General features: G+C 37.5%; 2 protein-coding genes, 2 non-coding genes and 2 pseudogenes across 5 annotated transcripts; 4 read left to right on the forward strand and 2 right to left on the reverse strand.

Moving 5' to 3' along the window:
• Positions 1 to 4,420: 4,420 nt before the first annotated feature.
• On the reverse strand, positions 4,421 to 20,171 carry LOC132431123 (retinitis pigmentosa 9 protein). Its single transcript, XM_060020707.2, has 6 exons — positions 19,898 to 20,171; positions 12,107 to 12,137; positions 10,610 to 10,739; positions 7,596 to 7,687; positions 5,618 to 5,679; positions 4,421 to 4,747 (listed from the first exon to the last, which is right to left on the reverse strand). Exons 1-6 carry the CDS (start codon positions 20,047 to 20,049, stop codon positions 4,549 to 4,551), a joined length of 666 nt encoding a protein of 221 aa, XP_059876690.1. The 5' UTR covers positions 20,050 to 20,171; the 3' UTR covers positions 4,421 to 4,548.
• A 165-nt stretch (positions 20,172 to 20,336) lies between these two features.
• Positions 20,337 to 468,038, forward strand: BBS9 (Bardet-Biedl syndrome 9). Of its 2 annotated transcripts, XR_009520638.1 has the most exons (27): positions 20,337 to 20,458; positions 20,775 to 20,854; positions 21,777 to 22,935; positions 28,095 to 28,217; positions 35,060 to 35,210; positions 38,130 to 38,194; positions 43,882 to 43,995; positions 118,124 to 118,298; positions 125,342 to 125,426; positions 136,631 to 136,814; positions 137,486 to 137,615; positions 194,866 to 195,047; positions 199,578 to 199,654; positions 202,557 to 202,610; positions 208,750 to 208,852; positions 210,324 to 210,428; positions 217,490 to 217,630; positions 235,482 to 235,577; positions 246,089 to 246,261; positions 250,083 to 250,235; positions 377,862 to 378,044; positions 399,926 to 400,148; positions 461,623 to 461,733; positions 461,945 to 462,094; positions 462,889 to 463,086; positions 466,881 to 466,945; positions 467,727 to 468,038. XR_009520638.1 is itself a non-coding variant. In XM_060020706.1 (25 exons), the coding sequence occupies exons 4-25, from the start codon at positions 28,106 to 28,108 to the stop codon at positions 461,974 to 461,976; spliced, it is 2,664 nt and encodes an 887-aa protein (XP_059876689.1). In that variant the 5' UTR covers positions 20,337 to 20,458; positions 20,775 to 20,854; positions 21,777 to 22,935; positions 28,095 to 28,105; the 3' UTR covers positions 461,977 to 462,345. The 2 variants fall into 2 exon arrangements, 1 of the variants encoding a protein (XP_059876689.1); XM_060020706.1 differs by lacking the exons at positions 462,889 to 463,086; positions 466,881 to 466,945; positions 467,727 to 468,038 and adding an exon at positions 212,567 to 212,581 and having other exon boundaries at positions 461,945 to 462,345.
• Positions 101,237 to 101,322, forward strand: LOC132431456 (small nucleolar RNA SNORD86). Its single transcript, XR_009520757.1, has one exon. It is a non-coding gene; the product is annotated as a small nucleolar RNA SNORD86 (small nucleolar RNA).
• On the forward strand, positions 101,241 to 102,162 carry LOC132431353 (nucleolar protein 56 pseudogene; annotated as a pseudogene).
• On the reverse strand, positions 132,109 to 132,858 carry LOC132430691 (small ribosomal subunit protein eS6-like; annotated as a pseudogene).
• Positions 155,609 to 155,739, forward strand: LOC132431461 (U6atac minor spliceosomal RNA). Its single transcript, XR_009520761.1, has one exon. It is a non-coding gene; the product is annotated as a U6atac minor spliceosomal RNA (small nuclear RNA).
• Positions 468,039 to 576,716: the final 108,678 nt, after the last annotated feature.

Genomic DNA, 576,716 nt, shown 5'->3' on the forward strand with positions numbered 1-576,716 from the left:
AAATATCCATCCACAGATGATGGAAAGAGAAGATGTGGTACATATATACAATGGACTATTACTCAGCCATTAAAAAGAACGAAATATGCCATTTGTAGTAACATGGAAGAACCTAGAGATTATCATACTAAGTTAGAGAAAGACAAATATCATATGATATCACTTATATGTGGAATCTAAAAAAAAATGATACAAATGAACTTATTTACAAAGCAGAAACAGACTTAAAAAAAACTTATGGTTACCAAAGGGGAAAGGTGGGGGGGAGGGGTAAATTAGGTATTTGGGATTAACATATACACACTATTACATATAAAATAGATAATCAACAAGGACCTACTGTATAGCACGGGGGACTCTACTTAATATTCTGTAACAACCTAAATGGGGAAAGAACCTGAAAAAGAATAGGTATATGTCTAATTGAATCACTTTGCTGTACACCTGAAACTAACATAACATTGTCAATCAACTGTACTCCAATATAAAATAAAAATTAAAAAAAAATAAAGCTTGTGGTAAGCAGTTTGCCAAGGTATAGTAAGTGAAACCAAGTCATAGAACAATATTCATAGTGTTCTTCAGTTTTTTCAACTAATAAAATAACCCTGTGCCTATGTGTTTGGTAATGCATTTTTTAAAAGATCTGGAAGGCTATATCAAACCATTATAAGTAGACTCTCACTTTTTATAATGGCCCTGAATGGGGAACTTTTTATGAGCATGTATTAATTTTATAATTTTAAAATAATTTTTAAATGCTGAGGGCAACATAGCAGTCAAAAAGAGTCTGAAGATGGGAAATGTGATAATGAAAGGAGGAAGATGCCCGAGAAAGCAGGAAGAGATGTTGATGATAGCATAAGAAGTAGCAGGAGTAGCGAGTATTCATTTAGCAACTGAAATGTGCCAAAATGTGTCCTAAATGCTTTACAATACCAAGTCACTTGATTCTATGGGGTAAATGTTATCAGTCAAGGAAATGAAGGCATAGAGAGGTCACGCACCTTGCCCAATCTGAGAGTTCACGAATGGTGCAGCTGGGATTCAAAACCAGGCGGTCTGAATTCAGAGGCAGTGCTTTTAATCACTGACCTCTACTGCTGGCTGCCAGGTGGGGTCCAGAGCACAGGTGGAGGAAGAGAGAAACCTGACTGAGCTGTTAGTTTTCTGTTGTTGCATAACAAATTACCACAAACATTTAACGGCTTAAGAAACAACCATTTAGTATCTCACATTCTGTAGGTCATAAGTGTGGGCAAGCTTAACTGGGTTCTCAGCATCTCACAAGACCAAAATCAAGATGTCAGCAGGGTTGGGCTCACACCTGAGGCTCTAGTGAAGATTATGCCTCCAAGGTCATTGGCGTTGGCAATATTGAGTTTTTTTGGCACTGGGACTGAGTTCCCCATTTCCTTGCTGGCTATTAGGGGCCTCTAATTAGTTTGCTGCACTCCTCACCTTGTAATCCTGATTTCATCTGTATCTGTCTGTAAAGTCAGCAGTGGCAAGTGGAATCTCTCACAGGCTTGAAATCTGAGTCCCTATACTGTGACCAGTTAGAGAAAACACTGGAATTTTAAAGGGCTCTTATGATTTGGTTAGGAACACCCACATAATTTTCCTTTCCTTGTGCTTGTAAAATAATCTAATCATCAGAGTAAAATTCATCATACTTAGCACTCCCGGAGAATAGGGGAAAATCCTGGGGCCATTTTAGAATTCTGCCTACCACAACTATGATGATGGATGGTGGGATGTCTTGGTGCAGGAAGGTCTGAGGGCTTGTAATGCCTTCCTGGATAGGACTTGAAAATGCTCAACTTGAAGGGAGATGTTTTGGGATGAAGATTTGAACAGGTGACTAGCAACCCAAAGCGTGCAACTAGTCAGGTTTATGGAGTAAGTTGAGTTTGGAGGTGACTTTAGGGGGGTACCGACTACATGGCTGTGTGATTTTTCTCTAGCAGTCTGGCTCGAGGTTCTTCTGAGAAAGAAGGCCAAAAGGACCACAGGTCAAGGGAGATGACAGGCTTAAGTGATGGACTTTAGAATCTAGGCCAGAAAGAGTAGATAGATAAAACCACAGTGAGGGAGTATGGACAGTAGTTAATTTACAAAAGCTGCAGCGTATGGTCAGATTCCAGTTAAAGCAGGAATGCTCCAGTAAGAGGTTAAAGATATAGAGCAGTGGTTCTCCAAGTATGGTCCCCAGACCAACAGCCTTAGCATCATTTGGGGACTTGTTAGAGAGGAAAATTCCCAGGTCCACCCCAGAGTCAGAAACTCTAGAATTCTGGGAGCACAGGAATCTGTGTTTTAACAAGCACTCTAGTTGATTTTGATGTCCCAAAGGTTTGAGAATCATTGATGCAGATTCTTTCCTATTTTTTATGAACATTTTATCCTGAATGGGACAGTAAGAAATTCCCTGAAGAGGCTGGGAATGGGTAGCAAACACTGCAAGACATATAGAAGAGGACAAATGGCCCATGCTGTGCATGCTGAGCTAGGATGCCAAGGATAAGTTTAGAGCATGCCTAACTTAACTGGCCTCAGGATTTTCAGAAATAACACGCCCCGGTGATTCCGATCTGGACAATTGTGTTACTGAGGTACTATTCCAAGGCCAAGACCAGGAGGATGGATGGATGGATGGATTTATTTATTTATTTAGCTAGCTAGCTAGCGGTATGCGGGCCTCTCACTGTTGTGGCCTCTTCCGTTACAGAGCACAGGCTCCGGATGCGCAGGCTCAGCGGCCATGGCTCACGGGCCCAGCCTCTCCGCGGCATGTGGGATCTTCCCGGACCAGGGCATGAACCCGTGTCCCCTGCGTCGGCAGGCGGACTCTCAACCACTGCTCCACCAGGGAAGCCTCCAGGAGGATTTATTGATTAGAGTAAGAGGTGGGTCCATTCTGGGCTTGGATTGGCTGTTCTTTAAAGAAGGGGGAATCCAACCCCCAGGGTAAGCGTTTGGAAATGGGACTAGAAAGTTCCTGGGACCCTGAAAACAGCAAGAGACCTGCTGGATAGGTAGGGACACTTACCTGTGAGCAAGATCTAGCTCCACTTGGCTCAGCAACCCATAGGACTTACTCTCCCATAGCTGCAGGCACCACCCTGATGGGTAAGCTGCTTCTGCTGTGGCACAAAGCTAGAAGAGCACAGGTGGGCCATGCTTACCAACAGGAAGAGGAAGGAAGTGAGGGATATATTTTGGGATGTGGGTAGCTGACCCTGAATAGTAATTCCCCTATAGTCTTAAAATTTTTTCTGAGTCAATTACTCTGGAAAAATCTTAGGACTGAGGCAGTAAGATCCAAGCAAGTTAAATACAATGTAACCACACAAGATTTTTCATTATTGTTATAGGAACCCCTTCCCACAGTCAACAAATCGTCTCAGGTGATTATGAACGTACTGTACCTTTGATGCAGCAGCGCAGGATGTACTTAATATTAAAATCAGTTTTAGGGTTTCCCTGGTGGCACAGTGGTTAAGAATCTGCCTGCCAATGCAGGGGACACGGGTTCCAGCCCTGGTCTGGGGAGATCCCACATGCCGCAGAGCAACTAAGCCTGTGCGCCACAACTGCTGAGCCTGCGCTCTAGAGCCTGCAAGCCATAACTACTGAGCCCGCGGGTGCGTGCCACAACTGCTGAGGCCCGCGTGCCTAGAGCCCGTGCTCCGCAACAAGAGAAGCCACTGCACTGAGAAGCCCGCGAAGAATAGCCCCTGCTCACCACAACTAGAGAAAGCCTGCGCACAGCAGCGAAGACCCAACGCAGCCAAAAATAAATAAATAAAATAAATAAAAAAATAAGTTTTATACTGTTAAGTTAAAAAAAATAACGTGCAGATGAATGTGTATAGCACTTGTGTTAAAAAAAAAAAGCCCTCTGCTTGTCTGTGATGTATACAATATTCCTGGAAGACTTCACAAGAAACTGGTAAAATTGGTAGCCATTGGGAGAAGGAACTGGTAAGCTGGGGGAGAAAGGAAGTAGTATGAGTTTTCATAAGTAAACCTTAGGTACCTTTTAAATCTGGAGCACATACATGCATGCATTAAGAAATAAAAAATAAATACATTAAAAAAATAAATAAGGAGCTTTTATTATCCTCAACAACAGAGGAAAGTCAAGCCTGAAATCTAAGGGTATTAAGTAGCCCCACCATGGAGGATGGAAGCTGTGGCAGCACCTGGAAGAGCTTCCTCAGAGATTCCCTTAGTCTGGCCACCCTGCCAGAGGCATTTCTAAGGAATCAGGACCCACAGTGATCAGCAGGGAGGAGAACAATGAGAAAAGCTTTCCAGCCTGAAATCAGCCGCTGTCCAGAGCTAGCACCTGGCAAGATACAACTCACTCTTCTGGGGGTCACATCTTTACTGGAAGGTAGGTGAGAATTCACACCTGTGACACCAAATCTCCTCCTCTCTTGGTGTCTCTCTCTCCTATTCCTCTCTGATTCCACATTCCTCTGCTCTTTGGCCACGGTGTTTGATTTCTGAGAAGAGAATGTTGAACAAGTCAAGCTCTTGTCACTCTGAGTCTGAACTCTCATTTGACTTGGAAGACTTATGCTTTCGTTTTTTCTTCTTTTTCTTTTCTTTCTTCTTTTTCTTATGCTTCTCTTTCTTCTTCTTTTTCTTGTGTTTCTCTTTACATTCTGAGGAACTGGAGCTGCTCCCATCTTCATCTGATGTTGAATCCTCCAGTAACTGTTTTAACTGTTGTATCCTAAACACATAAGATTGACCAAAGAAATATATTCAATGTAACTTAAAAAATTCTTTTAGATAAAAATATAAGAACAGTAGTGAGGGTGAATAATGTCACAAAGCATCACCTCATTAAAGACAGTACTTATTTTTGCATGTTTTCCCCATTCTTGTCTACACCCCTGCCTATTTTACATGACTGTAACCAGTGTACAAGCTATTTTGTATTCTTTTCACTGTCCTAAATGTTTCTGTATGTTTCCATAGTCCTTACTATTATAACTTCTAACAGATGGATACTTTCCTAAATCATTCCCCCACTGTTCAAGTTCATACTAAGTAATCTACCTCCTCAACAATTATAATTCAGCACAGGGAACTATACTCAATATTTTGTAATAACCTGTAAGGGAAGAGAATCTGAAGAAGAATATATGTTATGTATATATATTATATATAATAATTATATATAATTATAGTTCAGTATCACCAATTTGAAAAAATACCCCCCAAACCCCAAAAAAAGTCCTCTTGTTTTTTCACCCTGTCTTTAACCCTGTCTAGGAATTTTTAACAAAAGCTCAGATCTTTAAAGAAGATCTAGAGAAGATAAATTACAGTTGCCAACGTCAACTATCAGTGACATGAGTGGGCTGGGCCAAGCCCATTGCTTTAAGTTAACCCAAGTAGAACAGGCTGGCCTGCTCATTCCCCACACACTGGCTTTTTCAGGGACTATTCCTGTCTTCCAAGTATTTTGCAATTAAAGTACCATATTTACTAAAACCACTCCTCTAATAGTGGAATTAAAAAATTTTTAATTTATAAAGGTTCTAACTATATAATTTCAAACTTTAAGAGGATATTGTTATCATCTGGACAATCTCACCTTACATCCTTTTCATGTCTTTTATTCTCTCGAATGATGTCGTACATGGGATCTTCATGTGCCTTGAGAGTTAGAGAAGGTTATGGTTAGGTTAGGCTTCATAGACTGTTAAATTAAATCCCTCTTTCACTGAAACTAATTTTTTCCCCTCCTGTGTGGTATGATTTTATATTTAATACGTTCTAATCCTTCCTAAGGGTTACCATCATTTCAAACTCCTGGAGGCTATAAAAAAGATTTTCCAGTTATACAAATACAGGGTATAATTTACATAGCCTTTATAAGGAAATAAACCATGGCAAAATCATTATTAAATACCACCCAAGGTTAAAAATCTTGAGGTAATTCTATTTGTTCTATGTGGAAAGATGATCAAGAGATATTATTAAGCAAAACAGGTGATTTGGAAATGATGCGTAAGAATGATTCATTTATAGGTACACAAAAACATACTGGATATGACCAAAGAGAAGTCTGGAAGTATATTCAAGCTACTTACTACAAATTCCCTCTGGGGAGAGAGGCAAGATTGGACTTGAAAAATCAATTGTGAAAAACCTTACTGTAATGTTTCCATTTTGTTAAAATAAGGCAAATTTATTCTTATGATATTTGTATAATTAAAAGCTACTTAAATTACTTAAAAATATGAATACACAGAATGAATTTTATGGCATGTGAATTATCTTTAAAAGTATGTTTATTATAAAATTTTTACATATCAAAGAAAACATAAAGTTAAAAATATCTATTATTTTACCAGCCGGGATATCCACTGTTAATATTTTAGTGTGGTTCTTCCAGTCATTATTCATAATTTACAGAAGATTATAATCATGTTATATATACAACCCTATTCTCTTTTTCACTTATGCTTTCATGAATATCTTCCTATGACATTACATATTCTTTTAAAACATAATTCTTAAAAGCTATATGATTTATATGTTGTGGTAACTTATGTTGTATATTGGACACTGCAGTTGTTTCCTATTTTTCTTCAGTTTCTATTTTCTAATCATATAAATAATTCTGAAAGTTATCCTTATACATTCGTAATAATTTGTGCATACTGATGTTCTGTTATATCCTTAGATCAATTCTTAGAATTTAGGTTCCTAAATTTTAAAAATATGAATATGTTTCAGTTTTTGAGATTTATCATTAAATTATCTATTACAGGCACTGTAAAAGTTGACATTCCAGGTAGCAGTGATTTATCCAGAATATTTTCTGTAAATTAGTAAAATGAAAACCTAGTATTTTAAATATCTTAAAATCCTTGGAGAATGTTTATATACCCCTGTTTGATATGCTGATAATCCCAATATATCCAGTAATAGCATAGTTAAATTGACCAAAACAGTTACTGAATGGTGAGTTAACCCTGGGAGGTGACTTTGTTAAAGTGATGAAATGATAGATTGATTTTACTGTCATCTAAAGAGGGTACATCGTTTATACACACACTTCCAGTTTATGGTAGAAAAATATACAGACTTTAGACAAAGACTGGGAAACTAGAACCCTGATTTTATTTATGAAATATGAGTTTTTTACATAAGTAAAAAAAGACTGACTGGGGAATTCCCTGGCAGTCCAGTGGTTAGGACTCTGCGCTCTCACTCCTGAGGGCCCAGGTTTGATCCCTGGTCAGGGAACTAAGATCCCACAAGCTGCATGCCAAAAAAAAAAAAAAGAAAAAAAACTAACTGAATTGATAAAAATGCCTGCTTCAGAAAAAGAAGCACTGTTCCCAAGACAAAAGCAAATAACATTTTAATACGCATTTTTTTGTTAATGAACTAATCTTTCACACAAATTCGATTTAACAGAGATGTAGTTAACACCAGATACTTTGGGTTAAAGGCTTTCGGAATGTATTTTATGTGAACCTCCAGTTCACTGGTGACTGCCTGATTCACCAACATTCATCATCTCCAGTAAACGTAAATTGACACTCTGGGGTTTTACTTACTACTCTGAACTGTTCTAACTTTTGGTTGCCTTTGATAAAGAAAGGGCATTCTTTGTCGCCCGTTCGGTGACCATACCGTTTACAACGCCAACCTGAAAACAAAGGAAAAGGGATATATTTCTGTAAGATAATGCATTTTTACTCAATCAAGATAAAGGTATCAGTAGATCATATTAAAGCTATTCTTCATTAGATTCCAATTTTAAAAGCAAATATAATTAATGGATGAGCCATGTAAGATCCCAGAAAAGAGAGGGAAACTAATTACTTCCTCAAGTATCCTTTAATCGTAGAGGTTTAGAAATGAACCAAGTACTTACTAAACAATCCCATGCAAAAAGCAAAGTGTGATTTTTTTGTTTTTTAACTGTGTTACAGGTTGAATTGTGTCATCCCGTCTGCTTCCCCACTGTATTGAATTGTCCTAATCCCTAGTACCTCAGAATGTGACCTTACTGGGAGACAGGGTTTTTAGAGAGGCCTGGAATACATCCTTCCCTCACAGCCCTCAGGAGGACACCCTGACTTTGGACTTTTAGCCTCCGGAACTGTGAGACAATAAATTTCTCGTTTAAGTCATACAGTTTGTGGTACTTTGTTACAGCAGACCTAGTAAACTATACAGGCATCAAGCAACTCCAACCAAGGAGGTCAGGAAGCAGGAAGAGGGATTATAGGTAAGATCAGCCCAATTTGCTCCACGCTGGTAGCTACTGAAAATATGTAGTGACAGGGAAATAATGTTTTCCCCTTTATATTTTTATTTGAGAGTTGGTAGTAGGAAACCATTGGGAAAAAATGAAGTTTAGGGATTCTCTGACCTGCCCCTGTCCTTATCTCCCCACTATTTCCACCTGGGGAAGAAGGAATGCACTCTTAATGCAAATGCAGACCGCTTCAAACACATGTCTGTCTTTATGATAAAAAGGGGGGGATTTTAAATGCCACGGATTGATGTGTGGGTATCAAGAAGGATCCATACCATCTGTGATCAAAACTCTTTGTTAAAGGAAAGGTGATCCTTGTTACTCAAAGTGTGGTCAACGGTACAGACCAGCAAGATTAGCATCACCTGGGAGCTTGTCAGAAATACAGAATCTCAAGCCCACCCTAAGTTTGAGAAGCTCTGCTCTAGATAACACTAGGATCATGGAAATCAATGAATACGGGGTTATGTGTGCATGTGTTTTTCCATCTGGGATGGATCCAAGTTTTGTGGAGTCTGACGCTTACATAAATTAAGGAGAGGAAGGGCTCTTTAGGCAAATTTTTATAGAAAGAAAGAACCATATGACTACACTGGTGGGACTCCAAAGACCTTTGGAAGGTACAAGGGAACCTAAAGGTTAAGCTTCATTAACTTCATGTAAAACTGGTTCTGGTCCAGACTAAACACTTTTAATTTGCAAGTCAATGAAAAGAACTGGGGCTTCCCCGGTGGCGCAGTGGTTGAGAGTCTGCCTGCTGATGCAGGGTACACGGGTTCGGACCCCGGTCCGGGAAGATCCCACATGCCACGGAGCGGCTGGGCCTGTGAGCCATGGCCACTGAGCCTGCGCGTCCGGAGCCTGTGCTCCGCAACGGGAGAGGCCACAACAGTGAGGGGCCCGCATACCGCAAAAAAAAAAAAAAAAGAAAAGAACTGTAAAATGGTAAGTGAAGCACAACTAACTACCCTATCACAGAGAGGAGCGGTTTTTAACCATAATTTAAAAAAAAAAGAAAAAAGAAAAAAGAAAGAAATGTAATCAGTTTAATATGGGATTCAACTCTGAAAATAATAAACACAAAGGGTTTACTTAACTAAATTTATGATATAACTATTACTGGGACAATGAGATATATGAAGGGTATGTGTATGAGATGGGATGGAGGAAGAAAAAAAGAGCTGAATTCTTGTCTTCTATAGGAAGAAGTCAACAGATAATGAAGAAACCTGAAAAATCAAGGGGCAGGAATGTAATCCTGTTATCTAGATACACAGGGATAGGGACTTCCCTGGTGGCGCAGTGGTTAAGAATCCGCCTGCCAATGCACGGGACATGGGTTCGGGCCCAGGTCTGGGAAGATCCCACGTGCCACGGAGCAACTAAGCCTGTGTGCCACAACTACTGAGCCTGCGCTCTGGAGCCCGTGAGCCACAACTACTGAGCCCGCGTGCCTACAGCCCATGCTCTGCAACAAAAGAGGCCACTGCAGTGAGAGGCCCGCGCACTGCAATCAAGAGTAGCCCCCGCTCGCCGCAACTAAAGAAAGCCCGTGTGCAGCAACGAAGACCCAACACAGCCAAATTAATTAATTAATTAAACCCCCCCCCAAAAACCTTTATAGATACATAGGGATAAACTTCAAAACAACCTTCCTAAAAGAGGTTGAGGTGGTCGCCTTTTAGGTGAGGGGAATGAAGGAAAGGGGCTGAGAACCGATATATTAATTATGTGCGTGAAGAATCTTTGTACAAAAAAATGTCTTTAAAGGCAGCCGTATCCTTTCTTCAAATGCCGTCTTACGCTGGATGAAGATGCTGCTGCTCTGGTGCGGTGGAGGGTGTGCACACAGAGCTCTACCTGTTCCAGACCCATCCTCTGTGGCCCAGAGCTCCTCTCAGGTTACCTGGATAAAACCTCAACACCTCTGATGAGGATGACTGACTGAGGTAAGACCCAAGGGACCACCCTCCAATGCATCCCTTGTCCCCCATGGCATTTCTACATGGAATATCCTTTCTGTTACAGGAATATTACTGAAGCGTATACTCCGCAGGTAGCTACGGCCCTGTGGAAGACCATTTTCCTTACAGCCAGAAGCCCTGGAGTCTAGGCACTGCACTGCCTCTTACCACAGAACACTTAATAACATATGCAAGGCGGCTTCCTCATCTATAGCACAGAGATCATGCCCTGACTTTAGCAGGGCTGTGGTGAGAATGAATTAAAAGAAGTGAACTTGTTTGTAAACAGTGGTCTATAACTTGCATGTATTGAGGGTGTTACTTGAAACCCTTCCACACTCACACTGCATGACTTTGACTTCTTTCCCCAGTGGCATCCAAAGTCCTTTGGTTGGTGCGTGGGCCAGAAATTCCCTGGCATGTTCATTGCCTGGGACATCTGGTATACAGTCTTCTGGCTTAGTCTCATCTTCCTGAAAAGGAAACAGTGTGTAAGCTGTGCGGCAAAAAAAGCACCGGAACTCTCTCCCACCTGTCTGAGAACACAGCCCTGCCTGGCTTTCTCATGGGCTGGAGATCCCAATGTCATCATAAGTTACCCTCTGAAGAGCTAGAAAGAAAGACAAATCATAACTGACAGAAAAAACGGAAGTAACTATACTAGAAGAGCTAGCTATACCATGAAAACAAAGTAGCTGTTCTTAGAGAAGAGTTACTAGTGTTTACATAGGATTGATCTGTGAGCTCCAAATTGATTCTAGATCACAAAAATTAGATTCTAAGATCACAAAAGGTTTTCTGCTAACTTAAAAGCTTTGTGGAATGAGGCAGAATATAGAGTTAAACAAGTAAGGTTTCCTGGAATAATAAGAACAATGTGTTAGAGTAAAATAGATTATTAGACCTTGAAGGCCACTGTCATGTTTTATAATCTCACACATGCCGTATTAGTGAGATGTATTTTCATTACCAAATAACTGCACTATATAATTAAGGCGCTGTTTTTTTACCTTATGATTTTTTTTTTTTTTTTTTTTTTTGCAGTACGTGGGCCTCACTGTTGTGGCCCCTCCCGTTGTGGAGCACAGGCTCCGGATGCGCAGGCTCAGCGGCCATGGCTCACGGGCCCAGCCTCTCCGCAGCATGTGAGGTCTTCCCGGACTGGGGCACGAACCCGTGTCCCCTGCATCGGCAGGTGGACTCTCAACCATTGCGCCACCAGGGAAGCCCTTACCTAATAATTTTTTCAAGTTTCCACGAATATTAAATTTATAATGGAAGAATGTTTTCTAAAAATCTTTTTTTTTAAGTTGAAAGTTACCAAAAAGAAAAGGTTACTTTGGCCTTAAGTCCTCTAAGTCTTGCTCCTGCAGAAAGACTGACACTGTGGCCAGGGTGCTGGAGGAGGGACTCCTGCAACAGGTAGGGCTGGACTGGATGAGCTTCACGTCTCCTCAGAGTCCAGTGTTCTCTGAGCTGATGACATTCAAGAAATCAGCACCGGGGGCGGGGGGGTCAGAGAAGGAACATGGGGCAGGAGAGCTTTGAGGAGATGCAGTCACAAGTGAGACAGAAAGAATGGGAGTGAGCGCTGAGGAACACTCGGGGGGCCTGCAGTGGTTTCTTAGGGGACAGACACAAGGCTGATTAAATTTCTGCAAAGGCACAGGCTGTGACAAAGCCCAAAGTGCATGAACCGACTGCCATCTGCAGGGAAGACACAGAACTATCATAAAAGGAGGTTCAAACCTTAGGCAGCTGTTTTTCGTAAGTGACTGAGTCTGAGCACTGAGTCAAATCTGTCTCAGAGAAAAACCAAAAGTACAAACTTCACACTGACCTTGATAAGTCCAGGAGGAGGTTTTTCATAACTAGAAAGGAAGAAAACACCAGTCATGAGCCATGTTCATAGGAATGTAACACATCTCAATCAGCAAAAGGCAACTGCAGACCAAAATAAAAAGGATATTTTTAGTAAGAACTTAAAACCATATTATAATTAACATAGTTAATAAAATATGCCTAGCAGTCAGAGGTCTTATATAAATAAACTGATGCTATACCATATCCTGCTGGGATATAGCACTTAAATTCACCAAAATAATAACTAACTTGGTGTCTTAGGACAATGATTTTATTTTTGGAAGAAGGGAAAGCAAGAGATTGCAGGGAAAATGTGAGGTAACAAGAGCCTTGAACGAATTATGGTTCCAGCCTGTCATTACAGTTGTTGGTTGATTTACCTACCATAACTTCCAGCTTCCATAACACTGAGAGGCTCATGGGGGTGGGGGTGTGTGAGTGATCTGTTCTGACAAGGGTGGGGGCTGTGCAGAGGGGAGGGAGCAAAGCCTGAGGGAAGGGCCTGTTGTAGGGGAAGGAGGGGAGGGTGATCTGTCCCAGAGGCTCCCCCTCCCACCTCGCCTTCCCCCTCCCCCTCCCCCAGCCCCAAAAGCTCCGGATTCAAGATCCTCCCCATTGCCCTATCCTGTTTGCAGAGTGGGCTGCTGGGCTGCCATCTGCTGCGCAGCTCTCTGACTGCCCTTTATGTCCCTACTGACCTCCTGGGACTCAGGGATGCAGGACTCCTGCTTGGTGCCTGGACGACAGGCTGGCACTCAATGAAGAACTACCGCTAGAGAGGCAGGTGACTGATAGTGTGCAAATGTACTTCCCCTTCCACCAACAGAGAGAGCTCTCAGACCCCCAGGGTCCTGAGGATACAAATCATGCCTGTGCTCCCAACTCATTTCCACTTCTCATCACTCCGCTGGAACTTCTGGAAAAGGCTGATGGATGCCAAATCTAGAAAAGCAGCATCCAATGCTAGGGTTCATTTTAAACAAATCAGTTTTAAAATTTAAAAATTGAGATATAATTGACATATAACACTGTATTACTTTCAGGTGTAATTATGTTCAGTTTCAAGTACTGACACATTGCAGGCTATGCAGCACATAGCATGGGTGTCTGGCTTTTAAATGAGTGCCTAATTGACACAACCCCCTTCTTAAAGAAAAGTAGTTGGAGGGACTTCCCTGGTGGTCCAGTGGTTAAGACTCTGTCCTCCCAATGCAGGGGCACGGGTTCAATCGCTGGTTTGGGAACTAAGATCCCTCATGTCACATGATGCAGCCAAAAGAAAGTAGTTGGAAAAAGAGGCAGAACAACTGAACATCTGAGGTCTTTTCAATGCCTCTATAACGAAATTTTACTGAGAGAGGGCATCAGGATGCTGTGGCTGGTTTAAAACTGTATCTTGGCTCCAATAACTTGGAAATGGGGGATTCCCAAAGTTGCTACACACAGAAGGTGAGTTCAGAGATGATTAATTTTTTGAATTTTGTACAGTGAAAATAATAAATTCTAAAATGGTTAATCATTTATCTAATAGTCAAATAGATACTAATTATCCCCAAACTAGCCAAAAATTGTTTAAGTTAAAAGAAAGAAAGCAGTAGTGTATAGGACAGTGTGCTTGGTATGGTTCTATTTGTGTGTATGGGAAAAGGGAGATTATATATATATAGGATACCTGAGGGAGGGAGCTTTATTTTTCACTTATATTTATTTACATGCAAATACACTGCCTCAATGTTTTTTAGTTACAAAAGAAAAATGAAATTAATGTCATCTTCCTTACACCTATGTTGGTATAAGCCCAGGCTAATAAAGGTCTGAGAGATAAACCAAAGGTTACTTGGGACGTAGGAAAAAAAGAAAAAAGGCCCAAAATATGCTAATAGGAGCTCATTTCTGCTATAGAGTTATACAGGCTGCATTTTTGTTTTAAAATTTCAATGTTATTTCTCTAATTGTTTCAGTAATTAAATCCTCACTCTTGCTCTAACCAACTTGCTATTTCCACCTACCAAAAAAGAACAGGTATATTAGGAGAAACTAAACTTAATTTTCAGGCGATATTGAAGGTTCAACTTAAAAACTTACTCCTTGCAGAAGTAACCAGTCAACAATAATCATGCCAGGCTTAGTGCTAAGTACCAGAAGGGAGAACTAAGGGGATATGGGTACTCCTAAATGAAATCTAGAAAAGCCATAAAGTTGAAACTCCTCTCAGAAACACCCATGTAATTCTTGACAAAGGTACTTTGTAGCTTGGGACCCCCAGAGTGGAGGCCTCCCCAGTGACCCAGCTCATGTCACAAATCTAAACCGAAGTCAGCCTGAACTAATGGGAAATGCCTCACTGTCAAGGAAATCTGGAATACCCCAGTCACGATCCTCCACCTCAGCTTAATTTAGCTTATCTGACCCTAGATAAGACGACGTGCTAGTCTGATAAGGAAATCCCTGACCCTCTAGCCAATCGTGCCCTATTTCCAAATTGCCTCACCTGAGGCCCCATAAAACCCGCTCTTGTCCAAAATCCCTGGGAAGAGTGTTCCACTGCATGTGAAGTGCTGTACTTCTCAGTCCATGGATTGTTTTCCCTTGAATTAAGGACATCAAACTCGTTAACAAATTGTATCATTTTTCTCTTTAGACATTCTTTAGAACTGTCTTGATAAAGGAGATGTTTTGTTTTTTTGGAACAGAGAACCCTATATCCCAGCCAGAATGTTTTCCAGTTCTAAATCAGTGTGAATGGGCTTTGCAGGTAAAAAAATTTTACTTTGAATTGTGATCCACTCTCACTGCTGTCTACCTTGTGCAAGTTACTTAAACCCCCAGAGCCTCAATTTCCTCATGGGTAAATAGTTCACAGCAAACATGTGAAAGGCACTCCACAATGCTGGCTTCTGCCTCTTCTGTTGAAGAAAAGTTAGTGCTCTTAGTAGCCTCATGAGGCAGCTCAAGATTAGGCACTAGCACCATAAAGGCCAAGATCGGGACCCAAGAGAGAGGCCTCGCCAACCCTCACATCTTTTTACAGATCTGCAGCTTTACGGGGATTTACCAGCTGCTCCTAAGAGGAGGTGGGCATAGACCTGGCAGTGGACTTTCTACAGACATCATCCCCAGCCGGGTTTACTACCTTTCTAGGCCATGCGACTCTTCAACATCTAGCTCCAGGGATCACTGCCTTTTCCCCATGCAGGTGAGCTGGTATAGGATCATGTCACCTAAGATGGCTGTTCTTTGGCTCTCTTTATATCCCCTATTTGATCAGTCCCTGCGCTTCACCTACACCCTCCTGCATGACTGACCTTCCCTCTTAATCACAGAACTTATTCAATAACTGCCTCTGTGCTTGCCCCGCCCCAGCTAACAGCTCCATTAGGATAGTTTATCAAAGTGAAAACCTCTGCCCTGTGACAGCTGATAACCTGAGGGGCTGTGAGGGACACACCTCTCTGCTGGTTTCCCTGGTAACTGATGAGCCAACCTGATGTCAATCCCCACTGTAACTGGTAAACCTCCCCACCCCCCAAGCAAAGGCTGCTGTCTGTGTCCTGACTGCTGTCTGCTGTACACAGTGGGGTGCTGCTCCAGGACTTTGCTTCAGTCTTATAAGATCCCCTATCCAAGAAACCTTCAGTGTCTCTGTTGCTATCTCCAGGCTCTTTCTTTGGTCTTGTGGCTGGGCAGTTATAAGACTTGCAGGCCTGTGGGGTGCAGTGAGGTATATCAGAGGTGCAGAGGTGGTAGATCAGGGTTCAGCAAATCTATCCCTACCTCCTCTGAGGCTCAGCAAATCACCATGTGATTAGAGGACTGGAACTTTCAGCCCCACCTCCAGGAAGGTTGAATTAATCACTAATGGCCAATGATGAATCAATCAAGCCCCTATAATGAAACCTCTATAAACACCCAAAAGGATGGCATTAAGACAGCTTCAGGGTTGGTGAACATGTGAAGGCGCGGCATACCTGGAGAGGGCATGGAAACTCTACAGAGCTTCTCACATACCTTACCCTATGTATCTCTTCCATCTGGCTGTTCCTGAGTTATAACCTTTTATAATAAACCAGTAATCCAGTTAGTAAAACATTTTCCTGAGTTCTATGAGCTGCTCTAGCAAATTAACCAAACTAGAGGAGGGGGTTGTGGAAACCTCCAATTTATAGCAGGTACCAACCTGGACTTGCAAACATCTCTGCACTCTTCCAAATAAGGATTATGATGGAGGCGTCTAGTGTCCATCCTCACCCTCACTGTCACTAATCCAGGGACTTTCTAAGATTTACTCCCTGAAGATTACACAATAAACAACTGGATATAAGTAGAATTAGCCTTTTAGATACAGTACAAAGCTTTTTAGGTATGGTATTTCCAAAGCAAATTCTTAAATATTTTCCAATGGAAAGCTGTCGCATGTCATAGGCCTAGGCCTCTTTTAGGAGGAATAATGGAAATTTGCATAAATTGGGCAGGTGATACGGTCCATCAGCAGCCCTTCATTAGAAACATTAATGCTATGTCTTAGGCATTGGGACTTAAGGGAGTTTGGAAGGGAGGTGGTAAAGTCTATGTAAATATCCAGTAATCCGACAATAATTTATTTTTGCCATAGGAGTTGTATAAATAACATGGTCAAACTATCTATATTCCTCAAAAATATGTAAATGTTTTTGCCTAGATAGAAAAAAAATGTGACGGAACTGAACATTTATTTTTTATTTTTTAATTTATTTTTATATTTTGGCTGTGTTGGGTCTTTGTTTCTGTGGAAGGGCTTTCTCTAGTTGCGGCAAGTGGGGGCCACTCTTCATCGCGGTGCACGGGCCTCTCACTGTTGCAGTCTCTCTTGTGGCGGAGCACAGGCTCCAGACGCGTAGGCCCAGTAGTTGTGGCTCACGGGCCCAGTTGCTCCGCAGCATGATGGGATCTTCCCAGACCAGGGCTCGAACCCGTGTCCCCTGTATTGGCAGGCGGGTTCTCAACCACTGCGCCACCAGGGAAGCCCCTGGAACTGCACATTTTGAAATCTCTTATTATTAGCAATGGACTTCCCTAAAAAAGTCCATTTTAGAACTGTTTCCACAAGTGTAAAGGAATGTGGTTGATTTTTTTCCTAGGGCTAAACAATTCATTAGTTTAGGTAGCATGTTAAAAAGATATTTCTCAAAGATTAAGGTAATATTTAACTATTGAAAATAACAGATTTGGAAATGAGAATCGGAGTGTGTTTACTGAGTAGCTTGGCTTCTGTGCTGTGACAGCTGAGAAGTGTGCATTATCTTTGTAATAAATCCTCAAAATTAAAAACAAAAAGTTAGTGGAGGCCCATTATTTTGTGCCATCTGTAAATCCTTGCCATTATATCATTCAGATTGTGACAGGTTGCCCTGGGCAGTATGAAGACTAAATTAAGATAAATTTTGATAAGAGATTATCTCCTAAATAGGCATGGGACAAAAAAATCTTTATTTTGCCAAGTACTTAATAATACTCTTTGTGTATTTGAGTGTTGGGGTAGGATTTCTTTTGGAAGAGTCCTTCACGTAAGCATACTCCATCCCAGTTGTTCCTGTAGCCTGGCCCTATGGGGGCTGGAAGGCAGAGATGAAACTCCACATATACTCAAAATGTCCGTTCTGTTATGCCCAGTAGCCCAGGAGCACTTGAGTGACAGAGCTGGAAAATGGACAGGAGCATGTGTGGAAGACTCAGATGCCTTTGGGGGCCTGGCAGGTATGGTAAGAGTAAGAAAAATTAAGGTCAGGTGTAAGAAAATGACCAGAGGAGTGTGAGGGTAACTAAAGAGGGCATACCAGGTGGCAAAAGGATTTGAATTCCACTTGTAAAAAACCACAGTGGAACTTAACATGCCTGGTTGACCAACTTACTTATCTGTCTTCCTTTCCCAGACTCTCTTAAAATGACAATTAAAGAAATAAAAAAAGGTTAGAAGCCACACAGAAATCCTGAGAGGGGATACAAGGCTGGAGACAAGAAAGGAAGGGAAAGAGAACTAAACCCTCATCTACTATAACATGAGCTTAATAGGTAACATTTACTATTCAATCGGAAAAAAAGCAGTAAAAGCATATAATTCAGAAATAGTTAAATCCCAGAGAAAAAATTAAGTTTCCCCATTGAAGCCTTGGTTGGAGGGAAAGGTACAGGGAGTGTGAGTAGAGATACAAACCACTATTTTTTGAAATTAGGCTTTTCATACTATTTAATGTTTAAACTACGTTAAAGTATTATTCTGTAAATACAGACTTCCATTTAAAAGGAAAGAAGCCTCTGAACTAGCCAAACTATAAATATGTCAACAGCCCAGAACTTTTAAAATCTCTGAACTGAAAAATCCCACTGGTCTGAGAATCAGACACCCCGGTTTCTCTTTAGTTTTGTTAGTTTACAGTTCCGTGTGTGCTTTATTAGGTTACTTAACTGCTGAACCTGCATTTTCTCATGTGCAAAAGGAGGTTATAAAAGGATGTCTGTGAGTGCGCTCTGAGCTACAAAATAAATGTAGAGTATTAACAACTATGTGGCATCCTACAGTTAGGATACTGAGGGCTAGGGGGTGGGGTAGGGCGGCTGAGCCCTGCTGGAACTTATCCTAGGGAACACTGTTTAACATCGGCCTTGCACAGGCAACAAAGAGCCTCCCAGAGTGCCCTGAAGGGGCCAGGACCGTGGATGCCAGCAATCCACAACCACTGCCCACTGAAATGAAATTCAGCTCAAGAGCCACGCTGAAAAGAGCAGGCCAGGCTACGAGGAAGTATGCATTTTGCGCCAAAGCTCCCAGCGGTTAATAATGAAGGATTAACCCTTTAAGGACTTTTCATGCTGTCTCAGCAATCATGAGAAGGTAGGTAATGGGAAGCGCCTAAAACAAATAATTCAGATAACTCAGTGAACACCAAACTTAGTAAAGTCAGACTTCTAAAGCTGATTACAGAACGACAGAAACACAGAAAAGAGCTGCAAGGGTCATTAATCCAACCTTCCACCTGATGTTTAAATCTCCTTTACAACCAACCCTTCTCTCAGGCGTTATCTGGACTCTCTCCAACCCCGGGTAGCTGGGGGAGTACAGTGCCTCCTAGGTCAGGCCACGCTGACCAGCAAGAATCTATGACTCTGGTCCTAATTCTTCTTGTTGAGCTGGAACTGGCCTCTTTGTAACTTCCACCCTTAACCCTGGTAAAAAAAAATCCTGGGAACGAGAGAGAAGTCCACGCTCTCTTCTACCTGACAGCTCCTCCCGAAGCGTCAGGGACCAGGCCCTCACCCCACGTTTTTTCTTCCCTTCCTCACCGCGCACTCACGTTACGGGACTGGGCTTTTTCCTCCCTAGTTAACAGCACTAAATGAAAAGAATGGGGATTGTACCCAGTTCAGAGCGAGCCCCTTGAACTGAGAAATGGGAAAGGACCCAAGGGCGCAGCCGCACTTCTCCTGTACTCAAATTCTGACCGACACCGACGTCGCCGCACGAGGAATAAAACCGTCGTTTCCGGCGGAGAAGCGCCCGCCCGCCGCCGCCTCGCGCGCCCGGGACGAGCCTGGGGATGGAGCCTCCCCCCTCTTCCTCCAGCGGCTGAGAGTCCAGCGTCCCGCAGCCCGGGATCAAAACCCGCACCCGGCTCGCTGGGGACGGGCCCACCTGCCCACTCGCAGGTCTCCAACGCCGGGCGGGCTCCGCCGCGCGACCGCGGGCCCCGACCCCATTCCTCGCATTAGTCGGGGGCGGGCGTGACGGACTCACAAGGACTCCAGGTGCTTGAGCTGCTGCAGCTGCTGCGCGTCGTGCCGCCGCCGCCTCTGTTCCCGGCGGCGCTGCAGCTCTTGCTCCGGAGGCTCCCGCGGCCGCCGTGCGCCCCCTGCCCCCGCGTCGTCGCGCCCGGGTCGGGACGACATCGCGGCCCCGCGCGGCGCGGCTGAAGCGGCCCCGTGCGGCGCGGCTGAGGCGGCCGGCGCGGCGAAGACGGTACTTCCTCTGCGCTGCGCACGCCTAGCCCCGCAGCGCCCCCTCCCGCTGCCGATCCGCGTCCCGCCGGGCCGAGCCGGGTGTCCCCTCCGCGGCCGCCTGCACCGTGCCGCCCAAAGGCCAGCGCGGCCTCAAGTTGTTGATCGGAGCGCCGGGTCCTGCAAGTCAGGTCGGCTGGTGCCGGAGGCCGGAGCGCGCTCCCTGGCGGCGGCCAGGAGTCTCGGTGCTGAGGACGCTCTGTCGGGACCCTGAGCCAGTTCTGCGCGTGGCTGGGCCCCTCTCCGGGTCGGACGCCTCCCCTCGAGATCTTCGTCCCTGAAGGCCGGGAAACCTGTGCAAGTAATTTTCGTATTCCCCCAGTGTCTAGGCGTACAGGAGCTGCTCGTTACATGTTAGTAGGATTCATCTAGTTTTGGAGAAAGCAAGGCTTCCACAGAAGTTCTCCAATTTTCCAGAACATGTGATCCATGCTATGTATAGTCAGTGTAGTATACTGTATTCAGATAAGGTTTGGGTTATGGAAAAGAAAAGCTAATATACACTGTGTACTTTTTATGCGGTCATTGAGCTAAGCCCTTAATAGGAGTTGATTTAATTTTTAAAATCGTAATAAGTGCTGTACGTAATACCCATGTGTACTATCCTTATTTTACAGATAATGAGGCCCGAGAGTTAACTGACATGCCCAAGGAAACAGAACTAGTAGGTCATGGAGCCAGGATGCAAAAGTGTAAGGTGCTTAACTAGGTTGTGCTTTGAAACTGTATCTGATATATAATTTTTTCAGCCTTGAAATAATGGAAGAAGCTGCAGAGGAATTAAAAATAACTGCATAAGGGAAATGCTTGCCAAAATATTCAGTTGTTAATAACCCAAAGTGAAGAGCTCTTTCAAATTTATTCAAGAAAACACAAACACAGAAGCTATGCACAGACATGTGAAATTATGCTGATATATGTTCTGGAACTTGGAAATGACCTCTTCCTCTAAGAATGAAGCCAATTAAAATTGTTGCATGAATGTATGATTCAGCCATTCATGTGTAACAGATCAGGACCCTGTGGGGGCCTTCCAGGATAGACCCCTCCCCCATATACTCTGCTATAGCTCCTGTTGGAAGTACCCAGATAATAGTATCTCATGCATATTTCCCGAGTTTTTCATTTGGTAAAAACCACAAGTGGAAGAAATTAACTACTTGATGATCATGAGCCCCAGCCCCCAGACCTTCTGGCACCTAAGGATTGATAATGTTAAATTAACCACCCAGTTACCTCAACATCAACCAATCAGAGAGTTGTGCAGTAGCTGATCACATACCCTGGGACGCCCCTCCCTCACCTTGCCTTTAAAAATGCTTTGGTGAAACCCTTCAGAGAGTTCAGGGTTTTTTTTTTTTTTTTTTTGAGCATGAGCAAACAGTTCTCCTGGCATGGCCCTGCGATAAATCTTTCTCTGCTCCAAGCTCCAACATTTGCGTTTGTTTGGCCTCACTGTGTGTCGGGCACACAAACTTGCGCTCGATAACGATGGAAGTTACCTGGGCCAATAAATGACCTGTATGATATCTTATAAGACATCCAAATCCAGTCAAGAAGGGGGATATAGTCTTTGGAAGCTGTGATTTACAAACAAAGAAAATGTAATTGTGTTGCAGAAAGAAGCTGGTCTACAAAATCAAGAAGAAAACCAAGGGAAAGCAATCAGGTAGTGTTTTTCCAGCGCTGTTGTTATAGAACAGCACGTTCCGGGTGTCCCACGCACAGTTCATATTCCTTCCTCTTCAAGGTAACAATGTACTGGATCAGCAGCACCCCAGCCACCAGGGCGCACACGCTGGCGCTTGCTACCGCGCTCACTCTCGCCATGGCTGCTTGGTCTATGGACGGGGCCTCCTGCGCCTTCGGGTCAAGAGAAGAGGTCGCTGGGTGGCTCGGGCCTCGGATGCTCCGCCCCAGAGACCAACCCAGACGCCCCGCCCCGCGCCGCCCTAGCCCCGCCTCCTAGGAAAGCCCCACCCACGAGCGGCGGGAACGGAGAAAGGAGTGGGAGGGGCGTGGCTTGCGTCCCGGCCGGGGGGCGGGAGGTGGGTCTTCCTCAGAACCCGCGTCCAAGGAACTGTACAAGAACAGAAAAGAGGAGTCGAATTAATTCTCTCTCTCTCTCTGCTAATGAAGACCGGGCAGTAGTTCATTCTAGCTCCGCCCAGTAGAAATCTGATTCCAAACATCACTCAGAAGAAAATCCTCCGCCTTCCTCTCTCCTGACACCCAGGACTACAACCCCCAGAAGGCATCGGGGCTCAGCTGAGTTGCGCAGTAGCGTTCGTTGTAAAGTGCTATGACAACAGGGCGGAGATGGCTTGGAGTTAGGCTTGAGTGGGTAGGTGTCCCTTCCGCCGCTGCTGTCCTTTTTCTGCTACATCCCACTCACTGCCTCCTTCATCATTTCCTCCTCTTTGTGAGCAGCAGGTCTTACCGCTGTTCTTTCCTGCCTGATATCTGCCACGGGATTGATGCCGTTTTTCCTGCTTGTCTCTGAGGGTGACAGAGAGGGGATGCAGGGGAGCTACTTGGTGGGATCCCTCCAGCTCTGTGGAGCTGGTGGTGCCAGGTGGTGAGGCGCTGTCTTTGCCTGGGACGTGAAACAAGTTGGATCAGGAGAACGAGAGGGAGAAGTAAGGGTTGCTTTTTCCTGCACCGTCCGTTCTTGCTCGTCGTTCCAGCCCTGGAATCCTGGCAGACGTTCTTAAAGGGAAATCGGTGGAAGGAGAGTTCGAAGAAAGGTGGGGCAGGACCCACCTGTCTCGGCATCAGGTAAGAAAGTATGTCTAGAATTAAACATCGGGTGCATGAATGCCCTTTCAGTGTTTTATTTTTTAGTCAGATTGATTCTCTGGTGCCATATAATTTGGGGGATATAGGGCGATAGGTTTCTTATGAAGGATGCTTGCATTCAAAACAAAACAAAACGAAACTGCCAGAACAATGTGTGTGTGTGATCCTGTGAACATTTTTGAGAAAGGGTGATAAGAATTTTTAGAGATTCCTTTCAGGAATGTCACGTGGTGCACAAGCATTTTCCTCCTGTGACACTTCAACAGGTCTTGTGAGCAAATGGTCAAAGCAGTTCCCATCCTATGACTGAAGTAGGATGCATGTACTAATACCCCCTAATTCCTTCTTGCAATAGGATTATTGCTTATCCTTCTCCCTTTACCTTGCAGACCACAGCAGTTTCGATGAACTGAGGTGATATTATTAGCATCTTCCTTTCCCAATCAGTTCCTGCAATCGACTCCAGTTTCCTGGAGTTTTTTTGTTTGATTGTGTTTTTTGTTTTGTTTTTTTTGGCATCTCACTTTTTTTTTACTAAACATGCCAATAAAAAAAATAAATTTATTTATTTATTTATTTTTGGCTGCGTTGGGTCTTCGTTGCTGCACACAGGCTTTCTCTAGGTTGTGGTGAGTGGGGGCTACTCTTCGTTGCGGTGCGCGGGTTTCTCATTGTGGTGGCTTCTCTTGTTGTGGGGGACAGGCTCTAGGCACACGGGCTTCAGCAGTTGTGGCACGTGGGCTCTAGAGCGCAGGCTCAGTAGTTGTGGCGCAGGGGCTTAGTTGTTCCGCGGCATGTGGGATCTTCCCGGCCCAGGGATCGAACCCGTGTCCTCTGCATTGGCAGGTGGATTCTCAACCACTGCGCCACCAGGGAAGTCCCTCCATTTTGATTTTTAAATGCACTCTTTTCTTTAATGGTTAAAGCAGGTGTACAATGCATGTTTGAGCAGATGTACAATGCATGTTTGACAGGCCGTGAGACAGGCTGTTCTAGTTAGCATAAAGTTTACATTAAATCATATATAAGCCAGAATGACTTCCCCATACCTCAATATGTGAACATTTCTTCCATCAAGTGTATTTACAATGGAAGAGTTTTGGAGTTTGTCAGATGCTTTTTCTGACTCTGTTGACATGATTAGGTGGTTTTTGATTTTTATTTTATTGCTTTGGTATATTTCCTTAATTAATTTTGGGTGTTAAACTAACATTGTATTCCTGGGGTAAATTGCACTTGGCCATGGTGTATAATTCCTTTAATATATTGCTTGATTCATTTTGCTAGTGTTGTGTTGAGGATTTTTACATACATATTTGTAAGAGATATTGGTCTGTAGTTTTCTTGTATTTGTCTAATTTTGGTATCAATGTACACTAGCTTCATAGAATGAGTTGGGAAGTGATCCCTCCTCTTTCATTTTTTGGAGAGGTTAGTGAACAATTGATGTTAATTAAAAAAAAATATTTGGTAGAATTTACCATCTGAGCCTAGTCTTTTCTTTTTTTCTTTTTATTTGAGCCTAGTCTTTTTTTGTGTGTGTGTGGATAGTTTTTTGATTACTAATTCAATCTCTTTACTTGTTATAGGTTTATTTAGATTTTCAGTTTCTTCTGTAGTCAGCAACAGATAGTTGGGAGCAGGACAAATAATGCTGATGTCCTGCCCTTCCTGGGAAAGTAGTTCTCTGATTGGGAGCTGTGGGGAGAGGGTTCTTGGCTGTACTACTCTGGAGTGCAGTTTCCATCTTGCTGAGCTAGGAGTATGGAGAGGAGTGAGTTGTAGTTTAAATACTACAGACTCTTACTGTTCTTACTGAGTTTTAGATTTTTAATGTTTCTTTATTTGTTGTATGCTCTTAGGACAATTTCCGGAGACTTGAAATGGTTGTTTTAAAAAATAATTTTCAGTTTCACTGGGAAGTGGGCCAGTGGAGCTTCTCACATGTCACGCTGAAAAGTGGAATTCTCTGAAACCTTAAATTGCTTAGCATATGGTTATGTGAGAAATATCTATATTATCAAAAGATTTCATCAGAGTTCCATTAGATATCAAGGTGCTCCAGTGTCTGTAAGACTTATATTTAAGAGCAAGTATAGGGCTTCCCTGGTGGTGCAGTGGTTGAGAGTCCGCCTGCCGATGCAGGGGACGCGGGTTCGTGCCCCGATCCTGGAAGATCCCACATGCCGCGGAGCGGCTGGGCCCGTGAGCCATGGCCGCTGAGCCTGCGCGTCCGGAGCCTGCGCGTCCGGAGCCTGCGCGTCCGGAGCCTGCGCGTCCGGAGCCTGTGCTCCGCAACGGGAGAGGCTGCAACAGTGAGAGGCCCGCGTAACGCAAAAAAAAAAAAAAGAACAAGTATAAAAATATAAGTTTATTAGGAACACAACTGCTGTGTGCAACGAGAAATTTTTTGTAGGTGTGTTTTATTTGTTCAAGCCAAAGGATTAAGCTTTTTTTTTTCTCAGATAAACTGGGATATCCAGCAACCTTAAATTGTTCAGACTTGCTATCAAATCCATCTTCGAAGCCAAAGTGGAAAAGAACTCCCCTTTGAAACCTTTTGCCTTGTAGCTTACGCTGTCATTTAAAAATACATCAATTATTAGAAAAGGAAATTAATGATGTACAAATTGCACAAATGAGGGTTTGTGGTTTCTTAATTTCTTGGGAGTGGGCAGTGCGCCTTCCTCTCCTTCTGCCTTTGAAATTGGAGAGAGAGGCCCTGGGAAACATACTACTGACCATCAGCCCAAATTGTTGGTTTTCCTATTGTTCACTAATTTTTCAAAGATGTAAGACGTTATTCAATAATTTATTGTCCACCGTGGTAAATGTTAACAACTGGGTCATGGGGGAACCAGTATGCAGAATTTTGGTATAATGGAATTTATGCAGTTCTGCTATGTATTAGCTTATGTTTTGCCCTGGTATGAAAGTAAGTTGGTCTGAAATGAAGCAGCTGTGGTCTTGTGAGGAAGAGCGATTTGTTGGACCTAGGTTTGAAATTAGCAACCCCTCCCCCAACCTTTTAAAAATTAAAACAAAGCGAAACCAAAAAAATCCCTCTACTGACCCATGCTTTTTCAGTGTTTTGGATATTAAATTGCAGGCAGTGACAGCCTAATAATATAAGGGTCTAGAGTAGGGACAGGGTATGCAGAAGCAAGTTTCTGCCATTAGCTGTGTGATTTAGGGGTGTCATTATAATCTACAGAATGAGAAGACCAGCTGATTGATGGGTACCTTCTAGCTGTTGAAGCTCTTGATTTTAAAAGTGAGTCTTTTTTTCAAACTTTGGAAAGGTAACTAACTGGTGACAGAGGTCACAGGAAAAAGGAAGAGAAGTAGAGCATTGCTATAAGAAAACATCCACTTAGACTATCAGGTATCTGTGCAACTAGTGCTTTTCAAATTTTAAGGTGCATGTGAATCACTTGGGGATCTTGTTTGGGGTGGGGTTGAGATTCTGCATTTCTCACAAGCTCTTGGGTGATGCTGACCTGCTGGTCCAGGTACTACACTTTGGGTAGCAAGGAGCTGAACAATCGAGGAAAGGAGGGCTTTCAGAAGCTAATGAAGTGGTAGGTGACTAAGGAGAAATTGATAGAGCAGGAGAAACAGGAAGGAAATAAATGTTGCCAGTGGTATTTTGTTACTAGGAATAGGTATTAAATTTTATGATAGAAGTCCATGAGAAATTAGTGCTTGATGTAGAACAGTTCCATTTACACACCATGTTGCAGAGTTAGTTTTTCATATTGGAGTGTTTTTCCCCCCATTATTCTAGCAAGCTGAAAAAATTTGTTCAGTAACAAAGGTTTTTAAGGCCATTTTCACATAATAGCTATTTTCATCTGATGCAGTCATGTGTGTTTATATTCAAACTACAGATACATGCACTTTTTCCCTTTCCTGATTATGCTTTTTATCCTTTTGAGTAATCATAGCTATGATGATGACTATAGTGCTGTGAGTCCTCCTAGTGAATCATTGAATGGTATTGAATTTGGGTAGTATTCTGCCCTGTGCTGCAAGAGAATGACGTATCTTCATTGCGGCAGTCCAATGGTATGGCGTATTTTAATTTTCCAATGTATCTCGAGTACATAATGAGAATATATGGTACTTATTAAGTACTGTTACTTCCCTCTCAAATTAAAAAAGTCCAATAAAAGTATAATAGGAGTGTTTATTACATTTTTGAATACTTGCTGTGAGATTGGAAGTTTAGTCATCTGGCAATTTGTATGGTTACATAGTGCCATTATTAATAACAGCTGATGCAGATGTTTTTCAGAAACTCTCCCACATGTTAAAACTCATGATAAGTTCATTTACCTGCTATGTATTTTTCCTTCACTTTCATCAACACCTTGCCTTTACCTGACTACTTTCCTTTTCAGCATAAAGAGAGGGTCTTAGATGGAGTTTTCTTTCTTTTTCCCCCATTATTTGTTTCTTTAAACTTGTCTTTTTTTTTTTTTTTGCTGTATACGGGCCTCTCACTGTTGTGGCCTCTCCCGTTGTGGAGCACAGGCTCCGGACGCGCAGGCTCCACGGCCATGGCTCACGGGCCCAGCCGCTCCGCGGCATGTGAGATCTTCCCGGACCGGGGCACGAACCTGTGTCCCCTGTATCGGCAGGCGGACTCTCAACCACTGCGCCACCAGGGAAGCCCCTGCTGCAGTCTTTTTAATGACCAAACTGAAGGGAAATTAGGTGTTATGCCTAGGAATTATGTGCTAACTAATTCTGGTAGAATTTGAATCTTGATCCTCCAAAGAATATGTTTGTTACTTTGTACAGTTGTCTACTAAATGTCCCAGAAGAGAGAATTGACTCAACATAAATGTATAATTTCTCAACTTGACTTTCTGATGGCATTGCAAAATATCTGATTAATGTTTCCGCTCACTTGGATTTGTGGTTTCACATATGTCCACAAAATACAAAAAATTAGAGTTTAATACAATGTTTTTTCTCAAAGTTGTCTAACTTTAGTTTGCTGTGTATGCCTTAAGAGTTAATTAATTCAGAACAACAACAACAAAAAAGTTAATTAATTCATAAATCATGGTGTGAAGTGGATTTTTTTTTGTGAAGTGGATTTTTATTATAAATAAATGCTTTCTTTTCAGAGTGAACGAAAATGTCTTTATTTAAAGCCCGTGATTGGTGGTCTACTGTTCTGGGAGAAAAAGAAGAATTTGATCAAGGCTGTTTGTGTTTGGCTGATGTTGACAATACTGGAAATGGACAAGGTAAACAACTTATGACCAAGCATCTTGGAGCAAAGCATTTTATAGGGGTGGAATAAAAACGACTTCTTTTTTTTAATGTGTACTTTATAGAACTTAGGTGAACTGTCATGACTATGCCCTAGTTTTTAAGGTAGTTTTCCTTATAAGTAATATTTAAGTAGCAGGCTGATAAATGTAGTTATTACTTATGTTTTGTTGTTTGTGTTTTTCTGGTTTGTGTTGATTCTGTCATATTATTTGCTGGAACTCAGAAAAATATTATAAGGCATCATTTAATTTGTTTTTATTTGTTGCAAAATCAGGTTTCGTAGGGTAGAGCTGGTAAAATATTTTGAATTTTGAAAATTTTTCTTTTGTAGAAGCTGCAAGAAAAAATATATTCTTTTAAAAGAGAATCTGAAAGCCATTTACCAGAATGGAGAAATTATGTTAGCTCTATTTGTTTGTAGAAAACAATTGTTAAATCATTGCTTTCATTTTTATATTTTGAAACTAGAAACAATATTCTATTTTATTCTTATATTATTTGCTCCTCTTTGCATCATCATATAAGTGGTCTTTAAAACATTTTAGTTCTGTATTATTGCTACTTGAAATTTATATTTGGTTTGAGTGATTTATAGTCATGAGCTTTTTTTTTGTAATTCAGATAGTCACTGGCCTCTTAAAAAGAAAACTTATTATAATAATTTTTCTTTTGTTCATTGTATATAAACATTGTCCCCTTATATTTTTCTTTATTCTATTTATCTTGCCTATAATGAAAACAGTAGAATTTGGGGGATAAAGTGAAAGGAGAAAATTATATTGGCAAAGAAGAGTGGGAGGCACTAAACTGTTCTGAGCACCTACTAAACTGTTTCTAAGGAAACTCTGGGCCCTGCCCTTCTACTGATAGGAGAGGCGAAGGTCTTCTATTCATAAGGTGTCCTGAGCTGTTCTTCAAAGATTATCAACCCTGCCTCCTGCCCAACTGTTTGTTAAAATTTATGATTCCCCTATAATTTGGTAGCACAGAAGAGTCACACCACAAAAATACCTGCCAGAGAGAAACAATTTCAAACCCACCTCTGCCCAAACTATTTAAAGCTCAACTTGGTTGGAAACTATACTTACTGATTATCTGAATAACATAGTGTTCCCTCATCATTTCTATTAGAGCTCCTCACTGGGGTGCCACCAGTGGGTTACCAATATGCTGAGATGTTTCATCCCCCCATTTACATCCAGCTGTGAGCAGCTTCCTCTGTTTTCCCAAGCATGCTATACAAAAATCATTCTCTGTGTGTGTGTGTTCCACATAGAAAAAAACCACTGATCATTATTTCTCAAAGCCTAGACCACCTACATCATGGGGTGATTATTATATATGAAGATTTTCTATCCCAGATGTAAAAGATCTTCTAAGATCATATTCTCTGGGGGGTAGATGGATTGGACGGGGGCTTAGGTATCTGCATTTTGACAAGCTGCAAAGTTGAATGGTGGCACACTAAAGTTTAAGAATTATTACTGTTGATCTTATGGAGTGCAAGTTTAGTGAGAGCAGCTTCGGACATGCTCTGTTTGAAACAGAAGTGTCTGGTAGGCAGAATCGAGGTAGAGATTTGGGAGTGAGCAGTACGCTGGTTGTATTTGAAGCCCTGGGAATGGGTGCAAATACACTGAGAGAGAAGATGGAACAAGAGGGAAGGAACCTTAGGACCATAACCTGGAGAATATGAGCATTAAGGGAGGAGCTTTGGGACAGGTAGTCAGTAATAGATTCTGAGAAGGGCAGGCAGAGAGGCAGGAGAACCAGTTAGGCTGATACCTGGGAGGCAAGATTTAGTGACGTGAAGACTGATTTTTAAATTTCCATATTGTTTTGCAGCAAGTGGTTTGTTAGTATCCTTGGTGAGGGTGGATGAATGGACACAATGGTAACAAAATCTAGATTTGCAGAGAGTGAAGGAGTTAGAGGTGGGGAAAACTGAGTGTTTATGGCCCTTTAAAGGAAGAGCTGTGAAGGGAAGAAGGGAGAATGATGACTGGGGACAGTGTAGGGTAAAAAGAAATGGGAAAAATTCAGTGTGTAGCATAGAGGATATAATTGATAAAGCAGGGATCCAGAGAAGACAGTTGGAGGTGGGATCAAGTACGCAGATGGAAGGGTTAACTTTAAACAGGTTTGAGAATTTTTTTCACTGTGATAGAAGGTAAGAAGGTAAGAATGGACATAGATGAAGAGAAGTTTGCAGGTCAGTTTGGGAAGTTGAGACAATAATGCCAGTTGATTCCCTACTTTCTCTGAAGTGATCCGAGAGTGAAAGGATAGTATTAGGCATCTTGAAATTGCTTTAGGTGAAGCTTACTTGATTCATAGAAGAAGGATTCCTCATTAATCTTGAAAGAATCTGAATGGTTCAGCTTAGATTACATGCTAACATATAACCTGGAGGGAGTGTTTATTACAAGAATCAGAGTTAAAAACACATTATATAAGGCAGACTAGAAAATAGTTCTTATATTTATCTTTTAGCTTCTCAGCACTTATACCTTACATGGGGCAACTCTCCCTTGTACAACTGAACATACACATATTCTTACCCATCTGCCATGGGAGATAAGTGCATGCACCTGCTGCTTCAGAGGCTCCTTCAGGGAGCTCTGGCTCTTCAAATCTAGGATCTCTGGGTGTTACACCTTTCGTTTGTCATTCGGTCATGATCATGTTCCAATATTCTGCTTCCTCTAGAATAATTGGTACATACAATCCGTGTTCACAACCTAATATATAATAGTTGAGGAAAAGGAGAAGAGAATGAAAAACTCAAAAGTTAAGATGAAGGAGCAGGAAAAATTGTGTGGCAACTTGAAGAAGTCATGTTGGGAGCTACATCCTTTTGTTTTGCAACTGGTCACCTGGCTGTGGTCTAGGCCTCTTCATTCCTGGGGGATCTAGAACACTGATGCTTGCCTAAAGAGGATTATAGTAATTCCATTTACTACTGATCCAGACAGTACAGGAAGGGCCCATGGGGATCCCTGGGTTTCACTCATATTTCTTTCAGCCCCATTCAGCCTTTATGAGATGGTGAGGTAGTCCTGGTTCCTGCAGATTGGATTGTGGGCGTACATGTAAAGGTATACTCCTGCTCCTGTCAGGTGAAAGCCAATCATTTCTGTTGGTCTCTGTGCATTGGAAAGGAGAAAATGCATTACTAAGCTTTAGAACTGTACTCAAGCAGATGGGATGTATTAGTTGGCTCCAAGAAAAAATAATTTGTGGAATAACAGAAGAATTCAGAGTTACCATTTAAGTTATACTGATCAACTCTATAAGACCCATTAATTAGACTTTGATATCAGCAAATCTGGTTATTAAACAGGACTTTGATAGGAATGATCACATATTACAAAGTTAAGTGTTTTGGAATTAAATTTTGGAAACCACCCCAAATCAGGCTTAGGAGTGGTATTGATTTTGGTTTTCTCCCTGTTGGAGAGATGGAGTTCCATTGGCTTCCATATAGTCCTTTCAATATAATATCCCTCACTCTGCATGTTAGAGAACCAAGTGGATACTCTACCGTTTTCCATGGAAATACATTTCCTTTAAGCTCTCAGATGCTGGGTGAGAAATCATAGGTTAGGAAGTTCATTTATCATGGGGTCTCCATAATTGGCAACAACGGTATCTTCCTGGGCTTCCAGAATTAGCAGTAATTTAGAGCCAATATTCAAGTGTTCTCATAAAGGTTGGGTATATACTTTTCCTCAGTACACTTGGATAAATGACTACTGGTCCAATAGGGAAGAATCTGAGGAAACTTCATATTAGGCATCGGTGGTGTTACAGCAGTCTATACATAACCTTGTCTTTGTTCAAGTGACTCAGTCTATAAATTGACTTAAGTATGGGGATCAGTGCTATGCCATGACTGTCTAATATGGTGGCTTGAGTTAGTCCTCTTTTCCATAGACCTGGATTACTTTTGGTTTTAGACTTCAGAAAAGGCCTTAATTTGATAAACACACTAGAGTACATTGTTACAATTAAATACTACTCAATAATAAAAAGAAATGAATCACTGGGATAAAGGGCCTTAATGCGTTGCCTGTTTGTTCCATCCCTGGGGATCCCATATTAATTAATTATAGCTTGTAATCTGTGATAGTTAGACTGTTACCTGAGATCTGGTTACTATAATAGTCCCGCTGTCTATTTTAATAATCATACATACACATTTTAATTCTAGGGGTTCAATTGTCACCACGTGGACTTGGCCATCCTGGTTTCCTCTTACCCCTGAGGATAGGGCTTTGTTGAAGTTGAGTCCCATTCCTTCTGATCAATGTCTTTACTTTTATGCAAGAAACCTGGAGAGACTGTGAACTCGTTTGTCACTGCAATTGAAAACCTATAGAGTTAATCCCTGAACTAGATTCTTAGGGGTTAAGCCCCCTGCTAAAAGAGGTAAGAAATTCTGCAGGCTCCCAAAGACCCTGAGTTTTATTCTTTACCCTGAGATGAGAATTTTGAGATTTAAACCTATCATTCTCTGACTTTAAATTATCCAGTGCCTTTAGAAAAAGCCATCTTGTGTATGGTTTGGCACTCCTCCTTCCTGTTCATTTGGCAGCAGCTGTTCAGTTCACTAGAGTGTCCCCTGCAATGGGCACAGTGTTCCAGATGCTTGGAGGTGTTAACTTGTTTAACTGTTCTGTCACTGTGTACAATGCTACGTAAACCCACCTAGAATATGAACAGGAGTTTTAATGCTTTGTGCCCCAACTTAGCTCAACAACCAATTTCCAAATATCCCTGCAGGAATTGGTGTCTGTAGTTTATTCACTGGTGCTAATCTGTATATCAATTAACATCTTATTTTATTTTTTTGCCACAAAGTGACAGGAAACAATTATGATAAATGCAAATAAAAGAGAGATTGGAATGAGAGTGACATAGCTCTCCTGAATGCAGGAAGAGTTCATTTGGCCAAGCCTTAGTCAGAGATAGGAACCAGTATGTTTCCAGAGACCTTGTAGACCTCTGAGGCTGCCATCGGATCACCTAGCACCAGATTCATTTCTTTTTTTTAATTGAAGTATAGTTGATTTACAATGTTGTGTTAATTTCTGCTGTACAGCAAAGTGATTCAGCTATGTATATATGTATATATATGTGTGTATATATATGTATGTATGTGTGTGTATATATATATATATATATATATATATATAGATACATTCTTTTTCATATTCTTTTCCATTATGGTTTATCACAGGGTATTGAATACTGTTCCCTGTGCTATAGAGTAGGACCTTGTTGTTTATCCATTCTATATATAATAGTTTGCATCTGCTAGTCCTAAACTCCCAATTCACCCCTCCCCCATTCCTCCTCCCCCTTGGCAACCACAAGTCTGTTTGTTTTGTAAATACGTTCATTTGTGTCATATCTTATATTCCACATATCAGTGATATCATATGGTATTTGTCTTCACTTAGTATGATAATCTCTAGGTCCATCCATGTTGCTGCAGATGGCATTAATCCATTCTTTTTTACGGCTAAGTAGTAGTCCATTGTATATATGTACCACATCTTCTTTATCCATTCATCTGTTGATGAACATTTAGGTTGTTTCCATGTCTTGGGTATTTTGAATAGTAGCACCAGATTCTTAATGACATGTGTGTCTCTATTCAGGATTGAAATTCCTAGGATAGTACCTCTCTCATAGGGTTATTATGAGGATTTAATGAGTTAGTATATATAAGCTACTTAGACCATTGCCTGGCACCTAATAAACTCTCAATAAATGTGTAGAACGCCTTCTTTTAAGCTGATAGAAAAGAAGTCAATGTATTCTACTAATCCAGGGATTTCAAACAACCCAAAGTATTAGTTTCCTAGGAATGCCATAACAAAGTACCACAAATTGGCTGGCATAAAACAACACATTTATTCTGTCACAGTTCTGGAGACTGGAAGTCCAAATCAAGGTGTTGGCAGGACTATGCTACCTCTGAAGCCTCCAGGATCCTTTTTGGCCTCTTTCAGTTTCTGATAGTGCCAGGCATTCTTTGGCTTGTAGATGTATCACTCCAATCTCTGCCTCCGTGGTCACATGATCATCTTCTCCTTGCTTGTTTCTATGTCTTCACATGGCATTCTCCTCTCCCCACTCCTGTCTCTGTTTTCTCTTCTTATAAGGATACTAATTGAGTCCTATCACTTACCTAATTGAGTGTGACCTCATCATAACTTGATTACATCTGCAAAGACCCTGTTTCCAAATAAAGTCACAGGTACTGGGGGTTAGGACTTCAACATATATCTTTTTGGGGGACACAGTTCAACCCATAATACCTATCCTACCATTTCCTCCTTTTGTAGCCAAGGCTAGAAATTGTAAATCAGAGCACTCTGTCTAATGAGGACTCAGTGTTTTTACACTGAGTTAATATGGTGTTTTCAACAGCCAAAACCAGGTGTAGAGTTGACACTCTATGGCAAAATCAGCTTACAACCTGATAATGGTCCTTTGTTAAAAGGGCGTGCTTTGACTGTGTTAAATTATGGCTACGACCCCAAATCAAGGCTTAAGAAAAATGTAATATGTTAGTACATTTGAATATTGGTGATGTAAAGCTATTTTTGAAAAGTTATGTGTTATTAAGATAAGTTCACTTTAATTACATATTCTATTGGCAGATTGGTTTTTGTATATGAAGCAAAACTGGATTCTTTTAATTTTTAGATTTTTCTTTTAGACAGTGGAAATTTTATTTCTAAAAAATTTTTGTTGCTAATGTTTTTTTCTTTCTATATCTTTAAAAAAAATCTCTTTACAGATAAAGTAATTGTGGGTAGCTTTATGGGATACCTAAGGATCTTTAATCCTCATCCTGTAAAAACAGGAGATGGAGCTCAAGCTGAAGATTTGCTTCTAGAAGTGCATCTACGAGATCCAATACTGCAAGTGGAAGTAGGAAAGTTTGTTTCGTAAGTATAGCCCACCAATTCTGGTGTTTTATCTTAATACTTGGAGTATGTCAATCCCTTACTATGTCACTTTTGTGGATGCTTCAAAAAAAAAAAAGACTATCTATGAATTAAATATATTTCCTGTATATTGTCACCTAGGTGGTCCTCATGTACTGAACATTTTAAAATTTGGAAACCTGTACATTTAAGATAGAATAATTTAGGACTTTTTTATAGCAACAGACCTAAGATGCCTGATGTGTCAGAAGCTTAAAGGAAAAGAGATAAGCTTTTGAAAAATAACCAGACAAAGAAATAGAAAGTATTCACCACTTAAAGCACTAATTGTCCATTTTTTTTTTTTTTTTTTGCGGTATGTGGGCCTCTCACTGTTGTGGCCTCTCCCGTTGCGGAGCACAGGCTCTGGATGCACAGGCTCAGCAGCCATGGCTCACGGGCCTAGCCGCTCCGCGGCATGTGGGATCTTCCCAGACCGGGGCATGAACCCGTGTCCCCTGCATTGGCAGGCGGACTCTCAACCACTGCGCCACCAGGGAAGCCCCCAATTGTCCAGTTTTAAACAAACTGTTTGTTTAAAAAAATTAGACATCATAGCAGTTATGTGATTTGGTGCATAACTTTGAAGCTTTGAAACAAATTACTTATTTGGGGTAGAGAGGTCCTTAGTTTCTTAAAGGAAGACAGCTCACCCCACAAAGTAAGTCTTTGGTTCAAATTACGTTATTTTTAAACCTAATTTATTTTAGAACACTTTATTATTTTGCATTTTGTGTAATACATCTGCTTTTTATTTACTGATGATATTGCTGATTTTATCTTATTTTCATACATGAATTTTCTTAAAATTAAGCCTGTATTTCTTAATCATTTATAAAAGTATCTATTGTGAAGTGTTATGTAGACAGAGGTGGCCTTGTTTTCCCGTACCTTCTCTTTTTGAGCGCCCTTTTGCTGTCTTAAGTCTGGGAGTGCCCTGAGCTCTGGATTTTGGCTCACTCCAGTTGCACATCGTGATTTGTTGGCCCCAGGTTCCACTTGTTCAGGGCCCTGACTCCTACTTGAAAAACCTGAAAGACTGCTCCTGAGCATTAACCCTCTTCTGGTAACACGATTCATTCTGATGGGAAGCTGCTTCGTGGATGCTATAGGCCAGGACATGAGATGGGACTTTTATGCCCTGTGACAGGCTGGATCAGGATTTTATGATTGACATGGCTGGTAAATATCTACTCCATCTAAAAGCTGATGATGATTAGGTGCCCACTGTGTACCTAGCACATATTAAACATGATGGATTTATAAAGTAAGGAGACAAAAGAATTCTTGCCTCTAAAACGCATTTTTACCTTTTCATTTTTTAAAAAGTGGAATGCTGTCACAATCATTCTACACAGTAGTGTGGCTTTCACCTATGCGATCACTTGTTGGAAGGGAGGAGGTGAACATTAATGATACTGTACTAGTATTAATTGACTAGTACTATCTCATTAATCTTATCTGTAAGATGTGATCTGCGTTTAGAGATAAGGAAACTGGCTAGAGCTCAGAGCTTTAGGTTACACAGCCAGCATTCAGGCCCAGGTCTGTCTGACTCCATTATTTACTGTCTTTCCATGACATCATGTCCTTTTGCTGTGCATGATGGAAAAATTGTTTTGAGTATTACAGGGTACATATAAAAATCTTTGAAGGCGGTCTTGATTATGTGATAGTTGTGTATATTTTCATTTTCTGGTAGTAGAGTGAGTTGGTGAGTATATATTCACTGTAACAATGTTTTGCAGGTATTATCTAATATAATTCTTGTTTTATAAATGAGAAACTCACACTCTGAAAGATTAAATGATCACAGAAATATCAAAGTGCCGAGACAAGATCCCAATCCGGGTCTTCAGACTTCAATTATAGTTCTTTCAGTTTAGAACAGAGTTTGCATCAGAGGTCGAACATCTGAGGCCTGCTTTCAGATTAGTTTTAAATTTAAACGAATTGCCAACATTTAGGAACGAGAAATTTTCACATAAAATCCCTGCATTCTGGCTTTTCTTGAAAAAGAATGTGGAGATCTGGCCACAAGCCCAGAGCTGAGTAGTCGTTGCCTCCTTTAGTCTGGCCCTAGTCTCCAATTGATCACAGCCATTTACACCCTTTATTCACTTATATCTTCTGACTTGACCCTTGAAGACTTTGAATTTGGGATTTCTAGATTGTGCCTTGTCTCTGGAAACCACTTGATAGGGGCTGGAGTGTAGTGGTGACAGTGGCTGTTTATTTCTATTGGAGATTTAGACCAAACTGAAATATTTTCAATACCTTTAGTATAATTTCAGACCTCCATGTGATATATGCCTTTTGCCATTCTGTAGTGCTTTATACTTTACAAGGTGCTTTCACATGATTTTTATTTCATTTAATTTAAACCTCTTATTTTCCAAAAGGGGAAATAGGCTTAGAGAGTGTAAGTGACTTGCTCAAGCCAGGACCAAAGCGTGGGCCTCCCCCTCCACACACACCCTGTGGCTTGCGGGATCTTAGCTCCCTAACCAGGGATCGTACCCACACCCACTGCAGTGGAAACACGAAGTCTTAACCACTGAACTGCCAGGGAAGTCCCACGTGGATCTCCTTATTGTGGGAGAGCACTCCTGAAGACGCCTCTGATATGACTTTTGCTGGGAGACTCCCTTGGCTTCAGTGTGAAGGCAGCTCCTTGAGGCAGAGTCCTTGGGCCTCTGATATTGCCAAACTGGTTGCTTGTTGTTCAATTTATTTTTTAGCTTTGAATGTTATCTAGTGAATTATTTAGTTCACTCATGATAGGTTATGGTTAAAATCTCATTTTAAAATCATTTTGTCATTTTTTGGGTTACATCTGAAGCTAGTATTTAAACTTTTAAAACTTTCCCTGTTTTTCAGAGGTACTGAAATGCTTCATTTGGCTGTGTTGCATTCTAGAAAACTGTGTGTCTACTCTGTCTCAGGTAAGAAACATTTTTTTCTAATGTAGAATTTGTACTAAAATCTGGACTTCTTAATATTATGTAAGAATAGTTAATATTGACTCAGTTGAAGGTTTTCTTATCTCGGTTAGCATTTTCCCATTGTTCATTTATTCTTTCAGGTACAAAGGCTATTACATTTTCTTGGTCTGCTATTTCCATGCATACTTAAATTTCTATCACTGTAGAGGGTTCCTTGGAATCTCCTTCCTCTGAGGAATTGTGTGCAGGATTGCCTATGACTAATAGAGGCCAATTCTGGGTACTTAGGACACTTGAGTCTTAAGAAATGTTCAACAGCAACAGCAAAATTCATTACATGCTGAGTCATGGTGGTTTAAAGTACATTTTCTTTGGTGAACCTCAAGTATTTCCCTTTACAGTTCCAATTTCTTGGCTTTTGGCTGTCTTTACTCAACCAGACCTTAAGGCATTTATTTGAGACTTAATTAGGTTTCATTCCCTGACATGGTACTGTGGGTACAAGTATGAAAGTTAATTGCGTTTTGGTTTCAGCATTTTGGCCCTTATTAAATATGAAAAGATAACTTACAAATTTTGTTTCAGTTATTAGATAAATTTTAGTCCAAGTTGACAGTTATTTTTATGACGTGCAATATGGGGGAATCTTTTAACGGATACAATAAAGCTGAGTGTCTGTGGACCTATTGCTTATACAAAAGATACTCTTGGAATTTGCTGTAAATATTAGCTTCTAGGATTTGGATTTCTCACACTCATTTTCTTGATTTGGGCTTTCTCTGTATTTTGCTTTCAATTTGAGTCATGATTCATATTTACTGTCACTGACCTGGATATATTTTTTTTAAATAAATTTATTTATTTTATTTTTGGCTGCTTTGGTCTTCGTTGCTGTGTGTGGGCTTTCTCCAGTTGTGGTGAGCGGGGTCTGCTCTTTGTTGCGGTGCGTGGATTCCCATTGTGGTGGCTTCTCTTGTTGCGGAGCACAGGCTCTATGCAGGGGCTTCAGTAGTTGTGGTGCGTGGGCTCAGTAGTTGTGGCTTGCGGGCTCTAGCGCGCAGGCTCAGTAGTTGTGGTGCACGAGCTTAGTTGCCCTGTAGCATGTGGGATCCTCCCCGACCAGGGCTCGAACCCATGTCCCCTGCATTGGCAGGCGGATTCCCAACCACTGCACCACCAGGGAAGTTCCAGAGCTGGATATTCTTAGGCCATCTCTTTTTGGGGCAAAGATCTATTAGATTTTGAAGGCAGCCTTGATATATGGTGTGTGGTAGGCATACTTGTTGAATGAATGAATGAACTTATTTCTAGGTAATGCTGAGGCAATTGGTAGTGGCTATTTATTACTCTCTGTATGTTATTTTCTTCTTTCTTCTTTTCCTTCCCTGTTACCACTATCATTTTCTTTTCCATTTCCACTCTATATCAGAGGCCTGGTAAAGTACCTCTTACTGTCATTGCTAAATACTCTTATTGGTTTCATGGTAAAAGATGTTGTTCCTCCTAGTGGTAGGGCAGATATTTAGTGTTCCAGAGTAAATGGAGAAGGTATGATATAGGCTACTTTATTGCAGGCATCTAGTTGTTCCTCTGTTTTCCATCATAAGCCTGTTAACTTCGAGTGATATTTTATTAACAGGTATGGAGGAGGAGAACTTGCCCACAGTAACTCTTGAATACTGCTTGGGGTACTGGTCCCTTCTAGAGGCTCCATGGGGGCTCTAAGAGGGCAGGAGAGGGACACATCCTAAAATCTAGAAATTAGGTTAGACTCTTGGCCTTCTCTGGTCCCGTTTGAATGATGGCTCAGAAAGCCAGAAGTCTATAGAGCTCCACTGGGGTGTAGGGCATAGGCTAGGGATGAAATGTGTGTTTATCAAAAAAGGCTAGTGAAAGAAACTGGCATGTTTGGTCACAACTTGTTTATGGGACATTGGTATCGTCCTTCAACTTAGTGTTGAAAATGAAAGTTATTTGTCACAGGAATGGCGATTTTATTGCTCTTTTATTCTTTCTATTCATTTACAAGCTTTGTATTCTCTGGGGATGAGGAGTTGTCCAAACTACATTCCCTTACACTCCACCTCATTTTCCTTCTCTGTCTCTCATTTCTTCAGCTTCCTATGATATTCGTAGCCTGACAATTCGTATATTTTTCCTGGCTTGGCTTAAATTGAGAAGCAGAGAAGTTAATGTTTTTGTTCTCTTGAATATGTTTCTTGAGGTACCAGACTGAACTTTTACCTAGCTTTTACTATAACAGGGGAAGCATAAACACTTTCTAGTTTAAGTGAAACCACTGGTGTCAGCAGATGAAAAGTGTTAGCTGAACTTGACATCCTTAACCCTGACTGCCCCCTCCCCAAATGTTTTTTGTTTTCTTTTATGCGCTAAAGTGCTCCTAAAAAATATTTGAGGCAAATTAGAGGAGACCTCCGGGATATAGCAAACAACTCTTAATAATCAGAGACTAGTGTGCTGATGTTTTTTTTTTGGGGGGGGGTGATATGTCATTAAATGCAGGCTTAATATAGAGAAACAGCAGGGTCTTGCTGACCTGAACTTAGCCCATCTTATCATACTCTGGTAAAGGAAAAGCATCACATGGCATCTCAGATTCCTTCCTGATGGGCCTCAGTTTCTGAGTAAATGGTTACAGATGTGTGAGCTTAAGCCATACTGATTATGTTCTTTTAAATATTCTTTTCCAAAAATTTTGTACTTACTAAGCATTTGACATATTTATAGAATTTTAATATTTGCCGTGAGAGGGCAAAAAGATGTCTCTTTACTTTTGACAGGGTTATATAATCTAATTTGGTTATTTAATACAATGAACCTTTTAACTTACTCTGTAATGGCTTTTATTTCATTTAACATCATTAGATTTCTCAGCAGTTATGTAAAATTACACCAAAACCTGTGTTCAAGGTGACCTTTGATTGTCCAGAGAATTATTTTGTTTAAATTACATCTTGTTTAAATAAGACCATCAGCATAAATGTTCTAATATCCATTTACTTTCTAATTGATGAAACTTTATATTAACTTTAGCTATATATAGACTATTATTATAGATATACATTTACTGTATTCAGTCTGTATATTCAAGGACAAAACCTTTGTAAGTAATTTTAATCTTATGTCATCAATGCTTCTGTAGAAAACAAGTTATCAGAATTTTTAGATTTTCAGGTACTACCTTTATTCCAAGTTAGTATTGAAGGAAGATAAATTGTCTTTTGTTCTCCATAGGTGCACTATTACATTTTAAAGTGCTATCACCTGAAATTTAAAAACTTACCAATGCATTTGCAGCTTTTTCAAGACATAAATTCTAATGTCATTTCATGGAAGTGTGTTTAAATATTGACTGCTGACCCTTGTGTTCACTGACCTTTTGGCTAGCAGGCATGCATAAGTGCATTCCTTACTCGGAGGGGTCCATCTGGTTTTAGGTGCAGAATGAAATTTGGAATTTCAGTAGGGACAAACCAAAAGTTTCTTGGATTTTTTTTTTTTTTCTGGTTTCTTAGAGGCTAGAACTGTCCTTAGGTCAATGCTGTGAGTTATGTTTTTAGAGTTTTTTTTTTTGCTTTTGCCCGTGTGGCTGGTATGGTTGTGATTACCACCAGTTTCTCTGGACCTTACTGATTTTACTACCATTTAGGTTCCAGAAAGCTTTCATCTCCTATCAGGGTTAGCTGGCAAATTTGAGTCTTTCTCTTTGTTTTTTTACTCTATTGGTATGTTAGTATTTTGGTCGTTAGCATTTTCAGGGGCATAGATCTGAGTAGAAGTGGTTGTCCTCCAAGAAATCCTTGCCTGTTAGTTTTTCTCTTTCAACCCTCCACCTTCCAAATGAGGAAGAGAAAGCCAGGGAGAGAAAGGTGGAGGTGAAAATAACATATATATATTATACTGAAGTATAGTTTATTTACAATGTTGTGTTAATTTCTGCTGTACAGCAAAGTGATTCAGTTATCCATATTTATATATATACACACACATTCTTTTTTATATTCTTTTCCATTATGGTTTATCACAGGATATTGAATATAGTTCCCTGTGCTATGCAGTAGGACCTTGTTGTTTATCCATTCTATATATAAAAGTTTGCATCTGCTAACCCCAAACTCCCAATTCATCCCTCCCCAGGAAATAACATATTTTTGATGCTGCTTTTTTTTTTTTTTAATTTTGGAAATTGTCATTGGCTTACTAGGTTCCCTGAAAGTTGTTAAATGATGGACAACCAGGTACCAGTATATATAGTGATGGCTCTGAAGACCTAGTTTGAGTACTGTGTCCTTTATCAGCTATGTGATTTTGGGGGAAATTTATTGAATTTTTTTTAAATTTAAGGTGCCTCAGTTGTAAAGTGGAAGTAGAAATACTTCTGTTCTTACAACCTCCATGTACATTGGTGAATCCCTCTGGACAAAAAACAAACAAATAAATGCACATGTATAAATATGTATATACATACATACATACATACAAACATATATTTAGATTTTTAAAAAATAAATTTATTTATTTATTATTATTATTTTTATTTTTGGCTGTTTTGGGACTTCGTTACTGCGTGCAGGCTTTCTTCAGTAGTTGTGGCACATGGGCTCAGTAGTTGTGGCTTGTGGGCTCTAGAGCACAGGCTCAGTAGTTGTGGCACACGGGCTTCGTTGTTCCACGGCATGTGGGATCTTCCCAGGCCAGGGCTCAAACCTGTGTCCCTTGCATTGGCAGGCAGATTCTTAACCACTGTGCCACCAGGGAAGCCCCTATATTTAGATTGTTTTAATCATCTAATATTATGCAGTTTGGGACTATTTCATTTGCTTTGTGATATTTTAAGTTTTTCTTTTAACTTTTGCATTTTTGAATGAATGACAAAGATGCTTCTTAATGGAAAATGTTACATTTGGAATCATTTTTCTTTCTAACACCTCTTTTAATCATAATGTTCTTGCCTGATCACTAGGATATAGCTCTAACTGTATATACTCTAGAAAGCCTAACAACTAGAGAGTAAAATGCAGATAAATAATCTTTTCTCGTTTGGAATGAACTACAAAGTGATTGTAGCACATATGATCTATTAAATGCAGGGAAAGTATTTTTCTTTGTTTTGAAGGAGATTCTTCTTGGCAGACTTCAAAGAAAACATATTGTCCTATTTACTTGCTGAGAGAAACTTTAGATCTCTCTATTAAATTAGAACATAATGTATTAGGGGCTTGAATATTTTGAGAGTTGGGACAGAAAATTGAATCGCTTGAAAGTGTGGGGAATTTTTTTCTTAGACACTTTGATTCATGTCTTTGGTCTATCATTGTTATAAATGCAGGGAACTTAACCTCATTTATTTCAGAACTGAAATTGGAGGATTTTGTTGTTATTTAAATAATTACACTTTACTTAGACATAATGGACATAGATAACAATGTCACCCAGGGTAGTATTTCATCTATTGGTATAATCTAGCTGAGACTTAAATTGTTTTAACTGTGCTGGCATTCTGTGTCATCAGTATGCTAACTGTTCATAATACATATGTTTTAGTGCTTTGCCATTTTAAATTTCACTGAAATTGAATTACTTGGAATTGGTAAGAGGATGAGAAGATATTAATATTTTTTAATGTAAACAAATACAAAGCAGTCTTTTTATTTATTTCTTTTTAGGAAGCTTGGGTAATGTGGAACATGGGACCCAATATCAGATCAAATTGATGTATGAACATAATCTTCAGAGAACAGCCTGCAATATGACTTATGGATCATTTGGTGGTGTAAAAGGTAATTTGCATTTAATCATGAGTGTGCTATTGTAAGGACCAGAATATTTGGCCATATAAAAATGGAGAATTATATGGTATGAATCTTAGAGAGAGTTAAACATATTTTATTGAAACCTTTATATTCAAATACTTGGGCAAAGTAATAAAAAAAGAAAACTTTAAACATTGAATGAGTTTGATTTTCATATAACCAGCACTTTTATGTGGTCTACAGAGACATTTCTAAAACTGTCTTTCCATTTTGTCTTTTATACATGAGCTGACTGAAATTGAGCTTTTCTGTGGTGGAACTGTGTGCCTGCCTCTCTCAGTGGAAGAAGGGATTGATCTCTTCATTGATGGGGGTCCCAGCTCTACTTAGACAGGGTGAAGCTGTAGACCCGTCTCCACCTAATCCACCTCCAGGGCCACTGTACAGGGTCGTGCGGATTGTTTCTAAACCAGGGCACCTGGACCAGGGGCATGTGGAGACTGAAGTGCAGACCTGATCCTGCTCATCAAGCCATGTGCTCTGGCCTGGAATAAACATCCCCAGAGGACGGGTGCCTCTCCTAAATTTCACAAAGGCATTACCTTTACGAAGTACTGGCCCGGTGAGGCTGGGTTTCTCCCACCCTGGTGGTATCTCTTTCTAATTAGCATAAGGTCTACCACCCTAGTTCCAGAGCTTCTGAGTTACCAGGGCTTGGTGCTTGCTTGGTGTTGCTTGTGGTGTGAGAGAATAATTTACAATCCAACTCCTCTCGCTTCACTGTGACAGGACGATAGAGGAGATGCTGGTGTTGAAATGAGGATAGGAAGCCAGGTGTCGACACCTGTGTGATTGTGTGTGTGTGTGTGGCACCTGATGAACAAGTAACTAGGGATTTTATAATATAGCTCTCTTTGGGCTCAAGTTTTTATGAGTTTATTGTTTAACTGTTGTGTTAATAAAAAGTAGGCTACCTATGTTAGATTTTGCTTTAGTGACACAAAAAATGTATTTTGGAAGCATCCTTCATTCATGTGAACTCACTCTTTTCGTATATAGAGGTAAAGGCAAGAATATTTTGGGTGGTAATGTACAAATAAATGTTTTGTGTAATTAAAGTGATATGAGACAAAACACTTGGCTGGATTGCAGTATTGCTTACCTTGAGTAACAGGACTGTTTGGATTATTTGAAGAATATGGGAGATGTCTAGAGTTAGATGAAGAGAGGAGAGAAAAAGCTAAAATTTGATGAGAGGCTAACTTCTGTGAGGTGTCCCCTCCGAACTTCAGCTGTTAGAACTGATTTCCACTGTTCTTTAAAAAAATGTCTGATATGACCGGGGGACCTAGGTCTCCCCTGTTTAATTAACTGTTTTCAATGTTCTTTCCCCTACTAAATCCCCAAAAGAAAAATGGCTAAATTCTATACATCTGGAGTAAAAAAAGTTATTATATGAGGAAAAAGTGCTTTGGCTAAATGAAAGTAAGTTTTTATTTTTTGGTACCATCAAGACATTTATTTATTTTAAAATTTATTTATTTTTTATTTTATTTATTTTTGGCTGTGTTGGGTCTTTGTTGCTGTGCGCAGGCTTTCTCTTGTTGCGGCGAGCGGGGGCCACTCTTTGCGGCGGTACGCAGGCTTTTCATTGCAGTGGCCTCTCCTGCTGTGGAGCACGGGCTCTAGGCATGCGGGCTTCAGCAGTTGTGGCTCGCGGGCTCAGTAGCTGTGGCGCACGGGCTTTGTTGCTCCGAGGCATGTGGGATCTTCCTGGACCAGGGCTCGATCCTCTGTCCCCTGCATTAGCAGGCAGATTCCCAACCACTGTGCCACCAGGGAAGCCCTATTTTTAACAAGACAATTCGTTAGATCACATGTCAAATGTTATCTTACATTCATTGCACTGTACTTTTAGTTTTATTACCAGATCAAGTTAACCCAATTAAAATAAAGTTTTAAATAAATTAAATAAAAAAGAAATTCCTTGCTTTTGTGTGATATTTTTGCTATATTCAGTAATGGACTTTCAAAGTAATTAGAGTTGCTACTAGTTTTGAAAAGAATAGGTAACTTTGTACTTGTATATCTTCTCTTAGTTCCTACATTATGCCTTACATTTAAAAAGTACCTTTTGAAAAAGCAAGAGGCTATTATAACATATCTTACTTTACTATGGTTAAGCACGATATTTCCCAATTTGAAACAGAGAGATATACGAGTAGCAGAAGCAATTATTCTGTTTCATGGGTTTGAGACACTTGCATAATATCACTGAGGTATCTAAAAGGAAACATGAAAAAGTAATGGGGTGGTAAGGTAGTAAAAATTAGCCTTTTTGGGGGATTGGCACGGGGAATGGGGAGTTACTGCTAATGGTTACAAGGTTTCTTTTTGGGATGATGAAAATGAACTCAAATTAGATTATGGTGATAGTTGCACAGCTCTATAAATACACTGAAAACTACTGAGTTGTATACTTTTAAGGGGTGGTAAGTAAATTATATCTTAATTGTAATACTGTTAAAAATTATCCATGGGATAAAACTTGCTGCTAGAGAGGTGATAGTGCAGTCTGTACATCCTAGATGGCTTGTGGCCATGTAAAATTTTACAGTACTCTTATAAAGCAGGTTGGCTGTTAAGAACTGTGAAAATGTTCCTGAATGCTGATATGTGGTTTACGGGAATGTATATAAGGAAGTGATCCAAAATGTGAAAAAGTCATATCAAATTGCCATATATTTAATTATTTCCTTTCTCTTTGTCCTCCCTTCCTTCCTTTTGTATATACATGTATTTATTTGCAATATAGAAAAATTAGAAGTGATCTAAATGAGTAACAGAGGAGAATGATTAAGTAAGTTTTGATGCATAGATTCAGTGGGTTATTATGAAGCTGTTGAGATTGTTTGGTTTACTGAAATGAACGTCTTTGAATATAAATCTTTGCCCATGTTTCTTATTATTTTCCTAGGATAGAATGTAGAAGTGGAGTTATTGAGCCAGAAGGGTACAAAATACTTTTTTCTCAAAAAAGCACTCCTGCAAACTATATAAATATATTGTAAAAAGTACAGAACTTAGGAAAAAGAAAGTAGAAGCTACCCCAAGAAATGCACATTTCAAAAGAAAGCCTATTTTGTAAACCTGATGCTGCTACTGTGTGTCTGATGTGCACCTTTACAGGAGAGAGAGCGGGTCAGTCTTTTAATCTGAAAACTTCCCTAGGCTTGATCACTTGATCTGAGTTTTTTTTTTTTAATCTGAGTTTAAAAAAGGAAATTGAAAAATTTTTGTCTTCTACCTTCCTCTGTATTTAAGATGTCTTCTTGTGGAATTATTAAGTTGGGTAATCGTGTCAGTAGTCCTCAAGAAAGGAATTAAGCAAAAAGAAAACCTAGCAGCATTTTAAACAAATGTGTTTAAAGTACTGATAGGCAGAGGGAGTTTATTTGGTATGTGTATCAGAATGAACTACCACTAGATGGCAGTCCTCTACAACTTTGGGCTTTAGTTGGATCTCCCTTTGAATACAGAGGTATGGTAAAAAATCACTAACGGAGGAATTTTTATCCCAAATAATACTTTGCCTTTTACTAAAAATAAATGTAACTTCAGAAGAGCAATGGAGTGGTTCTTAAAAAATTAATTATTATAGGTAATATCTCAGAATATAATGTAAAAATGCTTTCTAGCTGTTCTTTTCAAATTTTAATTTGCATCCAAATCGTAAAGGGATCATGATAAAATTGTAGGTTCTGGCTCTGTAAGTCTGGAATTGGACCTGAGAGTTTGAATTTCTGACAGTCTCCCAACCGATGCCAAGTTGCAGAGATCTAGAGCTTTGCTGCCACCCTGCATCTACTGAGTGCTTGTTCTGTACCAGGCACTGTCCTAAGGGCTTTATAGGTTGAGTAACTTAAGATATACTTAGTAAATGGTAGAGGAGGGATTCCAACCCAGGCTCTCTGCTTCTAGAATCTTATGGCGTTAACCATACTATACTGGGCTATCTAGGCTATGAGTAAATTTGCTTTCTCCCTGATTCAGGAAAAAAACTTTCCAATCAGAAAGATGTGTACTTGGTTTGGCTAAAGATGGTGCATAACTTTGGTTCTGCACAGATTATGGAAAACATGTTGGGTAATTTCTGGGTCAGATATTTGCTTTCTCAATTTCATTTCTTTGGTTGGTACTTTGGTTTATAAGAAAAGTACCCCCTAAAATAATCAGAGAGTTTATATGTGTGTGGAGGTAATATATTATTTGAAATTAGCAAAAGAGTAATTACTGTTTTTTTCTAACCCTTTTTTGTTTGCTTGCTTGTTAAGAAAACCTTTCAAAAATACCCTTTATGCATTTGCAAAAACTCAAAGGTGCATTCATTTGATGCCATAAGTTTTGGTTTTACCTCAAGCTGTGTTGCAATGTCTATTAATGAGAAAGAAGTGCTAAAGAAATAGGAAATCTAGTTTTATGAACTACTTGAAGAATATTGCCTAGTAGCTTCCATTATTCAAACTACTACCTGCCATTCCAGAATTTAAGTAAAAATTCTTTCCATGTTATACTTTTTAGAGGGAAATGATTGAAATGTGCGATATTAGTGGCTATATTGGGCTTATTTTTTGACAGAGGGGTGTGGAAGATGTGTTTGAAGCTTAAAATGTTTATAGTTTCTTTGATTTTATTCTAAGCCGCTTTTTTGAAGGAACATGTGACTCTGGGTTTTTGTAAATATGGTAGTTTATCTATGCTTTTTATACTATTGACAAATTAATGCTTACAAAATTTAGTGAGTGACATAAGTATGGACAATCAAATTATAGTTTGGAAATATATGAAATCAATTTTGAAAAGGTGGATTTGAATTGATTTAAAAATATGTTACTAAATTTGGTGTTATTTATTTTTTTTGGTAATTTGAATTCTACTTGTTTTTGAAAAAAAGAACAAGTGATATGTCTGCCAGATTTTCCTCTGCTTTTGTTTCATTGTGTCACTACAACTTCCAATGGTTTTTGACATGATACTTTACCTAATTAAGATAAGCTTGCCATTTCAGAATAGTATTTGGAAAAGGACATCATTAATGTTTACTGATAAAAACCCAGTGGTGGAATGAAGAAGGAACATTATTGTTTTAAGGTCAACAACTGTGTATACCTAGTTTGGTAAAATATGATACTTTATGTAGTCTATGTAATGTATCTTGCTACTATCAAGATAAATTTGAGCTAGAATTTCCTTTACTCATAATGTGACTTATAGACCCTATAGTTAGTTGCATCCTCAATTACCCAAAATTTATCCTGTAGGGCTGAGACAGGTTGATGAACCTTATAATGTATAGGAGTCTTTCAAATGTGTGACAATGACAGTGGGAAGGAATAGTTGATTTGTTGGAGATATATGGGAACTTTCAGGGACTAGAGCAAGTGTGGTAATTGCATCATCTCTCTCTCTGTGTCTGTTTGTCCGTCCATCCATTCATTCATCCATCCATCCATCCATTCATCCCTCCATCCATCCATCCATCCATCCATCCATCCAATGCCCATTTACTGAGAGTCTTCTGAATGCCCAGGCACTGTACTAGTTTCTCAGAGTAGAAAGATTATAAAGTCTTTGAGGAGTCTTCGAGGACACAAGATGAAATCTTGATCTGATGAACAAAATGCCTACCATGATATTTTGTTGAAAAATTTAACTTGAATACATTTTTATTTGAAAAATTACACTGGATTATGATGGGCCAGTTTTGTGCCTTAAAACTTTTTCCCATTACATAATTTGTGCTTTTTAGTCCATGCTGAATTATTGCCATCTCTTCATAATGAAATGTGGTTTATTAAAAAAAAGGCTTTATAATACTTCAGTAGTGATTATGACCACCATCTGGTTCTTTATTCAATTTTTAACCTTGTCCAACATTTTGCTTCTTTGCTCTTATTTTTTATATTTATCTTCCATTTATTTATTCATTCTATCTATCTATCTATAATTTTACTGTGGTAAGAAAAATTAACATGAAATCTACTTTTTAAATAGATTTTTAAAAATTGAGGTATAATTGACATACAGTATATTAGCTTCACGTGTACAATAGAATGATCTGATATTTGTATCTCTTAACAGATTTGAAATCATATAACACAGTATTGTTATGTATAATCTGCTCTAATTTTTAAAATTAATTTTCTTGATCATAAATTTTTGTTTTTCATTAGAGTATATTTTGAGCTTACCTGGTAATAGACAATTCAAGACTTAAAAAAATGTTGCCATCAAAACCCAAAACTTCCCAATTTCTGTATAGGTCACAATTGTGCTTTTCCACTGGATGTGATTCTTTTCTCTTTCGAATCTTGCCTTTGGTACAACTGAGAATTCTTTTGATTGCAGTTGACAGTTGGCTTAAGCAAGAGTATGAAATTTACTGGCTCTCATCATCTGGGCCTTCAACGTGATCAGATTTGGTTTCTCTCTTTTCAGCTCTTGCTTCCATTTCCTTGGACAGGCTATTTCCCCCTGGTTACAAGATGACTATAGCAGCTCTAAATTTTACTTCTCAGATTCTAGTCCATGTGAAAAAGTGCCTACTTTCCTCCCAGAAGGCTCAGCAAAGCTCTCTTTCCAAGTCAGTGGCTCTGGTTGGGCATCCCTGAACTGTTAATCTCACCAAAGTAATGTGATTACACTTGGGCTAGAGTTACTTTTGCTGAAGGTATAGTGAATTCTCCTTTTACAAATAAGATTGAGAGTGGGGAGGGATGGATCTTCGGGGGACTATCAGTGAATAATTAACTGTGGTGAGTTTGAGGATTTCAGAGCTGGTCAAGGAAAGACTATGAGATGGCAGTAGCACACAATGAGCATCTTTTGGGTGGTGCTTTGACAGGATTTCTTATGAGGGGAAGTCCCTTGCAGCAGGAGATCTTCCAGAGGCAGTGACACAGGACCACCACCCAGAAGGGGAAGAGGGCAAGGAAACTCCCAGGGGAGGCGGAAGTTCGAGTGGGGCTTATGTGCCTAGGTGAAGTTGCTCAGATGCAGGATTGTGAGTCCCTGTCAGAGAGCTCTGAAGGGCAGCCATGACTTGGAGCCTTTTATAGCCCCAGGATTTGTCTTATATGTGGCTAGCAGGTGTTAGGTGCAGTTTTGCAGGGTATGCAAAGAACATGCACTCTAAATGGGTAAAGATATGCTAATTTGGGCTATATTTAAAGCAGTTGGAGGTGTGAACATTTGAGTTCAGTATCTGTCTGTGGGTTTTGAGTTCACTGTCAGCCTGCTGTGAGGAAGTAAACAATGTAGGGTAACGTGCCTTTCCTTTAAAATGGCAAAAAGTTTCACACATTGATTTTAAACCTATGCACATTTTATATTCTGGGAAAGCTGTCTTGAGGTGCACATAGTGTGTGTCCAATCACACCTCAGGATCTTTGGTAACATTGTCTGCTGGTGGATGGGGAGTATCCTGTATCAGTACTCTGGGACTGATGGGGAGCATGTGTGACAGCACTTCTGACAGTCATCGATGCCTTCTGCTGATTCTCGGTTCTGTTTTTTCATCATCTGTCTTTCATATGTTATCTTCCCCTTTCTCTCTGTCCCTGCCTTTTTTTGTAGTGCGTTTGTGGAATTGCCAGGGCAATCTCTCTATCTTGCTGAAGTGTAGCCAGGTCAACTCTTTCTGGGCCAGTTTGCTTTTTTACAATGCTGGTGAATTTTACTTGCCTTTACTCCTACCCAACCAGAGATGAGTTTGTTTTCCTTTCTTTCTTTCTTTTTTTTTTTGCGGTACGCGGGCCTCTCACTGTTGTGGCCTCTCCTGTTGCGGAGCACAGGCTCCAGACGCGCAAGCTCAGTGGCCATGGCTCACGGGCCCAGCCGCTCCGCGGCATGTGGGATCCTCCCGGACTGGGGCATGAACCCGTGTCCCCTGCATCGGCAGGTGGACTCTCAACCACTGCGCCACCAGGGAAGCCCTGTTTTCCTTTCTGACACACTGTTTTGAGGGCTAGATGTTGCTCAGGGAGTCTCTGTGGCTGTGGCAGCCATACTGGACCTTCGGCCTCAGCCCTGTCTTTTGTGGTTTTGTTCGTCTTGGATCACTGTTTACTCCACCTGGATGGTCTCTAACTTGTTATCTTGGAAGGTGGGGGGGTATTCTCGGGCTTTGGATTTTCTCTGTGCTGACTTCCTACCCCACGCCCGCTCCTCCTCCCACCCCCGTCCTCTCCTTCTGGCCCCTAGCGGGCATGTGTGAGGCTTCTCTAGCCCATCTTGCCCTCCCCATCCTCATCATCATTGTTGGAGATATTTAGTGTGGCTGCTATTCTTACAGTCTGTGGCCTTTACTGTTGTTTTTCTTTTGGCAGAAAAACACCAACATGGTAAAATTTGTTTTTCTTATCTGATAGAAAGGGAATGTGGTAAAGGTAGAGGTTTTGTTATTCTGGGCATTTCCATTTCTCCAGGTTGTCTATATCCCTTCTGGATCTGTCTTTCCCTAAATTTGGGAGTTTTAGTAAGGTTTCAGAATTTCGTTTATTCATAACCTCACCACCCCCCTCCTTATGTGGAGTTTGGATTTAGCACCTTCAAAAAATGCACTAAGTCTAGCCCTGAAGATTCTTGGCAACATCTACGTTTCTTGATTGTCACCATTTTTCAAAGGTTGTGGCATGAAGTTGTGTTCCTTCTTTTGTTCCACTGCTGCTGGTGTATGTTTACTATTCTTTATATAATTTAATTATTTATTTGTTTGTTTAGTCCACAATGTTACATTTTTGAAAGGGTTTTTTGAAAGTAGTCCCTGGACTGCCAGATTTGATAAACGGATGTTTATTATAAAAATTCTTCTGGATTCAACAGTTCAGTTGTTTGGATGATTCTGGTAGACTCCTGGATAGATGATCTTCTATTTTATTTCTATTATTTGAGCTATTTATTTAGTACAGATTAATTTCTTTGTACTTGGTGTGAACGTCTTTTTGCCAGATTGTTCTTGGCTTTTAAACTGTGGGTTCTTGGCTTTTAAATTGTGTGTGTGTGTGTTTTAATGTGGTCAAATCGTTCCTTTCCTGTTGAATTTATTCTATTTGTTCTAAGCTTAGAAAGATTTCTCCTTTGCAGAGTTTTGATGTTTCTGTCTTCTGTAGTTTGATTTTCCAACAGACATTTTTATATTTATTTATAGAGAAGACTATATGGAGAGAGCTAATATTTATTATCTTCTCTATGTTGTGCTATTGCATTTAACCCTGTAAGATAGGTGACTTAATTACCATTTCCCAGATTGGGAAACAGAAGCTCACAGACCATAAATGTCTTGCTGCAAATCATACCTGGACAGAGGGAGGCCTTGAATCCAGAGCTATCTGATTTGTGGACTTAAAAAATTATTCACAATCTAACAGTTGAGAGTTATGTTTTATTTGGTGGGAGTTTTAAGGACTTCAGGCCTGGCAGACAACATCTCAAGTAACCCTGAGAAAACTGCTCCGAGGAGGCAATGGGGGGAGCCAGGTTATGCGGACATTTTGAAACAAAGGGCAAGTAGTTGGGAACATCAAAAGATCATTGTTAATTAAAGAAAACCAGATATCCCAAGTTAAGGAATTTAACGCTTTTCTGTGTATGGGAAGATGCAAGAGTCTGGACTCACTGAAATCATTCCGTTGATATGCACCTCAGCTGTCTGGGGCCAGTATCCTGTATTTTTACATCCTGGGTTTCCTCAGGGCTCACTGTAGGGAGTGGCTGCAGTCTGATGGCTGCTAGACGGCAGGTATTCTTTCCTTCCTGAGTTTCCTCAGGGCTCACTGGCTCACGTTGGAGGGCTGCAATTGCTGATGACTGTGACATCCTTTGTTTATTGATATGGCAGGAACTCTTCCATTTCTCAGATTCTAAAGCCTATGTTATTTCTAATACATTACCTCTTATTTAATTGCCTTCCTAGTTAGAGAAAGGATTTATGTGAACCGTGAGAGAGGCAGGAGAAGGAGGCTTTTCTGTAAGCTTAATGAGGGCAGAGACCATATTTTTTGTTCACCATCGTGTGTCTATAATGTCTTGCACAGTCCTTGGCACTTAATGGGCTAACTAAGTATTTGTTGAGTGAATGAACCAAAATACCCATGTAACTGAGCAGGGCCGACGTCATACACATCAGGCTTTCAAGGTTATTTTTCAGAAAAAAATGTTAGCCCGGTGCCCTCATTCTAGCCAACTTCTGAGTTTTGTTTTCTTCTTTAACAAGCACGTGTTGAACACCTACTACAGTGCATGGGTCATTGTAGTTACTGTTAACCACCATAGTGGTAAAAGTGGAAGTGATTACTTGGGCTTCCTGGATTCACCTTTGCTCAAATTATTTCTCAATATGCCAGTGAGGCAGCACTTATACAAGATAAACTTACCAATAGAAATAATCAGTTTTTTCATCTACTTGGGGTTGTGTTTCTATACATTATTGATCCTTTTGTTATTAATATGTTTTTCAGCATAAAATGTGATATTCAAAATTATTTGAGTGTTTGTGATAATGTTCACAAATCAAAAAGTTTTTATTTTTCAAAAATTATTTAAATTCTTTAATATTTAGTATAAAAGACATTTCTTCTCTTTAACCTTTTTATCTCTCTTCTTTTTGTGCCTTGTGAAAGCTCATTTTCCTTTAATTCTTTCAGTTCTTTTATTTTACTTTGATTTTTTCAGTCAAATGGAACTTCAAAAAATAGAATCTTTATCAAGGAAAGGTTAATGTCAGAGTGTAGACATAATATGGGCATGGTATAGATTATAAAAGTCTGACAGCACAGTAGTCCCACGTTTGTGACTGAGGTGGAAAGAAAATACTATATATAAAAGGTTCAGTATGTTTGGGAATATAATTGTCAGTAAAGGAGGCGAACAGATTTTACCAATAATATATATGAGCATTGTGGAATATTTTTTAAATCATAAAATGACTTCTATAAGCTTGTATGGGATTATATTGTCACATAAATAAAAATTCATGAATTCTTGGGAATAAAAAGCCCGCCAAAGAAAATAGTGAATTGAAGAATAAGTAAGTCACCTTTGCCTCATCTTGAGGCAACCCTAGATAATCAGATCCTCAGCCTTCAAATAACTTCTAATTGTCTGAACTGGAGCCTTTTTCTTGTCTGCCAAGGAAATGTATTAGTGGCCACATGTGGTTGCTGAGTGGCTATACTTCTCAAAGCCGTCTGGATTCTTTGATTGCCATCCAGAGAGTGAGCTGATATGCTCAAGTGGGGTGAATGAACAGTCAGAACACAGCCTTGCTTTTCTGTGTAGGGATGTTAGTGCTAATAAAAGATTAATGCTATTTTCCTTATAGGGAATCAAAAAATAATGTTTGGATAACCCTTGTCTCACTAGTGAACCATACGGCCTCTATTTTCTAATAGATACGGTTGAAATGTTGGAAAATAATGTTGTGGAAGAATCCCTATGCTGTGCTTGCTCCCATTCCTTGCTTAAGCATTAAAGTATAGGTGTTTTATAATATTGGAGAACTTCCCTCATTTGTTTTTAAGATCCTTTATGGATCCACAGTGAAAAGTCAGAAGATCAGGAGGATGATAGTATTGATTCTCATCCTGTGCTGGTTTTTCTCATATATATGGTATTCATTTATAAAATCTCTGGTCCAAGACCCATAAAACAATGTTACTTTCAAATAGCGTCTTCCTGTATATTATGTTTTATAAAACCTTTAGTTCCTGCGGGAATGTTATAAAGAGAGTTCCCTGTATTCTGCAAATTCATTTTTTACACGATCATTTAAAGTTGTTACTTTTCCTGAAAGGTGAATTCTGATTCTCTCTATACATACGCTATAGAAATTTAGTGGTTAAATGCCTCCTTGCCTACTCTGGTTAAGAGGGGGAAAGGTTAAAAAGAATATTTGAAGTTTCTTGGTGTTGTTTGAAAAAAAATATTTTCTTTCATGGTGGCCGAATGCCAAGGCTGGAAAAGTGTTATGGGAATGTCTGTGGTCAGAACTGCCTTTGACAAGAAGATGGTTAAATATGGTAGTCTTGATAGGATTTGACAGCCATTTTTGATCTCTATATATGTTTAATCATGGTCCCCTTCTTAAGAGTGGAATAACTAAGCTATTAAATACTTTACTCAACTGAGAAGGAAAATGATTACCATAAAACTACTTTATTCAGATGACACTGTGATATAAAGGGTTCCAACATTTAAAAAAAATCGCTTACAAAACACATTGTCATGAGAAATGAACAATCTCCCCCCCCACCCCCAGTCTCTCTTGAATTAAGTTGATTCATTAACCCTTTTCCATGCTACATGGAAACTCTTACTTGCAGATTTAAATTCTAAAGCACAAGGTAGAAATACATGTTAATGCTTAATATGAAAAACAAATGTTGTGTTGACTACTACCATGTTAAAGGTATTTTCAAAGTGCATTAGTAGTCCTCTGTGTAGAGGTTTTACATATAAAATAAATTTTAAGTAGATTAGCTTTTTGATGGATATTTGGGTGGTTTCCAGTTTTTGACTAAAATGAATAAAGGCTATAAACATCCTTATATAATTCTTTATGTGGACAGTACAAAAATAAAAGTGTTAAACAAATGTAGGATGATTTTAAAAATTATACTGCTACAATTTTTTCCCAATCTTTTTTTTTTTTTTTTTTTTTTTCCGGTACGCGGCCCTCTCACTGTTGTGGCCTCTCCCATTGCGGAGCACAGGCTCCGGACGCACAGGCCCAGTGGCCATGGCTCACAGGCCCAGCCGCTTTGTGGCATGTGGGATCCTCCCGGACCGGGACACGAACCCGTGTCCCCTGCATCGGCAGGCGGACTCTCAACCACTGAGCCACCAGGGAAGCCCTCCCAATCTTTTTACTATTAAAATTTTTAAAGACGTTCAAGATTATCGAGAGTAGAGTTCTAATATTAGTAGTAATAAAGTACTACTCTTGCTTTATGTGCAAGAGTAGTATTGTGTGTGTTTACTTCTTAAACGTTAAAGATATAAAATGTGTACCTTCAGTATTTCATATAGTACATAATTTAAGTCACTTCTGGCTAATTTAGGATATCAGAAATTATTAAGCTTGGTATATCAGAATAAGCCCCGCCCCATCTTATATTAATATTTGAACTGTATTTCTGCCTAAGTTAAAAATAAACAGTGTTTTTAAACCAAATTTCCCTACATTGAAATTTGTGAATAAGGACCTTTTAAAGCAGCATTTGTAGATCTTTGCTAAAATAAGACAGTACTATTTAATACGGAAACAATAACTGAAAAGTATTCCTAAATCTAATTTGGAAAGTTATATTCATGATTTTAGGGGACTGTTAACATAAAAATGTGTGAGTGGAAAATTTCATATAGCTTTTTGCAGCTGGTTGATTAAGTCCTATACAGTTCATTGTCCTAAACATGAAATTTGTACAAGGTTTTGGAAGGCAGGAGTTGTATATTAAAAGGGCTTGCTTCCAAGGTAGTACAAACTGGTTTTTAACAGTCTATCATCTTTCATTTACCAAAGGAAATATGTAAAAAGAAAAGGAAAATGTTCAGCAGGAGCAAAACGTTGAGATGATGAAAAGCTACAAGGAAAGAAAAAAGACTTTAGAAAGGCTACTAAAAAGAAACTAGCTTTTTTCCTCAACAATCTGTCTGAATTCATTTTGCTTTCATTATATATCTAGCCTGGAGGCAAAGTATGTTGAGTATTACAACAAAGAGGGTGTTATAAGGAGGACTCTTTTTTCAATAATAAAGTATAACATATGTGTAAACCATGCAACTTTGTAACAGGAAACTTTATAATATAGGAGGACTGTGCTTAGCTTTTCCACAATTTTGGAAGAATAAGTTTTATTAGGCGTTAGACAAAGAAATTATCAACTGACTTTTATGCTGTAAGGCTGAAAGATTTGTTATGACCATTTCTAGACTTTAGCAGGGGTTTTAATGTAGGTCCTGATATATTAGGAACAGTGCCTAGCACTATTAATATGTCTACTGTTGGTAGTTCTCTTAAGGAATATGATGTTTAACTTTTGCCTTTCAATGAAAAATTATTCCAAATCCTGTTATTCTGTGGTTTTCTCGGCAGTATTAGGCTGTTCTTGAATTGATCAACACATAATATAATTTGGGAACACAATCAATAGTTCTTTTCTTTTTGAAAGATGGTAACAAATTCTACTGAAACTTGGGAAATTGGCTCCATCATTCATCCCTTACTCTTTCTTTGCTTCTCTTGCCCAACTTCCTGAAAACCATATTGTTTTGATGTCAGTATGTAGAATAGATTATCTGTTGGGGAATCAGTGTATATTAATTATATTGGAATAAATGTAAGCATGACAAATGATATAGATTAGTAGGCATTGGGCCTAATAGGTTATTCAGTTAATGAGGACATTAAAATTAGGGACCTCTAATATGCCTGAACCATATTTCTTGTAAATTTTCCTCAGTTTTGAGATTAACTGGCAATAGCTATGTTTTTCTGGCTTTTAAAGGCTAATATATTACGGTAGAGTTTTAGGATTTATATAGTGCTTATTATAGAATAGTTGAGCTGTTTGTATTTATCACACAGTTACTGACGTGAGCTAGAAGAAGTGTAGAAGTCAGTCTTCTACTTTTTTGGCTTTTCAATAATCTATTTTTTAAAAAAATATTATACCTACTTATTCTCCTCTCCTCCCTCTCCCACTTAAAAATTACACACTATATACATTTATGTACTGTCTTAAATCAAGGTGGGGGAATTTAATGATACCTTTTAATATGGTACAATCCACTGCAGGGCTGTTGGAAAATCAGAGATGAAGCTCCTAGGCTTAGGAGAGAGATGTTAGAAGTGTATTAGCAAAATATTTTGTTACATCTTTAAAAATAGACCACTTACTTTAACAATTTATTTTTTTATTTAATTTTTTTTTAACAATTTTTTAAATTGAAGTATAGTTGGTTTACAGTGTTGTGTTATTTTCAATCAGCAGAGTGATTAACTTTTGCCTTTTTTTGAAAATTAAGGGTACTTTAATTAATTAATTTTATTTTTGGCTGTGTTGGGTCTTCGTTTCTGTGCAAGGGCTTTCTCTAGTTGTGGCAAGCGGGAGCCACTCTTCATCGCAGTGCGTGGGCCTCTCACTGTCGTGGCCTCTCTTGTTGCGGAGCATAGGCTCCAGACGCGCAGGCTCACTAGTTGTGGCTCACAGGCCTAGTTGCTCTGTGGCATGTGGGATCTTCCCAGACCAGGGCTCGAACCCGTGTCAGCTGCATTAGCAGGCAGATTCTCAACCACTGCACCACCAGGGAAGCCCCAACTTTTGCCTTTTTTAAATCAGCAGAGTAATTCAGTTATACGTATATATACATATTCTTTTTCATATTCTTTTCCATTATGAGTTATTATAGGATATGGAATATAGTTTCCTGTGCTGTACAGTTGGACCTTGTTGTTTATCTGTTTTGTATATAGTGTGTATATGCTAATCCCAAACTCCTACTTTATCCCTCTCCCACTCCCTTTTCCCTTTGATAACCATAAGTTTGTTTTCTATGTCTGTGAGCCTGTTTCTGTTTTGTAAATAAGTTCATTTGTGTCATATTTTCTTTTCTTTTCTTTTTTTAGTTTTCAACCAGGAATATATTTTTTAATTTTATTTTTTTGTTGAAATATAGTTGATTTACAATGTTGTCTTATTTTCAGGTGTACAGCAAAGTGGTTTACTTATACATCTATATCTATACCTATATCTGTATATTCTTTCTCAGATTCTTTTCCCTTATAGGTTATTACAAAATATTGAGTATAGTTCTCTGTGCTATACAGTAGGTCCTTGTTGGTTATCTATTTTATATATAGTAGTGTATATGTGTTAATCCCAAACTCTTAATTTATCTCTCCCTACCTTCCCCTTTGGTAACCATAAGTTTATTTTCTATGTCTGTGGCTCTACTTCTGTTTTGTATACAAGTTCATTTGTATCATTTTTTTAAATTTTAGATTGCACATGTAAGCAATATCATATGATATTTGTCTTTCTCTGTCGGGCTTACTTCACTTATTATGGTACTCTCTAGGTCCATCCATGTTGCTGCAAATGGCATTATTTCATTCTTTTTTATGGCTGAGTAGTATTCCACTGTATATATATACTACATCTTCTTTATCTATTTATCTGTCGATGGACATTTAGGTTGGTTCCATGTCTTGGATATTGTAAATAGTGCTGCTCTGAACATTGGGGTGGATGCATCTTTCTGAATTAGAGTTTTCTCCAGATATGTGGCCAGGAGTGGGATTGCTGGATCATATGGCAACCCTATTTTTAGTTTTTTAAGGAACCTCCATACTGTTTTCCATAGTGGTTGCACCAATTTACATTCCTACCAACAGTGTAGGAGGATTCCCTTTTTTCCACACCCTCTCCAGCATCTGTTATTTTTTTTTTGCGGTACGTGGCCTCTCACTGTCGTGGCCTCTCCCGTTGTGGAGCACAGGCTCCGGACGCGCAGGCTCAGTGGCCATGGCTCACAGGCCCAGCTGCTCCGCGGGCATGTGGGATCTTACCGGACCGGGGAACAAACCCGCGTCCCCTGCATCGGCAGGCGGACTCTCCACCACTGCGCCACCAGGGAAGCCCAGCATCTGTTATTTGTAGACTTTTTAATGATGGCCATTCTGACCTGTATGAGGTGGTACCTCATTGTAGTTTTGATTTGCATTTCTCTAATAATTAGTGATGTTGAACATGTTTTCGTGTACCTGTTGGCCATCTGTATATTTTCTCTGGAGAAAAGTCTATTTAGGTCTTCTGCCCATTTTTTGATTGGATTTTTTGTTGTTGTTTTTGTTATTGAGTAGTATGAGTTGTTTGTTTATTTTGTCCTTGTTGGTTGCATCATTTGCAAATATTTTCTCCCATTCCATAGGTTGTCTTTTCATTTTGTTTATGGTTTCCTTTGCTGTGCAAAAGCTTTTAAGTTTGATTAGGTCCCATTTGTTTATTTTTGCTTTATTTCTATTGCCTTGGGACACCGACCTAAGAAAACCTTGATGTGATTTATGTCAGGGAATGTTTTGCCTATGTTCTCTTCTAGGAGTTTTATGGTGTTGTGTCTTGTATTTAACTCTTCAAGCCATTTTGAGTTTATTTTTGTGCATATTGTGAGGGTGTGTTCTAACTTCTTTGATTTCCGTGTGGCTTTTCAGCTTTCCCCATACCACTTGCTGAATAGACGGACTGTCTTTTCTCCATTGTATGTTCTTGCCTCCTTTGTTGAAGATTAATGACTGTAGATGTGTGGGTTTATTTCTGGGCGGTCTGTTCTGTTCCATTGATCCACATATCTGTTTTTGTGCCAATACCACACTTTGTAGTATTGTCTGAAGTCTGGGAGGGTTATGCCTCTGGCTTTGCTTTGGCAATTCTAGGTCTTTTATGGTTCCATATAAATTTTATGATTATTTGTTCTAGTTCTGTGAAAAATGACATGGGTAATTTGATAGGGATCACATTAAATCTGTAAATTGCTTTGGGTAGTATGGCCATTTTAACAGTATTAAATCTGTAGATTGCTTTGGGTAGTATGGCCATTTTAACAGTATTAATTCTTCCAATCCAAGACTATGGGATATCTTTCCATTTCCTTGAATCGCCTTCAATTTCCTTTATCAGCGTTTTATAGTTCTCAGCATATAAGTCGTTCACCTCCTTGTAGACCATTTACTTTAAACCTTGCAAAATGACAGAAACATTCAAAATAACTTTTAGCCATGTGCAATTTATTTGATAAAAATAAAATGTCAAATAGTACTGACAAACTTATGAAGGCATCAGCCCCCCACTTCCCCCTACTCTCCAATATGATTCATTTCTACCTTTAGTTTTTCTGATGGCTAACTCCTTATCTCTAAATAATGAGATGAGGTTCTCCATATCCTTGCCAACACGTTATTACTTATCTTTTTGATTATAGCAACTCTAGTGGGTATATGGTGGTATCTCATTTTGGTTTTGATTTGTGTTTCTCTGATGGCTAGTGATTTTGAACACCTTTTGATGTGATTATTGGCTACTTATTTATATTTAACAGTCAAGCAATAAAGGCTAACTGCGAACCATGTGTCCTTGTGGCCAGGGGCCAGGGCTTATCAACTGGTGGGCTTCATCTTAGGGCAGTTAGGGACTACCTCACTGTTTCATTGGGGACTCGGTTATCAGTAGCTGTATGTCTTTTCTCCTGAGGTGGTTTCTTTCTTTAGAGGTTTCTTTAAGTCCTGTCTGGGGAGAATAGCTAGTCCCATGTTTTCTGGAGCTTGGTGGGGAAGGGAGTTAGAGGATTGACTTTCCAGGATGTAGACAGTTTTTTTATCCTTGTATTTTCAGTTGTTTGCCCTGTTCCCATGCTATTTCACACTTGGTGTCCCTCTAATCTGGGATCACTTGCTTAGTTCAACTTCTGCAGAGATTACACTTTCTGTATCCTGTGGAGGTCTGGGTACCTAAATGTTAATTACACAGACATTAAAATATTACCCTTATCTTCAGATCCCACCTCACCCCACTTTCTGTGGTGCCTGGTGCTTTTCAGAATTTTGGGGGGTGGATAAATGTATTCCTTTCTAGGCATTTAGGTTTGACCTTTCTCTTCTCTTCTCTATTGTTTACCTTTTCTTTGTTCACTTTCTATCCTCACAGATTGTGGTTAGGCTTACCATAGTTCTGATTTCTTTGAAAGAGTTGATGTCTGTTTATTTTACTCCTTGTTGTTTGGTGTGGTTTGTTGCTGTTGCTGTTTTTTTTAGAGGAGACATAAGGGTCTTTAGCTTATTATCTTGAAATGGGAAGTCATACTTGCTCTTTTGATATAATGCTTCTATAAAATATTGAGGAGAAACTCGTCCTCAGAGTCACTAGTCAGTTAAAAGAAAATCTGAGTGCCTGTCTCCACAGGCTTTTAATTCTACCCTGAGTAAAATAATAATAAAGGGGGTGAGAATGGTTGCCAGGTCATGATTACAGAAGCTTGGCTGTAAGTCATGGGCAAAAAGCTTTATTGTCTGCCCCCATGGTTGAGTGAGTTATTTCACCTCTGGGACCCAGTGAATGTTCAGACAGTTGAGTAATCCTACCTTCACGCACATGGTTGGCAGCAGGGCAAGTAATATCTGAGTACTTGGCATAATAATTAATGGGGAATATAGAGGGAGTATAAACGTTTGACAGGACTGTCTCTTAGTTTCCTACAATTTCATTTTCATGGCTACTAATAGGATTGGTTTTGCTCAGAGATTAAGGGTATTTTTAATTTTCGTAGATGTTTGGGATTACCATTATTCTAATATAGTTTCTGGAAGGGGGAGGAATGAACATTGTGTTAATCCACAATCTACTATAAGAACATTTTAACCCAGTGTTTGTTAGAGATGCTAACAATGCCAGGGTCCAATTTCCTATTTCAAGACTTCATTTATAACTGGAATTCTATGAGCCCCATTTTGACTAGTGGATACTGTGGTATTTGGCATTCTCATGGATTAATGAACCCTGGAAGGTCTGTATATTTCCTTTTTCTTTGTGCAGTGTCATCCTCTTAAATGGTCTTCATAGAAGCTTTTGAGTTTTCCAGTTGTACCTTGATTTGGGAGTTTAAGATCCCAATCTTTTATATTTTGTAAGTGCTTAAGCCAAGCAGGTAGCCCATTCAGCAATCTTTGTAATTACCACTCTCATCAAACAATCAAGTGCAATAGCCATTTATCTCTCAAAGTCTTCCACGGGTACTCTGTTGCACACTGCACCAATGTTAATTTGAATAATTGTGATTCCATTGCATGTCATGTATTTCTGCTGTTTTTTTCCTCAAAGGGAAGTCATCTGTGCGTTCATCAGATATGTGAGCAAACTAGTCCCCAAATCTCTTAAGTACTGTATCAGTTAAGATCCCAGCAGGAAACAGAATTCATGGCAGATGTTCAAATGAAGTGGAATGAAGAAGTGGGATTACAGAGAGAGGTGTGGAAAGGGTTGGGAGAAGAGATTGTCTCTATAGTTAGCAAAAATAAAAATAAATTATCTAATTTAAGTCATTGTATTTTGGTGTATCTTTGTTATTGTAGCTTGGCCTTTTCCCTAACTGGTACAAGAATTTACATTATTACGGCTATGTGTAGCCACTATTGACAACTGAGATTTGATTACATTTCCTTTCTTTGTTTTCTCTGAAGTTAAAAATAATATAAGAAATAACCTTTATACCCTTTACCCATGTTTTCCTATTGTTAATACTTTTCTCTTATTTGCTTTATCATTTCTTTCTCTCTTTTGCACTCACTCTCTCTTTCTCTCTCCTGTGCGCACAATTATTTTTTCTGAACCATTTGAGAGTACATTATATGACTCGTGGCCCTTTATTCCTAAGCACTTTAGTGTGTATTTCCTAAGAATAGGAATATTATTACATAACCACAGTACAGTTGCTAATTTCATAAAATTACTTTGATATAATACTTTCATCTATTCTAATCTCCAAATTCTAATTTTTTCAGTTGATCTAATAATATAATAAAGTGCTTTATAGGATCCCCCGCCCCCTGCCACCCTCATCCCACTGTTATAGGATCTAGTCTAGAGGCAGGCAGTGCATTCAGTTGAATGTATATTTAGACTCTTTTATTAAAAATTTAAATTAATTAATTATTTTTTTTGCCATGCCATGCAAGGCATGTAGAATCTTAGTTCCCAGACCAGGGATCAAACCTGCACCTCCTGCAGTGGAAGCGCAGAGTCTTAACCACTGGACCGCCAGGGAAGTCCCATTTTTAGCCTCTTTTAATCTGGAAAATTTTCACCCCCTTTCTTTGTCTTTTATGACATTGACATTTTTGAAGAATGTAGTCTCCCCACCATTTAAAAAAACAAAATATTGCTCATTTCCTCATTTTTTTTGTCACCTGTTTCCTTGTGATTACGTTGAGAATATGCATTCTTGGTCAGGATACTGCCAAGAATAGGTAATATAGCATTTGTTTCACAGTATCACAGAGTCATCTTTATTGATAATTAATTTTGATCTGCTGGTCAAGGTTTTGCTTGATTTTTCCACTGCATAATTATTGTTTTCCCCTCTTGCTACTAGTAAACAGTAGAAACATCCTGATTTTTGTCAAAATTTCCCTGTAAATTTATCATTCATTGGTGATTCTTGCCTGATAAAACCTTTACTGTGATGGTTGCAAAATGATTTTTCTAACTCAGCATTTTCTTCACATTTGCCAGTGGCCCTTAGTATTCTACTATATGCAGTAGATATTCCTTCTCCATCATTCTTGTATTTGTCTATTTATTATTAGTGTGCACGCATGAATTTCTATAATTCAATACTGAACTTAATAATTTTGGTGCTTAAGTTGTCCCTAGCATTTTTTGTTTTTTTTACTTTCTAGCATAGCAAGATGTTCCAGGATAATCTTCTACCTATCCTGCTCCAGCCATGGAATAAGCTTTTTCTCTGAAGAACCCTTGTTCTTTTCAGTGGGAAATGGTATTAGAGACCAAGATCTAAGTGCTAGGTGTGCTCATGTTACATAGTGTGTTTGCTTTTAGGCCCTTTCAGAGGGCAAAGCTAGGAGATATGTACATGTGCAAATACATATACATATATACAGATATACATAAACACATACATGCATACATATAAACATGCACATAACCATGAATATATGCACAGAAATACACATAAACTCATACATTAACATTATTTAGATATCGCAAGTTCACACCAATATCTCCAATTTCAATCCATCCTTACGTGATTCTTTATTGCCTTCCCCATTCCATATTTATATGTTCCTTCTTCCAAAATGGATCCCTGACTCCCGACAACATCAACACATGTATTTATTTGCTCATTCCTATAATACATCTGAAGTAGTTTCATAATTGCTTCTGACCATATCACCTATCATGTAAACAAACCTCTTTTTCTATCTTCTCTTTCTAGCTAACTCACTCCCCAAACCAACTGCTTCTCTAAGGCTGCCACTTCCAGTCCTGCACACTTTCAAGCTCCTTTCCTGTAGCCAGAGCCATGAATTCCTAGGTCCCACCCCATGTTAAGTATTTACATTTATTGTTTCACATATTCTTCTGATTTTGTCTGTGCTTTCTCTAAAATCTCTGCTTCCCTCTATTCCTTTTCATAGAATCTTATGAAAGTCTTCCCTTCCCCATTCCCCATACCCTCAGGTTTTTAGTGGTAGCAGTGGGCTAATGGTGGAAGTACTGTTGGAATTTTCTCCCCCGCCCCCCTTATGTATGGTGGAGGTTGCAGTATTCTCCATCTGATAGTAATGCAGAAGGTATGGGTGCAGTGTTGTTATGTTTTTTTCCAGGAGAGTAAAGGAGGGAGGGTTTTGGAATTAGGTGACCATCATTATTCCCTAAATCCAGAAACTCTGTTTTTTAAAAGATACTTTGAGGTCCCAGAGATATTAAAAGGAATATAAAGGAATATTATGAACAACTTTATACCAATAATTTAATAACTTAGATGAAATACACAAATGACTCGAAGACCACAACTTACCACAAACTGACACAAGAAGAAATAGAAAGTCTGAAAGCCCTATATCTACTACATTTTTTGAATTCATAAATAGCCCTATATCTACTACATTTTTTGAATTCATAATAAAAACGTTTTCACAAAGAAAACTTCCAATGTGTATAGTTTCACAGATGAAAGGTCATAGACTGAAATGTAAAAGCTAAAACTGTAAAGCTTGTAGAAGAAAAAATTAAGAGAAAATCTTTATGACCTTGGAGTAGGCAAAGATTTCTTAGGACGTGTAAAGCACTAATTATAAAAGAAAGAAAATGATAAATTACATTGCACCCAAATTAAAAGCAAAAGACAACTTCACAAGAGAACTGTCGGGCTTCCCTGGTGGTGCAGTGGTTGAGAGTCCGCCTGCCGATGCAAGGGACATGAGTTCGTGCCCTGGTCTGGGAAGATCCCACATGCCACGGAGCGGCTAGGCCCGTGAGCCATGTCCGCTGAGCCTGCGTGTCCGGAGCCTGTGCTCTGCAACGGGAGAGGCCACAGCAGTGGGAGGCCTGTGGGGGAAAAAAAAAAAAGAACTGTCAAGAAAATAAAAAGACAATCCTCGGGCTGAGAGAAAATATTCACAATGTATGTAGCTGACAAATTAGTTGTATTCAGAATACATAATGAAATCTTATAACTCAGTAAGAAGATAAACAACTCAATTAAAAAAATAAATTTATTTATTTTATTAATATTTATTTTTGGCTGCATTGGGTCTCTGTTGCTGCGTGCAGGCTTTCTCTAGTTGCGGCAAGTGGGGGCTACTCTTCGTTGTGGTGTGAGGGCTTCTCATTGCTGTGGCTTCTCTTGTTGTGGAGCACAGGCTCTAGGTGCGCAGGCTTCAGTTGCTGTGGTGTGTGGGCTCAGTAGTTGTGGTGCACGGGCCTAGTTGTTCTTCAGCATGTGGGATCTTCCCGGACCAGGGCTTGAACGTGTGTCCCCTGCATTGGCAGGTGGATTCTTAACCACTATGCCACCAGAGAAGCCCCAACCCAATTTTTAAAAATGGACAAGTATTTGAAGAGACATAGCGCAGAAGAAGGTATGCAAATGGCGCAATAAGTGTGTGAAAAGTTGCTCAGCATCATTAGGCCTCAGGGAGATTCAAATTAAAACCACAATGAGATATCCAGCAGAAAAGCTACAGTAGAATTACTGGCTGATCACCTTGACGTGGTGACAGCTTGATTTTATGTTCTTGTAGGGCAGATTTGGGGAAAGTCCAAGACATTTCCTAAACTCCTTTGACTTGGGATGTCTCAACTCCCAAACTCTCTCTTCCCTGTGGCGCTTGTAAGGGCTTGGTTTTAGACTGTGTTAGGTGGGTGTAGAGCAGGCCTTCCTCTGGGGCCTGGCCCTTACTCTTAACGGAGCAGCCTTTCTCAGGGTATTTACAAGGTATTAATGAGGTCTTTCCATATCAGTTGGGTCAGGCCTTTAACATCCCCCAGCACTGCTTGACCTCTGGTATCTGTTCCATTCTCACCCCTGTAGCAGTCATCCTCTGTTAAATCCTGCACAGTCACTCCATGTGCATGCTCAGCTCAGCACTCAATTAGGGACAATCAGGGAATGTCTCACAGCTTTCTGTTTCTCCCACTGAAAGGCTCCCTTCTCTCTGGTGCCTTGCCCCAGATTTCAGGTTCTGCAGCTGCCCCCAAGTCTGATAGCTGCCTTCTTAGCTTAGTGAGGCTACTGTGCTCTGCTTGAACTCCAGCTTGCTGTGCTGCAGTTGGAAATTATCTCCTGTCAGAGCTTGGGCAGATGCGGGGGCTCACCGCATGAGTTTCCCTTCTCTTGGTGTCATAGGCTGTGCTGCCTGTTGTTAAATGCCTGCTGACAGTAGCATGATATGTTTTGTCCAGTTTATAGTCGTTTACAGTAGGAGGGCTAGTTATTTTGTTTTAACTGGAAGTTGAAATCCTCCAAGAGAGTCTAGATGTGTTAATACTTGGAAAACGAGATTATTCATGATTTCCTAAGAGAGAATAGGAAAGCTGTAAGATTTGCCTTAAACTTCATTCAGGAGCAGTGAAGAATGAGTCCACAGAACAGCTTTACAGGAACAATTATGGGAAAAAAATTGTTTCCTGGTTGTATTCTGCTGACTTCAGGAAGGAAGGAGACTTCACCTTTCCATTTGCTACTCTTCTGACTGTTCAATTCTATTAGTTTTATAATTTAAAATGGTTAAAAATAGATCAAATTTAATCTTATGGACAGGCAACCCCTGAGACAGAATAATAGACCACATAAGGACAAATGGCTGTCATGCAGCCCCAAACCAAAGAGTTTCTACCATTCCAACAACGAGAGAGAAGGAATGAACTATCACAATCAAAGAGACCAGGGAAAAGCTTAGAACAAGGATAAAGAGCAAACCTAGAGCTACAAACTAGAGACTTGGCATGGTTTTATCTTCCCAGATTAGAAAATTTTTTTCTATTTAATCTATTAAAATGTAATTGAACTAAAAATGTTAGGATTACTAGATACATGATCACAGGTATCAATAGTTTCAGGAAAAATGGCCAAGTATACATAAAGGAGAAAGAAAGATAAGATTTAAAATGTTTGGAAGAACCACATCAATAGGAGTTTTGGTAAAATGAGATCTAACACCAGCTAGTTGCCTTACTGGAATTTATGAAGTATCCCTTAATACCAAACTCTGAATGAGTCATTGAAACAGACATAATTAAGAAATTACAAGATATTGGAGAAAACAAAATCAATTTAGCAGTATATATAGTTCTATTGGAGAGGCAAAATTTGCTCCAGTGACATTATTCACATTCAGTTGTGAAATGTCACATTTTTATTCCCTTGAATAAAGTTTATTCTTGTAAGTTTTGTAGAATTTATTCAGTGCTTTTATTGTGGGAAATTTTTCTAGAAATTTGCCCATTTCATTGAGGTTTTCAAATTCATTGGCATAAAATTGTTGTTGAGGTGGCAGTAGTCATGGCATCTCAGTGGTTTCTTTTTTTTAAGATTTTTTTTTTTGATGTGGACCATTTTTAAAGTCTTTATTGAATATCTTACAATATTGCTTCTGTTTTTTTTATGTTTTGGTTTTTTGGCCCCAAGGCATGTGGGATCCTAGCTCCCTGACCAGGGATTGCACCCACACCCCCTGCATTGGAAGGCAAAGCCTTAACCACAGGACCACCAGGGAAGTCCCTCAGTGGTTCCTTTTTGAAAAAATTATAAACTCACAAGAAGTTGCAAAAACAGTACAAAAAGGTTCTGTAAACCCATCACCCAACTTCCCCCAATAGTAACATTGTACAATGTGAAAACTAGGAAACTGATATTGGCACAATACTACTGACTAGATACAGACCTTACTTGGATTGCATCACTCTTTACCTGAACTGATTTTTTTCTGTGTGGGTATAGTTCTATGAAATTTTATCACTTGTATGGAATCATGTGGTTGCCATCCCAATCAAGATATGGAACTGTTCCATCACACAAAGGCCCTCCATTGTGCTACACTTTTATAATCATACCCCTTCCCTAACCTCTGACAGTCACTGCCCTGTTCTCCATCTCTCTAATTTTGTCATTTCAAACTTGTATAAATGGAATCGTATGGTATGTAACCCTTAGATATTGGCATTTCTTCACTCAGCATGGTTAATGATATTGAACATCTCTTCATATACTTGTGTGCACCCATATTCCCTATTTGGTTAAGTGTCTGTTTCAAACTGGATTTGGTGTTTTTTGTTTTGTTTTTCTAACTGCGTTGTTTGTGTTTTTACTGGTAAACTTAGAGCATTCTTTATATCTTTTGGATACAAGGCCTTTGTCAGATATGTGATTTGCAAATATGCTTTCCCAATCTGTGGCTTATCTCTCTAACCTCATAACAGGGTTTTTCACAGAGCAAAAGTTTTTAATTTTGGTGAAGTCCACTTTATCAATTTTTCTTTTATGGATTGTGCTTTTGATGGTATGTCTAAGAATTCTTTGCTTGTCTTAGGTCACAAAGATTTTTTTCTGAAAGTTTCCCTCTAAAAATATTATAGTTTTACTTTTTACGTAGACTTATGTTCCATTTTGAGTTCAGTTTTGCATTAGTCGTCAGGTTTGCATCAAAGTTCATTTTTCTTTCTATGAGGGTTCAATTGTTCCAGCACAATGTGTTAAAAAAGCTATCCTTCCTTCATTGTATTGGTTAGCACCTTTGTCAAAAATCTGTTGGTCATATTCGTGTGGGTATATTTCTATGTTCTCTATTCTGGTCTACTGATCAATGTACTTCACTACTAAATAACCAGAAGATCACTGAAGAAATCAAAGAGGAAATAAGAAAAATACCTAGCAACAAATGACAATGAAAATACGATGACCCAAAACCTATGGGATGCAGCAAAAGCAGTTCTAAGAGGAAAGTTTATAGCAAAACAATACTACCTCAAGAAACAAGAAACATCTCAAATAAACAACCTAACCTTACACCTAAAGCAATTAGAGAAAGAAGAACAAAAAACCCCCAAAGTTAGCAGAAGGAAAAAAATCATAAAGATCAAATCAGAAATAAATGAAAAAGAAATGAAGGAAACAATAGCAAAGATCAATAAAACTAAAAGCTGGTTCTTTGAGAAGATAAACAAAATTGATAAACCATTGGCCAGAGTCACCAAGAAAAAAAGGGAGAAGACTCAAATCAACAGGATTAGAAATGAAAAGGGAGAAGTAACAACTGACACTGCCGAAATACAAAGGATCATGAGAGATTACTACAAGCAACTCTATGCCAATAAAATGGACAACCTGAAAGAAATGGACCAATTCTTAGAAAAGCACAACCTTCTGAGACTGAACCAGGAAGAAATAGAAAATATAAACAGACCAATCACAAGCACTGAAATTGAAACTGTGATTAAAAATCTTCCAATGGGGCTTCCCTCGTGGCGCAGTGGTTGAGAGTCCGCCTGCCAATGCAGGGGACACGGGTTCGTGCCCTGGTCTGGAAAGATCCCATATGCAGTGGAGCGGCTGATCCCATGAGCCATGGCTGCTGAGCCTGCGCGTCTGGAGCCTGTGCTCCGCAATGGGAGAGGCCACAACAGTGAGAGGCCTGCGTACTGCAAAAAAAAAAAAAATCTTCCAACGAACAAAAGCCCAGGACCAGATGGCTTCACAGGAGAATTTTATCAAACATTTAGAGAAGAGCTAACACCTATCCTTCTCAACCTCTTCCAAAATATAGCAGAGGGAGGAACACTCCCAAACTCATTCTACTAGGCCACCATCACCCTGATACAAAACCAGACAAAGATGTCACAAAAAAGAAAACTATGGGCCAATATCACTGATGAACAAAGATGCAAAAATCCTCAACAAAATACTAGCAAATAGAATCCAGCAGCACATTAAAAGGATCATACACCATGATCAAGTGGGGTTTATCCCAGGAATGCAAGGATTTTTCAGTATCTGCAAATCAATGTGATACACCATATTAACAAATTGAAGGATAAAAACTGTGTGATAATCTCAATAGATGCAGAAAAAGCTTTCAACAATATTCAACACCCATTTATGATAAAAACCCTCCAGAAAGTAGGCATAGAGGGAACTTACCTCAACATAATAAAGGGCATATATGACAAACCCACAGCCAACATCATTCTCAATGGTGAGAAACTGAAACCATTTCCACTAAGATCAGGAAGAAGACAAGGTTGCCAACTCTCACCACTATTATTCCACGTAGTTTTAGAAGTTTTAGCGCAGCAATCAGAGAAGAAATATAAATAAAAGGAATCCAAATCGGAAAAGAAGAAGTAAAACTGTCACTGTTTGCAGATGACATGATACTATACATAGAGAATCCTAAAGATGCCACCGGAAAACTACTAGAGCTAATCAATGAATTTGGTAAAGTAGCAGGATACAAAATTAATGCTCAGAAATCTCTTGCATTCCTATACACTAATGATGAAAAATCTGAAAGAGAAATGAAGGAAACACTCCCATTTACCACTGCAAGAAAAAGAATAAAATACCTAGGAATAAACCTATCTAGGGAGACAAAAGACCTGTATGCAGGAAACTATAAGAAACTGATGAAAGAAATTAAAGATGATACAAACAGATGGAGAGATATACCATGTTCTTGGATTGGAAGAATCAGCATTGTGAAAATGACTCTACTACCCAAAGCAAACTACAGATTCAGTGCAATCCTTATCAAACTACCAATGGCATTTTTCACAGAACTATAACAAAATTTCACCATTTGTATGGAGACACAAAAGACCCTGAAAAGCCAAAGCAATCTTGAGAAAGAAAAATGGAGCTGGAGGAATCAGGCTCCCTGACTTCAGACTATACTACAAAGCTACAGTAATCAAGACAATATGGTACTGGCACAAAACCAGAAACATAGATCAATGAAACAAGATAGAAAGCCCAGAGATAAACCCACACACCTATGGTCAACTAATCTATGACAGTGGAGGCAAGGATATACAATGGAGAAAAGACAGTCTCTTCAGTAAGTGGTGCTGGGAAAATTGGACAGCTACATGTAAAAGAATGAAATTAGAACACTCCCTAACACCATACACAAAAATAAACTCAAAATGGCTTCAAGACCTAAATGTAAGACTGGACACTATAAAACTCTATAAAACTCTTAGAGGAAAACATAGGAAGAACACTCTTTGACATAAATCACAGCAAGATCTTTTTTGATCCACCTCCTAGAGTAATGGAAATAAAAACAAAAATAAACAAATGGGACCTAATGAAGCTTCAAAGCTTTTGCACAGCAAAGGAAACCATAAACAAGATGAAAAGACAGCCCTCAGAATGGGAGAAAATATTTGCAAATGAATCAATGGACAAAGGATTAATCTCCAAAATATATAAACAGCTCATGCAGCTCAATATTAAAGAAACAAACAACCCAATACAATAATGGGCTGAACACCTAAATAGAGAAAAGGGAACCCTCTTGCACTGTTGGTGGGAATGTAAATTGATATAGCCACTATGGAGAACAGTGTGGTGGTTCCTTAAAAAACTAAAAATAGAATTACCATATGACCCAGCAATCCCACTCCTGGGCATACACCCCGAGAAAACCATAATTCAAAAAGACACGTGAACCCCAATGTTCATTGCAGCACTATTTACAATAGCCAGGTCATGGAAGCAACCTAAATGCCCATTGACAGACTAATGGATAAAGAAGATGTGGTACATATATACAATGGACTATTACTCAGCCATAAAAAGGAACAAAATTGGCTCATTTGTAGAGACATGGATGGATCTAGAGACTGTCATACAGAGTGAAGTAAGTCAGAAAGAGAAAAACAAATATTGTATACTAACACATGTATGTGGAACCTAGAAAAATGGTACAGATGAACCAGTTTGTAGGGCAGAAGTTGAGACACTGATATAGAGAACAAACGTATGGACACCAAGGGGGGAAAGCCACGGGGGGGTGGGGATGGTGGTATGATGAATTGGGCGATTGGGATTGACATGTATACACTGATGTGTATAAAATTGATGACTAATAAGAACCGGCTGTATAAAAAAATAAATAAAATAAAATTCAAAAAAACCACAAAAATATACAAATGGGACCTAATGAAACTTAAAAGCTTTTGCACAGCAAAGGAAACTACAAACAAGATGAAAGGACAACCCTCAGAATGGGAGAAAATATTTGCAAACGAATCAACAAAGGATTAATCTCCAAAATATATAAACAGCTCATGCAGCTCAATATTAAAAAAACAAACAACCCAATCCAAAAATGGACCAAAGACCTAAATAGACATTTCTCCAAAGAAGACATACAGATGGTCAAGAAGCACATGAAAGGATGCTCAACATCACTAATTATTAGAGAAATGCAAATCAAAACTACAATGAGGTATCACCTCACAGCAGTTAGAACGAGCATCATCAGAAAATCTACAAACAACAAATGCTGGAGAGGAAGTGGAGAAAAGGGAACCCTCTTGTACTGTTTGTGGGAATGTAAATTGATACAGCCACTATGGAGAACAGTATGGAGGTTCCTTAAAAAACTAAAAATAGAATTACCATGTGACCCAGCAATCCCACTACTGGGCGTATACGCAGAGAAAACCATAATTCAAAAAAGTCATGTATCACAATGTTCATTGCAGCTGTATTTATAATAGCCAGGACATGGAAGCAACCTAAATGTCCATCGACAGATGAATGGATAAAGAAGGTGTGACACATATATACAATGGAATATTACTCAGCCATAAAAGAAACAAAATTGAGTTATTTTTAGTGAGGTGGATGGGCCTAGAGTCTGTCATACAGAGTCAGGTAAGTCAGGAAGCGAAAAACAAATACCGTATGCTAACACATATATATGGAATCTAAAAAAAAAAAAAAAAAAGGTTCTGAAGGACCTAGGGGCAGGACAGGAATAAAGAGGGGCAAAGCTAGAGAATGGACTTGAGCATACATGGAGCGGGAAGGGTAATTGGGACAAAGTGAGAGAGTGGCATGGACATATATACACTACCAAATGTAAAATAGATAGCTAGTGGGAAGCAGCTGCATAGCACAGGGAGATCAGCTTGGTGCTCTGTGACCACCTAGAGGGGTGGGAGGGAGACGCAAGAGGGAGGGGATATGGGGATTTATGTATACGTATAGCTGATTCACTTTGTTACACAGCAGAAACTAACACATTTGTAAAGCAATTATACTCCAATAAAGATGTTAAGAAAAATAGATCAAGTTTAAGAAGAGTAAGTGGGTAAGTGTAGCTCCCTATATCTTCAAATGTCATGTGATAAGCGTCTACGACTTCAAAGGTGGTTTTCAGCCAGTCCTTTGATAAGCACAAATAACATGTTTATAAGTTTTACATAGCTTTGGCAATGATGAAAGAAAATAATTTGAAATCTCTTGGTATTCTGAGTATTGGATTATCTTTTTCAGATAATTTCCTTCTAAGAAGTAATGTACTTGTTTAATTAAAATGGAAATATATGATATACTGATATCAGGAATATACAGTAAGAATGTTAGACATCATGGGCTTCATAAACATCTTTCATCATTCAATTTTTACTTTAATATGATTAAAAATTGCTTTCATTTATTGAATACTGTTTCAGATACTGTGCTAGGTGCTTTGCAATACTGCTTATATTATATATCTTTTTTTTTTTCTTTTTTTTGGCCACGCTACGGGGCTTGCGAGATCTTAGTTCCGTGACCAGGGATAGAACCTGGGCCCCCTGCAGTGGAAGCACGGAGTCCTAACCACTGGACCACCAGGGAATTCCCTTAAGAATTAAGTACCTATAAGAAATGGGTGATACTTTACCCCAATTTTTCGTATGAGAAAATTCAGAATTATAAAATAAAATTTCTGTTCTTTCATCAGTTTGATAAATCACGTTCCTCTCCAAGTAATTCTGTATGCATTTAGAAGGACAGTTTATTTTGGAAGTTGTATTAATGGTAGACAATTTAACACAGAGATATTAAAATTATGTATTAGCTAATTCAGTTTTCTCCCTTATTTTCCTATTCCTTGGCTTCTCCTAGCCTTTTCTTTTCTCTCTGATGTATTGTCTTCCTCTAACATTTCATCTACTTGTATGTGTGCAAATTTTAAGGGGTGACAGAATGGTTGGGATGCTTGTAGTTGGGGAATAAAATTACTTTAAGAGTTTGCTGTACCCAATTCAGGTAGTAGTAACAAAGCTACACCTGTAGGTTTGATCCCATCTCTGGCTAATTAACTGCACCTGTTTAACTTCTGCATCCATTTTAGCCTTTTGGGGATTAAGTAAAAGGCAATGGTTAGTTCCCTAGAAACTTGTTCTCACGACTAAGAAACAGTTCAGAATGCATTTGTTACTGACTGAATCCATAATCTTATATTCACATATGAATATAAAGTGCACCAATTTGCTTCACCCTCCCACTCCTCTATTTGGTAGGAGGAATTAACTTTGCATGTTTTTCTAACATTTGTTGGAACCAACATGATGAACCAATAGCACCAATAGAAGCTGGATGAGAAGAGAAGCTCTAGAATCATTTTATCATTGGAATATATATATATATATATATATATATATATATCCTTCTTGATTTACATCCTGTCCCTTTTTTCTTGAATTTTCTTCTTAAGAAAAGTTCATGTTTTAGGAAACTAACATTAAAGGGAAGCTCTGAATGCTGATTCTGCATTAGACAGGGAAAGGGTTGTTATTACCATGGGTAATTCATTGTTATTAGTTTCCTCATTCTTACCCATTTGAGGATCAAAGTCTTCGTTTAAGTCATTGAACTCTGACCCCTTACAAGGCAGCACAAACTTCTGACACTAGGCCACCAGGCCTTCTGTGTTCTTGTTAAATATATAATGTCATAATGTACATGCTGTTCTTTTGACTAGAGTAATGACATCTACACTTCTGCTTTTAATAAGAATAAGACCCCTTTATAAATACTGCCATTAAACACAGAATAGTTCTTCCACTAGTAGCAGATGCTCTTTACTGATGGTTGACATAATTTTTTGGTTTCCAAACCTAGGTCTCAGTCCTATCCTTGCAAAAAACCAAGTTGAACTTTATGTCTTCTGTTTACCAGAGAAAGAGATTAGTGTCTCTCTATACAAAGAAAAGTAATTATTAGCCATACAAGAAAAGTGTAGGTACTATATTCCATTCAAGGTTGATAAGCCACTGGAGTGAAAAAGAATTGCCTTTTAATAATGAAAACAATCCCTGATCTTTCACAAAAAAGGTATCCATGGGGAGTATAAAAGCAATCAGATAATAAACCTATTGAAAATCAGTTTTAGGATCATCAAGAGGTTTGCTATGCTTGGCTTCTTCACATGGTGATAGTTTGTGGGAGAACTTTAACCTTATTTGATGCAGTAGATGCATGTGTTTGTCTAGCTTATTGATATAGTATGAAGGAAAGGGTCTCTTGGATGGGCCGAATTGCTTTTTGTTTTATTGATTATTTTATGAAATTGGGATTGCCTTTCTTTTTAAAATAGTTAACCAACTTAAAATTGCAACCCTTGGAAAAACAAGAATTATGTTTGGTGAAATTTGACCCTTCATTTTTTTTTTTTAAAGATTTTTTTGATATGGACCATTTTTAAAGTCTTTATTGAATTTGTTACAATATTGCTTCTGGTTTATGTTTTGGTTTTTTGGCTGCGAGGCCGAGATCTTAGCTCCCCAACCAGGGATCGAACCTGCATCCCCTGCATTGGAAGGCGAAGTCTTAACCTCTGGACCACCGGGGAAGTCCCAACCCTTCATTTTTTTTTTTTTTTTTTTAACATCTTTATTGGAGTATAATTGCTTTACAATGTTGTGTTAGTTTCTGCTGTATAACAAAGTGAATCAGCTATATGTATACATATATCCCCATATACCCTCCCTTTTGCGTCTCCCTCCCACCTGCTCTATCCCACCCCTCTAGGTGCCGACACTTCATTTTTAATAACTGAAAATTTCTCATACATTGATGTATTTATGGTATGTTTTGCTAAAAAGGCTCTGTGTTAATGGTCATTTGTTACGTGACAGAAAAGAGCATACTTAATATTATTTGCAGTTCCTAATTTTTTTTAACACTAAAGGTGCTTTTTTTGACATTTAGCATCTCTGCTTACATGAGCCACTATATCTGTGAAGTGTTTTGGACTTAAAGAAACTTTGAAAACAGAGGCATTGATTAAAATTCAAAAGTTTTAGTTCCCCAAACACCACCCACTGGTTACTTAAATTTTATATTGAATCCATACAATGTTTATATTGCAAATATATTCAAAATTTTCATATTTTGATAAGAATAACATTTATAATTCTCAGAATGCACATATATTCCAACCATGCCAAGATAACACTTGTGTTCAAACAACAGTAGCTGGTCTGACGTTTAAAAGAAACACTTGCTAGCTGAAGGAAATTCCTCTTGAGGCACGAACTGGAAACCATGTTGAGTATGCTAAGTGATTCCATCTGACCTGCAGAAAATCACTGTGGGTTACATTTTCACTTAGCACATATGTCACTGACAAAGCCAACTGACTGGAGTAAGATTTTTGAAATGGACATTTCTGGCTGAGCTTGGAAGGCTGCATTTTTAAATGTGAAACATAAAAAACCCACTATTCACTGGTTGCACATTAAAAGCAAATGGCCAGAGGAAACAAGATGAACTATAAAAAGCTCATAGGATAAAAACATTAAATTTTGTGTACAGTTTTAATTTATTCTATTTGTAGTAGGTTTAAAAATAATTATCCTTAATATAATAAGCCAATGTCCCTAAAAAAGCAAAATGATTTACAATCAACCTCGTATTACAGAGAAGGATACATTGAATAGCTTAATAAAGAAAAGATTTTGGAATTGTTCCTTTTATAAATGTTTATTTGAAACTGTTTATAGATTTCATACTTATTGAGTGAAGACTTGGAAAATCGATGTGAATCAATGTACTTTTGTCCTTTGAGGAAATGCAGTCTGGGATGGAAAAAACTCTAAACTTGAAGCAAAAATTTCTAAGTTCGAGTCCTTGTTTTGCCATTGATTCACTTTGTCCATATAAAACATACTCTTTTAGCCTTGGGTTTCCCTCAAAATATGGTTATGTGTTTCCCTCATCCTGTCATTGTCAGTAATGAACTGTTATTTAGAAGTGGCTTAAGCTCCTGGTAAGAAAGCCATTTTTGTAAATTCAGGTATTGTTTTTACAGTGCGCACTAACTGAACTGGTACAGCCAGAGCTTATGAACCACATGTGGCATTGAGAGATTGTTGAGTATTCAGTAGTTACCCAAGCCATTTTAAGTTAGCTGGGTTTTATGATAGGCTTCTTTTGTGAAGCTCTTTCCTAGATACTGTTAGGGGTATAAGATAAATAAATGCTAGTGTCTTAGCCCTAAGAAATAAAGGAAACCAATGTAAGAAACAAACATGAGTTACATACTGAATTGTGTCAGGTACCTTGCTGGTTATTGACAGACCTCATGTAATAATCTATATCAGTGGAAGACTTCACAACAGCTTTTATTCAGTGCTTACTATGTGCCAGGCATTTTGCTGGAGTTGCATAACTGTAGTTTATTTTACAGATGAGGAAACTAAGCTTTAAAGAATTTCCTTAAGAGCATATAGTGCTAAGGGGCAGGGTGCACATTTCATGCGTGCATTGCTTCACAGTTGGGGGCAACATATTTTCAAATGAAAAGAGTTTGAGAGTTAGGTATCATGACATAGTTAAAAAAAGGGCGTATTTCCATGTTGAGGGATGATCAGAGTGGATGCCACTGATACTTTCTGACTGACCCACCCCTCTTTTGCCAAATGGGAGAAATTCTCTGGTGTTGGGATGTTCGGGATATTCCCGATTGATCTACACTTGGAATTTGCTTTGATGTTCGCCTGGGTTCTGTTGTTAGACTGAGTCTTCACCATCACAGTGATTCCTATTAAATATAAAACTACTTTTTATACAATTGTGTCCATAAACATAAAGACTAGATTTAAGGAGTTTTGAGCACCATCATATTTATGAAATGTGAAGATAATTGGTTCTCAGGCAGGCACACTGTGATTTAATAGTAAAGAAATGAGTTCTATGTGATACCTTCTTTTATACATATATTATTTGCAATATTGTAGGTTATCCAAATCATCTGTTTACCAATTTACGTTTAATCTTACAGCAACTCGTACTAAACAAATGCCAACGCCCTTCTTAATTCTGAAATTAGCATGGAGTAATAACAATAAATTGAAATACTCTAAGCTCACCTTTGAAATGCAAGTTATAAAATTTCACTTGTCTAAGGATAAGGGAGAGAAATCATGTTTTATAGTTTTGATTTAGACTAAGAAATTTGTTTTACAACTACAAAATTAAAGTCATATACCTTTTTCTAAAGTGTAAGAGAAAAACCTAAAGTCTCTTCTATAGGTTTAACAGTACTTTTTGCACATGCAATTTCTCCTGTCCTGGTGGCAGTTACCAAATGATGGCTTTTCAGCATCAGACAGAGCCTACTTGGAGCCCCACCCCTGCTGGTGTCACTTTCTCTGTTAAGCCTTTCTTGTCTGGCCTGCTGGTTTGGTTATTTCTCCATTTCTATTTCTACAGAATTTGTTTATACCTTACCTTTAATTATTGCATGTACTAAGTTATGGTATAAAGATTTGTTTTAGTATTTCTTGACCCCAGTATTTGTTTCTTGAGATTAGGACTATATTTTATTCATATTTTTAATCTCTAGTACATAGCCCAGTCTCAGACATACAGCAAGTAATTAACATCTGGATTGAATGAATATGATAATTATATTTTGATTTAAAAAATATGTATAAGATTGAAATCACCAAGTACAGTGAACTCAATGCAAAAAGTATTTATTTTATAATATTTCAGTTTGAAATTAAAATGTGTTCTTTGGTTATTTCATTTTAACAAGAAGAAAAAAAAATTAGGGGAAACTGCTTTCTACTGTGGATGTTATGTACTTGATTAAATAATTCCCTTGCTTTTAAATTACCCACTTTTGTTGTTACAGAAAAATTGTAGAGCACTGGAATTTTGGAATAAATCTAGAGTGCTTCAGGCAATTCACGTAGCTGAAGATAAAGGTTTTGTACTGTTCAGATACTAGAGTAATTTTTAATTGCTTATAACCTCTTAACATTTTTTAAACGATCTTACAAACCTTGCCAGAGTTGCTGTTCTTCATAGAGGTGTGTGGCAAATTTGAATTTGGAAATGAATTTGTGTTTGAATTTTAAATAAGGAAATTATTTTGAAAAGGGAATCATGTTTGCATTTGAGGGACTTGGAGGTGATGAAAATAAAAACAACTATATATCTATTATCTATGTATTCATTTTATATATATATATATATATATATATATATATATTTAAAAGAAGTATTCTTGGTTAAAGATTAAATACACTGTAGGAATTTTAACCTTAAAAGGAAAATATTGCAATATATATATAGAATGAAATTGGGCAGTCTTTGTAAATGAAAGGAAGCCAGTGTGTAATTAGTGATAGCAGACACTATATGAATTTGAATATAATTTTGGCCTCTTATTCTATGTAGCATGAACTCTATTGAAAATTGAAACTTTTTCTTATTTCTTGTGTGTGTGTTTGTGTGTGTGTGTGTGTGTGTGTGCGCGCGCGTTTCTGTCTAAGGAGTCAAAGACTTATGCACATGTCTATTTGTTTACAGGAATAATAGAGATTATATGGAGTTCTCCTTAAATTTTTTTTTTCTCTCTTTTATAACCAAGGCATCAGATTGGTTTGTGGTTGAGTTTTGAAAAAGTCTAGGCTACCATAATGGTGCAATTGGGTGACATCTTTATTATCCCATGAACTGGAGGATCAGGATCATTGGTCTTGATTTCTATGCTGTTCTGTAGGTCCTGCTAACAAGGAGTTCTAATGACATTGAAAATGGAAGAATAAGATGCTTCATCATCATCTCTACCATCATTGCCTTAATTTGGGCTTTCTCTCTTTCTCATCTGCATTGCTCAAAGAGCCTCCCTGCTGCTCTGTATGCCTCTTTATCTTGCTCCCTAGGCTCCCTGTTTCGTTCTTCCTTCCATTCTTCATTCTGCTGCTTTAGAGTAATCTCTCAAAGCACAAATCTTATCATGTCTTTGACCTGCTTAAAATTCCTCATGGTTCTCATCACCTGTGAGAATAACAAGGCTTATATAAGTCTCTGGCCTGCTTAACTCTCTGATCTGATCTTACTTCAGACCCCAACTTGAAACAATACTTTCTCATGCTTCTGCATGTACAATAAAATATACTTTACCTCAGTTTTTCATTTAGCCAACTCCTACTCTTTCAAAATTCAATTCAGGCTCACTTTTTTGGTAGGAGGACTTTGAAACCAATTACACCTACCTCTTGTCTCATCCCCCAGTCCTAGGTATGCCTTTTATGTGAAACTATAAGACCCTTTGTGTGCTTCTATCATGACACTTACCACAATGTCTTATAATTTTTTATTTGTCTGTTTCTTTCACTAGACTATGAGTTCCTTGAGATCAAGAACTTCTTTTATCTTTTCATCTGTGATGCCTGACAGGACATCTATTTATTTAGAATCCTAAAAACTCAAAGATATATTTAGTATTTATTATATTTGAGTCTATTTTGCAAATAGCTACTGGTCCAAAGGCTAGTGCCACTTTGTAGTAAAACAAGTAGTAACAATTGTCAATTTGATTTTCTAACCTCTTTATATTTGATAAATATTTGCTCTTATCTGTTAACATAGGTTTAAGGTTGACTGAGGCATACTTAAAATTAATTTTTCCTCCTTTCTTGATGTTTCCTTAAATGGGTCTTCATGTGTGTAAATGTGGTGAGTGTGGTATTTACTTTTGAATAGGAGTTTGTGATTGTTCACATTTATATTTTAAAAATTCTAATGTGAGACATTTATTATTTATGATAAAAACTACATTTAGTGGGCATATTTTATGAGTGATTCTGCTAAATTCTTTGTATACAGTATCTTAGTTAATTGTCGAAACAATCTTGTCAAGTCAGTGTGATTAAACTTCATCATACAGGTGAGGAAACTAATGCTTATAAAATAAAATTTCTTGCCTGAGTTTACACAGCTATTAAGTGATAAGCTATTAAGAGCTGAGGTTTGGACATGGGTAGATCTGACTTGTAGACCGAGTTCTTAACTATTCTGTCGCCTGTTGCATTTATGACTGTGATTGCAAATAATAATTTGAAAGGCATAAGTTCATTTCAAGTTTTTAAAAACCTTCTTACAGTGCACATTTTCAGTTAGGATTAACTTGATAGTACAGTGGCAAAATAATGTGTTAAAATGCCAAGTTTTACTGGCTTTTTATTCCATTAAAATATATTAATAGGTTAAAATTAGATTCTCCTTCTCTTCTCTTTCCTCTCTCCTCCCTCTTCTCTCCTTCCTCCCTCCCTCCCTACTCTGTCTCTCTCTCTTTCTCTCTCTCTCCTCTGTAACTTATTTGTTGAATAGATTGAATTGTTTGTCCTGTTAATTCCCATAGTCTAGTTTTTGCTCATTGCATCCCCATGGTGTCTTTTTTTTTTTTTAATAAATTTATTTGTTTTTATTTTTTTTGGCTGTGTTGGGTCTTCGTTGCTGTGCGCCGGCCTTCTCATTCTCTAGTTGAGGCGAGCGGGGGCTACTCTTCATTGTGGTGTGCAGGCTTCTCATTGTTGTGGAGCACGGGCTCTAGTCACGCGGGCTTCAGTAGTTGTGGCACATGAGCTCTAGAGCGCAGGCTCAGTAGTTGTGGTGCACGGGCTTAGTTGCTCCGTGGCATGTGGGATCTTCCTGTGCCAGGGATAGAACCTGTATCTCCTGCATTGGCAGGCGGATTCTTAACCACTGCACCACCCGGGAAGCCCCCCACGGTGTCTTATAGATGTGTTCCTCTGTCCTTCAAATTTGTAAATTTGTAGTTAGATCTAGAAGCTTTATCAGATTCAGGTTTGATTTTTTGGCAAGAAAACTTCACAGCTGGTGTTGTGTACTTCTTCTATAAGTAGGTACATGATGCCAGGTTGTCTGTCTTTGTGTTGTTTGTCTTTGTGTTGTCAATAGCCATTGATGATCATTGCTTAGATCATTATTTTATTAGAGATTCAAAATTGTTATATTCTGATTTTGTCATTTCTTTATTATGTAAATACATCTAAAAGAATAGATCTTTAATAAATTATAAACTATTTGGTTACCCAGAGATACATTTCATATAGGAAAGGCAGGATGAGTGCTTGGTTCTCTTTTGTTTTCTAAATACAGAGTTTGTTCCTTAGAACCCTCCAAAGATGACAAATTAGTTGTTATTTTTTGTTATTTGCATATTGTTATGAACTCATGGATTTATATATTTGATGCATTTTAATTTATTGAAGTTATTATTTTTATTAATGCTAAAAATAATACCATACCATTTTTGGCCAAGGGAACCTTTTCAAGTTGGTTCTCCCGAGCCCTTTTGACAGAGCTCCAGTAGTCCCTGTCAGCATTTTTGCTTTCTGTTATGAGATATTCCAGCCACATCTTGTATGTTTCCCCTTCCAGAACTGGAATAAGTCATTTTTTTAAAGGAGCATATTTCTTTTTCTTGGTGGGAAATGGCATTTGAAGATCACAATCTGGGTACTAATGGTGCTGATTGCTCCTGGTTAGTTATTGCTTCTGGTTTGTTTTGGTGGATAGAGCTAGGAAATATATAAAAATTTTTAAAGATAAAATATATTATAGGTTCATATTGGTACTGCCAATTCATATTCAGAATCACAGGATTTACTTATCCTAATTCATCTTATATACATACACGTGCATGTGTTCTGGAACAATTTTGGGAACACTGCCATAGTCACTGGTTCTCAGACTTTTTTTCTTTCGCAGGATAACCAAAGCTGCAACACACTTTCTTTTGGCTTTGTGGCAATGATTTTCATTCTCAAGGGAAAAAAGAGATGGAGAACCTATAGGTTCTCATTGGTGAGTGTCAGTGCAGTTTGAAAAACTATCCTTACACTCATTCCTTTGAGAATTCATACCCCAGAAGAGGAAAATTTGTCCTGGGAATTCTCCTCAATATTCTGTAATAACTAAATGGAAAAAGAACTTGAAAAAGAACAGATACATGTATATGTATAACTGAATCACTTTGGTGTACACCTGAAACTAATACAACTTTGTTCATCAGCTATACTCCAATATAAAATAAAAGATAAAAAAAGAAATTTAACCAATAATTAATAATCTTACAAAACAAAACAAGAAAAAGGAGATTTTTTTCAGTAGAATTTTGGATATTAGCCTGGGAGATCATTTTTTTTCTTTGTTTTTTAAAATTTTTTATTAGAGTATAGTTTATTTACAATGTTGTTTTCGTTTCAGGTGTACAGCAAAGTGAGTCAGTTATACATATACATATACCCACTCTTTTTTAGATTCTTTTCCCATATAGGTCATTACAGAGTATTGAGTAGAGTTTCCTGTGCTATACAGTAGGTCCTTATTAGTTATCTATCTTATATATAGTAGTGTGTATATCTCAATCCATGGGAGATCATTTTTAATGAATTTTTAACTGTTAGATGGTGTCAGCTTTAGGGTTTAAACAAATACACAGATCTGCTTTGTTAGACATTCTTGTGCGTTACAGGTATATCTTGTAGGTCATTTTTAAAAAATTTTTTTTCTTTTTCTTTTAAGTCTTTATATTGCTTCTGTTTTATGTTTTGGTTTTTTGGCTGCGAGGTATGTGGGATCTTAGCTTCCCAACCAGGGATTGAACCTGCACCCTGGCATTGGAAGGTGAAGTCTTAACCACTGGACCACCAGGGAAGACCCCTTGTAGTTCTTTTATTGATAAGTACTGTAAGATTAGAGAAATCTCTTCTCACTTCTAATATTATGCAGAACAAAGAAGAAGGTGTAAGAGCCATACAAAATATGTCTTTATATTATCAAGAGTGAATGAATACTCAAAAACTTAAACAATTAAACATAGACTTACTGTATGATCCAGCAATTCCACTTCTGGGTGTACACCCAAAAGAAGTGAAAGCAGGGACTCAAGCAAATATTTGTATACCCATGTTCATAGTAGCATTATTTACAATAGCCTCCAGAAGGTGGAAGCAATCCAAGTGTCCAATGACAGTTGAGTGGATAAACAAAATGTGTTATATACATATAATGGAGTATTATTCAGTCATAAAAAAGAATGAGGTACTGATATATGCTACAACATGGATGAATTTGAGGGACATTATGCTGAATGAAATAAGGTAATCACAAAAAGACAAATGCTCTGTGATTCCTCTTATATGAGGTTCCTAGAGTAGTGAGATTCTTAGGGACAGAAAACAGAATGGTGATTTCCAGGAGCTGGGAGAGGAGGTGGTGGGGAGTTAGTGTTTAATGGATACAGAGTTTCAGTTGGGAAAGATGAAAAAGTTCTACAGATAGATGGTGGTGATGACTGTGTAACAATGTGGATGTATTTAATGCCCCAGAACTGTACATTTAAAAATAGTTAAAATGGTAAATTTTATATTATGTATATTTTACCACAATTAAAAAAAACACATACAGCGTCAAAAAAAAAAGCAGGATGAAATAAATATCAAAAAGCTGTGATAAGAGTGTTAATACAGTATGTAGTTTGTTTCGAGTCCTTAAAGTCTTCAATCTTTATTTAGTTGAGACAATTAAAAATAAAACAAATATTAATTTGAAATAAAAATCTTATTAGCTGGATTTGATTATCTTTATCCAAATTCAGAAACTTTTCATTTCCTTTATTCTAGAAGATACACTCACAAAACGAAGAGGAAGAACTTTTGTGTATCTTCAAGTCTCTTATTTCAAGGTTATACTTGATGTTGGGTCAGGGGTATGCTGAGGGCAGTGAGGACAGAGAATTAAAATTGAGAATGAAAGAAAATTTAGGCTTTATTTTTTAAACTGTTTTAAAGAAGTAAGTAGTTTAGTTGCTTGGAAAGTTGCAATTAGTGTGTCCTTCAAAAGAAACAGGAATAACTTTTTGAATTAAAATTATTTGTCTTTAGGATTTTGACTTGTAATTTAAACATAAAAGATTTATTTTCTCTACATCAGAGTTTCTTACCCTTGGCACTGCTGACAGTTTGGTCTGGATAATCCTTTGTTGTGGAGCCTGCCCTGTGCTATTGTAGGATGTTTAGCAGCAATCCTGCGCTCTACCCATTAGATACCAGTAGCACCCTCCACCAACCAGTGTGACAACCACTCGGGGGACAAAATCACCCCCGCTGCTCTCATTATAGGATTAATATTAACAAAAATTAAGGACTATATTTTAGGTATAACTTACACATCTCTTTTCTTCTCTTATCACAACAGTTAGATCTGAATCAGAATTTAATATATGTATGTCCCTTTTGAACAAACCATGAAAAGTCATAAATTCATAGATTAGCCCTTTAGTACTATACATTTTTTTTCGGAGGGAGTTACCAATACCAAGCTTTCTGATTTACATTTCATACTCAAATGTTTTAATTATTGCTTTAAAATTACTTCTGTTTTAAATTATAAAGGCCACATATAATTTGCACAAAATTTGGAAAAATACAGAAAATTATTAAGAAGAAAATTTAAATTACCTTTAATCTTAAAATTTAAATATAAACAGAAATACATGAACTTCTAAATCAAGTATTGATGAAAATGCAGTGTGATTTTAGTGAACATTTAGAGACACTAGATTAAAATAGAATCCTCCCTTTTTGGGGTAAAAATGGCAAACAATGACTATAAACAATTCTTGATTTTTTTAAAAAATAAAGGTGCTAGAGCTCACCAGTATTTTCACTTAGCTTAATTTTGACTTAATTGTATAAATAATTATGGTAGCATTTATGAGGATATCTTTGAGATTATAAAAGTTTTGTTTATGAATGAATTATCCATTTGAGAGATTAACATTAATTTCCTCATACGTGTGTAAAGTACCTTCTTATAGAACACTCTAAACCTTTCAACTGTTCATATATAATATATAGCCTGGGTGTATATGTTTATAAATGTGTGTGTATATATCTATATATATTTGTATCTGTTTCTAATTTTATAAACAATAAAATCTAGGTTTGAACAGAAGCCATAGTCTTTGCTATATAATTGAAAAAACATGTGTTTCCATGTAGGCAAACCTAAGGAAAGTAGTAACTCTCAAACAATTCGTCTGTTTAGAAAATGCTTTCAGGACTTTACATGTTAAATCCATAATTCTATTACAGTTATTGAATTTTGTAATGAGAAACATTTGTTCATTGACTTAAACTTTTAACAGAATTTAACAATTAGAAATTTTCCAGAATGATGCATGCTGTGTATATTGGAGAAATAGAGGAGATTGAGAAATGAGACATTGTCTGGAAAACTGAAATAATCTTTTATTATCAGATTATAATATAAATCATATTATGGCATTGATAGTTTAGGTGGCTACTGATGATACTGAAATGTTAATTTTTTGTTTGTATTATTTTCTTTTAGAATGTACCATAGCAATTTTTTTGTGTGTGTGTGGTACGCGGGCCTCTCACTGTTGTGGCCTCTCCCGTTGTGGAGCACAGGCTCCGGACGCGCAGGCTCAGCGGCCGTGGCTCACGGGCCTAGCCGCTCCGCGGCATGTGGGATCTTCCCGGACCGGGGCACGAACCCGTGTGCCCTGCATCGGCAGGCAGACTCTCAACCACTGTGCCACCAGGGAAGCCCGCAAATATATTTTTATAAATTACAAATAATCTGTTCAGAATGTTATTTACTTTATCTAGGAGAGGAGGAGTTTTCATTCTTAACTTTTTGCTTTCTCATTTTGGAGTCATTAGAGATTTATTGACTAACGGCTTATTTTGATATTAAAGCATATGAACTTTCTATAAGGAAAGTTTCTATTGTGTTTCATACATTAATTTACATTTTTGTTAGACCAACCATTTTTTTTTAAAATGAAAGCTACTGGTATTGTATAACTGACATCCCAAAATATGAAGTCAGTAAAAAACTATTAAAATATCTTAGATGGAGAGTGTGTTTGATTTAAGAGGGAAAAAACAAGACAGCTGCAGATGTTGTTTCTTTTTCTTGTTAAAGAAAATCTTGTTAAAGATATCTCCTAATAAAGGCTACTAACTTTGAAATCTCTATTGTCTTTCCAAAGACTAAGAAAAACATTTTTTTGATTGCAAGATTTGCTTATGTGTCTGGTACTGTCCCAGGTTCCTTCACATGTTTCCATTTAGTTCTTGAAACAACCTGCAAAGTAGATATTATTCCCATTCTACAGACGAGGAAATTGACAAGAGTCAGAATTCTATACAGTTATATATATTTGTATGTATTTATAGGTATATTATGTGTGTGTATGTACATATACTTATATATACATATATACACACATATATATTAAAAGATTTGAAAATTTCAAGGTTTAAATATCATAATGGCAATCTCAAGGGAAGAGAGAAAAATTAAGTTTTCAGGAAATACTGATGTTTTTCAACATTCATTGTATCATCAGATGAATTTTTTTGAATGGACGATAATAGAAGTCATGATTTTATTATGCAATCTCATTTTTTTCCTCCTTGACTTTGTCATTGCTGATATATTTTGGTTTTGAATTTGACATGTGACAAGTATATTTTAATATTTTGTTAGAGGAATACCATCAAGTAAGGGATTTTATCTGTTCTCTCAGATCATGGATCCAAAGAAGAGTATGTTTTACTTTTTTGGGAAATGAGAATTTTGTATTTGGCAGCACTGGATAGTTTAAGTGGCATCACTTATTTTTCTTCATGAGAATTTATTTTTCTATTCTTTCCTCTTTCTTTAAGACAGGATTCAGATCTGAGGTAAAAATTTGAAAATCCACTTGAGGTAGGTCGTGAAGGACTTGACTTTTTCTTCAGCAGGAGGTGGCAATCTTAGCACATTTACTTCTAATTAAAACCAGAACCCAGTGTTTCACTAGGGAATTTATTATTACTTTTAAGCAATGAGTATTTTGAACTTGGGAGTGGAGTTTTCTCTTATAAACCTTAAAGTTCATTTGGGCCTCAGGATTTAAAAAAACTGTTGACTGCCCATTGTGCATTAAAAAGGTTAAAAGTCATCATTTTAATAGTTAGATTTGTGGCGTTTTCTTTCATTATAATGCTTGTTTTATGGGTTTTATAAAGGTGTATTAAAATGCAGCAACTTCTGTTGGAATGATGTTAAATTAAGTTCTTGGCTTCACTGGCAACTCTTTTGTCCTTTATAAAATTGATTAGACTTTTAAAGTTATACACATGACTGAAGATGGAAATATTTGTGCACTGGCATATATTATATTAAGTAACTGAGGTTGTGTGTACATATACAGAAAGTGAAGTAGAAAAGTGGAGGTGCTTACCTGGGCAATTCAGATTCTTTACCAAATTTACCTGAAATAATTGGCTATTTTCTCTTGTTATACAAACAGTTTCTTTTATTTTTCACTTTACTTTGTGTGACTAGAAACGGTATTAACAATTATTTATTCATGAACTTTAGATATATAGCTTTTCTTGTGTGTGTAATGAAACTGCTTTAAGGAATATTTTTCCTTATTACTCTACTACTATGTTAATTGCTTACAGATTAGAGAATATAGTTAAATGAATAAAAAAACAATTATACAGTGGGTTACTGTTAAATTTTATGACTAATTGTGATTATTGACTTTTATATATTCATTTATATATACATATATGTTTTATTTATTTATTTAAAATATTTACTTATTTATTTGGCTGCGCTGGGTCTTAGTTGTGGCCCACAGGATCTTTTTAGTTGGGGCATGTGGGAACTCTTTGTTGCAACATGCGTGGTCTAGTTCCCCAACCAGGGACGGAACGCAGGCCCCCCTGCACTGGGAGCATGGAGCCTTAGCCACTGGACCACCAGGGAAGTTCCTATATACACACATATACTTTAAACCAGGGGTCCCCAGCCCCTGTTCAGAACCTGTTAGGAACCGGGCTGCACAGCAGGAGGTGAGCCATGGGCTAGTGAGCAAAGTCTGCTGCTCCCCATCGCTCCCCATCACTCTCATTACTGCCTGAACCATCCCCCGCATTGCTTGCATTACCAACCTGAATGATCCCCCCCCCACTTCCCACCCCCAGCCGTGGAAAAATTGTCTTCCGTGAAACTGGTGCCAGAAAGGTTGGGGACTGCTGCTTTAAACAAAATGGGTAATACTGTTCATTCCTGGCCATTTTGCCTTATAAATTGTGACTGTCTTTCCATGTCAATGAATATAAATCTACATCATTTTTAATGGCATAGAATTTGTGTTTTATGCATACATATAAGTTGACTGTTGAACAACATGGGTTTGAACTACAGGGGTCCACTTATACTTGGATTTTTTTTCAATGAATACATACTATAGTACTACACAATTCTTGGTTGGTTGAATCTACTCATGTGGAACCATGGATATGGAAGATTGATTGTAAAGTTAGGCTCAGAGTTTAGACTGTGTGGAGGGTCGGTACCCCAACCCCTGTTGTGTCCAAAGGTCAACTGTACATCATAATTAATTTCTGTTGGTATATACACTATCTAATGCTTTTAATATTTTTCTTTTTATAAATCATTGAATGTATTTGTAATTCTTTATATATTTATTAAAAACATAAATATATTGTTATATTTTAAAAAAAGAATAAAAACTGAAAGCCCCTTTTTTATTTCCTTGCTGCCTATGAAATTTTACTCCTCTCTCAAGGTAAACAGTTTGGTGAACAACATTGCCATTGCATACATTATTCAATGCATTTATAAACATATTTGGTTTTGTTTTATTTTGTTTTATGTCAATGGGATCACTCTCTATATGTTCATCTATAATTTGCTCATTTCATTTACATGGATATCTTTCCATGTCCAAATGCATAGGCTTACCTCATTCTTGTATGGGCTTCATAGAATTCTTTTTATTTATAAATTTATTTATTTATTTATTTATTTATTTTTGGCTGTACTGGGTATTCGTTGCTGCTCTCGGGCTTTCTCTAGTTGTGGTGAGCGGGGACTATTCTTTGTTGCAGTGCATGGGCTTCTCATTGTGGTGGCTTCTCTTGTTGTGGAGCACGGGCTCTAGGCGTGTGGGCTTCAGTAGTTGTGGCACGTGGGCTCAGTAGTTGTGGCTCGTGGGCTCTAGAACGCAGGCTCAGTAGTTGTGGTGTACAGGCTTAGTTGCTCCATGGCATGTGGGATCTTCCCCGGCCAGGGCTCAAACCCATGTCTCCTGTATTGGGAGGCGGATTCTTAACTACTGCGCCACCAGGGAAGTCCCCATAGAATTCTATATATGGGTATTTCATAATTTATTTAGCCATGGAGATTGCTTCCAAAATTTACTACTGTGGACAACCTCATTTTGCATTGGCTCACTCTGCTTTGATATATAGGCTCAGAGTAAAGCTCACAGGTGACTAGTCCATTGGACTGACTGTGACACGTACTTTATTATTTACATTTTATTACACTCAGGAGTACAGTTGTATTTGTTGATCTTATGATGGAGAATAGAGGCAGTTGGCTAAACATTCTAGAAAATTTGCAGAGTTTGATCAAATAAGTTGAGCACAGGAGTTTCCTCACTTCTGGTACTACAGTTATCTAGTACATTCTTTAACAGTCATTTTAATTAACCTTCTCACTGAAAGCCCATTTGAGTAATGGAAGAGTTCCAGAAAGCTACTGAAGAAAAACCATAGCTATTAGCAGGAATGAAAAACCAAGATTCAGTCAGACAAATATTTTTTGAATGCTTATTATTCCTTCCATAAGGATCTTTCCACATGGCTGGAGAGATGAGAGTAACATACATCAATCTGATAATGATACTAAACAACAAAAGTCATCATGTAATATTTTCTTCTGATTAATTTTGAACCCAGTCTGGGAGCTGGTGGACTTGAACCACAGGTATTCTACTCTTGATGGCCTTTAAGGTCTTTATCATCATCTAGAGAAATAATGTTGTTATCACTTGTTTCTGACTTTTGTTGGCTTTTTACCATGTGAAAATAAATTGATAAAGATTCCAAATGTATCAGGGCTTTCTAGGTAGGCTACTCAGCATTAGTGTTTTTTCAAACTCTTATCCTGGTGAAGATCAAGATCAGTAGGAGTTTGGCATTTTCATGGCTCAAATGATATTTTATAGTCAGTAGAAACAGGGCTTCTCTAGAAGTGGCATCAGTTAGTATATGATGAGGTGAATGCATTTTCTCTCTGTTTTCTCCTTACTTTTCTTCCCTTCTCCCTCATCCTTAAGAATAAAGAGATATTTCATGTACAGAGGGCATTGTTTTATTTCATGAAATAAGAATAACCTGCTTAAGGATAGATGCTTTTTGTCTACTTCTGGAAGGAAGACTATAAATCAGCAATTTTAAAACTTAGGTCATCATTTTTCCAAAAGTGTTTTAACGTATTTGCCTTCTTGCCAAGGTTCAATTTATATGTTTGGTAATGGATTTTTAAAAATGTTTGCTTGAACTTTGATCTTTATACCTGTGGAAGAGCCAATCATTGGTGGGGCCTGAGCTTCAGGAATGGTGGGAAGTTTGATGGATACCTGCCTCCTCCATTAAAAAAATTTTTTTTAAGTGACATGTTCATTTTGGAAACTTTGAATGAGGTTTATATGAGAAGGGAAATAAAATAATCTCTACTTGACACTAAGAGCTAACTAATCATTATGACTATTCTAGTGTATTTATTTCGCCTTTTTATTTTGAGTTTTTATGCCATAAAACCAGATTCATATTGTATTTACTCTTTCTTTTTTAAGGAACATTTATTTATTTATTTACTTATTCATTTTTTGGCTGTGTTGGGTCTTCGTTGCTGCCTGCAGGCTTGCTCTAGTTGCGGTGAGCAGGGGCTACTCTTCGTTGTGGTGTGTGGGCTTCTCATTGCGGTGGCTTCTTGTTGCGGAGCACGGGCTCTAGGCACGCGGGCTTCAGTAGTTGCGGCACGTGGGCTCAGTAGTTGTGGCTTACAGGCTCTAGAGCTCAGGCTCAGTAGTTGTGGCACATGGGCTTAGTTGCTCCGCAGCATGTGGGATCTTCCTGGACCAGGGATCGAACCCGTGTCCCCTGTGTTGGCAGGCGGATTCTTAACCACTGTGCCACCAGGGACGTCCCTGTATTTACTCTTTTAAGGTCTTTTTCTCGCTTAACAATATCACAAATATTTACCAAATCAACAAATATTCTACTGTAATATAATTCTAAATGATTATAGAAAATTCTATGATTTACCACTGTTAAATTTTGCCTTTAAAATATTTTGCTTTTAAAAATACTGTGGTCATTCTGAAACTTGTATGGAACCAGAGAAGACCCCAAGTAGTCAAAGCAATCTTGAGAAAAAAAGATTAAAGCTGGAGAAATCATACTTCCTGAATTCAAACTGTATTAGAAATATATAGTAATCAAAACAATATGGTATTGACATAAAAATCGGTATGTAAATCAATTGAACAGAATAGAGAGCTCAGAAATTAATTTATGACAAAGGAACCAAGAATACAGAATGAGAAAAGGATATACTCTTCAATAATGGTGCCAGAAAAACTGGATTGCCACATACAAAAGAATGAAACTGGACCCCTATCTTATACCATACACAAAAATCAACTCCAAATGGCTGAAAGACTTAAATGTAAGACCTGAAACCATAAAACCCCTAGAAGAAAACATGGAGGGTAATCTTCTTGACGTTGATCATGGCAATGATGTTTTGGATTTGGCACCAAAAGCAAAGACAACAAAGAAAAAATAAACAAGTGGCATATAACACTGTATAAGTTTAAGGTATACAGCATGAATGATCTGACTGACATGTACTGTAAAATGATTACCACAGTAAGTTAAGATCCATCATATGATACAAAAAAAAGAAAAAAGAAAAAAATATATTTTCCCTTGTGATGAGAACTCTTAGGATCTACTCTCCTAACAATTTTCAAATATTATATCAATAAAACTGGAAAGAATAAAAAGAACACTTTTTAGCACCACAAAAAATCAAAAGAGAAAGAGAAATGCTAGAAATTTTGTACCCACAGAAAAGTTGCCTGATGATCAAAATTGAGTAGCAAGGAGTAGCTAGCATACATTTTTATTACTGAGAAAATGATGCCCATTCAGATTTGTTATTTCTAGCACATTTTTGGATAAATTCTTTGGAAAGAAAAGTGGGTAGGGCCAAAGGGGGACCTTTCCTTTGACTGTATCATTGAAATTATTATAACAAAAAAGTATCCATGAGATTAGTTGCAAATTTTAAAATAAATAATCACTGCCTAAAAAATCCCCCAAAACCCGCCAAAACCAGGTGGGATTACATCAAAGTAAAAAGTTTCTGTACAGCAAGGGAAACCAACAACAAAATGAAAAGGTGACCTGTGGAATGGGAGAAAATATTTGCAAATCATATATCTGATAAAGAATTAATATCCAAAATATATAAAGGACTCATACAACTCAATAGAAAAACCCCCAAACAATCCAATTTAAAAATGGACGGAGGAACCGAATAGACATTTTCTCAAAGAAGATATCCAGATGGCCAAGAGGTACATGAAATGTGCTCAGTAATACTAATTATCAGGAAAATGCAAATCAAAACCACAATGAGATACTGTCTCACACCTGTTAGAATGGCTATCATGAAAAAAGACAAGAGATAAGAAATGTTAGTGAGGATGTGGAGAAAGGAGAACCCTTATTCATTGTTGATAGGAATGTAAACTGGTGCAGCTACTATGGAAAACAGTATGAAGGCTCCTCAAAAAATTAAAAATAGAACTACCATATGATCCAGCAATCCCACTTGTGGTTATATATCCAAAGGAAATGAAAACAGGAGTTTGAAGAGATATCTATACTCCCATGTTCACTGCAGCATTATTCACAACCGCCAAGTTATGGAACAACCTAAGAACCATCAATAGATGAATGGATAAAGAAGAAGTGGTAGATACATATAATGGAATATTATTCAGCTATGAGAAGGAAGGAAATCCTGCTATTTGTGACATCATGGATGGATGTTGAGGGCATTATGCTAAGTGAAATAAGCTAGACAGAGAAAGACAAAATGCTGCATTCACTTATGGGGAATCTAAAAAAAAATTTAAACTCATAGAAACAGACAATAGAAATTTTAACAGACACTCAGAGAGAGGTTCAAATACTGGTAATTATGACCACTGTATTTTTAAAATTTTCTTATTTTAATTTAGCTTTGTTGAGGTATAATTAACATATAAAATTGTAAGATATTTAAAGTGTATATCATGGTGATTTGATAGAGGTACACATTGTTTAAGGATTCTCCCCATTTCAAGTGGCATGATATATTTAAAGTGATGAAAGGGAAGAACCTACAACCATGATTACTCTACCCGGCAAGGATCTCATTCAGATTCCACAGAGAAATCAAAAGCTTTACAGACAAACAAAAGCTAAGAGAATTCAGCACCACCAAACCAGCTCTACAACAAATGCTAAAGGAACTTCTCTAAGTGGGAAACACAAGAGAAGAAAAGGACCTACAAAAACAAACCCATAAAAATTAAGAAAATGGTCATAGGAACATACATATTGATAATTACCTTAGATGCGAATGGATTAAATGCTCTAACTGAAAGACACAGGCTCACTGAATGGATACAAAAACAAGACCCATATATATGCTGTCTACAAGAGACCCACTTCAGACCTAGGGACACATACAGACTGAAAGTGGGGGGATGGAAAAAGATATTCCATGCAAATGGAAATCAAAAGAAAGCTGGAGTAGCAATACTCATATCAGGTAAAATAGACTTTAAAATAAAGAATGTCACAAGAAACAAGGAAGGACACTACATAATGATTAAGGGATCAATCCAAGAAGAAGATATAACAATTATAAATATATATGCACCCAACATAGTAGCACCTCAATACATAAAGCAAATGCTAACAGCTATAAAATAGGAAATCGACAGTAACACAATAATAATGGGGGACTTTAACACCTCACTTACACCAATGGACAGATCACCCAAAATGAAAATAAATAAGGAAACAGAAGCTTTAAATGACACAATAGACCAGATAGATTTAATTGATATTTATAGGACATTCCATCCAAAAACAGCAGATTACACTTTCTTCTCAAGTGCACACGGAACATTCTCCAGGATAGATCACATCTTGGGTCACAAATCAAGCCTCAGTAAATTTAAGAAAATTTAAACCATATCAAGCATCTTTTCTGACCACAACACTATGAGATTAGAAATGAATTACAGGGAAAAAAAACATACAAAACACAAACATATGGAGGCTAAACAATACGTGACTAAATAACTAAGAGATCACATTAGAAATCAAAGAGGAAATCAAAAAATACCTAGAGACAAATGACAATGAAAACACAACTATCCAAAACCTATGGGATGCAGCAAAAGCAGTTATAAAAGGGAAGTTTATAGCTACACAAGCCTACCTCAAGAAACAAGAAAAATCTCAAATAAATGATCTAACCTTACACTTAAAGGAACTAGAGAAAGAAGAACAAACAAAACCCAAAGTTAACAGAAGGAAAGAAATCCTAAAGATCAGAGCAGAAATAAATGAAATAGAAACAAAGAAAACAATAGCAAAGAGCCATAAAACTAAAAGCTTGTTCTTTGAGAAGATAAACAAAATTGATAAACCATTAGCCAGACTCATCAAGAAAAAGAGGGAGAGGACTCAAATCAATAAAATTGGAAATGAAAAAGAAGTTACAACAGACACCGCAGAAATACAAAGCATCCTAAGAGACTACTACAAGCAACTCTATGCCAATAAAATGACAACCTGGAAGAAATGGACAAATTCTTCAAAAGGTATAACCTTCCAAGACTGAACTAGGAAGAAACAGAAAATATGAACAGACCAATCACAAGTAATGAAATTGAAACTGTGATTAAAAATCTTCCAACAAACAAAAGTCCAGGACCAGATGGCTTCACAGGTGAATTCTATCAAACATTTAGAGAAGAGCTAACACCCATCCTTCTCAAACTCTTCCAAAAAATTGCAGAAGAAGGAACACTCCCAAACTTATTCTATGAGGCCACCATCACCCTGATACCAAAACCAGACAGAGATACTACAAAAAAGAAAATTACAGACCAATATCACTGATGAATATAGATGCAAAAATCCTCAACAAAATACTAGCAAACAAAATCCAACAACATATTAAAAGGATCATACACCATGATCAAGTGGGATTTATCCCAGGGATGCAACGATTCTTCAATATATGCAAATCAATCACTGTGGTACACTATATTAACAAACTGAAGAATAAAAACCATATGATCATCTCAATAGATGCAGAAAAAGCTTTTGACAAAATTCAACACCCATTTATGATAAAATCTCTCCAGAAAGTGGGCATAGAGGGATCCTACCTCAACATAATAAAGGCCATATCTGACAAACCCACAGCAAACATCATTCTCAATGGTGAAAAACTGAAAGCATTTCCTCTAAGATCAGGAACAAAACAAGGATGTCCACTCTCACCACTATTATTCAACATAGTTTTGGAAGTCCTAGCCATGGCAATCAGAGAAGGAAAAGAAATAAAAGGAATACTAATTGGAAAAGAAGTAAAACTGTCACTGTTTGCAGATGACATGATACTATACATAGAGAATCCTGAAGATGATACCGGAAAACTACTAGAGCTAATCAATGAATTTGGTAAAGTTGCAGGATGCAAAGTTAATGCACAGAAATCTCTTCCATTACTATACATTAATGAGGAAAAATCTGAAAGAGAAATGAAGGAAACACTCCCATTTACCATTGCAACAAAAAGAATAAAATACCTGGGAATTAACCTACTTAGGGAGACAAAAGACCTGTATGCAGAAAACTATAAGACACTGATGAAAGAAATTAAAGATGATACAAACAGATGGAAAGATATACCATATTCTTGGATTGGAAGAATCAGTGTTGTGAAAATGACTATACTACCCAAAGGAATCTACAGATTCAATGCAATCCCTATCAAATTACCAATGGCATTTTTTACAGAACTAGAACAAAAAATCTTAAAATTTGTATGGAGACACAAAAGACACCGAATAGCCAAAGTAGTCTTGAGGGAAAAAAATGGAGCTGGAGGAATCAGGCTCCCTGACTTCAGACTATACTACAAAGCTACAGTACTCAAGATAATATGGTACTGGTACAAAAACAGAAATATAGATCAATGAAACAGGATAGAAAGCCCAGAGATAAACCCATGCACCTATGGTCCACTAATCTATGACAAAAGAGGCAAGGATATACAATGGAGAAAAGACAGTCCCTTCAATAAGTGGTGCTGGGAAAACTGGACAGTTACATGTAAAAGAATGAAATTAGAACACTCCCTAACACCATACACAAAACTAAACTCAAAATGGATTCGAGACCTAAATGTAAGACTGGACACTATAAAACTCTTAGAGGAAAACATAGGAAGAACACTCTTTGACATAAATCCCAGCAAGATATTTTTTGATCCACCTCCTAGAGTAATGGAAATAAAAACAAAAATAAACAAATGGGACCTAATGAAACTTAAAAGCTTTTGCACAGCAAAGGAAACTACAAACAAGACGAAAAGACAACCCTCAGAATGGGAGAAAATATTTGCAAACAAATCAGCAGACAAAGGATTAGTCTCCAAAATATATAAACAGCTCATGCAGCTCAATATTAAAAAAACAAACAACCCAATCCAAAAATGGGCCGAAGACCTAAATAGACATTTCACCAAAGAAGACATACAGATGGCCAAGAAGCACCTGAAAAGCTGCTCAACATCAGTAATTATTAGAGAAATGCAAATGCAAAATGCAAATGAGGTATCACCTCACACCAGTTAGAATTGGCATCATCAGAAAATCTACAAGCAACAAATGCTGGCGAGGGTGTGGAGAAAGGGGAACCCTCTTGTACTGTTGCTGGGAATGTATATTGATACAGCCACTATGGATAACAGTATGGAGGTTCCTTAAAAAACTAAAAATAAAATTACTATATGACCCAGCAATCCCACTACTGGGCATATACCAAGAGAAAACCATAATTCAAAAAGACGTGCACCCCAATGTTCATTGCAGCACTAATTACAATAGCCAGGTCATGGAAGCAACCTAAACGCCCAGCAACAGATGAATGGATGAAGAAGATGTGGCACATAAATACAATGGAATATTACTCAGCCATAAAAAGGAACGAAATTGGGTCATTTGTAGAGACATGGATGGATCTAGAGACTGTCATACAGAGTGAAGTAAGTCTGAAAGAGAAAAGCAAATATCATACATTAACGCATGTATGTGGAACCTAGAAAAATGGTACAGATGAACTGGTTTGCAGGGCAGAAATAGAGACACAGATGAAGAGAACAAACGTATGGACACCAAGGGGGGAAGTGACAGGGGGGTGGTGGTGGTATGATGAATTGGGAGGTTGGGATTGACATATATACACTAATATGTATAAAATGGATAACTAATAATAACCTGCTGTATAAAAAAATAAAATAAAATTCAAAAATTCAAAAAAAATGGGTTTCCCCCCCATTTCAAACACATCCATCAACTCACATATTTATCTCTTTTTTTTGGTGAGGACATCTAAGTTCTACTCTCTTAACAAATTTTAATCATACAGTACAGTGCTTTCAACTACATGTTTTACATTAGATCTTCAGGCCTTATTCATTTCATAGTTGAAAATTTGTACCCTTTTACCAACCTCTCCCTATTTCCTCTATCCACAGCCCCTAGCAGTTACTTTTCTACTAAAATCTTAGGACTTTTTTTTTTTTTCCTAAAATTCTAAACTATGGGGATCATGGTGATGTTTGACCAGGGCTCCCTGACCTATACAGGCCTCTGCTATGGGGGTGATGGCCAGTCCTGGTGTCTGAGTGATTCCCTGGGCCCAGCAAAAGGACTGCATTTCCCAAGCCCTGAAGACAAGGGCTAACATCCCAAAATATGGACTCGTTTTCCACTCTACCTTCATTGGTTGAGCAGCTGCTAAGAACAAAGGCTGCATCTCCTGACACCTGGCAAACAAATACAGTTTTGCCTCATGAATTGATTGCTTCTCTGAGGTACCCACCAGTGTGTTTGGGGAGAAGCTTCTAGAACAAGTTGAGGAGCAGCCGTCCTTCTGTGAGACTGGATAGATTCCACAAAATAATCTGGATGTCATAAAGGAGGTAATGGTTCAGAGGAAGTGGCTGCTGAGTTTACTAGGAAGCTGGAGAAACAGGAGAAGTAATGCTTGAAGAAAGAAAAGAAATGGCTGGCTGCAATTTCCCTGGCATCTTCAGAAAACAGTAGTAGTACTCTAGAGGGGTGTTGAGGAGATAAGTGAAAGTCCTAAAAAGAAGCAAAAGCAAAAGCCCGAGGAGACTCCTTAGGAGAATGGAATAGAAGACCTATCCGTCTCCTTCTCCAAACCCAAGAAAAAGAAATCTTTTTCCAAGGAGGAGCTGGTTAGTAGTGATCTTGAAGAGATAGCTGGCAGTGGAAGCCTTCCCAAGAGGAAGAAATCTTTGCCCAAAGAGGAGCCAGTTAATGACCCTGAAGAGTCAGGAAACAAGAGTGTCCCCAAGAAAAAGAGGAAATTCTCTTCCAAGGAGGAGCCACGCAGCAGTGGACCTGAAGAGGCCGCTGCCAGCAAGAGCAGCAGCTCCAAGGAAAAGAAAAAGCTCCGAAAGCTGTCCCAGGAAAATGAGAATGGACATTTCCCTAGTGGGGCATAACTTGCAGAGATATTTCTCAATCCATCCCCTATAGTCCAATAAAAGTAAAAACATTTTCAAAAAAAAATCCTAAGACTAGATACTGAGACAAAAAGCTTTTGATACACATTATAAACTGTTTTATGTCAGGGAGATGGGCCAAATATATCCTTTTCTCAGCTATGTGTAATATCTGTGCCTACATCATGTATTATCATTTGTTAAAAATTTCAAAATCTCCACTTAATGGGCAAAAGTGGTCTGTTAAATTTTCATAATTTAAAATAGTAGCAAAAAATATTTATTGGGCACTTGCCAGGTGCTACCGCCTAAGACTGTGCTAAGGATTTAACCTTAACTTTCTCATTTAATTCTCAAAGCAACCCTGTAAATCAGGTCATTATTTTCATTTCAGGCACAAGAAAATTTAGGCTTGGCAAGATTAAGCAATTTGCCCCAGGTTGTGTCCTGTGAATGATTATTTTAACCTTGTTAATTTACTTAATGGGACAAATACTTTAATTTTTTATGATGTTAAACGTTTTGATCTTTTTTGTTTTGGCTTCTGATCTTTGTATCATTCTAATGAAGACCTTTCCTATACTACGATTCTAAAATATTTTCATATGTTTTCTTAACTTTTCTGGAATTTAGTTTTAAGTATCATATATAGTAGGGCTCTAATTTAATTTTTTTCCCAAGTGTATACCCTGTTGTCCAAGCACCATTTGTGAATATTCTTTTTATAATTTGAAATGCTAATTTTCTTATATGCTGAATTCCCATATAATCTGTAATTTGCTCTTAGACTCTATTCCTTTCCCTTGATTTATTTGTCCATAAATAGTGTATCTATAAAGAATGCCAACACTGTATTTAACAAATTTAATGTATAGTATGTTTTGATATGTGAGAGGAGTAATCATTCTTTATTGATCTTGTTTTTAAATATTTATAGGTTATTGTTGCTTTTTTTACACTTTCCTTTCAGGTTTGAAAAATAGTTTATTGAGTTCCATGAAAAAATCACGCTGGAATTTTGTCTGGCATTGCATCAAATCTATAGATTATTTTAGTGCATAACTGACATGTTTATATATTAATTCTTCCCATCCAGGAATATAATATGTCTTACTATTTATTTAGCTGTCCTTTTATGTCTTTTAGTAAAAATATTACTTTTTATCTATATTAGTTGTTTATTTATTTGTTATTTCTTCCCTGCGTCTTTCCTTCCTTCTTTCCTTTCACTTATGTGCCAAGTATGGTGGTAAACAATATGGTGCTAAGTATAGAAGTCTATGGCTTCGTTAAGTTTGGAAAGGGAAATACACAGTCGGTAGATAATCATAGAAATAGGTATAAAATCACAAGTACTATGAAGGAAAAGATGCCATGATAACAAGGGTATATTTTAGGTGTATATTGCCTAATTTGGCCTTCCTAAGGAAGTTAAGATCTGAAAGTTGAGTTAGAGTCAGTGTGTTAGGAACTTAATTGTTTTGGTTGCTATTGTGAATGGCATCTTTGTAACAACATTAAATTTTTTTTTTGGAGGAAGTCTGGGAATATAATGTTATGTTGATAGTTATTTTTCTTGCTACACAAAAGATAATATTCTGCTCTATTCTAGCTTCCACTGGTGTTAAGAAGTCAACTTTTAGTCTAGCTGTTATTCTTTTGCTAGTTAATCTGTCTTTTCTCTATTGCTTTTAAGAAATTCTCTTTGCCTTTGGTGTTCTGCAGTTTCTCTGTTGTGTATCTAAGGGAGGATTTATTTTTACTTATCCTATTTGGAATTTATTTGGCGTAAACCTGGTCTTAGGATTAGTGCCTTTCAACAATTCTGGAAAATCTTCAGCTATTATTTCTTTGAATATTGCCTCTTTCATATTCTCTCCATTATCTCTTAATGAAAATCCAATTAGATACATGTTAGACCATCTTATGCTATTGTTCAAGTCTCTTAACTGCACTTGTATTTTCTGTCTCTGTGTTTCTTACTAATGCATTCTAGATTATTTCTTAGATGTATTTTCCTGTTTCCTAAATCACTGCTATTCGGAGACTAATTTCTATTGAAACTACTCTTGGAGTTTTATTAACTTTGTTAAGTCTAGTTATTATATTTATTATTTCTCCAAGTTTATTTGGTCCTTCTAAAAATCTGCTTGGTGATTGATAAAATCTTTTATTCATATTTTTAATACCTGTTTTTATTTCCTTAAACATAAAATGTAGTACTTTTATTCTCTGTTGATAATTTCAGTAAATGAAGTCTTTGCATTTCCGATTGTGCTATTATTTTTGCTGTCTCTTGCTCATATTGTCTCCAATTCCTTGTATATTGTGATTTTTGCCTGTGAGGCCATATTCTTGGAACTTTATCCATGGGAATGATTGGTGTGTCCCTTCAAATATTTGAGTTGTCTTTTGTCAGGGATTTGGTGGTACTTCTAACCCATGATCACTTTTACTAACTTCACAGATTGAGGCTTCTTGGGCAAGTCAATAGAGTGAATTTGGTCTGAAAACCCACATTAAGATCAGCTTGGGGGTTGTGAATTCTTAGGAGAGATGTTTTTCCTTTATCTCCTTCCAAGTTTTGAGATATGCACTTTATTTTGCTTTCTCTTGAGCTTGGGTGGGGGTGGGGGGAATGCTAGTTTGAAGTTCTCCTTACACTTAAGGTAGAGCCCTTTGTGGTCTTAGCTTTGTACCGGGGGGAGAAAGATAATGTACAGGATCAATTGGATTTCCCACCTAGAGTGGGATCCAAGGTTTTTCTCCTTTACTACATGTCATTTTGAGACTATGAAAACTGATGCTGAGGGTATATGATTTAAGAGATTGTCCCAGGGGTTCTGTTTACCTTTGTGGGTTCTCACGTTCACTTAGTGTTTGGCTTCTGAATTTTATTTACCTTTTTTTAAGGGGGGGCGGAAGCATATTGATGTACTCAAAAATGCTGCTTTTAACAAACATTTTATTCAGTAATTTTAGTGGGAGAATCAGGGTTTTATCTGCTGTTCTCCTCATCTACTTAGTTTATAATTTGTTTAGTTTTATTTACCTTTGCAAGCAATCCTTTTGGAAATAAGACAAGAATAAATAAATTAGAGGAAAGAATTTACCAAGCAGCTGTATCAAGTTTTGTCTGCCAAAGTGAAATATTTAACATTTTCTATTTAAATCTGATGTTATTTATAAGCATACCAAGTGCATTTGTGATGTTAGGCCATGTTAAATTTGAAATCAGAAAGGAATTTAGAGATTATGTCATTAGAGTATCTACTTTATGCATAGTTTTCAGTTGGAGAAGCAGAATGAAGATTAGAAGATGTATGGGGTTGAATTCTGCCTCTGCTACTCACCAGCTGTGTGTCCTTAACAAACATCGAACTTTCCTGAGCCTTAGGTCTCTCTATAGTCAAATGAGAGCAATAGTTCTTGATCTTCCCAAGTTATAGAATAGTTGATAGAGTTGGATGTGTTAATAATATATGGGCCAGTGCTTGTAACCTGCTATTATTGTTAATTTTGAAGACTTTAATTTGCTTCTTTTAATCTCATGAGATTTCTGTGAGAGAAGGCCGTTAATGCATTTATAGATTGCTACCTTTGTTCTACGTAACCTCTTGAAACCCACCTCATTTCTTTAGCCTTCTTTAATTTCCTCTCTGTATGACATTCTAGCTCAGTTAAGCTTTAGAGCATAGAGCAGACACCAAGAAATTTGAAAGCTGGTTTAGAAAGATTTATTGAAATGTACACGGAGTATTACCTAGTTATAAATGTCTTTCACATTTGTATCAGATGGAGCTATATTCCAGTGTTTTAGGATATAAAGTAAAACTAGTCTTTGATAGAGAATAGTAAAAGCCCATGCGATATCCAGTCAGTATTGGAAAGATTTTTGAAGTCAGTTGCCTTTTGATAGGATTAGATTCTTTGTCTACTTGTCAGCAGGGGGAGCCTTTGCCTCACTTTTTGATTCCAGAAGTCTGACAGTGGTGAGTTTGTAAAGAGCCAGCATATTATGGAAAATGCTTGTTTCCTCACCTAACCTAGGCCTGAATAGGTTTTGGAACCAGTTTTTCCTTTCTTCTTCTAATGGGAAAACTTTTTGTGCTTGTTTTCTGAGTTTTTTTAATACTAGTGGTATTTAAGTGCTGGTGCGGGGGTTCTTTAAAAGTGGTTCATGCTAGGATAAATTAGTGGTTTGCAAATGCTATGCCCCGTTAAAGTTTTAGATGGTCTTAAGGTAATGAAAAAAAATTAGCTAATGAAGTAAATTTTTCGTAAAGCTAAAATTTGTTCAGTTAAAGAGCTATATTGAGGACTAACATTTTCTACTTCCTACTTATTTGTTTTACATTGTCTTTGTAGAAAATGTTGGTGATGATAGTCTTTATTTTTTTTTAAATATCCTTATTGGGCAGTTTACAAGGTTGACAACCTATGATGTTCCCCAATAGTTTCTGAAATTTTATAGATCAGTGAAATTCAATAGCCAAGTACTTTAGCAAATAAAGATTGGAACTTCTGAACTGAACCATTTCCAACTTCCTGGTCACCTTTTTTCCTAACTTTTCCCTGAGATGTTTACTTCCCTTTTACGCCTAAGGAGTGAGACTTAATGACTAAACTACTGTATCTGATGTTCAAGATATAAGTGTAGGTACTAGGGAAAGTTGGTTTGATTATTTAAGTGTGCTGTATTTGGAATTAAGATTGGCATGCATTCCTACCATGTTCCAGGTCCTGAACTGGATAGTTTGCATATGTTCCTTATCTTTACAGCAATCCAGTGGGGTATAGAGATTGTGATACGGTTTATTTTGCATGTGAAGAAACAGAGTGAATGAAATTAAACAAAATAGCCAAGTCATGTATCTAGAATGTGTCAGAGCAGGATTAAAACATTACCAGGTTGTCTTTTTGATTCAAAATCATTGCTCTTTCCACTACATATTAATACTTTATGCTACATTTGATACTTTTCCCATCTTTGCTCAATTTATTCTTTTATAATATACCATCCTGCTCTAAGAACAAGGAATAGCCAGAAAGTATCCTATTCAGTACCCTTTTGAGGGGTGCTTTTCCTGCTGGTAGTAATCCCTTGTTTCATATTACCCAGAGAAAGACTTTGTACCCAGGGCTCTAATAATTACTAAAGCTTTAAGGCTTAATCTGTGTATGTTTTTGCAGTTAGAGTTTTATGAAATACTGATGGATTTAAAGATCATTCTCTTTCTTTGTTATCCTCTTTGGGCTGCCACAATTTATTCTTTATGGTTAAGTGATTTCCCTTCTCATTTATATATTTTCCTTTTGCCATCCTTTCCCACCCCACCTTTATTTCTTGTGTCTTTCTATTAGGCTTTATCTTTCTTAAGAGCAGAGTATTTCCTAGTGTATCTAATGTTGCACATACAATGAATACTTTGTCTTTTGACATAGTACTAAGCCCTGAAATAATTTAGAATTTCAGCTTCTTAAGTGTCACATATTAAAACTAATTGTTTTAAGGCCTTTTCCATACCACTTTTACTTTGCTGCTATTCATTCATTCATTGAATGATTATTTATTGATCTCTACTATATACTAGGGACTATTTGGGGTGGGAAGTTGTGGTGAATAAAGCATAATGCCAAATCTCAAGGGGTTTTCATGTGACTGTGGTAATGTTATCAAATATCTTGGCCCACTTGATGATCATTGGCATCCTGATACCTAGTACTACAGTTTGACATGGTTTTCTACTTCCATGTGAGTTCAGTTGACTTGAACAGATATTTTTGGAGCACTGACATGTAAGGGACTATACTCAATGCTGTGAGCCAGACCATGAAAACAAAATCGACTTACCTTCAAGGATTTTATGCTTCATTTATGGGAGTTGAGGAGGGGAGAGATATATGCCAAATTTAGCTGTATCACCAGGAAAAATATTGTCAGTACTAATAGGCAGTGATGCAGAATGTACTAAGAAAGAATAGAGGAAGAGTGTGCTTTTTATGCCTAAAGGGGATTGGAGAAAGCTTCAAAATGGTTGGGTGCTGGGGATGGAGGATATGTAGAGGGATTTTATGAGGTTAAGGTGAGGGAAGGATATCTGAGGTGAATTGAACTAGAGTAACAAATGCATAAGGGTATTTAGGGCAAGCTTATGTTACCTGAAGTATTTGGTGGTTGGGACTGGATGAGAAGGAGTAGTCAAAGTTCATTTAGCGGATACACTGAAGAGTTCTTTGGATATCCTGCTTATTAATTTCTACTTATTTCTGGAGACACTGGCGTACCTTTGAAGTTTTTGAGTGGGTTGATAATGTGATTCCATCTGTATATTAAGATGATTACTTTGGTATATTTGTTTTCATGACTTTTATTCAAGATATGGTATCTTAACTGCTTCTTTTAGAAGAATCCAAGGACATTTAACAGACCAAACAATGGTTAAGCGGCACATCAAACTTTGAGATAAGAATTGACAGTTCAGGAAACTTAAAGTCATTGTTGTCATTATCCCAAGTTCATTTTGATTTGCCTTTTAAAATTGTATAAGTTTAGATGAAGTTGAACCTCAGCTGAGAATTTCCTGGCTTTAGTTATTTTTTTCACAACCTAATTTAATTGGTTGTAGTGAATTCAGTGTAGACTGTAGTTTTTTCTTATTCCTTTTTTTTTTTCCCCCCGGTACGCGGGCCTCTCCCGTTGCAGAGCACAGGCTCCGGACGTGCAGGCTCCGGACTCGTAGGCCCAGCGGCCCTGGCTCACGGGCCCAGCCGCTCCGCGGCATTTGGGATCCTCCTGGACCGGGGCACGAACCCGTGTCCCCTGCATTGGCAGGCGGACTCTCAACCACTGTGCCACCAGGGAAAACCTGCTTCTTTTGATACAATGACGATTTTAGGATTGAGAGTTAACAATATATAAAAAGCAAATATTTAGCTTTTGGTGTTATTGCTTTATTGGACTGTTAATATTGCAAATGAAGGATGTTTGTACAAAATGAAGAGGTATTTACATTTTCTTTCTTTTTTAAATTATTTTTTGGGGAGAGTTTTCTGGATTTCTTATCATGGCTGGTTATTACCTTGAGAAGTTTACCTCACTTTGAAACCAGTTATTTAAAAAAATATATCTCCGACATTATACTCACCCTTTAAGAATTTTCCTTTTGGATGAGAGAGAAGAAAGGAATACTAATAAATAATGGGCTCTGCTGTATGATATCATCTATCTTGTCTTTCGTATGTCACTCAGGGTCATCCTGCAAAAAACGTCAATAAAAGAGAGTCAGGGTGGGGGGTAGGGGAAGAAAATGGGTATGTGTGTGTTGGGGGAGGGTACAGAGGCAGAGACAGCTCATTCCCAAATAGAGCTTTCTGACACACCCATAATGTACTTCTTTAGGGATTTCTTCAATAGTTATCATGTTAGAGAAATTGCTGTTTTGAGGAAAGTATACTTAAAATGGACAGAAAATCGTCTTGCATAGACAGCAGTTCACACAGACCTAGGTTTTGAGAGATTTTCCATAGTTCTTGAAGTCTTAAAAATCCTTTGCTTTGGCAAAAAGTGTGAATTTCTGATTTGGTGTGTGCTCCTTCCCACATTAAATTTTATCCTTTTTGGTCTGAAGGATTTTTTTTCCTCTCAATTTTAAGTTTTTCACATAATTTGGTCTGTAAGGAAAGAGGTAATCCAGTAATCTCAAACACTTACCATTTATTGAATGCTTATTAGGTGCCAGCCAATATGCATTTTTATTGTATTTTATCCTTACAGTAGCATCATTACAATTTTCTCCTCATACAACTGCTGTACAGATGAGGAAATTTGATAGAGCTTTCAGGGCTAAAATAAGGTTGCAGCAAATGTGGACTTAAGTTGTGGCTTTGCCATCAGTTCTGATGAGCATGCCTGCCGTCTTCATCAGCAGTATCTCCCTCCACTCAACGCCCTCCCTCAGAGTTTACTGCTCTTATTCCTCTTCAAACAGAGCTTTCTTATAATCCTATAATCCAGGTCTCTGAATGGTGGGCTTTCTGCTTTTGCTTCTCTGAACGTTTGGCAAACTCTTTCTCAGCCTGCAAAACCCAAGTGTTATTTCTGTTCTGAAGCTTTTCTTCATCCTTCGAGATACGATTAATCACGCTTCCATAGCCTTTGTATGCCTCTGTTCTTACATTGTTATAACTCCCATATTCACTGAACTTTCTGAGGGTAGCGACCGTCTCTCCTAGCATATACTAGGTACAGCAAATGTTTGTGGAATTTGTTGAATGAATGTGAATTCTGGAGAATGTTATCAAATCTTTCATGATCATTACATCTGACAAAGTAATTCACCCAGTATTTTGTGGATGCAAGTGATAATATAATGTTTAGGGCCTTCTTTTAAACTCTAGCATTGCATTAATATTGAATCTATCACATGTAATGCTAATTTAATGAATGGTTGTAATTTCTGTATAATATGTTATTAACCTTGTTAACAGTTTAGGGGGGAAAATAGTGATAAATAGCTTAGTGGAACACACACTAGTGGTCTTTGTGAGGCTATTAAAATTCCTATTAAAATGAGAACATTAAAATGTCAAAAGTCAAGTTCATAGGAAGAGTTAGTATGTAGACCCAATTTTTATTTTCCTCAGTCTTAATTAGTCTCATGAATTATTTATTGGCATAACACTTGAATAATAGTTGAGAATTTGTGTAATTTTTCTGTGTTACATATTTAAAAACATTAGCCATTTAGCTCAACACATGTATCCTATTTGTTGATTTCCTCTGTTTTCTTAGGGCTTTAAATAAATGTTATTTATTTATTTATAACTAAGGTTTTAAACTTCGAATCTACTTGAATATTGCATTATTATTAGACACTAATTACTTTTCAAATGCTCAAATATGAAAGAATATGAGGGAGAGAGTAATAAGAAAGAAGCTAGCTATTCTTTTATTCAATTAATTACCAATTATTAATTTTTAAGCATAGCCAAATAGTAGCATGTATCTCAAAACAATGGTGATAGTTTTATTTCTATAATGATATGAGTGAAAAGGCACAAAATGATATTTAGTGGCAAGTTTACTATCCTGCAAGCTCTAGAAATCCATCTACCATTGTTTTTAAGGCAATATCTGTTGAAATCCTACTCTGAACGTTTTTGTGTCTCTGCTCATAGCAAACATGTTGTATCATTTTTGAGTTAAGTTTGCAATAAAGATTAATAAGTTAGTGTTTCAGTTTTTCTGTAACAACAACAACAAAACCTTTTTCTGTGCATGAAGTGCATGCATAAAACGAGCGGAAGTTCCACAGACTTTTGGACTCTTCTGTTCCTATGTATAAGTCTCTTGATGTTTCCTGTCTGCCTTTTTGACTACCTGTACAGCTGTTTTTCATGTGTTTTTCAGACTTGGAGAAAGACCAAGTATTTTTGACAGCTGTATGCTGAACTGCAGTGTATGCTTGGCCACAGGTCACGTTTGCATTTCTTCACTTGTATTTTTACTCAATGTGTAAAAGAAATACGAGCATAGAGAGATTCAGAAAACATGTAGCATGCTGAGTAATGGTAGTCTTCTTCTCCACTTACTCTGCTACATAGATTCCAGAGGAAGAAAAAGACAGCAGAGAAATGGAGGAAATGGTATTCAGAACTACCCTCCATGGGGCCCTTGTTGCTATAATAATGAATGATGGAAAATGCTCTGGGTTATGCATGGTGGAAAGAACTGAGCACAGGGACACACACACACACACACACACACACACACACACACACACAGCTACAGACCATTTTAGTGAACAGACTATAATTTAGTAAAGAAAAGTGTTAATCTAGCAGTCAGTTCAACATGTAATTGATTACCAATTTATGCATCATGTTAAAGCTTTGTCTATATGATATGTTAACACCAGGAAATGAGACACACTTCTTAATAAATATTCATCTCATGAGGCTGCCATAATGGAACTTTCCTGCCTCCACCCACCCATCCCCACAGGCACAAAATTTTTTCATTGCCTTTGAAAATGAAAAATACTGATTTCCAAAGTTCTTTCAAAATGATTTTGGTAGGTCCTTTGTCAGTTTGTTCCTAGATCTTTCAAATAGTATTTCAAATCACAATGCTTATTTTTCTGTCATCATGGTTATGATTAATGAGATAAACATCCAGATTTTAAATTCTGATGAAATCTCCACCCTTCCTAGTTATTTCAACTTTAAAAGATATTTTTTTCCCTGTATTATTTAGACATAATTTTTGAGGGAACATCACTTAGCTATTGTCATCTTTTCAATCTGTTGCTTTTACATTTCATATCCTGTTGGTAGAACTTGATCCATTGCATTGGATCAAATCTAATTGCCTCTGTATCTTTTTCTAATATGTTCTTTTTCTCTCGCAGAAATTTCCTCTGCTTTTACCTTTGATCTCTTTTCATTATACTTATCCTTCTCAGTCTAGGTATCCTTCTCAACTGAGAGGTAGGATACATCCTACCTCTACCATGAAACCTTTCCCAGGAAGTTCACTGTAATGAGGCTCTTTGATTTTCTATAGTGCTTAGTCGTTTCACATCATTTAGATTTTATATGTTAACTTACGTTATTTTAAAAAAATGGATCCAGTGCAGTAATATGGAGTCAGATTCTGACTTGAGTACTAGCTGTCATTTTTTAATTCTTTGACATTAGACAAATTATTTAAGCTCTGTGGGTTTCAGTCTTCTCGTGTAAAATGGGACTATTGTTATTAAAGAATATAGCTATATGCTACATAAGTGTTTAGCACAAAGGCGGGAATATAACAGGTGCTCAGTCAGTGGCAGTAGTAGTTATTTACTGTTGTTCTATATTTCTTACAGCTCCTAATATAATACTGAGCATGTGGTAAAGACTCTTTGAGTGTATGGTTCATGGCTAGGTCATTTAAATAGCTCCTGAAATCCCATCGCTTTTATGAAGTCTTCCTGTTGGCTCTGTTCTATTAGAACTACAAAACTTTCATGGCTTCTCTGGACTGTTCTTTCTGTTCTCATTATCAGTAAGGGGAGCCTTTGGTATGTATTCTGAAGTGGCTTCCAATACAGTGATTTGAAGGATTTATTTATTTATTTTTGAGTAATGTTTTGGATTGATCCCTACATTTTTCTAATCGTCAGTGGCTAGGATTGTAATAAATAAAGCATTTTTCATGTACTTAAAATGCAGTATGTGAATTGCATATAATAAAGTCTCAGCCAATCTGAGCTGCAGATGAATAAAGTATTTTGCCTAGCTTACTTCAGCTCAACAGACATTTATTAATGTGTCTCCTATGCGCCAGGCATTTTCTAATTGTTGGATTTACAAAGATGAATAAGATATACCTTCTTGCCATTGAGTTTAAGCTAGGGATAATGACAGACACAAAAACAGATAATTTCAATCAGTGATTAGTTGTAAGATGAAGGTAAGGATGGGGCTCTGTGGGATCACAGATGGAGGGTAATTGAAGGGAAAGAGAAGATTTCTGGGAAGACATGAGCTTCAGTCTGTGATGTCTCTCAGAGGACAAATGGGTTGATGCACTTGATTCGGGGACAGAGAGCCAACTCAGCTTCGATATTTATGAGAATTTATTGCCTATAAAGTCCATGGATAGGTTTGGCTCCAAGTGCGGCTTGATGCACTGGCTTAAACAGTGTCTTCCATGGCCCTTTCTTAACTACACCCTTGTAAAAGCCTAATGGCTTCTGTGATTCCAGACCTTATCTTCCTCACATATTACTCCCCAGGGGGAAGAGTAAGTTTTTCTTTAGTTTCAGCTCAGTTTAGGGATTTAGTTTCTTTCATTGGCTGTAAATTATAACCATCCCTTAACTAATCACTGTGACTAGTGGGATACTAATTAGTTTATGTAAGTCAGGGCCTACCTACTCTCAAGCTTAGAATGAAGTCAGTCTCATTCAAGCCTCATGGCTAAAGATGGGAGGAGAGGGCAATGGATGACCAGGAGGCATCCAGCAAATGTTCACTATCCCAGGGGAAGAAAAGTGTAAGAAGTTTTTTGGAAAGGAAATAACATAAACAAAAGCAAGGAAGTATGCACCATTACAATGTATGTGGGAAACAGCAAGTAGTTAAATATTAATACAACATTTAGTATGAGACTTAGAAAATAATTATAAAATAATAATGCGATGCAGTATTTAACACCTGCTGGATCTAGTTTCCGTACATTACTTAATTTAATTCTCACAACAGCTAAGTTAGGTACACCATCTTGCAGATAAGGAAACTTGAGCCCAAATTCACAGCAATAATTGGTTGAACTAGACTCAAACTCAGATTATCTGGCTCTAGAGGCAGCCCATGTGGGGTTATATCTCCCCTATATTGCTAGAGTTTCAGGAAATAAGACTTCATATATCATGCTAAGGAGCCAAGTGTTCTCTGGGGCTCAAGTTTTCTTCAAGCTCTAGCTCTTTGTCATACCATGCGAAAGCAGTAGTTATCAAACTTTAGCATGCATCCAATAGCCTCTAGGGCTTGTTAAAACCTAGACTTGGGCCCTATCATCATAGTTTCTGATTCCATAGGTATAGAGTGGGACCCTAGGATTTTCATTTCTAAGAATTTCCTAGACAATGCTGATGCTGGTGGTCTGGGAACCACACTTTGAGGACAACTTCTTTAAGGTCTTTGGGAGACTGGAAGATTTGTGGTTCAGAGGCATTCAACATATTGAAATGAACTCAAATGTTATTGTACTTCTGCTTGGAAGTATACATGCCTTGACCTCACATTCTTTAATAATACAGAGAGTATATTTTGGTTACAGTAATATCCTCCCCCATAGGTCAAGGTCATTGCATGTGTTTCATTGATTGGATTTCTTCTGTCTCTGATTCTTAACTTATTAAGATTAGATTTATTGCTCTCCTCCTAAGTCCTGCTCAATTTACTAGTGCTCAGTTCCCTCCTTGGTGGTTAAAAAAGTGTATTTGTATACTAAAGGAATGTATTTGAACACTTTATTTTATTTGTTTACATTTTTATTGTGAAAAAATTTAAATATCAGAACAAGTAACATGAATGTCCATTTTTCCACCATTTAGAGTCAACAGTTGTAAATGTATATACATGTATACACACACTGTTTTTTTTTTTGGTGAACCATTTGAAAGTAAGTTACAGATCTTATGCCACTTCACTCATAACTATTGCAGAACATATTTCCTGATAAGAATATTCTCATATGTAATCACAATACCATAATTACACTTAAGAAAATTAAAAATAATTTCCTAATGTTATCTAGCATGCAGTCACATTCCAATTTCCCCAGTTGTCCCAATGTCTTCTATATCTGATTGTTTTTTGGTATCAGGATCCAATCAAGTGAAATTAAATTTTAAGAGTCAGTAAAGCTGGATGGATCTTTATGCTCAGATAAGTTCTGTGTTATTTAAGATATAAGTTTCATTGCTTTAATAAAGACCAAACTTAATTAAAGAAGATGTTTATTTCTGTCAGATTTAACCACCTGGAGATAAAGTGGTCCAGGACTGGTAGGCAGCTCTGTTGTTCTCAATATGTGCCTTCTATCTTTGAGGCCAAGATAGCTGTTCCAGCCCTACCATCATGCTGGGAAGAGGGGAAGGGAGTGCATACTCAGTCCTTTTAAGGGTAAGTCTGGGTGTTGCACATATCACCCTGCTCCCATCTCATTGGCGAGAAAGTACTCATATGATGTATCTGTCACAGAGGCCTGGAGATATAGGCTTTATTCTAACTGGATGGCCATGAGTCTAGTGATAATTCAAGTACCAAAAGAAAGAATGGCTCTTAGGGGGAGCCGTTAGCATCTCGGCCACAAGTTTGTTTTTGCAAATGACTGAACTATGCTAAACTGTATTAAATCCATTTAATAGCTACTAGTACATTATAATATGACATTTCTCTTTTTGACATATATAGGGCTAGTAATTGCTTCTAAGCTGAGCCCTGTTATTCTTTTTTGAATTATTTGATATATATTTTATAGATTTCCTGTTGTCTTCTTTTTTGTTGGGGCATAGCTGTCACTGCTCACAGCTATCAGTGTTTTCATACCTTTTCTAATTTGCTATTTTCTTTTCTCTGGGCTGGGGAAGCAGGTAATGATAACCATTATAATGATGCTATGATTTATTGTGTTTTATGTGTGCTACACAGTGTTAGAGACTATTAAATCTTATCTCTAACTTTGGAGCTCTTAGGCAAATATACTCATTTTATAAACGAGGAGGCTGAAGCTCCTGGAATATCAGTAACTTGTTTATGAGAACTGCAACTGTTCGAACCATAATTAAAATAAGAATCGATGCCCTGAGTGAGACCTGGGAATCCTACCCGTAAAAAGTTTGCATGATTTTCATTACAAAGACTTTGCAGCATCTATTTTGACTATTTAGAGGCATATTTATACTTTTTCATTTTTGCTTGGTACAGACAGGAGGATTGCTATATAGTTAAATTCTGGATAGATGAGGTACTCTTTGTCTGAATATATCTCTGTGAATACACTTGTACGCATGTATATACATACAACATCCATACAAACTCATATCTTGTTTTATGAAAACTTTAATAAGCATAGTAGATAAAGAATAGATTTAAAAAGCTTAAAACAATGACTGAAAAACCTACTATGCCTTATAAAAGAATTTGAGCTTTGAGGGGATACTCTTCAAAACAGCATTAACATGAACAATCCCTTTCTCTCTAGCGATCCCAGAGTGGTTCAGATGTGTATTTTGTGAATATATGCTAAGACAATATTCAACCTGAAACATCTCTGAGACTATTTAAAGTTGTTAAATGTATTGAATCAATTAAGATGGGATAGAGTATGTTGCAGTAATAAGCACCCCAAAGGTCTCAGTTTGTTTTCTTTTTAAAAAAACTCCTTTGGCAACATATTTTCATTTTTAAAAATTGCCCTTATATCCATACTCAGATACAATAATAAGACTACCATCCATTTCTATGCAAGTTAATTTCTTTTTGAGCAAAGTATTCTTTAAATTTCAAAATTTAGGGTTAACTGTATTGGCACTGATATCCAAGGTAAAATAAAATAGTTACTACACGACTTACTGTATATGGTAAGTATGGGTTAGAGATGAAAAATTAATTAGAAGATTGACCTTTTGTTTATTCTCTTAATGAGTAGCTTAATTTTTCTTTGACATAGTTCTTCCCTATATAATAGATTATAGGATACACTAATCACACTAGCAGAACATGAAAAGTTATAGCCACTAGATCTTTCTCAGATTAGGGATACTATATTGTACCATAGAAATCATCATCATTATCATCATCTCAGTATATTTTAAGAACTGTGAATTTTGTAGTTAATGTTTACAGACTAATAGTAGAAGACACTTCAAAATCAATCGATAGTTTAGGGCAATCAGTGACTAGTGTTATTCGGTATTAGTCATTTTCTCTCCCAACAGTGCTCAACACTGTGATTTGTATAAAACTGGTGCTTAATACATGTCTATGGATTTGGTCTGCTGTGTTTGACTGATGTCTAAGTCATTTGAAAGTATGGGGCTGACATACTATGAAGAAGAGAAGGCATCGTGTAGAACCGTTTATATTTCTGATTTTGGAAAAAATGATATCTTGCAGAGTCATGATTGTTCTCAGGTATTCTCTTGAGCTACGGATTTTAGCTCAAATAAATGAAAATAAATGTATTTAAAACTATAGACATATTATGAATAATGAAAAAATTGGGAAACGTGTAGATAATGATATACAATAATCTTATAGCTTCATCAGTTTGAGATTTAAAATTTAAACTGCCCATTTTGTCCCTTGGGGAAAAAGTTAACTGACATATTTGTGGTGAATAGTGATAAAATCATTACATTCATAAAAAGAATAAGTTACCTAATTTCCTCTAATTCTTCTTTAGGTCGCGATTTAATTTGTATCCAGTCTATGGATGGAATGCTGATGGTGTTTGAGCAGGAGAGCTATGCTTTTGGGAGATTTCTCCCTGGTTCTCTGTTACCTGGCCCTCTTGCTTACAGTTCCCGTACAGATTCCTTCATTACTGTTTCATCCTGCCGACAAGTGGAAAGTTACAAGTAAGTTTGGATCTTGAATCTTTGGAATCATGGTTTTTATGTGTATGCTGCTGATAATTTCTTATCCACAAAGAGCTTGAATATTGCAAATGAAAAAGAGAGTGGTTTCTCTGATAAAATGTAATTGTGGTGACTTAGAGGATATCATTCACATATCATAAAACATTTGAAAGGCAGTATAGTGCACAGATTGAGAGGAAGGATTTGGAGAGAGGCACACCTGGATTGGAGTCCTGATTTTGCTACTCACAGCTGTTTGATGGTCAGTGTCCTTATCCTGAATGTAAAGGAGGTAATAACATCTATTTCGACAAATTTGTTAAAAGAATTAAGTGTATGTCAAGTTACCACCCCATAGAAAATGCTCAATAATTATTGCAATTGTTCCTTGAATTATAAATAATAAAACACAGTCTGAGTGAAAAAAAGCTAGGTACAAATACATATATAGAATGATTTTATAACAAAAAAAATGTATATGACATAGGAAGAATACTGGCAAGAAATACAAGTGTGTTTATGAATGTTTTTAAAAGAACAGCTTACAGAAGTGAAGTATGAAAATGACCCTATGAAAACAGCTTATACTTTTTGCTAGAAATTCATATTGATTTTGGTGAATTGTGTTTCAGAGAGACCGTTTTCTTCTCTACCAGCTAAATTTCAATAAAAATTATGGTTTTGAGTTTTTGGAGGCTGTGTTTTTTATTGGAAGGGAGAATGGGAAAAGAAGTAGAAATCCATTCTGGGAAAAGAAATAGACTTGGAGAATTATAATATTTTAAGTAACTTTATTGTTGTTATCTTACTGATGGCAGCATTTAGAACTTTAAACATCTAAGCAACACTTCATTATAGCCTTTCAGTATTATTTTTGGCCACATGATTTTTCCCAAGGCAGGAAGAAAATACAAATTCATCAGGCAACAGATGTAAATTTTTGCCTTCAAGTTTTATTATTGTGTATATTGCAAGTTAATGTAGTTTTCTCTTAATAAGTGACAATCTACATTCTGAGAATTATTGTTGAGGCACTGAGGATTTAAAACTCTGAAAATAAGCAAATGTTTGTGACTAAGCAGAAGTTAACTGATGGAGGTAGGGTATCATTATGTCATATTCATCCTACAACTCCTATGGCGCTTGTCCAAAGGAGATGAGTGAGTTGTGGCATTGCTACTGCTAATAAATAAAATATCATAATTATTATGAGAAGCTGGGAAAAATACCTGTATAATTCATTCAATCCTGCCAAAACTTAAGCAATATTGAGAAGATCTACTTTTCACCTTTCCACCCAGTTCTTGCCAAGTAGGGTGATACTAGCAGTGTTACACTGAGGTCATGATACAAAGATGTGAATGTTCCATGACTTACTCTTTGAAATATGGGAATAGGAATTAATTTGGTAATAACTCCAGGAGTGATTGGATGAGAAAACAATGTGTAGGTTTCCTTAACGTGAAGGTTTAATCTCACAGAAACTCATACTGTTTTAACTGTGGTAATTCTCCAACATACTGATCTATTAAATTCATCTCCATCTAAGACTAAAAAAGTGCACACTTTATTTATTATGTGGATCTTTTAAAATGGTAAAAATGCATGGGATATGTGATTATTGTGAAATGATGACAATCAAGAGGGTTTATAACATTGAGTAGTATGTTGTATTTATATATACTTTCAACTTTAATAGATTAAATGGTAATCACAGGTGTAATTTAGGATGGGAGAAAGCAGGAAAACTGTAAGTTTGGTTTTTGGAGACTTCATGAAATCTATTTATAATCAGTTAAAAATATAATCAGTTAATAGAAAAGGCTTTTAAGACATAATTCATTTTCATTTTTGATATTGATGTTTAATTACTTTAAAAACAGATCAATTATGTTCAAATAGGAACTAGAGAAGATTATGAGTCTCAAACTTTAGTGTGCATAAGAATCATCTGAGCATCCTTTTATGAAATGCATATTTGCACGTTCTTAATCCCCAACCCCTTAGATTTTGATTTAGTAGGTTTGGGGAAAAGACCCAGAAATCATCACAAATATACACCCCAGGTGATTCTAATTCAGGACATACTTTGAGTGTTGTTTTTCTTTTGAAGTGAGAGTTTTTTTTTTTTTTTTTTGGTAGAGGAGGGGCTGTGGGCCATTCCCTTGGCCACATTTGTACAAACTTTGGATCATCTTTTATTCTCTTTTTCTTTCCTTTGCTTGTCAGAATTATATAGTCAGTAAATCGTGACCTTTCTACGTTTTTTTTTTCTCTTATTCAGCCCTTGCTTCCCATTCCCACTGGCATTCAGACCTTTATCTTTTCACTTGGATTTCTGTTTGTTTGTTTGTTTGTTTTAACCTCTAATGTAGACTTTGAAGGGCCGTTCTCATAGCTATTTTTTTAAAACACCTCTTTATGCCAGAATAATTTTTGTTGTCCATTAAAAAATCTAAATCTTCTCATAAGACATTCAGTGCTCTTTATGCTCCAGTCCCATTTTACCTCTGTTAAGTGAACTTTCAGATTTGGAAGGGACTTTTAAAATTAAGTGGTTTAAATATCCTCCTTTTTTTTAACCTCCTAGATATATTATTGCCCAACACACTGATTTTTGCCCAATATCATATTTGCTTTTTGTATTGTGCTAAAATGTTCCAGAGTATGTCTTACATTATCAGGTTCCTGAGAGCAGAATCTGTTTTAAATACCTGTTCACTAAAGGAGTAATTCAGTTCATTGGTTCAGTCATTCATTCAGCAAACATTTTTCAAGAGGCTTCTCTGTGCCACACACTGTGCAAAGCACTAGAGATGCAAAGCCAGATAAGACCTGTCTCTTGTCCTCCAGCAGTATGCCAGCAAGTGGGGAGGTAGCAAGTCAATCAGCTGCTTCAGTTCATTGTGATACTGGCTATGGCAGCACTGTGCACAGGAAACTGAGAAGCCTAGAGGTGATACCTTTAAATAAGAGTTGAATGTAAGGAGGCTCCCGGAAGAAGTATACTTGCCAGGAGTTTTATCTTTCTCCCCTGTTTGCTATACACTTTCCCCTGTACCCCTACAGTGGCTCCTAATATTAATACATTGCTAAGTAGACAATAGTCTTTAAATCAGTATTTTAAAATCTGTTTGTTGAATTTAATGGATAGTATTTTAAAAAGAGGATTGTGTTCTTCACCAGCCTTAGGCTCTTGCCAAACTGAAATATTTGGTGTTATTCATATATATTCAGAGCTTCTCTCTTTCTCTCTCCTCTTTTGCTCATGCTGTACTCTGTATGAAATGCTCTTCCTTCCTTTTCTGTGAATGAAAATTAGGTCTGGAAGCCTCCCTGCTCCCCATTCAGATCTTGCCTGACGTAGCTGTCAGTAACAACTCCTTCTTCTCAATTCACAGAGTAATTTTTCACTGCTTTCCATAAGCACTATTCATGCTTTCACTGATATGACATTTACTTGTTTTTCTCCTTGACTAGGCTAAATGTTCCTTGATAGCAGGGATTTTGTATCCCCTGAAGTGCCTAGCATTGTACCTTGCTGAAAGTAGATGTTTGACAAGATCTTAATGAAGGAATGAAAAGTTTATGAGGAAACCTTCTATTTTGTTATTGGCATCTTCCAATGAAAATGATTCTCCCAGGCATAATCAAGAATGCTTTAACTATAGCTGGAATGAATGTAGTAATGCTCTGTATCCAGAGCCTCCAATTCTAGTAGAGTTCTGCAGGTTAAGTATCAAAGTTCCCAAATCTCCTGGTACACTTTGAGGTGACAACTATTTTTCATTTGAAAATAAATGATTTTGGAGGGTTTACTTTTGTGTTCAGTGACACCTCAATCCATATTTTAGTTACTTGCTGCTGTTTTTACGATGTGATACAGAGGAGCACTAAATTATACGGTTGAGTTTGTCATTGGTACTCCACAGGACCTGTTAAGCGTTTGTGGCTATTGGTTCAAAAAGTACCACTGTTCACCTGGACTTGCTGTATCTGTGATTAGTGCCCTTTCTGTTCTGAAAAACACATGTGACACTCTTTCATTAAATCTTTTTACATTGGACCTGATTACTCTTTCAGCAGTTCCAACAAGGGAATTTTATTCTTTAGCTTATATCACGGAACACTTGAGCGATAAGAAAAAAAAATCCATGTGTTTTCTTTATTTCAGAAATTCCAAGTCTGCTTGGAATTGTTTGGTTTTGGAAACAGATTTCCATGTACATTATTGGTCACAGTTAAGAGAATTTAAGGAAGAATCATAAAATAAATGCTGTTGTAAGTTTGTCATCATCTAAATTTACTGTCAGTTACGTTTAGTAATAAAATACTCTTCTGAGTTGTCTTCTGGGAAGAGAATTGGTCTGGATTTAGAAATCAGGAGTCAATTTTGGTTGTGTCTGTGCCTGCTGTTTTGATGTTAATGAGGCCACTTTAGGGGTTCACTCATGCCTCACATGAAATAATAACTCTTTTTAGTTATATAAGAAGCTTCAAACAGCTCAAAATCTTTGGATATAGCAACAATCTCATTAATATCCATATCATCCTCTGGTAGGTTGGTGTCTGCAGGAAATGAATGGTCTATGTAATTAATTGCCCAAGGTTAGATCCATTTGCAGGACCAGCTCTGGACTGATGTTCCAGTCACTAGTGCATACTAATTTCTGTTACCATGAACCAGAGAGAGTAAAGCAATCTTATTTGGAGGTTGGACTATGAGGTCTAATTTTTTGGGGAGTTAGGGATTTTGAAGGTCAGTCTCAGATGGTGTTGAGATATTTGCTGCAGCTACCTATGGGATTTTTTAGCATGATTTTACAAGGCCGAGATCTTCAGCCTCCTACCCTTTTTTGTCTCATTTCCCATGACTCATTCCTCTCCGCCATGCATCTCTCCTAAACTCCTGCCATGGCCTTTCATGTCTCTTTTACTGCTGCATGCCTTTGCATGTGCTGTTTGCTTTGCCATAATGCCTTTTACCTCTTTAACAGCATGATGAGTTTTCACTCATTTTTCAAAACCTAGCTTTCTCCTCCTGAACTGATACCAAGAACATATTTATTTCCTCCACCCCAATTACCTGTTCCTGCGATCGTATTCCCTTGGTACTTATATGCATACCTTCTATTAGCACAGGGCACTCTGAGTTACACTTATTTGTTTGTATATGAATCTTCACAACTACTTTGGAAGGTCCTGGTGGATATAGGTCATGTAGTAGTTTTCCCCCTTGTTAATGCTTATATGAGATCCCTACTATATGTTTATTGAATGAATGAACTTTATATACATTAAGCTTTCTTATTAACTGTAATTTTCATGAATGCATTGCAAAATCGATCTTAATTCATAGTCATTCTGCATTCACTGAAAATTGGAGACTTTTTACAAATTAAGTATTGCTGATTGAGATAGAAGGCTTTAAGAGTTGGTATATGGGCTTCCCTGGTGGCGCAGTGGTTGAGAGTCCGCCTGCCGATGCAGGGGACACAGGTTCGTGCCCTGGTCCGGGAGGATCCCACATGCCGCCGAGCGGCTAGGCCCATGAGCCATGGCCGCTGAGCCTGCGCATCCGGAGCCTGTGCTCCACAACGGGAGAGGCCACAACAGTGAGAGGCCCGCGTACTGCAAAAAAAAAAAAGAGTTGGTATATGACATTTGAATACCAGTGTAAATTTCGGTACTTGTTTAGATATTCTGCATTGCCTTTATTTATTCAGGTCCCTGATGTTTACACTATCAGACATCTTTCTTTAGACAATATGAGATGTCTGAATATATCTACCTACTAATTTTCCTCTTAGCTATCAAAGAGCAATGTAAGAAGTTTTGATTCAATAAGAGGGAAAGGCTTAATTATTTGTTGAGATGTTTTTGTTAACCTTCTAATACCTTTTCTCTGCTAAGTGTTACCTTTTGGAGAGCCTTCCCTATCTCCTCTATGTAACTAGATATGCACCAACAATAAAAGTAAGAAACTTCAAAAAAAAAAAAAAAAGAGGGAAAGGAATCTATGAGCCTAAAATTTCTTCATTTTGAGTAGGATTATTACTCTAACAATACACCATAAATTAATGTGAGTAAGGGAATTTAAACTTTATTGTCTGAATCATTTCTAAATTGAATGATATTTATAAATTGTTTTTAAGAATGATTTGAGCTAAATGTTACCATTTTTTAATTTTTAACTTTTAAAAAATTTATTTTATTGAAGTATAATTGATTTACAATGTTGTGCTAAATGTTACTATTGAAATAAAAGCTTTAAAATACTTATAGAAAGCTATAATGTCCATTATTGAGAACTTATTACATACCAGATAAATTACTATGTGATTTATCTCTATGTATATATAAATCTGTATCTGTCTATGTGTTTGTCAGTCTGTTAATCAATAATTGGGCACCTAGTGTATACCAGATACTGTACTAGGCACTAAATTATTTTTTAATTCTTTTAACAATGCTTCAGTTTGAGATTATTATTGCATTTTATAGATAAGACAGAGTGATTAATTAAAAAAATTTTCTCAACTAGTTAATGCTTTAGCTGGGAATTAAACTCAGGTGTTCTGGGGTCCATAAATTATCTATTAATAATTTCTACTATTTCTACTACTACTTTTTTGGGGGGTTTGCAACAAGTCGTCTGGTTGCTTTGCATTATTTGTATTTTTTTCTATTTTGTGTTTTGGTGCTGGATCTTTCTTGAGTATTGTTTTTGTCACATAAACTTCTAATGGAAATGCTTTGATATGTGGCAGAGCTATTTTTCCAACATTGAATTTTGGGACATATGGTTATAATTTCTTTACCATTGCAGGTTTACATAGTCTTAAGCCACAGTATCATTCAGTATGAATTCATTACTAAATTTTACAATTTTTAAAATCAAGGGGAAGGTTATTCGTAAGGTTTGTAGATAATGTGCATTTAAAAATTTTAGCTATACCTAGATTATGTGTTTTTAAAGTTTAAAATAATTTACACTTTTTAACTATAAAGTCACTTACAATTATTCCATATCTTTTAAACAGATACCAAGTACTTGCTTTTGCAACGGATGCAGATAAAAGACAAGAGACTGAACAGCAAAAACTTGGTTCTGGAAAAAGACTAGTTGTAAGGCCTTTTAAAAATATATGAAAATTTTAGTAATGTTATATCTAATTATAGATGTTCATTTAGAATAAGAATTCCTGGGAATAAAAATTTAAAAAACATATATTTTAGCCATTTCTCTTTTCTGTGTTAAAGTTATGTCAATGATCAAAGAATTTAGTTGCCTATTATTGAGCAATGGAGATACATGCCTAGTCATGGTCATAATATAGCAGATTATAGAGTTGTACCACTAGAATGATAGGTATCCAGATGTGGTCACTTTTAACTGAAGTGATTATAAACTAACAAAATAAAAATAGAAAAATTAAAAATTCCTTTAATAGGCAAAAAAGTTGCTACTAATAGGCATGTGATGAAATATATAAGTAAAAGATGAAAAAATGTTCACAGTCTACAAAGATAAAGTTAGCTCAAAGACAAACGTGGACATTTGATAACTTGAAAAAGTAGTTTGAAGAAAATTGTTTGAATTTTATTGTTTCTGGTCTTTAATCCACTCTGAGTATATTTTTCTATAAGGTGTGGCAAAATGTTCTAATCTCATTCTTTCACATGTAGCTGCTCAGTTTTCCCAGCACCACTTACTGAAGAGACTGTCTTTTCTCCATGGTATATTCTTGTCTCTTTTGTCATAGATTAATTGACCATAGGTGTGTGGGTTTATATCTGGGCTCTCTATTCTGTTCCATTGATCTATGTGTCTGTTTTTGTGCCACTACCATGCTGTTTTGATTACAACAGCTTTGTAGTGTAGTCTGAACTCAGGGACTTACTTCCAGCTTTGTTCTTTTTCTCAGGATTTCTTTGGCAATTCAGAGTCTTTTGTAGTTCCATATAAATTTTAGGATTATTTGTTCTAGTTCTGTGAAATATATCATGGGCATTTTAATAGGGATTACATTAAATCTGTAGATTGCTTTGGGTAGTATGGACATTTTAACAATATTAATTCTTCTAATCCAAGAACATAGGATATCTTTCTATTTCTTTGTATCATTTTCAAATTCCTTCATTGATGTTTTATAGTTTTTAGAGCACAGGTCTTTAACCTCCTTGGTTAAGTTTATTCCTAGGTATTTTATTCTTCTTTATGCGATTTTAAACAAGATTGTTTTCTTGCTTTCTCTTTCTGACAGTTCATTATTTATAGGAAAACAACAGACTGTCTGTATTGATCTTGTATTCTGCAACTTTCTGAATTCATTTATTAGTTCCAATAGTTTTTTGGTGGAGACTTTAGGGTTTTCTATATATAAAATACCATGTCATCTGCAAAGAGTGATAGTTTTACTTCTTCCCTTTCAATTTGGATATGTTTTATCTCTTTTTCTTGTTGGATTGCTGTGGCTAGGGCTTCCAATACTATGTTAAACAAGTGTGAGAGTGGGCATCCTTGTTTCGTTCCTGATTTTAGCAGAAATGCTTTTGGGTTTTCATCATTGAGTATGATGTTAGCTATGGGTTTGTCATAAATGGCCTTTATTATGTTGAGATATGCTCTCTCTATACCATCTTTGATGAGAGCTTTTATCATGAGTAGATGTGGAATTTTGTCAAATGCCTTTTCTGTGTCTATTGAGAGGATCATGTGATTTTTATCTTTCCTTTTGTTAATGTGGTGTATCACATTGATTGATTTGCAAATATTGAACCATCCTTGCATCCCTGGAATAAATCCAACTTGATCGTGGTGTATGATTCTATTTATATGTTGTAGGATTCAGTTTGCTAATATTTCATTGAGGATTTTTGCATCTATGTTCATTAAAAGTATTAACCTGTAATTTTCCTTTTGTGTAGTGTTTTTGTCTGGTTTTGGTATCAAGGTAAAGGTGGCCTCATAGTATGGATTTGGGAGTTTACTGCCCTCTTTAATTTCTTGGAAAAGTTTGAGAAAGATAGGTAAAATTCTTCTTTATATTTTTGGTAGAATTCCCCTGTGAACCTGTCTGGTCTTGGACTTTTGTTTGCTGGAATTTTTTTTTAAATTGCAAATTCAATTTCACTGCTAGTGATCCATTTATGCAGATTGTCTATTTCTTCCTGATTCAATCTTGTCAGGTTGTATGTTTCTAGAAATTTGTCCATTTCTTCTAGGTTGTCCAATTTGTTGACATAAAGCTGTAGTATTCTCTTATGATTTTTTGTATCTTGTGGTATTGGTTGTTATTTCTCCTCTTTCATTTCTTATTTTGTTTATTTGGGTCCTCTCTTTTCTTCTTGGTGAGCCTGGCTAAAGGTTTATCAATTTTGTTTATCTTTTCAAAAAAGTAGCTCTTGCTTTCATTGATCTTCTCTCTTATATTTTTTGTCTCTATTTTATTTATTTCCTCTCTGATCTTTATTGTTTCCTTCCTTATGCTGACTCTGGGCTTTGTTTGTTCTTCTTTTTCTAATTGCTTTAGATGGTAGGTTAGGTTGTGTATTTGAGATTTATCTTGTTTCTTGAGGTGGGCCTGTGTCTATAAACTTCCCTCTCAGAATGGCTTTTGCTGCATTGCATAGATTTTGGAAAGTTGTGTTTCCATTTTCATTTGTTTTGAGGTATTTTCTGATTTCCTCTTTGATTTCCTCATTGACCAATTGGTTTTTTAGTAGTATGTTGTTTAACTTCCACGTTTGTGCTTTTCCCATTTTTCTTTCTGTAATTGATTTCTAGTTTCATACTATTGTGTTTGGAAAAAATGCTTAGTATAATTTCTATCCTCTTAAATTTGCTGATACTTGTTTTGTGGCCCAGCATGTGATGTGTTCTGGAGACTGTTCCATGTACACTTGAAAAGAATGTGTATTCTGCTGGTTTTGGATGGAATGCCCTGTAGGTATTTATTAAGTCCAACTGGTTTATTGTGTCATTTAAGACCACTGTTGTGTTACTGATTTTCTGTCTTGATGATCTGTCCATTGATGTAAGTGGGGTTTTAAAGTCTTCTACTATTATTGTATTCTTGTCAATTTTCCCCTTTATGTCTGTTACTATTTGCTTTATATATTTAGGTGCTCCTGTACTGGGTGCATATATGTTAATGATTGTAATATCCTCTTCTTGTATTGATCCTTTTATAATGATATAGTGATATTATTATATAATATCATGTATTATATTATTATGATATTATAATGATATAATGCACTTCTTTGTCTTTTGTTATAGGCTTTGTTTTAAAGTCCATTTTGTCTGATATGAATGTTGCTATCCTTGCTGTCTTGTCGTTTCTGTTTGCATGAATGAAATATCTTTCTCCATCTCCTCACTTTTAGTCTGTGTGTGTCTTTGGCTCTGAAGTGAGTCTCTTGTAAGCAGCATACAGATGGGTCTTGTTTTTTTAATCCAATCAGACACCCTATGTCTTAAAAAATATTTTTTATTGAGGTATAGTTGATTTACACCCTATGTCTTTTGATTGGAGCATTTAGTCCACTGATATTTAAAAAAAATATTGATAGGTATGTACTTATTGCCATTTTATTACTTGTTTTCCAGTTGTTTTTGTAGCTCTTCTCTGTTAATTTCTTCTTCTTTTTGTTTCTTCTCCATGGTTTGATGATTTTCTTTAGTGGTATGCTTGTGTTCCTTTCTCTCTAATTTTTGTGTATCTGTTGTAGGTTTTTGATTTGTGGTTACCATGGGTTTCATATATGTTGACCTACAACTGTATCTACTTGTTTTAAACTGGTGGTCATTTAAGTTCAAACACATTCTAAAGATCTACATTTTTTATTCCCCTCCCCCCATATTTTGTGTTTTTGATGTTATATTTTACGCCTTCATGTTTATCCCTTAACTGTTTATTATAGTTGTAGTTGCTTTTATAATTTTTTTGTCTTTTAATCTTCATAGTAGCTTATTTAAGTGGTTGATCCTCAGTCCTTACTAAATATTTGTCTTTCTTAGTGGGATTTTCCCTTTCCTGTAGATTTTTACTTCTTTCCCACTTAGAGAAGATGTTCTAGCATTTCTTTTAGGGTAGATTTAGTATTGATTGATGAATGCTTTTAATTTTTGCTTGTCTGAGAAGCTCTTTATCTCTCTTTCAATTATAACTGATAATCTTGCTTGGTGGAGTATCCTAGTTTGCAGGTTTTCCCCCTTTCAGCACTTGGAGTATATCATGCCACTTCCTTCTGGCCTGCAAAGTTTCTGCAGAAAAATCAGCTAGTAGTCTTATGGAGGTTCCCTTGTGTATAACTCTTTGGTTTTCTCTTGCTGCCCCTAGAACTCTGCCTTTATCTTTAATTTTTGCCAGTTTAATTATATGTCTTACTGTGGATCTGTTTGGATTCATCTTCTTTGGGACCCTCTGTGTTTCCTGTATCTGTATATCCATTTCCTTCTTTAGGTTTGGGAAGTTTTCAGCCATAATTTCATCCAATACATTTTCAACCCCTTTCTCTCTCTCTCTTCTCCTTCTGGGGCTCCTGCGAATGTTGGTACATTTGATGTTATCTCTTAAACTGTTCTCATTTTTTAAATTTGTTTTTATTTTTGCAGTTTCTTGTTAAAATTCTCACTTTGTTCATCTATTCTTTTCTCTAATTCAATTAGTAGTCTTATTACTAATGCTTTGAATTCTTTATCTGGAATTGTTTGTTTTTAATTTTTTTTGTGGTACACGGGCCTCTCACTGTTGTGGCCTCTCCCGTTGTGGAGCACAGGCTCCGGACGCGCAGGCTCAGCGGTCATGGCTCACGGGCCTAGCCACTCCGCGGCACGTGGGATCTTCCCAGACCGGGGCGTGAACCCGTGTCCCCTGCATCGGCAGGCAGACTCTCAACCACTGCACCACCAGGGAAGCCCCATTTTTCTGTTTTTTTAGGTGTTTTCTCTTGCTCTTTCTATTGAGACCAATTCCTCTGTCTTCTCATTTTGCTTAACTTTCTCTCTTTCTATGAAATTAGGTGAAACAGTTATCTAATTCAGTGTCCTTATGTGGGAGCATCCTTGTATAGTTTGTATGTGCCCAGTGGTTTTGATGGGAGAGCTGGATTTGATGTGAACATAAATCACATTTTTCCTCAGGGTGTGCTGGCATCTATCACCTTGGTAGGAAGTGGGCTGGAGAAGGAAGGGCTAAGGACAGAGCCAGGTATGAGCCAAGGATTCCCCTCTCTTCAGTGGCCATCACTACCCTATCAAAGGTGGGGTAAGGTCCCAAGTTGCTGGAGCAGAAGCCCTGAGGGTGGAGTCTTTCTGGCTCTGTTCCCTTTAAGTGTGAGCCTTCCCCATTTTCACCACTGGCACCGTTGTCGCAGAGGGGAGCAGTGCTGGAGTAGGAGTGCCTGTGCAGGCTCTTGGTATTTGAATGGGTGTAGGCTGTGGTGGTCCAGCCATAGACAGAGGTTAGGCTTCTTCTGATGTGCTGCCTGTGCTGCCCCCTCCCTGGTTAGACAGTGCTTTTGGTCTTAGCTGCCTCTGTGTTTCACTGCTGAGCTCTTTCCTCAGTCATGGCAGCCTTCACTACAGTGTGGAGCTGCAATGTGAAGTAAGCAGGGCTGGAGCATTCAGTCTGCTCAGGCTGGGGCACTCACGAGGCGGTTGCAGGAAACCAGTCAGCCACCCATGAAGTTTCGATCTGCACGTTCTGCCCTGTTTTGGGAGTGAACAAGCATGTGTGCACTCCTTCTGAGCTGGATCTGGGATTCCCCCAACCTTCCTATTAGTCCCACCTGCCCTCCAACCAGCCAAGGGGGTTTGTCTTCTCTGTGCAGGACCCCAGAGCTAGGGTGCCCAACATGTAGTTCAAATTGCTCACTTCCCAGGGAGGATCTCTGCCTGTGAAGCCTCACTTCTCCTCTGAGCCCCGTCCCTCACACAGGTCCTGACCTGATCGCTTCTCTTCCCTTTCTACCTGATTATGTGTGGATCTCTCTTCCAGCCTTGGTTGTACAGGAGTCTTTCTGCCAGTTTCCAGTTAATTTTTGGTGAGAATTGTTCCACATATGGATGTATTTTTGCTGTGTTTGATGCCGGAGGTGAGTTCTACATCCTGTGACTCTGCCATCTTGATTTCCTTCTCCAAGAGCAGAGGTCTCCTCTGTCTTCTAGCTTGCATTGTTCCCATGAGAAATCTTTCATCTTATCTTTGTCCCTTTGTATATAATGTCTTTTTTCTCTGGATGTTTTTCAGATTTTCTCTTGTCACTTGTTTTGAGCAATTAGATTATGATGTGTTTTGTGTAGTTTTCCTTTCTTTCATTCCTTTTTCGATGCTTAAGATTTGTTGAACTTCGTATATCAGTGAATTTATATGAAATTTAGAAAATTTTTAGCTATTAATTCTTCATATATATTTTTCTGTTCTCCATCTTTTCTCCTGTCCTCTCAATTACACATACATTTAGGGTACTTGAAGTTACCCTACAGGTCACAGATTTTCTTTTTCTTTTCAAAAATTCTTTTTTCTATTTCATTTTGGATAATTTCTACTGCTATGTTTTCAAGGTCACTAATATTCTTTCTACAGTGTCTAATCTGGTATTAATTCCCATCTGGTAGAGCTTCTATCTCTACAAGTTCACTTCGGGTGATTTAAAAAATATCTTCCATGTATCTACTTAACTTTTTAAAGATAAAGAATATAGTTATAATAATTGTTTTAATGTCCTTGTTTTCTAATTCTAACATCTATATCTTTTTTTTTAATGTCTGATCTTATTTATTTGTTACTCTTAGAACATCTCATTTTTGACTGGACTCAGACTTAGAAGTAGAAGCTTTCAGAGAGGACAGCCTCCAACTCTTGGCAATCTGTTCCTGGCGTTTTTCTTTGGCCTCATTCATCCTCCTGGCCCAAAGTTTAGCATATTCTGCAGCCTCTTCCTTATTTTTCATAGTACACTGTTTCTTCAGAGCAATACACCGATGTTTGTCTTGCAGAACACGTGGAGTAACAAGATGCTGAATCTTGGGTGCTTTGGTCCTAGGTTTCTTACCTTCTTTGTTTAGGTGCTTTCTCACAACATATTGGTGGACATCATCTTCTTTAGAGAGATTGAAAAGTTTGCGGATTCTGCTAGCTCTTTGGAGCCCCAGGCGATGAGGCACAGTAGTATCAGTGAGTCCAGGAATATCCTTCTCCCCTTTTTTATCGATGACCAAATTGAGAACTCTCAGATTGGCATCTACAATGCAACCCCATGCAGATTTGCCCTTTCTTTCTCCAGTCCTCCTTGGTCTGTAACAAGAATGCCCCTTACTCAGTAGCAGGTGGACTTGGCCATGGGTCAAAACACCCTGTTTCACGGGGAAACCCTGTTTGTCATTTCCACCACTGATTCGGACCATGTAACCCTTCCATTCTTCTCCCGGAGCATCAGCAGCAACTTCTGTGGCCATACGCTTCTGATAAAAGGTATGAAGTTTTCATTCATCGTCCACTTCAATGAGTTACTGGCAGCCAGTGGCTGGGAAAGAGATGTTCAGCTTCATTCTGAAGTGGCCGACCGCCTCTGAGGCGCCACAAAAAAGAGTCTGTATCAATTTTGAGTGAATTTCAGTTTATTTATTTATCTCCACATCATGGATCACATTTTCCTTTTTCTTTACATGCTTGGTAATTTTTTATTAGATGCCAGGATATAGTCAATTTTACTTTGTTGGGTGCTAGATATTTTTGTGTTTCTATAAATCTTCTTGAGCTTAGGCCTGGGAGACAGTTAAGTTAGTTGGAAACAGTTTGATCTTTTTGGCTCTTGCTTTTAAGTCTTGTTAGGTGGGACCAGAGCAGTGCTCATTCTGGGGCTACTTATTCCCTACTCCTGAGGTAATACCCTTTGAGTGCTCTGTCCACCTCCCTTTGAATTATGAGGTGTTCCAGTCTGGCTGGCGGGCACTGGCAGTATTCCAGGCCCTTTGTGAATGCTGGGCACTGTTACCGCTAATCCTTTTGAGTGGTTCTTTCCCTGGCTTTGAGTAGTTTTCTACATGAATGTGCTGATAAGTACTCAGCTGAATACTTGAGAGGATTCTTTACAGATCTCAGAGTTCTGTCCCTGTGCTGCTCTCTTTCTTTGTCATGCTGTCTTATGCACTCTAGCTGCCTTGGTTTTTCTGAACTCTTATCATCCATCTCCTCAACTCAGGGAGTCTGTTGGGCTTTGCCTGGGTTGTTTCTCCCTGTGCCATGGCCTGAAAACTCTCTCATGGCAGGAGCAATTTTACCACTCACCTCATTTATTTTCTGTTTTTAAGCGGATTGCTGTCCTTTGTTTTCTGATATCCAGTGCCTTGCAAATGGTTGTTTCATACATTTTGTCTGTGTTGTGGTTGTTTCAGATGGATGGTAGATTTTTTTCCTATTACTCTATGATGGCTGGAAATGGAAGAAATTTTAAATGATTGTTCTTAGTAAACTTCTGTGCATTTTGAGACTCATTAATTTAGAATGTGGTATATTTCCCTAAGGACAGGTTACAAAGAGTGGCACTCAGTACCTAGTGAACTGAAAGTATTTAGTGGCAGGATCTTGGCCTGTGGCCTCAGAAACTTTGCCTATCCACTCTGAATGAATCGTCATCTCTCAGAGTCAGGGACACATCAGCCTGAGTTACAAGCACTGAAAAGTAATGCTAGAATGCTAGCCTATTATATTGTAATGAGAAATATTAACTGCCTTAGGACTGATGTTCATGTCTTGTGTCCAGTAGAATCTTTTCATATAGGTAAACTACACTTGAACTAAGTGGCAATTGAATGATTTCTTGGTGTTGAATCTGAATTTAGATGAAGATAATCTGATGCATCTACCTATATTCACTATGCTGTCTCCCTATTCCAGATTGTTCTTATATACACACTGATTATATTTGCCTCTCTGGCTAGCCCCATTTGGATTTCATACCTTCTTCAGATATTTTAATCCTAAAGTAGACAGATTAATACCTAAATCATTTCTGGATGGCATGAAATTTATATATATATATATATATATATATATAAAAATTTTATTTTTTGGCTGCTTTGGGTCTTCGTTGCTGCATGTGGGCTTTCTCTAGTTGTGGCAAGTGGGGGGCTACTCTTTGTTGTGGTGCGCGGGCTTCTCATTTCAGTGGCTTCTCTTGCTGTGCAGCATGGGCTCTAGGTGCGCAGGCTTCAGTAGTTGCAGCATGAGGGCTCAGTAGTTGCGGCACGTGGGCCCTAGAGCACGCGGGCTTCAGTAGTTGCAGCACACAGGCTCAGTAGTTGTGGTGTGTGGGCTTAGTTGCTCTGCAGCATGTGGGATCTTCCCGGACCATGGATCAAAACCGTGTCCCATGCATTGGCAGGCGGATTCTTAACCACTGCACCACCAGGGAAGTCCATCTATCTATCTGTCTATCTATCTATCTATCTATCTATCTATCTATCTATCTATCTATCTATATATCTACCTATCTTTAATGTGACTTTTCATATCTCTTCTTTGAACATTTATTTGTTGATTCTTGCCTCAAAGCCTAACTTTGAGGGCAATCTTACTTCCTCTTTATCCACATAATTTTGTGCATTCCATCTCACATTGCATTTCCCTGATGATTAGCGGTGGTGAGCATTTTTTAATATACCTGTTGGCCATTTGTATGTCTTATTTTGAGAAATGTCTATTTAGGTCTTTTGCCCATTTTAAAATCAGATATTTGTTTTCTTGCTATTGAGCTGTCTGAGTTTCTTATATATTTTTGTATATTAACTCCTTACTGGCTATATGGATATATTTTTTTCCATTTCATAGATTGACTCTTCACACAATTGATTGTTTCCTTTGCTGTGCAGAGCTTTAAAAAATATTTTTTTATTGAATAAAAGACTTTAAATTCTATAATGCTTTACAATTTTCAAAAGTTTCACACACATGATTTCATATCATCCCATAATGACCTTTTTTTTTTTTTTCCCTGCAGAAGCTTTTTAGTTTGATGAAATCCCTTTTGTCTATTTTAATACTGTTGCCTGTGCTTTTGAGGTCATATCCAAAAAAATCATTGAGCTTTTCCCTATGTTTTCTTCCAATAATTTTGCAGTTTCAGTTCTTATGTTTGAGTCTTTAAGCCATTTTGAATTGATTTTTGTGTATGGTATGAGATAGGGGTTCATTTTCATTTCTCTGCATGTGGATATCAAGTTTTCCCAACACCATTTTTTGAAGAGACTGTACCATCTTGCATTGTGTGTTCTTGGTACCTTTGTCAAAGATGAGTTGACTGTAAATGCAGAGTTTTATTTCTTGGCTCCCTATTCTGTTCCACTGGTCTAGATGTTTGTTTTTTATGCCAGTTCCATGCTGTAGTTTTGTAGTATATTTTGAAATCAGGTAGTATGATGCTTCCAGCTTTGCTCTTTTTGCTCAAGATTGCTTTGGCTATTTGGAGTCTTGTGGGTTCATATGAATTTACATTTTTTTTCTATTTCTGTGAAAAATATCATTGGAATTTTGATAGGGATTTGAATCTGTAGATCACCTTGGGTAGTAGGGACATTTTAATAATATTAATTCTTCTAATCCATGAACATGGAATATCTTTCCATTTATTTGTGCTCTTCAATTTCTTTCACCAATGTTTTATAGTTTTTGATGCACAAATCTTCACCTCCTTGATTAAACTTATCTGAGTGTTTTTGAACCACTGAATAGCTAATATCATTTGGTAAAAGATGGGGCAAAAACTATTAGAGTCTACAAAATATCAGAAATAAGGTCATAGGAAAAAAAAAGTGAATGAAGGTTAGCCAATCTTTTTTTTTAAAATTTTTAAAAAAATTTATTTATTTTGTTTATTTATTTTTGGCTCTGTTGTGTCTTTGTTGCTGCATGCGGGCTTTTTGTAGTTGTGGTGAGTGGGGGCTACTCTTCGTTGAAGTGCGCAGGCTTCTCATTGTGGTGGCTTGTTTTGTTGAGGAGCACAGGCTCTAGGCACGTGGGCTTCAGTATTTGTGGTACACGGGTTCAGTAGTCGTGGCTCATGGGCTCTAAAGCGCAGGCTCAGTAGTTTGGTGCACGGGCTTAGTTGCTCCATGGCGTGTGGGATCTTCCTGGACCAGGACTTGAACCTGTGTCCTCTGCATTGGCAGGCAGATTCTTAACCACTGCGCCATCAAGGAAGCCCAAGGTTAGCCAATCTTTATGCCTGCGTTGTTGTAAAGCATTTCTTAATTGTATTGATATGACAGTGACTAAAATGTTCTGTTTTTAGCAACTAAATTGATCATAAGTTTTCCTTTGCAGGTGGATTGGACTCTAAATATTGGAGAGCAAGCCCTTGATATATGTATTGTTTCTTTCAATCAGTCAGCATCTTCTGTTTTTGTTCTTGGTGAGAGAAACTTTTTTTGCCTTAAGGATAATGGACAAATTCGATTTATGAAGAAACTTGATTGTAGCCCAAGTTGTTTTCTCCCATATTGCTCAGGTGTGTAGAAAGATTTTCTTGTATCTCTTCCATATGTCATGACTATATTTTATACACCAAAAAAAGCCCAAATCACTCACATATATTTTAAACATTTAGGAAAATAGTTTTATATAGCATATGTAATGGAAATTTTAACTTTTAAAGTTTGAATAGAAGTGTGATATAAAGCACACATTTGGTTTTGTCAGTTATTTTACTTCATACAAAATGAATTGTAGAATTGGCCTCAGGTATGCATTAATGCTTTCCAAGATGTGGCTGTTCAAGATGCTTCTAAGAGAACATCAGACTCTTTTACAAGCAGAATGGAGCATAGTAATGCCTAATAGAATTATTTGTCTGTAGTGAATGTCTAGTAAATATTAGCTTAAATGTGTTAAATATTAATCAAGTTCATGCTTTCTAGATAAAATACAAAAATGTTGGCCACTATCTGGTTACAGTTTTTATAGTTATATATGTAGTTTTTATATACTTATAAAATGATTTTTTTCTTTTTGATATCGGTAGCTTGTAGTTGAAAAATAATGTTTTATTACTTAAAATCTTTATGCATTAAGTCAAGACATTAGAATTAATTTGTATCATAAGTCCTCTAAAAGGGACATAATATACTGTTGGAAATGATTGTTTTCTTATTATCCTCTTTTTCTGTCTTCAACCCATAGTTTCTGAAGGAACAATAAATACTTTGATTGGAAACCATAATAACATGTTGCACGTTTATCAGGATGTGACATTGAAGTGGGCCACTCAACTTCCCCACATTCCTGTAGCAGTAAGAGTGGGCTGTTTACAGTAAGTGGTTTAATTTAACAGTTTTTTTTAAAAGAGTATCTTAAGGAATTCACTAGAAGTTTTATGGCAAATGATTTTATTAAAAAATGACAAGTGACATTGAGTGTCTGCAATGGAGATAATTTAAAATATAAATTTTATTGGTAAAGAAGGATATAAAAAAACCCTTAATTAGCACCTTTAATCATTTTTATCTAGAATCTCTAACAAGATATTCTTTATAAATTCAAGATTTCAAGAAAATAGTTTACCTGATAGATTATTTTCTTTAAAATAGAAAAGGATTTCTTCAAGCACTTAATGGATCCCATTTAGATATCACTTATTGTTGACTGTGAGAATGTTACACTTCAAAATTTGTTTCAGAACTTATTATGTCAAACGGTGCAGAATTGCTAATGCTTATGTGTTCAGGACAGTTTAGATTTTAAATAGAGCCTTTTTGCATTTAAATGAAAGACAAAATTCATGTGTTAACATTAACTTTACAAAATTTATCAAAAATGAGAGAAATAGATATCTAACTGTGTAATTTTTCTAGTTTGTCAGTATATGAGGCAAGATCTTGAAAAACTCTTTAGCATCTCAGATTATGTTTAGGAATTGAAAATCTCAATAAATGTATAGAAAAACAACTTTCTATAAAGCTTCATGTATCCCCAGATCTATTCAATTCTGCTTATTTAGATCATTTTATTGAACATTTAAAAACCGTATGTAGAATTCTTCAGTGATGCCTATAGCATCTGATCAATGTGGCTAATCCCCCCAATTTAAGAGGTTGAATGTGGAATATTATTGTTGAGGCTCAATGAAAGGCATTCATATTTGCATTAATGGTTAATCTGAAGCTTAGATGTTGGAAAAATGAAAACAATGAATATTTTAAAAAGAAATTGCTTTTCATATTTATGAGAAAATACTATAATTACAATACTATAATTATAGTTGCTGGGCACTTAACACAAATTACAGTTACTTTGTATCTGAAGAAAAATTTTAAATTTTGAGTTAGCTTTTGCAAAGTCCACCAGATGGTCTTTTAAGTTCAACCAAACACTCAGACTCACCAGACATTTTATATCAGATTTACTTATAAGGATTTAGAACAGGAAAAATATCTTGCCAGCAGGGCAACGTCAAGTAATTCTCTTTTGGGAGAGTAATTCTTGCAGCGGTCCATATATCCATCCAAGAGCTGTTCTCTTTGGCCCCCCAAGTGACAGCTTAGGTGCAAGAAGACAGATTCACACTGGTGGGTATGCAGCCCATCATGGCTTAGAGTCTTCATGCCCCTCAGGAGCCAGTATCTTTAAATACTAAAAAGTCATTGTGGTTTTTGTATGTATGTGGGGCATGGGAGAGTGATAGATAGAAAGAACTTATTGAGATCATTTAGTTGAAGTACTTATATTACAGATATATTATTTACAAGGGATATGTCTATTTTAAGAGTCACCATACTCATAGAGAAGCTCAGAGATATGGCTTGCCAGAAGATATTTATGGTTAATTTATAGTTTCTGGTCCAGATGCAACTTACAAGTCAAGGGACAAATAGTAACTGAAAGTACCTTGAATAAAAAGTCAAATTTCTATATAGTGTGCAGCAAGATGCTTATATTCAAAATTAGCCTGACACACCTAAATTTAGGTACTTGTAAGTGAAACTTCCTATTTCTCATAAAGATCATAATTATAAATAAGTGCAAATATTACCATTAATGATTTCCACTGTTAACATATAGGAATAATTTCTAAGTATTCATTGGAAGATTTTTCTTATTTTTATGCACTTTAACATAAAAATATAGGATTAGAGTGTTTGAAGGAATTTCATTGTAACTTTTAGTAGAATCAAAAAAATTTATTACTGACTTAACTATAGCATATTTGTATTTAGAAGTTAATATTTGAAGTTAGAGCACTGAAATAATGTCACTCCTGCTTTTTATTACCTTTAGGGTTAAACTTTTTTGGTAGAAGCTTCCTTGGCTGCATGTGTTTATTTGTAAAGGAAATTGCTGCTATTTTAATATGTTTCTTTTCAATGAATAAGAAATATTGGATTTGGATCAAGTTGGTGCAATTATACTTAATAGCAGCCTTTTCTTCAGAAACTACGATGCTTTATTTCCTCCCACTCCCTCCTAGTTGGCAGTCCTAGTCCTCTCTACCTTGTTTATTATAAACCAGTTTTAAATCTGTCTGGGTTTCCTTCTTTCTTTTCAGGGTAAACGGCATTCTTGATTAGAATGTTTTTAGTCTAATTATTTTAATTTTTGTGTGTTAGACTATAGGAATGTGAAATAAATATACAGTTTACAGAATCAGAAGATCCCGAATGTGATAATGTTCTTTAAATTCTTAGCTATTACTGTTTTCCTCTCATTGCACAAAGTAGCTATGGAAGCCTGGCGGAGTATCTTACCTCTGCTATAGTTAGTTTCCCAAACGGCAAATAAAGATCATTGTTTATCGGTAACGTTATTCTCTCTAGAGATATGAAATACACCTAAAAGTAGAAGTCTATTTGAATGGACATTCAAAGTGATGGGAGCCTTTCCAAACTTTAGCTGGCAGCCACAGCCATTGTACTTTAAAATCTTGTTACAGCTCATTTTTTAGTATAAACCATTTGGTCTAGGACTACGGTGTTTTTCTTCCTAGGCTATATTCACTATAGTAACTTTTTATAACTGTCAGTATTTAATATTTTATTCTTTAGTCTTCATTGATATAGTATTCTTGACCAGAATGTTCTCCCCATTTCTTCTCTGGATTTTCAGATTTCTTCCATCTTCGAGTCCTAACAAGTCACATAAATAAGCCTTCCCTCTCTACCCTGATCTCCTTCTTTGAATTTCTATAATATTTATAGTACGTTGGTGACTGTTCTTTGCTTTTTCTAACTCCCCAATTTGATCATACACTGTTTTAATATAAGTACCTGTTCTACTTTTGCATATCACATTGAATAATCAGTCAGAAAGCTGAACATATGGTATATGCTCGGTAGATACATGAAAATCATTGTGGTTTGTGTGTGTCAGGGTGAGGGGTGGCTAGAAAGACCTCATAAGAGCCTTTAAAGTTTTTTTTAAATATGAAAAAATTGAGACTCATAGATGGAAGGATATTGTTTCTTTGAAGACATATTTATTAGGAGAGTTCTTAAATTTCAAAGTGACTTTTTCTTTCTTTTTAGTTTAACGTTTGCTGTTAATTTGTCTTTTTTTTCCTTTGTGCTTTATAGGAAGAGAATGTTGGCCTATATATACACTTGCTGCTATGTTATATTTTTAAGGGTTTCCTTTGTGGCTTAATACTCCCCATAATATTTGTAAATATTCTTGGAAGTAGGGTAGAGCATAAATTATGATTTTCAGAGCTTGTGCATTGTTATTGGTATTTTCCTCTGTTAATCTGTTAATCAGCAGTGGAATGTTTGTCTTTCATTACTATATTTTTCTGTCAATTTTTTGTTGAATATCTAAGTATTTTTGATTTATATATTCTAGTTCTAATTATTCAACTTATGTTTATGATAGTTATTTATGTTTTTGGTTAGTTTAAAAAATGTTGCCAGTATAAAGTGACCTTTTCTTGTGCTTTCATTTAATGTTTTCTTGCTTCTTTGTTTTGTTTTATTTGCTTTGAGTTCACTTTGTTATTAATTATTGGTATGCTATTGTCTATGCTTTTTTAACCTGTAACTTTATTTTGGGTGTATTTCTTATAAAAAGAATTTGATTGGATTTTTCAACCCATTTTGGAGACCCATTTAAAATTGTTACATTCTATGTATTTTGTCAATTTTCAGCTTCTTTGATATTCTCTACATTTTATACTGTTTTCTTTGGTTTCCATTTCTTGTATGTGAGCTGTGGTTTCTTTGCACTTGGAATTCTTCCATGTATTAGATGTTACATACACATACATATCTCTTTTCTTTATTTTACCATACAATATAACACCCTATACCATTCTGGGGAACATTAAATCAGCCTACTGAGGGATGAAGCACAATTAATAAGTTAAAAAATTATAATTCATGATATAAAAAGATTCACAATCTTTAACAGATATAGAAAAATACATTAAAATCACTGTATGATCATATTGCCTAGATAAAAAGTGAATGCAAATTTTAGAAACATTCTTGAAAAAAGCATTAGAATAGTTTACAATAATAATTTATAGCTGAAAAAAATACATGACAGAAAAATATTGTACAATGATAAATTTTTATCGTACTGCTGTGGGCCTGGGTTCAATCCCTGGTTGGGGGAACTAAGATCCTGTAAACCACATGGCATGCCTGGAAAAAAAAAAAAAAAAGATAAAACCCAAGCATTATTTAAAGTTACCTCAATCTTACCATCCAGAATTGACATTTGTTAGCACCTGTTAAACATCAAGCCTGATATTTTTGTCTACAGATATGCCAATTAGGCACAGAATAAAATTTACAAAGCAGAATCATATGTTTTTTACATATGTTTATTTTATGTTCTAAGAGAAAAAAGAAATAGATAAAATGGAAGGAATAAATGAATTTTACATAGATATTTATTCACAACAATGTATTTCAGTTTCTAAAAGATCCCTCTAAGTATAGAAAAAAAGTAAAAGGTTGATATTTTCAATTTTTTAAAGTGGTATTTCAACTTTTGGCAGTGTCCATTGACTCCTGTTATAAAAGATAAGGAAAACAGCAACTTATGCTTTCTTCTTTTTCTCTTCTTACCAAGTTCTGACATTGTTGGTATCTTACTATTATTTATTTTGTCAAAGTTTAAAACATTTACATACATTTTAGTAATCACTATTTTTAGTCCTTTATTCTATCCGTTCAAAGCTCACTGCCAATTCTTTTACCGTTTCTGAATTATCTTGATTTACTTCTTGGTTAGTTGAATTCAATCATCCGGTAGATTTGAGGAAAGCCTTATAAGTCTTCTTACAATCTTGAGAGTTTATTGCTTTTATACTTGAAGGTTATCTTAGCTTTCCCCAGAATTTTGGAACCTCCATTTGGTGTTGACAGTTACTGTGGTAAAGTCTGAGGCTGGCTGAACTTTTCTTAAAACTTCTTATTGAATGAATTGCTTTTTCTTCCTGGATGCTCATATCTGACTTATTTTTTTTTAATCCTTAAAAGACTGTAAATTCACTAGCATTATCATCAGTTGATTAATTTTGTATGTATCAGCTTGTTCTAGAACAAGGTGAGATTTGATAGATTCAAGTTTTTGTTCATTTCAGAAAAATTTTCTTCCATAAGACTTTGAATATTGGTTCTGGACTACCAGTTCAGTTTTCTTAATCAATATCATTATGATAAATATATTAAGCTTACATTGTCTTTCAAATCTAGCATCACCTCATTAATTGTCAATTTTTTTCTGTTTTGATTTGTGTGATTTTTATCCATGTCTTTCTACCATGCTCTTATGTTTGTTTTTATTTTATTTTTTCTTGTTATTGCTCCTTGGATTTATCCTGTATGGGACTCTCTGTGCTTCCTGGACTTGATTAACTATTTCCTTTCCCATATTAGGGAAGTTAACTATAATCTCTTCAAATATTTTCTCAGTCCCTTTCTTTCTCTCTTCTTCTTCTGGAACCCCTATAATTCGAATGTTGGTGTGTTTGATGTTGTCCCAGAGGTCTCTGAGACTGTCCTCGGTTCTTTTCATTCTTTTTTCTTTATTCTGCTCTGCAGTAGTTATTTCCACTATTTTATCTTCCAGGTCACTTATCCGTTCTTCTGCCTCAGTTATTCTGCTATTAATCCCATCTAGAGTATTCTTAATTTCATTTATTGTGTTGTTCACCGTTGGTTTCATCTTTAGTTCTTCTAGGTCATTGTTAAATGTTTCTTGCATTTTGTCTATTCTATTTCCAAGCTTTTGGATCATCTTTACTGTCATTATTCTGAATTCTTTTTCAGGTAGACTGCCTATTTCCTCTTCATTTGTTAGGTCTGGTGGGTTTTTATCTTGCTCCTTCATCTGCTGTGTGTTTTTCTATCTTCTCATTTTGCTTATCTAACTGTGTTTGGGGTCTCCTTTTTGCAGGCTGCAGGTTCGTAGTTCCCATTGTTTTTGGCGTCTGTCCCCAGTGGCTAAAGCTGGTTCAGTGGGTTGTGTGGGCTTCCTGGTGGAGGGGGCTAGTGCCTGTGTTCTGGTGGATGAGGCTGGATCTTGTCTTTCTGGTGGGCAGGTCCACGTTTGGTAGTGTGTTTTGGGGTGTCTGTGGACTTACTATGATTTTAGGCAGCCTCTCTGCTAATGGGTGGGGTTGTGTTCCTGTCTTGCTAGTTGTTTGGCATAGGGGGTCCAGCACTGTAGCTTGCTGGTTGTTGAGTGAAGCTGGGTGTTGGTGTTGAGATGGAGATCTCTGGGAGATTTTCGCCGTTTGATATTATGTGGAGCTGGGAGGTCTCTTGTGGACCAGTGTCCTGAAGTTGGCTCTCCCCCCACAGAGGCACAGCACTGACTCCTGGCTGCAGCACCAAGAGCCTTTCATCCACATGGCTCAGAATAAGAGAGAGAAAAAGTAGAAAGAAAGAAAGAAAGAGGATAAAAGAAAATAAGATAAAATAAGATAGTTATTAAAATAAAAAATAATTATTAAGAAAAAAAATTTTTTTAAAAGTAAAAAAAACAGATGGATAGAACCCTAGGACAAATGGTGAAAGCAAAGCTATACAGACAAAATCTCACACAGAAGCATACACATACACACTCACAAAAAGAGGAAAAGGGGAAAAAGTCATAAATCTTGCTCTCAAAGTCCACCTCCTCAATTTGGGATGATTCGTTGTCTATTCATGTATTCCACAGATGCAGGGTACATCAAGTTGATTGTGGAGCTTTAATCCGCTGCACCCGAGGCTGCTGGGAGAGATTTCCCTTTCTCTTCTTTGTTCTCACAGCTCCCAGGTGCACAGCTTTGGATTTGGCCCTGCCTCTGCGTGTAGGTCACCGGAGGGCGTCTGTTCTTCGTTCAGACAGGACGGGGTTAAAGGAGCCGCTGATGCGGGGGCTCTGGCTCACTCAGGCCGGGGGGAGGGAGGGGTATGGATGTGGGGCGAGCCTGCGGCGGCAGAGGCCGGCGTGACGTTGCAGCAGCCTGAGGCGCGCCGTGCGTTCTCCCGGGGAAGTTGTCCCTATATCGCGGGACCGTGGCAGTAGCGGGCCGCACAGGCTCCCGGGAAGGGAGGTGTGGAGAGTGACCTGTGCTCGCACACAGGCTTCTTGGTGGCGGCAGCAGCAGCCTTCGCGTCTCATGCCCGTCTCTGGGGTCCGCGCTGTTAGCCGTGGCTTGCGCCTGTCTCTGCATCTCCTTTAAGCAGCGCTCTTAATCTCCTTTCCTCGGGCACCAGGAAACAAAGAGGGAAGAAAAAGTCTCTTGCCTCTTCGGCAGGTCCAGACTTTCCCCCGGACTCCCTTCCGGCTAGCCGCCGTGCACTAACGCCCTGCAGGCTGTGTTCACGCCGCCAACGCCAGGCCTCTCCCGGCGCTCCGACCGAAGCCCGAGCCTCAACTCCTAGCCCCGCCCGCCCCAGCGGGTGAGCAGACAAGCCTCTCAGGCTGGTGAGTGCTGGTCGGCCCTGATCCTCTGTGCGGGAATCTCTCCGCTTTTCCCTCCCCACCCCTATTGCTGTGCTCTCCTCCGTGGCTTCGAAGCTTTCCCCCTCCGCCACCCGCAGTCTCTGCCTGCGAAGGGGCTTCTAGTGTGTGGAAACGTTTCCTCCTTCACAGCTCCCTCCCACTGGTGCAGGTCCCGTTCCTATTCTTTTGTCTTTGTTTATTCTTTTTTCTTTTGCCCTACCCAGGTACCTGGGGAGTTTCTTGCCTTTTGGGAGGTCTGAGGTCTTCTGCCAGCGTTCAGTAGGTGTTCTGTAGGAGTTGTTCCGCGTGTAGATGTATTTCTGATGTATCTGTGGGGAGGAAAGTGATCTCCGCATCTTACTCTTCCGCCATCTTCCCCCTCTCCCCGTTATTGCTCCTAATGTGGCTTTCATCCCTCCAGTTTGTGTTTGTGCTTTTCAAACAAAGAAAAAATTATGTTTCTTTCATTTCATTGATACAGTAGTAGCTGTTTGTCTGATTTCTTCACTTATTTCCATAGAAAGTTCTTGCTATGGATATTTAATGCTTTTTGCTTATGTTCCAGTCTCCCTCATCTCTATCTTTTACTTTATTTGCAATTTCTACACAAAGGTCCTTTGTTCATTACTTTGCAATTATTGCTCATTTTTAAAATGATGGCAGCAATTTACTTAAGAATCATGTGGGAAGTGATGGGAGAGAGTAATGAACTCGGACCACCTGAGTCTTTTACCTTCTCATTGTGTTTAATTTCTCCGTTGCCCTGGTGGTCCATCTCCCTCAGTTTTCAGGGTTTGAGAGGTGGATGAGTCTAACAGAAGTCCCCCTGTATCTCCAGTCACAGGCTGTTGGTGTTAAAAATCAGTGGCTGCTCCTTGTCCTCTTATCTTCATTGGTTAGGAAGCTAGCTGATTGATAAATGTATCTTATACTTCTAATGTATCTTTCTATTTTTAAAAAATTTTTATTGAAATATAGTTGATTTACAATGTTGTGTTAGTTTCAGGTGTAAGGAAAAGTGAATCGATTATACATATGTATATTATATATATTTTATATATATTCTTTTTTAAGATTTTTTTCCTTTATAGGTTATTAAAAGATTTTTTTGAATTTTATTTTATTTATTTTTTTATATAACAGGTTCTTATTAGTTATCTATTTTATACATATTAGTGTATATATGTCAATCGCAATCTCCCAATTCATCCCACCACCACCACCCCTGCCCATTACAAGATATTGAGTAAAGTTCCTTATGCTATCCAGTAGGTCCTTGTTGGTTATCATTACTGTGGTTTTCTATGTTCCATTTCCTGCATCCCACCTGTGTACCCTTAGATCTCATTATGTTAGTCTAGGGCCTAACTCTGTATACCTCTGTGCTTGAGGTCTGAGAAGCATGTGTCAGCTCTTGGCATCCTATCTTATTACAGTACAGAATTTAAAATGTTCAGCCTCAATAAAACAGATAAACAACCAGGACCTACTGTATAGCACACGGAACTCTATTTAATAGCTTGTAATAGTCTATAATGGAAAAGAATCTGAAAAAGAATAGACATAAATATATATATGTGTATAATTGAATCACTTTGCTGTATACCTAGAACATCGTAAATCAGCTGTCCTTCAATAAAAGAAAATAAATAAGATGTTCGGCCTCCAAATTTGCTGATTGTGACTGTAGTGATGTCCTTGTTCAGTTTCCCCTTTTTCTGATGGGGGCACTGTTTGTTATTGTTATAGTTTCTGCTGTTTTTTGGTGAGTTTTGAGGGGTTTTGCTGTGCCGTCTTTGGCTGGAAGTCTTTTTTTTTTTTTTTTATCAGTTGATGTTTATTGTTGCTGGGGAGAGAATTATGGAAAACTTGATTTTTGTTGTGTTGTAAGTAACTAGTTCTTTGTGTGTGGTTGCTTGAAGAATGTTTTTCATTTTTTTTCTGTAAATGCCACATTTGTCACTATATATTTGTATGACATTATTTTCCTTGATTTAGTTGGGAACGTGGTGGATTTAATCTGTTTAGACTATTTGTTTGGCTGCTGAAGAAAGCTTTCTTATATTGCATGTTTGATTATTCTTTCAGTTCTGTTTGATATAGTCCATCCTTCAGGGAAATGAATATTGTTTGGTTGGCTATTTATTTTCTGTTCCCCATGTCCACTATGTTCTTCTTCATAATTTTTATTTCTTTGTCATTTTTCTTCCTGTTTTCTGGGAGAGTGTCTGAATTTTGTGTTCTGTATCAGTGCTTCCACAGCATTTTCTCTGTCTACCATTGGAGATTCTTTTAGCCTACTGAGGTGATATCTTTCTCCCTTCCGCATGCCTCCCCCCTCCTGCATCTTTGCTATTATTAACCAGTGTAGTACATGGCAGGCTATAATTCCCATGATGTACTTGTGCCAGGTATGTCTTACTTTGAAACCAGTTTTAGTGTTTATTTTGGGATTCTATCTCTGAGCATATAATATGCTACTATTAATTCCTGTCCTTTACTTAGCCAGTTGTTTTATAGAATTTGTTACCTCTGTATGGATATAGATAGTGTATAGAGGCCAAGGGCAGTGGCAGAAGTGGGAAAGTTTCCAATGGGTAGGGATAAAATACCTTGCTTCCATAATAGGTCAGGTTTGAGTAGTAAAAGATGTCAGCATAGTTTTATGGTTCCTATGGAACCTGGGTTTCTGAACCAGATTAGGGTAGGTGTTGAGATTAGGGAAGAAGAATAAAACATCTTCCTACCTTTGTTCAGTTGGTCTCTATGAAGTGAAGCTGGGGTGTGGCATAAGCTAAAGCTGCGTTTTTGGCTTTATCTACCTGATGATTAGTCTAAATTTCTTTTAGGTTCTGAATTTACAGTTTATGGGATTGTTTTCTACACTTTCCTCCCTTTTTCCAATGATTTCATGTCTATGTCTTTGTCTCTTTTCAACTCCTGCATGGCCATTTTAGTTAGCTATTAGAGAGACTGTATGAGGACTGTTGCCATATTGAATTGAACATTTAAGAAGAGTCTTAGGATCATATCATTAAATTGCAGAGAAAAATCTAGTTGGAAATTAGATTTGAATACTACTGAATTTAGGGATTCTTTTGGAGAAATTGGCTTTTTTCCAGTTCTGACTACCATTTAATTTCCAAAAATAATTTTGGTTCAGGCTAGAGATTGAGCAGAATAGTGAGTTTTTTGGGAAAAAAATTAAAAAATAAAATGGCAACCTTTTTAGAAAGATATGGTCCTTGAAATGTGGCTGAGCTCTAAATTTTACACAGAATATATCACTGTCTTTAGTAATTGGGTATCACACTGTACTTTCTGACTGGTTCATATTTGGTCTTGTTTCGTTCAGTGTTCATTATAGATGAATTCTAGATCAATTGAAAGAATTTGCATACCCTCATAAAGTATAACATAGTGGGTTTTGACATTAATTTGATTGTTTTCCTAACCTTCCATTTTTCTCACCATAATGTAGCATTTGTATTCTTTTGGTGAGTTTTAGAAATTTTGTAGTTGATTGTAGTTGGTGCTTTTGGCATTGTAATTAAATTAAGCTTAATTTAGCTCATTTTACTGTGATGAAGCTTACTGATTTTCAGTGTTTTCACTATTAGTTTTTCCTGAGAAGTCTAATTCCTTCCCCTATTTTTTATTTGCTTGTTTACTGTTTGTTTTGCTTTTTCCTTTTATTTGGGAAGTAAAAAATATCTTTTCTGTATTAATAGTGATAAATCAGTTTTAAAGAAACCCATTGCGACTTAAGTGGCATAAGATGATAATTGGGTTGTTAACCAGAAATATTAATATTATATAATATATTATGTGATAAATAAATATAAATATAAATAGGGCGAGAGAACCCTCATCAGAAAAGGGGAGTTTCAGTTTGGGACATGGTGGGCCTGCTAGTGTAACACAATAGATTATAACTTAATGTAAGGAGATATGGGGGAAGGAAGAGAAGGAAGAACAGAATTTATCATATTTGTTTTTTTTTTTTCTTTCTCTTATTGTTGATACCTCAGTAACCATGATTTAGACAAATTGTTTATGTCAATTCTATTGAAAAATTTTGGGAGTAAAATGAATTGCTTTACTTTTGATGGTCATCATTAATTGTATGCATATACAGTATTTCTGTTGTGTATGGTCAAGGTCTTTAAAGAGGTGATTTCTAGATTTTATGTTGATTGGATTTTATATCATTTGAACAAGAATTGTGCTTGTAAAGTCCTTATAACCATGTAGCTAAACCATGGTTGACCTATGGCCTATCAATATGCTGCTTTATGAACTGTAGTATTGCTCCTTAGATAAGTATTTTATTCACATGGAAAAGACTTGCAGTAATCTTATAAATAAATTAAAAAGCCATGTCTTTATTGTTATTTATCAGTTGAGGTTATAATCCTTAGAAAAACTTTCCTTATGAAAGTTAGAAATCTTTTGCTGTGGTCTCATGTTTTCATTATCATTTTATTTTTTATGTAGTAATGTAAAACACAGCATCCTCCATTCTCATGAAAAGTTTAATAGTAATTACAGTTGCAGATTGTTTGACTTTGGTACATTCCATAGCAAATCTGTTTAATTTGTCTGCCAGAGGTTTTAGAAACACTCTACAGCCAAAGATAAGGAGTTGCACTTAGAATGCTAGTTGGGTTTATTCTTTTGTGTTTTATAAATTAAATGTTTTAATGGTAGAATTCGTCTTATTACCATGTATTTCCACTGCAAAATTTCTTTAGACATACTGTCATTGAGGCTGTGAACTTCTCTTAAAAGGAAGTGCTCAGTCTCAAAAAAAAATAATCTATATGGAAAAGCCTTGTGTTTTGGTTTCTGATTCTCTGTCCCATACTGATATGAGAGTTAATTTCATAGTGGATGAGGGGGCTGGCAGAGGAGTTAGTTGTTCAATAGAGTGGTAGCAGCAGAAAAGTGTTTTGCTTTTCACTAGTTAGGGTGAGTTTTGTCTTTTAATAAATGCATAGCTCCTTGGCCCTTTGGTCTTGGAGATTATTTGTCAGGTTGGTGACTTTGCTTTCATCTTTCTTGGAAATACGTGCATCTTTCTTGGAAATATGTAATTTTACATTTTCCCTCCTCACTTGAAATACTCTGGTTTCAAAGATAGAATGAGGCTTTAAATTTATTTCTAAATTATTAAAAAATATTTATATTTCCAAGATAAAAAAAGTTACATTTTCTAAGTTGCTTACTGGAGAATATAAAAGAGAAACAAAGTTATTTTTTGAGGTAATATTAGGTTATATTCTGCTACTAATAACTTTGGAACTTTTAATGAACTTAGTTCTTTTAACTTGTTAACCGGTATATGGTCTACACTTTTGAACTAGCATTGGAGTGCATATCTGGGATATTGCCAAAATAAAAAAGGGTGTATGTAAATATATAAATCTTACTCTATAAGCTAAAGTTGGATGCCTTAAAATTAGAATCAACTGTTATCTGAAAGGAAATACAAGAATATAGCAGTACATATTTATTGCCTGGTGTGTACTGGCATCTTTGTATCATTAGGCTCTTAAATTCTAAAAAGAACTACATTAGTAACTCATTCAAAACTTCTGAAGTGTTTAGTAGTTTAGAAATCTTCACTAACTCCCTACATCTTTAAAAAACAGATTGGGGAGAGTGATGGTGCATTATTTCACCATCAGACTGGAATACTAAATAAAATTACCAAAAAAAGGGCTTGAAAAATATAATATAGTCAAGCAGTCATGTTATCATTTAAGTCCTCTTTATAACTTTAACTTGAAACTGGTAAGTAAATGAAATTTTGCCTGCTAAAATAGGGCTTTATCTCTCAATTATCTGACCTCTGTGACACACGGAATCTATCACTGAATAGATAGGAGGGTTCCCACATATTCTAAAATGGGGATCTGTATTCAGTGGTTTTCCTGCCTGTAGATAAAGTCTACTAACTTTTGTTCACTGAAATGCAGTTTACTATTTAAAATAAGTGTAAAATAGAAACAGAGTTACTACCTGCTTTATTGATACGCTAAAAAAAGATTCAGATGCCCATATAATTTGTTTTGAGTGTGTAATATTTAAAACTGTAGAGAAAACTGTACTAATTCAAAGTTAAAGTGTTTTTGTTTTAATTAAGTGACAGAATGCCATTATTGAACATTAATTCATTAATGTAGAACATATGTTCTAATTAGAACTTATGTTCAAATCTTGATAAGCCTTGGCTATGTGAAAACTTTGCTTAGTGCAGAAAGAAAGATTTATTATACTTTTTTCCCCTTGTAGTTCATCAAAAAGTCATCTTTAATTTTCCAATGTTTTTAGAGTGAGAGTATTTTAATATTTGTAGATAGCATGTATTACATATTATGAAGATGTTTTAGAGCATACATTGATTGTCTAATTAGTAATGTGTTTTTTCACCATAACACTGTTCCAAGAGTCCATATGATAATAATAACTAATATTTATTTCACTTACTCTGCACCAGGCAGTATTCTAAGTGCTTTATACATAGTAATTTATTTAATTCTTCTAAGAATTGCTCCTATTATTAATATTATTACCATTCCCATTTTATAGGTGATAAAACTGAGGCATAGAAAGATCACTAATATGCCGGAGCTCATAATCAAACATGTAAACAACTAATTATAGCATAAATGGTTTAATGTTCCAACATAGAAAAGCAGAAAGTGATAGGGCCCTTCAGAATATTTAGTCTACCATGCTACTAGAAGTCAAAGTCCCAACTCTTTTTGTTTCTGCTAAAAAACTCTCATACCTTTCTTTTCTCTAGAACAATTGCTTCCCTTTCATATTAGTGCTATCCAATATTCAATCTAATGACAGTATATTGTTTGAAATTAAAATGATAAACATTTGAAAAACCAGAAGGTAGAAGTCTAAAACAAAAGTGATTACTTTTGGAGTGTGGAACTGAGGGGTGGAAGAATCTGGATATGTTCTTTAAATAACATTTAGGAAGCCTAAGGTATTCTGGAAATCAACTTCAGTCTTTGGAAAAACAGTGATGCTGCCAAGGCTCTTTCATTTAAATCTAAAATAGTTTAGATGTATTAATATAGATATAAATATTTTGGAATGAATAAAAAGTGAAAGATTAATTATTAAGTATTTTAATTAAGGAGAACAGCGTAGAAAATTATTCCTTTTTTCTTTTTATTTAAAAGAAAAGTTATGGTTTGTAAATTAGAAATTACTAGTATTCAGTTATCAAAATACAATGAAAAAAATAATACCTTTTATCTCTCACTTATACTTATTTCCAACAGCAAATTTCTCTCTTCTTATCCCATCTTGTTACCTTCATATTTCAAATGAGTAGGAACAGTTCATATTAATTGAACAGTTAAAAACTTTTCTTGGAAGGAAAATTATTCTGATTTGTACCATATAACAATTTACCTTTAGCAATGAATTTTGCAATAACTCTGAACATTTAGGAGTATAAAAATTCTACATTTTCCTTCTTTTAAAAAAACTTTGTTAATGATGGAGAAAGCATATATGACATCTTTCAAGATCTGTAGTTGGAAAAAAAAATTCTCTACTTTGCAAAGCCTCAGCTATGCCCATACTGTGTGAATGCAGCATGGAGCTAGTGTGTGAGTGATCAAGCAGCAGGAACAGTTTCTATGGAAACAATTTTCAGAGTACTTAAAGTTCAGCAGAAAAATATGAAAAATTAAAACACAATCACATTGGAAGTAATGGGCAGATGGAGATAAAAAAGTTATCTTGCCGCTTTTTAAAATTTCTATAGGCTTCCAGATGGTAGGAACTGCTTTGTTCTTCCCTCCTGCCCATCTGTTGTTCTTTAGTGTAACTGACATCACCACAACTACTGCAACCATTAAAGCATCACCATATAAAAATGGCAAAATTTAGAACGTATTGCATAGTTTTATGGAAAGAAGATTACAAGAATCAAAGTTATAGTTTGTTGAAAGATTTGCTATTTTATTTTTTATTTTTTGGTGTGTGTGGTGTAGTGGTATGATAGAAGTAATGCCCAGGAATGATGTACTCTAAGATTAGAACAAATTTCCCTTATTTGAGGTGGTGTAGAAAAATTTTCATGATTTAGAATTAAACATAGGGATTTCTTTATGTATCATTGAAATGAATTACTTTTTAAGTAAAGGATATAGTGTATGTGATCCACTAAACCTATGCATTTGTTTTATTTCTTTTTTCTCCAGACTATTAGTCTCTGCCAGAAATGGATATGTGTTACTGTTTTCTACACAAAAATTACTTTAAAGAAAATAGTTATAATAATAATTATTTGTGCCAGTTTCGGTCCAGCAAATATTTGACTTTTGTAGTTTAAAAAATTAAAAATAGTTAAGCAAAATAAATTTCTATTTAAATAACAAAATATTATAAAATAATTTTTATTCATTGGTGTCTGCCTAAAGGCAGATCTCATAAATTTTATTTGTTGCTTTTTTGCCACTTATATCAAACAGAATTTGTGTTTGCTAGAATAGAATTTAGATAGTGAATTCTTTACTCTTAATCAACAAATTAATATCCTTAGAGTAACTTTGGATTGATTATTCATCTTAATTCTTTCCTTTTTTACTCCTTAATTACTTATGTCTAAAAACTAGTCTTTATGAAAAATTAAATGAAGTTTTGTTAAAATTAGAATAATTCTTGTCTAGGTTACTTTTGCCCATTTTTAAGTGCTATAATTTAAAAATACTTTAGAAAAATCAAGCAACAGTTATGTGTTGCTTTTAAGGATATTCTTGTCACCTTTCTTGTGTTATTCCCCCCCAATACATATCTTTCTTCCAGCTTGTATATATTTCATGAGAATTCACATTTATTTTGAAAAAGTCTTTCAAGATTATGTCACATTTGAGTTCAGGAAATCCAGTTTTGACTAGAAGTATTGCTTTACCTTTAGCAATATGAAAATGAATTAATACAGTACCTTGAGTTTTGGCAAACTCATCTTTAAGCCATTTGAACCTCCCAAGTGATACTCAGATATGTAGTGAAATTCACTAGTTCCTAGAAGCCCAGTGAGTCTACAATGTTTGGTTTCTTAAAAACAAGCTAAACTGAATAGCAGTATTAGGTGAGTTTCATTCAGAATGCCATGTAGCACAGAAACAAGTCATTTGTCTTCCAGCGTGAATTCTAATAGGCCTTAGTTCCCCAATCTAGGCTCTTTCTGTGGCTAGGACTGGGGTCCTATGATGTGTAGTCTTTAGGGACACTTTAGTTTCAAGTCTGGGGAGAATACCTTCTCCAGCTGAGATTTTTCTCTGGGGAGTTGGCTTACAGAATGGGCATCTCAGAGACTAGAATAGTGGTTATTAGGAGTGAGGGAGATGGAGAGATTCTGGTCAAATGGCACAAGGCTTCAGTTATAAGATTAATCAGCTCTGGGGATCTAATGTACAGCATGGTGACTATAGTTAATAATACTGTGTTGTATACTTGAAATTTGCCAAGAGAGTAGACGTTAAGCATTCTTATCACACACACACACACACAATGGCAACCATGTAAGGTGATGTATGTGTTAAATCTGGTTGTGATAATCATTTCATGAAGTGTATGTATATCAAATCATCCCATTGTATACTTTAAATATATACAATTTTATTTGTCAATTATACTTCAATAAAACTGAAAAAAAAAGAATGGGCATTTCTTCTTTTCACATAGGGACCACGCTGTTCAGTTTCTTCAAGCATGGCAGTTGGTATTCAATGAACGTTGGTTGAATGACTGACTGACTGAGGGATTAATGAAGCAATTGAAAACAAGTGACTCAGTTAGAAGGGACAAAGGCATACTGCTTCACAGCCTGAACACTTTGCCTATGGGAAATTTAAAAAATGTTAAGTTTGGCTGCTTAAAAATTTTTTTTTGACCATAATGCATTTGTTATAGGAGTGGATTAAAACTATGGCCTGAAAAAAGTGTTTTCAATTTTGTGGGAATTTAATTTAGTCTCAGTAATCCTGTCTTCTCTTCTGTGGATGGTGGGAATTTGTTTGTGGAACATTTATTTGTTTGTTCAGGTCAAACATTTTATTAACCTTTTTTATTCTGTCAGACATAGATGAATAACTCATGAAGAGTCTTAGATTCATATTTCATGAAGGGCATAATTGTGATTTGAATTCCTTATATGCATAGTTATTTATTATGCTAATGAGTATGCCTGTACTGTTAACTTTAGGTTGTAGAAAAGAAATTTTAAAAGAATTATGGTTTTATTGGCATTGACTTTATTTTATGTCAGCAGTCATCAGTTCATGTATTTTTATGTACAAAGTGTCTCATACCACTTCATAGAAAGCATATTTAGTGTTGTATGAAAGGAGAGAAGGTTAGCACTCCCCTTGACAAGGATGGAAGAGGCCTTCAGGCCTAGCAACACGCATATGGTTAAGAAAGCATATTTAATTATCTTCTAATGGATTATATCAAAATTTCTTTCTCTTACATATTTAAATGGAAATATTTTATATTCTTATCAAACTCATATACGTATGTATCAGTACTGGCCACTTGAAATATATAATTATAAGAGAGTGAAAATAGAACGGGTTATACCAGCAAAAATTTTTTGATAATCAGAAATTACACAACACTCTGATGATCTTTGGGAGAAACCTCAGGTTTTTTTCCTTTAAAAAAATTCAACTTTATTGAGGTGTAATTTACATATAATTAAATTCACCCACTGTAAGTGTTCATTGAGTTTTTTAATTTTTTCTTCCAGTTTTCTTGAGATATAATTGACATAGAGCATTGTATAAGTTTAAGGTGTATAGCATAATGATTTGACTCACATCTATCATGAAATGATTATCACAATAAGTTTAGTGAACATCTATCATCTTATATGCATACAAAATTAAAGAAATAGAAATTTTTTTTCTTGTGATGACAATTCTTAGGATTTACTCTCTTAACAACTTTCATATAAAATATAGAGCAGTGTTCATTATATTTGTCTTGTTGTACATTACATCTGCAGTACTTATTCATCCTATAACTGGAAGTTTGTACCTTTTGACTTTTTTTTTTTTAATTTATCAGAATTTGTTTTATTCTTTTTTTTTTCTTTCTTTTTTTTTTTTTAAACATCTTTATTGGGGTATAATTGCTTTACAATGGTGTGTTAGTTTCTGCTTTATAACAAAGTGAATCAGTTATACATATACATATGTTCCCATATGTCTTCCCTCTTGCGTCTCCCTCCCTCCCACCCTCCCTATCCCACCCCCTTTTTGACTTTTTTCACCCAATGATGAAATGGGCAAGCAGAGGACTCATGGGCAAAAGAAAAAAGGGATCTGTAATTTGTCATAAGAGAGGAGATGAGTCAACGTAGGTCAGAGTATATTTCTACCTAGGCACTGAACAACTTCATACCTTATAATGCAAACTTCTGTTGTTTCTATTGAAATATTGTTTATTATTTTTTATTTTTTTGGCCATGCTGCACAGCATGTGGGATCTTAGTTCCCCAACCAGGGATTGAACCCTCGCCCCCTGCAGTGGAAGCACAGAATGTTAACCACTGGACTGCCAGGGAAACCCATGAAATATTGTTTCTTGAGGTCACATAATATCATCTACGAAACAGTGTTAAGTAAAGAAAATTTATGATAAAATTCACTGTCTTGTAGGATAGCAAAGACTGAGTGCCGTGTATTATCTATGTTTTTTTCCATTTTCTCTTTTCTGTGTGTTTAAATAATAATGTGTCTTGTTTAACCAATAGATAAAAACCTATGTCTGTAGACCACTGGGCCATTGTGATTCATATACTTTTAATTTCTGTAATTATTAATGAGTAATATACTTAATCCCCCCCAATAGCTACTTTTATTTTCTGTTAAGTACATCACCTTCTGTTTCTGGGAGACTTAAGTTTTTTCCTATATGAAGAGATTGAACAAACTTTTATGTGTGGCTTCAATGTAACTGCTAGAAATATTTTTATGCTACTTCATTTCTCAGTGGAGCATGAGTTACATTGCCCTAATGTTGGGGGGGTATTAAAGACATTTTCTCCCTTTCTTTCTGAGTGGCCTGAAACCTATGAACTAAAAGCACAGAAGCAGTAGACTGTGAATCTTAGTTTAATATATATATTTTTAGAAGCCACTGCAGGTGTAGTATTTATTCTGTATTATACGAGGCTGTTTAACTCTGATCTGGCCAGCTAGTAGCAATAAGACTACTTCTAAATATCTTTCCATTTGGAGATGTTTACTATTGTCATCAACAGCAATCCCCTCCCCTCCCACACACAAAACACTTTCATGTATGTATGTATGTATATATGTATGTACGTATTCACATTTTTATCTTTCCTCCCCTTCACATTTGGTGGGATGTGTGTGGCTTTCTGGAGAGGGGAGGGAGAAGCAGGCCTTGGCTGGAGGCTGCTATTGATTTAAGGCAGTGGGCATTAATAGGCAGCATCTGCCCTCTCACTTTCAGTAATGCAGCTGACCCTTTTAGCTGCTGGATACCCGAGCTGTAAGTGGCAACTTTAATGTGATACCTTAGAGTTATGTCCTTACTAAGTAAATCACATTTAGAAGCTTTTATGTTATCATAGTCATGCTTGTTTTAGAAAAGCCTAAACATGATGAACATTAAAAATGAATTTATATTCATGAAGCAAAATTTGATTTTCTAGGTAATTACCTATTCATCTAAAAACTCAGATGGTTGCTTTTAGTGTTCATCTATGTAAATGACACAATAAAAAATAAAGCTATTCTGTGATACTCTGTGCTTTATTTCAAATGATTTTCTTGATGATACATTTATTTTGTCTAAGACTTTTTCAAATAGTCTCTTCTTTCCTAAGTAGAGTTTGCTGTAGATGGAAATAACTTAATATGTCTATTGTTAGAATGAGACCAGTATAATCTTTTAGTTAGTCTTTTACTTAGGTACCACCTGAGTGGGCATATTGAATATTTGAAATATGGTTGTAGATTAAAGGATATACAAAGATGTTATGTAGTCTACCTTTAAAGCAAGTAGTGTTGGGATTTGTACTTAAGTGATGTTGGATCTAAAATCGAATCAAAGAGGCAGAAGTTCAGAGAGGTTTGTTTCTCCCTAATTAATAAGAGAGAGAGATGAATTGCCATTGATTTTTAAGAGTAAAATTTTTAACCATGATGGAGGATTTCCCCATATTTTTCTACTCATATCATTTTCTTAATGTTATTCGTACACAGCTTTTGTTATTTAATTTTAGGTTTGAAATGGGAAATGATCAAAAAGCATTTTTATAATGGAAGCTTAAAGATTACAGACTATATAGTTAAATTTTTAATTGTTTAAAAATGCAATGAAGTGGGCAAAATTAAGAAATATATATTTTAAAAGGACCAAAATTTTATGTGATACCTAAATTTTAAACATTAGTTTTGCTTTTACTCCTTTTTTTTTTTTGACCACACTGGGCAGAATGTGGGCTCTTAGTTCCCTGACCAGGGATCAAACCCATGCCCCATGCATTGAGAGTGAGGTGGCTTAACCACTGGACTGCCAGGGAAGGCCCATTATATCCTTGTAGCTTACTTATTTTATACATAATAGTTGGCTCCTTTTAATCACCTACCCCATCTTGCCCTTCCCCCATTCTTCTCCTCACTGGTAACCAACCACTAATTAGTTCTCTGTATCTGTGAGTTTGTTTCTGTTTTGTTATATTCATTCGTTTTATTTTTTAGATTCCACATAAGTGGTAACATACAGTATTTGTCTTTTTTTTGAATTTTATTTTATTTATATTTTTATATAGCAGGTTCTTATTAGTCATCATTTTTTTTTTTTTTTTTTTTTTTTTTGGTGATACGCGGGCCTCTCACTGTTGTGGCCTCTCCTGTTGCGGAGCACAGGCTCCGGACGCGCAGGCTCAGCGGCCGTGGCTCACGGGCCCAGCCGCTCTGCGGCATGTGGGATCTTCCCAGACCAGGGCATGAACCCGTGTCCCCTGCACTGGCAGGCAGACTCTCAACCACTGCGCCACCAGGGAAGCCCTTAGTCATCAATTTTATACACATCAATGTATATATGTCAATCCCAATCGCCCAATTTATCACACCACCATCCCCACCCGCTGCCGCTTTCCCCGCTTGGTGACCATAGGACTGTTCTCTACATCTGTGTCTCTATTTCTGCCCTGCAAACTGGTTCATCTGTACCATTTTCCTAGGTTCCACATATATGCGTTAATATACGATATTTGTTTTTCTCTTTCTGACTTATTTCACTCTGTATGACAGTCTCTGGATCCATCCACGTCTCAAAAAATGAACCAATTTCGTTCCCTTTTATGGCGGAGTAATATTCCATTGTATATATGTACCACATCTTCTTTATCCATTCGTCTGTCAGTGGGCATGTAGGTTGCTTCCATGACCTGGCTATTGTAAATAGTGCTGCAGTGAACATTGGGGTGCATGTGTCTTTTTGAATTATGGTTTTCTGAGGGTATATGCCCAGTAGTGGGATTGCTGGATAATCTGGTAATTCTATTTTTAGTTTTTTAAGGAACCTCCATACTGTTCTCCATAGTAGCTGTATCTTTTTACATTCCTACCAACAGTGCAAGAGGGTTCCCTTTTCTCCACTTCCTCTCCAGCATTTGTTGTTTGTAGATTTTCTGATGATGCCCATTCTAACTGGTGTGAGGTGATACCTCATTGTAGTTTTGATTTGCATTTCTCTAATAATTAGTGATGTTGAGCAGCTTTTCATGTGCATCTTGGCCATCTGTATGTCTTCTTTGGAGAAATGTCTATTTAGGTCTTCTGCCCATTTTTGGATTGGGTTGTTTATTTTTTTAATATTGAGCTGCATGAGCTGTTTATATATTTTGGAGATTAATCCTTTGTCTGTTGATTGGTTTGCAAATATTTTCTCCCATTCTGAGGGTTGTCTTTTCGTCTTGTTTATGGTTTCCTTTGCTGTACAAAAGCTTTTAAGTCCCATTAGGTCCCATTTGTTTATTTTTGTTTTTATTTCCATTTCTGTAGGAGGTGGGTCAAAAAAGATCTTGCTGTGATTTATGTCAAAGAGTGTTCTTCCTATGTTTTCCTCTAAGAGTTTTATAGTGTTCAGTCTTACATTTAGGTCTCGAATCCATTTTGAGTTTATTTTTCTGTATGGTGTTAGGGAGTGTTCTAATTTCATTCTTTTACATGTAGCTGTCCAATTTTCCCAGCACCACTTATTGAAGAAACTGTCTTCTCCATTGTATATCCCTGCCTCCTTTGTCATAGATTAGTGGACCATAGGTGTGTGGGTTTACCTCTGGGCTTTCTATCTTGTTCCATTGATCTGTGTTTCTGTTTTTGTGCCAGTACCATATTGTCTTGATTACTGTAGCTTTGTAGTATAGTCTGAAGTCAGGGAGTCTGATTCCTCTAGCTCCATTTTTTTCCATCAAGACTGCTTTGGCTATTTGGGCTCTTTTGTGTCTCCATACAAATTTTAAGATTTTTTTGTTCTAGTTCTGTAAAAAATGCCATTGGTAATTCGATAGGGATTGCATTGAATCTGTAGATTGCTTTGGGTAGTATAGTCATTTTTACAATATTGATTCTTCCAAGAACATGGTATATCTCTCCATCTGTTGGTATCATCTTTAATTTCTTTCATCAGTTTCTTATAGTTTTCTGCATACAGGTCTTTTGTCTCCCTAGGTAGGTTTATTCCTAGGTATTCTTTCTTTTTGTTGCAATGGTAAATGGGAGTGTTTGCTTCATTAATCTTTCAGATTTTTCATCATTAGTGTATAGGAATGCTAGAGGTTTCTGTGCATTCATTTTGTATCCTGCAACTTTACCAAATTCATTGATTAGCTCTAGTAGTTTTCCGGTAGCATCTTTAGGATTCTCTATGTATAGTATCATGTCATCTGCAAACAGTGACAGTTTTACTACTTCTTTTCCAGTTTGGCTTCCTTTTATTTCTTTTCCTTCTCTGATTGCCATGGCTAGGACTTCCAAAACTATGTTGAATAATAGTGGTGAGAGTGGACATCCTTGTTTTGTTCCTGATCTTAGAGGAAATGCTTTCAGTTTTTCACCATTGAGAATGATGTTTGCTGTGGGTTTGTCATATATGGCCTTTATTATGTTGAGGTATGTTCCCTCTATGCCCACTTTCTGGAGAGTTTTTATCATAAATGGGTGTTGAATTTTGTGAAAAGCTTTTTTTGCATCTGTTGAGATGATCATATGGTTTTTATTCTTCCGTTTGTTAATATGGTATATCACGTGGATTGATTTGCATATATTGAAGAATCCTTGCATCCCTGGGATAAATCCCACTTGGTCATGGTGTATGATCCTTTTAATGTGGTGTTGGACTCTGTTTGCTAGTATTTTGTTGAGGATTTTTGCATCTATATTCATCAGTGATATTGGTCTGTAATTTTCTTTTTTGTAGTATCTTTGTCTGGTTTTGGTATCAGGGTAATGGTAGCCTCATAGAATGAGTTTGGGTGTGTTCCTCCCTCTGCTAGATCTTGGAAGAGTTTGAGAAGGATGGGTGTTAGCTCTTCTCTAAATGTTTGATAGAATTCACCTGTGAAGCCATCTGGTCCTGTACTTTTGTTTGTTGGAAGATTTTTAATCACAGTTTCAATTTCATTACCTGTGATTGGCTGGTCATATTTTCTATTTCTTCCTCGTTCAGTGTTGGCAGGTTATACCTTTCTAAGAATTTGTCCATTTCTTCCAGGTTGTCCATTTTATTGACATAGAGTTGCTTGTAGTAGTCTCTTAGGATGCTTTGTATTTCTGCGGTGTCTGTTGTAACTTCTCCTTTTTCATTTCTAATTTTATTGATTTGAATCCTCTCCCTCTTTTTCTTGATGAGTCTGGCTAATGGTTTATCAATTTTGTTTATCTTCTCAAAGAACAAGCTTTTAGTTTTATGGCTCTTTGCTATTGTTTTCTTTGTTTCTATTTCATTTATTTCTGCTCTGATCTTTATGATTTCTTTCCTTCTGCTAACTTTGGGTTTTGTTTGTTCTTCTTTCTCTAGTTCCTTTAAGTGTAAGGTTAGATTGCTTATTTGAGATTTTTCTTGTTTCTTGAGGTAGGCTTGTGTAGCTATAAACTTCCCTTTTATAACTGCTTTTGCTGCATCCCATAGGTTTTGGATCGTCGTGTTTTCATTGTCATTTGTCTCTAGGTATTTTTTGATTTCCTCTTTGATTTCTAATGTGATCTCTTAGTTATTTAGTCACGTATTGTTTAGCCTCCATATGTTTGTGTTTTGTATGTTTTTTTCCCTGTAATTCATTTCTAATCTCACAGTGTTGTGGTAAGAAAAGATGCTTGATATGATTTCAATTTTCTTAAATTTACTGAGGCTTGATTTGTGACCCAAGATGTGATCTATCCTGGAGAATGTTCCATGTGCACTTGAGAAGAAAGTGTAATCTGCTGTTTTTGGATGGAATGTCCTATAAATATCAATTAAATCTATCTGGTCTATTGTGTCATTTAAAGCTTCTGTTTCCTTATTTATTTTCATTTTGGGTGATCTGTCCATTGGTGTAAGTGAGGTGTTAAAGTCCCCCATTATTATTGTGTTACTGTCGATTTCCTATTTTATAGCTGTTAGCATTTGCTTTATGTATTGAGGTGCTACTATGTTGGGTGCATATATATTTATAATTGTTATATCTTCTTCTTGGATTGATCCCTTGATTATTATGTAGTGTCCTTCCTTGTTTCTTGTGACATTCTTTATTTTAAAGTCTATTTTATCTGATATGAATATTGCTACTCCAGCTTTCTTTTGATTTCCATTTGCATGGAATATCTTTTTCCATCCCCTCACTTTCAGTCTGTATGTGTTTCTAGGTCTGAAGTGGGTCTCTTGTAGACAGCATATATATGGGTCTTGTTTTTGTATCCATTCAGTGAGTCTGTGTCATTTGTTTGGAGCATTTAATCCATTCACATTTAAGGTAATTATCGATATGTATGTTCCTATCACCATTTTCTTAATTGTTTTGGGTTTGTTTTTGTAGGTCCTTTTCTTCTCTTGTGTTTCCCACCTAGAGAAGTTCCTTTACCATTTGTTATAGAGCTGGTTTGGTGGTGCTGAATCCTCTTAGCTTTTGCTTGTCTGTAAAGCTTTCGATTTCTCCATCGAATCTGAATGAGATCCTTGTCGGGTAGAGTAATCTTGGTTGTAGGTTCTTGCCTTTCATCACTTTAAGTATATCATGCCACTCCCTCTGGCTTGTAGAGTTTGTGCTGAGAAATCAGCTGTTAACCTTATGGGAATTCCCTTGTGTGTTATTTGTCGTTTTTCCCTTGCTGCTTTCAATAATTTTTCTTTGTCTTTATTTTTTTCCAGTTTGATTACTGTGTGTCTCGGCATGTTTCTCCTTGGGTTTATCCTGTATGGGACTCTCTGCGCTTCCTGGACTTGGGTGGCTAATTCCTTTCCCATGTTAGGGAAGTTTTCTACTATAATCTCTTCAAATATTTTCTTGGGTCCTTTCTCTCTTTTCCTTCTGGGTCCCCTATAATGCAAATGTTGTTGCATTTAATGTTGTCCCAGCAGTCTCTTAGGCTGTCTTCATTTCTTTTCATTCCTTTTTCTTTATTCTGTTTTGCAGTCGTGAATTCCACCATTCTGTCTTCCAGGTCAGTTATTCATTCTTCCGCCTCAGTTATTCTGCTATTGATTCCTTCTAGTGTATTTTTCATTTCAGTTCTTGTATTGTTCATCTCTGTTTGTTTGTTCTTTAATTCTTCTAGGTCTTTGTTAAACATTTCTTGCATCTTCTTGATCTTTGCCTCCATTCTTTTTCTGAGGTCCTGGATCATCTTCACTATCATTATTCTGAATTTTTTTTCTGGAAGGTTGCCTATCTCCACTTCATTTAGTTGTTCTTCTGGGATTTTATCTTGTTCCTTCATCTGGTACATAGCCCTCTGCCTTTTCATCTTGTCTGTCTTTCTGTGAATGTGGTTTTTGTTCCACAGGCTGCAGGATTGTAGTTCTTCTTGCTTCTGCTGTCTGCCCTCTGGTGGATGAGGCTATCTAAGAGGCTTGAGCAAGTTTTCTGCCTTTACTTCTTAATTACATTTCTAATATTTCCTTGTCTTTTTGAATGTCTATATTTTCCTCCAGCCACTTACAAGTTATAAAGGAAAGTCTAGACTTTCTATTTCAGAAGACACTGACTTTGAAGAAAATATGTGAGTATTTAAAACCTGTAGTAGGCAGAGAAATGAAGAAAAAAATTTCTGAAAATACATTGCAATGTGATTTAATCACCACACCAATCAATGTTTAACCATACTGTTGACAAAATAACCCAGAAAATAATATTATTAGTGACTCTTGATAGTAGCTGTCTGAACATACCTTGGAATTGACTGGTACTTATAAATTATAGAACTGTGGAAAATATTATATACCATATATTAAAAATACTATATCATCAGAACTTAATTTGTGACTAGATGACATTTGATAAAATTTTATTGATATTATAAACAAATGTGACACCCAATTAATTTAAAGCAATTATTATTCAGAAATTGCATTATTTGGCATGCTTTCATTTTGGGTTTGTAATTTGGTAAATCTTTAAGTTGGAATGATCACTTACTTTGTTGAGATTTTGGTAATCTAAAAAGAGCAAGATGGGACTCCTACTTAAATTAGACATCTGACCCAAACTTAGCAGTTCTCTCAGCTTGCCAGGGAAAACACTTGATGGTGTCACTACTTTCTTCCGTCATCTTGAGAGATTCTACCCCATTTTTCTCCTCCATTGACTAACCTTTGACTTCCCAAACCTGCATTTCTTTCCATCAGGGGTGAATAAACGCTCTTGGTATGTGAAGATGAAAGGTCTATGGACCCTGCAGGTACCCTGAAGCAAATTTGTTCAGAATTAATTTTTTACCTCCAATTGTGGTTTTTTTAGAATAGGATACCAGATAGAATTCAACAGTGTATCTTGAATCTTAGAACTTAGTACTTTTGTTACAAACAACAGGAAAAAAAAAAAAGAGAGAAAAAGACCAAGTGCCAGTAACATTTACTCTTCAAAGGAAAGTTTTTGTCTTTCTGTGCCTGGTTATCTTCAAGCGTTGCAGAATAAAAAAGAAAATTTCAGTGGAAGTATACTTCAGCCTCGGATATAGAAAAGACCTTTAAAAAGAGTCATTGTTGACATGAAACGGAAAACATACTGATTTTCTGGGATGTAAGCCTTAGAAAACAAGACAGAGTAAAAGAACATGTAGAAATGAAAAACTTATGACTCTAGGAGATGACCTGTTGTGAATTATTTCAGAATTCAGTGGGTATCTCAGTTGGTTGATTTTTCTCCTATGAATCCTTGCTCCTATGAACGTACTGAGTAGGCATCAGCTTTGTTTTAGTGTGAAACAATCATTGCAACGAATATCACTGTTCTGAATACATAAACCAGTTGTGTTAGAACATACTGTAAAGTATGTACTTGTGAAGGGAAGAACGTGTCTATATGACTAAAGAATGTAAAGAAGTAATTCTCTAAGAAATTGTAACTATTGATTGGTCTTTAGGCATAGGTGACTTGGCTTACAGATTTCAGAATCTAAAACTAGAAGATGCATTTTACCAATTACACTTAGGTGATTCTGGCAACAGATATAGTAATCTGGAAGTGACAGAGGAATTAAGAAGCAGAGAAGCAAGAAGGAATAGATCCTTTCTTAGGCATATGCTTTCTACCTTTTTGTAAAATAAAGTGTGCAACAAAATATATGTTTCACAATACTACCGATGCACCTGACTCCTGGAATTCAGTTGGTTATGTTCTATTTAGGAACAGAAGCAGTTAAAAACAGGCATTTGATAATATATTTAGTAAGTTCTAGTTGGGCTGGCAAAATAGTACATTCAAAATCATGAAAGGATGCTTCTCTTTATTTTTTATTTATTTTTTAAAAAATATTTTTAAAATTAATTTTTATTGGAATATGGTTGCTTTACAATGTTTTGTTAATTTCTGCTGTACAACAAAGTGAATCAGCTATACATATACATATATCCCCTCATTTTTTGGATTTCCTTCCCATTTAGGTCACTGCAGAGCATTGAGTAGAGTTCCCTGTGGTATACAGTAGGTTCTCATTAGTTATCTATTTTATACATAGTAGTGTATATATGTCAATTCCAATCTTTCAGTTCATCCCACCCTCCCTTCCCTCCTTGGTATCCATATGTCTGTTCTCTACATCTAGAATGCTTCTCTTTAAACATCAAGCAGAATCAATTTTGTTATATCCAAACACCATCATGTTATTGAAAACTTATTGAATAATTGGGTACCTTATAAATAGTTATCAAAGTCAGTTTTTCAATCCTCTACATTTTTACCATAGAGAACCTTCTGAAATTTCATTGTTTAGAAATCTTGAGATAGCCTTCTTATTTTAGGAGAGATATGCTCAGTTCTCTTATTTGTTTGAAAATCTAGGCTTTGAATTGTTAATATGAAAATAAATAGAAGAGATAGGAGAGACCAGAGCTTTAGAAGAACCTTAATCAGTTCAGTAATGTCACGGTTCAGGAATATTTTTAAAAGCCATATTTTTACTGTTAAGATATCGTAATGGTTAAAGCAGAGGACCCTGGACCACATGCTCACTAGCTTACTAACTATGAGACCTTGGGCAAGGTATTTAAATTCTCTGTGCCTCAGACCCTCTTTCTGTAAAATGGGGTGCAGAGAATTTAAATACGTACCACGTGGGGTTGTTATGAGGATTGAATAAGTTAATACAAGTACTAATAACACTACTATATATGTTTCAGCCAACACTATTATTAGATTTGGTGCATTTGCCAATTTGCTCACTTTGACGATTGTTTTCCTTAGAGAGCCTATAACTCTCTAGTTATTGAGTTAAATTCCTTGCAGGGATACAGTTGTCTGTGAATTATATCTCTCTTAGAAGATTGGGCCCAAGATAGGAAAGCTAGGCAAAACAGATATTTCCTAGTAAATATTATGTAATGGGTCACTGAGTCAGCAACATCATTTAGTGCCCACATGTGTGCAGAGTTTTGTTTTAGCCTCTTCTGTTTGCTGGATTGCATCAAGTTCAAAGAGTTCAAATCACAGGGATTTGGAAATTGTGTTTCTTAGAGGAATTTGATTCAGGAAGGCAGCTCGTTATGGTTTCTAAGATCAAGGACTTGAACTGGAGTCCACATGGAATCCATGTTGAACTGGTACCTTGACGCAGTACAAAGGAACAAGTTGTACTTTTCTTTTTCTACCTATTGAACCAGTACCATAATCAAACTAGAAAAAAATATTTTGCTTTGTGGTTTAAATAACAGTCAGCAGTCTTTTATTGTTGTTGATACATAGAGAAAATTTGGAAGATGGTTATCTGTATAGTGCTGCCAAATATATTGTTATTATGCAGACCCTGCAGGCAGCAGCTGCAGTTGTTTTCCAAAGGACATGCAACCAATCTAGCTATCGTGCGCCCAGCTTTAGTATTGCTGGCTGTATTTGGTCTTTTTACTCACAGATGCATGCATACTAACACTTTTAGTCACAATGTTAAACTTGAAGGATGGGTACTATATTTTGGTCCTTATCTTCTCTTTCATCTGTTCTTGGTTTTAGTTCTTAATTACTGCTATTATTCTTGGGCATTTTTGATCACAAGCATACATTCAACTTCTATCTAATATATCCTTTTTTTTTGGTTCAGGGCAGTTATGTAAGTATATGATGTACTGAAATGATTTGCTTTGACTTGACCCAATTAGAGTTTACTTTAAGTCTTGAGCCAGCTGAAATAAGATTCAGCTGATTTATGGCACTATTTTTTTTCCAGTAATGTTGACTGGAGCAGAACCACTTATTGTGCTAATGCTCACTTCTAAAATGTACAGGCTCATTTACATAGCCTGAAAAAAGTATCCATACTAGTTGCATTTTAATCTAGTGGTAGGCAAAGTAGCATATTGTAAAAGGTATAGTTTGCCTCTTTGACATGGTTTTCTGGTATGAAGCTTGATGTATTAAATATTAATCAAAATAAGAAGCTGGAATGAGATGGATATATTTATTCCAGAATTACAATCATGTTGTCAATTTTATACCATACCTGTGAAGCAGATAGTGGTAATCAATAATAATAATGATAAAAATAATAATTATTTAATACTTATTAAGCCCTTACTTGGTTAACCAGGCACTTGGGTTAACCTCTTTACATTAAATAATTCACACCAAACAACAATTTTTGAAGCAAGTACTAGTATTACTTTTTAATTTTACAGATGAGATAACAGAGGCTTAGAGATGTTAGCATACTCTCCAAAGCCACACAGTTTTGAAGCAGGGATCCAGTTCCAATTGTTTCTGACTTTAGAGTCTGAACTCTTAGTGTCTGTTCTATTTTTACTACCTTCCATGTTATATATTGGCACGCAGTTATATAGATCAGGGTCTTGATGGCAAATAGATTGCACACTCAAATGGGGTAATTGATAGAGGAGTTATGAAGAAGAGTAAGAGATAATAACAAGGGATGATGAAGAGATGGTGAGGCTAGCAACAGTGGGAAATATTATCATCCCTATATATGAAGGGACAAAAGATGGGATTGGTTACTGGATCTTGAAGAGAGGGCCATCTGGCAGCCCCTGTTGTCTTAGGTTGAGGGACATAACCAAGCTTGGTGACCTAGCAGGGAAGGAGCAGAGGAAATAAATACCCTGACCGCATTTTCCTCCCTGTCTCCAGTCTCTTGCCAGTGATCCTCATTGGCCGAACTCAACTGGAAGCCAGAGGAAAAGAGATCCTTTGATGCAGTGATTAGCTTCTTCTGGCACACAGCAGGTTGGAAGCAGATAAAAAGTTTGCAGGGCAAACAGAAAATATCCAGTTCACAGATGCACTACCAAGAAAATAGTTTCTCAATGCCAAAGCATTAGTGAGCCCAGGATATTCTACTTCAGTTGACCTGCTTATTCTTAATTTTAATTTTTTATTTTGACTTCTTAATTATAGATTTCAGAAACAACATGCATTGGTAGGGAGACTATAGACCAAGATTCTTTCCTTGAAATTGCCAAGGCTACGTTTAGGATTTTGAACAAATTAACTTTGGATATGTCTCAACTTTTTTCTTCTTCTTTAAAATATGAATAAAAATATCAGTACTGTTCTAAGTAGATACAATAAACATTCATGAAATAGTTATAAAATTTGGACATTCAATAACATATACATATGTCTACATTTTTACTTTTTTTTTACTAGTCTTCTTCCTTTCTAAATCCTTAAGTGTTTATCTGAGATTGTTTTTCTTCTCCCTAAAAAACACTCTTTACTGTTTCTTTGAGTATGGGTCTGCTGGTAAGTTTTTCGATTTTTTTTGTCTGGAATGAAATGACTTTTTTACCTATGTTCATTTTTGAAGGGTATTTTTGCTGGGTATAGAATTTTAGATTAGCAGTTATTTTCTTTCAACACTTTGAAACTATCAGTCCGTTAGTCCTCTGGTTTCTGTAGTTATTATTGAGAAGCTAGCTGTGTTGTTCTAACTATTACTGCTTTGAAGGTAGTCTGTCCTTTTCTAGTTGCTTTTAAGATTTTTCTCACTTTGATTTTCAGAAATTTTACTATAATAGGCTTAAGGTTATTAATTTATTCACAACTTGCTTCTTTCCAAAACACTTATTTCAAGAGGACCCAAAAGGTTGGAGTGTTAAGTAATTGTTATTTTTTAAAAATAAAATTAATAAGCTGGTAGCTAATGAGGGCTGATGTAGATAAGTTAACAGGTTCCTCTTTTAAGTACTTTTACGTACTTCTTCTTAACATTGCTTCTTTTTTCCAGGTTTATTGGGGTATAATTGACTAATAAAACTCTATATATTTAAGGTGTACCATGTGATGGTTTGATATATGTTTACATTTTGAAATGATTACCATAAGCTAATTAACACATTCATTATCTCACATAGGTACCATTTGTGACTGTGTGTTAACATTGCTTCCTTTTTTAAAAAAAAATTAATTAATTAATTATTTTTTGGCTTCATTGGGTCCTTGCTGCTGTGCGCGGGCTTTCTTTAGTTGCGGTGAGTGGGGGCTACTCTTCGTTGCGGTATGTGGGCTTCTCATTGCAGTGGCTTCTCTTGTTGTGGAGCATGGGCTCTAGGCACACGGGCTTCAGTAGTTGTGGCATGCGGGCTCTAGAACACAGGCTCAGTAGTTGTGGTGCATGGGCTTAGTTGCTCCGCGACATGTGGGATCTCCCCGGACCAAGGCTCAAACCTGTGTCCCCTGCACGGGCAGGCAGATTCTTAACCACTGTGCCACCAGGGAAGCCCAACATTGCTTCTTAACAGAAGAATGATGGTAGTGCAGGAAGTCAGGTAAGGTCAAAGAGAATCTGACAAGGTTCCCTCTTTCCCTTATCTAATGCCAGGAATGTAGAAGAAGAGAAGGAAAGGATAGACTTACGTCAATTCAGAAGTATTATACAAAGTGAAGGATCTTGAAAATAGTAGAAGATTGTTTATTGCAAAAGACAAATTATTTTGCCCAATGAATTGTCAGTCGATAGTGAAGGCTGTCATGCTACTGAAACATCTTTCCTTACATACACCAAATTCATATCATATTAGCATCAACAAAATCTCCCATATCAATTCTGTTACTCAGGACAAGAAAATGTAGAAAAAGGAAAACAAGAAATTTTATGATGTAAAATGTAAGAGGCTTTTTACAATCATTAAATTGTATTGGAGTAAAACTGATGAAATGCTTTTCTTTTGATAGTAATCTTAAAAAGTTTGTATACTAAGTCCTGTAAACCAGATATTTGAATTATTGGATTGATATTGTACAATGGAAAGTATCTGAAGCATTCTGATTTCTTGAAAGGTTATGCTGTGAAAAATTTGTTTTGTAAGAGTAGTTGTACAAAAACATGTCGTTGTTATTACCTAGAATCCAATAAAAGATAGCTTTTGCAAATTATTACCACATGAGTGTAGGAGTTGCTTTCACACTTCAGTTTTTTTTTTTTAAATCAAATAATTTTATTTTTTGGCTGCGTTGGGTCTTTGTTGCCGTGTGTGGGCTTTCTCTAGTTGTGGTGAGCGGGGTCTGCGTTTCCTTGCGGTGCGTGGAAGGAAGGGCTACACTTCTCATTGCAGTGGCTTCTTGTGTTGTGGAGCATGGGTTCTAGGCACGTGGGCTTCAGTAGTTCTGGCACGTGGGCTCAGTAGTTGTGGCTCGTGGGCTCTAGAGTGCAGGCTCAATAGTTGTGGCACACGGGCTTAGTTGCTCCACTGCATGTGGGACCTTCCCGGACCAGGGCTCGAACCTGTGTCCCCTGCATTGGCAGGCAGATTCTTAACCACTGCACCACCAGGGAAGTCCAGTTATGTTATTTTAGATAGCAGAATAATTTGTTTTACATTTTAAGCATTGAAATGCCCCTTTATTCTGTATTCCTGTGACTCCAGCATGATATATAATAGAAATAGCACAGAGTAAAATATTTTGCCAAGTAATTGAAATAGCAAATTCTATGCGTAGTCTATTGAATGCAATAATGATATTTGCGGGGGCATTGTATGAGTGCAGTATCTGTGAGAAGTCTTCTCCCAAAGCTACTAAATTCAAGACTTATGTCCTTAAACCATATAATTAAAAAGAAGAAGAATATAAAGCAATTGATAAAGCAAAGAATGACCGGCAATTCATTGGTGACTGCAATATACTATAATTTTCAACTTTTAACTTGCAACCTATATTTGCTTTTAAAATATCACTTAGCTGTGCACATGCAGCCACAAAATTAGGATTTTTTTCTTCTTGTGGTCTGTATTTACTGAATTTTAGAGTTATGGCAAAATTCTGAAGTCATTTGAACCCTAAGGGAATTTACAGTCTGCAATCATAGTAGTAGCAGAAGTATTAGTAACCATAAAGAAGGCCATTCTCATTTCCCACTTAGAGGTCATATACCTTGTGTGATCTATTACAATTGATGGCTTATCATAGGCCATCTAGAATTTTCAAAAAATTGCTTGGGACTTCCCTGGTAGCACAGTGGTTAAGAATCCTCCTGGACACGGGTTCGATCCCTGGTCCAGGAAGATCCTACATGTTGCAGATCAACTAAGCCCGTGTGCTACAGCTACTGAGCGTGTGCTCTAGAGCCCGTGAGCCACAACTACTGAGCCTGCATGCCACAACTACTGAAGCCTGCGCGCCTAGAGCCTGTGCTTCGCAACAAGAGAAGCCACCACAATGAGAAGCCCACACATTGCAACGAAGAGTAGCCCCTGCTCACTACAACTAGAGAAATCCCGCATGCAGCAATGAAGACCCAACGCAGCCAAAAATAAATAAAATAAAATCAATAAATTAAAAAAATTCCTTATTAGTACTGAAATGTGTTTAAAAGTTGGCTGTCAGTTTAGAAGTACAGTCTTTGCCTTACATACTGCATTTTTGGTATATTTGTTACTAGTGATTACTCGGTTGTAGGGGCTGATAGACACTGAGGCGTATTTTGCTTTTGTAAGTTAAAGGTGTTACTAACTTGGGCTAAGTTCTAATAGATTTAGATTATTTGTTTATCATTAAGTATCATTGCAAATAAGTTAGTTCTCTAGGCCTACAAAAAGGAGACAGATTTGTGCTGTAATGAAACCATTTGATACTATTCAAATTATGCTGTATTTTGTTGCAATAGCATCACTTTATACTCACCAAAATGAAGTTGTAAAACAAACCAATTGCTAGATATTGTTAGCAGGTCTGCAAAATGGCCTCAATCATTGAAGGAAGAAAAAGTCAAAAGCTAGGTGGTCATGAAGTACATGTGTTCATTGGAGTAAATGATGTGTGTAGAGGGGTGTGAATTGAAGATGTACAAGTGAATAAATGTCATCTTCTGAGTGGTAAAAGGTAAGTTGGCAGGATATTGTTGGTTGGGTGCTCTCAGCAATTCAGGCAGCTAGCTGACTGTATGCTTCACAAAGACCACGTTGACCACAAAGACCACAAGGACCACATGCAGCATCTGTGGGGAAACATGGAATCAAGTTAGGAAGGACTGGAGTTGGAGGATGCAGCTCATCACAGAACCCTCTGTTCTCCCTAGAGAAGAAAGTTAAGGCCAGAAATAAGGTTAAGCTGCCTAAAGGAAATTTAGAGGTTGATTTGTCAAGATTAGCCTAAACTTTCAGGTAGGAGTAAGTAGGTCAGAAAATAGACATCAGTGAGTTTCTGAAATTCTTTGTTTTAACTGGATTGTTCTGCAGAATTATCATTGCTAAGGTGTCTAATCATAAGATTTGGTTGTTCACTAAAGGTCTGATGTTTGGTAGCTTGAGTTTATAGAGCTATAGGAAAACACCATTCACCACAATTCTGAAGTTAAGAATTGTCCTTATCTCCTGAACTTTGTGTCACACTGATTCTCCATCTCAATCAGTTGACAGTATTCCTAAATTATGGTAGCAGTTTTCAAGAGATAAATAGATCTCTTCTTGGTATTTTGCAAATGCAAGCCCCAATCACTACTTTATGAGGGATTTAAAAAATGTAGACTTAATACTTATTACATCCTCAATCCTGACATAGTTTCTATAGGGGAAATCAGAAGACTACATCTCTGACCTGTGACCTTTTAAGAGACACCAACCATACACATATGGGGGAAAAAAGAAAGCATTTTTAAAGCAACATAAAAGCAAGCATTATATCAGTTGGTGTAGATTGTATATAAATAGTAGTTGTTCTTTGGCACAATGAAAAGAATGTGAGTTTTGGAATCAGAGAGAGCTTGGTCCATTTACTAGTTAAAAACCTTGAGCTAATCTTGTCACTTCTCTGAGACTGAATTTCCTTATCTGCAAAAAAAAAAAAAAAATTCCTTATCTGGAAGTGACAATATTGAGGGTTTAGACTTGTGGCTTTTAGTTTTGGCGGCTTTAGAATCACTGGAGCGTGGGGTCTTTAAATAACACTCATTTTTGGACCCCAGAAGGACTAGGTATAGGTGATTTTTTAGAAAATTCGCCCAGATGATTCTAATGTACTGCTAGGATTGAGAATCATTGGCCTAGAGTAAGGTAGTGACAAATGAATTCAAGAATTTGGAGGACTTAAAATCGTAACAGAGTTGAGCTAGAAGGGGCATTAGATCAACTGGTTTAACTGCTTCACTTTGCAAATGAGGACACTAAGAAGCAAGTAAGTCATGTGATTCAGTGACCTTTTATTTAGAGGCGTGAAGTAGAGAAAGAATTTTGGTCATTTCTGTAACATGGTGATATGGTTAATTGTACTGATATTGAAAGAGAAGGAAAGGTTGGAAAAGGGACCAGGTTTATGAGAAAGAAAAGTTTAGTTTTCAGTATATTGAATTTAAGGCAACTGATGTACATATATGGAAATAAATGTGTGTGAAAGTTTTTTTTTTTTAACATCTATTGGAGTATAATTGCTCTGCAATGGTGTGTTAGTTTCTGCCATACAACAAAGTAAATCAGCTATACATATACAGATATTCCCATTTCTCCTCCCTCTTGCATCTCCCTCCCTCCAACCCTCCCTATCCCACCCCTCTAGGTGGACTCAAAGCACTGAGCTGTCTCCCTGTGCTATGTGGCTGCCTCCCACTAGCTATCTATTTTACATTTGGTAGTGTATATATGTCCATGCCACTCTCTCACTTCGTCCCAGCTTACCCTTCCCCCTCCCTGTGTCCTCAAGTCTGTTCTCTAGGTCTGCGTCTTTATTCCTGTCCTGCCCCTAGGTTCTTCAGAACCTTTTTTTTAGATTCCATATATATGTGTTAGCATACAGTATTTGTTTTTCTCTTTCTGACTTAGTTTTCACTCTGTATGACAGACACTAAGTCCATCCACCTAACTGCAAATAACTCAATTTCGTTTCTTTTTGAGGCTGAGTAATCCTCCATTGTATATATGTGCCACATTTGCTTAATCCATTCATCTGTTGATGGACACTTAGGTTGCTTCATGTCCTGGCTATTGTAAATAGGGCTGCAATGAACATTGTGGTACATGACTCTTTTTGAATTATGGTTTTCTCAGGGTATATGCCCAGTAGTGGGATTGCTGTATGGTATGGTAGTTCTATTTTTAGTTTTTAAGGCACCTCCATACTGTTCTCCATAGTGGCTGTATCAATTTACATTCCACCCAACAGTGCAAAAGCGTTCCCTTTCTCCACACCCTCTCAAGCATTTATTGTTCGTAGATTTTTTGATGACGGCCATTCTGACTGGTGTGAGGTGATACCTCATTGTAGTTTTTTGTTTGTTTGTTTGTTTTGTTTTTTTGGTGTACGTGGGCCTCTCACTGCTGTGGCCTCTCCCGTTGCAGAGCACAGGCTCCGGATGTGCAGGCTCAGCAGCTATGGCTCACGGGCCCAGCCGCTCCGCGGCATGTGGTATCTTCCCGGACCGGGGCACGAACCCGTGTCCCCTGCATCAGCAGGCGGACTCTCAACCACTGCGCCACCAGGGAAGCCCCTCATTATAGTTTTGATTTGCATTTCTCTAATGATTAGTGATGTTAAGCATCCTTTCATGTGTTTGTTGGCAATCTGTATATCTTCTCTGGAGAATGTCTATTTAGGTCTTCTGCCCATTCTTGGATTGGGTTGTTTGTTTTTTTGATATTGAGCTGCATGAGCTGCTTGTATATTTTAGAGAATAATCCTTTGTCAGTTGCTTCGTTTCCAAGTAATTTCTCCCATTGTGAGGGTTGTCTTTTCGTGTTGTTTATGGTTTCCTTTGCTGTGCAAAAGCTTTGAAGCTTCATTAGGTCCCATTTGTTTATTTTTGTTTCCATTACTCTAGGAGGTGGATCAAAAAAGATCTTGCTGTGATTTATGTCATAGAGTGTTCTTCCTATGTTTTCCTCTAAGAGTTTTATAGTGTCCGGTCTTACATTTAGGTCTCGAATCCATTTTGAGTTTATTTTTGTGTATGGTGTAGGGAGTGTTCTAATTTCATTCTTTTACATGTAGCTGTCCAGTTTTCCCAGCACCACTTATTGAAGAGACTGTCTTTTCTCCATTGTATATCCTTGCCTCCTTTGTCACAGATTAGTGGACCATAGGTGTGTGGGTTTATCTCTGGGCTTTCTATCTTGTTCCATTGATCTGTGTTTCTGTTTTTGTGCCAGTACCATATTGTCTTGATTACTGTAGCTTTGTAGTATAGTCTGAAGTCAGGGAGTCTGATTGCTCCAGCTCCATTTTTTTCCCTCAAGACTGCTTTGGCTATTCGGGCTCTTTTGTGTCTCCATACAAATTTTAAGATTTTTTGTTCTAGTTCTGTAAAAAATGCCATTGGTAATTTGATAGGGATTGCATTGAATCTGTAGATTGCTTTGGGTAGTATAGTCATTTTCACAATATTGATTCTTCCAATCCAAGAACATGGTATATCCTCCATCTGTTGGTATCATCTTTAATTTCTTTCATCAGTGTCTTATAGTTTTCTGCATACAGGTCGTTTGTCTCCCTAGATAGGTTTATTCCTAGGTATTTTATTCTTTTTGTTGCAATGGTAAATGGGACTGTTTCCTTCATTTCTCTTTCAGACTTTTCATCATTAGTGTATAGGAATGCAAGAGGTTTCTGAGCATTAATTTTATATCCTGCTATATTACCAAATTCATTGATTAGCCCTAGTAGTTTTCTGGTGGCATCTTTAGGATTCTCTATGTATAGTATCATGTCATCAGCAAACAGTGACAGCTTTACTTCTTCTTTTCCGGTTTGGATTACTTTTATTTCTTTTTGTTCTCTGATTGCTGTGCCTAAAACTTCCAAAACTGTGTTGAATAATAGTGGTGAGAGTGGGCAACCTTGTCTTGTTCCTGATCTTAGTGGAAATGGTTTCAGTTTTTCACCATTGAGAACAGTGCTGGCTGTGGGTTTGTCATACATAGCCTTTATTTTATTTTATTTTTCTTCTTTTTTTTTTGTTTTGCGGTACGCGGGCCTCTCACTGTTGTGGCCTCTCCCATTGCGGAGCACAGGCTCCGGACGTGCAGGCTCAGCAGCCATGGCTCATGGGCCCAGCCGCTCCGTGGCATGTGGGTTCTTCCCAGACCGGGGCACGAATATATAGCCTTTATTATGTTGAGGTAAGTTTCCTCTCTGCCTACTTTCTGGAGGGTTTTTATGAAAAATGGGTGTTGAATTTTGTTGAAAGCTTTTTCTGCATCTTTTAAGATGACCATATGGTTTTTCTCCTTCATTTGGTTAATATGGTGTATCACACTGATTGACTTTCCATATTGAAGAATCCTTGCAGTCCTGGGATAAACCCCACTTGATCATGGTGTATGATCCCTTTAATGTGCTGTTGGATTCTGTTTGCTAGTATTTGTTGAGGATTTTTGCATCTATGCTCATCAGTGATATTGGTGTGTAGTTTTCTTTTTTGGTAGTATCTTTGTCTGGTTTTGGTATCAGGGTGATGGTGGCCTCATAGAATGAGTTTGGGAGTGTTCCTGCCTCTGCTAGATCTTGGAAAAGTTTGAGAAGTATGGATGTTAGCTCTTCTTTAATGTTTGATAGAATTCAACTGTGAAGCCGTCTGGTCCTGGGCTTTTGTTTGTTCGAAGATTTTAAATCACAGTTTCAGTTTCAGGGCTTGTGATTGGTCTGTTTGTGTTTTCTGTCTCTTCTTGGTTCAGTCTTGGAAGGTTGTGCTTTTCTAAGAATTTGTCCATTTCTTCCAGGTGCTCCATTTTATTGGCATAGAGTTGCTTGTAGTAACCTCTCATGATCCTTTGTATTTCTGCAGTGTCAGTTGTTACTTCTCCTTTTTCATTTCTAATTCTATTGATTTGAGTCTTCTCCCTTTTTTTCTTGATGAGTCTGGCTAATGGTTTATCAATTTTGTTTATCTTCTCAAAGAACCAGCTTTTAGTTATATTGATCTTTGCCATCGTTTCCTTCATTTCTTTTTCATTTATTTCTGATCTGATCTTTATGATTTCTTTCCTTCTGCTAACTTTGGGGTTTTTTTGTTCTTCTTTCACTAATTGTTTTAGGTGTAAGGTTAGATTGTTTATTTTAGGTGTTTCTTGTTTCTTGAGCTAAGATTGTTGCTATAAACTTCCCATTTAGAACTGCTTTTGCTGCATCCCATAGGTTTTGGGTCATCCTGTTTTCATTGTCATTTGTTTCTAGGTATTTTTTGATTTCCTGTTTGATTTCTTCAGTGATCTCTGGTTATTTAGTAGTGTATTGTTTAGCCTCCATGTGTTTGTATTTTTTACAGTTTTTTTCCAGTAACTGATACCTAGTCCCATAGCGTTGTGGTCGGAAAAGATACTCGATACAATTTCAATTTTCTTAAATTTACCAAGGCTTGATTTATGACCCAAGATATGATCTATCCTGGAGAATGATCCATGAGCTGTGAGCAGAAAGTGTATTCTGTTGTTTTTGAATGGAATGTCCTACAAATATCAATTAAGTTCATCTTGTTTAATGTGTCATTTAAAGCTTGTGTTTCCTTATTTATTTTCATTTTGGTTGATCTGTCCATTGGTGAAAGTGCGGTGTTAAAGTCACCTACTATTATTCTGTTACTGTTGATTTCCTCTTTTATAGCTGTTAGCATTTGCATTATGTATTGAGGTGGTCCTATGTTGGGTGCATAAATATTTAGAATCTTTATATCTTCATCTTGGATTGATCACTTGATAATTATGTATTGTCCTTCTTTGTCTCTTGTAATAGTCTTTATTTTAAAGTCTATTTTGTCTGATATGAGAATTGCTCCTCCAGCTTTCTTTTGATTTCCATTTGCATGGAATATCTTTTTCCATCCCCTCACTTTCAGTCTGTATGAGTCCCTGGGTCTGAAGTGGGTCTCTTGTATATAGCATAAGCATACATACGGGTTTTGTTTTTGTATCCATTTAGCCAGTCTGTGTCTTTTGGTTGGAGCTTTAATCCATTCACATTTAAGGTAGTTATTGATATGTATGTTCGTATTACCTTTTTCTTAATTGTTTTGGGTTTGTTATTGTAGGTCTTTCCCTTCTCTTGTGTTTCCTGCTTAGAGTAGTTCCTTTAGCATTTGTTGTAAAGCTGGTTTGGTGGTGCTGAATTTTCTTAGCTTTTGCTTGTCTGTAAAGGTTTTAATTTCTCCGTTGAATCTGAATGAGATCCTTGCTCGGTGGAGTAATCTTCGTTTGAGGTTTTTCCCTTTCATTACTTTAAATATGTCCTGCCACTCCCTTCTGGCTTGCAGAGTTTCTGCCTAAAGATCAGCTGTTAACCTTATGGGGATTCCCTTGTATGTTATTTATTGCTTTTCCCTTGCTGCTATTAATATTTTTTCCTTGTATCTAATTTCTGATAGTTTGATTAATATGTGTTTTGGCGTGTTTCTCCTTGGATTTATCCTACATGGGAATCTGTGTGCTTCCTGGACTTGATTCACTATTTTCTTTCCTATATTAGAGAAGTTTTCAGCTATAATCTCTTCAAATATTTTCTCAGTCCCTTTCTTTTTCTCTTCTTCTTCTGGGACCCCTATAATTCGAATGTTGGTGCATTTAATGTTGTCCCAGAGGTCTCTGAGACTGTTCTCAATTCTTTTCATTCTTTTTTCTCTATTCTGCTCTGCAGTGGTTATTTCCACTATTTTATCTTCCAGGTCACTTATTCGTTCTTCTGCCTCAGTTATTCTGCTATTGATCCCTTCTAGAGAATTTTTAATTTCATTTATTGTGTTGGTCATCAGTGTTTGTTTGCTCTTTAGTTCTTCTAGGTCCTTGTTAAATGTTTCTTGTATTTTCTCCATTCTATTTCTCAGATTTTGGATCATCTTTACTGTCATTGCTCAGAATTCTTTTTCATGTAGACTGCATGTTTCCTCTTCATTTCTTAGATCTGGTGGGTTTTTATCTTGCTCCTTCATCTGCTGTGTGTTTTTCTGTCTTCTCATTTTGCTTAACTTACTGTGTTTGGGGTCTCCTTTTCGCAGGCTGCAGGTTTGTAGTTCCCATTGTTTTTGGTGTCTGTCCTCAGTGGCTAAGGTTGGTTCAGTGGGTTGTGTAAGCTTCCTGGTGGAGGGGACTGGTACCTGTGTTCTGGTAGATGAGGCTGGATCTTGTCTTTCTGGCAGGCAGGTCCACATCTGGTGGTGTGTTCTGGGGTGTTGGTGGCCTTATTATGATTTTAGGCAGCCTCTCTGCTAATGGGTGGGGTTGTGTTCCTGTCTTGTTAGTTGTTTGGCATAGGGTGTCCTGCAGTAGAGCTTGCTGGTTGTTGTGTGGAGCTGGGTCTTAGCATTGAGATGGAGATCTCTGGGAGACTTTTCACCATTTGATATCATGTGAGGCTGGGAGGTCTCTGGTGGACCAATGTCCTGAACTCGCCTCTCTCACCTCAGAGGCTCAGGCCTGAGCCCTGGCCAGAGCACTAAGACCTTGTCAGCCACTCGGTTCAGAAGAAAAGGGAGAAAAGAAAGAAAGAAAGAAACAAAGAAAGAAAAAAGTTACTAAAATAAAAGAAGTTATTAAAAATAATAAAAGTAATAAAAGAAAAAAAGAAGAGAGCAACCAATCCAAAAAAGAAATCCACCAATGACAGCAAGCACTAAAAACTATACAAAAGAAAACCCCCAGAAAACGAACAGGCAAAACCGTAGGACAAATGGTAAAAGCAAAGTTATACAGACAAAATCACACAAAGAAGCATACACATACATGCTCACAAAAAGAGAAAAAGGAAAAAACATATATATATATATAAAAAAGGAAGATAGGAACCAGATCAATAAAGAAATCTACCAATGATTAAGCTCTAAATACTAAACTAAAATAAACATAAAACTCGAAACAAATTACTTGCAGAAAGCAAACCCCAAGTCTACAGTTGCTCCCAAAGTCCACCTCCTCAATTTGGGATGATTCATTGTCTATTCAGGTATTCCACAGATGCAGTGTACATCAAGTTGACTGTGGAGATTTAATCCACTGCTTCTGAGGCTGCTGGGAGAGGTTTCCCTTTGTCTTCTTTATTCGCACAGCTCCTGGGGTTCAGCTTTGGATTTGGCCCCGCCTCTGTGTGTAGGTCACCTGAGGGCGTCTGTTCCCTGCTCAGACAAGACAGGGTTAAAGGAGCCACTGATTAGGGGGCTCTGGCTCACTCAGGCCTGGGGCAGGGAGGGGTATGGTAGTTATATTTGGAATATGGGGCGAGCCTTTTGTGGCAGAGGCTGGCGTGACACTTCAACAGCCTGAGGCGCACTGTGTGTTCTCCTGGGGAAGTTGTCCCTGGATCACGGGACCCTGGCAGTGGCGGGCTGCACAGGCTCCCATGAGGGGAGGTGTGGATAGTGACCTGTGCTTGCACACGGGATTCTTGGTGGCTGCAGCCGCAGCCTTCACATCTCATGCCCGTCTCTGGTGTCCGCGCTGGTAGCCACAGCTTGTGCCCATCTCTGGAGCTTGTTTAGGCTGTCCTCTGAATCCCCTCTCCTCGTGCACCACGAAACAATGGTCTCTTGCCTCTTAGGCAGTTCTAGACTTTTTCCCGGGCTCCCTCCCAGCTAGCTGTGGCGCACTAGCCCCCTTTAGGCTGTGTTCAAGCAGCCAACCCCAGTCCTCTCCCTGGGATCTGACTTCTGAAGCCCGAGCTTCAGCTCTCAGCCTCTGCCCACCCCGGTTGGTAAGCAGACAATCCTCTCCGGCTGGTGAGTGCTGGTCGGCACTGATCCTCTGTGCGGGAATGTCTCCACTTTACCCTCTGCACCCCTGTTGCTGCGGTCTCCTCCCTGGCTCCAAAGCTTCCCCCCTGCCCACCCCCCACCTCCTGCAATGAAGGAGCTTCCTAGTGTGTGGAAAGTTTTCCTCCTTCACAGCTCCCTCCCAGAGGTACAGGTCCAGTCCCTATTCTTTTGTCTCTGTTTTTCCTTTTTTCTTTTGACCTACCCAGGTATGTGTGAGGAGTTCTTGTGAGGAGTTCTTGCCTTTTGGGAAGTCTGAGGTCTTCTGCCAGCGTTCAGTAGGTGTTCTGTAGGAGCTGTTCCACATGTAGATGTATTTTTGATGTACTTGTGGGGAGGAAGATGATCTCCATGTCTTACTCCTCCGCCATCTTGAAGGTCCCCCCCACCCGCTGTGAAAGTTGTTTTTAAACTGAAAAGACTCATACACATGAAAGTTAATATAATCCAAGTGGAAGTACTCAGGTGATCTGGTCACATGATATTTGAGATTACAGGCTGTGAGTGAGACTGGCAATTGTTATCACAGAGGTAATAGCTAATAGAATGAATTCTCAGAGTTAACAGAGAGTGGGAAGCAGAGAAGTTTGAGTAGTATTTAGGGATTCTCAAAATTAGGAAGCAGGAAGAAGAGCCCTTGAAGAAAACAAGGAGTAGATAAATGGGAGAAATCCAATGGCACTGGAGCCAAAGGAGTGGAGCACATCCCAACAAAGCTCTGTGTCCCTGCAAGTCCTGTGCTTCCACATGTCTGGTGGGTATCACCTGAGTATTGGGGGGGTGCTTCAAAATTCAAGCTTACTATCTTCATCTTCTCCCCATTCACTCCACAAAATACAACCCACCTTCTATTGTATATCTAATCTTGATAGATGTCTTTATATCCAGCTCTCTCAGGTTCAACCTTAGGGATTTTATTTGACTTCTTTTCCCACATTTAATTGATCATCATGTACTATTTATTATTCTTTGTATCTTTGCTGTGTTTCTTCTGTCCACTATCATTGTACTATTTCCATTAATTTCAAAGCCTAATACAAAGGTAGTTTTTGTTTGTTTGTTTGTTTTAAACCATAGTTCTTGGAAATAATGCTATAATTTCTGCTAGGTTAGAAGAAATACCATGGTCATTATGTACATAATAGTTCACTTGGTCTGGGCAAGAGAACCCATATAGATTCATCCAGGTAGGATGACAATATAATTTATTAACTGGGATACTTCTGAGAGTGAAAGAGGGTGGTGTTAATAAATGTACCAGAACAACAGGCATAAACTGGGACTGACTTTTGCAAACCAGGATGTATTATCTCCTAGCTCAGTGGTTCTCATCTGGGAGAGATTTTGCTACCCAGGGGACATTTGGCAATGCCTGGAAACATTTTTGGTTGTCATAACACAAGAGAGAGAGTTTTTATTGGTATTTAGTGGGTTCAGGGCAGGGATGGTGGTCAACATCGTAGAATGCATGGATGCATCCTAGAATGCATTCCCCCACAACAAAGAATTATTTTGCTTTCTTCATTTAATTAATTCAGTGAGTGTTTATTTAGCCTCCCTCTCTGTGCCAGTTACTGTGCTAGGTTCTGGAGATATGTTTATGAGCAAAGCAATCATAGTCACTGAATTTATGGAATTTGTAGTGAGGAAGACTGATATTAAATACATAATTACACAGATAAAGATATTATTTCACTAGTGAAAAATCCTGAAGGAATAGTAGTACCTTGTTCTTTGGGAGCATGTAAACAAGGGACCTCACCTAGAATGTGAGGTCCTAGGAAAATTTTCTGAGTTGAAATCTGAAGGATGAGTAGACTTGAGCTAAACAAAGATCCTTTTTAAAGGGAGGGGAGGAAGAGCATACCAGGTACTAAAGGGGAATGGAGAATGACAATTCCAACGAAGTGGAAGAGGGAAGTCAGTAGAAGGATAGGGAATGGAGGGCTGGGAAGCATGGGTGGGGGAGGGAAGTGACTACAGGTCAAATAAGCAGGGGTCATAGCTTAATTTAAAGGATTTTTATTTTTATTTTATTTTACTTTTAATATTTATTTATTTATTTGGCTACACCCAATCTTAGTTGTGGCACGCGGATCTTCCTTGCCACATGCGAGATCTTCGTTGCAGCACGTGGGATCTAGTTCCCTGATCAGAGAACAAACCCGGGCCCCCTGCATTGGGAGCACAGAGTTTTAACCGTTGGACCACCAGGGAAGTCCCAGGATTTTGATTTTTAAATGGGAAATCACTGGAGGTTTCTGATCCAGGGAATGGTGTGATTAGACTTGCATTTAAAAAAAGGTTCCATTTCTAAAATGTTGTCTAATTCTGTTATTGCCTTACTTAAAAGAGAGTGCTCACAGCCTTCAAGATCTGTCATAGTCTGGCCCATTTGTATTTACAGACACTTTTCACTTACCTGCCTTGTTTACTGCATGATGTGTTTGAAAGCTGCCTTGATTTTTCTCCTAAAAATATCTCTGTATTGATGTTAACATTTTAATTGCTTAAAATAGTGGTCATTATTTTTTCCCACTGACATTCTTCAATAGAATGTTAATGTAAAAAAAACCCCCCAAAAACCCAGAAAAACAAAACAACAAAAAAAATAATGTTAATCTAAATAGTAAGAAATACACTTTTCCCCACAGGGTATATTATGATAAAAGCTATTTTAATTTTGGAAGAAAAGTAATGTGGCCCAGAAAGGTTTGAATTTTTTGTGAATTAACTCTGATGCAGAAAAGCTCTTATGATTTCTTGCCATACTGCACTTGAGATGACATATGATTGTGTCTCTCTAAAATTCTTCACCTGAAATACCTTTTTTCTGTCCATCTCCTTTTGTTTACATCCTATTTGTTTTTCAAATTCTCCATGAAGCGTTTCTTGGTTTCATAATATTAACATTTTATAGTGTCCTTTTCTATGTTACTATTGAACTTTGTTCATTCATTATATTACTTAGCACATAGGGTCTTGTGTTATCTAGAATGGAATATAAGCACCTATCTTCCTTAGTGACCAGAGATGAACCACACCTCTGTAACCTTTTATGACATGTAATATAGTATTAATTTAAAAGTATTGTTTTTAACACAGTATCATGTAGCCGCACAGTGAGTGCCTATGGAATGAGTGAATGGGAGGGACATGATCAGTTCTGTCAAATACTACATGAAATTGAGGAGTAATGAGAAAATTTATTGTTTCTCCTCCATTGGGATCTTTCAGTGGTTTCCTATTGCTTGTGGTGTAAGGTCTACAATTCTTTGCAGGGCATTCAAAGCCTTTGTATTTTTATCATCTTTAATTTTTATCACCCCCACTTTTCCATATGAATCCCCTTGGGGAGAAATAGACTTTCTGGCTGATGGAAACAGGTGTATCTTGATACTTAATGCTGTTCCACTGTTCTGGAATGCCCTCCCCAGCCTATGCAACTCATGTCTTTCTTTCTAGGTCCAATTTGAGGCTTACTTTACCTGCTTACTTTTTCTTCATAGCGCCTGTCACCTTTGAACTTGCTATATATTTATTTCTTTTGTTCATTGTTTTTCCTCTCCTTACCAAAATGTGAGCTCCTGGAGGACAGAGATTTTTGTGTTGTTTCTTCACTGGTACTCAATTTGAGAACGATCTCTGACACATCTTTGATACTCACATAGATATTTGTTGAATATCTATTTGGTTCTGGCTTTGGTAAAACACCTCCTGAACACCGTGTACTCTATGCAGGGTGTGTGTGTGTGTGTGTGTGTGTGTGTGTGTCCCCTTTAAGGAAAATGCTTTGCTGGAATACCCTGCTCCTTCTCTTATTCAATTCCTGCTTGTGTTATCTCCTCTAGAAAGCATTCTCTCTGCTCACTGTCTGATTTTGATATTCTTTCACTTTGTTTTTATTGGTTCCCTTGCTTACATCCATCATTCATCAGAGCATGCTTCATACATCTCATACATTCTTGTTTGATTTACATATCTGTAATGGCCACTGTACTTTAAGTTCTTTGAGGAAAATGACCAGTGTAACCTGCCTATCTATCTATAACATCTAGAATGATGCCTGGATACAGTAAGTTCTAAATAAACACATAATTTTCAATAATGAAAGAGGTTAGAGTTAAGTCCTTATAAATGTATTTTGCTTCCCCAGTACAAAATAGGCACTTCTAGAAGTTATATCTTTTCTTTTTTTTTCTGGTTAGCAATTTACCTGTTCAGTCTTGTGAACATAATTAGCCAGATTTAGCAGTCTTGTGTGACTTTCTAGTAAGTCTAATAAGAGAGGTTTGAAAGAGCAAGCTCATGTCTGAGTTTTTGATGCTTAGAAATTTCTTTACTACAAACGGTATTTTGTTCAGTCTACCCAACTACAGCCTCTGTAATTTCTGCAATTTGCTGTGACAACTTCTTTTGGCAGAGCTATTTTTACTATGATATGTTTGTACTCTGGCCTTGGCTCCCCCATTTTACTTGTCCTTTTCTTGGGCATTCTAATTACCATGTCTCTCGTATTAAATAATCCAGCTCTTGATTATTGAGGCTAATTGTGGATAGCAATAATAACTAAAAACCATTTACACAAACCTCAAATTACACCTTAAAAATTGTTTTAAATTTTCCATTCTTGGGAAGTCAACATGGAATGGTGGGCAAAAATATACTTCACTGTGCATCAGGAAACTTAGATTCTACGCTTGATTCTTCCTGGCTCCCAGATTTTGTATTCAGTACGAACTATGTATGTCAAAAGGTATTGATATGAAGCTTTACCTGAGAGATGGTCATACAGAGAAGGGCAAACAAGGCCTAATTATTTTTAAAAATTGCAAAAGTAACTCCTCAACACATAAGAGCTAAAAATACACAGGTGGTTTCCTTAATGCCTGACTTAATTCCAGCAAGGGCTTAATACACTAGAAAATTAATACACTAGAAAATTATGGCACTAAATCATGTCTTCTTTCATGCATCAGGGAAGGACTCCAACATCTAGTTTTATTTATGGAAAGATTCATTGCTTTGAACTTTTACTTTAGAAAATGTTCTTATTTTCCTTGGGAGAGACTATATTTGCATACTAGCTTTCTTGGCATTCATACGTTCAAGGCTCAGTGCCAGGTTAGAGCTACCACCTGCATATTCTTATCTTCCCATTCCTTTTGGCATTGTCTTATTATTTGATGATTAGAAGGAATAAGGAAGGGACATTAGATAACTGTAAATAAAGTTGGGTTTATCCTATATTGATCTAAAGGGTTCCATTTAAAGTATTATGGACAATTACAGAGGTCTTCTAGATTTACTTGTTAGTCTATAATTATTGATTGGTATATGGAATGTTGTGGCATTTTTGTATTTGCTTATGACTTAGTATTAGAGGTGAATTTTGAATTCTTTTGTAAAATTTCATATAGATGAAGTCATTGTGTCTGGCATTGAGGGACACAAATTCAGTGTCACATAATTCCTGCCCTGAGGGAATTAACAGCCTGGTTAAAGGTGACTAACATGCAAAAATTTAAAGAAATGCTATAACATTTTGTAGGTGCTATTATATAAGTATTATTTAGTGGGTATAGTAAAGTGGTCTATTTTATTTGAAGGTAGTAAGTAAGTAGTATCTCTGTGGAAGAGATACTTTTTAAAAGAGGAGTCAGTGTTAGCATCAAAAAATAATGATGCCGTTAATTATTTGGGGGGGAAAGGGTAACATTGATGGGCCCACACATTGGCTTGTTAGTTGTTTTTTTACCAGTGAATCAGTTGCTGTGGAATTGTTGCTTCCTTTAAGTAGCTATATATCAACAAAGTACTTAAAAATACCAAGTATTCACATAAATCATCTCTCTCTATTTCACACACACACACACACACAAACACACACACACACACTTAAAAGTTCTGTGTGTTTGTTTATACATGTGTGAATAAGGGTGGGAATGGGTGCTAAAATGTGAGGCAGGTCCCAGCTCATGTCAAGGTAGATTTTATACGTTATCACTAAAAGTATTTTGTGTTGATGGTATCACTTTATATGTATTTGTGTAGTATGTATACACTTTATTTGCTTCTTTTTGAACCCCCAATTTTTGTATCATGGAAAAGTTTAAATATATACAAAGTAAGTGGATGGCATCATGAACTCCCTTGTAGCCAGTGCTCAGGTTCAGCACTTATCAGTGTTCTGGCATGCTGGCTTTTTCTACCCCTCTGCCTACCCTATTTTTTAATTCCTTTTTTAAAGGTAAAATTTATATACATTGGGAATCACAAACCTTAACTGTACAGTTTTGACAAACGGATATACACCTGTGTGACCCATAGTTCTCTCAAGTTATAGAACATTTCCATCACAGAAATTTTCCCTGTGTCCCTTTCCAGTTAATAATCCCCTTCTCCCCTGCTTCCAAGTAACAACTGTTCATATTTTTTTCATAATAGATTTGTGTTGCCTGTTCTAGAACTTCATATAAATGATATCACACAGTATGTACTTTTTATGTCTGTCATTTTTTTCAGCATAATATTTTTCAACATTCATTTTTTGTTGTTGCATGTACCAGTGTTGGTTTATTTTTTGCTGCTGAGTAATGTTCCATTCAATGAATGTATCATAACTTGTTTATCTCATTTTATGTATGAGCCTTTTTGTGGACATATGTTTTCATTTATTTTAGATAACTAACTAGGAGTAAAATTGCTGGGTTAGAGGGTTGGTATATGTTTAGTCTAATGAGAAACTGCCAAACTTTTTTGCACATTGGTTAAACCATTTTACACTCCCACCAGTGATATATAAGAGTTTTGGTTGCTCCACGTCCTCTCCAGCATTTAATGCAGTCAGTCTTTTAAATTTAGACATTCTGATGTATGTGTGGTGGTAGCGAATTGTGATTTTAATTTGCATTTCCCTAATGACTAATAATATTGAGCATTTTTTCTTAGCTTGTTGGCAGTTTTTATACTTTACTCTGTGAAATATCTATGCAAGTCTTGCCCAGTTGAATTTTGTATGCGTGTGTGTGTGTGTGTGTGTGTGTGTGTCTTGGTCATTTGTTATAGTAGTTCTTTATATGCAGAGGACACAAGTCCTTTTCCTCAATTACTATAGATTTATAGTGTGTCTTGAAGTCAGTTTATGAAAGCCCTCCATCTCTATTCTTTTTTTCAAGATTGTTTTGCCATTCTAGGTATTTTTTTTGGCACTTCCATAGAAATGTGGAAATCAGCTTGTTAGTTTCTACAAAAAAAAGCTTTCTGGGATTTTCATTTGGATTGTGTTACATTATGAATCATTTTGGTGAGAATCAACATTTTAAACTATATTGAGTCTTTTAGGGTACATCTTTTTAAAGCATATTTTGTTCATGTCACTCACTAGCTCAAAAGTCTTTACTGGTTCCACAATTACATAGATTAAAGCTTAAGGTCTTTAGATGGCTTTATTCCCAAGTCTCTTTCCTCTTTTTTTTTTTTATTCAATGAATGTTGTATCCAGGTTGCTTGTTCTTTCTCATACATAGTCTAAACTTTTCTCCCTCTTCTTCTCTCATGTTCTCCATGCTGAATGTTCTTCACACCTGTTCTCCAAATCCCAAAGGCTCAAATACTACAGATATTTATGTTATAATGTAATAAATTACAAGTTAACAGTAAGAAGTCTTTAAAAATAAATTGCCACATTTAGAATGTATAAACAACAAGGTCCTATGGTATAGCACAGGGAACTATGTCCAATCTTCTGGGATAAACCATATGGAAAAGAATATTAAAAAAAAGAATGTCTATACATGTAAAACTGAGTCACTTTGCTATACAGCAGAGATTGGCACAGCATTGTAAATCAACTATATGTCAAGTAAAAAACAAACAAACAAGCAAAATAAATTGTCGTGGGGCAGATCACTTAAAATTTATACAGCTGTGATTGCAGCACCAAAAAAGCAAAGCAAAGCGAACCAACCAACCAAGAAACTAATCAACCAAACAAACAAGCCAAACCCAAGTAACAGTCATATTAAAATAGGACTTTACTTTTAAATAGAAAGATGATGGTAGCATGAAGGAAGCGTTGAGGAAAAAAGACAAACTGAACATGAGAACCATGTAAGAAGCACTTTCAATCCAGGACATATTTGCAAACGGAGCCAAAAAGAACAGTGGAATAATGGTGCTTTGTATATAGCCATGTACTATATTTTTCTGCTACTACTTGGAGGTTCAGAACGTTCAGGTGATGGGTAAAAGAGTATGAACCAACTTCAAAGTTCTATTGACATCATTTCCTTACTTACAAATCACACGTGAGTTAATTCAGATTTCAGAAATAATCTGAAGAATAGACTGAATTTCAGTGTCCAGTTTAAGCTTTTATTTCCTCCATCAAAATTTCCCTGATCCCCTTGGCTAGAAATGACATTCCTACTTCTGAACACTAAAGTACTTTATACTTGTCTTATAGCTCTTATGTTTTCCACCCCATGCATACTTATCGAGGTGTATGTCTTATTCTTTTACAGGGTTGCAATCTTTTCCAGCTAATTTCTGATTTTATCTGTGTATGCTCTATAGCACTTCAAATGGCATCCTGCATATAACAGGTGTTTGAAAATATTTGATGAATGAATGAATGAGTGAATGAATGATGAGCAAATTAAATATAGTAGAGAAATGAGAGGCAGATAGTAAATAAAAAAGAGACTAGATGAAAATCATGCACCTTCCTACTTTTTGTTTTCTGTTTCAGTATTATTTTGGTAAAGGCATGAAAGAATCCAAAATTTAAGTTTTTAAGATTTCTTTGATATCTGTATATCATAATAAAAACCAGACTTTGATGATTTGATAATTTAAAATATTTTTATTTTGCATAAAGTGCAGCTGGACAAGAACCGTTAGATTCAGTGCATGTTCTTTTCATTTTTTTTTTTTTTTTTTTTTTTGCTGTACGCGGGCCTCTCACTGCTGTGGCCTCTCCCGTTGCGGAGCACAGACTCCGGACGCGCAGGCCCAGCAGCCATGGCCCACGGGCCCAGCCGCTCCGCGGCATGCGGGATCCTCCCGGACCGGGGCACAAACCCGCGTCCCCTGCGTCGGCAGGCGGACTCTCAACCACTGCGCCACCAGGGAAGCCCTTCATTTGTTTTTAAAGCTATTATTCATTTGTTTTATTGTATTAGCAAAAGAAACTGTTCATTTTTTATCTTTTGAGCTGTATTTCAAATACTTTCAAGTTACTCATTTTATAGATTGGCCTTGTCAGAAAAAGAGAACTACATAAAAGTTTTAATTCCATAGATTATTTAACCTTTAAGTTGCTGATTCAAGTGAATTGTACATTTTCTTTGACCTTTTTCTTTTGGGATATATTCATTTTCATTGACTTGTAAGAGTTCTTTACATAGTAGAGGAAACTACAAAATTGTTTTTATAGGTCAAAAACAGTTGAATATCCACAACTTCATATGATTCAACTTAAATCATATATTTATGTTGGTTGCCAAGGTTTTCCCAGTTTGTTCTTTTTACTGTAATGTATTTTTAAAGCATAGAACAAGTTTAAAATTTTTTTGTGGTTTAACTTAGAGATCCTTTGCTTTGTCCTCTATTGCTTTATTGCAGCAAAAATTCTTTCCATCCCAAGGGCAGATAAATATTTTTGTAGTTTCATATTTTTTAATTTAACTTTTAAAATCCATCTGGAATTTTGTTTGAATGTGTTGTTAAGGCCAGGATCTGTTTACTGAGTGAAGAAACAATTACCCTCAGATTCTTGAGCTAACTCTATTGTTTAATTTCATGCCCCATTGCTAAAATCACAAAATTATTGTGTGTCCTAGCAATATAACATCTTTGACCTTGAGTCCTCATAAAATACATTATTCTGGTTCCTTGGTTTAGCTGATGTATTTCAAGGACCAGAGTAATCTAGAGACCTTCATTTTGAAAGTGTTTAAGGATGTAAGTAAGTAATAAGGCACACAATACTTGATTTACTTGATGGCTTCTCCTAACATAAAATTCTATCACTCAGAAAATTTTACACATTAACTCACATGGACAATATTGTTTTAAAAATGTTCTTTAAGTAGAAAGATTAAAAAAATCTTGATTGTGTTCTTCTTTTATACTTAAATTGGACTTTATACTTAAGTTGGGCTTAACTTTAGGAACGATATATATATTTATATATATATATATATTTAAAAATTTTCCTTTGCATTTAAGATACCGAGTGATGACATTACTTATATATTAAGTAGTGGTCTAGACCTGTGTCAAAGTACTTTTTCCATCATAGATGTTTTAGACAGAAATTTCACTGATTTATTCTAAAATTTTTAGAGCTTGTGTTAGTGTTCCTGTGGAATAAAACATGCAATGTTAAATGAATTCAGCTATTCTAAATTTCTGTTATTTGATCTAAATTGTAGGTAATGGCTCTAATACCATTGATAAGAAAAAAGTAAATTGCTTAAGTTTTGGAATTTAGTGTTAAGACATTCTGGTGATGCTTGTTAAGCTCTTTGAGTGGGTAAAGACCCTGGCTTCTCCCTTTTCTGTTTGGACATCTCAAAACACCAGTAAAGATTTTTTTCTTTTTGAGACGCTGAAGAAATATGTGTATACACTACTATTCAAACTCTCTCTATCTGAACTCAACAACTTAATAGGTTCAGATAAATTTTTAGATAAATCCCTGTATCTAAATTGTTGCTATTTGCCATCTAAAACAGTGAGATGAAACTGATTCTGTAATAAGCTATCCAGTTCAAAGACCAAATAAATTTGGATAGTGAGGTATATTTGTAATGTCTCATGCTAGGTTTCCTTTATAATGGATCACTCAGAGGGGGAAGATAAAATGGAAATACACTTTTGGATTCAAAGAACTGATGATCACCACATTGTCTGAGAAGCTCTGCCTTTTAGTTTCCTAGCGTTTCCTTAGGACTTACTGTGTTCTCAGACTTTAGTAGGTCTGGGTGGAATGGGGAACAGACTACAGTCACAACTAACTCAATAGGGACAGAGGTTTGCCCTCTTGAAATGGGCTTGTCAGAGCTGGAAGTTGGGATTTCCATGGCCACTAAGTGGCTTCAGTTGCCTGCAAGGAAAGGGTCAGGCCCAGAGATACTACAGGGGTGAAAACATTTTATTTTAGGAAAATAATTTTATTTGGGAATATTTATTTTCTGAGCTGTTTTGATGGAACCAGTTTGTTAAACTTAAAGACCTTTGAGGATCATCTCGTTTCATCCTCTCATTTTAGACATAAAGCATTTAGGAAGACTTCTCCAAGTTGACTCAGCTACATAGAGCAGAGTCAGAGCTAGAACCCAAGTCCCCTTTTTAGTTTTTAGCTAGTTTTTTAGCTATCAAATCAGTGATAACAATCTATTTTTTATTTTTCTGAAGTCACATTACAGAATTATGTATATATCCTGGAGAAAGTATGTACAGGAATATTGTGTTAAAGGCAGGTGGCGAAGTGGTTGCTGGTGGCCACCTTATGGGAAGGATTGAGCAATGGTAGTATTTACTGTCAATCAAGTTGAGCTTTTAGATTAATGAGCTGACCACTTGCCATGACCCAAAGTTGGGGAGTTTTAAAAATTCTTATTTGTTGTGAATGAGTCCTAGACTCATATACCTTAACTCCTTTTCTTCAGATAAATAGCAACACTTCTTTTCAAGTTCTTTTCTCTCTCAAGTTTTCTGTTGTTTTTGACTAATATTTAACCTTTAGAAAAGTGTAGGAAAACTTGTTTTTTGTTTTTTTTTTAAATCACAGGCCAATAGAAAACACAACAAACAAATCTAAAACAAATTCATTTTATATCAGTTCAAAATGACTTATGGCAATATTGAATTTTTTTCCCTCTGGGCAAGGTAGGGAGGAAGCCAATAGTGTTCATCTCAACTACTTTTTATAGCAAGTTCAGGGAAATGTACAACTTTTATTTTTAAGCATTTATGCTAAGGTTATCTATAATTTATATATTATGGCCATTTCTAGAGAATAACAGAGATGAGGGAGCCTAAGAGGGAAGAGTGAAAGGATGGGGAGGAAAAGAGATAATCAGGATGAGAAGAGTGATGGAGAAAGAGCTACTAAATGAGAAAATGGGATACTTCTATCTAAGAGTGAAGGGAAAGAGAGAACAGACCAGAGAGCTACTTGAATAGAAGTGTGTGTGAAGGAAGCCATGGTGAGTGGACCTGGGGAGGGAGGGGAAGCATGTCCCAAGGGTAGAGAGAAGGAAAAGGAAAAGAGCAGTGGGCACATTTCTCTTCAAGGCCTCATAGGGCTTCCTCCACTGGATTGTCCCATCTTCCCTCCTGTGCCTCAGCCCTAGTCTTCAGCCAGCCAGGAGCCTAGCTCTTGATCCATTGTAGCTCCTACGTGTTGTTCACTGCTTATTATGAATCTGCCAAGTGGGAGGTGCAGTGAGGATTGAATGATACAAGTAAGACCTTGAAAAGCTCTTAGAGCATGAGTTGCCACATAGTTATGTCCCCAAAAGTGGAAGCTTTAATAATAATTGTTATATTTCTGTAAATATAAATCATGTTTGAAACATTTAAATTGAGTCCTTGATGTAAAACTTTAGAAATAGATACGTTATATAGTCATTTTCTTAATGGTATGTTGAAGCTGAATCGAATGAAAATCTAGTTGGTCTAGATTAAATCTAAATCCACCAAAAATTTTAATTATGTCTCATTTTCTCTTCCTTTTTGTAGTGATTTAAAGGGAGTGATAGTCACTCTGAGTGATGATGGTCACTTGCAGTGTTCATACCTGGGGACAGACCCTTCTTTGTTCCAAGCTCCAAAAGTTGAATCTAGAGAACTAAACTATGATGAACTTGATGTAGAATTGAAAGAACTTCAGAAAATCATCAAAGATGTTAACAAATCACAAGGTATTTCATTTGCAGCTTTTTATTATTTGATTTTAGTATTCATTGTAAAATTTATATTATTTTGTATATGGATAATGTTTTGTACATATTAGTTGATTTTCTCCCCCAGGCTTAATTAAACTCATTTTTGTAAAAACAGCATTGCTCTTTAACACACTAGTCTTTGTGCTTAATTTGTATTTTATAGCTTCTGAAAAATATGTCCTATTTAAGGTAATACTTTTGTTAGTGTGTTTCAGGGACAGTGCTGAGTTTTTTTCTTTAAACTCTGAGAAAGGAACATGTATTTCTTTGGATAGTGGTTTTAGACCTTTAGAATTACATTAAGGTTTAGAGTGACCATTTATTAACTTCTAATATCCCTGAAAAAAATTTAGTTGCTTATTTTAAAAGAAACCAAAGCAGTATGTGAATTACTACTTTGTTACTAAAAATGTTGTCATTTGCAGCCTAGTGATATAATTTATGTTTGTAGTTAATTAGCGATCCAAATGGAGTGTAGCCTGTGGTATGCTGATTTCTAATGACTCAGAGGCTGATGATATTTTCAGTTCTTGAGTTTTGTATAACTCAATATTATCTTACTTTGGGATTCACAGGGGTATAATTTTACTGTAAATTAAAAGGAGAAACAAAACAGCAATCCTGCAGTTTGAGTTGGACATGTGAAAAGCATTACTTTAAGTTCCCTTCTCAGGGTCAGGTAAAAGTATTTTTTTAATGAGAAAAAATATGGACTATTTTCACTTAAAAGAAATGTTAAAACAAGCAGGAATAATAAAAGAAGCAGAGCATCAAAAGCCAACCAAAACAACAGAGCCAATCTTAATCCTGGTCCAATCACTTTCCTAGATTTATGTATTTTTGAGCCCATATTACCAAGAGACATTCAGAGGAACTTAGAAAATATATTAAAAATATTAATATTAAAATAAAATTATTATGCTTTGGTTTTACACATTCTCTTAGAAAGTTTTGAAAATAAACAAGTGAAACTTAGGTCTTTTAAGTACCTCCAATTATTTAAAAACCCATTTGTTGTCAGGACCCTCATGTCAAATAGAGAATAGTTAAAACTGGATGTGTCATATTGCATATTTTTTTCCATTTTTGATACTAGTGTTTTGGGATTAATGGAATAGAAGTCTCATTTTGTCACTTAAAAATGTAATTGGAGAAGAGTGGCATACATATGAAATATGAAATTTCCAGAGTTGGTTAAATAAGTTTAATGTGGCTTTTCACTACAAATTTTGTGTCTTGAGATTTTGGCCTTTCCATAAACAATGTGCTAGCGATATTTTGATTAACACTTGATTATGTAAAACATTTCTCAGGTAAATCCCTTACAGCTAAAAGTTATTTTTTGGTGGCCATAGTGATGCCCTTGGGTGAGAAGGGTTAGGCTGTTTTACTTGTCATTACCCTGATTCTTCTGTGTATCTTAAAATAAGTGCTAATTAAGCTAGGGATGTACCCACAGACGAGTGCAAAGTTTATTATTTACATAACCTCAAAGTTAATATTTGAAGTTCTCTGCCCCTTCTTTGCCACCATCATTTGGTTTTATTTGAACAAAAGAAACCGAGACTCTTAAAAAAGAGAGACTTTTAACATATTTTATTTCTAGATATGGAAAAAATTTAGTATTCTCTACACTTATAAAATTGTGGTATATTTGTTCATTAAAATGCCTGTAATCGGGCTTCCCTGGTGGCGCAGTGGTTGACAGTCTGCCTGCCGATGCAGGGGACACAGGTTTGTGCCCCGGGCCGGGAAGATCCCACATGCCGCGGAGCAGCTAGGCCCGTGAGCCATGGCCGCTGAGCCTGCGCGTCCGGAGCCTGTTCTCCGCAACGGGAGAGGCCGCAGCAGTGAGAGGCCCATGTACTGCAAAAAAAAAAACCCCAAACCTGTAATTATATAAAAGCACCAAATCATTTCATTACAGAAGATTATGAGAAGTTAAAACTCTGAACTTTCTGATGACCTCATTATTCATTTAAATGCCACCTATTTTAATACAGTGACTTTAACTTGCAAAAAAGAAGTTCACAGTCTTGTGGGTTATGTTCAGCACTTTAAAGCTTGTTTTATTTCTTCAAAGCAAGAATTGCAGCAAAATGTAAAGCCAATTTAAAGAGTATATTTTGTTTTACACATGGTATATATTATCTACTGTAATAAAAGTATTTTTGAAGCTGATTTTATGTGTGTAAGTTATATGAGGGATGTATGTTGTAAGCATGAAATTATAGTAATAATTTCTGTATGGCTTATGGATTTTGAAGCTTTTCATACTCAACTCATCAGTGAGAATCCTGCCTTGCATTTCTGTTACTAGTAGTCAACAACATCTATCAGTAGGCACTTTCAAAAACAGAGTTTCCTTATGATTGATTTAGACAGTTGATATGTTCTTTACTTGGGATGGATATGACGGAAAGGGTACAATACTGAGATAGACTCCCACACAGCATACTTGTGTCTTCAGGAAGGGAAAGAGAGCAGTAAGACATGGGCGTATAAATGAAAGTCTTCACCCATTTGAAATATGTCTAGGATAACTAAGTTGCTTCTACCATTGAGTAGTAGAAACATTTGTACTTGGTAACCTTGTTGGAAGATGTGCTATTCGGGTTTATGTCTGGCTGCATATAACAGAATGCCTAAATAGGGTGGCTTAAATAAGGCACAGGTTTATTTCTTTCTCATGGAAAAGAAGTCCAGTAATGGGCAGTCCAGGGTTGATTTGGCAGTTCCAAAGTCATCAGGGACTCTGATTCCTTCTCACCCAGGGTCTTCTGTTGGTCTAGGATGGCTTCTGGAACTCCTGCCCTCACATCTGCAGCTGAGTCAGCCCACTTAACGATCTTTCCTGGAAGCCACATCCTGAACAGCTTCCACTTACATCTGACTGGCCACTCCAAGCTGCAAAAGGGCCTGGGAAATTTAGCATTTTGGTTGAGCACTTTGTTACTTAGGATAAAATTGGACTCTTCTTTAGTAAAGAAGAACTGAAGAATCTTTACTGGGTGGGCAACAAGCAGCCTTTTATACTCTCACTAAGTTGTGGAAATTCTTATTCCAAACAGTGTAATATTGGTGGGAATGCCTGGTGGCAATTGTAGGTGGTTCTTCTCTTTGTGAGACAGCTGATTCATGTGACATCATCCAGGTGCTTTCTATATTTTCAGTCAGCCATCCTCAGTGTGGGGGGATGTTTCCTCTCAGGGTCACAGGGTGATTTTAGCAGTTCCAGGCATTATGTGCAAGTATGATTTCCAGGGAAGAAGAGAGATATTTCTCCCAAGTATCCCCATTTATTAGGGAGGACTAGCTTTCCCAGAAGCATGTACCAGCATGCCGACTCCCACCTTTCCTCACCTCACATGTGCCAGGATTAGGCTCCATGATCACGACTAAAACAACAAAAGGTCAGGGGAGAAATCATCATGATGGGATTTGACCAATTCAATAACTTTGAGATGAGGTGAATGCCTCAACAGAATTAGTGTTCTGCCACAAAGAAGGAGGAGAGAAGAATGGATGTTAGGGGGACAGCCAATAATCTGCCATATATATATATGTATATATATACACATATGTATGTGCATTATTTATGTTTCTTATTTATTTAGGATCTCTATAACTTGTTCTTAATACCTCATTATACACTATAAACATTTTTTAAATTGTGAAATTTTCAATTGTAAAGAGAAAATGAATATGGTCAAAATAATTCAGACAGTACTGAAAGCATAAACCCCAGCTCTTAGTTCCACTAGATTATTTAAAGGTAACCTTTATTAAAAGTTTTTGTGTATTCTTTGAGAAAATTTTCCTGTTTATATAATTGTTTTTATACAAATACATGTGTATTAGAGACATTGTACTACATCTTGCTTTTTTTAAATCAATAGCATATCTAGGATTTCTTTTCATGTCAGTATATAAAGATGGACAGCACTCTTATTTAGAGTTTTGGGTTTTGGACCATTGCACAGTATTGATATACCATAATTTAGTTAACTATTTCTCTATTAATAGAAATATAATTTAGATTTAGGCTGCTTTGTTTTTAATAATTACTAGCAACAGAGAAACTCCTTGGGCATGTCTATGAGTATTGGGTAAATGTTTGGGAGTAGAATTGTTAAGTCACAGGGTATATGAATTTTACATTTTTTTGGTGAATTCTACATTTTGATAATTATAGCCAGTTTACCTTCAAAAGAGTTGTACTCTTTTTGGCTTCTACCAGTAGCTAAGGATAGGGAATTGAAATTCCTGACACTGGTCAGTCAATGGGTCACATCTTAGCTAATATCTTTGGAAAAAGAGACAGTTTTTCTTTCTAGTAATGTAGAAGGGAAAGAATTAGCATAAAGCTTCTCATTCTGTAATGCCTCAGTTTTTTTTCAACTCGTGAGTATATTTTTGATATATGGTATAGATAAACCTTAAAACAACTATATACAGCAAGTTTTACTTTATGAGTAAATACATTTTTTTCTCTTAAAATTACAGGTGTATGGCCTATGACCGAGAGAGAAGATGACCTGAAAGTCTCTGCCGTGGTTTCTCCTAACTTTGATTCAGTTTCTGTAGGTGTATTTGCAGACTTTCAAAGGGTTTGTGATAGTGGCGGACTCTGATAAATTGGGATCAAAATGTATTGGTTTAAATTCTGGGCCTCCAAATAGAAAATTTAGGAAAGATAAGTTTTAGGCTTTGTTACTTATAGAAAAAAACATTTCTGAGTTCTTTGTATAATAAGAAGTTCCTTAGGCAGGATTTCTGTCTTAAAAAAGGGGGAGGGAAGGGAAATGGTCAAAGAGGTTCTCACCATTACTCTGAATCTACCTACTTTTTTAAAAAAACTTTTTCAGTACTGAGTATTGAGATAATCCTAATCCAGATAAACAATACTGACCCCACTAGATTTTTGTTGAAGGTTCAATGAGATAATGTTCATGAAAGGCATAGCTCAGGGTTTGGTAATTTATAGTCTTTAATACATTATGGTGGTTGTGGTGGGGAAGTAGTTTAAGAATAGAGTTGGGCCAGGAATTATTTTTTCTCTCATTTCTATCTGTGTGACCCAGGGCAAGGTATTCAATTTTCTTAGTCTCAGTGTTCTCATCTGTAAAATGGGAATGTAATAGAATGCACTTTGTTGAATTATGGTAATTAACTAACAAATCATTATAATAATAAAATTACATTTTAATTCTTTTAAAATGATCATCACGATCATCACCACCACAACCACCACCACCACCACCTGCATTCTACTTGTCTCCTTCAGTGTCATATCCTTAGTGCCAGTCACATAATGGGTGTTCAGTATATATTCGCTCTATAAATGAATTAATAAAGCTGAGAAACAAGAAAGGAGGACTGTCCTTGGTTACGTTACCCCATCTCTTTGTTTAGTCTTCTGTACGCACTTGTTAGATTATGGTTGGTTTTCTCTCACTGCCTGCAGTTTGGGCAAAATATATTAAATTTATCTATATCTGTACCAAAGTTGATCAATTTAGGAAAGTGATTGAATTCACTGTTTTTTACTCTGTATGGAATTTATGTCATATAATTTTTGGTTAGGAAATGACTTTGATATTTACGTATCACAGCATAATATAGTAAGTAGTTCCATAAGCTTTTCAAAGATTAATCTTAGTATAAACAGCCAACCCAAGTTGTGATAAACACTAACATTGCCATAGTATAGTAAGTTGGGTATACGTAAAGAAAGTAGGACTATATATGAAAGAAACATTCACCCAGCTGAGTCACATAGTAGAGGTACTGTTTAAACATTGGATATTCAGCACACACCATTTCTCACTCTACCTGAAGGGTGTAGTCTGAGTGGAACATTTTTGCTTAGTTAGCTGACAAATGTACACACATTTTCTTGCCTTGGAAATGATTCTTTTTTTCCTTTGGGCAACTTATATAATTTTTTCTAGGTTCTCTTAAACATAGGCTATTTGGATTGAAATTCCCTTTCTGTTCTTTAGCAACTTTTGATCTTTCTGAGGAAAGGCCTTATGTAATAGCACTGTATTGTAATATATATTTCCCTATCAGTAACCTGGAGTGGTTTTTTCTCTTAACTAGATGTCTCTTTTCAGCTTCATTTCCCCTTCTTACTATTTCTTTCCTTCTTAAGAGATTCTTGAGAGTATCATATTCATCCCATTGGAAAACATCAGTCCAACGATTTAGGTGGCTGTGATGCTATGTTGTCTTTGTAGAGCTACTTCTCTCTGGCTGTAATTTCATGTTTCCAAAGGACTTTTGTCCCTGAAATATCTAGGTGTTAAATATGGATTGAAAAGAGCAGGAAACAGGAGATGTTGGTTTCTCTTCCAGAACTGCCGACAGCTAAATGTAAAACATTTCCTGGATTTTAGGTAATACTAGAGCAAAAAGCCTGGCTTAATATTTTATTTTCAATCATTGTTATGAAAGCACACATCCAAAAAATAATATAATTAGCGTTAGAATGGGGGATTTTATAGAAGAGATAAACATCGCTATCCTCTCTTCTTGACTGAGAAGTTGGATCAAAGTTCATATATAGTTTCCTATGGAATCATAAATAGAATATGAATCTCCCAACTCTTAATTATGCTGATGGCCATTACATCATAGTGATCCCCACTGCTTAGAAGTGATTTAATTTTTCTTAGTAAAATAATTCCAAATAGGTTAACAAAGTACAATGGATTTATTCATTGTTGGACAGAGACTTCATGATCTTAATTGTTCCCTCAGGAATTCATGTGGGTATTATTAGAAAATATGTTACGCTTTGATCTTATTCTATTATAGAGTGACCATATTTTCCTCTCAACCTACCACTCTAAAACAAAGTTATAAATTCTAAGGAAATGTTTGCTCTATTATATTATATTCTGAATTCTTTAAGAGATAGGACCAGGTAACCAAGGCTGATGCTTAAAGAGTAAAAGAGTTTATGATATGCGCTAGGAAAAAAAAATACACTCCTACTTTTGTTTTATTTTCTAGATGTAAGGCCACTGAATCTTTATATCATTAGTTACATGTCTTAAATATCAATACATATTATTAATCAGAATAAAACATACCTTTGGCAAGCTAAAAATACAAGGACCTAAAAGAATGGTGTACTGTTTATATAGAAAATATACAGAAGTCTTCTTTTCTATAATATAAAGAATGAGTAAATTAGTTTCAGTTTTTAAGGACATTTGGCAATAGAGTAGTTTGATAGTAAAATATGTGAACTTTTCTTCCCTTTTTGGAGTCGTGGGTTTTTAAATATTAGCTTGTCACTTTCCCAGTGAAGCCATCCAAAAAGCCACACTGACTCTTTTAGTCTGCCATCAGAGTGATAAATCCTTTATAGTTTTTTTTGGTGGTGAGAAGTATGTATCACACCTACTGTGTTTACTCATTGATGTGCAGTATTGAAACTATTCTTTCCTTCTCTTCTCAATTCTGTGTTTACAGCAATCTACTGATGTTGAAGTGGGAGCTGACCTTGTCCCTTCAGTCACAGTGAAGGTATTGTACATAGTTCTAGACTGTAATGTGGAAACAGTATCACACATTTCATCACATCTGCCACTTGTCACCCTATAAGTAGCTTATGGAAATGTAAAACAAACACTTGGTGGGCAACAAACACTTCTCTATTAGAAGAACTAATAGACATTTACCAGAGAGAACATCAAAATGGCCAACAGACACATGAAAAGATGCTCAACATCACTGATGATCAGGGACATGTGCATCAAAACCACATGAGATATCACCTCACACCTTAGAATGGCTGTCATAAAGAAGACAAGAGACAACAGGTGCTGGTGAGGATGTGGTGAAAAGGGAGCCCTTAAATATTGTTGGTGGGAATGTAAGTTGATCCAACCACTTTGGAGATCAATTGGAGGTTCCTCAAAAAATTAAAAAAAAAATCTGTATGACCCAGCAACTCCACTTCTGGCTATAAACCAAAGGAAATGAAAATAGTATTTCCCACGAGAGATATACACTCTCATGTTTATCGCAGTATTATTCACAAAATAGCCACGATGTGGAAACAACCCAAATGCCTATCGATGGATGAATGGATAAAAAAAGATATGGTACATATACACAATGGAATATTATTCAACTATGAGAAGGAAGGATATCCTTCCATTTGCAACAACATGGTTGGATCTTGAGCACGTTATGCTAAGTAAGATAAGTCAGACAGAGAAAAACAAGTCCTGTATGATATCACTTATATGTGGGAATCTAAAAAAGTTAAGCCTGTAAAAAACAGAGGGTAAAATGGTGCTTACCAGGGGATTGGGGGCGGTTAAGAGTGATGATGTTTAACGGCACAAACTTGTAATGAGTAGTAAATAAGCCATAGAGATCTAATGCACCGTATAATGAATATAGATAATATTATACTATAATTATGTAATGTGATAAATATCACTGCCTAGGCAATCATATTGCAATATATAAATGTATCAAAGTAACATGCTGTACACGTTAAATGTACACAATGTTACACATTAAATTTATTCAATTAAACAAAAGATTTCTTGGTTAAAAAGTTAAGAAAAAGAAAAACCCAAACAGTTGACATTTGTAAGTTTTCCTCAGCCTTGAGTAGTAAATAGATAGCCTTTATTGTTTACTACAAATATAAAACTAGTAATTGCATTTATAGCAATATGTATATAACAAAAAATTGTTATGACTTATTCCTACCATTAATTAAATGTGTAGTATGATTAAGGGTCTTTTTTCTAGAAACAAAATTAGTATTTAAATATACTAAAGGAATTGTGTCATCACATTCATAGTAGACCAAGCAGTTGATTGTATTATCATATATATATTGGGGAATCATATGAATGTTAATAATATCTTTCTTCTATGTATGATTATGTGTGTGTTTGAAAAGAATTTCCAGCCATCTATCTGCCATAGTATTAACTTTAAATGGATGTATTTATGGCAAGAAAATATTAAATGAAGAAGCCACAAAATAGAGTAGTGACAAATTGATAGTCCCCAAAAAATAGAATATGAAGGATGTGGTTTTGGTTAAGATTTTTAGTCCTGCCATTGTAGAATTTTAGAACTAGAACTCAAATGTAGAACCCTCTTAAGGCATTTAGATTAAAGTGTGGTAATAAGTCAGCACATTATTAAGCTGAAAATATTTATCACTGCCCAGACTTTGGAGCCAGGGAAAGTTGTGGATCTTGGCGATTTGCTAAGTCAAAACTTGGACAGGGCTTTATATTTTCTTAGATTATGGGTTGCTGTCCTTGGAGGAGTTTGACAGGGCACCAGGCTTTACCAATTGTGTTCGCTTATACTAGACCCAGCGGGTGGCCCAAGTGTGGGGATCTTTGGTAGAATTTGAAGGGAGCCGAATCTTATAACAGTTTCCTAAGCTAATTTTTTTGGATTCTTGCCACTGGTAGCAAGGGTGGTCTTTTCCCAGTCTCCATTCCCCCTGTCCAATCAAAGGCTCTATCCCATTAATACTTCTGAGTCTGGAAAAGCATTAGTGGCAAGAAATCAATCATTTAAGAAAAAAAACCCAACAACCCTGTAGCGTTCCAGCAATGATCTATAGACTTCTGTGTAGGGAAATCTCTTTTATATCTATCTACTGATACTGTTCTGACACATAACATAATAATTCAGGAGCACACTGCAAATTGCAAAAAGAAATCTTGTACCTAAACCAGATAACTTTGCTCATGCTAATTTTTTCCCTCACTACTAGTTACTGCTATAAATAAATACACATTTCCCTCCCATGCCGTTCTTAAGCTTTCATGTGTAATAGCCACCTTAAAATGGTGGCATGACACTATTGGAAAATTCTCCTTCATTAGGAGAATAACATTTAACTATGTTTGAGAATGGCTAAGTCACAGCTCTCTTCCTTATTGCCATTATAAAAGAATGGGAAAGAATGCGACACACAAGAGTTGCACAAAATCAGCTGGACTTAAGCAGCGGACACCATGACTTCCTGATTCTGCCTGACAGTTCCTATACAAATTTCTGTTATAAATCTCTCCTTATAGCCTTTTATAACAACAGCAGCCAAGATATATAACCATGTAAGTTTCCATCATAATAAATCCTGTTAATTGAGAAAATTTTTCCATCCGTTCCAAGTGAATGAAGATGTGGCTACCTTGAGTGTGTGTGCGTGATGCGTGACCATCTATCTATTGCAGGCAACTAAGGCAGAGTGGTTGTTAATACCTGGCCTTTGGAGTCATGTTTATATATCTAGGATAAAAATTTAGTATTATGTTTCCTGAGGATCATATTTTATTTTGTTAGAAATGGAAAATAGCATGGAAAATTCAGATATTAATTTTCATATTTCCCCCTTAATATAATTATTTTTCTCTTAAAATATGAGGTTTATGGTCTAGCCAAGTCTTTAACTTTTTTTTTGGCTCAAACACAACTCTTCTTTGTTACTGTAGTTATTTTTGTCACACATCTTCTTGATTCACTTTTGAAAGTGCCTAGTCCATTGTTGGGATTCAATAGATCTGTGTATGAGAGTTATCACCATTGATCTTGCATCTAAACTAAATGCAAGCACTTGTAACAAAGTAAAATTGTACGATTGTTGTCTAAGTACATGTTGTTATGCCAGGCAGAGTCAGAACGTCTGCTGTCTTAAAAATGGCTTATTCTACCTCAAGGATTTTTCATTTTCATTTTTAAAACTAACCTCTCACAAGATGTTCCTGGTCATAGTTTTCAGCTCTCTTGCACATGTTGGCTGGATGGTCTTAGACGTATTATTGAGCTTCTGTGAACCTCTATTTTTAAACTGTAAAATGACGGTACTTCTTCATTTGCAGAGTTATTTTGGGACTTAACCACAATTGATTAAGAGTGTGGGCTCTGGATTCTGACAGACAGAAGTTAAATTGTGCTTCTTCCACTTATAATCAGAGTAGCGTTAGTCAAATTATCTAGCTTCTCTGAGCCACATTTTTCTCTTATGTAAAATGGTATATTGTGATAGTACCTGTTTCACAATGTTGTAATGATTAAATGAGATAATACACATAAATAATTTATTAGCATGGTTTCATGAATATAGAAAGCTGCTAATGGTTATTATCATTAATTTTATTTAAAAATATATGTACAGACCAGCATATTATTGTTAACAGTAAAATATTGAAATTGCGTTCTGTTTATTTAGTGGAATAGCTATCATGTCTACAGCACATGCGTACTTTCTTCTTCCCATAATAACCATCAGTGTTTTATTAAAAAGGTATTATGCTTTTTATAATGGTCAGATATCATTACAGAATCTTTGTGGTATGCAGATTTCCCGCCATGTATTCCCAGGGCTTATAAAGTAAAAATTGAGTGTTCATTGTTCATTTGCTGTGTTTATTGTACTTATTTGCATCAATAGTTGTCCTTTAAAATTTTTACTTTGCAAGTCAAAAATTTTGTGCTTATTTTAAGTTGTACAGAATATCCACATCATTTAAAATTAATACAAGACATTTACTGAATCTAATTATATGTGTATAATGTTTGTGGGCCAGATGTATATTCTTGTATATTGTTTATCTATAGTATGTATGTATATATATAATTAAGGAATAGTTGATACATGCCTTTTACCTAAGAGAAAATTCAAAATGACTTTTCTTAAAAATTAAGTATGCCCTTGCATTATGTCAATTAATAATGGAATGTATCTGTCTCATATACTAGAGTCTAGTAACTAGACTAAATTATTCCATAGCAAAGGTGCCATGTATAATAGAAGAGTGCTTCTCAACTCTGGTTGTAAATAGCTATCACCTGGGGAACTATTAAAGCAATACCAATACCCAGGTCTACTCCCAGAGATTGTGATTTAGTTGGTCTAGCAACTCTACCTGGCCAGTGACTGTGATAAATCTGGCTTACCATGTGGATAAACTCATCCAAAGAGACTGTTCAAAGAGGCTGGGGCTTTTAGGAGACAAAATCCAAAGAGAGAATGTTCCCAGTGGAAGCCAGATCTTTAAGCTTTTTCTTTGATGCCCCTAGCATTGTGGCCCAGTAAAGATCCTTGGGCCTGATGGATTCTATTGACGTTCCTCCTCAGGGTGAGTGAGAGAAGTCCTGGCCTTCTCTACCCATACCCACCCTATTTCTCAGTCAAACTGTTAACCCAGAATTCATAGCTATTAACTCTGACTGGAATGGGAATTATCATTCCAAGCATCATCAACTAAGAGCACCAGTTTGGAAATGCAGCCAGCTTAGAAATGCAGCAGTCATTATTGCCATTCTTTGATATTTTCTAGAATTAGTTATGTCAGGTATTTTTGTATTAAGCCGTGGAAGAAAATGTAGTGCTTTGATATGTATTTAAACTATTGATAGTAAATACCTACCTAGAAAGGAAATCTTTAGAGCGTAACTTGTGTAAAAGGTAATATACTGATACTAGATAAAATAAATAATTCATGATGCCACATCTATACATGTAAAGAAGAATGAACACATATAATATCTCATGATGTAATTATTCACCAGACATGAGGGCAGATGTTTTTGGTCTGCTTTTGAGAGAACATTTTTTAGTAGCTTTATTGAGATATAATTCACATACCATACAATTTGCTCTTTTAAAGTGTACAATTCAATGATTTTTAGTATATTTGCAGAGTTGTAGAATGATGACCACAATTTAATTTTTGAACATTTTTGTCCCTCCAAGGGAAACCCCATATTCATTAGCTGTCACTTGCTGTTCTCTCCATTCCCCCACCCCCAATCCCACTACTATCCCAAAGCAACTACTAGTCTATTTTCTGTCTCTGTAGATTTATAGATTTTCCCACTCTAGATATCTCATATAAATTGAATCATATAATATGTGGTCTTTGTGACTGGCTTCTTTCGCTTAGCATAGTATAATGTACCCATGTTGTAGCATGTGTTAGTACTTCATTTCTTTTTGTTATTATTAATATTATTAAATATTATTCTGAATAACATTTCATTGTAGAGACATACCATATTTTGTTTGTCCATTCATCAGTTGATGGACACTTGGGTTGTTTCTAGTTTTAGCTATTATGAATAGTACTGCTATGAACATGTGTACAAGTTTTTGGATGGACATATGTTTCATTTCTCTTGGCATGGAATTGTGAGGTCAGATGGTAATTTTATGTTTAAGTTTTAAAGAAACTGTCAAACTTTTTTCTTGAATGGCTATACCATTTTACATTTCCATCAGCAATTTATGCAGGTTCTAGTTTCTCTACATTCTTGCTAACACCTGTTTTTGTCTGTCCTTTTGGTTATAGCATTTAAGTAGATGTGTAGTAGTATCTCATTGTGGTTTTACTTTGTATTTCATACAAAGATTTTGAGCATTTTTTCACGTGCTTATTGGCTATTTGTACATCTTCTTGGAGAAAAGTCTGTTCAACTCCCTTGCCCAGTTTCTAACTGAGTAGAACTTTTTAATCTACTACCTATGTTACAGGTTATGTTTTGTGACAGCTCATTTTTTTTTCTCAGATGGTATTTCCTAATTATTTGCTAATGATTTTTTAAGTAGTTGTGATATTCTATCAATTTGGAAAAAATGTAATTTTTTTATTAATAACGATTTCTATTTTCTCAGGTCACACTGCAGAATCGAGTGACATTACAAAAGATCAGATTATCGGTCTATGTACAACCACCTTTAGTATTGACTTGTGATCAGTTCACCTTTGAATTTATGGGTAAGTGTTTTGTTTTGGCTTAAAGTCTATCATGGTATGAGGTTTTTTTTAATTAAAATTTTTTTTATCAGTGGGTTTATTTCATGGCTCTATTTCTTGTCTGAATAGTGAGACTGGTATCTTCCTGAAATCAATGATTGTGTTGTTTTGCTTATATTTTCCCTCCAAACATCAAGCATGGACATTCAGTGAATGGCTGTTAAGTTGAAGTAATTACAGATTTTCAAGCGCTTTTCTTAATAATTGTACTTAAATACTATATTTTGGAAGGCTTTTTTATTGGTGTTTCTCTAGTGAGCTATTTATTGAATCTGTAATGTTTGAAGAAAGAATATTGGCTTTGGAGTCTGGCCTGAATTTGAATCCTGGCTCTGACACTCAATGTGTAACCATGGGCAAGCTACTTTAGTAATTACTTGGAGCCTCAGTTTTGTTTTGTTTTAATCTGCAGAAAGGGGATAATGATATCTGTGTTACAGAACTGTTTTAATTAGAATTTAATCAGAAAATTAATTGGACTTAATTAGAAAATGAATCTATGTAAGGTAACTGTAATAATGCCTAAGATTTCTTTGCATAGGGTCTCTCTTACCACTTACATCCAGTTGTCATTAGTCCTGTTAAAATGATTTCTGAATTATCTTTCAAGTCTTTTTCTGTCTTTCTTCACTGCTACTGTTCAGCTGGGAACCCTATGTCTTATTCACAAAAAGCAAGAACATATCTCTCTTTTTTCCTTTTTATAACCAACCCCTACCTTAGGTGCCCGACAGATAGTAGAAACTCAGTAAGTATTCATTGCATCAGTGAATGAGTGATTGAATGGTTGATGTAAACTTGTAGGTGATATCTCACTTTATTTTTTAATTTTTCACAATAGTTCCAACTTGTCTTTCTAAAACACATTCTGGACCATTAATTTTTCAAGTTAAAAACCTCTTATAGCTCTCTAATGCAGGTTGGAGGTCAAATACATGAATATGGAAGGCTATGCACAATCTGCCAAGTTGCCACAGTTTTAGTTACATCCATATCCAATTCCCCCTTCCATTTTCTCCTGCAGTCTGTGTTCTAGCCATGATAAGGTACTGTTTCCCACTCCCAAGTTCTCTTGCCCTTTGCGTACCTTTTGCTTTGTTCATGCTGCCTGTTCATTTGAGTAAAGAGAAGCAGTGGTGTAGAATGTGAGGTACTCTTGTTCTGGAGTCAATTCCCAGCTCTGTATTAGCTATATGACCTTGGGCAAGCTTTTTAATCTCTTTGTAGCCATTTTCCTCATGCACCAAAAAATGGGGATAATAATAATACCCACCATGTAGGGTTGTTGTGAGGATTAAATGAGTTAATCTATGTAATTGTTATGTAAAGTGCTTAAGACAGTAGCTGGCATGCAGTATATATCTAATTTTAACTGTTTGTTAATAATAATTGTCCAAAATTATGTAATATATTATTTTTACATTGCTTATAGCACCAGAGATGACTAGAACAGTAGGCTTTTCTGTTTATCTGAAAGGAAGTTATTTACCATCTGAATTGGAAGGAAATGCTGTTGTTTCTTATTCCAGACCTACAGGTAAGCATACAGTTGTTCATGAATTTACAAGCCTAATCACTTCTTTTAAGTTTTTGGAGTTATGAGTTAAATGTTTAAGTGTTTAAAATGGGAAAACACATTGTAAAATATTATTAAATGAAAAAATATTCTTTTCTAGTGTTAAATAAAAATGTATGTTCAAATTACTTTGATGTGTTATGAATAATTAGTGATAGTCTATTTAGCTGATTTCCATATGTAATGTTTGATTCTATCTTTTCAATTAATAGCAAATATGATGTATTTTTATTCCCACTAGAAGAATGTTATCTAGTCAGACTTCATGTATTTGAACTAAAGAGAAAAACCTAGTCTGAATTAGTAAAAAAGACTATTATGGGTTGCTGTAATATTAAGTCAGTCTTCAGAGTTTCAAACACTGCTTTAGTGATTAAATAAAACTATTATCTTACATATTAAAATATTTAAGAACAGGATCTGTATTATTTCAAGGAACTCTTAATAGATCAAAAATGTTATCTTTAGTCCAGTGAGATCTAATTATTATAAATTTCAACTTGGGTTCAATTTTGTAGTTTTGTGTGTGTGTGTGTATGTGTAGTGAATTTTTCATAGTAACAGTTTGACAATTAGTTGATTGATAGAATAAGAATAATTAGTTATTGCTTTTTTTAAAAACGTTTAAATGTAGTGTAACTGATAGGGTATTTCAACAATGTTGCATTTGTGTTTTTTAAGCATTTCTGTACAGTTTTCTTAATTTAAAAAGCTTAGAGATGCCTTATTCATATTTTTTTCTCTCTGTTGATACCTACTTTGCTTACTTAGCAATGTTTTTATGAGACTGATGCAACTACCTACTGTGCTAACAAGGCACCTTGGCAATGTTTTTAATAATAGTAGTTCTTATTTTGTCTAAGTGAATTTTCTGTTTTATGCATTGACAACTCTATGCTTGGAGGTGATTTTGTAACTTTAGTACATGTTTTCAAAATCTGTTTCTCCTTCTTTGTAAGTTATTTTGCTTTAAATTATAAAAAAAATCATTTCTGGCCAGAAGTAACCACTTTAACCATTTACCTGTATTTTCAAAATTTGGGGTAACATAAATATTTTATCGTTAAATGGCTTTGCAAAAGCTGGCTTTGGAGAGAAATACAAATCTTCTGTAAGGGATCAAAGAATGATGGACTTCTTAGTTGGATGTTTCTGAAAAGAGCATTGAAATGTTCAGTGTTATTTTAATTTTGAGTTGTGAAATAAAAAACAGGAAATGTTGGCTAAAATCTCTAGATCATTTATCATTAACTGAACATCTCAATAATCATAGGCATGATTATACTTTTTATCTTTGTTACACCTTGTGTATGTAGTTATAGAGATTGTTGATGCCTTAATTCAACTCGTTATTTCATTTGCTTTCAAAGAAAAGTAGTGATAGTGGTTGAAAATAAAGAAATGGACTACCTAGCAAGTGGACAAAAGGCTTAAAAATTCATTACAAAGTTATAAAATCATTCAGTGAGCTTATGGTTGCACATACCATTTTTAGCTATTATGCTTTTCTAAAGACAGAATGTGAAAGACTATAAATTGTTACTAAACCAAAGAGCATAGGCATTAATTGGTTGAAAGTTAATTAGAAGTTAAAGTAAAAACAAGTCTATAAAAGTAAAAGAATACCATGACAGCTGAAAAAAAATAGACATTGTTCCATAGTAGTATCTATTAACTAAAGTTATAATATAAGCAAGACTAACTGGAAATATTAATATTATATATTTGTCTTTCACTCAGATTTTTTCCAAAAAATTCATTTAATGCTCTTGATGTCATTTACATATTGAGTCTGGTTTGCTTTTGGCTAGATCATGTATCTTTACCTGTTTTTGCCACATTTATACTGGAATAACACCCTCTCATGGATTTCTGAGAATGGATGAAATATATTGTTAGATTTCATTTATTCATGTTACATTCTTCAATTGTGAATCGGCTTATCTTTATTGGAGGGCCATTTAAATCATCTGTAAGAATCTTCAAAATTTTAAATTATATTTTAAGCAGATATGTGTTAAGTTTGTGTTGTAATTTTATAACAGATAATTTGTTACATTTTCTACCCTATCCCTTTTTGAATTGCCTCTGATGGATAGATCGAAATCCTGAGGGTAAGTGAAAAGATAATTTAGAACAAAATGAATTTCAGAACTGAAATTTGGTCAGTTAATTCAATTGGTATTATACCATGAATGAATTCTTTTTATGGACTACTGTTTTAACTATAGCAACCTCTTTAGGGTGATTCAGTGCCTTGATCTGGCTATGGAGAAGCTAGTATATGTTTCCACTTATAGATACTTGTTATTCATTATTAGTTGTTTCAGAGTCATGAGAAACAATGAAGCTCCATGACTTTTTTGAACAAAACCAAAGGCACCACTGACAACTTATTTTTGTAAGTCATTGGTGATTTACCTGTATGCTCAGTTATCTTGGTTTACTTAAAAAGAGTAAGGAAAAAAATTCTGAATTCTAAATTGTATGATTCTGTATACCCCAAAATATTCACCTCTTTGATCAGAATGCCATGTGTACTCATTCTATGGGCCTATTTCTTGTCTTGTTAGAATTTGTGGGGGAATATCATCAAGGGACTAACCCCTTGAACTTGCCTGGGTCAGTGTTGTCACCATTTTGTTTTCCCCAAATCCTTTGTTTATTACTCTGCTATAATACTTATCATACTATGAATTTCATTAAGTTTGTTCCTTAGGTTCCCCTAGTAGATTTTTGAGCTCTTTAAGAGCAGGGTTCAAGTACTTAGGATTGTATAGTATCTGGTTATATGACAGGTACTCTATAAGGATCTTCTACTTTGATTATTTTTCCTCCTAGACACAGACTTAATGTGATGGTTTGTCTTAGTTTAATAGCCATTTTAGATTAGTATTAGGTAATATTAATTAGTAATAATTAGATAAATAAAATACTTAAAAATAATGGCATTATTTACTCATATAGTTTTGGTGGTGCCAACAACCTGAGTTGCATAGTGTCTGGGAGGTGAATATATATTTATATGAGAAATATTTTAATAGAAGTAAGCTTTTAGCTTAATAGTATAAAGTATGCTTGTCAAATTAGAATTTGGGTTATTAAAAATAATTTTAATAATGAATATTTACATTTTACTTTGCAAGATTTCATGTAACTGATAAGATTTTGCAATAACTTTTATAAAATACAATATTATTATTTAAATTATTTGTTTTGAATTTTAAAAAAATCAGTAAAGGTTATTATTGAAAGGAATTTATTTCCTCTTACTAAAAATTCAGATCAAACCATGAGAAAAAAAAATCACAATATATGGAAATTTTAGTATTTCAATGCAAACCTGAAGCTGGTTTTAATAATCTCTTATTATATATTTTAAAATTATAATTAAGCTTCAGGGAGTAGAGTTGAAATATTCAGCTTTACCTAGTAGGCAAGAAAATAATATGTTGCCACTTAGATCTTACTTACATAAGGCTTCAAATTTCAAAGACTTTTCCATTTTATTGGCCTGATCTGTTCAGGCTGTATTGCAGATAAGCAGTCCTGCTTTTACATATGGAAAAAGAGAAGGAAACGAGGTTTTATGTTGTCCCATAAGAGTTTGTCTCCATTATTTCTGCATTAAAGTTACATGACATGGGCAGTGTAAAACATGACTGCAGATGGAGCACAGTACGTAGCCAGACATAACAGGAAGGGATCAAGGAAGTTCTGGCTACCAGACATTGCTACTGCTTTGGGGTTCCTTGTTTTCAATAAGAAATGACTCTAGCAGGCCCCTGGAAAGAGTTCTAAAGGCATTATGTAGATGTGTAATATATAGATATAGTTATTCTACTCTGGTATATAAGTTCTTTTTTCTTTTTTTTAAAGCACATTTTGGCATCCCTCTTGACAGTGATACTGGTCTCTTGGGTGTGCCAGGGGTAATTAGAATTCTCTTCCTGGAAAAATTGTTCTGTCAGGAGTGATTTTGATCTGAATTTTCTCTCTAAGTGTTAAATAATTTTGTGATTAATTGCACCATGGTAGTTGCGACTATCCATTTCCTCTAGTAGGCTAGAAGGGGAAGTGTTTGAAGGAAAGGTGATTATATTTGTTTAAAAACTGTAGGAAAAGTCAGTGTGATGAGTGAGTAGGCCAATATTTGAGTATTACAAATGACCAAATTCTTCTTTTCTCTCAGCATTATATTCAGAGAGTTGAATAAGCCAAATAGAGACTGTTTTGCCAACTAAATATCACTGATGGTAGGCAGTTAGGATCAGTTAGGCTCTTTCAACTGAGTTGAAAGCTATCCTACTAGCAACTTTGGAAAGTCTTTAAGTGCAATATAATTCTTTCCTTCCTTATTACAGATACACATATGCATATACTCACACATACCTCTACATGTTTCTGGCTTCAGGTTCTTAGCTACAGTTATAGCCTGAAGAGTAACTGGTAGCCAAATCTGCATTCCAAGTTTCTTAAGAAAATGTAAATCTCAATAGAAATGTGCCACTGATAAACTCCATGTCTAAATACTAGACATTATATTTTGAAATGTTCGGGTTTTAATTTGATGGGAAGTAATATAAAATATTGGCAGTATAATTTTTCTTTTTAAAGGTATGGTTTCCTTAAACTGGTTTCTAAAGGATTTCATACTCTTTTTTCCCCCCCAATGGTAAAACTTTTCAAGCTGCCATCATTTAAAAAATAGCCATAATCATTTTATTAAGTATGAGTGTCATCATTTTTCAAAGTAATGTTTTCCAAATGTCCTGTGAAACAGGTTTACAATTCCTGGAGAGAAAAGAAATTCTGGAGGGGTTCTTCAAATCTTAGCAACTGCAGACCATTGCCCTAGTGTGTGATATTGTCATTAACTGACTTAACTGAGCTGTGAATTGAGTTACAATGTATTTCCCTTCTTGGGTTTATTAGTGCTTGCAATCCATTTGTTTCAATTTCTGAAACATTTATACACCACCAGTTTCTTTAGCTCTGGGTTCTTGGAGTTTTAGGGTAATAATCTAAGTAACATAAGGCTAGTGTTGTTGATCATGATTAGTTTCGTTTGACCACAAATTCAGTCAGTACCTGGTCCAAGTGAAGTAGAGCCACAGTTTCAGCAGTGTAGTTTTAGAAGAGCATTTACAGCCAAATTTTATTTGAACAATTAGCTCAGACTTTGGTTGAAAGTACATAGAAGATAGCTTCTCTTTGTGCATGTACAGGATTGTCAGAAGATGAAGCATTTTTTCCCTGTTATTCTATTCATTGAAAATGAAGGAACTGGAACTAGGTTTCAGTTTCCTTGTTCTTTCCAGACTGCATCTATTAATTGAGGCTGTAATTTATATATTGTAGAGGAAAAACATTAGTAGGTATATTTCCATAATATGGGGATATATGGAATATATGAAGTTGGAAAAAATAATGCTTTGTAATATTTTTTGTAGTGTTATTGATAGTTGTGGTCTGAGCAGTAGCTTAGATCACGTTACCATAATATTTTGAGTCAAAACATTTCATCATTTTAAAGTACAAATACACATGCCTCTAAAACCTCACAAAATGTCAGGAAATAATACCCTGGGACTTCTCTGAAGAGACACCAGTTATAGTTTGCATCTAGGATTCCAGGAGAAGTGAATTTAACATCTGTTGGTTATGAGCAAAAAATGAGCTATGTAAAATTTGATGGATAATAGATTATGTTGAAGAGAATGACAAATATGCTCCACATGCTCTGAAAAAGTATTTAATTGGCTTCATATATCAATATGCTTGCCATTGTTGATCTCTTACTATCCTAGTGAATAAGTAGTTCTGAAAAGTGTACTCCCAGCTTGGTTATAGAGTAAACCACACAACTCCAATTGGCATTAACAAAATATATTGCTAATTCTAGGAATCCTATTTGGGATCATGTCTCCAAACTTTACTGCTTCCGCTTTTGCTATTTTTAAGCTGCTCTCTGACTCCACCGTAAAGAAATAAAGGAATTAATGTGTGGATCTATCCAGTAGAGTAGAACATTTTAAGTTTTCCTTTTTTCTACAGTAGTTTACTAAGATATAGTTTTCTGTATATTATCTTTTGTCTTACCCAGTCAAAAATAGAATCCTAGTATAAAAGGAGAGAGAACTAAAGTTGTAGAATTGCTTTACTTGATTTATAAGTAGAGAGCTTAACTTGCTTTGGTTTCAGTTTCATTCTTTGTAAAAATATTAAAAGGAATGATTTTTAAAAACTTTAACTTCTGATATAAAACTCTTCATTGTTATTTATTTATGCAGTTACTTATTTCAATATACCTGTATACTTTCTGAAAAAATTTGAGAATTGAACGACTATGTAAGCCTTTCAAAATGTTGCTTAACAGTGATATGTAAAGTTAAATGGATTGAGAAAAATTCAATTTGTATGAAAGTAATATTCTTCATATTGATGTGTAAAATGACATTAGAATGAACTTCATTAGAACTTCAGTAGGGCAAATTCTGCTTTCATGCTCATAATTTATTGCAAATTGTTAATTGTATTTTGAATCTCCAATAAGTAAAAAAACAAAAATTAAAAAATTCGGGGGGTAAAGAAATGATTAGATATGGTCATATAGAGTCTTCCTGATATAAATTTCATATTCTTTGCTCGTTTTAGCGGATAGTCTTGGGTTAGGGCTAGAGCTTTGAAGGTCTTAAAGACAGTTCAGTAATTGAATATAACTACATATAATGTTTTATATAGCATTCAACTGTGATGATTTTTAAAATATGATATTACTATTAAAGGCAGAGTTTACCCCTATGCTCCTTTTTAAGATTTTATTTTTGCCTTGTACTTTTTGACAATAAAGTAAAAACATAAATTATGATAATGCTTTCCAGTTATTTCAGTTATGCTAAATGAAATGGGCAGGTAACAAACATTTAAACTAAGATATGTTGCTACTATGTACTACTATTAGTAGTGCAATATTTTTCTTATTTGTCAAATTTATGAATATATGTTTCTCCTTATTTCAGGCATTCCTCGAGTTAGCCAATGTAAGTTTAGACTTCCCCTGAAATTAATCTGCTTACCAGGCCAGCCTTCAAAAACTGCAAGCCACAAACTAACTATTGATACCAACAAATCTCCAGTCAGTCTTCTCAGTCTCTTTCCAGGTAGGACTCTTGAAGTAACATGCCTGTAACATCAGAAATGTTAAGAATTTAGAATGGAATCCTTCATCAGCAGGTAATGATGGGGTAATTATCAGATAATTGTTAAGTCAGAATGTAAAAGTGCCTCAAGGATTTTTTCGTTCTGTTTGCGGGTTCAAAGGAAATAGCTTATATCAACAAGGTAATAAAGCGTACCTTTTAAGTTTGATTAAAATTATTATAATCATTATTTTGCTTCAGTATTCAGAAATGAAAACATCAGATGTTTCTTTTTAGACTGTGGAATTTTTTGGCTTGGAATGTAAATATTTATTATTCATCTTTATTGTAGGTTTTCAAATATATCCCTTTTCTAAGCATGTAAATATTTATTATTCATCTTCATTGTAGGTTTTTGGAAAGGTACCTTTTAAAAGCATATTCTTATGCCCCTGAAAAGTAACCTCATAAGTAGGTGCGCTATGTGGTTGTGCTGTCTTCAGCAGCTGGAGGGGGCAATGTTCATTCTTTGCCTCCAGTGCTTTAGAAGGGGCTGCATGTATAAAGCTAGAATATCACAGTGAACATTATTGGTAATTTGTGAAGGTGTGACTTTCTCCAGGTGTTGGTTTTTCTTTTCGAGTAGCTTAGAAAAGAGAGAGGCATTGATTGGATAAAACATCTTTAGTTGCCAGGGTTTCTAATGTGTCGCATCTATTACCTTTCTTGGTGATGAGGTGGAATTAAAAAAAATAATCTGGGAATTAAATCGACCCTTTTAAATCCATCATTAAAAATCAGCACTGTTGACTGTAAGATGCATCTTCATCCTTGCATTAGTGAATGGATTTAGAATACAAGTATTTCCCACAAGGTTTAGAAATTTATGGTAAGTCAACTTTTGTGTTATTACCTACTTAAAGTGATTAAAATTTATTTTTCATTAATTTGAAGTGTTTTTAAAAGCTTTATTTATATATAACTCTATGAAAAATCTCCAAGATGCTCTTTATTACAGTTAATCTATTTAGTTTGAATGAGTTTGAATGAATGAGAGAGAGAGTGTGTGTGTGTGTGTGTGTGTGTGTGTGTGTGTGTGTGTGTAGTTAGCAAATAGTTTTGTACCTTTTGGTTTCTAATTCCCTTTCATTCCCTTTCTTCTTCGTCAATTTTCTTATAACAAATTTGGATTATAAAAAAGGCAGAGAGGGGCTTCCCTGGTGGCGCAGTGGTTGAGAGTCCTCCTGCCAATGCAGGGGACGCGGGTTCGTGCCCCGGTCCGGGAGGATCCCACATGCCGCGGAGCAGCTGGGCCCGTGAGCCATGGCCGCTGAGCCTGTGCGTCTGGAGCCTGTGTTCCGCAACGGGAGAGGCCACAACAGTGAGAGGCCCGCGTACCAAAAAAAGAAGAAAAAAAAAAAAAAAAAGGCAGAGAGTCACTACCTTTATAACATCTTATGAAAACATACTAGTTCCTTGGTCTCCTACTCTATCCTGACAACATAGTTGGAAATTGTATGTTGCGCACCAAATTTATTGATGCCTTTGAAAAATGTTTAAGACTCTGGCTTCTGAGTGGTCAATCTTTACTGTAGATGACTGAAACCGATAGAGATTGAATAAGAATGTATGCTTTTGACCAGAGAGGGAAACTCTGTAAGCCATGGATTGGTTAAGAAGTACTAAGGAAAGCTTATAACTCATCTGTCCTGATTTTAGACTCAGTTGTTTTGATGTCACAGGTATCTTAGGCTCATCAGCATATATTTGCTTCTTATTCACTTTAGAAATGGGACTCAATGACAAATTTTAAAAATTTCCCCTGAGTCAATTTATGTAATATAGTTTGTTCTTCTTTTGAGTTTCCAGATTTGTGTTCATATTAAACATGCTGGAATCCTGTAATTGTTTAAAAGAAGTACTCTTGCTACTTTTTCACTTTTCATGATACGTTTCACTCTTGCTATATATGATGTTAAAGTTGCTATTACAAGTTATTTTTTAATGGAAATAAAATTAATGATCTTCATAGAGAAGAAATAAAACTACTTTTAATCTACATCTCTTCCTATTTGTCTATTTCAGTTCTTTTTTTTGTATATTTAAAATTAATTTTTGTTATTACAAAAGAAATGTGAAATTTAGGAATGAATAACCAAAAAGAAGAAAATGAAAGTTACTGGTAATTCTTACACCCAGCAATATCTACTTATATTTCATTACATTTCCCTACTCTTTTAAAAAATATTTTTTCTAAGCATTTCATCCCCCCAAAGAATATTACTTTGCGTATTGCTGTGAGACACCTTTCTATATAATTAGATTTTTTATTTTATGATTTTAATGATTATATACTATTCTATCATAAATAATTTGGCCAGCATTATATTTTTCTATATTTATGTTGTTTTCAGTGTATTAATATTGTAAATATATTATAGCAATATTTCTCTAAATTTATTATTTCTTTTTTTTTTTTTTTGCGGTATGCGGGCCTCTCACTGTTGTGGCCTCTCCCGTTGCGGAGCACAGGCTCCAGACGTGCAGGCTCAGCGGCCATGGCTCACGGGCCCAGCCGCTCCGCGGCATGTGGGATCTTTCCAGACCGGGGCACGAACCCGTGTCCCCTGCATCGGCAGGCGGACTCTCAACCACTGCGCCACCAGGGAAGCCCTATTATTACTTCTTTGATGAATATGTAAAAGTGGAATTACTGAGTCAAGCAAAGGATAATAGTATTTTTAAAGCTTTTGAAATATAATGTAAAATTGACTTCCTGAAGGGCCATACTAGTTAACTCTATCAACAATGTTTGAATGGAGGTGTCTAGTGCCCCAAATACTGGCCAGTAGAGAATATTATAATTATGAAAAGCTTTAATATGCTTAATGGCTATATAGAAAATATTTATTTACATATATATATAAATAATTATCTGGAGTGATTTTGGCTAAATGTGACTTAAGCAAGCTAATATGTATTTTTTATCTCAAATAAAGAGAGGTCCACAAGTGGGCAGTGGAAGCTGGTATAGTGGTTTGTGAATGTTATCAAAGACCCAGCTTTTTTCTTTCTTTGCAATGTGCATTTTCTAGTGTGTTGGCTTGTTCCATGGCAATAAGATAGCTGCTTTGGCTTAAGTCATCATAACTGACTACAGGGCAGGAGGTAGGAGAAAGAAATAGCTATAGCAATGACTGTAACTTTTATCAGAAAGGCGTGTTTCCATAAACTTCTTAGGAGATTTCTACTTAGGCCTCAATAGCCAAAATACTGTCACATGGCCTCTTCTAGCAGTAAAGGGGACTGAGAACTAATGTAGATAGGCTGGGGAAAAAGAGGCTGGGAATAGATGTTAAATTAGCTGACATTCAGTGTATGCCATGATACCAGTAATTTTACACAAAAATTTTACATAAATGTAATAACAGGGCTTCCCTGGTGGCGCAGTGGTTGAGAGTCCGCCTGCCGATGCAGGGGACGCGGGTTCGTGCCCCGGTCCGGGAGGATCCCACATGCCGCGGAGCGGCTGGGCCCGTGAACCATGGCCGCTGAGCCTGCGCGTCCGGAGCCTGTGCTCCGCAACGGGAGAGGCCACAACAGTGAGAGGCCCGCGTACCGCAAAAAAAAAAAAAAAAGTAATAACAAATAGCGTGCTATTGTAGCAGCCTTTTATGGTACTCAGATATATGGCTATCTTTCCTTGTCAACGAATTTGTATTTTAATGTTTACATAATGTTCTGTTGTTTAGGGGTGCCATGTACATAGCTTTTTTGTACTTCTCTGTTTCTCTTTGGAGAAATTCCTTGAAGATAAATGACTGAGTTAAAGGATATGCACATTTGAAAACTTTATTCAAATGCCAAAGTTACTTCCAGAATAACTTTATCAGGTTACAAGCCCAACATCAGGGTTCATACCCAGGATAGCAGCTGGATTTAAAGCTTTTAAAATTTTTGACATGGTTAGGTGAAATATGACATCTCTTTTTAAAATTTGCATTTCTAAATTATTTGTTAGCATAGAAATTTTGTAATTGTTATTAACTACTTGTATTCTTTTAACATATAAGGTTTATATTTTTAGGTAGTAAAATTTATTTTAAAATTTAATTTTATAACTGCTTTATTTAGTTTCAAGTTTTCATGTTGTGCTTAGAATGATCTCTATTTTAAGGTTATAAAATATTAATTATATTTTCTTCTGGTACATTTTAATACATTCTTTAATTCTGAAACACAGCTTCAGTATATTTTTTTGTTTTTATAAAAAACAACTTTATTGAAGTATAACTTATGTACACATGTATAAAGTATACAATTTGGTAAGTTTTGGTGTTTGTATATACCTTTGACACCATCCCTGAAATCATGATGCAGAAAATATCCATCACCCCAAAGAGCTTCCTTGTGCCCCTTTGTGATCCGTTTTTCCCCCATCCCCTGGCAACCACTGGTTTCCTTTCTGTCACTATAGATTAGTTTGCACTTTCTGAAGTTTTATAAAATGGAATTACTCAGTATGTGCTCTTTTTTGTCTGCCTTCTTTCATTCCCTTTTCAGATTATATGACTTGCACATATTGTCTCCCAGTCTATGGCATGTCTTCTCATTCTTTTAACAGTGTCTTTGGAAGAGAAGTTCTTAATTTTGATAAAGCCCAATTTATCTGTTTTTTCTTTTATGGATCATGATTTTAATGTTATATCTGAGAAATTTTTGCCTAACTCAAGATTACAAAGTTTTTCTTGTACATGTTTTTCTAGAAGTTTTCTAGTTTTCTGTTTTCTATTTAGGGCTCTTATCCATTTTAAGTTGATATTTATGTATGGTGTGAGATATGGATAAAATTCATATTTTTGCATATGAGTATCTAATGTTCCAGCACTACTTTTTTTTTTTTTTTTGGCTTCACTACGCGGCTTGAGGGATCTTAGTTCCCCAACCAGGGATTGAACCCGTGCCCCCTGCAGTGGAAGTGTGGAGTCCTAACCGCTGGACTACCAGGGAATTCTGCCAAACTACTTTTGAAAAGACTGTTTTTTTCTACTGAATCACCTTTGCAAAGTTGTTGAAAATCATCTGAATGTATATCATAGGACTATATAAATAATCAGAATGTATATATATATTTCTGCTCAGTTTGTTCCATTGATCTATTTGTCTTTGCCCATCAATATTGCTATATACCAGTAGCATAGTGTCTTAATTACTATATATAAGTCTAGAAGTCAGGTAGCGAAATTTCTCCAACTTTATTCTTTTATTTTCAAAGTTGTCTTGGATGTTCTAGATCATTTGCATTTTCACATGAATCTTAGAATCAGCTTATCAATTTAAAAAATGCCTGAGATTTTGATTGGAATTGGGATTTCAACTGATCTAATTCTATAGATCAATTTGGAGAGAAACAACATCTTAACAATATTGAACATGGTAAAATTTGCTCCACTTATCCTAGTTTCTTAAGATGAAAGTAGAGACCTTCCTTTATTTCGGGCATATTTTATTTTTCTCACTAAGAGTTTGTAGTTTTCAATGTACAGGTCTTACAAATCTCTGTCAGATTTATCCCTAAAATATATTTTGATGTGATTGCAAATTGTAGTGTTTTATTTCAATTTCAAATTGTTCTTTCCTAGTACATAGAAATACAATTGGTTTTTGTATGTTGATCTTGTATCACACAACATTGTTTCTACTAGCTTTCTTTTTGTAGATTTAATCAGATTTTCTACATAGATGATCATGTCATCTGTAAGTGAAAACAGTTTTACCTCTTCCTTGCCAGTCTGGAGATTCAGTTTGTTTATTTTTTGCTTGCTTTTTAACCTTGGCTAGAACCTCTGGGACGATGTTGAATAGTAATGGTGAGAGCAGACATTCAGTCTTTCAGCATTAAATATGTTTAGATGTAAGTATTTTGTAGGTGTCCTTTACCAGCTTGGGGAAGTTCCCTTTTATACCAGGTTTGCTATGGGTTTTATTAGGAATAGATATTTAATTTTTTCAATGCTTTTTCTACATCAATTGAGATATTTTATATCATTTTCTTCTTTAGTCTGTTAATAGGTGGATTACATTGATTAATTTTTTAATGTTAGCCCTACTGTGCATTCTTGAGATAAATCATACTTTATCATGATGTATTTTCCTTTCAATAGACTGTGGGATTTAATTTGTTAAACTTTAGTTTATAATTTTTACATCTGTGTTTATAAGGGATATTGATCTGTAAATTTGCTTCTTTATAATTTTGTGTCATTAATGTGGAGTTTATGGAATGAATTGGAAAATATTTACCTCCCTTCAATTTTTTTGAACAGTGTGCAGAATTGGTATTATTTTTTGCTTAAATAGTTGGAAGAATTCACTAGGGAAGTTTTCCAGACATAGAGTTTTCTGTATGGGATAGCTTTTAAACTACAAATTCAATTTCTTCAAAAGATATAGACCTCTTAGGTTATCTATTTCATATTGAGTGAACTTTGTTAGTTTCTGTCTTTCCAGGAATATGTACATTTCATCTGAGTTGTTGAATTTATTGGCATAAGGTTGTTCATAATATTTTCTGATCCTTTTAATATCTGTAGAATCTGTAGTGATGACAACTCACTCATTACTGATACTGCTAATTTGTGTTTTCTCTCTTTTTTGTTCCTGATCTGTTGACTAGAGGTTTATCCATTTTATCTCGTTTTGAAAATCCAGCTTTTGGTTTCATTCATTTCCTCTTTTTATTTTTTGTTTTCTATTCCTTTTCATTTCTCTCATATTCCTTTCTTCTGCTTACTTTGGGTTTAATTTTCTTTTCTTGGTTAGTTGGTTAATGCTATAAAATTTTCTCTAACTATTGCTTTAGCTGCATCCTACAAATTATGGAATGTTGTGTTTTTAATTTTCATTCAGTATAAAACAGTTTTAAATTCCCCTTTTGATTTCTTTTTTGACCCTAGTGTTATTTAGAAGTATGGTATGTAGTTTCCAAATTCTTGGGGATTTTCCGTACAACTTTTGTTATTGATTTGGAATTCAGTTTCACTGTGGTAGGAAGACATACTTTGTATGCCTCGAATCCTTTTAAATTTATTGAAACTTATTTAATGGCCCCAAGATAGGACTGTTTTTATAAATGTTCCACATGCATTGGAAAATAATGTATTTTCTTCTGTTGTAGGGTGGGATCTTATGTAAATGTCAGTTAAGGCAAGTTTTCTGATAATGTTTTTAATCTTCTATATCCTTACTGATTTTCTGTCTACATGTGTCAATTATTGAGAGTAGTTTGTTGAAGTCTTCAACTATAATTTGTCTATTTCTTTTCTTTTTTTTTCAGATCTGAAGTTTTTGCTCCATACATTTTAAAGCTCCGTTTTAGGCACATGAAAGTTTAGGTGTATAATGTTCTCTTGATTATTATGAAATAGTCTCGGTCTTTCTTAATATTCTTTGCTCTAAAATCTACTTTTATGATATTAATATAGCTATTCCAACTTTCTTTTGCCTAGTGTTACAGTGATATATATGTATATTTCCTTTTTTTACTTTTAAGATGTTTACATCTTTATATTTAAAGTAGGTTTCTTATAGGTAGCATACAGTTGAGTCTTGGCTTTTTTAATGCAATACAATATTATCTGTCTTTTAATTGGGGTGTTTAGACCTTTTTTTGTTATAAATTTATTTACTTATTTTTGGCTGCGTTGGGTCTTCATTGCTGTGCACGGGCTTTCTCTAGTTGTGGCAAGGGGGGGCTACTCTTCATTGCAGTGTGCGAGCTTCTCATTGTGGTGGCGTCTCTTGTTGTGGAGCATGGGCTCTAGGCACACGGGCTTCAGTAGCTGTGGCACGTGGACTCAGTAGTTGTGGCTCTCAGGCTCTAGAGCACAGGCTCGGTAGTTGTGGCTCATGGGCTTAGTTGCTCTGTGGCATGTGCGATCTTCCCAGACCAGGGCTCGAACCCGTGTCCCCTGCATTGGCAGGCGGACTCTTAACCACTGTGCCACCAGGGAAGTCCCTAGACCATTTATTTTTAATGTGATTATTGATATGGTTGGCTTTAAATCTACCATCTTGCTCTTTGTTTTCTATTTGCCTCATCGGGTTTTTTTTTTCTGCATTCTTTTTTTTTTTTTTTTTTAAGAATTTTTTGATGTGGACCATTTTAAAAGTCTTTATTGAATTTGTTACAATATTGCTTCTGTTTTTTTTTATGTTTTGGTTTATTGGTCATGAGGCTTGTGGGATCTTAGCTCCCCGACCAGGGATCAAACCCGCACCCCCTTCATTGGAATGCGAAGTCTTTTTTTTTTTCTTTAACATCTTTATTGGAGTATAATTGCTTTACAATGGTGTGTTAGTTTCTGCTTTATAACAAATGAATGAGTTATACATATACATATGTCCCCATATTTCTTCCCTCCTTCATCTCCCTCCCTCCCACCCTCCCTGTCCCACCCCTCTAGGTGGTCACAAAGCACTGAGCTGATCTCCCTGTGCTATGCGGCTGCTTCCCACTAGCTATCTGTTTTACGTTTGGTAGTGTATATATGTCCAGTCCACTCTCTCACTTTATCCCAGCATACCCTTCCCCCTCCCCATATCCTCCAATCCATTCTCTAGTAGGTCTGCATCTTTATTCCCGTCTTGCCCCTAGGAAGGCGAAGTCAACCACTGGACCGCCAGGGAAGTCCCCTCCTGCATTCTTTTGAATTGAGTATGTTTCATGATTCCATTTTATCTCCTTTGTTGTCTTACTCACTATACCACCTGGTGTTAATTTAGTTGCTTCTTTGAAGATTATGGCAGTGTTTCTCAACCTTTCTTTTATTATTTTCTCCACAAGACTATTTAGAATCTTTTTCTTAATCAGCGCCTCTGCACAGTTTTAGTACCACAGATAATCCTGTATATCTGTTCATATTCTATATGAATATCTGTTTTTATAGATAAAATGAGTAAGATTTTTCTGAACCCTATAAATTTTTTTTAACATCTTTATTGGAGTGTAATTGCTTTACAATGGATGAACCCTATAAATTGATTTTTGCCCCTTTGGAAGCAATATTTCCCTGTCAAAAATGCACAGATGCATAATACTGTATACATCTTTAACTTATCACAGTCTATCTTTAGGTGATAGTATAATGCCTCAAACATACTATAAGACTCGTACAATAGTATACTTCCATTTCTCCCCTCCCAGCCTTTGTGCTATTGTTGTTTTATATCTACATATATTATAAACCTTGTAATACATTGTTATGAATTTTGCTTTAAACAGTGATTATCTTTTTTAGAATTTTTTTTATATTGGAGTATAGTTGATTAACAATGTTCTGTTAGTTTCAGGTGTACAGCAGAGTAATTCAGTTATACATGTACAGTGATTCTCCTTTTAAGAGATATTAATTATTAAGACAATGATCTTATATATTTACTCATGGAGTTACCCTTTCCACTGCTCTTCATTCCTTTGTGTAGAACCAGGTTCCATCTGGTATCATTTTCCTTTTTCTTGAAGTACTTTGTTAACATTTCTTTTACTGGAGAAATACTAGTGATGAATTTTTTCAGCTTTTGTAGGTCTGAAAATGTATTTTTTCACCATTTTCTTGAAAGTTATTTTCACTAGGTAAAGATTGTAGGTTGACAATGTTTTTCTTTCAATATTGTAAAGATATTACTCCCTTGTTTTCTGGCATTGCATTAAGACATAAGCTGTACCTCTACATGTAATATGTCTTTTCTCTCTGGCTGTTTTTAAGATTTTTTCCTTTAAGAAATTCATCTTTGTTGTACCTTGGTATAGTTTTTTTGGTTTTGTTGTATTTTTATTTTGCTTGTGCTTGGTGTTTGTTAAGATATATATTTTAACATCTTTATTGGAGTATAATTGCTTTACAATGGTGTGCCAGCTTCTGCTTTATAACAAAGTGAATCAGCTATACATATACATATATCACCATGTCTCCTGCCTCTTGTGTCTCCCTCCCACCCTCCCTATCCCACCCCTGTAGGTGGTCACAAAGCACCGAGCTTATCTCTCTGTGCTATGCAACAGCTTCCCACTAGCTATCTATTTGGTAGTATATATAAGTCCATCCCACTCTCTCACTTCGTTCCAGCTTACCCTTCCTCCTCCCTGTGTCCTGAAGTCCATTCTCTACATCTGCTTCTTTATTCCTTTCCTGCCCATAGGTTCTTCAGAACCTTTTTTTTTTTGATTCCATATATGTGTGTTAGCATATGATATTAGTTTTTCTCTTTCTGACTTACTTAATCCTGTATGACAGACTCTACGTCCATCCACCTCACTACAAATAACTCAATTTCATTTCTTTTTATGGCTGAGTAATATTCCATTGTATATATGTGCCACATCTTCTTTATCCATTCATCTGTTGATGGACACTTAGGTTGCTTCCATGTCCTAGCTATTGTAAATAGAGCTGCAGTGAACACTGTGGTACATGACTCTTTTTGAATTATGGTTTTCTCAGGGTATATGCCCAGTAGTGGGATTGCTGGGTGGTATAGTAGTTCTATTTTTAGTTTTTTAAGGAACCTTCATACTGTTCTCCATAGTGGGTGTATCAATTTACATTCCCAACAACAGTGCAAGATGGTTCCCTTTTCTCTACACCCTCTCCAGCATTTATTGTTTGTAGACTTTTTGGTGATGGCCATTCTGACTGGTGTGAGGTGATACCTGTTTGTAGATTTGATTTGCATTGCTCCAATGATTAGTGATGTTGAGCAATCTTTCATGTGTTTGTTGGCAATCTGTATATCGTCCATGGAGAAATGTCTATTTATGTCTTCTGCCCATTTTTGGATTGGGTTGTTTATTTTTTTGATATTGAGCTCCATGAGCTGCTTGTAAATTTTGGAGATTAATCCTTTGTCAGTTGCTTCATTTGCAAATATTTTCTCCCAATCTGAGGGTTGTCTTTTCATCCTGTTTATGGTTTCCTTTGCTGTGGGAAAGCTTTTAACTTTCATTAGGTCCCATTTGTGTATTTTTGTTTTTATTTCCATTTCTCTAGGAGGTGGGTCAAAAAGGATCTTGCTGTGATTCATGTCATAGAGTGTTCTACCTATGTTTTCCTCTAATGGTTTTACAGTGTCTGGCCTTATATTTGGGTCTTTAATCCATTTTGAGTTTATTTTTGTGTATGGTGTTTGGGAGTGTTCTAATTTCATTCTTTTAAATGTAGCCATCCAGTTTTCCCAGCACCACTTATTGACGAGGCTATCTTTTCTCCATTGTATATTCTTGCCTCCTTTATCAAAAATAAGGTGACTATATGTGCGTGGGTTTATCTCTGGGCTTTCTATTCTGTCCATTGATCTGTATTTCTGTTTTTGTACAGTACCATACTGTCTTGATTACTGTAGCTTTGTAGTATAGTCTGAAGTCAGGGAGCCTGATTCCTCCAGCTCCGTTTTTCTTTCTTAAGATTGCTTTGGTTATTTGGGGTCTTTTGTGTTTCCATACAAATTGTGACATTTTTTGTTCTAGTTCTGTGAGTAATGGCATTGGTATTTTGATAGGGATTGCATTGAATCTATAGATTCCTTTGGGTAGTGTAGTCATTTTCTCAATGTTGATTCTTCCAATCCAAGAACATGGTTTATCTCTCCATCTGTTTGTATCATCTTTAATTTCTTTCATCAGTGTCTTAGAGTTTTCTGCATACAGGTCTTTTGTCTCCTTGGGTAGGTTTATTCCTAGGTATTTTATTCTTTATGTTGCAATGGTAAATGGGAGTGCTTCCTTCATTTCTCTTTCAGATTTTTCATCATTAATGTATAGGAATGCAAGAGATTTCTGTGCATTAATTTTGTATTCTGCTACTTTACCAGATTCATTGATTAGCTCTAGTAGTTTTCTTTAGGATTCTCTATGTATAGTATCATGTCATCTGCAAACAATGACAGTTTTACTTCTTCTTTTCCGATTTGGATTCCTTTTATTTCTTTTTCCTTTCTAATTGCTGGGCTAAAACTTCCAAAAGTGTGTTTAATAATAATTATGAGAGTGGGCAACCCTGTCTTGTTCCTGATCTTAGTGGAAATGGGTTCAGTTTTCACCATTGAGAATGATGTTGGCTGTGGGTTTGTCATATATGGACTTTATTATGTTGAGGTAAGTTCCCTCTGTGCCTGCTCTCTGGAGGGTTTTTATCATAAATGGGTGTTGAATTTTGTCAAAAGCTTTTTCTGCATCTATAGAGATGATCATACAGTTTTTTTTTCTCCAGTTTGTTTGTATGGTGTATCACATAGATTGATTTGTGTATATTGAAGAATCCTTGCATTCCTGGGATAAACCCCAATTCATCATAGTGTATGATGCTTTTAATGTGCTGTTGGATTCTGTTTGCTAGTATTTTGTTGAGAATTTTTGCATCTATGTTCATCAGTGTATTGGCCTGTAATTTTCTTTTTTGTGACATCTTTTTCTGGTTTTGGTAGAATGAGTTTGGGAGTGATTCTCCCTCTGCTATGTTTTGGAAGAGTTTGAGACGGATAGGTGTTAGCTTTTCTCTACATGTTTGATAGAATTCGTCTGTGAGGCCATCTGGTTCTGGGCTTTTGTTTGTTGGAATATTTTTAATCACAGTTTCAATTTCAGTGCTTGTGATTGGTCTGTTTATATTTTCTATTTCTTCCTAGTTCAGTCTTGGGAGGTTCTGCTTTTCTAAGAATTTGTCTGTTTCTTCCAGGTTGTCCATTTCATTGGCATAGTGTTGCTTGTAGTAATCTCTCATGATCCTTTGTATTTCTGCAGTGTCAGCTGTTACTTCTCCTTTTTCATTTCTAATTCTATTGATTTGAGTCTTCTCCCTTATTTTCTTGGTGAGTCTGGCTAATGGCTTATCAATTTTGTTTATCTTCTCAAAGAGCCAGCTTTTAGTTTTATTGACCTTTGCTATCATTTCCTTCATTTCTTTTTCATTTATTTCTGATCTGATCTTTATGATTTCTTTCCTTCTGCTAACTTTGCTTTTTTTTTTTTGTTTCTCTAATTGCTTTAGGTGTAAGGTTAGGTTGTTGATTTGAGATGATTCTTGTTTCTTGGGGTAGGATTGTATTGCTATAAACTTCCCTCTGAGAACTGCTTTTGTTGCATCCCATAGATTTTGGGTCATCGTGTTTTCATTGTCATTTGCTTCTAGGTATTTTTTGATTTCCTGTTTAATTTCTTCAGTGATCACTTCATTATTAAGTAGTGTATTGTTTAGCCACCACGTGTTTGTATTTTTTATAGATTGTTTTCCTGTAATTGATATCTAGTCTCATAGTGTTGTGGTCAGAAAAGATATTTGATATGATTTCAATTTTCTTAAATTTACCAAGGCTTGATTTGTGACCCAAGATATGATCTATCTGAAGAATATTCCATTTGCACTTGAGAAGAAAGTGTATTCTGTTGTTTTTGTATGGAATGTGCTGTAAATATCAATGATGCCCATCATATTTAATGTATTATTTAAAGGTTGTGTTTCCTTATTTATTTTCATTTTGGGTGATCTGTCCATTTGTGAAAGTGGGGTGTTAAAGTCCCCTACTATGATTGTGTTACTGTCAATTTCCCCTTTTATGGCTGTTAGCTTTTGCCTTATGTGTTGAGGTGCTCCTATGTTGGGTGCATAAATATTTACAATTGTTATGTCTTCTTCTTGGATTATCCCTTGATCATTAGGTAGTGCCCTTCTTTGTCTCTTGTAATAGTCTTTATTTTAAAGTCTCTTTTGTCTGATATGAGTATTGCTTCTCCAGCGCTCTTTTGATTTCCATTTGCATGGAATATCTTTTTCCATCCCCTCACTTTCAGTCTGTATGTGTCCTTAGGTCTGAAGAGGGTCTCTTGTAGACAGCATATATATGGGTCTTGTTTTTGTATCCATTCAGCCCATCTGTGTCTTTTGATTGGAGTATTTAATCCATTTACATTTAAGGTAATTATCAATAAGTATTTTCCTATTACCATTTTCTTAATTGTTTTGGATTAGTTATTATAGGTCTTTTCCTTCTCTTGTGCTTCTTGCCTAGAGAAGTTCCTTTAGCGTTTTGTTGTAAAGCTGGTTTGGTGGTGCTGAATTCTCTTAGCTTTTGCTTCTGAGGCTGCTGGGAGAGATTTTCCTTTCTCTTCTTTGTTCGTACAGCTCCTGGGGTTCTGCTTTGGATTTGGCCCTGCCTCTGTGTGTTGGTCACCTGAGGGGGTCTGTTCTTCCCTCAGACAGGACGGGGTTGAAGTAGCAGCTGATTAGGGGGCTCTGGCTCACTCAGGCCGGGGGTAGGGAAGGATACGGAATGCTCGGTGAGCCTGTGGTGGCAGAGGCTGGCATGACGTTGCACCAGCCTGAGGCACACCATGTGTTCTCCCGGGGAAGTTGTCCCTGAATCATGGGAGCCTGGCAGTGGTGGGCTGCACAGGCTCCCAGGAGGGGAGGTGTAGATAATGACCTGTGCTTGTACACAGGCTTCTTGGTGGCTGCATTAGCACTCTTAGTGTTTCATGCCGGTCTCTGGGGTCCACACTGATAGCTGCGGCTTCTGCCCCATCACCGGAGCTCATTTAGGTGGTGCTATGAATCCCCTCTCCTCGCATACCCTGAAACAGTGGTCTCTTGCATTTTAGGCAGGTTCATACTTTTTCCTGGACTCCCTCCTGGCTAGGTGTGGTGCACTATCCCCCTTCAGGCTGTGTTCACACAGCCAACCCCAGTCCTCTCCCTGCGATCTGACCTCCGAAGAAGCCGGAGCCTCAGCTCCCAGCCCCCACCCGTCCCGGCCAGCAGGTGAGCACACAAGCCTCTTGGGCTGGTGAGTGCTGGTGGGCACTGATCCTCTGTTGGGAATCTCTCTGCTTTGCCCTCTGTACTCCTGTTGCATTCTCCTCCCTGGCTCCGAAGCTTCCCCCTGCCACCCCCGGTCTCCATCAGTGAAGGGGCTACCTAGTGTGTGGAAACGTTTCCTCCTTCACAGCTCCCTCCCAGAGGTGCAGGTCCCATCCCTATTCTTTTGTCTCTGTTTTTTCTTTTTCCCTACCCAGGTACGTGGGGAGTTCCTTGCCTTTTGGGAGGTCTGAGGTCTTCTGCCAGCATTCAGTAGGTGTTCTGTAGGAGTTGTTCCACGTGTAGATGTATTTCTGGTGTATCTGTGGGGAGGAAGGTGATCTCCACGTCTTAATCCTCTGCCATCTTGAAGGTCTCCCTCTGTTAAGATATTTTGATCTATGGGTTATAATTTTTATCCAATTTGGAAATATTTTGGCTATTATTTTTTCAAATATTTTTTTCTGTCTCCACTCCTTTATTCATCTTTATTTTAAGGACTCCAATTATATGTATATTTCTCTCTTGGGGTTGTCCCAGAGCTCAATGATGCTGTTTTTGTTTTTTCAATCTTTTTTCTCTTTGTGCTTTTTTGGGGGGTAGTTTCTACTGCTATACATTCAAGTTATTTCTTTTTTCAGTGTGTAATGTGTTCATAATCCCACCCAGTGTATTTTTTTTTATCTCAGACATTGTAGTTGTCATCTCTCAAGGTTTGATTTGGGTCTCTCTCTTTTTAAAAAAGTTTTTGCATGTCTTTATTTAATATAGCTCCTTTGAATATTTATAATAATATAATAATTGTTTTAATGCCTTTGTCTACTAATTCTACTGTCTGTGTCATTTCTGAGTTAGTTTTGATTGATTTTTCTCCTTGTTAATGGGTTGTAATTTCTCTTCTCTTTCTGTGTCCTGTAATTTTTGACTGAAGGACAGAATTCCTGAATTTTATCGAATTGTGTGTTGAGTATTTTAATTTTCCTCTAAATATTCTTGAGGTTTTTTTTTTTTCTGGGACACGTTTTAGTTACTTGAAAAAGTTTGATCCTTTTTAGTGTTGTTTTGAAGCTTTGTTAGGTGGAATGGGAGCAACATTTATTCTAGTGTGAACTTTACCTGCTACTGAAACCAAACTCTTCCATGTGTTCTACCTGATACCTAGTGAATTTTGATGGTCTATATTATGGCCAGTGAGAACAAGGATTATCTCTGGCCCTGTCTGGGCTTGTGGATTATTTCCTGTTATCTTTTTGACTGTTTTTTTTTTTTTTCCTCCCCAACCTCAGGTAGTTTCCTCATAGGCATGCATCCATTAGTATTCTACTGAGTACTCAAATGGGACTCTGCAGATCTCTGGAGTTCTTTCTCTGTTGCTCTATATGCTCTCTGCCTTGAGAACGTTTGCCACTTTGGCCTTCCCAGATTCCCAACTCTATCTCTTGAACTCGACGAGAATGCTGGGTTGCACCTGGGCTCCCCTCCCCTGTTTTGTGGCTTGGAAATTTCTCTAGGTGGTTAGCTGGTGCAAACATAGGGCTCACTTTGTTTCTTTTTTGTCAGAGATCCCTGTTGTTCATTTGCTAATTTCCAATGTCTTAAAAAATGGTTCATGTATTTTATTCCATGTTTTAGTTTTTTGAGATGGGAGGGTAAATTTGGCCCCAGTTTTTCCATCTGGGTACAGAGTGAAAGTCTCCAGTGTTATAATTTTTATTTGTTTTTTTTTTTTTTTTGAGTCAGCAGTCAAATATATTTCACTTGTAATTTTTTGATATGAATTTTTTTGATATCTCCTCTTCTGTAGGCTTTCTCCTTCATGTCTCTTTTTTTTTTTTTTTTTTTGTGGTACGCGGGCCTCTCACTGTTGTGGCCTCTCCTGCTGTGGAGCACAGGCTCCAGACGCGCAGGCCCAGCGCCCACGGCTCACGGGCCCAGCCGCTCCACGGCATGTGGGATCCTCCCGGACCAGAGCACAAACCCACGTCCCCTGCATTGGCAGACGGACTCTCAACCACTGTGCCACCAGGGAAGCCCCCATGTCTCTTTTTAATTTGCAGTTTATTTGTTAAAGAGTACAAATTATTTTTCCTGTGAGTTTCCCATACTCTGAATTTTGCTGATTACATCCCTGTGATTTTGTTTAATATTTTCTGTGTCTTGTTCCCTATAAATTGATAGTTGCATCTAGTGCTAATAGAGTTAGGATTGATTATTTTGGCCATACTACTGCAAGAATAGTGGTATATACTTTCAGCAGTGGGTACATTATATCTGTTTGTCTCCTTTTTTGTGATTGTAACAGCTATTGATAGTCAATGCTAAGATCCATTAATTCATTGGAAGTTGAAAAATGGTGGTATTCTATTCTTTCAAGCTTTCTACAATTTTTAGCTGGAATATTTCCACACAGAGAATGTTTCCCTTATTTACCACTGTTTATGTGGTACAATTTGGTAGGATCATCAGGATAAACGCTTGGTTCTTTGTCTTTATTATTGATTTTTAAAATAATGAGTTGATTCTTTAGAATCCTTCAATAGTGAGCATTTGGTTTTTTCGTTTTATTTTTAGTGTCAATATGAACCCATGCCTTTAAATATATTTGATGTATTTTACTTCATCGAAGTTATTATTATTTTGATACTAAAGTATTTTCATCTCTGGCCAGTGGTAGTCTCTTTAAGTTGGCTCTTACGTCCTTTTCATACAAGTCTGCTGGTCACTGATAGTTTCCTTGCTTTCTGGTGTGACAGGCATTCTAAGTTCATCTTGTACATTCCCTGCCTCAGACCTAGAATGAACTAGTAGAAGAAAGAAAATTAAGTGATTTCAGCATGTTCTTCTGAGGCAGTAATTTTAGCATTTGGAAGCAACTGTGGAGATCAGTTAATATATTATAGTCCACACACGGACCTTAAACATGACTAGTGACATAAAAAATACTCATTGTCAACTAAGCTTCCTATTTTAAACATTAAGTGTTTTGCCTTGTGATTATGTAAGGTGATTTTTTATTTTCTTTGTAGGCTTTGCCAATCAGTCAGAAGATGATCAGGTGAATGTAATGGGTTTTCGCTTCTTAGGAGGTTCCCGAGTTACTCTTCTTGCTTCCAAAACCTCTCGTAAGTAAAGCCATGGTATTATTGCTTTTGAAAAGTTCTATTAAGAACAGTGCATCACAGATCATCGCCACATCAAAGATTTCTGCAAGGGTGATGTTAGATATTGAAAACTAAGAGCCATTATATTAGTTATGAAGATAGACTCCTGTTTTATTAGTGATACTTAACTTTGGTTTTGGGGATGAGGAGAGTTTGATAGAGGAATTTAAAGAACTGAAAAATGTTTTTGAGATAGGTATATGGTGAACTAGGTTTTAGGAGTTACTAGAAACTGGAGTTAATTTTTTGGGGGTATGTGTATATTCTTATATCCTCCTTTTGGACACTTGCAAAGATGAAAGTGAAAGTGAATAACTTTTGCTGAGATTAATCTCAGTAGAATGAAAAGTAGTAATTGTATAGTCAAGTTTGAATTTCATACTTAAATATGCTTTATTGATTTGTTTGCTTCATATGAGAATAATGGTTGAAACTACTCAATGTAAAACTGACTTCTGATGTATGTAGATAATGAAGCTACTAAACTCACTGAGTTTTATATACCTTCTTGGAAATAAATTAAAATATTAAGAAAGGAAGTGTTCAACAAATTTTAGGTACACTAAGGGTATTAGGGGAAATGAATGTGTGTGTATGTATATATATATATAAGTCTGAGTACACTCCAGTTTTTAAAATCTCTGCCATTTGTACAGCGGGTTTCATTTTCTATCAATACTTTATGGATTTGCAGTTTTAGTTGGTTATTTCTTTTATAATTAGAAAATATAGTAAAATAAGGATACGTTCTTTTTGAAAAATGAAGACGTTAACAGGGGGAACATTTATACATCCTTATTTTAGAAACTATAATGAAGTTTCTGTGGTTAAAATCATAACAGCTTCTGGAATGTGTAGGTTGGTGGCTAGTGAAATAGATTTGGAAACAACTAAAAATTAAAGAATAAGATACACAAATTAAAGACATTTCTGAGAAGAATGAGAGAATTTTGTACTTTTCGTGGTCTTTGTAATTGGTCATGATTGTAGTCTTCTTTACATTGGCACCATTTTGCTTTGATTAATTTTAATCTTCAGTTGGTTGATGGAATCATTTTTGTACATTTCTCTTCGTTAAAATGTTCTCTTTAGTTATACTAAAAAATTGTTGCCAACATTTCTTTGGGAAATTATACACATCTGTTTGATTTCAGTTGATGATGCTGTATGATGAATCTGCAATTGAGACCATTTAAAAAAGGCAAACATTTATTTGTGCAAATGAGGGTATTTATGTCCTAATGCATTATATTTATTCTTTTTTAGATAAAGTAACTCTTAGAACATTGCTGTTGCCCATAGTTACTTTATCATTCTCTAAATTTCACCAAATATCCATGTATATAACTGATTTATTCACATTCATCTTAATATATGGTAATGAATGCCTTGACACAGCTACAGTGTGGGCAGACAGACTAAATAATGGAATTGGACAGAAACTATTACATAAAGAATCAAATGAACTGTGTAAACTGAAACATGAAGTGTAGCCATTACAATTCCCTGATGGTTATTTTGGCCTCAGTGATGTCTAGAATTCTACCTAGGGAATGTCCTTGGAGATGAAGGGAGATAGATATGAAGAAAATACAATGGGATGGAGTCAAAATGGTGGAGTAGGAGGACGCGGAGTTTGTGTCTCCTCACAACTAGGGCACCTACCAGGCACTGGTGGGGGACCACGGACACCTAAGGAGATGGGAGGAACCCCTGAGCAACTGGGTAGGATGTGGGTGTGGGGAGGGAGCATAGGGAGAGGTGGGGGCAGTTTGGGACCAGTGCCCCTGAGGGGTAGCTGAGGGAGAGGAGGTGCTCGTATGCCTGGAGCGGTCCACTCATGGTGAGGGGAGCAACGGGGATGGGGGAGAGACCCTTGGGGGATTGGAGTGAACACAGCCAGCATTTCCCCTGCCCACTTGGGCTCTGGGGAGTCTGCTGAGGTCCCAGGCCTGATCCTCTGCCCTCTGAGGCCCTCTCCAGCTGTGTGAGTCCTGAGGGCATGGGAGGGAGGGAGAGGGAGAAGGGAGGAAAAGTGGAGGCCAGACGGGATTGGTGGCCCTGGGGGGGGGAGGTAGCTGGGGGAGGGGAGGGGTTCCCACGCTTGGGAGGGTCCCACTATAGTGAGGGGATCAGCGGGGAGCCTGCTGAGGTCCAGAGCCTGATCCTCTACACTCTGAGGCACCCTGAGCCTAAGCCCCGCCCCCACACCCCCACCCAGGGCCTAACCTCCAAACTCCTCACTCTGAGGCCCCCCTCCGGCCCTGCTGCCTTTTCCAGCCCTGCAGGTCCTAAGCCTAGGCCCCGCCCCCACCTAAGCCCCGCCCCCACAGCCAAGACCTTTTCCAGCTTTTTTTTTTTAGGTGTGGTTATGTTTTTTTTCTTTTTCATGTTTATTTATTTTGGCTACACTGGGCCTTAGTTGTGGCACACTGGATCTTCGTTGCAACATGTTAAGTTGTGGCATGCATTTGGGATGTAGTTCTCTGACCAGGAATCGAACCCCGGCCCCCTGCATTGGGAGCATGAAGTCTTAACCACTGGGCCACCAGCGAAGTCCCTATGGTTCTGTTTTACCTTGTTGTTGTTGTTGCATGTATATCTTTATTTTTTCTAAAAATTTTTTATTTTTCTAATTTTACTTTATTTTTTATTCTTTGTTATTGTACTGCTCCTTTTTTTTTTTTCTGCACCATGTGGCTTGCAGGATCTTGATTCCCAGGCTGGGTGGGGCAGGCCTGAGCTCCTGTGGTGAGAGAGCTCTGTCCAAACTGCTAGACTAAAAGAACCTCAGATACCAGGGAATATTAATTGGAGTGAGGTCTCTCAGAAGTCCTCATCTCGGCACCAAGACCTGGCTCTACCCAACTGCCTGCAAACTCCAGTTCTGGATGCCTCAGGCCAAACGACCCGTAAGAGATGAACATAGCACCACCCATCAAAAAAAATGACATGACAAACAAATATGTTACAGACAAAGGAGCAAGGTAAAAACCTACAAGACCAAATAAATGAAGAGGAAATAGGTAAACTACCTGAAAAAGAATTCAGAGTAATGATAGTAAAGGTGATCCAAAATCTAGGAAATAGGTTGGAGGCACAGATTGAGAAAATACAAGAAATGTTTAACAAAGACCTAGAAGAACTAAAGAACAAACAATGATGAACAACACAATATCTGAAATGAAAAATACATTAGAAGGAATCAATAGCAGAATTACTGAGGCAGAAGAACAAATAAGTGAGCTGGAAGATAGGATGGTGGAAATAACTGCTGAGGAGCAGAATAAAGAAAAAAGAATGAAAAAAATTGAGGACAGTCTCAGAGACCTCTGGGACAACATTAAACACACCAACATTCAAATTATAGGGGTTGCAGAAGAAGAAGAGAAAGAGTCTTAGAAAATATTTGAAGAGGTTATAATCGAAAACTTTCCTAACATGGGAAAGGAAATAGCCACGCAAGTCCAGGAAGTGCAGAGAGTCCCATACAGGATAAACCCTAGGAGAAACACACCCAGACACGTATTAATCAAACTAACAAAAATTAAATTCAAAGAAGAATATTAAAAGCAGCAAGGGAAAAGCAACAAATAACAAACAAGGGAATCCCCTTAAGGTTATCAGCTGATTTTTCAGTAGAAACTCTGCAGCCCAGAAGGGAGTGGCATGATGTATTTAAAGTGATGAAAGGGGAAAACCTACAACCAAGATTACTCTACCCAGCAAAGATCTCACTCAGATTCGATGGAGAAATCAAAAGCTTTACAGACAAGCAAAAGCTAAGAGAATTCAGCACCACCAACACCACCAAACCAGCTTTACAACAAATGCTAAAGGACCTTCTCTAGGTGGGAAACACAGAGAAGAAAAAGACCCACAAAAACAAACCCAAACGATTAAGAAAATGGTAATTGGAACAGACATATCAATAATTACCTTGAATGTAAATGGATTAAATGCTCCAACCAAGACAGACTGGCTGAATGGATACAAAAACAAGACCCGTATATATGCTGTCTATAAGAGATTCACTTCAGACCTAGGGACACATACAGACTGAAAGTGAGGGGATGGAAAAAGATATTCTATGCAGATGGAAAACACAGGAAAGCTGGAGTAACAATACTTATATCAGATAAAATAGACTTTAAAATAAAGACTATTATAAGAGATAAGGAAGGACACTATATAATGATCAAGGGATCAATCCAAGGAGAAAACATAACAATTATAAATATTTATACACCCAACATAGGAGCACCTCAATACAAAAGGCAAATGCTAGTAGCCTTTAAAGGGAAAATCGACAGTAACACAATAATAGTGGGGGCCTTTAACACCCCACTTACCCCAAAAGACAGATCATCCAGACAGAAAATAAATAAGGAAACACAAGCTTTAAATGACACAATAGACCAGATAGATTTAAATGATATTTATAGGACATTCCACCTGAAAACGACAGAATACACTTTCTTCTCAAGTGCACACGGAACATTCTCCAGGATAGATCATATCTTGGGTCACAAATCAAGCCTTGGTAAATTCAAGAAAATTGAAATCGTATCAAGTATCTTTTCCAACCACAATACTATGAGACTAGATATCAATTACAGGAAAAAGTCTGTAAAAAATACAAGCAAATGGAGGCTAAACAATATGCTACTAAATAACGAGAGATCACTGAGGAAATCAAAGAGGAAATCAAAAAATACCTAGAAACAAATGACAATGAAAACACGACAACCCAAAATCTATGGGTTGCAGCAACAGCAGTTCTAAGAGGGAAGTTTATAGCAAAACAATCCTACCTCAAGAAACAAGAAACATCTCAAATAATCAACCTAACCTTACACCTAAAGCAATTAGAGAAAGAAGAACAAAAATACCCCAAAGTTAGCAGAAGGAAAGAAATCATAAAAATCAGATCAGAAATAAATGAAAGAGAAATGAAGGAAATGATAGCAAAGATCAATAAAACTAAAAGTTCGTTCTTTGAGAAGATAAACAAAATGATAAGCCATTAGCCAGACTCATCAAGAAAATAAGGGTGAAGACTCAAATCAATAGAATTAGAAATGAAAAAGGAGAAGTATCAACTGACCCTGCAGAAATACAAAGGATCATGAGAGATTATTAAAAGCAACTATATGCAAATAAAATGGACAACCTGAAATAAATGGACAAATTCTTAGAAAAGCACAACCTTCTGAGACTGAACCAGGAAGAAATAGAAAATATAAACAGACCAATCACAAGCACTGAAATTGAGACTGTGATTAAAAATCTTCCAACAAAAGCCCAGGACCAGATGGCTTCACAGGCGAATTCTGTCAAACATTTAGAGAAGAGCTAACACCTATATCCTTCTCAAACTCTTTCAAAATATACCAGAGGGAGGAACACTCCCACACTCATTCTACAAGGCCACCACCATCACCCTGATACCAAAACCAGACACAGATGTTACAAAGAAAGTAAACTATAGGCCAATATCACTGATGAACGTAGATGCAAAAATCCTCAACAAAATACTAGCAAACAGAATCCAACAGCACATTAAAAGGATCATACACCATGATGAAGTGGGGTTTATCCCAGGAATGCAAGGATTCTTCAATATACGCGAATCAATCAATGTGATACACGATATTTACAAATTGAACGAAAAATACCATATGATCATCTCAATAGATGCAGAAAAAGCTTTCAACAAAATTCAACACCCATTTATGATAAAAACCCTCCAGAAAGTAGGCTTATTGGGAACTTACCTCAACATAATAAAGGCCATATATGACAAACCCACAGCCAAGATCGTTTTCAGTGGTGAAAAACTGTGTAACCATTTAGTCTAAGATCTGGAACAAGACAAGGTTGCCTACTCTCACCACTGTTATTCAACGTAGTTTTGAAAGTTTTAGCCACAGCAATCTGAGAAGAAAATGAAATAAAAGGAATCCAAATCGGGAAAGACGACGTAAACTGTCTGTTTGCAGATGACATGATACCATACATACAGAATCCTAAGGATGCTACCAGAAAGCTACTAGAGCTAATCAATGAATTTGGTAAAGTATCCGGATACAAAATTAATGCTCAGAAACCTCTTGCATTCCTATACACTAATGATGAAAAATCTGAAAGACAAAATAAGGAAACACTCCTATTTACCATTGCAAGAAAAAGAATAAAATACCTAGGAATAGGGCTTCCCTGGTGGCGCAGTGGTTGAGAGTCCGCCTGCCAATGCAGGGGATGCAGGTTTGTGCCCTGGTCCGGGAAGATCCCACATGCCGCAGAGCAGCTGGGCCCGTGAGCCATGGCCGCTGAGCCTGCGCATCCGGAGCCTGTGCTCTGCAATGGGAGAGGCCACAACAGTGAGAGGCCTGCATCCTGCAAAAAAAAAAAAAACCAAAAACCCCTAGGAATAAACCTACCTCAGGAGACAAAAGTCCTGTATGCAGAAAGTATAACACATTGATGAATGAAATTAAAGATGATAGAAACAGATGGAGAGATATACCATGTTCTTGGATTGGAAGAATCAACATTGTGAAAATGACTATACTACCCAAAGCAATCTACAGATTCAGTGCAATCCCTATCAAACTACCAATGGCATTTTTCACAGAACTAGAACAAAAAATGTCACAATTTGTATGGAAACACAAAAGAACCCAAATAGCCAAAGCAATCTTGAGAAAGAAAAACGGAGCTGGAGGAATCAGGCTCCCTGACTTCAGACTATATACCAAGCCACAGTAATCAAGACAGTACGGTACTAGCACAAAAACAGAAATATAGATCAATGGAACAGGATAGAAAGCCCAGAGATAAACCCACACACATATGGTCACCTTATTTTTGATAAAGGAGGCAAGAATATACAATGGAGAAAAGACAGCCTTTTCAATAAGTGGTGCTGGGAAAACTGGACAGCGACATGTAAAAGAATGAAGTTGGGGCTTCCCTGGTGGCGCAGTGGTTGAGAGTCCGCCTGTCGATTCAGGGGACACAGGTTCATGCCCCGGTCCGGGAAGATCCCACATGCCACGGAGCGGCTGTGCCCGTGAGCCATGGCCGCTGAGCCTGTGCGTCCGGAGCCTGTGCTCCATAACGGGAGAGGCCACAACAGTGAGAGGCCCGTGTAACGCAAAAAAAAAAAAAAAAGGAAAAAAAAGAATGAAGTTGGAACACTCCTTAACACCATACACAAAAAGAAACTCAAAATGGAGTAAAGACGTAAATGTAAGGTCAGACACTATTAAACTCTTAGTAGAAATCATAGGCAGAACACTCTATGACATAAAACACAGCAAGATCCTTTTTGATCCACCTCCTAGAGACATGGAAATAAAAACAAAAGTAAACAAATGGGACCTAATGAAACTTAAAAGCTTTTGCACAGCAAAGGAAACCATAAACAAGACTAAAAGACAACCCTCAGGATGGGAGAAAATATTTGCAAATGAAGCAATTGACAAAGGATTAATCTCCACAATTTACAAGCAGCTCAATATCAATAAAGCAGACAACCCAATCCAAAAGTGGGCAGAAGACCTAAATAGACATTTCTCCAAAGAAGGTGTACAGATTGCCAACAGACACATGAAAGGGTGGTAAACATCAGTAATCATTAGAGAAATGCAGATCAAAACTACAATGAGGTATCACCTCACACTGGTCAGAATGGCCATCATCAATAAATCTAGAAACAATAAATGCTGGAGAGGGTGTGGAGAAAAGGGAGCCCTCTTGCAGTGTTGGTGGGAATGTAAATTGATACAGCCACTATGGAGAACAGTATGGAGGTTCCTTAAAAAACTAAAAACAGAGCTACTATACGACCCAGCAACCCCACTACTCGGCATATACCCTGAGAAAACCATAATTCAAAAAGAGTCATGTACCACTTGACTGTTCATTTCAGCTCTGTTTACAATAACCAGGACATGGAAGCAACCTAAGTGTCCATTGATACTTAGAAGATGTGGCACATATATGTGATGGAATATTACTCAGCCATAAAAAGAAACGAAATTGAGTTATTTGTAGTGAGGTGGGTGGACCTAGAGTCTGTCATACAGACTGAAATAAGTCAGAAAGAGACAAACAAATACTGTATGCTAACACATATATATGGAATGTAAAAAAAAAAAAAAACGGTTCTGAAGAAAGTAGGCGCAGGACAGGAAGACACAGATGTAGAGAATTGACTTGAGGACACAGGGAGGGGGAAGGGCAAGCTGGGAAGAAGTGAGAGAGTGCCATGGACCTATATGTACTGCCAAATGTAAAATAGATAGCTAGTCGGAAGCAGCCGCATAGCACAGGGAGATCAGGTAGGTGCTTTGTAACCACCTAGAGGGGTGGGATATGGAGGGTGGGAAGGAGACGGAAGAGGGAGGAGATATGGGGATTTATATATATGTATAGCTGATTCACTTTGTTATAAAGCAGAAACTAACACACATTTGTGAAGCAATTATACTCCAAAAAAGATGTTTAAAAAAAAAAAAAAAAAGACTGGAGTGAGGGGAAGACTGGGGAAGCTCCAAGGGGAATGATATGACAGCAGAGAATACCAGGGTGTTTGCCATGCACCATGGCAGGCATACTTAGTGTATTTTATTCCTTATATAATTGAAAAGAGTATGACTAGGGGAATGAGAGCAGATATATTCTTGAATTCTGGCTGAGGGTGACAAATTGAAGTTAAAAACCAATTTAAAGAGGTAATATATTTATAGAATTTGTCAACGTACCTTTGGGAATATAAATAAATATTTCACATGCACATATTGTATTACCTTAAGTTCCTTAAGCAAAAAGACTAAGGTAATTTTTGTACTCCCAACATTTCTTTCTTTATGAAATTGCACATAATAATTGTTCAATAAATGGTGAACTAAATAAAATAGGTAACTTTGATCTCAGAAAGTGTACAGTCTCTTTGTAGAGACTGAATATAATCATCTGGTAGGTTAAATAAGAGTACATGGTTGGGGCTTCCCTGGTGGCACAGTGGTTGAGAGTCCGCCTGCTGATGCAGGGGACGTGGGTTCGTGCCCCGGTCCTGGAAGATCCCACATGCCACGGAGCGGCTGTGCCCGTGAGCCATGGCCACTGAGCCTGCGGGTCCGGAGCCTGGGCTCCGCAACAGGAGAGGCCCACATACCGCAAAAAAAAAAGAGTACATGGTTGTATGTATTAACTGCACAGTAAACTGTAGAATTCTCTATATAAATTCAGAGAAATGCATTGTTATGAGGTGGTTAAAATTGATAGATAATCTTTGGATTATTTAAAGTTTAGCTGAAGTTCCAATCCCTGCTCTGTTATTAATTGGCTAGATGACCTTGCAGATTATTTAAACTCTTCTGTTGCTATATTTATTCTTCTGTAAAATGGGGCTATTGTTATATAGCCAGTAGCCTATTGGGCTGAGAGTGAATGTGCAGTGCTTTAGATAGTGATTGGCACATATAAGGCTTCTATAGATGGTAGAGAAATAAAGGTTTCTTGGGGTAGGTGAGACTGAAGCCAGATCCTGAGGAATAGGTAGAGTTTAGACAATTGGGGAAGAAGGATATATACCATGAATTATTGGTCTGACATTTAAATTGCTTTGTGACCTTTGGCAAGTCTCTGAAATTCTCTGTGCCTGGTTTTCCTTCTTATAAAAAATGGGTTTTTGTAGTTATAGTGCTTGATGTATACATAGCTGGTGCTCTTATAATAGTTGCTCTTATCATAGATGTGGTTATTGTCACTGATGTCATCATCATTGTCATCATTGTTGTCATCATAATCATCAGGGTAGGAGATAGACAAGACTTTGGCTGTCTTGGAGCTGATGTGTCAGGGAATGGAGGGAATGGAGGGAACCAAGATTTATAATTGGGGAAGGGTCTTATTGCAAAATCTCTCTTCAAATGAAAGAACTATTAGAAAAATAGAAAACTTTGATTATGTTTACAGGGATTTAAGCTGCCTACTGTGTCCAGGATGTGGGCTTTCTATAGAATAAATTTTATTTCACATCAATTTTTTGAAACAAACTAGTGATACCAGGTTGTACTTTTGCAATGGCTGTTTTCTTACCTTTTTTTGTTATGTTTGTTTGTTTTTTACCATTTGAGTAAAGCTCTTTTTAGAAGGATCCAAATTTTGTGTTTTTACCATACTGAAACCTATTATAAGATACATAGTTAAAATGACTATGCAGCTTGCTGTTGTGACCACATACCTTTGGAATGAGCTTTGAAGATGTTAAGTTGTTGATGCAGAAAATCACGATAAGGCAGTAGAATTATTTTTATTAAGCCAGTAGAAATTATATCTATATTCCAAAAAAGAAATCTTTGTCCTTTTGGTATTCATGTCAGAGTTAGTGATAATTCATATAGTTTCAGCTACTAGTTATGTGTTAATAAGCCTTTTCCTTAATTATTTTTTCTCTTTAGAACGATATCGCATCCAGAGTGAACAATTTGAGGATCTTTGGCTCATAACAAATGAGCTTATTATCCGCCTTCAGGAATATTTTGAAAAACAGGGAATCAAAGATTTCGCATGTTCTTTTTCTGGATCTATGCCCCTTCAAGAATATTTCGAGTTGATCGATCATCATTTTGAGGTGTGTATGATCATAACCCGTATCATCTGTAATTTTTCAATATATGAAAGAAAGATGCTACAGAGGTAAGGATTCTAGTATACATGCTATTAGGCAGTGTACATCAAGTTGTTATTCTTATGTGGATGGTGGGGTTGTGAACCTGTTCCTGCCCTCTTGCCCAGTTTGTGATCAATTGCACACTTTTACAGAGTGGCTGCCTGGAGCTGTGGTCTGGCCTCAGAACAGAGCTGGTTTAATTCTCCCACATGGGGATTTAACCTTTGACCCCAATAACCCAGTGTTAAAACTATTTGAGCTTATTGGCAGCCAATTGGCTAACTAATTCTAGCAGGCCATAAATGAGGTGTGATTATAAAGTAAAGTGATTTTTCCTTTTCATTTTTAACAAGCACACCAGAACTTCTGCATCTGAATGAGGGTTAATCACGTAAAATATTCTCCAGTATCTGGCACAATGGGTGCTTAGTAAATGCTGAATGATTAAATGTCTAAATTAATGAGATCTGACAGTGACTTTGTTGCCTGGATATATTTGCATTTCTTCTTTGGAAGTACCTTCAGAGCCTGTGTTAGATTCTCTTGAGTATCTTGAGGGTGTCAAATCTTCATCCTTTGAAGATTGACTTGATATTTGGAAATAGTCAGGAGTCATGTTTTGTGAAAAAAATTGGACAATGAAAGTCATTGTTTTAAGTCCCATGTGTTAAAAAAAAAATTCACCAGGCTTTTATTTGCCTATAAGTAGACTCTGTAGGGAATTACAAAGAGGAATTTCAAAAAAATTTTGCACTTTGTTTAAGGAAACATTGGTTCCCTAGAGTGGCTACTTTTTAAGGAATCAATAGGTTTTGCATTTCAATTTGTAAACTATGGTGTGTGTTGTGTGTGTGTGTGTGTGTGTGCACGTGCGTGCGTGTGTGTGTGTGTGTGTGTTAATGAGAGAGAGAGAGGATGGGAGAGAGAAAGAGGGAGTGAGAGAGAGAATACGTCATGTAAATTGTCAGTCACATGAACATTCTACTTAATGTTCAGTCCCTTGAACATTCTAAGAGCATTGACTTTAACCTACAAATAAAGACTTCTTTGAATACAGTGTGAACATAAAGGGAAAATTTCAGTGCATACCACCCCATTGCAGATAACACGGCATTATCAAATAAATTGAATTTATTTGGGTCTTCCCTCATCTAAGCTGATAATATTGTATAGGACAGTATACTTTGACCAAATTGTGGCACCAAAATCAATAGTTTGGGAAATATGTTTAGGTACTCTAAGTATTGAGAACCTTTATAATTCTCTAGGATATATCTTAAGAAATTCCTGCTTCACTGTGCAAAACTGGGGTCCAGTGACTTATGGAAGAGAGTCCACAGAAAGACTATACTAATTACCTATTTGTAATATTTAAAATAAAAAAATATTAGATTCTAATTGACTATGTTTGACATACAGTCCGCCTCCCTCCTCCCCGCCTTATTTGCTGGCTAGTAAATCCCTGGAGTTTCTACATCAGGGACATTTCCTTTCTGGGGAGGGACTTAGGGAATGTGGTGAACTATAGGCACTTTTGTTACACAGTTAAAAAGGGCATGCTATACTTCCTTTGCTCTCTGGCCCCGCTCTACTTTTTTTTTTTTTGCGGTACGCGGGCCTCCGGGAGCACAGGCTCCAGCGGCCATGGCTCATGGGCCCAGCCACTCCGCGGCATGTGGGATCTTCTCCAGCGGCCATGGCTCATGGGCCCAGCCACTCCGCGGCATGTGGGATCTTCTCCAGCGGCCATGGCTCATGGGCCCAGCCACTCCGCGGCATGTGGGATCTTCCCGGACCCGGGCACGAACCCACATCCCCTGCATTGGCAGGCAGACTCTCAACCACTGCGCCACCAGGGAAGCCGTACTTTTTTTTTTTTTTTTTTTTTTTAATATGACTTTAAACTTTGAATCAAGGTGGCTTTTGGAATCTATGTGTCCCTTAGTGTAAGCTCCCTGAAGACAGGAATTTTTGTCTGTTTTATTCATTGTTGTAATTCCTAGAGTCTAGAACACTGCGTGGCACTAAGATCAATAAATATTTGTTAAATGTTGAAATTCTGACATGTGAAAACATTTCAATCACTGCTGTTTTGTTACACATTCAAAGAAATGATAACCTGGCTGATGTCTCAGTTTTGAGAATATTTAAAAAATTTTTTGTTTTATGAATTGAGGAAATAAAGTATTATAGCAGGAAATCATATAATTAAAAGGGTGAATTATTGATAACTCTAATATTCTTTTTTAAAAATTTAGTTGTTATGTCACTTAACTTTTGGTGATGAAAGTTTTTTTTTTTCCTTCAAGAGAATATACTTTGATTTAGTTAGCTACTTAATGCTTCTGAAACTGGGGTTAAAAGAAGTTAATAAAATTCCAAGTTTTTTTTCCAATCATGTGTCTGTTCTCCATACATGCACTGAAAAGGTAAGGAAGTTTGGTTTGATATCAGAAATGTAAACTATAATATGTTTGATTTCTGAACATTTTGAATATGATATTTACTTCAGAACTAGTTATGACTGTTTTGTTAAGTTGAATTAGCAGTTCACATGATCTGGGTTCATGGAGTATTCCCTATGACTTTGACTAGCTTTCTTTATTTTAATTGTATTAAATTCAAAAGTTATGAGAGGAGTTATACTGAAAAGAGTCGTTTCTGATTCTCATCCTCCCACTATTCAGTCTCCTCTTTGGAGGCAATTTTTGGTGTACAGTTTCTTGTTACCCTTCTAGAACTATTCTATGCAGTCACAACTATGTTACTATATAGATTAAAAAAAATACATGAATGATATTCTGTATTTCAGTTTTGCTTTGTTTCATTCAATGCATCTTTGGCTAGCATTGCTTATCAGTACCTGGTGGTCCTGCAAAGTCCTCTTTATTTATTCAACCTGTTCCTCTATTGATGAGTATTTTGATTATTAACATTATCTTACTATAATAGCAACAGAAAAAATCCTATAATGAATATCCTTGTGTGTACATTACTTTTTGCAAGCTCACCCCTAGGATAAATTCCTGGAAGTGGGATTGACAGGTCAAACGCTGTATGTTTGAGAGCTATTTGTATTAACTTTTCTGTGAATTTTGCCCACTTTTCTATTGGATTGTTGCTCTTCTTCTTACTCATTTGTTTGGGTTGTGGTCCTTTTTCATCAATTTGTAGATGCTTTCTAGATATTATACGCATGGTTTTTTGTCTCTGTGGTTATTGCTATTATTTTTTACAGTTTGCTGTTTGTCTTATCACTTTACTTATAATGTTTTTCTCTACCTTTTTCCTTAACCACGTAGAATTAAAAAAATGTTTTTTAGTTAGTAATTTATCAGGGGTGTGTGTGTGTATGTGGGCTTTTGACTTATAAAGATCTGTCTCATGCTAAGATTATTTTTAAAAATATAATTTTCTCATGCTTTGTTGTGTTTAAACTTTTGATTCCTCTGCAGTTGATTTTGTTGTAAAGACTGGGGGAAAAATCCTTGTTCCTTTTTTCCCTTATGTATTTAATCAGTTATCACAAACATTTATTGAATGATCTATCTTTACCCCAATGACAACTGGGCCATTTTTACTAAATTTCTATTTGACCTATTTCACTGTATCACCTATGTATTCATGTATCAAATATCACAGTTTTAATTCTCTGAACTCTGTAACACACTTAAATTTCTTCTTTACTCTTTTCAAACTTTTATTGGCATTGCCAGTATCCTTACTTTAGACACGTTTTGTTGTGCACATTTAACCTGAATTAAAGAAATTCTTCATTGTAGTTGCGGATAAATGGTGAAAAATTAGAAGAACTCTTATCTGAAAGAGCTGTACAATTTCGGGCCATTCAACGCCGGCTATTAACAAGGTTCAAAGATAAAACACCTGCTCCTCTCCAACACCTGGACACCTTGCTAGATGGAACTTACAAGCAGGTTAGTATAATAACAGTGATAGTTTTATACTACTGGATATAATTTTTTCCCTCACCCTAGAGTCATGTACCAGACTATCAAGATAAGGTATTTCTTTCCTATGTATTATGGAGCAGGAAATAGCACACAGGCTTTAGGGTCAGAATTTAAAGTCAAGCTCTGCCACTTTCTAATTATGTGACCTTGCGTAAATTAGATTAGCTCCATCCGTATTTTACTTCCCAGGGTTGTTGTGAGGATTTTCCATCTCTTATGTGAAGCACGCAGCTTAATGCCAGGCACATAGGATATGCTCGATAAATAGTACTATTATGATTAGTGTTATTATTGGACAATTCTTAGTACATCCCATAATTATCATCATAATTCTCAAATTGTCTTATAGAGCAATTAGATTACACTTCTAGTTTTATGTCAGTTGATGCTTTGAGATGGAATTCTCTTTTTAAAATTTATTTTATTAAAGTGTAGTTGGTTTACAATGTGTAAATTTCGTTTGTACAGCAAAGTGATTCAGTTATACATATATACATTCTTTTTCATATTCTTTTCCATTATGGTTTATCACAGGATATTGAATATAATTTCCTGTGCTATAGAGTAAGACCTTGTTGTTCATCCATTCTGTATATAATAGTTTGCATCTGCTAATCCCAAACTCCCAATCCATCCTGCACCATCCCCCTGGCAACCACAAGTCTGTTCTCTATGTCTGTGAGTCTCTTACATAGGTAAGTTCGTTTATATCATATTTTATATTACACATATAAGTGATATCATATGGTATTTGTCTTTCTCTTTCTGACTTACTACACTTAGTACGAGAATCTCTAGGTCCATCCATGTTGCTGTAATCACATTATTTCATTCTTTTTAATGGCTGAGTAGTATTCCATTGTATATATGTACCACATCTTCTTTATCTGTTCATCTGTCATTGGACATTTAGGTTGTTTCCATGTCTTGGCTATTGTGAATAGTGCTATGAATAGTAGGGGTGCATGTACCTTTTTGAATTATAGTTTTGTCTGGATATATACCCAGGAGTGGGCTTGCTGGATCATATGGCACCTCTATTTTTAGTTTTTAAGGAACCTCCATACTGCTTTCCATAGTGGCCACACCAACTTACATTCCCACCAACAGTGAAGGAGGGTTCCCTTTTCTCCATACCCTCTCCAGCATCCGTTATTTGTAGACTTTTTAATGATGGCCATTCTGACCATTGTGAGGTGGTGCCTCATTGCAGTTTTGATTTGCATTTCTCTAATAATTAGCGATGTTGAGCATCTTTTCACGTGTCTGTTGGTCATGAGATGGAATTCTTAAATAGCCCTTTGTTCTAAATCAAAAAGTCTATTTTCTTCATCTTCCTGATTCGTCCTTCTACCAGTGGTTTATCATTTGCATGACTAGGGTGATCTGGGTCTCACTCTTAAGGTATTACGTCTTCAAAAACTATTCAAATTATCATCTCAGGCTTGAAATAATAATTTTTAAATTTCAAATTTCATGGGTCATGCCTCTGTCAGTTCCACTATAAAGAAGTCAGCTTTGAATAACTGCATTATGTCTTCTCATATTTCTATACAATATCACTGATCTGTTTCAGAATCGGTGTTGGTGATATGAATATTCTGTTGATTTTTTTATTGAATTTTTTTGTTGAGATAGTTGTGTATTCCCATGCAGTTATAACAAAAAATACAGCTAAATCTCATGTATCCTTTACCCCCTTTCTTCCAGTAGTAGCATTTTGTAAAACTATAGCATAATATCACAAACCAGGGTATTGACATTGATAAAATCTATAGATTTTCTTCAGATTTCCACAATTTTACTTATACTCATTTGTGGGTGTATTAAGTTCTATACAGTTTTATCACACATGCAGGTTTGTGTATCCACCACCACATTCAAGACACCAAACAGCTCCATCACACGAGACTCCCTCATGTTGCCTTTTATTAACAGAACTCCCCTCCCGTCCACTGCGCTCTACCACATTCTGTTGTTTTTGAAAGGACGAATCAGGTATTTTTTTTATATAGTTGGCTTTTCTAGAGGAAAGAAAAATAGCTTACCATGTAAACATCAATAAATGTATTGATAATACATTTGCTTCTTGAAATTTTCATTGTTATTTGAAAATTAGTAGCAATTTGAGGGACAGTCTATAACAATAGTAGGGTATTGGAAAGAACACTGGGCTTGAAGTCCAAAGACCCCAGTTCTGTCATGTCACTTATTAGCTATGCGGCTTTTGGCAATTCCCTTACCTTCCCAGAACTTCAGTTTCTTTCTGTAAAATGGAATAACTACTCACTGTGTTGTTACAAAGATTCTATTCCATAATGGATGTAGAAATGCTTGGTAAATTGTTCTACAAATATAGACTGCCAGTTTCTTTTGTGCTGGAGCAATTATGTGACTCTTAGGTTAGTTGACACTAATGCTCTTTCTGTTCCCAGACTTCTTTTTTCTCTCTTTGGTGCACTTTTTGTTTTGTTTTCCTCCTCCTTCTTCTTCATATCTCTTTGATGACTTATCTCATTCTTAGGTTTCTTGCCACACCTGCACTTGGGGCTGAAGAAGCTGAATCTTATCTTTAATGGTGCTGTATCTTTTTGTGGACACAATGGCAGAGGGGTCTTTAAAGGGGTTTGATGAGGGTGCTTGATTTAATGCTTTCCATATTTTCTATATAGCAAGACTTCCTTTGTCTTTTATACATTCTCAGTTCTGGGGTTTATTTTTTTATGCTTAACTCCAGGTTGGGTTTTTCCATGATTTTTAGTATGGACAAGATGATCAAAACCATAGAGTTTTGCTTGAATCTATGTGTTAAGTCTCCATTCTTTTTAGATCAAAAAAGAGAATGAACAAGCTTTTGAAAGAAACATATGAATACTATAAGAAATTTGACTTAGTTTTAATGCAATTTACTACTTAGTTTTATTATATATATTAAGATTATACAAAATACTAAATTCTCGAACTTAGTTCTTTATCATCTTCTCAGAAATATGATCACTTTTGTATGTTTTTGTGTCTTTCTAGACCTCTTTTCTTTGCATTCAAAAACAAAATGTTGTTTTGTGAGGCTAAAAAATTCATAAATAGTATCATACTATACGTATTAGTCTGCCTCTCTTTTTTGTTTTTCTTCCAACAGTATGTACTGGAGCTCTTTTCACACTATGTAGATCTACTTCTCTATTGGTAATGGCTGCATAGTATTCTGTAATCTAGACATTCTGTAGTATGGAAAAACACAGTTTATTGAAAGATAAATCTTAAAAATAGTTTTAATGCTGAGTCTAACACTGAGAAAAATCCCTTTTAGACAATTCTATTGTGACTAGACAGGTGTATGACATACCTCACTATCACATACCTTTGGTTTAGTGTAAACTTATCTTTATACTTTGCCTGGCTAGGGGGCAGATTACTTGGATGACTTACTTGGCAGATTAGCCAAGCCCATGAAATAATGATTTGTGCTGGAGCCTGTCCTTACTCTCCATGGCATAACACCATTGCATGAGTGTCACTAGATTTGTAAAGTGTGTTCCTAATGTGTCAGTTTAAAATTAGTTCTGCTACCTGTGTGGAGTCCTTGTTTTCTCATGTGCAAGGGGCTTTTAATTTTCTCTTTTCTGTGCATCTTAGTGCCACTTTAGTTTTAGTTGGATAAGCATTCTGAGCTGTACATTGATAAATTTACTCCTGTCCATTTATCACCAGGCATCTGGAAGATGCTATATTGTCATCATTTAATGAAGTGGTGATAATTGGTTTATGTGAAAATAGAAGCAGAAGTCAGTATCCTCCTAAAACTAGTGTGTAAACTCTCTGAAGGCAGGGACCTTTTTTTTCTTTTGTCTTATTCACTACTATATTCTTAGCACAATACATTTCTTGTCATGTTATAGGTGCTTAATAAACATTTGTTCTAGGAATGAATGCTTTCTTGCCACCAAGATAATTTCTTGAAACTGGATGTCTTGGATAAGGGCAATCCTACAAAGAACAGAGCAGCAGAGAATTCTTTCAGTTCAGGCTCATGAATCATTAGGAAGATTTATTCTAAAATCCTCAAAAGCCACTAAAAAAATGAAACTCTTCTCGCTTCCTAAATAATATTGTTGGAGGACTCAGGTAAACTGCCGTAGCTAGGAAGGTTTTATCGCTGAAAATTCTTGACTAAAGAAATCTTTTCTATTCCTTTTTTGTGAGTATGTGTGTGCCAGAGTTAAGTATGAAATAATCATCTGTTGAAATATCTCAATGCAGATACAGAGGTTAAATTTCATCATATTGTAAGTATAATGAAAATTTCATCATATTCTAAGTGTAATGAGAATTATTTGAGATCTTTCAGTATTAATACCTGTCCAGAAGCATGAAAAGTTTGATTGTCTTCATTTTCCCTTTATGTAATTGTTGGGTTCTTTCTCTTGGAAACAAAATTTCTTTCATAAAATGTATCCTCTGAACGGTGAGGATAGGATGTAGAAATGTAGAACTGAGGAAGTTTGGGGGTCTTATGGGTGCTAGATATCCAGGAACTGCTATGAATTCCAATAAAGTCCTTAGGACAAACTGAAAGTGAAGCCCAAGTCCCTTCATATACGAATGATTAAGCATTGCTGAGTTGGCTGTAATGTGAAATAGTTGGTATGGTACATTTACTCATGTAATAGAGTTAGTGATGGTACGTTCGTAGGTTCTGAGGTCAAAGTTTGGCTTACTAGCTCTGCACTCAGTAATGATAGCTATTGTTATTTAGGAACCAAAAAGTCAATTTACCAGGTACAGGGATAGGTAAGGTCAGGGTGGGAGGGCAGAATGGCTTCTGTGCCCTTGGTGTTTAGCAGAAACTCTGGGTACCACTAGTTTACATGGTGAGGCCAGTGAAGTGGGTCTCCAATCTTCGAGTGACTTGGGATGTAGGTGCCTTTGAATCTGGTCCAGCAAGAGCCTGTTAGAGAAAGCCACTGCTTCTAAGGTTGCAGTAAGACATCCAACATTGTTTCCTTTAAATGCATGCTAATAAATATTCTAGGGTTTGAAGTGGCATATCTGACTTATTCTAGTATAATGATTAAGAACTCTGTGTCTAGAGACAGCTTACTTGTATTCCAGTCCTGGCTCTGTGACCTTGGGCAAATTACTTAAACAAAAAGAAAGCCAAAACCCTCCTAAACCTCAGTTTTCCCATCTGTAGAATGGTTCCTCCTTCATTGGCTTGTTGTGAGGACTGAAATGTGTAAAGACATTAATTGCTTAGAATAGTGCTTGGAACACAATAATCTCTCAACAAATGTTAACTACAATTCTGAGGATAGTTTTTCATCTTTATTTGACTAATAAGTTATGCCGTATCAAAAATGGTGCTATTCATTGATCAGAAAAAAGAGGTTATAATACATCATCTTTCTGAAACTTCGCTATCTGTCAGCATCACAAATCTAGATCTCAGCTAAGAAACATGAAGATCATGTATCCTCAGGGGCATCCCCAAAGTCCTCTAGCGTAACTGCCTTGGGTGTTTGGTTCCAGAGAGGATACCAAAAGGAAAGGCGCTTCAGGATCATGAGGTCAAGTGGCCATCTTCCCAAAATCCCTGATTGTTTCATCTGGATGTATTCTTAGAAGGAAAATTGCTCAATCAGAAAATATTTCTCACTCACACACACACACCACACACACACACGTACGCATACATATTGCTTAGCAAAAATGTACTAAGTTATAGTTACTCCAGCAGTGTATAAAAATGTCTATTTTATAGGTATTATTGTTTTGATCTTTACAATTCTTAACTGAAAAAATAATTTGACTGTTATTTCAATCTTTCTTTCTTTGCTTACCAGTGAGATTGAACATTTAAAAAATGTTAATTGGCCATTTATCTTTCTTCTCTTGTGATTTACATATGTAAAACCTTTTGTTCAATAGTATATCAGGTAGTTCAGCTTTTTCTTATTTTGTGTATATTGAGTGGCAATCTTTTAGCATACTTCTGTCATGCATAAAAAATACCTTGTGTAAGTAAGGAATGTAATCTCTCTTCATATGTAAAAGAAGTTTTACCAATTTGGCATTTGCCTTTTATTTTTATTTATGATGTTTTTTAGACAAGTAAAATTTATAAAGTATTTACATAATAAAGTCTTCATCTTTTTCCTTTAGGTTTCTCTGTCTAGGAAAGTCTTCCCATGCCAAGAGTATTATCGACCTATAATTTATTTTAACATTTTTATGCTATTATTCTTTTTTTTTTGCGGTGTGCGGGCCTCTCACTGTTGTGGCTTCTCCCGTTGCGGAGCACAGGCTCCAGACGCGCAGGCTCAGTGGCCATGGCTCACGGACCCAGCCGCTCCGCGGCATGTGGGATCTTCCCGGACCGGGGCACGAACTCGTGTCCCCTGCATCGGCAGGCGGACTCTCAACCACTGTGCCACCAGGGAAGCCTGCTATTATTCTTTATATATACTTTTTTAATCCATCTGGAATGTATTCTGCAATTTAGTGAGAAGCTAATCTCCTCGCCAAAAATGGTGAGCTAGTTGTCTCAGCCCCTGTTAACTGCATGATCCATTTTTCTCTTACTGAGCTGAAATACTACTTGTATCATTTAACAATTTTACTGTATAGCAAACTACCCCAAACCTTAGTGGTTTAAAACAACAGTTCATTATTGTTCATGAGTCTCTGAATCAGCTGGGCAGTTCTGTTGACCTGGGCCATGGTTGGCTGTTCTTGTTTGAATTCACTCCTGTGTCTCTGGTTAGCTGGTTGCTCAGCTGGGGACTGGATGGCCTAGGATGTGCTTACTTACGTATTGGCATTTGGCTCACAGTTAGATGGGGTGATTGTACCACATGTCTCTCCTGTGTGGCAGGCTGGCCTGGGCTTGTTTACATGGTGGCTACAGGTCCCGGTGCACAAGTATTCTTCAAGGCTCTGCCTGTGCCATGTCTCTAACTCCCCATTGGTTTTGACCAACCCAGATCAAAGGGTTGGGGAAATAGACTCTGCTTCTTTATTTGAGTCGAGAACTGTGGGCAGTTTTACAATTTACCCTAATTCTAAATGAGCATATACTAAATTAGCAAAATGTTTTGAAAGATAATTTTTTTCAACCTTTCCTAATCCTTGAACTTAGGTTTTCTATACTTTTAACTTTGAAACCTAAATTTTTGTTGTTATTAAAATTTTATTAATTCATAACCAGTTATGGTCTATGGATTTTAAAGATAATTCCTCTTATAATTAGATTTGTCAAGAGTTATTTAAAGCAAACAGAGCATCTGTGCTGTTTTCAGGCTAGTGAAACTGCCTGAATACTTACCTATGTGCTTAGTTATGGTCAGTTGTTTCGGGGATGGAATCTGTTATCTAGTCTCCTTGTAGGTCCCCACCATAGTCCTGTCCAGGGTGGGCGTTATGGGTGTGTGATCTGTGCAGTCACAGAGCCCTGTGTTTGGTTGAATGCTCTGTGGTAGCCGTCGTGAAATTCTTAATACTTTTTGAACAAGAGGCCCCATATTTTCATTTTGCCCTGGGCCCCTCAAATAATGTAGGTGGTTCTTGCCCTGTTGGGATACTAACTAACTTTTAATGAGTAGAACAAGACAATTGGGAGCTCAAATACAGAGTAGAATTCAAAGACATACTGGTTTTATTACCACTACCCCAAAACCACCTGTAAGTTTCCCCAAAGATGAACAAAAAGGGATGCAGTGGGCATCAATGAGCTCCTCTGAAGAACTCAAAGACTTCTTTCTGGGAAAGGCATCTTGGTTAACTGACAATGAAGTGACAAGTGTTATCTCATTTAAGAGTATCATCCTGCAATTAGCTGTCTCTAGGCACGTTGTGGGTGGCAGCCTCTTTTTAGATTTCCATTCTGTGGGTCACTGGCTTCAAGGTGCACCGTGAATAGTTATGAGTTTTGGTGCACAAAGGCTTCAGCCAACCACTTTTCTCCTGTTTTTAACTGCAGGTTATTTCTTATATCCTTATCTTTGATTGGACAGGAACCCCAAAACCACAGCACCACATTATACTTTTAGTACCATGCCTTTCCTGTATAGTATCTACTTACCATCACATCAGACTTCACTGGGGGCATCTACCAAGCACCCTTTACTGAGGTCATCCTATAGCTGAGGCTAGAAGAGAGGACTAGGACTATCACTCTGGGAAAAGCACCCCGTGATTCTTACATGGGAAGGATGTGGTTTCCCGTGAATGAGGATTTTCCAGTTGCTCACCACAATTTCTATAATTTATTCTAGAATTTTGGGAAAAAAGTCTTACTGTTTGAAAGAACTTTCACCTTTACTAGTTCTAGAGGCATAATGTTGAAAGAAAGTAACCGTGTCAAGAATTTCTTTTTTTCAGCAGTTAGAAACCTAAATTTCCTCATTTGGATAATTGGAATCCTGCTTTGTCAACCAAGTGAATATATTTTTGGAGGACCTAAGAAAAAAAGTATGGGGAGAGAAGGGAAATTCATGTTTATTGAGCATCTGTTGAGTCTGAGGTACATTTCATTTATTTATCATTTTATACAGCCATCTTGTGAGGGTGGCATTCTTGTTTCCATTTTATGGATGAAGAACTTGAGACATACATCAGGGTTAAACAACCTGCTCAGTGTTACACAGTTATTAAGCCATCTATTCCAAAGTCCATGTTTTAGTATGTCATGTGGCATTTGTACTTAAATTATTTCCAGGTGGGAAATAGACATCATAGTTTTCTTTAGCAAAACTACAGTCAGGTTGAAGAAAAAGCAGACTTGTGAAAAATATTTGTACATATTTATGATGTGTATATATTCATGATCATCCAATATTCATTGTATATACACCTATCAGAAGGTAACAGAATCTTCTGGAGAGTTCCCCAAATGTGTATTACATCTGAAACTTGGGTATCAGAGGAAGAGGTGAGTTTGCTAATTTAACTGATACTGAAGTTCAGTTTCTTTGCCATCAAATGCTAGTGCTTATTGCATTTGGCAGAAAAGCTTTGGAAAATAAGTTCTCTGATGTTATAAAATTTTCACGTGTATTTGTTTGTCAAAGCAGGACTCATTGGTTGAATTGAAATAGGGGAAATTTAGACTTACCCTATGGTTTGACTGCGTTTTGATGCTTTTATGTGTACTAAGATTTTTTTTTTCTCTGCTTGAACACTACCCCTCTGTTGTAACAGGGGAAAAGTGTTTACTAATCTAAAAGTTTAATTGTGTCAGATGACATATGTGTGATGTAATGACTGATAGCCATTAATGTTTTAGAAAGGCACTTGGCTGGTTTTTCTTTTCTGCAAAACAGAGGCTGTATTAGGCATAATTTTAAACAGAGATCCTGTGGTTTGGAGTTTGCTATTTGTTACTTTTTCTGTACTTAAAACTTCCTTCTACTCTGTTTATTTGTGTGTTATTGATATATAAAAATCATTTTAAGTCACGCAAAAATCTAAGAGCTTTTCAGTCTGTGACTTTTTAAATGAGCATGATATTGGCTGATAACACAAAGGAATATGTGATGAAACCATTCAGAGGCCTACTTTCCTCTTTGCATTGGCAAGTAAAAAACAATATGCTGATAGACTGAGAAGGAAGTATCAGGGATTTGATGATGTTGCTGCATTTGTTTTCCTTATAACCACTTAAGAGCTAAGAAAAAGTTCTTTCTCTTCCAAAGGAGATGGAATAAACAGATGATAAAGGGAGCACAAAAAAATGTAGCCATATGTTTGGGGATGAATGGGAGAGGTAAGTTAAAAAAAATAAAAGGATGGGATGGCAGTAAAAAAATGGAGTTTGCATGTTTTCACCCTATAATTCTATTCTTGGATGTTTATCTAAGAAAATAGTTCACAAAGGAAAAAAAATACATTCATCAAGTTGTTCATTTACAGTATTAATCACCTTTGCAAGAAATTGTAAATCAGCTTTCATTTCTTAGAAATGAAAAATAAAAAAAAAGATATATCATTTCTTATTATTTTAAAAACTGGAATAATATAAAATATTTTATTTTATTTATTATTATTATTTTTTAATTAATTTATTTAATTTATTTATTTTTGGCTGCATTGGGTCCTTGCTGAATGTGCATGGGCTTTCTCTAGTTGCGGCGAGCAGGGACCACTCTTGGTTGCAGTGTGCAGGATCTAGAGCACAGGCTCAGCAGCTGTGGCACATGGGCTTCGTTGCTCCGCGGCATGTGGGATCCTCCTGGACCAGGGCTCGAACCCATGTCCCCTGCATTGGCAGGCAGACTCCTAACCACTGCGCCACCAGGGAAGCCCCTAAAACATTTTAAATAATTGGAAAGCGCAGATTAGTATATAGTAAGTTTCCAATAGCTGTATCTATAATACATAAGTGTGCAAAGATTTGGAAGGAATACATAAAAAATGACATACATTTGTTTTAGATGACTTTAAATTCTTAAATAATTAAAAAAATTGTTATAATCATAATTTTTTAAGTGTGAATTTTTTTTCACAATATGTGAATGTACTTAACACTACTGAACTGTACACTTAAAAATACCTAAGGTGGTAAATTTTATGTTCTGTTTTACCACAATTAAAAAGAATAATAACTTTTTGAAAACTGGGATGTGGTCAGAAACTCATGGTTGTCATTGGTTTTAATTTTTTTTTTTGCAGTGTAGATTAAACATAACTTTTTATTTTTAACAATCCTATTCACTTTTTTTTAAACAACTTTATTAGAGTATAATTGCTTTACAATGGGGTTAGTTTCTGCTTTATAACAAAGTGAATCAGCTATACATATATCCCCATATTTCCTCCCTCTTGCGTCTCCCTCCCTCCCACCCTCCCTATCCCACCCCTCTAGGTGGTCACAGAGCACCAAGCTGATCTCCCTGTGCTATGCGGCTGCTTCCCACTAGCTATCTATTTTACATTTGGTAGTATATATAAGTCCATGCCACTCTCTCACTTCGTCCCAGCTTACCTTTCCCCCTCCCCGTGTCCTCAAGTCCATTCTCTAGTAGGTCTGCATCTTTATTCCTGTCCTGCCTCTAGGTTCTTCATAACCATTTTTTTGTTTTGTTTTAGATTCTATATATATGTGTTAGCATACGGTATTTGTTTTTCTCTTTCTGACTTCACTATGTATGACAAACTCTAGGTCCATCCACCTCACTACAAATCACTCAGTTTCATTTCTTTTTATGGCTAATATTTCATTGTATATATATGCCACATCTTCTTTATCCATTCATCTGTTGATGGACACTTAGGTTGCTTCTATGTCCTGGCTATTGTAAATAGAGCGGCAATGAACATTATGGTGCATGACTCATTTTGAATTATTTTCTCAGGGTATGTGCCCAGTAGTGGAGTTTTTGCGTCGTATGGTAGTTCTATTTTTAGTTTTTTAAGGAACCTCCATAATGTTCTCCATAGTGGCTGTATCAATTCACATTCCCATCAACAGTGCAAGAGGGTTCCCTTTTCTCCACACCCTCTCCAGTATTTACTGTTTGTAGATGTTTTGATGATGGCCATTCTGACCGGTGTGAGGTGATACCTCCTTGTAGTTTTGATTTGCATTTCTCTAATGATTAATGATGTTGAGCATTCTTTCATGTGTTTGTCTTCTACCCATTTTTGGATTGGGTTGTTTGTGTTTTTTATCGAGCTGCATGAGCTGCTTGTATATATTGGAGATTAACCCTTTGTCAGTTGCTTCATTTGCAAATAATTTCTCCATTCTGAGGGTTGTCTTTTCATTTTGTTTATGGTTCCCTTTGCTGTGCAAAAGCTTTTAAGTTTCATTAGGTCCCATCTGTTTATTTGTTTTTTATTTCCATGTTTCTAGGAGGTGGTTCAAAAAGGATCTTGCTGTGATTTATGTCATAGAGTGTTCTGCCTATGTTTTCCTCTAAGAGTTTCATAGTGTATGGCCTTACATTTAGGTCTTTACTCCATTTTGAGTTTCTTTTTGTGTATGGTGTTAGGGAGTGTTCCAACATCATTCTTTTACATGTAGCTGTCCAGTTTTCCCAGCACCACTTACTGAAGAGGCTGTCTTTTCTCCATTGTATATTCTTGCCTCCTTTACCAAAAATAAGGTAACCATATGTGTGTGGATTGATGTTTGGGCTTTCTTTACTGTTCCATTGACCTATATTTCTGTTTTTGTGGCAGTACCATACTGTCTTGATTACTGTAGCTTTGTAATATAGTCTGAAGTCAGAGAGCCTGATTCCCCCAGCTCCGTTTTTCGTTCTCAAGATTGCTTTGGCTATTTGGGGTCTTTTGTGTTTCCATACAGATTGTGAAAGATTTTGTTCTAGTTCTATGAAAAATGCCATTGGTAGTTTGATAGGGATTGCACTGAATCTGTAGATTGCTTTGGGTAGTATAGTCATTTTCACAAAGTTGATTCTTCCAATCCAAGAACATGGTATATCTCTCCATCTGTTGTATCATCTTTCATTTCATTCATCAGTGTCTTATAGTTTTCTGCACACAGGACTTTTGTCTCCTTAGGTAGCTTTATTCCTAGGTATTTTATTCTTTTTCTTTCAGTGGTAAATAGGAGTGTTTCCTTAATTTCTCTTTCAGATTTTTCATCATTAGTGTATAGGAATGCAAGAGATCTGTGCATTAATTTTGTATCCTGCTACTTTACCAAATTCATTGATTAGCTCTAGTAGTTTTCTGGTAGCATCTTTAGGATTCTCTATGTATAGTATCATCTCATCTGAAAACTGTGACAGCTTTACTTCTTCTTTTCCTATTTGGATTCCTTTTATTTCTTTTTCTTCTGTGATTCCTGTGGCTAAAACTTCCAAAACTATGTTGAATAATAGTGGTGAGAATGGGCAACCTTGTCTTGTTCCTGATTTTAGTGGAATTGGTTTTCAGTTTTTCACCATTGAGAACCATATTGGCTGTGGGTTTGTCATATATGGCCTATATTATGTTGAGATAAGCTCTCTCTTTACCTACTTTCTGGAGGGTTTTTATCGTAAATCGGTGTTGAATTTTGTTGAAAGGTTTTTCTGCATCTATTGAGATAATCATATGTTTTTTCTTCAGTTTCTTAATATGGTATATCACATAGATTGATTTGTGTATATTGAAGAATCCTTGTATTCCTGCGATAAACCCCACTTGATCATGGTGTATGATCCTTTTAATGTGCTGTTGGATTCTGTTGGCTAGTATTTTGTTTAGGATTTTTGCATCTATGTTCATCAGTGATATTGGCCTGTAGTTTTCTTTCTTTGTGACATCTTTGTCTGGTTTTGGTATCAGGGTGATGGTGGACTGGTAGAATGAGTTTGGGAGTGTTCCTCCCTCTGGTATATTTTGGAAGAGTTTGAGAAGGATAGGTGTTAGCTCTCTCTAAATGTTTGATAGGATTCGCCTGTGAAGCCATATGGTCCTGGGCTTTTGTTTGTTGGAAGATTTTTAATCACAGTTTCAATTTCAGTGCTTGTGATTGGTCTGTTTATATTTTCTATTTCTTCCTTGTTCAGTCTCGGAAGGTTGTGCTTTTCTAAGAATTTGTCCATTTTTTCCAGGTTGTCCATTTTATTGGCATAGAGTTGCTTGTAGTAATCTCTCATGATCCTTTCTATTTCTGCAGTGTCAGTTGTTACTTCTGCTTTTTCATTTCTAATTCTGGTATTATGAGTCTTCCTCCTTTTTCTCTTTATGAGTCTGGCTAATGGTTTATCAATTTTGTTTATCTTCTCAAAGAACCAGCTTTTAGTTTTATTGATCTTTGCTGTTGTTTCCTTCATTTCTTTTTCATTTATTTCTGATCTGTTCTTTATGATTACTTTCCTATGCTAACTTTGGGTTGTGTTTTTTGTTGTTGTTTTTCTTTCTCTAATTGCCTCAGATGTAAGGTTAAGTTGTTTATTGAGATGTTTCTTGTTTCTTAAGGTAGCATTGTATTGCTATAAACTTCCCTCTTAGAACTGCTTTTGCTGCTTCCTATAGGTTTTGGGTCATCAGGTTTTCACTGTCATTTGTTTCTAGGTATTTTCTGATTTCCTCTTTGATTTCTTCAGTGATCTCTTGGTTATTAAGTAGTGTATTGTTTAGCCTCCCTGTGTTTGTATTCTTTACAGTTTTTTCCTGTAATTGATATCTAGTCTCATAGCGTTGTGGTCGGAAAAGATACTTGATATGATTTCAATTTTCTTAAATTTACCAAGGCTTGATTTGTGACCCAAGATATGATCTATCCTGGAGCATGTTCCATGAGCACTTGAGAAGAAAGTGTGTTCTGTGGTTTTGGGATGGAATGTCCTTTAAATATCAATTAAGTCCATCATGTTTAATGTATCATTTAAAGGTTGTGTTTCCTTATTTATTTTCATTTTGGATGATCTGTCCATTGGTGAAAGTGGGGTGTTAAAGTCCCCTACTATGATTGTGTTACTGTCGATTTCCCCTTTTATGGCTGTTAGTATTTGCCTTATGTATTGAGGTGCTCTATGTAGGGTGCGTAAATATTTACAGTTGTTGTATCTTCTTCTTGGATTGATCCCTTGATCATTAGGTAATGTTCTTTGTCTCTTGTAATAGTCTGTATTTTAAAGTCTGTTTTGTCTGATATGAGAATTGCTACTCCAGCTTTCTTTGGATTTCCTTTTGTGTGGAATATCTTTTTCCATCCCCTCACTTTCAGTCTGTAGGTAGGCCTGGGTCTGAAGTGGGTCTCTTGTACACAGCGTATATACAGGTCTTGTTTTGGTATCCATTCAGCCAGTCTATGTCTTTTGGTTGGAGCATTTAATCCATTTACATTTAAGGTAATTATCGATATGTATGTTCCTATTACCATTTTCTTAATTGTTTTGTGTTTGTTATTGTAGGTCTTTTCCTTCTCTTGTGTTTCCTGCCTAGAGAAGTTCCTTTAGCATTTGTTGTAAAGCTGGTTTGGTGGTGCTGAATTCTCTTAGCTTTTGCTTGCCTCTTTTTTTTTTTTTTTAACATCTTTATTGGGTATAATTGCTTTACAATGGTGTGTTAGTTTCTGCTTTATAACAAAGTGAATCAGTTATACATATACATATGTTCCCATATCTCTTCCCTCTTGCATCTCCCTCCCTCCCACCCTCCCTATCCCACCCCTCCAGGCTGTCACAAAGCACTAAGCCAATCTCCCTGTGCTGTGCGGCTGCTTCCAACTAGCTATCTACCTTACTACGTTTGTTTGCTTGTCTCTTAATCTTTTAATTTCTCCATCGAATCTGAATGAGATCCTTGCTGGGTAGAGTAATCTTGGTTGTAGGTTTTTCCCTTCTATCTCTTTAAATATGTCCTGACACTCCCTTCTGGTTTACAGAGTTTATGCTGAAAGATCAGCTGTTAACCTTATGGGGATTCCCTTGTATGTCATGTGTTGCTTTTCCCTTGCTGCTTTTAATATTTTTTCTTTGTGTTCAATTTTTGATACTTTGATTAATATATGTCTTTGTTTGTTCCTCTTTGGATTTATTCTATATGGGACTGCGCTTCCTGGAATTAACTCTCTCTTTTTTCCCATATTAGGGAAGTTTTCAACTATGATCTGTTCACATATTTTCTCAGTCCCTTTCTTTTTCTCTTCTTCTTCTGGGACCCCTATAATTCGAATGTTAGTGCGTTTCATGTTGTCCCAGAGGTCTGTAAGACTGTCCTCAATTCTTTTCATTCTTTTTTCTTTTTTCTCCTCTGTGGTAGTTGTTTCCTATTTCCTATTTTATCTTCCAAGTCACTTATCCATTCTTCTGCCTCAGTTATTCTGCTATTGAGTCCTTCTAGATAATTTTAAATTTCATTTATTGTGTTGTTCATCATTGTTTGTTTGCTCTTTAGTTCTTCTAGGTCCTTGTTAACTGATTCTTGCATTTTGTCTATTCTATTTCCAAGATTTTGGATCATCTTTACTATCATCACTCTGAATTCTTTTTCAGGTAGACTGCCTATTTCCTCCTCATTTGTTAGGTCTGGTGGGCTTTTACCTTGCTCCTTCGTCTGCTGTGTTTCTCTGTCTTCTCATTTTGCTTAACCTACTGTGTTTGGCGTCTCCTTTTCACAGGCTGCGCATTCGTAGTTCCTGTTATTTTTGGTGTCTGCCCTCAGTGGTAAGGTTGGTTCAGTGGGTTTTGTAGGCTTCCTGGTGGAGGGTACTGGTGCTTGTGTTCTGGTGAATGAGGGTGGATCTTGTCTTTCTGTTGGGCAGGTCCACATCCGGTGGTGTGTTTTGGGGTGTCTGGGACCTTATTATGATTTTAGGCAGCTCACTGCTAATGGGTGGGGTTGTATTACTGTCTTGCTAGTTGTTTGGCATAGGGTGTCCAGCACTGTAGCTTGCTGGTCATTGAGTGGAGCCGGGTCTTCGTGTTGAGATGGAGATCTCTGGGAGAGCTTTTGCCATTTGATATTCCATGGAGCCGGAGCTTTCTGGTCGACCAATGTCCTGAATTCGGCTCCCCCACCTCAGAAGTACAGGCCTGACACCCGGCCGGAGCATGAAGACCCTGTCATCCACCCGGCTCAGAAGGAAAGGGAAAGAAAAAGAAAGAAAGAAAAATAAATAGAATAAAATAATAAAGTTATTAAAATATAAAATTATTATTAAAAATAAAAAAAATTTAAAAGTAATAAAAATAAAAAAAAGAAGGAAGAGAGCAACCAGATCAAAAAAGAAATCCACAAATAATAACAAGCGCTAAAAGCTATAGTTAAAAAAAAAAAAAAAGAAAAAAAGAGACAGAACCCTAGGACAAATGGTAAAAGCAAAGGTATACAGACAAAATCACACAGAGAAGCATACACATACATACTGACAAAAAGAGAAAAAGGAAAAAAAATATATATATCGTTGCTCCCAAAGTACACTGCCTCTATTTTGGGATGATCCGTTGTCTATTTATGTATTCCACAGATGCAGCCTACATCAAGTTGATTGTGGAGATTTAATCAGCTGCTCCTGAGGCGAGATTTCCTGTCTCTTCTTTGTTCGCACAGCTCCTGTAGTTCAGCTTTGGATTTCGCCCCGCCTCTGCGTTTAGGTCACCTGAGGGCGTTTGTTCCCGCCCAGATAGGATGGGGTCAAAGGAGCAGCTGATTATGGGGCTCTGGCTCACTCAGGCCGGGGGGAGGGAGGGGTACAGAATGCGGGGCGAGCCTGCAGCGGCAGAAGCCAACATGTCTTTGCAACAGCCTGAGGCGCGCCCTGTATTCTCCCGGGGAAGTTGTCCCTGGAACCCGGGATCCTGGCAGTGGCAGGCTGCGCAGCCTCCCGGGAGGGGAGGTGTGGATAGTGACTAGTGCTCGCACACAGGCTTCTTGGTGGCGGCAGCAGCAGCCTTAGCGTCTCATGCCCGTCTCTGGTGTCCGTGCTGATAGCCGCGGCTCGCACCCGTCTCTGGAGCTCGTTTAGGCGGTGCTCTGAATCCCCTCTCCTCGCACACCCTGAAACAGTGGTCTCTTGCCTCTTAGGCAGGTCCAGACTTTTTCCCACACTCCCTCCCGTTTAGCTGTGGCGCAGTAGCCCCCTTCAGGCTGTGTTCACGCAGCCAACCCCAGTCCTCTCCCTGGGATCCGACCTCTGAAGCCCGAGCCTCAGCTCCCAGCCCCCAGCCACCCCAGCGGGTGATCAGACAAGCCTCTCCGGCTGGTGAGTGCTGGTTGGCACTGATCCTCTGTGCGGGAATCTCGCCGCTTTACCCTCTGCACTCCTGTTGCTGTGCTCTCCTCCGTGACTCCGAAGCTTACCCCCCGCCACGCCCGGTCTCTGCCAGTGAGGGGGCTTCCTAGTGGGTGGAAACTCTCCTCCTTCACAGCTCCCTCCCACTGGTGCAGGTCCCGTTCCTATTCTTTTGTCTCTGTTTTTTCTTTTTCCCTACCCAGGTACCTGGGGGAGTTTCTTGCCTTTTGGGAGGTCTGAGGTCTTGCCAGCGTTCAGTAGGTGTTCTGTAGGAGTTGTTCCACATGTAGATGTATTTCTGATGTATTTGTGGGGAGGAAGGTGATCTCCACGTCTTACTCTTCTGGCATCTTGAAGGTCTCCCGTCTTTGGTTTTCTGAGGGAAGTATTTTCTCTCACCTGTATATACCTTGTAAACTTATTTCTCTAGTCTCATAATGTTTAGAACGTCGGGTAATCATTGCATATATGAGATAGTTTATTCCTATTCACTCAAAAGAGAGCAATTAGATAACTGGATGGTATGCGTGAATGAAGATATGAATAGGATGGATGTTGTCTTGCTCTATCTGACCGTAAACTCGCCAGTACCTCAGCCAAACTGGAGAAGCATACAAAGCTCTTTGAAAATGATGTCAGTTTTTCTTCATCTAGGTCAGAGTGCAATCTGGAATGTAATCTCCAAAGTGTGTTTGTTTTAAGTACATCACTGATGTATTCAATATATGTGTGTGGCTATATAGAAGTATAGCCCAACAGAAACATACCTCAAGCCACAAATATAAGCCATATATGTAATTTGTAATTTTCTAGCAGCTACGTTAATAAAGTAAAATGACACTAGTGAACTTAATTTTGATAATGTGTTTTATTTAACCTTATATATCTAAAATATTATCATTTCAACATGTAATCAAATAAATATTATTAATGAGATATTTAATATTTTTTCCACAGTAAGTCTTTAAGACATGGTTTATTTGAGACTTGCAGCAGATATCAAGTGCTGAATCGCCACATGTGGCTAGTGGGTACCTTAGTGAACATTACAGTTCTAGCAACAGATAATTGTCAACTCATAATTTTATATTATTTCTTATAATGTCTCTTTTCTTGGTTTTTTTCTTTCCCTTAGTCCCTTTAAATTCTTGTTCATGATAAGACTATCACTGACCACTGATTTTCACTTACTCGATATGAATAGCAGGCGGTGGGAAGCACTTAGATTGTTATGGGACTACTGGGAACCTTTGCTTACATAAGCCATGCCTTCAGATATTGTTTAAAAAAAAAGCATTGAGCTTCCCTGGTGGCGCAGTGGTTGAGAGTCCGCCCGCCAATGCAGGGGACACGGGTTCGTGCCCCGGTCTGGGAGGATCCCACATGCCGGGGAGCGGCTGGGCCTGTGAGCCATGGCCGCTGGGCCTGCGCGTCCAGAGCCTGTGCTCCACGGTGGGAGAGGCCACAACAGTGAGAGGCCCGCGTACCGCAAAAAAAAAAAAAAAGCATCAAATTTTGTGTCAACAGATTTGGGTCCCAGTTCCAGCTCTCTCTAGCTTTTTGGCTTTGGATGTGTCACTTAACCGCTCTAAGCCTTGGCTTCTTAACTTCCATCTTTGGACATCTTAGGACCTTTTTGCACAGCATCTAGCATGGGGCTTATCTTCTAGTAAAACTCTCAGTAAATATTTATTGTGTTGTATAATAATTAGGGCAAAGGATTTAGAATCTTAAGTTTCCATTAGTATAGGATTTCAGAAACAAGTGGGGCCTTTGGGGTCATCTAGCACCAGCCCCTAGACTGGAATGTGGTTGTGGGCCAGTCATTGTTTGGTGGACGCTAATGCTAGTGATCTAAGGTACAGGGCTTTGTGAGACTGAATTAATTTTCAAACAAAATATATAAGTGCAAAGTATTATTATAAATTGGAGCTACGCTTCCCTGGATTTATGTATGTAATGCTAATTGATATTAATGGGGATTGTACATAAATCAAGGGGAGAACAGACCTATTAGTGTATAAAAAACATTCTACTTCTAATATCCATCTGGTATGCTTTACTTCCCTGGGGCATATGTGTTTTTATAAATTGAATGCATAGTTCTTTATCTTCATGTTGTTCACTCAGTATTGGAGTTTTCTGCTTACTAGTGTTAGTTTGAACGTCTCCCTAGATTGTAACTTCAGTATTAAGGTTTCATTTTGGCAAACTTAGCAGGTGCAGAAATGTGGTATTTGTCTGGTATAAAGCATTCTAAGCCCAGGGTAATCAGGAATGCTCTCTTGTGCTAAAATTTCATTCTATTTATTGTTTGATCTTTAAAAAAAAAAATTAGTCCTTTGACATACACTCAGAAGCAAGATGTTTCTAATATTTCAATAAAACAATTAATGGGTCCATTATAAGGAAATGAAAATCTTTTTGTGTGAGTGATGAGAGAAAAATATATAAGTGGCCTCCAATTATCTGTAATTGTATGAGGTTGTCTTTCATTTATGTTATCTATCTTCCTGTTTAATCCCATCTAGCACAATTATTCCTTTTGTATTAGTTTTCTGTAAATGGAGTTCTGAATGGTTTGAATTGTGAATCAACTATTGTGATGATCACAATCTTCACAACCCTCCTCTCTACCTTCCTTCCCTTCTCTGCCTTTCTCGTTCTCTTTAAATAAAGGAAAACAAATACATTTTCCTGGAGAGATTATTTTATGATCTTTCTTAGCAAAAGAAAAAGATGTATGGTCTTTATAAGAGTATCTATGAATAGCTGAATAATTATATCAGTCTGATTTGTGTTTCTCTGTATATTAATAAGTAGAGGACTAATAGTGCTCTGAAAGTATGAAATGTAACCAAGGATAAATTGAGGTGGTATATTTTTAAAAAGATATTTTTGTGAGACCTACCTGTATGTCTAGGAAGGTAGTAATAGTAAAATCAGTTTCCTCTAATTAAAAGAAATGAACTTTGAACACTGGACTTTAAATGGATTTAAATTTATTATCACTCTACTTGGGAATCATTAATAAAATGTTGTACAGTAAAATCAGCAGGCATTTATCTTCACTATTTTACCTGATAGATCACCCTATATTGTTGTTGTTTTTTTTTGTTGTTGTTGTTTGTTTGTTTTTGCGGTATGTGGGCCTCTCACTGTTGTGGCCTCTCCCGTTGCGGAGCACAGGCTCCGGACGCGCAGGCCCAGCGGCCATGGCTCACGGGCCCAGCCGCTTCGTGGCACGTGGGATCCTCCCGGACCGGGGCACGAACCCATGTCCTTTGCATCGGCAGGCGGACTCTCAACCACTGCGCCACCAGGGAAGCCCGATATTGTTGTTTTTAAGTTTCCTTTTATATGATTTCCAAATCTCTTATAGCAGGATATTAGATTTCAGGGAAATCCAACCACCTTTTCCACCCAAATATTGATTCTCTGCCTCCCTCTACCCCAATCTAAGACTGGCTTCTGGCCAGCAGTTAATATTCTTATTCAGTTGGTTCCCCAGTTAGAAAGATGGGCTCAGAGGCCATATTCTTGGAGAATTTTTTTCCATGGAAGTGACAGATTTTCACAGGGCCATCACCTTCCATCTTTTATCCCACCTTTGTGATTCAAGGTAAAGATGTGTAAGAGGATTGGCTCTTGCTAAGTTGAGGCCATGGACTCGAGGACACTCAAGGAAACCACAAGTTCCTGGTCCTTGTAGTCTAATATGTCAATTACCTGTCTGACACATTAGACAAGATTAATCTTCTGAATGTAATTATCTGTAGTTTTTCTTTGTCTGTTTTTGTCCTATCTCATTCCAAGACGTTTAGGGCATCCCTGCTGTCTATCCAGTTAAGTTGAGACTTCTTACTCTGATATTCAAAGGTCTCTGAAGAGTGGAACCCAACTCCTTCTAAACTCCTACTTCTGCAAAACCAATCAAGCTAGCCTATCCTCTTAAACAAAAACTCTATTGATATATAATTTGCTTACTGTAAAATTCAGCTGTTGTAAAGGTACCATTTAATGATTTTTAGTAAATTTATAGAGTTGTGCAGCCATCACCACAACCCAATTTTAGAACATCACTACTATCCCCAAAAGCTCCCTTGTGCCCTTTTACCAGTCTTAACACCAAGAAACTGCTGATCTACTATCTGTTTCTTTAAGTTGACCTTTTCTGGATATTTCATGTAAATAGAGTCACACAGTAAGTAGTCTTTTGGATCTTTTTCTTTTAACCTAACATTCTGCTTTTGAGGTTCATCCGTATTGTAGTATGTGCCAGGAGCTTGCTCTTTTTCATTGCTGAATAGTATTCCATTGTATGGATATACCACATTTTGTTTTTTATCAGTTCATAGACATTTGGATTGTTTTCAGTTTTACCAATAAATGAATAATGCTACTGTGAACATTCATGTATATGTCTTTATATGAACACGTTTTGTTTTCTCTTGGTAGATTGTTATTATTTTAATTAATTAATTAATTAATTTTTTTGCTCTCAGGCATAATGATGACTTTATTGGGTGCCCTTCTGTGCCAGACACACTCATAGGCGTTAACATTTTTTTTCTTGATTAAAAAATACATGAATAATTCATGCTCATTATAACAAATCAAACAATACAGAAACAGATAAAGACAGCACCAGCATCTCCCCCACCCAAGCTCCACATCTTATTTAATTGTTGCAACCACAACAATTATAGAGAGATAAGAATTATAGGCCATATTTTATACATGAGAAAATTGAGGCTGAGAAAGGCTCAGAGTGTATCCTGCAGTGTTCAACAGGAAGAGCTTTGGAGTCTGATTACCTGGGCTCATTTCTTGACTTTGCAGTTTACTAGGTGTCCATGAGCAAATTACTTATTATTTCTGTCCCTCAGTTTTCCTACCTGCTAGTTCACAGGGTGCAGTGAGGATGTAATGTGCTAAAACATAAAAATATTGCTGTTTCTAAAGAAAAAAAGATCAAAAAGAGAAATTATTTAAAAATGACAGCTAAGAAGAAAATACTAAGAATTAGAGCAAACTCTGTTCACCATTCTGCTACTTCACTAGTCTGCTACTAGTGTCTCTTGGTGGATTATTAGGAGTGGAATTGCAGGGTCATATGGTAAATTTATGTTTAACTTTCTATGAAATTCACAAACTGTTTTCCTCAGGGTTGTGTTGTATCATTTTATATTCCCGCCAGCAATGTATGAGGGTTCCAGTTTCTCCACATGGTCACCAATACTTGTTATTCTTTTTTAAAATTTTATCTATAAGCATTCCAGTGGGTTTCTCATTATGATTTTAATTTGCATTCTTCCTAATGACTAATTATGTTGGGTATCTTTTCATTTGCTTATTAGACTATTCTCTTTTGATCAAACTTACCCTATACATTTCTTCCATTGTGCTTGTGCTTATGCTGTTCTCACTACCTGAACCTTACCTTTTTTTCCCCATTTTCTTTTTTGGAAGCTTTCTACAAAGTCCATCTTCTTTTATGAAGCCTTTCCTTTTTTCATCCTGCCACTTCCAGTTATCTGTGATCTCTCCTTCCTTTAAACCTCAGGAGCACTATGATTAAATCTCTGTTGTGACATTTATTTATATTTTTCTGCCTGATATTATAGTTACTTGAGTATTTGCCTCTTTTCTCCTGGTGATCTATAAGCTCTCGGATAACTGGGACAGTTTCTTTACTTACCTATCAGTGCACAAAACAATGACATACTGGGAGGAGCACTGCATGACTGTTTGCCAAATAGACTTGTGGAGGAAGGTGTATGTTAAAAGAGAGAGGCTTCTTTAGTTAGTAATAAAGGCAGATAGGCTAAGTGGGCTCGGTTTCAGTCTGCATTGGCTACAGCCACAGTGCTTCCTCTCTCACTCTGTGAGGATTATTCTTCAATCTGTTTTCATGTTCCTTGCTCTCTTTAGGGCATAGATTCCACTATGATCATCTCAAGTGATTTATTCCCTATGCCCATGAGTCCCTCATTATAGTCTTTCCTTTCCTTTGGGAAACCAGTATCAGAACACTGTCTCTGTTCCTGCTGCCACTTGAAATTCATGCCTCCAAGCTCACTTGCCTAAAATCCTACCTTCACCTTGGTCAGTCACCTCTCCCATTTCTCTTAGTCAGTCAGCAATCTCATCAAGCGCAATACTCACCCCCTCTCTCTCACTCTTAGGAGACAACCTTAAATCCTATTTTGCCAGGAAGATTGACACCATCAAGTAGGTCTCTCTCGTTGTCTCACCAAGCCTCTAGAAACTTATCTACATCTATTTTTCTGTCTTTCTTCCTGTCTCAAAGGATGAGTTTCCTTCCTTTTCTCCACTTGATCCTTTTGACCTTCCACTAGCTTCTGGAATACAAACTTATAGTCATTTATTCTGGGTCTTATATTTTTGATCTCTCTCTCTCTATATTTTTTCCCTACAGCTTATAAACATGCTGAAGTTTATTCCAACATATACCTGCCTCCTGCAGCTTTTGTTGGTGTTTCTCTCCTAGATGTAAGCCATCCTTTCTTTTCTCCTTTCACACACTTCCCTCATAAGAAATTTCTAGTTTTATTTTCTCTCCTCTGTCACCTCCCATTTCATGTATGCATCAACCTTTTTTTATTGTATTGAAAAAAACCATATAATATGAACTCTATTCTATTAACAAAATTTTAAGTATACAGTATAGTTTTGTTAAGTGCACGTACATTGTTATACAGTGGATCTCTAGAACTTTTACATTTTGTGTGACTGAAAGTCTATACCAAATATACAGCAACTCCTCATCACCTAATCCCCGCAACCCTTGGCAATCACCATTTGACTTTCGAGGAGTTTGATTACTTTAGATATCTCATTTAAGTGGAATCATGCAGTATTTGTTCTTCTGTGATTGGCATAATCACTTAGTGTTAAGTCCTCAAAGTTCCCATCTTGTCACAAATAGCAGATGGAAGCCGTTTTTATGGCTGAATAATATTACATTGTGTGTGTGTGTGTGTGTGTGTGTGTGTATGGCATGTATATATATATATGTGTGTGTGTGTGTGTGTGTGTGTATATATATATATGGCATGTTTTCTTTATCCATTTAGATTGTTTCCGTATCTTGGCTACTGTAAATAGTACTGCAGTGAACATGAGAGTGCAGATATATCTTCAAGCTACTGTTTTCAATTCTTTTGGGTAAATATTTGGAAGTAGGACTGCTGGATCATGTGGTAGTTCTATTTTTAAGTTTTTGAGGAACCTCTACACTGTTTTCCATAGTGGCTGTACCATTTTACATTTCTACCGACAGTGTACAGTAGTTCCAATTTCTCCACATCCTTGCCAACATTGTTATTTTCTTTGTCTTTTTTAATAATGGTGTTTATTATCAAATTGTAGGAGTTTCTTATATATTTGCATTATTAGCCCCTTATTATATATATATGGTTTGCAAATATTTTCTCCCATTCCATAGGTTGCCTTTTCACTCTGTTGATTATTTCTTTTGCTATGCAGAAGCTTATTAATTTGATATAGTCTGACTTTATTTTTGCTTTTGTTGCCTATGCTAATGCTACCTATGCTATTAGTGTCATATCCGGGAAACCATTGCCAAGACCAGTGTTATGATAGGGAATGAATTGAACCTGTAGATTGCTTTGGGTAGTATGGACGTTTTAACAATATTAAGTCTTCCAATCCATGAACATGGGATGTCTTTCCAATTATTTGTGTCTTCTTTAGTTATTCATCCACTTTTAATGTCGTTTATGCTCCTGCCACTGTTACCCCTGACCTTCTGATTGTCAAATCCATTAAATACTTTTTGGTTATAATATTACATGGTATTTATTACATGTTTTAACTCTGTTGTGTACTCCTGTTTTTTTGAAATCTTTCCTGGCTGCTTTAATTGTATAGCCATTCTTATGACCGTTCCTTCTTTGTTCTCCTCATGGGCTACTCTTCCTTCTCTTACCTTTAAATGTTGATGTTCCATCTGATCTACTGCTCTTCTCTTTAGACATACTCTCACTGCCTATATGATTTCTATGTAATTTCTGTATTCCCTTATGGAACATTCTGATGTTTGCTTATGTATAAAACTCTATGTTAGAACTGTGAGGAGAGGAGTGATAAAAGTTAAACAGAGGTAATCTCTACCTGTTTCCATATTCAATGAATATATTTTTCAACTGGAATATCCCATACCATTAGACGCACAAAACATGTTCATGACCTATTTAATTGATTGCACACACTGCTGGTTTATTGTTTGAGAAGCACTGAGGATAGAGCAGAAAACAGGTCTGAGGACTGAGCCTGGTGGTCCTCCAACTTTTAAGGCCTATTAAGTATTGTTTGTTTCTCCAGTGAATAGTCTAGACAAAAATGCTATTTAATATTCTTTTGTCTGCTTTTAAAAAATATATAATTTGACTTCTTGCTTTCTGTTGGATTTTGGGGTACCATTTTCTGTTTCTTTCTTTATCTGATTTATAATAGCCCTGTTGACTCCTAATTTACTAGTTCTAGAAGTTTAGCAAACAGGTTACCAAATTTGTTTGTTTGATACATAATTAAGGCTAGTGAGTGCTAAGCAGGGACCTAAAGTTCTTGTTAGTGCTTTATGTGAATTTGTTTTAGGGCATGGGCTTTACTTATGAACCCATTTTAGGAGTTCAGGTGTGTTCTCCCCTTACTCTCTCCACCCCCTCATAATTCTTATTATTGCTTTGGATGGATGACATTACTGGAAAATTGACATCTAGATAGCTGATATTTTAGTGAATGTACACACCTTCCCACACTTCTATATGCAGGCATACATTCTTTTAGTTTGTTACAAAGGTTTTCACCCTTAGAAAATAAACTGAAAGCAATTTCTAAAGTTAGACACCGTGTGATATGCCACTATTTACATAATGATTTTTTTTTTTTTTTTTTTTTTTTGCGGTACGCGGGCCTCTCACTGTTGTGGCCTCTCCCGTTGCGGAGCACAGACTCCGGACGCTCAGGCTCAGCGGCCATGGCTCACGGGCCCAGCCGCTCCGCGGCATGTGGGATCCCCCTGGACTGGGGCACGAACCCGCGTCCCCTGCATCGGCAGGCGGACTCTCAACCACTGCGCCACCAGGGAAGCCCATAATGATATTCTTTGATGTTTCTGAATAAATACATATCAGTTGCTCTAAAAGTCCTAGCCAGAAAAAAAATATACTGTGTTAAATAACATAGCGTTAATATAAAATTTGACATTTATTTAGTTGACACAAGATGAAATAAGTTATAACAGCGTAGAGCCACTGGTATATATGCTGTGCTAACCAATTTTACCACCCTTGGGGATTTCTTCTTCCACTTGTGAAGAGCTTCTACTGATTTAAAATGAATTGAATCTTTTCTTCTTGAAGCCACTCTTGCTTAGAAAGTTTCCCTTGAAGTTAAGGGATCCATGTAGATAAATAATCTGGCTCAATATCTGAATTGCTTTTAAACTTCAGGCAAGGTAAAGGCAATATTTGCTGATGAAGCTATTTTTTGTTTGTTTGTTTGTAACTTCTGGGTAGAGTGAAATGATTTAGAGATTGCCTTTGACGTTAGTACCATTTAGGTAGTTTGAAACATCACATATTTTAAAAAAGACTTATGTTGGCATGTTTTTAACTTAGGAAAGGGGATAAAATTATATAAGAAGTTAAATTTAGATTGTGCACATGTACAAGCAGACCACAGAAGGATTTAAAGTTTTCCTTTTTCTTAAAAAAAAAAAACTGCCTTATATACCTCTAGTATAATGTAGGCCCTATGTATACATAAGGGAATAATTAAATACAGAAATGCAGCCTACTTGTTAGCCAGAAAGGATGCCTGGAACATGTGGATAAGCTTGGATATTTGTCTAATGTTAATTGGAATATTGGTTTTCAGTTGAAGATGCCAAATCTTCAGAAAAGTAATTGGATTTAGCTTCCTATTTAGCAAACTACTTCAAATCCCTGAAGTATCCCACATCCGAAACTAATTTTTCTTGATTGTATCAAATTTAGTCATGAACAGAACAGGGTTGACATAGTTTTTTAATATTTAAAATATTTCTTGACAAGGTTTCAACACTGTTGCTTGTCCACAAACCTTATTGTTATGTTCACTAATGACAGATGAAATCGTAGTTTCTGTGGAAACTAGTTTTAAAACTTAGTGAAACTATCCTCTTGAAATAAACCAATTTATTCTTCTTTCCTATACATTTAAATGTAAACTTAGATTTTGCTCAGATTTCAAGAAATAACACAAAAATGGTGTATTTCTTATTCCTTTTCATATAAACGTTTATGTGTGCTTAATTTAACTTCTTCAGATTCAGCCTAGGAAATGTATTTTGTGGTGATTCTTGGTTCTCAAAAGCATTTTCAGTATGCAGATGTTTACTGTGATGTGTCAAAGTATTTGTAAGTAGTTTAAAAACTTCTTAGAAAGAATACCCTATTTGATCATTAAAATTCAGGGATTAAGAGATTCGGTTTAAGGGACTTCTCTATCAGATATCTATTGAGCAACTACTATGTATAGGTTTCTTTGTGATTGGAAGAGAGGTATAAAGGTGTTTATGATATGGTTTATAATCATATAACCATGAGGAGCATGACTTACTTATATTGATGATAATTATAAAGATAGACTAATATTACCTCTTCATCTAGTCTTTTGCCACTGAACACAATCACTTTAATATTTGAAAAGATTAAATGGTGCCTCTTAAGTGAAATATTAGCAGATGTATTGCACATACTTTTTAAATTAAAATATATTATGAAAATGATGAAAATTGTCTTAATTTATATTAACAGTGATTAATAGCTATATAGCTCAACAATAGATTATTCTGATGTATTTTTTGTTCTATGAACCATCTTGTTAGAATAAATTTATAGCCGGGCTTCCAGGTAATTTTTCTTCCAGCAGATGAATACTGTACATTTCAGCTGAAGTAGATTTTCAGTCTATTTTTAGTTTGTCCTCAGGGAAGAATTAATAGCCAGACCTAACATTGTTCACTACTGTGCCCCATTGCCTAACACAGAGCCTAGTGTGGCACATAGTAGGTGCTCAATATTTGTTGAACTTGATGGTCCTGCCCCCACGGCAGTTGGCCTTTCTTCAGGGAGCTTCTGAAGGCATGCCTTCTGTCTCTGCCAATAATTTTTCTGGGACCAGGATATAATTTAGATAATGAGATATGTACTTTATAACTTGTATATTTTAGACCTACATTTATTGTTCCCAATACTGGAGTTGAGCAGCCGTTGCTGATACTATGCGCAATGCTATTCATCCTCCTTTGCTATGATTGTGGGTTTTCTTAATTTAAATTTTTTTTTATTTTTTAACATCTTTATTGGAGTATAATTGCTTCACAATGGTGTGTTAGTTTCTTCTTTATAACAAAGTGAATCAGTTATACATATACATATGTTCCCATATCTCTTCCCTCTTGCATCTCCCTCCCTCCCACCCTCCCTATCCCACCCCTCTAGGTGGTCACAAAGCACCGAGCTGATCTCCCAGTGCTACGCGGCTGCTTCCCACTAGCTATCTATTTGACGTTTGGTAGTGTATATATGTCCATGCCACTCGCTCACTTTGTCACAGCTTACCCTTCCCCCTCCCCATATCCTCAAGTCCATTCTCTAGTAGGTCTGTGTCTTTATTCCTGTCTTACCCCTAGGTCCTTCATGACTTTTTTTTTTTCCTTAGATTCCATGTATATGTGTTAGCATACGGTATTTGTCTTTCTCTTTCTGACTTACTTCACTCTGTATGACAGACTCTAGGTCCATCCACCTCACTACAAATAAATCAATTTCGTTTCTTTTTATGGCTGAGTAATATTCCATTGTATATATGTGCCACATCTTCTTGATCCATTCATCCGATGATGGACACTTAGGTTGCTAGGTTGCTTCCATCTCCTGGCTATTGTAAATAGAGCTGCAATGAACATTTTGGTACATGACTGTTTTTGAATTATGGTTTTCTCAGGGTATATGCCCAGTAGTGGGATTGCTGGGTCGTATGGTAGTTCTATTTTTAGTTTTTTAAGGAACCTTCATACTGTTCCCCATAGTGGCTGTACCAATTCACATTCCCACCAGCAGTGCATGAGTGTTTCCTTTTCTCCACACCCTCTCCAGCATTTATTGTTTCTAGATTTTTTGATGATGGCCATTCTGACCAGTGTGAGATGATATCTCATTGTAGTTTTGATTTGCATTTCTCTAATGATTAATGATGTTGAGCATTCTTTCATGTGTTTGTTGGCAATCTGTATATCTATTTGGAGAAATGTCTATTTAGGGCTTCTGCCCATTTTTGGATTGGGTTGTTTGTTTTTTTGTTATTGAGCTGCATGAGCTGCTTGTAAATTTTGGAGATTAATCCTTTGTCAGTTGCTTCATTTGCAAATATTTTCTCCCATTCTGAGTGTTGTCTTTTGGTCTCGTTTATGGTTTCCTTTGCTGTGCAAAAGCTTTTAAGTTTCATTAGGTCCCATTTGTTTATATTTGTTTTTATGTCCATTTCTTTAGGAGGTGGGTCAAAAAGGATCTTGCTGTGATTTATGTCATAGAGTATTCTGCCTATGTTTTCCTCTAAGAGTTTGATAGTTTCTGGCCTTACATTTAAGTCTTTAATCCATTTTGTGCTTATTTTTGTGTATGGTGTTAGGGAGTGTTCTAATCTCTTACATGTACCTGTCCAGTTTTCCCAGCACCACTTATTGAAGGGGCTGTCCTTTCTCCACTGTACATTCCTGCCTCCTTCATCAAAGATAAGGTGACCATATGTGCGTGCGTTTATCTCTGAGCTTTCTATCCTTTTCCATTGACCTATATTTCTGTTTTTATGCCAGTACCATACTGTCTTGATTACTGTAGCGTTGTAATATAGTCTGAAGTCAGGGAGCCTGATTCCTCCAGCTCCGTTTTTCGTTCTCAAGATTGCTTTGGCTATATGGGGTCTTCTGTGTTTCCATACAAATTGTGACATTTTTTGTTCTAGTTCTGTGAAAAATGCCAGTGGTAGTTTGATAGGGATTACATTGAATCTGTAGATTGCTTTGGGTAGTAGAGTAATTTTCACAATGTTGATTCTTCCAATCCAGAAACATAGTATATCTCTCCATCTATTTGTATCATCTTTAATTTCTTTCATCAGTGTCTGATAATTTTCTGCATACGGGTCTTTTGTTTCCTTAGGTAGGTTTATTCCTAGGTATTTTATTCTTTTTCTTGCAGTGGCAAATGGGAGTGTTTCCTTAATTTCTCTTTCAGATTTTTCATCATTAGTGTATAGGAATGCAAGAGATTTCTGTGCATAATTTTGTATCCTGATTTTTTACCAAATTCACTGATTAGCTCTAGTGGTATTCTGGTGGCATCTTTAGGATTCTCTATGTATGATATATGTCATCAGCAAAGAGTTACAGCTTTACTTCTTCTTTTCTGATTTGGATTCCTTCTATTTCTTTTTCTTCTGTGATTCCTGTGGCTAAAACTTCCAAAACTATGTTGAATAATAGTGGTGAGAGTGGAAAAACTTGTCTTGTTCCTGATCTTAGAGGAAATGGTTTCAATTTTTCATCATTAAGAACAATGTTGGCTGTGGGTTTGTCATATATGGCCTTTATTATGTTGAGGTAAGTTCCCTCTCTGCCTACTTTCTGGAAGGTTTTTTATTGTAAATGGGTGTTGAATTTTGTTGAAAGGTTTTTCTGCATCTATTGAGATGATCATATGGTTTTTCTCCTTCAGTTTCTTAATATGGTTTATCACATTGATTGATTTGCATATATTGAAGAATTCTTGCATTCTGGGCTAAACCCCACTTGATCATGGTATATTATGCTTTTAATGTGCTGTTGGATTCAGTTTGCTAGTATTTTATTGAGGATTTTTGCATCTATGTTCATCAGTGATATTGACCTATAGTTCTCTTTCTTTGTGACATCTTTGTCTGGTTTTGGTATCAGGATGATGGTGGCCTTGTAGAATGAGTTTGGGAGTGTTCCTCCCTCTGCTATATTTTGAAAGTTTGAGAAGGATAGCTGTTAGCTCTTCTCCAAATATTTGATAGAATTTGCCTGTGAAGCCATCTGGTCTTGGGCTTTTCTTTGTTGGAAGTTTTTTAATCACAGTCTCAATTTCAGTGCTTGTGATTGGTCTGTTTACATTTTCTATTGCTTCCTGGTTCAGTTTTGGAAGGTTGTGCATTTCTAAGAATTTGTCCATTTCTTCCAGGTTGTCCATTTTATTGGCAAAGAGTTGCTTTTAGTTATCTCTCATGCTCCTTTGTATTTCAGCAGTGTCAGTTGTTACTTCTCCTTTTTCTTTTCTAATTCTGTTGATATGAGTCTTCTCCCTTTTTTTCTTGATGGGTCTGGTTAATGGTTTATCAATTTTGTTTATCTTCTCAAAGAACCAGCTTTTAGTTTTATTGATCTTTGCTATCGTTTCCTTCATTTCTTTTCATTTATTTCTGATCTTATCTTTATGATTTGTATCTTTCTGCTAACTTTGGGGTTTTTTTGTTCTTCCTTCTCTAAATGCTTTAGGTATAAGGTTAGGTTGTTTATTTGAGATGTTTCTTGTTTCTTAATTTTGGATTGTATTGCTATAAACTTCCCTCTTAGAACTGCTTGTGCTGCTTGTGCAGTTTTGGGTCATCGTGTTTACATTGTCATTTGTTTCTAGGTATTTTCTGATTTCCTCTTTGATTTCTTCAGTGATCTCTTGGTTGTTAAGTAGTGTATTGTTTAGCCCCCATGTGTTTCTATTTTTTACAGAATTTTTCCAGTAATTGATATCTAGTCTCGTAGCATTGTGGTCAGTAAAGATACTTGATATGATTTCAGCTTTCTTAAATTTACCAAGGCTTATTTGTGACCCAAGATATGATCTATCCTGGAGAATGTTCCATGAGCACTTGAGAAGAATGTGTATTCTGTTGTTTTTGGATGGAATGTCATATAAATATCAATTAAGTCCATCATGTTTAATGTATCATTTAAAGCTTGTGTTTCCTTATTTATTTTCATTTTGGATGATCTGTCCATTGGTGAAAGTGCGGTTTTAAATCCCCTACTATGATTGTGTTACTGTCAATTTCCCCTTTCATGGCTGTTAGCATTTCCTTTATATATTGAGGTGCTCCTATGTTGGGTGCAGAAATATTTACAATTGTTATATCTTCTTCTTGGATTGATCCCTTGATCATTATGTTGTGTCCTTCTTTGTCTCTTGTAATAGTCTTTGTTTTAAAGTCTATTTTGTCTGATATGAGAATTGCTACTCCAGCTTTCTTTTGATTTCCATCTGCATGAAATATCTTTTTCCATCTCCTCACTTTCAGTCTGTATGTGTTCCTAAGTCTGTAGTGGGTCTGTTTTAGACAGCATACATATGGGTCTTGTTTTTGTATCCATTCAGCCAGTTGATGTCTTTTGGTTGGAGCATTTAATCCATTTACATTTAAGGTAATTATTGATATGTATGTTCCTATATCGTCTTCTTAGTTATTTTCAGTTTGTTATTGTAGGTCTTTTCCTCCTCTTGTGTTTCCTGCCTAGAGAAGTTCCTTTAGCCTTTGTTGTAAAGCTGGTTTGGTGGTGCTGAATTCTCTTAGCTTTTGCTTGTCTGTAAAGGTTTTAATTTCTTCATCGAATCTGAATGAGATCCTTGCTGGGTAGAGTAGTCTCGATTGTAGGTTTTTCCCTTTCATCACTTTAAATATGTCTTGCCACTCCCTTCTGGCTTGCAGAGTTTCTGCTGAAATATAAGCTGTTACCATTATGGGGATTCCCTTATATGTTATTTGTTGCTTTTCCCTTGCTACTTTTAAATTTTTTTCTTTGTATTTAATTTTTTATAGTTTGATTAATATGTGTCTTGGCTTGTTTCTCCTTGGATTTATCCTGTATGGGACTCTCTGTGCTTCCTGGACTTGATTGACTATTTCCTTTCCCATATTAGGGAAGTTTTCAACTGTAATCTTTTCAAATATTTTCTCAGTCACTTTCTTTTTCTCTTCTTCTTCTGGGACCCCTATAGTTCAATTGTTGGTGCATTTAATGTTGTCACAGAAATCTCTAAGACTGTCCTTAATTCTTTTCATTCTCCTTTCTTTGCTCTGTGGTAGTTATTTCCACTATTTTATCTTCCAGGTCATTTATGTGTTCTTCTGCCTCAGTTATTGTGCTACTGATTCCTTCTAGAGAATTTTAAATTTCATTTAGTGTGTTGTTCATTCTTGTATGTTTGCTCTTTAGTTCTTTTAGGTCCTTATTAAATGTTGCTTGTATTTTCTCCATTGTATTTCCATGATTTTGGATCATCTGTACTATCATTTCTCTGAATTCTTTTTCAGGTAGACTGCCTATTTCCTCTTCATTTGTTTGGTCTGGTGGGTTTTTATCTTGCTCCTTCATCTGCTGTGTATTTCTCTGTCTTCTCATTTTGCTTAACTTACTGTGTTGGGGTCTCCTTTTCACAGGCTGTAGATTTGTAGTTCCCGTTGTTTTTGGTGTCTGCCCCCAGTGTGTATGGTTGGTTTAGTGTGTTGTGTAGGCTTCTTGGTGGAGGGGACTGGTGCCTGTGTTCTGGTGGATGAGTCTGGATCTTGTCTTTCTGGTGGTCAGCACTGCGTCCGGTGGTGTGTTTTGGGGTGTCTGTGCCCTTATTATGATTTTAGGCAGCCTCTCTGCTAATGGATGGTGGTGTGTTCCTTTCTTGCTAGTTGTTTGGCATAGGATGTCCAGCACTGTAGCTTGCTGGGTGTTGAGTGGAGCTGGGTCTTAGCATTGAGCTGGAGATCTCTGGGAGAGCTTTTACCATGTGATATTACGTGGAGTCGGGAGGCCTCTGGTGGAGCAGTGTTCTGAACTTGGCTCTCCCACCTCAGAGGCTCAGGCCTGACACCCGACCAGAGCACCAAGACCATGTCAGCCACATGGCAAACAACGGAATACCAAGTATGGAAATGGTGTTGCTTTTCTTCTTTAAAAAAATTTGTGTCAATATCTGATTAAAATGCTGGGTCTTTTGGATCTTTTTCTTAGAATGCCCTCCTTGTTTCTCTTCAGCAAATTATGACTACTTTGTCCCTTACAACTCTGCAAGATTTTCTTCTGCTTCCTACAAGAAGCTTTCTTTGCCTCCATCTCTTTACTGAGGAAGCTGGCACCAATACCCATGTTCTTTCTTGAGGTACTCCATTACGTCTGGTATGCATCCCACAAAACATAGTTTAGAGCATCATCGGTTTCAGCGCCATGCACCCACAGTGGCAAGCTCTGCAGTACAGTTCTGGGGTTGGAGGCCACCACAAAGAGGAAGAAAGACTGCTAGTGTTGGAGGGTCTCCTGCAGTGGTAAGGGATGGCTGTGGCTCACCACAGGGACAAGGACACTGGCAGCAGAAGTTCTGGGTAGTACTCCTTGGTGTGAGCCCTCCCAGAGTCCACCATTAGCCACACCAAAGAGCCCTGTGATTGTGTTTTAACCACTGACTGTTTCAGGACTCTGTTTTGTCACTGTGGAATTTTTATGTTCCCTTTGTGCTTAAAAAGCAGTTATCATCTGGAAACAAGAACATGCTCCATCATCTTTCTGGTGTTAAGTTGCAAGTGTTGGAAAGGTTTATGCTGTATATTATTTGAGGTAAATTATTTTTTACATCCCAGTTAGGTTTACAGTTCTTTTTTAAACATATTTTTCATGAGCTTGTATCATAGGTTAAGATGAGGTACTTCATCTTTCCAAATTTTGGTTTCTCGTTTGATAGCGCTCTCCTTGAGTTTGGCTTTTATTCTTGAAATAAAAAAAATTTTCCATAAAAATTTCAAAGCTGGTGACCACAATTTTGATATCATTTAATGGGGAATGTTAAGTAATAATTGGAAACCTGGGACCTAGAAAAAGAGTCAGTTCATTTTTTGTTATGAATTAGTTTTTCTGAACTCCTTATAGTCAACACTAGGTGATAAGTTAAATGATAGTTCCTCTAGCCTCCCATCAAGTAGTGGTCCAGATAAAATATGTTTCAATAGTAAGAGTGAAAAACCAGGTGTTCCTACAACTCTTGGTGCCTGAGAAAACTTATAGGCTCGTTTCTACTCTCAGCCATTATAACTTTCAGCTTTGTCAAGGTGGAGACTCTATTGGAACCATGAGTGATGATTTACTTAACCATTCCCTATTAAGACTTAGGTTGAGTTTAATTTTTTGTACGGAACATCATTTTTTTCTATATAAAAGTTTCTTTTCTTAAGATAGACTTCCCCAATAGTAATTATCAGGTCAAAGAATAGGAGCTTTTTAAGGCTTTAATTTAAATGACCAGATTATTGCTAATTTTATGAGTTGATAGTGCCACCAGGAGCAGAGAAAGTGCAAGGGTGATTCTTTAATTATTCCCTGACGATGTCTTCACTGTACATCGGCATCACTGTTTGCAGACTGCCTTACAGGGAATTGCCAAAGGATGTGTCTACATGGTCCTATCTTAGAACATCACCCAGCCCAGTGGAGAAAGCAAAGAGTTGTATATGGAAACAAACATGGAATACTAGCATGAATAGCTAAAGATAGGGGCTGGCCATTGACTCCTTGCTAATGGTGAATTCAAAAACCAAGCCAAACAAAAAACCCAGCTTCCCAGAGTGGACTGAGAAGGAGGCAGCCCTGGAGTACCTCTGCAGTCTTGTTTTATTTGGGGATTTAGATCAATTAGTAACAATTTCTCTGACTGCTTCAGGCCTACAAATACACAGGAGAAAAACGGGGAAATGACCCAAAAGGGTGGTAAGCAGTGATTGACTTCTGAGTGGATTATATAGTGAAATGAGTTTAAATTATACCCACAAAGAAAATTTTTACAAAATTATTTTTCAAAACAATCAAAAATACTTTTGGTTTATGTACTTTAGAAATTTTTAAGAATTACATTAAATACTATCATGGTAGAAAATTTGTAAAATTCAAACAAATGAAAAACACCCATAATTCCCTGTGAGTATTCTTCTTTCTCTTTCTCTATGTGTATACATGTGTGTATTATTTTAAAAATCGGGGTCATTAGATAAAAGATATGTTTGTAGTCCTATTTTTTCCCTCAGTTTCATTTCAGGATTATTTTTCATGTCATTATAAATATTATTATAACATCTTCTTTAAGCTACATAGTGTGGCTATGTCAAAATTTAATCAGTTTTCTAGTGTTGGATAATTTGTTTGCTTTGATGACCTTGTTTCTATAAATAATGCTGCAGTAAACATCTTTGGGGGTAAAACTTGGTATATTCATGGCCATTTCCTCAGGATAAATTTCTACTTGTGGAATTGCTGGGCTAAGGTCCATGTATATTTGTAAAGGCTTCTAATACATGTTTTCCTTCAGAAATGCTGTATCAGTTTACTCTTCCTCCAGCAGCACATGAGAAAATCCACTTCTTGGCATCTCTGTCAACATTGATAATTATCATGAAAAAAAAAAACCAAAAAAATCTTTGCCAGTTTTATAGATGAAAATGGTGTCTTTTAATTTTAGTTTGTGTCTGTAGTGTTATGAGGTCTTGGTCCTAATCTCTGTCGACATTTGGGATGAGCTGTTCTTCTTTCATGTCTAATTGTTGGATGTGGAGATTAAAGTAAAGATTAATTGAACTCCCATCCAATTCTAAGTGGTTTTATCTAGTTTGTCTCTGGGCTCCATAGTGGTGTCTTCTTTTACACATACTTTCTGAACTCTAGGAATATGGGAATTACTATGGTTCTCAGTTTGTATTACTACTGAGGTTTCCTTCTGCTTTTGGCTCTTACCCACAGCACTTTTTTTTTTTTTTTTGCGGTATGCGGGCCTCTCACTGTTGTGGCTTCTCCCGTTGCGGAGCACAGGCTCCGGACGCGCAGGCTCAGCGGCCATGGCTCACGGGCCCAGCCGCTCCGTGGCATGTGGGATCTTCCCGGACTGGGGCACGAACCCGTGTCCCCTGCATCGGCAGGCGGACTCTCAACCACTGCGCTACCAGGGAAGCCCCTCCACAGCACTTTTTAATGGAACATTTTACAAAACATATTTTTACTTCAGTATGTGACTCTAAGTCTATCCCTTTCTCAGATTTAGCCTTGGACTTTGTCTCCCCTCCTCTTACCCCAAGAATCCCATCACCATAGTCACTTGTTTTCCAAAATGGTTTCAATGAGACCCTAAGATCTCAGTGGAGCCTATTGGGCAATTAAGATAAAGGGTGAGAGGTCAGGCTTCATTCTGGAGTACCTCAGTTTTATTTTTATTTTTAGGTATTGGGCTTCACTTAGGATTTCAATCTTTTAAAAGCTTGAAAACATTGCCCTAGTTATTCAAGTTTTTCCAAGGTAGAAGGGGCCTTCAAGGCTGCCTGTTCAGCCTCCTGCTTGTTGTATCCCTGATTTATAGCCTTTGTAGTTTTGTTTGAATACTCCCAAGGAAGCAAAGTGCTCTCTCCCACTTTCCTGTCTCTTTTGCCTTTTGGAAGGAACAGCATAGGAATAAATCATCCTCATTTTCTTGATCAGACATTAGAATGGGCTCACACAGTGTTTTTACTGAAACATTTATTAATTGCCAAAATTAAAAGCCAGAAAATTTTACATTTAAAAAACTGACTTTTGGTTTCTCTTGAAAAATCATAAGTCCTAGGCACGCTGGGCTTACATTTGCCTGTGGCGTCTTTCTGGCTCTCCTCTTCATGCTTGGTAACCCTCATCAGTGGTATTGTCTGCTGACACTGAGACAGAGGGTCAGTTACCATTTATCATCAAGTTTGTGCTGCCTTTTTTTTTTTCGTATTATAAACTTGAAAAGGAAATTTGTACCTACATTTGTAAAAATTAGAAAAATGAATGGTAGACTGAGAAATTATGTATACTTTAGGGTTCAAAACACTATACTGATTAGTACAGAGCCCAGGAGGCCTGTTAAAATATATTGCCTGGACGTGATAGTCGGTCATTTATTCAACAAATGTCATTTGAGTGCCTGCTATGTGCCAAGTCACCGAGCTAGTCATCAAGACCTCAGTAGTTCACAAGATAGTCATGGTCCCCCCCCATTATGAAGTTTACAGTCTGGTGCGGTTTTCCGTGTTATTCCAAACCCATAGCTTATAAGCATCTGACAGGTGTAAATGGCCATTCCGAGTCACTCAAAGGCAGTAGAGGAGGTGGCCAATTATCTCCTTTTAGTGAGCAAACCCCCCCCACCCAAAACAAGAAAAACACACTGAAGCCCTATTGTCCCTTTTTCCTTTTATGTGGATATAAAAGAGTAGGGGCCTTTGCTTCCCTGCTGCTTCTAGGTTTCCTCCTAAGAAAATCTGTCATTTATCTACACTTGCTTAATATTTATTAGGCACACTGGCGGAGGAGCTGGGGAGGGACACAAAATATGTTAGAAACGGTTGCTCTCCTCGAATTGTTTCCAGTATAGTCAGGGAGATGAGATGTGCACTCCCACAGCTGCAACAGACACCACATTTTAGCAGTTTTGGTAGTTGTTAGATCTTGGGTCTAGTCCACAAAAGTGTTTTAAACTTTTATTGAGAATAGCATACTAACCCCCCATAAGTCTGTTATTTTCTACTACTTTTTAATTTCAAATGTATACTGGTTAAGTTCCATTTTGTCACATAATGGTCTAAAAGAGTCTTTTGAGGACTGGTTTGTGAAATAAACACAATTTATAGTATTGTCTCACTGGGGAAATTCCTTCTATGGGTTTAAATACCCTACTAATAAACACATTTTTGGAATGTTGTAATTAATTTAAGTTGGATACGTCCCAATTTTGGAATTTCATATTCTTAGATTCATGGCACTGCAACTGCCTTAGTCATCTAGTCCAACTTTCTGTTGGGTGTTGACAATTTTTCTTTTATTGCAATCTAAGACTGCACTAGCGAATAATTTTCATCTCCTATGCCAATTCGGAACAGTTGGTGGTAGCTGCCTAAAATACTGAGTTGAGAAGGATTCTGAGGTTTTATTTGGGCTCTAAGGCAAAGGTTTCCATAATCATTTAGCAGAGTTTGTTAAGGATATGGAATTAAGAATGTTTTAATATATGCCTGAATATATGAAGGAGATTTTCTGGCTAACTGGAGTAAGTTTTGACCATCAGCCTTTAGAAATAGAAGTCTCAGTACTATTTTCTCTTTCTAATGGCCAATCTTTCATTCAGCCAAATTCTTTAGGAACTTCACCAAAGGATTTAAGCACAAAAAAAGAGAGCATATAATGGGGAGAGATGGAAAAAGTGTTTCTACTGACCTGCTTTGTTCAATTTTTGAGTTTGGGCCTTTTCCTCTTTACCAAAGGTGAAGCCTGATTGACTGAGACTATCTGTCGCAGTGTGTGTAGCTACTAGGTTCCGGGTCCGTGGGGACAGGGACCACATCTGTCTTGTTCACTCTATCAAGCACATTGCCTGGCATATGATAGGTACCTCAGAGTTTATAGAGTGAATGAATGAATACAACCCATCACATCTTTGGAGGAAATTAACGATTAGCCCTTGGTCTTCTTGAGAGTTACATGGTACCTGGTACTGGATGCTTAAGCAGGTTTTTGATGACAAATGTGACCAGCAGAAGGATGATGGATATACTTTCACCCCTGATGATGAGGAATAAGTATTTGACCATGCCACTGACCCTGTCTCTTGGGAGACAGAGTGTGTGGCCAAGTGTGGCACAGTGATTTCTTGCGACGTAATTCTTAAGCTTGGATGTGTGTTCCAGTTCTCTTTTCTCAAGCTCTGGAGCTAGGTCATGGGGGTCTTTTCACAGTGTAAACCATTTTTGCTCAATTAATTGGATGAAAACAAAAGCTGGCCTCATGCCCTGTGGTTATTGCTTTATAAGCAAGAGGTGCAGATTGAACTGCAGGCTCTCTATAGGTCCAGGACCGGAATGCTGTGGTGGCTCTGGCCCCGTGGAGAGAGCTGAGTTTAAAGCATCTTGTAGCCACCTTTCTGGTTGACTTAATCGGGGAGAAGGTAACCTTGCAAAGAAGCATTTCCCAGCTTAGGGAAGTGTGGATAAGAAATCCTGAGAACTTGCTAACAAAACTCCTTAAAGGGTTTTGATCTTTCTCCCACTTTTAAAAAGAAACAACAAATAAAACGTGCCAATCAGATGGCAGTCTCCAGAGTCTTTCATGTCACAATGTGTCCGTTTACCACAGCATTTAGTAGGCCAATAATGTCTTTAGCTTAAAGTAGTTAATAAGCATACCTTGCAGTGTTACTTTTATTTTCTGCTCCCTGTAGCACTGAACAAAATCCCATTATGCAATTGGGTATTATTAAATGTTAAAAAGTTAATTTGTTCTGCATTCCATTAAAATTGCACTTTTTTTTCAGGTGCACTTGTCCTTACATCTCGTTTAAAACCTATAATTTAAGCTCACACCATGGTAAAGTCTTAAGTAACCTTTTGCCCCTGCTACCTTAATTATTCTTCATCACACACATTATTTCAGGAGGATTGTGGCAATGGGTTAGCTATTTGTTAGTTAATGAAAATATCTATCATTTAAAAAGCAAAATGTGGACTTGGAGTTTTAATTAAAATTGCACATCAATAAGGACATAACATGTACTTTTTATTGAGGAAAATAGACTTTAAAAAGCATTGCTTGCTTTCTTTTTGAAATAACCATCCTTTGGTTAAGGCCAAACACTTGATTAAACAATTGATGGAAATGCGGAGCTTATTTCCATTTAAAATATTAAAACATTTGCTTTTTAAATGTAATAGTTTTCCATTTTAATTCATTGTCACCTTTATAAATATACTTAGAGGTTACGATACAGTAAAAAAACAAGTGAAACCAAATCCTAATGGTGGTGTGGCAAAAATAAACTTTTCGTTATTTGATTCAAATATGTCAGATAATTTTATTTCAATCTTGTAGTGAATAAATAAATAATTTTAGGGATTGAAATTTCCTGAGACCATATTTTAATAGTTCTTGGTGCTTTATTTGGCTTACTTTTATTTGATAACCAGTATACACCATTAAACACGACCAGGTTCAGAGAGAACATTACTGACAATTGCAAACTCTACTCAGTAGTAGAGAGTGTCTGACATATGAAGCCCTTAGGATTACCTTGGATTTTTTTAGCCTAGAGAATTTACATCCTTATGTCACATCAAGAAAAAAAAGGTGGTGGTGGCGGTGGTGGGAGTAGCAAAGAAAGATATGAGCAAGTCTGGAGAATATGGATTTTTGGAGTGTAATAGAGTCTTAGAAATTAGGTTCAGTCACCTCATGTCACAAAAGAATAAAAAGAAGCCCCAAAGATTCAATGACTTGTCCAAAGTCCTCCAGCTAATATAAATGGTTGAGATGGGAAAAGACCTGGGGTCTCTGGGCAGTTTGGTGGGCTTGACATAGATTTTTGGGGTCAGAGACAGATCTGGGTTTCAACCCTGACTTCATGGTTAACCACACCTGTGACCATGGGCGGATTGTTGAAGCTCTCTGAGCCTCAGTTTCCTCTTCTGTAAAATGGGGATAATTTTCCATTTCAAGGGCGTTGAGTGAACTTCATGAGGTAATGGATTCGAAGGGCTGGTTCAGGGCCTGGCTCTTCTAAGTGCTTAGTCAGCATGGGCTCCTTTTCCTTTGCCAGGCTGGTGGTGTTTTCTGTACAATACACAATTATTTGACAGCAGGTCATTTATGCAGATTGAGACCCTGACTATTTTGGCCTTGAGGTCTGAGTTTGCTGCTGGTCCAGCACCAGACATGTGGGGGCAGTAGTATATAGTATACACTCGGCTTTTGACGATAGTGTTGGAAGGTTAGAGCAGGGAATCCATGCTGAGGCCATTCCACACCTTTGTTCTGTGGCCTATGGACGCTTGAATTTCCCCACTCTAAATATGATAGTGCAGCTGAGGAATCCACAGAGAGGGAGATGACATTGTGGAGGCCGCTGCCTTTTTCTTTTTTTTTTTTGCAAAAGAAATGTTTCACAGAAACTTTCCCTGTGAACCCTCTTCAGGAGATTTATACAGATTATGAAGTCAAAAGATGGGGTCATTCCAGACTTTTCTTTCCAGGCAAAGAGGCCAAAACATAATTTTAGCAGGTATTAGTAAAAATTGAGAATATTTTATGTATGCTGGGATTCTTGCCAACATCTGTGTTTGCAACTCTCAAGATAGGGCTAAGGTGAAAGTTTTTCCTCCCTGCCCTTGGAAGACTGTTGAAACAAGCCGGCCACAGTTCTTTTCCATTGCATCTGTGTTACCGAGGCCTCTCTAGACACTGTTTTGTGGAGTCTTGGGCCAACACAAATTAATTTACTTTTCACCGAAAGAGCTTCATGCTGAATGTTGACTGCAGGTGTGTTTTGAAGGAAGGGGTAGAAGAGTAAAGACTGAGGGATTTGGTAGTTAGACAAAGCAGGTGTAAGTCATTTGACTATTTCCCAACAAACTGCAAAACTGCTTAATTTGGTAAGAGAGTTTTTTTTTTTTTTTTAAATGTAACAAATGATTCTACAAAATGTGAGTCCAGTTAGGTAAATCCAGGGAATTTACAAGATTAAAGGTAGATCTTTGAATTTGTTTAGAAGAGATGAGAAAAGATCTGTCTCTGAGGGGGGTACAAAATAAACATTTAAAAACATTACCTCTAACATACCATAATTAACTATTGCATGTATAGTTATTGATTAATATGTGAGCATGGTGATCCTTGGTGTGTATGTTTATAAACCATATCCCTTTTATTAGATAAAGAATATACTCATTTATCCATAAAAATGAGTAAACCTCCATGAGAACATTTTAACCAGATATAGCAAAGACGGAAGCATTCTTTATTGATCATTTTGTGCAGAACATCAGAGAATGTTCCAGCAGAGTGCAGCAAAAGCCAATTATTGCAAAATATACTCTTGTCTTTCTTTAGTCAGTCTGGAATGTGGAGGCATAGAGGAATTTCAGATTCAAAAAATGATGAAAACAAACAATAGAGATCCTGAAACAGTTTTCCTGTCCCCCATCCTTATGAGCAGGCCTCAAACAAGTAAAGTTTTCTCTAACTACTCAGCAATGCTGATCTTTCTTGAGGAAGGGAAGTGGTTGTAGCCCAGGATAACACTTAAAAGTTAGTGTGGTCTATTTTTACTTCCTTGTCTTTTAAACATAACTTTTTAAAAAGCCACAAGTACTATGTAACAGAATTCTTTGTCAGAAAATATAGATAAATAAAGAGAAGGAAATAAAAATAAAAATTACCCTAATCCCACTGCCCAGAAAGAAATCATATTTTAAATTAAGTATATTTCTTTCCAGATTTGTGAATTTGTTGTATTGTATATAAACATAAATAGAAAATAGAAATATTTTAAAATGGGGTCATAAGGTACATACTGTTTGGAGAGTTCTTTTTTCCATGTAAAAATAAATCATTAATATGTTCCATGTTAATAATATATGTAGTTTAGCTACTAGACCTTTTAAAAAATAGTTAACTCTTGCAGCTAGTTTCAATAACATTTGTATGGTATGTTTCTGCCTTTTGAAAAAATGTGGCATACTGCTTCACAGCAACATGTAAGTAATTCATTTCACTTTGTGAATAAATATTATTCTGATGCAGACCACTGTATATTTGATGTGTACCACAAGGAATAAATATTTACTATTGCAGACTAGCCGATTTTTCTTCCTGTTGGTAATTTACTTTAAGAAACTTCTCTTTCTAACTTCTATCCCATTCTTAGACAGAGTGATATTTTTTACAAGAATGTGATTACATAGTGATAATACCTTAAATTTGGTAATTTTTAAAGTGTTAGTTAAGTAGGAAAATAGATGCCTACTTTTCTTGCTTTCTGTCTGCCAAAATTCTATTAATTTTGATTGTCCTACTTAACAACAATAATAATGATATGTTATTATATTTTCAATATGATAATTGTGTTCACAATTATGTTCACAATATGATAATTAAAAAAAGAAGCATAAAAGATTATACTTGGGGGCTTCCCTGGTGGCGCAGTGGTTGAGAGTCCGCCTGCCGTTGCAGGGGACGCAGGTCCGTGCCCCGGTCTGGGAAGATCCCATATGCCACGGAGCGGCTGGGCCCGTGAGCCATGGCCACTGAGCCTGCGCGTCCGGAGCCTGTGCTCCGCAACGGGAGAGGCCACAACAGTGAGAGGCCCACGTAACGCAAAAAAAAAAAAAAGATTATACTTGGCTTTCCACAAAGAGAAAGAGCTATCAAGTTTTAAAAAAATGTAATTAATAAATACTATTTAGTTGGCATATGAGCACATCCATTTGAACTATGTCTGGCATATGAATATTCCTGAAGGAATCCTCACTGGGGAAGAACTTGAAGTGACCCAGGTCAAGGACCCTCCCATCAGAAATGAGTGCCACTTCCCCAACAGCCTGGGGCAGTGGTCATGATGAGCGCCTGGGATCTGGACACTTGTTGATTCAGAAGCAAGGAGATTAGCTATGTAGGAAACTATAGCCAGGTTAGAGAGATTATGGAAGCGACTTGCTGAGAGGCTGAGGACTTAGCAGGCCTGGCTGTGGGATAAGACTGGCTGCCAAAGCACAGGTGTGGACCAGATATTCCGTAGCAGAGAACAGCTGCCTCTGCTACTGGGGGCAGCCCTGGGCCTGCGGGGACACAGTGGGGGAGGCATGCAGAGTCAGGGCCCATGGGTGGGCACACCCTGCCTCTGGTAGTTAGCAGGAGTTAAGATTAAGGGAGTCTTCTTTATGGTATGTAAAGAATATACAATCATAGAAAACAAACAAACAAACAAAAAATATCTTGCATTGTTTTAGCAACAGAGTTCAAAGTCGGTAAACTTCAAAAAATTGTAGATGCCCCAGGAAATAAATTTAAGGGCTGGAGATATTCACTTTACAAGAATGAGTGTATTAGGACATTTAAAAAACCAACTGTAGTTTCTGTCCTTACTTTAATGATGAAACTTGAAGTTGTCTTTCAAGACGTAAGCCTCCATAAATGTAAAGCCACTATGGAGAACAGTATGGAGGTTCCTTAAAAAACTAAAAATAGAGCTACTATAGGATCCAGCAATCCAACTCCTGGGCATATATCTGGAGAAAACCATAATTCGAAAAGATACATGCAGCCCAATGTTCATTGCAGCACTATTTACAATAGCCAGGACATGGAAGCAACCTAAATGTCCATCAACAGAGGAATGGATAAAGAAGATGTGGTACATATATACAATGGAATATTACTTAGCCATAAGAAGAATGAAATAATGCCATTTGCAGCAACATGGATGGACCTAGAGATTCTCATACTGAGTGAAGTAATTCAGAGAGAGAAAGACAAATATCATATAATATCGTTTATATGTGGAATCTAAAAAAAGGGTACAAATGAACTTATCTACAAAACAGAACTAGAGTTACAGATGTAGAAAACAAACTTGTGGTTACCAGAGAGTAAGGGAAGGGGAGGGATAAATTGGTAGATTGGTATTGACATGTACATACTACTGTATATAAAATAGATAACTAAGAAGGACCTACTGTATAGCACAGGGAACTCTACCCAATACTCTGTAATGGCCTCTATGGGAAAAGAATCTAAAAAAGAGTGGATATATGTATATGTATAACAGATTCACTTTGCTGTACACCCGAAACTAACACAACATTGTAAATCAACTATACTCCAGTAAAAAAAAAAAAAACAAAAAACATAAGCCTCCCTAAAAAATCTTGTGATGGAGGTAAGCAGCCACCAGGGGGCAGCCACAGCTTGGTTAAAACTATTGCATGTCTGAACAATAAAGTATTTTCTCTGGTGGGAAAGTTAAAAGGACTGCTTTTATTCCTTTTTGAACTAAAGCAAATAAAATAAAAAGAAAGTTAAGTAAAATTTACAAAAGAGAATTAATTCATTCTTTGACTTCTTAGCTACTGAGTGGCATTTTTTGCTTCAGCCTCCGACTGCAACATCTTTCTCTGACTTGACTTTCCCGATGTTTTTCTCATCACTTTGTAGCTAGAGAAATACACACATACACCATGTATATGTATTATTTTTATTTTAAAATTCTATCTTTTTGATTCTGTGCTTGAAGAACAAGTGGTTATAGCAAGGTGATTTATGGAGAAGCAGAAGAAAACTTCTTGGCTTATCACTTCAAAAGAATAGAGAGAAGACTGCTCTCTATTCTTATAGAAGAGAGAACCACCCCTTTTCCAAAGCACAGTTTTCTGCTGCCAGCCAGATGCTGCTTGAAATGTACAACCTCTATCCTTTAGTAGTTCTAAAATTTGCCTTAGGTTGAATCTAAAGGTGAGCATTTAAAAATACAGATTCCCCACCGTAGAGTCACTGAATTTCAAGGAAGAAGGCTTTTTTTTAAAAAAAAGTTTTCTTGATGATTCTGATGCAAAGTCCAGGAAAATGCCTGGCAACTTTCACTCTTGTAACTTGTGAGCACTATACTAGTAAGAGAATTCTTCAGAACTAACTTTTTAAAAAGTTTGAATTATTGGAAACAGGTATTTAAAAATACCTACAAATGGTACCTGTAATAAGGTTTTAAGCAGAGGTTTTAATACAATTTTGTAAAAAATTTTAGTATGTAGACTATATTTTAATGAAATTTCTTATTTGGGGGTCTCTTCTTTACCCTTATGGTTACCTCAGTATAACATTTGTTTTTTGAATTTTGGAAATGGAAATGTACTTTCCTGCTTAGCAGCTTTTCAAGAAAGATCATGAATGCCAGAGTAATTGGAGTTCCTTTTTATGACTTGATTTGGAGATTTGATCACTCTGAGAGTAACAGATGTACAAGTGGATATTCACCATCATGTTATGGTAAAAAAAATTTTAAATTGTTTATGATTTATTTGGTACACATTTATTTGGTATAAAATTAATATATTATGTGTTCATTAATCTCTCCTCTAAACTATGAAAACTATGTCTAGTTTACAGACAAGAACTTGAGCAATGAGGGGGAAAAGCACTTACGTAAGGACATTCTAACATACTGTAAACACACAGAAGAGGCCTGGATTATTTTGATTTCCATGTCATTTTGTTATCCACTATTTTGGAATAATTGGAGAAGTTCTCCTCCTTTTCCTACCCCCTGTCTAAACTTAGAGACTGGTTATAGATCCAGCTGTTAAGCCATTCTTCCTAGACCTCACTTTATCTAGTGGTTTATCGTTAATTAATTCACAGCATGATGATAATTCACACAGGCACACGTTTGAGAGGCAGTTTGGTCAGGTGATAGATGTCTTGGAGAAATGGATGTCAGGTCTCCCCTCCTCAGAAGGCTCAGGAAAAAAAAAAGTACTGTCATGAGAGGAACTAGAAGTAGCAGGGAATCAAGAAACATCTTTTGGGACCTACTCAAGCTAACTTTGACATTGCCTGTGCTTTAAAAAACCAAGCAGACCTCGCGGTATTTTATTTTGGTGCTGAGCTTCATAAACGAAACGAGTGTCTTTTGCCACTTGCTCATAAGATCCTGCTTGACCTTTCGGTGGCAGCCCTGTTAAGAGAGAAAAAACTGAAGAAAGCACAAACACAGAAACTTTGAATTAGTTCTTCTAAACAAACGAGGATCTATGTTCTTACCTTAAAAGAAAACAAAAAGGAAGCCTGGTTTTGGGTAACATTTATCAAATTTAGACTAAAATAAACCTAGAGGTTTATAAGGTCCAGTCTGTGGAGTAAAATATTGGCATGAGGAGAATGGAAACTTTGCATGTAGGAAAATGTTCGGTAGTAGAATTAGAAGGGAAAAATCACTAGTCATGACCCGATGTTACTACAGCTACACCAGCTTATTTATAATAGGAATTCAGTGTGTTATAACAAAGAGGGTTCTGTAAATGCACCATGATAAAAATGACTAATACTTATAATAGCTATTTTTTGAGCACTTACTGTGTGCCAGCGAGTGTTAAGTACTTTACCTACATTATCTCAATTATTTTTAAGGGTTCTTTTGCACAGAAGGACTCTGAAATTTTTTGCTTCCAATAATCTAATTCTTTTAAAAGGCATTTCTTTATGTAAACACTTCCCTGCGGATTTGGGATTTTAGGAAATAAAGGGGAAAATATTAGCTAAACTTGTATAAGAGAGAATGATGATATTGGGCACATGGTATAAACTCTCCCCAGATTTCCCAAACTGTGCTCCAAGGAATATTCCTTCGGGAGATATTAATAGGTGTTTTGTGAAAAGTGGGTTTTAAAACACTGCATTCTATATCCTCCTGTTAGGGGTTCACTAAGCCACGTTGGGTTATTAAGGGCTCTGAGAAGTTCTGCTCTAAAGAAACTTAAAAAAAACTATGTTTAATATTTTCCTAATTTATGTAAGCACAGAACACTGTGTGTGGGAGAAGGGAGTATATGTTCCACGAGTGGCTGGCTGGTGTTGGGAGACAGTTCTGTGTGGTGTATCGTGTTTCTGCACATCTTGCGAGCTAAGGCACTGGCTGCCTTTGCTCTGAACTATCTCTTTAAGACTATTTTTACAGGGAATAGCCTTGGATGATAGAGGTAGTATCTCCCTCCAGAGTGAAGCATAGGTTGTTTCTTGTCTAGTATAACAAAGATAGTCACTCCTTCCAGGTATACTTACTGACCATTATAAAATATTTGGGTTCCCTAAGCTCTGGATTCTTCTTCTGTAACCCAACCCACTGCCTGTGTAGATGTCACCTTGGTTCTTTTTATATCACTTGTGGGAATTTGGGCTCAGGAAACTGGCACAAATGCTGAATTCTGAGTTTTTTTTTTTTTTTTTTTTTTGGCTGCACGCGGGCTTTCTCTAGTTGCAGCGAGCAGGGGCTACTCTTTGTTGTGGTGCACGGGGTTCTCATTGTGGTGGCTTCTCTTGCTGCGGAACACGAGCTCTGGGTGCAGTAGTTGTGGCACGTGGGCTCAGTAGTTGTGGCTCACAGGCTCTAGAGTGCAGACTCAGTAGTTGTGGCACATGGGCTTAGTTGCTCCACTGCATGTGGGATCTTCCTGGACCAGGGCTCGAACCCATGTCCCCTGCGGGTGGATTCTTAACCACTGTGCCACCAGAGAATTCCCTGAATTCTGGGTATTAAGTTTGCTATAAGTAATAAAATTATTTGTCTTTTGAATCTTCTGCAAGCATCCATGAAACTGTGACAGATTAACTTGTTAACTTGCAAGTAGGGTAAAATCTTAGACCCTACACAATTCTTGACAGTTAGGAAATGCTGAAATATGTCCTTGGAGGTAAAAGAGTCTAATCCTGGCTGTGTAAACTAGGGTGGGATGGGGTGGAGTAGCTGGGGGAAAAGCTATGAAGAATGGAAAGGAAAAAAAAAAAAAGATTCAACAATGTATGTCGCCAAGGTGCAAGAACCTTCCAAACATTCTGGAATATTGAATCTCCTTGCAATTTTGCTCCTCTGAGACAATTAATCTCAGTTCCTATTGCTTTCCTTTTAGGTTGTATTTTCTAGACATCAGTTATGTTTTGCTACTGTTCTTTTTTATGCTTTATTTTTCCAGGTGTAGAATTTCTGTTTATATAATGAAACATAAAGTGGTGGTGGATCATTGGTAATAGCTCTTTTAGATTTAGGAAAATGAAAGAAATACACATTTATTGACCATGTATTGTATACCTGGCACTCTCCTAGGCACATTACATGGGTTTTTAAGTGTAATCTTCCATGCTACTCAGGATTTTGGTATTATTATATTCAAGAAGCAACTTGGGGCTCTGAGGATGTGGTTGTAATAGTCATAGCTAACATTTATAGAACACTTCCTACACCAGCTACTATGCTAATAGTATATGATACTATATAATAGTATATAGTACAAGATATTTTCTTATCTCATTCTCATAATGACCCTGAAATAGTTACTATTATTATCCTATTTTATGCATAAGGAAACAAAGAACCAGAGAGGAAGTGATCCCAGGTCATGTAATTAGCAGAGCTATGATCTGAATGCAGGTATGCATCTATGACTTCAATGTCAGGTCATTCCCTCAAGCCTTGATTTAAGGTTTTATGAACATAACAGTACTATGTGGCTTGAGCTTAAGGTGACTATGTAGTTAAAATCCAAACTAGACATTTTGGAAAGGAAGAGGGGCAATATTAATAATTGTACCAGGACAAAAGGAATAAGCCCAGACTGTCATGGAAAAGTAGATGTGTGGTCACTCAGTGATGTGCAAATAAAACAAGTTCTAGGATAGGCTGAGCATATTTGCACTACTGATTTTTGAGTTGTGGTTCTAGGGTATTATCTCCCATTGAGTCAATATGTTGAATTCAGATAGCTTTAAGTATTTTAGTGTTCCTTTAAAAGTGTTTTATTGCGAAGGTAGATCCACCCTTACTGACAGTTCCAATATAAATAAAATGGATTACTGCACATCCTTTTCTCACACCTCAGAGTTTTATGGGTACCAGAATTTAGTATGGCCCAAAGTAGAGTGAATATTTACGACATTTTTAAAGCAAAACAGGAGAGAATTACTTTTCTCTCTCCTTTCCACCCCCTCAAACTGAGGAACATGATTGACTTGGCTTTATAGGGTCCACGTTCCTAATCTTAATGAAACACAGCTGAGGATGGAAAATTGCAACTCTATCTTGTCCTCCCAGTGTCAACTGACAAAGGATAAAATACTTAAACTTTGCTTTCCTTAACATCATTTTCAGTGGGAGTTAAAATAAAGAGAGAATAGTATTTAATATACAGATCTATAATAACTATGGTAGTTTTCTTGTTGTGGCTTATACATAGTTGTTTAATTAGCCTCTACAGGATATTACAGTGCTTTTCAATTGATTTTTCTCTATGGCACTACTTGTTAGATTTTTTTGATGTCAGGGTTAGGATAGCTTTGTATATACATTTTGTGCATTTTTTTTTCTATACTGAAGTATTTTTGAAAGGGTATATTCTGTGAAATGATCCCACTATCAAATAATCTATCTTTTGCAGATTAACCATACACTTTGGCATGTTAGACTAAGAGAAATGCGTGTGAACAAATAACTTGTTCACTTTCTTTAGCCTAGCATTTCCCACATTTAGACACCAAATGTCTGTTTTTGTTTGTTTGTTTGTTTGTTTTTTTGTGGAGCATCTATTAACTTTCTGTAGAACTTTAGAAGCACATTTTGGAATCCATCAGTATGTGTGTATTTCTACCCTTATTTGTTATTATATCTCCTTTTCTTTCCTAATTTTGTGTTGCCGTCACTTCCCCACTTTTTTGAGTTTTGCCTTGAGATTTAAAAAAATTCAACCAGAACTGTTTCTATTATTTATTTATCAAACTTACTCTAATTCATTATGTTTGAATCTCCTAATCCCCCTTTTCCTGCCTACTGTGGTTTGCTTTGTTCCTTTTTCAAACTTCTTACTTGAATGCTTGCATCATTTATTTTAATTCTTTTAGAACACTGAAAGCATGTAAGGCTATGAATTTGTCTTTGAGCACGGTTTTGCCAACATACACATTTAAGTGTAGTGATGAAGCAGTATGGCTTGGTGAAAATACCATAGGCCTAGGAGGCAGCTGGACCTTTATTAGGATCTTGTCACTTATTTCATGACCTTGAGTCTCACTTTATGCTGCTATGAAATGGGACTGTTAATACTTAGCTTTCAAATTTACTAAAAAAAGTAATTAAATTTTGTCTGTAGAGTTCATAGCATATAGTACCTGGATGGTAGATTGTTGACCAATGGGTACTTACCATTATTATTTTTATATTTTTACAAATAATCTATAATTTAAATTTTTATTTCCCTTTGACACAGTAGTTGTCCAGTAACTTTTTAGGAGAGTGATTTTACTTCCCAAATAGCAAGATTTAAAAACATACAGTTTTCCTAATATTTAGTTGTTTTATAAGCTGATCAGACCATGTGTTCTTTAGAATTTTGCATAGGTAAACCTACACAGGCAAGGGATAGATCTGGATTTTGGTGGAAATATTTTTTGAAGGCACAACTCTCTCTGCTTAACCTGACCTTCCTGTTCAGAGCCAGAGTCACATGGTTAGTAGAAATTACTCCTGATGCTGGTGGATAGTTGACAAATATTTTTACTTGGCAACGCTTTGTAACTGGGCCTTTTTTGGTGTGCTTTCAAGAGGACTAATGTTGAAATAGGAGAAAAGAGCAAATCAAGTACTGTGTGCTAGCTACCATGTCAACCAGAAAGCCCCCTATATTATATTTGTTATTGTAAAGATAACCAAAGAAAAAATATGTTATAATATTCCCAAGAAACTCATTCCAGTTTGTCCAACACTTGTACCAGGAATTTTTTCTTAAATTATTCTCAAAAATCTTTATTTTGCAGTATAATTCCATTATGATGTGATTTTATAAATGTTATGTTTCTTTCATGATAAACCTAGAGGGTTCCATGAAAAACTAGCTGATATCATCGGATTCAAGGTGTTCTTTTTGGCCATTATGCTAAAGTATTAAACTAAGGTAGCTTTGTTTCTTTTCTTTCTTGTTTTAGCAGAAAAATGCTCTCAGAAAATCAAATTTGTATATTTTATTATTCAAAATAAAAGATGACTTGAAGTAAAAACTATGTAATTTTTAAAAATTAGGTCTATAGGAGAGTTATTATAATGTCTAAACAAATTTTTATGATAAACATGCTTTTCCTTTTTTTCCAAGAGATTTCCCCCCATTTGTATCACATGCGGAATATTATGCTCTATGAGTTTCCCCTGTAGGATTTCAGAGTTGAGGAGCTATTTACCTGCTAGGATCCTGTGTCCTTCACTCTCTCTTAAGGCACTGATCCATTCTATAATTCAGACCCTCAGTTGAAAAAGAACTGACATACACGTGAAAAAGAGAGGGCTTATGTATTCCTTGAGGCATGTTTCATTAATCACCTAGCCACTTTACCAAGGAGACTGAAAGCTGTGAATCATTTCCTCCAGTGCTACAGATTAGAAGACCCTTGACTTAGGAATATGGATAATGTGTGCTACAATTAACTCCTTTATATCTGTTTTATTTCTGTTCTTTGTTTTAACAGGTATCATATAGTTTTATACTAATACAGAGATAAGCAATTAAAAATTTGCATTTCCTAGCATCAAGACAAGTCTTTTATTGATGGGTACTGATAGTTACATGAAAACACATTGTATATTAATCAATAATTTACATTCAGTGACAGTCATCTGTGTAATGTCTTTCCTCTGATACATCATTGGTACAACACAATTTGGCAGTGAGATAGCAACAGTTGTTAATCGATTTTGCATTCCTTCAGCAGAGTTGCATCAATTTTCCCATAACCTAATCCAGCAGAGTTATTAGATAGATTGCTATACTGTACTTGCATTTGAAATTTCTTCCTCTGTTTTTACTCTGAGTATTTATTTTCCATCATCTTGTAGCATTGTAGCATTGATTGGTGCAAGTAATGTATTATTCATGCCATTCTGGTTTCATTCCATTAGTGCTATCAGCATTAGTATTCAGTCTAAAGAGATACACTTAGGTCAAGAGCTCTTTGGATCAACCTGTTCCATTTTGCATGTTTCACATTCATAGAAGAGACTTCTTTTGTATAGTAGACCGTTTTATTTTGTTGGTTCCAATTGAAATGATGTAAGAAGCTAAGATGAGGCTGATGTAAATGTGCCCTCTTAAATAATTTTTTAGTTTACAAGTAATCATTGTGCCAAATGTGGAAAATTTGGAAACATATTAAGGAGGAAAATAAAGTCATCCATAATTTCATCACCCTATTCACGTCTTGATCCAATACCTTGCCTTCTACTCTCTCTCTTTTTTTAAGTTAAGTTCATGTTGGACTTCCCTCGTTGTCCAGTGGTTAAGACTCCACACTTCCATTGCAAGGGGCACAGTTTCTATCCCTGGTCAGGAAACTAAGATCCTGCATGCTGCAACATGTGGCCAAAAACACCCAAACCAAACCAAACCCAAACAAAAAAACCACAAATAAAAGTTAAGTTCATGTTATATATACAGTTTTGAATATTGATTTTTCCTTTACTGTTATATGTAATAAACATTCTGGAAAATTTGATTTTTTAATGTATTTGTAATGGTTCATATTGTATCATTTTCAAACATTATTAATTTTCAAGCATTTATATTTTTCCATAGTTTTATTTCTATCAGTAGTAATGCACATCCTTCTTCATAAATCTTTGGTCATATCTCTGATTATTTCCTTAGAATAGATTTCTAGAAGTGAAATTATTGGGCCAAAGAATAAAAACATTTAAAAAGCTCTTTTTTTTTTAAACATCTTTATTGGGATATAATTGCTTTACAATGGTGTGTTAGTTTCTGCTTTATAACAAAGTGAATCAGTTATACATAGACATATGTTCCCATATCTCTTCCCTCTTGCGTCTCCCTCCCTCCCACCCTCCCTATCCCACCCCTCCAGGCGGTCACAAAGCACCGAGCTGATATCCCTGTGCTATGCGGCTGCTTCCCATTAGCTATCTACCTTATTAAAAAGCTCTTGATACATATTGCCAAACAACTTTCCCCAAACACTGAACCATTATCTTCTGGTCAAAAAATGTAATCTTCCGGTTTTAACTTATGTTGTTATAGTCATTTTTGGGGTAATGTTATATATCTCTGTTTTTTTTAGTAATATATTCACTTTAGTAGACACATTAGGGCACTATTAGATTGCTAAAATAACTAAGGCAACTCCTTGGATAGCTTCCTAATGCTAAAATCTGCCTGATGTTTTGGTGGACCATCTTTCCTTAGCATGTAATTTTTGATGACTTAAATTGTTAGTTTCTGTAGCTAAATGTATGAACAGAAATATGGCATGGGTCTGAGCATTCAGACAGATAATAACAGTTCTGCTGTCTGCTGTGGAAAAGTGAGAGCTACTATCTACTGCTTCATGAATAATAACTGAGCTTTTATTCTGTTTCACCTGTGTTTTTACCTAGTTCCTAGAACCATTTAGTGACCTAGTTTTTTATTTATAAATATGTCTAAATTAGTAGGAAGTCTAGGTACTTTATCAAAACAGGTTACATTTGATGTAATATATCTGCTCATTAATTTATTGAATCTTAAGTAATGGGGATCTAGAATGTACAGTGATGGTCATGACATAATTTTTTATGAGTTTAAAATAATAAGTGGCTTTGACCTTATAAAATATGCAGAAAACACTAAGTTCAAAGGAAATATTTTAATTAGAGTGTTGTGTCTCTGTTACTAATTTTAGCTTTCTATCACAAGACATTTTAAAGAATATTAGGAAATCTCACATCCTCTGTAAAGACTATGTAAAATGAATAATGATTTCTATTCCTCTGTCCAAGCTTGTGGGAACATTGGTTTGATTAAAAAGTAACCCTAAAACATGGGCATAATATAAATACTGCATTTTGGGTATAATATAAATAGTGCATTTTACTGCTCTTTCTACTTGAATATCTCTCTTTGGGTCCTGCATTAGTAGACTTCTTATTGATGGTGAAGGGAAGGAAACATTGGAATATCAAGATACTTGGAGTCATTCGAATATTTTATCTGTAACATTTACTAGCTATATGACGCTTTTCAAGTTCTAGATACTTTCTAAGCCCCAGTTTTCTCCTCTGTTAATGAGGAATGACATTGCCTCAAATATTTAAGGGAATAATGAGTGAAATGCCCCATTTGTAGGAGGTCCTTAATAAAAGTTTGTCCCTTTCTAGTCCTTATATGTAAAATATGTGGAAGGTTAGGGCTAGACCAAGAACTGTGTTGAAAGGCGCCAAACCATTAAGCTCGCAGCCTGCAGCACTCAGAAAAGTAATACCATCAAAAATATTTTTTTCCTTTCTCTGCAATACAGATGCATCAATAGATACTGAATTAAATGCCTAACCTAGTGTGTGGGTTGACAACATTCTGTATTTGCAACTCTCTTGGTACTATTTTGCCCAATTTGCAGGAATCATAATTATGAATATGTTATTCACTAAATAGCAGTACATGTTCACTATGGAGACATATTTTCCATGAAAATCATTAAATTGGTTCCAAGAGGATTTAGTGTGTTCTCTTGTGACACTGAGTGTTTGGTCCCTTGTGTTTCTGATATGTAGAAGCTTAAGTGCTCAGAATTGTCAGTATGATTTGGCCACTCATCACATTGAAGCAAGCATTCTGTGCTGAGTTACCAGGGCATTTTTGGGGGCAAGAGGTGGCACAACATGTTCACTTGGGCAGGTGGCTTTAGTCCCCCCATGACCTTCAGTGTAGCCTTGCCCAATTCTTTGATATGGAGAGATAACATACTTGCAGGGTTTTTTAATGGAAAGTGCCATGCAAATGCAGCTTCAAAACCAGTCAGCCCCCTAACTTCCAAGCAGATTGCTACACTGAGGCTAGAGCCACTACAATTTGGGACTGCTTGATTTGAGCAAGAATTGTTGGTTTGCCATCACCTACTACCTTTCTGCTGCTTAACTCTTTCCTGAATCTTGGAGATGTGGGAACCCTGTACCAAAAATATATGACCACTGCTATCACTGGTTGTGAACTTAGATCATATTTTTGCATGCATGGAATAAGTATGTTATAGTGTACTTGAAGAAAGATGCTCATTAGTTAAAATTTTTTCTTTGTTATCATTACTGATTGCTGTAATATTCCTTTGGTCGGTGTACCCACTTTGAATCATCTAACATCTAACTTCAGATGATCATTACTCAGAAAGTTATTTTCTTAAGTGTTGTATAATTGACACTTGTAATCACGTAATTTATAATCTCACACTCTCATACTGGAAATAATGAATAAAAATATTTGGTTTTTTAAGTCCAACCCAAAGGCATTAGATCTCCTGATATTACTTAACACTCCAATCCACTGTTGACTCCCATTTGCCATTACCGCTTTTTAGATCCACCTTGACTGTAGCATTTATGACATTGCATTGCAATCACTTGATAACACATCTGTTTTAACAACGTTGTGAGCTGTTTGAGGGGAGGGGGCCTGTCTTCTTCAGTGATAGCCCTAAGTGTTAGTAATTGTCCCCATTGTAAATAAGCTCCAGATAATTTTTTTCCAAATGATCTTGAAATGACTTAACCATGAAACATTATATAAAACACTCAAGTTATAAAGCATCAGCAGTCCAAGATCATTTTTGTGTAACTTGACTTGGAACTGTGACATGATTTATTTAACATGAATTTTGGTGGTTACATTTGTACAAGAGTGAGGAAATTTTAATAGATGATTCAAAATACCAGGAATTATTATTTTTAACTGTTATTTTAAAAATGGAAGTATAATTGACATAATATTATATTAGTTTCAGGTATATAACATAATTATTCCATATTTTTATAGATTACACATCATACAAAGTTATTATAAAACTATTGATTATATTCCCTGTGCTGTATATAGCCCTGTGACTTATTTAATTTAAGACTGATAGTTCCCCTTCACCCATTTTGCCCCTTCCCCTATGCCCCTCACTTCTGGCAGCCACCATTTTGTTCTCTGTGTCTGTGAATCTGTTTCTGTTTTGCTACATTCGTTCATTTGTTTTGTTTTTTTAGATTCCACATGTAAGTGAAAACATACTGTATTTGTAAGCAACAACAACAGCAAAGTATCAGGAATTAAATAAAGAAACAGCCTTCAGCTTTTAAGTGTCAGTTGGACCAGACTTCTAGAATCCATCTCTGTTTATCGCAATCTTCAGGCCCATCTCAAACATTTAATCCTTCAAGAAGGATAATCAGAAACCCCCCAATTCAACGTCATTTCTGTTGTAAATTGAGTTAGGATAAATTGAAACTTGCCTTGGAATTACCCTCTTTAATGTCAGAGCAAGGCTCGCCCTGTTGGGAAAGGCCACACCGCTGACCTCTCAGCTCCCATACCACTCTTCTTCCAAACAGTGGTTTGAGAGTATTCATCGAACAAAGCCTAGTACTATATCAGGTTAACTCCAGGGAATTTTTAGTGGATACATGAATGTTTGTTAAACTATAGTTTTAATTTCTGAATTTCAGAGAAACATCAGAGTGATATCCATAAGACTTACTTCCAATTTCTTTGGGAAAATTCTTTTGAATTTTATATTAATTGTTTAGCTAGAAACACGGATTTATATTGAGGATTACTATGCACAAGAAGTAAGAGCTTCTTAGATAATGGTGTTCATGTGTCTTCAGTGTATCTTTGGGAACAGCTTTTGTGCTTTAACAAATAATATATTCAGTATTTTTGCTAGGCATGGTGTTAGGTTCTAAAATACAGAAATGAAAAAGACACAGGCTGTCTTCTTTACCAATTCTAATCCACTGGCAAAACAAAACAAAAAGTACTTTGAAATACCTTGTGATAAGGGCCACAATAAAAGTTTTGTGTTGTTTTGCTTTTTTAAAACACCATAGAACTAAACTGATTGGCTATCTATATACAGTAAGTCCCCTACATATGAATGAGTTCCATTCCGAGAGGATGTTTGTAAGTCCAATTTGTTCATAAGTCCAACAAAGTTAGCCTAGGTACCCAACTAACACAATCAGCTATATAGTACTATACTGTAATAGGTTTATAATACTTTTCACACAAATAATACATAAAAAACAAACAAAAAGCAAAGAACACGTTTTTAATCTTACAGTACCTTGAAAAGTGTAGTAGTACCGTACAACAGCTGGCATACAGGGGCTGGCATAGAGTGAGCATGTTCGCATCTTTGAAAGTGAGCAGCTTGAAGGTTCATATGTAGGGGACTTACTGTATAAAAAATACAATTGGATCTTCACCTCACACCAAAAACAAAAATAAATTCTAAGTGAATTAAATACCTAAATGTGAAAGGTATGGCTTTTATGAGAATAGAAAAGCATATTTTTGTAACATCAGGGTAGGGAAGAATTTCCTAAAGAAGCTACAAAAAGCACAGTCCTTAAAAGAAAAGATTGATAAGTTTGACTATGTTAAAATATAAAACTTTTGTACAAAAAAAGAAGCTATAAAAAAGATTAAGACAAAATGTTTTTAGTTCATTCTACCAACAAAGGAGTATGTAAAGGACTACATATAAATAAGAAAAACAAACCCAGTGGAAAAATGGGCAATGTGAAGAAAATTGGGTATGTGAAGAAAATTCCCAAAGAAGAAATGTAAATAGCCAAAAAACATATAAAAAATGCTTAGCCTTGGTAATAATCAAAGGAATGTAAACTAAAACCACAGTGAAATTCCATTTCACACATATCAAACTGAAAAAAATATTAAAATGTGTGTTAGGATAAAATATTGGCAAGTACATGGAACCATGAGAACCTACCATATGCTACTAGTAGGAGTACAAATTGGTACAATATTTGGAGAGCACTTAAAATGAATTAACTAGGGCTACATCTGTCAGCATTTAAAACAATCTCAAAAATACATTGTTGAGAAAAAAGAACCACCTATGGTGTGATGTCAAAGTTAAACAACATGCAGAATGTATTGTTTAGGTATACATACATAGTAAAATATGCAAACACTGTATTCAAGATACTGGTTACCTCCAGGGGAAGAGAGGGTAATATGATGGGAGCAAGGCCCAGAGGGGCTTTGGCTGTATCTAAAATGTTTAATTTCTTAAAATCTATGGCAAATATGAGATCATGTAAGACATTTGTTTATTTGTTTGTTTATTTATTTATTTTGGGGGGATCATGTAAGACTTTAAATGCTGCCTATTTGTTATATTATTTCCTATACCACCTTGTATGTTTTAGCTATTTCATACTAAAAGGAAAGGAAGAAAGAGCACAGTGGAGAATTAATTTTCTGAGGGAAGATCAGGGAGGGCTGTTTGGAGTAGGTGCCCTTTAAGCTGGTTTTGGAAAAGTGGTATACTATGTGGAAAGGCATGGGGTTCTGAAATAGCATTTCGTATTCAGGGACCTATATGCAGTTTGTTATTTCTGCAGTTCCAAGACAGGGGTGTGGATGGGATGAGAAAACAGGAAGGTTATTATAGATGAGCTTAGAGAATGAGCCAGGAATCATATCTTATACAGGATATTCACTTCCCAAAGCTGGTAAATTTTCTCATACACTGCTATTCTCTACTTTAGTTGGGGCATTCAACTCATTGAGTTATGATGTCTAGAGCTCCAGAAGAAGACCCTTTTGACCTTAGTTCATAACCTTTGCTAGGTACTTATAGGGTTTGGAGCGCTCTACTGGTACTTTGGTAGATAGGCTACTAACAATGAATACAGAACTTTCAAGCCTCAAGCTGATTTACAAACAGTCAAAATGCCTACATTGTTGAACAAGCTTTATGGCTCATCCAGTTCTAAAGCCTGGGGCCAGCTCAGGTTTGAGGGGCATGCTAGGCATGGCCCTAGTTGTCTTTCCTGGGCCAGCTGGAAAGATCAGTTTCACCCTTTCTTACTACCACTCATATGGTTCTGCCATACATGGTTTTGTTTCATTCTTTTTTAATACATTCATTTCTTACAAGAACTTTCTCTTGGAATGCCCTGGACTGTTTTGATTTTTGAGTGACTGCCTGTGTGAGCTCTTACTATGTTTTGCTTATATCAAATAAACTTATCTGAGTTTCAAAGAATGCCCTTTACAGTACTATTTTGGGGAAAAATACTATTATCTTTCCTGTGCCATCCATGATTTCATAGATTTCTAATTTTCCTTCCCAGCCTTCATTATTCCAGACTGAAACATTTCTGTCTTCATAAGGATGTACCCACACCCACTTTTCCTCTTTCTTATTGATTCTTAAGGGAGTTCCTTCCCCTCTAGTCTTTTCTGATATCTAGAGTAGGGCACAAGGAACTGTCTGCAAGGTGGGCAGAGCAAGTAAGGTCAACCTTAGCAGTTAGGTTTTGCATGAGGTGTTTGTCTAGAACAGTACGTGGTATATCAGGGGAAATTTGATATGAAGTCAGAAAATGTTTTCTGGTAGTATAATGTAAAAAGGTTTAGAATTTAGGAATGGCAGTTTTCTGGCTATGTAATTTTGGAAAAGACTCTTAGTATCTCTAAGCCACAGTTTCATCCATCGAAGGATAGAAATAATAAAACTTATATAGTTTTGTAGTTTATTTTAAAGTGCATTGCAAATTATATAGTACCTTACAAATACAAGATATTAGTGTCATCAGTATTCTTCTTAATGATGCTTAACGTTCTCTTGACCTTTTTTGGCTTTGTCAATACATGATGTCAGTGTGCTCATAGGTCAACATAGACTTTCATCCCTATTTTTAGTGGCCTTTGTTTCATAAAGAAAGGGTAGATTATTTATCCATAGATGAATTGCAGCTGGGGGCATCCCTTTTAACACAATAAAAGTCACTAAATATAACATGGTACTGGTGGAGATGCTACTACATGGTGCATGCAGGGTTGTGGGCCACAGTGCTTAGTTTTGGGGCGCTGTCCTCCAGTCTTTGGATGCCATGGTCAAGAACTTGATATCAATAAAGAGAAACTGCCAGAATTTCAGCATTTCCTTCCCAAGGAAGTATTTATCAAGAGCCTAAAAGCCTACTGAATTACAAAATATTATGTTAATTGATGTTAAAGAGTCATTGGAAATTCTTGAATGTGGAAAAATTCCAGGATCCATCAGTGCACATTTAGATAAGGTAGGCAAAGCTCATGTGAACCCAAGCTATGTCAAAGAGAAGTACAATGAAGTAAAACCATCCAAATCTGGCGGTCTAGTGTTTTTTTGTCTGCCTATATGAGAAAGAAGGAAGATGACTTTGGATACAGCAATACCTTTGGGCTTTAATAGTACTCAGTACTATGCTGGAGATTGGAAAAAGTGAGCAACATATGAATTTTCAGAGAATAAACAAGGTAATTGAATTTTGAACATAAGTTAGCCCTTGCTTTCTATCAATATATATGCAGCCTGAGTTAGTGGAATGAAAAAAAAATGTCTAATGCTGGTGACACCAGATAATTTGTAGGGTGATTTTGAGCAAGTCATTTACTATTTTATTCTCCTTATCTATAAATTGAGAATACCACTGACCCCTGCCTATTTTGAAAGGCTGTTGAAGATTGACTGAGACAATGTATGTTACTTGCCGTGGAAATATAAGGGTTAAGGTTTTAAGACTTAATTTTTATCTAGTTTAAAATAGTTCAGTAGTGTTCTCAAAGACCAGGCTTCTTGCTACCTAAGCAAGAAGTGTGACCTTTTGTGTTAGTACCTCCTTTGTTCAAATACGCAACGTGTTAGACCAGGAGATCAATAAACAGACTTGACTCTAAAGGATAAAAATTTGGGAGCCAGAGACATAAATAAAATTTGAACAATAAAAATATATTAGCAGCATCAAAGGAACTATGGAATGGTATATACCCATACGACAGTGACATAACTTATAATTCAGTAAATGGACGTGATCTACAGGAACAGAAATCAGAAGAATTCTGCTTTCATGGAGGGAAAGGAATTAACTGGAAAAGGGAATGAGGCAACTTTCTAGTTCTATTTGCATATCTTTTTTTTTTTTACATCTTTATTGGAGTATAATTGCTTTACAATGGTGTGTTAGGTTCTGCTTTATAACAAAGTGAATCAGCTATACATATACATATATCCCCATATCTTTTCCCTCTTGCGTATTTCCATGTCTTGAGTAGGGTGTTGGTTATACAGGTATATACATTTGTCAAAACTTATTGAACTCAACACTTAAAATTTGTATATTTTTGCATGTAATTATGCTTCAACAAAATAATAAAAGCAGAAAAAATGTTTAAATGGAAAAATTACTAGGTATGAAAGAAATAATCAAATGGATACAGATTATCATAGTATAGGTAAAACATTTAATTTTAATGGAAAACAAAGTAAAAAAATCATCAAAGTATTTGGAGTGGAGTTAATCCAGGAATGCCCCCTATTTGGTGGGTTCTTGAGCTTGGTTTTGAGGAAAGGATGAGATATAGATTGCCAAAAAGAAGGGAAAGGCCTTTCAAATCCTGGAAACTCATATGTACAAGGGCTCACAGGGAGCAGGGTACAAACTGAGGCAGGATAGCAGATTGATTTTTTCAAAGAATTCATGATGAGTAACAATGCTTTAATGTGTCTATTCATAAAATGAGAACCCAGTAACAGCTTGTAGAAACTTAATAATTAGTCGTTTAATGATATTTTTGGATTATTACTGCATAAAAAATGTATATTTCTTTAGAATGTTCTTTTTGACATCTTGAGTATTCTTGTTACTAAAGACTGAAGCTTGAACACCCACATTTTTTTTGCATTTATATATCTAAGATCTCTATTATACCAGGAAGTCAGTGTTCACATGGTTATTATCCCTTTTAATTGGAACTAACGTGCACTTTGATGACTTTTGTTTTATTTCATTACCTTTTTGATTTGTTTTGTTTCCTAAAAATCCATTATGAGGACTTCGACTCATCTTTTGCAGAGCTCAGAAAGTTTAAGATGTGTTGAAGGCATTCCTTTAATGGTTATCTCAACTCAACACATAAAAATTGCCCATCAATTATAGGAATGTTTTCAACCATCCCTGGCATATACTTCTAAGAAAATTTCACATTCAGTCAGTTTGACAGTTGAATCCATAAACTCTTGGTCTAAAAGCCCTTGATACTAATTATTGTATTAAGTTCGTCAAAGAACAGGAAAGAGATTAAGATAACAACAGTTTGCATAATTCAGGCTGTAATATAAAACACAGAAAAAGAGCAATGTGGTTTGTGGTGTGTAAGCTATATGTAGAATACAAGTATGAACTTTTAAAAACTGAAATGCATTTTCAAGAAAGTATCAGTGGCATGTATTTGAAATACTTTGGAAACATTTTACCAAATTAATAATATTATTTGTGGTGGAATTAGAAGGGGTGAAAGTTAATAATTTTAGAAAGTTTTTTTAAAATCGCAAGCTAAAGTATTACAATTGATTAAAAGGGAAGTGAGTCCATTTTTACTGAAAAACTATTACTTTCTTTTGGGTGGGAAGGAAAAGGTGATTAGCACCTCACAAATCAACAGCAATGATGGGAAGCTCCAATGTCTATACACCAAATTTGAGAATTATTGTCCTTCAAAGAAGGTATGCATTAAAGATGACATGATCACTTATATTTGTCTGGTTATCTTGATATTTATCAGATTTCTATAGTTAACCTAGGTCTGGTTAGAGTTATAAGCCGCTTTCACCTGGATTGGTCCTTGTCCAATTTTTACACTATGTAAATATAGGCAGAAATAAAAAAAATTTTCCTAAGAAATAGATTTGAAAACTAAGGAAGTCTGTTGGAAATAAATATAAAGTATTTTTGGCATCTTATATGTCATGTGTGAAAAGCTAATGAAATTGGTTTTCATGACTAGCTAATGGAATTGGTCTCCTTATTATATTGTCACACCTTGTATATGGGTAAATGAGTAGATCGTATACTCATTTCTGTGAAAAATTATGACCACTCCGTGGAAGAACTGGCAATATTATCAAGAGCTTATGAATTGGAGCATGATTTTGATAAAACTGGACTTTGTCTTAAGCCAAATGCCTTAATAACCAAACTTTTCAGTCTGTACCTGTTCACCAGAATTACTTGATTTTGGTTTGATAAAAAGATGGAGGTGGGAAATGAGAGTTGCTTGTCATTATATCTGCTGGTTCATAAAAAGAAAAATGGAAATTTTCATCCCTGCATAATTTGAGTTTTGGCTAGTAGAAGAGTAGTTTTGTCACTGATTTCTCTTAAATCCAGACATCCTGTCTTCTAGGGCCCTCACTTCCATTCTGGGAACCCATATATTATTCTTACCTTTGGACTCCATGCCTTAAATATTGTTTGTCTCCCAAGGATATTAAGTTATTTTTACATATTTTTATGAATACCACATAGAATGACATATAAAAGTTTTTTGACCAGTGTGAAATAATTTGTATTGCTACAAGAGACTTAATATTTTATTCCACTTTGGAAGCCATATTATACATAAACATGTACATTTCATCATTTAAAAAATATTGAAAATAACTTGTTGGCTCTCCATTTTGACCTTTAAGGAGTCCACATTGGAGGCATTTTCTTACAGTCCTGTTAACAAGCATTGATCTATTGATCAAGACAAAATGGGGTACATATGACACCAGAGCTCTTCTCTATGAACATGGATTATAACTTTTTAAAAGTGGTTTTACTTGAGACTAGTTTAGGGCAACATAGTGAATGCCTGAGAAAAGAAGTCATCAGCAGAGGTTAATGAGTTACCAAAACAAAGGGTTCAAACCATGCTCACCAAAAGTAGAAGTAGTTAAAAAATTAGAGAAGGTGTTTGAATTGATGAGCTGTTTGAGTTGGTCCTCTGACCTCTGAAATGACCTTTCCCATTGCCTCCTCAGGTTTGAAAGATAATTCCTCTCCTCTTCTTTCCCCCTAAGGCAACCCTGGCCAGAATTTCAGTTTGTCCTTTTGAAGGGTGATATCATGGTGTAATGCATTGGGTCAGGATATGACCCTGCACATCTGTATTTCACTAGGACCACTGAATAGACATGGCTACCACTGTTGCTGCCTTTGGATGGGGGCTTAGGGTGGTGCCTCCCCAAATCCAAACCAGTCTGCATCTTGATAGCTTCTAATAGCAGGAGGATCATTCTATTCTTCCCAAATGGTTTTTTCTTTCATTGTCAGTTTTAGAGAACAATGACTCTATTATTCAAGGGGATAAAAATGAAGTAAGTTATTTGAAAGTGGTCTAATATGATAGTTATTTTATATTATGAAGATTTTTAAAAGTTTCTCCTAGTTTTCAACGTGTTTAGCTGCTATCTTCATAGCACTTCTGGAGTTGTAGTAATAAACAGCTTAATCAGGTCTTATAAATTTGTTGTACACTGCTAAGGACTTTAATAGGAAATATAATAAATCCTTTAAGTAAGGACTAGTCATTATAGAAAGCTGATTTGCAACAGCTGAATGTTCGCATTATTCTAAAGTGAGATATAAACACTCCTTCATAACTTGCATGTCATTATAACACACAGATGTCTTGGCTCCAAGAACACGTGTATTAAATGAGTGCTGGCTTGGATTTATGCCAGGGTTGAGGCTTAGTGATCTTAAGTAAGAGCCCAGAACATCGCATGATGGGAGGTCAAGCTAACTGCCTTTTTATTAAAAGAATTCTAGTCTATGCTTTGGAGTCTGTAAATGGTAGAGAGTAGATGCCCAGTGTAGTCTATTCTACAACATACTTTAAAATCTCTCACAACTAAAGACAAAGCCTTTTCAGTACATGAAGACCTTAAGATATAAGTTGAAAATCTTGCAGAAGACTCTTGCTTTAGGGCAAATAGTGTCTGGTTTAGTGGATTTAAGAACTGCTGCATTTTCCACAGTTTTTGGTTATGTGGGGAAGCTGAGAGTGTAGATTGCATCTTTCCCTGTGTTTAAATAAATTGTGTGTGTGTGTTGGGGGGAAGTGAGTGGAAGGAGGGAGGGCGAGAAGAGGAGCAAGGCTATATGCTAGGGCAGATCCACTAGGTCAGATTTTGAATTTTGGTGAATCTGATCATTATTGGAAATGAATCCATATAAGGACCTACATTTTGTGGGAGGAAGCATGAGTCTGGGTTTTAAGGCTGTAAAGCACTGACTGATCAATTGCTGGATCCAAAGGCTAGTAAAGATTGAACTGTGATGATATTACTATTAACACTATTATTATTTTAGTTAGTACTCTGATTACAGAACTGTATACTTTTCGAGTGGTCTGCCCATAATCCTCCACCCACTACTACCCACTGCCTGCCATAGCCTTGTTATTTTCATTAGGCAGTTTTTCAGAATGTGATGTTTTGCAGAAACACAAATATTGCATTTATGTCAGAAATGCTTGTATACCATGGTAAGTATTTACTTAGTAAACTACTTACATGTGTGATGTATAGTTAAATTTTGTTATAAGACCTCTGTGACCAGATTGAGAAGCTGAGGCATAAAAAGTTTGAGTTGTTATCATATAATTGGAAGGTTCTCTGTTTATCAAATTGCTCCTCTCTTTGTGAAACTATTTTAACCTCTCTAAATGGTATTAATATATTTTTAAGCAGATAATATAGAATTGTATCATTATTCTTTCAAATAATACATTAAGACCTACCGCCTCAAATTTAAATTTATTCGATGTGGGAGTGGGTATCCTAGGATATAGTTGCTTGAGATGGAAACAGCAGCAGCAGCAACAACAACAACATCACTTTATGATAGAGACAAAGTCACAGTGCTTTATAAGGGAATAAAGCAAGCCCTAAAAATGCAGTCCTGTGAGCAAGAGAATAATTCACATGAGCCATAAGTTCCTGCCTTCCTATGTCTGCTATTAGGGTACAATTCTGAGTCCACAGTGTTGCCAGTCGGTTAATATCTGGATATTAAATATTATGTTAATATTTAATTAACTAGTATTAATAATTAATAATGAAATTAAGTATTAAAGCTATTTTCTTGAAAGAGCTCAACATTCCCTTACAACGTTAGGTGTCATAACTATCATTATATCAAATCTAAAACTAGGCAAATGTCAACTATCGAGTACCTGCTCAGTAGCACAATCATATTTGATAAACAGCCTATCTAAAGGAATATTAAGGTCTTCATTTAAGCTTTATTGGAGGTGGAAATGTGGCATCTGGCCAAGAAAAGGCAGAAAATGATCAAATGAGAAGGTGGCTTAATTCCTGCCTTCTTCATTGCCTTGTATTTCTCCTATCCTATCAAAAAGATGATACCACATTTTCCAGGATCAGCCACTTCCTCTCATGCTATTGAGGCGAGTGGTGAGCAATACTAGAGAGAAGACTTGGATTGCTTGCCTTTCCATTCCCTTGGTGTGAAGCACACCAATCCCCAGGTAGGATCTGGTGTTGAGCACAACAGAGGTCTTCCAGCTGGCATCCAGACAGGGCCCGAACATGTGGAGAACAGATTTAGTCTGAGTTGACTGTGGGACTCATTTCATCCTATATTAGGCCAAAGGTGGCAATCCCTACTCTCAAGGGAAGACTTCTTACTAGTTTAGGGGGAAAAAAAATCCAAATACGGGCAGTAAAGGTTCCAGTGAATTTATAAGGTAAGCAAAGAAGCATGTCATATTATCGAAAGCCAGGATCAAACCTTAGGAGCATCCATCCCCAAACCATGCAAGTATCTTTAGGATTATGTTTCTTACACATTATCATGGAGGAAGGAAAAGAAAAACAAAGATTGCTAAAGATGTGCAAGAGACAAACCAGAATGTTTCACTTTATTCCTATTTGGCAGTTCTCTCCCTTCACTACTAGGTCAGATGACCACAGACTGATATTACGATGAGAAGCCTGAGATCCACAGTTAATTACTGAAGCTGCAGGGAAGCAGTCATGGTGGGCCTTCACGAAGGAACAGACTTCAGAGGAAGATAGTCCAGTCAGACCTGGTATTTCAGAGGAGAAACCTCATTACAATTAGCATTTTCAGTACTTAATGAAGTAAATAATAATAACAAATAAAATACATTTTCAGTAGTCATAGCTTGAGTTGACTTTGAGTATTGTCCTGACATTTTCTAAAATTTGCATCTAGAAAATTTAGATCTGATTTAGGTGCTTGTTAGAAGGTTAGTCATCTAATTGTTCACCAAAAGGCTTTCCTATAATGTTTTCCTTAATTTGCCACTAGATATATTTAGTGTTGTTTTACATAAATGTACCGTTGATCTGTTAAGTATTTTTTTGATGTCAGCTGAATGATTAGCAGCCAGTCTGATATGGCCACTGTGGGTCATGTGTCTATTAGAGAATTTCTGCGAGTTTTAAACTAATGCTGACTTTGGATCACTTTTGCCCTAGATACAATAGATACATTATTTTTGGAAGTTTCAAAAAAAATTAGAGAATCATAGTTGATTTTAATGAAGAAAGGAAGGTGGGTATATGTTGTTCAGGGACCTCAGGTTGCCTACATGGTGTCTAGCACCCCTTTTCTTACTAGTAGAACTCCAGTTTTATTTGGGGGTTGGGGAAAGGAGTGGGTGGGCAAAGTTTTATTGGTACCTAGTTAAAAGCCCCTCCATTTTCTAGGCTCTCTTTCAGCTCAGAGTGGACATGTTCCACAGATCTGGCCAGTGAGATGGAAGTGGAAGGCCTCCTGCCTTCTTTGATGTTCCATCACACCGATTCCTGGCTGCCAGATTTCTGCCTCTGTTAGCCGTGATAGCTGCAACTTTGCTCACCATGTGGGAAAACAAGGACTCGCTCTGATCGGTGTGTGTACCAGTACCGCACTGTTTCTTTGGCCCCCAAATGTCCTGATTTCAGCTCTGCTCAGACCTTCGGATATTTCCCCAGCTCAGGCCTCTCTCTCTTCTTTGTTTCCTAGCTTTACTGGTGTCTGACACACATTCTCTTAGACTGGGGTTGGTTTTTCAGATTGAGATGTCGTCTGAGTGCCTTCCCTTTGTCATGGCAGTTTTCCACTTTAAGGGCTCTGGTAGATAGTCTCTCATTTGCTGTTATGAGGGCAGCAAAGGGTCAGGGTATAGAGCAGTCACTATGGAGAGTGACTTTATAGTCAGACTAACCTGTATTTGAATCAATGTCTAACCTCAGAAAATTTACCCAGCTCACTGGTGCCTCAGTGTTCTCATTTCTCTAGTGGGGTAGTATTTTCCTTATAATATCGTTTGTGTGTTAAATGAGATAATGGACACAAAACTCTGAATATGATTCATGGAACACACTAAGTGCTCAGTAAACTATATTTATTATTAAATATTATTTAAAACAATACTTTTTAATGTTTCATGTATTTCAAAAAGACAGTAGAGTAAATGTAATAAGTTATGAAGGTACGAGAGTCATTGTAGGAAGACACTCTAGCAACAGTGGGAAGTAACAACTGATTGTGTGACTGGAAGAAAGAAGACAGACACTTAAAATTAGATATAAGAGCAACAATTGTTCAATAGTTATAGTCATGTAGTATAGGATCAAAAGAGCTTTCCACCTCTCCATAATTTCTTCCAGCTGAATAAATGTACAGCTGAATACAGCAGTTGATATTCATAATAGGGACTTCTTTGAGTCATCAGGAAAAGATTAAATTATGTGAAGTGAACTCCATTTAAGAAGGCAGTGGGGTTGGAGCACAATTTAGAAAGGTTTTTCATCAAAATAGTGCCTTTTTTACTGATGGCTCTGCAGACCCTCAGCCTATATAAAAATCCCTGATGTTCCATATGAACATTTAAAGTGCTGGAAAGCAGGCTAGATCTCAGTAGTTCTGGAGTAAGAAGGGCAGTGCCATTAGCAAGACATGCTTTTCAGATGATGCAATGTTCCAGAGGATTTACATCCTCTGACTCCACTCACAAAAGCAACTGAGCTACAGGGAAGAAGGGGCTAAGTGACCCTTGCTGGGCTGACATTGCCAGCCTAGATCTAAATACATGTTACTCTGGATTTAAGCAGGACTTAGGAGCCTTTTGGCTCTTCACTGAGGGTAAGGGTTGCCCCTGAGCCCTTCCTCCTTGCTCTGCCTGGGAGGCAGTATTGTATAGTGGTCAAGAGCATGAGCTTTGAGATCAGCCACTTAAGGGATGCTTTTGGCTGTAATTGAAACCCAACTCAGACTGGTTTAACCAATAAGGCAATGTATGGGTCCATATAACTGAAAGTCCAGAGGATTCAGGGTTGTCTATCCAGTGGCTTCCATTCTGTTTTCCTGTGACTCACTTGGTTTTGCCTTCCTCTGTGTTTTGGTTTCATCCTCAGTCTGGTAATGGTGCGATGTCCACAGTAGTGCTGGACACGGTATTTCTGGAGACTTACAGAGCATCCAGCAGACTTTTCCTTCTGTCTCTCTGGTCTATATTGGGTCTTCTACTCATTTTGGAAGCAATCTCTGATTCTGGAGGAATGTGAAATATTGAGTAGCTTAGTCCAGGTGCCTGAATCAGTCATTTTGAGGAATGGGATTATCATGATTGGTTTAGACAAATCATGATTTACCTCTAGAGCTGGTCAAACCACCTAAATCACAATGGCTGCTACGCTGTGGGTGGATAGGTGTTGAGGATAACACAGTATTCTTTCTAGAGTCAAACAGGACTTGTTCCCAAGTTTCAGCTCCATCATTTACTAGCTGCAGGCCCCCGCCTAACATTTGTGGGCCCTGAGGGAAGAATACAAATGATGGCTCACATACCGTATGTCAAAACATTTAAAAAACTTATAAATCAAGCCAATTTCTCCTACCCTGACAAATTTACCTTTATAGTGACCTGGAAAGTCATGTTTGAATTTGAATTCCTGGATATTTCAGAGTTCTGCCCTAGAACATGATTACACAAGGAGAGTAGGACCTAGGTCTGCTGTCTGTGTCCGTAGCCTCCCTGCCTCTTATCCTACACTGTAAAGTGTTGATATGCCAGCCCATAGTCCAGGCTGTGTCTTTTTTTTTTTTTTTTTTGCGGTACATGGGCCTCTCACTGTTGTGGGCTCTCCCCTTGTGGAGCACAGGCTCCTGACGCGCAGGCTTAGCGGCCATGGCTCACGGGCCCAGCCGCTCTGCGGCATGTGGGATCCTCCCGGACCGGGGCACAAACCCCCACCCCCTGCATCGGCAGGCAGACTATCAACCACTGCACCACCAGGGAAGCCCCAGGCTGTGTCTTTCACACTCAGAAGGCCACCCCTTGTCTACCTTGGGCCTAGGCTTGTGGGCATGTGATACCTGCAGTACAGTCAACCCTGGGGAAGGATTTGGGAAAGAGGCCCTGGAGGTGAGCTTGGGGCAGTTTGGGCAGGGAATTCTGAGCTAATCAAAACATCTCTAGAGGGCTTACCTGGTGGCGCAGTGGTTAAGAATCTGCCTGCCAATGCAGGGGACACGGGTGCGAGCCCTGGTCTGGGAAGATCCCACATGGCACGGAGCAACTAAGCCCGTACCACCACAACGACTGAGCCTGCACTCTAGAGCCCGCGAGCCACAACTACTGAGCCTGCATGCCACAACTACTGAAGCCAGTGTGCCTAGAGCCTGTGCTCTGCAACAAGAGAAGCCACCAGAGTGAGAAGCCTGCACACGGCAACGAAGAGTAGCCCTTGCTCGCTGCAACTAGAGAAAGCCCGTGTGCAGCAACAAAGACCCAACGCAGCCAAAAATAAAAGTAAACAAATAAGTTTATTAAAAAAAAAAAACCGAAATATGTGACTCTTGGTTGATATATACCCTTGGCCTTATACCCTGTTGTATCCTTGGAGAGAAGTATAGAAAGGAGGGCCCCACTCTGGCCTTTCAAAGCTCAGTACCCAGGGTAAAGGCTCATCTTCCTGGTATAAGGGCAACTCTGATGAGCTATGAGACCACAGGCAAGTAACAATTCCCCTGAGACTCAGTTTTCTTTTGTGAAGTGGGAAAATGCATGTAATATCCAGTTTATTGAGTTGTGAAGGTTAAGTGAGATGAGGTATGCCAAATACTCACCAAATGCCAGGTTCATTTAGTGTCATTAAGTATCCCAGTACACAAGTGTTTCCTGGCTCTGATTCTCACTAATGGGAAGACCTTGGACAAGTAGGTTGCTTCATCTCTTCAAACATCACTTTCTCTTTAAAATACGGTTGGTGGTGCTTTTGGAGCTGTTGATGGATATAATGGGGGGAACATAAAATACACAGCAGCATAGCCTCGACTCTCAGGCAACTGCTGTGTTTCTTTTTTTTTTTTTTTAATTTATTTTTATTTTTTAACATCTTTATTAGAGTATAACAGCTTTACAATGGTGTGTCAGTTTCTGCTTTATAACAAAGTGAATCAGTTATACATATACATATGTCCCCATATCTCTTCCCTCTTGCATCTCCCTCCCTCCCACCCTCCCTATCCCACCCCTCTAGTTGGTCACAAGCACCGAGCTGATCTCCCTGTGCTATGTGGCTGCTTCCCAGTAGCTATCTATTTTACGTTTGGTAGTGTATATATGTCCATGCCACTCTCTCACTTTGTCCCAGCTTACCCTTCCCCCTCCCTGTATCCTCAAGTCCATTCTCTAGTAGGTCTGCATCTTTATTCCCATCTTGCCCCTAGGAAGGTGAAGTCTTAACCACTGGACCACCAGGGAAGTACCCTCCTGCACTCTGTATGACAGTCTCTGGGTCCATCCACCTCACTACAAATAACTCAGTTTCATTCCTTTTTATGGCTGAGTAATATTCCACTGTATATATGTGCCACATCTTCTTTATCCATTCAACTGTTCATGGACACTTAGGTTGCTTCCATGTCCTGGCTACTGTAAATAGAGCTGCAATGAACATTCTGGTACATGACTCTTTTTGAATTATCATTTGCTCAGGGTATATGTCCAGTAGTGGGATTGTTGGGTTGTATGGTAGTTCTATTTTTAGCTTTTTAAGGAACCTCCATACTGTTCTCCATAGTGGCTGTATCAATTCACATTCCCACCAACAGTGCAAGAGGGTTCTCTTTTCTCCACACCCTCTCCAGCATTTATTGTTTCTAGATTTTTTGATGACGGCCATTCTGACTGGTGTGAGATGATATCTCATAGTTTTGATTTGCATTTCTCTAATGATTACTGATGTTGAGCATTCCTTCATGTGTTTGTTGGCAGTCTGTATATCTTCTTTGGAGAAATGTCTATTTAGGGCTTCAGCCCATTTTTGGATTGGGTTGTTTATTTTTTTGATATTGAGCTGAATGAGTTGCTTGTATGTTTTGGAGATTAATCTTTTGTCAGTTGTTTCATTTGCAAATATTTTTTCCCATTTGAGGGTTGTCTTTTCGTCTTGTTTATGGTTTTCTTTGCAGTGCAAAAGCTTTTAAGTTTCATTAGGTCCCATTTGTTTATTTTTGTTGTTTTTTTTTTTTTGGCGATCCACGGGCCTCTCACTATAGTGGCCTCTCCCGCTGCGGAGCACAGGCTCCGGACGCGCAGGCTCAGTGGCCATGGCTCACGGGCCCAGCCGCACTGCGGCATGTGGGATCTTCCCAGACCAGGGCACAAACCCGTGTACCCTGCATCGGCAGGCGGACTCTCAACCACTGTGCCACCAGGGAAGCCCTATTTTTGTTTTTATTTCCATTTCTCTAGGAGGTGGGTCAAAAAGGATCTTGCTGTGATTTATGTCATAGAGTGTTCTGCCTATGTTTTCGTCTAAGAGTTTGATGGTGTCTGGCCTTACATTTAGGTCTTTAATCCATTTTGAGTTTACTTTTGTGTATGGTGTTAGGGATTGTTCTAATTTCATTCTTTTACATGTAGCTGTCCAGTTTTCCCAGCAACACTTATTGAAGAGGCTGTCTTTTCTCCACTGCATATTCTTGCCTCCTTTATCAAAGATAAGGCAACCATATGTGCGTGGGCTTACCTTGGGGCTTTCTACCCTGTTCTATTGATCTATATTTCTGTTTTTATGCCAGTACCATACTGTCTTGATTACTGTAGCTTGGTGTATAGTCTGAAGTCAGGGAGCCTGATTCCTCCAGCTCTGTTTTTCTTTCTCAAGATTGCTTTGGCTATTCGGGGACTTTTGTGTTTCTGTACAAATTGTGAAAGTTTTTGTTCTAGTTCTGTGAAAAATGCCTGTGGTAGTTTGATAGGGATTGCATTGAATCTGTAGATTCCTTTGGGGAGTGTAGTCATTTTCACAATGTTGATTCTTCCAATCCAACAACATGTTATATCTCTCCATCTATTTGTATCATCTTGAACTTCTTTCATCAGTGTCTTATAATTTTCTGCATAGAGGTCTTTTGTCTCCTTAGGTAGGTTTATTCCTAGATATTTTATTCTTTTTCTTGCAGTGGGAAATGGGAGTGTTTTCTTAATTTCACATTCAGATTTTTCATCATTAGTGTATAAGAATGCAAGAGATTTCTGTGCATTAATTTTGTATCCTGCTACTTTACCAAATTCATTGATTAGCTCTAGTAGTTTTCTGGTAGCATCTTTAGGATTTTCTATGTATACTACCATGTTATTTGCAAACAGTGACAGCTTTATTTCTTCTTTTCCGATTTGGATTCCTTTTATTTCTTTTTCTTCTCTGATTGCTGTGGCTAAAAATTCCAAAACTATGTTGAATAATAGTGGTGAGAGTGGGCAGCCTTGTCTTGCTCCTGATCTTAGTGGAAAAGGTTTCAGTTTTTCACCATTGAGGATGATGTTGGCTGTGGGTTTGTCATATATGGCCTTTATTATGTTGAGGAAAGTTCCCTCTCTGCCTACTTTCTGGAGGGTTTTTATCATAAATGGGTGTTGAATTTTGTCAAAAGCTTTCTCTGCATCCATTGAGATGATCATATGGTTGTTCTCCTTCAGTTTGTTAATATGGTGTATCACATTGATTTACGTATATTGAGCATCCTTGCATTCCTAGGATAAACCCCACTTGATGATAGTGTGTGATCCTTTTAATGTGCTGTTGGATTCTGTTTGCTAGTATTTTTTTGAGGATTTTTGCAGCTATGTTCATCAGTGATATTGGCCTGTAGTTTTCTTTCTTTGTGACATCTTTGTCTGGTTTTGGTATCAGAGTGATGGTGGCCTCGTAGAATGAGTTTGGGAGTGTTCCTCCGTCTGCTGTATTTTGGAAGAGTTTGAAAAGGATAGGTGTTAGCTCTTCTCTAAATGTTTCATAGAATTCCCCTGTGAAGACATCTGGTCCTGGGCTTTTGTTTGTTGGAAGATTTTTAATCACAGTTTCAATTTCAGTGCTTGTGATTGGTCTGTTTATATTTTCCATTTCTTCCTGGTTCCTTCTCAGAAGGTTATGTATTTCTAAGAATTTGTCCGTTTCTTCCAGATTGTCAATTTTATTGGCATATAGTTGCTTGTAGTAATCTCTCATGATCCTTTGTATTTCTGCAGTGTCAGTTGTTACTTCCCGTTTTTCATTTCTAATTCTATTGATTTGAGTATTCTCCCTTTTTTTCTTGATAAGTCTGGCTAATGATTTATCAATTTTATCATCTCAGAGAACCAGCTTTTAGTTTTATTGATCTTTGCTATCATTTCCTTCATTTCTTTTTCATTTATTTCTGATCTGATCTTTATGATTTCTTTCCTTCTGCTAACTTTGGGGTTTTTTTGTTCTTCTTTCTCTAATTGCTTTAGATGTAAGGTTAGGTTGTTTATTTGAGATGTTTCTTGTTTCTTAAGGTAGGCTTGCATAGCTATAAACTTCCCTGTTTAAACTGCTCTTCCTGCATCCCATAGGTTTGTGGTCATTGTGTTTTCATTGTCATTTGTCTCTAGGTATTTTTAGATTTCCTCTTTGATTTCTTCAGTGATCTCTTGGTTATTAAGTAGTGTGTTTTTTAGCCTCCATGTGTTTGTATTTCTTACAGATTTTTTCCTGTCATTGATATCTAGTCTCATAGTGTTGTGGTCGGAAAAGATACTTGATACGTTTTCAATTTTCTTAAATTTACCAAGGCTTGATTAGTGACCCAAGATATGATCTATCCTGGAGCATGTTCCATGAGCACTTGAGAAGAATGTGTATTCTGTTGTTTTTGGATGGAATGTCCTATAAATATCCATTAAGTCTATCTTGTTTAATGTATCATTTAAAGGTTGTGTTTCCTTATTTATTTTCATTTTGGATGATCTGTCCATTGGTGAAAGTGGGGTGTTAAAGTCCCCTACTATGATTGTGTTACTGTCAATTTCCCCTTTTATGGCTGTTAGTATTTGCCTTATGTATTGAGGTGGTCCTATGTTGGGTGCATAAATATTTACAATTGTTGTATCTTCTTCTTGGATTGATCCCTTGAACATTATGTAGTGTCCTTCTTTGCCTCTTGTAATAGTCTTTGTTTTAAAGTCTATTTCGTCTGATATGAGAATTGTTACTCCAGCTTTATTTTGATTTCCATTTGCGTGGAATACTTTTTCCACCCCCTCACTTTCAGTCTGTATGACTGTATGACTTCAGACCTAGGTCTGAAGTGGTTCTCTTGTAGATAGCATATATATAGGTCTTGTTTTTGTATCCATTCAGCCAGTCTACGTCTTTCGGTTGGAGCTTTTAATCCATTTACATTTAAGGTAATTATCAATATGTATGTTCCCATCACCATTTTCTTAATTGTTTTGGGTTTATTATTGTAGGTCTTTTCCTTCTCTTGTGTTTCCTGCCTAGAGAAGTTCCTTTAGCCTTTGTTGTAAAGCTGGTTTGGTGGTGCTGAATTCTCTTAGCTTTTGCTTGTCTCTAAAGCTTTTAATTCTCTGTGAAATCTGAATGAGATCCTTGCTGGGTAGAGTAATCTTGGTTGTAGGTTTTTCTCTTTCATCACTATAAATATGTCCTGCCACTCCCTCTGGGTTGCAGAATTTCTGCTGAAAGAGCAGCTGTTAACCTTATGGGAATTCCCTTATGTGTTACTTGTTGTTTTGCCCTTGCTGCTTTTAATATTTGTTCTTCGTATTTAATTTTTGATAGTTTGATTAATAAGTGTCTTGGCGTGTTTCTCCTTGAATTTATCCTGTATGGGACTCTCTGTGCTTCCTGGACTTGATTAACTATTTCCTTTCCCATATTAGGGAAGTTTTCAACTATAATCTCTTCAAATATTTTCTCAGACCCTTTCTTTTTCTCTTCTTCTTCTGGGACCCCTATAATTTAAATGTTGTGTTTAATGTTGTCCCAGAGGTCTCTGAGACTGTCCTCAGTTCTTTTCATTCTTTTTTCTTTATTCTGCTCTGCAGTAGTTATTTCCACTATTTTATCTTTCAGGTCAATTATCCGTTCTTCTGCCTCAGTTATTCTGCTATTGATTCCTTCTAGAGAATTTTTAATTTCATTTATTGTGTTGTTGGTCTCTGTTTGTTTGCTCTTTAGTTCTTCTAGGTCCATGTTAAATGTTTCTTGTATTTGCTCTGTTTCCAAGATTTTTGATCATCTTTACTATCATTATTCTGAATTCTTTTTCAGGTAAACTGCCTATTTCCTCTTCATTTGTTAGGTCTGGTGTGTTTTTGCCTTGCTCCTTCATCTGCTGTGTGTTTCTCTGTCTTCTCATTTTGCTTAACTTACTGTGTTTGGGGTCTCCTTTCGCAGGCTGCAGGTTCATAGTTCCCATTGTTTTTGGAGTCTGTCCCCAGTGGCTAAGGTTGGTTCAGTGGGTTGTGTAGGCTTCCTGGTGGAGGAGACTAGTGCCTGTGTTCTTGTGGATGAGGCCGGATCTTGTCTTTCTGCTGGGCAGGTCTACATCTGTTGATGTTTTTTTGGGTGTCTGTGGCCTTATTATGATTTTACACAGCCTCTGTGCTCATGGATGGGGTTGTGTTCCTTTCTTGGTAGTTGTTTGGCATAGGGTGTCCTGAACTGTAGCTTGCTGGTCATTGTGTGGAGCTGCGTCTTGCTGCTGAGATGGAGCTCTCTGGGAGATTTTTGGTGTTTGATATCACGTGCAGCTGGGAGGTGTCTTGTGGACTAGTGTCCTCATATTGGCTCTCCCACCTCAGTGGCACAGCCCTGACGCCTGGCTGGAGCACCAAGAGCCTGTCCTCCACACGTCTCAGAATAAAAGGGAGAAAAAAATGAAACAAAGGAAGAAGATAAAATAAAGTAAAATAAAGTCATTAAAATAAAAATAATTATTAAGAAATTTTTTTTAAGTAATTAGAAAAAAAAACAGAACCCTAGGACAAATGGTAAAAGCAAAGCTATAAAGACAAAATCACACACAGAAGCATACACATACACACTCACAAAAAGAGGAAAAGGGGAAAAAAAATATATATCTTTGCTCCCAAAGTCCACCTCCTCAATTTGGGATGATTCGTTGTCTATTCAGGTATTCCACAGATGCAGTACATCAAGTTGATTGTGGAGCTTTAATCTGCTGCTCCTGAGGCAGCTGGGAGAAATTTCCGTTTCTCTTCTTTGTTCACACAGCTTCGAAGGTTCAGCTTCGGATTTGGCCCCGCCTCTGCGTGTAGGTCGCCTGAGGGCGTCTATTCTTCACTCAGGCTGGGGTTAAAGGAGCAGCTGATTCGGAGGCTCTGGCTCACTCAGGCCGGGGGTAAGGGAGGGGTATGGGTGCGGGGCGAGCCTGCGCGGCAGAGGCAGGCGTGACGTTGCATCAGCTTGAGGCGCGTTGTGCGTTCTCCCGGGAAAGCTCTCCCTGGATCACGGGACGCTGGCCGTGGCGGGCCGCACAGGCTCCCGGGAAGGGAGGTGTGGATAGTGACCTGTGCTCGCACACAGGCTTCTTGGTGGCGGCAGCGGCAGCCTTAGCGTCTGTTGCCCGTCTCTGGGGTCTGCGCTGATAGCCCCGGCTCACGCCAGTCTGTGGAGCTCCTTTAAGCGGCGCTCTTAATCCCCTTTCCTCGCGCACCAGGAAACAAAGAGGCAAGAAAAAGTCTCTTGCCTCTTCGGCAGCTCCAGACTTTTTCCCGGACTCCCTCCCGGCTAGCTGTGGCGCACTAGCCCTCTTCAGGCTGTGTTCACGCCGCCAACCCCAGTCCTCTCCCTGCCAACCGGAGCCCGAGCCTCAGCTCCCAGCCCCGCCCGCCCTGGCGGGCGAGCAGACAAGCCCCTCAAGCTGGTGAGTGCCGGTCGGCCCCAATCCTCTGTGCGGGAATCTCTCTGCTTTGCCCTCTGCACCCCTGTTTCTGCGCTCTCCTCCGTGGCTCCGAAGCTTTCCCCCTCCGCCACCCGCAGTCTCCGCCCGCGAAGGGGCTTCTAGTGTGTGGAAATCTTCCCTCCTTCACAGCTCCCTCCCACTGGTGCAGGTCCCGTCCCTATTCTTTGTCTCTGTTTTTTCTTTTTTCTTTTACCCTACCCAGGTACGTGGGGAGTTTCTTGCATTTTGGGAGGTCTGAGGTCTTCTGCCAGCGTTTAGTGGGTGTTCTGTCGCAGCTGTTCCACATGTAGATGTATTTCTGATGTGTTTGTGGGGAGGACGGTTATCTCCACATCTTACTCTTCCGCCATCTTGAAGCTCCCCTTAACCTCTGCGTTTCTGATGAAATAAGGTAGAGGTTCTAGACCACTACTGCCCTCCATAATTTTAAAGGTAAAATTTTCCAAGTAAAATTTACTGCTCACCACATAATTTGTTCAGACTTCAAAGAATTCAAGTTATTAAACCAGAAAGAAATTTTTGACAAATTAGCCCTGTTCTTTTATTGTACTTAAGAGTATTGCCTTCATGTCCCACCTCTACTCAAGGCAGTCTGACAAAGTTACTCTTGTTTTTCCTTGACTTTATTTCAGCACAATTATCCCCATAATGATAATTAACAGGTTCCCATGGCATTTGAGACTGTAGAAAACTTTCGGTGGTGAAAAAACACCCCCGTGTGGTATGGTAACCGGGATGTGGACTTTTTCAAAAAAGGCAGAGTATCTGAATGGGACTCCAACTAACGCAAGATGAGAATCACAGGGGATTGTAAGAAAAGCCTTTTATTTCCTTTTATTCCCATTCCCATAGCTGTTAGTGATAAGCAGTTGCATATTTGGCTCAACATATTTTGTTACAATATTAAAAAAGAAATCATTTGTTTAATTAGTACTATTAAGTCAATATATCTGCCTTTTATATATTTAATAAGTGATTTCAGAAATATTTGGAATATGTGGAGATAATGAAATTATTGTGCTGGGGAATAATTCACCATCAAAGCAGAAGCATGGGATCAAACACACATGCGCGCGCGCGCACACACACACACACACACACACCATTAATCCAAGATGTGTTTATGTAATGTTAGTGTTTTTTGGTAAACAATTTTTGTTTAATCATAGAAATAACAAATATTTTAGTTATAGTACACAGAAAGCGAGTAAGTATCTTGGAACTGATTTAGGGGTGGTATTTTTAAAAATTTAAGTTCTAAGTTAAATCCTTTAAACTATTAGGTAACTTCAATTTTTTCACATACTTTGAATTTGAATGTAGGTACTGGAATTAATTCCGTGTTAAAGGAAAAATATGCATTTAATTAAGAAAACATCATTTTCACAGTGGTAGCTGTATTGCTGTAATTTTGAATGAAAGAAAAGGTAGATAACAAATAAGATGGTGTCTTCACTTCAGAAGCTTTCTTCTTAAACATGTGCTGTACTAATTCATATTAGTCTAATATGAAGAGTCATTTTTAAGTTGTAATTGGAAGACTCTTTTACTTTGTTCTAGGTGGGTTTTATGACTTTTTTTAGAGTTAAAAAAGCAAAGCTCAAGTGAGAACCAGGATTTCCCTTGTGTTTTTTCTCTCCCCCTGAACAAGTTGTTTTCTGTATCTTAGGTTTGGGTAAATAAATGCCTCTTCCAGGTAAAATGGAAAGTTTAGGATTGCTATCATAGAGAACAAAACCGTGAATATCGGGTCCCACTAAATAATGTCCCTGCATTTCCTGCAGTGTCAGATGGAGCTTTAAAGAAGTGGCAAGATGTAACATCATTCAAAAAGTTCAAGTTTTTAAATAGAACAAATAGGCCATAAATAGAAGGAATACCAATTATCTTTAGAACTGATTTTGATTATGAGATGGTTTTTCTTAATAAAATATGTTTGTAGAACAAACAAGTCACACTGTTAATTAGTAGGGTGACTCATAAGTAGGGCTGAGACTTGGTCTCCATGGTGCATGGTGGAGAATGTGTGTATGTAGCCCCTAAGAGGGAGGCATAGGTGCACTCCAGAACTATTTTAAAGCTAGTCTTTTGGGAGATAGATTAGGATTTATCCTTTTGCCCTCTTCTCTGGCTTCTGTGGGCCTCCTCAGACGTTGTTTACACAGAGGGTCATCTTTCTGGAACATCCATGGAACACACTGATTAATGAGTCACAGAAGCAGTTAGCTTTGTAATTCTGAGAGTTATTGGCAGGAGGCCACGTATTTTCCTAAGGTACAAGAGGAAGGTCAAGAATGAAATAAATTAGCCTATGCTTGCTCAGAGGAGTTTTTACCTCCACAAAACTAGTCTCTTATTACTGATACACTTTGAGAAATAGGGTAGGGCAGATTTCAGGACCTTTCTTTGGCTTGCCCTGAGGATAACATTCTAAGACTTTCTCTGGACCAAAGAATAAGGATTCATGAATCTTGGCTGTTATTGTTTTAATAAGCCTGTCCACTATAGTTAATCAATGAGAGATGTCATGATACTCATTTCCATACATTATGAGATCAGATGCCTTCTTTTTTTACTTTTTAAATTTATTATTTATTTTTGCTTCATTGCTGGGCACGTGCTTTCTCTAGTTGCGGCGAGCAGGGGCTGTTCTTCGTGGCGGTGCGTGGGCTTCTCATTGCAGTGCCTTCTCTTGTTGCGGAGCACGGGCTCTAGGCACGTGGGCTTCAGTAGTTGTTGCACGCGGGCTCAGTAGTTGTGGCTCGCGGGCTCTAGAGCACAGACTCAGTTGTTGTGGCACATGGGCTTAGTTGCTCCGTGGCATGTGGGATCTTCCAGGACCAGGGCTCGAACCCGTGTCCCCTGCATTGGCAGGCGGATTCTTAACCACTGTACCACCAGGGGAGTCCCAAGATCAGATGCCTTCTGAAACTTATTTGTTGATAGAATAAGATGTAATTTTTGTACTTAAAATGTTTCACAGAATATACAGAAAACATGTATCTTAGGAAAATCTTTTGCATTCTTCTTAGTGAGCTGATAATTTTGAACTCAAGATTAATTTTTCTGGAAATGTAAAAGATTTATCTGTGGAAAAACTCGAGTGAAATTGTGTCTGAAAAGAGTGTTATTTAAAGACTACAGTATCTCGATTTAGAGTTTAAAAATACAATTTAAGTTTGATTTGACAACTTTTAGCCAATGCTCTTAAAGTGTCCCTTCCATAAATTACCCTATCATTTGCCAAATAGTTGCCATTTATAGATCAATAAAAGTCCAGAGAGGTTAGGTAACTTGTCAAAATAACACAGCAAGCGGCAGAATCAGAAGATTCAAGGCTTTAATTTCTAGTCTTTTGCTCTAAGACAATTAGCTAGTTCTCCCTTGAGTTCAGCACAAGACAATTTAAACAGGCTTCCAGGTGCACTTTGTAAAAGGGACAGTTGTCTGGCCTGGATGAATCTGTGCTTTTTTTCTTTTTTTTTTTTTTGGATCGTACTTGTTATAGAAAATGTCTGGTTTTGGCTAAACTGTTTATGTCACTCTTTAAGAAGGAATTTAAAACTCAGCTGAGGAATGGGGTGAATGAAACACATCTGTAAAGTTGATTTTCTGAATGAGAGAAAAAATGAAAGAAACTTCTTCTACATTTTGAAAAGATTGCTCTCAGAACATTATGCCAGTGTACCTGTTTATTCATTTGACTCATAAGTTTCTTCCTTGAGAGCACCTAACGTCGATATATAATTAGATTTGCCCTTAAGGTTCGAGTCCAGTTTAAGAATTTGTGGAATTAGCTTATCATTTTGGAGAAAATGTTCATATTAACTATTCTGCACCTATTTCTCTTTGTGAAAAATCCTTCTTTTAGGCTAGAATAAGTAACAAGAAGCTAAGGCTTGTAGCTAATTGTCTAGAATACAGGATTAGAAATCCAGTTCTGACAGAAGCCAAATGAGTTACACTGAATTTGGCACAGGGTGTAAAAGAAACTGGTCTCTGTTAATGACATGTTCTTGTTCATAAACAGGTGTTTGCCCAAGGGGAGTATACTTGCACTTCTTTGCAAATGTTATGGAAGAGTGATTCACTGGAATAGTTGAACATTTCTCAATTTCACACCCTGAAGATGTTATGGCAATTCTTTTAGTGCTCTGAGTTCAGTGAGCTTTCGCTAGCAGCGGAAGAGATGGGATTCCACTAACTGTAACACCCTCTTTATTTGGTGTTTCTGAGTTTAACCGAAAGTCTGTTGTCCCTGTTCTTAATTAAATTGCTCTTCAACCCAGTGTCTTTGAAAGACAGCTTTTGTGAAGTGTGTCAAGCACTAGGGCTTTTCTCTTTTCTGCCATGAAGCTTTTCAGCAGCAGTGGGAATGAAGTTAGGGGATCAGGAGTATAGCACTAAAATAGTCATTAAAAAGGCCTTGCTGCTGATTGCTGAGGAGGAAAGAAGAGGAGAAATGTTAAAGAAGAAAAAACAAACCCCTTTCCCCCAAGATCCCTCTTCTTGTTGCTATATTGGCTCTTTAATTTACACCAGCCAGAATCTCACAGCATTATTTAATCAGTGTGTTTAACTATCAAGTTTTATTTAGTTCATCATTTTGAAAGTTTCTCTAGAGCATGGTTCTCAATGTGGGGAGGAGATTTTGTCCCTTTCCACACCCCCACCCCCAAGACATTTGGCACAGTTTTTTTAACAGCTTTATTGGAATATAATTGCTTTACAATGGTGTGTTAATTTCTGCTGTATAACAAAGTGAATCAGCTATACATATATCCCCATATCTCTTCCCTCTTGCGTCTCCCTCCCACCCTCCCTATCCCACCTCTCTAGGTCGACACAAAGCACCGAGCTGATCTCCCTGTGCTATGTAGCACACTAACATCTATTTTACATTTGGTAGTGTATATAAGTCCATGCCACTCTCTCACTTTGTCCCAGCTTACCCTTCCCCCTCCCCGTGTCCTCAAGTCCATTCTCTACGTCTGTGTCTTTATTCCTGTTCTGCCCCTAGGTTCTTCAGAACCTTTTTTTTTGTTTTTTAAGATTCCATATATCTGTGTTAGCATACGGTATTTGTTTTTCTCTTTCTGACTTACTTCACTCTGTATGACAGACTCTAGGTCTATCCACCTCACTACAGATAACTCAATTCCGTTTCTTTTTGTGGCTGAGTAATATTCCATTGTATATACGTGCCACATCTTTATTCATTCATCTGTTGATGGACACTTAGGTTGCTTCTATGACCTGGCTATTGTAAATAGTGCTGCAATGAACACTGTGTTACATGACTTTTTGAATTATGGTTTTCTCAGGGTATATGCCCAGTAGTGGGATTGCTGGGTCATATGGTAGTTCTATTTTTAGTTTTCTAAGGAACCTCCATACTGTTCTCCATAGTGGCTGTATCAATTTACATTCCCACCAACAGTGCAAGAGGGTTCCCTTTTCTCCACACCCTCTCCAGATCTATTGTTTGTAGATTTTTTGATGATGGCCATTCTGACTGGTGGCACATTTTTGATTGTCACAGTTGGAGAGGAGGGGATAATGCTATTGGCGTCTAGTGAGTAGAGGCCAGGGATGCTGCTAAACTTCCTTCAGTGTGCAGGACAGTCCCCCATAGAAGCACGGGCCCAAGATGTCAATAGTGCTGACAATGAGAAACTCTGCTCTAGATGAAGAAATTAAAGGGCTTTTGAAAGAACTGGCCTGTCTCTGCAAATTCATAGCCAGTTTGTGCAAGCAAATATTCAAAATATCCTGGTCCAGATAGTAAAGGCATTGAGCTGTTTTTGTTTTTGTTTTCAGCACTGCCTTACTTCCTGACACTGGAAGATGTTCCAGGCTCATCTTGTATATTTCCTACCCTAGCCCTGGAATCAGTTATTTCTCCAAGGAGGCCGTGTTCTTTTATTGGACAGTAGTAGTATTAGAAACCACAGTCTGTGTGCTGAGTGTGTTCGTTGGCAGCGGGGTTTTAAACTCCATAATCTAAACTTTGTTTATTCATTGGGTCATTTTTTAAACCTTGTTCTTTACCATATACATGGGTGTACTTTAAAAATACTTTTCTTAAAAAATTTTTCTTTTCTGATGTTTGAACTTATGTAGAACATTCATATTACCCAGGTAATACTGAAATTTGAAATGACAGTTTTATAAACAATAAAAGCTCTAATAATATGATTTGTAAAGTATATTTCTTCTTTTATAACACAATGATGGCATCTGTTGCTTTAAGTCAACTTTTGTTATTGAACACTTACCACATATAGTTTTATTTAGTTTTATTTCATAGCCTCCTATGAAATAGGAGGTTGGAAGGTGCTTAGTCCTGCCCTGTCTACATACGGATAATTTGTTCTGAAGTGTGTAAGAATCTGCATAATGGTGAACCTTAATAAGAGTTCTATTATGATTAAGTTAAATTTATTTGATAGTCTTTAGTCTTTCGTTAGTCAGTGTTCATATCTCTGTGGAAATTTAAGGTTTAATTTCTCCTAAGATGATTTCCAAAATTTCCTGGCTTTACCTTTAACTGCTTTGCTTATTTTAAAAAACTGTCTCTATACGCATGATTGATCTACATTACTTGTCAGGGTTTTCTCTTTACGTGTCACCACTGACTTTTAAAACATTTCACATACAAGTAAAACAAAATAATGCAGTGATTTTTTCACACTTCAGTGTACATATAAAGAAAAATACAAACAAAATAAATTGTTTAAGATATTTTTAAAACTTTTTCACATTCAGGGTCTGTTTGGGATCACTTTTAAACTTAGAGTTGTCAATATCTGTATTTTTCCAAACATTATTGTCCTCAGTGTTATCAGAAATTTTGGTGATATAGCATTGTTAAAGAATGATTTGAGATGAAATTCACATAATATAAAATTAACCATTTTAAAGTGAACAATTCATTGGGATTTAGTACATTCAGAATGTTGTGTAACTGTCATTGCTATCTAATGCCCCCACATTTCTATCACTCCAAAGTAAAACCCCTTACCCATTAAGGCATTTCTTTCATTTTACCTTCCCCCTAGCTTCTGGTAACCGCTAATCTGAGTTCAGTCTCTGTGGACTTATCTATTCTGGATATCTCATATAAATGTGATCATACAATATGTGACATTTTGTGTCTGGCTTCTTTCACTTAGCATAGTATTTTGGAGGTTCATTCACATTGTAGCATGTATTAGTACTTTGTTCCTTTTTATGAGTAATATTCCATTGTGTGGGTGTATCAATTTGTTTATCCATTCATTTGTTAATGGACACGGGTTGTTTTTAACCTTTTGGCTATTCTGAAGAGTGCTGCTGTGAACATGTATATATATGTACTTGTTTTATTACCTGTTTTCAGTTCTTTGGGGCATGTATCTAGGAGTGGGATTATGGGATCATATAGTAATTCTGTGTTTAACTTTTGAGGAACCATCAGACTGTTTTCCACAGTAGTGGAATGATTTTTAAAAATATTCTTTATGTCTGTTATCTAAATCAAAATACTCTATTTGGAAGTATACTCTCTTCAGTGCTTTGATTTTTTTATTAAAAAGTAAATTAACATATCCACTGCTTTTTCCAAAGCTACTTAGAAAATCTTTGGAAAATTCCCATGTTCCTCTCAGGTGAGTTTGTAAGACTCTCAGAAAAAGATTCAAGGCTTTTAATTTCTAGTCTTCTGCTCTAAGACAATTAGCTAGCTCCCCCCTGAGCTTAGGGTAAGCCAATTTAAATGTCCAAACACAGAATCTGCTTTCCATGTGACTTGATAAAAAGCAAAACAAAAACAAACAAGAATTATACTGGGTGTTCAATGACCTTTTATATATTTAAGGAGACAATAAATATTTTGTTTAGATCTGCATTTTAAGATGTATCCATGAAATAGGATGCTAATTTTTTCTTCTTTGCCATATTGGCTAGAATTTTAAAGATTTGCCTAAAAAGATATTATTTTGCATTGGACCCTTGTAACTTCATATAGCATATGTTTTTTACCAAGTGGATTCAGAAATAGTGTGTACATTCCATGGTCTTTATTACTGGCAACTAATAGTTTATATTGTTTTCTAAGCACTTCATTTATATGAGCTTTTTATTTCCAAAGACACAGAAAGGGAGCCAGGGATCCTATGTTAGCTCTCTCATACCCTTAAATGAGTCAGAACAGTACTGGTTTATTACCGATGCTTGATAAATACTTGCTGAACTGAATTGATGGTAAATTCTCCAGACAGGAGACTCCATGAATGTAGGAAGCGCATCTGTCTGGTTCATGGGAATACTGCCAGCACCTAACACTGTCTCTTCCACATAATAAATATTTATTGAATGAATGAGCACACCAGCTCCAACGTATAACATAAATATTTTCTACATGGTGATGAACGGCAGTTTTCTGAAGCTAATTCTTCCTATATCAAAGGTCATTTTAATTTTATTTCTCTATTTGGTATTTTTATGATATTCAAACATGAAGATATGTAGTTTTTCCTTGAGATACATACACTAGGTTAATTGTTAAGTAATAAAAGTCAATCTAAATTTGAAATGTTAACTAGTTTGATTACACAAGAACATTTTATTGAGGTTAATACTTGGTTATTTGTTTGCTTCTCTTATTGAGAAATGCTTTTATTATATTAAATAAATAAAATATTCCAAATTTATATCCATAACTGTGGCTTTTATATCCCAGATGTGTTTTGTATTTACAGTCAATCAAATCTTTTCTTGCAATCATTTCCTTAATTAAGGAAATATGTAAAATTTTGTGACGAGAAATAGAATGTCATTGTAGGAAATGAAGTAATATATGTAGTTTCCCTCAGGGCACTGGAAGATGGCACAAAGTAAATTCAACTCCAAGTTGCCACAATTATTAGGTAACAGAGATATCTCCTATGGATGGCTACACTTATCTGAAAACACTGTGGGCTGACAGTACAAGTTATTACAGTATATTGACTTGGAAAATTGGAGTAGTTCAGTTTGAAACTATGAAAGCTTAAAGTACTGTTCACATTATTTCTGGCAGTGACAGAAAAGTGATGGTTAGTTCTTCTTGTCTTTAAACTTTAGAAGAAAATCTGTGCTTAGGCAAATACTTATGGAAAAACATTTAAGGATTCCAAGTGAGTTCTTTAAAACCTATTCCATACAAATGAAGATATTACCTGGAACAAGTCAGAATGAAGTTACCCAGGAAAAGTGAAAGGACATGTCTGAAATGGCAGCTCCTTGCACAGTGGAATTGCTCTGTGGATTTGATTCAAGAAACACCCATGAAGCCCATGCTCTGTCCACTTTCTAAAAAATGTTTTTTTAATTAGGAAACATTTAAAGAAAGTCTGAGTGAGTAGATCAACTACAAAGTCATTTTGCATTTAAACCTTCTTGGGATTTAGAAATGTAAGGGAAAGCCAGGAGAAAATGGGAGATAGAAGCCGGCATGCTTATGTGTGATGTGCACAATAGGAGGCCTGGGCCATCCCCAGGCCTGGGGAGATTGAGGGTCTGCATAAGGAATAATGGATTTGTAGTTTGTCTGGATTTACCAATATTTCTTAAAGGGAGTAGTGTGCCCAGGCTTCCTTTGTGTTTAGTTGTCGCTGGCCAGAGGCTATGTTGTTCAGCTGAACAGTCAGTCAATTAATCAACAGAACCAAACCAAACTGGTTGCTTGGAGTCATATAGACCAAAACACAGATGTGCAAAGGCTTAGATTTTCCCTTTTCAACCAATTGTGCTGGCATTGTATATTCAGAAGTGAAATAGCAAAGGGAGTTTTTAGATTAACTTTCTGACATGGAGCTGCCTCTATCTTCCTCTGTAGATCCAGTTTCAGTTAGGGACCTTGTGAGAGAAAAAAATAGTTGTGTTGTTTGGAGCAGTGGGTGAAATGGGTCCCAAAGTTTTCCTTGTTATAATGATCCCTTCCAGTTCTAAAAATTCTGAGACTCTAGACTGTGAGTTTACATAGTTATTTCTGGGAGCTGTGATGTGCTCTCACCATTGCTCTTAATCTTTTATTTTTATTTGAAGTAAAGTTAATCAAATTCCTCTACCCTGGAACAAGCCTTAGCTAGTAAAATGGGGCTATTGCAGCCAGATATAAACAAAGTTAAAATAATGGTTTTCAAGTATTTTAGGCTTTTAAGCTATTTTGTTAGCCAAAGCAGAAGAGCCTAATTTATATAGAATGAGACGCATCAAATATTATACAAATATAAAGGTGTTTGATTCACTTTTGGAGAGATTAAACTTAAAATTAAAATTTTCATCTCCCTATAAACCCAGAGTTGACATTTATATTTTATATGGGTATGTGAAAACTTTTCAATTGTTTGTTGTTCAGTAGGTTGACAAATCTTATGGCATAATATTCTCAAGTATTTTTAGATGTGCTGATGCTTAAATATACTTCATGTTTTTAAATGACAATTCTGTTGTTTTGTTAAATTAAAATTATATTCCATGTATAATATATCCAAATTTGTATAATGTCTCATGGGACTCGGTCTATAAATGTGGCTATCTTCTTTGGCTAATAGAATTGCGTATAAACCTAAAATAATTGAAAACATGACTTTAGCTTTGTTTAACTAGACACAGACATCATTATCAGAAAAACTAGGTCAAGATAAAACAAAAATGAACCTCATGACAATGAGGGGACTATTCTTCAGACAGCCTGGGATTATGTAAAAAGATAAGAGGTGTAGATTGGAAGATTGAGAATTATTTCCTGCTTTTCCACTTACTCCCTGACTCAGTTTCCTCTTCTGTAAAATATGTTTCTTTCATAGTAGATAGAATGGAAATAATAAAATGTAATAGATATAAAACCAAAAAATTTCTTTATAATTCTGTAGAGTTTTTGTGGGGGGAGTGAGGAATATTTTTCTTGAACTTCATTTTTTCCCCAGAACTTTTTAAAGGTCTCCATTTAGACGATCTGTTTGAAAATATAATCACGTCTGTTTGATAATTTTTTTCCACGTTGGAATATAGGAGGATATATTAATACCTTTCAGGTTGTTCTGATAGATCATGAATGTGGAGTGCTAGTGTTTTCATTCTCAGTTTTTATATTATATATATGATAATATTTAATATTATAAAGCATATTCACCAGTTCTTATTTAATTTTATTTAATTCTCATAATGAGCCCATTTCATAGCTGTTATGAACGTATTTTACAGGTGAGGAGCCTGAGGCTTAGAAACTTACTCTGACTATTACTTTCTCTGCCAATCCCAGCTGTCGCTGAGACGGATGGTATGTGTCAGTTGGTCAGACTTTATAATTTTTAATTATGTTGTTCTTTTAGAGCTGGCAAAAGCCAGTTCTTCCATAAAAGCCAGAGCTTTTGTTTCTTCGTTACTTGGTGGCAGCTCCATGTAGAGATGGAGATGGTGGTTATTGCCTGTAATTTTGCTTCAGAGGTAATACTTTTGGTACCAGAAGGGCTAAATCTGTATTCATACATAAAAAAAAAAGTATGAATGGTTCTGGTTTCTTCGGCTTTTTACCATTAATGCTTCCATGAAGCATATTCATTTTATGATCCTTATGAGGACCATTCCCAGCGCAATTCTCACGGTGGAGTGTGGGTGACGTGGAATAGACCCTGAACAAGTGAACAGTGCACTTGCAGAGGAAGGCCAGCAGGGGGAAACATGAATGCTATTGTCCTAAAAGTACTCCATTAACAAAGTGAAGGATAGTTCCTTTTTTGGCTGTCTCCTATTGAAAAGATAAAATGAACACTCTATAAACATTAGTTAATTTCAGGATACTCTTACTCCATTCAAAATGACGTTTTGAATTATAAATCTCTTTCTGGGACCTATCTGGGTTTGAATTCTGGCCCTTACCAGCTTTGTATTCCTGAGCACGTTACTGCTGCATCTTAGTTTCTTTGTATGTAAAATGGGGTAATAAGAACCTCACCTCGGGACTTCGATGGTGGTCCAGTGGTTAAGAATCCGCTTTCCAATGCAGGGGACGCAGGTTCCATCCCTGGTCAGGGAACTAAGATCCCACATGCTGTGGGGCAACTAAGCCCGTGTGCTCTAGAGCCTGCACGCTACAATTGTAGAGAGGCCAGCGCACCGCAACGAAGATCCCGCATGCTGCGACTAAGACCTGATGCAGCCAAATAAATATATTTTAAAAGTCTTTCCTTTAAAAAAAAGAACCTCACATTTAGTACATGGTACATACTAAATGCTCAATAAACGTTAGCTGCTATCAATATTATCATTATTACTTTTCCCTGCTTTGTTGCTTACAGTTAACTGGAGTAGTAACTTTAAAGAATACCCTTTCAAGCAGTGAAAATAATGCTTTCACTAAATACCCCTTCTAACAATGAAAATAGCAATTTCATTTCTTACTATATTTGATGAACTACAAAAATAAATCAAGAAAGATCGTTTTATTAGGAATAATCATCATGAAAGACACTAATTGATTACTAGATAGAAGAATAAGAATCATGACATCACATTTGACATCCTTAAAAATTAAAAAAAAAAAAAGACTAAAAAGGAAGGATAAATAGCAGTTAAAGAGGAGCAAGAGTAATTTTGTAACCAGGAAGAAACGGGACAATGCCACGTGTTGATCAAGTATAAGTCGGAAAAGTCATACAAGCAGGCATCCAAGCCCAATGGGCACAAACTTGGCCCAGGGGATATGTCTTGGACATGGGCCTATCAGATTCTCTGCTTTAGTGTGGAAAGCTTGGGGTGGAGGGTATCAGCTGAGCTCCTCTGGTGCAGCTTCCTAGATATCAGGACACCTCCTTCCAGCCCCTTACTCTCTCTCCCTTATTATGACAACTGAACTCCTCATTATGAAACTAATGAATAGCAACTATTCAATTAAGAGATTATGGTTACCTTTTTAGTGGAGGTGGAAGCTGTGACTGAAGATGGCCTAAAGACATTTGCTGCATGCATCCTTAGAGATGGGGGTGGAGGGATGGGAGGGGCTTGATTCTGACAAGATGGTTTTCCAGGGAGCATTCTATGCATATCTCTAGGTTGTCTGCTGGCTTAGTGACTTGAACAGCAAAACACTGCCTTACATTCCAGTTTGTTTACTAGATCCAGAATTATATATGGTCTTCTGTGTTTTTATCACCTTCCAGCTCTATTTAAAAATCATTAGAGAGCCCAGATTCTGTGTTAAATTTCCCTTGTATCTTCTTTGGGGCTGGACAAGATCATTAACTTTAATTCGTTCTTGTTTTCCTATTCCTAGTTTACACAAGTAAGTCTACCCATTCATCTGTATATTTTTTTGCGTTTTGGCACTGTTGTGTGACCCTTTCTTTTTCAGATGTCCTTCTTTATCACTTATCCAGTTGTGCTGTGGAACAAACCCCTAGCCCAACCCCACTTTTATAATTGTCTTATAACTATTAGTACTCTTGATATAATGTGTTAATTTTCTGTCTTAACTTAGGGTTTATAATGGAATTTTCCTACATAAATGAAAGGATCTTGCTGGAGTAGTGGTTTAAAAGCCAAATTCTTCATTCAGAATTTATCTTCTCTCCTTTCTTGTTTCTTTCACTTTTAATCATGACTCTTGTCTGCCTTCATTTTTTTTTTTTTTTGGGGGGGTGTTGTACACGGGCCTCTCACTGTTGTGGTCTCTCCCGTTGCGGAGCACGGGCTCCGGACGCGCAGGCTCACCGGCCATGGCTCACGGGCCCAGCCGCTCCGTGGCATGTGGGATCTTCCCAGACCGGGTCATGAACCCGTGTCCCCTGCATCGGCAGGCGGACTCTCAACCACTGCGCCACCAGGGAAGCCCTGTCTTCATTTTTGCTAAAATATTGATCATTTATTATACTGGCTGAAGACATTTTACTGGTGTCTTTGAACTTATTACAGGCCACATGGGTAACAGAATCCATTAGCAGCCTTTTGTCATCTAATTTGCATCAAATTATACCAATGTTAAGTCCGTAGGAATTTAATATAACCTTTAGCGATTTTGATATTTCTGACTTCTGTTGACACAGAACAATAGCTGTGGACTTTATGATACTACAGCTCTTTCTCCCGTCCTGAACAACTATTATGATTCTTTAAATTTTTGGATTACATTGAAAATTCTGTCCTAGACTAGACTCACCATGTTTAATCCCCAAAGCTATCCTCTTCCCAAATCTATTCATCTCTTATAGATCCTAAATTTAGGCCCAGCTGCCAGGAAATTTGCTCTATTCTCCATTATTTTAGCAATGAAAGGTAGTTCAGTCAACAGAATGAATTTAATCTGTTCAAGATATTAAGCTGGACTTCGATTTTGGGGGTTCTTTTGCATACATACAAGCAAACAACAGAACAGACATTGCACATAACATTGTATCATCCTTAGGTGATAGAAATTACATTGAAAAACCAGAATCAGCAATGAATAAATAGATATTTCTTGTGCTGAAAGATAATAAATGATGTAGATCTTTTAATGTGCAGACACTCTAATAGATTCTGAGTAGTCAGTGTACCTAGGTGAAACAGGGGTTGAAAAGAGAAAATGTGACAGCTTCTGTTAATGGGAAGGAGGAAGCAAACCAGTCCTGAGGCTGAAATCTAAATATGTAATTACCTCATTGAGTTGTCCAAATCCCTGGCTAAAGAATACATGGTCACCTTGAAAAAGATTGCGTCCATTACTTTGCTGATAATTGATCAAACCTTAGACATAATAGTCTGTGATCTAAGTGTTCAAGGGATTATTCATTTTTAGGGAAAAATGTAGCTACAGGAAGATGCATGTGTTTTTTCACTCTGATGTTATAGAAAATAGTGGGAAGAGGAAGTTGAAAAGAGGGCAGTCAGAGAGTGGATAAAATAGCTAGGTGTTGCAGGAAAGAAAAAAAAAGATTCAGTATTAACGGGGGCAGTGCAGACATAGTGAGTTGACTCAAGTTCTTTCAAGCCCAGATATCTTTCAGTACTTTTTGAAAACTGTTTAATAGATTCATGTCACTATGAAGGCGGACCCCATCAAACAGTGATAAATTCTTCATTTCTGATCTAGATTTAGAAACCACTCTTTTGGAGGTTGTACTAATAACCACTTATCACAGAGGAGTAGATTAACTGTGCATTGGTAAGTAGTGTCAGACTGGTCAACACCCCTTCTAGTGATTCATTGGTGGAATCTGAGTCAAAATAGAGGGACTGGTGAATGCATTCTATCTTAGTACACGTTTCTCTTCTTAGCTACAGAAGAAAAACAATATGAGTTACAATTTACAGAATCTCAGACAAGGGCAGTCTATCTTACGTTGCATTCCATTTGGTACAGACCTGTGGAGTGGTCAGTGGAGTCAGTGTGTGCAGACATCCCTGCACATTTTTGGATAACAAGATCTTGGACTATATTTTAAAGCCTGCTTTCCAATCAACATCAGTTTTATTTGGCTAAATAACTTTGATATGTAGTGTATCACATATCACAAAGCTCCTATCTCTTAACAGACAGGAGGAATATCATTACTAAATTAGATGGGGAATAATAGAGAAATTACTAAGAGGGGGAAGATGTTTTCTCAGCTAAGATGCAAAATGAAACAGTTAACAAAATGGGAAATTATCTGGAGGGTTAAATGAACTACGAAAAATGTGAAGTCTATTTGAAACCCTTTTAATTTTTGCAAAACTAAGCAAAGCCAAAAGAGTAACTTCTTTGGACCAGGCATCTTACCCCACAACTTTCCCAGCTATTAAAAAAGAATAAAGAAAAGAAAAGCTGCTTAGACCTCAGTGGTTCCAGAAAGCATGTAACCCTGGTTTGTAACTCAAAGTGCCTTAGGGTTTGACTTTGCTTCCGTTTTTCCTTATTGTGTGCCCTTGAACAAACCAGCTGGCTATGTTGTCTTGATTTTCTTACAATAATATCTTCTTTTTCTCAAGAGTATATACTTGTGAGCACATTTAAGGAGCCTTTGTTTTAATTACTATAACTAGCAGACGTCCGTGTGTTAGATTGGATTAGTTCTGAGAGAGCCTTTGTGAACTTGGAATTAGAATGTAAGCTCCTTGGGGCTTCCCTGGTGGAACAGTGGTTAAGAATCCACCTGCCAATGCAGGGAACATGGGTTTGATTCTTGGTCCGGGAAGATCCCACATGCTGCAGAGCAACTAAGCCCGTGCACCACAACTACTGAGCCTGCGTTCTAGAGCCCTCGAGCCACAACTACTGAGCCTGCGCGCCTAGAGCCTGTGCTTCGCAACAAGAGAAGCCACAGTAATGAGAAGCCTGCACACTGCAAGGAAGAGTAGCCGCCGCTCACCACAACTAGAGAAAAGCCCGTGCGCAGCAACGAAGACCCAACGCAGCCAAAAAAAAGAACGTAAGCTCCTTGAGGATCAGAGGCTACATATTACTCATCCTTGGAACTGAGGGCCTACCTAGCACAATGCCAGGGGCCATGGCGCTCTCAAGAAATGCTTATTTTGCTAAACCAAACTGTGGTGTTACTTTGCTTTTTCATAACAGTATAGAATTACGTGATTTTCCCCCCACAATTTCACAATTTATTTTAGTATTAGCTTCCTAAATGTTTGTAAACAGTGAATACCAGCATACTTTTTCTCAGATAAATGATTTGCTACAGGTCAAACAACTATTTCTATAGTGGAAAATTAGAACCTAGGTTTTTTTATAATGGCCAAACCTTCTAAAAAAATATTCCTTTTCTAGTGATATTCAGGCTCTCTTCCTGACCTCCTAATGTAAATTCCATTTCTTCCCCTTTGTTATTAATTTATTTATTATTCTCCTGTAGATCATTTCTAGTTTTCCACGGAAATAGCAAGCTTTTTCCCTCTATGGATATGTATGATGCCAAAGCTCGGTGATGAATTCCCTCTTTTCAAAGTGGTACTGGACTTCTATCTCAGTGTAACAGGACTTGGAAGATGGAAAGCCAAGGGAGGCAGAAAATAGCAGTGAGTGCATACTCACCCTGAGCTATGATAAGATACTACCGCTGAAGAATTAAAAATTCTATTGTAGAAGAAAAATCACATTCAGATTAACAGTTGTGGAAGGCTGTTCCAACAAGCAACGTATGAAGGATGCAAGAAAACCCTTGGACCAACTCTGTTGCTCTGAAAATCTGAGCAGCTAAATGGACATACAGAATGAAACTGAAGGGGGAGGATACCCTGGGGTCAGGAGATGTTGAATTTTGAGTACGCTTTTCAAAAGAGGGGACAAATAGGACTCAGGTGAGAAATAGATGGTGATGGTCTTAGAAGATTCTATAATGTCATCATGCCACATACTGGTATAGGTTGTCATCCTGAGCATTATTTATTAATCAGTTTTCAATTTGACATCCTCACGTGGAATAATGTGAGATTTTTAGCTGATATCAGTAAAGAAGTATGTTTTTCTTTAGCATCAATTCAGGTGACTTTTTGTTGTTCCAGTGGCTTATTATCTAATTGCTGACTTATCCAAGCTTCTTGTTTCTCCTGTTTCATTCTTTCACTTGACTTTTAAGTGGACAATCATAGTGGGACAAAAGAAGAATGATGAAGTGATGATCTTTCATTTATTCTAAAATCGTCACCTATTTGCTTGTACAGAAGTTGATGGAGAAGAAGTTTTAAAAGAGTTGGCTAAAGTGAGATGTTGGAATTGATTTTGGATTTATCAGCAGTATTTCTTTTTTAGCATAAAAGATGACAAGTTGGATGTGTATAGAATTAAAGATTGTTCCACTGTGAACTCCTGGAGGGTGGGAGTTGTGACTTATACCCCTTGTTACACATCTAGCCCATAATAGGTGCCTATTAACTGCGGTGGAATAACTGTCTGACTAGAGCTAGAAGGGAGCTTAGAGATGCAGAAATCAATGTCCAGGAAATTTAAGGGCATTCTCATTAGTAACAGAATCAGGACTGGTCCTAGGTCTCCTTACCTTCCATCCACTGTGCTTTCTACTACACCTCATTGCCAGAGGCCATGGCAGTACTAGCTATGTAGAGCCCAACAGCCAAGCTGGAGGCTGTGCCCAGGGACAGGAAATCGGAGGCAGCTGGGGCGAGAGGGATTTCTTGCCAAATTTGCAAGTGTTGGTTGTCAGCAAACCAGAATTACAGAGCTGTTTTAGAAAATTTCCAGTTAAAGTGGAATTTTCAAAACCAGTAGCTGCTACTAGGTCAGCAAAGTTGGTTTTCTGGGAACCCAGGGTTCTGTACAGCTGGTAGAGCGGACTGGTAATGGTGGCTTGGGTTGAGGACTTCCGTCGGGCTGAATTGCCTCTGACCACAAGTGCCTAAAATCATCTACTCCCAGAGATGTTCTCCTCGTCATTTCTTAGGACAAAAACCCATTTTCTCTCTAATGCCTTTTGGCCCACAGAGTAACTTCCAGAGAGACATTTATTCATCTCATCTTTCTGTAGGTACCAACTGAGAATTAGTGAAGTAAGCAAGAGGGTGTAGGAGTGATTGCTCAATGATAAATAATAACTTGTACAGAGAAATGATACTTTTATTCCTTCAGAGGCAATAGGCATATCTCAAACACTGTGAAGATGTTCAGGTGAGCTTATTAAATTTTGAAAGAAAAGAAATAGATGAGGAGTAGATGAGAATCTTGGATGAAGCCCTAGACCTTGATCATGGAGGATTTTATTTATTTTTTGATATTTAGAGTGGATAATAGCAAAGCAAAATTCATAAAGAGGATCATTTTCCAGGAAAAATGTAGCACTGATTTCTTATGTAATACTTGAGAAAATATCTCTCAGAGAAGATTCTGGATCTAATTCTAGCAAGTGGGCCAAATGTAATAAGTAAGCTTGAAGCTAGGTGACCTCTCAGGTCTAATAAGATGAGGGCATGATGTTAAACAACATGTGGGCTGGTGAGTACTTATGAACAGACTCTCCCTAGCAGGTGTGGCATTAGTTAGCTGCTTAAGAAGTTCTTTAGCAAAGAGAGAATTGCAGGATACACTGACCATCAGAGTTTATAGTTGAAGTTAAGGGCATAGTTGGTTGTGTGAGGTATTTGGGCCAAATGGCCTCTTTTTATCCTGTGGCTCTTTGCGTCCTAACATACAGTAGCATTAGCTCCATCCTTTTGATCACCCTTGTTTTTCTCTTCTGGTGAATGTATAAACTTTATTTTTTGTGGAACTCACCGCATGATAAACATTGTCAACAGTGTCAGTGATCATAACCACATAACAAATTGCCTTTCCACTTGGGCCAACTTGTAATGAAATGATTCATTCCAGATCTCTTCTTCATGGTGACTTGATTGGGTATTGATCTAATTCCTGGTTCCACAGGGTTTTGGATTCTATTTAACCCCAGGCTCTAGTTTGGCCGTGTGGACCTGGATGGTCCTGCTGAGCTCCAGCTCTGGGATGGACCCTTTTTTGTACTTGGGAAGACTTTCTCCTTCATGAAATTGAGACCATCTTGTCAGTCTTGAAAGAGGATGTCTTCCCCCACCAGGTTTATATTGAGGAATTAATGAAGACAAATCACCAAGTATAGGGACCTTTTAGGAAGAACAGTGCTTTGAAATAAAAAAATACTGCCTGCACGCTAATGTGTTTTAAGTAACTACATTCAAATTAATTTATGATACAAGCTTCACAGTCTTCTGTACGCAACATTTAAAAATAATAGTTTTCCAAAAGCAGCTTCTAAAATCTTTGTGTTTGTGTGGTTAATTGCAGTTTCCATAATATTTTCTCACTCATGACTTTGATTCTGACTAGAGTGTCTGCTCCTCCTATGTGTTTCCATGACACTGTAAACTTCTGTTCTGTGATTCCTTGTCTTATAATTCTCGATGTATATTTATCATTTTCCCCACCAGATGGAAGCTCCTCGAAGGCAGGGGATCATGTCTTACTTGCTTTTGTGTCTCTAGAACCTAACACAATGCCAGGTGCATTATATATTATGTAAATATGTGCTGGGCTACAATACATCCTGTGGAAAATGAGGTTCCTTACACTTCGAAGATTTTAAATATCCATTTGGGTTTGGTGCATCACAAATTCGAACTGATTAAAATCCAAGTTGTGGTCTCTTTAGTTGCTGCTGACTTTTGGAGAAAAGATTGCAAGCAGCAGCCGCTGGTGCCGTGTGCTGCCTGTGGTAAGCCTTTGATTATATCTCTGCAAACGTGGCCTCTGCTGGTTTAAATTGCTCCAGTTGCGATGGGAAAAGGAAATAGTTACTCTTCACTGTCGTTGTTGGGGGAAATTTAATTTGCTTCAAACCAGAATTGTTTTACTTTAGAATTTATATGCATTAGGGACCCAAACATACGTACACTAAAATATAGACTTAAGGTAATTAAAAACTCCTGTGGTTATTTGGGTTCAGCCCTTTTTATTTTTTATTTTTTTTTGCTTCTTATCAAGTCTTTTTGCCTCTCAATTTTAATTTTTTTCTTATTACTCATGTAATACATCCTCACTGTGGAAAAAAATTTTAACATACAGAAATCAGGTTGTTTTCCCTCTCTTACTTCCCCTATCTTTGGAGTATTATTCTTTCCCTAGCCTTGGTTGCAAGGTGGCTACTGTAGTTCTAGCTATCACATCCAGACAATATAATATCCAGAGGAAAAAAGAGGACATCCCTTTCTGTATCCTCCTTAGAAATAAAGGATGTTTTCCCTAATGATCCATCATTATGTCTAGCAATATTCTTCTCCCATCCTAATGATCTTATGCCTTCCTGAGCAGTCCATTCCTAAGCCAATAACTGGCAAGAACAGTAAAATTACCATCACTGGCTTTCAGGGGTTGGCAAACATTTTTGTAAAGGGCTTTGCCGCTCATCTGGTCTCTGTCACAACTATTCTACTCTGCTATTGTAACAGTAATAGACAAAAAGTAAATAAATGGGTGTGGGTGCCTTTCAATAAAACTTAATTTATAGAAATAGGTGGCAGGCCTATGGGCCATAGATGGACAGCTCCTGGAGCCTTAGACCGTGACTCCAAAACATTAGCATGTATCAGAATCAACTGGGAGCTTGTTAAAATATAAGGTCCCACACTCAGAGTTTCTGATTTAGCAGATTTGGGTTAGAGTCAGAGAATTTGCATTTCTAACTAGTTCCCAGTTGATACAGTGTTCAAGATCGAGTTGATGCTGGTTCAATAATAGACCAGGGTTTCTAGATACTTCTTTGTCATGTGTGTGGGAACTGTCCTGTACGTTGTAGGATGTTTAGCAGCATCTCTGGCCTCTATTCACTAGATGCCAGTAGCCTCCTTGCTCCTCCTTTAGTGCAATGACCAGAAGTGCCTGAAACATTGCCAAATGTTGCCTAGGGGACAGAATCTCTGCTTCTCCCTCCCCCTTAGACTTACACTATTCAGATCTATCCCCTGGACCTGGGAATAGGTTCATCTTTCCTTGTAGCATTTTGGGGAGCAGCGTCACTATTCTGCGAGGAAAAAAGGGAGAGGAATGATTCTGTTGGATAGGCAACCAACAGTGTCTACTGCTGATCACATCAGAGCTCCTGAGAAAAAAGACCTCACTGACCAAAAGAGTCCAGAAAATGGAACAGGAATACCAATTTTCTAAGATTTTTCTTGAGCATAATGTTGACTGCAAAATTGAAGGAATTTTACAGAGAGTTTGGCAATAAATACAGAGGGGTGGACAAATAATATGTAAAACATTCTGTTAAGTAAAGCCTTAGTTAAAGGTGACATCTATATTTTGTTCTTATAGAATTTTTTTCATGCAAAGTCTGTAAAAGAGTTAATGTCATATTTATAAAATTTTGTTGGCTTTTTCAAAAGATCATTAACAGACAATTTATTTTCTATTTTTTATAGTTAAAATGTGAAACACCTGTTTTTGGTAAATTTATGGGACTTTTGCTTAGGAAGTATTTATTCTTGGATAGTATTTGGGCTAGAACTTTGACTATTTATGTAGGTAATAAAGCGTGGTGGAAACCTGTGTGGTTACTGAGCCATTCCTCACCCTTTTCCAGTTCAGATCTGTGTCATAGAGGGTTGTGGGCCACATCTCTCAGGATCCATGTAAGCTGGGGGGTACTGGTAGGAGACCTGAAGGCAGCATGAATTTTGATGTCAATGTTTCCTTCCTTATCTGCTGCGAGCAGCATCTCATTAGTGGCTGCATTTCCTCCAGGGCTCCAGCTCTCTCTGAACAAACCTGACATTGGTGATCCTGGATCCCTGGTCTCTGATATCTCTGTTTCTTTTCATTATCCTTCCAGCCTGTGAGGTAGATGGTAGTAGTTTCCTACTGCTGCTAGTCTCCAGGTTACCTCACCACCCAATCCCTGCCTGGCTTCTAGCTCCTCCATACCTATTAAACCCTATATCAAAGTCCTTGAACTGTAAATACTCGAAGTGGTTTCTGTTTTCTCGATTAAATTCATACTGATGCAAAGCCCAACCACAGCTGTCTTGTCATACAGACCTAAAAAATTTACATCTCTGCATGAGATTTTGTACAAATAAAATATCTATTAGAATTGTCAATAATAACTCATATGCTAATGTGTAACCTTGATAGCTGTTAGTTTCAGATTCTTATGAAAACAGAAAAAGGAAGTTAACAAGTTCACTATAGTGGGGACCCTTTATAGCTTAGAGACAAAGAAAACTAGTTCTGAAGTTGAACTGTCCAGGTTCAAGTGGGCCATACCCCTTCCTAGCATTGTGGCTTTAAGCAAATGATCTAACTTCTCACTACCTCAGTTTTCTTGACCATGAATTGGTGATAATAATGGTACATATTACGCCTCAAAGAGATTGTTGGGAGGATTGAGTAATACACCAAAAACACTTTGAGAAGTGCTTGGCATATAATAAGCACCCAATAAATATTAGCCATCATCATCACTATTGTTGTTAACTTACCCTAGCCATAACTGATTGAGTCAGCCTGTCTCTATGGAGAAAAATTTTAGGCCCTAAAAATAAGTTTCTACATGGAATAAGGATGAAAGTACGTATCAGAGAGAAAAGTGCATTTGAAAGTATGCTCCCTGAAATACCTCCTTTTTCCTCCTAATTTGCTTACTGTAAGTCTGACTACTTTAAAGCATATATAAATTAATATACATGCCCACACCTTAATATCTCATAATAGAGATTATTACTTAAAAAAAGCTTTTGTGAATGTCAAGACTTCAATTTTTTTTATAATTTTTATTGGAGTATAGTTGATTTACAATGTTGTGTTAGTTTCAGGTGTACAGCAAAGTGAGTCAGTTATACATATACATATATCTACTCTTTTTTAGATTCTTTTCCCATATAGGTCATTACAGAGTATTGAGTAGAGTAGCCTGTGCTATATAGTAGGTCCTTATTAGTTATCTATTTTATATATAGTAGTGTGTATATATCAATCCCAATCTCCCAGTTTATCCCTCCCCCCCTTATCCCTCGGTAACCATAAGTTTGTTTTTTATATCTGTGCCTCTATTTCTGTTTTGTAAATAAGTTCATTTATACCGTTTTTTTTTTAGATTCCACATATAAGCGATATCATATATTTGTCTTTGTCTGACTTACTTTGTTCAGTATGATAATCTCTAGGTCCAAAATAGAGATTATTACTTTAAAAAAGCTTTTGTGAATGTCAGGACTTCAATTTTAAGAAGAGTAAGATAAGATTCTCCTGATTACATTGGTTTAATTGACCCACGGCAGTTCTGTTATTCACGCAATGTCCTAAAGCTCTGTGAATAAGCAAGTATACATTAGGTTGTTCACCATAGATATATTATTGACCATGGGCATTTTAATCATTGAATGTAAGCAGTGGGCTTCTAGAAGAGCCTTAGCTAATTCATTAAAGTTTGTGTGGTCACCACAAGTTGTGCAAACACAAGAGCTAATAGGTCAGAAATAGCAAGAATATCCATTGAAACTTACAGAATGTGTTGTGTTTTGTTTTTGTTTTCTGGAAGAAGAGAGAAGTCTTCTGAGCGATGTGAAAAAAAAGCCAGGAAATATTAATCATGACTTGTTAATTATTAAAATGCTCATTTAAAAAGAAAGTTCTTCTAACTCAATGGTTTGACTTTTCTATGGATTGCACTACTATTCATTAGCCCTAAATTTCTCATAAGAGATCTAAGAAGTTGGAAACATATGGTGTGAGATGTGAAAATTTGTTTTATTTGTCTCTTATTTTCTGCTAAGTTCCTAAAAATATTTGGGTTGCTTGTTAGATTTGTCAAGTATCTTGCCCCAAAGTAAAACTGAAGTGATAACAAAGAGAGAAAAGCATCACTTCCTTCTTTTATTCAAGATTGCACATATTATTTATGAATTTTAACATTAATTGCTATTGTATAAATTTAAAGAAATTATTATTGGGATTCATTTTGTAAGTAAAGATCATCCCATAAGAGCTGGAGCTGCATGCTGATGTGATGTGACATAAAGTGTGATGTAAGACTCAACTAGCCTTAAAATATCCTATTATTCCAGCTTCAGATGCTTATAGTTTTTATCACTAATTTGTTTTATTTCAACACTTGTATGGAAGATCCTTATAACATGTTTACCCAGGGAATGTGGCATAGAAAAATCCCTGTGAACACATTTGCCCGCATTAGTTCAAGCCGACTGGCTAGTTGTCCTTAACTAGTTAGTTAGCTGTGCCATCTGTCAACAGTTGAAGATTGGTAACACTGATACATCAGGGTGAATTGGGTCAGTGAGACCTGGTAGGGGAGTGGTAGAAGAGAGAATCTCAAAGAGAGCTTTGTGAGTGTGAGTTCATTTTAAGTGAAGGAAATCATATGTCCCTTGCTTCAAGCAGCAGGTAGGTTTACTTGACTCAGCTAGAAATTCCAGATCTGTGAAATAATAATGGATGTGGGCCATTAAATATGATGGAGGTGATGAAAGTAGAATATTAAAATTATGATACCTGTGAACCTTTTTTGAGGTCAGAGACTCCAATGGGACTCTGAGAGCTTTGGGCTCTTTCCTCCAGAAAAATACATAAAAACATCTAAAATGTTACTTACAATTTCAGGATATTTACAGACCCCTGAAACCCATTCTTGGGCCCAAGTTACAAACCTTTAGTCTAAATGAAAAGTTAGGATTTTTAGGAAAATGTCAGTTTTTATAATTTTATTCATTTGGAAAGCAGCTGGGAGCCACTGTAGTTTTCTGATTGTGGGATTGGCATGGTCATGGTAATTCTTACACTTCTTATAGAATATCTATAGAATTCTATTATATAGAATATAAAAGCTGATGCAAGGTGCAATAGAGTTAGAACTACGTATTTAACTGAAAAAGAGCAAGAATTTCAAATGTTTATCAAGGGAAACACAAAAAAGTACATTAAATGTAATTTTGCTTCAGAATAAAAGGTGTTCTTATGGGAAGCTTTGATTTTAGTCAAAACAATCAGGAAGATTTGTTAGCAATTTATTTGTAATTTTTTTGAATTTGAGAGATGATTCCAGGTTTGTTGTTTGTTTTATTTTTCTTTTCATTCTACATAAATCAGAACATGATTCATTAGAGCCACATATTTTGCTTTTATAACTGTTTGTAAACCTTCATTTAGACAATCTTAACAAGTCTGTAAAACAGTGAAAGTAGATTGTTCTTCCAAATAGGCAAGAGAAGCAAAGTTGATATTAGTGGTTTTTGGACCTGTTTAAATATGGTATTCTTGTTTTCCCAAACATAATTTATTCTTGACTGATAATATTACTTTACTGTCCATTTACTAATAACTGACATTCCTGAAATCAACGTTATTAAGCAAAGCAATCAGGCTGGGTTCAGAGTATGACTATACAATGTAGCAAGCAGTTATGTCTTTTTTGAAGGATTTCAGACCATTGGGTGCCAAGCTTGTTGACTTTTAGTCCTACATGGCTCAGCTCAGGAGGAGTCACAGCATTGTTTTCCTGTGATAATGCTCAGAGAGGAAAGTCTCAGTAGAGAGTTACCCGAACTCTGAACTCTAGAAACAACTTAGAAATAGGAGGAATAGCTGTAAATTATAAAAATTCTTCTAAATTCTTATTAGGAGCATGCAATTACTAGTCACAGCCAAATTCTTATCTCGCAGTATTAGCAGCAGCAATAACAATATACTGTTACTTACTAATTTTGTACAGGGCTCTGTACTAATTTCTAGGAACACAAAAGAAGGATAAAGCAAGTTCCTTAGTTGTAAGAAATTGACTGTTTAAATGGAGAAAGACCTTTGTACCCCCAAAGGTAAATTACAGTATAAGAGAGCGTAGACTAAGTTTCAAAATGAATAGCATAGGTAATAAGTGGCAGAGGAAATCTGATCTGGGAGGAGACATTATGGGCTAGGACGTCGTGTCCAAGCTTCTCAGAGGAGATTTTTCTGATGGGTGCCGCAAAGTTCTGTCATGTATCTTGACCTAATGTTTATCACATTTTGTGTTATCAATTTGTTAGTTGTCTTTCTTGGCCATTAGTGGGTAGATTGCTTAGGGGCAGGGCTGATGGGTGCATTGTCCACCTCTGTATCTTTAGCACTGGGGCATAGTAGACACATAGTAAATATATGTTGAATGAATGTATAAATGAAGGTGATACTTGTGTTTAATTTTGAGGGAAGGGCACACATTTGAGAGGACATAAGAAGGACTTATAGTTAGACAGAGGGTAGAAGTTAATGTATGGTCGTGGAAATCCTTGAGGAGTCTAGGAGATGATGACTGGACCAAAGTACTTGTGATGAAGAGGCTGATATAGGAGAGTAACAAAGTTGAGATTAGGTAAGATAAACACTGGCAAGGTTGGGAAGACTAAATATTGTTATTAAATTACTCCATAGCATGGGCAAGATCTCCAACTTCCACATGTATTTCTTTCTTTATAAAATGAGGATACAAACAGATCAGTTAGGAATTACAAATACAGAAAATGATATTTTAGAATTAAATTATATAGTATGATATTTATTGTATAATGTTGATTTAATTAAGCAAACACCTAAAATATCCCATTCATGTGAACTTGTGTATATATCTATACATGTGTAGCTAGTCTTAGAAAGAATTGTCTGAAAAGATGTTTCCCAAAATATTAATAATGGCTCTCTCTAGGTAGTGTAATCTGAGTGAACTTTTTCCCGCTTTTTCAATTTAGCTGAAGTCTCTTTCAGTAACTTAGGGGTGATTTGAGGAGGATAATGATGGTTGGGGTGGGGAGGAGGAAATAAATATGGGGAGGTGTTTTGAAGGCAGAATTGAAAGGACTTGGGGGGGTCTTACTTAATAAAGCAGATCAAGGAGGAATTGTGAGTTAAATATGGTGTTGAGGTTTTGAGCCAGTTGGCATGGTTGATACCAAAATTGGGAGGGGTATGCACCCTGTAGGTTGGGACACTTTTCATTGGAAAATTGGCTTATTAATGTTAATATCTTGAACTATTATGTAAATACATGAAGCAGCAGCTGGAGTAGTAGCTAGTAGTGAACTAGATCAGGTAAAGAAGAGACTGGAGTAAGCAGAGGCTGGTAGTAAATTGTGATTTTTTCTACCACAGAATTCAGCATTCTTGAAAAAACAAATGTCTTCTCAATTCTCATATTTTCTTGAATAGAATGGACAGGTATGATATATCCTCATTTTAGAGACTGAGGAATTAAGAATTAGGGAAATGGAGAAACTTCCAGTTATGTTCCAATGCTTACTGAATGGCAGCGGAAGGTCCTTCCTGTTGGTTGCCTACTGTGTTGCCTTGTATAGGAGAAAAAGTCTATCACTGATGCTCCTGTATCCCATTGTGATTGGCCCTCCTTTGGTTGTAACTCTTTCTTCTTTTTTAATCCAGATAAAAGAGGGCTTTGTTTTCAAAAGCCATGGTGGCCTATTTTTAAAGTTTAACCAATAACATAGATGAGATGCCATGAAGAATGGCTCAAAATAGAAAATACAATTGTATAATTGAGACAAAAGCAATATCCTGGAAATAATATTATGTTTAGTAGTAAGATTTAGAGCTTCTAATTATACTGGTCTTTTCCCTCCTCTAATTACTAATTTTAGAAAATGTTTCTTTCAATTTAAGAGTTAGTCAGCCTTAAATTTGTCTACTGAAACTATGTTGGAAACCACATTATTTCCAGTTCAGTTGAAATTACATGGTATTAAACCTGTATCTTTCCAGGTACTATAGACTTTGGCAGAAATGTTGGAATTTAAAGCATTAGTGCTTCAGTGGCTTTCAAAGGTTAAGACCCTCTTGTTTGGGCCATACACACTTTACCAGTTTTGTTTCTGGGCTGTTCTGGAATGGAAATGGGATTTATTCATTTCCTTTGGATAAAAGTATGTTATTTATCCCTATTTAAGGGTGGATTAATAAGCCAGATTCTGGATTGAAATCAAGGGAAGAGGTAGTTTTACATTTTAATCTCATAGCTTGAATAAGTCATGAATTCTAAATGAAGAATAAACACCTTTATTTTCTTCTGTGAAATAGCTTAAACATAGACTGAAATGTTTGATAGCCTCTCTTAAAATAATTTGGTCCTTGGCCTTGAGCAGAAAATCCTTACATTTTGTAAAGAGAAGTAGTTACACTCTGTATTGACCTGGCCCAAGATGGAAAAACTGGGCACTTGGCCTTTGGAGTTACCAAGCTCAAATATTTGATTTGATTCATTATGTCCTCCTATAATTGAATTTTCCAGGACTTTCTATCTTATAACTTTTGCTTTTTTCCCATGGCTGTCTTCATTAGTGTATGAAAACATGGTGTCACTGGCCTATGAAAACAGAGTCACCTCTGTGCCTTCACTGGCATATTTACCTTACCTGGAATCACCTCCAGTCTTCTTTGACAGAAGGAGGTTAGGTTCTCCAACCTTCAGTGAGTCTTTACTAAGAACTCCAGGCTTCATTTATTAAGCTCATCAAGATCATTCCTAGGAAACACTTTGAAGTTTACCACTGAATTCAGTACCCTGTGATATTTCCTTTGGTTTAATAGATGCTAATTTGATCTCAACTTAAACTTTTACTGAGTATCACCTTTAAACTTAAAGACAGGAACCTTCTTTTTGAGGCAAAGTGTCAGGCACATAGTAAATGATCAACATTACTGGCCTTAATAATAGAGGAAAAGTTCTGAAATGACACTTATTGGGCTGAGACTTAAATATTTGCTAATGTTAATTGAGCTATTGAGACTATTTTAATTGTGCTCAGCCTGGCATAAGCCACTTAAATTAAATTCAGAAAGAAGTTGTTGTTAATTAGTAGAGTCAGCCCAGTAGTACCCAGGAAAATCTAGAGAAAAGTACATTAAATCAAGGTAGATTTCTCAACAAGTCTCAAACAATCTGCATGGAAATGTATAAAACATATTCCTTCATTGCTAGACATGGACCACAGATTTGACTTATCTCTAAACAACACAAAGTTGAGATCACAACCATTTAAAAGATTCTTAATGTTTAAAAAAACAGAGGACACTTTTTTCTTGTTTTAGTTTTTTGACTGCTTGTTTATTTTTGTTATTGTTTGGTTTTTCAATAGCAGATTTACCTTCCTAATACCAGGGTCTGAAAGGAGTTTTTCTCCTCAGTCTTTATAAGGTGGACATGGTGTGATATAGAGAATAACAACCTTGACATGAGTGGGAAGATATGGTCAAATTAGTTGAATATATTCAAATCCAAAATTAAACAGTTGATTAGGTGTGAACCTTAAAAAGACCATTGATTCACTTTACCCAAATTGTTCATTTTTGCCGGTTCTTTGCTGCAGTGGAGATAGCCACTGGAAAAAAGATGAATTCATTCACTGATTGAATCCAGTGCCTGATGATTCATGAATAGTTGGGTGTAATTCTTATGACCACACAATGGTGGGTTGAAGCCTGATTTCCTAACTTTAGAAATTAATCTTTTTTAAGCTCCATGTGTTGGGGGGTATGGCAGGGGAACAACCAAAGTAGTCTCTGTCTTCTCCAAAATTTAGGGACATAATTTAACCTTGCTGTTCAGGACTCTCTGCCAAAGTTGAGTCTGGGGCAGTTTCTTTTTTTCTCAGTCTAAATCATCTAGGCTAAATCATTTTTTAGCTTAAAATTAGGAGCAATCTTGGAATAAAGGTAACTGTCACAGCACCTCAAATTCATAATATTCAAGTGGGCTGTAAATGGTCTCCTCATGGATGTATGTGCTGGGGCAGCCCCAGAGAGAGCCCCTGGGAAAGGAAATGCTGGAGTGAGGGAGCCACGGTCAGAGAATCTCCTCTTCAGCTGCATGACAGTGTGCTCCTGAGAAAAACCTGTAAAGAAATGAAATTTGTTTCAATCAAATTCTATTTTTAGTGTACTTAGAGAGTTGCTGAACATAAAAGGGATTCTGTTAAGAATCATTTCTTTAAAGTGGATAAACTCCTCCAATATTGTGTGATTTCATATTTTTACATATTCAGGGATCCTTGCCTAACTCACCAACCAAGTAAACATGACTCATTGTCTTAGCTAGTAATGTCTTTTATTGAGTATAGATTGAGTTTGTGATTTGTTGGGCTGTTTCTTACCTGATGTCTTCATCATGTGAATGTGCCAAGCCAATGACTATATTTTATTTTAGATATTGAAATTCAATACCAGTGTTACAGAAAGCAAAAGATCTTTCTATAAATTTTTTTGATATTGAAAATCCTTTGATCCTCACCTGTGGCTATTGAATGTCCCCTCTACTTCTGTATTATCTGGCAAATCTTTACTCTTAAATAGTTTAATAACAGATGCCAAGGATTCATTGTAATTCATTGGTATCCCCATTTCTTAAACAGTAATCTGTTCCAGATGCTGTTATTTCCAGATATTATTTATAGATGCTATGTATTTCCAGATACTGATTTTATATTCTTTTCTTGTAAATTAGTTTAATAGAGACCTCAGTTTGGAGAATATTAATTAAGAATATTTGGAGCTGTTAAGTTCCTTATTCTTCTAGTATAGTGACAGCTAACATTTATATTGTATCTCACAGTTTACTAAAAGCTATTACATACATTGTTTTAATTGGCCCTTATAATAACTCCGTGAGGCAAGTTAGTATTACTTTGCTACTTTTTACATTAGGAAAATGAGAATCGTCGAGAAAAATAGAATGACTTGCCTGAGCTAAACAGCAAAACTGGGACCCAGACTGTTAAGTCGAAGGCCTGTGTTCTTTCTGTCACATCAAGCAAACTTGAGACAGGTTTTTGCTTCTGGAAGAAGTGGTCTGGGCTATTTCTTTTCCTCTTTTATTCCATGCCCACATTTTGATCTCCTTGATCCCAGTAACTCTGGCAAGAATGGCCAGGTTATATGTCTTGGTCTCTGCCCTTTATGAATTGTGTTGTTCTCAACTGTTAGGAAACACCTTATGCCCAACCTGAGAAAGGGTTAAGGTAGAGGCTCAGGTTCTCCTATAAAGAAAACATCTCAACTTAATGACCCAATATCACAGCCTAGTGATCACAGGGAAAATAATCATCAGTGTCAGAGATGTGATAGACTGTAAACTGTATATGAGATCAGCTATAAAAATTATAAAACTGTGACAGTGAAGAAAATTACTAAATTTCTGGGAAAATAGAAAGTCAAAACAAAGCCAGACTATGATCCTGTTTTATGGAGAGACCAGCTTCAAGATTTCCTCCTTCCTCCAGCCAACTGCACCTGTGCCCCTTATATCAATTTCTTTTTATGCAGCATCTATGTTTCCCCCTTTTGTGCCATCCCATTTTCTTGAGCACTTGGACTAAATTCACTTCCCCTTCCTAGCTTGTTCCTTGTAGGTAAAGAGTGGCATGTTTTAAATCCTCTGTGCCTTAAGAGTAAAAGCTAAGGCATGGAGTTCTGAGGTTAATACACTTTTAAACCTGCCATGTGACCTTGGCATTTTGCATTTTTTCCTAATAAAATGAGGATATAGGTGCTTACTCCACTTGATTTGAAAGCTTGTTGTGAATAGTTAATGAGACAGTGTAACTAAAATCCTTAAAGCAGGATGTGAATGTGCCCTGGTTCTAATACTAACCTTCTATGTGATTTTAGGCAAGTCACTGAACCTCTCTGGGCTTTAGCATTTTTTATATATTTAAAAAATAAGGGGCTTAAACTAGATGATTTTGAAAGTCTTTTTAAGTTCAATTCAGTTGAATTCAGATGAATGTATTGAATATTTACAGTGTCATGAGCTTTAAATAAGGATGTAGTCCTTGGTCTTGAAGAACATAAAATCTAGGGAATGGAGACATGTAAACAAATACTGTTGGGTGATATAGTAAGTGTCTTATGATGTAGCCCTCCAATTTTGATTCTGTTATTGCTAAATTCTTCTCCTCTTGGTCTCATTAATATTAGAGTTTATTTCTCGTCAGAGGAAAGGAATTTATCAGACCTCTAGATAAGTAGTTTCATATTAAGGAATGGAGTTTGCTTGGTTTTTAGCAGAACATTACTACTAATTGATAATATATGTGAGTGGTTAGCATATCTGAGATACCTTATAACACTCAGGATAGACTTCTTTAAATCAAAATAACCAATTGAAATTGCCATAATGACAAACTATTGAAAAACCTTTGGTCTAGAACATTACAGAAAACCTTGTGGATATCCCTAGTTAAGATTTCTGTTCTTGGGACTTCCCTGGTGGTCCAGCAGTTAAGACCCTGCACTCCCAATTCAGGGGGCCCAGGTTTGATCCCTAGTCAGGCAACTAGATCCTGCATCCCACATGCCACAACCAAAGATCCCACATGCCGCAACTAAAAAAAAAAAAAAAAAAGATCCGCAACAAAGATCCCGTGTGCTGCAACTAAAGACCCAGTGCAGCCAAATAAATAAATAAATATTTTTTAAAAACCCAAAAGATTTCTCTTCTGGAAAGACATTAAATTTGATTGGGAGAAGAGTCAACTAGTAGAAGATTGGTCTAGAGATTTGGTCCTAACCCACCCCCCTCTTTCTTAAAATGAATCTGATTCTAACTCTTTGTTGCTGAAGTTGCTGTTGAGTTTTTCTTCAGTAAGTGGAAGGAAAACTTGGATATTTAATACCTTATCAAAGTAGTGTTGATAACCAAAAGCTTTCTATTGCTCCTATCTCTGTTCAAGCAAAAGTTGTTATAAAACCAGAGAAACAATCTAACTATCCTACATATCGGTAAACTAAGATGTGACCGGTCAGCCTCTCATTCTCAGATTCCTGCCAGAATGGATTTCTGACATCCTGGAAGTTTTGTGGTGAGCAGTTCCCCAGCAATGTGTATAATCTTTCATAAAATTGTTTTTTAATCATCAAACCATGTATTTTTAAAGATTGCTAAACTCTACTTTTCTAAGGTGTTCTTAGGAGACTTAAAATGATGGCTGCAGAATAAAACACTAGAGAACTGAAACAAAGAACTATTTCCTCAGGGTTCCCAAGCCAAACTGTAATCTTTCCCATCACTCATGCATGCCCCAAAAGTACCAAGATGGCATTCTATCCCCAGATTAAAAGTTTCTTCTCTCGGTGATTTGGTGTGATATCTGTTATTTTACCCAAATTCAGCTTGTTATCACATTTTTGGATATTAATTCCAAGAATTTAAACAAAAAGTGTCTGTGTGAATCAGTTACTGGTGTGATGATAATCTTTTTCTCTTGTTATTCTCTGAAAATGGATTCCGATTTCTGGTAAATGGACTCTATTGGAGGATTCTGATTTAACCTCTGACACCTGTTTGGTTTAACTAAGTAAACTAGAAAGTGAGTTACTTTTAAAACTAGCTTGTAACCCATACCTGTCTCATCAGATACTGTCTTCCATGTACAGTCTATTTCAGCTACTTAGAAGGAAGAAAAAATATGTGTTGGACTTAGAGGGACCTTTTTTGTTTTGTTTTAATAAAAAATATGTTGATCAGATGTTTAGCCAGGGAACAATGAATAATAATAATATTAATACTTCTAAGCTCTATTGAATACTTACTGTGTGCTAGGTGTCGTGACAAACACATTTATGTTGTATCTCATTTGATCTTTACAGCAAATGCCTCTCTTTCACAGAGGAGAAAACTGAAGCTTAAAGAGATTACGGGCCTCTCTTAGGGTCAAACCACAGTGAGGGGTGGGACAGGACGAGAGCCCAGATTCAGGTTTATTCATTTGTGATGCAGCTGATTTCTACTTTGTCATACCTGTTGTAGTTGTTTTATGTTTGAAAAGTTTGTGATTATTGCAGGGATTACAAACTCAAATGACTACAGGGCCAGGCAGGTAACAGAGATGTAGATGCAATACAGCAAGGAGTGATGTTCAGGACTCACGAATGCTTTTCTGAGCCAAAGTCATTCAAACATTCAAATGTGGATTTGTTTAAAAGAAGGGCAAAGGGTCATGAAGAACCTAGGGGTAAGGCAGGAATAAAGACGCAGACCTCCTAGAGAACGGACTTGAGGTTATGGGGAGGGGGAAGGGTGAGCTGTGACAGGGCGAGAGAGAGTCATGGACATATACACACTAACAAACGTAGTAAGGTAGATAGCTAGTTGGAAGCAGCCGCATGGCACAGGGATATTGGCTTGATGCTTTGTGACAGCCTGGAGGGGTGGGATAGGGAGGGTGGGAGGGAGGGAGATGCAAGAGGGAAGAGATATGGGAACATATGTATATGTATAACTGATTCACTTTGTTATAAAGCAGAAACTAACACACCGTTGTAAAGCAATTATACCCCAATAAAGATGTTAAAAAAAAAAAAAAAAAGAAGGGCAAAGGAATCTGTGGGTCCTTCATCCCCAGAAAGTCACCCTCCTTGGTGGGGAGGGGTCGTTTATAGATTTGTCTCATACTAACCCAATAATCATTTGTATACCACTTACATAACATAGGTATGTGTGTGTGTGTGTGTGTGTGTGTGTGTGTGTGTGTGTGTATGTCTATGGGCACAGTGTGGTATGCAGGGAAGTAGTTGGGCTTTAGAGATTTTAGTCCTGGTTTGAATATAGGAACTGCTGTGTGATTTTGAACAAGTTGTTTAACTTCTCTGAACCGTGTTTCCTTAATCAGTCAAAGATAATAATTACCCAGAGGGGTTGTTGAAAGGTTTAGGAGTAACATACATGGAGTTCTTAGGATTGTGCCTGGCACATAGTGAACACACAGTAAGCAGCAGCTGTTGTTTTTATTAATATATTTGTTTTTATTGCTAGACTGTTCTTTGCAGGCAGCTGTTAAGTCACATATATCCTCATCACTTAGCACAGACTTGACATTGTACATTACCTTTGCCAATTTGGTCATGCATAACTCTTAAATTCTTTTCAGTAAGTAATTATAGCCATCAAAATACTTGAGATGAATAAGAATGAGCTATTTCCCCACAACCTTTCTTCCTCATTATAGTGAAAGTAAGTCTCACGTAAAATTTTGCTACATGTGAAGACATTTATTAAATAAACACATAAGCATGCAACCATTCATACTCTAGGCTTGGGGAAGGCTCATCTCTATGTCTTTCAGGTACTAGAACATCACCTTCCTGGAAAGGTTCACTTGAGGCAGATAGGATAGTAATCCAAAGCAAGATCCATTTATCCTCATAATGAGCATCAGATAGCTAGAAATTTTCTGCTCCAAAGACAAGACAAAAGATCACTTAGGCTCAAGACTTGGACCATATCCCTTCAGGGTCTTCCTGGATTCTTATATTCTGTTCAGGCAAAGAAGAGTATGAGTGTAAAAATATTCAGCTAATTTACTTATCTTAAATACCATTAATTTTGTCAATGAATCTATTTCTAGAACCCATAATGCTAATTATCAAACCTCTGCACCAATCAAAACTCATTTCTGACATTCATTTATGGTAATTAGAAAGTCTCCAGTGTTACTAGAGACACCAATAGCTTAAGTGTTTGTAGTAGACCCCTCTGGCTTGTGAGCTTTGCTTCTGATTGGAATGGCTGTTTTGAGCACAAATGCAGACTCCAGAGGAGCGATTCCCAACTAGTATGATTTTGCCCCCAAGGAGACATTTGGCAATGTCTGGAGACATTTTGGTTGTTACAACTAGGGGGAGGGTGCTATTGACACCCTCTAGTGTGTAGAGTCCGGGGATGCCACTAAACTTCCAACAGTGCCCAGGACAGCTCCCCATATCAAAGAATCATCTGGCCCCAAATGTCATTAATGAGGAGGTTGAGAAACTCTGCTCTAGAGTGTAGCTTAAGCTGATTCACATTCTTTCATCATATGACCTTGTCTATGATGATGTATTTTGAAGTTAAATTACAGACTTTATAACACTCACCACATAAACTTAGCAGCAAAGACTTGAATGAATTTAGTAATTCATTGCAATACTATGTGTGGAAGGCATGAATTTAGAACCTAGTTATTTACTATCTATGGTAGACCCAATAAATAACATAGCCTATAAAAACTTTTAAAAAACGGTAGGTTCTGGTCTTGTTCACCTGGAATGTAGGGATGGACTTCCATTGCCCAAGTAGTGCTCCTGTAAATTGGCATCTTAATGGACACTCTGCTGCTGAGTTATTAGGCTTTTTAATTTACTTCAGTACAGCAAACATGCTGTGAGCCAGAGACTATGGGAAGGGTACAGCAAACAATAAAATAGTCTCTGACCTGGAGGAGCTTACAGAACTGTAGAAATCCGGCACAACATGTCTTCAAGAAAGCCACTTACAATTATAATGTCCCTACAGCCTGTGATTGTAGAGATGCCCATAGTTTATCTTGGTTTCACTTCATATGAAACCAGGAAGCTCCATTTATTGCCTTTTATATTATTTCCATGTTGTCTGAGCCATATAGTCCTCTATATGTCTTGCCAAAGTACTACCAGATAGTAGTGGTATAACTATGTATTTTATCTAAAAAAAGCAAAAATGATTAAAATTCACAGGTGTTCAAGAGAAACAGACCCTGAAAAAGCAGATGTTTTAAAGGAAGATTTAAAGAAAGAAAAAACTCAACAGTTTCACTTTTTTGTGAACATGTCATGCTCACCTCTCAAATTCTGGAACCAAGGAAATGATCAGTAGCATCACTGGCACTGTTGGGGTCTCCAGTCTCTCTTTTTGCCTTTGGGTGGATCATCAGCATGCCTTAATTGATCACACTGAATAATGTGTCAGCATTTGCTAAGGAATGCTCTTAGAACACCTGCCAACTGCCCATCTATTCATCATTTCCCCTCATTGGAGATGGCACTCAAGGCTGTGTGGGTGGCTACATAATTGCTGACATGTCTGCATGTAAGAATGTGGCCTGAAACATTCTAAACTTAGAAACTATTCAGATCAGACCTCGTGATTGTTGTTTTTGGACAGTGATAACTGTGGCATTCTCCAGGGTTTGTAAAATGAGCTTTGACATTGCCAGCCGTAGGTTCCAGCTTTAATAGTGATCTGTTCAATGAGCAACGGTGGTCCGGAGAGCATTCATTCTTCTGTTTACAACTTGAGTCCATTAATTATTATTTTTCAAATCGGGGTTTCACTTGGCTATAAGTAGATAATTTTATGGAAAGAGGTAAAAATTTGGTCACCTGGTGTTGGGGGGCAGTGGTCAGAGCAGTAATCAGGTTTAGACCAGTTGTATTTTTGGCACTATATTAGCCAAGCACTGGAGTTAGTTTCCCTTCAGCTGGTTAAGTTACATGTCTATTTGGTGAATAAACTTTGCAGAAATAGCAAAATTTGTCTCTGTGTCACTTATAAATGATTTATTATCTTTTTCATTTAACATTTTTATGTATCAATGGTATATATTTTAAAAGTCCCAGCCAAAGTCTATATTCCAGCACTGCCTACCTTTTATATTCTTCTGGGCAGAACATTAAAAAAGAAAAAAAAAGGGTTCTACAGTATATAGTATAAAGAAATTTCTCAGGAGTAAGTTGTTTTTCTAAAACCAGTTTTATATGAATTCTCAAGGCATTTGGCAAGTGTAGATTGGTGTCAAGGAAAATTATAATCCTAGACCAGAAAAACCATCAGGGCTTCAAAGAGTCACAAAGATCATACCTTGCTGTTGCAAAGCATCAGGTGATTTAGGCAATTAGCAGGTCTCTTTTTATGAAGATAAATAACTTGTGCAACTGAAGTTTTTTACTGAATGGGTACACTTTCTCTGTTGTTTTAATAGCTACCCCAAATGGTAGCATGGTTAAAAATGTATGCTAATCCTGGGTTTGGTTTAGAAGTTTCAGCTAAATGCATGTTATAGGGGTATCTTAGGTTTTTTACTTCATGTGAGGTACAATAGAATGTAATCCAGTCCCCTATCCTATTTATACAAAATAACATAGTAGCAAAGCAGCTAAGAATTAGATTCTTGCTATGCCTCTGAAGTAAAAACCCAAAGTTCTCTTTTATCTAGCTAAAGGTTCAGCACATAGATAATGAAACACTTCTTATATGCTCATCTGGCATTTAAATCATCTCTATGCCCTTTCTTTTTTCATTTTGAACCTTATTTCACTGTGTTTTGGTAAAAGAATAATTCTCTTGGATACAAATTGGATCTTTTCAACCAAAGTAAAAGTTGAGACCTGGTAAACCTTTTCTTCTTCCTTATTGCAAGGCCTTTGCCATGTTGGAGTACGCAGCAAATGCCATGACAAATAACATGGTTGAGTAGGAAGCATGTCCTATTTCTTGCCTGCTTCCAAGTCTCCCCCAGATTTAAAGTGTCTTTCTAACCAAAGGGCAGCCATGTGAAGAATAAATTAATTTCATCAGTCATTAGAGCTGTCTGTAGCTTGGCGTTAGACAGCTGTGGCTAAAGGTGAATTGGAGAGATTTTTTTTTAAAGTACATGACAGATATATTGAGGTAGGTCTGTTGTTTCCATGTGACATCACTTGAGTCCCATTCAAATTGGGAGCCTGACAGTACCTGATTGTGTCCAGGATTTAAGAAGTAGTTTAGTATGGCTCCTAGTTGTGCTGGATTTTTAGGCAGACTGACTTTGAGGTTCACCAATTCAACCAGCATTATGGGACACCCACTGTGTACTGAGTACTGGAAAATTGAGGCCATGTTGGGTGTAACTTCATAAACATTTTATTCACATCACCAAATTTTCTAGCATTTTCATTGAGGTACAAAGGAAAATCAAACAATGTCTCGCTCCCTGATTAACAAGCCTCAGAGAATTTCTAGAGCACAAGTCATATCAGGCAAAGTTGTGTGTCTGTGCGTGTGTGTTTTAATAGAATTGCTAAAGAAGTAAAAAAGGGAATCCAATACATGTAACTTACATAGCTTGTAGTAATATATTGAAACAGGGTCTCATGACATTTTACTTGAAACTGGATTAAACTTGGCTACAGAATGAGCAGTGTCCCATTGAGTGACACACAGAGAGGGCCAGGGAGCACTGCAGAGTTATCAGCTCTCCTGCATCGCCTTAGGAGGCGGTAGTTGGTAGTGTGCCTCAAGTACCAGGAGAAAGGTTTTCCTTTTTCAATGTCATTGTTAGTCTAACAGAAAAAGTAGAATTTACCAGCTGTTACTAAACTGAAATAAGCTTTCAACTATAGGAAATAGTAACCAGGAGTGTTGTTTTACAGGTGAGAAAACTGAGCCTGAGAGAGGTAAAGTAACTAGCCAGAGGTTGTACAGCTAGTAAGTAAGCATTACCAGCATTCGGATTTAGATCTAATAGACTCCAAAGTCACGTGATCATTCCATCATCTAGAATGTCATTAAGCCCCAGTTGCAATTTGATATAACCATTAATATATCAAAATTGTTTCTTAAAGTACATTTGTTTGTGTTAATTTATCTACCTTTTATGAATTATTCTTTCATAGTACTTTTAACTTCTCTTATTATTATTAATATATATATATTTTTTTGCGGTACGCGGGCCTCTCACTGTTGTGGCCTCTCCCGTTGTGGAGCACAGGCTCCGGACGCGCAGGCTCAGTGGCCATGGCTCAGGGGCCTAGCCGCTCCGCAGCATGTGGGATCTTCCTGGACCGGGGCACAAACCCGTGTCCCCTGCATTGGCAGGCGGACTCTCAACCACTCCGCCACCAGGGAAGCCCCTCTTATTATTTTTAACAGCTTTATTAAGATATAATTTACATGCATACAATTCGCCCGTTTAAAGTGGACAACTTAATGATTTTTAGCATATTCACGGGTTATGCAACCATCACCACAATCTATTTAGAACATTTTCATCCTCCCTAAAAGAAACTCCATACCCATTAGCAGTCACTTTCCATTTCCTCCTGTCTACCACCCACCCCAGCCCTAAGTAATCACCACATGCTTACTATGTTTATAGATTTGCCCATTCTGGACATTTCATATAAATGGAATAATACAGCATGAATAATACAAGACAGTCACAAAAAAGACTTTTTGTGACTAGCTTCTTTAACTTAGCATATTTTTAAGGTTTATCCATGTAGTAGCATGTGTAAGTACTCCATTTCTTTTATGGCTGAAGAATATTCCACGTTTAATTTATCCATTCATCAGTTGATGAACATTTGAACATTTGTTGTTTCTACTTTCGGGCTATTATAAATAATGCTTCTGTAAACATTTTTGAACAAGTTTTTTAGTGGATATATATTTTCATTTCTCTCGGGCTTAAACCTAGAAGTGGAATTTCTGGGTCATATGTTAATGTTTAACTTTTTGAGGAACTGCCAGATTGTTTTCCGGAGTCACATACCATATTTCCACTGGCAAGGTATGAGTGTTCCCATTTCTCCACATCCTTGCCAACACTTGGTATTGTTCATCTTTTTACTTCTGTAATTTAATTTTCATAATCCTATGAATTAGTCAAAGAAAAACATTCTTACTAGTATTGTATAGATAAAAGCTTCAAATCAACAAACATTAAATGAGAAACGCAGTATGTGTACAAATAGAGGGGAAGAAATGGATGGATAGATGGGGAAGGAGCATGGATAGTTCAAAATAAATCATACAGAAGTAATTTAAAAGTTTTTGCATCTGACACATCTATGATGGTTGTTAGAGATCATATTTCCCACCCCTACATTTTAAAGGTGATGAAACCATAGGCCCTGAAAAGGGAAGTACATTGAACACTGACCTAAAGTTGTTTAGTAGGGAAGCCAGGACTAGAATCTCTGTCTTCTTGGCTCCCAGGCCATTGCCTGTTCCAGCACAGCCTATTGCATTCTGTCCTGGGGGATATATAAACTCATCCATATCATAGGAACTCCATTTTCCTAACTCATTCATCCATGCTGACCTTTTGTTAAAATAAACCTATCTTAATTCGTATGAGGTATTGGAACATCAGCAAAGCTGAAACCTCCCATTGGGAAACTTTTGATAGAATTTGTTCCACATATTGCCTATGATGAAACTGATGTGCAGGCAGAAAATTAATGCAGGCAAGGTTACTTGGTGACGTTTCTTGGGTCAGATGGCTTGGGTGTGAATTCTGGCTGTCACTTGCTAACTGCGTGACCCTTTCTGTAATTCTGTTTCCTTATGTTTTAAATGGGGGCAGTACTAGTATCTACCTCATAGAATTGTTTTGAGAGTGAAATGAGAGAATCCCTGTAAGGACGTTAGCACAGTGCCTGGCTCCTAGAAAGCCCTAAGACAATGTTAACAATTATTGTTATATACCATCAACTTGCTTAGACCACGGAAAACATTGTACTCTATGATTTATAGACAATAAATCAATCATTCCTTTTAAAAAAGTAGCTTCACTAGAGGAGCAGGCCTAGGAAATAGCTGTTTTCTAGTCTTCATAATTTTGAGTTATATAGAACATAATTAAATTCCCTTTGTTAAGAGAAAAAAACTTACTATGTTAACTTCCCATCCTTTACAAATTATGAACTAATTTCCTTTATACTGTAACTTTGGGCAGAAACCAACCTGGAAATTTCAACCTATGTTAAAAGCCCCAACAATGGGAAAACTTAACTAAAGCACATATATCTGTTATTGCTACAATATATTACTAGTGTTTTTCCTCAGTGTTATTGTTTGATTATCAATATAAAAATCCACCGGATTACTTTGTGGCGCCAACTGTATACGTTTGTGTATCAGTGAGAAGAAAGGGCACCCAATGGGGAATCAGGAGACAGCATTAAAATCTCTGTCCTTCCCTGCCCTTGTTCATTACCACAGGCAGTGTGCTCATCATTTGAGCATTAAGCTCATCAGAGCTGTAAGCTTCTGTTTCCTCATCTGGAAGTGGGAGCCGAGGTGATGAATGATTTTTATCTCAGAGGGTATCATGAGGACCAAGTGATAACCTGAGTATAACAGCACTAGCCCAGGGCCTGGCCCACAGTCAGGGCTCAGTAAATGGCAGCTAAACAGCAATGTAGTGGGGTTCTGTATGCCATACATGAGATTGGGAGCCAGATTCGATGGTCAGTTTAGGTGAAGAAATTGGACATGTCTGTGTTCACATAGTATGATTCATGTCTACTTTGCTGTTGCTGCTGCTGCTTTCCTGTAACCAATTTTAGAGCCTATCTTGGCAGCTGGAAGTATTTGGGATTAATTTCACACTCACTTTATGAGTTGAGCGTTTTCCTGCAAGCAGCTCCCTGGGCCTCTGCCTCATTACTTTGGCATCAATTGATATGGCAGTTGGATAGAGATGTCCTTTGGGGTCTCCATTTTATTTGGAATCCTTCAATTTGAAAAAGCAAAACAAAGGCCATCAACACATTGTGCTTGAAATCATTAGCATTTATTTTTTCCTAAACCTCTCCCTTTCTGTAGTTCTGTTGAACGCCAGGGAACACACATCTTGTACGGCCAGTGATGAGCACTGAAAAATCACTGTCCCTCAAATGTAAGCCCTAGCAGCTGGTTGGCTTCATTTCTCAGTTCCAGGTGAGCTGCGAGATCCTCTAGGCCCTGGTCAGACAGATCTAAATCTTGATGGGTCTAGTTTTTCCATCCCTTTTTACTATGTTAATTCTGCTAAATTCATTTGGCTCTTGTGGAGAACAAAGTAAACTTGGCTATTACGTGTAAAACTAAATTGAGAACATGGAGATCTGTTTAGTATTTCACGCTGGCCAGTAGGTCAGGAAGATTTTCCTTGGGGGTAATTTACATAAGGAATTGTTTATCCCATTTCTTTCCAATTTCTGTGACCATTTGGGGATAGCAGACTCTTTCCACAATGGCACAGAAATATATCCAGCGAGACTGAAACTTAGAGAAACGATGCTTCTCCAGGATTGATGTATTTTGGGTCTTGCTCAGGAAAGATCCTGTGGCTTGGGCTGCTGTCTCACTGAGAAGTCATTCTTCCACCACAGCTGTGTTTAGCAAGTTGGGTGGGTCCACGAACTGACATGCTGTTACACTTAGTAAGAATTTTCCCTTGATAGTGAGGAACGTGCGTAAAAGCCTCACTTAAGTCCCAGCAAATGCTCTAAATGTTTGCTGTGATCCGATGGCTACTTAGAGCACAACCTCCATCAGATAACACCCATACTCAGAATACCCTGTGGCTCTCCAGTAACCTGCACACTCTTCACCTTGACATTTTGGTTCCTCTACAGCAGTTGCCCAGATGACCTTTTTTGTCTCATCAAATGCTCTTCCAAAACTGGAGTATTTGCTCCTTCCTGAACAAGCAGCCTCTACATTTGTGCTTTAATGCACTTGCTCAGGTTGTTTCCTTCACTTTTAAAGCCCCCTTACCCAATATCTATTCTTGAGGACAAATTTCAGATACCTCTTCTCAGTGGCATGCTGGTAGATATTTACCAACTGGCTATTCGTGAGGAGCAGGGTGGGTGGGAAACCTAACTTTATAACAGTTGTTGATTTGCATGTTGTAAATACTTCCACCGTGGCTGATTTCAGGCTTCTAGCATGAGGTCACTGAATGTGGAGTTGGGAAGAAATGGGCAGTAGCTCACCATTGCAGAGCGTTGCCAACATACAGATGCGACAGGCATAAATAACCTCAAGGGCCTAGATAACAGTAAAATAATTAGGAAGTAATGCGTATTGAGTATTTATTACTTTTGTTTTCATGTAACTTATTTTTAAGTTTACATAATTTAATTTTTAGCAATGGCCATGTTTAACAACTGGCTCACAAAATTCCTGAAAACTGAATAATCAGTCCTTTCTCCTGAGCTGGTAGGAGCTGGCTGAGCCTGGTCCAGTGGCCACTGCTGCTTCTTCCACCTTTTCCTTCCCAAGGCCCTCTATATTCACTAGTAGTTAGGCCCTTCTCCAAACCTATAAGGTGCTTCAGGTCTCATGCAGACTTCAGAGTGAGAGACTCCAAGTCGAATCCTGCTTTCTCGTTCCCTAGATGATGGTCAAACTGGCTACTTAATTTGCAGTTCCCAGTGCAAAATGAAAATGCAGGGCCTTTGTTAAAAGGTAGAAGAAAGTGCTATTGAAACAGCTACTAAAATACAGTTTTTTCCTTTCTTCAGTGGTCTCTCTTTCGCACCTTCTGGTGGTGCTTTTATTTCCTATTTAATGTTATTTCAAGTAAGGAAAAATTAAAATTTTAAATTGTTAAGCATGAATTCTAAGATTAATCTTTATATTGTGCAATGCCAGTTTTAAATGCAAATATAAGAGCACTTAACTCTCTGAGTTAATGAGCATATCTTCTCTGATCATGTGCATGGTCCATTATCCTATAGACTTCACTTACAAAGCACAAATTCAAAAATAAAGTTATTAAGACTTTCAAGACAGAGACAACAGGGCCTTAAACCAAGCATGGAGCACTTCTAAGCACAGACACAGTTGGCACACTCTATGTACAGTACTGGGCACATTCCTTACATCTGCTGAGCCTCAGAGGCCTCATCTATAAAACAGAGATCTTGCCAACTAAGTCTCAGCGGAGGCGTGAGGATTGAACGCACTGATACCTGTATGGCACAGAGCAGATTGCTTGGCATACAGTTCATGCTCAGTTAATTGGAGGGCTTATTATTAACATAATGATCATAATGTTAGTGGTATTCTCCTCCTTAATAGTCTATAGGGTCTTCCCTATATTGTCAGTGTTTGCCTCCTTGACCTATTTTCCTTTCTCCATTATAAAGTCTTTGAAGATGGAGGTTATCTCTGTTGCCATTGAATTCCCTGTAGTGCTTCCTGCAAATTCTTGCACATCCCTGGCACTCAGGAGGCGTTTATCACCTTGATCTTTGTATGATTTGGGCTTATTGACAATAAGCATCTGTGTCATAATATGATGGCCCCCCACAGTGAGGCTTAATTGATAACATTCACAGGAAGAAGATGAAATTAAACTTAGATTTTTAACAGGAGTCAGTTGTAATCATGGTGAGGGTTGGGGAAGCAGATAATTCCAGGTGTTTTGGTTTAAGGAAAGTGACTTCTCCATGTCCTCGAGGGAACTTCTTGAAGTAATGGGGAAGGGATGAGTTCCAAGCCTCATTTGAGTAAAAGAGGCCCCAGGGATATTAACTCTGGCCCATAGTAATCTGCCCCTTAGCTAGCTTCTTTCACACTTACTTTCTGTGCTGCACAATAAGGACATTATTACAGTAATGCTTCTTTCCACTAATTGGTTGTGTATGTATGTTTCCTGTCCAACAAATTATAAGATCCTCATGGGCTACAGGGTATCACGTACCTTTGAATGCAAATGAAAAGTAGCACAGTAGTAGGCACTCAGTAAGCAGTGTGCTTTGTTAATGCTTACCTTGGTCCCAACGCCCAGGGCTCCCTCTAGAGCTGAATGTGAATTGTGATTGCCTTTCATAACTCCTGCAAGTGGCAAGGAATCCTGGTTTGCCCGGGATTGTCAGGCAAGGGCCTTCAGGTGCTTTGTCTTTCTCTAACCTACATCTCTTTTCCAGTGTCTCCCAGATACTCTGAGGACTGTCCCCTTATAGCCCTTCTCGTACGTGGAATTTGGGAGACCACACAGCTGCAGACTATACTTGTTTGACTGATGATTTTTTAATAGGCCCTTTGGGCCAGTGTCAGTAAGCCGTGAAATATCACCAAATGGATCATCTGCACTAGACTTCTGAAACTCATCTGAGCTCTAGTCCCTCAAGCTGATGGGGACTTGTAGAAAGGAGCTTACATTGCCCCGGCTTTTGCTACTCCAGTTCTGGGGGCTGTCATGTGCCTTGAGCCTCTGGGCTAATCAGTTCATTACTTTTAATGAGCACAAAATTCACCAAGACATTAAAATAAAATAAAACACCAATGGGCTGTCTTCAGTGTTCTATCCAATTGTTAACTTTAGTTCTTTTTTCCACAGGATTATTCAAGAGGATAAAAAAAAAAAAAGCCAATTCTACTCACTCCTGCCAGTTTTATCCTAAGTAGATTTGGCATTGTAAAGCTAACGCACCCTGAACATTTTTTTCTTTCAGGTCCCTGTGGGCTGGTGCCTGACATTTGTGTTAAAAATGACATTGCTTGATTGGTCAAATGTTTGAACATTATCTACCTTTTAAATATAGTAAAGAAACATTGGATATTCCAATACCATGTAAAAAGTAATAGAGGAAGACAGTTATTTTCTGAAAAGGGTATTATGAAGTTATTATTTGAAATTCCAAGGTAAATGCAGTTACTTTGATAAGAATTTTTTAAATTGATCAAGAATTTTTTAGATTGATCAATCTCTGTGACTAGTAATAATGACCGTAATAACTGTATTAGAGGTTACTTATATTATCATATATTGTAGAAGGTGAATCGATGGTGAAGCAGACACTGAACAATGTCCCCATTAAGCTGATTTCGTGGATATTTTCATCTCTTGGCCATATGGATTTGGAATTACTTAGGGTATTTTTTTAAAAGAAGGAAGCGAACAGATGAATGATAACTCTTTTATTACTCAACATAGCTTGTGTTTGTGGAAGACAAAGTTCATGAAGTTGTTTTAAAGAAAAACAAGAGTGTGCCAAATGTAATTTGTTGAGGGCTCAAGAATTGTGAAATTATCCCTAACTGAAGTTTGTAATTTCTGCAGGTAATCTCTCTAGCAGATGCAGTAGAGGAAAACCAAGACAATCTGTTCCAGTCATTCACCAGGCTGAAAAGTGCCACCCATTTGGTGATTCTGCTGATCGGGCTGTGGCAGAAGCTTAGCGCCGACCAGATTGCTATCCTGGAAGCGGCATTTCTGCCACTGCAGCAGGACACTCAAGAATTGGTAAGGACCCACAAACCTGCAGTGGTAACAGCCAGCGTTATTGAAAAAGGTGGTGGTTTTAGGAAAATATCACATGGCTATCATGTTTTCTAAGGTATCAAATGAAAGCTTGGTTTTGTTTTGTCTTTTTACCCAAATCCTGTTTTCCTTTTCTTCAAACCATAATAAAAATGTCAAGTAAAGGCCTTTTTTTTTTTCTAGAGCTATTTAAAAAATAGGTATATAGTCCATTTTTATGTGGTATCCAGTCTATTTTTTATATACTCTTCAATCACTTAGAAGCCAGGGAAACAGTCATTTGACCGCCGGGGTGATGGCAGTAAACCTTCAGATTATCTAATCCTTTCCTTTTCCATGAGAGAAAACAATTCAGCCATTTTAATTTGCTCAACATTCTTAAATTTAAGTGTCACTTCAAGGGTTAGAGAGAACTGAGGTGGCCTCGCTAAATGACAGGGATATTTTTTTACATTTATGTAATTCTTTATATGTAGTTTATAAACTCTTTTACTCTTGATCCTTTGAATAGGCAGTTTAGAACAAAAAGGGAAAAAATGGGGGCATGCATTTGGAGTTTTTGGTGAAGGATGATATAAATAAACATCTTAGATGCTTTGAATCATGAGGTATGTGACTACCAGGTGCCGTTAACGCATGCTTTTATTTACAAAGAAATATATACTTCTTTGAAATCAGAGACGCTTGAACTTATTTTTTTGTATTGGAGGAAACCGTTTCAACAAAAAAGTCATTTCAGATCCATTTTTAAACACAGATGTGAAAACATGGTACTAAAGATAATAGTACTAAAACTGAAATTTTGGGGTGTTAACTAGGTACCATGTTTTCTTTTAAGTGTTTCACAAGGATTATCTCATTTAATCTTAAACAAGGACCTATAATATAGTTAAGGTATTGTTTTCATCCCTGTTTTACATATGGGAAAATTTAGGCTTTGAGAGTTAAGTACCTTTCTGAAATTAGTGAGTGGTAGAGCCAGAATTTGGACCAAAGTCTGTCTGCGTCCAAAGACATGTTTTTAACCTGTATACGGTATTTTACCAACAAAGTCATGAACACGATTTTGAAAATCACAAGCTTTGTCAGTTGAATCTAATTTTCTACAGTTGGGTCAAAGGGTTGTCAGAATAAAAAAAAAATCAAGCTATATTTTATATCCTTAACAAAACAGTAAAATAAATTAGAAAAAATTTAGAGTACACATTATTTTTAGATTGATAAAATTACAGCTAAAATCGACCTTTGAGAAGCTGGAAATGTACACTGTAATAATAGAAATTAAAGAATAGAATGGTTAAAATTATATATATATATTTTTTGAATTTTATTTTATTTATTTTTTTATACAGCAGGTTCTTATTAGTCATCAGTTTTATACGCATGAGTGTATACATGTCAATCCCAAACTCCCAATGCATCACACCACCACCTTCACCCCCCACCGCTTTCCCCGCTTGGTGTCCATACGTTTGTTCTCTACATCTGTGTCTCAACTTCTGCCCTGCAAACCGGTTCATCTGTACCATTTTTCTAGCTTCCACGTATATGCATTAATATATGATATTTGTTTTTCTCTTTCTGACTTACTTCACTCTGTATGACAGTCTCTAGATCCATCCACGTCTCTACAAATGACCCAATTTTGTTCCATTCTATGGCTGAGTAATGTTCCATTGTATATATGTACCACATCTTCTTTATCCATTCGTCTGTCGATGGACACTTAGGTTGCTTCCATGACCTGGCTATTGTAAATAGTGCTGCAATGAACATTGGGGTGCATGTGTCTTTTTGAATTATGGTTTTCTCAGGGTATATGTCCAGTAGTGGGATTGCTGGATCATATGGTAATTCTATTTTTAGTTTTTTAAGGAACCTCCATACTGTTCTCCATAGTGGCTGTATCAATTTACATTCCCACCAACAGTGCAAGAGGGTTCCCTTTTCTCCACACCCTCTCCAGCATTTGTTGTTTGTAGATTTTCTGATGATGCCCATTCTAACTGGTGTGAGGTGATACCTCACTGTAGTTTTGGTTTGCATTTCTCTAATAATTAGTGATGTTGAGCAGCTTTTCATGTGCTTCTTGGCCATCTGTATAAGATTATATTAATAAGAATATTAACTATCACTATCACTATGAACTCAGATTTAGTAGTCAAAAAGACTTGGGTGGCTTGAGGTGCTGGTTCCAGCAAAGTCCTTCTGGTCAAGTTTCTTAGCTGATCTAAATCTCTGCTTCTGTAGCTCTAAAATGGAAACAATTATGTTAGCTGTCCAGTAAATTGTAATAAGAATTAAATGAGATAATTGGGTAGAGTGCTAATCATCATTAGTAGTGGTTTGTCTACTTTATATGTATTATTTATAGTCCTCACTAAAGCCGTGCAAGGTAGATATTACTACCTTTTCATGGTGATTTGTCTCCTCGACTACACTTGAGGGCAGGAATTATATCTTACTCATCTTTATATTCTCAGTGCCTGGCACAATGCCTGACCATAGCGCAGTTGACATTTGTTGGGGTGAATGAATGGAGATAAGGGTGGAAGCTAACAAGAGGTGATTTGGCAGAACAGATGCAGTGGATCGAGTCTGGAGCATGAGGAAGCAGGGCAGGGCCAGCTGTATAATTTACGAGGTTGAGTGCAAAATGAAAATGCAGATCCCTTGTTCAAAAAAGTAGGAAAATATGCTAAAGTGCTGTTAAAACAGGTACTAACCACATAGCTTTTTAGTTTCTGTAGTCACTCTCTCATCGTGGTATTTTTGTTTGCTATTTATTTATGTAGTTCTAAATAAAGAAAAATTTAAAGAATTGCCACAATTATACAATATATACAATACATATACAATATATGCAACTTGTATTTTGTAGCTCATATGCATTTTGTTCTTATGGAACTGCAGAATTGCTGCACAAAACTTAACTGTCTTTATTTTACTTCTTAACCAGTGCACATCTACCAACACTCTCTACCTTCAGCTTCCTGCTAAGTAAGGAAGGACTGAAGGGAAAGGAGCTCTGTGTCACTCCATTTCCCTTTCTTTCTATGTTATCATTTTCAGTGTAAATGGTTGGTTAATACAGGGAAGTAACAGGAGTGTAGTGGGTTTCCTTAGTCATTCCTGTTTCTTTGAATCTATTGCCTTCTTTCTTAATTCAAAACAAGTTCTGGTTCAAATGAAAAGCCTCTCAGGGCTGTCAGTTCCTTCGCTTAATCAGTCTAGACAGAATAGGCCTTCCTCCTGCTTACTTTGAGTCTCTGTGAACTCCCACTCATCCTGGGGCCACGGGAATTCTGAGCTATGGGGCTGTATGGGAATGGGGGGAAAGAGGGAGGAGGCATGCATATTGCACATATTTTCCCTTCTCACACGCGCTTCCTTGTCTTATCAGACTTCACTTACAAAACACAAATTCAAAGATTAAATTATTAAGAATTTCAAGATGATGACAACAAAGCATTAAACTGAGCACAGGGCCCTGTGCAATTACACAGCTTGCATGCTTCTGAAGCTGGCCCTGAAGCCTGCTTAGACCCAAAGGAAGAATTTCCTAGAAATAAACATTCTCAAATGTAGGAATTGAGTCCCAAGAGAGACTGTGGTATTTCTGACTCCAGAGATCTTTAAAAACAGCTTCATTTGCCAGGAGTATGTAAGTATGCTCATCCCTGTAGGCAGGTGAATGGACTGAGCATCTTCTCAAAGCTCCTTTCTACCCTGCCTCTGTATTCTCTACTATCATACCTCCCAAATCATGTAAGAAAAAATTACTTCAACTCTCTTCTGAATTTGATGAGATTAGAAGGTGTGTATACTTGTTATGTCTATAGAAGTCATTAATGAGACAGGACATTTGATAAAAACATAACTCGGAGAAGAATGAATCAAAAAAGACATTTTAATACTGCTTGTTATGCTCTTCATCTTTAATTAGGTTGTGGTATTCACTTTGGACTTACACTATTGAGACAGCTTATATATCTTGAGAAAAAAAGGAATCCTTTTTCATTCTTTAAGACGTACGCATGCAGTATGTGGTTTGGACATGCTGGTTCACAATCCTCCACATTATGCCTTTAGACCTCACAAATAAATGTTATGTGATGGGTATCCCGCTGAGACGTGAAAATGAAATATGCAAACCTGAAATAACTTGGAAGGAGGGTGAGGCGGGGAAGAAAGGAGTCTCTGACCAGAATGTTGAAATATATCCCATATTGAAGTTATTATGATACCACAAAAATCTGAATGTAATTTAGACGGTTTGGTTGAGGGTGGATGGCAGAATACATTGTGAGAGGGAGAACTTTAGACATGTGGGCAACATTTTCAGAAGAGACTCTCAGTTCAAGGTCAGATGTCCCCACAGTATTGAGAGGTAAGAGAAAGTGCTCAGAAGATGTTTTATTTGCGGTTCAAACAGCACTGCATAATGGTTTATTGTATTGTTATTTAGATGGCATGTGTCACAAGACAGGCTAAATACCATAGTCAACTCTGGAATATTTTCTTCTTAATAACCTCGGTTTCACAAAGCAAAAATGTTTAGAATTCATTATTGCTAATGAAAGATAGTGTTCTTCACACTATATTATCAGTATTAAAAAAATACCATCCCATTTGGAACAGAATTCATCAGTGTTTTCTTTGATCTGTCTCTTTAGTAACACTTTTCCATTTTTGCCACTTCTCAGTACTTTTGGAGGGCAAATAAATGCTGGTGTTGCTGACTATTATATGTGATTTTTTAAGTTGCTGAAAGTTATATATACCAAATGTGTTTTTGTAGGGATACTCCCTATCACTTTAAGAAAAACGTTAAATGTTTTATTTGGCGTCTCCAAAAAGAGGTCATAAACATAGTTCTGTCGGTGGATTTGATAATATAGTATTATCCCTATTGTCTTCCTGTGATGCTGGAAAAGTTTTACCTAAAATAGTGTTCTATCAGAGTACCTGTTAGGGAAACTCTAAAATGAATTTTCTTACTTTTCTGAGGATATTTCAGAGTATTTGGATCCTCAATGCAGAATTTAAATACGCCTCTACTGACCCTCTATCCACTTGAAGCTCTATGGAAAATACAGTCTCCTTAGACTTACCTAAGTAAGTCTACTTAGGTCAATGTGTTACTGGTTTGAGCCTGAGAGAGTATTTAATTGTGATATTACACACATCTCCCCCTCATTATGCTGTACAGAAGCCAAAAGCTGCAAAACTACACATACCTCAGGATTGGCCTAAGAGGAAAAATCTTTTATCCAGTTCATTTGTTATCCATTTTTTCATTCAATGAATATTTATTGAGCACATGCTATGTTTCAGGCAGTGTTCTAGGCACTTAGCATACCTCAATAAACCAAATAGACTTGGTACCCATCCTTTGGGGATTTACTTCAACATTACAGGCAGACATATTCTAGTCATATTCTGTTGTAAACATATTGGCTATCTAATATGGTAGCCACTTGTCACATGTAGCTATTTAAATGGATATTTAAGTGAATTAAAATGAGGTAAAATTAAAATTTCAGTTTCTCGGCCACATTAGCTGTATTTCAGCTGCTCAATAGCCACATGTGGTGAGTGGCTACCACACTGGACAGTATAGATACAGAATATTTCCATCATTGCAGAAGTTTCTGTTGCATAGCACTATCAGTCATTAAGAGGGAAAGGGTTTTTTCAGTTGAGTTAATAACTTAAGCACATTTTAACAAATTAGTGAAAGCAGAGTAGGATACTGCAGCCCTTATTTCTGGTATTCTGGGATCAGCCTGGTCATTTTCACAATAACCATATATTTTCCCAGGAACAAGAAACTTCTCTAGGGAGATGTGTGCATCTGCATAAAGGAGAGGCAAGAATCTGGCACAAGGGCTGCTACTCCCCCTTCATATGGCCTTGGTAGACGTTATAATCATCATAGACTCTTTCCTGTTGAGCTGACACCATGGCCTCAGAATCCTTTTGAATACAGCACTCTAGGTAGTTACTGTCCCTTGGAGTTGGTATGTGGCTGAATCCTTTTTGCCCTTCCTAATCTCTATACAGATCTGCTTCTTATTTTCCTAGTAAACAGCTTAGATGACTAAGATTCTGTACGGTGAAGTCCTGCAGATGGCAGGAAAACAAGGAGAAGCAGTGTTGGTATTTCCAAATGGTTGTCTCAAACTTCTTCTGCTCTAAATGTTCACGTGTTCCACCTGATTCCAGAGGAATCTCTAAAGAGCAACAGTGCACTGGTTTGGGGGCCTGATTACGTACAATCCTAGAGTTGGAAGGAATATTGGCACGTTGCATAGCATCTTGCCTTTTTCTTTTCTTTCAAAGTGCATTTAATATCTTTAGTAACTGTTATCTGCTATTTGAAAAAAGAAAAGCTTTATTGTGTCCTTTAGAGGTTTAATAGTTACCTTCCCTAGTACTGAACTTTAAAATCCCCTGGGGAAGTTAAGATGGAAATTTACATCAGTGGGGGAAGGAGATTTGGACCTTCAGCCTTACTTTTTGATTGATTATTCCTTTTACAAACTGATATGGAAAGAGAAACTTACTTTTAACATTTTCAACATGGTTCATGTGAGAAAACAGATGTTTATAATAGGAAATCCTATTGTGTGGAGGGACTTATCAAGACTCACTTACAAGACTTAAAGACTTCTACGTCACAGGTCAGATTTGATGCAAGGGCCATTGTGCCGCCTGTCTGGATTGAGTGATGACTGAGATGGCTAATCATTACTATTATTAATGACCTCTTCTTAAAAGGCAAACAAAAGGAGGAAGTCTGGTGTCAGTATCAAGCCTGCCTTTATGACTGCTAAAGTATCATCACAATTATAACTGTCTATGGGAACATAGTGCAGAAAGTAAATATTTTGGTAATTCCCATGATCTTAGCCAGCAAGATAAACATGAAAGAATTAGTTTTATGTTCATAATGGCCACATACTCTGTGTTGTTGCTAGTTAGGTGCAACTGGTGTTATGTATACTTGACTAGAGTTGAATATAATGTATCTCAGAGCTTTTCTGATGACCTGCTTGCAGTTTTAAGAACTGAAATAGTTGAAATACATCAGAATAGGAGCCAAGTAGAATACATTTACAGGTGGTGACGTGTAATTTTTTAATCTTTCCTTATGTATATCAAATATGAAACAGCGCTTTAATGGACACATTTAATATTATTCATGCATTTAAGAATAAAGAGACTAAGTAAACGAACAAAGAATTGATTATTTGAAGCTACACTCTCACTGTATGTGAGATCCTTTGTGAAATAAGGTGTGATTTAATTATAAATAAGTAAAGTAAGTAAAACTCACGCTACCACAGTGAGGAAAATAATGATCATCGCCATGCTTATAATGCTTACCAATTTGATTCCTGGCTGGAAGTGTATTTACTTAGTTCAATTTCCTTAAAATACCTTTACTGTGCCTAACTTGAGTCTACTAATTACAAAGAGATGATTTTGCCATTTCTGGGACCTTGCATTCTTTTACAAATGTACACCTGGAAATTGGTGACTCTTTCCTCTAAAACCGGCGCTCCCTCTTTGCTGTAACCACAGGCAGAGCTGCACCTCCAGGTTTAGTCAGTCACCCTAGCCTGTGGTTGTTCATTTGGAAATGTTTCTGGGAACCCCCCTTGGCTTGCGTCCTTGTTATTCTACCTGGCTTTCTGTGGTGGCATTTGAAGTAGCCTTTCTACCCATGTTTTTGCCTTTCTACCCACGTTTTGCCCTGCACATCTCTGCAAGACTCAGCCCACTGCTCTCCTGTCACACATCTGCTTACATACTTTCCATGGCTCTCTTTGCCCCTGGTCGAGTTTGGATTCCAGTGCCAGGCATTCAGGACTTTCAGTCACTTGGCTCCACTGTATCTTCTTTCTGAAACTCCTTTTCTGCAACTTCCCAGCTTCCCCACTTTGTTCTGGGAAAGCTGACTTTGCATGGATACGCAGCTTCTTTCCATCAAGCAGGGCTAATAGAGCTTTTTTTCCTCACCTAAAATAGTGTCCTCTCTTTACCCTTCTATCTACCCTCTTTAAGAGGCAGATCAATTTTCATTTCCTCCCTATTTATTCTGGCTTTCATTCTCTTGTGAATTTCACTTGGGGGTATGACATAATTTAGCTCTCATTTTATACTCTAAAATTGAATATGTGCTTGTCTTGTATTCTAATTTAAGGACAGATTCTTTTATATCCCCACAGAATTAAAGCTTAAATTAAGCATATAGTCAGATATAAGATCTGTGGATTGCTTGATACCCCATTTACTTTCATAATGTTTCACACAATTACAGATTGTCCTCCAACAACTGTGTAGCTTTTTAAAAGTCATTTTTAAAAAAGGAAGCAATCTATTTCCATTTTGAATTAATCCTTTTTTTTGCAAACAACCTCAAATTTTTGGGGCATTCTATAAGAGAAAACTTGATCTTTCCTGTACAGATGGTAAAAGATATAGGTAAACTGATAGCCAGACCACCACACATAAATATTTATACATATTTTCATTCACATATCCTGTAATTCAAATCAGTTAACATAAAAATTTTCAATCTTACCAGTGATGAATATATGCAAGTGTAAACAGCTATTAGGTACACTTCACCTTTATTGATTTAGTCAAATTTGGTAATAAATACTACTAACAAGACATGTAGTGAAATAGACACACCCAGCTATTTCTGATATAGTCTTTCCAGAGAGTCCTCTAGGAAAATGTGGGTCATAAAACTAATCCAACACTTGGGCACCAGTAATCTAAGTTAATGCACTGAAAGTAGTAAACTAAAATCCATTTGGTACCATAATGTTTATATTTATGATTATGAAATACCGCAAGCAACCTAAATGCTAATAGTTGGAAAATACAAACTGTGGTATATCAGTTGAATAGAATATTATGTCAGACTGGGGTTCACATCCCTTTTAGAGCAAATACTTAACTAGTTGGGCATCCTTAGGCAAATTACAGAACTCTTTAAGCATTGGTTTCCTTATCTGTACATTGGTGAACGAGACCAGACCCCAAGGACTGGTTCTGCTTCGAAGAGAGTTGAGAGTGGCCATCCAGCTTTGATTTCACCTTACTTTCTCTTTATATTCCTACTGAACCAGTAAATAAATGGTACAGAGGAAGAACATGACATAAAGAAAGTGAGTGAACTTGGCTCCCCAATGCCTTTCTCATGAAGACATGCCCAGAGTTTGATGGAAAACACAGTTGGTGCCGAGTGAGGAATCTGCCAGTTCAGAGGTGCTCAGAACCAGAAACTCACTGCCCTTCGCACAGTTAGGTTGGGAGAAGGGCCATGTCAGCATCTGAGGAGCTGTTACACATGGAATTTCTCTTTACATTTCAGGTATATCCTTTCCTCTACTATGTGGTTTTTTTTTTTTTTTTTCCACGTAATCTGGCTTTCCTTAGGTTTGGCTATGGTCTACTATTCATGATTTACTGAAACACAATAAACATTGAATAAAAATATGTATAAAATAAGGTTTTTCTTCTTCAATAATACTTATCCAAATTCTATTTCCTACACAAAGTAAGAAAGTTACATTGCTCATTTGGTCTCAGTGAACTGGACCATGTACTGAGCCTCCTTTGGGTGTCTTCACCATCATTTTTAGATTCAGGGTTTTGATTGTAGTTATCTATGTCAACTGGAAGACCAGAATACCACTACTACCACTACCACTACCACTACCACTACCACTACCACTACCACTACTACTACTACTACTACTACTACTACTGCTATTATTAATAATACCACAGAAGTGCTAAACCGTATTTAAAAAAAATATTACTCATGTGAACTCATTTGGAAACTACTTGTCAAAGATGTGCAGATGTTAAGGACACCTTTTATAAACCTCTTAAGGTTCATAGGAGGACTAATTGAGGAAATGTACATAAAGTGCTAAACGTGGTGCTGGGCATATACAGTCTCCAAGAATTACTAGCTCTTGTTACTACTATTTCAACAATAGAACGCCATCCATTGTAAGTGACAGCATTATTTTATGGACCACTTAGAAAAAAAAACAAACACTGCCAATTAAACTATGACATAGTGTGTTTTATCACTTAAAATTTGAGCTAATTATTGAAAGATTTTAGACTTTAGATTTTAGATTTTAGACATACATTTTATCACATCTTACTCTTGAGCCTCAGTAAGAGGAAAGCAGCATAAATTGGTTAAGGTATTCCTGAAACTTCTTCATATTCAAAGTTTGATTCTCTTAAGTCACCTTGCAACTACAGGTGATCCCTATCCTTGTTTTTACACACAGCATTGTCCTGTGTGCCACGAAGAGCATTTTGATGTAACCTTAAGAGTGTACCATTGTTGCCTTCATGATTTTTTTCTGAGTCCCTAATATCCATTCTAAAAGTTTTCCATTTTGACTAAGCTCAAAGCTTCGTTTTTTTCCTTCAGTTGAATCATATATTGGTGCAAGTTAAGAAGCTTCTATCCATAGTTAGCAAGAAATTTTAGGCAAATTGATGTTTACTGCTTTAACAATAGTTCTGTGTGATACATTAATTAATCAAACCACATCTATCCCAGAGATTTGGCAATTTCTCTTACTTCAGTTGCATTGTTTGACAGAGGATAGTAATCTGTGTGCATGTATCTCAATAACAAAACATAATACATTTCTCCTATCTGTATCTTCTTGTTTTACATCCTGGAAGGCACTTAGCTTTTGCTTTGAAAGAACATATGGAATTGTTGTCATTCTTCTGTCATGAATATTTGCTTCACTAATGTCAAATTTATACTTCCAACTGTTCTATTCCCATGCCTTTCCGTGCACACAACTTTTTTGTTCAATGATGAGTCATAGTATAATTTTGATATTTTAAATGATAATCAGTTTGACAGGAAAGTATGGCCATTGCACATCCATCAATTGAAGTGACAAAATATGAACAGCTAAGACAAAGACTGCGCATACACAGGCACTGACAGCAATAGCATGACTGGTGCCTGGAAGCCAGAGGTTGTCAGATGCCGCCGAAATTGACACAGTCCATTTCAGAGATGTTAAAATGTGAAAAAATTGCTCTGGAATTGATGGAACATAATTGTAGGCACAGAGTAAAAGATTTTAATTACAGTCATTTTTTATTAACAGGAAATTTGTGAGTGGTTTGAATTGGGGACAGGAAGTTATAGGAAAGGGCAATGCCTTGGTGTTCCATCTTGGAGCAGGCATCCTTAACCAGAAGCAGATTTCATATAAATAGGAAAGATCTTACCAGTTGTTGCGCTTTGAAGAGAAAGCTGCAAATAAACTGTGAGAAGTAGTGAAGGTTGCTATCATTCTTAATTTGGCAGATTGCATAACATGATTATGAAATCTAAGCTTTGATTTCACTGATATGTCATTTATGAGGACTGCAGGAACACAGGTCTTCTCTCCCACCACAGTGAATGAGACTATGTGGATGAAATCACTGATATTGTGAGCAGGAATATACTTCACTTTCTGCATTTAAAGTGGTGAAACTTTCCAGTTTCCTACGAAATCTAATTTCTGTGGTTTAATGGCAGTGATCAGTTGCAGTGGTTAGTTGTTTTCTAACCCATTGGCTGTAAATTCAAAGTCATAAACATCTCTATATAATTTTTAGCAATCTCAGAACCACATCCAATAAACTTCACTAATTAGAAGACATCCCTGTTTTGTAGAGAAATAAGGATAGAAATTAAATACACACACACACATACACATTCATACACACACAGAAGATATAGGCCTGCCTCCCCCACTTCAAAGAAATGTAAGAAAACTAACTTATTGAGCATTATTAAGTACTACGCATTGGCCAAGGACTCTGCATACATTACCCCATTTAATCCTCACTCTGTGCTGGCTGCTGTTTGTGCTTCACCCGTGTCTCTCCACCTCCTGCCATTCCTGAAAGCTTCTACATGCTGGACACCTGCAGTTTTGCTGCTTGAGGATTCTCCCTGTTTGGCAGAGGCTGTGCAGCCACATGTTTGATCAGTGACTGACAGGGGTTGGTGGATTAATACGCCAGCTCCCTCATCCCTCCAGTTGGCAAAGTCCAAGGTGCATTACACACCCAGAGTAGTCCAGCAGGCTTGCACCAGTTACCTACAGCAGTAACTGCTCACAGCCCAGCAGTTTATTGTCTTCTCCCCCTTCCCCCTCTCACTCACTCACTTCCCACCAGCACCTCTTGGATCAGCTGTCAGATAAACTACTTGCATCCACATCCTTGCTTCACAACTATTACTTCCAATTTATAAATGAGGAAATATGCCCAAGGTCATATAGCTAAAAAATAGCAGAGGCGAGATTTGAACCCAAGCTAAGGAGCTTCACAAAAATGAGAAACCTGACTCAGTGGGGGAACTTCTGACAAGGTGATCATACTGAAGTTTTATTCTTCTCCAATATGACTACTTTAACAAGGATAAGTAAAATTTATATTTTGTATTATGTGTACCCGTGCTGGATTCTATATTAGAAAATGCTAACAAATTTAATCTACTTATTTGCTTCACATAACACTAAAAAGAACTCAAACTATATAATTAATTTTTTCACAAAGTTGACGGGAAGGTACCTTATTATGTAGACAATTACTATTTAACTTTGAGATTTGTGCTGCTGTGTTGCTGTTATCTTAACTTGATTGCTGTGAAAAATGACATGAACATTGAATGGTGTACAGTCAGTCACTTCAGATCCCATTTTCTATATTTTTTTCTTCGGACTTGAATTCTATTTGAAAGAAAATAGAAATAGAAATCTAGTATTTGGACCTTCCTTTGCTGTTTCAGATCCACCAGTGGCTTTGACCAAGAAAGAAGTAGGTAGGCAAATCTTAAAATAGTGAAGCTTCTGGGTGGTCCTGAAAAGTACAAACTAATTAAAAGGAAGAGAGAAACACAGAAAGAAAGGGATCCTAAAGAAAAGTGCTTTACACTTAAATCAGTGGTTTCGTGTGTTCTGGGACATTTTTTCTTGAATTTGGTTATTTCCTATTCTTTGAGATTTTTAAGAACACGGCGTTGTTAGGGAGGAGTTGATGCCTTCAGTTTATTTACATGGCTCTTCTCTTGTCCTAGCTTCAGTAAGATTTTCCCCAGGCTCTGTCAGATATATGGGTATTTGGGGAGTCTGTGACCCCATGAATCTTTTTAAAAAATAATTAATTAATTAATTTATTTATTTATTTTTGCTGTGTTGGGTCTTCATTTCTGTGCGAGGGCTTTCTCTAGTTGTGGCAAGCGGGGCCACTCTTCATCGCGGTGCGCGGGCCTCTCACTGTCGTGGCCTCTCTTGTTGCAGAGCACAAGCTCCAGACGCACAGGCTCAGTAGTTGTGACTCACAGGCCTAGTTGCTCTGCGGCATGTGGCATCTTCCCAGACTAGGGCTTGAATCTGTGTCCCCTGCATTGGCAGGTAGATTCTCAACCACTGCGCCACCAGGGAAGCCCCCCTAAATCTTTTGATTCCATAATAAGAATGGGCTCTCCAAGTACTCTCAGTAATGAGTCCTTGAAATGAGCATCTATAACTCAGACTCATCAGAGTCAAGTCTGACCATTGTTATGTTTTCAGGGGATGTGGTGTCCCAAGGCCATTCCGAGATGTTAGTTACAGTAGTCTATGCAGGTGCTAAAAGCTTTGACCCATCCAAACTGGCACAAATCATAGTGCTTTTTGATTATGCAGTAAAATCTTATTTAATTGTATACAGTATAGACTATTCACTTGGATAAAGAAGCTGATTTGAATTTTGGTTCCATGAATATGTTAATTGTGACCATAAATTTTCTGGGGGAAGACCTCATATGATATTTTCTGCCTAAGATGATCTGATGAAAATAGATTGAAAGGCACACATGATGACATGGGAAAAAAGTGGTCTGTAGTATAGTGACCAAGAGCATGGAATTTAGAGCCATACAGTCCTGGATCCCATTACAGCTCTTACTTTTAATAATTGTGTCATTTGTGGTGAAATGCTTTGCATCCAGAACCTTAGTTGGAAGTTACAATACCAATTTAACAAGATAATTATTTACAAATAATATTTGTAAATTTCTTAGCATACTTTCTAGTACATAAGAGGTCCTAAATAGTTTTTTCTCTTGTTGTTATTTCTAGTGTCATTATTATTCACAAGAACCAGCCCCCGAAAGATCAACTTTTAGAGACAACTCCCAGAAGTAAGAATAATAGCATGGAATTCAGTAACTACAATTGCTAAATATGTCTCATTAAATCTAAAAGCACCTGGCAAAGGAAATTATTTTTCTGATTTTTAACTGATGAGGAAACCGAGACCCAGAGACCTAAAATAATTTTCCCAGAGACATACAGCTTATAAGGAAAGGTGCCACATTATTTAGGCTAGGTCTTCCAACTTCTAACCCAGTTCTCTTCTCATGAGCCATGCTGCCTCTTACATGGAAATACATAAGCAAGCATAAGTCATAGCCTGAGGTGGTGAATAAGTGAAGGACTAAAGCTGCATGTTAGTCCAGGTAACTAATGACCTCAGGGGAAAAAGCAGCCACGAATTCAGGACTCATTTTCCTGGGCTTCCCTTGTCCCCTGGATCTTGACCTGGTAAGTACTATCTTGTTAGCTTTCCTATACCTTCAAAGAAGTGATTTTTGTATATGTTTTCTCTAGTTATTCTCAGTGGGATAATTGGTCCAAATGATCTAATCTACCATCACCAGAAGCAGGTTTCCCTTGGAATATTCATTATCAATTTTATTTTCCAGTTTTAATATTTTTGTAAGTTGTTTCTGAATAGTGCATGTGACTGGAAGCTTTTGCCTGAAGCAGACTTTAATGCTTAGTCAAAATGATTGGCTAGGGACTTGCCTGGTGGCGCAGTGGTTAAGAATCCACCTGCCAGTGCAGGGGACACACGTTTGAGCCCTGATCTGGGAAGATCCCACATGCCATGGAGCAACTAAGCCCATGCGCCACAACTACTGAGCCTGCACTCTAGAGCCCACGAGCCACAACTACTGAAGCCCGTGCGCCTAGAGCCCCTGCTCCGCAACAAAGAGAAGCCACTGCAATGAGAAGCCTGTGCACTGCAATGAAGAGTAGCCCCCGCTCGCCGAAATTAGAGAAAGCCCGCGTGCAGCAACGAAGACCCAACGCAGCCAAAAATAAATAAATTTATTTTTAAGAAAATGATTGGCTATGTGGGACATCATTAACGTTTTGTTTTGTTTTAAAATTGAATACGGCTCTCCAGGATCAAGTTTCATGATAATTCAGGTAATCTACTTGTGTTCCTTCCTCTGTCTAAATCTTTGGGGTCAGAATGGGAGTACAGGTCAAATGCAAATTTCTTAGCAAAACGTAACTTTAAAAAAAGTATCAGAGTAGGTTGATTGGAAGCAACCTTGTGTTTTCTGCTTGTACTGCTGCTAAACTCCATGAAGATTGCTTAGCTTCTGTTTCTCAAAAAGGTTTTAGATTTTCATCCAATAGGAAGCAACGTGCTTCATTTTCCACAATGCTGTGTTGATAAGGCTGGCACCCTGTTCTACTTCTGGTTAAAATCTGAATGAGATTTTTACAGCTTTTGAATCATGACAATACTGAAGTCCAGTAAATCACTTCAGTTTAAGATTAAAAGATGATGATATTGGGGAGTGCTTCATTTTATTAGTGATGGGTTGAAAAAGTTTAAGCTGATTTTTTTTTTTTTTGCGGTACACGGGCCTCTCACTGCTGCAGCCTCTCCCATTGCGGAGCACAGGCTCCGGACGCGCAGGCCCAGCGGCCATGGCCCACGGGCCCAGCCGCTCCGCGGCATGCGGGATCCTCCCAGACCGGGGCACGAACCCGCGTCCCCTGCATCGGCAGGTGGACTCTCAACCACTGCGCCACCAGGGAAGCCCCTACACTGATTTTTTTCAATGTTTTATTTTATAAAAGCCACTGAACATAATTTTAAACTCATTAAGGTGCCACGTAGGCCATACAGCTTGGTTTCATTTTTAAATTTTATTTTATTTTGTTTCAGGTTCAAAGAGTTATTTTACTCTTCAAAGGTAAATAGCTCAACATTTCAAGCCCTCCTTTGCATGAAGGAAGATTCACTGAATAAAATCTATTCTTTAGAAATAATCTGAACCTAGATAAATCCTGAAAAATTCTTATATCTTCCAAAATATATAATTTACAACTAAAGAACTAAGTTTATTTGTACCTAAGTTTACAATGACCCTTCATTTGATTATTTTTCCTTATCTTGGATAATTATAATATGATACAATACAAAGTAACAGTAATCATAAGATCAGTCATTAATACCAAAGACTTTTAATTGTGAATCCTTTACATCTATTCAAGAGGAAATTTATTTCTCTTTAATACAACTTTTTTTCAAGTAAATGAATACGATGTACAGGTCATTTTACCTTCAAATGTATAATGTAAGATGGGCCATTTCTGAGAGTCTTCTCTCCTCAACTGAAACCTGGGATGTGGGTACACAATCTCCATTTGTTCCTTTACACAGATTTCTTTTTTTTTAACCTTTCCTCTCTCCCTTAGAGTTAACTGTGTGCACATTTGGTAAATGCTACCATGGCATTGTGTGGTTTTTCCCTATACTACTATAGTTGCGGATGTGGTAGTGTTTCTATTATAAACATAAGTTTGCAGAAGTTTATAATTTGTTTGAATAAAAGTTTAAAGATATTACTCTTGGGCTTCCCTGGTGGCGCAGTGGTTGAGAGTCTGCCTGCCGATGCAGGGGACACGGGTTCGTGCCCCCGTCCGGGAAGATCCCACATGCCGCGGAGCTGCTGGGCCCGTGAGCCATGGCCACTGAGCCTGCACATCCGGAGCCTGAGCTCTGCAATGGGAGAGGCCACAGAAGTGAGAGGCCTGCGTACCACAAAAAAAAAAAAAAAAAAAAAAGATATTACTCTTCACATTGGATTCCAATTGTGTATTTGTATTTTCTGATTTAAAAAAAGTAGGATTGATTTACATGCTTATGCCATAGTATCTTCTGCTTAAGATTTGAGTGCCTTACCATTCATGTAAAATTGGCATGGCAAATAGTGTTATTCCTGTTTTATGGAGACCTTAGATATACCCTACAGAGATTAAGTGATTTATCTAAGGTCATACAGGGAAGAGGCTGTTGAGGTGAATGAGGTTAAGTCAAAATCCAGAAGCCTTGGGGCAGTTATCTTCAACTCGGCTGTTTTAATTTGCAGGTGGCATGAGAATACTGTTTTAGTTTATTTTTTTCTTTGGTTATTTTGATTGATACCCTAGGAAATTAACTTGACAAACTTGGTCAAACTTTCTGCATCTTACCGTTTCTGAAAAGCCACTTGCTTATACTGGTTTTTAGGCACAATGACCAGTGGAGACTAGCAGGGCAAGTAGAGCAGGGAAGTCAGAAACTCAGCCATGGCTGTACGGTCTCTGGATAGCAAAAAGCTTAGCTCAGTTGACTTCAGGCAGTAGGAGGAACAGGCTAGCAGAGGCTAAGGCCTTGAATTTAAAAAGCTTCCTCATAGAAATAGGGCATCACACTGGTACAGAGAGGCATCTGGGACCAGCATGGCATATAGGAGCCTCCGCACAGGCAGGTGAAACATGAAAAGCCATGTTGGGGAACGCACGCAGCAGGCAACTTGGCACTGAAGTCAGGCAGCAGGGCTACAGCCTTAGGTCTAGTTTCTTGAAAGGGATTTGGCAGGAGCAAGGCAGCCCAGTCCTTTAAGGAGTGACCCTAAGCAGGCTCCCAACGTAGGGGCTCAGGTAGAAGGACTAAGACAAAAGTTAAGTTACCACATGGGGTAGAGCCTAGACCTTGTGAACAAAGCAAAACTCCAATTGTCAATACTAGACTAGATATAGTAAGCACAAAAAAGCCCAGTAAATAAATTAATTTCTAGTACTGACAAGGCCCATGAAGAAGATAAAACAGAGTAACATGTACATTTAAATTTATTTATGGATTTAGTCACACATTTATAGCTGTAACTTCACACCTACTGTGGTTTTCTAAAAGCCATACATGGGTTAACTGGGACTTCAAGAGTTAGGCTATGGATTTGAGAACTAAAATCATATCAACTATCACCAAAGAGCACTTGCTTAGTAGTTTCTTCCCTTTCAGATGTTTTTTAGCACCATTTTACCAAAATTAAGATTTTCTTTCACTCTTGCAATTAGGAGAGGCAATCGATGTTCAAGTGATAAACATCAATTGATGTTCAATTATTAGTACAATTGGTGTTCAACTTTAAAGGATAAGGGTCAGGTATGTGCATATGGGGTGTGTGTGTGTGTGTGTGTGTGTTTAGACGTTAAAACTGAATATTGGACTTATCAATTTAAGGGCTGTAAATAAAGGTAATGGATTCAAACACCAAAAAGGTGGTTAAAATAGCTTATCTTTAATGTACTTCTCATACTTGAGATTCTAGATTTCCACATAGTTTTGTTTCACATTTTATCAGGTAAGTATGCTACATGGTTGATCAGTGGATTATCACATTGCTTTTTTTTTTTTTTTTTTTTTTTTTTTTAGCGGCACGCGGGCCTCTCACTGCTGCGGCCTCTCCCGCCGCGGAGCACAGGCTCCAGACGCGCAGGCTCAGCGGCCATGGCTCACGGGCCCAGCCGCTCCGCGGCACATGGGATCCTCCCGGACCGGGGCACGAACCCATGTCCTCTGCATCGGCAGGCGGACTCCCAACCACTGTGCCACCAGGGAAGCCCTCACATTGCATTTTTAAGGCTCTTCTTTTGTCTCATAAACATTCCTTTTTATTATCATATTTGAGTTTATGTAGCAATTCAGGCCCTCCAGATAATAACCCTGTATTTCAGTAACAATATTTTTGAAGTATTGGCATCATGCCTCATTATATTAAAGAAATATCCATGCCAAATACCTAAACATGACATGGTTTTTGACTTGATCTGCAAGTTGGCAGTAGAAAAGGAAATTCTGTAGTACCTCTATATTAAGTAAATGCCATATCTACTTAAATTATCTAATATGTTACTGTAACCTACTTATGAAAACAGTAGTTTGCTTAGATGAATAGTCTATAAAATAGTAGGAACTGTTTTAATGCTGAAATGACCACAGAGCACACAAATGCCAAATTATATACAAAGGATTTTTCCTTCTTATACTCCAGAGGTCGTCATCAGTGGTTTCAAAAACAACTTGAAAATATGTCCTCTCCAATGACATTTGGGTTACTATTTTGTCTTAATTTACCTCTTCCCATTATTATTGAAATACAATTCAATTTTAAATATTTGTCTAGTTTAGGTTTTGATATTTGTATAGAGATGTCTTTGTAGTAACCAGCGGTTTATTATTCTTTAGTGGTTTGGGATAGGAAGCTGTTTTTATAGCCTTTGACATCTCATTTAAAAATAATTAATTTGTTTCCTAATTTGCCATCTATAATGGGTCAATAGAGTAAAAAATCCTGATGTTGGCAATCAGCGGGAAGTTCTCTAGTGGATATATACAGAGCCTGCACTTTGGTCCAAAGAACCAGCTGCTTAAGCCTACAAGGAAGATGTGTGGTGAGTGTGGAAAAGGCCTGAGGCTTAATCATCTGTTTGCTCGTTGTGACTCAGGAGTGTGGTACAGCTGCCAAGAGAGCAGAGGCAACCAGAGGCCAGGCTGGCAGTGAGAACTCCCAGTAAACAGGGGGAGGCTCTTTCCACCCTGCACTCCCATCCCCAGCCTGGTGTCTTGGGGTCAGTTTGGGGTTCTCTAGTTAGCTGTATAAATGTTTAAGTATTTAAAATTGGAGCTCATTCAAAGACAAGTGGTCAGGATGGAGAGAAAACTTGAAACCATGTTTATATAAGGAAGAGCTGGAGGAACTGAGGATGTTTATTCTGGAGGAGAGGGTACAGAATTGCTGTCTTCACAGATATAAAGGGCTGTCATGTAGAAGAGAGGTTAGATTTATTCTGCATGGCTCTGGAGGATAGAATAAGGGCCAACGGGGCAGATTTTGGCTCAGTTTAGGAATAGCTTTCTGCTGGTTACACATGTCCCTGAAAGGAATGAACTGCCCCCAAACGTAGTAATTTTGGATCTTGGGGACAAGCATACCTAGGCAGATGGTTGCTACTGTATTCCAGGGAACGTCCCATGAGACTGGACTAAAGATCTCCAAAGTCCTCCCAATCTAAGATCCTAGTTCACCATCTCTCCGTCCAGCAAACACATTTCTTGACCAAGCACAGTGCTAGGGGTGCGGAGACCTCCAGGCACTGGAGAAACCAGGCATGCAGATGGTGGCCACTGCACAGGGTGAGGAGTACAGTGATGGACCTGGTTGTGTGAGGTCTCAGAGTCCTGGAGAGGGCCCACGAATGCGATGCTTGGATGGTAGTGCCTGAGCTGAGTCGTAAGTAGTAGTTGGCCAGGTAACAAGTGGAGATAGGGCATCGCAGCAGGAGGGCCGAGCATGTGTAGAGGCCAGGATGAGAGTGTGGGTGCAGATGGACAGGGAGAGAATAAAACGGAGCAGGAGCTGGAGCAGAAAGTACTTTATATGCTAAACTGAGCATTTGGCTTTAGGAGTTGAAGTTTAGGAATAATGTAATCTGATTTGCATGTTTGAAAGGTGGCTCAACTGATAAGGTTGAGGATAGAGTGGTACCAACAGTGAAGTCACCCAGGGGCTCCTCTCTGAGTCTCAGGTTACTCACCCCTTATGTGAGGGGCTTGGACTATTCTGTAGTATTCTATGAGGATAGTCATTCAGTATCATCCTTTATAATTTCACTTTGATTGTCAAGCCTGTGGTGTTCTAAGTCTCACCAGCCTCTGGGTACAAATGCAATCACATTGGCGATAATACCCAGATTTCATTCACACTTCTCTATTTTGCTGCTTAAGACCTCCAGACCCCCCGAAACTCATATCCAGTTATCTCTGGGGCCCCCTGGGGATGTCCGATTGGAGAGCATAAGCAGACCCCTCCCGCTTCTCATTCTGTTGTTATCTGAACCCACCTGAGGGTGGTGCTTCCTCATGCCAATCCTCTGTGATGACACCGCGGTCCCTGCCCACCATAGATATCCCTAGAATTACAGCTTGCAGGGTGCTAAGGTGACACTGCACTCCTCATGGTCTTCACTGCAGCCCAGCCACACTGTTCCCAGCAAATGGGGGTAAACGGCTCACTTCCTCACTTCGTGTCACTTTTGGTCACCTGGGCACGGGAGTGGGACTGGGTAGGCTTGTGTCTCCCAAAATCCCTCTTGACAAAGCTCCTCTGGTTTTGGCCTACAAACCCAAGGCTGTGGAACCAATAGCTGAGAGAGACATCAGGGTTTTCTCTCCCTTCCAGTTTCCCCCAGTCTCTCCTTGTCCTGGCTCGTTCTCCTTCAGCAGCAAAATGAACTATAATCCCAGGGCTTCACTCTCTGGATCATCAAACATACATACACCCGAGATGATGATGATTATCATGCCTGGCACAGGGCTAAAAGCTTCTCGTATACCATCTCATTTAATCACCCCAACCCTTGGAGATACATATTATTGGTATCCTCATTTGTAGGTGAGGATGAGGCTAAGAGGAATTAAGTAATATACTCAAACAATTGACAGAGCTAGAATTTAAAACCAGACTGGTCTGGAATATTCCAGGCACCAAGCTCTTAACAAGTCCCCAACAGTGGGACATAAAAACACTCATAATCTTATAACTTGATTAACAGTAAAGTGCTTACTTTGCTCATTTGTCATCTATGCATAAATTCCAAATTGGCTTTTGCATCCAGGGCTGGGAAGAAACAGTGGATGCTGCTATTTCCCACCTTTTGAAGACCTGCCTATCGAAGAGTTCCAAGGAGCAGGCTTTGAACCTCAGCAGCCAGTTGAGCATACCCAAAGACACAAGCCGATTGAAGAAACATATCACCTTGCTGTGCGATCGATTAGCCAAAGGTGGACGTCTCTGCCTAAGTACTGACGCAGCGGCTCCCCAGACCATGGTCATGCCAGGTAAGAGCTCCATTCATGCTCCCAAAACACAACTGTACTTTGGCCAAATTAAAGGAATGTGCCTGTGGTTGTACTTGGGGTTTACATTTCATATTAAAGTGATGATAGCCAAGAAAATTACTTTCATGTTTCCCCTCAGATATCCCAGGGTAACCACTTGGATAAATATTCTTGGGGTATTTGCTTGCTAGACATTTCTAGAATGGTACGTCTTTTTTCTTCCCTCTGCTTTTAAATATATGATCCATTTTGTTTTGCTTCTAACCAATAAAAAGTGGATTAGAGAATAAAACTATTTTTAAGGAAAATTTTACTAAATGTGATCTCACGATACCATATTTCATAAATGTAAATAGGATAATACAAGCAGCTAATATAGTCCAGATGAGTCCCATCCCTTCTGCTGTTTCCTGGTTGTGGTCACCAGAATAAGGGGGAAGAGACAAAGAAAAAGACTGGAGATCAGGAGACATGAGCAGGCTTCAAGGCTGAGGCCTCTATGTGTCAGGGGGAGAGAGATCCAGGTTGCCCAGGCCTGGGCAGTCAGTGATGACCATGGGCATCCAAGTCAGCCCTTCCCACAGTCAGGGGCTGAGCCGTCAATAGCGCTGCATTCGGTCCTTTAGAGGCCGCAACTCCCAAGTTCCGCTTAGCTCTACTTAGTGTGTCTCTTTATGGCAGCAGCAAGGAGCATAAGTAAGTGAATTTATTAAACGCAGCAGCGGTAGCATCTATTTCCTCCTAAAGCAAGGACCATAGTATGGGAAGTGGTGTGGAGTTTTTCATCTTCCTCCTTACATGCGTTTTGTACACTTACTGCCCGCCCCCCCATGCTGATGTTACTGCTCATATAACCTGGATATGTTTCTTAACTTTCCAGAGTCTAGTTTCTCCTTTCAAAGTGGGTATAATAATGCCTTCCTTGTTGCTAGGGCATTATATGTTTGTAAAGCACCTAGCACAATTCTTGGAACAGAGATATACTCAAAAAATTCAAACTATAATTATTACCATTGTACAGATGTATGCATAATTCACCTTATAAATTTGGGGTGGAGAGAACGGCTGGCTTGGGACCATGGGATTCTGTACTCTATGGTTTGAAAATTTTTTTGCCTTAATCATACACAGGCAGAACCTAACTTTCATTCCAAAGTAATATTTCTAATGTGGCATCTCAGAATAGAATTGCCTTCCTACTTAGAAACAGTTCTAATAGTTTGTCTTAATTTAGGTCTTCTTCATCTTGCCCTTGTTAACATCCTCCTAACTGGTCCTTGGGCCTCGATTCATCCATCTCTGTCCACTGTTAGGATGATTTTCCTAAGAAATAAATATGTAGGCTTAATGAGATACTAAATGAAAAATATTCACTATAATCAGCAATCAGTATATGGCTCTCCCTCCTTTCTTGCCAATTGGAGAAACAAAGGAGGCTTGAGGGAGAAGGCCAAATACATAAAAGGGAAAGCTTAAAAAGAGATGGACTGACCCCCTGATTGGCTGGTGTGTTTGTCAGTGCAGGCCTTGGTAGCCCTGCCTTGTCCTCCCCACGTCCTTGTTGGAGCCTCTTTGGAAACAGCCACTGGGAGTCCGGTGGCATTGCTGTGAGCAAACACCTGGACACCTGGAGAGAAACGATGCTTCTTTAGTCACATTTATTGATTATAGAACTTTAGACATTTGTTTAAATAACTAGATTTGGAAGCAACTTCAGGGCTGTGTCCTTTGAAACCCTTGATGTAAAATTTCTGAATGTTTGGAAGGAAGAGGCAGAGGAAAGGAGGAAGAGAAGGAAGGGAGGGAGAAATGAAGGAAGATGGAAAATGTGTTTGTTCACAAACCAGGAATCTGGAAGCCAGGTGTGTGCCTGTCACACTAGTCTAGCCGAGTTCATCCCGTTGGAGAGATTGAGGCTGTGCGTATTTGTCGCGGTCATAATTGCTTGCTTTTACTTAATGATGACCCACTTTTTGACTTTAGTTGAGTGACTCTCCCTCCCACCTGCCATATCCAATCATGATAGCAAGTTCTTAAAATTTGTTAAATCAGTGCTCTTCGTCATTACCATGCTCCATTATTGCCTATAATACCTTTCCTCCATAGAGCTCAGATTTTTCACATACTTATTTCTGTACTTAACACGTTTCTGAGGTAGAAGAAACATGTAGAATTATTGCTGTTTTACAAATAGAAATTGAGTTAAGGAAAGCTAAATATCTTTCCCAGAGTTACATGGTTACCAGAAGGGTTAGGTCTAGAATCCAAATCTTGTAGTGCACTGTGCTTCCCTCTAGACCACACAGACCACACGGTACAAATATATTTCTAGCCAGAGCCTCCTCCTGTGTGAGCTATTCTTGATCTGGCCTTGTTTTCACTTAAATTGGCCTAGAATTGTGGGAGGAAAAGGGCAGAAATTTCACACAGTCTCTTTTCTTTGCTATGAGGAATATAATAAGGATTTACCCTGTATTTGCTTTGTGCTTAATTTTTATTATCTCAGTAGGTGACATGGTACCATTATTACAGAGATTATTTCTGAGTTATTTCTGCTTCAAACCAGTAGTTGTGAAATTTCTGATGTTTAGCTGTAGTAGTTGTTTCAGAATATGTGAAGGTAAAGTGGCATATTAGAAAGGAGTAGATTACTGAACACATAAGCATACAAACATTTTTCACAGACATGATCTTTTTTTAATAGCTGGGCAGGAACTCAGAAATCATCTGGTTTACTTCCCCCTCTTAACAGCTGAGGTAAGGCGCTAGGAAGATGAAGTGACTTAGTGGTTGGTATTAAAAGGCAGGGATGTGTGTAATTTTACCATGTTCCCTATTAAATTACAGATGAATCTCAGAATAAAAAACTCTTGGTCTTCTCTAGCCTCATGACTTTATGAACCCAGCACCTTGGATGTGCCCTTTCTTTGCTCCAGTAAAGGCCATGATGACAACATCCTCCCTGGCGTCCAGAATTTGAAAATCTTTCCCACTGGGAATTACCTTATGGACTTCTTTGCCTCACATTTCTCCTGCTTGCCTTTATCAACCTTCAGCTTCTCTATCAGGATTTAGCCTAATCTTTATTGGGTATTCTTTTTATTACAGAACCATCAAACTTGTATTTTTCTTATCTGTACCTCTGTATTCACATCTTTCAGCTGGGGAATATTGCATTTTCATTAAATGTCTTTTTTCTAATCTCAGTGGTATGTATTCTACCCTTAGAACAAGAGTTACAGAGGGCCACCAGGGTAGTGTTTTAAAAAAAATCTGAATGTGAATGCCTTTAGTTGCCTAGCTGGCTTTCTCATACCTGTTTGTTACTTGCTGCAACCCTGCAGGTGCTTGAGGCTGAGGTTTACCTTAGATTGCTAGTGATTATAAAGTATGGAAGGTTCGAGACTAATTGGTATCAGAAGAAGACTACCTGAAACTGGAACCAACATTTCATTGTTTTCATTAGGAAAACAAAAGATTTGTTTGAAAAAGAGTAAAGTTAAAATCAACAGTAAGTTTATCATATATTTGCCAGAATTTATGTTATGCCTGCAATTTTGTGCCAATTCTTAGAGACAGCAATGAAGAAATTGCGTGAGGTTTTTGTTTTTGCTTTGTTTCTGGTATGATGATGGACACTCAAATTTGACCTAACTAGCACCTTCACAAAGAAGGTAATTTTTAGGAAAAAATATTCCAAGGCATTATCCATTTTCCTAGGGATCTTTCTTTGATCTGCAAACCATTTTCTTCAGAAACATCTATCATGTCATCATTCTAGCCAATTTTCTTCTCTTCATTGTTAACTGGACCAATTGCCAGATTTTCTTTTTTTTTTTTTTAACATCTTTATTGGAGTATAATTGCTCTACAATGGTTTGTTAGTTTCTGCTTTATAACAAAGTGAATCAGCCATACATACACATATATCCCCATATCTCCTCCCTCTTGCGTCTCCCTCCCACCCTCCCTATCCCACCTCTCTAGGTGGTCACAAAGCAAGGAGATGATCTCCCTGTGCTATGTGGCTGCTTCCCACTAGCTATCTGTTTTACATTTGGTAGTGTATATATGTCCGTGCCACTCTCTCACTTCATCCCAGCTTACCCTTCCCCCTCCCCGTGTCCTCAAGTCCATTCTCTACATCTGCATCTCTATTCCTGTCCTCAATTGCCAGATTTTCTCCAGGTACTGTCCTTGCATGTGATACAAGCGGTTCTCTAATAACACTTTAACTGCATGGCATCTTGCATCATTTGCAAGGTTTGTAATTTCCCTCTGCAGCCCATTTATGCTGTATTTGCAACAGTTTCCAACAGTTGGTGAGAGATGAACCAATACAAAAAGTTGATAGCAGATGGGGATTCCTCTAGTGTTAAATGTGGAAAGATACTGGAGTAGAGACTAATTTTATAAGTGGCCAATTCGTTTTTGAGTGAATATCTTTGTATTATGCTTTTGCTTTTTTATGATTACAATTGGGATAATTAGAACATCTATAAGTAGGAGAATCCCCCCTCCCCAAAATTATGTATGTAAGAATTTAGAAGGTGTGCTAGCCTGAATTCTGATCTCATGTGCTAATGTGACATTTCAAAGCAATGGAGAGTGGACAAGGTGAATTAGTTGAAAAATGTTTCTGGGAACAGGCCAACCATTTGGAGAAAAAATAGATTCCCTAGCCCATTCTGTGTGCCACGATACATTTCAGATGGATAAGAGATGTAAATGTAAAAAAAAAAAGGAAACACAAAAACACACAATGAAATAGAGGTAGATACATAGACATGGAGGTGCAGGATAAGTCTTTCTAAGTAAGTCAATAAAGGCAGAAAGCAAAAGACAGAGCTTCAGTGATACACGTCTCAAAATCTGGTCCAGACGCATATAAACCGAGGTGTATGTTAATGATAATTATACTGGGTGCCACAGTTATAGGTGGTGTCTGAGTGTCCTCCTGCTAGTTCTCTTCCATATAATGTGTACATTTTCGTACAAATAACGAATATAACTTTTGTAAAAAGAGACTGTGATAGAAAATGCCAACAATAAAATGACTATAGTTGTATCAGAAATGGTGGTAAGGAAAAAACAAGGACTGGTGTCATAAATCAGGAAATTAATGACTTTTATGTTATTCAAGGGCAATGACCTGTATTTATGGGGCTTGTTTGTATTTCAGTTCTGATAAAGAGACCCAAGTACTTTGCAGGACTTTGTGCAGCTAGTTTATGGATTCTGCCTCCTTCCTACCTCTGCCTCTCCTCTCCAAAAGTAGGCCAAATCATGCAAGATATTGATCTCTGAGCACTTTTTTAACCTTTTCCCAAGTGGCTACATAATTGCTAAATTGGGTGAACACACAACCCCCTTGACTGCTCTGCAGCCTTTTTCAGTAAGACCATTTCCTTCTTAAAACGTTTTCATTCCTTGGCTTCTCTTTTACTGTTGGAAACTGTTCCTGGCTCCCGCAGGCTTATCTTTTCCAGTCTGCTTTATGCCTTCTTGTTCCTTTTTGTCTCTTGACTATTGGTGTTCCATCTTTATGCTCTCCTGGACGATCTGATCCAACTACCACCTGAATTCCATGTGCCTCTAAATTTGTACCTTTCTGTCTGGCGTCTTCCAGGTTTCACATGTCTCCATTAATACCCCACAGTCCTCTCCAATTCCACATGCCTGAATGAAACTCATCTCCTACGGTGTGCCTGATCTCAGTCGATGATATTACCCAATGCCCAGGCCAGCGTCCTCAGAAACAATCTTGAGTCTGTTTCCTTTCCTCTCTATGTTCAGTCAGTTACCAAAACCTGATGGTAGCACCTCCCAAATATATCTCTTTTCACTGTCCACATTGCCATTACATTACTAATGCTCTTATCTCCTATTCAGACTACTAAAATGACGTACCAATAGTCTTCTTGTATTAAAAATCCTCTTTTATTTTTAGTACTACCATCAAAAACAAACAACTTATGAATGTTCATAGAAACATTATAATCAAAAAGTGGAAACAATCCAAATATTCCTCAAATGATGAATGGATAAATAAATATAGTATATCCATACAGTGGAATATTCTTTAGCAATAAAAAGAACTACAACATGGATGAACCTTGAAAACATTATGCCGAGTAACAGAAGCCAGTCCAAAAGACCATATATTATGATTCCATTCATATAAAATGTTCAGAATAGGCAAATTCATAGAGATAGAAAGTATATTAGTGGTTGCCTAGGCCTGGGGGTGAGGTTGGCATGGGGAAGTGCATAGTGATGGCTAATGGTATGGATTTTCCTTTCTTGTAGCTAAATCTGTATACATCCATAATGAATTTATACCTTTCCATGAATATGAGTTTCTTTGGAAAAACAGGGATATGGGTATGTTACTTCTCTGCTTGAAAATATTCCACAGGTGTTACCTACCACATTAAATCAAAAGTTCTAAGCCTGAAATACAATGCTCCTTACTAAATAGACCCACATTATCCTTCTACCCTTATATTCTGTACTTTCTTCCTTAAAATCCTTTACTAATACTGAATTTCTCAGTATTTTCCAAATACACCACGCTTTGTAAGCTTCTATGCTTTTAAATAGTTTCTTTGACTTAGAGAGTCAGTCTTTAGCTGGTGGTAAAATTACCACTAATTTCTGAAGACCCAGAAGAAATGATATTCCACAAAGCATTCATTGGCCTTCCTGGCACTACTTGTTCTTCTGTGCTTCCCTGGTCTCTGGTATATGGCTTTTACTGTACTTATTGTAGGGTACCATTGTTTAATATTTTTATTTCATCCCTTACCACTGTATTAGTTTGCTAGGGCAAACTAATAACAAAATACCACAGGCTGGGTGGCCTAAACAACAGAAATTTATTTTCAATCACAGTTTTGGAGGCTGGAAGTCCAAAATCAGGGTGCTCATAGTTTTGGTTTCTCCTGAGGTCTTTCTCCTTGGCTTGCAGATGGCCACCTTCTCTCTGTGTCCTCACATGGCCTTTTTCTCTGTGCATGCACACTCCTGGTATGTCTTCCTCCTCTTATAAGGACACTAGTACTTTTGGGTTGGGGCCTCACCCTCATGACCTCATTTAACCTTGATTACCTCTTTAAAAGCCCTATTTCCAAATACAGTCATACTGGGGGTTAGGGCTTCAACCTGTGAATTTTGGGGAGGACATAAGTCAGTCCATAATACCTCCAGATAGAAAGTAAGTGCATGAAAGACTCAATATATTGATACATTGTATTCTTTTTTGTGAACACAGCATCCTACTTATGCCTGGTATATATATAGTTGATGCCCATCATATCTTTTTTAAACTTCTTATTTTAAAATAATTACAGACTCACAGGAAGATGCAAAAATACTACATAGAATCCCATGTACCCTTCATCCAGCTTTCCGTAATGGTGATATTTCATAGACTGTAGTATAGTATCAAAAATAGGAAACTGCCACTGGTCTACCTTATATTTCAGAATGAATCAGCGGAGCTGTTTCGAAAGAGGCTAAGTCTTGAAGTAGGTGTGAATTTTAGACTTTTAGAAAGGATAGTGGCAGATATTATAGATAGAGTTGGTGATCTAAGCAAGGAGATATGGGTCTGTAAGTAAACTGGTTAAGTTTCAGATTAGAAATTCAGTTTGGTAGATCAGTAAGCATCCTTTTTTTTTTTTTTTTTTTGTGGTACGCGGGCCCCTCACTGTTGTAGCCTCTCCCGTCGCGGGGCACACGCTCCGGACGCGCAGGCTCAGCGTCCATGGCTTACGGGGCCTAGCCACCCCGTGGCATGTGGGATCTTCCTGGACTGGGGCACGAACCCTTGTCCCCTGAATCAGCAGGCGGACTCTCAACCACTGTGCCACCAGGGAAGCCCAGTAAGCATCTTTTGATATAGGAACTTGAAAAGCTGGATAAAAGAGATTGAGCATGATGCAAATGGTGATGGAAGCTATTAAAGATTCTTAAGCTATAAGTGATTTATGGAAAAACAGTGTTTTGTTCAATTTAAAAAATGGTTTAAAAAACAAAACAAAACAAAAATAACCCCCAGTGTTTTAGAAATACTAATCTGATGGTGGTATGCAGGATAGAGAGAAGTATGACGAATAGGGATGAATATAGATAGTTCATCAAGTTCTTTAGTTGCCATTGATGGAAATGATTAAGTTTGTAATTTTGTTATGAATAATGTGCTTCATTTCAAATACAGTGAGCTTGAGATGATTAAGATGCATCCAAGAAAAGAGATATGTCAATAGCTGGATCTGAGGGATTTGAGTTGAAGGGAAAGATTAAAGCTTGAAAGTAGATTTTAGTATCCTCAGCTTAGAGGTCATCATTGCAACTTTGCAATTGGATGAACCCTTTGGTAGTGAAGGCAGAAGCTGGGGAACACTGGATTTGGGACTTATCTGCAGAGCCAGACAAGAGGTGGATTCTACAGGGAGGAAGTGGATTTCAAGGAATTCCCAGAAGAGGTTGTGTCAGTACTATAAAGGACAGAAGAAGGTCAAGGAAGATCCTTCTGTAACTGGACGGAACAGTATAGGAAGGCAGATAGAAAAAGAAGTAAATAGGCTATGATCAAGGTTTTTATTTCTTTTCTTTTTCTTCTCTTTAGAAAAGATATTTCAAGATGTTTGAAGGTCAGGGGATGGTGGCAAGATGAGAGTGCTAAAATCCAACATTCATGTTAAATGGGAACGTTTGAGGAGGCAGAGGAATAATCTAGAATACAGGTAAACTGAAAAGCGTTAGTATTTGAGAAGAGAAAAAAATGAGAACCCAGATATAAATTGGAAGTGTAGGGAGATTTAAAGAAAAGAAAGTTTAATGAAGTCCAGCCACATGAGCTTTGGAGAAATAGAGTTTTATAATAATCTGTGAGCAAGAAGGGGTGAATGGTGAGGTGGTAAATTAAGGTTGATTTGCCGTAGCTGCTGTGGGAGGGGCAAGCTCAACCATTTAGCAATTGTGCAGCTACTTATTCTTCTGGAGCCATAGTTTCCTCACTTGAAATATTGAGGTAGCACCACCTTGTTTTGAAATAACACACTGTTTCAAAATTGTTTTGAAAATCAAACTATATTGTTATAAGTAAAGAAAGCATTCAGTTTTTAATAGGATGGTCATAATTATCCATTGTAATAGGGAGTCCATACTGGGATGAATAAAGGTTAGTGGAAGAATATTTGAATCCAGGATTAGAGTTGTATTTGAGAGGAGAAGCAATTAGGAGTAACTATCCGGGAAGGCCTATCATCAAAGACCTAATAGAATAACATTCTCCCTTTGTGTACTTAGCAAATACTTGTTGCTAGACAAGCTGGCTGGTAACTAATTAGAATGTGATGACCAAAGCCCAGTTTCTTGGAAGTAGGGCTGTTAATACAGGAATAGAATACCAGGGGAGTTTGAGGAATTTCCTTCTCTACAGATGTTTAAACTAATACAGATAGTCAACAGTCTAAAGATAATTTGGGAAAAACCCTGCCTGAAAGTAGGGGGGATGAATTAAATAACTTTTAAAGTGCATCACTATTTCTATTTCTTTAGTTGTGTCATATGAACAAATATATAAAATGAACATTTTAACCCTCATCCAGCTGTAAATGTGAGCTGTCTTTTCTTTGGACTATTCTCATATGAAATATTACAATAGAAACCCTAACTGTGTAATTTTCAATATCCTTAAAAATTACATAGGTTGACCAAAAGAAAGAGTATCTTTGTAACACTGGAGCATCCATGAGGAAAATATTTATGTCTGAGGCTTTGTATGATATCAAAAATAACTTTTCTCACATATTCGATAGACATTTGGGACTGTTTTATCTTCAAATGGGAGGATGAAAAAGTTTGTATTTATTCCAGCCGCTGTTGGTTTGAAGGGATTTCTACAAATTCAATTTGTAAATTTTTTTTCTAGTTTTCTTCCCCTCAACTTCTACCCCTGCCCGAACTTCTGCTATCTCAGTGGGTCTGCCTTCAATAGTAAGGTTTTACTGGTTCACCTCAAAATTGTAGTAAATACACACCCTGTTTTCTTCCCTTCAACTTTTACTCCCAATACCTGCTGTCTCTCTGAGGAATTCAATCTTCAACAATAAATTCTCTGCTTTCAGTGTAAGTTCAGGAATATTATTAAAGTTGTATTTATTGTTTTTCATTTTCCTTTAGACTTTAGGGTGCCTGGATAAAGTATTTCAAGTGCTTAAAAGCAACTCACCGACCAGATACTCATCTGAGAAGGTCACTAAAACTTATTTTATATCACTTTATTTTCACTTAAAATATATGCATAATGAGAAAATCCACAGATAGATGGGGCAGACCCAGTGATTTGGCCTACTCCTGTGGCTTAGTCATTTTTAATTTTGGTCAAAATACCTGGCCTAACCTCAGAATGGCATTCTGCTTCTGACACTGCACAGACACCCACAGGGGAAAGGTGATGTTCTTGCAGTTTGAACTGCTGAATGAAGTCAGGTCTGAGCTGCTGGCCTTTAAAAAAAACTTTTCCTACTAAACTTAAAAAAAATTTTTTTTAGTGTGTTTATTCAAATAAATTGTTGGAATAATTAGCCCCTTCTGATTTATGTGTAATGTGGTTATTTCTTAAACAATTTAAAATTAAAATGAAAAACTTTTATAGCTGGTGGTTCTCGGAGCATATAATCTGATTCTGAAAAGTAAAGCACCTTTAGTTGTACTCCTCTGTACAATATGTCTCAACTCTGTATGTTTTTTAAAATGTAGCTTTTTGTTTTTAAAATGTTTAATTTTTTATTTAAAAGTAAACATTTTGGTTAGTTAGAATTTTTGTATTTCTTTCACGTCTACTTTCTGAGCCATACTCCATGCCATATGGAAAATGTTACTGAAAAATAAAGTGATGTCACTCTCTAGCTTCAGGAGCTGTGATTTATGCTAATACCGATAGGATCATTTTTATTTGGTACAGGTATTTGCATATTGGTTGTTCTAAGATATTTTTGGCTTTTATTTTTTTTGTTAAAAAGTAGGCTTGGAAGTGACTGTAAGCATAAAACGAGAAGCAAATACATTGTACTAGTGAATAGTGTGGCGAGGGGTACAGGGCTCCAGCTTACTAGTATTCTAGTTATAAGCAAGTGCCAAGGCAGATACCAAGGGTTCTGGTGTGAAGTCTGGTGGGTTTCAATGAAAAAATAAAGTTGGATGCAGCACACTTTGTCACTGGGACATTTAGTCAGTATACTTATGCAGATAAGTTACCTGATGTTGTTATCTGTTTTTATTATTTATTTATTATTTTCATAAATTAATTATTTTATTTATTTATTTTTGGCTGCGTTGGGTCTTCGCTGCTGTGCACAGGCTTTCTCTAGTTGTGGCAAGCGGGGGCTACTCTTTGTTGCGGTACGTGGGCTTCTCATTGCGGTGGCTTCTCTTGTTGCAGAGCATGGGCTCTAGGTGCGCAGGCTTCAGTAGTTGTGGCACGTGGGCTCAGGAGTTGTGGCTCCCGGGCTCAATGGTTGTAGCTCATGGGCTCTAGAGTGCAGGCTCAGTAGTTGTGGTGCACGGGCTTAGTTGCTCTGCAGCATGTGGGATCTTCCCAGACCGGGGCTTGAACCCATGTCCCCTGCACTGGCAGGTGGAATCTTAACTACTCACCAGGGAAGCCCTGTTTTTATTTTTTTAAGAGATTAAAAAAATAATCTCTCCTTTCAAAATTAGATAAAACATGAGTGCTATAATTTTTAAAACTTAACATGTTAACTCATGGAAAATCATTGATAATTTATACACTTTATAAATTTATAAATTATGTACTTCATCCATCATTTCCGTTAGAAAACACATCATATAACAAGCCAAGATTGAGACCCCAAAGTGAAATTGTTGTTGAGTACTTACTATGCTTCAGGCACTGTTCTAGGTACTAGAGGCACAGTGATAAACTGGACAAACAATTCCTGCCCTCGTGGAGCTAACATTCTGGCATCAGGCAGTCAATATATAGAAAACCAAATTTTAGACAATGAAAATGCCAAGCAGCAAAATAAGTCAGAGTAAGGGGAAAGAGTGCCAGCTATAAACCATTTGTGCCTGTGTCTTTCTTATGACTAAAGCTTCTTTCTCTTTTCCTTCATTTAGTGAAATGGAAGGATGGTATATTTTATTATTTGAGACAGATTCTTTATGTGACTAGTTAAAATAATTCTGTTTGGTTATATAATTTAGTTTAGTTTATTACTATTACTATTATTCGGGCACTATAATTTTCAGAGTTTTCTGATGAAAGAATGTGTTTCAATTTCCAGAAAAAGAAGCCAAATTCTTTTTAAAATAAAATTTTATTGAAATATGGTTGATTTACAATGTTCTGTTAGTTTCAGGTGTACAGCACAGTGATTCATTTTTATATATATATATATTCTTTTTTAGATCAAAGTAATTCTTGAGAAATTTTCCTAATAAATTTGATAAAATATCTGTAGTGATCATTAAAACACTTTGTACCATAAAAACAATTTTCATATTATTTTCGTCATATCTTTGAGTTTATTCTTATTTTTGTGTTAGATCATCAGTCATTATTGTCTACTCTCTGTTGACATCAGCTTTCTAAACTATGACATCTCTGAGGGCAGAGACTGTCATTCATTTCCATACTCTAGAATCTACACAGAAGGTGCTCAGCATATCCTTGTGAGACTGATTTGAATTGAACCATTTACCTGAACATTATCTCCTCCCTTTTCTGATTTCACATCACTCAGTTCTCTTTTCCTCTGTACCCCCGCCTTCCATCACCCCCACTCCACCTCCGTCTGCTCCTCCATTCCCTTTTTGCTCTGCCTTGTGGAACCCCATGGATTTCTAACCTAGTTTCCTTATCAGTTTCCAGCCTGAGTAAATCTTTGGCTTTCCTTGGATCTGGTCTGGGACCGGAAATAGTTGCTAATATTAATCATAAAACTGACCCAACTGCTTCTATCTTCTTTCATGCTGTGTGACTTCACCTGGACCCTCCCCCTGCTAATTAGAATGCTATTTACATGTTTTTGATTGATTTCCCACCTTATTTTCAACAGAAATTAATCCTTGTCATTTTACTCAAGATCCCACCTCTTCTCCAAACTGAGCAGAAGACATCCTCCTGCTATACCATGAAGATCAAGACTGTCAAAGCAAACTCTGCTTCCCATCAGTTTATTTCAGAATTTCTTTTGTAATTTTATTCATTGTTTGTCTTTCTGTTCTTTCTCAGAAGAAGACACACTTGATTTTAGGATTAAACTCAGACATCTTACTTTGGCCTACAGGACTCTGCTTCCTTTCTCTCCATCCAGTCCTCTACCAGCAATTCCCCACAATTCCTTTTGCTCTCTCTGCTTTAGCCACACAAGTCTCCTTTCAGTTCCACTCATCAAACTTTTCCTTGTCTCTGATCTTTGCATATGCTGGTCCCTTTGTCTTGAATACTGTCCTCTATTTACCCCCAAACTTTTACCTGCCACAGATACTCATGCTCACCAGCTAATTTATATCCATCCTCAGGTCTCAACTTATAGGTCACTTTCCTGTAAGAGTTTTTCTATGACCCTTGTTATTCTCACACATGGCCTCTTGGACTGTTTCTTCAGAGCATAAAGCATAGTTCAAAATTATATGTTCATTATGGGTTTATTTAATATTTTCCCCACTATACTATAAGTTTCATGAGGAGAGAAACAATGTCTGTGTTATTCACTACCGTATACTGCTCAGCTCAGCGCCTGCCATGTAATAAGTATCCCAAAGGCAGTTAATGATTGAATTGCCTCCTCTCCTGTATTCTTGTTTCCTCAGGGACCTTGTAGCCCCATATTCATCTCTCTTGAACCATTTGCCTTTTATTTTCTGGTGTTGCTTTCTCATTTCTAAACTTTGCTCAGTTTTCACTCTGTTACATTACATTGACTATCTTCTTTTTCTTCTCCTCCAGACTTATAAATTATACCAATTATATTGTGGTCTCTTAAATATAAATTTGAGATGAAGCTAATAGCAATATCTGTAAACAATTCATCTTTGGTATAGGGAACAATATTAGAAGTAAAATTTGCACATGTAAAATTTCTGAAAGGGGGAAAGGAGTTTTCTTCATGAAATAGGACTATTTTTTGTTCATTTAACAAAAATTTAAAAAAAAAATACCATCATGTTCCAGGCACTATACTGGGCATTGGAATGTACTGATTAAGAAGAGAGACACCATTTCCACCCTCATGAGAGCTTACATTCTGGTGGAGGAGCCAGATAATAAACAGAAGAGCTGCAGGTTGTATTATGGGCGGGGAAACAGATAGGAAGTTGAGAGTTGCCAGTGGGGGCTTCTTTAGACAGGGTGATTGGGGAAGGCTTCCGTGATGTGAAAGAACTAGGGGAAGGGCATTCCAGGCTGAACAAATAGGATTCAAAGGCCTGGATTTGCTAAGAGAGTGGAACTTAAATGTTCACACACACACACACACACACACACACACACACACACACACACACGTAAATATGTGAGCTGATGAATGTGTTAATTAACTCATTGAGGAGAATAATTTCACAACATATTATATATCAAATCATCACATGTACAGTTTAAATCTCTTACAACTTTATTTAATTACACCTTAATAAAGCTGGAGAAAAAAGAATTTAAAGGGCTGTAGGTGATAAAGGGCTTGGTGTATTCAAAAGATACTTGATGGCTTGATCTTAATGAGGAAGTGTGGCAGGGAGAGCCACATCATGCTAGTATTCCTTACATTTATGGTAAGGAATTTAGATGTTATCCTATGAGTAGTGGGAAGCCATCAAATGGTTTTAAGCAGGGAAATTATATGATCAGATCTATGTTTTTAAGAATTACTATGGCTACTGCGTCTGGAAGGATTTGGAAAACAGCTGGAACGGAAACGGGGAGAGCTAGAGAGACTATTGTAGAAGTGTAGGCACGAGGTGACGATGACTGGAGTTGTGGCAATGGCATATTTTAGAGGCAAGAATACGTAGAACGTGGTGATGGGGATTGTATGTAAGGGGTGAGATGAGGGAGGAAGCAGAGATGACTCCTGGAATGTTGGATTTAGTAACAAGGTAGACAGTAATGTTGTTGGTGAAATGGGGAATATGGGGGAAGAACAGGGTGTGTGTGAATGTGGATGATGGGGAGGACAGAATAAAAGACTCAGTTTTGGACCTATTCCCCCTGTGAGGCCTAGTGGGCACCCAGTCGTAAATGTTGAGTGGTCTGGATCTCAGGAGAGAAGCCGGGGCTGCAGAGAGACTGTCGGGAGGCGGCAGCCTCTGTATGGTATTTGAAACTGGATGGGCTCACTTGTGTGGAAAGAGAAAACAGAAGGGAGGCCTCATCTAAATCTTGAGGCCTTCCAGCATCTCGAAGTCAGGAAGGGCAAGAACCAACATCGGAAATTGAGGAGAAGTAGCCAAGGAATGAGTAAGATGAAAACTGTGAGAAAAGAGCCACATGGAAGCCAAGAGAGGGGAGAATTTCCAAGGTCAGCATTGTCACATGCTGCTGAGATGGAGCAAGATGAGGGCAGAGGTGGGAGCTGACAGACTTTTACCTAAGGTTCTAATATATTTTGTAACATTTCTTCTTTTGTATATTTATTCCTTATCATTAATGGAAATAAATTTTATGTGTCTTGCTAGCATGTTTTTTTCAGTTTATAGAAATAGAGAGTTTAAGCACAGTATCAAACAAATCAGTACTTTGTCCCCATCTTGTTATTTCTTTAGAAGTACACAGTATCAACCCCATTCCTAGCAGAATGTACCAAGTTTCTTGTTTTAGGTTCAGGCCCTTCATAATCTGGCTTAATCGTTACTTCTTTCACTCCTCTTTATCCTGAACCCTTAGCTCCAGTTAGGCCAGTTTCTTTACTTATTCCTTCTTTATGTTCCAGGTACTACTGCAGGTGGTGGAAAATTGATGGTGAACAAAACAGACATGGTCTCTCCATTACAGAGTCTATTTTGTCAATTAATGAAATAATCATACAGATATCCAGTTACAAAATGAGGTACATACTATGAGGCAAGAGATGATAGAGGCTCAGACTTGGGAAGTAGCAGTGGAAATCAAGAGGAGCAGATAGCTATGAGAACTTTTTCAGGAGAGAAAATCAGCAGACTTTATTAATTGATTGGAGATAAGGGTTGAGTGGAAAAGAGAAGTACTGGGGAGGGCTCCTGGATTGCTTGTTCTAGTTGGCTGGTGCTCCACTCATCAAGAGGCATCTTTGGAAGATGACGAAGGTTAAAGGAGACAGGTCATGAGTTCAGTTATATCCAAATTAATTTGAGTGCTTATCTCATGTCTGCTTTTCCTGCAGGAAGCCTTCCCTGAATATTCTATCCTTTGCTAATTATTCTAACTCCTATAGATTAAATAATGTTAGCAGTTTCATATGCTTCAGCCCAGTACTTACTGTCAATACTTCCCACTGGCACTTCTTATTATACTGTCTGGTCCTCTACTATACTGTATATCATTCTAATTTAGAACACAAACTCCATGTGGGCAGAGAGTACATGATTACTATTTTTGTTTATACAGTTGACAACACTTGGCAAAGTATGATGTTATGTAGTAGTACGTATTTGAATCCCCAACGTTACTATGGGATTTTCTTAAAATAAGACTAATTTCTTATGGGTTAATTAATAATCTACAAAGATTCATTAGATAACAAATGTCTTCCAGGGCAACAGGAATGAGTGAGTTTATTGACATAAAGTGAATTATATACTCTGACATTCTAGTGGAATTTGTTCCCTATCTGGAACTACATTCAAATTAAAGATGTGAAACCCCTACTACTTACTGTGTTGAGTATTATTAACTGAACTTTGAGTAAAACACAAGGATGGTGAACCCTTGAGTTTTGCCAGTCTTATATTTTGCTTTTTGTGAGTTATTTCTTTAATACATTACAAAACATCATCTAAATGTATGTCTGTTATAGAATTTGATAACCCCTTCCTACTTCAAATTGGCCTCAGAGACTTCAGCATTGGAAAATTGGGATTTTATTTTCCCAGCTCTTTAAATGTAATATATTTGAAGACAGAGGCACTGTCCTGTAAGTTTATAGCCTAAATAAATCTATTTTAAAGGTGTGCTGGTCTGGGGCCAGGTGGCATAGTGGGATGACATATGAGCTATTCACATTTGAAGACCTGGCACTAAACACATCTCAGGATGCCAGGAAAATGACATTAGAGCTGTCAATTTGCTGGAATCCTTGGTGGGCATCTGAGAATATCACAGAACCATTGTAAGGTCTTACATAATGTATCCTCTGTAAATTATATTGCTACATTAGCCACCTAAGGTACAAAAGGGCAATCTGAATGACTTCAGTAGGCATTCAAAAATCTTGTTTTAATAAGTAATGAGATGTACACGCCATGAGAAGTACAAGACTATCTGAAAGAAAACCAGCCTAATCTAAAGGGTTGTGTGTGGGACTGGGAGTTGAAACTTAATCTTTTATATTTCTCTAGTCTTTATCTGGCTCATCAGTTATTTAGCAAATATTTACTTAATCCCCCTTTTCTGAGCCTTTATCATTTCAGGCATGGATTTTCTAACAAGACCAGTTACCTTTCTTCTTCCTGGATTCAGGTCTCCTAAAAATGCCAATAATAATATTAAGAAGTGTCATGAAAAAACTTATTATTACTCAAAAAAAAAAATACCATGATAACCCTGTCTTGAATACTTGTAAAATCATCTCTCAATAATCCCAAGGTGCTTAATTGGACTGCTTATCTGAAGATCTTTTACCTTTTTTCATTTGCCTTTGCCAAGAATGTCTAGAAATTATACACTCAGTTTCCATTTGAATAGCTTTCTGAATTACTTAAAAGGCCATCAGCATGAATTCATATTTAGTATCCGGATCTAAGGTTTCCTTATTGTAGTAACACATTGTGTGCTAGCCAGAAACATCACTTAATTTGAGAAAGCATAAAATGCTCAAAGGTACCAGTCAGACTTTGATTTTTATTGTGAAAATATATTGCAGTAACTCACAGACTTACTGTTTGTTAACCTGACCTATTTAGTTCCTTTCCTTTTGCGTTTAGCATAAGTCCTTTGCACAAAATGGTCTGTTTAATGATTTTTTTCAGAGGAGAATCTAACCAGGAAGGCAGCGATGGTGGACCATGACAGCTGATGAGGGGTGATCCTGGGCAAAGTTTGTCTGTCTTCTTTCTTTATCCAAGAGGAGGATTCAGTCTGAAACCAAGCTACACACAGATTTGTGGCATTTCTAAAGAGTTGGTCCAAGTTGATAGTGCTCCAGGCTGCTTCCAGGCTCTCTTCTTTCCAAAGATCCTCCTGTTGGCTAGGGTGGTTGGGATCCTCCATGGAGTGCAGGATGCTGAAAGACAGGCAGATGGTGTTTCACTCAGCGTCTCTGAAGCTCAGTTTCTTTTTCCTTACCTCTAACTGTTAAGATCTCGGTATCCCTGTCTCTGTGAGTCTGTGATACAACCCTCTACAATCAACAGTCCCAAGTTCTAGGTTATGGCTTGTGACTCTGCTGATTGCTTGGGCAGAGCGCTTTGATGGCCCATAAAGTCTGTTCATAGAAAGGTGTGAGGAGAATTGGGGATAAATTGTACTTCTTTAATTGAAGAGGTGATTTCAGGTTAAAATATACTTTAATCATTATCTCTTGGAATTAAAAATTCATTTATTTTATAAATCTTTATCGAGTACTCATTATGTGCCTGTTACCATTACTAGAGTCTAGGTATATAGCAGTGAACAAAACAGATGAATGCTCTGCCCTAATAAAACATCCATGCCACTGGGGAAGGGAGGCAATACACAAACAGAAAAAGATAATTATAAACTGTAATAAATAATATGAAGGCAATAAGCAGGGTAGCGTGGTAAAGAGTAACCAGCAGAGGGAGGAGGAGGTATTGAGGAAGGCTTCCTGAAGAGGGGTCATCTGCAGTGAGACTGGGAAGATGGGAAGGAGCCATCTGTATGAAGATGCCGTTGGTGGGGTAGGGACTGAGAGTAGGGGAAGCGGTAGACATCCCAGAGAGAGAGAATAGGAAATGCAAAGGATTCAAAGCAAGTAGGAAAGAAGGCCAAGGTGACTGGGGAGAATGACAGGAGATGAGATTGGTAAAGTGGGTAGGGTCCAGATCTTAGAGGAGGCCTTGCTTCAAAGTTTAGGTTTTATTAGGAATGACAATCCTTGAAATAGGACATTTTTATGAACCTGTTTTCTCTTAGACCAAATGAAAGGTGGCAGTCCTAACCTTGACTGGCCAACATGCATTCATAATCTGGAATGGTTTTGAGCAGAACCCAGCAGCATGTTGAAAAAGTACTTTATTATATTCAAAGGCCTGAGACCACTCAGTTGTCAGGCATTTATCACTTGAAAGTGGAGGAGTAGAAAAGTTTAAAAGGCTGTAGCAATAACATTTGAGGAAATGAATAATTTAAAGTGAATTAAATCATGAATAATGAATTGTAAAAAAAGAATCCTCGCTTGTGATTAGAGATTCATAATTTTCATTTTACAGCAAAATGTAGTTGGCTGCCATGCATTCCTGACTTACTTCATCTAAGTACAGTTAGGCCCAACACATTAGTGCCTTGATGTGCAGACTTACGACTGGCTTCTTCTGCTGAAACCGTTAAATTTTAATGTATTCAGCTTGAGCATAAGTGGTCACAGATGATTCATAACACTGCTCCCTGCTTTTGGTGAAAATGATCGTCAGCAAGAGAATTGTCCCCAGTGGCCACACTTATCTTCGTAGTTGATTTCCTAAACATTTTTGTGTCCATAGGAGACCAGGAATAAACATTGCATAGCTGATGGGTAAAGCACAATAATAATTGCTTTAAAACCACAGGATATTTGATGATGATAAAGTAGAACTCTGTAACTGTTGACACTTTCTTTTTTTAATTCTTGGTGTCAGGAGGGTACAAGTGATATATGCTGCTCTTTAAGAATGGAGTTAGCGAACCATGTGTGTGTTTTTTTTTTTTCTTTAAGAAATAAATGCCAAGAATTGCCCACAGTATTACGACTTCATCATCTAGCTGTCGGGCATAGAGGCAGAATAAGCCAGCAGGCTCGCCTGACTGATGCTTTAGACAGCAGCTTAACCCAATAAAAAACAATATTGTGGCTTGGGCATGGGAGACTTACCAGTCTGGTAATTGAATGCTTACCTGACCCAACCACTATCCACTATCCAGGTACTGAGAAATTTCAGCCCGATACGCTGCTAGCTGAATTTACATGTCTTATGCAACCCATGTAGACACACATGATCTGATGATGTCCCTTCAGAGTTGAAGTCCTGATTACCTTCACAATAAACTCCCAGTTATCTACCATGACTCATGAGTCCCATATGATCTGGCTTCTGTGTCTCCAGCCCCTTCACTCATACTTGCCACTTATGCAGCTGCCATTCTGACCTACCCACTAGCTCCCGGAAGGAAGCGTTTTTCCTTGTCTTCAGGTCTCCATTGTCCCCAGGCATACAGCTTCTCTTCCTCGGATTCCCATTTTGCCTGTTCCAGCTGACTGACTCGTGATCTTTTGCAACTCAGAAATTGTCTGAGACCATTCCTGCCTCTCCCCCTACTCCTAATATCCTTCTCTCCCTGAGTCATGGCTCTACCACCATTTGCCCATTGCACCCTCTATGGGATTGCATTGTATTATAGATATCGGTATGCCCTAACCCAACCCTGCTGTGGGCTCCTTGAGGATAAAGGATGTGTTTTGTGCCCTTGGTACCCCCAGCTGTTAGCACAGAATTTGCACGTGGTAGACTCTTGGTGCTAGATGAATTGCTGTATGGAGTATATCTCTTTCTTGGCCCTGAAATGCTATAGAACAACTGGCTTTTCTGCAAACTGGGCTAGGTATCATACTGGATTATTCTTGGTAGTAGCAAGATAACCAGACGTACTTCAGTCTCCTCATCACATTACAATTTGACTGCTTTCCTTTCTAATGAAGACATTTTTACAATCCCATTACTTAATGAAGGAGCATGGTCCAAACTTGCTGTAACTCTGGAAATCCTCATGAGACTCATTCAGTAACTATTATGAGATTAGCCACACCTGGGTATAGGCTTTGATTCAGGTGCTTTGAGAATTGCTTTTATTCAAGCAAAGTCAAAATAAGAGTGCTACTGCCTGCTTCCCCTCCCCTATTCATTGTAGTTTCAGTGCATGTACCACTGAACACTCTGTCTCATTAAATAAAGCAATAGTATTTTAGGGCTGGAAGATAAATCTAAAAGTTTCCATTCTAATACTCCAGGCCATTGTGTATCTAAAACTACCCCAGAAAGATAGATGCTTATTCTTTCTCTTTTTTTTTTTTAGATGTTTATTCTTAAGCATCTCCAGGGATAGGCTTACACAGCCCTCTCAATTATGTATTCCATTATCTCACCAGTCTTCTCATCAGGAAGGTTCTTTTCCTTAATGTCTAACTTTAACCCCTCCTGTTGCAATTTAAACTCATTTCCTTTTGTCCTGGCTTCAGTGGAAATAAAAAATAACTCACCAGTACCCACCCTCCCCTATTTGTAACTGAAGATGTCTGACTTCCTCCAGGCAGCTCTTCCTAGTGCTAAATGGAGTGAGTTTTGCCCTTTTTCTCCTTTTGCCTTTCTTGGAGACTCTTCCTTTTAAAAGTTTTGTTGTTCTTCTTGCACCAAGTATCAGGGACCATACATTTCAGTTCTGTCATTTTAATCCTACAGCTTATTTTTTCAGTCTACCAATCTGTATAACCTTAGTAAGCCACTTAACACATTGAAAAAGAATCAATGGACACCATTGTAAAGTGCTTTACAGTTATGAAATTCTTCATTTCTTCAAGAGATCTGCTACCATTGTCCGGTACCCTCCCTCCCTGATTTCCATACCTAGGGGTGAAATGTTTTTCTTGTCTTATTTCTTCCCTCTTCATGCATACATTTCATGTGGCCACAACTACAGTGTTTCTGGGTCCCAGGTCTACTCACTGCTCTACCAGGATAGCTCAGGGGATAGAGGGAAGAGGAAACGGCTAAGTAGCCATTCGCATTGGCAGAAGCTACAAATTTCCAGCTCATGGAACACTGATCTTTTTGGGAATCTGAGATAAGAACTTGGGAATAATATGAAAAGGAAGATTAGCTGGAACATAAAAATACAACTGTATCTTCCTCCTAAAAATAGGAACGTCTCTCTAAAAATTAGAAAGGAGATAATGATAGGTGTGAATGAGGATGAAGTTAAATTAAACAGCAAGACAAGAGGAAGCAGAGCAGGAAGAAAACACAGATGTGGTCAAGTGAAGCAGAAAAAAATGCTTTAATTTTTGATCCTCTAACCGAAAAATATCATGGTAAGATCTCTTAGTAAAAAAAAAAAAAAGTATAAAATTCTAGACTAAGAACAGTGACTCAAGTTTATAATATAAATATGATAAGAGTTTCTGTTGATGGCTATACTATTAATTCAGTGACTCCTCATAAACATGTTAACAGCAACTGCCTATGCTTTGTAGAAAGATGGGTGTTATTAATTTGACCGCTCAACAATTCTACATAGTCTGAGCCTTCAGGAGTAATCCTTGACTGTAAATAGAGATGTCACTGAAATTACTGTAACTTCAAAGTAACTTCAAATTCAAAGTAGGCATATAAACAGTATTATGTTTTCTACTATTAATTGAAGATTATATTAATGATACTCTGTCTTCTATGTAGCAGTGCCATACAGGGCATTTCAATGAATATCTAATTGGCCCTTAAATTTACCCTTGAAAATCAAAGGAATAAATTGGTGTGCATGGCTGGTGGACTGAATATTAACTCTCTGTAGTATTCAATAGAGGATTTCAAACATTATTAGTAATCACTTTTGGAGGATTCCTTAAGGCGAGATTTCTTTTTAAATGTGCATGTCTGTTTGTTACTTAGGACTACTTAAAATTAACTACAAATACTCAAAAGGAAATGAAATATTCCTTTCTCTTGCTTCTCTGAAAAGGTACCATTTGACCAAAGATTCCATCTGCAGACAGGATGGAATGCCATCTTCCCCTCAAATGAAATTAATTGGCTTCCACTAAATCAAGTGTGTGCCCTATTATAAGACACAGTCTTGAATCCTAAACTAAACTTGAAACATCTAACCTACAAAACTTAAAAAGCCTTATGTCTTAGAAACTTAGTGATAGGAACCATAGAAATGAGAAAGGAGATATTCTTAATATTTTTTACACAACCAAAAATATGCCCATTTTGATGCCATATTGTTGATGCAATGGAGAGCATGAGTAAAAGTGTGATGATTATTATGGAGTGTATTTTTTTGATTTACATTGGTAAGGCCTAGACAATTGCAATGGGTCTTAGATGTGTAAATCAGAAATACTGTCAAAACAATACTCCAGATGTGCTGTGTCATCTATAGTGTCAAAATGGCAAGTTCAGATCTATAATAAAATAATTTGCAAAGATATATATAGATACTCACCTAGATTTGAGCTCCCAGTTTTTAAGGCATCTATACATTTTACTTCAATTTTAAGCCAAGGTAAAGACCACTGGAACCTGAAATCTAAAAATAGATTTATTGTTGGGATTAGTAATAGTTGTTTCCTTTTGATTCATTGTCACCCTATGACTGTCATCCTAAGAGACTTCTTTTAAAAGAATTTACAGTCCCCACAAACACAGGAAGTGAAGTCTACGTGGAAAAAAATCATTCTATTTGAGCCAATTCTGACATTATTCTGATTTGAAATCAAGACATTGATTAGAAAATTGAATTTTGATAACATTTTTATAGCCTGTTTTACAACAACTCTCTGTCTTAGAAAGGAGACAGTGTGGTGCTTATGCTTCAAAGAAATGGTGTGTACTTTTGGCCTCTTATCCAGCTCTTTAAAAGAAACTTTTAATTTTAGTTTAGTGTAAAATTGATTCTCATGTGAATAACTCAATCCTCTATGCCTACTGAGTTGCATGTATGGGTCAGTTTAGTTGCAGTGCATACTGTAAATGATGGCGAAGGGAAGGTATGTCTTGAGTAGGAGTGCAATATGATATCTGTGCCAATCTGCATTTGGTGCTAAAGTAGAGTCATGAGATGTGAAGTAAGGGCTTCTTTGAACACTGTTTATGGTGGACCTTGTTACATGTTTGGAGTGTCTGAGAAAGGAGCTAGCCTAAAACTTCAGATCTCAGTATGTTGTTGCCAATAAGACCAAGTACTGACTGGAACTTATGCTTTATTCATTTTAGCTTTGAAAGAGTAAAAAAATCTTGCCTGCAATTCATTAATTAAAAAATATACTTCATTATATACTGTGTTTTACTTTAAAGATAAAGATTGTGTTCTTTTAAGTTGTCTCCTCTCTGTTTTACTGGCAAATGAGGAGGGGAGGGGGACGGGGGAGAGAGGGAGGGAATGAGAAAGACAGGGAGAGAGATTTCTTTTATTTGCATTTTGTTAACATTACTATAATGTAACTTACCTGCTACGGTTCTATTCTTACACTATTTACCCTATGCCCCTGTATCATCATATTTGTAACTCTCACCTATAATACCTCTTACATTTTAATACTGGAAGGCATTTTAATATAAGGCAAGCAACATATACTTAGTTGGAGGTGATGTGTTTTTGGAGCATGATAGATAGAGGCAGGCCGACATGGATTTGTATTCTAGTCTACCACTTAACTTGCCATGTGCTTTTGAGCAAGTAACTTAACCCTTCTGAGTCTCTGTCTGTCTCCTTAAGTGATACAATGGTAGCATTGCGAGGACCGATGGCAATAATGCATGGAAGACAGTGCAGGATTGGCGTGTGGGAAATGCTCAACTCATGACGATTTTTTCTTTTATTATTATTATGATGGAAAATGATTTATTCCTTTTTGCGTCAGATGTGCTGAAAACTGCCATGGAAGATTACATAAAGAAATTCTTGGCTGTTACTTTAAAGCCCTGATCAATTTCTTCTGGAAAAGAGGTGAAAATGTAGTGTGTGTTCATACTATGATGAGAATAACAATCTCACAAATATTTCTATGTTGCCTTACCAGGCATTTGAGATTGAAAGCAGATCCAGCCTGTTTCTCCAAAAACTGAACTCATTGCTGGGAGATAATCTCTCTTTTTGAGGTAAAGAATGATTTGTATTGATTTTTTGGAACTAACACTTAGGAATGTCTGGCTGCAGATCTGCAGTGTAGATGTAACATCAGAAGGAAATATTTGCATCTTGTGATGGGTGAGGCTACATGGGGAAGTGAAAATAGCTTAAAGGTTGGTATGGGGAGAACCTGCTTCAATCCAGATTCTAACTAGTAATTTTATATCATTTACTCCAGTGTCATTTCTAAAATGATGACTATAATGCCTAATTTGCAAAGATATTGAAATACCAAAAAGATAACATACATAAAGTACCTTGACCTAGTATCTGGCTCATAGTAGCCCTTCCTACAGTATTTGAGATAGTTCCATATAGAACTAACTCTGTTTTTACCACTTGCCCTACTTTCTAGGGTCTCTAACTTTGAGTCATTTCTGACCCACTGTGTTTGCCTACTTGGTAAGAGGAAGCCTGGTCTTGTCACATAAGTTGCGTAGTAGAGTTTCAGGAAAATATGACTTAAAGAGAAATAAGCTAGTACCTATTTACCAACTAAGACCTTGGTGAGCTGTCAGAAAATGCATCAGTACCACTTAATGACTTCCTCCTTACTAAGACCATCACAGTCAACAAAATGATGCTATGCAACAGTTTACTTTCTTCTGTTCTTTCTCTTGATCCCCTGTCTTTTTTGTTTTTTTTCATGATACATGAAGATAGCAGAGACTGTTTTAAATTCTATATTTAGTCCAGAGGTGCCATATTGTGGGTATTCTCTTGACAGTGAAGGAGAAAGACATGCATGTCATTCCTGAAGTTTTAGCAGCCCATCCTCAGGGCTGACTTGGAGACTTGCATAGCAACCAGCATCCAAGTAGGGTCAAAAGCAGAGCCCAGATCAATAATACAAAGCATTAAGGCTATCAGCTCCTCAGATGAAGCATCTGTTGTAAGTATAACTCTAAAATATAGCTATAAATAAATCAGAACACTTCTTAGACAGCAGTTACAAAGCATTTGTTTATACAGGCACAAGGTGGAAAGTGGAAGGGACTGTGTCCCAGGATCTTATTTGGATCATTTATTTATTATTGGAAAAAAGTACAGGGAGCGTGGTCTGCAGATAACATCTGGACCAGTTTTATCTCCAAATTTCTATTTAGGTTTGTTTCCTTTAGACATAGATTCTGTTGATTTCTGCCTATGGGTCACAGACTTCACTTTATGCTTCACCCATTCATGGATATCTGTATATACACAGTATTGATACATTCTGATGAGAAATATTAGTTCTCATTATTGTTGAGATGTTGGCATAATGTTAGATTAGTGATGAAGAAATGCTACAGAAAAGCAATAATGTCAGTAATGTATCTTGAAAAAGATGTCTGCACTTTTGCTAACTTTGAGAGATCTTATATTGCAATATATATGTATGTGTATGTCTCTATATATGTATTATATATCTATAATTTATACAGGTGTATGTGTGTGTGTGTGTGTATATATATATATATATATATATATTCTGATTGTAAGTTATTTCCTGGAAGAGAGTAAATTTTGAGAGCAACATCAGCCTTAAAGTTCCCATTAATAAATAGAGCCAAACATTTCTAATAAGGACCTCCTCACCTAAAAATTAAAGAGGAGGTGCTCTGTTGTTTTGTTTGTTTTGAAATAATATCTATGATTTGGAAGGTAGAGAGAAAAGAATTAGTGTCTTTCAAATTTAAACACTTGCTTGCTATTTTGATAGCTCTGGTTATTATCATAATGGAGTCCTTTTTTAAACAAGGTGAATTAGTGAGTCATTACTGTATGTATACAGTATATTTTTTGCCAAAAGTTATAAAATACATATGTTATTAATATAAAGACAAAACTTTCAAATGAAAGATTCTAAATTGGCTTAAAATTTCATTGAAGAAGAATGTACATTTGACAAATTAGAGACACATTTTTCCAAAGAAAATTACAAGAACAAGTATTAGATCCTTTATGTTAAGAGTATAAACAGCTACAATTTAAGAACATAAGAAAAATAACCATATGAGGAGCTTAATTTCCCCAGGTTGTAAGTTCCTTCCAGGTGGTGGTTCACTGGGATAGTGAGGGCTATAAAAGGAAAAGGAGACAGGAATGGTACTCAGGTTCTGTTCCCCTTCAGAATGGAAGCCTGATGTAGATTTAATTAGATGCATGTTACTAAAGGGATCCCTAATCAGATCCAGTTGGTTCTCTATTAAGCACTTAGGATGAGCCTACCTAAGACCTCATCTTTATTCTTTTTCTTTCCATCTGATGATACAGTGCTCTTTATTTGACCTGAAACTATATAAATTCATTCCTTCTCCCAGCAGCATTCAAACTCAGCTGAGTCTCTCCCTTTTTTTCTGTTGTAAGTACGTACATTTAATATTACGAATATTTCCCTGGATCCCAGGACTCTCAATAGCTGTTGCTGTTTCTTTCTCCTTGTTTCAAAGTCAAACTTCTCTGAAATCATCTCCCTTGTTATCTTCCTCAGCCTCAAGCAGCATCTGGTGCTGCTGGCTGTTCCTTCCTCCTTGAAGTAATTCTTTCCCCCAAGTTCCATGATACTACTCTTTGCTGGTTGTCTCATCTCATTGGCTGCTCCTTCTCAGCCTTCTTTGTGGGTCCCTCTTCCTCTGCTGAACCTAAAAAGTTGATATCCTTCAGGTTCTGTGCTTGGCTCTCTTCTCACTTACTGGTTGACTTTAATTTCTGTCATTACTTTCCGTACTCTGATGACTTCCAGATTTGTATCCTCACTACATTCTCCCAAGCTCTAGATTCATACATCCAACCACTTATTGGCCTTCTTCACTTAAGGGTGACATATGCACCTTAAGCTCAACATTTTTAGAAACTAAAGTCATCGTCTTCTACATCCTGCTCTACCCCAAGCCTACTTCTCTTTGTATTTTCGTATCTCAGGATTAATACTGACATTTAGTTGCCCAAGCTAGAATCCGTTTAGTGCATAAAATCTCAAACCATTTCTACTTCCACTGCCACCAGCTTACTCCAGGCCACCACTATAACTACATTTGTTTTGTTGCAGCAGCCTGTTCTCTTTTCCGCTACTCTTTCTTCTTCAATACATTTTCTGCATTTCACACCATGTATAAAGAAACCCCTTGGCTTAAATCTTAACCTCTGTGGCTCCCACTGTTTCTAGGATTAAATCCAAATTCCTCACCATGGTAAGAGGCCCTTCATCACCTCATAATCTCATCATTGCCTTTTTTTCTAGTCTTTTCTCCCACTCCATGATATGAACAAACTGGATTTTCTCTTTAAACATTTGGACAAGGCCTTATTTTTGCAGGCCCTGCCTCTTCCTACCTTACTACTTTTGCCCAGCCAATTCCTAATTGACCTTCACATTTTGGCTTGCATGGTATCTCCTGCAGAAGCTCTGATATCTCCACTTCCTTCCTCCCATTCACCAAATCAAGGCTTTGTGTTTCTCCTATATACCCCTATAAAGTACCCTTATCATAGCACTTACCCCAATGTATTAGAATTGTCTTTTTACTCTCAACTTTCCCCTCCAGGCTATAAATTCCTTATGGTTAAAGATGTTGAAACTTCTGGTTCCTGTAATATAGTGTATGCTTGAAAAGTATTTCTTGAATTGAGCGTGTAAATGAATTATTATGACTTTTCCTTACTGTTTCCATGGTGGTTTTGCCAATGTCATCATGTGTCACATATTCCCTCAGTTTCAGAATCTCTCTTCTAATTTTATATGAGAACTTAACTTCAAAACATTTTGAACAGTGTATATGGTTAATTAAAAAGATGAAATACAGAATAGTATTACAGTAATCGTCCCTTAAGGTAAGAAGGAAGGTATATAAGATAATATACATGTGTCTGCTTATTCGTGCAAAACAAATACAGGAAGGATAAACCAAGAACTAAAGAGATTGGTTACCTATAGGGAGTAAATGGGAGAGGGGTGGAAAGAAGTGGGGACCTGGGAACATGATAGCAGAGATGAGGAGGGAACAATTCTTTTTCAAGAACTCCTTTGAATATTACCTTGACTCCTGGAACCACAGTAATCTTTTGCATACTCCCTCTCCAAAAATAAATAGGTAAATAAAACCAGGATGTGGGGGAATACAAAATGTAATACAAAATGTAACAGGTGAGTCTAACTTTATTGTGAATTAATAACATATCCACAGTGAAGAAAGTGGGAAAGAAAAACACTAACCTGGGTAATTCTGGAAAACAGTATTTTGACTGGATATTGTGAAGCTAAGGGAAAATACGGTAATCAAGTTAGTGTTTCTTGTACAGGTGTGGGTTGTCAGTTTTGAAACTGCTTTATGTTAAACAAAGAGGTTAGAATTATGGAAGGGGGAAGTAGTATCAGACTGAAAGCATAGGTAGTAGTATGAACTCATGTTTTTTTTTACTATATATCTGTTTATATATATATATATATATATATATATATATATATACACACACACATATATCTGTTTATATACACACACAGAAACATGGATACAAAAGTAAAATAGGTGTGTGTGTGTGTGTGTGTGTGTGCGCGCGTGTGTGGTGAGTATGCATAATATTCCCTTGCTCTGTTTGCTGAGAAGGCCTAGAAGCAACAACATACTAACAGGAGTAAGCACTCCTAGTGCCCAAATTTTGGTTACCATCTTTAATAAAAGGAACAAGGCTAATTATATGGGTAATGCATGCTTATTTTTAAAAGTAGTAGTATATTCTGCTTTTCTTACTTTCTCTATCATAAGTATTGTACTGTGTGTGGAAAAGCATTTCTCAAGATTCAAAGGACATCCAAATGCAAGGGATATTTACCTTAAAAATAAACAGCAATAGCCCTTTTATCTAGTAGAAAAAAGAATTAGAAATTTTAAAACTTGAATAACAACCTAAAAAGGAGCCAATGCTCCTTGGGAAAGGAGTTGATTCCAGACCAGAGGCAAGGAAACACATGATGAGCCTGGAGCATCTTATTATGCCAGAAAGCCTGAAAACATGTTCAAAAGACAGAGAAGCCAGCATCAAGGAGCTCCCAACAGCCAAAGCTGGAACAATTCTGAGCAACAAAATAAATAATGATAGTGTTGGATTATAACCCACTGAATAAAATAAATGTCCATGAACTCATATTGCATAAATAAATAATTGAATAAATAAATGGAGAAGGAGGGACAGCTCTTCCTTATAGTATAATTCCATTTAATAAATGTAGAAGGAGTGAGGAAATACAAAATCACCATTAGAGAGACATCACAATAATAATTATTTCAGGTGAGATCCACCAGTGGTTGCTAACATCAATGGGAGAAAGTTTGAGGAGAAATAGGATATTTGCATAGTCTCCAGGTATCCCCCCCAATTTATTTATGAACTCGAAAGGGGAAAATACTACTTTATAGCAGGGAAAGCTGGTAGATACCACCTTAACCAAATGATCACAGTTAACATCACTTGCAGTAAGATCTATCAACGTCATGTACACCCAGTATGAGGCACTGAGAAGAACACAAGTATCACTTCTCTGGTATTATTTTTTTGGGGGGGGGATACAGTTGTTTTACAATGTTGTGTTATTTTCTACTGTACAACAAAGTGGAGTTCCCTGTGCTATACAGCAGGTTCTTATTAGTTATCTATTTTATACATATTAGTGTATATATGTAAATCCCGATCTCCCAATTCACCCCTCCACCACTTTCCCCTCTTGGTGTCCATATGTTTGTTCTCTACATCTTTGTCTCTATTTCTGCCTTGCAAACTGGTTCATCTGTACCATTTTTCTAGATTCCGCATATATGCATTAATATACGATATTTGTTTTTCTTTTTTTGACTTACTTCACTCTGTATGACAGTCTCTAGGTCCATGCATGTCTCTGCAAATGACCCAATTTTGTTCCATTCTATGGCTGAGTAATATTCCATTGTGTGTATGTACCACATCTTCTTTATCCATTCATCTGTCAATGGGGATTTAGGTTGCTTCCATGTCCTGGCTATTGTAAATAGTGCTGCAGTGAACACTGGGGTGCATGTGTCTTTTTGAATTATGGTTTTCTCTGGATATATGCCCAGTAGTGGGATGGCTGGGTCATATGGTATTTCTATTTTTAGATTTTTAAGGAACCTCCATACTGTTATCCATAGTGCTGTATCAATTTACATTCCCACCAACAGTGCAAAAGGTTTCCCTTTTCTCCACACCCTCTCCAGCATTTATTGTTTGTAGATTCTCTGATGATGCCCATTCTAACCAGTATGAGGTAATACCACATTGTAGTTTTGATTTGCATTTCTCTAATAATTAGTGATGTTGAGCAGCTTTTCATGTACCTCTTGGCCATCTGTATGAATTCTTTGGAGAAGTGTCTATTTAGGTCTTCTGCCCATTTTTTGATTGGGTTGTTTGTTTTTTAATATTGAGCTGCACGAGCTGTTTATATATTTTGGAGATTATTCCTTTGTCCGTTGATTCGTTTGCAAATATTTTCTCCCATTCTGAGGGTTGTCTTTTCGTCTTGTTTATAGTTTCCTTTGCTGTGCAAAAGCTTAAGTTTCATTAGGTCCCATTTGTTTATTTTTGTTTTTATTTCCATTACTCTAGGAGGTGGGTCAAGAAAGATCTTGCTGTGATTTTTTTTTTTTTTTTTTTTTTGCGGTACGCGGGCCTCTCACTGTTGTGGCCTCTCCCATTGCAGAGCACAGGCTCCGGACGTGCAGGGCTCAGCGTCCATGGCTCACGGGCCCAGCCGCTCCGCGGCATGTGGGATCTTCCCGGACTGGGGCACAAACCCGCGTCCCCTGCATCAGCAGGCGGACTCTCAACCACTGCACCACCAAGGAAGCCCTCTTGCTGTGATTTATGTCAAAGAGTGTTCTTCCTGTATTTTCCTCTAAGAGTTTTATAGTGTCTGGTCTTACATTTAGGTCTTTAATCCATTTTGAGTTTATTTTTGTGTATGGTGTTAGGGAGTGTTCTCATTTCATTCTTTTACATGTAGCTGTCCAGTTTTCCCAGCACCACTTATTGAAGAGACTGTCTTTTCTCCATTGTATATCCTTGCCTCCTTTGTCACAGATATGTTGACCATAGGTGCGTGGGTTTATCACTGTGCTTTCTATCCTATTCTATTGATCTATATTTCTGTTTTTGTGCCAGTACTATATTATCTTGATTACTATAGCTTTGTAGTATAGTCTGAAGTCAGGGGGTATAATTCCTCCAGCTCTGTGTCTTTTTTTCTCAAGATTGCTTTGGCTATTTGGGGTCTTTTGTGTCCCCATACAAATTTTAAGACTTTTTGTTCTAGTTGTGTAAAAAATGCCATTGGTAATTTGATAGGGATTGCATTGAATCTGTAGATTGCTTTGGGTAGTATAGTCATTTTCACAATATTGATTCTTCCAAGAACAGGGTATATCTCTCCATCTGTTTGTGTCATCTTTGATTTCTTTCATCAGTGTCTTATAGTTTTCTGAGTACAGGATTTTTACCTCCTCAGGTAGGTTTATTCCTAGGTATTTTATTCTTTTTGTTGCAATGGTGAATGGGATTTTTGCCTTAATTTCTCTTTCTAATCTTTCATTGTTAGTGTATAGGAATACAGGAGATTTCTGTGCATTAATTTTGTACCTGCAACTTTTCCAAATTCATTGATTATCTCTAGGAGTTTTCTGGTGGCATCTTTAGGATTCTCTATGTATAGTATCATGTCATGTGCAAACAGTGACAGTTTTACTTCTTATTTTCCAAATTGTATTCCTTTTATTTCTTTATCTTCTGTGATTGCCGTGGCTAGGTCTTCTAAAACTACGTTGAATAATAGTGGCAAGAGTGGATATCCTTGTCTTCTTTCTGATCTTAGAGGAAATACTTTCAGTTTTTCACCATTTAGCATCATGTTTTCTGTGAGTTTGTCATATATGGGCTTTATTATGTTGAGGTAGATTCCCTCTATGCCCACTTTTTGGAGAGTTTTCATCATAAATGGGTGTTGAATTTTGTCAAAAGCTTTTTCTGCATCTATCGAGATGATCATATTGTATTTATTCTTCAGTCTGTTAATATGGTGTACCACAGTGATTGATTTGCATATATTGAAGAATCCTTGCATCCCTGGGATAACTCCCACTTGATCATGGTTTATGATCCTTTTAATGTGTTGTTGGATTCTGTTTGTTAGTATTTTGTTGAGGATTTTTGCATCTATATTCATCAGTGATATTGGTCTGTAATTTTCTTTTTTTGTAGTATCTTTGTCTGGTTTTGGTATCAGGGTGATGGTGGCCTCGTTGAATTAGTTTGGGAGTGTTCCTTCCTCTGCAATTTTTTGGAAGAGTTTGAGAAGGATGGGTGTTAACTCTTCTCTAAATATTTGATAGAATTCACCTGTGAAGCCATCTGGTCCTGGACTTCTGTTTGTTGGAAGATTTTTTCATCACAGTTTCAATGTCATTACTTGTGATTGGTCTGTTTATATTTTCTATTTCTTCCTGGTTCAGCCTTGGAAGGTTAGACCTTTCCAAGAATTTGTCCATTTCTTCCAGATTGTCCATTTTATTGGCAATAGTTGCTTGTAGTAGTCTCTTAGGATGCTTTGTATTTCTGCAGTATCCATTGTAACTTCTCCTTTTTCATTTCTAATTTTATTGATTTGAGTCCTCTCCCTCTTTTTCTTGATGAGTCTGGCTAAGGGTTTATCAGTTTTGTTTATCTTCTCGAAGAACCTGCTTTTAGTTTTATTGATCTTTGCTCTTGTTTTCTTTGTTTCTATTTCATTTAATTCTGCTCGGATGTTTATTATTTCTTTCCTTCTACTAACTTTGGGTTTTGTTTGTTCTTGTTTCTCTAGTTCCTTTAGCTGTAAGGTTAGGTTGTTTATTTGAGATGGTTCTTGTTTCTTGAGGTAGGATTGTACTGCTGTAAACTTCGCTCTTAGAACTGCTTTTGCTGCATCCCATAGGTTTTGGATTGTCATGTTTTCATTGTCATTTGTCTCTAGATACTTTCTGATTTCCTGTTTGATTTCTTCAGTGATCTCTTGGTTATTTAGTAGCATATTGTTCAGCCTCCATTTGTTTGTGTTTTTTACTTTTTTGTTTCCTGTAACTTATTTCTAATCTCATAATGTTGTGGTTGGGAAAGATGGTTGATACAATTTCAGTTTTCTTAAATTTACGGAGGCTTGATTTGTGTCCCAAGATGTGATCTATCCTGGAGAATATTCCATGAGCACTTGGGAAGGTAGTGTAATCTGCTGTTTTCAGATGGAATGTCCTATAAATATCAATTAAATCTATCTGGTCTATTGTGTCATTTAAAGCTTGTGTTTCCTTATTAATTTTCTGTGTGGATGATCTGTCCTTTTGTGTAAGTGAGGCATTAAAGTCCCCCACTTTCATTGTGTTACTGTTGATTTCCTCTTTTATAGCTGTTAGCATTTGCGTTATGTATTGAGGTGCTCCTATGTTGGGTGCATATATATTTATAATTGTTATATCTTCTTCTTGGATTGATCCCTTAATCATTATGTAGTGTCCTTCCTTGTCTCTTGTGACATTCTTTATTTTAAAGTCTATTTTATCTGATATGAGTTTTGCTACTCCAGCTTTCTTTTGATTCCATTTGCATGGAATATCATTTTCCATCCCCTCACTTTCAGTCTGTATGTGTCCCTAGGTCTGAAATGGGTCTCTTGTAGGCAGCATATATACGGGTCTTGTTTCTGTGTCCATTGATACAGTCTGTGTCTTTTGGTTGGAGTATTTAATACATTCACATTTAAGGTAATTATCAATATGTATGTTCCTATTACCATTTTCTTAATTGTTTTGTTTTTGTAGGTCCTTTTCTTCTCTTGTGTTTCCTACTTAGAGAAATTCCTTTAGCATTTGTTGTAGAGCTGGTTTGGTGGCTGAATTCTGTTAACTTTTGCTTGTCTGTAAAGCTTTTCATTTCTCCATCGAATCTGAATGAGATCCTTGCTGGGTAGAGTATTCTTGGTTGAAGGTTCTTCCCTTCCATCACTTTAAATACATCAGGCCACTCCCTTCTGGCTTGCAGAGTTTCTGCTGAGAAATCAGCTGTTAACCTTATGGGAGTTCCCTTGTATGTTATTTGTCATTTTTCCCTTGTTGCTTTTAATAATTTTTCTTTGTCTTTATTTTTTGTCAGTTTGATTGCTATGTGTCTCAGCATGTTTCTCCTTGGGTTTATTCTGCCTGGGACTCTCTGCATTTCCTGGACTTGAGTGGCTATTTTCTTTCCCATGTCAGATAATTTTCGACTATAATCTCTTCAAATATTTTCTTTGGTCCTTTCTCTCTCTCTTCTCCTTCTGGGACCCCTATAATGCGAATGTTGGTGCGTTTAATGTTGTCCCAGAGGTGTCTTAGGCTGTCTTCATTTCTTTTCATTCTTTTTTCTTTATTCTGCTCCATGGCAGTGATTTCCACCATTGTGTCTTCCAGGTCACTTATTCGTTCTTCTGCCTCAGTTATTCTGCTATTGATTCCTTCTAATGTATTTTTCATTTCAGTTACTATATTGTTCATCTCTGTTTGTTTGTTCTTTAATTCTTCTAGGTCTTTGTTAAACATTTCTTGCATCTTCTTGATCTTTGCCTCCATTCTTTTTCCAAGGTCCTGGATCATCTTCACTATCATTATTCTGAATTCTTTTTCTGGAAGGTTGCCTATCGCCACTTCATTTAGTTGTTTTTCTGAGATGTTATCTTGTTCCTTCATCTGGGACATAGTCTTCTGCCTTTTCATCTTGTCTGTCTTTCTGTGATTGTGGTTTTTGTTCCACAGGCTGCAGGATTGTAGTTCTTCTTGCTTCTGCTGTCTGCCCTCTGGTGGATGAGGCTATCTCTTCTCTGGTGTTCTTGACAAAAACTCACATCCTCTATATAATCATGAGAAAGCATCAGACAAACCCAAACTGAAAACCGTTTCTGAAGATAACTCATCAGTTTGTCTCAAAAGCATCAAGGTCATGAAAGACTGAGGAACTCGTATAGATTAGAGGAGACTAAGGAGCATTAACAACTGAATACAATCTGGAATTCCAGATTGGATCTTGGAAAAGAAATGGGGTGCTAGCAGAAAAACTGGTGAAATTTGAATAAAGTCTGTAGGTTAACTAGCTAGTATTATTATACCAATGTTAATTTCCTGGTTTTGATAATTGTACCCTGGTTCTGTAAGATGTTATATGGGTAAAGGATATATGGGAACTCATACTATTTTTCAAGTTTTTTGTAAGTCTAAAATTATTAAAAATAAAATTTTTTGTAAATAAGAGCTATAAGCATGATCTAGGATCTGTACTTAAAAAGAAACAAATACACCTAGGGTAAAGCTATTGGAATACTGATTAACTTTTGACTTTTACAAGTTAGGTTTGTATTTTATAATTTTTAGGAAAACCACTGAAAGAATAGGGAAAAAAGCAGAAAGAGAAAGAGACAAATAGCCTAAAAAGAGGCAAGAGAAAAAGAAAGAGGAAAATAGAAGGGCAGCTGGAAAGCATAAAATATTCTTCCTATCAGATTAAGGAAAGTTCCTTCTATTTCTAGTTTGTTAAAAGTTTTTTTTTTTTAAATCATGAATAGATGTTTAATATTAAATGTATCTTATGTACCTTTGAAATGATCATTTCATTTTTCTTATTTTTCGGCATATTGCTTTTGGAATTTGAGTCATAATTAGGAAAATTTCCTCCAATCCCAGGTTATAGAGGAAGTTATTTTATTTTATATTTTCTTCTACAGTTACATAGTTTCATTATTTTAAAACTCAAATAATAATTATAAGAAGAAGCTAAAGACCTTAGTTTGAATCTAATCTTTAAGTTCCAGTTTTTGCTGCAACCTTTCCCCTTGCTTCTTACCAAACCTGTGTCAGTGGTATGCAGCACATACCTATGTAGTGCTTACTATGTGCCAGATGCTTTTCTAAACACATTACATATATTAAAGCCTTTATTCTTTTAACCACCCAATGAGTTAGGCACAATTTCAGAGAAGAAAACAAGAACCAGAGAACTGAAAGAACTCATTCAAGGTCACATACTTGTTCAGAAGTCCAGTCTACTATTGTATGATAAGATCCTGGCAGCACAGGCAGGAAGATGTTTGCCTGATATCTGTTATTCTTTTCCTGCCATCTTTGGTGACAGAGCCAGGGATCCTCTGGGACCACACAGGTAATCCTAGTAATTTCTGATATAGGAAAAATAAGCATATCTGCCATACTTTGAGTCACAGAGAATATATAGTTTTAGAAGAGGTTATATTTTGGAGGAGTTGGAAAGACCATTTAAAAAGAAAAATTGAAAGGACATTTTTAAGCCTTTATTTTTTTTTCTTTTCTTATCATAGTTAACTGATTGTTATTTTCAGATTTAAAATGTGCAGGCTTTAAACACCATTTCTTGAAATTACAGCTTGGGTTAGTTTCTTATTCTTAATTAAAAAGAAATGATCTCTATTAAAAAGTGGGGTGCTTATCTGGCTTCTCCTTTTATGTAACCTTATCTGTCTTGAACAGGGCTGGCGATAGGATGATTAACCACTGTGAACTCCAGGACTTTAGGCTGGAAAATATTTGTCTTTTTAAAAAAATGAAATGATTAAAAAAAATAGATATTCCAACCTCTCCCAAGTAGAGGAGGACAGAGAAGAATTGATGCTACATGCTCTCTGTTGGCTCAGTCTTCCTTTCAACTTTTTAGAAGGAAGGAATCATGCCTGGATTCCATCACCTTGCATGAAACAGTTCCTCAGTAGGTTGAAAGCCTTAGAGAAATATCCCCTTTCTAAGGAGGGTAAAAGCTTGATTCTGACATATCTTTCCCCTATCATGTTTTAATTGTCATTATTTGTAATAATTTTGTATTATTATGGTGCTTTCACATAAGTTATGACATTTGATTTTCACATCAACCCTGAAATAAGAAGGGAAGCTATTACCACCACTATATAGAGAAAACTAAGGCTTAGAGGTTTCAAGCAATTTTCCCAAGGTTGCAGAGCCAGTGGTGGGGCAGAGCTGGTAGGAGATGAGTAAGCTGGCCTCCTGGCTCTGATGCCTGTTCTCCCCTACCATGCCCCAACACTAGAATATCACAGAAATACTAGGGATAGTCCCATTTATATAAAAATATTTAGTATATTTTTACAAGCGTATTTCAAATTCATGGAAAGTTGTGCTGGAATTTGGGGTAATTTTTTTTTTAAAAACCTAAAGTTAGATAGATACATCAAATAAATTTCAGAAGGCTCTCAAACAAGTTGTCTTCCAGATCCCAACAGTAACAATAATTGTTTAGCTATGGCCTGGTGTGAAGCAAGACAGTGTCAGTGATTGCCTCTTTCTTTCACAGGTAGTCACTCATCTGCTTGTGCTGGCCCTTTAAAACTGTTTTTGCACTTCTCTGCATGTTTCTCTTTTTTTGTGGAGAACTCTGCTAAAGAATTGTAGCCTAGTTTTGGCGAGTAATAGAAGACAAACCAGAAATCACATAGGAAGTAGAGTGTGTTACTACTTACCTTGCACAATCTCTTGTGCTACAGCCTGCAACAAAATGTTATAGGGGATTGGGGTAGGAATTTCTGTTTTATGTTGCATTGCCTTTTAGGAAGGACTCATCACAGCCATGTTCTGAGATTCATGAGCTGTTAAAATCTATTCCATATCAGTGTATGAGCTTTCATATTTCCTACATCTGGGACAAAGGGAAATGGTGTAGTTTTCCATCTGGCTTCAGAATATACTCAGCAAAGAAAAAGCATATGCAAGATCTAGTATGAAGCACTGGAGTAAAGCCTGAAGGAAGTATGCATTAAAAGTACCAGAACATGAAAATCCTCAATGTTCAAAGGAGAGAATTCAGCCCAGCTTTAGACTGTCTCGTCTTGCAGACTCTGCTTTCCCACTGGTCTGCAGTGCTATTTCTCCATGTTCAGAAGGCTCAAGCTCGCTCTTTGGCCCTAAGTGCTAACAGCTTGAAAATCTTATTGTTGGGTATTCCTACTTGAAATCTCTAATAAAAATGGGAAATTTTGGGGCCACCATCCTTTTCGGTATTTAGCTTGGAACTTATCCTGTCCTTCAGGGGCCTCCAAAGACTAACTACTTCATCCTCTGAAACACTTCATTATGAGCTGAAAAGGAGCCAGGACAAAGACGCTGTTCTCTCTGAGATGGAACAGGACAGTATGTTTGTCATTCCTAACATGGCCAAGTCACCAAGCTATTCACCATCTCAAATTGGTCTTATTTATTTGTGTCATGCAAGAGAAATTTATTTTCTAAATTCTTAAGAGTTTGAATATATTTATTACAGTCTTTGGAAGGTTTGGACCCAGCCTGTCCTGAGGCATTAAGATTTGTTTTCCATCAGTTTGAGCCTCAAACATAAAAGAGTTTCAACAGTGGTTGGGATATTACCTGACATTTTAATGATTGGGTGAAGAGAAGTTAAATTATGAGATGACCTGGATAACAACCAGACTTCAGAATTCTTTTCAACAGACTGTTAGTGAGCTGCCCAGTACCCTTGATGGTGGTTAAAAAATATATAATAAAATGTCAGCCAAGCTCTTCAAGACAGATAGAGAATTACCCAATTCCCTCAAACTCTTCATTCTAAGTGTAAGGCAAATGTTCATTTAAAATTTGAAAACTAAGCAGTTTATGTTCAACTGGATGAATTTCTTTCATTTGGGACAGAACAACCACCAAAAAAGTTAGTCTGTAGTGTTTGTTTCATAGCTGGTGTATTCTTAATAAAGAACATTCTTTTGTGTGTCGGTACTCAAAATTGGGACACCAAAAATACAGCAATTAAGTTAAAAGTTTTTATTTAATTATCACCTGTTTGTAACTAATTTATTTATGATAAAAATAAGAGTTGCTAACATTTATTGGCCATATTTGTATGCATGACATATTTTTATGTAGATTGTCTCATTTAATCTTTTTAAAAATTCCAAGGTAGATACTGTTATTCCCCCACTTTTTAGATTACTAAACAGAGGCTTCCATTGATTAGGTTCCTTGTCTAAGATCATACAACTGTGGAGCTGGAACTGAAGCCCCATGAGTCCAGCTGCAGCACTGAGCTCTTATCAGCACACTAGATGGTTTTCTTTATGGAGCTCAGTTCATCCAGGTAATGTGGTCGGTTGATGACAGGTCTACTGGATGATCTCTTGGGAACAGAAAGCTAATCATGTGGCATTGCCGAAAACTGACAACTTTTTAAATTGAAGTATAGTTGATGTACAATATTATATAACTTACAAGTGTACAATATAGTGATTCACAATTTTTAAGGGTTATACTCCATTTATAGTTATTATAAAATACTGGCTATATTCCCTGTGTTGTACAATATATCCTTGTAGTTTATTTTATACATAATAGTTTGTACCTCTTAATCCCTGACCCCTATATGGCCCCTCCCCCTTCCCTCTCCCCACTGGTAACCACTAGTTTGTTCTCTATATCTGTGAGTCTGCTGCTTTTTGTTATATTCACTAGTTTGTTTTTTTTTTTAGATTCCACATATAAGTGATATCATACATTAATTGAGAAATTGACAGTTTTTTAACTTGTGTGTTTAACACCCACATAATATAATTGTAGGCACTTTTGAAGTTAAGTTCATGGAAGTAGGTGGAACTGCAGTTGTATAGTAATAAGAAGTACGACTGCTTTTTTGTATCCAAAATGATTGCTATTCATTATGTTCCCAGATGAAACTTTGTTTTTCTTTTTAAAGTGATAGATACCCATATCCTGCTCATAAGAGACCAGAGAAAACACAGAAGAATGCCACAAGAGACTGAATCAGAGAGTATCCTGGGAAGTTGTTAAAGGATAATTTCATTTAAGGGAAAGTTTTTACATAAAACTGGCAGATGGGGGTTATTCATTTGTCTCTTCTAGAAATAGCTGAAAGAGGTACAACAGAAATCATTCCAATTCAAACATATAGGGAGGTGAATTCAACCAGGATGCTAAGGTAATTTTGGACTTTTTCAGCTTTATAGGCTGAGGGTTTCCATGAATATCACTGAGACCCATGATTCAGAAACTTGGAGGGTTAGAGGTTTCACTCCCTCTGCATTGTAACCCGTATCATTCAGGATAGAACCTTTGGGAAAAATAAGGTTTTTGTTTGTTTGTTTGTTTTTTTTAGTATTGACAAGTAGCCATACCAAGTGGTTTTATACCTAAAACTAGCCATTGATCATGGCCTTCAGAGAAAATGTTTATCTACCATTTATTGAAAGTTGTATCTATAAGAAGGATCGTTTCTTTAATTCTAAAATGACCATTTTGGGCCAAGATCTTTTGTACTCATATTTGGGGGAAAGACTGTAAAGCATATTAGTTTCAAAAAAAAAGTGGTTTTGCTGGTAGAATTAAATGATACTAAGAGTAAGTTCTTCTCATTGGCAAAATGGAAGCTCACTGTATGTCTTGAGTTTTTAATTGATTTTTATAAACATTATGGCCTGGACACATCAAGCCCATTTTCTTGTACATAAAATGCCACTTTACCTCAGCCTTGCCTTGTTCCTGTAAAAACAGAGGTTTGTTTTACGGCCCGTCTAGCTGTATCTTTCCCTGACAAATAGACATCAAATAAAGAACCAATTGTTGTAACTTACTCAGAGACTTTTGCTAGATCTACTTACCTGAACAGCCCTCAGTAGTAACAAACAGGGCCCAGCCGATAAATGACTGGTTTTGTTTTCATGAAAGTTAGGAGAAGTATCACCTGCCAGGAGGGTTTATCTTGGAGTTTGGGGGCAAAAGCCTGTACTGGCTCCAGAATGATGACAGTCACTAATGTTTAAGTGATATTCTAACCTTTCCAAAATCATTTATATGATCCCGTTTTATCCTTACAGGGTTTTTAGAAAATAAAAGCCGTAATATACATAGCACATACCGTTTCAGTTGTTTTTTGCCCACATGAATTTAAGCACACGCACACACACATACACACACACACACACACACACACAATTTCCAGAAATATTCACTGTCAATTTCTTACTAGGTTAATATACTCTTATTTTTCCTTTTCATATTTCTCTCTTTTTTTGTTACTCTCTAGACAGTTTTTCTCCCAGCCTTTGTGGAACATTGTGATTATTGTTCAGACTCTCCAGTAAGGAAATATCCCTTTTGGCTATTCAAGTGACATATATTACACAAAAGCATTTAGCACAGTGTCCGACAAGTAGTAAAATGCTCTGTGTTGACTTCTTTTCCTCCTCCGTCTCTCCCTCTTTTTGTTTTTGGTTTAGTCATTTGGTTGATAGTGTGGCATCAGCACACATTTGATAGGTAGTTCAATAGATAGATGGATAGATAGGTAATCTAGATAGATAGGTAATCTCTATCCTTGGTCCTTGATTCCCTCTCTATATAGATTTCTTTCCTTTGATCCCTTTTTTTAAAGTTAATTAATCTGTTTATTTTTGGCTGTGTTGGGTCTTCATTGCTGCACGGGCTTTCTCTAGTTGCGGTGAGCGGGGGGCTAGTCTTCATTGTGGTGCGCGAGCTTCTCTTTGTGGTGGCTTCTCTTGCTGCAGAGCACGGGCTCTAGGTGCACGGACTTCAGTAGTTGTGGCATGTGGGCTCAGTAGTTGTGGCTCATGGGCTCTAGAGCTCAGGCTCAGTAGTTGTGGCACACGGGCTTAGTTGCTCCGTGGCATGTGGGATCTTCCTGGACCAGGGGTTGAACTGGTGTCCCCTGCATTGGCAGGCAGATTCTTAACCACCGCGTCACCAGGGAAGCCTCTCCTTTGATCCTTGATATTCAGTTTCTCTACTTTTTTATGCATGTATTTTGTATTTATTTATTTATTGGGTAAATATGTACAGAAAGCAATCGTTGTTCTAGTAATTGTGCTTAATCGTGGGAGACACAAACCAGAGTAAGATAAAATCCTGAGTCTGGTGCATGAGATGCACAAATAAAGATGTCAAACCATGTGTGAAGTGCTCTCTAGAGAATATATAGGGGACGTATAGTGGGGTTGAGAGCTAGGGCCTGACTCTGGGCTTGGGGCGGAGGGAAATTTTACAGAAGAGGTGGCCTGGAGAGGCCAAATGCTAACATAGACTTAGAGGCACACTTTTGGTTGGGTGCCTAGCACTAACTAGATGTGTTACCTTGGGTAAATGACTTAACCCCTGTATGCCTCAATTTTCTCCTCTGTAAAGTCTAAATAATAAAAGCATTACCTTGTTGGGTTGTTACCAGGATTAAATGTTATCATATGTAACTCACTTAGAATAGCAATTGCCTCTTAAAAGCACTTGATAAATGTTAGCCATTGTTGTCACTATTACTATTGCTATAATTATTACCATAGCTGTCATTATTATTCTTTAAACTGACTCATGAGGAACATGAATTTAAAGGAAATTAGGGGAGGACATTCCTGGCAGAGGACATAATTTAAATAAGAGCAAATGAGTGTGGAAAACCAGAGCTTGTTCAGGAAACTACCTGCAAAATCTCTAGAGTGAGAGATATGTAACAGGAGTGTACAGATGCTGTAACCCTGATTGTTGGACATTTAGATAGTTTTATTTTTAAATTATTATAAATACTTCTGTGTTATACATCTGCATGAGGATATTATATGCATCGTTGATTATTGCCTTAGAGTAAGGGCCTAGAATTGAAAAACCTGCTTCTGCTTCCAGCTTGCTCCCAAGTAAGTGCTTCTTGATTTAAAAGTTCATCTGTGACTTTTTGCTACCTCCTTGACATCAGTGATTATCATTCTTTTTCATCTTTGTTGATATCAGAAGTGGAAACTGGAATTTTAATTGTGCATCTGTGGTTTTTTTAAGATTAAATTTAAAAAATATTTTTAGCCGTTTGATTTTCTATTGTCGTAATTTTGTGATAATGTGCACTATTCCTATTTATTAGTCTTTTATATTTTTCCTTCTGTGAATTATTCTTCATGCTTTCCCATGTTTCTGTAAATCAAAATATCACCTTTTATTTTTGATTTGAAGAGCACTTTGTATCTAAAGGAAATTAACTCCTTTTCTTTAATATATGTTACAAATATTTTTTTCTGGGGTTTTGGTTGTTTTGAATTTTGCGTAAGGTAATTTGTTTGTTTGGACTTTTTTCACATGACTTCCTTTAGGTAGTCAAATCTATTTAATTTTTTTTTATTGATTCCAAATATGTTTTTTCTTACTTTTTTCTTCTTGCATTTTACATTGAGCTCTTTTAGCCATCTGAAATTTATTGGACTTTTAAAAACCTATCTAACTTCAGGTTTTAAAAATTTTTTACCCCATATTCCAGCATATTTTATTGGATAATACATCATTTTCCACTAATTTGAAATACACTTGTAAAATATACTAAATATTTTTATATACATGGGACTATCCCTGGTATTTCTGTGCTATTCCATTTTCCTCTCCATCTATTCTGACATTGATAGTAATGCTGTTGTAATTATCGTAACTGTATAATAGACTTTAAAATTGGTGGAACAAATTCCTCAATTCATTATTTATTATTTCCTGGTTCTTCTCAACCATTTATTCTTTGTTATGCACTTCAGCATCATATTTTCAAGTTAAAACACTCCTTTGAGATTTAGAGAGAAATTGCATTAAGATTCAAAGTCAGTTTGTAGACAGTTGACACTATTTTTATGCTGAATCTTGCTATATTTTTGTCCATCTATTCAAATCTTTTATGGCTGTCTATAAATATTTAGTTCTATACCTATAGGCTTTGGCTTTTTTTTTTCCTAGTTATTTTATCTTTACTGTTTTTTTAAAAAATGTAGTTAGTATCCTTTTGAGTACAATAATTCCTCCATTATGTTTTCTAACTAAATGCTGTTAATGCAGAGGGACATGATCAAATCTTCAACATATTCAAATATATTTTTCTTTCATATTCTTGGAAATTTTTTAGGTGTACAATCATATGATCTGGAAATGTAATCAATCATTTTTCTAACATATATATTTCTTCCTGTTTTCTTATCTTATTATATTGCCTTGAATTTCTAGAATAATGTTAAATAATAGTAGTGATAAGTGGCCAGGATCCTCATCTTTACCCTGACTAATGTGAATGTTTTTATCTGCTTTATTCATAATGTTGCCTGTTAATTTCAGATAGTTATTCCTAGTTCACTAGGTGATTTTTTTTTAAATCAGAAGTGCGTGATGAATATTATTACCCTCTGTTGAGATTTCTTTTTGATATAATGTTTTGAAGAATTAACATTAATTGAATCCTTTTGCATTCCTGGAATAAGTTTTTCTTTATTGTTGTTTTTAAATATATCATACTGATTTGCTAATGTCTTAATTTGAATTTTTGCATATATATAATGCATGAGATTGCCCTTGAGGTTTTCTTCTGAGTGAGTTTGCACTCAGGACTTTGTGAAGTTTTTGAGCACAGTTCTGCTAACTTTGGAAAACAGATCTTCGTGTTCATGTCAAATGTTCTACCACTGTGCAGCATCCTGAGAAAGACTTAATTTCTTTCCCTATGATCATTCTTTTAATCATTTTCTTTACTTTTGTTGTAGTTAAAAAATTTCCTCTATGAACTCATTTTAATTTCCCAACTTTTAGAAGACTGCTTTGTCTTTTCCTCGGTGTTGTTGAAAATACATTATCTTCCACTTTACTGTTTCACTTCTTTCTAGTTGTAAATCCTATCTACTCTACTGAGCCACTTCCTCTCCTTTGTAATTATATTCTATAGAAGCATCAATCAATTCTGAATTCTTTTTAAACAGTCTAAGGATCTTTTTAGACGTCTAAGGATCTGTCTTTATTGGTGGCTCTTTTAGTTACTTCTATGCTGATTTCTTTTTTGCTGAGATGAAACCTCAGTCACTTCCAAATCCTTTCACGTTTCTTTTGAGCATGAGATTGGGAGGGATCAGATGTCGAGGGTATGAGGTACACACCATGATCCTGTTTTTGCCAATCTAAAACTCTTATTCTTTAAACAGTAATTCACAATCCCATTACTGTGTGTCTTTTCTTTCTATCAGGGAGAAACAAGATTCTGGAATGGTTTAAGACTGGATTTTGGAGTCAGCACATAAAAGATTCTCTCATTCACTATGCGCAAGACTTTGAGCAAGTCACTTAAACTTTTTGGAGTCTAGTTCACCACCTGTGAAATGAGACACTACTAACTACCATTTTAGGCAGCTGTAAAATGAACAAACATATAAAGTAAGGAACACTATGACTAGCACATAAAAAGTAATTAAAAATGGTACTAATGTAATTATTCAACTATGATAAATAAGCCTCTAATCCTGTCCCTTCGTGCAGCATGGTCCTCCTTTCCATATTCTCATACAAAAATTGCATCCGGTTTTTACCCCTCAGAACCCAAAGTCTGGATCTTCAGTTGTCTGCATTGTTTGTACTGCACATTTCTGTCTGTACTTCTTAGGAGCTCCCTCAATTTCTGCTTTCTGTCTTGCTCTCTACCACAATGTGCTACCAGTTATTGAGCAGGACTTTGATGCTTTATGTAATAGCTCATTTACTCCTCATAATCATTTGTTAGGAAGATATTATTCCCACTTTGCAAATAAGGAAATAGAGATTCAGAATTATTAAGTGACTTGCCCAGGAGCTGAGTGGGCAGTTTTCCTGGAGTCTGGGGGTGCAAATTTTTACCTACTCTCCACTCAAAGTTGTTGTGAGGACCAAGGTCAAGTGAGAAGGTTTCACAGACTGTGGAACATGATACAAACAGAACAGCTCTATCAGCCTAGTATTTTCTTTTCTCTCCTAGCCACCCCCTTTTATTCCTAAGTATTCTGACATGTGGGTTGTACTGTGGGCTGGTTATCCTCATTCCCTCTGCATTTTCACACCTTCGTTTTCCTCCATTCTCTCCCTCCTTTCCTTTTATCCCCTGCGGCATTTCCACAGAGCTTCTTCTCTTAGATAGGTCTTACTCTATGTCTCCCTTTCTCAGCCAGAGAGAGCTCTCCTCACCCTGATGTTTTCTTGCCTTACTGACTCTTTCAACCTATCTCTTTTGTGTTTGACACCATTTAAAAATTGTTTTCATAGCTCAGTTATAGGCAGACAGCTTCACATTTTCCCTCTGTGTTTTTTAAAGGTTTGGTTTGAAAAAGGGCAGTACAGGATGTATAGGAGGTAAGAAAGAAGAGAAAAGAAACTGTTGGGAGGGGCTGCTTATTCTATCTTCAAAGGAAGCAGAGCTGGGGTTAGTCCAAGTTGTTTTACAATTGGAAGAGAGTCATCCTACCATAGTTTGGACAAAACCTGGCTTTTTATTGCCAAGAAAGTATAAGATGGAAATGGAGGTAAATGTGAATAATTCAAAGTAATGTTTAAACTTTGAGGATATTTTACCTTCTCTGGAATTAGAGATTTATGCTAGTCAAGAGTAAGGGAGGAATTTGAAATGTTTATGTTACCAGAGTGTAAAAAACATTGTCCAGTTGTTTATCTAATCTTTCATTGGTCTTGCTTTTAAAAACACGTTTAGATTTGAAGTAGCCTGGGAATAATAAACTGTTCCAGACCATAACTTGATGCCCCAGTGGAAATAAGATAGATCCTTTTTCATTTGTTTTGAGAAATTTCCCAAGCAGACAGATGTCTTTGTACCTTCCTTTGCAGTTCCTTCATCCACAAATGACTGTTATCAAGAAATAGAATTACAAGTGTTCTGTTACTTCTTTTTAACTTTAGCTCCTACAGAAATTACTACTGGGATCTTATTTCTTTTCTGGGCTGAACATTTTGTTGTTGTACCTACTCAGTCTCACAGATTCGCCATGTGTTATCATCCAGGAAGATTCATTTCTTAAAGATGTGTATTAATTAACACAAAGAACTTTTTGAGAAGCTTTTTTGATCCACAGAGCAACCACGTGTGCTGGGGCATAGGAATAGGAGGTACTATACTACATTCTGCTGTAATTATTTTCCAACCTCCCAGTGGAAAATGTAGATAATATTATGTAAAAAATAGAATGAATTTTGGTTTCCATTTCTTCTTACTAATCCCTTAGCCTAAATTCATTCACTCAAGGCAACCAGTAATTATTGTGTGCCTACTGTGTGCCAGGAACTATTCCAGGGCTTGGGATACAGCAACAAACAAAATAGCCCAAGATCCCCGAAATTTTGGAACCCTCGTTCTAGCGAGGGAGACGATAAAAATAGCATGATAAAGAAGTAAACTATGTAGTATGTTAGAAAATAACAAGTGTTAGTGTTAAAAGGTGGTAAGTACTATGGAAAAAGAAATGTCAGAAAAGAGGCAGTTACAAGATTATAATTTTAAATTGGGTTGAGGGTAGGCTTTGTTGAGAAGGCAACTTTTGAACAAAGACTTAAAGAAGTGAGGGATTTATCCATGCAGAGATCAGAGAGGTGTGTCCCAGGTAAGGAGAATGAGCCTGGCATGTTCCAAGGACATCGAAGAGGCCAATAGTGAGGCCAGTAGTGAGTGGTAGGAGATGAGGTCAGAGGGGTGAGATCATGTACAGCCTTTTGGCTGACTTTTGCTTTTTTCTGGGTGAAGTGGGGAGGACCATTTTGAAGAAAGGAATATCATCTTACATTTTAAAAGGATCCCTGCCTGCTATTGTGCATAGACTGTGGGGGTGGGGGTGGTCAAAGGTAGAGGTGGGCAGTCAGTTTGAAGGTTACTCAGGTAAGTAATTTGGCAATAGTTCAGGTAAGAGATGATGGTGGATTGCACCAAAGTGGTAGTAGTGCTGAAGGTGATGACAAGTGATCTGATTCTGGATACATTTTAAATGTAAAGACAACAGAATTCCTAACAGAGTGGCCGTGTTGTGTGAAAGGAAGAAGAGAATCCAGGACAACCCCAAGAGTTTTGGCTTGAACCACAGGAAGGATGAAGTTGAGAGGAGAAAGGCTGTGGGGTGGAACAGGTTTGTGGGGGAGATCAGGAGTACAGTTTGGGATATGTTGAGTTTGAGATGCTATAAGATGTCCAAGTGGAGATATTGACTAAGTAGTTGGATATACAAGTCTGAAGTTCAGGAGAGAAATCTGGGATGGAGTTATAAAATTAGGAGTTGTCAGCACGAAAGTGTTATTTAAAGCCATGAGACTGGATAAGGTCACCAAGGGAGTGATTTTAGAAAAGAGATGAGAATCAAAGACCGAGTGCTGGGAGAGTCAGAATTTTAGGAGTTTGGGAGAAGAGGGGGAACCAGCAGAGGATGCTGAGAAGGAGCATACAGTGAGGTAAGAGGAAAATCAGTAGAATGTGGCATCCTGGAAGTCAGGTGAAGAAAGAGTTTTAAAAGGTGGTGGAATGATCAGCTGTGTCAAATGCTAATGGGTCAAGTAAGTTGAGGGCTGAAAACTATAGATTTAGCAATGTGGAGGTCACTAGTGATCTTGAATAAAGCAACTATTTGTGGAGTGGTAGAGGCCAGGTCTAGACTGGGATGGTTGTACAAGAGAAAGGAAGAGAATTAAAAGTAGCAAATACAGACAATTCTTCGGAGAAGTTTTGCTGCCAAGAGGAGTAAAGAAATGGAAGAAGATGCAGGAAAGGGGGGGGTCAAGAGGCAGTAGATTATTCCTGATTTGATGTTTATTGTTGTCCTTTATTATTTATCTAGACCCCAGTCCTTGTTCTTTATCAAGCTGTTATTTCCTACTGGCTACTGTTTTGTTTTTTTTTTTTTTTTTTTTTGCTAGGCCAGACAACCAGTTAAGGTTTTCCTTGACTAGCTAACACGACAGTTTGTATTCCTGGAGGTCAGGCAGCTGTAGCTGCTGCTCTCTGCCTTCTGAAAATTCACCACCCTCCTTTCCTTCAGCTTACATGAGAACCTCAGGCTTAGGTGTGGGAATTTTGGCAATATAAGGCAAAGATGATGAGAATAATAGTAATACTTATTATTATAACACTGAATGTATCACTTACTATGAACCAGGCATTATTTGAAGTGTTCATATAAATTAACTCATTTAATCTTTACAATTATCCTATGAGCTAGGTACAGTTATCATCTACATTTTACAAATAAGGAAACTGAGGCAGAGAAAGATCAAGTAACCAGTTAAAAGAAAAAAAAGTAATGGTGGGGCTGGGATTAAAATTCTAACAGTCTGGCTCCAGAGTCCATGCTCTTGAAGCACCTGGAGAATTTTAAGAGCAAGATGTTAGCTAGAGAGATTTCATTTTACATAATATGAGAATTTTCTAGAGTTGATGGGCTAAGATTTTGAGAAACAAGATAGAATACAGGAGGTGATGGGGCATTTCCCCAGATTTACTAGCCTGTACATTAGTGGACTGTCACCAGTGCATAATATTGGAATGATGTGGTAGAGCATTCTTCAAAGATAACTTTTGTAAAGACTGTATTTCCTGTGTATTTGCTCAAATTTCATGAATTCCTTTCCAAATCAACAAGTATATATTAAGCATCCACTCTTTGCATGAAAAAGAAAAAAAATTAACTATTTTCCTCTATCTGTTTATTTTCCTTTGCGAAGCTTATTTGTTTATCATGCAGGCTATAGAACAATCTGGAAATTAAAATAAAAAGGACTGTATATGTGAATATAACACTATACTGTTTTTTTAAGGATTCTTAAAATTTCTTTAGCTTTAGAGATGAAGTATGAACTAAATGACCCTTTGTTAAGTGTTAGTTCTTAGAGCACTGGCAGGCAATTGCCACTGAATCCTTCATTAATAATCCCTTCCTTTTCCAGAAGGACTTGCCAGCACCCATAAAGTATTCACTAGGAGAATTAAAATCATATAAAAATAATTGGTGTTTGCTTCCTTCAAGGCATACATTTAAATACATTGCTTTATTCGTCCGCTCCTTGGCTGCCTCCGATGTTTAGTAACACTAGGTCAGCAGACTTCCTCTTTTAAGGTTCATCTGCTGGCCATTTCAATTTCCCATGAGAAAGCAAACCTACCACTGTTTTACCCTTTTATCTTAATGTTTCATCCATTTATGTCATATTATCTTGTGGGTTTGTGTTTCTCAGTAGTAATGGCACTGCTGGTAAATAGAAAACAATGAATGTGATTATGCACCCCTGATCATCATCATCATCATTTGAGCCCTTTTAAAATTCCTGTTTTGATCTCAGAATAGTGATTATCTAGGATAGTAGATTATCAGTGATTTCATCCTATAAAGGATGTGTGCACTGTTTTTCAAGTGAATTATTTTGATGCCTGGTTGACAATTTTGGCTTTGACCACTGGGTCCAGCTAGAAACATTCCACCACTGGTCTGCCTACCCCATCTTCTGGGTTTACCTGAGCACTTTTTACAGCATCAAATATAAATTCATGCCGTGCTCATGGCTTGTAGTTTCATGTGTAATTGGCTGTAACGTAATGACTAACGTATGTTGGAGGTTAGTACTGAAAATAATAGCCCAACATTTATTGGGGGCGTACTCTGTGCCAGGCTCTGTGATAACTGTATTACAAGCACTGACCAATTTAATCTTCATCTCTCATAAAGTAAAATGCTATATTTTCTGAATTTAGAAAAAAGGAAACTAAGTCCCAGACTTATGTGACTTTGCTCTAGACACAATGATACTTGCCATGTCCCATTTTGGATGTCCCTTTCCACTATCAATGGGCTGGTTATCATCTTGTGTACATTTCCCTTTTTGCAAAATATGACATTGTTTAATGGACTATTGTAGAAATATATCATTAGATAACAGAGTTGTTTAGGAATGAGTCCTGAGTGCTTGTTCAGTTTCCTCATTTGTGAACGAATATGATGAAACAGGTGCTCTCCAGAGACGTTGTGTTCTTCACTCTTTTCCCTCAACCTGTGTATAACTGAAGTGACCCAGCTGAACTCTCAGTTTCAAAATCACCACCTAAACTCTGTCATTATTAAAAACAACACAGTTTGGTCAAGATTATGGCTTTTAATTGGGTTGTGGAAAGAAACTCAAGTTGAAGAAATGTTGCCAGGATCACTGAGGAATTAATAACCACTTGATGCAAGAGGGAAGCTGTGAAGAACACTGGCTCTCTTATTATGTGGTGTCCAGGCAAAGTAGAGTTATGTTCTTACTCTTTCATTTTTTTAGTAATTATAATTGCAGAACTATTGGCTTCCTTTCCTTCTCAACTGTAGCTATAATGTTTTATTTGTGCGTGTATACTTTTGAGAGAGAGTTGGTCTCTGAAGAGGGAGTTAGGAAAGTATTTGAAATGGAAATGTCTTAAAATTATGTGTCTTTCCAGTTGTACATTGGATTGCCTTAGGATTTAGAAACAAAATGGAAATTAAATACCACAATCACCTTCTTTCTGAACAAGAAAGTTCTATACTTATCAGTATAGAAAAGATCTAGTTGAAAGACAACAGATCTTGCATTTCCTTGGAGAGTGCTCTAGACATTGATCAACTGGCAAGAAAAAGCAAATATTAACTTTCTCTTCTTCCTCACCTTCTCACCATGGCTGGGTAATACTTTTGTATTCCTGTTTGGAGGATTTAATGGCCTTGTTAACATGTGGGAAAACATTGTGATTGGAGACTTTAACAAAATAGTGAGTAGTTTTATTTTTTTTTAACTTCCACGTTTATGTTTTTACTGGTGTGTGTCTTTCCAAGTACTCCAGGTTAAGAACTAAATGTGTTAGAAAAACAGATGTAATGCAAATAAATGGGAGAGTTCTCATCTCCTTCAGTGAAGAAATCTCCGAGTTCCTGAGCAGTAACTTTATGGGACCTTCTCTCTGTATGAGAAAAAATTGTGCTTACCCCACTTCTTTCCCCTGAGTTCTGTTGTATCATAACTGACTAATGATCTATAGGACCAGACAATTCACCTACATATGGTAGGGGATCATAATGCACTAACATAGTATAGAGATCACTCTTACCAACAATTAATTGGGGAATTCACTTTATGAAGCCCTGTTTACGGACTGACATCTGGTGAACTTCTTAACCTGGATCTGTTCCAATCTTTAGGATTTATGGACTGTGCTTGCTTTTTTGTAAATAGGACTTTTTTCTGCTTGGTATATTCTGTTTACATAATTATCAATGGATGAAAATGGCTATGTTCCTGTATTTCTTAATCCTTTGTACTAAGTGGACCTAAATTCTAAGTGGTGGTCCAGCTAAAAGAATAGTTGGACACCTATCATTATTCAAGTTGTGGAAACATCTTAATGCCAGGAGGACCCTACCCTCTTAAATCCAGATTCTCTGACTGGAGCCCTTATACCCCAAGGGACTTAGTATTCAGTCTTTATGGGATTTTTAAAACTTGTTGAGACACATGCTAGACCTCTTAAAATATATCAGACTTCCTTTTATTCACAAACTTGGTCTCTGCTATGAGGTGTAAAATGGAAATATTTTCAAACATAGGTATATGTGCATAGTCCTGAACACATTTTAAGTTCTTACCGGGTGTGGGGGGGGGATCAAAGTTTATTATTAGGTAGTGGAAATGAAATCCCAAACATTCCACAGGCATCATGTTGGACACACATTACAGTGAACTTCACCTGCCTCTCACTGGTTCACCATTATTATCTCTGTTGCTAGTAGATGAGCTACTGTCTAGCAGTCAGCATGTCATCTGCAAATATAGGGAGAAAGAAAAGTTATCGAATGGATTTAAAAGAAACATAGAAAAACAAATATCATATGTTGGAACTGGAAACATAAGACTATATAGAAAGGCATTGTTTTCTTCTGGTTTCCTGAGTTTGAAACTGTAAAACTGTACCAGGTTAAGTGTGAGATGCCTCTACATTACAACAAAGTAAAGGGCAGAATGGAAGGGGAGATGAGAACGATATTGACGTATGATCTCCAGTTCCTCCTTCAGAGAAGCAGTGTCACCATATGATATCAACGTGATTTGCCATGCTGTGGTAAGAACTCATTCAATGATACATTACATTCTTGAGGGCTTTATTTCCAAGATGTGCTTTGACAAGGTCTGACTGTTGTATTTTCAACAATCTCCTATATATATAGTTTTCTGGAGCATCTACTTAGTAAGCACCTTGGTAAACCCAATTTCACAGAAGTATTGGCTTTCTAAAATGGCCCATAAGCACAGAACAGAGTCATACACACACACACACACACACACACACACACACACACACACACACACACACACACACACACACACACACACACACACACACCATTAGTCAAAAAATTTCCAACAAGCATAGCTTTACCAATTATGGTGTGTTCTTAAGGAAATGTTAAGTCCAAGTACAAGATGGATTGGGCCCTTTGAAGTCCAGTGTGGAAGAAGAGAAGTCAGTGGAGAATTAACAGGGGAAGTGCAGCCCCACTCTTCCTCCAAGCCTTTTGCTGTTTCTCTCCATGGCAGCCCTTGCGTAAGTCTTTATCTGACACAATTTTTCCTAGCTATACCTCCTACTCTGCATTAAATTTTTCTAACTGCTATTGTATTTTTTATTCTTTAATATTTTATCATCTATACCTTGAGTAAGTCACCCCAAATATCATCTGTAGAAGTGTACACAGAAAAATGGAATATGTTGATAATTTATTCTCCCCTCCCCACTTATCCTTTTCATCCTCTATCTCCTTCTCTCTTTTACCCACCCCTCTTCCTTCCATTCTTGCATTTTGTCAAAAAATTTATAAATACTTGGTTAAAATTGCTACACAAACATACAGTAGGATTCTTGGCTCTCTATAGCTTACATTCTCCTTGGGCTAAAAAAATATATTTTAAGAAAACAGAAGAATGAAGAGAGTAGAGGAGAATTATCAGGAAAACTCTTATACATATCTTTAATGCCTATGTGTGGTTGTGTGTACACATTTACAGAGAGAGAGAGGGAGAGGGTGAGGGAGACTGAGAGAGAATAAAGAGTAAAACTATTTCAAATGAATATATTTTCGGAGAATTTTTTAACTACTCATAGTCTCTTAGGGAAACTTTTCATATTTAAGATAGTGAAATATTCTTTTCAAAGCACCCATTCGCCACACTTCACGTGAATTATAAACCTTTGAAATGAAATCTGAATGTTAACTTCAAAAACACTTTATCCATCAAGTAAATCTTGATTAAAAGAAAAATGTCACTGGTGTATATTTTTGAGGTTTCTGCTGTTTTAAATTCTTAGTGGCAATTCAAGCATGTGAACAGAAGATTCTTTGGCTGGCAAGTCAGAGCATGGTCTGTGGTCATTTGTGATTCTCAAAGTGTCTCCTTGTTTGATTGCTTTTAAATATATGAAGAAAAAAGAAGAAAAAAAATTTTTCCTCCCTGAAGGAATGGAACATTTGCACCCATACACTCAGTTGTTTGCAAAGGTCTCTGTTGCAAGAATATAAATCCGCAAAGTCCTAAAATATACCCAAAGAACAGCTTGCCAACCTTCTGGGTTTTCTGTATCACTGAAAGGAAGTACTGGTTAGGAAAGCCAACTCACAAGCAAATCCACTGAGATCTTGATGGGAAAAAAGGTATTCTTGAGAAAGCTCTAATGGTTTAGGAAGCAGGAGAATCAGGAATCGGCTCTAGGATATGAGGGACATCCGCTACCCTCTCTGAGCCTCTGTTTTGATGTCTCCTAAATGAAGGTGGTTGCACTAAAAGCTAAAGTTCTTTGATTCCACCGATACGGTGTGGAAAGTGTATCTATGCCAAGAAAATTCGTAGAAAACAGAGATGGTAAAATGTACTTTGTGCTGAGCACTGTGTTCAGTGTACACGGTCTCACATAATCCTCACAATAGGCCTCATTAAAACTCTCTCTTTACAGTTGGGGCAACTGACAACCTGCCTGCGTCCAACAGCTAGACCCAGACTGACCCACTCCTGAGAACTTCACAGTCTAAGTCAAGCCTTGCTGTTGGCCTCCTTTGCCTTAAGAGGCCTCCCCATTCACTGCCCACCTGGGTTTCACTTTTGATAGAGGAAAAGAAGAACAACTGGAGACAATCCTAAAATTTGGGAAATTCTAAGAATTTATGAAAAGAAACTGTCTTAAAAATTTTCCCCCAATCTAGTCATGAGAAAAATATTAAGCAAATTCCAGGAGAAGGGCATTCTGCAATATGCTTGACCAATACTCCTCAAAACTTCAAGGCCATCAAAAGTAAGGAAGGTCTGAGAAACTGTCACCACCAAGAAGAGCCAAAGGAGATGCAGCAACTAATGTCATGGGGTATTCTAGATGGGATCCCGAGACAGAAAAGGATGTTAGGTAAAAACTAAGGAAATCTGAATAGGCTATAGATTTTAACTACTAATAATGTATCAGCATTTGTTCATTGATCAAATGTACCATGCTAATGCAATATGTTAACAATAGGAGAAACTGTGTGGAGAATATATGGGAATTCTCTGTACCATTTACTAAATTTTTCTGTACATATAAAAATCTTCTAAAAATTAGTCTATTTTTTTTTTAAAAAAAGCTTATCACTGCCCAAACAAAAAGAGCAATTGTAGCAGTAGGGCAAATAATATTCTTTTAAAGAACTGCTACTATTATTCCTCCTCCTCTTCCTCTTCCTCACTGCTATTGTTATAGTAATACTATGAGATGATCTGGCAGTGTTAAATGCCTCTGGGAACCTTTAGAATTAGGATGCAGTTGAAGAGTAGCTTTCTGTGAGCCTTGTATTAGGCCAGGCTTTGGCAAGCTACAGCCAATGGGCCAGATCTGACTGTTTTAGTAAATAAAGTTTTATTGGAACACAACTAATGCTCATTCATGTTTACATTTTGTCCTTGGCTGCTTTTGCACTACAATGGCAAAACTGAGCAGTTGCACCAGAGACCAGATGGCCCACAGAGCTTAAAAAATATGTACTATCTGGCCAGCCCTCGGTTTAGGTTACCTGAGTTACAAGGTAGATGGTGAGGCAGGTAAGCTGGGCCACCAGAATTCATCTGGGTTATAATCAAGTATCTATCAAATAGAACTCTGCAGATCAAGTAGCGTGAGTAAATAGAGTAGTCAGCTTCAGAGGTGGCCACATGTTTAAGGTGTCTGAACACTCTTTTTTTTGCTGCAGAGCTGTGTCTTTTGGCCCCATGGCTGTATCAGCTGTGTGAACCCTACCCCTTCAGACTTCCAACTTTAGGGACTTCCGTCTTGGCCTTTTCACTCTACTCTTCTTTTAGTGTTCCTAACTTTGACATGAGAGTAAATAGTCAGAACTTAATGTGTTTTTCAATGTGCCAAGCACTTACACATGCTCATCAATTTCTTCCTTATGAAGTAGGGCTGCCATAGTCTCTGTTTATAGTTAAGGAAACTGAGGCTCATTAAAGTGCAATAATTTGCTCAGGAAGGTCACTTGGCTCATAAATGCTGAGCCATGGTTTGAATCGAGGCTTTGTTAAATTCCCTACAAATAAGCCCGCATTCAGTGCTGGAGCTGGCTCACACTGGCTGGTCAGAACCAATCATTGAATTTTTAGGAATTCTGTGAGCCAGTTAACAAATTCAGCCGTTATTAAAAATTAAATTATGTAAACTTTACAACCAAGTAAATTGTATTAAGAACAAAGATAATACACCTCAGAACCCTTCACTAGTTATTACTACATTTTACTATTCTCTATGCTCTAGATTATTTTTGTCTACGGAATCTGAATGGTGAAAGTGCTATCTCATGGTGTCCTCTTACACATCTCTGCCAAGCTCCACGTTTGGTGATGTCACGTTGGTTGCTTGAAACTGGCCATGATAGGAGTATTTATACCAAAGAAATGGGCAAACACTACAGATTAGGGCTTTACCTTTTTTCCTTGAAAGCCAGCTGGTTACATATTTTCCAGAATACCAGTGCTTACCCTGCATTCTGATTTTGATCTCTGGTATTCTAGACAGTTACATTTGTTTCTGCTTGGCCTCCTATCTTGACCTTTGAACCCTATAACTTTTATAGTTCATGCTATAGCAACCTACAGAGAGGACCTGAGCTTTTTTTTTTTTAAGACTTATTTATTAATTTATTTTTGGCTGCGTTGGGTCTTAGTTGCGGCAAGCAGGATCTTTGTTGAGGCATGCGGGATTTTTCGTTGCGGAGTGTGGGCTCTTCATTGCGGCGTGCAGGCTTCTCTCTAGTTGTGGCTTGCGGGATTCCTCTTCTCTAGTTCTGGCGAGTAGGCTCCAGGGTGCGTGGGCTCTGTAGTTTCCAGCACACAGGCTCTCTAGTTGAGCCTCGAGAGCTCAGTAGTTCTGGCTGCAGGCTTAGTTGCCCCACGGCATGTGGGATCTTAGTTCCCTGACCAGGGATCGAACCCGCATCCCCTGCATTGGAGGGCAGATTCTTTACCACTGGACCACCAGGGAAGTCCCTGAGCTCTTTTTTATTGTTTTTGTTTGTTTGTTTTTCTGACAGTGGGTAGCATTTCCTTAGTGTAATTCCCTTATTGATAAAATATGTTCCACCTGGTGAGGAAGAAGTTTCAACAATTTTATAATTTGCTTTTGAATGCAGAAACAGGTTTAAGGATAGCTTGTAATCCATAAAAAAAAAAAAAAAAAAAAACCCTAGAGTTGAATTATCTTTATAAATATAGGGTGATCTCCTATTGTTCAGAATTTTTGGTAAGATTTTCTACTTAAATAATTTTCTGGCTACATGAGGATTGTAGCCAGAAAAATTTTCTTAAAAAATGTTTAAATTTAAGTATAGTGGATTTACAGTGTTTCAGATATATAGCAAAATGATTCAGTTATACATATACATATATATTTATCTATTCTTTTTCAGATTCTTTTCCATTATAGGTTATTACAGGATATTGAATATAGTCCCCTGTGCTATACTTGTTGTTGTTTATCTATTTTATATATAGGAGGATTGCTATATATCTTGATGTTCTACTAATTTGCAAAGCAACAAATTTTTACAGCCAGGTTTAGTTAACACAAATGGTCATGCACATAATTTGATTGGTAACAATTCAGAGGAAGAGGGAGCATAGTGAAATGTCTCAAAAACATCCTCTTAAACATCACGGGTGTAATCTCCAATTTATAAACTGTCTTGTTCCAAATGCTATAGATACTGTTTGCAATTTGTGATGCATGCTTCATGCTTTCAAATTTCACCTGCAGGCGTTAGGGTTCCAGATTACTCCAGAAAAGTGTTTTAAGCATTTAATTGTAATAGGACTCTAAAATGAAGCCACCACTTATGACATTGTTCCTTATAAAAATGCCCCCAGAGTTCTGACTTGGGATCCCAGGTTCCTTAATGAAACTCCTTTTTACACGAGAGCACAGGGATAGAAGTGGATCTCCATAATTGTACCAGCAGTGGGCAAAGGAGAGCCTAGACATCCCATGTTGGTGGGGAGAGGGGGGCTGTTCTGTACATTATGCAAGGAGGGAGCTGCCAGACAGATACTGGAGTAGAAGGGAGGTACATAAGTTGTGAGAAGCCCCTGCTGTTGCCAGAATGAGTTTACTGGCTATTTGAACGTCTGATAATTAGGAGTTGGCTGAATTATTATTTTTAACTATAATTCCATGTATCATATTAATGTAGACCATATCTTGAAATCAGTGCTGTTCAAAGTGTGAATAGAAGACTAGCATCTGTCTGCAAACTGTCTGTTACTTGAAACTGAGATTAAGCATTGAGAAACTTGTAGCAATTGACAGTGTGCTTTTTACAATGATTGAATCTAAAAGATAAGGGCCTATATATTGTTCATTTTATTTTTCTAGTAATTCCTTTTATTCATTTTTATTATACGTGACAAAAGTATTGGCTTAGATAGATTGGAAATTTTAAGGCTAGTCCTTTTGAGAAGCATTGCTACAGTGGGCTTCAGAAGGTCTCTGTTAGTTTGGAAATTTTATATTTTATTTCTCTCCTTTTACTGCTTACTCTGAAATTTTTGTTTGTTTTTACTTAAACAGATTAAAAATAAGCCTGGTTCTCCTTCTGGATGGGGCCCTAGCTATTTTAAGGTAAAGCAGGGCAAGTTCCATTGCATTGATGGATAATTCTTAACATTTCCTGTTTGGGAAACCTCTGAGACTACTACCTCTGATTCTTATTTTATGAGTGTGGAAATCCTTGTCTTTCAAGTTTCCCTCAACATCGATTTCTTTTTCAGAGCTGATCCAGAGGGATGGATGGTAAGGTGTACTTTCCTTCAGACCTGGGATCTTGACTTCACTCTCATTTGAGTGACGTGGTTTACACATCAGTGCTGCTGGTACTCTCTCTTTATAAACCCCCTCACACATAAAGCCAAACTTGAATATGGAGGCTTTGGACTCAGTGTATGAGAAGCCTCAGAAAAGGAAAAATCACACTTTATTTACAAGAAGAATGGCTTTGGGGAAAAATGTGTACGGTATACAGCATGTTAGTACATTTCCAGGAAATTAATCAAATTAGTCAAATCAAGTTACAGATGTAGTCAGGAAATTCTCAGCATGAGTTCTCCGTACAATATTTTGGTGGATAAAATCAAATGGCTTATACCTAATATTTTCAAAGCGCAGTGGTCCCAGCTTATCCTCAAGTCACCTTGGAATTGACTTGGAATTGAAAGCTTCCACAATGCATTCATGGCTTTGCTGTGAATTATGAAGTGTTTGTGTCTCTGCTGTAAGGTGTTGGGATTCAGGAATAGAATCAAATTCCTGAGAAATACCACCATAGTCACCAACTCAGAACACCAGTGGCCTTCCTCTTTCTTCAGGGAAGTTTTCTTTCCCTCACAGTCGATGTGCTTTGTTTCTTTTATAGTTTCTGATGCTCTGGTATTAAAGGGAATTTCTGCTGAGGTACCATTATAGTATGGATATCACATATGCTATAGATTTTGTCCTTTCTGACTTTAAAAGGGTTAAATTTTAAGACAACACCATCGCTGCTGTTGCTAAGTGCTCATCAGTATGTCTTTAAAGGCAATGACTCATTCCCAGCATTTTCACCGAAAGAGAAACATTTAAGATTATTCTTTTTTGGCCTACTCCTGAAGATTGTTGTCTCTTTATTTATCATCTTCATGACTGGTACGTTCTTAAGCTGAGGTTGCCGTATGGAGAGGTAGATTTTTCTACACATTGCTTAAAATATTGTTTGTATTTTTCAACTAGGTGGCTGTGCTACGATCCCAGAATCAGACCTAGAAGAAAGATCAGTAGAGCAAGACTCCACTGAACTGTTTACCAACCACAAACACCTCATCGTGGAGACGCCCATAGCTGGTAAGAGAATGAGTGGCCTTCACAACTGGTATGTCAGGAAGAGCGAGACACTGGTCAGGTTTTGTCATACCAGAAGGCATTTTGCAAAATTGCTTGTTTTCTAACTTATTCAGCCTTCCCCTTGGCATTGGGTGCAGCTGAATTTGATCATTTGTATATTCCTTTCAATATTCAGACCTTTTCTCTCTCTTGCTCTCTTTCATTTTTCCAGAAGTTTCACCCCTCCAAGGAGTTTCAGAATAGTTGAAGTAGAGTTGTCTGGTTGAGGGGAAGATGGCCTTCCCAAGGCTGATCATGTGTGGACCTCATGCCAAGCACAGATGAAGGTGCTTCATACAGCTCACCTGCCAGGAGATAATAGGTAGAGATGGGGATGGGGACTTTTAATTTTTCTAGGAGGACTTGTAATACTATGGGCAAGTCAGTTGAACTTGTCTTACCAGGAAAGGATGTTGCTGCTTTTTGGTCATCTGTATGCTTTCAGCCACAGTATATAGTGAGATGACATCTTTTGGGGGCAGACTTTGTAATGCAAAGACCCAGATCCTACTTGATAACCCCAGTTTTTTCACAGAATTCTTATATATTAAATGTATCGAGTTTAATAAAAACATCTTATTGTCAAACAATATCTTGGATTTGATTTGTAATCAGAGGGTTATATAGTTGATTTCTTTATTTATTTAAAGTGAAGAAATTGAACGGAACTAAAAATGTTGCTTCTCCACGGTAAGACTTGAGTGTGGTTATTTTATAAATACAAGAAACTACTATTAGGCTAAAAGTGGGAAAAGGTGAGTATTTCTAGTATTGTATGAAAATGTTAAAATATTTTCAAGGAAGCTAGTACATTAACATCCTTTTTCATTACCCCAATGGGAGATACCTTTTAAAAATCCAGGTTATAGAAGGATTCACACTTTATTATAATTAAAAGGTAAGGTCTTCATATGTAAGAAATAGAGGAGATTTTGCCAGTTTCGGGTTAAAATTACAGTTGCAAGGCTGATTTATTTAAATAAAAATATGTCTGTGCCAGTTTTGGAATGCCTCAGTCAGTACAAAGGAGAAAGTGGCTCGCAGTTTTTCTATAAGTGAAATGTCAAAAAAATTGCAGAGGATGTATTATTTATTATTTATAGCATTCTTTTTTAGGAGATGCAGCAGAAGATTAAATAGTTTTCATTGTCAAGTATGGGAGTGGACACCTTCTAGCCTTTGGGCCAGAATCAACCATTAGGTTAATGTTACCCAGCCTGTGGGGACCAGTAAAAGATGTCTTGGCTCTGTGTATGCCTAAAGATGCAAAACCACAACACTTCTGATCATCTTTAACAGCTTCATTGAAGAAAGGTTAGAAGAGAAGTATATTCCTTCTTTAAAGAGTGTTTCTGAGTTGTGTCTTTTTTTCTTTTTTTTCCTTTTTGATATTTGGTTCCCAGGGATATTTTGTCCATGGAGTGCATGTGTCCATGTGCTCATCTCTGTTCTCCTTTCTTTCTCTTTTTTTTTGAGTCATGTCCTGTTTGTCATGTCCTGTCTGCCTTTCTTTAACTCAATTTCTTTTTCTCTCTTGTTTCTATGTTCATCAGCCTTGATCAGTCTTTCCCTTCCTCTATTCCCCCCAATTCTTTCCCTTCACTTTTTGATTCTCTCCCTTTATTTCCTGTGATATGTTTTATGAAGCATATCATTTGATTTGTAAAGGTTACTTTAAATGTGCATGAGTACAGTGATTTCTATCTTTTTCAAATCTCTCCTCCATTGTTTCCTTTTTTTAATGGCCTCCACAATTTCTCTCTTCCATGAGGGAGTGTTTACCAATGTAAACTCAAAAGGCTTCCTATCTCTGATTTGGGAGTTTAAGGTGACTTTTGCTGCTACAATTACATCTTATACTGAGAGTTTTTAATGTTAAGAAGTATATTTGCAAGAAGTTTTCCTAGAAATCATTATCAGTATCTTAAGCCTATTAGCAAAATTACTTGACCAAATAATTTTAATTTTTTATTTGGATCATTTGAATACAGAACTCTGTATGCATACATCATACATATAAATATTTTAGAATGTTTCTAATTTATTACCATTTGCACTTTACTAGCTGCCAAAAGGAAAGAAGTTACTAATTAAACTTTTTAAAATTGCAATATAGTTAATTTACAATACTTTGTTAGTTTCAGGTGTACAGCATAGTGATTCAGGGTTTTTTTGCAAATTAATTCCATTATAGGTTATTACAAGGTATTGGGTATAATTCCCTGTGCTATACAGTAAATCCTTTTTGCTTATCTATTTTATGTATAGTAGTTTGTATATGTTAATCCCATATTCCTAGTTTGTTACCTGCTCCCGTTTGGTAAGTTTGTTTTCTATGTCTGTGAGTCTGTTTCTGTTTTATATATAGATTCATCGGTATTATTTTTTAGATTCCATATATAAGTGATGTCATATAGTATTTGTTTTTCTCTGACTTATTTCACTAAGGATTATATTCTCTAGGTCCATCCTTAATTAACCTTTTAAACATTATCAAATTTAAAATATAAGTTCTAAAATGATAAAAATGATTTGATTAATGACATAAATTTAACTTTGTTAAAGAATTTCCTGAATTTAAGTTGTACATATCTTCTACTCCTGATTTTAGCTTCATGATTTAAAAACACAAAAACTGTTTAAAGTGTTTCTACTAGCAAAAAAATAATGAAGCCAAGAATTATGTTATCTTTTAGAATGGCTGTTTAAAAATCAAGACCCAAATAATTCTTAACTATTCCTATTATTTTGAGACCAATATTTCAGTCTTTAATAACGATTGTCCATTATGTCTTGTGTGTGTGTGTGTGTGTACATAATCTTGGAGTAACTCACAAATCTGGAAGAAGGAAGATGATCCAGGTTTCTGATTAGCCCAATGGTTTCATTATTACCCAATATATCAGAATAGGTACTAATAAAATAGCAAACATTTATTAAATTCTTACTATGTGCTGGTACTTTGTATGCATGATTTCGTTCACTCCTCATGACATTACTGTGATGTAGAGAATGTTATTATCTCTATTTTACAAATGAGAGTACTGAGATTTACAAAGTCTAAATAATTTGTCCAGTATCCCACAGTTAATATGTAGCAGAACTGGGATTTTAATCCAGGCTAATTCCAAAAGCCCAAATACACACCCAAATGTATAGATTATTGGTAAGATTTACATTTTAAAACCAAGGGCTTATAGTCCAAGATAGCTACATTTCTTTGATTTCTAGTGTGTTTGCACATTTAAAAAATTTACTTTTCTTTGCCATTTGTATTTCTGCTTTGCTGAATTCCCTGTTCCTATTCTTCTTTTCCTTTTTTTTGGTGGTGGTGATAATTATCTCCTTATTGACTTATAATAGCCTTTTATGTGGAAATGATTTTAATCTTTGGTTGACTGAGTATGATATAAACATTGTTCTCAATTTTTCACTTGTCTTTTAATTTTGTTTCTGAGTGTGTTTTTTTTTTTAATAGGAAATTTCTAAATTTTAAGTAGCCAAATCTATTAACCCCTTTCTTTATAGTTTCTGCTTTTGGTGTCCAACCTGGGTGGTCTGTCTAATGCCCTTTCCTGTTTCTTCTCTGTGCCAGTCTGTGGTTGTGCTCAGGCTGTTGTGTTCTGTGCTATGACAGCTTCAGTCATATCCTCTACTCTGGTGCACTGGGTTCTGTGAGCCAAAGAGCTATGTTCTCTTCTGCTTTCATATCTCAAAGAGCTTTACACGAAATGTCTCCTAGGTTTTACCCAGTTTCTTCCTTCCGCCTGTGGAGAATGACCCAAGTGATAGACACTCCACAGCTTTCAAAATACCACTCCCCTCTGATCTTTGCCCCTCCTCCACCATGGGCTCTCCTTTAGGATGACTGGCATTCCGAAAGTTTCCTTAGCACTCTTATAAATAGCCTTGCCCACACCATACCCACACCATGCCCTCCAGACATGGCCAGATGTGTCCCCATCCCATGTGAACACAGGGTGGGCTCAGGTTGGGCATGTGGGGCCCATTTATATCTATGTGTACAGATGTAAGAGAGGTGAGTCAGTGATAAAGTTCTGTACCTCAATCCCCCAGTTCTCTAAGCTGTTTGGTTCCCCAGCGTCTCAAGGGACTGGCTTGGTATTTCCACAGGTCAGGTACACCTGGAGCGCAAGCGTTCCCTCAAGTTGAGGAACATCAGATTGTGTTATGAATGGCTTTTCTAAAATTCCATTAATTAGAAAAAATATTCTCTGGCCTAAAAGTTGCTAAACCAAGAGACCTCTGTGTTTTCTTAAAATATCTGTCTCTGAGTAGTTGGTAGTCTGTGTCACAATGTACACAATTCCCTATCACATAAAAATGCAGGTAAAGACGAGCGAAAGAATCAAAACAAAATATATGTGAGGAGTGTTTAACCCCCTAAAAAGCATTGTATAAGCACAGGATTGTCAGTGGTCACCTGCCACAGCAGCAATGTCCTCTTTGTGTGCCAACAGTGTCGTCCGTGGCCTTCTGTTCAGATATTAAGGGTGTGTCCATAATAGTCAGGGAGCCTGTGAGGGGGAGGGTTGATGGAAGAGAGACTCAAGCTGGTGGTTTTCAGCCATGGTTGCACATTAGGATCTCTCATTTTCTTCTTTTCGCTGATCTATATTTTCAGTGTTTTGTTAATGAATATTTATTGCTCTTGTAATAAGAGAACAGATCCCATCTTAGAATGTATCAGTTTTAGTGATATAAATAATAATTAGAAACGTACTCTTGCTGATTAGCGTTTTCTATATTAACAGCATGAGTTTCAGAGAATAATCTACTTGGACAGTGAGCTCTAGTAGTTCAGAAAAGTCCAGAGTGTAATGTATTTTCATCAAAATAGCATGATTATTATAATTTATAGCAGTAATATGAACATGTAATTGTATTGAAAATTACAGTTTCTCTTCATGTCCTTAACATCATCTGATGCAAAAAAGCAAATGTGTCAATTAAATATGAAAATAATATTAAGAGGATTCTGAAGGAGCAACACAAGGCTGTTTAGATTATAACAGATGTTGCCTTTTCTATAGTCTTTCTGTGTATGTAGCATTGAATTAGCTGGTGTTATTTTTCTATTTTTGTAGGTAAATTATGGAAGCTATGTGGACATCGCATGTGTTAAGAGTTTTGTTGCTTTGGACTTCAAAAGGTATAACTTACAGTACAGCAATATTGCCAAAGCCTAATTAGAGTAAGATGCCTGTTAGAGTGATCATGTCCCCCAGTGCCTAATCTCTGGGTTGGAGAGAGGTTCTCTCTTCAGGCTGATGTGGAAAAAATCTTGCAAAACCACTAATTCTCAGGCTCGCCATCGTTTCATTTTAATTATATTCAACCTAGATCCCAACCCTTCCTTCAGGGCTTGGTCTGAATAAATTATCTCCTCACCTGGATGCCGAGAGCCACATTTGAGGCCCTCTAGGGACAAGTGGGCAGGTCATTGTGCATCACAGCTTTTAGTCCCATTTGCTGGCTCCTTATTATATTCTTCTCCTTTTTTGTCTTTTTATTTCGCTCCACTTTTAAATGTATTCTCTTTTGTTGTATTGACAGGACCTTGTAAGCCCCTTAAATCACTTCTGTAATGGGGCGGGGGGTGGTGAATAAATCAATATTGGCACCTCTCAGGACTTTCCTAACCGCCATTGCTGGCAGTCACATTTCCCTCACGAGAACATTGTGAACTCCATGCCTCTCTAACGACCTCTCTCACTTACTGTATTTCACAAGTTAGATTTTCCTTTCCTGCTAGAATAGATGTGCACATTCCTTGGACACAACAGTTCTTGGATTCTTTCTACTGTTTAGTAAATATTTGTTGTATCAATAAATCAACTAACCTAAAAGCAGTCAGCAAGCCATAGACAAATGGAGCAATCAATGATTTAGAATACTGGCTGTGATCTTACTTTCCAAATTTATTTTTACAGATTGTGCTAAGAAGAGGCTGATATGACTCTCCAACAGTATTTACTTAAAGTTGGCTTTAAAGAGAGGTATGATTCTGAAAAATTTAATAGCTCAGGACATTTTTTTCTATGAGTGCTTAGGTGACATTGGTTTGAACACAGGGTTCAGGTTTTGTGAATGTTTGAAGCTTATACAATTTTGGAGCACTTTTAAAGAAAAAGAATAAAAAATTTTAGTACAACATTAGGTATAAAAGTGTATATTTAGTTAGAGTCAAGAAAGCATAGCAACATATTACATGTTTGCAAAAAATCAATAATTGCCACAAATGTCACAAAATCCATAAAAATAACATATTTATACCGTTGACTGCTTGATAGTGCTTTAATACTTCTGCATATTTTTGACTGCACATTCTTTATTCGCCTCTTTCCTTAACAACAATTTTATAATTTCATTTTCTGTAGAATGAATTGAAAGATAATTCAATTTTCCTCTGGCATTATTGAGCAAATATTTTTAGAAAGTTACTAATAGTTTGCAAGAGTTTCTTTCTGCTTTACCACTTATTATTAGTAATGTGTTAGTTTTTAGGATTGTTATCTTATTTAGGGAAACCTTAATCTTCTTTCATATCTGCAGTGTAAGATTTCAGAGCATTTCAAATTTTATTGTTCAGTGTTAAATTTTATTATTTCTTTTGACTTTTTATTTTTAGTGGTTTCAGAGACAGCAATTTTTTAAAAAATTATTTATTTATTTATTTTTGGCTGCATTGGGTCTTCATTGCTGTGCATGGGCTTTCTCCAGTTGTGGTGAGGGGGGCTACTCTTCATTATGGTGCACGGGCTTCTCATTGTGATGACTGCTCTTGTTGTGGAGCACAGGCTCTAGGCGTGGGGGCTTCCGTAGTTGCAGCATGCAGGCTCAGTAGTTATGACGCACAGGCTTAGTTGCTCTGTGCCATGTGGGATTTTCCTCGACCAGGGATCGAACCCGTGTCTCCTGCTTTGGAGGGCAGATTCTTAACCACTGTTCCACCAGGGAAGTCCAGTGATAAATTTTAAATAGCCGTGGAATTGACAACTGTCATTAGCCAGTTAGTCATCAGTGTCCTCATTGAAGTTATCTTCATCACCATCAGTATTTTTTGTGAAAGCAGGAAGATATTTAAATATTTTTCTAGTGTCTTCATATGATTCACTCTTCTTCATTAGCTAGATTATTAAGCGCTCCAGGAGCCTATTTAATTACCTCTATTTGAAATTTATCATCTCGTCATAATGAACTAATCTTGGTTGACTTTAAAGTGTTTTTGTTATGATTTTCTTGTTGATAGCAGAATAAGCTTTTTGATTTTATATGGGAGTTACATGGCAAAGAATGTTATTGTATATGATAGGTTTGTAATTGTGTACTTTGAAGTATCAAATATTCCTGAATGGCAAGAACTTCCACTTTGACTTGGTGTCTGTGAAACTGGAATCTTTCCCTTACACTTTTAGATGTCTGATATTCAGAACATCAGATTTCGTATGTTTCAAACTGTGTATTATCTCCATCACACTTACACTTTCAGTACCGGGCACCACAGAACATGCTCGTCTAGCGCTACATCTTTTTGCTCTGCGCCTTCCTCTCATGACACTGGGTGAGGAGGAGCAGTGGGTGGTAGCGAAATTCCTGGAATCTATTCCTCAGCAGAACAGCTAGTGAGATTTTAGCCATATTCAGAGTTGACTGCAAGCCACATAAATATTACGTCCCCAATTCGCTATCAAATTTAAGAAGGCCACATCCCCTTTATTGGCTCCAGGATCATCCGATTAGTTAGAGTGAAGAGGTTTAAAGTGCTATTAACTTAAATTCTGTTTAACTGGCCATGGTAATCAATACTTGTTCCATCTGGTACCAGTTCCAGAGAGAAAAGTTCATGGCATCACCTGTAAACTCTCATTTCTTTGTGCCAGACATCCCAAGAACATTAAGATCATCTGAATATGGGGAACAGTTGGTACCAAACCCCTTTATATAAACAAAAAATCTAGAAACTTTGTCTTCTAACTTAGGACAGAATACTAATTAAGCCCAGACTCCATTCACTTGCCATTTAGTGAAGTTTAGTTCTGTAATATTCCTTGAATCCTTTAATGTTATCTTCCTGCATTTAGGTGAACTGTTGTCTTATTTATTTGAGGATGAAAATTAGGAAATCTCTTTAGGTCTCTAGTCATAAGTAAGGAAACTGAATCTTTTATTTTACTAACTCTTTTGGGATAAAATTAAGTAGTTACTCATTCCTTGGAGAAAAAGATGGTGTGTAATCCTCATCTTTCACACTTAGCAGCTCACAAAAATGAAAAAAAGCAACTAACAAGTAATTCTGAAAGAAAACATTAAAAATTTCCCAGATTTTAATCACACATGAAATAGATAAGGACGAGAGGTGGGATGTATTTCAACTTTTCCTAAAACACACACACACACACACACACCATACCAGACATACTTTACATTCTCTACTTCTAAAACCAGTGCCTTCTGGACCTAGTCCTCCCTCTCCACCCTAGTAGCAGTGGTATATTTTTCCTCAGGCTGGCCAACAATTTCATCACCTCCCCTGATTTGGCTGCCTTTGTCCTTGATTTGAGTCCCTCTCATCATTTGTGTATATAATTGATTCCTCCAGTGGTATTGGCTCGTGTCATCTCTGCCTTATCTTTGGTCGTGTAGTCTGTTGTGCTGGATCCACTGGACATACACATGCAAAAAAAAAAAAAAAGAATCTAGAAACCGACCTTATACCTCACAAAAATTAACTCAGAGTGGACCATAGATGTAAATGTGAAATACAGAACTATAAAATTCCTGGAAGATAACATAGGAGAAAATCTAGATAACTTTATGTATGGCAATGGCTTTTTAGGTATAAAACCAAAGATATGATCCATGAAAGGAAAAATTAATAAGCAGAATTTTATTAAAATTAAAAGCTTCTGCTGTGTGAAAGACACTATCAAGAGAATGAGAAGACAAGCCACAGACTTGTCTTCACAGGTGAAGAACTGTTACCCTAAATGTACCAAGAAGAAAAAACTGGATTTGAAAATGGGCAAAAGACCTTAACAGATACTTGACCAAAGAAAATAAATGAATGGCAAGTAAGCATGTGAAAATATGCTCAACAACATATGTCATTAGGGAATTGCAAATCAAAACAACAATAAGATACTGCAGCACTTATCTTAGAATGGCCAAAATCCACAAAACTGACAACACCAAATGCTGGTGAGGATGTCGGAGCAACAAGAACAATCATTCATTGCTGGTGGGAATAAAACTGGTACCGGCACTTTGGAAAACAATTTAGAAGTTTTTAATAAATTTAAAGATACTCTTAACCATACAATTCAGCAATCATGCTCCTTAATATTTACCAAAATGAGTTGAAAACTATGTCCCCATAAAAACCTACGTATGAATGTTTTTAGCAGCTTTATTCATAATTTCCAAAACATGGAAGCAGTATGTCCTTCAGTAGGCTAATGGATAAATATACTGTGGTACATCTAGATAACAGAATGGTATTCAGTGCTAAAAAGAAATGAGCTATCAAGCCATGAAAAGACTGCAGGGATCCTGGATGGCAAAGGCTGTGGGTATCTGTACCTGTGGCAAGGGCTGCTGGCTCCTCAGTGGCAAAAGACCCTGGGGTCCTCCTGCTTTCTTTTTCTCCCATGAAGGCAAGTCGTGGTCTGAGGAATCCCTCTGTGGGATGGCATAATGCAGGTAGAATGCTTCCTGCAGTTTTCTCTGCAACCATCCTTAGTTATTGTGCTCCACTGGGTTGTTGTTCTTAATCATACTCTGGAACTCTCAGAGCTATTTTCATTCATGAGTAGTTGTTAATATGTTGTTTCTATGAGGGGATGAAGGTCAGGACCTCCTAGTCTGACATCACCTTCAAGAGAAACCACTCGTATTCAGTTTCTTACAGGAGGTACCAGTTAGCAGTAGAAAAAGAAAATGATTTAAAAGGTATATGGATTGTGGAAAGGAAGATAAAAAACTGTCATTATTTGCAGCTATTATGATTGTATAGAAAGCTCCCCACCCAAATTATGTGTAAATTACAAATAAATTATTTTAATTGTTAAGAATTAGCAAGTTTGCTTGGCACCAAACCAATTTGCATAAGTGAATTCTGTGTCTCTGCATAGCAATTTTATTTCCATAAAAAAGTTGAAAAAAAAACCTCATGTATATCACCTCCCTCAAGATTCTGATAAATTTTAGCCTTGAGAGATGAGCCCCAATTTGCAAATCTCTTTGCCTTGCCAGTAGAAGTTTTGGTTAAACTTTACTTGCCTTGATTGAAGAAAATAATGGGTATTTTTGTTCTTAAAATGTAAAATTATATGTAATACTATATTGAATATACCTTTTCTAATATATATACCTATCCCTCTCTGTTTAGATTTTTGATTACTTCTCCACCCATCAACTACCACTCGCCCACCTCTACCCTCAACCCTTGAGAAGTACCATACAATAGCCACATTAGAAGCCAGGGAATAATAGTGGGCAGAAAGTTTTGCAGATATTAACTTTCTACTCTAACAAACCCATCTGTATCTCTTTCTCCTATAAACATTCTGTTTGGCAGTACTGCTAAGATCTATTTCTCCTCTTTCATTTTCTAATTAACTTGCAATGTGTTTTCTCTGAATTCATAATGAGCTTGTAATAAAAGTAATTTGCTTCACCAGGTGGTATTTCTCACATTCCAGATGTTAATATAGGTCTTAAACCATGGTCAGCTTTAAGAGTAACAACAGCACAGTACTACTTATGGTATCTACCAAATGAGTTGCAGAATGTAGTTGTTAAAGGATAATTATAGATTGAGTGACCATGGAATTAATTATCCAAACACTTTTGGGAATGAAAGGGAGCACTATTAATAATTATTCTGGGACACATAAACAGGAACAGTTCTAGGCAAACTGAGATGTGTGGTCATCCTGATTATAGAGGAATCTAGCTCAGTGAGTACCCAGCTGAAAACACATCTGGTCGGTACAGGTCCTATTTCAACAATTAAAATATTGTAAACAGAAACTATCTTGGTTTAAGAAATGTGCCCTATCATAATTGTCATCTTTAACTAGCACTCTTTTTTTTTCTTAATTTATTTAATTATTTATTTTTGGCTGTGTTGGGTCTTCGTTGCTGTGCGTGAGCTTTCTCTAGTTGCAGTGAGCGGGGGTTGCTCTTTGTTGCAGTGCACGGGCTTCTCATTGTCATGGCTTCTCTTGTTGCGGAGCATGGGCTCTAGGCACGTAGGCTTCAGTAGTTGTGGCATGTGGACTTGATAGTTGTGGCTTGTGGGCTCTAGAGCTCAGGCTCAGTAGTTGTGGTGCACGGGCTTAGTTGCTCCACGGCATGTGGGATCTTCCCAGACCAGGGCTCAAACCCGTGTCCCTTGCATTGGCAGGCAGATTCTTCACCACTGCACCACCAGCGAAGCCCTAACTAGCACTCTTGACACATGTGTTTACTAGGCTTCATTGACACCAACAATTGGGGTGCCTGCTTATTGAGAGGGGGTTTTCCAAGCAATCCATGCAGAGTAACAAGTGTCCAACTATTCTATGAGGGAAAGATGATTTTGTATTTTTTGTCATTTTTTAAAGTTTGATTATCACCTGAAACAGCACAAAATATATAGTAACAGCGGTCCTATTCTATATGGGCTCAAAATGTAGACAAATGGTTCAAATATAAGACAAGAAGAATAAAAATTCTTTCTTGAGATGAGGTGGAAATTATTTGTACAGGTTTATAAATAATAATAAAATAATGAGAATGAGCCTTTATTGTGTTCTGACTATGTGCCAGGCCCTGAGTTCTATTCATATTATAGCACTTAATCTTCTTAACAACCATATTAAGAAGTGATTATTTCTATTATCTGGATGAGGAAACTGTTAAGGAATTCACACAAGATTACATAAGTGGCAGAATTAAGGGTATAAATTCAGATCTGTCTGACTCTAAAGCCTATCTTCTGTCTATTATGCCAAGGGACTTTATGGATTTTTTCATTTTATTATTTACATTGCCACTGTACCACTACTGATACAGAGGTCAGGCTCCTTTTGGACATTCATAAGGTGGCTCCTCAGTGTCCACTACACAACTACTATTGGAATTATTAAGTTGATTTTGGAAAGCATCTTCCCATGATTTGAGACTGTGTTTATATCTGTCACCAATGGCTCCTAATAAATCAAATGAGAGAAAGGGGAGATATTTTTTAAAAAATCAAATGGAACTCTAGAGAAAATTACAATATATGAGATAGAAAATACACTGGGTACGCTTAACAGCAAATTGACACTGCAAAAGAAAAGATTAATGAACTTGAAAACTAGCAATAAATACCAAACCAAAGCTCAGAGAAAAAGAAGTCTGAAAATTAAATAAACAGAGCCTCCATGACCTGTGTGAAAATATCAAGGAGTTTAAAAATATGTATAATTTGAGCCCCTTAAAGAAGTGGTGGTTGGAGAGTGGGGAATGAGAAAAAAATATTTGAAGAAATAATAAGGGAAAATTTACCAATTTCAATGAAAATTATAAACCTACAAATCCAAGAAGCTCAAAAAATGCCAAGCAAAATATATAGAAGATCATACCAAGGCACGTCATAATCAATTTGCTGAAAACCAATGATAAAGAGGAAATCTTAAAAGCAGCCAGTGAAAAAGACATGCCATACGTAGAAACAAAGATAAGAGCACAGATGACTTCTCACTAGAGACAATGCGAACCGGAACAATGGAACACCACCTTTAATATGCTGAAAGAGGGCTTCCCTGGTGGCGCAGTGGTTGAGTGTCCGCCTGCCAATGCAGGGGACACAGGTTTGTGTCCCAGTCCAGGAAGATCCCACATTCCATGGAGTGGCTAGGCCCGTGAGCCATGGCCACTGAGCCTGCACGTCTGGAGCCTGTGCTCCACAACAGGAGAGGCCACAACAGTGAGAGGCCTGCATACCGCAAAAAAAAAAATTAAGATTAAAAAGATTTTCAGACCAACAAACCTAGAGAGTTGTCAGCAGACCTGCATTACAATAATTATTTTTAAAAGTTCTTCAGGCTGAAGAAACATGATTCCAGATGGAAACTCAAATCTACACAGGAATAAAAACTGCCAGAAATAGTAAACATGCACGTAAATATATAAAACTGGGAGGATCTTCAAGATGGCAGAAGAGTAAGACATGGAGATCACCTTCCTCCCCATAAATACATCAGAAATACATCTACACGTGGAACAGTTCCTACAGAACACCTACTGAACGCTGGCAGAAGACCTCAGACCTCCGAAAAGGCAAGAAACTCCCCACGTACCTGGGTAGGGCAAAAAAAAAAAAAAAAAAAAAAAAAACAGAGACAAAAGAATAGGAACGGGACCTGGCAAAAAAAAAAAAAAAAAAAGAAAAAACAGAGACAAAAGAACAGGAACAGGACCTGCACCAGTGGGAGGGAGCTATAAAGGAGGAAAGGTTTCCATACACGAGGAAGCCCCTTCGCAGGCGGAGACTGCAGGTGGCCAAGGGGGGAAGCTTTGGAGCCACGGAGGAGAGCGCAGCAACAGGGATGTGGAGGGCAAAGCAGAGAGATTCCCACACAGAGGAACGGTGCCAACCAGCACTCACCAGCCTGAGAGGCTTGTCTGCTCACCCGCCGGCACGGGTGGGGCCTGGGAGCTGAGGCTCGGGCTTCAGTCGGATCCCAGGAAGAGGATGGGGGTTGGCTGCGTGAACACAGCCTGAAGGGGGTTAGTGCTCCACGGGAGCCAGGAGGGAGTCCGGGAAAAAGTCTGGACCTGCCGAAGATGCAAGAGACTTTTTCTTGCCTCTTTGTTTCCTGGTGCACGAAGAGAGGGGATTAACAGCACCACCTAAAGGAGCTCCAGAGACGGGCACGAGCCGCGGCTATCAGCACAGACCCCAGAGACGGGCATGAGACGCTAAGGCTGCTGCTGCAACCAGCCACTTCACGGTCCCGTGATCCAGGGATAACTTCCCCGGGAGAACACACGGTGTGCCTCAGGCCGGTGCAACGTCATGCCGGCCTCTGCCACTGCAGGCTCACCCCGCATCCATACCCCTCCCTACCCCTGGCCTGAGAGAGCCAGAGCCCCCGAATCAGCTGCGCCTTTAACCCCGTCCTGAGTGAAAAACAAACACCCTCAGGCGACCTACATGCAGAGGCGGGTCCAAATCCAAATCTGAACCCTGGGAGCTGTGCGAACAAAGAAGAGAAAGGGAAATTTCTCCCAGCAGCCTCAGGAGCAGCAGATTAAATCTCCACAATCAACTTGATGTACACTGCATCTGTGGAATACCTGAATAGACAACGAATCATCCCAAATTGAGGAGGTGGAATTTGGGAGCAACGATATATATATATTTTTTCCCTTTTTGTGAGTGTATATGTGTATGCTTCTGTGTGTGATTTTATCTGTATAAAATCATTTGTCCTAGGGTTCTGTCTGTCCGTTTTTGTTTCTTTTACTTAAAAAACTTGTCTTGGGGTTCTGTCTGTCCGTTTTTGTTTCTTTTACTTAAAAAACTTTTTCTTAATAATTATTTTAATAAATTTTATTTTACTTTATTTTATCTTCTTCTCTTTCTTTTTTTTCTCCCTTTTATTCTGAGCCATGTGGAGGACAGGCTCTTGGTGCTCCAGCCAGGCATCGGGGCTGTGCCACTGAGGTGGGAGAGCCAAGTTCAGGGCACTGGCCCACAAGAGACCTCCCAGCTCCACGTAATTTCAAACGGTGAAAATCTCCCAGGTATCTCCATCTCAACGCCAAGACCCAGCTCCACTCAATGACCAGCAAGCTACAGTTCAGGACACCCTATGCCAAACAACTAGCAAGACAGGAACACAACCCCATCCATTAGCGCAGAGGCTGTATAAAATCATAATAAGGCCAAAGACACCCCAAAACACACCACCAGACGTGGACCTGCCCACCAGAAAGACAAGATCCAGCCTCATCCACCAGAACACAGGCACTAGTCCCCTCTACCAGGAAGTCTACACAACCAACTGAACCAAACTTAGCCACTGGGGACAGCCACCAAAAACAACGGAAACTATGAACCTGCAGCCTGCGAAAAAGAAACCCCAAACACGGTAAGTTAAGCAAAATTAGAAGACAGAGAAACACACAGCAGTTGAAGGAGCAAGTCAAAAACCCACCAGATCTAACAAATGAAGAGGAAATAGGCAGTTTACCTGAAGAAGAATTCAGAATAATGATAGTAAAGATGATCCAAAATCTTGGAAATAGAATGGAGAAAATACAACAAACGTTTAACAGGAACCTAGAAGAACTAAAGAGCAAACAGACAGTGATGAAAAACACAATAAATGAAATTTAAAATTCTCTAGAAGGGATCAATAGCAGAATAACTGAGGCAGAAGAACAGATAAGTGACCTGGAAAATAAAATAGTGGAAATAACTACTGCAGAGCAGAATAAAAGAAAAAGAATGAAAAGAATGGAGGACAGTCTCAGAGACCTCTGGGACAACACTAAATGCACCAACATTCAAATTATAGGAGTCCCAGAAGAAGAAGAGAAAAAGAAAGGGACTCAGAAAATGTTTGAAGAGATTATAGTTGAAAACTTCCCTAATATGGGAAAGGAAATAGTTACTCAAGTCCAGGAAACACAGAGAGTCCCATACAGGGTAAATCCAAGGAGAAACATGCCAAGACATATATTAAACAAACTATCAAAAATTAATGATAAAGAACAACTATTACAAGCAGCAAGGGAAAAACAACAAGTAACACATAAGGGAATCCCCATAAGGTTAACAGCTGATCTTTCAGCAGAACTCTGCAACCCAGAAAGGAGTGGCAGGACATATTTAAAGTGAAGAAGGGGAAAAACCTACAACCAAGATTACTGTACCCAGCAAGGATCTCATTCAGATTTGACAGAGAAATTAAAAGCTTTACAGACAAGCAAGGGCTAAGAAAATTCAGCACCACCAAACCAGCTTTACAACAAGTGCTAAAGGAACTTCTCTAGGCAGGAAACACAAGAGAAGGAAAAGACCTACAATAATAAATCCAAAACAATTAAGAAAATGGTCATAGGAACATACATGTAGATAATTACCTTAAATGTAAAAGGATTAAATGCTCCAACCAAAAGGCATAGATTGGCTGAATGGATACAAAAGCAAGACCTGTATATATGCTGTCTACAAGAGACCCACTTCAGACCTAGGGACACATACAGACTGAAAGTGAGGGGATGGAAGAAGATATTCCATGCAAATGGAAAACAAAAGAAAGCTGGAGTAGCAATTCTCATATCAGACAAAATAGACTTTAAAATAAAGACTATTACAAGAGGCAGAGAAGGACACTACATAATGATCAAGGGATAAATCCAAGAAGAAGATATAACAATTGTAAATATATATGCACCCAACATAGGACCACCTCAATACATAAGGCAAAAGGTAACAGCCATAAAAGGGGAAATCGACAGTAACAGAGTAATAGTAGGGGACTTTAACACCCCACTTTCACCAATGGACCGATCATCCAAAATGAAAATAAATAAGGAAATACAACCTTTAAATGATACATTAAACAAGATGGACTTAACTGATATTTATAGGACATTCCAACTAAAAACAACAGAATACACATTTTTCTCAAGGGCCCATGGAACATTCTCCGAGATAGATAATACCTTGGGTCACAAATCAAGCCTTGGTAAATTTACGAAAATTGAAATCATATCAAGTATCTTTTCTGATCACAACGCTATGAGACTAGATATCAATTACAGGAAAAAATCTGTAAGAAATGCAAACACATGGAGGCTAAACGACACACTACTTAATAACCAAGAGATCACTGAAGAAATCAAACAGGAAATCAAAGAATACCTAGACACAATGACAATGAAAACTTAACCACCCAAAACCTATAGGATACAGCAAAAGCACTTCTAAGACGGAAGTTTATAGAAATACAACCCTACCTTAAGAAACAAGAAATAGCTCAAATAAACAACTTAACCTAACACCTAAAGCAATTAGATAAAGAAGAGCAACAAAAAAAAAAAGTTAGCAGAAGGAAACAAATCATAAAGATCTGATCAGAAATAATTGAAAAAGAAATGAAGGAAACAATAGCAAAGATCAATAAAAGTAAAAGCTGTTTCTTTGAGAAGATAAACAAAATTGACAAACCATTAGCCAGACTTATCAAGAAAAAAAGGGGGAACCCTCAAATCAATAGAATTAGAAATGAAAAAGGAGAAGGAACTGCTGACATTGCAGAAATACAAAGGATCATGAGAGATTACTACAAGCAACTAAATGCCAATAAAATGGACAACCTGGAAGAAATGGACAAATTCTTAGAAATGCACAACCTTCCGAGATGGAACCAGGAAGAAATAGAAAATATGAACAGACCAATCACAAGCACTGAAATTGAAACTGTGATTAAAAATCTTCCAACAATCAAAAGCCCAGGACCAGATGGCTTCACAGGCGAATTCTGTCAAACATTTAGAGAAGAGCTACCACCTGTCCTTCTCAAAGTCTTCCAAAATACAGCAGACGGAGGAACACTCCCAAACTCATTCTACGAGGCCACCATCGCTCTGATACCAAAACCAGAAAAAGATGTCACAAAGAAAGAAAACTACAGGCCAATATCACTGATGAACATAGATGCAAAAATCCTGAACAAAATACTAGCAAGCAGAATCCAACAGCACATTAAAAGGATCATACACTATGATCAAGTGGGGTTTATTCCAGGAATGCAAGGATTCTTCAATATACGCAAGCCAATCAATGTGATAAACCATATTAACAAACTGAAGGAGAAAAACCATATGATCATTTCAATAGACGCAGAGAAAGCTTTCGACAAAGTTCAACACCCATTTATGATAAAAACCCTGCAGAAAGTAGGCATAGAGGGAACGTTCCTCAACATAATGAAGGCCATATATGACAAACCCACAGCCGACATCATCCTCAATGGTGAAAAACTGAAACCATTTCTGCTAAGATCAGGAAAAAGACAAGGTTGCCCACTCTCACGACTATTGTTCAACATAGTTTTGGAAGTTTTAGCCACAGCAATCAGAGAAGAAAAAGAAGTAAACAGAATCGAAATTGGAAAAGAAGAAGTAAACCTGTCACTGTTTGCAGATGACATGACAAAAATACATAGAGAATCCCAAAGATGTTACCAGAAAACTACTAGAGCTAATCAATGAATTTGGTAAAGTAGCAGGATACAAAATTAATGCACAGAAATCTCTTGCATTCCTATACACTAATGATGAAAAATCTGAAAGTGAAATTAAGAAAACACTCCCATTTACCATTGCAATAAAAACAATAAAATATCTAGGAATAAACCTACCTACAGAGATGAATGACCTGTATGCAGAAGATTATCAGACACTGATGAAAGAAATTAAAGATGATACAAATAGATGGAGATATATAACATGTTGTTGGATTGGAAGAATTAACATTGTGAAAATGACGCTACTACCCAAAGTACTGTACAGATTCAATGCAATCCCTATCAAACTACCACTGGCATTTTTCACAGAACTAGAACAAAAAATTTCACAATTTGTACGGAAACACAAAAGACCCTAAATAGCCAAAGCAATCTTGAGAACGAAAAACGGAGCTGGAGGAATCAGGCTCCCTGACTACAGACGATACTACAAAGCTACAGTAATCAAGACAGTGTGGTACTGGCACAGAAACAGAAATATAGATCAATAGAACAGGATAGAAAGCCCAGAGATAAACCCATGCACATATGCTCACCTTATCTTTGATAAGGGAGGCAAGAATATACAGTGGAGAAAAGACAGCCTCTTCAATAAGTGTTGCTGGGAAAACTGGACAGCTGCATGTAAAAGAATGAAATTAGAACACTCCCTAATGCCATACACAAAAATAGACACAAAACAGATTAAAGACCTCAATGTAAGGCCAGACACCATCAAACACTTAGAGGAAAACATAGGCAGAACAATCTATGACATAAATCACAGCAAGATCCTTTTTGACCCATGTCCTAGAGAAATGGAAATAAAAGCAAAAATAAACAAATGGGACCTAATGAAACTTAAAAGCTTTTGCACAGCAAAGGAAACCATAAAGAAAATGAAAAGACAACCCTCAGAATGGGAGAAAATATTTGCAAATGAAGGAACTGACAAAGGAATAATCTCCAAAACATACATGCAGCTGAATATCAAAAAACAACAACCCAATCCAAAAATGGGCAGAAGACCTAAATAGACATTTCTCCAAAAAGATATACAGATTGCCAACAAACACATGAAAGAATGCTCAACATCATTAATCATTAGAGAAATGCAAATCAAAACTACAATGAGATATCATCTCACACCAGTCAGAATGGCCATCATCAAAAAATCTAGAAACAATAAATGCTGGAGAGGGTGTGGAGAAAAGGGAACACTCTTGCACTGCTGGTGGGAATGTGAATTGGTTCAGCCACTATGGAGAACAGTACAGAGGTTCCTTAAATAACTACAAATAGAACTACCATATGACCCAGCAATCCCACTAGTGGGCATATACCCTGAGAAAACCAAAATTCAAGAAGAGTCATGTACCAAAATGTTCATTGCAGCTCTATTTACAATAGCCTGAAGATGGAAACAACCTAAGTGCCCATCATCGGATGAATAGATAAAGAAGATGTGGCACATATATACAATGGAATATTACTCAGCCATAAAAAGAAACGAAATTGAGCTATTTGTAATGAGGTGGATAGACCTAGAGTCTGTCACACAGAGTGAAGTAAGTCAGAAAGAAAAAGACAAATACCATATGCTAACACATATATATGGAATTTAAGAAAAAAAAATGTCATGAAGAACCTAGGGGTAAGACAGGAATAAAGACACAGACCTACTGGAGAACGGACTTGAGGATATGTGGAGGGGGAAGGGTGAGCTGTGACAGGGTGAGAGAGAGTCATGGACATATATACACTAACAAACCTAAGGTAGATAGCTAGTGGGAAGCAGCCGCATGGCACAGGGATATCAGCTCGGTGCTTTGTGACTGCCTGGAGGGGTGGGATAGGGAGGGTGGGATAGGGAGGGTGGGAGGGAGGGAGATGCAAGAGGGAAGAGATATGGGAACATATGTATATATATAACTGATTCACTTTGTTATAAAGCAGAAACTAACACACCATTGTAAAGCAATTATACCCCAATAAAGATGTTAAAAAAAAAAAAAAAACTAAAAATAGGACTACCATATGACCCAGCAATCCCACTACTGGGCACATACCCTGAGAAAACCATAATTCAAAAAGACACGTGCATCCCAGTGTTCATTGCAGCACATGGAAGCAACATAAATGTCCATCGACAGATGAATGGATAAAGAAGATGTGGTACATATATACAATGGAGTATTACTCAGCCATAAAAAGGAATGAAATTGGGTCATTTGTAGAGACTTGGTTGGACCTAGAGTCTGACATACAGAGTGAAGTAAGTCAGAAAGAGAAAAACAAACATTGTATATTAATGCATGTATGTGGAAGCTAGAAAAATAGTATAGATGAACCTATTGCAGGGCAGGAATAGAGACACAGACATAGAGAATGGACGTGTGGACATGGGAGCAGGGGAAAGGGGGTAGGATGAATTGGGAGATTGGGCCTGACATATATATACTACCGCGTTTAAAATAGATAGCATAAGGAACTGAGCTCGGTGCTCTGTGGTGACCTAGATGGGTGGGGTGGCGGTGGGGGTGGGAGGGAGGTCCAAGGAGGGAGGGGATGTAAGTATACATATAGCTGACTCACTTCCTTGTACAGCAGAAACTAATACAACATTATAAAGCAACTATATCCCAATTAATAAAAGAAAAACGAAAAAAAAAAAATACTCTTCCCTCCTCTCAGAACAGGAGGTAAACAGATACTAAGTAAAATGCAGTGTGACAGGTGTTGGTAGTGGTGGGCCCAGAGTGCCAGGAGCAAACAGGAGAGGCCTCCCAACTCGGCCCACGGTGGAGGTGTGTCTGGGGTCCATGGAAGGGGAGGGGGTGAACTCCGGTTGAACTGAGTTATTGTTTTCATTCGTGCAACCTGTTGAATAGCGTCTGTGCACAAGGAGCAAAATCAGTGCTGACCTCGAGGACTTAGTGCAGTAAAGGCTGTACAGGGGCAAAAACACAGACAAGGAGAATGTGCATTTTGTGTGAATTAGGGATAGTTTCCAAAGCCAAAGAATCTCATTTACATAATTACTCTTAAATCCTGTGTATGAGTTGTTGTTGGTTTTTGCTAAAGTACTCATGTGTCAGCTCTCATTTAGGAAGTGATTCCAGAATTAATCTTTGTTTCCTTTGTTAATTTTTCCTGGCTCTGCCGCTTGCTTGCTGTGTGACCTCAGGCTCTGAACCTCGGTTCTTAGCGTAGGTAAAAAGAATGAAAAACACCACCTCAGCCCATTGTGGTGCTTGCTGAGTAGGCTGGGAGAAAATATAGCAAGCTTTTGGTATGATGCTTGCCACACAGTAGGAGCTCAAATGATACTACTTTGCTTCTTTCCCTTTCACATATTTTAAAACATAGTCATAAAACTTTATCAGAAACAGAGTACTTAAACCTTACAGGACAAGTGATCGCGGTGACATATCCTTATTCAGTGTTAAAATTACATTTCTGTGAAACCATGTATTCAGCTGAATCTCCCTTACATAAATACAATTTCTTACATTAGCAGCAAATTAAACTTCAACAATTATACTTGCTACTGTGGTTACCTCTGAGTCCCTCTAAAACTCCTCTGTATTTTATTGCTGTGTAAATATTTAGAAGACTTTAAAAGGCTAATTTCAGATTTGGGCCGCCTCGGTTCAACAGTTTATATTTCAAGAGCTTTCATCCAGTTCGTGTTCTCTTATGTGAAACCTAGCGCAGTTCTCACATTGATATTATTTACATTTTTTTTGTAATGTGCCACAGGTTTATAAACCTTTCCATTTAAATTTTTGATGTGATTAGCTGCTTTTAATTACATCTGAAAACCCCTTGCCAAATAATGATTAAAACATACAGAAATGGTATGGTTGAGACATAAGCAAAGCAAGACAGATCTATGTGAAAACTGCTTCAAGCAGCGTAGCAACAGCAAATCCATTTAATTTGTGCATATGTGGAGGATTTCATTCAAATTGAAATAGAACAAAAGATAAATAAGGTGAGGAAGGTAGATAAGAGAACTTTGAAGCATAAACATTGAAATACTGTTTTGTTTTTTAAAATCAGAGCATAATTGATTCTTCTGGGAAATTTTTGGAGTAAAAACCAAAATTCATACATAATTATGGTTCACAGCAAATTGCATTTACTGCCTATTGAGCAAACTCAATTGGATTACTAAACCACAGTATTTCCCACCCCTGTGTCAGTTAGAGAGCAAACTCTGTCTCCTCGCTAGTTCTCTAAGGCCCCCAAAGCTTAAGCACACTTAGGGTCTTCTGTGTGTTGGGTTTTTCAGGCAGCCACTCCCCTCCTCTTTTTCAGTGGATCGCCACAGCTCTCAGTATTGAATTGAAGTTCACATTTTTGGTAGATCCCAGTTCCTTCACAGCATTCCCTGGCTTCCTTCTGGCATCCCCTACCCACCACACTCACCCTTTCCTCTGTCCACACAGGAGTCGCTTCCCAGGTGTTGGGTTCCATGTCTTCTGTACTCACTCATCTATTCATCCTTTCGGTCATTCAGTCATTCATCCCACAAATATTAATGGGCACCGTGCTTAACGGTGGGGGTCCAGTAGGAAGCCAGACGGAAACCCTGTCCTTGTCTTCATGGGGTTACAGTCAAGTGGAGGAAATAGACTAACTGAAGAATCCTACAAGCAACTATTAAACGACTGCTCTGATGGATGATGCAGAGGTGAACGACATGGGTGATGCAACCCCTGTGAAATGCCGGGACTTGATCTGGTCAGAAAGTCAGGAATGTTTCTCTGAGGAAGTAACTGTGGCCCTGACACAGAAAGAAGAGCGGAAGTTACCTGGGTGAAGGCAGAGCACTGGAGGAGGAGCAAGGTATAGTAGGAGCTGAGGGTTAGAAGAAAGAGAAGTTGGATGTGGCTGGAGCACAGAGAAGGAGGAAACACAGTGAGGCTGCACTCATCAGAGGGAGACAGACACTCCTCTCACTTCACCTTCATCTCTTGGGCTCAGCTCAAGCGTCCCCTTCTCTGGGAAGCCTTTGGCGGCCCTGCCCTCTCCAAAGCGTGAAGTGCCTTCCCTCTGGAACTGTAGCCTGCTGATTTTTGCATCCTTAGCTCCTTTCACAGGCTCCCACACAACGTAGGCATCTGCTGTGGAGGAGCGGGTGTAGGTGGAAAGGCAGGGCTGAGCGTGATGGGGAGGCTTTGCTCGGTGAGCGTGGAGAGAGGCAGCTTGGCCGTATGAGTCCAATTTTCAGAGGCTTTCCCAGCGGGTGGCCCCAACTCTTCCAACATCAGTTCAGGGGCCCCTTCCCTCAAAAAGACCCCTCCCTTTTAATTCAAACCAAATCCCAGCTTGATGTAATTTCAGATGGTAAGGAAACACTGGATATGATGTGGAAGCATGTGGTTTGTACAGAAGAGCTCAACCGTGACTTACTCCGTACTCCGGGTGCCACCCCGATTCTCATCAGCTTTCCCAGCTTGGTGTTCCAAAGACGGGGCTTATTAAAGGAATCCTGGAGGGAGAGGTTGTTCCCTCTTGGGAGTGTTCCAGTGAGCAACAGGGAAACCTGGATGGGGAATCACAGCCGTTAATTGTGGCATAGATGGAACAAATTCCCTCTCATCACTGAAAGGTATTATATTTCACGTTGAGGGAGAGGAGAGATTTGCCTACAAATTAGGCTGGAAACTGTAGAGAAGAAATTGTTTGCTGGCCAGATTGGTATGCCCGGACTGTAATGAAATATGACAGAAGGAGAAGGGGGTAGGTGCTCAAATAAAAAAATGGGGTTGTTTTTTTTTTAGTATTTCCTTTACTGTCCTTTCGAAGAATTGAGTCCATCTTGTTGCTGGTGTTCCTTGGCACTCACCAAATGGTCCTCATCTGGATGATTTTTAACCCCTTTGCTCAGCAGCTGCTCCAAGAAGCAGAAACAACCCTGAGAAATGTTCACTATTCACAGTTCTGCTGAGTCCTGGAGAAGAGAATGAAAGCTACTTTCCATTTTTGGACATTATTTTCTCTTTGTAAATGAGTGATGAAGTTCAACAGATACCAAACCCAAAGCCTCTGGTGCTTCACGCACCGACTCAGAGCTTCCTCCCAGCAAGCTTTCCCTCCCTTGCACCCTGCATCCTCTCCATCCTGCGTGCCAACCCTTCCTCCCCAGAGAGTTAGCTCCCCACCGTTGGGTGCCCCCGTGGCTTGTTCATTTGTTCTGGCTTGATGTGCCTCTCTGCCTTATCCTCCGTCTGGATCTGCCTGTGCCTGTGTTTTCCTGGCTCAGAATGACCTGCTTGGGCTTAGGCGTTGGGCTTCAGAACTACCACTGCCCATCCCTGATGCCAGGCCATAGCACTGTCTCTCCCATCCCTCCTGGACCAGGACAATAAAAAAAAAAATAATTATTTAGAGTCCTCTGTGCATTGGCTTTAACATATATACTCTTCAACACTACAGTGTTCTTGATTGGAAAAAAAAAAACACCCCACCCCACAGTGGAAAGACAGATGTCAATAAAAGCATTGAACTGATTTATGGTTTCTTTTGGGGTGAATTTGAATGAGGGAGATGCCTGGAGGCTGTTGAGGCAATGTTTTCATTTCAGCATTAAGGAAGAATTTCTTTGGTTTGCTATAAGGGATCATTGAAACCTTTCAATTGGAGAATGTCAGTGGACAGCCTAACCCCTTCTAAAGCACTTATGTGACCCAATTAGATGGCTCAGAGTTGGATTAAGCAAACCAAACAAGGCCTGTGAATTAAGATATTTTGCATAGGGGAAGCCACTTGCCCTAATACTTAATCCCTGAAAAACCACTTGCATGCTGCTTACGGAAGCTTTGTCTTTACACGAAATTCCTTTCTCTTCACCTGTTACTTCTGACTTGATTGAACTGCTTTTTTTTCCCATAACGCAAAGTGCAAATGTAGTCACTGATTTTACTAGAAAACAGTTTAATGTAGTTTTATCTTGTTTTTAAAAAGACTTAAAGAAAAGACTTGGGAAAAAAACTAAAAAAATCACTCAATTTCCTTTTTTTTCTGGGAAAAGTGACATATATTTTGGGGGGATGCATTTTGGAAATGTTTCTCAGGAAAAGTTATATTACTCAGCTGACAGATTTTGAAAGCTGGGAACTCATGAACAATCTGAACAATTGTTTTGCCTTGTGAAGTTGGTGAAGTTAACTTTTTTATAATCAGGTTTGAAAAATATTGTGATAAGGATAAGAGAGGAGCTCTTTACCAGGTAAATACAAAAATAGAGTTATCGTGTTACTTTTATGGGTTTTCCCAAGATCTTTGGAACAGCTTCCTCATGAAGTAATAAAGGAAGACTTGTATGTACTTTACAAGTTTAACTGCAGTGTTGTTCTGAGGAAAAATGATTTCTTTTCCTCTAGTAAAAACTGTGTTCATATAATTATCTTGGGAAATGTGGTTTTGAGGTCAATAAAAGGGAGATGTCTTGCTGGTAGACTAACCTTTTCTCCATGTGAACGGGAGTTTGTCACTTGGGCATCAGAGCTGTTTTCCTACCCACCCTCTCCACCTTCTGCCAACCTCATCTCTCAGAGTCCTTCCTGAACTTGGGAAAACAGCTGCTTCCCCTGGTGCCACGGCCCTTCTCTTCATGGTTCAGAGTTGAGTCCAAAGGACTGTTTTGGGAATCGACAGCAGACAGGCACCGCACAGCCTTCTCCTGGCCCCAGGTGTCGGCCACCCCACCTCAGAAGTTGCACAAACGCCTCCTTCACCAAGCCCCTTGCCCCATGGAGGCTTATGGACTAAAGCCTTCAGGCTCCCTGCTTTCCCAGTCCCTGCCTTGCCCAGAAGTGCCTGAGCTTCAGTCAGGAGGTGGGTGCATGCAGGGCTCAGTTTTGGCTAAAGTGCTCTGCTGAGAAGGAGGATAAGACCCAGCAGAGCCTATAGACTTTTGTCATGTAATGTATGAGGTAGGGGAGGCACTGGGTGAGCTTAGAGTGGGAGGCCTTGCATGGACTCTGTCATGGGGCAGCCTGGCATCTGGGTTACAGTGAGCGGTCACGCTGTTTACCTCTCTGAGCTTCATTTTCTTTATGTATGAAGCAGAGATAATAATACCTGCTCACATGGCTGTTGGGAGGATTAAATTGAATCATACATATAAAATACTTTGCGTGCTTCCTGACATATTAGGAATCACAAAATAGCATTTCCAGACTTTCCCACTGACCCCTGTCAGATGCCCCCACTGTCGGCAGTAGCATATGTTGGTGCCGTTACCCCAGGAGTGTGTTTCTGTCCAGCCCTAGGTTGTGTCAAGTAGAACAAATTTAGTGCATGTTTGTAGGAAACAGCTGAAAGAAACCCTACAAGGCACGATTTAAGAGACACTGATGATAATGCATAAGCTCATGGTATCTCACAGGATAGGTTGTAAATAAAAGCTGAGGCAGGTCCTGGTCAGAATTGGAAACCTGTCAGGTGAAAGGAGGATGATCTGGCTCCATGGTTTGTCTAAATGATGACCAAGAAAAAGTTCTACAGCTATAGACTCAGTCCTGATTGTTGGGTTGGACATGGCACAGTGGACTCCTCCCTCCCTCCCTGGTCACATCAGAAACAGAGGCACAGGCGTGTGCAATCGCTGCTCTTCTCCACTGACGGGTTTAGGGGGCAGAGCTGACTCTGGGGAAAAGTGTATAGTGAGTGACATTCTCCTTTGGTGTCCTTGGCCTTATTGTTGCTGCCTCCCCACTTTTAGTGACTCTTCTAAGGCATCAGATAGCCAGCGTCCTTCTCTCTCCCTCCATTAAATCCTGTGCTCAGAATTAGATGCTGCAATACATGTGAGGGATGTTGTACTGGCTTGTGGTGGCTGTGGCTTTGCAATTCCCTGCTTGCCTTTACTCCCACTCCATCCCCCTCTGGTCGCAGACCCGGTGTCTGGACGCCAGGGGTGGGCAGAGGACCCATCTGGACTCTCAGAGCACCTTACCCCTCGGCCAGTATCTCCAGGTGATGGTTGATGTATGGGCCCCAAAGTCAAGCTAAGCCAATCAGAGCTCTTCCCCAAGATGCTTGACACTGGGGAAGGTCTTCCATTTGTGAAGTTAGAAACGCTAGGGCCTTGTCCTGCTCTGTGGAGAAAGCCTGTATGCCAAAGGGGAGCCCAGGACCGAGCCAAACCAAAATGAGTGCTGGAGCAAGGCCTGCTGGGACCAGGCCCTGGTTCTGGTCCCCCAAGACCCCAGAACTAGCCTGGTCCATGTAGCTTCAGCTCTTCCTGTCTGTGAGCTACCCCCAGTGCCTTTCCAATAACCTCCCTTGTGCTTTAATCAGATTGCATTGTGTTTCTGTCACTTCTCTCTGGAAACATTCTGTGTGCTTTAACCAACTCCAAGGTGTTCCTCCCTGAGGTGAATTTCTTAAAATCACTATTAAGTATCCAAACACAGGAGAGTCTATAAGGTGTTTTTCTTTGAAGTATCCGGTCTAACGAATGACACTGAGTAATTAAGTAGGAAATTAAATTCATTGTAAGATTATTGGTCTGTATATACTTCTTTTCATCTAAAATGCTCAAAGTAGTGGACAGCTATGATAAAGTCACTTTATTTTTGAAAGAGCAAAGACAATGCAATTTAATTTTAGATCATTCCAGATTGAGTTTGAGTCAACATGCAGAAAACTGGAAATCTGCCAGGAATTAAATACTGATTACTGGGTCCCAACTTTAGGTTATGACCCAAGTTATGGTCACTGTGGGTATCCCAAAGGGCTGCAAGATTATTTTAAAGAAACCCAAAATGTTATCTTTATTTTACTTCTGAGCTCTGTATTTATTGGGTTGGGGGAGGGGAAAACTGTTTAATAGGGAGGGGCTCTGGGGAAGAAAGTCAGCTACAGAGAATCCAGGCCAAGGGCAACAGCAATACCAGAGCCCTGGTCAGGGGCAGCGTTCACGTAGAGTGTATACCAGGGACAGGAGTTTGCATATAGCAGGGTAGAAAAATAGGTTTCATCTTATATGAAGATTCTTGACAGATAATGAAGACTACTTGGAGAATTGTATTCAGAAAGAGTCTGAGATGGAATGGAGGTTCAGTGGGTCAGCCATGATTATTTATTAGTGATGTCTGCCTTGGGCACAGGAGTGGATTCTAGTGATACCACATGGATCAGGTATTTCCCATCTCCAATTCAGAGTCTCAGCAGTGGAGTGGGTAAAAAATTCCACCTCATCGCAGCAGAGCCATACCTGATGAATACCTACTAGCTATTCAGAATTGGGCAGCAAGATATTCCTATCAGCCTACATGCAGATCTGACCAGAACTTAAGGGGGCAGTCAGCAGAGCTCCTGGAGGTCGGTGCATTGCTGGCTGTTGGCAAATATTGAGTTTACATAACTCTCCCTGTAGAGGATAGAAGATTTTGAAAAAGCCTCCAGTGTAGGCTGGTGAGAAAAAAACTGTAGAATGAGGGAAAGGGGCCAATATCTTGAAGACTAAAAAAAAAAAAAAAAAAAAATGATCTACTACAGATTCTGGAAGAAATTTTTAGAAAGATGACAAGGCTCCAGCAATGCATTTAAAAACAAACAAAACAAAAACAAAACATGGACTCCAAAGTAAAACAACACTGGGGGCTTCCCTGGCGGTCCAGTGGTTAAGACTTTGCCTTCCAATGCAGGGGGTGCGGGTTCAGTCCATGGTCGGGGAGCTGGGATCCCACGTGCCCCACAGCCAAAAATCCAAAACAAAAAAAACAGAAGCAATATTGTAACAGATTCAATGAAGACTTTAAAAATGGTCCACATCAAAAAATCTTTGAAATAAAACAACACTGAAAGGAGAGATCAGGCTGAGATGAAAAGACAATTGGAATAAGATGAAATTTACATATTTATTATTATTTTAAATTTTATTTATGTTTGGCTGCATTGGGTCTTCGTTGCTACAGGCGGGCTTTCTCTAGTTGCGGTGAGCAGGGGCTACTCTTCGTTGTGGTGTGCGGGTTTCTCATTGCGGTGGCTTCTCTTGTGCAGCACGGGCTCTAGGCACACGGGCTTCAGTACTTGTGGCACGCGGGCTCAGTAGTTGTGGTGCACGGGCTTAGTTGCTCCATAGCATGTGTGATCTTCCTGGACCAGGGCTCGAACCTGTGTCCCCTGCATTGGCAGGCAGATTCTTAACCACTGCGCCACCAGGGAAGTCCCTACATATTTATTTTCTATAGGTTTTTTGGTTCTTTTTCTTCCTTCTTTTAGCTGAATGTTTAGTTCTTTTGTTTTCAATATTCCTTATTTTCTAGTACAGGTAGTTAAGATGATAAAATTTTCTCTGAGTACCAATTTGGCTGCCTCTCCTAACTTTTGATATGCCACACTGAAAATAGTCTGAGAATTTAGGTATTCAAATTATTTTAAAGGAAGTAATAAAATATTTACTAAGTGAAGTGGGCTTTTTGCTCTTTTGACAGTTACTTTCTAGTTTTATTACATTGTGATCAGAGGGTAAACACTCTATGATTGTTACTTTTTATAATTTATGGAGTTGTTTCACTTGAGGACCATTGCATCATTTTTTGTAAATATTCTATACATTCTTACTTATGATTGCCTTACATGATCTGTTGGTTAGGCTAAAGTTTTCCAATATGACATTGGATTTGTCAATATCTCCTTATTCTTCTAACAATTTTTACTTTATATATTACTATTTAGGTGCATAAAGATTCATTAAAAGATAATCTACTCTCTGTCAATGCGTTTTCCCTTTGTTGTGTTTAATATTTTCATTTTGAGTTATATTTTTGGAATACTAATATTATCACATCTAGTTCTTTTTTGAAAACATTTATCTGATATATTATATCCATCTCTTTGTTTTTAATGCTTCTGAATAATTTTGTTTTGTTTTGATGTTTTAAATCTCTTTTAAACATCAACATAGAATAAAAAAATTTGTTTTGCCCAGTCTGTGTCTCTTTCAACAGGAGGAAATTTATAATTTTTCTATTATGGAAAACTTCAAGCAAACACAAAAGAGGAGAACAATAAATGTCACTCTGCTTCTAAAACAATCAATTTTCACCAATTTGGATTATTCTGAAGCAAGTTTTTTTTTTTTTTTTAGATTTGGAAGAACTGACAATAGAGAGTTTTATTGCAGATGGGAATGACCCAGGAGAAAGGAAAAATTTTTTATGCTAATATTAAAAGTGTTTTTAACATTAGGCCTCTATTTAGGCATAATTTCCTGACAACTGCCTGAAGTCTTTTTAATACATTTTTAGGTTTCCTCATGAGTTATTCTAATTATTGCTTTTCCTCATATCCCATATTTTCCTCTTTTCTTGGTTTGTGTCTTGGATTTGTGTTTTATTTTTCTAGAAGATATCTTCTAATGATCCTAACAGAAAGAGCTTTTGATTGATAAATTCTCAGTGAATAGTATTTCAATAGAATTGCAGGTCAAAATAATTTTTCCCCCTGAACTTTGTAGTTATTGCTTTTTTATCTTCCTGCATCTGGGGTTACTTCTTCCATTGTAGGTAAATGGTTATTCTTTTGTTTTGGAGCACCCAATAATTTATTTAGAAGCAAAGTTGTTTGGAATATATTAAAGCAACAGAGAGATGTTCTCAGGTACCAGGAGCTCAGAAATTTATAGCAGCTAGCAGTGCGATTTTAAATATTTCCTTGAAGATGTGCATCTGCCAACTTAGACGTGAATTAAGGCGTTTCATGACCTATGGATTTCTCCCCTCACTGAGCTTTAACCCCTCCCCTCCTCCAATTAGGCCTGTACCTGGATTTTTGTTGTCAGATCAATTTGATCCTGCAGGGAGCGCTTGGTCCCACTGTGTTTCAAGCAAACATTTTCCTTCTACCTTTGTTCTTCTCCCACTTGGGACAAACGTGTTTTTTAATTTCTGTCCTTCACCCTTGAAATTTCTTTTCTTTCTTAATGATCGCATAAAGCAAGAATAAAGCCGTTCCGTTCTAGTGGTAACTAACATTGGCTAAATATTTTGCCGAAAGAGAGATGAAGAGAGACAAAACCCCATGCCTCTAGCTCCTACAGATCGTAGTTTCCCTCTTCCCATTTATGGCTTCATTATTCTTTCTTCCACTTCCTTCCAGCTTGAAGTAAGTTAATGCCTCTCCTGTCTTTTCTTGAAGAATTTGTCTTTTCAATTGGCTGACACTAAAAACTATTTGAAAACAATGGAAAGGCTAAAGTTGTATTCTCAGTTTTTGGTATCGAGAATGTGAACAATTAAACAAGAAAACACAATCTGGATTTGTTTTTAATGGGATAGATACAGTTTCAACTTCCTTCCTAGGAGAATACCAGAAGGAGACAGAACTGAGAGCCACAAAATAAGGCCTCAAGCTGAGAATAACAATGATTTTGTTCTGTTGTCCACTCCATCCTCAGTGCTGCCCATTCCAGGATCTATTCTGCTATTTTCATAACACTCGAAATGATTTCACATCTGCAAGTAATTAGTTGCAAAATAATCTATCTTGGGACTGTGGGCTAGAGAAGGGTTGGGTAATAGGAGTTCCAACTGTGGTGTAACAATGTGTAGATCATGCATTCCTTCTGTTTTTGCCGACATATACAGTAAATATGTTACATGAGTATAGGCTGCTCCTGTGGAACTCTGAACATAGCCCTTTGTTTGAGAAGCTCATCATCGATGAGAACAGCACCAACTTCACATTTATATCTTATCTCACATTTTACAAAGCTCTCTCCTAACATTATCTTAGTTCTTTTTCACAACCCTGAGAGATAGCCAAGGGTAAGAGTTCTGTCTGATACAGGAGGCATCTGGGCTGGTAAGCTACTAGACAGTAGGGGACATGATTTGGTTTGCTGAGTTTTTGCAAACATTTTGTTAACAGTTCGTTAGTGTAGTAACATTTACGGAGGAGTGCAGAAAATCATAACAGCATGGCTCAATGAGCTATCAAAGAGAATACACTCATGTAACCTGTTCCCAGATCAAGAAACAAAACAATATCAACACTTCTGTACTCTCTAACAAGTCACCCACCCTCAAGGGTAACTGCCATTCTGACTCCTAAATAGGTTACAAGTTTGTTTGAATTAGTTTTGTATGGCATGTGAACAAGGACCTTGCGATTTATGGATGTATTATGCACGTGTGCTTGTTACATTTAAGAATACATCTTTTCATGATGAAATGCCATGCATGTGAGGAAATGATAGAGGAATGAGATGATCCAACCTGAAGAAGGTTCATATGAGTTGGGACTTAATAGCTCCAATGTATGAAGGATGAATGCCTGGAATATTATAAGAAGCTTTCTCCATTTCGATCAAGAACGGACAAAAGCTCAGTTCATGTAGAAAGAGAAAAATACCTTTCTTTCATTCTTAGAACTTCATGGACAAAAAAGAATCGATGTCCTTCTATGGATATTTTAAATTTTAGGCTGTAAGTGCTAAGTCCGAGATGACTTTGGTTCAATCTTAACCAGTGGCAAGCAATGGACAGTCATTTTTCAAGAGGATTTCCTTTCCCTCCTGATGTTTGGCTGAGCATTTCTACCAATTCCTACGGGAAGGTCAGCACTGTGTTCTTTTAAGGGAAATGATGTTTTACTGGAACAGTGAAGTGGTGCCTAATTTGCCTCCTTCTCTTGGAGGTAAGCGTGTCCCCAGAGACGAAGTCTTTGCTTATGTATGTGCTGCATCTCCTTCAGATGGCAGAGCCAGAGACTGACAGTAATTGTTCCAGCTGATATCCTTCAGCAGATGAATTTTGGAAGCTTCCCCACCCATGTCCTCACCACTATTCTCTCATATTTCTCCACCATTATGAGAATCAGAAGCCAACGGGTAACAGTGGCTTGTTTGAAATGGTTTGGGGCTCATGCGCATGGAAGAATATAGACTAAGACTGCTCCCAGGTTTAGCGCTGCCTTGAAATGGAATCCTTCTAGACTTTGTTTAGCAAGGGCTGTGTTGATGTGGCCTCCATTAGAAAAGACCTGCTTTCTCTTTGGAGTCTGTGTGAGTCCCTCTACTTCACCCCCAGACCCTCTGAGCTCAGAGCAGAGGAATGTTTACATGAATAGAGACTGCCAAGGTTTTAAATTGCAACCATTAAGAAATGAACTATCCTCTTAATCGTTTTTTGCTTCATTCTCCAAAGATTAAAATGCTTTTAATTTAATAAAGTTTTGAAAAATAGGTAAGTTTATAATTTTACAAAAATGTGTTCAGAGAAGTAGGAACATACAGGGAATCCTAGAGGATACTGAGAATGACCTATTTAGGTCTCATTCATCTCATTTCGGAGATACAAGGACACTGCCCACTTTTGGCTCTCCAGTCTGTTTTAGATGCATTTGGACTATTTTCTTTCCCCTATCAAACCAGTTAAGTCAGAGTGTAGATCACAATCTTAAAAAAAAAAACTGACATTTCTTCCCTTTAAAAAATTGACACTCTTCTCTGGACAAGTACCTGCTTAGAAAGAAACACTACTTTTATTCACTTTTCCACCTTTATCCTACAGATACATGAAAATATAGATCACAAATAAAATCTACATTTTGGATTACATGGTCTGTTCTGAAATGGATGGGCATAAGGATAAGAACATCTTTACTACTCTTATTTAGTTACAAATAAATATTGTAATTAATTTTGCACAAGTTTAGAACAGAGCATAGCAGGTCTGGATGCCAGTGTTAACCCAATTCTTCTTTGTTTGTAGATTCCAGGGTATGGCTTATTACTAATCTGAAAACATAACAGAGAACTTGTGAAAAAGCAAATGTTCACATGTAATAGTCATTTCAGCCAGATGTTCTAAATAATTTTTCACGAAGCCATTGTTTAGCCACTGTGAAATAATGGTCACTTATCTCCAAAGGGAATATTTAAAATGCAAACTTCTGTTGTCACAAGGTGCCCTAGATTGAATATGTGTGTCCCCCTAAATTTATATGTGTGTCCCCACCCATTCATGAGGTTGGAGCCCTCATGAATGGGATTAATGCCCTTATAAAAGAGGCCTGAGAAAGCTCCCTTGCTCCTTCCACCATGTGAGCTTATAGGTAGACGATGTCATCTATAAATCAGAAATTGGGTTCTCACCAGACACTGAATCTGCTAGCACTTTGATCTTGGTCTTCCAGCCTCCAAAAGAAAAAAAAAATGTTTATTGTTTATAAGCTACCCAATCTGTGGTATTCTGTTATAGCAGCCCTAATGGACTAAGACACAAGGTATACATATAAATGTAGTGAATTTCCATTTAAAAAGTATGTAGGTCCTGTAATAGCACAGGGAACTCTACTCTGTGGTGACCTCAATGGGAAGGAAATCCAAAAAAGAGGGGATATATGTATACATATAGCTGATTCACTTTGCTGTACAGTAGAAACTAACACAACATTGTAAAGCAACTATACTCCAATAAAAATTTTTTTAAAAAGTATGCAGGTCAACCCATTTCTGAATGAGGGTACCTGGATATTATACCTTAGATTATTCATACTCCTGCATCCCTAAAGAGGAAAAGGAAGATTTAAACTTAAAAAAAAAATTATTTATAATGATGGAAGAAATGTTCACATATTGAGGTATGAGGAAGTCATTCTGGCTTATACATGATTTGGACTGAACTTTATGCTAACTAAAACAACCTGTCAAACATGCATTGTACATCTGCTTTAACAATTAACGAAAAGGATGCATTTAAAAATAAAAATGGAGTAACTGTGGTTCAGGCATCCAAAATAGAGCCAGTGACCATTGTGGATGTGGTTTCTGATATGCTCCTGCATCACTACGCACTTGAATTTTCTGAACTGTATCAAACTCAAGGATACCATCAGCTGTTCTCCAAACAGTATCTGCTGGCTGCTGTCAGCTGCAGCCTTATGGTCTCAAGGTCTCCCCTGGTAACTGTGCAACCATTTCAAACCCCAACATATCCTTACTTCTTGCCAGCTCCAATCCTAATTCTTGACAAACAACTAATGTAACTTTGTGGTTTCTGCCTATATAAGCCTCCCCCATTTTGTAGTCCAGTGGAATACAATTCAAGTGCTTTTTTTTTTTTTAACCAAATCCAAGTAACAATTTTATTTTACTCTACAGCACATTTTTTTACATACATTTTAGTGGTTTTGACAGTGGTACTTTTGAGCAGACTTTAAATGAATCCACAAAAGTTAATACATTTAAAATAAAATATACACAATAAAACAAGAGGCATCCAGATGTTCAGAGTCATGCAGAAGGGGTGGTCTGGTTGGCGTTATCATTGGATACCTTGCCTATTTAAGAATTCATCGGCAAAAGGCCGTTCTTCTGTTCATCATTCCCATATAATTTACCAAAGTCAGAGAGCTCTAAACATACACACACAAAATAAACCCTCATTTAAAGCTACATCAGTACAAAATTTCAATGAATTGAATTCAGTGTATTGCCAAACCAACAATTCCAATGATCAAACACATCACTAAAAATATCAGCACCTGATCTAAAGGTAAGGTTATCTCATTTATTAAAATACCAACAGGATATTAACCAACAAAGCAACTAATATGTTAATCTTAATATAAGACACTGAATGAAAACCAAAAACAATATATTAAATACCACTCCACTGAGCCAGGATATAACCCATGGATGACAGACACATGAGTTTATCTGTCAAACAGTGCTTTAAACACTTTTCTGTGAAAAAGAGGAAAGTGTATCTGGAGATGCAAAGGAAAGGTAGAAATGTGAATTTATGCATCTAGTTCCATAATTTTAAATGACTATCAAACTGATAATTTAAAATGACTATCAAACTGATAATATAAAGCTAAGTGACAATGACTTAACCATTAGGCACCAAACAGGCATGACCACTATTCACTGTAATTCGTAACGCTCTTCAGGAGTTTTCAGTGGATGGCCAACCCAACAATACTCTCTTAGTACAGACTAGATACTCATCCACTGTTGAAAAAGACCCTGAAGAAGACATGGCAAAGACATAGAGAAAAAGTTGAATCTTTTGAAAAAGTTAATGATATCAAAATACTTTTCCATCGCTGGGAAACCAAACTAGGTCAAGTATATGGCCCAAAGCAGCATGGAATTCAGAGTCAGAGCCTGGCAGAAGAGTTTTGGAAAACTTGTAGTTTTTAAAAATTGGCAATTTCCCCATGCTTAATGAAACTCTCAGAAGAGGTATAATGTTTGTTCATTTCTGGAATGTTGACAGCTTGCTGCAAAAATTCACATGAATGAGGAACTGCAGAGATGCGCTTCGATGAAGTGTTCTTTTTAAATTTACAAAAAACTGAAGTTTCTATTTAAAAAATAACCACGTTATGCCAGGATGAAGCATGGTAAAAAGTAGTGTAAGTTCTGTCCATGATTCTTTACATAGCTAATGGGAAAGTGATAGAAACCATTTTCTCTTAAAAAGGCAGTTTTGTTATTGCACTGACTTTTACAGCCTGACTTAGTAATTTAGAAAAATCATGTAGTAAAATCTGTAAAATCAAAATACAAAATCCTGGTTTGTAAACCAGTTGGCCAAGTCTATCCAGAGTACTTCATGATAGTGGAATGGAATTAATAATTCACTACCTTATGTATTTGCTGTGAGGGGGAAAATTCCAGAACACAGCTTTTATACTTTCACAGTAAATATATTCAAAAGATACAAAGTCAGTGTAGTTGTTGTCTTCTCTTTTTTTCCCCCCTCTGTGCAATTTTCAGCTCTTACCCGACTCCTAAGTGCCATAATTGAAATAATACTGGTTTGGAGACCTAGTAAAGATTGGTCATAAGTGTCACATAAAGTCTGTAGGACTTGGGTAAAGATATTTCCAAATGGCATAGTAATGCACTGCAGCTGCCGTGGCCATGAACAGGTGCCAGGTGGCATGGACAAATGGAATGATGCCATTGTTCTTGAAGAACACAACTCCCAGGAAATAAATTAAGCCCTTACAGGCTAGTTCGTGAAGTTCTTCGGGGTTACTCATTGATGTCACCACCAAGGCTGGAGAAAAACCCATTGTGAGATAGAAAAAGATCTTAACCACCTTATACTTTTCATGGTAGAGAAATACATAAATGGTTCCTCGAGCTGCCATGAGCTAGATAAACCAATGCATATGAGGTGCCATATGCATATGTGGTTTATGAACCTGTTCCGGCACCAGATGGCTTAAATAAATGATACCTGGCTGCCTCCTGGCACCGCTGGAATTGATTCTGGGACTGCATCGATCCTCTGCTGCTCCTCAGGGGCCGGGGGCTCCATCTCGTCAGTGCCGGCGGCCGGGAGCGCAACCCCCATGGGCTTGGGCTGCTCCGGAAGCCACCGCCTGCCAGGCGGACCACTCGGCAGGGCAGGGTTGGAGAGGACCAGGCCAGGGGTCGGGACAGGGCTGGAGCCAGACCAGGCCTCAAGTGCTTCTTGAATCTGTGTCTCCTGGGCTATTGCCCTCAGTTTGGTTCAAACAAAACTCTTTTCTATTGCTGTTATAAATTGTTTATTGATTATTTCCACCAACGATAACCATTTGAATGATACAAGTTAATTATTTAACTAAAATTTTGAAAAATTATAGAAAAGAAAATAACTAAAGTAATTAAATCTCCTTATCCTAATGACAATTGCTATAAAGGAAAAAACAGTTTTATTAAAGTGTGACTCACAGAAAAATTAAATCATACATTTACAGCTCTAAGAGTTTCAAAAAGTGAACATCCTTGTGTGGTCAGTGTCCAGATCAAGAAAGAGAAAGAAAACATTGTCATTCCCCCAGAAATCTTCACTGGAAGGGCCCTCTCAGTGTCACTCTTCCATCCCTCCCACTCAGGAAATTGCTAGCCTGGTTTGTCTTCTAATCCTATTGAATAGTTTTGCCTGTTTTTTCTTTTATCCATACCTTTTTATAATTTTGAAAAATTTCACATCTACAGGAAAGGTGAAAGAGTAGTACATTGAACACTCTTATTTCCTTTACCCAGATTCACTCACTGTTAACATTTTGCCACTGTTTTCTTATTTCTCTGGACTATTCTAAAGTTGTAAGCACCATGTTCACCCCTGAATACTTTATCAGATATCACCTAAAAATAAAGATATTCTTCTGTATAATCCCAATACCATTAGCACACTCATAAAATTAAATGTTGATAGAGTAATTTGATCTAATATATAAATATATCCAAATTTTCCAAATCATTCCAATAATTTTATAGGTTTTTTTATCCATGACAGGATCAAAAATCATGTGTATTTTAATTGTTTTACATCTTTCAATCTCCTTTAATCTGGAATAGTCTTTCTGCTCCTTTAAAAAAAAAAAGATATTGGCATTTTTCCAAGTGTCCAGGTTGGTGGTTTTGTGAAATGGCCCTCAATGTGAATTTGTCTAATTGTTTCCTAATGATTCAATTCAGATTAAACATTTTTGGCAAAAATATCATATGAGTGAGGTGACTTCCTCTTCACCATATCAGTCAGGAGTCAAATGTCAGTTGATCACATTATTGATGACGCTAAATTGGATAATTTGGTTAAGAAGGTGTCTGCCAGATTCCTTTGTCATGAAAATATTCTTTCCCTTTGCAATTAATAAATATTCTTTAGGGTAATATTTTGACACTGCGTAGATGTTCTCTTCCCCACCCCCACCGCCAAACTTTTCCTCAATGATTTTATCATCCATCGATCATATTTGCCTGAATTAATTGTTACATTAATGGATGAAAAATGGTGATTTAAAAAATTCTATTACTCCTACATTGATTAGCCAGCATTCTTCTGTAAAGAATTTTTCCATTCCCTTCTCACTCCTCCCCCCTTCTTAATTTCACAATGGACTCTTTGATTCCTTTTACTGAGTGTTTTACAATTATCATTATTAGTTGTTTTGATGCCCCCAAATTTGGCCAGTGATAGTCCCTTCAGGGAGTCCATGAGTTCTTTAGATGTCCCCGTGGTCCTTCAGCACTTCTTTCTGGCATGAGATGTTTTCCCATTTATTCAAGAATAATTTGTGTATTTTAAGACTGTTTTAAAGTTTTTCTCAATAGCTTTTGCACATTTTTAAAAAGTTTATTCCTAAGTATATTCTTTTTTGTTGTTGCTATTGTACATGAGGTGTTTCTATTGTCTTATATGTGTGTGTGTGTATACTATCAATTTTTATACATTAATTTTATGACCTGTTATTTTATTGAATCTCTAATGGTTAAGTTAGTCATTGATTCTTTTGAGTTATCCAGATATATCATGATATTATCTGAAAACAGAGTTTTGAATCTTTTCTAATTCTTCACTTCCCATTGTTTTTCCCTTGTCTAATCATTTTATCTTGTCTAACTTCATCAATGAATACCTCCAATATGGTGATAGTTGTTCTTCACATTGGTGGGTATGCCTCTGATGTCTCCCATTAGACCCAGCTCCACTCAACGACCAGCAAGCTAGAGTGCTGGACACCCTATGCCAAACAACTAGCAAGATAGGAACACAACCCCACCCATTAGCAGAGAGGCTTCCTAAAATCATAATAAGTTCACAGATACCCCAAAACACACCACTGGATGTGGTCCTGCTCGCCAGAAAGACAACATCCAGGCTCATCCACCAGAACACAGGCACCAGTACCCTCCACCAGGAAGCCTACACAGCCCACTGAACCAACCTTACCCACTGGGGGCAGACGCCAAAAACAATGGGAACTACGAACCTGCAGGCTGCAAAAAGAGACCCCAAACACAGTAGGTTAAGCAAAATGAGAAGACGACAAATACACAGCAGATGAAGGAGCAAGGTAAAAACCCACCAGACCAAACAAATAAAGAGGAAATAGGCAGTCTACCTGAAAAAGAATTCAGAGTAATGATAGTAAAGATGATCCAAAAATCTTGGAAATACCATGGAGAAAATACAAGAAATGTATAACAGGGACCTAGAAGAACTAAAGAGCAAAAAAACCAATGCTGAACAACACAATAAGTGAAATTTAAAATTCTCTAGAAGGAATCAATAGCAGAATAACTGAGGCAGAATAACGGATAAGTGACCTGGAAGATAAAAGAGTGGAAATAACTACGACAGAGCAGAATAAAGAAAAAAGAATGAAAAGAATTGAGGATAGTCTCAGACACCTCTGGGACAACATTAAATGCACCAACATTCGAATTATAGAGGTCCCAGAAGAAGAAGAGGAAAAAAAAGAGATGGAGAAAATATTTGAAGAGATTATGGTTGAAAACTTCCCTAATGTGGGAAAGGAAATAGTCAATCAAGTCCAGGAAGTGCAGAGAGTCCCATACAGGTTAAATCCAAGGAAAAACACACCAAGACACATATTAATCAAACTATCAAAAATTAAATACAAAGAAAAAATATTAAAAGCAGCAAGGGAAAAGCAAAAAATAACACACAAGGGAATCCCCATAAGGTTAACAGCTGATCTTTCAGCAGAAGCTCTGCAACCCAGAAGGGAGTGGCAGGACATAGTTAAAGTGATGAAGGGGAAGAACTGACAGCCAAGATTACTCTCTACCCAGCAAGGATCTCATTCAGATTTGACAGAGAAATTAAAAGCTTTACAGACAAGCAAAAGCTAAGGGAATTCAGCACCACCAAACTAGCTTTACAAAAAATGCTAAAGGAACTTCTCTAGGCAGGAAACACAAGAGAAGGAAAAGACCTACAATAACAAACCCAAAACAATTAAGAAAATGGTAATAGGAACATACATATCGATAACTACCTTAAATGTAAACGGATTAAATGCTCCAACCAAAAGACATAGATTGGCTGAATGGATACAAAAACAAGACCCATATATATGCTGTCTACAAGAGATCCACTTCAGACCTAGGGACACATACAGACTGAAAGTGAGGGGGTGGAAAATGATATTCCATGCAAATGGAAATCAAAAGAAAGCTGGAGTAGCAATACTCATATCAGACAAAATAGACTTTAAAATAAAGACTATTACAAGAGACAAAGAAGGACACTACATAATGATAAGGGATCGATCCAAGAAGAAGATATAACAATTGTAAATATTTATGCACCCAACATAGGAGCACCTCAGTACATAAGGAAAATGCTAACAGCCATAAAAGGGGAAATCAACAGTAACAGAGTAATAGTAGGGGACTTTAACACCCCACTTTCACCAATGGACAGATCATCCAAAATGAAATAAGGAAACACAACCTTTAAATGATACATTAAACAAGATGGACTTAATAGATTTATAGGACATTCCATCCAAAACCAACAGAATACACATTCTTCTCAAGTGCTCATGGAACATTCTCCAGGATAGATCATATCTTGGGTCACAAATCAAGCCTTGGTAAATGTATGAAAATTGAAATTGTATCAAGTGTCTTTTCCGACCACAATGCTATGAGACTAGAGATCAATTACAGGAAAAATCTGTAAAAAATACAAACACATGGAGGCTAAACAATACACTACTTAATAACCAAGAGATCACTGAAGAAATCAAAGAGGAAAGCAGAAAATACCAAGAAACAAATGACAATGAAAACATGATGACCCAAAACCTATGGGATGCAGCAAAAGGAGTTCTAAGAGGGAAGTTTATAGCAATACAATCCTAAATTAACAAACAAGAAACATCTCAAATAAACAACCTAACCTTACAACTAAAGCAATTAGAGAAAGAAGAACAAAAAACCCCCCAAAGTTAGCAGAAGGAAAGAAATCATAAAGATCAGATCAGAAATAAATGAAAAAGAAATGAAGAAAATGATGGCAAAGTTCAATAAAACTAAAAGCTGGTTCTTTGAGAAGGTAGACAAAATTGATAAACCATTAGCCAGACTCCTCAAGAAAGAAGGGAGAAGACTCAAATCAACATGTTTAGAAATGAAAAAGGAGAAGTAACAACTGACACTGCAGAAATACAAAGGATCATGAGAGATCACTACAAGCAACTAAATGCCAATAAAATGGACAACCTGGAAGAAATGGACAAATTCTTAGAAAAGCACAAACTTCCGAGACTGAACCAGGAAGAAATAGAAGATATAAACAGACCAATTACAAGCACTGAAATTGAGACTGTGATTAAAGATCTTCCAACAAACAAAAGCCAGGGACCAGATGGCTTCACAGGCGAATTCTATCAAACATTTAGAGAAGAGATAACACTTATCCTTCTCAAACTCTTCCAAAATATAGCAGAGGGAGGAATATTCCCAAACTCATTCTATGAGGCCACCATCACCCTGATACTAAAAGCAGACAAAGATGTCACAAAAAAGAAAACTACAGGCCAATATCACTGATGAATATACGTGCAAACATCCTCAACAAAATACTAGCAAACAGAATCCAACAGCACATTAAAAGGATAATACACCATGATCAAGTGGGGTTTATTCCAGGAATGCAAGGATTCTTCAATACACACAAATCAATCAATGTGATAAACCATATGAACAAAGTGAAGGAGAAAAACCATATGTTCATCTCAATAGATGCAGAGAAAGCTTTTGACAAAATTCACCACCAATTTATGATAAAAACCCTCCAGAAAGTAGGCACAGAGGGGACTGACTTCAACATCATAAAGGCCATATATAACAAATCCACAGCCTGCATCGTTCTCAGTGGTGAAAAACTGAAACCACTTCCTCTAAGATCAGGAACAAGACAAGGTTGCCCACTCTAACCACTGTTATTCTACATAGTTTTAGAAGTTTTAGCCACAGCAATCAGAGAGGAAAAAGAAATAAAAGGAATCCAAATCAGAAAAGAGGAAGTAAAGCTGTCACTGTGTGCAGATAACATGATACTATACATAGAGAATCCTAAAGATTCTACCAGAAAACTACTAGAGCTAGTCAATGAATCTCGTATAGTAGCAGGATACAAAATTAATGCACAGAAATCTATTGCATTCCTATACACTAATGATGAAAAATCTGAAAGGGAAATTAAGGAAACACTCCCATTTACCAATGCAACAAAAGGAATAAAATACCTAGTAATAAACCTACCTAAGGAGACAAAAGACCTGTATGCAGAAAACTATAAGGCACTGATGAAAGAAATCAAAGATGATAGAAACAGATGGAGAGATATACCATGTTCTTGGATTGGAAGAATCAACATTGTGAAAATGACTATACTACCCAAAGCATTCTACAGATTCAGTGCAATCCCTATCAAAATACCAATGGCATTTTCACAGGACTAGAACAAAATATTTCACAATTTGTATGGAAACACAAAAAAATACAAAACAGATTCAAGCAATACCTATCACACTACCAGTGGCATTTTTCACAGGACTAGAACAAAAAATTTCACAGTTTGTATGGAAACACAAAAGACACCGAATAGCCAAGACAATCTTGAGAAAGAGAAACGGAGCTGGAGGAATCAGGCTCCCTGACTTCAGACTATACTACAAAGCTACAGTAATCAAGACAGTATGGTACTGGCACAAAAACAGAAATATAGATCAATGGAACAGGATAGAAAGCCCAGAGATAAACCCACGCACATATGGTCACCTTATTTTTGATAAAGGAGGCAAGAATATACAATGGAGAAAAGACAGCCTCTTCAATAAGGGTTGCTGGGAAAACTGGACAGCTACATGTAAAAGAATGAAATTAGAACACTCCCTAACACGATACACAAAAATAAACTCAAAGTGGATTAAAGACCTAAATGTAAGGCCAGACAGTATAAAACTCTTAGAGGAAAACATAGGCAGAACACTCTATGACATAAATCCCAGCAAGATCCTTTTTGACCCACCTCCTAGAGAATTGGAAATAAAAACAAAAATAAACAAATGGGACCTAATGGAAGTTAAATGCTTTTGCACAGCAAAGGAAACCATAAGCAAGACGAAAAGACAACACTCAGAATGGGAGAAAATATTTGCAAATGATGTAACTGAGCAATGATTAATCTGCAAAATATATGAACAGTTCATGCAGATGAATACCAAAAAACCAAACAACCCAATCCAAAAATGAGCTGAAGACCTAAATAGCCATTTCTCCAAAAAAGATATACAGATTGCTAACAAACACATGAAAGGATGCTCAACATCACTAATCATTAGAGAAATGCAAATTAAAACTACAATGAGGTATCACCTCATACAAATCAGAATGGCCATCATCAAAAAATCTACAAAAAATTAATGCTAGAGAGGCTGTGGAGAAAAGGGAGCCCTCTTGCACTGTTGGTGGGAATGTAACTTGATACAGGTACTATGGAGAACAGTATGGAAGTTCCTTAAAAAATGAAAAATAGAACTCATATGACCCAGCCATCCCACTACTGGGCATATACCCTGAGAATGCCATAATTCAAAAAGAGTCATGTATGACAATGTTCATTGCAGCTCTATTTACAATAGCCAAGACACTGTAGCAACCTAAGTGTCCATTGACAGATGAATGGATAAAGAAATGTGGCACATGTATACAGTGGAATATTACTCAGCCATAAAAAGAAACGATATTGAGTTATTTGTAGTGAGGTGGATGGACCTAGAGACTGTCATACATAGTAAGTCAGTGAGAGAAAAACAAATACTGTATGGTAACACATATATATGGAATCTAAAAAAAAAAATATATATATATATATGTGTATATATATATATATATATATGGTTCTGAAGAACCTAGGGGCAGGACAGGACTAAAGATGCAGACATAGAGAATGGACTTGAGGACATGGGGAGCGGGAAGGATAAGCTGGGATGAAATGAGAGAGTGGCACAGACATATATACATTACCAAATGAAAAATAGATAGCTAGTGGGAGCAGCTGCATAGCAAAGGGAGATCAGCTCAGTGCTTTGTGTTCACCTAGATGGGTGGGATAGGGAGGGTGGGAGGGAAGTGCAAGAGAGAGGAGTTATGGGGATATATGTTTATGTATAGCTGATTCACTTTGTTATACAGCAGAAACTAACCCACAATTGTAAAGCATTTATACTCCAGTAAAGACGTTAAAAAAATTAAAAGATTAAAAAAAAAAATAAATACCAGAAAATCAAAAAACAAGTATCCTTCAATTCTTATTAAATAGGGTATTTTCATCAGGAATGGGTTTGATTTTTTTCAAATACCTTTTCTGCATCTAAAAGCAGTTTATAAACGTTTCTCCTTAGATCTAGTAATATGGTCAATTACATAACCAATATCATATTTCAGATTTAAGCACTCATATAGACTCAAGTGAGGGATGGAAAAAGATATTCATGCAAATGGAAACCAAAAGAAACTTGGGGTACCTATACTTATGTCAGACAAAATAGGATTTGAGCCAAAAATGATAATAAGAGAAAAGGAAAGTCATTATAAAATGATGGTGGGATCAATCAGTCACGAAGGTGTAACAATCATAAATAAATTAGAGCACCTAAAAATATTAAGCAAATACTGACAGATATGAAGGGTGAAATAGACAACAATACAATAATTGTAGGGGACTTCAATACCCTACTGTCAACAATGGATAGTTCATCCAGACAAAAAATCAACGTAGAAATGATGGACTTGAACCATACATTACATCAAATGGACCTAAGAGATATCTCTAGAACACTTCATTGAACAACAGTGGAATACACATTCTCTCAATACACATGGAACATTCTCAATGATAGATTATATGATAGGAGACAGTACAAGTCTTAACAAATCTAAGAAGGTTAAAATTATTACAAATATCTTTTCCAACCACAGTAGCATGAAACTAGAAATCAACAACATGAGGAAACCTGGAAAATCTACAAATATGTGGAAACTGCACTCCTGAACAACCAATGGGTCAAAGTAATCAAAATAAAATCAAAGAATATCTCAAAACAAATGAAAATAGAGACACAAATAAATAGAATCTATGGGACAGTGCAAAAGCAGTTCTGAGAGGGGAGTTTATAGTGATAGATGCATATATTGAGAAATTAGAAAGATTGCAAATAAACTAATTTTACACCTCAAGGAACTAGAAAAAGAAGGGAAAATTCAGCTCAAATTAGTAAAAGGGTGGAAATAATAAAGATCAGAGTGGAAATAAATGAGATGGTGTCCAGAAAAATAAAAAGAAAGAAAGAAAACATGAATGACACTAAGAGCCGGTTTTTTGAAGCGATAAACAAAATTGACCAAACTCTAGTGAGACTAAGGGGAAAAAAAGACTCAAATAAATAAAATCAGAAATTAAAGAGGAGAAATAATAACTGATACTACAGATATACATAGGATCATAAGAAGCTATTGTGAACAGTTATACACCAACGAATTAGATAACCTAAAAGAAAAGGATAATTTACAGAATCATACAACGTACCAAGACTAAACCAGGAAGAAATAGCAAGGTGGAACAAACCAATAAGGAGGTTGAATCAGTAAAGTCTCCCAGCATGAAAACCCCATGATCACATGGTCTTATGGGCAAGTTCTACCAAACATTTAAAGAATAATTAATACCAATCCTTCTCAACCATTTCCAAAGAATTGAAGGGGAGGGAATGCTTTCAAACTCATTCAGTGAGGCCATAATTATCCTGATACCAAAGCCAGATAAGGACACTACAAGAAAAATATAGATCAATATCCCTGATGAACATAGATGCAAAAATTCTCAATAAAATATTAGTAAACAAAATTCAAGAGCTCATTAAAAGGATTGTACACCATGACCAAGTGGGATTTATCCCTGGAATGCAAGGATGATTCAATACACACAAATCAATAAATGCAATACACCATATTAATAGAATGAAAGATAAAAGTCATATGATCATTTCAACAGATGCAGAAAAAGCATTTGATAAAATACAACATCACTTCATGATAGAAATCCTTAATAGACTGGGTATAGAAGGAGCATACTGCAACATAAAAAAGGCCATATATGACAGATGCACAGCTAACAATATACTCAGATTGAAAGCTTTTCCTCTAAGGTCAGGAACAAGACAAGGGTGTGCATTCTCTCCACTCTTATTCAGCATAGTTCTAGTCGAGCAATTAGGTAAGGCAAAGAAATAAAAGGCACCTAAGTCAGAAATGATTAAGTAAAATTATTTCTATTTGCTGATGATATGATCTCATATATTGAAAATCCCAAAGGCTCAACTAAAAAACTGTTGGATCTAATCAATAAATTTAGTAAAGTTGCAGGATATAAAGTCAATACACAGAAATCAGTTTTTCTAAGCACTAATAATGAAACATCTGAAGAAGATGATCCCATTCACAATAGCATCCAAAACAATAAAATACCTAGGAATAAGTTTAACTAAGGAAGTGAAAGATCTGTACAATGAAGACTATAAGACTTTGCTGAAAGAAATTGAAGGAGACACAAACAAATGGAAGGACACTCTGTGTTCATGGATTAGAAGAGTTAATATTGTTAAAATGTCCATACTACTCAAAGCTATCTATAGATTTAATGCAATCTTTATCAAAATTCCAATGACATTTTTCACAGAAATAGAAAAAATATTCTAAAATTTGTGTGGAACCACAAAAGACCCTGAATAACCAAAGCAATCATGAGAAAGAAGAAACAATTGGAGACAATCACACTTCTGATTTCATACTATACTACAAAGCTACAGTAATTAAAGCAGTATGGTACTGGCATAAAAATAGACATATAGAACATAGTAGGGAGCTCAGAATTAAACCTCCTCTATACGTCTACTATATTTGATAAAGTAGCCACAAACATCCAGTGGGGAAAGAATAATCTCTTCAACAGATGGTGTAGGGAAAACTAGATAAACACATGCAGAAAAATGAACTTGGATCTCTATCTTACACCACCCTCAAAAATTAACTCAAAATGTATTAAAGACTTAAACATATTTCCTGACTCTGGACAAAACAGGGAAAGATCTCTTTGACATTTGTTGTGGCAATGATTTTTTTTTTTTTGGGATATGATAACAAAAGTACAAGCAACAAAAGAAAAAAGTCAACAGGTGGGATTAAATCAAAGAAGCTTCTGCACAGCAAAAGAAGCAATGAATAAAATGAAAAGGCAACCTACAGAATGGGAGGAAATTTTGCAAAGCATGTATCAGATTTAAAAAATTTATAAAGAACTCATACAACCTGATAACAAAAAAACAAATAATCCAATTTAAAAAAATGGTCAGAGAAACATTTTTAGATATTTTTCCAAAGTAGACATTAAATGGCCGACAGGTACATGAAAAGGTGCTCAATATCAATAATCATCAGAGAAATGCAAATCATAACCATGGTGAAATATCACCTGACATGTGTAACAAAGGTTATCATCAGAAACTAACACACCATTGTAAAGCAATTATTCTCCAATAAAGATGTTTTAAAAAAAAAGACAAGTGATAACAAGTGTTGGTGAAGATGTAGAGAAAGGAGAACCCCCTCTGTGCACTGTTGGTGGGATTGTAAGCTAGTTCAGCCACTATGAAGCATAGTATAGAGGCTACTCAAAAAAGTAGCACTACCATACAATCCAGCAATCCCACTTCTGGATATATAGCCAAAGAAAATGAAAACAGGTTATGGAAGAGACGTATGCATTCCCATATTCATTGCAGCATTATTCACAGTAGTCAAGCTATGGAAACAACCTAAATGTCCATCAGCAGGTAGAAGGAAGGATAAAGAAGATGTGGTATATATACACAAAGGAGTACTATTCAGCCATGATAAAAAGGAAACTCTGCCATTTGTAACAATGTGATGGACTTTCAGGACATTATGGTGAGATAAGTCAGACAGAAAAAGACAAATACTGTGTGATATGTCATATATGTAGAATCTAAAGAAACTAATCATAAAAGCAGAGAGTAGAATGGTGGTTACCATGGGCTAGGTGGGGAAAGATGTTGTTTAAGGGTACATACTTGCAACTAGTAAATAAATAAGACCTGGAAACCTAATACACAGTACAGTAATTATAGGCAGCAAAACTATCATAAACATTGAACTTTTTAAGAGACTAAAGTTTTTTTTTTTACTTTTATTGAAGTATAGTTGATTTACGTTGTGTTACTTCCTGCTGTACAAAAGTGACTCAATTATACATATATATATTCTTTTTCAGATTCTTTTACATTATGGTTTATCACAAGATATTGAGTATAGTTCCCTGTGCTATACAGTAGGACCTTGTTGTTTATCCATCCTATATGTAATAGTTTGCATCTGCTAATCCCAAACTCCCAACACTTCCCTTCCCCTCCCTCTGCCCCTTGGCAACCACAAGTCTGTTCTCTATGTCTGTGATTCGTTTCTGTTTCGTAGATATGTTCATTTGTGTTGTATTTTAGATTCCACATGTAAGTGATATCATATGGTATGTGCCTTTAAGAGACTATCTTAATTATTCCCAACACTAGAAGAAATGATACTTATGTGATGTAATAGTGGTGTTGGCTAATGCTACAATGGCAAACATACTGCTATATAAATGTATCGAATGAATATGCCGTATACCTTAAACTTACACTATGTTGTATGTCAAATATATCTCAATTAAAAAAATAAAAGGTTTTAAATTTCCCAATGAAAGTCCATTTTGTTTTAACAAATTTGTTATTAATTTATATTTTTACTGCATTGCAATGTATGTTTTTGTTATTTGCACTTTGTGGAATTTATTGAAGCTCTCTTTGAGAACTAACATATCACCATTTTTTTGTGAATGTTCCATGTATATTATCAAAGTGGAGATATCAAGAAATATACATTACTGTTTTGTTTATGTCTTTTATATCCTTATGTTTTGTACACTTGACCTTGGTTTTTTCCTTCTTTTCTCAAATCTCTTGAAGTTGCTGATCTACTGTTGTCTGGTTTTGTACTATTGCTATTGAGAAATTTGATGCCAAACTGCTTTTTTTTCCTTTGTGAGTGATTTGGTCATTTTGCTTGGAGGCCCAGAGAATTTTTCTTTTTTCTTTTTCTTTAGAAGTCTAACTAGAATATGTCTTGAAGTTGGTCATTCTGGGTCAGTCTTATTAGATTTTTGTCCATTTATATTTTGAGTTTAAAAATTTCTGAATCAGCCTTCACATGCTTGTTTAAGGATATTTAATTCAGGTTGGGGTGTTGACATCTTCTTCGGCTTTGTTATTGTTTTGGGAGGGAGAACAGTCATGAGCTAAAAGGTTTTGATTTTTATGTTTTCTTCTTACAGTCGCTTTGTATGGATATTATACTGTTTACTCTTCATTTTGAGATGTTTTATTTTCCTGAACCAGAATAACTGTTACACGTAGATAGAAGCATGGAGGTAGGGAGGTGAGGAGGTGAAGGTTTGGGTGGTATATGAGGTTTCTTAATTCAAGAGCTTCCTCTTTTGTTTGTGAAGTACAGTTTCTTAAAAAAACTGCCCCCTTTTGGGGGGTGGTGGTGGTATATCTTCTGATTTTGTGATCCTCTTGTTTTTGAAGTACTCGTAATTTCCAGTTCTTGATTATTTTTCTTCATCACCAAATATCTGAAGGCTACTCTTTCCAAGTTACCACCTCTCCCCAGACGTGGTGCTTTCCCAAGATTTCCACCTCTGTTCTTGAAGACTTTCAAGCTCCTTCTTTTTGATTTGTCAAATAATCAATGCTCTAATCTACCATGTCTCATGCCTACCATGTCTCATTCCCATTTAGAGGGAGACATTCTCTTTTTGGGAGTTATTGTATCTGTTTTTCTACACCTAGGTCTGCTTTCCTTTCCTCTTTTCTGAACTGGCTTTTCTGAATTTGGTCATTTATTTACCTCTTCAGACATAATTTGAAGTTTGTAGTATTCTCTGTCTCATAGATGTGCTGTAAGCATGGGTTCTAAATGGTTTGACTTGCTCATTTTGTTACTCTGTATGGTCTGGAATATTTATGGAGAGATTAAGAATATAAAATATTTATTTCCTTTGCATTTTTCCCTCTCCATCTTTTGTCTGTGCATAATTTTACATAGTTGTCATCACAGGTCTCTTCAGTTTTGCTTCTTTTTAACTTAACAGTATTATTTTAATTTCTCCAATTTCTTTCATAATCCTATAGATGCTATCTTGTTTGTGAATAGGCCCATCATATTTTGCCAAGTGGATATGTCATGCTATATTTGATTACTTTTCTATTGTTGGATGTTTACATTGGAAAAGGAAGGTTACAAGTGTGTTTGGCATGAATAAATTTAAGCGCAGGCCATTCTGAGGGATGAGCATTTGGCCCAGAATAAGCTTGTAATAAATCTTTATGGAATAAATGATTCAGAAGAAAAATAAAACTGACCAAAACTACCCAAATAGGAAGAAAGCTGAAGTGTCCTTTAAAATGTCCAGTTAAAATATGTAAATCTCATACTCTACAGGAATTTCATTACCTATTTAGTACTTCACTTGGGGGACACACCAGAAATAAATGCTCTGGGAATGTCAGGTTGAATAAACTTTATAATTAAGTTAGGGTTTTGGTAGAGTCAAATGCAGCAACTGTGTCTTAGAGTGAAGGTTATGAAAAAGTGCTTCAATCTGAGGATAACTTTTATTCAGGGTGACTCCTGGGGATAAGTAACCGAGTGACCTTGTCATTTTGCTCCCTCTCCTTTGCATGGGTGGTGATGATTAAACCAGGGAAATGAATGAGGCTTGCAGCTCTGGATGTGGTCAGTCTCCATAAATCACTTCTTCCATTGTCTGAATACATTTGGGCATCCACAGTAGTTTATTTCCAAAGTATATAAAGAAGCAGAGGCCAAGGGTGTAATCTTGGAGCTATTTAGAGTGGTTCTAGTCAAGACAAGCAGCTGTTCCCAATTATTAGTCCATATATTCTAGGTGCCAGGGAAAACCCACAAGAGTGTCACTAAATTGAATTTTAAAGTGACCTCCTGTTCAGATGAAAATCTCCTAGCTGTTGTTTTTTTCCCCAAAGACTGATCTCCTATTGAATAAGTTAGCAACACTCTTGTTATGAATGAATCATTGCTACTGCCTATAGAGGAAATCTGAATTATTCCATAGGGCTTCCAAGGAACGTGAATTTACCTTCCAGGAGTCCTTTGTAAATGCCGTTAGGCTAGAAGCCTGAACACAGGACAAGTCAGAAATCGGCAAAAAGTGCAAACTCTAACGATGGTGGGGGTGGTTGTAGTAATTTAAACTTATGTGAGTTGTGTCAAAGCACGATTCCAAGGGGTGCCTGGAATCTTAACAGTCCCTGTAGGAACATGGGACTTGTGATCCATTTCTACTTAGGGAAACAGGTCTTCCTCTCTTTGGAGCTTATCACCGGTTATAGGAGCAACTTCTGCCAGAGCAGTCCCTAAAAAACATGAGCCGCCACAGATGACAGGGCCCTCTTTCAACACAAAATCTTACCTTGGAATGCCTCAGTATCACTTTTGCCTAATTCCGTAAACTCTAGTACTAAAGAGCACAAGCTTTGGAATCACATGGCCTGGGTGTAAGTCTTGGTTTCATCACTTATTGTGTAGTGTGACCTTGGGCAAGTTCCTTAACGTTTTTTTTGTTTTTTTTTATCCTCATTTTTGTATCTGTAGAATGGAGATAATAAACTTCCAACTTAATAGGATTGTTGTGATAATTTAGTGAGATTATCCATTTAGAGTGCTTGACAGCTATGGCCAATTTCCTCCTTCTCCTCTCCATTATCTTTGACTATTTTCATCCCTCTCAAGGGATATATACATGAAGTTAAAACACTGCTTTCATTTATCTGACGTTGTGTATTGAAGTCATCCGTGTGCGGAACAGGGACTACTTAAATTATCCAAGGCCACCTATTTTCTTTTCCCCTCTCTGTGCATGTGGAGAGATTACAGAGAGAAGTCTGAGCTGCTGTTTCACAATTCACAAAACTAAAGATGTCCTTTGTTAGGCTAATGGAAATATCTCCTGAGGTCACTGGCCAAGGCAGAATGTCACCCCATACAGTTTTTGAAAGCGGCCTCAGGTCAGTGAAAATTCCTCATTGTGAACATTTTCCCTTGGTGATTTTAAGAATTGAAGTTTGAGAAAAACACATTTGGTGAATGTTATTCTAAAACACAGTAGCAGTGTATATAATTCTATATGCCTCAGAGAGATATATCAATAGGATATTTACTTCACAAACATGAAAAGGGCCCATTTAATTAGTTGTCAGGGCTTGTGGCTTTATGTCTTAAAGTACATATGAAAGCTCTTTGAACAGCAGCACAGAGAGTTTATTTAGTTGTTCTGTTTTACTGCAGTGAGGTGCCAAGTTGACTCCAGAGAAATCTTGCAGTGTGGTGCCTAGAAGTCTAAGTCCTAAATTGAATGCCTAGGCTGTTCTGTCCTTCCCATATCAAGAGTCAAAAAGCAACCTCAAGAGCAGCAGGCCTTTTATTTCACACAACTGAATTCTTAAGAGTTGATGTTTATGATTGTTTTTACATACAGTTTTTATGACTTCTTTTACGTCTACAAAGTTCCTAGATTATGTGTCCCTGAGTTCAGTATTTCCCCTTTATTCTCTCAGACCTAACTGTGTTTGATATGCTGCATTTGATATGTTATCTTTTATTATGCAGAGGCCCTTTGATCTCTGCAGAGGAAAGGCGCCATATAAATGCAGAAATCCATTATATTCCTACGGAAGAGTGGCTTTATGGGTGAAATCCAGCTTAGTGATGCTGTTGGAGGGAAGAGTGTATGAGACTGTGGAATGCCAACACCAAAGTATATATTCAGATAAAGGGGCTTGTTGGAGAAGTTTATTTTTTAAGTATGTTTCTTAGTAAGGTAAACACACAAACCAAAAAAGTACACAGATCATAACTGTTCAGGTTGATGAATTCAACACGGTGAATACATCCAGGTAACCAGCACCCAAGTCAAGAGCTAGAACATTACATATCCCCACATGCCCCTCTCATTCCCTATAACCCTACTGGTTACCTCCATTCTTTTTATCACCATAGGTTAGTTTTGCTTGATTTTGAACTTCACATAGATCAAATCACACAAAATGTACTCTGTAGGGTCTGGCTTCTTGTTCTCAGCATAGTATTATTAGCAAGATTCACCTATGCAACGATTCTTCAGTTCTTTTTACTGTATAATTTCATAGTGTGGCTTCTAATGTAGAAATATACCATTATTTACCCATTTTACTATTGAACGGCATTGAATTGCTTCCAGTTTTTTGGTATTACGTGTAATGCTACTAAACTTTCTTTCAGATGTCTTTGGATGAACATATGTGTGTATCTATGTTAGATGTGTACTTAGGAGTGGAATTCTTGGCTCATAAATTATGCATGCATGTGCTTGGCTTTGGTAGATATTACCAAAGAATTTTCCTCAGTGGTTGTACCAATTTTTGCTCCCTTAAGTGGTGTGTAAGGGCTCTGGTTGCTCCACACTCTTACCGACATTGGCTTGGTCAGTTTTTAAAATTTTAGCCATTCTGTTGGGTGTAAAGTGGCATCTCATTGTGTTATTTTTGTTTTTTGTTTTTGTTTTTGTTTGTGGTACGCGGGCCTCTCACTGTTGTGGCCTCTCCTGTTGCGGAGCACAGGCTCCGGACGCGCAGGCTCAGCGCCCATGGCTCATGGGCCCAGCCGCTCTGCGGCATGTGGGATCCTCCCAGACCAGGGCACGAACCTGCGTCCCCTGCATCGGCACGCAGACTCTCAACCACTGCGCCACCAGGGAAGCCCTCTCATTGTGTTTTTAATGTTCACTTCCCTGATAGCTAATAATGTTGGACACATTTACATATGTTTATTCTTTTTTTGTGAAGTACCTGTTCAAGTTCTTTGTCTATCTTACTGTCAAGTTGCCTTTTTTATGGGTTTATGGGAATTTTAAAATTTATTCTGGTTATGAATCCTTTGTCAGATATGATATATGTATTGCAAATATCTTCATCCATTCTGTGGCTTGGGTTTCACTTTTTTACTAGTGTCATTTGATAACATCAGTTCTAATTTTAATGTATTTCAATTTATATATTTTTTCTTAAAGGAAAAATTGTTTAATGCTTTTTTTGACCTGTTAAGAAATCTTTTCCTATGGAGCTATTCTTCTATGTCTTTTTCCAGAAGAAAAATGTTTGGATCTACAAACCGTTTGGAATTGATTTTTTGTTTATGGTTTAAGGTGCAGGTCAAGATACATGTTTTATTTTGTTTTTTTCCAATACAGAGTTGCAGTTCTCCAACATCATTTTTTTTTAAAGTTCACACTTTCTCCACCACAATTCACTTTTGAAACCAGTTCAAGGTTGAAATTCACAACAGGAAGATCACTCTCTTCTCATGCATAGGTTTTCAGACTGTTGTGCATAGGAATCATCATGAAATGTGTGTAAAATGTAGATTCCTAGGCTACATTCCCAGAGATTCTGATTCACTGCAGATGATTCTCATGCCTGGGGATCTGGCCCACACTCTGAGGACTGGTGTTTCACTCAGACCACCCTGAGCTAATCAGACCCTGCATCTCTCTGCCTCATTTATCCATCTGTAGTAACCCTTGTACGGGGTGGATGGACAGAGGGGGCTTCTGATGAAAGCCACCTTTCCTGATGAAGTCATGAGGAACTCAGTGCTGTATGATGGGGAAAGATATGGCTGCATCTGTGCCTCCTATAGATATCTGTGGCAGGGGAGACCCAGTTAACGAGTCAGTTTTTGGAAATGTTATTTATTCCATCAACTCTAATGTTTTATTTGATTACACTCTCTCCTTTCATTAATCATTCATTAGTGCCTATCAGTTAATGACCCACAATTTGAATTTCACATGGGCATTCCACTAACTCCCTTGCCACCCACCCCACTCTCATACTCAACAAAGCTCATTGCAAAGCAAATCCTTCGAAACAACTTGCTTGTCTCCAGCAAGCTTAACCCAGTGGTCTTGTCCTTTTGTTAGGATCCATCACGTTTGATTGGTCTTTATTGAACACCTACTAGTGGCCAAGCATTGTCTTAGAATCAACTCTTTATCCTCAAGGTTTTTAGAGTCTCTAGTGGTGGTGGGGATACTGACCAACTTCTTAACAAATAAGTGCAATGAAGAGTGATCTATACCACAATCAGGGGCTGTGTAAGGTCACCCCTCCCTGGGGGAGGTCAGAGAAGCCTTTAGTAGTGGTGTTTGAGCTGGGTCTTCAAGACTGTGTAGGAATTCACCAGGGGATAAGTGAGTGAGGGTATTTCAGAGGAAATAGACATGAAACAACGTGGCATGGTTGAGGAACTGCATGTAATCCCATGTGTCCCAACCTTTTCAGTAACTTGAAAGCCCATGGAAATTGGATGGCAGGAGCACTGTACCATTGACTTTAAAACAAGAGCCAATCCAAAGGCCAAACAAAATTCCAATTTAAATTAGTGAAATTTGGGTTAATGTAGCATGTGAGCCACAGATGCCCATGGTCCAGGAGGTCAAAATCCATTTCCCTTCAAATCACAGGCATGTAGACCAGCGTGGAAGGGGAGACCTTGACAATGAGTCTATTCCTCAATTGCTTGGTGGCTGCTACAGATTTTCCTGGCCTGTCAGGTGACACCACCCAGTGGTGAAGTGGGCTGCCATCCACCCTCACCCTCCTCTGCTGAAGACGTTCAAATAGTGGGGAGGGGAACATCCTTACTGACCCTTATAGGGGTGGATAGACAGAAGGGGCTTCTGATGACAGCCACCTTTCCCGATGAAGTCATGAGGACCCCAGTGCTGATGATGGGGAAGGATGTGGCTCTTTTTGTATCATAGATAATAAAAAGGAGAAAACCCTGCTAATTCGGTATAAAAATAATTCAGTCATAAATATCCCAAACTGAAAGCAAACTCCAGAAAGGCTAGTTTTGAAATTGGAGGTAATTAATTCCTCATGTAATGTGCTGAAATTCAACCCAGACATACCTTTTTTTGTTTCTTTCAGACAGTTTACAGTCCAGTGGAAAGTAAAACCATGCAATCCCTTGGTGTGGTACAGTTTTACTCTGTGTCTCTTTTTATTATTTTGCTCATTTTGATCATTTTTTACGTGAACGTGAATAAATGAATTCAGCTCCTCTTGCCCATGAGATTTATTTTACCCCGAGGATGTCTCTTCCCTCTATTGGGAATCAAATGGTTAGTGCATTTCTTGATAAAAGAAAAAGATCTTCAGACTAGAGCATTGAAGGTAAATGCTGACATATTTGAAATTTTGATTTTTTTTGTTGTTCAAAGAAAAAAACTGCTGCTTCGTGAAATCAGACTTAAAGTCAGAAAAAAAGGTTCACATTCCATATCCAGGGAATTGTAAGCCTCTGTACTGCCCTGACCTTTCAGGGTCTTTTTAAACCCTCTTCTGCAGTCTAGTTGAAAATCTTTTTAATCCTAAATGTATTGTTCATATTCCCAACTCTGTACCTTTGCTTCGTTTATTCTCTGAGCCTGGCCTACCCTCACCACCACTTTCTTTGGTGGGGATGTCCACTGAAACTCAGATACACAAAAGAAAGACAGTTGTTTTTTTTTCTAGAACTATTTTGTACTCTGTAGGACTCTCCACCCTTCTAGGGGAGACTGTATACTTCTTAGAAGTACACAATCCACGTTAAGCCTTAGACCCAATCAATAATTTAAAGAATGTCTCTAATTAAACCTGTCTTTGGGAATGATGGCTCTGATTTCCTCTCTGATTTCCATCCCATGTCTTCTGCTGTCTTTAGAGTGGTTGGGTGTGTAGAGTGGAGGCTGCATTGCTCTCATGGGTTGGTCCCCGGGTCTACATCCAGATGGTGCCTGGATCTACATGAGGGGCCCGGGTCCCTCCCTGGCTCCAGCTACACTGTGGCTGCTGGCATCCACAGGCAGCCATGCCCCTGTGTGTTTTGCTAGCCTCTTTCCCTGATGTCTGCAACTGATAAATGTGTCACCTTTTCGTTCTCAGCTTAGCCAATGATGATTGGCCCCTCTGTTGACGAGACCTTCCCTTGGTCCTACACCTGCTTCCTGACTCAGCTGCTCTGCTTAGGCTGTGCCAGAAGGTCAGCGTGTGTCCTGTGAGGTCCTGGGGCAGCCCTACTGGTTTTCAGCAGTGTCCAATCCCCTTGATCCAGACAGATCCTGTGGAGTAGACACCAGCCCTCTGCACCCGACTGCATGCTCTTCCCTCTTTGCTCTCCTGGCTTGCCCCCAGTTGGCTGGAACCCTGCATTGCATTTTGCCCCTGATTTTCCCAAACAGGGAGGAAGGCAAGGGCCCCTTCTGCCCTTGGTGTTTCCCACAAATTATCTGGCAGTGCCTCCCAAACTCTCTCATCTGGATAATGTTTCAAGTAAAATGATTTCCTCTAGGAATTTCAGAGCTTGGTCATTGCTTATAATTAATCTTTTAAACATATTTGGAGGCAAAAGATCAGTCACTTTTGGTAATGAAGTCTGGTGAATGAAGAACTGATTATCCCAAAAGCTAGATCTGTGTGTCCCATTACAGCTATTTGTTTATGTGTCTCCTCTGGACAATGTCTCAATCATATCTGACTCCCCTTTGTCTGACATAGTGTCTGGCACTGCATAGATGTTCAACAAGATGATTTTGGAATTGAATTGGATTGTGAATTCCTTTCAGTGAGTGGTCTATGCTTGGGTTGGCAAATACCAATACTCATTATTTTCTTAAAATTGTGTAAAGTTCTTTATTGATGTCTCCAGAGACAGAGGGTTCTTCTGATCCCTGAAGCCTGGCTCTGGTGTCGTTTTAACCCTCTAAACTCTCAGCTTTTCTAATGAAACTCCCTCATACAAGAGGCTGGAATTCCTGCCTTCATGAAGTACTGATACCCACATTTTAAGGCATGCAAAAAAAGAAAGAAAACGTAGTCCCCCAGAGTGTACTGGAGGTTTTTGATTTTGTTTGAAGATATTTGGTAGGAGAGAGAAATGAGGATTTATGATTTATGTACTTTCTGATTTCTTCTCCTTTTTTGTTGTGGATTTAATCTGATCACTTATAGAAAAAGTTCCAGAGAGCGCTCCTAGGTGGAGAAATACCCAGTTTGAAAGCCAAGCCAAGGAGGTGTCTAGATGGTTTGAGCAGAAAGGTCCAGAGGCTCTGGGGAAATTAACTTTCCCCTGCTGGGTTATAAGGCTAGGTGGAGGAGACACCCTGGAGATATGGGAGTGTTGGCTAACTAACTAATTCACAAATATTTGTCATGTGTCATGTGTGTGACTGCCACTGTTTTAGGCACTGAGGAAGAATTATCTTTAGGGAGAATGAACTTTTGAAGGGATGAGGCAGCACAGGAAGACAAAGGGGGGCTGCCATGGGGAAAGGATGGAATCAGCTCTGAAATGTTTGCCAAGAGGTCCACACAGACCACTGTCAAGGTGTCGTGACATAGAAGGCAAGAGACAAAGTGCATTGGTAACACCATGCATGTATTAGCTAAATGTTTATTTTTACAGAGATTTTCTTCAGTTTTCTTCTCTGGCATTTTTTTGTCAAGAGTATGTGCTCTTTTTATCCATCAGTTTCTTTTTGACTTGAGGTCATGGATCGTTTGCTTAGCATTTTGAAGTTCAATCCTAGATAGAAAACCAATATTGAAATTGGAAATGGATCTAGAAGGATCCTTTTGAATCATATGTGTTTTGTCACTTTTAAATTTGTGTTAGTTTCTAGTAAGGGAGATAAAGCATGATTTATCATCATCACTGGGATTCCAGACTAGGCTTGGACATTCAAAATAATGTTCAAAATAAATGAAGTGCTTTCATAACAACACTGTCTTCCTGACTCTGTTTATTTTAGGGGTATTTAATTTTTAAGAATGATATTCTTTCCTGACTTTATAGCACATTAAGTGCCTTTAAATATGAACACTTTTATTCTTTTTCAGCATAGTATTTCAAAGTTTATAGTAAGCTGAGTTTTTAAACTTCCAATTTTTGTACGGTTAAGTTTTTTATAACTATGGTGAAGAAAGAAAATATAAACATTTGTGTTCAACTTTCTTCCTGTGTATTAGCATTATTATAAATTCCCATATCATTTCCGTTCAGAATTATAATTTTGATTAGAAGGTCATATATATGGTGTTATGAATATATTAGTACTTTTTGAGGAAGAAAATGGAAATAGTAAGATGGAAAGACAGGGGAAAAATGATCAGATCTTGCTCATGAAGCAAGAATGTAAGTGGTCTAATTTGCTTCACTGTTGGTGCACTGATAAGGAGTTGCGGGCTTCCCTGGTGGCGCAGTGGTTGAGAGTCCGCCTGCCGATGCAGGGGACATGGGTTTGTGCCCTGATCCGGGAAGATCCCACATGCCGCGGAGCGGCCGGGCCCGTAAGCCATGGCCGCTGAGCCTGCGCGTCCGGAGCCTGTGCTCCGCAATGAGAGAGGCCACAACAGTGAGAGGCCCACGTACTGCAAAGAAAAAGGAGTTGCTATTCATGAAATAGTAGATCTTTTGTATCCATTTCATCTTTATTATTTCAATTATCTAAATGCACATGGTAAATGACATGGGCTTGGTGTGGGCAGGAGTTCAAAGGCCTCATCAGCAAAAGACCCAGGAACTGAAATGGAACAGCAACCACCCTCACCCACACACATTTACTCTATAATAAATTAACTTCATCAGGCAACTTCATAACTTTTCTGGAGAGAAATGAGAAGACTCAATTAACATCATTATCTTCCTCGTTTGGCACGTGCTTTAAAGTGTGGCGAGGTTAGGGATTGGCTGGATGGAATAGAACTTGGTGCTGGCAAAGAGCTACTGTTGAAGGCAAGCAGAGTTTCAGTGAAAAGCATAAATCACAATCACTTGAAGGGGTAAGAAGTAGAATCAGTTTATTTCAGGGTGGAATGATATGGGAAGGCACTATGGAAGATTTTAGTTGCAAGTGTAGAGCCCTGAATCCCCCTTCCAGCACTGCTGCAGATTGGCATGACTAGTCGTTCCCCTCCGTGGGTCTCAGAAGATAGGGTTTGGTTATTTGGTATCTGTTGCCAGCTCAGGAAGGAGTAGCAGTAGATGTGGTCCATGATGGGGCAGTGTGATGAACTTAGAATCAAATTTTATTTCCTCCCCAAGGTTACCTAACCTCAGGGAACATCATGGGAGTCCTATGTGTTAAATGTTAATTCCATTGGCACTTGGGACCAAAGTCATGTCCTGATTGGCTGTGGGCCAGTCAGGTACTGGCCCCTCTCCTAACTTGGACTTCTTGTCCTTTGGGCCTCTTCCCTGTTCATAGGTGGGGATATAGAGTCCAGTATGCTCCACTCCCTAGAAACAACATGACGCAATTTAGCTATCAGCAAGCATCTCCCCTTGTGAGGGGTAGCATGGCAGAGTATAGATGTGCAACTGGTACTGGCATCATTTGATGGCCTACCTTCTAACAGACTTGAAATTCTGCTAAAAGACTGTTTTTGCAAAAATAGTTAATATGACTTTACTAGCCAGACCGGCTGTTAAATTTCCTAATTCAAATTTTTTTTTTTGCCTTCAGGGTTTTTCTCCATTTTGTTTTATTGGTGGTGTTTTGACTTAAGTTATTTTGGCTGTATATAATACTCCTTGATGTTTTTAAGATCCTTGGAAATGATCTAATCTGAACACCCATCCACTGCCTGGGTCCTATACACAGCTCTGACAGTGAGATGCTCCAGTCTGTTTGAAAAGGTCCAGTGAGAAGAATAGACTCACTCCTCTGGCGGTGCACTGCATTTTTTTAAAAAAAGATTTTATTTTTTAGAGTAGTTTTAGCATCAGAGCAAAATTGAATGAAAGGTACAGAGATCTCCCATATACCCTGATTCCACAAATGCTTAGCCTCCCCCATCATCAATATGAACCTACAGTGACACATCATAATCATCCCAAATCCATAGTTTACCTTAGAGTTAACTCCTGGTGTTTACATTCAGTGGGCTTGGACAAAGGTATAATAACACATATCCACTATTAAAGTATCATACAGAGTATTATCATTGCCCTAAAAATCCTCTGTGCTCAATCTATTTATTCCTCCATACTCTCTAGCCCCTGACAACCACTGATCTTTTTATTGTCACCAGTTTTGCCATTTCCAGAATATTATGTAGTTGGAGTCATACTACTATATGTAGCCTTTCAGATTGGTTTCTTTCACTTAGTAATTTTCAGTTAGGTTTCCTCCATGGGTTTTCATGACTTGATAGTTCATTTCTTTTTATTGCTGAATAATATTCCAGTATCTGGATGTACCATAGTTTACTTACCCATTCACCTACTGAAGGGCATCTTGGCTGCTTCCACGTTTTGGCAATTATGAAGAAAGCTGCTATAAACATCCATATGCAGGTAGATGGAAGAATTTAAGTTTGAATTTTAGCAGTTTCATTCCAGACTTTTTATTATTATTATTTTTCCTATTATTTTAAATCACAAAGCAGTAAACCACAAGTCTGAAGTTTTCCTAAAAAATGTTTTGGCATCTTAAGCTTGTTTTTCTCAATAAAATTATGAGATATTCTTTGCCAAAACAGACACTGGGGTTTGTTGTGAAAGTCGTTAAAATATAATTGAAGCCTACTGCGATTTTGAGTCATTTGGAATTTTTTGCATTTTTCCTTGTCTGGTTTTGAATTGAATTAACTAGAAACCAGGTTGCCGTCACCTATGTGATCTTGAAAAATACTTTAGAAAGAAATAATATTCTATATATCCTTTACAAATAGACCACAAAATGGGGTTAGTAATTTGATAATTTAATAGGAAAATCATTATATTTTATGTGACAGTTAATTTACTCTGGTTGTCCATTGGTAAGTAGACAGGAAGAAATATAAAGGAGCAGAGGGGAAAAGTTATACCATGAGTTTCAGCTAATGACAGAGTGAGATCAAATAGAAAGCTTTCAGTTCTATGCATGATCATCTTGTACTGCCTCCTTTTAAAAACAGACAAGGATGAGCATCTAAATAAAAATCTATAAAAAACAAAATCAAGAGGATATAGGAATATTGTATATTGATTCAAGTCTAACAAATACATAACCTGTCATTGGTGAGGAAAGGATTTTGGAATGGTTTTTAGAATTCATTTTAATATATGTTTCTATAAAGTTGGCTGTAGAAAACTTTTTCCTGTGGAATATGGTGTTAGAGGTGTACATTTTCAAAAGAAAAGGAAGGAAGTGGTCCCACTATGTAATAAAAATCAGTGTTGAGATTGAAGCAACTTTTATAAATCACACATTTTAAGAGGATATATACTAAGGACATTTTCACCTGATGTCCTGACTGATCTCCCACTGATTTTCATAGGACCCACTTCTGGCTGACGGTGTGGGTTTCTTGGCTGGGGAGATGTTGGCACTTTCTATACAAAAGTAATGTTTTTACTCAATCTGAACCCATGGTAGCTCTTTAAAAGAATGATTTTCCCTTTCTGATGATAAAAGCAACCCATGTATATGGAAGAAAATTTAGAAAGTACAGAAAACACAAAAAACATTCTGAAAACGGTCACAACTGTTATGACTGATCAGTGTTTGGTGTTCTTCCTTCTAATCATTTCCTGATTTTGTGTGTGTGTGTGTGTGTGTGTGTGTGTGTGCGTGTGTGTGTGTGTGTGTGTGTGTGTATTTAATTGGTATATTGTATAGTTTTCTATCTTTCCCATTCTCTGGTTTCATTTATCTATTATTATTTATTTTACTTATCATACTTTCCCTGTCATTAAATATTTTTTTGAAAACTACATTTTTTCATGACTATATGACATTCTATCCTATGACTATCATAATTTACAGAAGCATTTTTTTTGTTAGACATTATATCCACATAGACACACCCCAGCATTCCCACTTCTATAAAGAATGTTGTAACAAACATCCTTGTATATAAATCTTTGACTATATTTTGATTCTTTCTTTAAAATAGATTCTCAGGATTGGAATAACTGGGCTAAAAATGAACATTTAAGGTATTTGAATCCAAATTATCAAGTTACTTTCCAGGCCACAGTGTAATTTAAATTTTATTCCTAATGTCATCTTGATGGTTAAGAGGAAGAATCTAAGCCCTCAACATTTAGTTTAATGAGAAAATCAGATCTCAATTGAAATAGTCATTATTGTATACAATGTATTAAACTGCCCTGCCAAGAACATGTAATGTTGGGTCTGAAGGTGACTTTAGACACTGCCGCATTTTACATGGGTCTGAATGGAAACCTACAGAAGTGGTTACTCACCTGAGGATGCACAGTGGATCGGTGGTGTGGAGAACCAGCAGTGCTGATGTTATAACTTAAAATTTATAATACCATACTTTCTATGTGATTTCGAACTTGCCTAATTTGACCATAGTGACCTATAAGATAGACAAGGCAAGAGTTATGATGGCCGTTTTACAGGTGAGAAAACTGAGACCTCAAGAAATTGAGAGCCTTATGCATAACCCGATAGCTAGTTTGGTCAAGCTTGAATATTCTGTTCCACAGAGCCAGTGTTCCCAATCTTGGTGGTACGTTAGAGTCACAGGACTCTATCTCAGACGAATTGATCAGAATTTGGGGTTAAAGACTGATCACTCTTATATTTTTAAATCTCTCCAAATGATTCCATTGTGTAGCCAGAGTTGAGAACACTGTCCTACATCGAGGATAGCATAAGGCTTCATCTCTCCTGCCACCTCTGATCTTTTGGTTGTCTTACCTGGAGCCTAGTGTTAAGAAGGATTCTGAGACCTTCTTGTCTTAGCAAGAAACTGTGCATCGTTATAATGTCTGCCATGAGTGGGGCTGGGGATTGACATCACAAGTGCCCTTGCTATCCTGGCATTATACCATATTACCATTCCTCTCATAGTTTCTAGAAAGTATATTCTCATTAAAGATATACAAAGATAAGTGCACAAACAAGAGTTAGTGTTAGAATGTAAAAGGCAAGCAGTCATAAAACGTCTAAAGCAAATTGCTGTGGCATTTTAAGTATTCAAAAATATTTTTCCAGCAGTGGTATCCCTCTGCCTGTGAAAGAAACATGGATTATAAACAGCATTGCCGTGAGTTAACCTTTTATTTTGCTAGGCTTGGAATTGATTCTGAAACCTTCCAAGGTGTATTCTAAACAAAAAGGGAAAGTAAAGGAAGAAAGCTCAGTGTGGCCCTTTGGAGCTTGTGTTAGTTTGCTAAGGCTGCCGTAACAAAGTACTACAGCCTGGACGGCTTACACAACAGAAATTTATTGTCTCACAATTCTGGAAGCTAGAAGCCCCAGATCAAGACGTTGGCAGGATTGGTTTCTTCTGAGACCCCTCTCCTTGGCTTGCAGATAGCCACCTTCTTGCTGTGTTCTCACATGGTCTTTCCTCTGTATGTGAAATCTTGGTGTCTCTTTGTATGGCCAAATTTCCTCTTTTTATAGGGACATCAGTCAGATTGGATTAGGGCTCACCCTAACAGACTTATTTGAACTTAATCACCTCTTTAAAGGCCCTATCTCTAAAGAGAACCACATTCTGAGGTACTAGGGGTCAGGGCTTTAATGTATGCATTTTGGGGAAGCACAGCTCAGCCCCTAACAGGGCTGATCCTTGCAAAGCGTTGAAAAATAATACCTATCCTTGTTTATCAGGTGCTCAGGCTTTGGATTGGAACAATCTCAACCAGAAGCAATTTTGCCTCTCAGGGGACAGACATCTGGCAATGTCTGGAGACATTTTTGATTGTCATAACTAGAGTGAGAAGTTGCTAATGGCATCTAATGGGTAGAGACCAGGGATACTGTAAATATCAGACAATGCACGGGATAGCCCTCCAATGACAAAGAATTATCTGGTCCAAAATGTCAATGGTGTTGAGGCTGAGAAATCCTGAGATACAGAGACCTCAATTCGAGTCCTTCTTATGATACCTAACAGATGTGTGACCTTGTAACACACTCCATCTTTATGAATATCCTCACCTGTAACGTCCTCATCATGGGTTAAATGAGATAATCTTTTAGAGCTTTTAGTACATGACCTGAGTCCTGGGAAGCTCTCAGCAACCTTTAAGTGCTTTATAGATTTCTCACCCACAGATGCCTCACTTGAGATCTCAAGTTGGAATTAGAATTGGGAGGTATCCAGCATGAGGAAAGAGGAAGGGACATGCTAGGCACAGGTACGTAATTGGGCCACAAGAAGGCAAAGGCCAGGACTTGCAGAAATATATTGAGTTCCATATTTTCTTTGGATGTTTTCCAATTTCAAGTATGTCTGCTTCACTAGATGAAATATGGCTTGAATTAGGGACAGCCCTTTCTCTGAATGTAAAAGGTTACATCATGCATTTCCAGTATCTGTGCAGCCTGCTTCTTCTTCCTTGAAATCATTTATAAAGAGGGTCATCGGGCACATCAGATTTCCTGCTCACAGTGTCAGGTCTAGAAAGCCTTGGAGGCGGAGGAGGGAGAGGCAGGAGAGTAGAAGCATTTCTTCAGAAGGGAGAACTGTTTGACACACACCAATATCCTCAGAGTTTTCTGCTAATTAAAAAGCTATTAGAATGCATCGCTGTATTAGGACCTACACTGCATTTTACGAAAAGGTTTACCTGGGCAATAAAGTAGTAGATTTTTGCTCTTTCGTTAGCTCCTCTCAACCCTGCTACACAAAGTGTGGTCCATGGGCCAGCAGCATGGTTCTTGGGGAAGTTTGTTAGAAATGCAGAATCACAGGCTCCACTCCTGAGGACCCAGTGAGGCCAAACCTGCATTGTAATGAGATCCCCAGGCAAGTCCTACTAGCATGAGAAGCCCTACTTTAGTCTTCCTGTCACGGCTTCCTCTTTCTTTTACTGGAATCTTGTCTTTCATCTTCTTTAATGGCTCCTTGGAGCTCTTGTAATTTGGTTTTTAATGGTGAGCCACTTCAAATCCTTTTTGGCCCTCAATGGAGTATAACTATTTAGTAAATGTAAACTGTCATCTGTCCTTCAAGCCAGGGTTTTGCATAGAACTTTTCTGTCGGAGAAGTCCAAGCACTTCCATGCGTATTAGAGAGAGTATTTTTGCAGCAGCTCTGTGAAAGAGAAAGAGGCAAGGTTAGTAGTTTTAACGCAGTTCCATCTTAATGAGTCACTACCGTTAGTTGAGTATATATTGTGTCAGCCCAGTATACAAGAAGTCACTGAGTCCTCAAAGTCTACGTGGTGGCTGTTTTTATCTCCATTTTACAGGTTAGGAATGGAGGCTCAGAAAGGTTATTTTCCTGGAATAAGCAACGTGGTGCCAAGCATTGGCTTCAAGGGTTTCATTAACTTCCTATCACCACCACCAAGCTACCACTAAAAATGAACTGAATAATATATATGTTGATAATTTGGTAGAAATTGCACATAATGAAGAAAATAGAGCATGCTAAACAAATCTGCTTTAAGACACCCCACACACACACTGCCACCCCTTCCAGCTAGCTCATTGTCCCTACTGCCGTTCCGAGTGGAATTTTGAGAGTGACACTGCGCCCCAGGCCACTTAACTCCACCACATTGTCCCAGGGGGTCTTCTGGAAACTAAGGAAGAAAAAGTTTTAAGTAGCCTGCCAAACACTTTAAATCAGGAAGGGTTTTGGAAATTTCCTACAGCATTGTGAGAGACTTCCAAAGGAAAGTCTCTCAACTGGCTATTCTACAGTTAACTTCCTATCCAGTTCCTATGAACAGAAGGAATTTGACCAGCTGTGCTGGATCAGGTTATTCTCCTTCCACACTGTCCCACAGTGTTTCAGATGAAGAAAGGAGGGAAGATGTGCATTAGAGGAAGACTCTGCATTGCGTCGGCAATGAGGACTGGTATTTGAAGCATGATGCTGGCACGTAAGCTTATTCTCTTTCCATCCTGCTCTGAGGGTCCAGCATTAGTTTCTGTGACTAAAGAAGGACTGGGAAGAACTTGGATAGAATGAAGTCAAGAGCTCCAACAGCTGGGCTGGAGCAAGGAATTGCAGGGAGAGCGGAGCTATAGGGTTGCACAATCCCATTAGAATCCTGGCTTTGCAGCTTACTGGAAACTAGGTCTTGGGCAAATGAGTTCACCTCACTGAGAATTTTCTTTGTGCATTCATAGTGTAGATAATTGTGCATCTCAGGATTTTTGTAGTAAGGAAACTGGCACATAGTACAGGCTTAGTAAATGGTAGTTCTGATGACAGTGGTGATGGTGATGATGATGGGAACATGAAAATCATCTGCATTAAGAAACATTAAAGGACTACGATGGTTCAGCCTTGAGGAGAGAATTGCCTTAGAAACGGTCTTCAAACAGTTTTCATGCAGGGATGGTGCTGGCTTTTTCTGTGTTCTGATAGATCGAGTGTGGAGATGATGGAGACCATCCATCTGAATGTGGTGAATAAGCAAATGTGCCTGGAAGTTAGGCAACCTGGGTCCAATCTGGGTCAACCACATCGTAGCTTCACAAATAATCAAATTGGCCAATCTCTCTGGATCTCTGTTTCCTCATCTGTAAAATAGGGTAACAGTACTAGGAAACTTGAAGGATTTTTGTGAAGAATGTACTTAACACATTGCTGGGCACACAGTTTGATAGGTATATGCATTTATATTTAAATATAAGGCCATCTCTTCCAGATCTGATTAGAACGTTGTGGAATGGCCTGTAGAAAGACTTTGCAAAGTCTCCCTTTGAGAAGGCATTTAGTCAACAAGGGAGGTTATCTTAGTGTGGAATGGTTCGCAGGGATTCCTTCTTACTCTGAGACTCCTGGCTAGCCTCGTGCACTGTGGACACAGGAAGCCTTTCTCATGAGCCTGAACTGCAAGATTCATCAGTAGGACTGTTGCTAAAAAAACTAGTTATCTAATTTCTAACTTTCCTTCCTGCCATATTGCCAAAGGACTACAGAATTGTCATTATGGGCCAGTCTGGGTAATTTCCCTGTACAATATTTAAATACTTTCAAGTCCATCTCTATTTTGATAGCATGTTATTTTTCCATGTTTTATCAACATGTATGATCAGAGCTTCTTATGCAAGAAGCTTTAGGGTGGGCTCCTGCAAAACAACACTATAAACATGTGTGTATCATGTGAATGGTGTGATTCTTTTCATTTTCCCCATTGTGTCTGACACAGGAACAGAAATAAGACCTGCATGATGATGGTTTACTATTTTTCCTCTTTGCTCTTGTAGCTTATTACCCATCTGACATTGTGTTTTTGTTAGGGCCCAGGGGGGGAGGTATTGTAATTTTCTTTAGTGCCTAGCAATTGAGAACTAGGCCTTCTGATGGGGGGTTGGAGACGCATGATCAGAAATAAGTGATTTCTGAAGCAAGTAACAACTTATTTTTCTGAAAATTGGGAATAAGAAACAAGAATAGGAGAATGCACAAAATATGATCTGTTATCTCAGATTGTTTCTAAAACAAACTGCTTTCCAAAAGTAAAGCTGAAATTTTTTTCTACCATGTAATTGCTCTGGGCTGCATAAATCCACTGGGTACTTTCAGCTGGCCTGGAGTGGCAGAAATTTCGCAGTTTGTGTAAGTTACGAGAAATGCTGTCTTAATTTCTTTTTGGCATAAAGGCCAGTCATTCGCTGATTTGTGAATAGACTCAATCATTCATTCAACAATATCTATTGAGCAACTATTGTGCAGAGGTGAATGCATCGTGGACCCTGCATTAAGGAGTTCTGGGATAACGGATACATGCACCCACTCTGACCAGCATGGGGATCATGAAACACAGGTTTGCAAACGCCGAGCAAGGATCCCCACCCAGTTTAGAACTCTCAGGGAAGCTTTCCAGGAAGTGAGAATTGAGCTGACTCTTGAGGAATGAAGAAGAAGAATTAGTTAAGTTTTGGTAAAGTAAACGAAAAAAAGGGATTTCAGAGAGGGGAAAGAGCACATGCAAAGACAGAGAGGTAGGAAAGTGTGGTGGGTTCATGGATCAAACAGAAAAGCAGAGGTATTCTCCTGGAAAGAGAGAGAGAGAGAGAGAGAGAGAGTGGGAGGGATGAAGAAAAGAGTCCTGTGACTCCTTACTAGATCCATGCTTCCACCACACTTCAAGACATGTTTTCATGTTTCATATGTGTTTATTGAGAAGGATCTATTGTTCTCTGTTCTCCAGGAAATGCTCCATTGTCAAAACATCACTTGACATTCCATCCTCTTGCAACAAACAGGATGACAAGCTGTACTTTATCTTGTAGTTATGATCCATGACAATTACATTACCAAGAATAACAGTCTTTAGAGCAAGATCCACGAATTTATCACTAGTGTTTAAATCAACGCCCAGTCACTTAAACAAATACCCACTTTGCTAAATGACTTTCTCTGTCAGTGTCAGTGAGAAAAGGAGTAACTGAGAGCTTTTGTTTGGTGTTAGAAGTGAAGACCCAAGGAGTAGGGATGGGCAAACTGAAAAATATATTTCTCAGATAGTTAAAGTATCGGTGCTATGAAGTAACTGCAGTATTTCTGCACATCTATGTGAAAGTATTTAGCTCCAGGGTGTGAATGAGTGTCCTAGTCACCTGGAGGTAGAAATCAGAAAGACAGAACTGTAAAAAAGCACAAAACCCATTTTAACACCCGTCTGTTTGGAACGGTTGGCAAGGTTGTGAACGCCCTGCCAGGTGGCTTTTTAAGCTTTCCCTAATCTCTAATGAGTCTGCTTTCTTCTCTCACAACTGGGGCAGCTGTCACTCCTCTCAGACTCGGCAGCAGGTATTGTCGATAAGGTAAAACCAGTGAGGCTGAAAGGTCTATGAGTGGCTCATATTTCCCTACCTGTTTGGATGAACCGCCCTTTAATAAAAGTAATAGCAAGAGTATGTCGTGGTGAACCAGGCATTTTACAAATATGATTTCATTTATCTCTATACCAACCCTATGAGACAGGTATTGTCCTCCCCATTTTCACAGGAGGAAACCGTAGTTCGGAGGAGTTCAACTTGCTGAGGTCACTTAGCCACTAAGCACTAGAACTGGGTTTGAACCCAGCCAGTCCGATGCCCAAACCACATTTTCCCACCATAGCACACTACCTTCTTGTGATATCTTGTAGCATAGGATTTGTGTCCTAACCTCTTAAATTCCTAGATCTGGTTTCTTAGGACACACTCTCTTCCACTGAAACCAGAGTTATCCAGAGAGAGTAGCGACAGAGAGAAAAATAGAAGCCTCCGAAGACTTATGCGTAAAATGTTGTGGCTATAGCAGAAAGCATCATGAGTCTTCCACTACAGGCAGGGTGGTTTTGAGCAAGTCGCTTAATCTCTCTGGGTCCACATCTTTCAGCTGAAGGAGTGGGGTCAGATATTCTCTATGGTTCATCCAAGCTTCAAATCTAGAAATCTGATTTACTCAGCAAACAGAGAGGTGAGGGGAACTGTGGGAGTGGGCTTCACAAGTAGTACCTAATTTAGTTTTGGGATTTATATTAATGTGTTTATTAGAGTAATGTGTTATTTGGGGCTCTTTAGGCTGCAGTTATAGAAACCCAACCTGAACCAAGCGGCTTATGTTCAAACTGGGGGATTTTATGGATTTCATGATTGGGGCCCATTGTGAACCTCCCAAGTTGGGAAGCAGTTGGGCTTCAGGAAAGGATTCTGCAAGTGGATCCCTGAGAATCCTCGAGTGCCTGCCCTCTTGGCTTCTCCTGGGCCCTTGTCTCTTTCTTACAGAGCAGTCTTCCCTGTTTAGCTGTGCAGGTGACAGAAAATGATTATCTCTTAGATCTGATCCAAATTTTGCAGGGACTGACTCTCCCTGGCTTGGGTCCCACTGGGCCAATCAACAGCAGGCAGAGAGTGGGGTCATGTAGTAGGGTCAAGGAGCTCCCTCTCACCTTTGAGCATAGAGAAGAATCATACTTTGATATTAAGCCGGCTTGAGTCATTCCAGAGGATGAGAGCCATGGCTCCCAGTTATCTGAGGTGATGGCTCAGATGAAAAGATGTCGAAGGACTCAGACACACTCAGACAGCAAGTGACTGAGTGGATTAAAGTGAAACCCCGATCCTGGGTTTTGGTTTTCTCCCTACTTGAACGTATTTCATTAGATCTGACTAGGGAATCTAATAAGTTATTTGAGTAGACTCTGTAACTGCTTTGAGAGGTAATTCTAAGTACTAGAAGATGGAATCTAAAAGAATTACACCCCTGCCCCTCCCCCAAAGATATATCTTTTCCTCTGCACATTTAATTGGCCCAAAGTAAAATTAAATGGAAATTGTCCCCCTTCCCAGTAAGCTTTCTTTCAAACTCTAATTTTATAAGACTGTTAGAAAAGATATTATCAAACGATTTTAGAGGTGAGCAATAAATACATCCCACATTTCTTATAAATCCTAAACCTCACATCTCTCGGTCCTGAGACTAGGTCTGTGAGGTGTCATTGTGGCTTTCTTGAAGGGCCTCATGTGTCTTCCAGCAGGATGAGATCTTGTTTGAGGGACCGGAGCACTTAGAACTATGGAAGAATTTCCTTTGTGTGAAACTTATGTGCTATGTCGCGCTTGGTGGAGTTGTTTATGGGCTACTTCCTTTCAACCCTAACCAGCAGGCCCACTGCTGCATTTCACAACCTATTGAAAACACACGTGTTTTCTTATTGTGTGTGGGGGGGCATCTTCCCATTTATTTTGAATATTACATATTTGGAAAAGCATTCAAAACAGAAAATGATGGCTTTGGGGGATTCTGACTATGCCCTGAGTAAACCAAATCTATAATCTGAAACATATTCACATTATGCAGGAATGATGACCATGGTCTGTTGCCACGATTTTTTTCGATACTTGAAAGCCTCATTTTTCTGTTTTCAGGGAACTATGTTTTGATTTCTGTTTTCCATAGACAGTAGCAGACACTCACCTCCCTTAATCATTCATGACCTTCCCTCACTGTTTTTATTTTGGCTCCGAAGATTTTCTCCTTCTCCAAATATACCCTCCAGAGCATTCAACATCTTTCTCAGTATCACTTAAACCAACACAATCTTCTGCTAAATTACATTCTTACAGTTTATGAAACACTTTAATGAATATTTTTTCATTTGATCTTCTCCTAAACCCTGTGAAATAATTATCGTTCTCATCTCCATTTTACAGGTGAGGAAACTGAACTTCAGAGAATTCCTGAAGGTCATACAAAGTTTGATTTATGCCCAGGGCCTCTATCTATAGAGCGTGTGCTACTTAGTCTTTCATTCACTCATCCATCCATTCAATCATTCACTCATTTGTTCATTCATTCATTCAGCAATAGTTTAGTACCAGTAATGTGGCAAACAGATAAAAGAGGCATATCCCTGCGTCTAGATGTTCTAGAGGCTCATGGAAGTCCAATGGAATGGGACAGGTCTTCTGGCAGGGTTAGTACACCGAGCTTGCCTGAGGATGAGCTAACTGTGATTGTGTCTGATAGCATCACATAGACTACATTGCAGGCTATTCAAGCTCCCATGAGTACTTGTTCATGTGCAGCAGTCCACCTGTTGCTTTTTCCAGTGAAGGCTGATGGGAAACAAGCTGATGGCAGGAGAACTGAGGGGGAGGGGACTTGTTCACCTTTCCATTTGGCTCAACTGACAGGGTCTTAATCACGATATTGTGCTGATGACAAGACACACACGCACACACACACACATGCACAACACTTTCATTTTTCTTTGCCTTTCCTTCAAGCTTATTTTTAATGGCAGCTGATTCTATTTCTTAATAGAAAGAATTCTGTTTATCTCCTCTATGTTCTAGCCAGGGGTCGGCAAACTTTCTGTGATGGATTGCAGGAGCAGGACTAGATGAATGAGCGATGCACTTGCCTTGGGTGCAAAATAGAACGAGGTGTCAAAAAACTCAGTCATCAAGATAAATGATATTTCGATACAGTATTTTATATATATAAATTTATTTATTTATTTATGCTGCGTTGAGTCTTCGTTGCTGCACTTGGGCTTTCTCTAGTTGTGGCGAGCAGGGGCTACTCTTCGTTGTGGTGTGCGGGCTTCTCACTGTGGTGGCTTCTCTTGTTGTGGAGCACAGGCTCTAGGCACCCAGACTTCAGTAGCTGTGGCTTGTGGACACAGTAGTTGTGGCTCATGGGCTCTAGAGCACAGGCTCAGTAGTTGTGGTGCATGGGCTTAGTTGCTTCACGGCATGTGGGATCTTCCCGGACCAGGGATTGAACCTGTGTCCCCTGCATTGGCAGGCTGATTCTTAACCACTGTGCCACCAGGTAAGTCCCCGATACAGTATTTTTTAAAAATCCAAATTAATACAAAATTCCATGAGGAACAAAAATTTGAATAAAGATCAGATAAGTTACCATGCCACACAGAATCATGTAGGAGTCCGGGGCAAAAGGATCGCTCAGTGATGCTGGTCCTTTGCTAGAGCACTGAAATCCTACCCAGGATTTACCTTCATTTGGCCTCATCATTCCAAAGACATTTAGAAACTCTCCTCATGCTCTTCCTCAGCATGTCTCCCTGAGAAATCTCTTTACTGTAAGCATGCCTCACTGCTTTAACTACCCCCAACTTTGGAAAATCCAACTTTTGATTTCCAAGGAAACCTCAGAGTCTAGAAAATGTCTCTGAGGTTTTCCTATAGCAAGTGGTCATTCCTGAGAACAGAGAAGACAGGAATATCTGTGGCTTCCTGGGCCTTAGAAGCCAGCGCGATATCTCATTATACCTCCAGATGTGGCAAAAAGAAGCAGGCATTTGGAGATCTCTTCCTTTACGAATTCTTGTTTGATCCAGAACCAAAGTTCAAAAGGTGTGCTTCATTCCCCTACCTTCATTTAACCTATTTTGGATTAATGATAAATGTATTTTTAAATTTATAACACCTTCTTTATAGATTTTTGTAATGTATTACAGATATTAACTCTGACAAAAACGGGGTGTGAAGGGAAACAAGGCCAGGCTGTTGGATATCACTTGACTGATAGCATTGCTTTGGTCCTCTTTCTGTTGGTTGTTAATTAGAGAAAAGAAGAGTGCTGTGGTCTGAATATTTTTGTTACCCCCCTCCTCCAATTCACTAGTTAAAACCTAACCTTCAAGGTGATGGAATTAGGAGATAGGGCCTTTGGGAAGTGATTAGGTCATGAAGACTTCAGAAATTGTGTCCTTATAAACAAAAGGCTGAACAAAAGGCTACATGATATACACAACTAAGGGGCTGGCTGTTTAACTATAGATTCACGTCTTTGCAAGAATCAGCATCTTTACGTGAACAGCTCTTTCCAGCAATGCCCTCTGCTTGCCTGGCAGTGGCTTCCTGTGAGCCCCACTATGAAGGATTAACAGAGCAAAGCATGGTCTCTTTCATGTATCTGCTGCCTCTGAACTAAGCCTCATGCGTGACCTTCAATATAGAAATCTATTCCAGGCAAGGTGGACTCAAGGCTCAAGGACTGCAGTAGGGTCTTTGGTCTCTGGGGTTGGGCTTCTGCAGCACCTCTTGGCTCACATCAGGGTAATCTTAGCATTTTGCCTTGTTGGGCAACTCATGGTCTGGCTGGTATTTTATGTAGAATTTTCTGAATCAAAAATTTGAACTACAGTTTGTGCACTATGACCTTATAATGGAAGAGAGTACTTTAAATCGAGTCTCTAAGAAATTCATTATGAATCTCTGTATCTTTGACAAATGTGTAAATTTTAAAATTATTTATGAATTTGTGTTACAATATTAGGACATATTGATTTTGTAAATAACAGTGATATATGGTTTTCTGGAAGACCAAGAATGATAAAGCAGAATAGATGCTGCATGCAAACATTTGCATAATCATGTTAATACATAATTCATTTGGGGGAAAAATAAGCATTCTTCCTTGATCCTGGAATATCGTATTCAGTACTTTCTTCTTGTCGAAGTTAACTGTCTTTGAGTAATGTTTCAGAGCTAAATCTGATGATTTCACAAAATGAACCAGCACATAAATGTGCACTTTTAATACTTACAGGGGACTTCTTAACTCTCTAAAATGTAACAGCACTACAGTCAAGCCGAATAACTAAGACACTCCCCAAGGTTAGGAGGAGCTGAAGGACAGATCTAGTTAATACCCCCAACTTCTACATGGGGCTTCCCCAAGAGTAACACACCAGTGAGAAGGGCAGGATTACCAGCGGGAGGGAACAGCTTCTTCTGTAGGCTCTGGCTAGCTGAAAACAGCAGCACAAGAAGTACTCCCACCATTCAAAAAATTCAAAAAAAGGAAAAAGGTAGCTAGCGCTCTGCTTTCAAGCTCACAACATCCCCTTGACAGTTTCTGCCATTTTTCCTTATACCACTGTGACTTGACAAATTAAAACCAGTGCTATCTTGTGAGATGCCACAACGATTCCTGTCCCCTGGCCTATCTGTCTACCCTTTTCTCTTTCTGTGTTGTTAGAATAAATGTCCCTTTCAAGTTGTTTTGTACTCATCCTAAGAATGGCTCCCACAAATTGCCCACAGATTAAACAAGAAACTGCTTTTTCTCCAAGCCTATTCTTTGGCACAGCTGTCTGAATCGATGTGTGCCCCAAGCCTGCCTGTTTTGAAATGCACAGCAAATGAGGAAAGGGAAACCATCAGGCAATTCCTAAACTCCAGTTATGACCCCACCCCCATGGCCTCCCATTTTACTGCTGAGAAATAGGACTGGGGGAGGGAAGCTTCCAGAATCAGACAAAGTGAAGCTACAAGAAAATCTACACTCAAAGTATTACCTTCTGTGTGGTGGACAGGAGAGGTGATTTATGGGACATGACCAAGCTTGTTTAACTTTTAAAAAGCTGACCAAAGGGTAATGCAGTATCCAATCAGTAATCTTGAGATGGATTTCCAGTCGGGGGAAGTAGGCCTGGTTCCTAGGTTTCCTCCTATTTAGTGGGTTCATCTCAGAGAAGACTAATGTGTTTCGTGAGATCACATTCATAGAGAGAAGTGACCTTTAGTCTTCTTCATTCATTGCTTTCAACCTGAGTTTCCCCTTGAGTTAATAGTTTTTCAGAAACCTTAATAAACTGTTTGAGAATCTCTCCCTCCTTGAGAGCCAGTGCCAGGTACATGCAGTGTAGAATGGGGGCTTTGGAATAGTAGACCTGCCCTCAAACTTTGTTCAGACACTTACTATCTGTGTGAACATGAGCAAATTACTTAATTTCTCTGAGCTTCAATTTTCCACCCCCATCTGGAAAGTGGATAGAATAATATCCTGTTCACGAGATTGTTGTAAGGATTAAAGGAGATAATTTATATAATGAGATAGAACTCATTCACTCTCTTACACCCTTCTCTACTTTTAAATGTTTCCAATGAAGATTCTGGAAAAAAAAGAAGAAAAAAAGATGATCTGACTAACCAAATAGTAGTGAATTTCCAAGTGAGTTTTGTTTACTAACATTATAAACAAACTTATGTATTTAATATTTTAAAAGAGGGTAAAAAAGATATAAAGAAATTAAGCCATGAATCTAACTTGCTTTGTTTATAAATATTTCAGTTTTTATTTATGTTTATGTCCAGCTTTGCTATTTTAGGCAAAGGCTTCCTCTCTGGCAGCTTGTGCCATTGCCCTGAATGTGTACTGTGTTTAGTATTTGCATCCTAGAGACAGCTAGAACATTAGGGAAATGTACTGGTTCCCATTGAAATACATTGCCTGTTTTAAAAAATATCCCTGACTTGACAAATCGAGAAGGGAGTACAAGAAACGTGGATGCAGCCTGGGAATGTCTGGCAAAGAAATCCCTATTCCCGTTTGGAACCACGTACAAGCAAAAAGATCCTTGTTCCAGGTGCCACCTCTCTTTGTGCCTGGTCTTTGCTACAGAGAAAGGCATTGTTATTGTGGTCGTATTTGCCAGAATAGTCCATTCTTGTTGATTCTGGATCAAGAATATGTGAAATGTATGTGAAATTCATCTTGAATCTCAAAGTCTCATTTTTAACCACTGATTTCAATTTACTCTCACATCAAGCTATTTTTAAAACTCAAAGTTTTAAATGAAATACCTAGACATGAGATTTTCCCCTTTACTTTCACTTGACAAACACTTTGGAGTCAGGTATTAAGAGTATCAAGCAGGAAAAAACAGAGGGCCAGGAAAGAAAGCCCAGCTAGGGAACAATAAGAGTCCATAGGCCTGGATTTATATCCAGCTCTGCCCTTACTAGCTATGTGACATTTGTCGAGTTATGTAACTTCTCCCATCCTCAGCCTCCTCATCAGTAACCTGACAGTAACAAAAACAACAGAAACGTTATTTATTTGCCAATTAATATATCAAAATAACTAATGGTTGAATATTGATATTTTCTGCTTCTGATTGTTCAAATATTGGTTATTTGCAATTTTTAATGCACTTTAAAGGTATTTTAAAAAGAACATTTGTTTACGAATCTTTGTTTTGTAACTTCTAGGATGGTGTAGCAACTTTTAATGTGTTCTGATGCTTTCTCTGTTTGCTTTTGAGATTCTATATATTTCAAACTTATTTTGTCATTTATGAATACATGAAGTTAGAAATAAAGATAAAATAAACTAAAAACTATAGACAAAATTAATAAAAGTAAAATATCAGTGAAAATAATGCCCATTTTTGCCTCTTTAGCCTGTATTTCTGCAAATTTTATTGCACAATATTTTAATTTTATTTTATTCATTTAGTTTTGTCCAATTTTTGCTAGGTATTCCTGAGAAGGTCATTAATAGGTTATTTTTTTAAATGGAATGTGAAATAAAAAACTGAGGAATATTTGTCTAGACTTTTTCTTTTGTTTGAGTATTCCAGTAGGCATTGTTGGTACTTTTTTCTCAAGTTCATTACTGTGCATCTAGATGATGCAGGTCCTTTTATTTCACAGTAGCTAGAAAGGCAAAATTGCCATGACTACCAGAAAATATGTTTAAATTTTTTTCAAAAGCAAAGTACTTAGAAAGTGGTGAAATATCTTTAAAATTTAATTAAAATAAAAATTCTAATTAAAAATCAGAAAATCATTCTAGGATACACAGACATCATCCATATGTGAATTACTTAGCAGAAACAAGAATTTCTGGATCATTTTACTTTCAATCACTTCACTTAGAACTGAACATAAAAATTTAAAACTCACAAAATATAGTGCCAAACAAAACAGGCAGAATTGGTTAAAAGATATTTGAAAACTAATGATCTGGAAGATGGGCAAAAATTCAAAATACACATAAAACTTGGGGTTGCTCTCCAAACTAAAAAATCTGCAAAATGCATAAAAACTCATAAAGAGCACCAAAACTGCTTAACGATACACCAAAATCACCAATATATATCATAAAAATTTGTCTGGAAATATTCATTTTTACCTGATTAATCATTTTGGCCAGTTTGTTATTTTAACCAATTTGTTTTAAAATGATTTCTATATAATCATACTTTCCTACATTGCAAGATGGTGAATGAGGTGGAAAATATATGTTTGTAAAGGGACTGAATCAAAATAGACACTTAACAAAGCATTGTTCTCCATGTTTTTTTTGTTGTTGTTTGGTTGGTTTTTTACAATGGTGTGTTAGTTTCTGCTTTATAACAAAGTGAATCAGTTATACATATGTCCCCATATCTCTTCCCTCTTGCGTCTCCCTCCCTCCCACCCTCCCTATCCCACCCCTCCAGGCGGTCACAAAGCACCGAGCTGATATCCCTGTGCCATGCGGCTGCTTCCCACTAGGTATCTACCTTACGTTTGTTAGTGTATATATGTCCATGCCTCTCTCTCGCCCTGTCACAGCTCACCCTTCCCCCTCCACATATCCTCAAGTCCGTTCTCCAGTAAGTCTGTGTCTTTATTCCTGTCTTACCCCTAGGTTCTTCATGACATTTTTTCCCTTAACTTCCATATATATGTGTTAGCATACGGTATTTGTCTTTCTCTTTCTGACTTACTTCACTCTGTATGACAGACTCTAGGTCTATCCACCTCATTACAAATAGCTCAATTTCGTTTCTTTTTATGGCTGAGTAATATTCCATTGTACATATGTGCCACATCTTCTTTATCCATTCATCCGATGATGGGCACTTAGGTTGTTTCCATCTCCAGGCTATTGTAAATAGAGCTGCAATGAACATTTTGGTACATGACTCTTTTTGAATTTTGGTGTTCTCAGGGTATATGCCCAGTAGTGGGATTGCTGGGTCATATGGTAGTTCTATTCGTAGTTTTTTAAGGAACCTCCATACTGTTCTTCATAGTGGCTGAACCAATTCACATTCCCACCAGCAGTGCAAGAGTGTTCCCTTTTCTCCACACCCTCTCCAGCATTTATTGTTTCTAGATTTTTTGATGATGGCCATTCTGACTGGTGTGAGATGATATCTCATTGTAGTTTTGATTTGCATTTCTCTAATGATTAATGATGTTGAGCATTCTTTCATGTGTTTGTTGGCAGTCTGTATATCTTCTTTGGAGAAATGTCTATTTAGGTCTTCTGCCCATTTTTGGATTGGTTTGTTTGTTTTTTTGTTATTGAGCTGCATGAGCTGCTTGTAAATTTTGGAAATTAATCCTTTGTCAGTTGCTTCATTTGCAAATATTTTCTCCCATTCTGAGGGTTGTCTTTTGGTCTTGTTTATGGTTTCCTTTGCTGTGCAAAAGCTTTGAAGTTTCATTAGGTCCCATTTGTTTATTTTTGTTTTTATTTCCATTTCTCTAGGACATGGGTCAAAAAGGATCTTGCTGTGATTTATGTCATAGAGTGTTCTGCCTATGTTTTCCTCTAAGAGTTTGATAGTTTCTGGCCTTACATTTAAGTCTTTAATCCATTTTGAGCTTATTTTTGTGTATGGTGTTAGGGAGTGATCTAATCTCATACTTTTACATGTACCTGTCCAGTTTTCCCAGCACCACTTATTGAAGAGGCTGTCCTTTCTCCACTGTACATTCCTGCCACCTTTATCAAAGATGAGGTGTCCGTATGTGCGTGGGTTTATCTCTGGGCTTTCTATCCTGTTCCATTGATCTATCTTTCTGTTTTTGTGCCAGTACCATACTGTCTTGATTACTGTAGCTTTGTAGTATAGTCTGAAGTCAGGGAGCCTGATTCCTCCAGCTCCGTTTTTCGTTCTCAAGATTGCTTTGGCTATTCAGGGTCTTTGTGTTTCCATACAAATTGTGAAATTTTTTGTTCTAGTTCTGTGAAAAATGCCAGTGGTAGATTGATAGGGATTGCATTGAATCTGTAGATTGCTTTGAGTAGTAGAGTCATTTTCACAGTGTTGATTCTTCTAATCCAAGAACATGGTATATCTCTCCATCTATTTGTATCATCTTTAATTTCTTTCATCAGTGTCTTATAATTTTCTGCATACAGGTCTTTTGTCTCCTTAGGTAGGTTTATTCCTAGATATTTTATTCTTTTTATTGCAATGGTAAATGGGAGTGTTTTCTTGATTTCACTTTCAGATTTTTCATCATTAGTATATAGGAATGCCTTCTGTGCATTAATTTTGTATCCTGCTACTTTACCAAATTCATTGATTAGCTCTAGTAGTTTTCTGGTAGCATCTTTAGGATTCTCTATGTATAGTATCATGTCATCTGCAAAGAGTGACAGCTTTACTTCTTCTTTTCCGATTTGGATTCCTTTTATTTCCTTTTCTTCTCTGATTGCTGTGTCTAAAACTTCCAAAACTATGTTGAATAAGAGTGGTGAGAGTGGGCAACCTTGTCTTGTTCCTGATCTTAGTGGAAATGCTTTCAGTTTTTCACCATTGAGGATGATCTCCATGTTTTTTGAGGCTCAAAAAACTTGACAGCATGCCCAAAAAATGTATAACAAAAAAGTGTAACAAATTGAAATAAACTTTACGATTTGAGGATTGTTGGAGAATAATTTCTACAAATCCTCTATTACTCAGTATGTCTGATGTTTGCATACATAATGAAACTGGCAGAAAGAGAAATACATATATAGTTGATTCAATTCTAAAGTGTATTATGATGACCTAGAGGGGTGAGACAGGGAGGGTAGGAGGGAGGCTCAAGAGGGAGGGGATATGGAGATATATCTATACATATAGCTGATTCACTATGTTGTACAGCAGAAACTAACACAACATTGTAAAGCAATTATGCTCCAGTAAAGATGCAAAAAAAATTCTAAAATGTATTGATTTGTCAATTTATGCAATGAATATTTGATAAGTCTTGTTAGAGAAGGTGTAATCAGAGGCTCACCAGCTTCAAAGCTGTTTCCTATATTATCTTCCTGGTCATCTTGCTGTGGGCTTGTGGTGACCAGCACTGTATTGTGAACAACAGCAATAATATCAGAATTTGCACACACATGTATCAGCTGAGCCAAGTTATAGTTCATAATTATTTTTCCTGTTTTTTGTAACTTTTTGCTTTTTCTTCAGTTAATAATTTTCTCACTTCCTGTTCCAAAGAAGACTACCTTTGGGCCAGTTGCCCAGTTGTTATCCTGAGAATTCCCTCTGTCATGTTCCTGTCTGTTGTATCATTTGATTTTCAGATCCCACTTCTCCCTCTTTTTTAAGCTTACTCCCTTATTTTGGTGAAATGTATCCTTTGGTAACATCTCAAGAAAAAAGTTCATGGGTACCTTTGAGACTTTGCATGTCTTAAAGTATCTTTATTTTATTATTGTGCTTGATTTATGATTTGGCAAGGTATAAGATTCTCGATTTTTTTTCCACTCAGCATTTTTCATGCCTAATATTGCCTCTAATATTGTTATGAGAAGTCTGATGTCATTCTGTTTTCCAGTCCTTTGTATATAACTTTTGTTCTTCTCTGGAAGATTTTAAGATCTCTTTATTGTTAGTATTCTGGTAGATTCATGATAATATGCCTTGGTGGGGCCTTTTTGTGTGTGTGTATGTGCTGGGCACTCAGTGGGCCCTTCAAATTTAGAGTCTGGGAAAATTTTCTTGTATTGTTTCTTTGATAATTTTTTCTGCCATGTTCTCTAGTCTCTCTGGAAATTGGACTTCCTGAACAAATTCTCTTTCTCTCTCTTATTTTTTCTATTATATATACTTTTGATTTTTTTGTTCTACTTTGGGGAGATTTGTTTGACTTGACATTTTTACTTTTTGCTGACTGAAAAGATTTAGCTGTTATACTTTTAATATCCAAGAACTTTTTTCTTCTTTGATTATTCCCCTTATATAGCAACCTATTCTTGTTTCATGGTTTCTTTGAATGGTCTACTACTTCCTGCAGTGTCTCTGTAATCTCTGACTTCCCTTTTGTTTATTTGTTTTAGTTTCCCTTGTTCATCTTGGAAGCTTTCCTCAAATGTCTAGTAATCCTTGGCTGTCTTTTCATAGGTAAAAAAGGGTTACTAAAAAGCTGATTGGAAGTGTCTATGTGTGATACCTCACTGTACTGCAGTCTAGTGACTAACAGGCCTCAAATTCAAATGTCAGTATCTACAGATTTTTTTCAATGGGACAGTACCTCAGAAGAATCTTTCAACTTCCTGCCTATATGTTTTAAGCTTGGCTATTGGTGTTCAGAGCTGTGTGAGAAAGAGAGCCTGGGGGTATATCATTGTTCAGTGTTTGGTCTTTCACTTCATTTTTCTTTTTAGTCTGTTATTCTTGTTTCAGGAACCTCTGTTAATTCAGTTTCTCCAGAGACCATACTGTCTCTGGTGGGGAAAGGGTTTTAGTAGATAAGGATGGAACCTGGAATTATAACTGACTAACAAAGACTTTAAATAACCCCATTTTCAACCATCCTCCTCCCTGCTGCCTTCATGGTGTTTCCAATGTCTGAACATTTCCAGGGTTTCACTGTGACTTAGCTTGCTTCTCATCAAGAGCACCATCCAAAGGCACTTATTCTGACCCTCTAGCACTCTGTTGGGTCCATCCTCTTTTTCTGTTTATGTATTGCAGTATAAGGTGATAGATGTCCCCTAATACTACTGAAGACAGAATTTGTGTTTCTGTTTCTCATTCTGTTTACTGTTTGGAGAGAATTTTTCAGAGGATAAGGAGGTAGGAGTGTCTTTTTACTGTATCATCTTAAAGTGTGAAGACTCTGGTGTTAACTTTTACATCAGAATATAGTAGAAATGGAACATTGCTCTCTGTTGCTCCAGGTACAAATTAATACGTGGATGCTAAAGAAGCTAAACAAACCCTCTTTCTTCCTTTTACAATAATTAAGTTTGGTTTTCATGGAATTTCCAATGTTTGATTCTGTGTTTAGTTGCCTTAGACCATCAGCATCAAATTAGCCAAAGATACCAAGTATTTCTGGGAGGAGAATTGGTGATGAGGTAAACAAGGGCCTCCTGGTCAATGGGCCCTTCACTGTGTGGGTCCCTCTCTTTAAGGTTAGTGCCCCCTGATGCTAGTGATAAATTTTAAAAGTTTAATGCTCTTCATCTTTGCTTCCAATCTCTTCGTCTGGTTCAAAGCAAAAATAATTGGCTTTCTCATTATTTCAGAGTGTGAATCTTGCTTGTTCCTTATGAACTATGTGAACTTGAGTAAGTTAAAGAATTTTACAAAATCAGTCTCTTCTCCCATAAGCTGGGGAAACTAATACCAGAGTTATTGAAAATAGTAAATGAATTAAGAAGTTAGTTCATTTATTTACTTAACAAATATTTCCAAAACTCCTTTGTGCCAAGCATTATGCTTGGTGAGGCAAAGACAAATAATCCAAAAATCCTTGATAACAGTTTAACAGGGGAGGGAAGCACAGGAATGCTTATTAGGGTAGAGAATGGAAGTGCTGGGATAGAGGGATGCATTGTGGAAGGACAGATGGTGAGCAACTCACCCCGCCGTGGGGGTTGGGAGCATGTCAGGGATTGCTCTCGACAGGGTGGTACCTGAGACTTGAGAGGCAGATCTTAAGAGAAAAGTAAGAGTTATCCAGTTGAACAGGAAGTAAAAGAATATTCCGTGTTATGGAGACAGCGTAACCAAGGATTACAGATGAGAATCAACATTATATGGAAAAGGGAAAATGATTCAGTGTTGAATTGCTTCACAAAGACTCTGACCCTCCAGAAATGTTAGTCACCTCCTCTTTTCAACCCCTAAATGTGGTCTTATTAAAAATTAAAGGGGTTCTCAAATCTTGGAGTCAAGACATAGAGATACCTGCCATATGAGTCAGGTATAGCCACTGCAGGATGTGTACACACTTGTACATCGGTGTGTGTTTGTGGTGTGTGTGTTGGTGAGCTTGTGCTTTGTCATCTATGGCTGATTTTATATAGGTTTCATTAGGAAGCCAATTTCTTCCTCTTAGCAGTTCAGTTTGACCTCTGCCACTAGTATATTAGATTAGAGTATAATCTAGTATGCATGTATACATTATATACACGAAATATACACTGATGTGGTCTATTAGGTTGCCCTCTGCTGTACTTCTCTATGAACTCTCTGTATAGCTCTCTAAGAAAACAGCTGTCATGTCCTATGAAAATCCTTGTGCTCAGACTTGTACCACCAAGGGTACTTTTCTTAATAGTGAGCTAGATTTGCCTATTCCTGAATTCCCTAAAAAGGTATTCCTGCCAAGGGCTGCAATGGAATTGAGACTGACTCCCTCATTTGAGACACATTCAGAATTCTAGCTCAATATTAAAACTCTCCTGTTGAGGTTAACATAGGTTTTTCTAATTAGATTGTTCACAAAAGGGGATGGATAAATCACCTATAATTTCTCAATCTTCTTTCTTAGAATCAGAGACGAGATGACATGGACAGCATATAAGTTGCTCTATTAGTGCTTCTGGCTTTGCTTATATTTTCCCTGGGGAGCATAGCATGACTTGGTCATTGCTGAGCTTAGTTTATTTCAGGATAGTGGTAAACATTTTCTCCCATGAAGTGTAGCTATAAAATGATGATAAAAATAATAGAGATAAATATGTCCTCTATCATGGTTAGTGTCTTGGGAAAGTGGATTCTGGTGCCAGCGCTGCCTTCAGATCGAAGCATGGTCTATTGGATACTCTCAATTAATTTCATCCTTTTAAGGATGAATTCCATTGTGTAAACCTCACAACCATGTCATGTAAATAAATCATGAAATATCATGTTAATTTATACATGAGGTGACACTGTAAAGTAGTAAGATTCATTTTCTTGGATGCCTCGCAAAAATGGTTCTGAAGGTAGTTTTAAAAGAGTTTCAGAAAAACTTTTAGCATTAATTGACTCCCTTTTTAGTTTTATTCATTTGCTCATTTTTTTCATCAGATATCTGTCAAGGGCCTATTATTATTATTCTGGTTGTCTATTACATACTGGAAATAAAAACCATCAGTGAGACTTAGCCTGTTCTTTGATGAGTACTCAGTCTACTTTGGGTGGTGGGCATGGGGTAAGCATGGAAGAAATACACAAAATACAGTGTGATAAATGCTATAGTATTAGATATATTCTTATGTCTTATATATATTATACATTAATCAATAGTGACCAATTCCTGGATTGTTAGGGAAGGCCACACAGAGAGAATAAGGGTCTCTCCCAGAACTGACGTCCCTGGAGAATAGGACAGTGTTGGGAAGATCTAAGCTCTGCCTTCTCTTAAAAGACAGTGTCATCGTGGTGTAGATGTGTTAATAGTGACAGAATTGTACTGGTTACTTGAATTTCAAGTGGTGAATCTATGGAGGGAAAGATTTCTGGATGAATTAGAAAAGAAAGTCATCTCCATTTCTTTTAGAAGTAGTAAACTCTATGGTATTTTTTCTAAGACAAGAGTGAACATGAAAATCTTTTCAGATTATTTAAATAAGAGTTGCAATTGTCATTATTTCTACCCTTTATCCATTAATGCTTTAAATCAGCTCTCAAACACAAGGTTATGAAAATGACTAACAGTGGTCCTTTTTTTCTTGTAGCAAAGAATTTACCAGTTGAGACTAAAGGAAAGAAGCAGCAATAGAAATGACCAAAAAGCGTATTTCACTGCATGTTTTAGGGAAATGCTATTTTATTACTTTGGGGTAAAACAGAGAAGCAACAACCCATTTGCCAAGTGAAGAGTTAAAAACAATTCTAAATTCTTTATTTGCTCTCATTAATCTTGTTTTCAACATTTCATTTCCTTCTACTCAACTTTCTGTGCAGGGATAAATGTCTCACCTAAGATAAATGTAACAAAATTCATAATTTATTCATTGATCATAACCTTTGGAGGTGAAATATTGCCTTCTAGCCAACACCAGAATTAGTTGCAGCTAGTACTAGGTCCTGGAGGCATTAAAAAAGACACACAAAGTCTAGGTCCTTCCTTAAAGAAAGGGAAATCTAGTTAGAGTTGCAATAATTGAATGATACTGCCAGATTCATGTTAAAAAGCTTGTGGGACCTGTGACTCTCTCATGTATAAACTCTTAGATATTGAAACCGTGAGAAACCTTTCAAGGTTGACTTATGTTAGTAGGACGTATTCATTTATTAACTACTAGTGCAGACCTAACATTTGCCAGTTACTGAGTTTAGTGTCGAATATGTTTCCACAAAGACATGGTTCTTGCCCTCATGGAGTGGATGTACTAGTAGATTCAGGGGATGCTTGTATCAGGCATGGTTTATGCTTCTTGTTGATGAGGCAACATGCATTAAAATTCAGTTTTAGAAAAGGGTGATTTCTGGGGCAGGTGGTGCAGAAGAAAGTAAGTGTAATGACCCTGAACTTCTAAAGTTAGACCAAGTTCATCATGCTGATTGGTTTGAATCTAGAAATCTCCCAGGATGGGTTAGCTAAGTTTACATGTCAGAAAAGTGTGTGACCACAACTCTGAAGTTGCCTCCTGAGATGCTATTGAATTTCGGGGCCTGGAATCTGGCCTGAGAAGTGAGTGTTTATAATTACATGTTTTCACATATGTTTTCCTGACTGCTTTATGTTTTGGACATTATTTATACACGTGCTGTATAGGAAAAACACATATGCTTGACAAGAAAAATAACTAAAAGATTTTAATATTAAAAAGGACAGACAGAGCTGGGGCCTGAAATCTAGTGAGGGAGGTAGATAGTGAAGGGTTAACCAGGCTGGTCTTCAATATTAAGGAAAAAAAATCTCCTCAGATGTGTTTCTAGCTCTATAAGCTAGTCCTTCCTCAAACCCACCACACATAAAACCTAACATTCTTTGCAAGTCTCAAACAATAGACACTCTAAGAAGATTACATCACAGTGCATGTTTTTGGTCGGGAGACGGCATATTTGTGAACAGGTTGGCCTGCAGCAGTTTTCTGCCAGTGTAGTCCTGTGATTGACAAGTACAAATAGTTCCTCTAGTGGCAGCATAATTAGGTATCACGGCTGCTGTGTGTGGTGCACGTGGCTGCCAGCCTGAATGAGGTATTCTAGAGTCGAGGGATTGGTGAGGCTGATTTTTCAAGGTGTTCCTTCTTTTGTTCCTGTTAAACCTCTTCCTTACAAAATATGTCAGAAAGTCAAGCTTTATATTGAGAAATATTGTGCTGAATCCCGCTCAGTAAGCAATGAGATAGTAATGTAATACTCTTGCAACATGCTTTGGACTCAGCCTGATGATTTTTCACTGAAAGATGCTTGGTAAATCTCAAGAGGCCGAAAGAAGTCCAGAATACTCCCAAAGTCAGCCTGTAACTAAACTCTTCTTGTAACAAATCTAGACGAAAGACCCTGGGTTGTTAAATTGTTTTTCTCTTGCCAAACACTCCTCAGAAGTTAAAGGTAGAAAAGTGGAAACAGGAGCATGGGCCATAATGCCCAGGAGAGCTGGAGGTTTAATAGCTGGCATTAGGGGAATGCCAGGGCAATGATAAAAGGAATTTTGTTGCAGTTCCCCACTGTTGTTTTAATTTTCTTTAGACGGCAGATCCAAAATTTGAATCCCTTCTTAACCACCTAACTCACCTACCTTGCCTGCTCCAGAATCTCCTCTCATGGTCAAAGATTAATCTCAAGGTGAAAGGGGTAATCATGAGGTGGCTTTACCTTAGAGTTTGTCTTTATTTTCTGCATGTTTGGCCTCTGACATAATTACCTTTTCTAATTTAATCCACATATGGAATTACTTTTCCTAAACATGACTGAGGGGTCAACATTTATGTTTCTTTTAATAAGATTACAAAACTCCTTAAAAGTTGAGAGAGAGTTTTCCTCATGTGATAAAAAATTCCTAAGAGATTCTTGATTTATTACTATTTTTTGAATGTAAAGACTTGAGCACAGTGTTTTAATTCTCATTAAATGCCTATGTGTAATTTTAACTATTCTTCATTTGCTAGTTTACATACATAGGAGACATTACATAGTGCGCTGGTCCCAGTTCCCCATTTTAAGTGTGGCGAACTTTATTTATAAATATTCTGGTAGTTGATTTTAGATTTTATTTTACCCCAAACATCCAAATATAAATTTTAAAATAGATGTAAAAATGCAATATGAAAGTATCTCCTCAAATTCATTTTATTAGAATAGGACATGATTCTCAAATATATGTGTACAAATCTAAACTTGCAATAGCAGCTGATCTGGAGGTGGTTTTTTTTTTTTGCAGTAGACTAGAATTCTTTGCTTTATAAAATAACTTCCCACAGATTGATTTAAGTAGCATTCCTACCCAGTTCGTTTAACAGAGGATTATGAATAAGAAAAATCCTAAGCACTTTGATGTACATTTAACTTCTTAAGAACATTTCTACTGAGTGAAGGAAGGCATTTATATATTTGTCTTTCATTTAACAGATTTTTTTAGGTACTTTCTATGTGCTGAATGCTGGACTAAATGTAGGCATTAAGAGTCCTTAAAAGAGGGAGAGATAGAAGGTGGGAAACTGAGGAGAAGGTTCGAAACTGAGGTTGGAGTGATGTGCTTTGGAGAAGGAGAAAGAGGTCATGAACCAAGGGCTGTGAGCAGCCTCTAGAAGTTAGAAAAGGCAAGGGAACAGATTCTCCCCTAGAACCTCCAGAAGGAATGTAGCCCTGCTGACACCTTGATTTTAGCCCAGTGAAACTGATTTTGTATTTCTGATCTCCAGAACTGTAAGATAATACATTGAATTGTTTTAAACCACCTAGTTTCTGGTAATTTGTTACAGCACCAATAGGAAACTTATACCTGGAGTTCTGCCCTAGTTCTTGAAATTAATAGAAAATTGATAAAGATCGAGTTAATCCTAAAACCAAGGATTAAAGGCCCTATCATTTGCAACCACAGATACATATCTTCATTCAGTCAGTTTCTCTTTGTGGACATGTGTCTAGTCTCTTATATGTGCTAGGGATGCAAAGATGGATAAGAGATGTTCCCTGCCCTCTCAAGGGCCAGGATAGTTTTAGATGCTTTTGTCTTGCATAATAGGTGGAGGTATCGGTACTTAATGATGAGTTCATTATAGGAACTGGGTCATTTTAAAATTTGTGGATTTAGAAGGCTCTATATAAATTTATACCAGCTCAGTTTCTGAAGATAGTTTGTCTTTTTTCCCTGTGTGATTTCCAGCCCCCTTCAGAGGTTGGTCCACACTGAATTTAGAGCTGAGTGAGCAGACCGTGGTTCCTCACACAGCCTCTCCCTTCTGGATTCTCTGACGACCTCTCTGATCACTGCCCACAGCCCAGGAGGCTGAGGAGAGCTGATAATGCCACTTACTGACATTCAACACAATTTCATTAGACCCAATACATTTTCAGTTGCTTACACTAGCTATGAAAGGTTTGGACAGATAAAATAGCCCACCAACAGAGTACTTATTTGGGAGAAATTCAAAGCTGGGAATTGGAAGGGAAAAATGTTAGAGGAAGAAACCTATGAATACATTCAACACAACTGGCTTCAGATGTAATGTTTCAAAGGAATTGAGAATGGTTGTGACAAGGTCTCTTGATTCAATGTCCAATGTTAAAAAAGAAAAAAAGAATGTAAGTCTATATTTTCAGTATGAGAGAGGTTTAAAAAAGAGAGAGAAATAAAACAGAGTTTGAGGAGGTGGTTATGACAAGACTGTGACACATAATTCACCAGATCTTCAAAGGAAGTGACAGAGAGGGCAAACTACGATGATTAACAGCAAAACTGAGGGAAAGCAGGAGTTGAGAAGTGGACCAACCATGTGAGGAAGGAGGAAATTGACAGCACAAAGCTTAGTGGAATGGAGTGGTGTAGGAGGAAAGGGTAAGGTTGTGATGGATAGGACTGTAGAATGCTGAAAAATAGGGTGAGGTTTAAATATCCAGCAGACAAGGAAAGCCACTGAAAGATTTTGCAGTTTTTATCCATTACCTGGCATTGGCTTAATGTAGCCATAACTTTATCCCATGTGCTGGCTCTTCAGAGTCATAAGGGAAGTTCTTCTGACATTCCTCCATCTCCAGATTTAAATGTGTAAGGACACATGAGTCATCTTCCTCATGGCCTATGGAGGAGGCATGCTTCATATTGCATTCTCACCAATATATACCTCCCCCTCAAACATAAACTATTATAGTTTCTTCAGAAAGTGGAAATAAAAGAGTAGTTCATCTCCTCCATGGGCAGAGCCTGGCTCAGTAAGTTGGTTTGTAGAGCTCACAACAGTGTTAGTAAGACTTTGGATAGGTGATCAGGGTTCAGTGGGAGGGTGGGGAGGAGTGGGTGTTGTGAAGGGGTTCAGCTCCCCATCTTCTGGTTGCACATCTACTCTTGACACTGTCTTCCATGGAGCAAGAGAAGGGTTTATCTGTACTGCAGTGGACCAGTGTGTTATAAAATATCTTATAAATAATAAGAGCTGTCTTTTCTTCCCCCAAGGTGAAGGCTAGATAACATAGCCCCAGAACAAGGCACATATAGAACCAGGTAGGTGAGTGGTGAAGGGAATCTTTTTTTCCTTAAATGCTTGGAGCTCTAATGAAAATGTCATCGAACAGGAAAGTAAGTTTTGTTTTCTTTCACATCCTAAAGAATGTTGTCAAACTAAGACTAACTTGGACTCAGCCAGAGCACATCGTCCTGGGATCCCGGAACACCTCTCTGAACTTCTTTCCACTGAGTGCTTGAATTTGAATGCAAAGGTAGCTCAAGAAGACATTTGAAGACAGCATTTTGGAAGGCAGTTAGCTTGGGGCTGCCAAAAGTTTGGCCACATGCTGAGCTAGTTCAGAGATAGGAACCCAAATGAAGTCAACTTTTCCCCTTTTGGCATCATTTATAGTTGATAAGGAGTTAACTCAAGTTTGCTTGTTGCCTCCAGCTTGTGAGAGAATTCAGTTTCACAAAAGCAAATTTAGAGGAAACAGAATTGCATTAAAAAAACAACAGTCCCTTTAGACTTGGGTCATCTTGAAGATTCGATTTCAAGAGTGTTTTAGTGTAAACACATTTCTAAGGTTTTCGAATGCCGGTTGATATAGTCCTTTGGGGAGAAACCAAATGTGCCCAAATAAAATAGGGGTAAATGCCACAGTGAAATTCTCATGAAAGATAAACTGTTGCAAAAAGATATATATATATATATATATTTACTATCAGCTTTGGCCAGAGATTCAGCAAAGATAGCTCAAGATAAAGGAGGACAAAGACTAAATCCTAATACTTTTGATTAAAACAGACTCCAAATTATTTAAAATAATTTTTCCATCTTCACAAGGGAGTCAGCTGTGGTTTGTGGTCTCTGATGTCACTTACGCACATCCCAGCAAGGGACTGGTGTAAATAGCCACCACCAATCCAAGGGTGAGCAGCATTCTCAGTGCAGTTCCAGATCCTTTCTGCTTGTTTCCTCTGTGCTGTCTTCAGAAAAAGTGAGGAATGGCCATCCCTCTCTATTCAGTAGGGACAGTCAGGTGTTCAGAGACTCTTGAGTTAAGATGGTCCATGTTTGTCCAATTTTAATTCAGCAGACACTTACTGAACTCCCTTCATTTAGCAAATGTTTACCATACTCTTCTTTGTACTGTGGCTATAGGGATTAATCATGGTCTCTTTCCCCAAGGATTTCACAGTCACTTGAAGGGGACACATTAGTAACCCAGCAGTAACCATGCTGAAGTAACACAGGATGCTGGGGAGGCCAGGGGAAGGCAGATAATTCATCTTGGTAGTGAGGCCCAGAGGGAGGTTTCCAGGAAAAGTATCCAGAGAAGACCATACTGAAGCTGACTCTGATACTCTGAAATGTAAATGAATTACATAGAATAAGCCTCAAACCTTACTTCCTAGTGAGAAACATTTGTCTGTCTTACTAAGTGATGGATTGTGACTCAGACATAATAATGGGTCCGGATATTATTTTACTGGTTTCCCATCCCAATCCTGCTTCTTCCTTTTAGTTCAGGGTGTTAGATACACACTAAAACAAGTTAGGAATCTCAAGTGTTGAGTGCCATTTTAGAGCTCATGACTATACTGTTTGAGAGTCTATTTGCTCAGAGGAAATAATTTACAAGGAAATTATGGAAACAATACCATCTGCATTTGTATAATGGCTCTTAGAAAGTACATTAATGGGCATGATGTTATTTGGCTAATACTCAACTCATCCTTTCAGTGACTAGTGTCAATATTTCCCAGGCAAAATTCAGAGCAGATGTAATTAAGATGAGGTCGTCCTAGAGTAGGGTGGGTTCCTGATCCAATGTGACTGCTAGCCTTATAAAAAGGTGAAATTTGGACACAAACACTCATAGAGGGATTGTGATATGAACAGACATAGGGAGGAGATGGCCATCTACAAACCAAGGAGAGAGGTCTTGAGCACATCCTTCCCTCACAGCCATTGGAAGAAATCAACCTTACCACAATCCTGATTTTGGACTTTTAGCTTCCAGAACTGTGAGATAACACATTTCTGTTGGTTAAGCCACCCAGTCTGTGGTAGTCTGTTATGGCAGCTCTAGTCAACCAAGATGCCCACCAAACTCTGACGTCATGGCTTCAAGTAGAGGGAATACGGGTCTATTGACCCATATTGCCTCAGCCTATCAGAGCTGCTCACTTTTCTCTGGGCTGCCAGGAGGGAACTTGAGTCATTTTCTCAGAGATGCCAAGCGTGTGTTGTGAATTAAATATGGCCCAGCATGAGGACCTTTTGTATTTTAAAAATGGTATTGGAAGAGGGTAAGAACTCACAGATTAGCTTTCTTTTATTTTGTGGAATGTTGGACAGGGAAGAAAAAGAGAAAGAAATGGCCCTCAGGGCAATTTAATAATACTTATTTTAACCAGTGGTGAAAGAATTCACAAGTTATTGATGGAATATTTTTAAGGAGAGAAGGTATTTTTGTGGATTTCCTTTTCAAATGACAAAAACAAAACAAAAACAAAAAACAAAAACAACCACCTTAAACTCTTCACTTTATTCTCTTAAAGATTGGTAGCACTCTATAATCTTCGTTGCAACTTCCTGACTTATTTTTAAGTTTTCCTCTAAATTTCAACCCTTAGTGATCAATGTTCTTTAATCCCGTGCCTAATTGTTACTAGTTGTCCAAGAGGCACATAATTTACTTTCCCTGATTTGCAAAAGACATGTGTATTTGTCTAAGGGACAGATTATAATATGATCACACTTTTAATTTTACAGTGTGATATGCTGCTAGTATTAATAAAGTCTATGCACACAATAATTTGAATTTTGAACATGACTGAGTAGGAAACAAGTAGGAAAGAAATATGGTGTCTAGAAAGAGTATTGGACTTGGAATAAGAAAATCTATGTTTAAATTCAAGCTCTGACTTCCTACCTCTGAAACTGTGAACTGATGATATAACCTCACTGAACATTGTTCAAGACTATAAGATAGTGGTCTCCTGCATATGTTTATTCTGCAAATTAAAATTAGATAATGTACATCAAATCATCAGGCATGATGCCTACACATAGGTACACCCTAAAAAATAGTTATTGGGAATTTGTTAAATTGAAAGCTGTATTAGAATAATAAATGGATGTTATTTACATTCCAGTTGTTTTTTAAATAGCATGTTTTTTCTCAAATACAAAAGCTTCTTAAAATTAAGTACAAAGGACCTAACCTATAATCTATTTTTCAAGGCACCTAGTTTTAGGATGCCATTTATATTTACTGAGGGTTTCCTGTGTACCAGAAAGTGTTTATTATCTCATCTGATCCTTATAAAAACCCGAGGAGGGAGACACCATCATTACTCCGATGAGAAAACCGAGGCTTAGAGAGTAAGTGCAAAGTCTCAGCTAAGAAGGGAGAGAGCTTGGCTAGGAAGAAGCATAGAGCTGGGACCAAGCCTTTAACCTCTGCCACTAGGCTGCCTCCCTATAGTAGATAAATTATCCCAAGCACTACCCTCTCATCATCCAGAGGTTGGCTTACAGAGAAAACATTTTTATATTGAGAAAGATAACTAGCAAAAGGGATTAGATTTATCATTACCACAGCATAAAAATGAAGACCGACACAGCAGAAGAACTACAATCCTGCAGCCTGTGGAAGGAAATCCACATTCACAGAAAGATAGACAAAATGAAAAGGCAGAGGACTATGTACCAGATGAAGGAACAAGATAAAACCCCAGAAAAACAACTAAATGAAGCAGAGATAGGCAACTTCCCAGAAAAACAATTCAGAATAAAGATAGTGAAGATGATCCAGTACCTCGGAAAAAGAATGGAGGCAAAGATCGAGAAGATGCAAGAAAGGTTTAACAAAGACCTAGAAGAATTAAAAAACAAACAAACAGAGATGAACAAAACAATAACTGAAATGAAAAATACACCAGAAGGACTCAGTAGCAGAATAAGTGAGGCAGGAGAACGAATAAGTGACCTGGATGACAAAATGGTGGAAATCACTGCTGCGGACTAGAATAAAGAAAAAAGAATGAAAAGAAATGAAGACAGCCTAAGACACCTCTGGGACAACATTAAATGCACCAACATTTGCATTATAGGTGTCCCAGGAGGAGAAGAGAGAGTGAAAGGACCTGAGAAAATATTTGAAGAGATTATAGTCGAAAATTTCGCTAACACGGGAAAGGAAATAGCCACCCAAGTCCAGGAAGCACAGAGAGTCCCAGGCAGAATAAACCCAAGGAGAAACTCGCCAAGACACATAGCAATCAAATTGACAAAAATTAAAGACAAAGAAAAATTATTAAAAGCAACATGGGAAAAACTACAAATAACATACAAGGGAACTCCCATAAGGTTAACAGCTGATTTCTCAGCAGAAACTCTGCAAGCCAGAAGGGAGTGGCAGGACATAGTTAAAGTGATTAAAGGGAAGAACCTACAACCAAGAATACTCTACCCAGAAAGGATCTCATTCAGATTTGATGGAGAAATCAAAAGCTTTACAGACAAGCAAAAGTTAAGAGAATTCAGCACCACCAAACCAGCTCTACAACAAATGCTAAAGGAATTTCTCTAAGTGGGAAACACAAGAGAAGAAAAGGACCTACAAAAACAAACCCAAAACAATTAAGAAAATGGTAATAATAGCATACATATGGATAATCACCTTAAATGTGAGTGGATTAAATGCTCCAACCAAAAGACACAGACTGGATGAATGGATACAGAAACAAGACCCATCTACATGCTGTCTACAAGAGACCCACTTCTGACCTAGGGACACATACAGACTGAAAATGAGGGGATGGAAAAAGATATTCCATGCAAATGGAAATCAAAAGAAAGGTGGAGTAGCAATACTCATATCAGATACAATAGACTTTAAAATAAAGAATGGTACGAGAGACAAGGAAGGACACTACCTAATGATGAAGAGATCAATCCAAGAAGAAGATATAACAATTTTAAATACATATGCACCCAACATAGGAGCAACTCAATACATAAGGCAAATGCTAACAGCTATAAAAGAGGAAATGAACAGTAACACAAAGAAAGTGGGAGACTTTAACACCTCACTTACATGAATGGACAGATCATCCAGACAGAAAATTAATAAGGAATCACAAGCTTTAAATGACACAATAGACCAGATAGATTTAATTGATATTTATAGGACATTCCATCCGAAAACAGAAGATTACACTTTCTTCTCAAGTGCTCATGGAACATTCTCCAGGATAGATCACATCTTGGGTCAGAAATCAAGCCTTAGTAAAGTTAAGAAAATTGAAATCATATCAAGCATCTTTTCTGACCACAACGTTATGAGATTAGAAATCAATTACAGGGAAAAAAATGTAAAAAACACAAACGCATAGAGGCTAAACAATGCATTACTAAATAACCAAGAGATCATTGAAGAAATCAAAGAGGAAATTAAAAAATACCTAGAGATAAATGACAACGAAATCACGACAATCCAGAACTTATGGGATGCAGCAAAAGCAGTTCTAAGAGGGAAGTTTATAACAAAAGAATCCTACATCAAGAAACAAGAAAAATTGCAAAAAATACAATCTAACTTTACACCTAAAGGAACTAGAGAAAGAAGAACAAACAAAACCCAAAGTTAGTACAAGGAAAGAAATCATAGATACCAGAGCAGAAATAAATGAAATAGAAACAAAGAAAACAAGAGCAGAGATCAATAAAACTAAAAGCTTTTTCTTTGAGAAGATAAACAAAATTGATAAACCTTTAGCCAGACTCATCAAGGAAAAGAGAGAGAGGACTCAAAGCAATAAAATTAGAAATGAAAAAGGAGAAGTTACAACAGACACTGCAGAAATACAAAGCATCCTAAGAGACTACTACAAGCAACTCTATGCCAATAAAATGGACAACCTGGAAGAAATGGACAAATTCTTGGAAAGGTCTAACCTTCCAAGGCTGAACCAGGAAGAAACAGAAAATATAAACAGACCAATCACAAGTAATGACATTGAAATTGTGATGAAAAATCTTCCAACAAACTAAAGTCCAGGACCAGGTGAATTCTATCAAACATTTACAAAAGAGCTAACACTGATCCTTCTCAAACTCTTCTAAAATATTTCAGAGGAAGGAAAACTCCCAACCTCATTCTACGAGGCCACCATCACCCTGATACCAAAACTGGACAAAGATACTACAAAAAAAGAAAATTACAGACCAATATCACTGATGAATATAGGTGTAAAACTCCTCAACAAAATACTAGCAAACAGAAACTAACAACACATTAAAAGAATCATACACTATGATCAAGTGGGATTTATCCCAGGGATGCAATGATTCTTCAATATATGCAAATCAATCAATGTGGTACACCATATTAACAAACTGAAGGATAAAAACCATATGATCATCTCAGTAGATGCAGAAAAAGCTTTTGACAAAATTCAACACCCATTTATGATAAAAGTTCTCCAGAAAGTGGGCATAGAGGGAACCTACCTCAACATAATAAAGGCCATATATGACAAACCCACAGCAAATGGTGAAAAACTGAAAGCATTTCCCTCTAAGATCAGGAGCAAGACAAGGATGTCCACTCTCACCTCTGTCATTCGACGTAGCTCTGAAAGTCTTAGCCATGGCAATCAGAAAAAAAAGAAATAAAAGGAATACAAATTGGAAAAGAAGAAGTAAAACTGTCACTGTTGGCACACGACATGATACTATACATAGAGAATCCTAAAGATGCCACCAGAAAACTACTAGAGCTAATCAATGAATTTGGAAAAGTTGCAGGATACAAAATTAACACACAGAAGACTCTTGCATTCCTATACACTAACAATGAAAGATCAGAAAGAGAAATTAAGGAAACAATCCCACTCACCATAGCAACAAAAAGAATAAAATACCTAGGAATAAGCCTACCTAAGGAGGTAAAAGACCTGTACTCAGAAAACTATGACAGTGATGAAAGAAATCAAAGATGACACAAACAGATGGAGAGATATACCATGTTCTTGGATTGGAAGAATCAATATTGTGAAAATGACTATACTACCAAAAGTAATCTACAGGTTCAATGAAATCCCTATCAAATTACCAATGGCATTTTTTTACAGAACTAGAACAAAAAATCTTAAAATGTGTATGGAGAAACAAAAGACCCCAAATAGCCAAAGCAGTCTTGAGGGCAAAAAACAGAGCTGGAGGAATCAGACTACCTGACTTCAGACTATACTACAAAGCTACAGTAATCAAGACAATATGGTACTAGCACAAAAACAGAAATATAAATCAATGGAACAGGAGAGGAAGCACAGAGATAAACCCACGCACCTATGGTCAACTAATCTATGACAAAGGAGGCAAGGATATACAATGGAAAAAAGACAGCCTCTTCAATAAGTGGTGCTGGGAAAACTGGACAGCTACATGTAAAAGAATGAAGTGAGAACACTCCCTAACACCATACACAAAAATAAACTCAAAATGGATTAAAGACCTAAACATAAGACTGGACACTATACAACTCTTAGAGGAAAACATAGGAAGAACACTCTTGGACATAAATCACAGCAAGATCTTTCCTGACCCACCTTCTAGAGTAATGGAAATAAAAACAAAAATAAACAAATGGGACTTAATGAAACTTCAAAGTTTTTGTACAACAAAGGAAACCATAAACAAGATGAGAAGACAACCCTCAGAATGGGAGAAACTATTTGCAAACGAATCAACGGACAAAGGATTGATCTCCAAAATATACAAACACCTCATGCAGCTCAATATTAAAAAAACAAACAACCCAATCAAAAAATGGGCAGAAGACCTAAATAGACATTTCTCCAATGAAGACATAGAGATGGCCAAGAGTCACATGAAAAGCCACTCAACATCACTAATTATTAGAGAAATGCAAATTAAAACTACAATGAGGTATCACCTCGCATTGGTTAGAATGGACATCATCAGAAAATCTACAAACAACAAATGCTGGAGAAGGTGTGGAGAAAAGGGAACCATACTGGCACTGTTGGTGGATATGTAAATTGATACAGACACTATGGAGGTTCCTTAAAAACCTAAAAATAGAATTACCATATGATCCAGCAATCCCCCTACTGGGCATATACCCAGAGGAAACCATAATGCAAAAAGACACATGCACCCGTGTTCATTGCAGCACTATTTACAATAGCCAGGTCATGGAAGCAACCTAAATGCCCATCAACAGACAAATAGATAAAGAAGATGTGGTACATATATACAATGGAGTATTACTCAGCCATAAAAAGGAACGAAATTGGATCATTTGTAGAGATGTGGATGGACCTAGACTGTCATACAGAGTGCAGTAAGTCAGAAGGAGAAAAACAAATATTGTATATTAACACATATATGTGGACTCTAGAAAAATGGTACAGGTGAACCGGTTTGCAAGGCAGAAATAGAGACACAGATGTAGAGAACAAACATATGGACACCGAGGGGGGAAAGCGGGGTTGCGTGTTGGTGGTGGGATGAATTGGGAGATTGGGATTGACATGTATACACTAATATGTATAAAATAGATAACTAATAAGAACATGCTCTATTAAAAAATTTTTTTTTAAAAAAAGGAATGAAGGCCTCTTATAGATCACTGCTGTCTTTAATCTCTTCTTGAAAGAAAAGTCTTGGGAAAGGATAAATGAAAGTTCAGGATGCCCAGCATTGGGAGAGAAATGGTTTCCCACATCTGAGATGACTCACATCTTAACCTTTTTGCTCTAATTTCTCTCTTTGTACATATCCTGTGATTTACTCTCTGGATGATGGCTCTGCAGCCAATTCCCAGCCAAGGCACGCAGATGCTATCCATTTCAGAAGAGACACACACTCTGCTTGTAAGTGGTCACTTTTCCCCTAGCTTCCCATATTTCTCTTCCCCTGAGAATACATTGTTGACCATGAAGTAGGTTAGGAAGCAGAACTGTTTCACACAATAAAAGAGGTTGATTTTGTGGCGTTTTGCTACATCGGTTACAAGTGATTGATCCTGGGTATCAGAGACTCCTATAACTTCCTCTTGGGACTGTGGTGGTGCATATGTGTTGCTGGTTTTGCAGTGTGGCCTACATAGGGTTGATCCTGCCCAATAATTAGGGGCTTACTGCTTTGATTTTGTCTCATCAATCCGCTTCATTTTGCTTCAGACACATTTTTCTCCTGAAGATTATCTCCACAAACCTCAGTGCTGAGAAAAATGAATTCCAATAAAACCCAATAAATCTGACAGAAAAATGTGGAGCTAGGGATCCACACAGACCATGAGGACTGTCACATTAAAGGCTCCTGGGGATTTTTTTATGACTTTTTTTTCCTTCCTCTAATGCTTGGTCTCTTGCTTCCATAAATTGTATGGGCTGGCTTTTCATTAACTCAGAAAGCTGAAATAATTCTTTGTAAAGAATTCTTTAGTCACACATAATTCAGAAGTTCACCAAGATCAAAGCCAGTCAACTTTGTGGCGGGCACAACACCGTATATTTCATGTAAATGGTGTGGCTTCCTGCCTTCTCAGCTGGAGTTGTTCCAATTTCACATCCCTTCAGCAGATAATGGGACCCTCTGATACTGTCCCCAGCACAAGGGGCTGCTCTGTGTCCGATCCCATCTCCCTCAGGAGCCGGTGCAGATGCTGTCTGTACAGGCCAGTGAAGTCATTCTGACACCCCCCCTTCAACATTATCTGAAATTTCATGAGGCATGGGAGTCCCTAGGGGGTCTGGGGCAGAGGGGTGGGGGAGGTGGGCAGTGGAGTAGAGAAATGCTTCGTTGTTCGAGCCGCCTCTGTTGCTCTTATTCTCCCTTTAGGGGGGTGGGATGTATTAAAGGGGCCCAAAGGTGAGATTAAAGTAAACCAAGAGCAGCAAGACCAGACAGTCTTCCTTCTTGGGGGTATTGCTCTCTTGTTCTTAGACTGTCTTATTGTCCTTACGTTTTTCATTTAAAGTATACAGGCACAGGAGGAAATGATGTGTGAGAGACATGGGAGAAAGAGCTTGATGGTTGGGCTGTAACAATAACAGCACTGGAATAAGAGAGGGCCTTTCCAGGGGCTGACCACTTCTATGCATCCCCACGTCGTGGGCAGAAGCTCAGAGCCGTTCAGAGACTCACCACACACTCGGATGAAACAAGGATAGAGTAAATTCTTCATGATGCAGAAGAGGGAGAAAGGTGTCTCAGCAGGTGGACTCCAGGCACCTATTTACCGTGTGCCTGTTGGCTGCTGTATTGTTGAAATGACAGCCATCCAAGTCCATTTCCAGATGAGTGCATGGAATCACGAGCATTCAGTCCCATGCGTGGCTAGTAGTGGCTGTGATATCTGAGAGAGACTCCAGGGACTCAGAGGAGGCCCAGAGATGAGAGACAAAGATAGGAGATGAGAGAGAGGCAAGGGATGTACCTGAGAAGGACATCCTGTGCCCTCAAGGAGAGGAAGACTCAAGGAAGAGAGGTGGAAAGTCAGCCAGTTGCAGGAGGTAAAATGACGCCTTCACCTGGCACATCGCCGTGTGCTGAGTGGAACTGGCCATGCTATTTCCATTTGGCAGTCTGGGTAATTTCTCAGGGACTTCAGCAGTCTAGGTAACATGGCCTTTCCATTATACCACAAAATTCAAACCCTCAAAAAAGTCAGCCTCTGGTTCATCCCTTCCCTTGGCTAGCGCAACTTGGGGCCAATTGCATTATACCCTTTTGCCTTAGTTTTTCACATCTCCATTACAGGATCAGAGTAACTAAGCCTTGGCTTATTTTGTCAGGATGTTAATGAATATAATAATACAGGTGGTCATTCAAACTTGTAGAAAATGCTCTGTTTGGCAACATAATGGAAATATCGACAGTGAAGTCAGAAGAACAAAAGCTGGCTTTCTATTACTCCCAACAATAGCTCATACATCACAGAAGTTGCAAGTCAGCCTCCCCTCCTTCCTCCATAAGGAGCAAAGTATATTTTCAAAAATGGAAGCATCTGGTTAAATATTAAATAGGAGAGTCATTCTTCTGAGGTCTCGCATTGCCAGCACTTAGGTAGCAGTTAAGTAAGATGGCCACTGGCTTTGACGGCCGTGCATTTATGATGCTGTATAAATAATAACTGACAGCAGTTCCACGACAATCTTTCCAACAGTCTGGCCTCCCTTTGCACTTTCCTTAGCGGCTTATGGTCACGCATAGTCTCATACACACGCGCGTGCGTGCACACACACACACACACACACACACTTTGCCCGGCTATCATTATAGCTATTGTCTTCTCCCCGCCCCCTTTCTTTCAACAGATGTGTCCATTTTTAGTTAATGCAAAGGAAATGGCAGCTTTCAAAGGTAGCCTTTTGTATGGGAAAGAGCTGCATTAACTGTAAAAAGCTTTTAGCTGCACAATTTTTATGTTCAGGCTCCCCTCCCCAGACATTGCTCCCCCAGCTCTGCGTTTCTCTTCAGGCTTACTGGCTATTAGAAGGGATTGCTTAGGGGGCTGTGAAGGAGCAGCTCACAGCAGCAGCAATAGCAACAGCTGAGAAACTTTAGCTCTCAGTTCCTGGGCCAGCGAGTAGTGGCATTTAAAGCCTCTGACAAAGTAATATTTGTGTGTTCAAAAACATTTTACGGAAAAGATTTTTGTGCCAACCCGTGCTCAAGTTGCTAATGGTATTTGTCTCGGCCGTTGGCCAAATAAAAACAGATTCACACATATGAAATAGAAGGACCCTTGGAACAATAACTGACATTTTCAGATTGTCTCAAAATGTGATTAGTATGTGAGCTCAGGAGACTGTGAGATCCGCAGGGCCACTGTGGGGAGAAGCTTCAGCCATAAACTGACCTCAAGTGAATCCATACACGAGAGAAACCTTGCATGTTTGTGGTGTGGGAAAATCTCAGGCAGGCAAGGGAGAATGCCAGCTCTGCCTGCCAACTCAGGTATAGGAGAGAGGGCCCAAGGATGTAATTCATGTGGGAAAGATTCTATAAGGTGGTCACATGGAACCCATCTAGTATCTAAGGCTTCATACTTAAGCCAGCGAATGCATCCTACAGGCCTTACTCAACAGAATATGTTACCAGAAAGACAAACCTCCCTCCCGTCCACCTTGCCCTGGTGCCCAAGTGTTAAGAATGCACAAAATAATTTGAAGAATCTAAAGCACTCTCTGGAAATTTACAAACTCAGAAAAACCAACCATCAACCCAAGGTGTAGAACTGTCAGTTCCATCATGGCTCAAAACTTGTTACTCACTAGAAAGAAACTCTACAAGGATCACACCCCAGTTGGTATCCATACCTTGGACTTAAAGAAAGGTCTTGTGACAGGCAGTTTTTCCACTCTACTCTCCTCTCCATTTCTGAGAAAAACTTTCTAACCTCCTATGTCTTTCTAAAGGCTGCTCCTGGCAAAGGTGAGCAGAGCGTCTGTTCCCTTAATGAATGCATTTGACTATCATGTTAGGAAAATTTGCAATGTGTCCATACTCCTCTAGGTGGAACTGAGAATCACTGAAAAGATAGGATCATTCATAAACAGTTGAGCACCAACTGTGTACATTGCTAAGTTCTGGGGGATATGAAAGTTTTGAAGACATATAATGTCTGCACCTTCCTCTGTTTAGCAGCCCACGTCAACAATGAAGATAAACTCCATCAGGACAACCTACCAACACCTGAATATGAGTTTTTGTTCTTGAGTATTTCCTGTGAGTTCTACCAACAGATGAAATCTTCTCCCAACTGGTCAAAGTTTCTTCTGTCCTCATGTCTAACCAGCCCACGGATCATAGTGGTTCCCAAACTTGGCTTTCATTGGAATCACCTGGGGAGGTTTAAAATACACTGACCCTTACCTTCCTGAGGTTTTGATGTAATTGGTCTGAGGTGCATCCCAAGTGATTCTATTGAGCAGCCAAAATTGAGCTCCACTGCTAGACTCACATCATCTCCCCATGGCTGTTTCCAAATAACAGGCCATAACCGATCCAGCTGCTGGGAGTGTCTTCTTCATTCTCGCCTGCCCCATGCCCTCTCTTACGCCCAGTATATGGGTTTTCATATGTTTGCCAAATGAACTTGACCGAAACAAGGTCTTCAGATACCAAGGCTAATTCGGTTTCTCTAGAAGCCTGCTGTTTTCTGAAAAACATTGTGGGTTGTTGTAGTAGGTTTCTGTTGCTGCCATAATGAATTACCACCAATTTAGCCAGCTTAAAATTTATTTAATTCCAATCCAAATTTATTTCTATCAACCCTTTTATTATCTTGCACTTCTGTAGGTAGTAGTTCTGTGGAAGTCTGATACAGGTCTCACCAAGCTAAAATCAAGGAGTGGCAGGGCTGTGCTCCTTACTGGAAGCTCTAGGGGGAGAATCTGCTTCCAGGTTCATTGAGATTGTTGGCAGATACCACTTCCATTGGGTTGCAGGACTGAGGTCCTGGTTTCCTTTCTGGCTATTGGCCACGGTCATTTTCAGCTTCTAGAGGCCACCTGCATTCCTTGGCTCGTGCATGGCTCCCTTCCTCTGTCTTCAAAGCCAGTAATAGTGGTTTGAGTCCTTCTCATGCTTCAAATCTCTCTGAATTGTCCTTCCAGTTCCTCTGTCCCCTGCCTTCCTCTTCCTCCACATCTCTCTCTGACGCACTCTTCCACCTTCCTCTTCTGCTTTTCAGGGCCCCTGTAATTACATCAGGCTCACCTGGATAATCCAGGACACTCTCCCTATTTTAAAGTCATCTGATTAGTAAACTTAATTTCTTCTGCAAAATCCTTTCGCAGGGGAACTTCACCAGTGGTCCAGTGGTTGATAATCCACCTTCCAATGCAGGGGACATGGGTTCGGGGAACTAAGATCCCACATGCCACAGAGAAACTAAGCCTGTGCGCTCTGGTGCGCCACAACTAGAGAGAAGCTCGCGTGCCGCGAGGAAAAGATCCCACGTGCCGCGACTAAGACCCAATGCAGCCAAATAAATAAATAAATATTTAAAAAAAATCCCTTCACAGGAGTGCCTAGGTTAGTGTTGGATTAAATATCCAGGAGTGAGAATCTTGGAAGATGTCTTAGAATTCTGCCTAGCACAGTAGTGATTATTGGAGAGAACAGGAAACTCCTTTGTGGACAGGAAGTTGCTAGAGCTCAGGGCCAGGACCATGAACCTGTAGATGAATGTTTTAAATGGTTATTATTTTAGCAGTGACCATAGGTGTCTACAGATGACAGACTCTGAGGCTGTTAGGGCAGACTGGGGAGAAGAGACTCATGTTCATCCCAGGCTTTATGGTTTACAAAGACTTTTCTAGAACTGGCTTAGATGTTTGAATACTGGGCTGTGTGGAGAGGGCAGGCAGGGTGTCTCAGAGGTGCCCCAGGGACCACTGAGAGGTGGGGAGGATTTGACTACCAGAGGTTAAACAGGCAGGGCTTTGCCCTCCTGCTCTGCCCCCAAATTGGAGCAGCCCTGCTTTTGATATGCTTTGGGTATTGGATTAGAATATAGATGATTTCTTTCTTTTCTTTTTAAATTAATTTTTATTGGAGTATAGTTGCTTTACAATGTTGTGTTAGTTTCTGCTGTACAGCAAAGTGAATCAGCTATACGTATGCATGCATCCCCTCTTTTTTGGATTTCCTTCCCATTTAGGTCACCACAGAGCACTGGGTAGAGTTCCCTGTGCTATACAGTAGGTTCTCATTAGTTATCTGTTTTATGCATAGTATATATGTCATTCCTACTCTCCCAATTCATCCCACCCCCCTCTTCCCCCTTGATAGCCACACATTTGTTCTCTACATCCTTATCTCTATTTCTGCTTTGCAAATAAGTTCATTTCGAATATAAATGATTTCTGAAGAAATACTTCTTCATGAAATGGTCTTCAGGGTGCCTTGTGAGGCAGATAGGACAGCTTTTAATTTCCTTGTCTCACTGGTGAGGAAACAGGTTCCTTGAGGTTCCCCGACGTTCCCAGATTCTATTTAGCCAGGGATGCTTCACTCTGTGCAGAACAAGTTGGCAGTTGCTGCCCTGGGGTGGCCTGCAGAGCTCCCTTATAAGCTTTGTGATGAAAATCAACTTTTTTTTTTTTTTTTGCTTTGGTGCAATCTCATTTTAACCCTCAAATACTAGGGTCCAGCTTGATTTTTTTTTTTTTAAGACATCAGACATGGCACTCAACATCTTGGACTTTTCCAACAAATCATGCTATGCAACCATGAAGGATATTCAAAATGATGTGCTAAGCGCTAAACTCAATTGCAAAAGAATTTCTCACGTAGATAGATAACTGACTCTGTGACTGTGTGTGTGTGTGTGTGTGTGTTTGTGTGTGTGTGTGTTGGGGAAGGGAGGGGATCATTGAAATAAGTCCAAGTCCCATATAGGAATCTATTTTGAAGACGATGAGACTTATTTAGATGCATATACTTTTCTTGTGTATTTTTTAGAAAAAAAAAGTCACCTAATTTTACCATATTTAGGTTTTGATAGATTTAATAAAGGTTTTTGAAATCACTGGAGAAGGGACAAAGAGGAAGTGGAAAATACTCTGAGTCCATGGCATGTTATCAACCAAAATATTAAAGTACGTTGCTAAGCTTTCAGACTTTTCTCTTGCTTTTGGAAAGGGATGGGTTTTCCTCCTGGCTACAGAATTTTTACAGTATTATCGAGGCTGTAAGTAAGAACGCTGCTGTCTATACGAAAAGCTTTACCAAGGCAATTGATTTGCGGGGGTATTTCCTACAGAGGAAACCACGCTCCTCCGTCTTTTCTTCCTTTGAAGTGGGCTTCGCGTGGTCTCAAAGTGGGGGATTTGAGAAGGGTAGCTGGGGGAAGGAGGGAAGTCAGGCCAGGGTAGTGTATCTGAGAAGAGCAGCCTCGGCTGCCGCCCCCAATCCCAGTCCCTGCTGCGCACACAGACACAAGCGCATTAGCAGTCGGTTTAGCTGCAGTATTCACGGCACATTTGCCGGGGTTCAATTGATCGCTCCGGGCAAGAGATAGCGTCTGCGAGGATGTGGGGCGGCCTGGTGCTCGGGGACTTCCGCTCTCACTCATCATCAAGCCCCATTTGGAAATGGTTTGAATTAATGATACATTCAGACAAACAGTAGGTAAATGGAAATGTTAGACAAGGCTTTTCACCTACTTTGCTTAACATTTCCCGTTACCTTGAGTGCTGGAAACTCCACAGTCTCGCTCAGCCTGCGGGAGCTGCGGGGGCGCCCCGCATGGCCAGAAGCATGACGTGCCTCTGCCCCTGTAGGGAGGCTTACAGGGGAGGAGGATCGCTGTCGGCCGATCGGAGAGCGTGCTGGGGGACGTGGGTTCCTGTCCTCCAGTATCAGGGCTCCCGCTGACAGGGATGCCATTCATCACGTAGGTTTTTTTAATGATCATGACCATTTTCTGGCAGTTGGCAGCGAAATGTCTTGAGCAAGATCACCTTTGACAAATTCACACAAAGTGGGCTTTGAGGCTGGTGGTAGGGCTGCCAAGTGACACCGTGGGGACAGAGCAAGGACTTTGGAGTCAGGGTCCAGCTCAAATCCTTGCTTTGCTATTTCCTGCCTGTGTGATGTCGAGCGCGTCACTTACACACTCTGAGCTTTAGTTTCATCATCCGTAATCAAGGATGTTATGCTAGACTCAAATGAGGTGAGCTGGGAAGATGGTGATCTTGCTCAGAACTGGAACTTTGCCCTGCTGTTCCACTCTCCGCTTCCTACCAAATAGCCTGAAACTATGGATCACGTGACCCTACAGGAACACGGAAGCACTAAAGCCTATTGACCCAACAGAACGTGCTCATTTGCAGGGCTTGAGTTTACAGTCTGCAAAGCCATCTGTTAGCAGGGCCCAGGAATTTGTTCCCAGGGAAGCAGCTAGCTTCCTTCCCTGATGGAAAGTTCAAGTTATCCCATGGTACCCTCCTTATCACAGGTGAGAGCCAGGGGGAACCTGGTCTAGGCAGGCCAGGAGCTGGGTCAGGCAGTGAAAGACAAGTGGATGGAAGGTTCTTTTATTTTGGAACAAGGGTGACGGCCCTGTGATGGATGGGGTGTAGAGTGTCAAGGGGAGGCGAAGGCCTGAAGGGGAGTAGGTGAATCTCACTCTGTCTATTCCTAGGACTTGCTCTAGGAAACTGCTCCAGGTTTCTGTTTGGCCCCTCTCTTGACTTTCTTTTTTTAAAATAAATAATTAATTAATTTTTGGCTGCACTGGGTCTTTGTTGCTGCGTGCAGGCTTTCTCTAGTTGCAACAAGGGGGGCTACTCTTCATTGCGGTGCGCTGGGCTTCTCATTGCGGTGGCTTATTTTGTTGTGGAGCACGGGCTCTAGGCACGTGGGCTCAGTAGTTGTGGCTCACCGGCTCTAGAGCGCAGGCTCAGTAGTTGCGGCGCACGGGCTTAGTTGCTCTGCGGCATGTGGGATCTTCCTGGACCAGGGCTGGAACCCATGTCCCCTGCATTGGCAGGCAGATTCTTAACCACTGCGCCACCAGGGAAGTCCCTTGACTTTTTTATGTACATGGGGGAGCAGAGTAGAGCGTGATCTGGAGTCAGACTGTCTGGATCCCAATGCAGGCCTCATGTACTTACTGGCTTTGTGACCTTGGGCAAGTTTCTTAACCACTCTGTGCTTCAGTTTCTACATTTGTTAAAATAGGGATAGTCATAAAATATCTACCTGACAAGGTGGTTGTAGCAATTACATGAAAAGGACTTAGTAAGTATTTAATACATGTTGACATCTTTGCTGTTTGCAACTATGATATCATGTCACCTTCTTAGATTTCTAATTGATGTGATTTTAAAATACATTCAATGGATTTTACATGCAAATTGATGCAAATCAGTATCAACAGAGTATTGATTTGGTTCCAGCACCCACTGTTGGGGTAGTGAACAAACCATTCTGCTAGGCCTGGGTTCCCCAAGGCCTGTCAATTGAACCTTTGGCTGACTCTCCTGAGGCTAAGCTATAAAACTCCTTTTACGGACTGAAAGATTTTTATTCTGAAAATATTATTTTCACTTTCCTTTCCAAAAGGGGTTTACTCTTCTCTAAGGGAACAATCTGAATTCTCCTTCAGATTACATGTTTTTAGTGTAAATGTTCTATGGGGAAAAGTGTATGGTTAGATGAAAGACCTCAGTCTGGGTTCTGTGTGCATTAGCGGAGGTTTTCAAATGCAAATATTTGATAAAAATATGTGGTTTTGTTTATTTATGTGTATCCATATATTAGAAATGTTAACTTGAACTGAACCGTATAACGTGCTTAATCTGAGGCAGATGGAATGGTCAGTGAATTATTTTTGTAAACCACTTCTGTTGGCATTCAGAGCTTCCTTTCGTACTGATTCCATTCTGGCCAACCACTCGAGGTTTCACCAGCATAAGCTGGTGCCAGACTCCACTTCAATGACATATGCGTTTGTTCCCCCGAAATACAACACAATTGCAAATTTCTTCAGCCCATAGAACCACTTTTGTAACTAATTAGACCAGACAGGGCGCTGCACAGAAATCCCGGACACAGCATTGCATCCTGATGGTTATTCGTACAGGCCAGCCCCTTCACAAAGTGAACAATTGCCCAAATAATTATTTCCTGCTGTGGACGCCTCTTTTTTTTTTTTTTTAATGCTTTGTTTGTTAAATCCTATTTTCCTTCCTACTTTCCTGTTGACTGCAGCTAAATTGAATTTGGTCCAAACCCATCTCACACTGGGTCAGCAAAACGCTTCACTTTGTGGGGGAAAGGAGTTAACCCTTTGAATGCTGCCTTTCCTGTCAGCTCAGGACCCAACATCTGGTTCTCTCTTATTCCAATAGCAGAGCAAGAGGGGAGGAAGGGCTGCACTGATTTGGGGGGAAATGAAGAATGAGATAGAAATGGAATATGTTGTATTAGGATCATGACCATTCGGGGTAAAGAAAGTTCATGTCACTTTTCATATTGCCCCTCAGAATATAGAATTATGAAAAGGCAGGGAAGAGAGTGTGTACAGCTTAGTAAGTCTAAGGAAGGAGGGCACTTTTGAACAAAGGCCTTCTCTAGAAACATGGCATACATGTGAAGCGAAGGGCAGGTTGCCAAAAGACATTTAGAAAAATGGGGATACTCACTTCTGCATAATAAGATTAATAGAAGGGTCTGAGTTAGAAAAAGGGAAGGGTGACTTTAATTCATTCTCACATCTTAGAGCAATCTGTGGTGGGAATACCCATCTTATTAGTGGTTTCTCACTGTTTGAAGACTTAGGGGTGCTGTGCTGTGAGATCAGATAGCTGGGTGTGTTGAGAGGTGGGAGATCCCAAGGAAAGAGAACCAGCTGTGAGAAATATTCTGGCCAATATCAGCAAGTGTGATTTTGTCAGGTATGTTGTAGCTTCTGTCCTCCATTGTGTGAAAACTGTTCCCATCCAGTGAGACTTTGTGGAACTTGCTGTAAGCAGAGATGGTGTCAGAGGCTGCATTTGGCTGTCAGTCCTGGAAATGTAGCTTACTGTTTCTGCAGGTGGAGTATCTGGGTCAAAGCATTTTCCTGTTTGATGGAAGAGTCTCAAATTTCTCTCCTTAGATATTGTATAAAATTGTACTTCCACCTGCAATTTATGAGACTACCTGCTTCCTCCAGCCCACACTACAAAGAGCATGTAATCAAACTTTTACATTTTGCCGATATATGTTTAAGCAATTATATTTTGGCTGTTTTAAAAAAAAAATTATTGGAGTATAGTTGATTTACAATGTTGTGTTAGTTTCAGGTGTACAGCAAAGTGAATCAGTTATACATATACATATATCCACTCTTTTTTTAGAGCCTTTTCCCATATAGGCCATTACAGAGTATTGAGTAGAGTTCCCTGTGCTGTACTGTAGGTTCTTATCAGTTATCTATTTCACATACAGTAGTGTGTATTTGTCAATCCCAGTCTCCCAGTTTATCCCTCCCCTGCCCCCTTATCCCCCGGTAACCATAAGTTCGTTTTCCACATCTGTGACTCTACTTCTGTTTTGTAAATAAGTTCATTTGTACCCTTTTTTTAGATTCCACAGATAAGTTGTCTGTGTTTTAATGTGAGTGAGGGAACATCTGGTCGTATGTTCAGGAGCCATACATAATGTTTATCTTGAACTGTATGATCATATCATTTGGTAACTTTTCATTGGCTTGTTGATCTTTTTCCTATGTACTTACAAAAGCTCTTTTAAAATGTCTCATACATTTATGAGGATATTAACCCTTGCTTTATTATGTAAGTTGCAAATATTTTCCCAGTTTGTTTCACACTTTTGTCTTTTCTTTCAGTACTTTTTGCTATGCAGAGGTTTCTAATTTTTTTATGTGGTAGAGTTTATCAATTATTTTTTATGGCTTCTGGACATAAAGTCATAGTAGAAAAGTTTTCTTTTTCTACTCTGAAGTTAAATAGTTAAAACTCCCCTATTTTTTGAAAAAATGTGAAATGGTAAAGGAAGATAAGAGAAACAGAGGAAATAAAAAGAATTTTTAAAATTTTTGTTCAACTCTGTGCAAATAATTTTTACACTTGGATGAAATAACCAATTTTTCAGGCAAATATAATCCTCCAAAACTGACCCCAGGAAAGAAAGAAAATCTAGACCAACCAGTTTCCACAGAAGAAATAGGGAAAGTTGTTAAAGAGTAATCCCCCACAAAAGCACAAGGCCCAGATGGCTTCACAGGGCAACTGTACCACAGCTTTAAATAAAAAATGATTCCATAGTATAGAAAAAAGGACAACTGATTTTGTTCAACAAAATGCATTACATTGATACCAAAACACTAAAAAGATTGCAAAAAAGTTAAACAATAATCTTTCTCATGAATATTTATTCTAAAATCCTAAATTAAATATTATAAAACATGATTCAGCAGCACATTAAAACAATAATGTATCTTAGCTAAGTAGGTATTATTCTAGGAATGCAAGGTTGGTTCAACATTAATAAATCTGCAAATCAATTCATCATATTAATCTAAGTGAAACTGTTATTTTTATGGATGCTAAAAAAAGTCATTTGACATAATCTCATGTCCATTCTTGATAAAACACTCCATAGGTTATAGCAATCAGATATTTCATTGCCATTATCTCAAGTCCAAAAGCCAGTACTATGTTTAATGCTAAAAGATTCCCACCAAAATCAGGAATATTATATAGATAGCACTACTATTTATCATTGTATTGGAGGCACAAAATGATAGAGTCAGATAAGAAGGAATATTACAGCTATAAATATTAGAAAGGAGGAAATGCAACTATAGCTGTTTGCAGGAGATATTGTAAATCTGTAGAACTCAAGAGCATCACCTGAAAGACTGCTGAAAATGAGAAAATTCAGTAATGTATCAGGGCACAAAGTTAACATAGAGAAATAAATAGCTTTCATGTAAAACAATCATTAGTTAGAAAGTATAACAGAAAAATATTCCATGTTTAACAGTAACAAAGGAGACAAAATACTTAGAAATAAACTTCATAAGGATAACAAAAACTCTATGAAGAAAACTTTAAAATCACTTCTAAAAAGCACGTACCATACATGTGCACGCACACACATACACACACACACGCACTTGAACAAATGGGAGACTTATCAGTTTTTGGATAGGGAGATAATACCATAAAGATGTCAGTTTTCACTAATTACAAATTTAACATGATCACAACAAAAAATAACCCATGGGACACTTTAAAAGTTTAGGTAATTCTAAATCAAGAAAGAAGAGCAGAAAAATTCTGGAAAAAAACAGAGCAAGGGAAGAGATTGTCCTATGAGATATTAAATTATATTATTATAACTACTCAGTAATAGCAACAATGTGGTACTGATCATGAATAAGCAGAAAGAGCAATGCAACAGACTAAGTAGTACAAAAATAAACCTCAGTATATGGAAATTTAATATGTGGGAAATCAGTGGAGGAAGCCTGTACTACTCCATAAATGGTATTGGAACAAATCATAAAATCGTAGCCAAGTGTAAAGAGATAAATGTATATCTGTACCTCATGCTGAATATCAGGATAAATTCCAAACGTATCAAAATTTAAATCTAAAAAGATTAGTCTATAACTGTTTTTTTTTTTAAACTAATGGTAAGGGTATTAAGAACACAGTGCCATGTCAGTGAGTATACTTCTGCCATTTCGTTTTTACTAGTTTCATAGTGCTCCACTAAACAAACTATCATAATTTGTTTAAACTTCTATTTATGGACATTCTAGACTCTTTCCAACTTTTTACTTTCCTAAGCAAAGCTGAAATGGCCATTTAACAGTGTAGTGGAGATTATTTACCAGAACAGCAAAGCAAATTTCTCAAAATTGAAGGTCAGTTATTGTGTTAGTTTCCTATTGCTGCTGTAACAAATTACCACAAATTTGGTGCCTCAAAACAACAGAAATTTATTCTTTCACAGTTCTGGAGGCCAGAGGTCCAAAATTGGTATCTCTGGACTGAAATCAAGGTATCAGAGGGAGGCTCTAGCTTTTTCCTTTCCTCTTCTACCGTCTTCTGGCATTCCTTAGTTTGTGGCCACACCATTCCAATCTCTACCTCTGTAGCCATGTGGCCTTCTCTTCTATGGTCAGATCTTCCTCCACCCGCTTCTTATAAAGATACATGCAGTAATATTTAGGGATCATCTAGATAATCCAGGATAATCTCTCAATCTGAAGATCCTTAATCACATCTGCAAAGTCCT

Source organism: Delphinus delphis, chromosome 9 (assembly GCF_949987515.2).
Source record: "Delphinus delphis chromosome 9, mDelDel1.2, whole genome shotgun sequence".
Classification (NCBI taxonomy): domain Eukaryota; kingdom Metazoa; phylum Chordata; class Mammalia; order Artiodactyla; family Delphinidae; genus Delphinus; species Delphinus delphis.

Coding starts and splice junctions, on each gene's coding strand:
- BBS9 (XM_060020706.1), top strand. CDS start 28,106: ATGTCTTTATTTAAAGCCCGTGATTGGTGGTCTACTGTTCTGGGAGAA. Junction 137,616..194,865: donor GTAAGAGTGGGCTGTTTACA/GTAAGTGGTTTA, acceptor TCCTTTTTGTAG/TGATTTAAAGGGAGTGATAG. Junction 250,236..377,861: donor TAGATGGAACTTACAAGCAG/GTTAGTATAATA, acceptor TAATTTCTGCAG/GTAATCTCTCTAGCAGATGC.
- LOC132431123 (XM_060020707.2), bottom strand. CDS start 20,049: ATGTCGTCCCGACCCGGGCGCGACGACGCGGGGGCAGGGGGCGCACGG. Junction 12,138..19,897: donor CTCAAGCACCTGGAGTCCTT/GTGAGTCCGTCA, acceptor CTTCCTTTCTAG/TTATGAAAAACCTCCTCCTG. Junction 10,740..12,106: donor CTCCTCCTGGACTTATCAAG/GTCAGTGTGAAG, acceptor TTTCCTTTTCAG/GAAGATGAGACTAAGCCAGA.